The sequence below is a fragment of the Ips typographus genome, linkage group LG1, assembly GCF_016097725.1.
Source record: "Ips typographus isolate SLU linkage group LG1, UJ_Ityp_2.0, whole genome shotgun sequence".
Taxonomy (NCBI): Eukaryota; Metazoa; Arthropoda; class Insecta; order Coleoptera; family Curculionidae; genus Ips; species Ips typographus.
Genome location: NC_138422.1, coordinates 28,731,227 through 29,235,349, shown reverse-complemented (window position 1 = coordinate 29,235,349; position 504,123 = coordinate 28,731,227). Strand labels below are relative to the sequence as shown.

Genomic DNA, 504,123 nt, shown 5'->3' with positions numbered 1-504,123 from the left:
CTGGGTTCCCACAGTTAGTTTAATATTGCAATAACCATAAATTTGGAATATTCTGTATAATCTCTCCATCTCCAATAATATAATAAAGTACGAATAACTAACCTGATTGGTAACAAACAGCTGCAAACTTCCAATATGTACTTTTACACCACTCAAACTAACACCACGTCAACAATAAACTTTATAATCAGTATCAGTTGCCACGAAACAGTAAGTTTGGAAGGGACCGGAAAAAAAAACGGTAAACGCGCGTCTCGTTTCGCGTAATTTTCACCCTTTGAGGACCGGAGCAGCGGTTTCGAAAGGGTGTCCGCGCGGAATGCCAACGGCAATGATATTCCAGGCAACCCCCCGAGCATCGATCCAGAAGATGTCTTCGGACGCGCCTGTTCTTCACGACCTGAAGGGCGAAGAGGGCGAAAAGGGCGAAACGCCAACGAGGATGTCGTAGGTCACGTATCCAGGTGATTGATTTAGTGTCGGAGCAATTTTACTGTAAATATTACTTTACTTAATTTGTATGTGTTTACGACAAGTCAATTTTCCGGCCCAATCAAATTACTTAAGTACACATTTGTAACCATTTTTTACTCCTTTGTTTTAAAGGGTCCTATGATTTTTTTTCATACTTAAGAACAGCTGGTTTGGCTTTAAATCCTAGAATCATTTTGATACTAACATCACTAAATAATTACTATTAACTCTTTTTTGATACTCTTGGCAACGTTGCAAAGCACCTATTGCGCACAACTCACGTTTTGTGCCTTTTTCCCACTACTATATATATTGTATCCTTCTCTATCAAACGTCATTGAAACAGTACAACATTTCTCTAGTTTTGAACCTAACCCTACAAATACAAACGTCAACCTAACCGCATTTGGGACGTCAACCATGTCAAAAGTCAAAATAAAAGATGGAGATTATTACACCCAATAGGAACGCTTAAAGTTAGCTACGTCATACTGCTCGTGATCATAATCAGGAAACGAAAAAGTTTCGTAAAATGTTGTTTGATTGTTGATTTTGATTGAATGTTTGATTTTTGGTTTAAATTTAAAAATAGTTATTTATGCAACAAGTGCAAAAGGCACATCTTCTTTGCATGCAAGTGAAAATCATTCAAAAAAAGTATACTTTTTTGCACGATTTTATAAACAAATTATATTTTTGCACTCCAGTTTTTAAAAAAAAACTCATTTTTAAATTTGTGTTAATATTTATTTTTTTATGAAACACCTTGTATATTCCAATCTTCAAAAGTTCTATTGTTTGCTAGAAGACTTTGTAATGGAATAGGAAACCCTTTTTTGTGAAAATATAAAAATCAAATTTTCCACCTTTTGAAAAATTAATTTCCAATTTTTTTGAAAAATAAAAAAATTTAAAATGCTTTTTTTATACTTATTTCACCTAATTTAAGGTCCTTTGGTATAAATATGCCCTTTGTTGTGCATTGGAACCCTCGTGGAGCAAAATAAAAAATTGCCAAAATTACACTTTTTGCAAAAATGGAAATTTTTCAATTTTTGAATGATTGTAACTTGTTTATTTGAACTCTTATAGATTTCACTAAAACGCCATTAGAAAGAGGATAAAAATTACTACAAAATAGCCCAAAACTGACCTCTCTAGCTCTTCATGTTACCGAGATATTGAATTTCAAAAAGTAGCAAAAAAAGACCCCTAATACACCCCCATTCTTTAAATTTTTTTGAAAATGGAAAATTTTAAAGTGCTTTTTTTGTACTTATTTCACCTAATTTAAGGTCCTTTGGTATTAATATGCCCTTTGCTGTGCATTAGAACCGTCCTGGAGCAAAATAAAAAATTGCCAAAATTGCACTTTTTGCAAAAAAGGATTTTTTTCAATTTTTGAATGATTGTAACTTGTTTATTTGAACTCTTATAAATTTCACTAAAACGCTATTAGAAAGAGGATAAAAAATACTACAAAATGGACCAAAAATGACCTCTCTAGCTCTCTATGTTACCGAGATATTGAAGTTCAAAAAGTAGTAAAAAAAGACCCCTAATACCCCCCCATTCTTTGGATTTTATGAAAATTGAAAATTTTAAAGTGCTTTTTTTGTACTTATTTCACCTAATTTAAGGTCCTTTGGTATAAATATGCATTTTGTTCTGCATTGGAACCCTCCTGTAGCAAAATAAAAAATTGCCAAAATTGCACTTTTTGCAAAAATGGAATTTTTTCAATTTTTGAATCATTGTAACTTGTTTATTTAAACTCTTATAAATTTCACTAAAACGCTATTAGAAAGAGGATAAAAAATACTACAAAATGGACCAAAAATGACCTCTCTAGCTCTCTATGTTACCGAGATATTGAAGTTCAAAAAGTAGTAAAAAAAGACCCCTAATACCCCATTCTTTCGATTTTTTTGAAAATGAAAAATTTTAAAGTTCTTTTTTTGTACTTATTTCACCTAATTTAAGGTCCTTTGGTATAAATATGCCTTTTGTTGTGCATTGGAACCCTCAAGGAGCAAAATAAAAAATTGCCAAAATTGCACTTTTTGCAAAAAAGGATTTTTTTTCAATTTTTGAATGATTGTAACTTGTTTATTTGAACTCTTATAAATTTCACTAAAACGCTATTAGAAAGAGGATAAAAAATACTACAAAATGGACCAAAAATGACCTCTCTAGCTCTCTATGTTACCGAGATATTGAAGTTCAAAAAGTAGTAAAAAAAGACCCCTAATACCCCCCCATTCTTTCGATTTTTTTGAAAATGAAAAATTTTAAAGTTCTTTTTTTGTACTTATTTCACCTAATTTAAGGTCCTTTGGTATAAATATGCCTTTTGTTGTGCATTGGAACCCTCAAGGAGCAAAATAAAAAATTGCCAAAATTGCACTTTTTGCAAAAAAGGATTTTTTTTCAATTTTTGAATGATTGTAACTTGTTTATTTGAACTCTTATAAATTTCACTAAAACGCTATTAGAAAGAGGATAAAAAATACTACAAAATGGACCAAAAATGACCTCTCTAGCTCTCTATGTTACCGAGATATTGAAGTTCAAAAAGTAGTAAAAAAAGACCCCTAATACCCCCCCATTCTTTCGATTTTTTTGAAAATGAAAAATTTTAAAGTTCTTTTTTTGTACTTATTTCACCTAATTTAAGGTCCTTTGGTATAAATATGCCTTTTGTTGTGCATTGGAACCCTCAAGGAGCAAAATAAAAAATTGCCAAAATTGCACTTTTTGCAAAAAAGGATTTTTTTCAATTTTTGAATGATTGTAACTTGTTTATTTGAACTCTTATAAATTTCACTAAAACGCTATTAGAAAGAGGATAAAAAATACTACAAAATGGACCAAAAATGACCTCTCTAGCTCTCTATGTTACCGAGATATTGAAGTTCAAAAAGTAGTAAAAAAAGACCCCTAATACCCCCCCATTCTTTCGATTTTTTTGAAAATGGAAATTTTTAAATTGTTTTTTTTGTACTTATTTCACCTAATTTAAGGTCCTTTGGTATAAATATGCATTTTGTTGTGCATTGGAACCCTCCTGGAGCAAAATAAAAAATTGCCAAAATTGCACTTTTTGCACAAAAGGAATTTTTTCAATTTTTGAATGATTGTAACTTTTTTATTTAAACTCTTATAAATTTCACTAAAACGCTATTAGAAAGAGGATAAAAAATACTACAAAATGGACAGAAAATGACCTCTCTAGCTCTTTATGTTACCGAGATATCGAATTTCCAAAAGTAGTAAAAAAAGACCCCTAATACCCCCCCATTCTTTCGATTTTTTTGAAAATAGAAAATTTTAAAGTGCTTTTTTTGTACTTATTTCACCTAATTTAAGGTCCTTTGGTATTAATATGCCCTTTGCTGTGCATTAGAACCGTCCTGGAGCAAAATAAAAAATTACCAAAATTGCACTTTTTGCAAAAATGGAATTTTTTCAATTTTTGAATGATTGTAACTTGTTTATTTGAACTCTTATAGATTTCACTAAAACGCCATTAGAAAGAGGATAAAAATTACTACAAAATAGCCCAAAACTGACCTCTCTAGCTCTTCATGTTACCGAGATATTGAATTTCAAAAAGTAGTAAAAAAAGACCCCTAATACCCCCCCATTCTTTCGATTTTTTTGAAAATGGAAAATTTTAAAGTGCTTTTTTTGTACTTATTTCACCTAATTTAAGGTCCTTTGGTATTAATATGCCCTTTGCTGTGCATTAGAACCCTCCTGGAGCAAAATGAAAAATTGCCAAAATTGCACTTTTTGCAAAAATGGAATTTTTTCAATTTTTGAATGATTGTAACTTGTTTATTTGAACTCTTATAGATTTCACTAAAACGCTATTAGAAAGAGGATAAAAAATACTACAAAATGGACCAAAAATGACCTCTCTAGCTCTTTATGTTACCGAGATATCGAATTTCAAAAAGTAGTAAAAAAAGACCCCTAATACCCCCCCATTCTTTCGATTTTGTTGAAAATGGAAATTTTTAAAGTGCTTTTTTTGTACTTATTTCACCTAATTTAAGGTCCTTTGGTATAAATATGCATTTTGTTCTGCATTGGAACCCTCCTGTAGCAAAATAAAAAATTGCCAAAATTGCACTTTTTGCAAAAATGGAATTTTTTCAATTTTTGAATGATTGTAACTTGTTTATTTGAACTCTTATAGATTTCACTAAAACGCCATTAGAAAGAGGATAAAAATTACTATAAAATGGACCAAAAATGACCTCTCTAGCTCTTTATGTTACCGAGATATCGAATTTCAAAAAGTAGTAAAAAAAGACCCCTAATACCATTCTTTCGATTTTTTTGAAAATAGAAAATTTTAAAGTGCTTTTTTTGTACTTATTTCACCTAATTTAAGGTCCTTTGGTATTAATATGCCCTTTGCTGTGCATTAGAACCCTCCTGGAGCAAAATAAAAAATTGCCAAAATTGCACTTTTTGCAAAAATGGAATTTTTTCAATTTTTGAATGATTGTAACTTGTTTATTTGAACTCTTATAGATTTCACTAAAACGCTATTAGAAAGAGGATAAAAAATACTACAAAATGGACCAAAAATGACCTCTATAGCTCTTTATGTTACCGAGATATCGAATTTCAAAAAGTAGTAAAAAAAGACCCCTAATACCCCCCCATTCTTTCGATTTTTTTGAAAATGAAAAATTTTAAAGTTCTTTTTTTGTACTTATTTCACCTAATTTAAGGTCCTTTGGTATAAATATGCCTTTTGTTGTGCATTGGAACCCTCAAGGAGCAAAATAAAAAATTGCCAAAATTGCACTTTTTGCAAAAATAGAATTTTTTCAATTTTTGAATGACTGTAACTTGTTTATTTGAACTCTTATAGGTTTCACTAAAACGCTATTAGAAAGAGGATAAAAAATACTACAAAATGGACCAAAAATGACCTCTCTAGCTCTCTATGTTACCGAGATATTGAAGTTCAAAAAGTAGTAAAAAAAGACCCCTAATACCCCCCCATTCTTTTGATTTTTTTGAAAAATAAAAAATTTTAAAATGCTTTTTTTATACTTATTTCACCTAATTTAAGGTCCTTTGGTATTAATATGCCCTTTGCTGTGCATTAGAACCCTCCTGGAGCAAAATGAAAAATTGCACTTTTTGCAAAAATGGAATTTTTTCAATTTTTGAATGATTGTAACTTTTTTATTTAAACTCGTATATTTTTCACTAAAACGCCATTAAAAAAAGGACAAAAAAACTACAAAATGGTTCTAACACTCTTATTTTATTTTTTTATAAATTATTTAATAATGTCAATTTGTTTTCTTTTAAACATTAATCCACAAGTGCAATATTTTTTTGCCATTAAGGGTGTCCAAAAGTGGGAGGGTATCTTAGACATTTATGGAGATCTGAACATTCTGAAAATTTGCACGTTTAGGTAATAAATATTGCTCTATCGATCTAAAATAGTTTCATCATTGCCACATTGTCGCTTGTATTCTGTTTGCCTAGTATGTACAACCTTACAAGTTTTAGAAACTGGTTAGAATTGGACATTTTGTCTTTGTTTTGATTTATATATAACAGCTAAATTTTTATGGACACCTTGTAAAAGCAGAATCTTCCCTTATACAACTCCTTTCTAGCTTACGCCATATAGTTCGATTTCCTGAAAGTAGAGAAGAAAAATGACGCTTGGTAACCCAAACCTTAAGATGCACTCAGGCAAACTCGATGCGGGACATTAACATATTTTCCATTTTCTAAATTTAACAGACCAAGTAAAACTTTGCCTTTTCGCGTTGGGAAAATACAAATTAAATTTTTCAGTGGATCGCTTTTTTAGTCTGATTATTCTTGGATACTGTAACACGCAAAGTGAAAAAATCAAAAGAAGTAACTTAGAAGTGTAAAAAATTGAGTTAGATTTACAAGTATCTTAACTATCAGATCGTGAACAAAAATACCATTTAAGTCAAATAAAGTTACAAAAACGTGGTTCAAACTCTGTGGTTCAAGGTATCTTCTTCTTATTGTGTTTAAGTATGAGGATTTTAAAAACGGTAAAGATACAGAGAGTTGGTTAAATGGAGGCAAACTTGCCCAATTTGGAGTTCTATTTTATGCCGTTTTAACATTAAAAAAAAAACCGATTAGTTCCGGAAATATCCGAAAAAATACTCTCTCTCATAACGTTTTCGAGAGGCACCCTGTATTGATATTGAATGGCATGATTGAAACAATTTTATTTTATTTTTGTAGAAATTACCGCTTTGTTTTCATAATAAAATTTACGCTCTTAGAAACTGTTGAAACTATTAATAAAAGTCGAACTGCTAACAACACAAGTATCACAACTTGATCACAGAAAACAACATTCTTCTTCTTCTAGCTGGCGGTCTTCTAGAGGGTGGTTTTCCGTCTCTCGCAATTTTAGCTTCAACATTTTCTTCATACAAATACATGGTGTTAAAACAAAAAGAAAATCAGGTAAATGTGATTATAACAAGAAAAAGAGCCAGTCTATGATCAGAATATTAATAGATGCAACGTCGCTAAGGAGAAAATGTGGAACGTGTTAAAGACTCGCACGGTCATAAAGGTAAATTATTGCCTCTATATTAAAGTATCGATTTTCCGTAATACATGGAAAACGTTGAAGAAAACATGATAACCTTTATGCAGACGGTTTAATAGAAAATTTGAGAAATATGGAGCGTGAGCACGCAAACATTCGTTGAGTTGTAGATTTTTCTTTACTAGAATTTCTGTTGTAGATTTTGGGTTAAAAATTACGAAATTTACAGATTTCAGTTCGAAGATATTATACTTTCATAGGTTACTTATATGTTTTTTTTTAGACAAATCATGATGTAGTGTAACGGACCTTCTTGATCAGATGATGTGGTAACAGATGTTTTGTTCATCCAAGAAGGTTACAAGATATTCTTTTTTGTTCGAGATAACTTCCTTAATTCCACACAAGATTAGATAATGAAGCCATTTTGGTCATCTACTTAGCAGTTGTAACTTATCATTTTATTTTTTTGGACTACCCTGTATACGTACATTTAGTAGCTCTCTACTGTGTGCTTTGATGTCACTTTAAATGACGTAAAACGTTTCATTTTGTAAACTATGAAGACTATAGCATTTATTTGAAACTGGCAACGTCGTAGTCACTCACAGTGTATGTAATTAATGAAAACTTTGTCTATTCCATAACGGAACAGCGTACTAAGAATAAGGTAGAATCTTAGTAGTCTCTCGTAGTTTCAAAGAAGAGACTTTCCTGGTTTTACCATAATTATGCAATTCTTATTAGAAAACTTTGCGACGACGTTTTAATCATAGGCAGGTGTACAAGGTGACCCAATTGTCTTATTCACTTTCGTCAAGTCTCAAAAGAGTTAAACCTAATTCCGGCAAACTCAATTCCAAATAATACTACTTTTTGCACTTTAAACTAGTTTATTCTTTCGCTGTTACTGTTACACAAAGTGTCACGAGTTTCGAGATATTGCTTTTAAGCTGATAAAGTCATTCCTAACACTCGAAATCAACTTTTTCTTCACTCACTTTTCTCATTAACAGTTTTCAAGATTATAATGTCAAGAATCGAATTTGGGACACCCTATACAGTTCGGTATGCAAGTTAAACTCTGATAACAGTGCAATGCTCAAATCAGCCATTTCAGCTCTATTAAAGTAGGATGCAACATGAATTAAGATGAAATGTTCTGAAGGACAACAGTAAAAACAACAAAACAACAACAAAAAAACAACACAAAATCAAACATAACCTATCCAAACCTGAACAACAAGCATTATACTCTCTCAAAAAAGACATAAAAATACTTCCAGCAAACAAAGGTAACGCTACAGTCATAATGGATACTATTACATACCACATCAAAATCATGACTCTTTTAAATGAAAACAATTACACAAAACTGAGTAAAAACCCAACAGAAAAAATTGAAAGGCAAATTTGCACTACTTTAAAAAAACATCGAGATCAATTTTCTGATCTTGAGAGGCGTAATCTTACGCCCCATAATAGCAAAACACCACATTTTTATGGTGTTCCTAAAATTCATAAAAATAACATGCCATTAAGGCCAATTGTGAGTAATAGATCATTAGCTCGCTTCTTGCTAAACATTTTAAATCCTTTAGTAGGTAACACAGATTCTTACATAAAAAACTCTCCTCACTTTCTTGAAAAACTCAAACATATCGACATTAATCCAAATCATATTCTGGTAAGTTTTGATGTAAGTTTATTCACGAACGTCCCAGTTGACAAAACTCTTTCAATTGTTAGATCTAAATTGCAAAATGATTCAAGTCTTGGGGAACGTACAAGCTTAAGTGTAAACACTATTTTAGAACTTTTAACAATTTGTGTTAAAACAACTTTCTTCCAATATGGAGATGATTATTACTAGAGTCCGGATTAAAAAGCACTAAAATCGTGAAAAAAAGCGCTTAAAAAGCAAAATTATTTTCCTGAAAAAAGCATAAAAATCTGTAAAAAAGCACAAAACTCTTTCTCTTTTTGGGTTCAACTTCTAGACATTTTTTGAAGATTTCAAATTGTTTTGAAAACTTCCAAAAGTTTTTTGAATTACTTGAGAGCATTTGGACTGTTAAAACAGCATATTGAAGGTTCTGGAATTCTTTAGAGGCATTTGAAATCTCTTAGACGGTTTACAAAATTTTTTGGAAGCTTCTAAACTTCTTTAATATCTTCTGGGAGCTTCTAGACTAGTGGAAAAGCGTTTGGAATCTTTTAGACTGTTCTAAATGATTTTGAAAGCTTCTAGACTGTTTTGAAAGACTTCCGACTGCTTTAGAAGCATTTTGGAGTTTCTGTAGTGTTTTGAAATCTTTTTAGACTACTTTAGGAGCATTGAAGATTCTGGACTGCTTTTAAGTCATGTGAATTTGAACTTTTGAAAGCTTTTAAACTGCTCTAGAAGCATACGGAAGCTTTTAGACTGCCTTAAAATTTTTTAAGAGCATCTAGGCTAGTTGAAGATTATTTGGAATCTTTTAGACTGATCTAAATGCTTTTGGAAGCTTCTAGACTATTTTGAAAGGCTTTTAGACTGCTTCAAAAGCATTTTGGAGTTTCTGTAGTGTTTTGAAATCTTTTTAGACTACTTTAGGAGCATTGAAGATTCTGGCTTGCTTTTAAGACATGTGAATTTGAACTTTTGAAAGCTTTGAAACTGCTTTAGAAGCATACGGAAGCTTTTAGTCTGCCTTGAAATTTTTAGAGAGCTGCTAGACTAGTTAAAGGTTATTTGAAAGCCTTTAGAGGGTTCTAAAAGCTTTTGGAAGCTTCTAGACTGTTTTGGAAGGCTATAGACATATTTGGAGTTTCTGTAGTGTTTTAAATCCTTTTTAGACTACTTTAGGAGCATTTGGAAGGTGTTTAAAGAGCCTTGAACGTTCTGGACTGCCTTTAAGACATTTGAAACCTTGTAGATGGTTTTAGAAACTTTTGGAAGCTGTTAAATTGCTTTAGAAGCATACGGAAGCTTTTGAGAGTTTCTAGATAAATTGAAAAGCATTTGGAAGCTTTTAGACTGTTCTAAAAGCTTTTAAAAGCTTCTAGGCTGCTTTGTAACCTTTACAAAGAATTTTAGAGGTTTTATAGTGTTTTGGAATGATTTACATTTTTTTAGAGTACTTTTAGGAAATTTTTTGGTCAGTTTAAATTTGTAAATTGATACTTATACATTTTGCAACATGTTTTTGTCGTTCAGAAGCCTTCAATATCTCAATATAGTAATTTTTTGTCAAAGCAGTTATTAGTTCAGTTTATTTTTAAAAACTTGAAAAGCTTGTTTTGTAAAAAACTAGTTAAACCATAGAAAAATAGCAGTAAATAAGCACAAAAAACTAAAATAAGCACAAAACGAATAAAAAAGCAAAAGCATCAAACAAAATCTGTCAAATGACACGTTTTTGCATAAATCGTTCACATTAGATGTCAAAGGTTGGTTGCTTTTATTATTTACAAAAAGTAAAATTTCTAGAAATCCGGACTCTAATTATTACCAACAAAATTCTGGAATGGCAATGTGGAACATTTCGAAGAAAATAACATTAATAATTTTAATTATAAACCAACAATCTGGTGGAGATATATTGATGATGTTTTCTCAATATATCCATTCGGTATTGATCATCTCAAACAATTTCTAACTCGCATAAACTCAATAGAACCCACAATCAAATTTACAACAGAAACTGAACAAAATAACGAACTTCCATTCTTAAACATTCTAATTAAAAAAGACATAAACAAATTTGAAACAAAAGTATACAGAAAACCAACCCACACAAATAGATATTTAAATTACAAATCCAATCATCCAATAATGGTAAAAAAAGGTATTGTAAAAAGTTTATTTGATGGAGCCAAAATTATTTGCAATAATGAACAATTTAATAAAGAAAAATTTTTCATTAAAAATGTTCTAAAAGATAATGACTATCCTGAAACATTTATTAATAAATGTTTTAGGGATTTAGAACATCCAAAACAATCTGGAAATCAAAATCAAATTTTACCTTTTACTAACCTTTTTATTCCTTACATTCCAGGTATTTCTGACAAAATCAAACGAATAGCTAAAAAATATAACATCAGAACAATATTTAGAACTCAAAACACATTAAGATCACACTTAACTAAAACAAAACCTCACAATGAAAATGAATCTACAAGAAACGTGATATATAAAATTCCTTGCGAATGCAATCAATTTTATATTGGTGAAACCTCTAGACCTTTAAAAAAACGTATTAAAGAACACCAAAATTATTTAAGAACTGGAGAGTTTCACAAATTTAATATATCCCAACACGCGTTTGATAATGATCATAGAGTCAAATGGAATGAATGTAGTATCATAGACAAAGAAAGTTTTTCAAAAAGACGTAAAATAAAAGAAAGTGCATATATTAGATTAAACCATGACTCCTGTGTTGCTACATCCTCTATTAATATTGACCAAACTTGGTTAAATATTCTAGAGGAGGAGATAACACTTGGTCATATCAAACAAAACTGAAATTTCTTGTAATTTTGTTTTCATTATAAAACCCACCTTTCACTACAACAATAGATAACCTTTCCTATTGGAATAACAAAAGTCAAAATTTATGTCAATTTTTATTGACAAAACCCTTCTCAGAGTTTCAAATTGAACATTATCAGGTTTAATATTTATTAAGTTGTTGTTTTCTGTGTTCTGCCGTTGTGTTCTTTCTTTTTTAGATTCTCTGAAGACGGTGGTAGATTTTCCACCGAAACGTCAGCGTTTTTAGGTAACAAGACCAGTGGTCTTGTGTTGGGACAACTAGGTTAATGTTATTTTCAACTTAGTTGAAAATAGTGCGAAATTCCATTTTCCCAACAAACCTTTTTTGTGTGAGACAGAAGACCCAATAAACAAAGAAAAAATGAGTAACTCGTCTCAACAAACATATAGAGCATATCTCTAGTTCTATTTTAGTAATATTTGCATTTTTTAACAAATAATTTTATTTCATTATAATACAAAAAAAATTATCAAACTTGTATTAATCAAATCTTATGTTCTACTGCATATGCTCAGCCATTGGCAATTTGTCATCTCCCATTGATTTGTGAGTGATCTTCACTTCATAAAAGTACGAGTTGGGGATTTCAGTGACAAACATCTTGCCGTACTTGATAGGTTTATCGAATGGGAAGTATAATGAATAGTCATCTATGTATCCTCCGCCAGTTCCAGGACGAGGGTAGTTAAAGGTCATTTCGGCTTCCATTCCAGAGAATGGCTTGTAGGGACAAACAATAAAGTAGAACTGATAAGGCATGCCGTTGTTGCTGCCAATTGGAAGCATCATCCTAAAGAAAATTGGTTTAGTAAGCCATTTTTGCTACTAAGACACCCATTTACCTATGGGGGAATCGGAAGTAGTTTTCTTTATTTTCTATGATAAGTGGTTTCTGATTTTTGTACGAGTCCATTACTTTCTTCATAAATAGTTGATGAGTAGTCTTGTCGTCCGTAAAGTAGTCGCTTTCTTGGGAACTGCGCTTGATTACGTTGTCTCCTGATGTCAAATGCCATTTGAAGTTATCGATAGGTACGAAATTCCATCTACAAATATCACACACTGATTTTGGTTCTCACTTTTATTACAGCGACATACCTATTTTCGGAAATGTTCATGTATCTTTCATATTCATCATATTTAGGTCCAAGGAACACCTTAACCATAGCATCTGTGTCTTTATCTGAAGTGACGTGAATTTTGTAGGTAAAAGGTTTGTGTGTTAGACGTTTTTGGGCAGCATAAACCTGTGTACAACACCACTCTCTCTAATTATTATTAAACAAAGCATTAGAACATACTTTGAAAGAATTATCCTTCAACTCATCTTCGTCATACATAACCACATTGCTAATATCGGAGAGGAAGTACTCGAAATACGTAATCAGCTTGTCCATTTCTACGCTTTTAATGGTTACACCAGGGAATAACAACTCATCTTTACGATAGGGGTGCATGTGTACGCTTTGTAAGTAATGGTACATATTTAAGATCTGAAACACAGTTAACTTATGGTATACTTTATGGATAGAAATATTGTGGAGGCATACCCTTTTACCAAGCTGATAGAAAGCTGGGTCTCTTACAGCTGTTTCATGGTGTTCTAGTGCAGATGGAAGGGTATGTTTCCAGTCTTTGTGCATGTAGGAATATCCCAACAAATGGCTAGCAAAAGTAGTGTAGTTTTTAAAATACTTATTATTAAGTGAATCTGGATTGCCTTGGATGAGGTTACCAAAGTTGTTGACTGTAATATCATGATGTTTGGGGTCGTATAATGCTGTCAATTTTTCTTTTTTCTAAACATAAAAAATGTTAATATCGCATTGTTAAGGCAAAGAAGCACCTACCATATTTAAAATTAATCCAGAGTCAATAGCGTCATTCAAACGCCTTTCAAAGTCACGTACATGGGTATTGCTGTGACCGTAAATAGAATTCATGTGTTCACCATAAGTGAAATAGTAATTTTCCATTTTGGCAAACTTAGGTCTCTCAGGGAACATCAATCCCTTCGGGTATTGCAATGATGGTAGATAAGGAGTTTCGAAAGGTACATTCCAGTCAAAAATGGGAATCTGACCTTCACCATGAGAAAGACGCTCAAGATAATACCGAGCTACTAATCCTTGCAGTGTTACAAGGAAAAGTTCACCTACGTAAAAACATCCATAAAATATTTCATTCATTTGTGGTTAAGTAATGAATAACCTCTAAAATCGTTTTTAAGTTGAAACTCTTCACCATCCATCCAGAATGGATAGTGGATATGGAAGTAGTACCAGAAAGCATTAACTCCAATATCTTCAGTAAAGTAAGATAAAGACTGTTCCCAATGTAAGTTTAGATAATGACCGGAATAGTTGGCATATACATAATGCATATGTTCGTGACCTTTTTCCTGTGAAGATGGTAAAACAGTTAATAATAGCTATTTATGTAACCAGTTACGAAAAGTTCGATTTTGTGTAACGAATGAGGTCCTACAATTTGAATGAGTTACACAATAAGACATTTTCGAAACGTGTTGCATAAATAATTTTTTCTAATTTTGACCAAAAAGCGGTAAAAACCATCTTTTAAAGTGATTTAACACAAATATTCACTTTCATAGCACCTTGTATAAACAGTGACAACGACATGTTATGATGGATGTCGCCCATATGTTTCTACGGAAATGCATAAAAACAGGGAGTGATGAAATAAACTTTTTCTAATTATGGCATATAAAGTGACACTTTTCAAAACTGATTAGAGTGACAAAACGTTTTACTTTATGTAACTAGTTACATAAAGTATCACTTTATGTAACTAGTTATGAAATGTTCATTTCATCACTCCCTGTTTTTATGCATTTCCGTAGAAACATATGGGCGACATCCATCATAACATGTCGTTGTCACTGTTTATACAAGGTGCTATGAAAGTGAATATTTGTGTTAAATCACTTTAAAAGATGTTTTTCACAGCTTTTTGGTCAAAATTAGAAAAAATTATTTATGCAACACGTTTCGAAAATGTCTTATTGTGTAACTCATTCAAATTGTAGGACCTCGCTGCGCTCGCCCTACAAACATTCATTCGTTACACAAAATCGATCTTTTCGTAACTGGTTACATAAATAGCTATTTCATAACTAGTTACATAAAGTGATAAAAGTAAAACGTTTTGTCACTCTAATCAGTTTTGAAAAGTGTCACTTTATGCCAAAATTAGAAAAAAATCATTTCATTACGACAACACTTACCATTAGGGCCTTATGCTGCATTTTATGTTTGTAAGCTTCTTGTATAGCCTCAGTGTTGAAAAAGAACCAAGGATAGGTTTCGTAGATAGGAGGCAGAACGATACCGTAAGTGTCTTTTCTGTGCACGACAGCCACGGAAAACGAGTACACGAACATAGGTTCGTTGACAAATTTCCTCATTACCACTGCAGTGCGATAGAAAGTATCAAAATCTTTAGCGTAATAGAATAATTTGAAAAGTGCTATCGCTTGTTCCAAGTGTTCGTGAGTGTATTCGGAAAACGGTAAGTTTTTAGGTACCATGTAGTCGTTGTGGAAGAATTCCATCATAGTTTCTACTACTTCAGGCTTCTACAGTAAGAAAATTTGTTAGAAAATATAACTTACGAAGTAATAACTTACTTCAAAAGCTTCCTTATTTTCCATCAAATATTTGGCAGGGTCGTGAATAGTATCGCAAATTTTCATGTGTTCCTCCATCATCATAGGTTGATGAACATGTTCAAACAGACTAAGGATCTTGTATTGCTTTTCCAAAAAGGCATGATCAACTGAAAAATGTTTTTGATAATACTTTTTGACGTATTTCCTCTTTCGTAATTCTTTAATATTGTTACTATTCTTGTACAACAAATTGGAGTACATTCACTAGGAGAATCAAGATAGCGCCGAGCTTGATGAGCTTCCATTTTGTTTCGCTCGTGTCCGCATAGTTTGTCATTACCGCTCTTTTCAGAGTTCAAAGAGTAAGGAGGGCAAGTTGGATTAAGTAAATTAATCCCCAAGATTCAAACAATAAATCGGCAAGCACATCTCATTAACTCTAGTAAGTGCCGATAAATCTCCGAATAAATGTATTCGCAGTGACTTTTAGGGAATCGGTGAAATTATATGCTAATGTTACTCAATTTTGGATGATTTTTATAATAATCATTTGCATAATATATTCTAAGAACCTAATTCAGATTATCATTTGGAAAATAACTTGGATCTGAACTCTTTTCTTCTTTCTCTTCTCTCTTTTCTACGAAGGCGTAGAAAGGCCACAGACGTTATTTTTCTTAAATTTCGACTTCAAACTCGCAATTTAGTTGCAATGTTGTCAAACTGACAAATTCTACTATTTTAGATCTACTAATTGAGATCAAAGAGTGTTTGCAATGTTGCCAAACTGACTAATTTTACTAATTTGGTTTGTAGAGTATATGCAATGTTATCAAACTGACAAATTCTACAATTTTGGTTTGAAGAGTGTTTCCAATCTGTCCAAACTGACAAGTTCAACTAATTTCTTTGAAGTGTGTTTGCTTGCAATGTTGCTAAATTAACAAACTCTAATAATTTAGATCGAAGACTATTTGAAATTTGCCTAACTGACAAAATTTGGTAATTTGGTTCAAAAGTATCCTTGCAATGTTATCAAACTAACAAATTCTACAATTTTGGTTCGAAGAGTGTTTGTAATGTAACCAAACTGACAAGTCCGACTAATTTCTTTGAAGTGTGTTAGCAATGTTGCCAAAGTTAACATGTTTTACTAATTTGCTTCGAAGAATGTTTGTAATGTTGCCAAACTGAAAAATGTTGTCTAATTTGGTTTGAAGAGCTTTTGCAATGTGACAATGTAAATTTTGAGTTCGATGTCGGAATTTAACTAAATTCCGAGTTGAAAGTCGGAATTTAACTAATTTTCGTGTTCAAAGTCGGAATTTAACTAAATTCAAAGTTTGAAGTCGGAATTTACCTAAATTCTTTCGGAATTTAACTAATTTCCGTGTTTGAAGTCGGAATTTAGTTAATTTCCGTGTTTAAAGTCGGAATTTAGTTAATTTCCGAGTTTGAAATCGAAATTTAAGAAAAATAACGTCTGTGGCCTTTCTACGCCTTCGTACTTTTCTTATTTTTCAGTAGAATCTTTTTGATCAATCTCAAAGTTTGATTCTATTCTTCTTTAATTCTATCTACACTTGCTATTATTTGTTCTCTTTTTGGCAAAACTAAATGTGTATGTTATAACAATTGACTTCAGCTTTTGTTAAGTTTTACACTTTAGTAGAGTGGACTTTTGCTTTAAAAAATTACACATCTCTTTTTACCGTATATTTCAAATGTTGTGGATTTAGGATAGAAAAATACCGAAAATATACCACACAAAACCAAGTTTTGTTATCGTTATTCAGGAAGCCAAAACCAACAAAAGGGAGTTTTTACCATTGTCAATACGAATTCGACTTCGAAAAAGGCATACTATAGTTGAAATGGAGTCAGAATTGTAAAATATACCATATTTTTCTTGGCATATGAAAATAAGTAGATTCTCGAGCGTTTGCAGGAAAGAAGTATTAAGGTTATACAAAATACGTGTACCAAATATTTCAACTAATTTCAATTAATTGCCATAAAGTATTATTTTTTAAACTTGTATATCTTAAAAAGTTTATATTTTAATTGGTTGTTGGGCAGTTATTACTTAGCAACAACAAAAAGATAACAGAATTAAGATTGTCAAAGTTATAAAATAGTTTCTAGTAAGTTTACTGTTGATTTGAACAAAAATTAGCAAATAGCAAGTTACATTTTGAAACTATTGTCAATCAAGAGACGAGCCGTAAAAATCATCATTTATAATTTTTTGATCTCTACTTTACCACACTCCTAGTGTGAAAACGTTACTTTTCCGCACTTATTCATGTGTTGGAAAACTATAATTTGTGTGCCGAAAAGTATCTTTACTATACTTGGTACGGAAAAATGCTCGCAGGAAAAAACGAAATATCGACTATTACAAAAATCAAAATAAATTGAAAAGTAACAATGTAATAGAAAATAGAAAATTAAAGTCAATAATTCGAATTTGACAAGTGAAAAAGCAAACGTTTTTAAACGTTACATTCAATACATCATGTATGTTGCTAGTATTCTGTTGTGGTGGGGGTGGTTATGGGTAGGTAATGGGGGTTTTGTTAAAACTAGTGAATAATAGGCGTATTATTAAACAGTCGTAGGAAAAAAAATATTACAGTTCTGAAGCTAGAGTTATAAAAAAACTAATAAAAAATTAGGGACAAAAAATTTCAAAATAAACAAGTTGAATAAGTTGCACCATATTTTGTGATTTACTTATTTTCAGACACACTGTATAATAAAAATAAACTTTTTCCCTTTACAAATATAACATAATTACTTACCAGTGGCAGTACGTTGATCGTGGACAGGGTTGCTGAGGGTAAAAACCCCCAGACCCAGCACTAACAAAACGATCTGACTCTTCATGTTTTTTGGGGCACTGAGTACCCTTGTCTGAAGAAGACGCCCGTTCGTTACCCCTTTTATAGTCAATTACCAGGTTGTATCGCGTCCGAGATAATTTTAATCGGTTATTGCAACAAAATAATATTCATGCATCAAAACAACAAAGTTTTTATCCATATCGGTCTTCGGTGGCAACAATGTACTAATAATATGAAATTCTTGATTTCAAAATTGGTTCTCTTCTGCGAATATGTTATTAATTAGGAGACGAAAAACAATCCAGAATCGTTATAGTTTTTTATATGGCTAAAGAAGTGTTATTTTATGTTAAGCCTATTATTTAGCGCAAAACGAAAAACAACAAGGATTTATTTGTAAAAATGATGGAGGAAGTCATACAACTAAAATACCTTATTTGGTTTTTAGGACACTTGATGATTGAATTATACGAGATTTTTCTGAATATGTTATGATTGGTTCTGCTTTTTACGAAATTTAAAAATTCTGTCATTGATACTTACTGGACTTGTATACTTACGTAATTTCCAGATTTTTAGATATCAACACTTAGTTAACTAAAGAACATTACTCGCAGTTTCATTCTTTTTTTTTCATCTTGTTTATTGTTGTTAGTATTTAGTAATACTATATGCTTTCTGAAAAGGAAATTTGAGTAAGTTTTTGTCACACTTATAAGTAAAACAGATTCTTAAAACATTCATTGAGTCAATTGAGTCCATCATTGAGGGTAAATTATTACACTGTGGCGGTCTGAAAATCACTAAAGAGCCAGAGTATTCACTGAACAGCTAGTGATGTAAAACTGGCATAAGATGGCGCTTTTGTTGCTAAATATTACGGAGGCCGTTTTGATAATTTTGCAAGATCAAAGCTCAACGGCAATGTTTCAACCCAAAGCGATTGTTTTGTGAAGTAGTTTTTCACTTATACCTCACAGTTTAGTTGGTGCACGGGAAAAAAATTCTAGGCCAGACCTGTATACCTATAGTTCATATTAAATTGGTTTTGGCATACTAAGCCATCTGATTGTCACAATGTGAAAAATTCCAAAGGCAGCAAACCATTGCAAAATAATGTTCTCAGAAATAATAGAGCATATCTCAAAAGCAAGGTACTCTAATTTGTGTAGACCTAAAGGTGGTTGCACACCAAGTATAAAACATGGGATATGCGGTATTTCTTGCATGTAGACATCCACTTATGTCTTTGCAATTACTGCTAATTCAGAATACCATTTTCTTAACAAATACACCGCAATAACACAGTACAGGAGTTTGCCAAATCATCGTAAATTCCATAATTTATATTTGAAATATTTTTGGTGTATGACCGTCTTTAGTTCTGTGGTTTTTTTAAGTTGACATTGACAACGTCAGTGCCCTTGTGGTCGTAGGCGGCTGGTGTGCGCACCGTGGCCTTTGTCACATGCCACCATATAGTTATGTAAATAAATTGTTCACGTGATCCATTGTTTCCCAAATTCTGTCACGACTTGTACACCGACGGCCATTCTAAACGCGATCCTAATCGTATCGAGTTTGACATTTCAGTTGCTATGGCGGATTTCAATTTTAATTTGGTAATTTTATAAGAAATATTTGCTTTTTTCGCAGTAATTCTTGTTAAAAATGAGTTCGGATAGTGATACGGAACCAGGTTGCACTCCACCAGAAATTATACAGGCTGCCAAAACGACAAGTACAAATTTGCTACCAGAAAAATCGAAATCATTGTACTTGTCAACTTGCAAAAGTTTCATGGATTGGAGAAGTACTAAGCAGATTAATTCATTTTCTGAGAGAGTTTTATTGGTTTATTTCAATAAACTGTCCACGAAATACAAAGAAGAAGTCAATAGATTTTTACATAATGCTGAAGACACAAAGTATCTTGCAATAAAAGTAAAAAAAAATATAAAAACCATCTCATTATTATTTATCCTGAAGTGTCTTGATTTAGGTTGCCCTTATAATAGACATAATGGGTGCTTGCAGAGGACATGAACTTTATTCTATGAAACTTGCAGATGTAAACGATCTTGGTTCATCTTTGCTAGTTACCATACCACAAACGAAAACAGGCGTATCGAGAAAATTTATAATAACCGGCAAATTGTATGAAATTTGCAAAAAATATATTTATTTACGCGGAAGAGTTACCAAGATACCTACTATAAACTTCAATAATTGCTCCAATGTTAATGTAACAATCAATAATTCTAAGTAATTTTCTGTTTATAAATTAAAATGTATCCCGACAAACCTTTTTTAGTATGTCCTTAATGTAGGTACTAGTTAGAAATAGTTAATTATATATTAGTATAACTTAATTTAGATTTAGTACACTAAATCATATTTATTAGGTCAAAATTACATAATGAATATTATTTAATGACTTTGCTGTTCCACTGTTGTTAATAAAAAATATTTGTATCAACAAGAAAATTTATTTTATTATGTTAAATCAACTAGCATGAGAAAAAAACAGTATCTACATAAAAGAGTATCAACTTCTAATTTGCCTGCACTTGGCATTAGTGGTAATGGACAGTGGTCGTGGACAAAGTATAGTATTATCCTCGTTTTTTATGGCCATTAATCCCACGTGAGAACAAAATTAGAAGAAGACGATTTTTTCAGGAAGGCATTGGTTTTTATTTTGTTGAGGCTCTTCAACTTTGATTTCTCCTAATTGGAGGAGAGCCGTATTTAAAGGATAACCATGACCTAAGTAGACAAATCATGGTTATGAAGAGTTTTTAATTAAAGTTATGGGTTCTCCCATATTTTTTTACATAAATCTCCTGAAAACACTAAAATGTCTGTAACTGCATCTGATACTAACATTGTTGGTCATTCAAATATCCCTCCTCTTGCAGGAAATTGTTTAGAAACACAAATTTGGAAAACTGTTAGTTCTGCCCATCCATCCATCATTAGATAACTTTCGTATTTCAGTTTTGACCAACCGTGAAAGCTTTTCTGGACAGCCTGTATATTAGCCACATTTCCAACACCATCATTAGTTTCTGAGTCATTTTTCAGAAACTCCCGTCAAAACGTATTGTTTCCTCTTGGAAAAGTCACAAATATAGAAACTTTTCACCGTTATCATTTGTGGAAAGTTTCTTAGAAAAGTCTAGTTCCTGGAATGATAAAATTATGTATGCAGCTAATGGAACAGACTGGGAAAGCAAACCGGAGATTTCTCGATAAGCTCGAAGTGGCGGTATTTGCAAAACGTGACTTGAACTAATAACTTTCTTCCTTATCAATTCTACTATTGATGACATTGTGCAAGTTATTGCGTGCTCTGTCGTTTCCTACATTTTTATTTAAAAAAAAATAGCTCTTCCTCTCGTTTCCGTTCTCTGTAACACAAAAAAGAATGGATATAACAGTCTTAATACACGATATTCAACGCATTCACATGTTGATGTTTCTGCAAAATACTTTTCTACGGTAATAAGTAATTACATTATCAAACTATTCGTTATCAGTCTGTGCTTGGCAAAAAACATCTCAAACTAGTACCCATTATCACACTAATTAACGAAAGTACTTTCACTTAAAAGTTAATCTATTCTAAAGTCGGCTTATCCATAATTTTCAAAGAAAGAATTTTACAAAGGTCATGTATGTCGTAATGCATATAAATCCGTACTCCTATTTGCATGACTGGCTAAAAATATTGATTTGTAAATTGCATCTTTAGTAATTATATAATAGTCTTGTCGATACTTTGTTCAGAAGATTAATATTTTACTACAGATAGGCGTTGTTACCATACAGTGTTTATAAACCTTTTGATAGATATTTAAGTTTATTTTTATTATGTATTTCGTTCGTTCATCGGTTGAAAATATGCTGCAAAAAAATATTCTCGCTTAGTCTTCTTTATCTCTAGCAGGTCAACTGATGAAAAACAAATGTTTTGCTACCATAATATCTGCAAAAGGCATTCAACCTTTTGCAGTTTATTACGTTCAGATTTGAGAAAATCAGAAAGAATTACGGTTGAAAATAGACTATGGTAAAACATGGGTAAAACACGATTAATTTTACGCACAAACGGATGTGTAATATGTCAGTTTACAAGAAGTGCACTTATTTGCAAATTGTACAAACATTTTAACAAAAAAAGACTTAAATCTCGGCCGCATGAGTAATCTTCTTCTTTCAGCCTTTCTTCTTCCTGGATTTTCTTATCTAATAAATTATTAAAAGGACGTGTGAGTAAACATTTAAGCTTGTTAATCTAAACATATCAGGTTAATTAAGAAAAACTCTTTCAGTACAAGCTAAATCTCGAAAACATCAGCTTCTAATAACAACCTAACAATGTGATATAACATCTTATATTTGAATTTTTTTGTCAATGAATTTAAGCAAAATATATAAAAACAATCTGAATGTAACTTTCTTTTTTGAGTGTAATCCCACACCTAACAGTCGGAAAAAGTCTAAATTGTTTGATTATGCAAAGCAATTGGTTGCTGTATCAAATCAACATTTATACATTCTCGCAGGGGTCCCGGTTAAAGTAGAAAGAGGAGTGGAAGAAAAAAATCAAAATCGTTAAAAGGAACTCTTAAACAACAATTTATTCGGTTTTCTGCATCGAAATGAGAACGAGAGTTAGGGTTTTAATGCATTAATCTGCATTTTTAAACACTATTTCTTAGTTGCCAACGATTTAAACAAAATGGCTCTTGTATAACATACAGCGTTTATTTTACTGTATTATGTTTTTTACCAGGAAAATATGATTTACATATGAATAACTATTTTTGCTAAAGTTTTAAGAATAACAAACGTTATAGATAACCTTTCTACTCTTATATGGGTTAATTCCTTAACAGAACGGATAAATAGGCAATTACCACCGGCGTATATAGAATCTTAGACTTTCCGCAACTTTGAGATATAGAATAGACCAATTACGTCTAATCTTGAACGTAAACGGTACGTAGCAATGTTACAAACTGGTAAAAATGTTTAGATATATAAATTGGATAATTAAACTAATAGTGTTCTTCTTTATCCAATAGCATTATTTTCCATTAAAATCACTGAACATGCCAAGATTTATGATAAAATTAAAAAATTAAGCTTCTTACTTAAATTGGGTAGTTTTAAGTGTAACCAGCTAATGTTCTTTATTTTTCCACAAAAGATTTAAAAAAATTGTTACATTCATCATTAAACATTTTTTGGCGTTAGACCAAATTTTTCATTTTTTGACTACACCTCAGTCACACCCTATATACTAGGATCCGTGACAACTTTCAAAAATATTATTTAGGTTATTAGAAACAGAAAGAAATTACCTTTTAATCCTCAAAAAAAATATTAAAATCGAGTTAATCAATTTGAAGATACAGCCGCTCAAAAACGACCAAAAATGTTGCTGTCCCATTCCTTTTGACGAGCAGTTTATTTAGTTGCTCTATTGAGTTATTTGTTAACTAGTGCTGTAAGAAGCATTTTACAGCATTGTAAAATGCTTTAGAGCACGTGTGACGTACTATACTTTACCTACAACCAAATGGAGAGTCCTGTTTTCGTAATTCATATAATTCAGAGTAACTTTTCATTAAAAAAGTATATTTTCAACGTATCAACATCATATTTGTACTAATCATAGGTATTATGCCACTAAAGAAAAAAATAATAAGGTAATAAAAAAAAATCACAAATCATTACTTACATAATTATTAGTGTTGTTCTTAAAATAATTATTTATGGTGACATTACAGTTATTAAGAAGAAAGGGAAAACTTTCAGTAATATTACTTGATAAGTCTGCTATTCGTTTGACTACTTTAAGACAGCAGAAATGCCTAAAAAGTCAATTTTGACAACTCCAAAACAGAAAAACTGTGATTGACTGTATTTGACGATTTTCGGACAATTTTCAGTCCTTATGACGTCATTTCTGACAAATTCTTGATGAAAACAGTCTCTGTGACGTCGTTTGACTACTTAAAGACAGCAGAAATGCCTAAAAAGTCAATTTTGACAACTCCAAAACAGAAAAACTGTGATTGACTGTATTTGACGATTTTCGGACATTTTTCAGTATTTATGAGGTCAATTCTGACAATTTCTAGATAAAAACAATCTCTGTGACGTCGTTTGACTACTTTAAGATACCAGAAATGCCTAAAAAGTTAATTTTGACAACTCTAACACAGAAAAACATTTTTTACTGTATTGGACACTTTTCGGACAATTTTCAGTCCTTATGACGTCATTTCTGACAAATTCTTGATGAAAACAGTCTCTGTGACGTCGTTTGACTACTTAAGGACAGCAGAAATGCCTAAAAAGTAAATTTTGACCACTCCAAAACAGAAAAACTGTGATTGAATGTATTTGACGATTTTCGGACATTTTTCAGTATTTATGACGTCAATTCTGACAATTTCTAGATGAAAACAATCTCTGTGACGTCGTTTGACTACTTAAAGACAGCAGAAATGCCTAAAAAGTCAATTTTGACAACTCTAACACAGAAAAACATTTTTTACTGTATTGGACACTTTTCGGACAATTTTCAGTCCTTATGACGTCATTTCTGACAAATTCTTGATGAAAACAGTCTCTGTGACATCGTTTGACTACTTAAAGACAGCAGAAATGCCTAAAAAGTCAATTTTGACAACTCCAAAACAGAAAAACTGTGATTGAATGTATTTGACGATTTTCGGACATTTTTCAGTATTTATGACGTCAATTCTGACAATTTCTAGATGAAAACAGTCTCTGGACGTCGTTTGACTACTCAGTTATTAAGAAGAAAGGAAGAACTTTCAGTAATATTACTTGATGTGTCTGCTATTGCGGATAATATTCTAGACGAAGTGGTAGTTACTTAAATCTCCATCTAATATACTCTGATAAAGGAAGAAATGTAAATAAAATCAATTTTTCCCAACATTAGAGCGATAGTTTGTAGCCGATCTTAAAACTGTGCGCTTTTTTTACAACTGTGCGTAAAGAGGTTCATTACGTAACGGAAAACTATGCGTAAATAGCTATTTACACTGAGGTCGTAGGTAAATAATTAAACACATTAGTGTTACATCATTTGAAATATATTTGGAATTCTATGCGTATCAAATTAATACAAATTCAAACGTAAGAGCTAAATTTGATTTTCGTCATCTGGAATTACGACGGAGTTGACATTTTTCTTATGGTAAATTACGACATCTTTGAAAAATGCGTTAGGAATCTCCTCCGTGAACACTTTTTCATACTTGATCACACGATCGAAAGGATAACCTAACGGATAGGTGTCAATGAATGGTCCTCCAACACCCGGACGAGGATAGTAGTATGTCCATTCTTGCGGTTTGTTGCCGGTGTATGGTTCGAATGGATATACTATGAAGTAAAACTGGAATGGCAAACCTCCTTGAATACCTTTAGGAAGCATGAATCTTGACGGGAAGTTAATGTAAGTGTCTTTGCCGGAAATGGTAAACTGTTGGTTTGGTTCTCCGTTCAGGGCACCCAACACTTGTGTGTACAAGTCGTGGTAGCTAGTTTTATCATCAACAAAGAACTTGCTTTCAGTGGAGCTGCGTTCGATAACGTTGTCGCCTGTTTTCAGGTCGTAGACAAATTTGTCTAATTCAAAGAAGTTAAATCTGGAATAACACATTAAATTGAACAACCATATCAAACTCTTCTTTTAAATGATATTTACCTAATATTTACGTTGTCAGATTGTCTTTCGTATTCATCTTGCTTTGGTCCTATCAAAATCTTGACTACAGCCTTGACATCTTTGTCGGATTTAACGTGTATTTTACAGTTGAACGGTTTGTGATTGAGACGATATTGCTTGGCTCTTACAAAGAATTCATTATCGGTATTTCTCAGTTCCTCCTCTGAATAGAAAACTGCTTGGCTAAGATCAGCATAGAATTCATCAAAATAGGTAACAAGTCGATCAATTTCCACTTTCTCAATGGAAACTCCAGGAAAGATCAATTCGTCGCGTGTGTACGGCTCCAATTTCGATTGGTATCTGCCAGTTTGACATAATGCAAAAATCATGCCCAATTAATACAACCAACATTACCTGGCGTAAATGATCAAAAGATTTTTGTACAGTTCATAGAACCCGGGGTCTCTCAAAGTGGTTTCCAAATGTTCCAAAGCGGATGGTGCCACTTTGTATGGAGACAGTGGTGTGTAAGAGTAACCCAGAAGATGACGACCATAACCTGATGAATTCAATCAAATCATTATTAACACTAAAATCTAATCTAAATAATGATGACATCTTTGTTTTCTTTCAAATTAATTGTTTTACTTTAGACGTATACTAGTGCTTCTCATAAATATCCATGAAACATATAGCATTTTAGACAGTTACATTTTATTTTTTCTAGCCTATAGCAATAAAGCATTTTTTTCTGATTTTACGTCATACTATACTACTTTGATTTATTATATTTACTTAGTAAAAAAAGTTTTTTTTTGTTTAAGGTAGTATATGCGATTACTTACCTAACCATGGTCCGTAGAAATTATTGTCGGGTGAATCAGGATTACATTGCAGCAAATTTCCTAAAGTTTCTATTCCAACTTTAGCATCGTAGAGGTTCACTTTTTCTCCATTTTTCTGCAATAAAATTCAATTTCATTAGGTGAATGACATTTTACGTGATGCTATGGCCATGTGCAATGATCATGTCAGATGATGACACAACTGCTCTGACCTAATCAATCTTTGATGGGCTGCTTGACGTCATTTGACAGTGATCGATTTGTTGAATTGTTATTTTCACTAAATTGCAAAATTGATTCATATGACCCATCATCGTAATTATAACAAACAGCTCAATTCAAAAATGTACAAATATAATATTGCCACGTTGTAGAGGAAGTAAAGTGTATCACATCAAATAAACAAGCAAAATAACAAAAACTAATTTTCAAAATTTCGTTTTTTTTCCATTTTTAAAGCAGCATTTTATTGAACTCAAAGTTGCTCCATTTAACTTTATCTCCATTTATTATTTTCCTTTCCTTCCTTATAATACAGAGTGGTCCAGTTTTAAGTGTCAATAATTCACCATTTGACAGGCAATCAAAAAATAAGTTGACTTGCATTATTGTGTCATTTTTCTGAAAAACGTTTTCTAAGGAAGATACAGTCCTCCAAATTTCAATTTAAAAAATCGTTTTATAGTTTAAAACTGAACATTCAAGACTTGTGAAAGTCCAAATTTGTACTGGATAGTCTAAAAACTTTTTTACTACTAGGAATGGTCTTATGATTCGCTTTCTCAGACTGCCATCCTGGTTGAGTGTCTGAAACTGGCATTCAAGAACTAAAAAAAGTCCGGAAATCAAGACAAAGATTGTATTGTGCATGAAACTCATTTTTTACTACTAAAAATAGTATAAAAGTTGACTTTTAATGCTAGAACGGACCTTACTAGGACTAAAGAGAGTCCAAAAGTATATTTTCAAGACTTTAATTGGTGTACAACTCAATTTTCTTCAACTTTCAACAAGTCAAGAAGTAAATTAAATTTTCGGACTATTTTATTTCTAAAAATTAATTCCCAAGACTATTATTGTAGCATTTGGTACCAACATTTTTTACTTTTATTACTGAAGAAACTTGACTTTTGGAAATTACTTAAACTCGATTTTTCAGTCTTAAAAAGCACTAAAAACAGTCTGAATTTCTTAGAGATGCTATAATTTATTGCACCTATGAATGTAGAAGTCAATTTAATAGTGAAGAAGCTTGAAATAACATTTTCAAGACTATGGTCAGTGGACAAACTGGCTTTTAGGCCTGATAAGTCAAAAACTTTGTAAAGATAGTCTTGAAACTCGATTTGAGGCACTGAAAACAGCCTTTAAACACTAAAAACAGTCTAGTTTATTAAGAAATACCCGAATTTTTAGCACTGAGGTGTCTAGAAGTCGATTTAATAGTGACAAAGCTTCGAATGCCATTTTAGGTCTATGAAGAATGTAAAAATTGTTTTTTAAGTTTGCTATGTCAATAACTTGGTGAAGATAGTCTTGAAACTCGATTTTCCAAGCTGAAAGCAATTTTGAATCACTAAAAATAGTACACAATTCGAAGAAAATGAAAAGCAAAGTAAAAAGCACGAAAAGTTTTTTCAAGACATTTTTCATGAATCTAATGTCAATGTCCTGCATCTAAGACTATTTTCAAGACTAAAATATTGAAATTTGTCTTCAAATTATGAAAACTTACTTCAAATGCAAATTTTAAGCTTCTGATGTCACTTTTCATTTGTTCAGTCACATTTTGGGGTTCAAGTCAATTTTTAACGTTTAAATGTATGAACTTGTAGTAACAAATTCTTGAAAAAGTAGTTTTTATGTCTACGAGTCAATTTTTTGTATTAAAGTCTCTCGATTTGCATGAAAACTGGTTACAAACACAATTTTTAAGCTTCTGAAATTATCTTTTCTAATTCAATTTTCAAAACTAAAGTCTTTTAGTTTGTCTGGAAACTATGAAAACTGGCTAAAATAATATTTTTTAAACTTCTTAAGTGAATTTTCCGTTTCCAAGACAATTTTTAAGTTGGGTTGGGTTAGTTTTGGGTCTTTGACCGTAATAACGTGTAATAAAGTGCTTGTTCCAAATTTGATCAATATTGCTCCAACGGTCTGACAGTTATGACAAAAAAAACGATTTTTTAAACAGAAATTTGAAAGACTGTATTTTCCTTAGGAAGCACTTTTCAGGAAAATGAGATAATGAATGTTAACTTATTTTTTAATTAGCTATGGATTGGTGAATTATTGACATTTAAAACTGGACCACCCTGTATACAAACTTTCTTTATATCATCAATAAAGTTTTAAGCAACTACAGTTTGGTTTCATAAGCTCAATATTAATACAATAATTAATAAAAAGCAGAAATTTTTCATTATCACGAATCAAGAAAATATCTAACTTTAAAGTTCAGTTTCAGGCACTGAAATTCGAATAAACGCTTCAAAGACAAAAACTTGATTAACTTGTAATTTAAACTCTGTTCTTCAATGGAAGCTATTCTGGTGTTTATAGCCAATAAGAAGAAAATTAGATTCCAGCGTTTTTGAAGTTTTGTAAAAAAATTATCATTGAATGTTACATTTTTGCTATAATACATATTTCCATAAACTAGAGATTTCAATAAACTTTTCTAAAGGTATTATCATTTCGTACACGTTTCCTCACGATTATTAGTATAATCATGCTGAGAGGAAAATCGAATAAAAACGCATTTACAAAAAGAAACAATGATTTCGCGGACAGAATAAGAAAGGGAGAGGTCCTTTGAAACTCCCTATTATAGGTAGGTACGGGCTTCAATAAATTATCTGATATTGATATTGCCTCGCTCGTCGAACTGGAATTCGGTATTCAAAATCGCTGGCGACCGCACAATTTTGTGCAGGTTATTATTTACGATCCAGTGAAATTGGAATATCCAACGATTCTAGATATCCAAGAGAATTCAGTTGTTTTCTTTTTTTCTCGCAGCTAATCGACTTTACTAGTTCAGGTAAAATGTTTCGTGGAACGATAACTCATAGAAATTGCCAATCTTGAGAAAAACCGAAATTTTTATGTGAACGAGCTTCTAAACGAAAATGTAATTATGTTATACTTTCTGTACTTAGATTAGTAATACATTTGGTAAAATAAGAAAATTTTTATAATTAATGTTAATTTGGAGAAATATGAAAATTACATAAAAATTCTGTTAGAAGAAGGTAATTTAAAAGAGAAGAAAGAGAGCTCTAATCAAAAGTTTTAGGCTGACTTGAAAAAATCTCAAAAACTTAAGAGCTGTGAGATAAATACAAAAATAATGACTTTTTAACAATTATAAATTTAATAAATATGACTATATAACTATAAAGGGCATTAAAAGAATCATAAATTGAATTTGCTGCAAAAATAACTTTGAGCAATTGTTGAAGTTAATTAATTAAGGTATTGTATTTGAATTTTTATTATTGTTTCAATTTTATAGTAATATAATGGCAAGCGACCGTAATTTATTTGATTATTGTAATATAGAGAGTAATTTTCAGATAATCAAATTTTCTTTCTGTTTAGACGTTTTACTCCATTCACCAATTTGTCTTTAAGAGAATAATATAATAATAACTTACATCATAGGCGTATCCTCTATCAACAGCATCAGCAATCCTTCGGGAGAAATCATTGTAAAATCTGTAGCTGTATCCAAACCGGGACTTTACTTGCTCTCCGTAAGTATAGAAATAATCAGACAATCTCGCGAATCTTGGCCTTTCTGGGAAAGGTAATCCACAAGGATATTGCAAAGATGGATAGAATGGCGTTTCAACTGGAACATTAACGTCTAAAGGTTGAACTGCACCAAATCCATTGGACAATCTTTCCAAGTTGTATCTGGCAAATAGTTGCTGGTGAACGAACAGGTACAATTCTCCACGTCTGTCTTTAGCGATTCCGTTGTACTTGGTGCCGGACATCCAGAATGGGTAATACAAGAAGTAGGTGTAGTAAAAGGTGTTCAAGCCTACATCTTCCAGGTAGTAAGAAAGAGACCGTTCTTCGGGATGCAGATTTAGATAGCTGCCTGAGTAGTTTGATTGAATCGTGTAGCCTGGATATTTCCCTGATGTGGTGTTTATTGTTTCACGGTTCCAGGTTTGTTTTAGTCTAAATGAAATGTTTTATATTAAGAAAACTTGTTATCTTAACTCAATTATTGTGTAGATATGTTAAAATAGTTTTCAAAGAATAGTTTTACTAGATTTTTAGTTGATCCAGCCCATTACCCTACACTAGAAAACGAATAGTTTCTATCCTTTAAACTAAACTCACCTGTATGCTTCGTGAATGGTATCGGCGTTAAAGAAATAGTGTGGATAAATTTCATAAATTGGTGGAATAACAATTCCGTAACAATCTGGTCTGTGAATAATGGCTACTGCACAGGAGTACAAAAACAGACCTTCATTTTGCCAATGACGTGCAGTCACAGCCGTTTTGTAGAAAGTTTCGAAATCTTTCGCATAGTAAAGTAATTCGAATAAGGCTATGGCTTGCTCCAGATGTTCCGGATAGGAAATGGAGAAAATTTCCCCTTTCGGAAGTTTGAAGCCTTTTGTGTAATGTTCAATTACCTTATTAACGGCCTCGAGGTTCTATAAATTGGTGTAAATTATCGCCGATAAGCTATGTGGTTAAGCAAACTTACCGAGAATTGATCTTTACTGTCTTGCAGGTTGAAAGTTTTAATTATGTTCTCATGTTCTTGGTTGTGGCAGTGTTGGTTAATGTGTCGGAAGAGAGAGAGGATTTTTTTTTGTTTTTCTAGAAAATCTTTGTCAGCTGAAACCAAATTAAATATGTAAGTACGTAAAGTAAGTAAAGTAAATACGAAAGTTGCTGAATGTAAATGAGATATAAATAAATTAGGAAGTTATGGATTCGATTAACTACTATATTTCTAGATACATTTCAGTTATATTTTACTAAAAAAAATTAGAAGATTTAAGAATTTTATCATTATACAGAGAATATTCCATGGAAAAGCCAAATTCAAATTCATCAAACACATTCATTACAAATTTTTCATTAAATCATAAAATTTTTTGGTTAACAATATTGTTATTTGGTAGTTTTTCTAAAATTTTAATCCTAATTCGTTCATAATTATCAAATAGAAGCAATAAAAAATATAATGCAAAACAATTTTTACTTACCAACTTTAGGTTGGATGTGCGTGGTGTCCCCGGTAGGGCTACACCAGACCAACGCACTAAAAACCGTTACCAACAGCACCAGAACCAGCTTCATTTTCACTCAGTTACACCAACTGATGAAGTGTGTATCGGTCATTTGTTTTTACAATCTTTTATACCTTCTCGATACGCACCAAGCGCATACTGACCTTTGATAAAAATATATTTTTAATTATTGTTCATTGTTAAGGGCGAGCAACTATAATATTGATTTAAGACCGACAGTTTCGAATAACATATTAAACAAAGGAAATTATGTTGTATTGGAAAATTTTTGTTGTCAGATGCAATTCTCTGTTCTCAAACAGAATAAAAAATTATGCAAACATTTTCAGTAGTTTAATTTTGATCCACTATATTACCTCAAAAATATATTCCAAAGCACTTATATTAATGAGAAATTAAGCTGATAATTTTAAACGTTTTTTTATAAAAGACAATTGAGTCAACCTTTAAATCATACAACCATCATCATCAACAGTTTGCTAAGACAAGGAACAGATAACTTTTCAAATGATCCTCTCAAAAACCTCAACTTTAGCTATATTGGTAAAAAAATGCTAATCAATGATTCATAAAACATTTTAACGGATATATTGAAAACATCGACCCCTGAGCTCATAACTTTTTACAAATTAACCTTTTGGATGTTTTGGTTGTGATTAAAACGACTCTATATCGAAATTATTGCCGTTGCTGCCCCACATTAATCGTTTATAGCATGCCAATTGTCCAGATAAGCACAATCCAAAATAGTAATTAAACAAGTTAATTGGAAGTTAATAAAAAAAGCTTCTTTACTTTCTGTCTTGCTATCAGTGTTAATAAGCCTGGTATCAGAAGAAATAATATTTTTTTTTAAATATAGTGAATGAAGACAGAATAAATGGAAAATTTACTCTCTATATGATAGGAACATGTTTAATTTTCAGAACTAACAATTCATATCGATACAAACATTTTACTGTAAAAGTATGCCTAGAATTAGACCTCCTATTTAAAAAATCGCAAGTTTGGTATTTTGCACAAATTTACTCAGTATTAGTTATTACAAATCAGGTAGTCAAATTTCAGTAAACCACTCCGTTTTCAGTGTTTACCACTTTATTTTTATAGAACTTTTTTCGTTGCTAAATAATACAGATAACATATTGGGATTTGTGTATTTATTTAACCTTTTCAATTGAAAGTCAAAAGATTTACGACTCCTGGAAGTAATTTTTCTGTCGTGCCTCATAAAAATGCTGAAGATGTCAAATCTGGTAACCTAAACAAGTAAACTGTCTCCTTCAATCAGGAAACTCTTGAGTTATAACTTAATTTTTATTGGTTTCAAGGAACATTTGAAAACAAACTTAGGTTCAAAAATTAAACAACCAAACATTTAAAAAAATCGTTTATATTTAAATTCAATATAATTTACAGTTTATAAAGAATCAAAATTACTTCAAACCACTTTGTATCGGTTTTTATTGATCATATGATGTCCAGAAGTTTGCAGTTTCAGCAATTCCTCCTTAATGAGACGTGTGATTTCCGATTTGGCCTTCGACACTGCCATGTCGGAAGTGCTCTCGATGGCGAGGTAAAGTTTTCTTTCTCCTTCAGGTGGAGATTTGCCCGTTGGAACGTACGTACCGCGCACAGTGATTCCAGCTTCCGAATATTCAGAAATCTGAGCCAGAGCCTCCTAAAATAACAATTTATATTGAAGATGATCGATAATTTTAGATCAATTTATAGTAATGTTTTTATAGATTTTCAGAAGTCTTAGTCAACATTAATTTTATCAAAAGACACTTAGAAGCCAGTGTTATTGATATTCTTTTTATAGCATAAATTTAGTATCAAAACTGAAATTGAAGATTAATTATAAAAATAGCAACAAATAAAATGTGAACGGATGGTCACAATGTTATTAGTTTATGATTAAACTTTATTTACTTTGAACCGCTGCGAGTGGGCAATTAAGAAGTGTTACAGTTCTTTAGACTTAAAATGTTTGTTTTACACAAGCATGGAAATTTTACAGTAATAATGTTGAATGATAATAACAATAAATAACAGCTGTTATCCAGGCAACTTGTGATGATTCTAATAATCTTAAGAAGCGAGATATTTACATGACAAATACCGATAACTGAATGAAAAGACAATATGTCGCTTTATTTTACTACACAGTGAGATATTGTATTCTTGAACATGTTAAGCAGAAACGGACAAGAAAATATTTTTACCCCTACATTTCGAGTTAGTTTTTGACAATATTTTAATAGGTATCTTGGTGTCTGATATGTGAGTCATTAGAATGAGATTGACAATGTTTTTTGGAGGCAAATAGGGCTTTCTGTCAAAGCACCTGCTTTATTTCGCCGGTTTGCGGGAATGATGTTTTGTCACTTGTTAATGCGTTAAAAAGCTCTAATTCGTCTGGAGTTGATAAAATTTCAAACAATTTACTCAAAAAATGCAAATCCTATTTGTGTGAGGTAATTGCTTTTTTAATAAACATTTCTTTCTCGAGCAGTACTTTTCCGTCGGTTTTAAAATCAGCAGTTGTCGTTCCTCTTTATAAAAAGAGAGATACTAATGAGGTTTCTAACTAATGCGTTAAAAGCAGTCTAGAACCTTCAATGCCCTTTAAACTGTTTAAACACTTTCCAAATGCTCCTAAAGTAGTCAAAAGGTTTTAAAACACTACAGAAACTTCAAAATGCTTATCAAGTAGTCTAAAGTCTCTTTTTCCATAAAATTCTCTGAAAAATAAAATGGTAAAATGAGTTTTTGGAGATTTTTGTAATGGAAAAGTCAAAAACGTGTTACATTGTCATCATATTTTTTGCATAGATATTAGAGTCGTTTTCAGAGCAGCATGTATATAACAGTTATATAGTTTTGAAGCCTCGTTTGAAGCAAATTTGCTTTGTACTCATCTAAAGAACAACTTTTTTAAGTTTTTTCATAAAATCGTTTGAAATATTTTATTAAATATTTTTATTAACACATTATATTGAAGTTTACGGTGTTTTATAACAGTTTCTCAGAACTGGTTCACAGAAGTTAATTAATTTATTTGTGAATCTTTATATGTAGAGTCTAGATATCTAGAAATTTTGAAAATCAACCTTTGACATCTAATGTTAACGATTTATGCAAAAACACGCCATTTGACAGGTTTTTTTCTTGCTTTTTTAGCTTGTCTCTTCTTTTTGTCCTTATTTTAGTTTTTTGTGATTATTTGTTGCTATTTTTTTGAATGGTTTAACTAGATATTGACGAAAAAAATTTCAAAAACTAAAATGCCTTGCAAAAGCCTACAAAATAGCCTAGAAGCTTCCAAGAGCTTTTAGAACACTCTAAAGGCTTCCAAATGATCTTCAACTAGTCTAGAAGCTTTCAAAACATTTCAAGGCAGCCTAAAAGCTTCCGTATGCTTCTAAAGCAGTTTAAAAGCTTCCACAAGTTTCTAGAACCCTCCATAAGTTTTCAAATGCTTTAAAAGCAGTCTAAAACGTTCAATGCTTTTTAAACTCTCCAGAAACCTTCCAAATGTTGCTAAAGTAATCAAAAAAGATTTCAAAATACTACAGAAACTTCAAAATTCTTCTAAAGTAGTCGAAAGCCTTTCAAAACAATCTAAAAGTTTCAGTATGCTTTTAAAACAGTTTAAAGGCTTCTAGAACCGTCTAAAAGATTTCAAATGCCTTAAAAGCAGCCCAGAACCTTCAATGCTCCTAAAGTAGTCTAAAAAGATTTCAAAACACTACAGAAACTCCAAAATGTTTCTAAAACAATCGAAAACCTTTCAAAACAATCTAGAAGCTTCCAAAAGCTTTTAGAATAGTCTAAAAGATTCCAAATACTCTTTAACTAGTCTAGAAGCTCTCAAAAATTTTAGAACAGTCTAAAAAATTCCAAATGCCTCTAAAGCATTCCAGAACCTTCAATATGCTCTTTAAACTGTCCAAAAAACCTTCCAAATACTCCTCAAGTAGTTTAAAAAGGTTTTAAAAGACTATGGGAACTCCAAAATGCTTCCCAAGCAGTCAAAAGCCTTCCAAAACGATCTAAAAGTTTACAAATGCTCTTCAACTAGTCTAGAAGCTCCCAAAAAGTATCAAAATAGTTTAGAAGTTTCTAAAAAATTCTAGAACTGTCTGAACAATTTCCAAATGCTTTTAAAGCATTCCAGAACTTTAAATTGTCCAAAAACCTTCCAAATGCTTAAGTAATTAAAAAAAAAATTTGAAAGTTTTCAAAACAGTCTAAAATCTTCCTTGACTCAAAAAAAAGTAAAAAATCTGCATCTTTGAAAGAGTTTTGTTCTTTTTTTCACGATTTTAATGCTTTTTAATCCGGACTCTAATCATGACACTAGACATAAGGATCGGCTGGTACCTGGATTGCACCGCATCGCACTTTATCAAGAGAATAGGGCTGCAGATTTTATAATAACCTCGAAAATACCATTAAGACTTCTCCAACAGTTAATGTTTTTAAATTTAGATTGAAAAGGTTTTTACTACAAAAGTGCTGCTACTCGGTGGAGGAATTTTTTTAGAACGCGGGTTTTTAGTTTTTGGGGATTGCCGGACACAATTTTAATTTTTGTAATAATTATTGTATTTTTTTTATCTTTGGACGTTTTCCACAGTTTGTATGTTAAATTGTGGAAATAAATGTTTTATATATAAATTATTTATTTCATTTCACGGTAAAGAGAATTTCAAAGGTTTCAATTTGATCAAAACTGAAAGCTTGCAACTGTCAAAATAACCAAATTACTAGTACAGTTAAAGAGACCCAACTAGACAAAAAAAAATGACTGTAAACTCAATTGTTTCAATATTGCAATACTCTTCTATTGAAATATAAACACGTACCTTGGATGTGACTCTCCATCGTGCTTGTTGTGGAAAATCGTTAATTTCCAACTCTTCTTCGTATTTCCTGAAAGTCTGCTCGCTGTCGTCGTCCATTTTGTCGTCATCATCTTTGGGCTGGTAATTAAGCTTATTGTTCAGTTTGGCGGCTAATTGCTCGGCAACAGTCTTAGCTGTGATTGGAAGAGCTGAACTACTACCTAAAAAAATTGAAAGTTTAATTTTATGGGGAAGGTCGCAAAATATAAAACATTAACCTTTGAGTATAGATTCAGCAGCTTGTTGAGTCGCAAATTTCGTATCAAAGCTGCTATTTTTGCTAAAAGTGATTTTAGACGCTAGTTTTTTAGCCAATTCTAACTTGTCGACAGCTGATCCGGCATTTGCGGATGCTTGGGCAGCCATTGCAGGGTTTATACCTATCAAAAGAACCAGGAACATAGTACTACAATTTCTCATATTGTATGAAAAGAATATTTTACCAAATGGAGCTTTGATTTCCTTAACAGTTCTTTGTGGCAAACATGCTTTCAATCTGCTGGTCAATGTCTTGTTCCAAATCTTCGTCATCACTATCGGCCAGTCCTAAAGCTGCTTTTTGGAACTTCTTTCGTTCGTTTACAGCAGCTGCCTCATTTTCATCGAATTTAAATCCTTTTCCACTAAAACCACCACCAGTATGTACTTTCTTGCCTGCAAAGGATGTAAAGTCAAAAAATTGTCCAGATCAGGACTACCAGTAAGTAATCAAACAAATAATAATAAAAACTAAATCAAAACTAACCTTCCGATTCCTGTTTTGTTTTGTACTCATCCCACATTTGACGCAATCCTTCAGGAACTGGAACATTCGCTAACTCATGGGCTCTTATAATATCCGCAGCATATCTAGCTTGCTCTGGAGTTATGAACGTGTAGGCAAACCCTTTATTGCCAGCCCTACCGGTTCTACCACACCTAAACAAAATCCGTGAATTACTGTGTAACTATGCTTTAAAACTTACCGGTGGACGTAATCTTCGTAATGATTCGGACAGTCATAGTTCACCACTAAAATCAGCTGTTTTACGTCCAAACCTCTTGCAGCCACCGAAGTTGCCACCAAAAGTTTCACTTTTCCAGATTTAAAGTCCACGATGGTTGAGTCGCTGTTGCAATAAATAATATTTCAATAAACTCCCATACGTAATACTGCATAACAACTAACCGATCGAACTGGTCAATACCTCCATGCAAGCTCATGCAGTTATACGAAGCCCTCATTAAATCTTTAAGTAAAATATCAGCGTTCTCCTGTTTGTCGACGAATACAATAATACTTCCTTGTTCCTGGTATAAACCTAGAAGCTCTAAAAGCTTCAGAAACTTCTGTTCCTCTTCTAAAATGACGACGTGTTGTTCGACCTGTTTTCCAAAACAAAGTTTATAAGAATTGCAGAGACTTAAACAAGAAGTACCTCTGGACAAACAACGGATCGTCCGCCAACTTGAACCTCGATGGGTCGGAGAAGAATTCTGCGCGCCAACGCCTCCATTTGTCGAGGAAACGTAGCGCTAAACATGACCGTTTGTCTATCCGGCCTCACATTGTCTATTATACGCATAACCTGATGATGAATATAAATAAAGTCTGTTCAGTATCTATTCATGGAATTTTGACATTTTTAAATTCGAAAATGGGGAGAATGAAAACAGGAAACTCGTCATTGTTCTTCACGCTGTCAGTGTCATTAATGTTTGGAAAGATTTTAAGTAATGTTACAAGAAATCCGAAATATTTCTAGGTTAACACCTAAGATACAATGTTTAAAAATCCATGAGGCGAACTCTGTAACGATGTAGGAAATAGAAAACGCAAAGAAATAGAAAATAATGAAAATTTCTTTCCTGTTGGTATTTTCACATCACATTCGGCTGACACCGTCAACAGAAAACGGGAACCTATCGGTTCTAAAAACATTGACTAATTTCTAGTAATAAATCTAGGGCTGTTACTTGTTTCGTTCTATTTAGGGTTAATGACAAGTATCAATGACAATAATTTGAATAATTCTATGTTTTTTACTTTCTTTCTCAGTAATTAATCATAGATTTCAAAGTTTGCATTATAAAATAGTCGGTTTTGTTGCCATTATTGTTGTTGGTTTTATTTATTATAGTTCTGTCTCTTCAGTTTCTTATGTTAGACCATTAATATTTTTCAGTTCCTTGTAAACATGCTACCAATTTTTATGCATTTTGTGAAGGAAGTAGGATGGGACTTTAGGATGTGTTGATGGAACCCATATAGCCATAACACAACCATTCCATCATGAACAGCTTACACCTCACAAACAATAACTAATAGATGCATTAACACTTTAATTAAAAACTCAAAAACAAAGAAAGGAGGGTGCAAACACAATCAATTGGTAGACTTTATCCTTGTCTATTGTTCACTTTCAGAAAGGGTAAATATCTAAGTGAATGTCTTCCAAAAAAAAAACATTTACTGATTAGCGCTTCTATTTCAGTCATTGTCAGTTTGAAAACCATCGAAATTTATTTGATTTGTTTACTATTAATTCTTTTCCGTTTCTTTGTGTTGTTAATCATTTATAAAGTTTTTTATTTACCACACCACCACAGTTCTTTTAAGAGCTATTGTTTCTACGCTTTTAACATTCTGTAAGTAATTTCATAATATTGTTATTAATATTTAAAAAAAATTTATGTCGGCTGTCACGATCTAACCAAAATTGGCACAATTACTAACCTGTTTTGAAAAAGAAGAGTGTCTATTATGGTTTTTATTTAGCCATTTGGTTTTTCGTAAATTCGGAATTACTTACTATTACAGTATTTTTTTAGAAAATGCCTGGAAAAATTCTCCACATATAAGCCCAGCAGTTAATTCTTAATCTTTGTGAATATTTTGAATTGGAAAAAACCGATGGAGGATCTTTAGAGACCTTTATCATCTGTTCAGGAAGAAAATAAGAAATTTTATGACCTTACATATTCTGACTGATGTATTTTTTTTGATACTAGAAGGTTGCAGCTGCTTTGAAAATTTCCCGCAAAACTGTTTATTCGATTCGGAAAAAGCAAGCAAGTAATCTTATGATTTCCTCACCTAGAAAACGTAAATCGAGACGTTATCGACGGGCCAAGACCACTGATTTATCGGAAAGCATTAAAATGGATGTTCGAAATACATTATATTATATGTACAACGATAGTATGTTAATAATAGTAAAATATATCTACTTTTGTAAGAAAATCTATTAACATTTCATTTTTTCCAGAGACTGAGATTTTTGGGTTGTATTATAGATTTTTCATAAAAATTTCCTCAAACATATTAATAATAAAGTCATAGAAAAAATAAAATAAGCGTCTAAAATGTTTTCCAGCGGGGTTAAAATAAAATACGTGGATTGCAACCTGAAAATGAGATATGAGATACTACAGCATCACTCAGAATGTCTTATTGAATTTTTAATTTGTTGTATTTATTTTAGAGAACCATGTAACCATCCAGAATCTAAATCAAGAGCTTAAAGTTAAAAAAATACTACATATTGGTGATACATCTCTGCGAATTTTGGTAAATAAATTAGGTTTCAAATTTAGACGAAATTCTATGATCCAAACGGAGACTTCTCATAAATAAAAAATGTTATTTCGGTCAAGATATTTTTGATTTGCTTTGGTATAAGGTTGTTTTAGTGCAAATTTGCAGCCAAAGATCTCTACTTTCTGACTGACAATTCACACAAAATTTTAAACGTGACGAAGCTTTAGACACGCCCTTTTCTATAATATGAACACAACAGGTTTGTTGACGAAAACTTGATTTGATTCATATGATTATAAATGACGTAGCCTTCGTGACGCGCGGGTAAACTCACTCCGCGAGAACAGTATGTAAATGGGAAAAAAATTGCAGTTTTAGAAATAGCAAAAATTCTTTCAATTTTTTTGAACAACTGACAAAATGATTTGACAAAAATGGCATTTTTTCCCTTTCCAAAATGTTTTGTGCCCATTTCTCCTAATTTAAGATTCTTTAGTATAAATAAGCTCTTTGGTGTGGTACTTAAAAAAGACCTCTAATACCCCCCCATTCTTTCAATTTTTTTTAAAAAAATAAAAATTTTAAAATGCTTTTTTGTGCTTTTTTTAACCTAATTTGAGGTTTTTGGTTATAAATATGCCCTTCGCTGTGCATTGAAACCCTTTTAGAGCAACATAGGAGTTCAAAGTGGTTATTTCACCTAATTTAAGGTCCTTTGGTATAAATATACCCTTTGCTGTGCATTGGAATTTTAAAATAAAATCAAAATAATTATTCTATTTCCATTAAATCAGATAAACTAAAATTATACAAATCTTACCTGTGGCTCAAAACCCATGTCAAACATACGATCAGCCTCATCCAGCACAATATAAGTAACACGTCTTAGATTTGTTACTTTTCCGCTGTTTGCCGCCAACATATCTATCATACGACCAGGGGTACAAACAATGATCTCAGCCCCTAAAAGTGAAAGAGTGATTCATAATCGTACTGAAGTAAATTATTTGATCTAACAAAATTACCTCTTTTCAGCTCAGCAATTTGTTCGGATATACCAGTGCCACCGTAAACACAAACAGCATACAATCCTAAACTTTTTGTAAATTTCTTAATGTCTTTTCCAATTTGCATACACAGTTCCCTTGTGGGAGTCATGATAATTGCTATAGGACCGTCAGTTTCTTCTAAAGGTGGCTGGTCTAATATGTGACGAAACATTGGAAGCAAAAAAGCCAACGTTTTGCCGCTGCCTACAAATTTAAACACAAGTTTTATTATCAAATGCAGTTTTTTACTTCTTTAGGGGAACAAACCGGTTTTTGCTATTCCAATCAAGTCTCTTCCAGACATAATTGCGGGGACGGCCTGAGCTTGAATCGGTGTTGGTTTATCAAAACCAAGTCTTTTTAATATGTTCAGTTCTTTGGTGGATACACCGCATTGAGCCCATGTTTTTATTGGTTTTGGACAACCTTTGCCTGCAGACAATAAATTTAATAATAATATTACTATTTTATGTTTAAAAATTACTACCACACAGTACCTTTTACTCTAATTCCTTCCAATTCTTCTTTATAAGCTTCTACTTCCTCATGAGTCATTTTGGCTATTTCAGGAACTTCAACATAAAAATTCTTTCTAAAAGGTAAATAGGTAATATTATTGTGATCAATCTTGGCAATTTCCTTCTTTTGTTTATTAGCAATATTTGCAGCAGTATCTTTCAAATCTTCTGCCTCTTCCTCTGAAGAATACCTAAACATGATGCTTTAGTAAAAATGTACCCTAAAACTTTGGAAAACACTTACTCTAAACCATCTTGGTTTTGTTCAATAAGTTCTCCTTTATCAGTGTTGGCTTTCTTTTTGGCTACTCCTGTCACAATCACCAAAGATCCTTTTTTACTTAAGTCACCTTTATCCCCTTTTTTTACATTTATTTTATTAATTTTTCTCACCTCATCTTGAACTCCTATTAATAAAAAAACACAGATTTTCAAATAATTAGTATACTATAGTCCTAAAACTAGTTTCTGTGGCCTTTTAAGGAGTCTCTGTAGATATTTGTGTTTATTTTACAGAATAGTAAAAGTTCCTAGTAGACAAATAACCAGAACTACAGAGAAAGCAAAGCATTTTGGAAAACTCCTAACACTTGGTTTAATAATTGGATATTGTCAAAATGGCAAGTTTAATTTAACAATTTGGAAATAAAACTTTACCAACCTTGCATAAATGTATCCAAAGGATCCACCTCATCATCATCTTTATTACTTTCTTGTTTAGACTTATCATCACTTTTACCATTCACATCTGACTTCACATCACCATCATCATCTTTCATTTCAATGTCATTCTCTCCATTTTCTTCTTTAGGATCATCTTTATCATCATTTTCCTTTTTAACTTCTGGTTTGTCATCCATTTTGTCTTCATCCTCTGAATCATCCTCTAAAGACCATTTCTTAATGGTTTGTGAAGAATTTTCACTGGAAGATTCTGATTTTGGTTCTTTCTTAATAGCATCCTGCTCTTTTTTCTTTCTTTCTGCTCTCCAACGCTCAATTCTTTCGCGCCGTCTTATCATTTCTAATTCCAATCTTTTCTGCTCTTCTTCCTAAATTTGTTTGCATATAGTGCTAATAAACTGAATATCTTGAGAGACAAACCTTATCCAGAGTTGCAGAGTCAAAAGGTAAAGCATTCGACTCTTTGCCATCATCTTTCTTCTCAGGTGATTTTGATTTAGACCTTGACTGTTTTCTGCTAGACTTCTTTCTCTCCTTGCTACTTCCTCTAAATAAGTAGGCAAGTACAATTTCAAATTAAACTAAATTTATGCTTAACTAACCTTCTGTCTTTATCCCGCTCCTTATTTCTGACCCTATCTCTATGTTCTCTGTCTCTGGACTTACTTCTCTCCCTGTCACGTCTAGGCCTGTCTCTATCCCTTTCGCGAGACCTACTACGATCTCGCGTGCCCCTTTCTCTTGACTTTGAGCGTCGATCTCGTGACCGGCTTCGCCGTCTTTCTCTTTCTCGTGACCGACTTCTTCGGCGACTACTCTTAGAATAACGCTCTTTACTTCTGGACCTAGACCGACGATACCTTCGCTCGGGACTAAAATTAAAAGTTATATAGTAGTAATTTTTGATTCTGTAACACATCCCATTTGATAAACAAAAACAAGCTTGAATGAACCACTACAAAATAGTAAATTACTTACCTTCTGACCATTGTAAGTATTATTTTTTATCTACAAGTATATAATACTCCATTCACATAAACAAATAGAACAAAACGCATACAGTTAGGAAATATAAGCAAGAAGCTGCAAATGATTAATAAATTAAAAATGTTTGTTAAGAAAAGTTCCTAACCTCAAATTAAAATAGTGGTCTCGATAGTCGTCTGTCAAAATTCATTAACGCGTCATCCAATCGTTTTAGGGTCAGTGAACTGAAAAGCAAAACTGGAAGAGGAACAAACATTAGCAAAAAAAAGGTTTTTTTCTAAATTTTCTTTTATCAATTAATAAACTATAGATCATAGTGTTTAGACTGTGACTTATTTCACTTGTTCTGTCACATTCAGAACCAAATTTACCTAACTATTTTTTCTATTATTGATTTAACAAAGAAAATTTAAATAATTTGATAAAAAGCCTTTTAGGCAAGGAGGCAATAAACAGACTCAATTAAACTTGGTTTAAAATACGCTGGTGCTAATGAGGATCAAAGAGTGGTAGGAATGACTATATTAAAACAAAAACCTTAAACATTTTGGAAAAATCTATTTTAAACAAATTAAATGTAGGATGTGGTACTGTCCGTAAATTTAAATATTTTATTTGGTTAATACAATATTTGTGAGAAACTGTACGGAGCTTTTCTTCTTGACTTTGTACTGGAGATTATCAGAGATGTTGTAAATAACACGTTTAGGCGAGTTTGCTCTGGATCATGCCTTTAAACTGGTCGACGCCGATTTGATTTTCCTTGTAGTAAGGCAACTGTTGCATCCTGGACAACCAGGCACTTATTCTGGGGTAAGTGTTGGCGGCCACTGGAACAATCGCCGAATTACCGCTGGATACGGTGGCGACCAAGCTAAAGTCGGCTATTGTGACTTCGTTGCCAGCGACAAAGTCTTTGCCCTCCAGTAATACTTCCAGGGACTGATAAGCTTGCACCACTAGGTCTGCCTTGTCTTTCTCGATCGTTTTAGCGCCACCCCGTAGTAAAGCTCCCTAGAAAATGAGTACTATTATATACAGGGTGTTTCAGTACTTGTATTTTATAATTTTAGCAATTTTGCATAGCTCGAATCCTACATCTTATAAACCTTCAGCTAGTATCTATGACATTTTAGGATTATAGTGTTCTTTGAATATTTCTAACATCCTGTTAGACAAACTTACAACAATAGCTCCTATACGAGGAAACAAAATTCCAGAGTCGAAATGGAGGCGCTGATCTACAATGGCGCGTTTCTGCAAGTCTTTAGGGTAGAGCGAATCGGTTTTGCCATATTTGGACACCAGGTAGGAGTTAATGGCGTGACTGTCAAATAGATAAAAGTCGCCATCTTCGAGTGTGGGCACCGTATGCAGTGGATTTTTCTGCAATACACAGTAATTTATTGTCAATTTGGTCCATTCTGCATATAAATCGTATTGATTGATGGACTGGAGAGATGAGCGCAAAACAAACTCAACATTGCTCTAAACAGAAAAAAGCAATTATACATAAAGCGATCATTAATATGCATGTTAAGAGTGACATGTAGCGGAATGATTTGCAATGACTTGTTGATTTTATTTATCCGATGATAAATCAAGACTAATAATTGCTTTTAATTATTATCACTGCTTAGTTTGTTTAATAACTGATGTATAACACTATGTAGTGTAGAGGCTATAATAATATCTCTTTATTATATACATATACAGTGTGTGTAAAAATAAGTTTGACATACAGCTGTTCGATTTAAAAAACATGACTTTTTGCACTTTCCTAGAATTCATTTTTTGAGGCTAATTTTTGACTACTAAACTGTAATTTTTTACAATCCATCTTAGGGTCCTAGTAATAATAATTCCTTGAAACTTAAGTTAGCCTCAAGGAGTAAAAATAATAAGTATTATGGCTGCCTTAAGTTTCAAGCAATGATTATTAATATATGACCCTTAAAATCAACCTTGTTTCCAACACACAAAAACTAAGAAAAAAACGTTTTCTGATATGCAAAAATTACAAATGTTTATAAATAATTCAGAAACGGATGCAGATAGGTGTACATGACATATACATGAAATTTGTCCTGGAATCCATAAAAGAAACAATATACACAGGGTGCTTTTATTTAAAATAAGGAAGTTGATATCTACGTTATAGGTATAATCGGAAATGCCTACATCTTGAAAATATATATTCCTAACATCAGTCTTTATAATACGACACCCTCTGTATTTTTTCAAATTAGTAATAATTGGTTTAAAAATGTAATATAGGAAGCAACCTTGACGCTTAAAATCTGTTAAACTACTTTGTTCTTCAACATTTCTCAACCTTGAATGAAACGCGCAACCTTGACACACCAATCATATACCTTCTAAAATGATTAGTGTTTTGCTATACCAGAGAGGGTGTATCCGGAGCAGTTTACTTTTGATACATATTTGTTAATTTGGTTAACAAAAGCTCTTTTATAAAAATAAAGGTTTGCGAACACTTTGCTTGCTATAATCTACAGGGTGTCAAAATATAGTTTTTTGGATATACTGTTATTGTCAGTCATTATAGTTGCCAGTGACGCGGGTATTATTATCTCGTCACTGGCTGTAGATAGTATTGTTTTTCGGCCTCGATTCTACAGATGGTGTTTATTTTAATAACTAAAATTAATTTAAATGCTTTAATTGCTGGAGTAGTTAAAACAGCTAGGTCTTTCAGTGGCGTAAATAAGTAGAGAACTGGGCAGAAACACAAAAATTTTGTTATTTTTTTTAATTAACCACCACTATCTCTTATGTTACATTTTTGAGGATTTTTGTATGTGACATATACGCAAAAATCAACCAATAACATACCTTAAGAAATTGGGGTGTTAAATGTTCACCAGCCATCAGATTGACAGGTATCCGTTCCACGTCCAATCCTAGGGCGGCAACGGTCAAAAGGGTGGACCGGGCGGCAGGGCTCACTTGGGCATAATACAATTTTGGCCTCGTCATACTTCCGCGGACTAAAATCGACACGATATAATCAACTAAACGGCTAGCAACCAATTGAAACAACCTGTTTTTTCTTTTACACAACAAAACGGAAACCTTGACTGGTCGGCACACGCACTTCAATTAACCAAAGTGGGGAAAACTCTCATTTTTATAAGTGGGAAGTCGATTAGAGAGCGAGTCACATTTCGCGTTGAATTTTACTAATCGAACGGAAATACATTAAAATACTATGATAAAGTCATGGGTTTAACCCAAGATTATCACGACAACTTCCTTTATTAATTTGGCGATGACCTAAAAGATATGAGCCAGCAGAAGAATTCTCAGAAAAACTTTGAAATTTTCTGACAAAATTAAAAAGCGTACCTGCCTAAACACCTGGAAAATTTTCTTATTTTAGTTTATTTTTAATCAGACAAATGTAGTATATGCCAATGTGTATAGGCATTAATATTTGGTCAATCCATATTTAATTTGTTTATTTTTGCTTGCGGTTATTTAATAAAAGATTCATGCCTGCTTAAATTTTATGACACCCACAAAGTAATTACAAAAACCATATTAGCTTAGTATTTTCGAATATAAATAAAAACCACTGAATTCATCATCATGCATATGTTAACGTACTAAACAAACTTTTGTACTCGACTAACGATAACAGAAAGATGTTTTTCTCAGGTTAGTTTAGTAAAGTATTTTTTTTTTAATTTTTAGTGAAAGCCTTCTTAAATTGGAAAAACGACAATTTCTGGAGAAGGATTAGTTCTACTAAAATTATAGAAGTTACCAAAAATGTTATAAAACGCAGTCTGTACTAGGTGACTTTTTATATCTTACACCATAACAATTTAATTGCTGAAAGTTAAACTGAAATTAAAACGAAGATAAAGTACGACCAGAGGCCTTACCTATACTTTTTAAGCTGTCTGCATAAAAATAGAAGACCAGTTTGCTGAAAAAATGCTTCGTTAAAATAAAAGTATCAAAAGTATTCTCAAAAATAGAAAAAATTGTGTCTTTATCCTTAATCCTCCTAAATAGAACATGAAAATTGAAAACAAAAGCTTATTTTTACTTGTCATCAGTCTTAACTCTTAATCGAAATATTTACTATACAAAAAATGGGTTAAGTTTAGAAATTACCTTCATAAATTATCACCAATTAGAAAGTAAAAGGAACATTAAATCTCAAATTAGTTTACTTAAAAAAGCAACAAGTTCATTTATTAGTACAAAGGTCAAAAGTGGCGCGCGTAGGCCATTTACCATTTTACAGAGTTTGTTACGGAAAAAGCACTTATTTACACAAAGTTTCCGCGCTCACATCAAAAATCACAATACGCTCGTCACTGAATTGCCCACTCACAGAATTAAAAACACTTTCAACCTGAAAAATCACTGTGTTCAAATAAAGTTTGATCGTAAAGTGCCGCCTGCACTAATCGACCACCGAAATATCGACCACTAAGCGCGTCCCTTGCCTTTTCTGCTTCTAATTGCAATAAAAAGAAAAAACAAAAATTAAAGTCAAATCTGTAAGACAACGTCACACCTAAACTTACCAAAACTCTCGAAAAACTCCACGAAAATTTTGACGATAACGTCATTTTCATCGTCCTCGCTTTGTCGCTCGTTGTAAATGATTACCCGTTCAACTTGGCCGTATTTACTACACTCCTCCTGGATTTCGTCCTGTAACATCTCATCGACATCTTCAGGACCGACCATGTTGCGCAACACAACAACGCGCGAATCCACTTTACGCATCAATTTTTGCATAACAAAATGTCGCGCGTTCTGCCCTTTGATCGACATGTTTTCCTGTTGCTGCAACGTTTGCGGTTCGTTCTGATCGAGCAACTTTTTCTGTAACTCTTCCTGTTGCTTCAGTTGCGCTTCGGCCGCTCGTTTCATCGCTTCCTGCTGATGGGCGGCCGTACTACGCGCCGTACTGGTCGGCGTCGCAACCATTGCGGCCGTAGTTACTGCCGCGACTGGTACTATGGCCGGTTGGATCACGTTATTAGCTAATTTCTGAGGTATGGCAACGCCTGGGGGAGGGACCACCACAGTAGGAGTAACGACGCCCGGAGGCCCTACGGCTGCTGTCACTTTTGGCAGTTTAGAGAGTGAGGTGGGTTTCGTCGAGGTTGTAGGAGCGAGGAGAGGTAACGCCGCAGCTGGTTGCGCTGCGATTTTTGATAAACTTGGAGCTGAAATTCGTGTGTTGCAATATTTTCTACATAGTAACGCCAGTTTAACTCACCCAAAGCGGCAACGTTGCTTGCCACTGCGTCCATAGCTTGGATTTTGGCGGTTGCTGCCGCTGCTGCAACAGCTGCTGCCGTGGGAAGAGCATTTGAACCTGTAGACGGACCTAATAGGGCGTTTGGCGGTGTAATTGCTCGCCCCACTCTAAAAAAACGTTAGAAACTAGTCTAATAAACGAGGGATGTGACACTCTCTTAAATTTGGGCCCATATTATATAATACGAGGATTATCATAGATTATTCAATATTATGCGATATTATTGATAATATTGGTATTATACCCGTATTATTGTATTATTCCAAATAATATTGATATTATATGGTAATATAAGGATTATTATGGATTATTCAATATTATTGATATTATGTCAGTATTATTGTATTATTCGAAATAATACTGATATTATACGTATTATTGCTTGATTAGCGTATTATTAAGGATTATTCTTTACTGCTTGGATTATTACATATTATATTAATGATGCAATATTATTGCAAAAGCGCAAAAGTTTAAGCGCAAACGAGTAAGTTAAAAATTGTTTAGATTATAATTTAGAATACAAAAATGGTATCAGTAAATAAAGCTGTCATAACAAAATCCGAGTTTATTACTGGTTTCACGTAGATGTGCGAACCAATCACTTCAATATTTTGAATGTGTTTTAATGGAGGTTTTTATGGTCATATTTTTTTATTTCATTTTTGTTTCGAACATGTATCAGTTTCAATTTCCTCAATACTGCCCATGTTATTTCTTATTTAATCACCCGCTAGTAATTTAATATGTAATTGCATAAATTATTAATTTAAAGACGATAAATACATTTTGGCAAAATACTTAGGGAATAAATAAATAAAATAAAAAAATTTATCAGTTTATTATTGTCACAAGCCGAGCAAAAAGCTCCTTTTAATAACCAAGCAAAAAAACATACCTGCATAATTATTTCTACACTTTTCAATCTTCAGTTGGTTTAGTTGGTTTAAAATGTTTATATTTATTCTTAATAACCAACAATTCCCACCGCTTTATGATTTTTCATATTATGCCGTATTATTCGTATTATTCAGATTATTTACTATATTATTGGATTATGTGGTATTATCAAGATTATGCTGCATTATTTATATTATGGGGTATTATTCGTATTATTCAGATTATTATTAATATTATTGCATTATGTACTATATTATTGGATTATATCGTATTATCAAGATTAGTAAGATTATTGCATATTATTAATATTATTTGGTGAGTGACCCAAATATTATTGAAGTGTCACACCCCTCGCTAATAAACCAATTCAAACAAATAACTGAAGCAGTAGAATTTTCTTTTCATGTGCATATTATTTGGCAATATTTTTGGTAGAAAAACTAACCTCAAATACTGGCCGCCCAAATCAAACAAGTTCATGCTGGCGATCGCTTCATTTGCGGCCTGGGCAGTTTCGTACTCAATGAAACCGTAGCCTTTGTGCTTGTTACCGGTCGAGCCCTGAGCCAACTTACAATAAACGATAGGACCAAACGCCTCAAACACGCTAGAAAGTAACCGATACATTACAAAGCAAACACTGAGCACAAACACGTACCTTTTGATGTCCTCTTCGTTGAGATCGGGATGAATAGAGGCGACATAAATACGATTGTACTGTTTGGCCTCCTCTTGGATTTCGTCAATAACCGCTTGCGCTTGAGGCATGTTGCTGGGCCGACCGACCACCTGTAATCGAAAAGAAACCGCCCATTAGGGGACCATACTCACGTCAACTCGACAGTTTATTAACTTCTAAATTTCAGTCTAATACAGTTTCAAAAAGTCTCATTTAACGAGCGAAACAGGTGACGTGAATATGGTGAACGACTGCAAACACTGACGTTACTTAACCTAAGCAGAGAGAATCGTCACTAGGGCTCGTCATTAATTGAAGGTTATGTATAATGTTTACTTTCTAGTGAATTGTGTTTAGGAAGTTATCTTTTGCGGGAAAAAGCGCCGTTTCAGCGTTGTGTTGTTCAAAAAGTTGTCGGAGCTGCCCCAATAAAATCATTTTTACGAGAGACGCCGAAAACGGTGAAATGAGTAATTTGCTTGACTTAACACTTCCACGTACGTTATGAAATTGAAGGGGCTTTCACTATGTCACAGAGGATCGTGCCCGGCTCATTTTAACTTTCTCTTTAAGCTTTTTGTGAAATTACTAGGGATGTAATATTGAAATGTAAGACCTAGTAACTCGCATGTATTTTAAAATTTTAATATTTGGACCCTTAAATTCCGCTATAGTAGACGACCCCATTAGTATTATTTTGTGTGTGAAAAAAACAAAAAGCCTGAAATACTCTTGATGTTACAATGCATTATATTTTACTTAACACATTTTTTATTAAACGTATTAATCAACTTTTACTTTTTAATCACAGAACATACATCTTTAATTTTCCTACCATAATAGCAGAGGGGTAAAATTACTGAATTAAAAGACTACCCTAAATATTTAAGAATCTAGATAGATAATAAGATTAAATTTACGAAACACTGTCACATATTCATTAAAACGATTTTTACTATTCACCTTATGTAGGAGAACAAAAGAGTTTTAAGACCTTCAAACTGATATAATAATAACTGTCAAAAGATCCGGGTTGTTGTGTTCAAATACAAACTGATAATTTCAAACGGCTAAAAATATAATAATTGTTATATAACTTGGTTATGTGACATTTTTATTGTTAACGTTATGTAGAAGTGACAAAAGAAGCTTTTAAAGCTGCAAGTTTAAACAGAACAAACCCAAAATTCAGAGAATGGTTAAAAAAATCAGTGAAGCTTTGCTGGGAAAAAAGGATTATGTCAAGAAATTACCCATTACGCCCCACAAGGTTTGGAAGGTTTATTTTTTAAGCAGATTTTAGCGCAAAAGTCAAAACGCCATTGCCCAAACGATCCTCTGCATTAATTAAAAACATAATTAAGAGAAAAACTAAAGGTTTTGCTCTATTATCTTTAAAAGTACCTACTAACTAGATAGCATTTACATTTTTGCCTACAGTTGTTGAAAAATATAAAGTTTCAAGCTATAGCCAAATACATGCATGGCAATATTTAGAACTAATTTGAAAGGGCGTAATAGTGAATTCTTCAACAAAAGCCAATATGTTTAAATGTGTAATGTGTAATGGATATAGGCTGTTCAGTAGTCAGAGAACATATTTCCAGATTTGCCTGTGATATAGATTTCCAGAAACAGCTTATATAAAAAATATGTACAAATGACATGGCATTAGGCAGTGATTCAGTTCAGTTCAACCAGAAATTTTGTATGTTTTTTAGTAGGTATTTTATTAGTCCTGTCTCCTGGAAGCATTAAAGTTCAAGAACATGCCAAATTCAATTCTTATTAGATGATAGTAAGTAATCGTCAACCGTACAGAACAATAATTTCAGTCTCACTAGGAAGACGAGGAGCCAGTAAATCCAGCCCTTTCCTTTTTAAAAGGATAGTTCAAAGTATGCTGATAAACAAGCAACCGTTCGAACGCAAAATCTTTATTTTGGTTATGTTTGGTAATCTTTAGTTTTTATCAAATACGTCGTTAACACGCTTCAGAAAACCAAAAAAATGTGACTTTAATAATGAGGTTCCAGAGTGGCATAATTTTTAAACTGGCACAAAAACCTTCTAAAAAAGTCTAATTCAGAGTCTCCATTGATATCGAACTTTTGCTGGGATGCTACGGTTTTTTTCATCTTGTGAAATTACTACTTTATGCTGCAAACATAAATTATGCCTTATCTCAGTTGGTTTTGTATTAGAAAACATAATATCACTAAATATTAAGTTTAATTACGACCGAATTACTTTGTAAATTATTTCCATATAAAGGGTTCAGCGGAGCAAACAATGAGACAGCATTCTTGGAATATCAACAAAAATCTGTTAATCTTTCAGGAGTAAAGACCATGGAATATGGAATTTGTATCTTTCTTCATATTTGCATTGTTTAAATAGTTGTTATATACATTTTATTAATTTTCAGATAGGAATAAAACTGTTAAAGCTAAATGACTAATATGAAAAACAAAATAAAAAATGTTGCTTGTTTGATTTGTGTTAAAAATTCGTATTTTTAAAGCTAGTTTATTGCAAAGCTTATTTCTTACTTTCAAAGTAAATATAATAATTTTACTAGTCAGGTTTTATGAGAAAAACATAGCTCTTACTAATTAAACTTATTACCCCCATATATCTTAACTGAGGCAAAAATGTAAACTAATTAGATTACATTTGAAAGGAAAATCAAGACAAAAATTCCATCTTTTAATAAAATTTGGTTCAATTTGCTGGATAGGATAAACCACTTGTGTTGAGATAAATATCAATTCTGTTGAATTCATTATTTTAAAGAGAAACAAAATAGATTTTCCCGCCAAACGTAATCGAAAGTGTAAAAAAATGAAAGAAAAAGTGAATGGCGCCCCTGAACGACGCATTTTCAAAACGGTCCGCAGAGAGACCGGCGCCGATCAGAAACGCCCCTAACCTACGAACTAATAAGGAAAGAGAAAAAACTGAACACGAACATTTACCTTGATGTTCCGCCCTCCGATCATCACCCCATTCATCTGTTCCAGCGCTAATTGCGCCGCCTCTGGGATTTCGTACTCCACAAAAGCAAAACCTGGAAAAAAAATTGTATTTGTTAATTAATATTTCATGTGAAGATACTATTTACACAAACAAATTAGGTACTTAGTTATGCTATAATCCAACTCTGAACCTTTGAACTATATATGAGAGGTAAATAAGATATTTTTCTTTGGGGCGTTTTATAAAAATATCAACAATATACTCTTAATAATAATAATAATAATAATAACAGTCTTTATTTCGAATTGTGATTAGGATAGAGTACAATGTACATTATCAACTAATACAAAGGAAATAGCGTCATGGTAAACTATGAACTATGTAGTACTTAAAGATACTTATACAGTGTGGAACAGCCAAATGGAATAAATTCGATAACGAATAAATGAGAGTGTGTTGGGAAAAACGATTGGACACGTCGATTTGTAATTTTAGATGCGCATTTATTAAAAAAAATAAAAATTATATAGGGTGTGTCATGTGACAGTGGCCGATACCAACTTTCTTATTTTAAATACAACCCCCTGTATATTATAATTTTTTTGGATTCTTCAGAAAATTCTAGACATAATTCATGTACAATGTCCCATACCTATCTTCAACTGTTTCGTTTCACAAATAATGTAAAAAAAACAAAAAAACATTAATTTCAATGTAAGAGATGTTCAAAATGTTCGTGAAAATAAGTATTGAGTGTAATGTAGCGAATTTGTGAAATAAAATAATTTTCTTTTTTTAATGTTAATTGTTGTAATACATCTGAAAACACTTAATATTTCCGAAACAGTGGAAGATAGGTATGGGACATTGTACATGAATTATGTCTAGAATTTTATGAAGAATCCAAAAAACTAATAATATACAGGGGGTTGTAATTAAAATAAGAAAGTTGGTATCGGCCACTGTCACATGACACACCCTATATAATTTTTATTTTTTTTAATAAATGCGCATCTAAAAATACAAATCGACGTGTTCAAGCGTTTTTCCCAACACGCTCTCATTTATTGGTTATCGAATTTATTCCATTTGGCTGTTCCACACTGTATACATTTTCAGCGATTTTTCCCTAAATACAGATTTCAGAGAATAAGCATTATTTAACAAAATAATCCTCTATAGTGTAGGGTTCTAATTCAATTAGTAAATTTTTTAGTTCTTTTTGAAACTTTTGTCCCTCAATGTTTTCAGCCTGTCTGGTAGGTTATTAAATAGGCGAATACACATATATTTTGCATTCTTCTCAGTGAGTGTTAATCTATGTTTTGGACAGTTTACATCTTTTTGTCTTGTGTTGGATGTATAATTGACTTTGATGTTAAATAGGTTTTGGTTCTTTTTAAGAAAGATGACACTCATATATATAAATTGCATAAACTGTCATTATTTTATTTTTTTTAAGGATGGATTTTGAACATTAATCTAATTGCCCTTTTTTGAATTATAAATACATTCTGTATTGAAGTATTTCTACCCCAAAACATAATTGCATACTTCATAATCGATTAAAAGTTGGCAAAGTACAATATTTTAAGGGCCGCCAGGTTCAGATACCGGGAGACAATTCGAATTCCATAGCAAATTGAGTTTAACCTGCCTAGCAGAACATTTATGTGATCAGACCAATGTAGAAATTCATCAATCTGCACTCCCAAAAATTTTGTGTTCTTGGCTAGTAATTGGATCCTGTCAGTGAGAAGGTGTATTTCATTAGGTTTCTCAAATGTACCTTGTTTTGTTGAAAAAATAATCACACTTGTTTTTTCCATATTTAAAGCTAATTTATTTTTTTTTAACCACTCAGAGGTCCTAATAAACAGATCTTTTCCAGACTGAATTAAAGTGCTGATTTCCCCTTGACCTACAAGTAAATTTGTGTCATCTGCAAAGTTGACAATTTTTTCATTTTCTTTTGCTATAGAATTCAGATCATTCATGTAAATTACAAAGAGTAGTGGCCCCAGAATACTGCCCTGGGCTATTCCATGTTGATTTTCTTTTATATTTGATGTGTATGGCTTGCTGTCCCTAAATAGTTTAACCTGTTGTTTCCTATGAGATAAGTAAGAATCAAACAATCTTAGGGCCTTACTTCTAACTCCATAGAGTTCTAATTTTTTTAACAATAGTTCTTTATCTACACAATCATAAGCCTTAGATAAGTCTAAAAATATACCTATTCCTACTTTATGGTTTTCTATGTGTTCAAGGATATGACTTGTAAACTGAAAAATTGCTGTTTGTACTCTTAGGACACATAGATTTCATTTTCACATCATGGCCAGAGTTTGCTGGTTTATACAACCTTTCCAAGTCATTGATATGACCATTAATTGTGTCTGAAACGTTTGGTGCAAAGGTTCCTAACCTAATTTAATCTAACCTTCAACTTACCTTTGTGCTTTTGTGTGACGGGATCCCAGGACATGTTTATTGACTTAATGGGGCCGAAGGGCAGGAACGATTGCCGGATAGTGTCCTCCTTCAGTTCGAAACTGATTGAACCCACATAGACTCTGAAAATTTATTATTTCTTTGTAAAACTTACTCGAACCAAGTTAATGTTTAATTAATTAAGCAAAAATTTAAAATCAGATCTTATCAGCTAAAACTGTCATCGTTGGAGAATGCTTAGGATCCTCAACAACTCAACACAACTTGTACATTTACATCATCTTACATTTATTGTTTATAAATATTATTAAAATTTAGAGAATTAACTCACCTGCACATCAAAACCAGGACCTGATGACGTTGAAACGTCTTGTTTTTCTGGAAAACAACGGCAACAATGTTAGCAAAATTATAAAAAAAAAACTGAGTAAACAAACCTGTTGCTGATAGGCTATCGTTTGTTTCATGAGAACCATACGTATGCTTTGTTCCATTGCGTATTTTTTCGCTTTGGCCACCCAATCCGCTTGGTCGGATGACATTTTGGGCAACGCCCCACCCAAAATGCCCGCTACCGAATTATTTACGGCTCCAGGACCTGAAAGCAATCGCAAAAATGCTTAGAATCCAGACACTAAATGGAATTTTTGAAATGAGGCGTGACAAGAAGAGTAACTCACCTGTAACAACCTCCCCATTCTGGTCCAAGTCATAAATATAATCCACTGCGTCACCTAAAACAAAGCGAGCTGGTAAATGACTAGTAAAACCAGATTGGAAGTTGTGACAGAACCAATGGAAAAACATTTACTAACATTATTATTAGTAGATAGACTTAAACTGGCTTAACAAAACAATTACTTTTGCAATTTACAAACTTTTGTGTGATCAACTGTCAAACCATCCAAAATACTCAATAATGTTATTTCAAGTGTGGCAGTTATATCTCAATTTAAGACCTAATACAACCTGTTTAGTGATTAACTGAGATACTCTGTATACACAAGTTATAATTGACCAACAAAGTAGGCAAAGTTGTTTTTAGTGTGTTTTTCCATTGGATAATGTGATTTTTCATGGCGAAGATTTACAAAATGAAGGCTATGATAGAATGTTTAATTAACTGCTTAAAAAAATACATACAATCAGGGGCGTGTTCAAAAGCCGTTCATTTTGTAATCAGACAGAAACAAAACTGCTAAAATTATACTGAATATAGGAAATTACATCGTGATCAGTCTCCGATTAAACCCTCGGGGGGGTGTCAAAAACACTACTGTACGCGCAGACACACATACGCGAGCGCCGCCAATGCTCTAAAAATAATAAAAAAATCAAACGTTCCACAAAAATAATGGTTTTTGTGGCATTAAACTGAACTGGGGGGTCAGAGGGAACAAAACCTTTACAGCTGAAATTAAACGAGAAAAAACCAGAAGGTCGGTGGTAGCACCACAAGCGCCGGATTAAATCTGTAAGCACAAAAAAAGAGTAGATTTGTCTATAAACCGAGAGAGAGAGATTGACGTGTGTTCAGGTTATGTTTAATTATCAAACAAAACTGACTGGTTTTTCTCCTTCCACTGGCAATTTTTGTTATAAATGCAAAGAGCATACAAGGAGGATTATTTAAAGGTACATAGCCTCCTTGTACGCTCCGCATTAACAGAGGCGTCAGTTTCCTACCATGTAACCGATGGTTACCGGCACTCCATCAGACTCAGTAGGGCCGATCGATTGATTCTGTCCACCTTAATTCTGGAACATCTCAATCAGACAGACAAGAAAATTAGTTATTGACGCCCTGTCAACCAAAAAAATAAAAGAAAAACGACCCCCATGGGTCATGGCTTTGCCTACTTACCCTCTAATCGGGGCGCTTTTTCTGGAGGTTCTTCAGTGCCGGGGGCGGGGGGATCGTCGTACTGCATTTCGGGTTCCATTTCCACTTCCGGTTCCTCTTGTTCTGTATAGGTGGCTTGTGGAGGAGTAGTGGGGTCTGGGGGTAGTGGTGGTTGATGGGGAATTAACATTGGTTGGGCTATAGGTGGTGGAGGTAAAGGTGGTTGGCCGAATGGGGGCATCATGTGGGGCATTGGCATTCCTGGTGGCGCCATCATTGGATGCTGCAACCAATTATTATTTCTTACTACTAGTTACATCTGTATTTTACTGGCAGTAGTCAGGGTTAAGTGCTCATATGTAAATCATCAATTATACCTCAGAAACTTACAGAAACCGAAATTTTTAGAAAAAGATTGACTTGAGTAATGATTATGGGAACATTTTCTTTGCCCCTTAAAAGTAAAGTGTAAAACTCTAATAATCTTGCAAAAAAGATGCCAGCTTTTTGTGTTGTGTGGAATGACAAAAAAGGTAAAGGTAATAAAAGTAAACACAGCAATAAGTTTTTTTCATGTTTAAAAGAGAGAAAAGAATAATTAAAAGCTTTTCTTTCTGACAAAGTACATTAGTTTAAGTAAGATTTAAAAAATGCTTTTCTTTGTGTAAATAACCATGAATAATGGATATTTAAAAATTATACATAGAAAACCAAGGATAAGAAGAGAGAAACTAAAAAAAGTCAATGAGTTAGAGTTAGGACAAAAATTGCCACAAACTTTGTAAGTGACTTGGGTCAGTCTGCTAAAGTAGAGGTGACTTAGTTATATAGTTAGTCACACTGTGACCACGTACCTCATGGCAAGGTTGCAAACTTAGGGTTTTAGACCCTAGATTTAGGGATAAATTTGGAGTCTAGGGGCAAATCTAGGGTTCATCATGTTTTAGGGGTTTTTTTAGGGTCTTTTATTTTTGCTTTAATCTAAAATATACCAGGGCATAAACATAAACCTTCTTAAAACAATTATAATCTGTGGACACTAATCATTCACCTCCGAAACCACATCAAAGTAATGCATGATTGAACACCCGTTAGCTTGACATTATTGTAGGCGCGTTCCTAAATTTACCTCACAGATCACCCCGAGCACTACAAATGAGTCAAATGACTACTGTCATTAACGTCACAATCTCCTATCTAGGGTTTTCTAGGGTTATTTGAAAATATTTTAGGATACTAGAACTTCTGGAGTTGGCAACCCTGCCTCATGGGCCCATGTCATCTACAAAGTTTGTCACCATCCTTTTCTAACTCATCAATTTCTCTCTACTTATCTTACCATAGGTTTCCTAGATAATTTTAAAATTTCGATTACTGTTTACCCCACACCTCACACAGCAAATCTATTATAAAAAAACACAAAAAATCTGTAGAGCAACCACCCTACTATTGCTGTCACATAAGTTAACATGGTCACTTCATATCCAAAGCCTAGTTCCAGCTAATCATCCTTCCAGTTGACACTGGGACAATCTCATTTTGTTTACATGTAGCAAACTAGTTAAAAATTTATTCTTAGATATATTGATTTATTCACAAAACCAGTAACTAACAATATTTATACCCTCTCACACATTCTGCAAATAATTAAAACAGAGCCTAGAAAAGCTTTACACTAATAATGAATAAAGATAATACAAATAAGTTTACCAGTTTTTGATTCTGAACTGTTTAGTTTGGACGATTTTCAGATAGGTTATGTCAAAGGGGCAATGTAGTAATCATGCATCAACATAAAAAAACTGAATTTTCCAGGAAATCTTAAACAATAGTGGGTAATATGGTGTATATTTTTCAACTTATCTATGATGCCTCAAAACAGTAAATTTAGAGGTCAACTTAAAAAACAGCATCAAAGCCTAGATGGAAAGAAGTGAGAAAAATTACATATCAAATGTTCACCCCAACCAAAACTAGGAGGAATAAAACATTCATTACCATATTAGTGGGACCAGTGGGCATCATTGGCGGCAGGGGCGGTGTCGTTTGTTGCTGCATTTGGGAGTATTTTTGTTGTTGAAAACTAGTCATCATTTTGCGCTCGACGCAACTAAGAAAACCGACCTTCGAATCAACTAGATTTCGCTTTTTAAAACGCGCAACTTGACGGTGAAAACATAATTTTCCATTAGGTCAGCACAGGCACATCAAACAGTCAACACGCTCTTTTTGGAGGAGAAGAAAGATGGCGGCCAATCTCTAGAAAATGGTGGCGAAAGTCGAGTGACGCGCAGAGTCACAGACGACATTCCAATGAACCAATAAATATACCCATCTCTTTCTGGTACGTTACAGTGGCAACTTAAAAAAGAGAGAAATATACATACAGTAATGACGTTGATCAGCTGATTGCTAGTTTGACAGTTGGCAGTGACAAATAATTTTTGATTTTAATTTGACAGGCTAATTTAATTACAACTTTTACAGAAAAAAAAGTGTGATTTTTATTAAATTTGCCAAGGAATTTCATTTCAACAACCTTAACAATGGTTCAAGAATTGAGTTTTGAGGAAATCAAGAAACACAACGACAGGAACAGCACGTGGCTGGTCATCAACAACGATGTGTATGATGTGACCGAGTTCCTCAATGAGGTAAGGAAGTTCTCTGAATGTTTGCCACTGTTTAATTCCAGTCCAGTCTATGCCATTTACATTTAAATAAGGATCCTTATCTGTATATTATTCCGGAATATTTTTAGGTTTATTATCTTATCTTCTTACAGTACTCATCCGCCATTTGGTTAGGTCAGAACAGTCAAGGTTTGGGGTCAAGCCTTTACAAGAGCCATTAGTGTTTAATCTGACTTTCTTCTCTGATATATGGTTTTTATTATTACCTTTTCATAGTTGAAAATAAGGTTGTAACTTTCAATTGATTGGTTTTTAAAATTAAAAAAATATAAAACAATCAGGTATATTAGAGAAGTAGTTTCACTGGGATTTTATGTAGGTACTTACAACTATTGAAAGAGGGCAATCTGCCCAGGTTTTTACAGTTTTGTTTTGTCATACTACAATCTACCTACATTAGTACTGAGGTGCTGATACATTAATAGGACCTAGTAGAAAAGGGAGATTACATGGGTGACTTTTGCAGCACATATTTCCAGAAAAGTATGAAATGACAAATTTATAGTAGGATTTTGAGGCTCATTCTCTCACACACTTTCAACCATCAAATCTGAGACAATAGAAATACATATAAGCATCTTAATTTAACTTATCTTAAATTTAAACATTAATTATGTTTTTCTTGACATAGTCAACTAAGTAAATACTTAACCTTGTAATTTGCCTTGTAATCATTAAAGTTATATTGGCCAATGAGTAAATTGGGTCTAAGTTGTAATGTTAAACCTTGTTGAAATTATATTTATCACTCTTTTACTTTTTTTACAAATATTTTATACTTACAGGGTTTTTCTCATAAATTATTCTTCAAATAGAAATCAGACAATGTGACTTTTCAGTAAGAAACTATTAGTTTTTTCACTCATTTTTTAATAACTATAATTGAGATTAAATGCAATTTGCTTCTTCTCACTTAAACTGATTTATCATTAGCTGGCATCAGTGTGTTGAAAAAAATTATTGAAATCATGCCCAGTCATTGTATTATCTCAATAGTTTCATCCTAAAACTGCTCTTTCAATAATCACGCTTACAAGCGTGTACCGTTTTCAGTTTGACTGCATGATTTGCGACATTAGTACCCGACCGATCGCGCATAACCACGTCGAACGGTACTTCGATCTTACGCTGAACACGGTAGTATCCGCAGTACTTATAGATCAGTCAACCTAACTAGTTTGCTTCGCGAACAGTGTTTTCGGCAAGCAATCCCTAAAATTTACCAAGAAAATGGTTCAGGAATATACCAAGGCTCAAATTAAAGAGCACAACTCAAAAAGTAGCGTTTGGATTCTGATTGAGAATGACGTTTACGATGTCACTCCCTTTTTAAACGAGGTAATTGTTTTTTTAATTTCATTAGTTGTAGGTCAAAGGTCCTTTGAACTGAATTCACATTAGACTAGTTTTACAATAGGGTTCAAATCGGGTGACTTTGCAGGTTTACTGACGCAATTGCGACAAACGGCTGAAATTTTTCCAGCTATTAAATATAGCCCATAAGCTATATTTATTTCCGCATTGATAAATCTCTATCATTAAGTGTTTGTTGTTGATATTGAAGCACCAAGGACACGATATAATGAGTGTAGTGCAAGTAATCGTGATGTAATCTACTCATATCCTTAGCTGGTTTAACTTGGAAAACAAAATTGTAATATCTTATCTTTCTCTTTTTTATCCTCGTGTAACAGCCACGTGCTTTCTTGGGTTACTTTTCAACCATTGTTACTAGGTAAAGTCTTGTTGATTTATAGTTTTACACAGGAATAATATCGTTACAAAGGAAAGCGTTTTGTTTTTATAAAATTTAAATTAAAAGCGTCGTATTTAAGAAGAACAAGCACAAAAGAATAATGGACACTCCTTTATAAAGTCCAGTAGTCGTTCAGAACATGTGCGGACAAATAAAATGTCTTAATAAACGGAACAGTCATTAGAAATGTAGAATAATAATTTAATTTTGGGATAACCCCTTGAAATTATTACTAGGACACCCCTTTAAAGTCCAGTAAAAGATCCTCATGCAATCAAGCTCTCCACAGAACTACAAATTTAGTTATGGTTAAAATTTCTGAACATTATCCTATATAGATCGTTTAGAAAATTATCTACACAATAGGTCAATAATATATAATAAATCTGTCTAATTGAATCACTTTACTGATTCCCAGATAACGGGCGTTAAATTTTTTTACCAAGAGAGATTTTTAACTCCAATTCTCAATAACTTACATATGCTAACTGAAAAACTTTTATTAAACTGGCAGTTGTAAAGTTCAGGATGACCACATTTTTTTAAATAGCCTATTTCCTCTTCTAATCTAAGCTGATGGTTTATAAACTTAGGCTCATCTCTATTTTTCAAATATCAATTTTCGTTTTAGAAATAAATATTACAGAATATACTGGAAATCCTACAGGGTGATTAGGTGTTTTTTAATCAATTGATATCTCCAGAAAAACTTTGTTTTTTTTTAGCATCCGGGTGGCGAAGAAGTCTTAATCGAACAGGCGGGCAAAGAGGCTACTGAGGCGTTTGAGGACGTCGGTCATTCGAGCGATGCCCGGGAAATGATGGTCAAATACAAGGTTGGTACTTTGGTAGCAGCCGAGCGCAAGCCCGAACTGCCTAAAAAGAAAACAGACGATGATTGGAAACCCAGCACTGACAGTTCTTCATCAGATAGGTAACCATGGCTATAATTAAGTCTAAATTAACAGCCAGACATTGTTGCCAGCTTTAATCTGATCGTTTTTATTTATTGCAGTTCTTGGAAATCCTGGATAGTCCCTGTAGGTTTGGGACTAGTGGCAACGGTGGTCTACCGTCTCTATTTCATGTCATAAGTTGCATTGTTAGCACAGAAGGACGCATTTAATGAAAATCTGTTGGGTAATTAGGGACTAAAAATTAGGTTTGTCTGGACTTTGCCTCCCACCTTTGTTGTAATTACCGTTTTAGTTTAATAGTAGGTAATTTTTCACATTATTTTATAATAATATATTATATCGCCACGTTGTCGGGAGTAAGTGATTTTTATTTTAATATTTATAGTATGTAGTAGAAAAGTACTACATTTAGGCACTGAAGGAGACTGCAAAGCACCTTTTTAACGTTATTATTTAACTGTTTTGTGAAAGTATATAAGGACGTTGATGATTGGTTTGCGGCTGAACCAAAAAATGAATGCAGTATATGTATATTTTTGAATGTTGCAGTCTGAATAAAGTGATTCAAAATATTATTTCCTTCCTCAGACCTTTACAGAAACTAAATTTGGTACAAATACGTTTATTTAGAAGTAGAGTAATATTTAAAAATTTAGTTAGAGGGTTCTAACGTTTTTCTAGGACACTTGTAGAGGCATTTGGCCATTTTTCGCACGTTTTCAGTAGTTTAGAGGTATTTGCATTAATATATGGTTCTAGAGATCTTTGAACAATTATAAGCAATTGTAGAAGGTTTAAGAGACCACCGCCATTCTCAAAATATTTCTGGGCTGTTTTAGACAATTATAAAAGGTTTAAGACCTTAGAGGCTGCTGGCAATTTTAGCAAGGTTATAAGGTATCCAAATCAAACATCTGGATTAGGAGTTTCTTTTGAAAAACAAATTTTTTTTTCTGCACTTTGGCAATCCTGCAAACTTTTTTTCTGTTGTGACAAATGTTTTTTAATACAGCAATAAATGGTAACAAAGAGTGATATGTTTACAATTACTTAAATAAGGAAAAAACATTATTAATTGAAATTTGTAGTATTAAATTGAATTGACACAGACTTAGTCTGTCCTCCACAAGGTTTGTGGAAATTAATTCTGTCATCTGTCAGCATCAGCTGTTTTATATAATTTACGTGACGTCAAATCAGAATTTCAAAATTGCGACTTTACCGTTTTGCCTTTTTGTTTTAAATGTTCAATCATTTTTTAGATTTACTTCTCAGGTTTATGTCTAGTCGTTTTCTAGCAAACTTTTGAAAGTTAAATGGAAATCGGCAACATAGAAACTGGAGTGCAATTATTTTCCCGTTTAAAAGCTGAAGAAACCAATATCTTGTCTGGCATCAATCCTAAACTATTTCCAAATGGGGGTCCTTTGGATAATCAGGTGATTGAAGTGTCTTACACCCAAGACATTGACTATACAGACTTTTTTATTGATTTTATTGCCCGAGCTGTTCTGCCTTCTACTTTAAATTCTTGTTTTAAAGAATCGGAAGTGATTGTACTCAACACAGATTTTCAAATCAACCTGTTCAAACTCATTAAGTTTCTAGAGCGTAAACTAAGAGAACTTAATGTTGTTGAGCGAAAAAGTGCGGTGGAATCTTGTTTAAAGCGCGTGGTTATTCTCAACTGTTACTCTTTCGAGCAACTGGAAGCTACTTTTTTCAATTTGGAACGAGTTATCAACAACTGCAGCAAACCTAGTTTGGTGGTACTGGACAATTGCCTGTCCCAGTATTGGAGCCAAAAATTGGAAAATCCTAAATTAAGCTTTGATAAATTTTCAGCCAACTTAGTTGGGCTGCTTTTTCAGAAAATTAAGGACTTGAATGTGGTTTTGATGTACGGCAAGATGCTGAACAGTGGCGAAGGCAAACCTGGTCCCCAAGTGACTTATGTGGTAAATTTATCAGCTGCAGAACACAATTTTTGTGCTACAGTTAATGATTTGGATAAGAAGTTGGTTTATGATGTAAAGTTTAAAGTGGATGTTGGTCTAGAATTTGAATAAACATTCTTAGAGTTAGATTTATAAAAATTGGGTTCTGTGTGGTGTGATGATAGTTTGGCGGAGTATTGGAAAGATTGTATTTTTCATTGTTTTAATACAAGCAATTGCTTTAACACTTTTTTACAGTACGAAAAAAATAACCAACAATTATTCTGGAGGATATCCATCAATTAATACTTAATTACTCTTTCTTATTACTCTCACTACTTTTGGGTCCGTCATCTTCAGTCTGTTTCCTCTTGGACAACATCCCTGGCCTATACAGTTGTATAGTAGGCCTGTCTTTGTTTCGCAAACGTCTTTCATTTCTGTCATTGTTTTCCTGCTTTTTATCCCCATTATTACTATTTTTATCCTCATTTTTTGCGGGTTTTGGTTCTTTTTCAATTGCAGACTTGACGGCCTCTTCCGAGCTAGGTTTGTTGGCTTGCTCCAATTTTTTTTGTTCCGCCTTTTGGGCTTCAAGTTTGCGTTCTTCACGTCTTTCACTGTATTTCTTAATTTTCTTGGTGTTGGGTTTGGTTTCCTCCTTTTTTGGGTCTTCATAGTGTTTGTTGGGTTTGTGAAAATCTTCGCGCTTCATGTATTCCCGACCCTCTGCGTGTTCCTTTTTGGGGAATCGCGGTTTGATTTCTTTCCGTTCCTTTTTCTCCTCCGGTTTCCGATCTTTCGGTTTGTTTTCTGGGGAACTTTTATGATGGTCACTTGGTTCAGTTTTAGGCGAATCACTTTTAGATGAAGTTTTTGCGTTAACACCTTTTTTGGGTGGTGGTTTCTCGTCGTAAAACTTGCCGCTTTCTTTGCGCTTCTCATACTCTTTTTTACGTCGCTCTCGCTCTTCGCGTCTCACCTCACGAATTTTTTGTTTTTGTGCCCTACGATTTTTAATATACTCCAGTAAGGGTGTGGAAATATCTTTGCTCTTGTCCTCTCCATGTTCATTGAGCTGTAAACTGTATTCGGGTTTTTCATTTTGTTCCACTGGTTTGTTGAGGTTAGCCACGAAATCCAAAAAGTAGGAATCAGTTTCAATGGTGTTGCATTTAGGGTCCATGCGTCCTTTACCCCTTTTTTTGGGTACTTTTTGGAAAGGTGCAAACTCTACTACTGCAGTGTACTCATGGCCTTTACTGTCCACAAACACATAGTTGTCAAACTTCTCCTTAAAATTGTACACGTCTTGAGGATTGACAAAGTTGATATAAGCCCTGGAGAATGCGTGTTCACCCAGACTCATATCTCCTTTTACATGGTACATGTAGTTGTAGTCCGGCATGGGAGAGACTTGATTCAAGAACTGTTCTTTGCTCATGGACGGTGGCAAACGTCTAATTATCACTTTAGTGAAGGGTTTTTCTTTCCTTTCCGGTTTTTTGTCGGTTTCTGATAATGCCATTCTAAAATTCCTGTTCTCTCACACTTAACAATATTGAAAATAAAATTATAAACAACAATCAGCTGTCAAACAGTCAAACGAGCTTGGTTGTTTTGAAGGTGACAGAACACCCAGAGTGGAAAAGAAAAACGTCACAGTCTGACGTTTAACCCCTAATCAATTCCAAATTCCTTTTAAGTGCGGGCGTGGCAAAAAATCACAAGCACCACGTGTACTTTTGCTTATCGTCGACGGATCAGTCACGTGACCGATGTTGTCTGCTGTCATTTATGCAAGCGTCAGTCGTCACCACTCAATTTTTTTTAATGGATGACGTTTTGTTTACTTTCCTTTGCTTTGTAGGACAGAAAATTGAATAATTTACAATTTCAGATGTTTTATTAATAGTCACAGGGTGCAAGCTACAGTACGAGCACACGTTTTATGTTCAGTACGCGTAATCGGTTATTTGTGTTCGCAAAGAGAATCGCTTCCGCGCATTTTTTTCGATGGTAAACGGTGTTCATGTCAAATCAATTAACTTTAACTGGCCTACAATTAGTTTCTCGGATTATATCGCAACGTTATCAGTTAAAGATAATAAAATTGTTAACAAAATAACAAACTTTTCGCTTGTCAACAATCAGTGCCAAAACCATTGTGGGATTATCATCACAACAAGCTTGGAGGTAAGCTGATCTGTTTCTTTCTGTTCATTGTATTTTCCATTTTGTATACTGGCACTGGCTGATCTCACCAAGTAGCTGGTACAAATATAAATTCATGCTGCATTCAAGTATAAAATCAAGTAGAGTCACAAAAAGCGACCTTGATTACAGTGTAGCTGGTATGATAATAGAATAACAAAGGAAGTGAGTTTGTGACTAGTTTTCAGTGTCGCCTGATTTACATCTTGGTTGCTTAAGGTTAAGATTGTTGCATTCAGTACAACGCGACAACTTCCAATAATCCCCATAAAATTTCTGCCTTATACTAGTCAGAAGAACAAGATACTTTACCTGCCTTCCAAACTTGTTTTCAGGTCATTTACCATCCAGGTACAAAAAAGAGGCCCACAAAATAAAAGAGTACCTAAATCACAGGTTTTGCCTTAATTTAGAAGGGCAAGAAGTTACAAAACTTATTACATTATCTGTATTTCTGATGACATTTTTCTGAGCATTTTTCTCATTCCCTCAGAAATGCAAAATATATTCTATTATCACAAAGCATATAGGAACCAGAAAAACCTTGAGAATAAATTTTTTTTGATAAAACATAATTTTAAGTTAGGTTAGATTAGATTAGGGTAAGCTAGACAAATTTTAAAGTAAGTTTGTACAAGATTATCTACTAATTTGCAATCAAATGAACACCTTTACAAACACTCAAAAGAGTACTTAAATAGGTATGAAACACAGAACCCACTATTTCCTAATTTTGGATCTTCCAGAGCATGTACCTATACTGAATAAAGTGTATACTGTTCATAGTAGCAGCTGCAGTGTTGCAAACAATATCTGTAAATTATAAAACTATAGAGTGGATATGTGAAATAGCAAAATTATAATTAGCAATTTAGAATGTGGGAGGTGTCTCAATGTGTGAGCTGTGAAAAAAGGTCTAACACAATATGCTGGACAGGAGGACAGGCCCCAGAAAGAACAAGAATTAAAGAAAGTGTCACTTGTCTCTGTCAATGTCAGATATCAGTTGTTGCTAGTGAAGTTAACTGACCTACAAGGGATTAGAATTTGTCCTAAACATTTTGTTGTAAGACATTAGAAGAAGGAGGAAACACAGTTTAAAAGGATATCAAATTTTTGCAATGTTCCAAACTGACATTTTTCACTCTATTGCCTCTTTTTTGCGACGTTGTCAAATTTGCATTAAATTCGTTTTGTTTCCAGCTATCACCATACAACTGACGGGAGAACTTCAACACAAATGCATCCGTAAAACATTAGCAACATTGCCTTGTTTCACGGTGACTGCCGTCTAACGTTGACGGATACTTTAGCGGCAATATATCGTCTGACAATCCGCTTTTTTGTTCTCACATCACATGATTTGACATTTTTTCTGCAGTCAGCTCTTCTTTCAGTTTATTCTTATTTAATGGTTAAGCCGAGGGTTAAGCTAATACTGGCTAGGACTCTAACAGGAAAAATATTTAGAAACTTGAGTTTCTAATCTCACAAGAGAATCATGAGTTTAAAACTTTTCTGCTGGATTGCTATAAGTAAATATGCCATAGTAGTTAAGTAAAAAGACAAAATACATTCAAATACCTTAAGATTACTCTCTCTATGGCTGAAAACTGACTGGTGTCCATCTTTTCAGGCAGAATGAGTCACTTGCCAGCCAGAACACTAGGGGACGGTATGGAAGTTACCCCCAACCAACCCCCCGAAATTCGACAACCCTACAGTGAAATATTACAATCAATGACCCCAGTGCCACCTGGCGACAAGGTAATCAACCTAGTGCCAAAATACGTCAGTGGCGATAAAAAAGTGGGCTCGAAAAATCTTTCCATGAAACCCAAAGAGCCTAAATTCATCCCTTATGAACCGTATAAGGGGGCTGTACAACCGATGGGGGTCAAAAAGAAACCTATGCCAGTGAGATTCATTTCGAACGACAAGAATAATATAGAAATCCATCAATTGGTGGATCAAATGTCGGAGATGCGATTAGTTGAAATGAACAAGCTGAAAGCGGATTTGAACAAAGACGAAATTATACCAAGAAAGCAGTGGGAGAAAGAGAAAGCAGCGTATGAGACGGATATTAAAAACCTCAAGGAGACTAAAGCTCATTTAGAAAATCAGCTGAAGTTCCAGGCTCAAGTCAATGGGGAACTGAAAACTTTACTGGTGGCTGCCGTGGGGGAAGACTTAGAAAGTAGAGTGCAACACCTCACTGAAGATAAACTGTCATTGGCCAGAGCGCTGCTAAACTCAGCCAATCACTTGACGTCTCACCAAGAACAAACCGAGTGGTTGAGCGGACAATGCGAAGTGTGGCGCAGCAAATTCCTCGCATCCAGTTTGATGGTTGAGGAGCTGGCCAGATGGAAATCAGCCCTAACAAAACGGACCTCCGATCTCCAGGAAGTAGTCAAATTACTTTTGAGTGATAGTTTAAAAATGCACCAGCAGATGTCACAACTAGTGCACAATCTGTCTCTAACTGTGGCGCAGCTGCAAGGATCATCTCCAATCAATCACTTTGAAGGGGATTTACTCGAATTAAGTTCAAGGGTAGTGAAACTATCAGAGGACGTGGCGAAAAGCTTAAAACTTTCTATAGGAAAGCCAGAACAACCTAAAAGCCCTAAACATACCCAAACTGAAAAATTGGCTTTAAAAGTGTTGAAAAACCCAGTTAGTTTAACTTCACAGGACAAGTTATGCAGTGCTTTAGTTGGAGCGGCTCATTCCTTAACCGGTGACCAAAAGTTCTTGCAGAACCCTTATCTGCATCCATGTTGCTCTCATTGTAAAGGCGCTGTTCATGAAATTTGATGACACTGTGATGGGGAATAAAGAAATTTACATTACAATTTTATATCAAACAGTCTAGGTAAAATAATGAGAATTCTAGGAAGTTTACAGAATCAGATAAATTTAGTTATGGCTAGTGTTAAGTAAAAATGTAGAAGAATGTTCTGGGAAAACTGGAAACATATTGGATGCCTAAGATTCTTGTATCAAAAATCTAGTAAAATAAGTACAGGATGATCTTTGTTTAAAAAAAAAACGATGTTGCTCTTATTATTTTACACCATATTGTACTATTTCTTTGTTGATGCTTGTAAAGTTGCTGAAAAAACACTGAAAACTAAATCTGGTTTGGATCGACTACATTAAAATCGCAGTCACTTGAGTGAGTCACATTTTATTTTAATTAGCTAATTTGTAGCATCCTCTTTATACCATATGTGCTGAATTACATTAAATAATCTCTGCTAGGAATGGGCGATCGAAATGTTTTTAGATACCAACCGTTTCCAAATCTGGATAATATTGAAAAACAAGTTATGCAGGAAAATTCAACCCGCAACATTAAATTTGACTTTAAGGTTCCTTAACTAGATAGGAGGTGATAAGTTTGTCGTAAACTTTCGATCGTTATAGTTTTCCAAACCATCACGTGATCCATTTATTTGCAAGATGTGGTCACGAAAATTCGGTTATTTGTCTGGATTCACCAGCACTAGCAGCTTTCCTGTAATAGTTTGTTTGACCTCTTTTAACAGAGTGTTTTGTCGACGCAAATGACTGCCTTATTTGATGGACATGGTGTAGGACTTTAATATGTCAAAGGGGGCTTCAAATTTGGTTCACTCTGTATGCATTTTTAAAAGTTTTAACATCTTAACTTTTAAACAAAACTTAATAACAGCCCTAATCTCTTAAAATCGACCAAAAAATATGATAGATTTTATTATGGACCACCCATTATAACTAACCTTGTAGATATAGTGATAAAAGACAACATTGTACCAATATTGCCCATTAATAGCGGATAATTTATCTCAATTTTCAAGTTGCTCTCAGTTTTGACTGATTACGGTTTATCAAAGAAATACGACAGTTTTAGATACAAAACAAAGGAAGTCTGTGTGTGATTTTTTTTATCATTCTTTGCTAAACAATAACAATTAAGGCAAACGATTCAGTTTTGTTATTATTTAAAAAACAAACGTGGTTTTGTAATGCATACAGTTATAACTAAGTACATGGCAAATATGACTTGGCAATCAGTAAAAGGTCTAATTTCCTTTTACTCAACTAACTACGCACAACATAATGTTAACGTTTAATTTAACTGCTCTAAAATTACCGTTAGAAAGTTTAAATTGTGTGTTTTTGTGTAATTTCCTTTTAGACCTCATTGTTTGTATGTAATTTAAAGATTAAATATTTAATAAAGATTACTGTGGGGCATCCCCTGAACGATTTTATCAAACTTTTAGCTTCCAATTCTGGGTAAAAGTTGTTTTAAGCTTAATTATCAAATATTCGTAATGTAAACTACATTATTATGTTCTCAGACAAGCCTAAATCAGTAATTTTAGTTTGATTCCTGAAAAACGTTGTCCGCCAGTTTCTTATCCTACAAATAGATTTGGTGAGTTATTTAGTAATAATTCTACTAGTTTAAAGTTTTAGAACTTTATAATTAGCAATAAGTATTATTTAGCCACCAAAAAATATTATTTTTATTATATTATATTTAAAACAAAAACAAGTCAAACTCTCCCTTAGGGTACTACAATTTACTTATTTTTGGAGGCGATATTGCAATGTTGCAAATCATGTCATATAGGTATGGGACTTTCCTTTGTAAACTGCAATAGGTGTCACGTGACCCGCGGTCAAATGACGTCACAAAAAGCGCTTTAAGCGTTTCTCTAAACATGCTTTACACTTATACTTGGCAACACTGTCCAGACTCAGTTTTTCAAAAGTATACAATAAATTTCTAGTTTAGATAACTAGAAATTTATTGTATACTTTTAAGTGTATAATAAGATTATTTAGCAATCTATGTATACATTTATTGCGCTAGTGCATTTACAGTGAACGCAGTTAACCAGCGTATTTGTTATACAACTTGCCAATTAATAAAACAGTTGGCACTGAAAACTGCAAGCAAAAGTAAGTAGGTACAGTAATTTAATTTCCAAAAATTATGCTTTTTCCTAGTTCCATTATCACATGCTGATATTTTTAGCTTGTAACTGAGCGTTTGTTAACACTTTTCTCAGGTTTCTGTTAAAATAAACACAAAAAGTTTGACTTTTAGGCTATTAGCGATACAACTTTTTAAATCTAAGTTAGATTTAAAAAGACAGACTACAAGCTACGTTCTGGAATTTTAAACTACTCAGCTGTAAATAAACAATTGAATGAAAATGAGAATTTTTTTCTGCCCATTATAAGCATTCGCATACATTTTATGGCTTAAAACTGTTGAGTCTAAAGTCCCATAACCAAACTTGAAATAAGAAACGTTTTGCATGGTATTAGAAATGATTATTGTTTAAACAACCCACTAGTCTGACCCACTAATCGACGATCGTTTTAACGCAAACTTAAATTAGTTAAATTTCAAGTCGTCACCGATTCGATGACCGTACTGGAAGTAGAATTTCAGGTTGTGTCATGTTTTTTAATTGGTTTTGCCTAAAACAGATTGATAATTGTAGTTGTTTGCTTATGAGGTATGGCAACACTGCTTTGTAAATGTCATGTCAATTGCGGACTGACAGAGAAATGTCATTACTGTCATTGGGGGGGATAGATTTTAGAATTTTAACCACACTTATGTATTTACGAGTTTTACGGTTTGGTGCAATTTCAATAATTATTATGATTAAATCCAAGTAAAATTAATTCATCTCGTTATTATTTCGGCCATCATAGACCCCCCACATAATGTGTTTTTTTTTCGTTACAGACGTGGCCAGTGTTGACCTGCGTGCGAAAAAACGGCTTTTGCATGGGATAGTTGCAGGTTGGTTTTTTAGATATTTTTAAATCAGTTGCGGTTGCAGCCAAAAGTATTTTTCAGCTATTTGAAGTGATTTCAATCTTCAAAAGCGTCAGAAACTTTTAGCATACGAGTAAGTTATGAAACTATACCGAAACATAACCTTATTTGCTACAATGTAAACAATAAACGTTAAAAACAGGTTGCAAATTAAGATCGCAACGCCCTCTGGAACTAATCTCTGCTATTTCTAACCTAAGATTTTGTCGGTTAAGGTTTTGAGGTCGGTGAATTCCTGTCTACCAATGTACCAATGCAAAATCTTTCATTATACAGGGTGTTCTTGAATTCAATGTGTTATTAACTAAATTAGTAACTTCTTCTCTAGTATAAAACAATAGGCAATTCGAGATTTTAGCAATAAGAACTTAATGCTTAAAACAATTTAACAAATATTCAAAATGACCTCCTTTTGTGTAAAATCACATTGAGGAAAAAGTTACTAATTGAGTTTTTATTGAAAGTTATTTTAGCTGAACGCTTACAATACAACTACGTCAAGTTATTTGTACTTTTTTGAAAAAGAAAAATAAGTTTGTAGACGGGAATTTCTGTAAATCCCGTGCTACCAGGGAAGAATAGTTTTAAGCAGTAAAAATGAGTAAATTACTTTTAAAATTGGAAAACTTTATTCTCCCAAGCTTATCTCACATGCTAGTCACACTTAACCTTACTTAAACTTATATTAATTCGTTTGCCGGCCGGCGGGCGCTGTCGGCTGTCGGTCAGTACAGGGTTGTACTTTAGTGTTGCAGATATTGTAAAGGCAGATCCGTATTAAGTTTTGTTACAAGTTTTAGTTCCGGACATTTTAGGCCAACCTTGTATATTTTCAATAAACTAGTCCAGTGGTGTACTTGCATATTATTAGCCGTAATTTTTGGCAATCTTAATCTAAAGAAATCAGGATTTGAGGTGGTTTGTATCTAGACGTCTTGTGAGTGAGTAGCTTAACATTTCTGAATTGGCTCAGGATAGCGGTGTCATCTGCGTATAATGCCAGGTTCCATACTGCTACTCGCGGTATGTCGCTACTAAGGAATTTGCATATCTGTATTATAGGAACGTTTTATGGGTGAAAACACGTGACCTTTTCGATTTTAACTTCTGCTTGTGCCAGCTACGACGTTGTCAGTTAGGATGTTGCCAATCTCTTGTCGGCATTAGTAAACTTTTCGTAATTGATTGGTGCAGATTGTGTTCTTCCATTCTATACAAACAAAGACAATATTTGCACTGTCTGTACTAATTTACTATCAACCGTTTTATGACTCAACTTTTGTTAATAAACTTTCAAGAATTTTCACATGAAAAAATAGCGTTAGTTGATAATACAAAACATAAACATTCTTTAATCATACTATTTGTATATCACAGATGGTTTCGATTTCAACCACATTGCACATCAGCTGAAGCCTGAGGAAATAATGACAGAGGTCTGAGTCAGTACTGATCGCCTTGAATCGAATCAGGATGTTATTGTGGTCATTGGTGGTGATTGCTTGCGTTAGTGGATCCTTAGCTGCCCTTGAAGGACCAAACGTTTGTGTACGACAGGAATCGTGAGTATTTTCTTATTATGTTAGAAACTAGAATATATGTCTCGATAAAAAGGGTTAACAAATAAAATGTAAATTCTGTTTAACCAACCAGAAAACGCTGGTAAATCGATCACGTGCTACTTACTCTTTATGTGCTTATTTTGCCATTATTCTGTTAAAAATGTGTCATGTGATTTAGTGTGCAGTTTATTGGAAAACATATCCAACCAACAGAAGTTGACCATCCAGTTCTCCAGATTTTTCTCCGTCTTAGTTTGACTATTTTTATTCTACATTTACAAGAAACTATGAAAGAGATTTGTAACGTTTTTCCTCAGTGAAGAAAAAAATATCCTAATTTGGTGTATAGTAACTAACACTTGTTCAAAACTGTAACTAACATTAAATCAACTTCAATCAAACCGTCATATGGTTGCTCGACAAAAGTTTCAGTGAGCCTACTTTCCGGCAATTCAAAACTACTATGAGCTGATCAGCTCTCTTTTTCTATTAATAAGGCGGATAAGTGACTAATTGTAAAATTTCCTTACTACTTTTAAAACAAAACCAGTGTGCGATAACCTCTAAAGTTACAATATCATTTTCCCACAGGAAATGGTTAACAATTTAAGAAAATTTTTTATACTGGAATTTCAATTTAAGTTAATGCGAACAATTATTAACGAAGACATTAGTAACACTACAATTAAATGTGTAATTTCAAGCTTGCTGATTCAACAAAATCGAAATGACTGTATTTAGTAACCTTGATCACCTGAGTAGTGGTTACTTATAGTAGTCTAAAGGTCCACGTATTGTGTATAGTGTTTTAAATAGGGAAACAAAACAGACAATGGATCAAATAAATCAATTATATACAATGCGACAATTTACACAACAGCTGTTGCGTTATTTGTCAGGAATTTCAGTCATCAATCGATTTTTTTTAAATTCACTTAAATACTATTATTTAAGTTACAAAGAAATGCAGGAAATACCATTCATGTTAACATTTTGATTGCTTAAACGTGAAGTACACTTTTTTCGAATCCCAGACCAAAACTCTGAGGTTAAACTACAGTCAGTATATTTTTATTGGTGAAATGTGGCCTAAAACAATCACAAAACATCTAGATGTTGAAATTATGAAATTATTTATTGAATCATCAACAAACATTCAATGAGAAGAAGAGAGAATATTGCAAACTAATGCAATTCAGACAATGATGGAGAAAAAACATCAGTTTGCTGGAATGGATGTGACGTTATTTCATAGTTAGTCAAAACACAAGACACAAAGTGGTCATGTGACTATCAAACGACGCAAACTGACACATGTCCCTTATGAAGTTTTTCTCTATCCTTATCATTGGATTCCTATGGATAGTTTTGAAGTTTCCAATACATATTATGTAAACTTCTACTCAAATATCCGACTTTCTTTACTAAACAAATTCTGTTGCAACGAATAACTGCCCAATTTCGTCCAATAAAACGTCATTGATACAGACATACTGATGTATGGTAATCACTAATCAGAGTAGAAACTTTCAAGTGACAGGTGTCATATCAGTGATAAAAATATCACTTTTACTCCCAAGGGAATAAAAGTACCAGTAAAAGTGAACCACATCTCTTTTTAGTGCTGAAAGTATTGAAAATTTGTAGCTAAAATGATGATTTTTCTAATTCTACATTGCTGGATCATAAATCGATAACAATAAAACTAAATTTGTACAATCTACTTTATAGTTATTATGTTTAGACTCCCCAGTTGCTGTTCCACATGTCAAAATACTCTAATTAACCTTGCTTTTATCAGAAGTAATCTTGAAAAATTGGATTATGAGTACTTTTTAAATAATTGCAACTTTGTTCCTTATTATTTATTTCAATTATTATTGATTGGAAAGTGCGCTTTGTTTTAGGAAAAACAAAGAAAAAACTTTTTCTACAAGCTTTCTTAGTGATTATAGTTCCACTTTTAAATCATAGTTAACAAATTTTGTTAGGTATGCTAGGAAAAAAGAACACAAAAGAAAGTAAACATGAGCGAAAGCCCTAAATCGTAAAGGCGCTTCTGCCATGGAAACTTGTGTGATGATAACAAACATTACAGAACCATCCTTCAATGGTTCTTTTAACGTTTTTTTTTTGTTAAATATCCTGCTCACAATATTTGTTCTTTGACAGGTATACGGTAAAAGTGCGAGTGTCCGAGCAGCAACCGTACCAAGTGCGTGAATTCGTCTGGTGTCTGAACGTGCCCCCGCGATGCTCCAAGTACCAAATCAAGTTCAAAACCGTTTACAAGGATCAAAATCTGGTCAAAACGAGACCAGTGGAAGAGTGTTGCAAGGGATACGCAAAAAACGCGGCCGAAAACAGCTGTATACCGATTTGTTCCACCGAGTGTTTGCACGGCAGTTGCATAGCACCGGAAACCTGTCAATGCGAAACAGGATATGGAGGCCCCAACTGTGATATTAGTGAGTATTTTTATTTAACATAATTAAAAATTGCTAGAGTTTTTTTGTTAATTTTCACTAATTGTATTTTTGATATTTTTTTGACTTGGACCCCTTGAGTGACCACTCGTTTTCGACTAATTTGGGGTCGCTGATCCCAAATCCGCAGTCAGATTTCACGTACCTCTCACACAGCAAAAACGTGGTTAACTCTGTCAGTTTTGGAGATATCGTCAAACAGACTGCACCAGCGTGTTTTCCAGGCAATTTTAGCATAAAATGACGTTGAGACGAACGCTCTAGCTTAAATAGCAAAAAAGTTAGGTTTCTCGCTTGGCAACGTCGCACTAATTGTAATTTTGTTATTTTTTGACTTGGACCCCTTGAGTGATCACTCGTTTTCGACTAATTTGGGGTCGCTGATCCCAAATCCGCAGTCAGATTTTACGCACCTCTCACACAGCTCGAGTTTTTTGCAAAAACGTGGTTAACTCTGTCAGTTTTGGAGATATCATCAAACCGACTGCACTAGCGTGTTTTCCAGGCAATTTTAGCATAAAATTACGTTGAGACGAACGCTCTAGCTTAAATAGCAAACATTACAACAGTTTTTTTGGAAGGTTTTTAAATAGACTATACACAAAGACAGAGAAACACTGTAAAAAAAATTATAAACGGGTGATTTTGAGAAAAAAGTAGCTTTATCAGAGGGGAAAGAGACAACAAATACGTACTTAACTCGACACGTTGAGATACAAAAATTAGATACATCATGACATAGACGTTGAAAAAAAGCTATAATGTCGTTGAACAATTGAAAAATTATGACACACACTTTGAAAGGAATAAAAGTAGCAAAAGCAAACAATACACAGTAGGAAAAAGGTCGCAGACATTTAAAGAGCGACTTTGAATAAAGATCAATGTTAGGCAGACCCTAGACACTTAAAAAGAGAGCGACCACGTTTTAACAGGGTATAAATATACTTAACAAACAACAAACCAGTCGTAAAATAGCTAAATTGCCTGTCTATTAAAATAACTCATCGTTATGGGCCATTTTGGTTTTTATTGATGTTTATCCTTAAGGTAAATTCCACTCTCCAGTGGTTGGTTTGAACTATAACAACATTTGACTTTCTGTGATAATCTAACAATCTTAAAGAAAAGAAATGTGTAGTTTATTTGGCAATTATAATAATTATTAAAAAACTCTCTGTCGTTAAAGATCATTTTTGCTTGTTGTAAATTATAATTCTTATCATAACCACCGATATTTCAGTGAATTATTTGAAGCCAATTTAAACCATGATGACATTAATGATTGCGGAACAAGTTGTCAATAAATTTGATTACCTACTTTCGTTAATATTCGAAAAGCGACAACATTTTGGAAATATTTTGTTTTGAGCTTTCGTCATTAGATTACTGTTTCTGCGCCTTAATTTTATATTATCTATTTTTTAAATCTGTGCTGTAAGTACCTACTTAGTGGTTTATTTCTGTTTTTATCAGTGTATTTCATTGATTAAACAATGTATTAATTGCACTTCTAGGAAAGTTTGAGTTGGTTTTGTGCGCTTAATCTCAACTCAACAATGCATTCATTTACGTTTAAAACAACCAGCGTAGTTCTGAAAACCCCGTTTCATTCCTATCGAAGTATCTTATGCAATTTATAACGCAAACACTAATTAGCTTCCCGGTAAAAGGTGGAATACGTAAACGAATTACACCGTGATTTTTCAACCTTATTAAAACAGATTGTGTTTATTGATTACTGATAATTCATATGAGACTGTAAGGTGTTTTTTTACTTCTCTTTTTGTTTGAAATTCAATCATGTTTTCAGCATTTACATACTTGAAATGTTTCAAGTATAACCTAAATGCTTATTTTCATTCACAATGATATATGGAAAGCGGAAATGTTACAAAGAAAACAATTTTTGTAGGCTGTCCGATGGGTTTGTGGGGTCGCGAATGCCAAAACAAATGCACGTGTCAAAACAATTCCACGTGCGATCCGTTCGACGGGCATTGCACGTGCCAACGCGGCTGGATCGGCGAACACTGCCAGAAAAGATGTCCCCAGGGCACGTACGGTCAAGATTGCGCCGAACAGTGCCGTTGCGAGCACGGAGAATGTGACCATAGATCCGGAAAGTGCAAATGTCATCCCGGCTACACAGGTCCACTGTAAGTTGAAAAAATGATAAAAATTCACTGACAAAAATGATCAAATTTACTTACTAATTTGCGTTGAAAGATGTGAAGACAGCTGTCCAATTGGAACACACGGGGAATATTGCAAGTCAAAGTGTCCGTGTCAAAATGGTGGCACGTGCGATACCGTAACTGGCAGCTGCTACTGTAAAGATGGCTGGACGGGACAAGTGTGCGCAAATCGGTGTCCGTACGGTTTTTGGGGTTTCAACTGTTCGCAAAAGTGCGATTGTTTCAACGGCGCTTCTTGCCATCACATCAACGGCACTTGCGAATGTTTGCCTGGATTCACTGGAGATCGGGTAGGTTTCTGGTTTAAAATTCTCATTTCGTAGTTATAGTTTCTTTTAAACAGTGTTTGGACGTATGCCCGGAAGGTAAATGGGGTAAAGACTGCAATAACGAGTGCGCTTGCTTGAACGGTGCCAAATGTTCCAACAAAAACGGTTCCTGCACTTGCGCCAACGGCTGGACAGGAAAGTTATGTGAGCAACGTTCTTGTCCTGATAATTTATGGGGTCCCGACTGTGAAAATGATTGCAAGTGCTCTGCGGACAACACTCAACTGTAAGTATTTTTTTTAGCTAATTTTTAAAGATTCAAAGCAACTTAGCATGTTAGATTTGGTTAGGTTACAAATACTTGAAAAATTAAAAACTTTAAGTGCTTTTTTTGCGCTTATTTTACCTAATTTAAGGTTCTTTGGTATAAACATGCCCTTTGCTGTGCATTAAAACCGTTTTGGAGCAAAAAAAATTTAAAATTTTGACAACAAATGCCATTTTTTTAATTTTTGAAAGGTTCAAAGTGGTTATTTTACCTTAATTTGAGGCCCTTGAAAATAATGTAACTGAACACCCAAGAAATGAAGTGCATCTAAACATTATGATGTGTAGTTATTAGGTGATGTCCTGTAAAATGTTATACTGTTCTCGCGGACTGAGTTTACCCGTGCGCCATCTCCCTGTGATTTAGAAGTAGACATTATTGACTTCATCCTTGTCTATTGTTCACTTTCAGAAAGGGTAAATATCTAAGTGAATGTCTTCCAAAAAAACATTTACTGATTAGCGCTTCTATTTCAGTACTTTATTCAAGTACTTTCATAATGTTATTATTAATATTTTTATTTTTTTTATGTCGGCTGTCACGATCTAACCAAAATTGGCACAATTACTAACCTGTTTTGAAAAAAAAGTGGGAGTGTCTATTATGGTTTTTATTTAGCCATTTGGTTTATCCTTAATTCGAAATTACTTACTATTACAGTATTTTTTTAGAAAATGCCTCGAAAAATTCTCCACAGACAAGCCCAGCACTTAATTCTTAACCTTTGTGAATATTTTGAATTGGAAAAAACCAATCGAGGACCTTTAGAAGCTTTATCATCTGTTCAAGAAGAAAATAAGTAATTTTAAGACCTTACATAATCTTACTGATGTATTTTTTTTTGATACTAGAAGGTTGTAGCTGCTTTGAAAATTTCCCGCAAAACTGTTTTTTCGATTCGGAAAAAACAAGCAAGTAATCTTATGATTTTCTCACCTAGAAAACGTAAATCGAGATGTTATCGACGGGCCAAGACCACTGATTTATCTGAAAGCATTAAAATGGATGTTCGAAATACATTATATAATATGTACAACGATAGTATGGTAATAATAGTAAAATATATCTACTTTTGTAGAAACATCTATTAACATTTTATTGTTTCCAGAGACTGAGATTTTTGGGTTGCATTATAGATTTTTTATAAAAATTTCTTCAAACATATTAATAATAAAGTCATAGAAAAAATAAAATAAGCGTCTAAAATGTTTTCCAGCGGGTTCAAATAAAATAAGTGGATTGCAACCTGAAAATGAGATATGAGATACTACAGCATCACTCAGAATGTCTTATTGAATTTTTAATTTGTTGTATTTATTTTAGAGAAACATGTAACTATCCAGAACCTAAATCAAGAGCTTAAAGTTAAAAAAATACTACATATTGATGATACATCTCTGTGAATTTTGGTAAATAAATTCGGTTTCAAATTTAGACGGAATTCTATGATCCAAACGAAGACTTCTCATGAATAAAAAATGTTATTTTGGTCAAGATATTTTTGATTTGCTTTGGTATAAGGTTGTTTTAGTGCAAATTTGCAGCCAAAGATCTCTACTTTCTGACTGACAATACACGCAAAATTTTAAACGTGACGAAGCTTTAGACACGCCCTTTTCTATAATATGAACACAACAGGTTTGTTGACGAAAACTTGATTTGATTCATATGATTATAAATGACATAGCCTTCGTGACGCACGGGTAAACTCACTCCGCGAGAACAGTACAATAAAACATCAAAAAGCAATTTTTGACGTTAATGTTTACTTATTTTTGACAGTTTGGACAAAATATGGTTTTGCCAAATTACGTCATCGTGACCCCACCTTCGCTCTGCTCGGTTATCAATTGAGGCAGAATGTTTGAAATTTGTTCACTAATTTAGTTTGATTTTTCCATATACGGGTTAGGGAAATTTCAAAATTTTCGGGGGTAATATCCCTAGTGCATTTAATTTTTCCGGAAAAACGAGTTTCTAAGTAATTTGTTTTAACAAATAGCATGAGCGAGAGTGGTTTTAAAAATCCTCGTCTTCGACTCGGATGATGTTAAAACAAATTACTTAGAAACGAGTATTCCAATTTTTCCATAGGAAAAATTAGATGCACGAGGGATATTTGGTAAGATTATTTCCTGAGTTAAATAAACATTTTATTTTAATTAAAACAATAAGAACAATAACTTTCAAGCTAGAAAGGGTAACACTATTCTTTATGTTGCTGTGAGGAGTGTGAAATTTTTTCGATTTTTTTTTCCGGAAAAACTGCTGACAGCTAAGTTGACAGTTGTCAAGTGATTTTTCCACCTAAAATTTACATTTGTTATACTAATTCTTGATAGCGATTGGTCAAAATTGATAGGAAGGAAATAATCTATACAAAATGAACAATAACAAGAGAGAAACCATGGAAAACTTTACAGTAAGCGTTATTTTCTTTTTCAGTTGTCACGCCTGGACCGGCGAATGCGACTGCAAGCCGGGCTGGGACAGTAAAGACTGTACCAGACCGTGCCCTTTGCTGAGTTACGGTAAAGGTTGCACGGGTTTATGCGAGTGCGAAAATGATGCCCAATGTTCGCACGTAAATGGCACGTGTTTGTGCGGTCCCGGGTTCACCGGACCAAAGTGCGAGCAAAAATGTCCAGAAGGAACCTATGGAATGGACTGTGCCCATCTGTGTGACTGTAAGTATTTAGTGAAATGGTTATAAATGTAGTGAAAATTATTTTAAATTAGTTGTGATGTTTTAACACAAAGTAGTTAGTATTGCAGAGTTTCTGAAATGTGTAGCTCAGTTATTCAACAAAGGTGGTTTTAAGGTAAGAATGGGGCCAGTTGTTCGACTGAAACCGGTCAATGTCAGTGTCCACCGGGGTGGGAGGGGCAACAATGCGATCGTCCGTGCAGCAGTAACCACTATGGTGCGCAATGCAAAGATAAGTGCACCTGTCATAACGGTGCTTCCTGTAATCCTGTTAACGGTGTGTTTTTATTTCGTTTTTAATTTATTTGCTAATTTTTTATTTTGAGTTATGCATGGCTTTATAGTGTGATTTTGTTTTGCACCAAATGTAGGAACTTGCACGTGTGCCGCCGGTTTTACCGGACCTTTATGTAAAGACAAATGTCAAACGGGCTATTACGGTGCCGATTGTGAAGAGGTGTGTCAATGCGAGGACGATCACAATTTAGGGTGCGATCCGATCACTGGAAAATGCATTTGTAAGCCGGAGTGGAAAGGTAAGGTTACTATTTTTTGCTAATAAACCACTAATAATAAAGTGAACTAATATTGTGTTAAATGTAATCAACATGCTAATACCATATTATGAAAGTCGACACCAGTTTAAATTCGTATTAAAGCAAGATCCAAACTAGATGGTTTATTTAACAGTAATGAATGAGAGAAGAGTAAATAAAAGATGGAGACTAAGAATCGAAAGTGTCAAAAAAAGAGAAAGTAACAGAAAAACGATGTCTTCTTCTTCAGGTGCCGTCTCCGTTTCGAAGGTTGGCAATCATCAGGGCGATTCTTATTTTTGAGACCGCAGCTCTAAATAGTTCGTTGTTATTGCAACCAAACCATTCTCTAAGGTTCTTCAGCCATGAATTACGTCTTCTCCCCACAGATCTCTTTCCTTCGATTTTTCCTTGCATAATAAGTTGCAATATTCGATACTTTTCCCCCCTCATGACAAGTCCCATATATTGCAATTTTCTGGCCTTAATTGTCGTAATAACTTCTCTCTCCTTATTCATACGTCTCATCATTTCCACGTTGGTTATTCTGTCCACCCATGATATCCTCAGTATTCTTCGGTATACTCACATCTCAAACCAAAGACATTAATATCTTAGGATAGACCTGCCTAGTCATTCATAAATACACATAATTTTTAAGCATACACCTCTCTTTATCTATCCGTTGCAGCTGAAAGTAATGAATGAACAAACGGCGGGTGGGGATGGGTCTGTGCTAACACGTGTTTTAGGTTGTTGTCTCTCTCCTTATAGTCCAAAGTGGAATTTAGTGGCGGAAAACTGAATTGTGCATCTTATATCATATAGGGTTAAATATATTGCTAATATTATTTTATTTTTTACTGAAAATTGAGAAAGATTTTTACAAACTATTTGGAAATACCAGATCACACCATCAAAATGCAAATCACAACAAAGCACTTTCAACATGGCCGCAATTTACTAGAAATACTACCACCAGCTAGGAGCTTCCCCATTGGTCAGCTTTGTATAGTCGTGTTCTGCGCTGTTGCCACGTTTCTTACAACGTTTTCGCAGTTTTTGAGGCCAAATCATATTTTACAATGTAAATTTTAAAATACTCGTATATATTAATATGCAGAACAAATGTGTAGAAAAAATACACACGAAAGTTTTTTTACAGTAAGACTTTCGCTATAGACTAATTTCGTCTTTCTTTTCGTCTCTTATAACTGTGTATTACTTGTCAGCGTAGTTGCACAAGCGGGCAACATTGCCTACATAATTGGCTCAAATTTTGGTGGGGTAAAAGATGTGCTAAATGCCGTTTATAATGTGACATTTCATCTTGGCACAAACTTTGATAGAATAGGGGCAGGTCTATATACGTTAGTATATATTAATGTCTTTGTCTCAAACGCTTCCAGTCTCCTCATTTCGGTTACCTTCAGCGTCCAGGCTTCCATCCCATAATACAGTACGGACAGCACATAGCATCTCATTAGTCGTATTTTCAGTTCCAGGTTTAGATCCCGACAGCAGAAAAGCCTTTTCATTTTTATAAATGTGCTTCTGGCCTGTTCGATTCTGATTCGTATTTCTTGTGAGCTGTAGTTGTTTTCATTAATGGTCGTGCCTAGGTATTTGTATTCTCTTACTCTCTCAATAGGTTGATTGTTTACGTATGTCCTACGAATGTCCTGAGTTGTTTTTGTCATCAACATATATTTTGTTTTGTTTATGTTCAGCGATAGTCCATATTCTTCGCTTACCTTATATTACCCCTTATTCCTCTTATTTTTTCCTTTATAGCTTCTCCTCTTATCCATGAGATCAAGGATTTCGCCAGTTATCCATTCTTTCCTTCCTGCGGAAAAACGATGTAAGAAGCATAAAAAAAGCGAAAAGAGTCAAATTACATTCGATTTGCTGCTTAAATATTTTTTGACAAAGTGGTCAGTTTTTGACAAACTTCTTCACTTTTACGGTCATCATTTTACAATAATTGTTTTTGCTTTCAGGGGTTAAATGCGAAACGACGTGTCCCGAGGGTAAGTTCGGCACCAACTGCGATCAAGAGTGCAATTGCAAAAACAACAGTTCCTGCGATCCGGAAAGCGGCAAGTGTTACTGTTCCAGGGGATGGCGCGGGGACGATTGTCAGTTACCCTGTCCCATTGGCTATTACGGCATTGGATGTAAACAAAAATGTTTAGAAGTTTCTGTAGGTAGGTTCGAATCATTATTTATTTAGCTTCGATTAGTCGTCGGTTTAGTAGTGCCGCTGATTGTTATTAATTAACTAGCTTGACAGTTGGTCAGCTGATCACTTCTGTTTATCAAATTATATCACATTTGTTCCAAGCAAACTCTTATAATGTGTTTTTGGGGGTTTTAGAAGATTTTTATAACAGCAGACGGAAATAAGAATCTTTGTTTTTGTTTGCACTGAAGTTTATGGGTTTTGCACGTTTTTCCAAACAAAATGTATAGCAAACATTTCACAAATTTGAGCTGTTCATTTTACAAAGTTGTTTCACATTATTCCCAATTCACTGCGAGTTATTTCTTATTCTATAAATGACATTTTCTGTAGGTAACAGAACGTGCGATCACGTGAACGGCGAGTATTTGTGTCCTCCTGGATACTTAGGTCTGACCTGCGACCACCCGTGCCCCCTGAACACGTACGGTAAAAATTGTCAACAAACTTGCTCGTGCAAGAACGGAGCCAATTGTCATCACGTTACCGGTAAGTCAAACATTAAATAGAATTTAATTGAACTGTTTTTCATATTTTTCACTTTTATGATAAGTTAGGTATTCGCGGAGTGAATTTACCCGTGCGTCACGAAGGCTACGTCATTTATAATCGTATGAATCAAATCAAGTTTTCGTCAACAAACCTGTTGTGTTCATATTATAGAAAAGGGCGTGTCTAAAGCTTCGTCACGTTTAAAATTTTGCGTGTATTGTCAGTCAGAAAGTAGAGATCTTTGGCTGCAAATTTGCACTAAAACAACCTTAGGTATACCAAAGCAAATCAAAAATATCTTGACCGAAATAACATTTTTTATTTATGAGAAGTCTCCGTTTGGATCATAGAATTCCGTCTAAATTTGAAACCTAATTTATTTACCAAAATTCACAGAGATGTATCACCAATATGTAGTATTTCTTTAACTTTAAGCTCTTGATTTAGGTTCTGGATGGTTACATGTTTCTCTAAAATAAATACAACAAATTAAAAATTCAATAAGACATTCTGAGTGATGCTGTAGTATCTCATATCTCATTTTCAGGTTGCAATCCACTTATTTTATTTTAAACTCGCTGGAAAACATTTTAGACACTTATTTTATTTTTCTATGACTTTATTATTAATATGTTTCAAGAAATTTTTATGAAAAATCTATAATGCAACCCAAAAATCTCAGTCTTTGGAAACAATGAAATGTTAATAGATGTTTCTTACAAAAGTAGATATATTTTACTATTATTAACATACTATCGTTGTACATATCATATAATGTATTTCGAACATCCATTTTAATGCTTTCAGATAAATCAGTGGTCTTGGCCCGTCGATAACATCTCGATTTACGTTTTCTAGGTGAGGAAATCATAAGATTACTTGCTTGTTTTTTCCGAATCGAATAAACAGTTTTGCGGGAAATTTTCAAAGCAGCTACAACCTTCTAGTATCAAAAAAAAAATACATCAGTAAAAATATGTAAGGTCTTAAAATTTCTTATTTTCTTCCTGAACAGATGATAAAGCTTCTAAAGGTCCTCCATTGGTTTTTTCCAATTCAAAATATTCACAAAGGTTAAGAATTAACTGCTGGGCTTGTCTGTGGAGAATTTTTCCAGGCATTTTCTAAAAAAATACTTGTAATAGTAAGTAATTCTGAATTTAAGAAAAACCAAATGGCTAAATAAAAACCATAAGAGACACTCCCACTTTTTTTTCAAAACAGGTTAGTAATTGTGCCAATTTTGGTTAAATCGTGACAGCCGACATAAAATAGTTATTTACATTACTAGTGGGGTATGAGCATTTTTATAGTCACGAGTGGGAGTGTTGCCACGACGAGGTCGTAGACCGAGTTGTGGTGATCACACGAGTACGTTAATTTGCCATACCCCACGGGTGATGTACAACATTTTATCTACGACCATCAGAAGCAGCGTAAAGTAAGAAAAAAATTCATATTTTGTGCAATGTGAACTATTTAGGAACGTCTCGTATATGCTTGCTACGGGTAGTTATTTGTTACCCTTAAATCTTGTCATCTACGCTGTACTGTTTTGGTGTTGTTGCTATGGTGGCCATTTGTTTCCACATATCACTTAAGCGACAATTTAACAGTGTCAGTCACAAATTTTTAAAAGTGCATTTCGTTATGAACATGTCTGAAGAACTTCCGTCAGATATTGAAGAAGCTGCCGCAAACGTGGTATCTGGCTTGTTGCCTGCCAAGTCAAAGGAGAAATATGAAAAAATGTATCAAAGTTATGTTTAAATTCAATAAACAATTACAGCAGAAATTTTCATTTAAAGTTGTTTTATCGCACTAGTGCGATAAAATCGCTCATTACGTAACTCAAAATGAGCTATGTAATGGATGATTACCATGCTAGGAGTAGATAAAAAAATAAAAATATTAATAATAATATTATGAAAGTACTTACAGAATGTTAAAAGCGTAGAAACAATAGCTCTTGACTGTGGTGGTATGGTAAATAGGAAACGTTATAAATGGTTAACAACACAAAGAAACGGAAAAGAATTAATAGTAAACAAATCAAATAAATTTCGATGGTTTTCAAACTGACAATGACTGAAATAGAAGCGCTAATCAGTAAATGTTTTTTTTTGGAAAACATTCACTTAGATATTTACCCTTTCTGAAAGTGAACAATAGACAAGGATGAAGTCAATAATGCATGTCTACTTCTAAATCACAGGGGGATGACGCACGGGTAAACTCAGTCTGCGAGAACAGTACATATTTAGCATTATAACTATTTTATAATTAGTTGACTACATACTTATACTTGTCTATTGATTAGTCATAAAGTTTGAATGATGCTTTATTAGGTGAATGTCAATGTTTACCTGGATGGACTGGAGAACATTGCACCTCACCGTGCGCACAAGGCACATTCGGAATGAATTGTACGCAACACTGCAAATGCGAACATAACGGCGAGTGTCGACGTAACGACGGCGTATGTCGTTGTATGCCGGGCTGGACGGGAACCAGATGCACTGAAAGTAACCGTTTGACTGAATTTAGCGCTTATTGACCAATTTTAATAACTTACTTTTCCCTGCACAGTTTGTCCGGAAGGTTACTACGGTGATCATTGTATGGAACCGTGCGAATGTCCGAACGATAACTTCCTCTGCCATCCGGCGGACGGTTGCGTATGCAAACAGGGCTACGGCGGTAAAAATTGCGACTCCAACTTCTTGCGCCTGCAAAAACAGGAAGATAATGTCGGCAGCAACGCGGGCATTATTGTGGCCGTGATTATGGTGACCGTGATATTTGTCACTATTGTTGTGCTGCTGATGTTCTACTACAAGCGGCGCGTGTCCAACCTGAAAACCGAAATTGCTCACGTGCAGTACATTGCCAATCCGTCCGGTTTTTCACCGGATCAAAACCACTTTGACAATCCTGTTTACACCTATCAGGGAACGATTAAAAGGGATAACGAACTGTTGCTAAATAACGCTAGGATTGTAAATAATTTCGAAAAAGCGTCGAATTCTAACATGGAAAAAGCACGATTGGGGATTGCTTGCTGTTCTACCGACGATGAGGAGTATGCTACTAAAGGTCGGTTACATTTTTCGTTTCATACAAATCTTAGTAACACTGATTTCAGGGCCGTACGGTACCAATTTTGATGAGCTGCGTGTGCTGAAGAACAAACACGCGGACGCTACCAATCCGAATATTTATCACAGTATCGAAAAACTGGACCACGTCTATGACGAAATCAAACACAAAGACGTCAAAGATACTGGTAACTTCCTTTTTTTTTTTGTGTAGTTGGTTGGTAGTAGCCTCTGTAAGGTATTTTTTTTTAAGTGGTATTGGTTGGATTAGGCCAGAAAAAAGCACGAGACGTTTATTGTCTACCACGAGTCGACGTTTCGACCACTGTTGGTGGTCATCCTCAGGACTCTAAAATTTATTATTCCTGTTTACATAGTGGTTACACTGAGGGTGTAGAATTAGAATACATATCACAATTTAGCTCACAAAAATTAGCTTAATACATGAACTGACTCCAGATATATGATTATTATAACACATAAACATAAATAAAAACACTTAATTATAATATAATTAAAAGACAGACCTAAATCATGTAGATTTAGTACAAAAACAAAGAAAGGAACAAACAAAGGACAGGCAACACCAAAAACTTACGTTTACATAGTGGTTACACTGAGCGTGTAGAATACATATCACAATTTAGCTCACATCAGGCGGATCTCTCTCTCCAATCAAGATCGACATCCACCTTAATCTAAGTTTACAGCTATGAAGGAGTAAATAAACACATTCCATTTGAAAAATCCGCGGCACAATCAAAATTATTGTGCAACGACTTTCTAGGGTGCACAAGCAAACAAACTACTTATGTAGATTAATATGAAGAATGTCACTGTAAAAAATATAGGGTGATCTGTTTTATCATCCGTTCTGTACTAGTAAATGGTCTGCAGGGACAAGAAATAATACACTAGTTTTAATTTACCAGTCAATAAATTTTATATTAATAAACAAAAATTAATAAGTTGCTGATCTTACAACTTAACGTAGCAAAAAACACAAATACGGGTACAACTATTTAGTTGTACAAATGTCGTAGCAACAACACGACCAAAAAAACTTATAACTAAAACAAGTCTTATTTTTTAACTAAATATGGCAGTCAAATATTCAACAAAATTATTTACATCATCGGTCATAAGAGTAGATAAGTACAAACGTTAATTATCACAATAACGCAGTATTAATCTTTAATAAAATGATAAGCACCACGTTCAATTATAAAGAGCAAAATACCCAAAATTATTCTGAGTTGAAGTGCCAAAATAATGCGAGAGATGCATATTGCACCTTTATTTCACTAACACTGACACGGGAATTTCACTGCGATTGCATCAAAACAAACAGTACAAATAATAGTCAAACAAACTTACAGTTTAGTCACAGCTTTACTGATCTTTCCGTCAGCCACCAGAGAAATTTTTATTTTACTAGTCCGGGCCTGTCTTTCCAAAATTCAACCAACCTGATTTGTCAAATTGGATTTAATCTGGGTTTGTGGTCCACTGTTTTACCGTACAACAATCCTGTATTGCGTTTAATAGGTTAACTTATTTTAACCAGGGCTCTCAGGGGGTCCTTTGACCTAAAATAAAACCACTTGGGGTTCGGATTGGCAATCCGAAGTACTTCACAAATCTGGGTGGCCGTTTTATCCGCCAAAACAAACGGTCTGGGTTTGGATGTAACAATCCAAAAACAAAGTGATACCAAGAGTATGATACTAGTCAACAATCAAATTAACAGCGTGTGTTTTTATGCGAGAGAGAGAAAAATGAGAACGACCTTTCTTGTTAAGAGTTCTCGGGGCACTGGAACGTTCCCGAACAAAGTTTAACGGGTAGACGCTTGGCGACGAGAGAGAGAAATTTCGATGCAACATCGGTTGCGTTGAGTTAGACGGAGAGGACAACACTTCCAACAACGCTTCGAAGAAGGTCAGTTTTTTATTGCGCCTGGGCAAGTGGCTATTTTTAAATTAATTTTCGTTTTGTTGCACCGAAAGATCGCAACACCATTTTCATATTAAAATCCGGCATGCTGAAATGATAAATAGGCAGTTAGACTCGAAGAAACATCGAAATAACCGAGTTAAATTGTGTTCAAAGCGTACAAGAAGTAAATCCCACTACACATTACAAGCACGCTGATTACTGTAAAACAAAATAAATAGTACAAAATTGAATCTAGAACAAATAATTCAATTTATAAATGTGTGCAACGATGGAGTTACATGTGTCCTACATTTTGAAGATCTTTACTAAGGCGTTTTAAACTACACGTAAGTTTTTGGTGTTGCCTGTCCTTTGTTTGTTCCTTTCTTTGTTTTTGTACTAAATCTACATGATTTAGGTCTGTCTTTTAATTATATTATAATTAAGTGTTTTTATTTATGTTTATGTGTTATAATAATCATATATCTGGAGTCAGTTCATGTATTAAGCTAATTTTTGTGAGCTAAATTGTGATATGTATTCTACACCCTCAGTGTAACCACTATGTAAACAGGAATAATAAATTTTAGAGTCCTGAGGATGACCACCAACAGTGGTCGAAACGTCGACTCGTGGTAGACAATAAACGTCTGCTTTTTTCAGGCCTAATCCAACCAATACCACTTAAGAAAAAATTCCTTTTTTTTTTGCTCTCATAGTACCTACTACCCTGCAGAGTAGTTAATAATAACAACTAATTTAGGAACAGAATTGGCTAATTTCTTGTTTGTTTTTTTCCCTTTTAATTCAGGCATCGTCAAATGGAAATAATTAGATTGAATCAAGTAAGTTGTGTTTGTGACGATGAATAACTTTTGAACAGCACTGTATTTTGTTTGTGTGATTGAACACCGTTTTTTTCGTTTTGTTTTGCTATTATACTAACTAAACAGCCATCTACCACTAGAATGGAAAATGTTTTATTGTTCTAAAAATTTAAAAGGGAATATGTCATAATTACAGTTAAGTTGGAATCAGAAATGGGTGAGGAACCCTAGTTCGGAATGCTAAAGATAATAGGTTTGTTCCAACCGGTAGTAATTTTATCGTCAGTAAGAGTGTTAATGCGACTGCGTCGAAGCGTTACAAAACAGTAAAATCACCTTTGAAAAGTGAAGTTAGAAACGAAAATTGAAAATACAATTTGCGATCAAGAACTTTTCACCGATTTTCTACATTTTTCGGTGTTATCTAGCGCATAGCTTTATACTTTTTTAATCCTAGTGTTCCCACTTTGCTTTTATATTTTTTGAGTACTGTATTGTTGTTGGACCAAAAATAAGTCTCTCCAGCAATATCAGATGTATTGGGGATATTAAGGTTACCAGAAACAGCTGCCTGTGGATTTTCTCCTTCAACCACAATAACCTATTCTTCATAACTTGCTCATGTAAGACAAACATTTAATAAATTTTATCGTATCATTGAAGATTAAAACGATTTTATAGGAAATCTTTATTAATAATTATCAACAGCATAAATGTACTAATTCCTTCATAAAACCTTAGTTACTAATAATACGTTATTTACGAAGGACAATAGGTTCGATAACGGAATAATATTACAACGACTTTTCATGAATATTCAAAACAATGTTTTGTCAGTTTTCTAATTTAACGGATACTCCACTGCCTTTGAAGTCCACGATCATATTTATGTCTTCTGAAGGCTGATTTGAATTTTTCCAGCAATGGAAACTTTCTTGGACACACTTTCTTCTAGATACCCTCTAGCAACCTTCGTTGATTCCCATCAACCAAGTTCTTGTAAATCCAGTATATCCCCTCCAGCATTAACAAGAAAATTTGCTTAAGATCTTCTAACACAGTATACATATTAGGATTTTCAAGTGAAAGATACTCAGCTATTTTTTGAGGTAGTTTAGTGAAAAAATGAATGCCGCAGGACTGTACTGTACATTTTCCTTTTCTATAGAAACAATCGTCAGTGAGTAACATGGGCTGGCCTTAACATTACATTACTTTTTAAATAGAAGCACAGGATTGACTTTGCCCTCAGATACTATCGCGAACGTCCGTTTCTTGTGGGTTTTGGAGTGGGGAATAGTAACAATCAGCTTGTCCTCTAAAACGTCCACATCTTCCGTGGTCATCTTGGTTAGTTCATTGGTTTGGCAGGCTCCTCCAATTCCAATTAGAAAGGCCACTTTTAACATCAAAAACTCCTGATTTGTTCTCTTGGAAATACCTTTGATTTTTTTGCTCTATATCCTACGTTTTTCGTAAAACGTATTAAAGCGTCGTATTTGTCGATTTCCACTCTTTCCTTCAATTCTAAGGTCGCTAGTAACATGGAATACTTTGGCCATAATATAATAATGTTAGGTTTTCTATGCCAATGATACGATAAAGCTTTGAATGTAACTCGATTATTAGCGATTTAACAGTCTCGGACATAGCAATGTCCACGACTATTATAAATTCCTTTTTCTTCAAAATTAGAATGCTGAAATTCCTTTCTTTAGAAATGTCGACCAATAAAAATATATCCCCGCTTCTGGATTAATGACGCCGGCCAATTAAATCTCTTAGAGGTTTGGCTTAAGATTTAAAGTCAGATTTTTCTCTCAATCTAGTTTTTCATTTAAGCGTTGTATCTACACCATTTACACATGTAGTTTAGAAAGCGTCAGTTGAATTTTAGAAACCATAAGATGGATTTAAAAAAAAATCACTTGTATTTCAGAAAAGGTACTTTCAATTTTAGAATAATAACTTTGATTTTTGAAATTGCAATTTGTATTTCAGATTAGTCACTTGTATTATAGAAAAGAGCAGTTGGATTTTAGATGTGGTCATTTGTAATTTGGAAAATTAAAGTTGAGAAAAACAAGTAAAAAAAAAAGTAAATAGTTTAACGAATATTTTTAATAACATTGTGGTTTAAGCAGTTCAATGAAAAATCGATTTATCTCGAATACCGTTCATATTATCGAAGTAAAGAAAGAGTACAATTTTTCGATAAAAATGTCAAGAGTATCCATTGGCGTTTGCAGCTGAAAATAATGACAGCTGTCAAAGTTTAAGCAAATTGTGTCTTAGGTCCAGTTAGTTCCTGCCTTTCGAAGACGAGATACCTGGTTTTCATGTCAAATAGAAGGTCTCTTTCGATAAAACGTTGAAGTTTTTCAAAAGTTAGGGCCAAAAACGTTAATTGAAAGGCAGTTCTTTGGGGTTCAATAATTCCCTTAAGAGTGACTTAAAAAAAAAAAATATATGAACAAATCGTATTATTTTGACCTCCCCTGCATGCCCCCGAGAGATTGTCATATAGTTATGGGACACCCTGTATATTTTATATAAATTAATACTCTCGATGGACGGGTTTTTTTGCTTAAAGTGATATTAAAAAAAAAACAACAAACTAATAACCACATAGAAACACAAAAAAATCTGAAATTGAAATAACGCGTTCTAAAATACAAGTGACGAATCTGAAATACAACTTACGTTTTCTAAAACCAAATTTACGATAATGAAATACAATTTGTAGATTCTGAAATCCAAAATCCAACTTATATTTTTAAAATCCGAGTGATATTTTCTAAACTACATGTGTAAATGGTGTAGTAGTGTTCAGATGTGCCTCAAACTAATTCTGTAAGTACTAATTTAATTTTGACTCTGAAAAATAAACAAAAAGATAGTTGCTAATTTTTTCCCGGGGTATCACAGTGCCGGTTGGAACAAACCCAAAGTCTCTACACTTCGCTATACCTTTCCATTTAAAATAGTAGAGTTAGTATACCTTTTTCTTCTAATAATAGCAGAGGATTTGAAGAACTTTAAATAATTTCCAATAATTTTTCGTGGTCACATTTTCGAAGATGTTTTCACCGAGGTACTACGATGAACACTTCCCAAATCCAGTCGCGTGTACGGCTTTTTGGAACACTTTTTCACTTACACATTTAGCTATATTAATTATTACATTTTTAAGTGGCTGTTAACAGGATTTTTAATATAAACTGCTACTCTCTGTAATTACTACACTTTAAATAAAGCCAAATTTGTTTCTATTACAGAGCTGGAATACGACCATTTAGACTACACGAGACCGGCAAGTACGTTAAAACCGCACTATCAGCGTATGCCCTCGCCTTTTGGTTCGAGAGATTTGTCGAAAAGCGAAATATCGGACACAGAGTAGATTACTATTTTAAGGTTAAACTTGATAAGATTACACATATTACGTCAAAACAATCATTTCAATAATTAAGCTAAAAGTGTCTTTGAGAATTGTGATTAACTGAAAATTCTACCATTTTAATAAATATTCGGGTTTTAATATAGAGATCAAGCTATCTTAGTTGACAGTTATATTGTCTGCAGTTTCAGCGTGATTTTTCTTTTAACAGACATTGTCGGAAATATACAGGTTTTAATACACAGAACCACGTATAAAAATAATCCCAGTTTGCTCTATAAACTATATCCAAATACAGGGTGTTGAAGTTTAAAAAAAACACACAATTTTATGGTTTTCATAAACATAAAGAGCCGATTATTCGCCAATTATTATCTCCACCAGTCGCCTGATAATTTTTAAGAAAAAGAAGATACGCCACTGTTTTTTATAAAAATAAAATTAATTTTTCCATTTACCGTTTAGTTTTGCAGGAAAAAGGTCTCTAATCGAAATTCGAACTTATCGAAGCAATAAACTAATTGTAAGCAACAAAGAACTACACATTTTGATAAAAAAATTAGAATAATTGTTCAAAATGGTGTCAAAACTTTTCCGGGATATATGTTTATAGAGTAAACTGGGTTTATATTTGGACGTAAAATACGTGGTTAAAATGTGTGTATTAAAACCTGAATCACCCTGTATAAGGTTAGGTTAATTTAAGTTGATGGCAGATGATGACGTAACCGACATTTCAGAACAACTGAACTATACTTATACTCTCGTACGCATTGAAGGTATTTAAACAGGTGTAGGTTAAGTCTGAAACGTCACCTTGACAGCAATGTATTTTATATGGCAACTGTAATTGTACAATCGAGCCTTGTACAAAGACAGACTCTATTTTTTCTACGACTAATTGAAATTACTTATTGAAATTTCACGAAAATAAACACTAAAAACTACTGCAATGTAAAAGCAGCTTTCACAAACTACCAAAAGTGCTGCGATTTACACAAAAGCTGCACATGTGGACTTACTATAATCGTGTTTATTACCTTTGATGCGTACAACTATTAGACATTTTTACTTTGTGCTGCAAAGATGGTATAGAACCAACAGGTCGAACTCTATAGTATAATAGAGAAACCGATGATGGTATTTTTGGTTAAAATGCATTGACAGCGATCAAATCTTTCCTAGACGTAGGAGATTTTCAGTTAAAATGACTATAATGTAAGTTACTATATTTTTCTCCTATATTTTTTTCTTGGTATGGTGCAGTCAATAATTCTTTATTTTCAATTGGAGAATTTGTATTAAAATATTTTAAACATAGTATTGTGCATTATAAAGTTAATTAACTTGAGTGGTTAACTGTAGGAGCGTTTTACGTGCCGGGTGGTTATGTCTTTTATTTTGTGTGCCAATTATTTATACAGGATGGTCTAGACTGATAATTAAAAGGTGGAAAGTATGGAAAAAATAAACTCTAAAGTGTCATATAAACTGTAGTCGAAAAGTGAGCCACAAAAAGCATTTTTTTATATTAATTCCTGAACGAAAAAAACAATTTTTGTACTTTCCACTCTTTAATTATTATTCTCCTGCAATCAATTTGGATCCTGTATAATGTACGTACTAATTTTTAATCGCGTTTTATAAACCGTATATTGTAATACTGCGTACATTCCTTTGAACCATTTTTTTTATATAGGTCAGGGTACTTGATAGAACAAAACAGCTTTACATATGTTTAATAATGTTTGATCTGATTTTTCACAAATGAACAAAAATATAGCAATGAAAAGGACTAAAACCTTATAAACTACAAATTTTAATCGTTTTAAGTACTAATTATAATATACATTTATACACAAATTATTTCTATTTACACATAGAGAAAGTATTTTTATCTTAACGGAGTGTTTTCTATTGTCATGGTGTATTGTTTAGCAATAAAATACATAATTAGTTTTACTCATTCGAACTAAATCATATACATTTTCTTAGTATAAGTCTATGTAATTGAATTTCTGTGATAATGAAATGTTTTTTAACTGTGGCAATTTTAATAAAAATTCAATTATATTTCAGTCTGTCATTTTTGACATATCCTGTGTTACCAAAAAAATTTCAAAAACCCCTTAGTGTCCCTTAGTTTAAAGAATTTTGTAAAAATTGAATAACCATTGATGAATCTTGAATTTCACGACACATTCTGAATGTTTTGAACTTTTCCTCCATTTAATACACCCTGTAACTGTTGAAATAGCCCATCCTGTACACGAAATCAACTTACATCATATTAACCATTGGTTCAATGTCTAAACGGAGTCCCTTTTAAGAAATTATGTTTCCTAAGCAATTTGCGTTCAATACTCTCTCTAGGGAGAGTTTGTTACTTTACAGTTTTAATACAAATTAGGACCGGAAAACAGTCAAGCTTCAGCGCTATGGAAGATCGCATTTCTCAACAACTGAAGCTCAGCAACCCAGACGATTTGGTGATGAGGATCGATCCTCATTGCTTACAATTTTCCCCACCTCAACGTTCCGATTTGCTAACATTGGGCTCGGTATATTTGGTCGTTATGGTGATTGGTTTGCTAGGTAACGGAATGGTGATTTTCTTGATAATTAAGTAAGATCTTGATTGGTAAATTATTGATGTAAATGGTTTTTGCATGTATTGTCATGTTTTAGGTGTAAACCTTTAAGGACTTTGCCGAATGTTTTAGTGTTCAACTTGGCCGTTGGCGATATTTTGATAATGTTTGAAGTGCCCGTACTAGTTTACCATTGTTTTTGGGGTGGACAAGTTTTAGGACCTTTTGGTTAGTGGGGTTTTGTACAGGGTGGCCAAGTATAACTAGCAATTTTTAGTGTGTGATTTGTATGGTTTTATTGGTGGTTTAAGTGGAACCGCTTCCATAACCACATTGGCGTCCATTTCGTTGGACAGGTACACGGCTGTCAAGTATCCACTCAACATGGCGACCAATACCAATAGAGTGTATTTAAGTGTGGTTAGAATTCAGAGTGTTATTTACTATTTCGTTTGTTTATTAAATTTTATAGGCTTGTTCATGGGCAAACGCCCTTCTATTCTCATCTTTGCCTCTCTTTAACGTTGGACTGCAACCCTACCAACACGAAGGCTACTTGGTTAGTTGCAGTTTCGACTATTTATCGAACGATGGCGCCACAAGAGCGTATATTTTTGCCTTTTTTATCGCTGCTTTCCTGTTGCCTCTATCCGTGATCACGTTCAGTTACTACAACATTTTTCAGGTGGTGGCATACAGATATAAGGAAATGTTCGAAGGACATGGAACTTCTGTTAGGTACAGGGTGTCCTAAAACTATTGCAGTAAATTTTTTATAAAATTTTTTAGACATTTTAAAGAAAACCACCAACGAAAAGAAGAAACCAAATTGGCCTTAACTGTATTTGTGGTAATCCTACTATGGCTGTTATCTTGGACGCCTTACGCTGTAGTGGCCATGCTAGGCATCACAGGCCAGAAACATTTAATCACCCCGTTAGTTTCCATGGTACCGGCTGTTTTCTGCAAATCGGCCAGCGCTTTAGACCCTTACGTGTACGCATTGTCCCATCCAAAATTCAAGGACCAGCTACGGCGTTTGTTTAGTTACGACAACCATACCCACGATGCCCACCTTGAAATCGAAACGTTGGACGGCAAACTGCAAGACTATGGGAATTTTCCAAGGGAAATTCAAAGAGGCAGCTTTAAAGCTAGTTTGTTTTGCCTGAAACCGACTTTTGCTAATAAATCGTCGAGTTTTCGAAAGTTGACTAGACGCGTCTCATTGATACGTAGACGACCTGATGATATTGATGAAGACCAATCCAAAGAAGAAGAAGAGGAAGTGTAGTCAGATCATGTCAGTTTTGAAGATAAGGAAGGTGTTTTAAATTTTGTATTGACAATATTAGAAAACACGAAACATAAATAAAGCTTCTAAACACAAAAGGTAGTTTAAGTTCCTTAAACTGAGTCTAAAAAGTACATTTTGTGCAAAATATCGCACTAACTTGGTGCAGCGCTGTTACTTACTACTTTTGGTCAATCCCCCGTAGTTTTACGCTTAGCTCCTCCTGTGAACCGTTTACCAAACCATTTATTTACCCAATGATTACGATTACTCATGCTTTTAATTCATGGATTCTTTTTCCACCAGGTGATAGTTTAAATTTAGTTACCTGGATAGGTTTACAGGAAAATACTTCATTCAACAATACGGTGGAATTAAGCGGTAACTCGTACAGGGCTTTGCCCTCTAGGAAACTAAGTACAACAATTTATGAAAATGATATAAACAAAAGATTTATTTTAAAATCGTTTGTTCCTAGGTTTCTATTAAAAAACGTTAAAAAAACCCTAAAACATTTGTGTCACTGTCACTGAAATTGTTTTACTTAAAACCTCTGCACTCCAATTGGTGTGGTTTACTTCAAAATTATAAAGTTGTAATTAAAACAAAAAACAAGGAACTATTAACTATTAAAAAAATAGACATATTAAGCAACAAGAAGAAATTTAAATTCAAAAAAGTTTTTTAAAATTTTAAAAAAACAATAAAAACTGTTTTTATGATTTTTTTGTAAAAACAACAATCACAACAATTATTTACTGTTAAAAAATTATCGTTTTTAAAAAGCAAAAACATAGTCACTGCCTCTAATGACTCAACAATTAATTGCCATCAAAAAACCACTTTTTTTGAACTTTTGCAAAAATTTTAAAAACCGAAAAAATGATGGAAACTTATCTAAAATCTTCTTGAAATAATCAATCTAAAATAATTTTAAAAATCAAAAAAAATAACTGTTTTGAATTTGAAATTGAATTTGAATGATACAAATGGATTTTAAATGATCTTATTCAAGAAAATTGACGGTTATATAACTTTAAAAAATTCGAAGAATTTGCTTACACCAAGAAAGGTGTTTTTAGAATTTTTGAAAAAAACTGAAAAAGCGAATTTGATGATTAAGCAAAAAAATTGCTAAAATTACATTTTTTATGATAAAAATTGACTTTAGTTTACTTCATAATTACCAAAGAATCGATTTGCAAAAAAAAAATGTTGAAACCTCTAAAACAGTGATTGATGAATCGATTTTAGACGATTTTAAAAATTCAAAATATCAATTTTCAGCTGAAAACTGAAAACAAAACTGCCCTTTGCAAAATTTTGAATATAAAAAAAAAACACTCAAAATGATATTTTGATGATTCAAATAAATTTCAGATGACTAAAAGATCTGGACAAATAATTTCCATAAAAAATCACTGTTTTTAAACTTTAGCAAAATTTTTAAAACTGAAAGACCAAATGACAGTTTGTTTTGATGATACAAATCAATTTTAGATGAGTTCAGAAACTTAAGCAAAATTATAAAAATCGAAGAAAAAACGTTCAAAATTACAGTTTTTATGATGAAAATTATTCTTAGTTAACTTGAAAGAAAAAAAAAATACAAATACAATAATAAAAATAAAAATTTTTTGGATTTTTTAAAAACTTTGAAAATCTTAGTCAATTTTAAACATTATTTCAAAGAAATTTAATCTATATTACAATAGTTATGGTCAGGTTGCCTATGGATGGCAATTGTCACAAAAACCCTATGTCTTAGATGACGTTGCAAACAATTATTATATGACAGCTGTCAATCCGACGGTTTGATTCACCGCCTACTATACTAGAAAGCCTAGAAGGTGCTTGTCAAAAATTCCAATATGGCGGAATGAGTGGTGACAGTTTGCGTTTGTTTGTATTGTGGAAATTGAGTTTTTGAGGATTAGATGAATTTTTACGGTTTAAAATCAACACTTGAGGTTATTTGCGTGAGTTATTTTTGTTTGCTGCCGTTCATAAGTTTTTCAAGCCACATTGTAACAGCAATTCAGGAAAAAGCCCAACCGTGTCAGTTTTTTACTTTACAAAAAACCGGATCTAACTCTACAGTGGTTGAACACTTTGAAGTGGGATGATTTTTCTCCAACACTATACTCAATGGTAGGTACAAGTGATTTCTAGTACAGTAAACTTATTAGGTACTTGTTACATGCACAGGTATGTGAGATACATTTTAAAGCATCCTTCATTGTGAGAGCAACAAAAATAATTTTGAATGAATGTTCTTGATAATAACAAAAGAACCATTTACCAGTTTTGCTTACCCAGTTTCAAGGATTTACAGATTTTCTTACATTAAACAGTGTTTAAACTAGTTTGCTGTGTGTTGTACTTTCCAGGACAAATGTTCTAACCAATTTGTTTAGGCTAGACGATTGGGTATAAAAAAGCCTTATCTATACATATCTGGATCAGGAATGAACCCTTTTTTGGGTTTTCACTCACAACTTGCAATCAACTACACGAAACAATAAAAAAAACATATTTTTTACTGCATCAGCATACGTTTATGTATAAAACAAAAACCGCTAACGCCGCCATTAAAAGTGACATTTTAGGCTTTTTAGTATAGAGGGCGGTGCAGCTGTCAATCCGCCGGTTTGATTTCAAACCATATACGAACTTGTCAACGGCCCTACGTTCATGCTAGAACGAGAGAACCACAGCCAACTACAACCATAACAATTATTGAACACCCGTTATTTAGACCTAACCTAAGTGGTGATTTGACTGTGACAAGTCATGTGCCAAACGTTACAGTCAAATTAACACTTATTAGCATGGTGCCCTTATTCCTTGAAACTTAAGGTAGCTTCAAAGAGTAAAAATAATAGTATTACGGCTACCTTAAGTTTCAAGGAACCCTCAAGAAATGATGTTGAGACAAACACAAACAAAAGTTACCAAACAAAATTAAAAATTAAATAAGTTTAAGTGACATTGGCATAAGTTTCGAATCGAAACGCGTTATAGTCTAAAAATCACATGACACCATAATTTTAAAAATCACATGGTGGTCACGTGACTTTTGAATCATAACGTGTTTAGATCCGAAAACCGAAAGAAAACGGCTATGATTTTTTGACAGTTGACAGTAAAAACTGTAACATGACGTGCAAAAATTGGTGGTGGTATTTGTAATGATTTTATGTATTTGGTTATAATTAACAATAATAATAAACAAGACTGTTTTGTCTCATAAGATGAGGTCTTTTGTTTGTAAGACTGTGAAGAAAATATTAACATATTACATATACTAACCTAACATTCCAGGCGCTTTTTCAAGTTCAGTTAAAACTCTGTCGAGATTTTTGTTACTTTGTTTCACAACTGTGCCGTAATCATACCAGTATTCAGTTACTTTTAATAAACTTGTTTAACTGAGTTTGAGTTTTCCTGCACTGCAACAACAAATGATTATTAATAGGCATTTACGAAAATTATACCTGCTAATTCCACCGTTTCCCACAATCGGTGTAACTTTTAAGGATCTGGTTCATTAGGGTTGAATGAATTTTAGAACGCGATTGGTATTCCTATTCCTGATATGTCTTTGACACAATATCGGCATACTCTCCCTCCATCTCGCACACAGAACATATTTTAATATCCATTTTAATTTAACAGGTCATCTTCATAAGCTAGCTAAACTGTGGAACAAACCGACAAACCGTCAACCGTCAACACTCAACAATACACTGATTTTTGAGGTTATGATTCTAAATTTTAAGGAAAAACCTGTCAAAAGTCACTTTTTTCTTAATTTACCGACGGAACTTCTCGATCAATAAATCATAAACCGGGTACATATACCTATTTGGTATATGGGTAACATTTCAGAACGGCAATAGTAGTTACCAAAAACAATTTTCGAACGCTCTAGGTTAAACAGGTATCTACCGGTAGAATATTCGTAAATGCCTAATATGACCCTAAATAAATAATCTGTCCTACGTGTTTATGACAGCTGACAGCTAACTTTTTGACAGAACTGTCACATCTGTCAAAGGTCGGCCATCTTGGTTAGATGTAAAACAGTGCTTTTTTTTTGGGGAAGCGGCAAGGTGTCCGTGGTTGGTATTTCCGCGTTCGTCGGCCCTTTTAACGTTTCGGGCTGACGAAAGCGGAAACGGACGGGAACGCCGAACCGAAAAGACGCGCGGCGCAAAGTAAAGCGAGTAGCGAGAGCGCGCGCGAAACGAAAATTCTCCCGCTGCCTTCCCCCACCACCGCCCCGATGCCCGATGTCGTAAGCCGCAGGTCATTCACCTCGCACCCAGTCACAGCTACGTACTCGCTACACTCAACACCGACCCGAACCGATATTTTAATAAATACGCTCTTGAAAAATTAAAAATTTCAAAACAAAAAAAAAAAAACGGTTTTTTCCACCTCCCCCCTTCCCAAAAACAAGCCGGGGAAAATCGCGAAAACCTGAACAAGGTCGCGGCCAGAACCGAAACGCGGGTGAAACCGAAAACGGAAGAAGAAAAGTGAACTGAAGTCCGTCTCGCGACTTTCGTTTGTTTATTGCTATGACGTTAACAACTGCAGGGTGTGCGGAACGGTGCAGTGTGATGGTTTTCCAGTGCTCCACCACTTAAAAACCGTATAATGTGAGAGTGATCCGTCGTTTTCCCAATCCATATCAAACCCTTTAAACCCCCGTGTGTAATCCCGTATTTTACCTAACGAGTTTTTGAAAACGTCCTACAGGATACCATGTGACCAACGTCAGCACCCATTAACAAGGCAGGATAAGTTCCTTGACCTTCGGGAAAAAATGTAAGTACTCCTTGCAAACAGGACAAAAATCTTGATATAATAACAATTATAAAAATTGATGATTATAATAGGAAAACGTATTATAAAAGCATCAATAAGCGGCGTATCTACATGTGTCTATTTAGCGGTGCTGGCATCGGGTAAGGTCATTGGCCTCGGCGTAATGTAGGTCAGTGATGGTGGGCGGCGCTTACGTTTGCGCATTGGCCGTTCAACTGTCATTACGTACATATACGCGGACCGTTTTCAAGGTATTTTCAATTTCAATTATAATATTGTATTGATAACTGGGAAGGGGTTCTATGATTGTTTTGCGGCTAAATTTATTGGCAAACTTGATGGTGGCGACACAAAAATTGCTATTTATCATGCTCGACCAGCGTGATCCTAACGACACCTTGACTGTAAACTGTTTCACGTCCGTGATTGGTCCGAAATCCAGCAACATGGCTACGTCATACCAATGTCAGCTGTCAATGTGTAAATAATAACAGACATTGATATCACACAAGTAATGTAACCCAAAACACAGTAATCATTATGCTTTTGGACAATACCCAGTAACTTTCTGAATTATCACAACTGGAGAGTCTAAAAAAAGTTTTTTTTTAATTAAAAGAAGTAAAAACAAGAAAATGGGTGCAGAAAGACGTCAAAATATATAATACAGTGTGGTCAAAAAATCAGTTCTAAAAAGGACAGAAAGTCTAGTTTTTCAAACAGAACACATTCTTATAATTCTGTCTGATTCTCTGTTCAAAATTTTCAATTGATTTCAAATTCAAAATTGATACATTAAACCACCCTGTAACTGTCAGAATAACCGAATTAATAAAGGTTAAAGTAGTAGTTGTCAAATTAAGTCAGAACTGTCTTTATTGTCACACACAATACTTTGTATAGACTTTTATATGTCAATGGATAGAAAATAAAATTTTTGGCCGCCAGAAGGCTCCAAAACCAACTAAATGTTTTCCTAGACTGTACCCGCTCCTTTAAAGGATTTTTTTTTAAATGGGGCAGATACGGCCCTGATATTTGGCACAAACCTAGCACAATAATTGCCAAATCTAGAGTAGTATCAAAACTGTAGAAATACAATCATTAAGGTCGATTTTCGCTTGCAGTAACTGGCCAACCTAACGCAAAACCCATTAGGATAGTAGCGGTGTTTCAGGCAAATTTGACCCTTACGAAAATTGTCATTTGCAAAAACAGTTTTTTTCCAAAAATTTCCAAACATTACGTCGTGGTAGATCTAGTAAGTTACGTGACCGTGTTTTCCTAATTTTCTATAGTCAAATTAGCCTTTAACCAGTCAAAAAATGTTTATGTATGTATTTTTTTGTTTAATCCTTAAAACCTTGCTTAATTGCACTTCTTTTGGTAGTTTTATACGTCAATGGATAGCCAATGAAATGAGCTTTCTAAACATATCCCTATTTGGGTTGACAGGTTAGACGGTTTGGCCGCTAGAGGACGTCAAATTTGACCAATTTTTTTATCACTTTTTTGGTGCATCCTTTTGTTTAATCTTCAAAAACTCGCTTAATTGCACTATTTTTGGTAAAGTTTTATACGTCAATGGATAGCCAATGAAATGAGATTTCTAAAAATACCCCCCCTGAGGTTGATGGTTGGACGGTTTGGCCACTAGAGGGCCTCAAAGTTGACTAATTTTTTCATGACTTTTTTGGGTGCATTTTTTCGTTCAATCGTCAATAATAATATTTGCTACCCTTTGTATGAACTTTTATATGTCAATGGATAGCTAATGAAGTGAGCTTTTTATTGACGTATAAAGTTGATTGATTTGTTATACGGTTTCGTCGCTAGAGACAGTCAAAATTTTTGAAAGTAAAATTACAAAATTCATAATTTTTCCATGTTTTCCAAGGGATTTCATTGAAATTACCAAACTTTATTTATTTTATTTATGTTTATATTTCAATTTTCAATGGTAAATGTATAGAAAAAAATTTTGCATGATAATTTTTTTTATAATATAATTTAGGTAGACCTTTTCAATTTTATTTTTAATACTAATTTAATGCCCAGTAATGCCCACTAATTCCTACAGTTTAGTTACCCCTCGGGTGGATGGTGTCAAAATGGGTCAAAACCAAAAGGTTCAAAATTTAAAAAATATATATCAAATTGTTTTAATCATTTTTTAAGAAATGTTTTACCTCAAAATATACAAACATTTGTATTCAAAATAAAAAAAATATAATTTTAAACAAAAAGAAACATTTAAACAACAAAAAACCAACAAATTATAAACCTGCCTACTATACCTATACATCCAGTCATTGCCTTCCTACCTTTCAAAATTTTTATCTTGTTTTATTTTTAAATTTAACATTCTATATACAGAAACTAATTTGTTACATTTTTCTACACCTAATTTATTTATTTTTTAATTTTTTATTCTAGGAATACATTTTTTATTTTGGTTTTAACCAGTTTCAACCATTTTGACCACTGCCCTGGTCAAAATCAAAAAAAGTGGTCATTTGCACATCCCTGCTTGAAATCAAATAAAATGTCTGGAAATTCTAAACTGCCTCACAATATGTACTTTAAAAAATACACATATTTCTGGCATATTTATAAGGTAAAAAAAATATTGAGATAATGATAATCTTCAGATGAAATACAGCATTGAATTCATCAAATGTACAGAGTGTTATTAATAATTATTACAGCTAACTGTCAATTTTGATCTGACAGCGTAGTTTGAATGAGCAAAGTTGTAATATTCTTCATGAATCTGATGTCAAAATTGACTTATGTCAGTCACTTAAAATGTTTGACCAATTTTTTTGCTTCTGATTTCTCAGCATTTTATAATCTTTGCTAGCACTTTTTTAGGCAAAAAATAACTCATTTTATTCTGATTTCTGTGATGTATATCTTTCTATGATTTGCCTTGTAATTAGTCAAACATTTCAATATAAAATTATATTTTATTCTAGTTTTTCTTCACTTGAAAATTCCATTTAAATTAAAAATATGTGTAAATCTAAGACTAATCTCATTTGCTAAATAATGTATTACAGATTATTATATTAGTTTACATTAGACAACACAATATTAGTTTTTATTAGAATTTTTGAACAAATTTGAAATCGTATAGCTGGGAAAAAGTGGCAATGTAAATGTACTTTTAGTTTTGGGATATATCATCAAATAATGTTAGAAATAAAAAAAATTGTTTAAAAATGATACAAGTGAATGACGTATGTCAATTTTGACATCAAATTCAGAAAAAATATTGCAACTTTGCTAATTACTAACTAATTAAACTATCACCCTGTACCAAAATACAAATAATTAAATGGTTGCATCTTTTCTAATTTCGTATTTGCCTACTAAAAATTTAATATGATACTGGTCCTACTGTAAAGCTTAAATTAGCAAAACTGCAGTATTTTTTCTCTTTTTTCTAGTATTTTTTTACCTCTATAAAAGCTTTTATGTTTTTTAAAAATATAAGTTAGAAGAAACAAGTTTTGCCTCATTTCAAATTCAAATTATGATAATGCGCAAAAATGTAATTTTTGTCCAAAGTGCAATTTTGTAATTTTTTTTATTTACTTCCTGAAGTGTTGCACAGTAAGAACAGGCTGTCTGCGCTAATTTTGTAACACCCTATATTAGAATCAAAATAAAGTGTTAGGCTAGGGAATTTATATATTATTTGATTTGCAATTTAATCCCGCCTTTAAGAGTCTAATTATTAAAATCAAAAATATTTCAAGTTTAGGAATGATTAGGCGTTAATTTCAAAAACGGATCGAACAAATTATCTTATTTTTCTCAGTGAGAGAGTTGTAAAAGGTTGTCGACCTCGATTATTTTTGAACGTAACCTGCATATCGAGACATTTACTTATAAACCAGCCAGATAAGCGCTTTTGTTCCTTGTTTCCGTAATGAACTTGATTTTTTTCTGTGCTGTCATTCAATCAGCAAACGGAACAGCAAACCTCTTGAAAATTTCGCATTTACAACGCCAATATCTAATGTAAATCTGAAACAAACGTTATGTTTATACATTATGGGTTTATACATTTTTAAACATTAGGGGGTTTTCAGCGTTGTCACTTTTACATGAAATCAGAGGCAACATGTTTGTGTGACGACCCTAGAAACTGTGGTAGTCTAGACAATTTTTGTCTCTCATTTCATGTAGATGTGGCAACACTCAAATCATGAAAGTATTTTGAAAGCTAGTAAGTCCAAAAAAACGTTATAAATACAAGTCAAAATTGATTTCTCTCTCACCAAAATTCTGGAGAATTATTTTTTTTATACAGGTGTAGTAAATCCAAAAGCGACCATAGGAAAACCGTGTAACGGACAGAGAAACGTAGGTAATTGCATGCGCGGGAGAAAGACAGAAAACGAAAAAAATATCAAGTAGGCCATATTTTTAGCGCGCTGTTGCCAAACGCCGTAAGTAAGTTTGTCGAGGGTATTGAATACTTACGGCGTTTGGCAACAGCGCGCTAAAAATATGGCCTACTTGATATTTTTTTCGTTTTCTGTCTTTCTCCCGCGCATACAATTTCCTACGTTTCTCTGTCCGTTACACGGTTTTCTTATGGTCGCTTTTGGATTTACCACACTTGTATATCAGTCTTTCAAGTTTCAACTTATTCGAATTTGCCAGTTTTAGTACGTATTCCCTAAGACTGGAATTCGTTTATGAGAAGCTATTTATTCATAAAATCCGGTTTCAGATGCGTACGTGCAATGATACAACATAATAGAATAGGGGTCCGTTTTGCCAATAGAAAAACGTCCCTCATGGATGCACAACTCGATAATGGCGCCCAGTTGACCTAATTTTTGCCACTTTTGTTTAGGGGGGGAAAACTTTAGAAAAGTTCCCAAACTGGCCCCGACGAACGAGGGTTTCCAGTCGACTTTGATGTAAAAAAGTCGCTCGGAAACTTTTTAGCGCATCCTGTTTTGCTGTTTATACACTTTTCAGTGTGTTTCGTGTTGCTCATTCTGGATTGTTTATTTTTTGGTTATCGGCCGGATTAAACAGATTCTGTATAGCAAGGTAATTTAAGTGTGTATGATTTGCATTAGAAAAAATTATACAAATAAAGTAAATGTTATTTGTTGATAAGTTGCTTAAATTACAGCATTGTTTGTAGTTCATTCATTGACCAATCACAGGTACAACTTTTGGCATAAATAAGCTTGTTTGCCAAATTCTCACTTATTCGAAAACCACCACAAAAACAATTTCAAGTAATTTTGTATATTTTACATAGAAAACTCGAATAATTCTCAAAATTAAATTACGTAAATGATGTCATTCTCAACTGCTAGGTTAGGCCAAGCAAAGAAGATTTTGTGAATGGACTCCTGGATCACCGGATTTAAATCCCAGTTTTTTTTTGAAACCATCTTCAACACTCTCGTTAATTTCGCGTTTTAAGTAAAATTCCGATGGATAAAAAACCACTGGGGCATTATGGTGTACAAACTGTAGGAATTACTTGGGAATTGGCATCATTACTAAGAATAAGTAGGCATTACTGGACATTATTAATAAAATTGAAAAGGTCTAAATTATATTATAAAAAAAATTATCATACAATATTTTTTTCTATACATCTACCATTGAAATTTAAACATAAATAAAATTTGATAGTTTTAATGAAATGCGTTGGAAAACAAGGAAGAATTATGAATTTTGTAATTTTACTTTCAAAAATTTTGACTGGCTCTAGCGGCGAAACCGTACAACTAATTAATCAACTTTTATACGTCAATAAGAATCTCATTTCATTAGCTAACCATTGACATATAAAAGCTTATACAAAGTGTAGTAATTAAGCGAGTTATTAACGATTGAACAAAAAAAATGCACCAAAAAAGTCATGAAAAAATTAGTCAACTTTGACGCCCTCTAGTGGCCAAACCGTCCAACCTATCACCCCAGTTGGGGTATTTTTAGAAAGTTCATTTCATTGGCTATCCATTGACGTATAAAACTTTACCAAAAGTAGTGCAATTAAGCAATTTTTCGAGGATTAAACAAAAGGATGCACCAAAAAAGTGATAAAAAAATTGGTCAAATTTGACGCCCTCTAGCGGTCAAACCCTCTAACCTGTCAACCCAAATAGGGATATTTTTAGAAAGCTCATTTGATTGGTTGTCTATCGACATATAAAAGTATATACAAAGTGCTACAAATACACGAGTGTTATTTACGGTTTAGTGACAGGATGCACCACTAACATTTTTTGACTGGTTAAAGGCTAATTTGACTAGAGAAAATTAGGAAAACACGGTCACGTGACTTACTAGATCTACCACGACGTAATGTTTGGAAATTTTTTGAAAAACTGTTTTTGCAAATGACTATTTTCGTAAGGGTCAAATTTGCCTGTAACACCGCCACTATCCTAATGGGTTTTGCGTTATGTTGGCCAGTTAGTGCAAGCAAAAATCGACCTTAATGATTGTTTTTCTACAGTTTTGCTACTACTTTTGATTTGGCAATCAGTATGCTAGGTTTGTGCCAAATATCTGGGCCGTATCTAAAAAAAAAAGATATTAGTCAAGTCAAGGAAAACATTAGCTTTGGAGCCCTCTGGCGGCCAAACGAAGTAACCTATCAACAGAGGCAGCCATATTTTTTGAAAACCTATTTTATTTTCTATCAATTGACATATAAAAGTCTATACAAAGTGTTGTGTGTGACAATAAAGACAGTTTTGAGCGAGGTTTTGAGTAAATTTGACAACTGCTTCTTTAACCTTCATTAATTCGGTTATTTTGACAGTTACAGGGTGGTTCAATGTATCAATTTAAAAAGTGATCTTTTTAAATAAGTGGCGTAATACAAACTTTTTTAATTTTGAACAGAGAATCAGACAGAATTATAAGAATATGTTCCGTTTGAAAAACTCTAGACTTTCTGTCCTTTTTTAGAACTGATTTTTTGACCACACTGTATTATATATTTTGACGTTTCTCTGCACCCATTCCTAGAACAAACCTTGTCTCACATGACAAAACACAAAACCCAAAAAAAAAACCTTTCCTGATATTTATAAATTCAAAATGTTTTGGTAAATATCTCAGAAACGGATATAGATAGGTATATGCCAGTAATACACGAAATATGTCTAGAATTTGACGTAGAATACAAAAATTAAAAAATATACAGGGTGTCCCATTTAAAATAAGCAGCAGTTGATATCTACTTCCCGTTGCAAACATATTTTTTTATTTTTCCTTTTTTTTTAATTAAAAAAGGTTTTTTTAGTCTCCCCAGTTGTGATAATTCAGGAAGTTAGTGGGTATTGTTAGGCTAGGTTAGTTTAGGTTAATTATTAGGAATTACTGGGCATTACAAGAAATTAGTGGGCATTACTGGCATATTAGGAATTAGTGTAAAAATTTTACTCAGCCGTCAAAAAAACGTTTGGTGTTGGAAAAAAGTGTCATTATAATTAATTACTTCTGTCACATCTGTATACCTACTATTTCATTAGAATTTGACAGTTTTTGCAATATTGACCGTTTGACAGAGTTATCGACCAAACTCTTCCAAAAAACGACATTTTGATACATTTGTTTCATGAAAAAGTGAGTGGTAGTCGTCTTTTTCAATAAATAAGTTTGTTATTTGGTAAGTTACGTTAAAAGCATATAAGTTTATTTATAAAAAAGACTGTAAGTTTTCTAGAAACACTTTTACATAATGTCGTAATTTGCATCATCAAAACGTCAGAGAGCGTTCAAGTTGACTTATCCTTATCAATTTTACAAACAAATTAACGTTAAAAATTAATAATTTTACAAAAACACGAATTTTACAATTTTTTCTTTTGACCTTTAATAATGCGGAAAAGAGAGCCCAGACTGTAAAAAATACGTCCATTCGTGTAAGTAATTTTTACCATTACGCCTCTAGAGGACGTTAAAATTGACCGTTATTTTGAAATTTGTCTAAACCCGCCAACTGCGCAGTCATCTTTTTCAACGGTAAATATCTTTGTTATTTGGTGAGTTATGGGAAAGTGCATTTAAGTTTGTTTATAAAGAAGACCACATGATGTTATACCTATACCTTGTATCGTTTATGCCACGTATGCATTATCAGGCATTTTGAACGTTTAAGTTTAATTTCAGTTAGTTAGACTGTGAATGGTCAATAACATGCAGTACAAAGAAAGTCACATTCTGAACGTAGGGCCGTTGATAAGTTCGTATATGGTTTAAAAAACCGCCCTCTATACTAGAAAGCTAAAATGTCACTTTTAATGGCGGCGTTAGCGGTTTTCGTTTTATACACAAACGTATGCAGATGCAGTAAAAAATAGTTTTTTTTAATTGTTTCGTGTAGTTCATTGCAAGTTGTAAGTGAAAAATCAAAAAAAGGTTCATTCCTCCTTTTTTATACACATTCCAGCCTAAACAAATTGGTTCGAACATTTGTCTTGGAAAGTACAATACACAGCAAACTAGGTAAGCAAAACTGGTAAATGGTTCTTATGTTATTACCAACAACATTTATTCAAAATTATTTTTGTTGCTCTCACAATGAAGGATGCTTTAAAATGTAACTCCCATACCTGTGCATGTAACAAGTACCTAGTAAGTTTACTGTACTAGAAAGCACTTGTACTTACCATTGAGTGTAGTGTTGGAGTAAAATCATTCCACTTCAAAGTGTTCAACCACTGTTGAGTTAGATTCCGTTTTTTGTACACTAAAAAACTGACACGGTTGGGCTTTTTCCTGAATTGTGACTTGAAAAACTTATGAACGGCAGCAAACAAAAATAACTTACGCAAATAACCTCAAGTTTTGATTTTAAACCGTAAAAAATCATCTAATCCTCAAAAAACTCAATTTCCACAATACAAACAAACGCAAACTGTCATCACTATTTCCGCCATATTGGAATTTTTGACAAGCACCTTCTAGGCTTTCTAGTATAGTAGGCTGTGTTCGAAATCAAACCGGCGGATTGACAGCTGTCATATAACAATTGTTTGCAACGTTATCTAAGACATGCGCTTTTTGTGACAATTGCCATCCATAGGCGACCTGACCATAACAATTATTGAACACCCGTTATTTTTATACAGCTGTCTAGAATGTATTCATTCCAGATTTCAATGTGTGGACGGTTTAGATGTTAGAGATTTGACAAAATAAAAATATTGACAATCCGGAAATAGCGTGACAATATAATTCCGTTGGCCGATTAATTTTGGGGCTAAACGTCAACGGTCGGATTCGCTCGCGTTGTAAAAAGTTTAATAACCGATAGTCGAACGTTTTCGGGTGCGAGCGAGAGCGATATAGCGGGCGCAGGCACATGTGGATCGCGTTATCGCCGATGTCATTGACCTTCGTTTTGTTTGGACGGCCCTTCTTCAATTACATATTATGATTGGACCCGGCACATTTTCGGCAACGGCACGGAAAAATCCGCGCACGTACCGGGTACTTTCGAAAAGTACAGTTTTCATGATGCTCGAGAGTATTTTTGATGTCAGAAAGAGAGAGGAATGTCAGAACAGTAGTAGACCTTTTTGCTTATCAATAATGCCAGATTTTATATTTATATTCTTCGGATTTAGAGTGTATAGTGACAAGGAAATACAATTTCCCTGCTCGATAGAGAAAAGGAGCAAATAATATTTCAGAAACTCGACTTTTCCCAGATATGCCTCTTTCACAATGGACGTTAACATAAGAAACACGTAAACATAAACGTAAAGTTATTTTTTTGTTACGATTGTCATGACACTTCTACGTGAAATGTTTATATTTGTTTAGGATAAAATGCCAGTTTTTCTTAGATATTGCAAAATAAACATAAAAAATTGTTTAAAAAAGTAACTTTGCCTTTATATGCGGAGTAGACCGGCGATAATTTTTTGATACTCCAAAATGCCTCATTGCATACAAAATACCTTGAAATGCCTTTAAAACTACATCAAAATGCCTTTAAATTGTTTTCTAAATGTTTACACATTTGTGGCATTCTTAAATTTAGTTATATCCCCTGGTATTGAGATATTGATAAACCTTAATGAAATACGCCCTTAAAATTTGGTCACGTGACAGTTATTAGGTTGGATTAAGTAGCATGTCTGCTTTTACAATTTATACTTGACTATTGTCAAAATGTCAAAAGGATTAATGATTCAATAAAAACGCGTTAAAATTGATTTTTGTAAAGGTGACAGTTTTTAGGTTAGGTTTTACCAAATTTTTGACATTTGATTTGAACTTGTGCCGAAAGCTTTAAATTGATTTTCTAAGGTCAGGTGACTGTTTTTCCAAATTCTGATAAACCAAAAATTTTTCTGTACGGTTGCCTGAAATTACGAGTTATATTTTGACGTTTGCACGAATCTTCTAACTGTCATAGTAACCAAGTGTCAAATAAGGACACTTTTTATTTAAAAGAAACAGTTGAAAAATCGATAATTTAAATTTAGACAGTAGTAGAATAGTAAGAACTACGTCACGTGACTTGATAATTCAATTTTTGAGCTTGCAACACTGTAAAGGCCAGTCACGTGAACTTCAAAACGCAGTTTAAACTTTGGGAAATGGTAAGGCCAGTTGACATCTGTCAAAATTAGTCACACAGAAAATTAAAAAATTTGGTAAATTAAATTTGGACTAATTTAGACAGTTGTAAAAGCTGAAATTGCAAGAGACACATCACGTGACTTTGATTATGCCATTTTAGAGCTTGCAACACTGTCAAAGCCAATTGACACCTGTCAAAAACAGTCACGTGACTTTAAAATGTAATTTAATTGTTGAGCGGTTGGTAAATTAAATTTAGACAGTAGTAGAATTATAAGAACTACGTCACGTGACTTAATAATTCAATTTTTGAGCTTGCAACACTGTAAAGGCCAGTCACGTGAAGTTCAAAACGCAGTTTAAACTTTGGGAAATGGTAAGGCCAGTTGACATCTGTCAAAATTAGTCACACACAAAATTAAAAAATGTGGTAAATTAAATTTGAACTAATTTAGACAGTTGTAAAATCTGAAATTGCAAGAGACACATCACGTGACTTTGATTATGACATTTTGGAGCTTACAACACCGTCAAAGCCCACTGACACCTGTCAAAACAGTTACGCGAGTTTAAAATGTAATTTAAATGTTAAGCAGTTGGTAAATTAAATTTAGACAGTAGTAGAATTATAAGAACTACGTCACGTGACTTAATAATTCAATTTTTGAGCTTGCAACACTGTAAAGGCCAGTCACGTGAACTTCAAAACGCAGTTTAAACTTTGGGAAATGGAAAGGCCAGTTGACATCTGTCAAAATTAGTCACACAGAAAATTAAAAAATTTGGTAAATTAAATTTAGACTAATTCAGACAGTTGTAAAAGCTGACATTGCAAGAGACACATCACATGACTTTGATTATGCCATTTTAGAGCTTGCAACACTGTCAAACCCAACTGACACCTGTCAAAAACAGTCACGTGACTTTAAAATGTAATTTAAATGTTGATCATTTGGTAAATTAAATTTAGACGGTCGTAAAAGCTGAAATTGCAAAATACACGTTGCGTGACGTTAATATGACAATTTTGAGCCTGCAACACTGTAAAAGCCAGTTGACACCTGTCAAAAACAGTCACGTGACTTTAAAATTTAATTTAAATCTTGGTCATTTGGTAGATTAAATTTAAACGGTCGTAAACGCTGAAATTGCAAAATACACGTTTCGTGACGTTGAAAATGCAATTCTGCATGTTCTTGCAACACTGTAAAAGCCAGTTGACAAGTTGTAAAAGCTGAAATTGCAAGAGACACATCACGTGACTTTGATTATGCCATTTTAGAGCTTGCAACACTGTCAAGGCCAACTGACACCTGTCAAAAACAATCACGTGACTTTAAAATGTAATTCAAATGTTGGGTAGATGGTAAATTAAATTTAGACATTTGTAAAAGCTGAAATTGTTAAATACACATTTCGTGACGTTAAAAATGCAATTCTGCATGTTCTTGCAACACTGTAAATGCCAGTTGACATTTTTTGTCAAAATTAGTTACACACAAAATTTAAAAATTTGTTAAATTAAATTCAGACAGTTGTTAAAGCTGATATTGCAAGAGACACATCACGTGACTGTGACTATGCCATTTTAGAGCTTGCAACACTGTCAAAGCCCACGGACACCTGTCAAAAACAGTCACGTGACTTTAAAATGTAATTTAAATGTTGATCGTTTGGTAAATTAAATTTAGATGGTCGTAAACGCTGAAATTGCAAAATACATGTTTCGTGACGTTAATAATACAATTTTGAGCTTGCAACACTGTAAAAGCCAGTTGACAATGTTGACATCTGTCAAAAACAGTCACGTGACTTTAAAATTTAATTTAAATGTTGATCCTTTGATAAATTAAATTTAGACATTTGTAAACGCTGAAATTGCAAAATACACATTTCGTGACGTTGAAAATGCAATTCTGCATGTACTTGCAACACTGTAAAGGCCAGATGACATCTGTCAAAATAAGTCTCTCACACACAAAATTAAAAAAATTGGTAAATTAAATTTAGACTAATTCAGACAGTTGTAAAAGCTGAAATTGCAAGACACACATCACGTGACTTTCATTATGCCATTTTAGAGCTCAAACCCAACTGACACCTGTCAAAAACAGTCACGTGACCTTAAAATTGTAGTTTAAACGTTGAAGAATTTGGTAAATTATTATAATAATTTGTAATGAATAATGAATATTGTTTTCGATATCATGTAACAAAGATTTTACCATAATAATTACCTGTGCCTATGCAGTTCTGTTCAATTTTCAGTCAATTTTGTTGTATTGATACACTATATTGTCTACTGAAATGTATTCCTTAAAATATCGCAAAATTTCCTTTATTTAGGCTTCATTTCGCTCAAAATTCCAAAGAAAATATCACAAAACATTTTGAAATATACAGACAATGCCTCAAAATACTCTCAAATGTCTTATAAATACCTCAAAATCCCTCGTAATAATGGGAAATTGCCTTATAATACTGTTGCCTGTTCCACAATGAGTTGTACTATTAACAATGCAGTACAATTAGTTACAATTTATAAAAACAAGCTTTGCCACCTATACTAATCGAATATCTCGATATTTAGGCTACCAAACATATTTTTATGATTAAAAACCATAAAAATTAAATATTAATAACGAAAAAAAAAAACCGTCTGGCAACGCTGCATAATTCACAGAGGATAACTGATACTTGACAGTATGTACGTCAACTTCAGATGTCATTCAATGTTCCTTCAATTATGAGGTTAAAGCATTGTTGCCGCCTTTTTCCTTTGATTACTTTACAATATTGGTGGATTTCGCACTTGGTTAGTCTAGTTCAGTTATTAATGCATATTTTTTTCCTAAATTTGCATTTAACAAATATTGGCACTAATACGAATCGGCTTCTACGGGTAGCATTAGGTTGCCAAGCATTATTTTGGTTTTTAATAGTTTTCGAGGTTATAGGTATTATGTAGATCATTTGGCAACATCGAACCGACACAGGGCGGAACAGCTGATTTCCTGACAGGTCAAGTGTGGTTCTTCCCCACCAAATTATCGTACATTTTACGGATTTTTATCTAAATTTTCTGAAGAAAATTGTGAATTTCCCGCAAATTTTTATTTTTGTCTATACTATAGAAGCCGTAATCTAACTGTTAAAAAGAATTAAGGTAAAATTCGTGGATGCTTAATCTTTACAAGACCCCAAAAAAAATTTAAATAATTGCCTTATTGCCGAATGTATAGCTAAATTAGCTTGTTACGAAATTTGACTTATTGAACAATATTAGGCAAATTACAGGATCATTATCAAATTATTATAATTTTCTGAGCGAGTCAACTGAATAAAAATAAGCACGGTCAAGTCCAGACCGATTTATTTAAAAAAAAAATGCTAAATCCATTGATCGGCGACCCGGACCAGTTCAAATAGTACCGAAGAGGTTCGTTAAACTTGTCTAACTGTTTATTTTTAAAATTGGCTTATTTCACTGTAACCAGGACCGGTTCGAATTTAAAAAAAAAAAACAGTACCGCTGTAGCCAGGCAGACTGAACGCGATGATCTAACACGGTCGATGTTTTGTCAAGACAAGTGAAAGTCTTGACTGTATAAGACGGCCAATGGCAATCAACCGTTAGAACCAGTGAAAGCGCCATTTAATAGCGAACGTTGCACTTTTACGGCGAATTTCCGTTACGAATCCGATTCGCTAGTGTGTGAATGCACCTTAAAGCCATTTAAATTCCAATTATGCATATTTAAGTTTTATTTATAGCTTAAAGAAATTATTGTTTTGAAACTGTAGGATCAGTAGTTTGACAAGTGTCACTTAAGCTGGTCACGTGATGACTGACAAAAAAAAGTAAGACACTCATTCCAACCAGTTTTTTCCAAAAAAATTCAAAATTTTTCGACTCTTTCTGGTAAACAAACATTTTGTCAACATCTCCAATAAGGTGTCCAGATGATGCTACTAAGGTCACGTGACCCGTTTTCCAGCCAATTTTTCCAGGTTTAGGCAAAGTCTTAAAGCTAGAATTGCATTTTTTGACACCATTTGCTTTGACTCCTAAAAGGATTTCTTGGTGGCCGTTGTTGAATTTATACCTACATGATTAAAGGGGATACACCAAACATCAAACAAACTAAATTATATTAAAAGAAACAAATTCATAAAATAATTTCTACCATTCAAATTAAATACCATTTAAACGTAAATAAAGTTGGGTAATTTCACTGAATTCCGTAGGAATACAAGGAATGAAATTTTTAAAAAATTTTACGTTCTCTAGCGATAAAACCCTAACCCATCAACTTTGAGACCCTCTAGCGGCCAAACCGTCTAACCTATTCATTCAAATTGGGAGACTGTTAGAAAGCTCATTTCATTGGCTATCCACTGACGTATAAAACACTCTAAAAATGGTGCAAATAAACAAATTATTGAAAATTGAACGAAAGAATGCACGAAAAAAGTCATTAAAAAAATGGTCAACTTTGACGCTCTCTAGCGGCCAAACGGTCCAACCTATCAATCCTGTTGGAAACTTTTTAGAAAGGTCATTCCATTGGCTCTCCATTGACGTATAAAACTCTGGCAAAAATAGTGCAATTAAGCGGGTTTTTGAATATTAAACAAAAGGATACACCAAAAGAATTGGTCAAAGTTGACGCCCTCTAGTGGCTAAACGGTACCACTAAGCAACCGACTTTTCTACGTCAATATAAAGCTCATTTCATTGGCTGTCCATCGACATATAAAAGTATATACAAAGTTTTACAAATACACGTTTATTTACGGTTTACAGACAGGGTGCCCCAGAAACACTTATTGACTGGTTAAGGGCTAATTTGACCCTGGAAAATTAAGAAAACACGGTTGCATGAGCTACTAGGTCTACTACGATGTAATGCATAGAAATTTCTTGAAAACCCGATTTTACAAATAAAAATTTTCGTAAGGGTCAAATTTGCCTGAAACACCACCACTATTCCAATGGGTTTTGCTTTATGTTGGCCACTTAGTGCAAGCGAAAATCGACTTTAATGATTTTATTTCTACAGTTTTGCTACGGCTCTAAATTTGACACTCACTGTGCTAGGTTTAAGCCAAATATCAGGGCCGTACCTGACCAACTTAAAAAAAAAATCCCTCAAAGAAGAAAAACATTTAGTTAGCTTTGCAGCCTTCTGGCGGCCAAACGAAGCACCCTATCAACATAAACGGTCATATTTTTGGAAAGCCCATTATATTTTCTATCCATTGACATATAAAAGTCTATACAAAGTGTTGAGTGCAAATGAACGAGTTGTTTGACAGTTTTGACTGAATTTGACAGCTACTACTTTAACCTTCAATAACTCGATTATTTTGATAGGTACAGGGTGGTTCAATGTATCAATTTAAAAGATAAATTTTTTAAATAAGTGACCTAATACAAACTTACGTTAATTTTGAACAGAGAATCAGACAAAGTTATAAGAATAAGGAGTGTTAAATTTGGAAAACGTCTTTTTTAGAACTGACGTCTTGAGCTCTTTTTTTGACCATCCTATACAGGGTGGTCCAAATTGATTGTAACATACTTAAAGGGTGGAAAGTACATAAAAAATAAACTCGAAAGTGTCATATAAACTATGGTCGAAAAGCGCCCCCTAGCAGAGCTAGCAAACCCTAAAATATGTACCCCAAAAAACAGTTTTTTTTAATTTTAATTCATAATCAATAAAAACTTAAATAAAATTTGGCAAATTTGTCACCATTTTGAAGTAACAATTTGGAAATTTTAATTTTTTTTTCAATATTCCGAACAAGCGAATTTTTTTATTTTCGCACAAGTTTATAAAAATGACTGTATCTGAAAAACTATGCAAAATGAAAAGAAATGTCAAGACAAACTTTTCTTGGGAAAAAGTATGGGCTATCACATGTGCCACATTAGAATGTCCTAAAATTATAGCTTATAGAAATTTGAAGCTGTCAAACTTTTTGAACGGCTTCCGTAGCTGTACGGATTATTTTCAAAATTTGAAAAAATTTCCAAATAAACATACACAACATAGCAAACATGCATTCCAAATTTCATTTGAGTAACTTTTTTCGTTTAGGAATTAAATTTAAAATGAATTATCCTACAATCAATTTGGACCACCCTGTATAATATATTTTATTGTTTTTCTTCACCCACTCTTAGAACGTGTATATGTATAAATTAAAATTATTGTTCTGGAGACTGAAAATATGAAATTTCACATAGAACGGTAAATATCTCAGAAACGGATAAAGAAAAGTGTATGATATTAATGAATTTTGACGTAGAATCCAAAAATGCAATAATATACAAGGTGTCCCATTTAAACTAAGCAGCAGTTAATATCTACTTCCGGTTAAATCGTTGCACGCATATTTTCTTATTTTTACTTTTTTTTAATTTAAAAAAGGTGTTTTTAGATTCTCCAGTCGTGGTAATTCAGGAAATTAGTGGGTATAGGTTAGGTTAGTTATTGGGAGTTATTAGGAATTACTGGGCATTACAAGGAATTAGTCGACATTATGGGCATATTAGGAATGAAAGTTTTAAAAGTATACATAGGAATCCCATGGTAAGACAAAAAGAAAAAACCATCACAAATCAGTGCTCTAGACAAAGAGAGATAAACTTTGCAAGTGACATGTGTCACTGTGCCAAAACAGATGTGACGTCATTTGACAATTGGTCATGACTAGAGTCTGGATTTCTAGTAATTTTGCTTTTCGTAAATAATAAAAGCAACCAACCTTCGACATCTAATGTGAACAGATTTTTTTATTAATTTTTTCTTCTTTTTGTACTTAATTTAGTTCTTTGTGCTTATTTGCTGCTATTTTTTGTATGGTTTTATTTTGAATAGGTTAATTTACAATGGGATCATCAACCAATTTTTTTTTATTTTTCAAAAAATAATAAAATAAATAATTTTCGTTTCAAAAAATATTTAACACGTATTTTTTGTTTTCGGCTTTAGAAGCATTTAAACCAAAGAAAAATGACAATAAAATTTTTATTTGGTTGTTTCACCCTATATACGTTGCATCCCGTTTGACGTCATAAGGGGACTAGTTTTTGACGTAAAACGGTGTTCGCTGTTTCTTTTCAGCTTAGCAATCCTCGACCGAAATAGAGTATATGAACGTACGTCGGATATTAGCAGTCGCCAGTCGACAATGAAAGCACTGAAAACTGACAGTACTGACAGTTGACACAGTTCTCTCTTTCTCTCTCAGATTTCCTTCCTTCAAATGAAATGCACAATGTGATGAATATGAATGTAGAATTCCACCTACGTTAGCATATTGAATTGTCCCATACATACGTCACGCACAGGGGTGTGCCAAGCTCAATTTAGTATTTATTCAGTTTTTTATAAAAAAACTAGTGGCGTAAAGTTTAAAATTATCAGTTAAAACAAATTTTTAAACAGGAAACTTTACAATACTATTGTTTTGAACGGAAAATTGGACTATAGAGTTGATGACCCCATTGCAATAGCTATATTGAGATATTGAAAGCTTCTGAGAGACAAAAACATACCAATTATCTGTTGCAAGATGGGTAAATATTAATTTACAAATTGAAACTAACATAATAATTCCCAAATGCTCCTGAAGTAGCCTAAAAAAATGTAAAAACATTCCAAAACCCTATAGAAGCTCCAAAATGCTTTGCAAAAGCTTACAAAACAGTCTAAAGGCTTTCAAAGGCTTTTCAACTTATCTAAAGAAATGCTCAAAAGATTACAAGACAGTCTAAAAGCTTCCCTATGCTTCTAGAGCAGTGTAACTTCGTCTAGAACGGCCTACAAGGTTTCAATCATTAAAAGCAGTCCAGAACCTTCAATGCTGTTTAATTTATTCAAATAAATTTCCAAATGCTCCTAAAATAGTCTAAAAAAGATTTAACACATTACAGAAAGTCCAAAATGATTCTCAAGCAGTCGAAAGTCCTCCAAAACAGTCTAGTAGCTTCCAAAAGCTTTTAAAACACTCTAAAGACTTCCAAATGATCTTCAACTAGTCTAAAACCTCTCAAAACATTTCAAGACAGTCCAAAAGTTTCCGTATGCTTTTAGAGCAATTTAAAAGTTTCTAGAACCTTCTACAAGGTTTCAAATGTCTTAAAAGCAGTCCAGAACCTTCAAAGCTGCTAAAGTAGTCTAAAAAGATTTCAAAACACTACAGAAACTCCAAAATGATTCTCAAGCTGTCGAAGGCCTTCCAAAACAGTCTAGTAGCTTCCAAAAACTTTTAAAACACTCTAAAGGCTTCCAAATGATCTTCAACTAGTCTAGAATCTCTCAAAACATTTCAAGACAGTCCAAAAGTTTCCGTATGCTTTTAGAGCAATTTAAAAGTTTCTAGAACCTTCTACAAGGTTTCAAAAGCCTTAAAAGCAGTCCAGAACCTTCAAAGCTCTTAATCTAAAAAGATTTCAAAACACAGAAATTCCAAAATGCTTCCAAAAGCTTTTAGAACAGTCTGAAAGATTCCAAATGCCCTTCAACTTGTCTAGAAGCTCCCAAACGACTTTAAAACAGTCTAGAAGCGTCCAAAAAATTCTAGAACCGTCTAAGAATTTCCAAATGCCACTAAAGCATTCCAGAACCTTCAATATGCTTTTTAAACCGTCCAAAAACCTTCCAAATGCTCTTAAAGTAGTTCAATACAATTTTGAAAGTTTTCAAAACAGTTTAAAATCTTCAAAAAATTTCTAGAACTCAAAAAAAGTAATTTTGCATCTCTGAAAGAGTTTTGTGCTCATCCGGACTCTAAGCATGACATTTTCAGATTAGAGATCAAATGTCCTGCTGAAACGGTCACGTGACCCACTGTTCAATGACGTCACTGGCGTCAAGTGACGGTGGCTGGTGGTAAAATCATTGAATTTTTCGATAACACCTCGTAAATCCAGTTACATCACCTTTAACGTTAGCTCCTCCTGTGAATCGTGTTGAAAGCGATGCAGCCCGGGGTCAATGTACGTCCTTAGCGGCGACCGTGCGCTTTCAGCCTTTAAGCTGAAAATACCGGGGGCAAGCGACAAGTTATACAGAATTGATTACAAAACTAAACGGGCTAAGTATGGTACGAATTCCAACGTGAATCGTCGTCTATCCGGTCTATCTAGTATGCGGCGCACTCAAGGTCCAGGAACCGAACGGAAAGGTTAAACTCGCCACGAATACTCATAAAATTGCAATAATATAATTAAAATATAAATTGATCTGCGCTTTGCAATGATACTGTTCCGTGTTCCATATAAATGGTAGAAGAACGTCCAGTTGCCTTGTTAAGCCAACCAAACTAAACTTAGACAAAAAAGAACCTCGACCAAGCTGATTTTTTATTAATTCGTCCTTTTCTAGTATAGTGGTCTATGACTTCTTCCTTTTCTATGATAGTTATTAACGGCTGCGTGACTGCATTGATTGATATCCATCTACAAATGTTCTTTGATGGCTTCCTTATACAGGGTGGTCCAGTTTTAAGTGTAAATAATTCACCATTTGATAGCTAATCAAAAAATAAGTTGACTTGCATTATGTCATTTTTCTGAAAAAGGTTTCCTAAGGAAGATACAGTCCTCCAAATTTCAATTTAAAAAATCGTTTTATAGTTTAAAACTGAACATCCAAGACTTGTGAAAGTCCTAATTTGTACTGAATAGTCTAAAAACTTTTTTACTACTAGGAATGGTCTTATGATTCGCTTTCTCAGACTACCATCCTGGTTGAGTGTCTGAAACTGGCATTCAAGAACTAAAAAAGTCCGGAAATCAAGACAAAGATTGTATTGTGCATGAAACTCATTTTTTACTACTAAAAATAATATAAAAGTTGACTTTTAATGCTAAAACTGACTTTACTAGGACTAAAGAGTCCAAAAGTATATTTTCAAGACTTTAAATGGTGTACAACTCAATTTTCTGGACTGGACAACAAGTCTAGAAGTAAATTAAATTTTCGACTATTTTATTTCTAAAAATTAGTTCTCAAGACTATTATTGTAGCATTTGGTACCAAAATTTTTTACTTTAATTACTGAAGAAACTTGACTTTTGGAAATAGTCTTAAACTCGATTTTTCAGTCTTAAAAAGCACTAAAAACAGTCTGAATTTCTTAGAAATGCTACAATTTATTGCACCTATGAGTGTAGAAGTCAATTTAATAGTGAAGAAGCTTGAAATAACATTTTCAAGACTATGGTCAGTGGACACACTGGCTTTTAGGCCTGATAAGTCAAAAACTTTGTAAAGATAGTCTTGAAACTCTATTTGAGGCACTGAAAACAGCCTTAAAACACTAAAAACAGTCTAGTTTATTAAGAAATACCCGAATTTTTAGCACTGAGGTGTCTAGAAGTCGATTCAATAGTGACAACGCTTGGAATGCCATTTTAAGTCTATGAAGAATGCAAAAATTGTTTTTTAAGTTTGCTATGTCAATAACTTGGTGAAGATAGTCTTGAAACTCGATTTTCCAAGCTGAAAGCAGTTGAAAATAACTAAAACGATGCAAAGAGAAAATATGAATTACGACATTTACGGAAGGAACGAAGAGCAAGCAGGTGATTTCCACACAAACGAACAGGGAAGGGTCGAATAACCCTTGAAACTGATTATCACGCACCGATTGTGAGCGACAGTGTTGCCAAATTTAACAATTTTCGTATTAAACCGAATAAAAATTTGAATAATTCAAGAACAACGACAAAATTTCGAATGAGATGATCTTGACCAGACTGGCTGAAGCTATTTTCTACTTATTGGTTTGTATACAGGGTGGTCCAGTTTTAAATGTCAATAATTCACCAATCCATAGCCAATTAAAAAATAAGTTGACGTTCATTATGTCATTTTCTTGAAAAGTGCTTCCTAAGGAAAATACAATCTTTCAAATTTCTGTTTAAAAAATCGGTTTTTGTCATAACTGTCAGACCGTTGGAGCAATATTGATCAAATTTGGAACACGTACTTTATTACACGTTATTACGGTCAAAGACCCAAAACTAACCCAACCCAACTTAAAAATTGGAAACGGAAAATTCACTTAAGAAGTTTAAAAAATATTATTGTAGCCAGTTTTCATAATTTCCAGACAAACTAAAAGACTTTAGTTTTGAAAATTGAATTAGAAAAGATAAACATTTCAGAAGCTTAAAAATTGTGTTTGTAACCAGTTTTCATGCAAATCGAGAGACTTTAATACTAAAAATTGACTTGTAGACATAAAAACTACTTTTTCTAGAATTTGTTACTACAAATTCATACATTTAAACCTTAAAAATTGACTTGAACCCCAAAATGTAACTGAACTAATAAAAAGTGACATCAGAAGCTTAAAATTTGCATTTGAAGTAAGTTTTCATAATTTGAAGACAAATTTCAATATTTTAGTCTTGAAAATAGTCTTAGATGCAGAACATTAACATTAGATTCATGAAAATTGTCTTGAAAACGAACTTTTCGTGCTTTTTACTTTGCTTTTCATTTTCTTCGAATTCTGGACTATTTTTAGTGCTTCAAAACTGCTTTCAGCTTGGAAAATCGAGTTTCAAGACTATCTTCACCAAGTTATTGACATAGCAAACTTAACAAACAATTTTTACATTCTTCATAGACTTAAAATGGCATTCCAAGCTTTGTCACTATTATATCGACTTCTAGACACCTCAGTGCTAAAAATTCGGGTATTTCTTAATAAACTAGACTGTTTTTAGTGTTTTGAGGCTGTTTTCAGTGCCTCAAATCGAGTTTCAAGACTATCTTTACAAAGTTTTTGACTTATCAGGCCTAAAAGCCAGTTTGTCCACTGACCATAATCTTGAAAATGTTATTTCAAGCTTCTTCACTATTAAATTGACTTCTACACTCATAGGTGCAATAAATTGTAGCACTTCTAAGAAATTCAGACTGTTTTTAGTGCTTTTTGAGACTGAAAAATCGAGTTTAAGACTATTTTCAAAAGTCAAGTTTCTTCAGTAATAAAAGTAAAAAAATGTTGGTACCAAATGCTCCAATAATAGTCTTGAGAACTAATTTTTAGAAATAAAATAGTCCGAAAATTTAATTTACTTCTAAACTTGTTGTCCAGTCCAGAAAATTGAGTTGTACACTAATTAAAGTCTTGAAAATATACTTTTGGACTCTCTTTTGTCCTAGTAAGATCCGTTCTAGCATTAAAAGTCAACTTTTATACTATTTTTAGTTGTAAAAAATGAGTTTCATGCACAATACAATTTTTGTCAATTTTTGTGATTTCCGGACTTTTTTTAGTTCTTGAATGCCAGTTTCAGACACTCAACCAGGATGGCAGTCTGAGAAAGAGAATCATAAGACCACTTCTAGTAGTAAAAAAGTTTTTAGACTATTCAGTGCAAATTTGGACTTTCACAAGTCTTGGATGTTCAGTTTTAAACTATAAAACGATTTTTTAAATTGAAATTTGGAGAACTGTATCTTCCTTAGGAAACGTTTTTCAGAAAAATGACATAGTCAACTTATTTTTTGATTAGCTATCAAATGGTGAATTATTGACACTTAAAACTGGACCACCCTGTATAATGAATAACTATTTTATGTTTTCTTCTAGTTATTTTAAAAGATAGTAATGCTATTCTGTCACTTGGTAGTTTCGGAAAAAATTAGGTTTAGTGCCGTGGAATATTCTTCAAAACGACAATTACCGTTTAGACTTTTTGTCAAAGTATTAGGCAGCAAAAATGTTGACCTTTTTTAAAAAATTTAGCTAAAGTTTCTAAAACTAACATAGGATTTAGATTCAAAAGCATGAAAGGAACAGCAAAATCTGATGATTGCCAAAAATCGTACCACATTTGTTCGGTGAGTCAAAGTGGAAAGGTGTGGAAAAAAAGTGTAAAGAAGTGATAATGAAAATATAAACCAGGTAACAATGAAACCAATCAAACAAGCAGAAATTTGGAACGCTTTATACCTCGCTTTATACTCTTATAGACAAATTACACTGTGAGTAATAATTATTTACGTTTGACTTGAGGTGAAACAGTCACCGCGGCAACATTGCAAAACAAAAAACGAGTTTTTATGATTGTATTAGATTTCGTACTTTTTGAGTAATTCAAATGGCCAAACATGTTGAATTCTAACTTATTATAAAAGCTAAATTGATGTGCTTTTATGGCTAAATGGTTAAACTAGAAACTATTAGCCTATTAAGTATTAAGTATAGCTTCACAGCTATTTACAACTGTAAAGTGCCCTTGATATGTGAATATAGCAGACTAGGGTTAAATTTAATTGTAGATCATCCCCTTAAGTGTGGTAAAAAACTGAATACACTGTGTATACGAGTAAATGTAATTTCCTCAACAAAAATAAGTAAAAAAAAATCTTTTCTGCAGGGTGTTTCCGAAAAAGTCACTGACAGCAAATACAAATACTTCCAAGAACTGCAATTTAAATTTCAACAAATTCTAATTATTGTAAAAGTCTCATTCTAGTTTACCCAGTAAAAAACTCGATTTCGACGACCTCGTTTGAATTAAGCGAAAAAAAAAAACATAATTTCGGTGCATTCTAGTGGTTTTGCAACAAATTTGAATAGAGAAACCTTCACTTTCAATTAACAAGTCGAATAAGCGTATACACATTTAAACGTTCAAGTGAAGTAACGAATTTAGCCTTTAAGCCTTGACCTTTGCGTTCGCTGGTATACCCAACCTGGGTGAAAGTGACATTTGTCCGTTTATACAGATTAGTATCTACTGAGAAAAATCTTTGAGCACATACACGTATTCATAAGGTGATTGAGAGAGAAAGTTTTTTTTTTCACACCTTTTTAAGAGTAATACATTCAGCACGCCACTGTTGTGCTAACGTACGTGTATATGTGTGTGTGTGCATACGCATTATCAAACAAAATGGATGCGCTCGAATTTAATTCGAAGGACCACAAGATATTTTTAGCCAATGGCAATGCTGGTACTTGCGGTACTCATTCACGTCCGCGTACAACTATCGACAAGGTTGTCGACAGACGACGTCTCCCTCTGTCGATAATCACTTACACGAATATTTTATTTGTTATTAAGCTGCATTCTAAATTAAAAGTTTGACGATTTCCTATCGTTTGCATAGATTTCAGCTCAATGTACCTTCAAAAAGGTCAAAAAGTACAGTACAACTTTATCCATAAATATGTCAATTTATACCAAGTAGGTAATCCACTAGAATCATAAAAAATGCCTAAATGACGTTTAATTGTACCAGCTGCATAAAATTTTAAAAAATCCTTAAAAAAAAAGAATGTTTAGTCACTATTTCCCCTCAACCACGTGGTGTCATCAAACTCAACGACGTTTCAATTTGGGAAATCATCATCAAACTTGTGGAAACCTTTTTAAAAGGTTAACCACCAAACCACATTGCTTTCCTATACAGAGTGGACCAATTATTAATTAAAAAAAAAACAAATTTCATTACAAACACAACATTCTGACAATTCAACAAACAAGCTGTCCACAATTCACCTGAACTCAACAAAAATCCAATAAGAGAGGAAAAGAGGGTAAAGAGGAAAAAAGAAATTGTCTGAAACTTTATCCCGACTGCTAAATTGAACTATTTTTGTCGTTTTCCGGGAAATCAGTCAAACTGCGTTTCAAACATTTGTTTATTGCTTCTTAACCGAGCTAAAGTTAGTTTTGAAAATAAATTATTATGGGTGGGATTTTTGGAAAGTAGGCTTTGTTTACCATCATAGGAAACAAAAGACAATCATCATTTTCCATTAGAGTTCATTTGTTTTATTGTTCCGTGGAGCATGCAGAGTAATTGTGACGTCTCCTTTATAGTTAGTCAAATGACTCTTTTGTCACTGTTTTCCAGTACAAGGTTATAAATTTCAAAAGCTTTGTCCAAAAAAGGGTAGAATCATCAGGATAGTGTCCTCAAAACAGTGTTTTTATCCACTTTCTCTTGATTTGAAGACAATTTGCTAAAACAGAACAGGTGAAAAGTGTTACAAGGGGCAAATTTCCTCGACTGAACCAGCCACCACCACCTCAACAACATTTTTGCGATAAAAACAAAAAAATCCACAGGATTGAGATCAGGAGATCTTGGAGGCCATTCAATTGATCCACGTCCTCCTATCCATCTAATGTCTAACTTGTATTGCATATTGTGGTGGTGCACCATCAGCAGTAACCATAAATTTTCTGTGTCACTGGATTATTAGCGCTGGGAAATGAAATTCTTAAAGTGGGGATAAGGTATTACAGGAAGAAATTAAGATATCTTGGATCGTTCATTGTCTCTGCAAAGAAGTCCTTCTTCCCAAATATGATTTTTTTGAGAATTAAAAAAGAGGATTTTTTTTAACTAATTTTTTCGAAAACAGCAGAATATCGACATAGGATTGTGCTACATGATGATACTTAGAAATGTACGTTATCATAGTCTAGAACTGGCTCGTTTCAAAACTGGCAAAGCGATTCCGGTGTTGTTCCAGTCTGTATAATTATTGATACTTTTGAACCAATATAGGCCTGTTGAGACTACATTGGACGCTGAATTTGTCTTATTCGTGGTCATTCTGTTCCAAATTGTATTCTTCCGTCTCAAAATCGGCAAAGATGGATTCCGGTGTTGTTCTAGTCTGCATAATTGTTACTTTTGATGTTCGAACCATTCTACGTCTGCTAGGACCACATTAGACCCTGAATTTGACTCGTTCGTGGTCAATCTGTAGTAAATTGTATTCTTTCGTTTCAAAATTGGCAAATATGGATTCCTGTGTTGTTCTAATCTGCACAATTGCTACTGTTGAGCCATTCTAGGTCTGTTGAGACTACATTGGACCCTGAATTTGGCTCGTTCGTGGCCAATCTGTGCCAAAATGCTTTCTTTCGTCTCAAAACCGTCAAAGATCAATTCCGGTGTTGTTCTAATTAGTAGTATTATCCATAAATGCAAAAAAAATAGGGGTTCTCATTTGAAAATGTCTACTCGAAGGTCGTATCTCATTTTTGAGACACCCTATACAGGGAAAAAGTATAAATAGGAGAGTTTTGAAAATTTGGCAGAATACTGATGTGGGCATGCCCAATCTAACTAAAATATTTTCAAGATGGTTGCACTTCCGTTTATACCGGAAGTCGATCACAACTTTCTTATTTTAAATAGAACACCCTATATATTATTACATGTTAGGATTCCTCACAAAATTCTGACCAACTTTTGTGTACAATCCCCTATCTCTAGCCGTTTTCGAAATATTTAATGTTTTTCCAAAAAAGTGACAGTTGCAACTCTCAACATATTTTTGTACTCTGTCAAAACCGTATTTCATTTTGCAATGAAACTTTGGGTTATTGTAAATAACGGATCGTTTTATTAAACTGAGGGTGCGTAATGACTCATTTGTATACAGGGTCGTCAAAAAAAAATCATAAACCTGCCACTAAAAAAATGAAAAATTTCAAGTTTTTTAAATAGAAACCCACATTTTTTATGACGGAATCATTTTGAGCATTAAAAATTACTATACGTTTCAATTTACTTGCCTATATCTAAATCCAACCCATTTCGTTTTTTTCCAATTTGAGAATTAACCTTTTTTTATTAGGCTGCATGGTTGGGATTTGCTGGTATTCTAGTTGGTTATGCTTTTGACACACAGTGATATTGGAGACCTGCAGGGCATGTTAATAACACTAGTTTTGAGTGTTTTGACAACTGCAATTATATTCCAACCAAGATTACTTAAATCTGTTTATTATTTACGGAGAATGTGATAGTAGAACATGTGAGGTATTTGCCGCTCGTTATCCAGAAAAATCAAAACCATCACCAAAAATTGTCAAGATTTATTGCTCTTTACGCTATATTAACGTAAAAATAGGAATTTATTGATGTTTCACCGGCATTTAGAAACACCAAAAAATTATTTTACCTCCAAATGACAAGTAATAACAATTTAAGACACCCTGTAGGCTGTCAATTTTGTTTTTCAAACTACTTGGTTAGGTCAAATAAGTTTTTTTCAGTGTACTACTGTCATAATTTCACTCCAGTCTGAAGTACGTTTTATCATTTTATAAGGCGATTTTGACAGTTGACACGTGACAGTGACACTTAACTTAAGTTATATTTGTGCAAATTGCAAAGTTCACAGAATATAGAACTGTAAAACCAATATTTAAGATTCAGATTATTGATTTGGGTTTTATAGTTTTATGTTCTGTTCTGACAACATTTTGACAGTTGTGAAATTTGTAGTGACAAGACACATGGTAAATACGTCACAACTGTCAAAACTCGTTACGTCAATTTTGGGATCTTTGGGAATTAAGAATACGGGATCTGTCAAGCGAAAAGCTATTGAAACAAAACGAATTCTTAATAATACAAATGTAGAAATTGCAATTTTGGACTATTTTGTTGCAAATCCAACTTCGTCAATAAGACAAGTTTCCGTAGAATCAGGCATATCCAAAAGCTCAATTCAAAGGATCCTGAAGAAACATAAATTTCACCCTTTTTCATTTAAATTAGTGTGACACTTAAAAGAGGTTGACTTTCCGAAGAGGGTGGTTTTTAGTGAGTTTTTGCTGACTAGTCACTATGGAGAAGAATTGTTTTTGAATAATATTATTTAGAGCGACGAGGCCAAATTCACTAAAAATGGAATGTTCAATAGACATAATTCACACTACTGGTGTGAGATAAATCCACACGTAATTAGATAGAGAAATTTTCAAGAAATCTGAGTTTTAATAATAAAAAATGTTTATTCCCAAATAAAACGAAATGGGTTGGATTCAAGTCAATTGAAACGTATAGTAATTTTGGATGCTCAAAATGATTCCGTCATAAAAAATGTGGGTTTCTATTTAAAAAACTTGGAATTTTTCATTTTTTTTAGTGGCAAGTTTATGATTTTTTTTTGACGACCTTGTATACAAATGAGTCATTACGCACCCTCAGTTTAATAAAACGATCCTTTATTTCCAATAACCCAAAGTTTCATTGCAAAATGAAAAACGGTTTTGACAGAGTACAAAAATATGTTGAGCGTTGCAACTTTTTTGGAAAAACTTCAAATATTTCGAAAACGGCTAGAGATAGACATACGGCATTGTACACAAAAGTTGATCAGAATTTTGTGAGGAATCCAAATATGTAATAATATATAGGGTGTTCTATTTAAAATAAGAAAGTTGTGATCGACTTCCGGTATAACCGGAAGTGCAACCATCTTGAGAATATTTTAGTTAGATTGGGCATGCCCACATCAGTATTCTGCCAAATTTTCAAAACTCTCCTATTTATACTTTTTCCAATATCAATGTATATCTAATAATTAGCGTCCTCTCTTAGAGAAAATATCAGAGTTGACGAATTGACTTGCCTACGCCACTGTAATCAAATAGAAACATTTACTTTCTCAAAAGTGCAAAATTCAACATCTAGTTTTGAGATATCAAACCTGCAAATCGCCTCTATTCACATTAATAGTAACGACGTAAAATATTGTAATTTTTTACGGTTTAGTTACGGAATTAAAGCTCCCTCTCCTCTCTACACCTAAGCGTATAAAACTATCGAATAACGACCGCCTAGAAATAATAATATCCTCCATAATGGCGTCCGCGTTGCAACATTTGGCCTAGATGCGGGTCATTGCTATGAATGCGAGAGAGCAGCACCGCCGTTCTCATTGAAATCGAATAGTCTAAGGTCGAATGCCGCTCGAACAAGGATAGACAATATAATCACCCGAATAGCATCTAATGCACGACGCAATAACCCCTCTGTCTCTCTTTGTTACCCCTTTGAGGCACGAACTCAAAAAGTTCGTTTAGAGCCGCTCGAGCTGGGGGAAAATCGTAGTCGAAGCGATTTTCTCGGCTGGGCGAAGCGCGTGTTTGTCAATCGTAACCTCGACTCTAGCTTAACCTCTAACTAGGTTAAAACCTAGAACGAACGCTCAGTGTACGTTTGTTTGAAATAATAAATGCCCGCCTGGCTGGTTTTAAACTTTTAAACCGACCCAATTTTAAAATACACAACTACGCCAGTTCCGCATTCACTATATCCAAAGCAAAGAACAATCTCGTTGTGCAGTTGGCCTCACACTGTATTAAGCCTCAGTCAGAGTCAATGTAAATATTGCCATATACAGTGACAGTGTACAGAGTGTTCCATTACATTTTTTATTATACTTAACAGAAAATACTACATTTTCAACTGTTTGTAAAATACAGTAAATATGACATTTTCGGAACAGCGCACGGAAATTTTTTTCCGATCCCTCTTTCCGTGCGCTTAATAATAAACATAGATATCCATGATACTAGATATCCTATGGCAACCCGAAGAAAAAAAAGAAACGAGTAATGTGTCTATAGCAACGATTTATTTATTAATGACAAATTTTATTTTCTGTCAGTGAAAATTAAGTATTTATGTATTTATTACATTTTGCAAAAATGAATTCAGATTGTGAAGAAAATCGGGATATTCCCGAAAATATCTTACAACGAGCGGCAGAAGTGGCGGACTCAGAAACGAATCAAAATTGTGAGTGACGATATTCTTTTAGTATACCTATTTTTCTGAAAAAGCCAACACTATGAAATCCTCCACTTTATGGAGTCGATTCTCTATGTTAAAAAGTTGTTTGGCAATAAAAGAAAATACTCACCATCAATATCCAAAAACGATTGCTTTTTTGAAACGACAAGCTGTAGGATATATACCAAAGAAATCCAAGATTCTTACAGCAGAACAAGTAACCAAATTTTTATGTGAAGCTTCAGATGGAGAATATCTACTAGCAAAAGTAATTTTAGTGTTTGGCATCTTCGGTGCGTGCCGCAGAGATGATTTAATACGTTTGAGTTTAGATGATGTGGAAGATAATGGGCGTTTCCTTCTCGTGTTCTTACGAGATGGAAAAACTCACAGGTCAAGAAGTTTTACCATTACCAATGAAAATTGCAAATTCGATCCCTGTACAATTTACCGTAAATACGCAGATCTCCGCCCTAAACATATGGAGAGTAGAAGATTATTTGTTGCATACCGAAACCAAAGATGTTACGCTCAACATGTTGGGTGCCATACTATCAGTGGTATTCCAAAACTTGTTGCAAAATACCTAAAACTAAAAAATCCCGAAGAATATACCGGACATGGGCTAAGGCGCTCTTCGGCAACCATGTTGGTGGAAAACGGCGGTGATTTGCTCACTTTGAAAAGACACGGAGGATGGCTTTCTTCCAATGTAGCAGAAGGATATATAGAAGAGTCCATACAAAGAAAAATTGAAGTATCACGGAAGTTGTTTAGCCCTTGTAACTTGGAAACTACAACATCTGTAACAGTCAATCAAGAGAACCAACACACGAACACTCCGCTTCAACATCTTTAGCAGAGTCTTTAGTTCAACAAAAAGAAATGCAAAAGGGATTGAGCTTCAACAATAATACGAATTGTACAATAAATATTACTATTAGTAATAACGGTTCTGTCCAAAATTAATTTTCTTAGAATTACCTACTTGTATTTTTTTTGTTAATTTGAGTTGTATGTACTTACATTTTTACTGTTTTAAAAATAAAAATAAATATTCCCGATTTTCTTAATAATTTTTTGCGATATTTTTTGTTTATGTTGATTTCAGGTACCTAAGTGTAATAAAAAATATCGTTCTTTACTCGTCCAGAAATGGATTTTCCGTTCTTGCATGACTTCCCGTGTTCGGCTGCGCCTCACACGAGAATTTGTCACGCGCGCACGGAAAAATCCTCATTTCTGTACTGGTAATGAAATATACTATTTCAAATCTGTAATAGTAGTAACATTTCTTTATTAAGGTAACAAAAAAAAAAGAGAAAAACGCATTTAAACACCGCCCTCTGTATAAGAAAGCCAAGAAGGTGCATGCCAAAAATTCCAATATGGCCGAAATAGTGGTTGACAGTTTGCATTTGTTTGTATTGTGGAAATTGAGTTTTTCGATGATTAAATTAATTTTTAAGTTTTAAAGTCAAGACTTGGGATTACTTGCCAAAGTAATTTTTGTTTGCTATTATATATTGTTGTTTATATGTTTATTGTTCTAGTGAAAGTGTAGTTTATGTGCATTTTATTGTGTTATCACTATTGTTATTGTTCCTTCATTGTTCTATAATTTGTTGTTGGTTTTTTAACTTAAATTCTATTGCCTCTACAATATGCCGTCCACTTGTTGTTTGCCAAATTGTAAAAACAATTTGGTGAAAGGCCCAAAAGTGTCAGTCTTTTACTTTCCAAAAGACCCTGCTCGAACCCAACAGTGGTTGAAAGCTTTGAACTGGAATGATTTTACTCCAACACAATACTCAGTGGTAAGTACAATATGCTTTCTCATTCAGTAAACTTATTGCCTCTTACATACATAAGTATGTGAGTTACATTTTGAGGCATTTTGAGAGCAACAAAGGTTTACTCTGAAGAAACAGGACAGCTTTTAGAAGTTCCATTGGCACATTTACATTTTAAACGAAAGGTCTTGGTAAAAATATAAAACCCATTTACCAGTTTTGCTTACCTAGCTTCAAGGATTTCCAAATTTTCTTTGATTGAGCAGTTTTCACATTAGTTTGTTGTACTTTCCAGGACAAAAGGTTCTAACCAAACTTGCTTTGGCTGGACTTTATTGGGTATAAAAAGCCATATCTATACATATCTGGATCAGGAATGAAGCGTTCTTTGATTTTTCACTCACAACTTCTAATCAACTACACGAAAAAATAAAAATAAAACATATTTTCTACTGCATCTGCATAGGTTTGTGTACAAAACAAAAACCGCTAACGCCGCCATTAAAAGTGACATTCTAGGCTTTCTTGTACAGAGGGCGGTGATTTAAACCATAAAGGATGTATATAACGTCATTCATAATCATTGAATTCGGAATAAAAATAAGTTTCAGGATCTGTGGAGAAATGCCATTAGTAAAATCAAAAAAAGTGTACATTTTTCAAAATATAGTCAAAATTTTACCTTTTAAGAATGACGTCATCTTTTTACGTCTTTGTTTCTCGCATATCAAACAAATGAAATGAATAATTTTAGTAAAAAAGGCACGTTGTTGATTGTGTCATATCGTCTGACAAAAATGTCGATCAGAGAAACCGAAATAACTACATTTATGACGAACACAAAGAGGGATCAAATTAACGTATATGCTAAAACAGAACTATTATGTAGGAATCAAAATTTTGCAAAAATAAATATTGGAGAACATCTAGAAACGTGTAGGGCCACTTCTGCCTTGCAATTATGATGCAAATTATTGGTTTTAAACGGAATTAGACCACAGAATACTATCTTTGACTGGAAAATCAGTCAGTCAACTTTGAAACTAGATACAGAGATAAAAGATTCCTTTTTGAGTGTGAATGAAAGGATTTTGCAGGACAAAATTTGTGAATTAGTTCAAGACGTGCTTGTCCCTCCTTATTTTGAACACACTGTAGATTTTTTAATAGTATACCCCCTAAATCGATATTTAACTGTTAAAGATCAAAACGGCTTGCATATTCTTATGTTAACTTTTTGTGGTTTACCAAAAGGTCATGTTGTAAAGGTCAGATGCTAGGTCCATAAAAGTTTAGAGCAATATTTTAATCAAATTTATAACAAATATATGTGCAATTAATACTCATTATGTGATGTTAATGACGTTTGTCGAAACTGTCCAGTGATGTAAATACAGAAAGATGGTTTCCATTTTTCTGCTTTATTCTCTACGTCACTGTATATTTTTCAAAAATATTTTTTTACTTTACTTGTTCAATTTGACAAAATAAGTATCTCTTATAAAATTCTGATTTGAAACTTTGTTTACGAGATAATTGAGTTATTACGTTCAAAACAAACCCAACCCAACTTAAAAGTTTTCTTGAAAACAGTGAAAATTCACTTAAGAAGCTTAAAAAACGTCTTTGTAGATAGTTTTCAGACAAATTGAAAGACTTTAGTTTTTTTCAAAATTGACTTAGAAACCAGTAAATTTACTTTGAAACGGTGAAAATTGACTTGAGAGGCTTAAAAATTGTCTTTGTAACCAGTTTTCACAGTTTTCAGACAAATTGAAAGACTTTAGTTTTGAAAATTGACTTAGAAACCAGTAAATTTACTTTGAAACGGTGAAAATTGACTTGAGAGGCTTAAAAATTGTTTTTGTAACCAGTTTTCACAGTTTTCAGACAAATTGAAAGACTTTAGTTTTGAAAATTGACTTAGAAACCAGTAAATTTACTTTAAAACGGTGAAAATTGACTTGAGAGGCTTAAAAATTGTCTTTGTAACCAGTTTTCACAGTTTTCAGACAAATTGAAAGACTTTAGCCTTGACAATTGACTTGGAAACTGTGAAAATTGACTTTAGAGGCTTAAAAACTGTCTTTGTAGTCAGTCGTTATAGTTTTCAGATAAGTTGAAAAACTTTAGTAGTGAAAATTGACTTGTAGCCATGAAAAACTACTTTATCTAGAATTTTTGACTACAAATTCACACATTTCAACCTTGAAAATTGACTTGGACACCAAAAAGTGACTCTGTACCAATGAAAAATGACATAAAAAGCTTAAAATTTGCACTTAAAGCAAGTTTTCATAATTTGGAAATACATTTTAATATTTTAGTCTTGAAAATAAATACAGGATATTGACATTAGATTCTTGAAAATTAACTTGAAGAGTAACTTTTCAAGTTTTCTTACTTTGCTTTTTAGTTTCTTAGAATTCTGGATTATTTTTAGGGCTTTAAAACTGCATTCAGCTGGGAAAATCAAGTACCTATTAGGGTTATCTTCACCAAGTTTTTGACATAGCAGACTTAAAAAACTATTTTAACATTTTCCATAGGCTTAAACATGCCATTTCAAGCTTTGTCAGTATTAAATTGACTTCTAGACGCTTCACTGTGATTTAGGACTGAAAAACCGAATTTTAAACTATTTTTTATAGTAAAAGTTATGTTTCAGACTCTTCATTGATGAAAGTAAACAATTTTGGCATTAAATGCTACGATATTAGTCTTGAACGCTAATTTTTAGAATTAAATTAGTCCGGAAATTCGGACTGTTGCCAGTGTTTAATTGAATAAAAAAAAAGTTTGAATTGAATAATCAGTTTTACACTACCTATAGTCAAAAAAATTGAACGCCAGGAAACATTAATCCAAAAATCCTGTTTTTTGACTATTGAATATTTAGTGTCCAAAATTAACTCGTAAACCTCAGAGATGACCATATTTGAATACTTTTGAACCATTTTAAAGTAAAAAACACAATAACCCAAGTAGACATTTTTGTCAATTTTGAATAACATCACAGACAAGCTAATATATAACATTGGAGGTTTGTGTCTTCCTTCTTCAGGAAAATGACATAATGCATGTCAACTTTGATGGGCTATCAATTGGTGAATTATTGACATTTAAAACTGGACCACCCTGTATAAGAAACCTACTTAGAATCGATAGTATTCAAAAATGCATGAATATACAGAGTGTTCTATTTAATTTAACCAAGTTGGTAGCTTCTTGCTGCCATTTTGATAATATTTGCTAGCTATCTTTTGGCACCATTTTTTGACTTTTTTTCCTATAAATTAGTAAAATTTCCGAATAAATCCCAAAACTTTGTGATCACATGACAACTCCTGACTTTGACCTCATAAATTTAAGTTTGACGTGGTGCCAAAATAAAATATTGATGCTGCACGGAATTCAGATCTGGTCATCGTGGTGGTTTCTCGCTTAAGCGACTGTTGTAATCACCGGTTGACTTACGGTATTGGGACAGGGAAACGTTGAATATATGGAAAGAGCATTAACCTCGATGCCATAGAAAGCCATTTCCTCAACCTTAAAATCAAAATTATTCAATTAGTTACGTAACAGTACGATCGGACGAGAGAGTGAGAGAAAAATAGCGAACATGACGGGGGGATTAGCGAAGAATTTACGTAACGACCGCCATTTTTTTTGCGCCGTTGTTGATTAGAACATGATCGGTTCGTCATTATTCAACAGCAACGGGAGCACTCTAACCGCCGTTATTCAAAGAACCAAACGAGTAGGAAGCGGTGAAAGTCACTGAACCGAGCCAATTTCACTTTCGACAAGTTTCCTGCTTTCTCTTTTTTGGTCGCTACTAATCGAACCTTTGTTGAGATGCTGCTGCGTGGAAACCCCGTTAGATTCATTCTCCCAAAACTCATGACGCACACACAGAGCCTCCAGGATGAGCGGATCTAGTTTCTATTGACTCTGTTTCGCTATACCAACAATCTAGCAAACGCTAACGAATCTGTTTGGCTAGAACAGGTTACGCCACACCACTATGTAGGTATATACGCAAACAATATTACAATAAACAATCCTTGGACGACGTTACACAATGTGGTAATGAAAGTTAAGTGAAATTTTTATAGGGTCAATAGCACCTTAATTTCGCCGTTCCGAAATTGTTATTCGGCGTTTTGTGGTGACGAAACGTTGCGCTTTTTTCAGTTTGTAACGGAATTTTTTTGCGGTACCGAACTACTAAGTTTAAACTTATTCAGAAATTAAAAGTATTGTTTTATTAATATAGCAAGTTTATTTAGAATCGGTTCATCATAGGGTGGACAACAATGAACCGCTGCGATCCATTATGGGAAAACCGCATAAACCATGATTTTGAAAATTTGGGAGTATGATACAACAATTTTTGACCCTGCCATTCCTACAACATACTTTGTTAAATAAAACAAACCACAAATATCTTAAAAACGAATACAGAGAGGTATATGATTGCAATTTGCCGTAGAATCCAAAAAAGACATAATATACCGGATGATTATTTAAAGTAAGCGAGTTGGTATCTACTTACCAGGTTAGGAAAAGTGTCACTCCGTATACACAGTGTAAAATATGCACATTTTATATGTTTCTGGATCTAACTGAATGGTGTCAAAATTAATTTGGAGCAGTAAATGTAAAATTCCCCAGAACTGATTTCTAAACTTTGGTCAGCCCAGAGAAATGTTTGATATACAGTTTGTCCCAAATTCGATGCTCACCATTGGGATTTCTCCATTGAAGTAACAAAAATGTCTAAATTATATTGAATATGGCTAATTCAAGTCTTTTTTGAAAAATATTCTATTATTTTTTGTTTTCAAGATATTTCGAAAAAACTGAACAGTGATGATTTCTTACATGGCCATTATTTTGCAAACGGTTTATTGGACAGCCGGTAAACTTCGACAATGTTAGGACACTTTGTTCTGAAGAATAATTTGGTTGTCCCAAAAATGCTCTATCGTTATTTATTTTTGAGGTTAGGACACTACATTTTGTTTTACTTATGGAGGCCATATCTAATTTCATTATCATCTAATAGGCCAAAAAATGGTATAAAAATATTTATTTTAGTTTAACAGCTGTCCACTAAACGATTTGCACATATAATGGCCGAAGAAAAAATCATAATTTTTCAGTTTTGTTCAAATATCTCGAAAACAAAAAATGCTGGGTTATTTTTCAAAAGAGATTTGAATTAGCCATGTAATTCTTTAAAACTTTTCTAATTTAAACATTTTTGTACCTTCGATAATAACTGAGATCCCAATGGTGATCATCTAATTTGGGACAGACTGTATAGAGTTAAAACATTGGTATTGTTTAAGCAAAAATTGTGTTAACTGTCCTTTAAAAATGCCATTATAATACAGGGTGGTCCAGTTTTATGTCAATAATTCACCAAAAGTGCTTCCTAAGGAAAATACAGTCCTTCAAATTTCTGTTTAAAAAATCGTTTTTTTTTTGTCATAACTGTCAGACCGTTGAAGCAATATTGATCAAATTTGGAACAAGCACTTTATTACACGTTATTACGGTCAAAGACCCAAAACTAACCCAACCCAACTTAAAAATTGTCTTGGAAACGGAAAATTCACTTAAGAAGTTTAAAAAATATTATTGTAGCCAGTTTTCATAGTTTCCAGACAAACTAAAAGACTTTAGTTTTGAAAATTGAATTAGAAAAGATAAAAATTTCAGAAGCTTAAAAATTGTGTTTATAACCAGTTTTCATGCAAATCGAGAGATTTTAATACTAAAAATTGACTTGTAGACATAAAAACTACTTTTTCAAGAATTTGTTACTACAAATTCATACGTTTAAACCTTAAAAATTGACTTGAACCCCAAAATGTGACTGAACTAATGAAAAGTGACATCAGAAGCTTAAAATTTGCATTTGAAGTAAGTTTTCATAATTTTAAGGCAAATTTCAATATTTTAGTCTTGAAAATAGTCTTAGATGCAGAACATTGACATTAGATTCATGAAAATTGTCTTGAAAACTAACTTTTCGTGCTTTTTACTTTGCTTTTCATTTTCTTCGAATTCTGGACTAATTTTAGTGCTTCAAAACTGCTTTCAGCTTGGAAAATCGAGTTTCAAGACTATCTTCACCATGTTATTGACATAGCAAACTTAAAAAACAATTTTCACATTCTTCATAGACTTAAAATGGCATTCCAAGCTTTGTCACTATTAAATCGACTTCTAGACACCTCAGTGCTAAAAATTCGGGTATTTCTTAAAAAACTAGACTGTTTTTAGTGTTTTAAGGCTGTTTTCAGTGCCTCAAATCGAGTTTCAACACTATCTTTACAAAGTTTTTGACTTATCAGGCCTAAAAGCCAGTTTGTCCACTGACCATAGTCTTGAAAATGTTATTTCAAGCTTCTTCACTATTAAATTGACTTCTACACTCATAGGTGCAATAAATTGTAGCATCTCTAAGAAATTCAGACTGTTTTTAGTGCTTTTTAAGACTGAAAAATCGAGTTTAAGACTATTTCCAAAACTCAAGTTTCTTCAGTAATAAAAGTAAAAAATTTTGGTACCAAATGCTACAATAATAGTCTTGAGAACTAATTTTTAGAAATAAAATTGTTCGAAAATTTAATTTACTTCTAGACTTGTTGTCCAGTCCAGAAAATTGAGTTGTACACCAATTAAAGTCTTGAAAATATACTTTTGGACTCTCTTTAGTCCCAGTAAAGTCAGTTCTAGCATTAAAAGTCAACTTTTACAGTTCAGGCACCAAATATCAACCTGAGATTTATTCTTGATCTTTAAAACCTTGAAAAACCGTAACGTAACAAGCTCACAAAACGATTACAACATTGTAAACGGTCGACAAACATAATTGAGGTTGAAAAATGCACTATTTTGATAAGACCAATTTTTTTCCTACTGTCAAGGGCTTTGCCTGGTTTCCAGGACACTGATAAAGACAGACTTTGTGTTCCTAATTCATTTATTTTGGTCTAAATTGAGGTCTTGGCCGTTCAAGTCTGAAGTTGTTATCGTTAACCAGTTTCGGCGCAGCAAACACAACCATCATCAGACTATATCTAACCTAGTAAGTACAGCCTCTTGACCGTGCCTTAAACCTTGAAGCGTGAAAACGAAGCAAGCAACAGCAGAAGAAGAAGCACGCGAATCGGCCCTGGATGTGGGTCAAAACTTTCTCCAAGTGAAACCGTTCTAGGCGGTCGTACAGCAGATTTTTTCGTGCAAAGTTCAGGTGAACGACCGCAGTTCGTATTTACCGCGGCTTGCGTAATTGCGTTGGCCTTCCTGGTGGTACTACTCGCTTTTCTATTTTGTTCGGTACTTGTGCAGGCTGTTGTCTATTGGGTTTGTTCCCGCAATACGATCAAATATTTTGCGGTGCGCAACCCAAATTCAAACAGCGCAATTGGTTCCGTTGTTAACATTTCAAAGAACAAACTATTTTGTGTATATTATACATGGTCGACAAGACAGGTATTTTACCAAAGTGTAATTGGTTCTAATCTTGGAGGAAATGTAACCTAAATCATAGAAACCTGTTAAACAATTCCACACCAACGATTCTTTCACTGTTGTTAGGTCACCACTCCCTTTATGTTAGATTTTAAGATATTTTAGTACACTTCTTCATATGTGTGACATTAATTGTAGACAAAGAAAAAGTCCAGAATCTGGAAATTGTTTAGCAACGACATTTGGAACTTCATAATTTTGGTTGTTTGTTGACAGTTTATTCAAAATTTTCCTGTTGCAACTTAAATTTATCGATTAGGTTATTATTTTGTGTGAGTTGTATTTCTCATATTTTGATATTTCCGGTAACAGCGGCTGATTTTGCTACTGATAGATGTTTGATGTGACATACAGAGGGTTGGTTGTTGCTTACCTTACTCTGCAGGTTTACCATCAAGAAAATAACAGACACAGTCCAGAATCACTATACCAACACCAGCCCGCACATTTCGAGTAAAGTATTATCGACACTGATTTAATTTTTCCGTTCTTGTTATATTTTTCTTAACCTCACTCTTGTGAGTCTTGTCAAATCGGTAAACAACTGAAGCACTGTCAATGTCAATTGTCAATCAATATGTTTCTGTCATTTGCTAACCTTAAAAACACACTGATGCCATGTTGCCGAATACTCTCGTAAAAAAGGTATTGATAGGTAGCAAAAAACAAAAATAGTTTTTTAAAAATGCTCTATACCCGAACTTTACAATTTGTCTGGCTTAACGAAAACGGAACCGCGAGATTCAATGAAAACCTTTGGAAGTAATCTAATGGCGTTTTCGATTGCGTAGCTTAGTTCAAAACCAATGTATCTGTATCCTGCTCTATCAAATGTCATTGAAACAGTATGGCAATACATTGGCATGTTTAGTGCATGCCAATCCATAACGCCATAAGACATGAGTGAATTTCAATTTGACGTCACCATTTATTGCGTCACTGCCACTTCGGCTAGAGTACTAGTGTTATGTCACGTGCACAAATCTGGCCAATTGAACTACTTCGTTTACTGCATTCTACATGTGACCAAGTTAATTGACAGAACGGCGGTGAGCGACTGTGTCACGTGATCTCCATATAATTTTGTAAACAGGTTGTCATGTGACTTTTTAACGCGTTTGGACCCGAAATCATGTGTCAAACGAAAACGCCTCATGAAAAGAGGATTTGGATACGTTGCAGAGTTCAATAAGAACACCATAAAGATATTTAGATGATATGGAAATTTCAATAGTATATCTAGAAATTAATGAGCTCCAGCACCGCCCTCTGTACAAGTAAGCCTAGAATGTCACTTTTAATGGCGGCGTTAGCGGTTTTCGTTTCAGATGCAGTAAAAAATATGTTATATGTTATTTTTTCGTGTAGTTGATTAGAAGTTGTGAGTGAAAAATCAAAGAACGCTTCATTCCTGATCCAGATATGTATAGATATGGCTTTTTATACCTAATAAAGTCCAGCCAAAGCAAGTTTGGTTAGAACCCTTTGTCCTGGAAAGTACAACAAACTAATGTGAAAACTGCTCAATCAAAGAAAATTTGGAAATCCTTGAAGCTAGGTAAGCAGAACTGGTAAATGGGTTTTATATTATTACCAAGACCTTTCTTTTAAAATGTAAATGTGCCAATGGAACTTCTAAAAGCTGTCTTGTTTCTTCAGAGTAAACCTTTGTTGCTCTCAAAATGCAGGCGGCCTCAAAATGTAACTCACATAATTATGTATGTAAGAGTCAATAAGTTTACTGAATGAGAAAGCATATTGTACTCACCACTGTGTTGGAGTAAAATCATTTTACAATTTGGCAAACAACAAGTGGACGGCATATTGTAGAGGCAATAGAATTTAAGTTAAAAAACCAACCACAAATTATAGAACAATGAAGGAACAATAACCATAGTGATAACACAATAAAATGAACACAAACTACACTTTCACTAGAACAATAAACATATAAACAACAATATATAATAGCAAACAAAAATTACTTTGGCAAGTAATCCCAAGTCTTGACTTTAAACCTTAAAAATTAATTTAATCATCAAAAAACTCAATTTCCACAGTATAAACTAATGCAAACTGGCAACCACTATTTCGGCCATATTGGAATTTTTGCCATGCACCTTCTTGGCTTTCTTGTACAGAGGGCGGTGGCTCCAGGCAAATAATGACAAACTTTGTGTCAGTCTGTCAAAATAAATGTGATGTCATTCGACATTTGCAACAAGTAGTCAGTGTCAAAATACGCACAGGCTGTAAAATGCAGGTTTTATGTTTTTTTTTTCAATGAAAAAAAAAATAGTAGGAAGGAGCATAAGCAACCAAAGTGGAAGACAAAAATCGTTCAGTATGGCGGCCATAAACTGTCTGAAAATCAGTAGCAATAATCAAGCCCACTATTCACAAAACTGTTTTACGACTAACTTGGTAGTTTCATTCAATTGCGCAGTAGGCGAATGTCGCGGACAAAGATGGCGACTTCCGTTTTGGTCGCTTACTGTATGAATTCTCAAGAGAAGTGTTGATAGAATGTGACAGAAAAAGCTGACAATGGCGGGTTCCTGTCACATTCTACATGCCTTTCTCTTGATAATTCCCTTCCCTCGTTTCAAGAATACGCACCCTGGGCCCTAATTCTTGAACGCAGGGAGTAGAATTGCCAAGAGAAGTGTTGACAGAATGTGACAGACCTGGTTGACAATGGCAGGATTCGGTTAAATTATGTATTCCTTTCTCTTTATAACTTCTTTCCATCATTTCAAGAATGTAGGCCCAGAACAGATTCAAGCACACGTTTTTATAAAACGAAACTACACTTCTAAATGACGTCTTATGACCAATTTTATTCTAAAGATAACTTTAAATATTTCACACCTGTATGGATGGTTTAATCAAGTTGTTGTTTTTAATATCCTGTTTACAGCATTGCCAAATTTGCACACTTAAAGTTGTCAGTTATATTCCAGTTAGAAAAACCAGCAATAGTGTAATTTAGATAATCTTCCAGGAAACTTCAGCCATTTTGAAATGCCTAAACCAATAGGGCGAGTGCAACTGGGAGGAGTACCGGTCCTCGCCCAAAAAACGACAATTCCGGCTCGACCCTCTTATCTCTACACTACAGATTTGCTCACACTTTACACACGCAGGTGTCAATCCGTGCATAAAATACCATCGGACTATGCATTTTTGCGTAATATCACACAAAGTCTAAAAATAGCGGCGCTATCAGTCTGCCGAATATGTTTTTCCGGGAGATCGGGCCCCGTTATCATCAGGCCTACATTTGATAACGCACTCACGTAAAGGGGGACAGTAGTAGTTGCATTTGTTGTGTTTGCGTGACACGGTTCTACTCTCTCTCTATTTTAATTGAAACCATATATTAAAGAACGTTATGCAATGTGCGTGCCTGCATAATTATGTTATCGAATCGACAATTGCACTGATACGGCCCTGTTTCGCTTTAGTTTCTTCCTGGTTATGTTTGGTAAGTTTTCAGTTAAAACTCTACTTAAAACACGGTTTTCTTGCTTTAACATACCAAAGTGAAGCAATGAATAACATTTTCAATTACTACTGGTTATTCTAAATAACACTTAGTATTTACAAACTTTACATCTAAAACCACGTTTATTTGAGTACGTTTTTATAAATAACAAAAAGTAGACATAAAATATCAAAAAACCCTATTCCGACTCTTGTATGTAATGTAAGAAATATCAGTATTTGAAATTTTAGGATATGATATTATGGCTCAGATGTTATTTTACTAAAATAAACGTTTTTTACTGTTTTTTGGAGAAATATCCAATAATAAATCAGCTAATTTAGTTTTATAAAACAACAGCACGGGAAATTGGCTCAATAAATCGATCAAATTTCAATCAGTAAGTTTTAACTGTCATATTGGGGGGTTAATTGATTATTTGGAATAAACGTGATTGATAATCAAGTTTTTACGTCCAGGATTTTCGAAAATAACACTATAAATTTGATTTTGAGTTATAATAGTTAAAACTGTCCGGAAAAGCCCTTCTGGATCCAAATTAGGCACAACACAGAGTATAAAGCGAGAGAAATTTCAGCTAAAAGTAAAAAATTTTAGGAAAACTTTACAACAAAATTAGAACAAATTGTCCAATTTTTCACCTTTACACTAAATACAAGTTGGCATGTTTAGTCCAAAATCAGTGTATTGCCATATTGTTTAAATGACAATTCATAGAGCAGTATACAGATACATTACTTTTGAACTAAATTGCCAATCGAAAACACGATTACATACTATTCGGACCATATCTTGAAGATGCAGACTATTTCCTGCTGTTTGTTGGACTTTTGTCTTGACGTTAGAATTCTAGAGAAGTTGGAATACATCTTTACTTTTTTTGTGGAGCAAAGAGAACCATATCTGGGATGCAAAGTGTAATTTTTCAGGATCGTCTGAGCAAGTTTTTGTAGTTCTCCACATCATTTTTTGCTTCAGTTTCAGGACTGGATCTTTCAACCGTTTAAACTTGACACTGCTCATTTTCGTCATTCAGATATTTGTCAGGAACATTTAGTCAGGTGTCTTTTTCTAAGATTGTGGTGTCATCCGCATAAAGATTTAACCTGTTACACTGAAATCTAGGCCGTCTTTGTTTTCACGCTCAGAGAGTTTTTGACGTCACAATGACGTAATTTGACAGTTGGGCAAATTATGGTTTTGCCAAATTACGTCATCGTGACGTCAAAAACGCTCTGCCCGCTCCATGGAGTTAATCGTAAATGAATTAAATGCTGCATTTTCTGTGGTTTTACGGGGTACAGGGAAAACGGTAATAGATAGAAAAAAAGTAGCATACGTGTTCTGATCTCTTTTTCTGAGCTGAGATGACTGGCGAAGAGTGGGCTGCGCAAACTTCTTTTGTTTCAAAGATACGGGGGGCTTTTGAAAAATGGTCATTTTGGAACCTCCTCTGTATTTCATTTGCTATTAAAGTTATCAAAAAAGGAAAAACGGTTTCCGGTAGAAGTTTTCATGTAGAATCCAATGGCGTAGTCAGTTTTTTCCTATTACGTTTAGTTTCTGACATATGACAGTAAGTTATATTTTTTTAAATGGAAAACCCTATATATTTTTAGTTCATTTAATTCTGTTGATTTTTACCTTTTCAACGGTGTATTAAAACATATAAGTTTGTAAACGTTAATCTTGTTAATTAGAAAAAAAGCGTTTCCTTAACAAAAAAGTGCTAAATAATATGTATAAAAATACCCACAGTTGAAACAAAATTTGGCTATGTTCATATTAACATGTTACATGTCGTTTATAAACAGTTTTTTTAACTTCCACCTTAAAAATAGTAGAAAATAGAAATAGCCACTTTTCTTATTAAAGTGACGGTAAAACTGTTTGTAACTTAGATTTTCTGATGTGTTAGTTTATATGATTTCCGATTTTGTTTGGTATTTTAGATATTAGCCTTTTTTTAGCTTAGCAAAGGTCTTTTTTTAAAATAACAGGATTAACCTCTACAAACTTATATGTTGTAATACACCGTTGAAAAAGTAAAAATCAACAGAATTAAATGACGTAAAAATATATAGGATATGTTTCATTTAAAAAAATGTAACTTACTGTCATATATCAGAAACTAAACGGAATAGAAAAAAACTGACTACGCCATTGGATTCTACATGAAAACTTCTACCGGGAACCGTTCTTCCTTTTTTGATAACTTTAAGAGCAACTGAAATATAGAAGAGGTTCAAAGAAGAGGTACCCCGTAAAACCATCGAAAATGCAGCACCCTGTACATTCATAAATTTCATTCATAAATGAATGTACAGGGCGAGTCAACGATAGAGTAAAAAATATGTTAAATACAAAAGTTTTAGAGAATTGAGATGCGTTGTTTATAATTTCTTTTGAATGTACAGGGTGGTTCATAAAGGCATGGCAGATAAAATATTATTTTTTTTTAAATGGAACCTCCTATTTTTTAACACATTTTTAGATTCTCTATGAAATTTTTTATTTTTTTGTTAATAATGTTATATGCCTAAACCTAATAGTGTTCTAATATTTAAATTTTTTCAGCAAAATATTGTTTTTTACTATGATGGAAAATTGTCTGTATCGTCATTGTTTCTAAAGGTAAAATACTCATATTTGGTGCCAACGGTCTACAGAGACGAAAACAAAGATCCATCCAAATAAATTTGCGTTAGATGCTACAGGGCGTTCAATTTTTTAAAACATTGACTTTGACGAATTCAAAAATTCTGAAAATACATTTCTACAGCATCTTTTTGCGTAGAATTCGGTAATGTAAATAGTTTTTTTCTATTGGACACAGTTTTTGAGATACGCACATAAAAATTGTTTTTTTAAAAGAAACACCCTGTATATTATTTCATTTTTGAAAAGATCCTAAAATTACCATTCCAATGACATACAGGTGTGGTAAATTCAAAAGCGACCATAGGAAAACCGTGTAACGGACAGAGAAACGTAGGTAATTGCATGCGCGGGAGAAAGACAGAAAACGAAAAAAATATCAAGTAAGCCATATTATTAGCGCGCTGTTGCCAAACGCCGTAAGTAAGTTTGTCGAGGGTATTGAATACTTACGGCGTGTGGCAACAGCGCGCTAAAAATATGGCCTACTTGATATTTTTTTCGTTTTCTGTCTTTCTCCCGCACATGCAATTACCTACGTTTCTCTGTCCGTTACACGGTTTTCCTATGGTCGCTTTTGGATTTACCACACCTATATAACACTTGATATTTCAAAATGTTTGTCTTTTTAACCATTTTTTTGTGCATATCTCAAAAACCAATAGAAAAAAAATGTACACTGCTGGATTCTACGCGAAAAGTTGCTGTAGAAATGTATTTTCAGAAATAAAAAATAATGCACCTGGAAGTTTTAAAGAAAAGTGCAAGAGAGCACTTCCCATTTAAATACGTCCAATTTGGCCCACCCTGCACATTTCCTCTAATCTTAATTCTGACGTCAAAGGCATTGATTACATCTGGCAGAACGATCATTGTTGGTGTATTCTGTTTTTTGTGTGTGTGTGTTAATCCTCCAAAATCGAAATTGTTCGTTTGTGATAGGTTGGAAAGCCCTTTTCTATCCTACCTACGAAGCTTTGTTATGTGAGTCAGTTGGTTACATAACTGCATTAGGAAGAGTGTTTGATATCTTGTGACAACCTGTCAAATTATCTTCACATTCGCTCTGATCCAACTTTCTTCAATTTCTTTTTTAAACTTTGCCTGGGGAGAACGTGTATTCTGCCTCCTACCAATCAAAAAAAAAAAACAAAAAGCAACAGCCAACAATAGATAGCGCTCGACTCTTAGAAAGTGATTAGGTAGGCGAGATCGGAGAGGTACAACACGGTTACGTAAAGTTTGGCTGAAAAATAGAAAGGAAAAACATAACCTCAACAACGACGACTCCCACACGTCCAACTTGAAAGCAGGAAGATGATGGTGTGGTAGACGTGGTGCGGTACGACCCCACTTTGTTCGCTCTCTACTGTCTTTTCGCATCAGTCGCACGCAGTCCGTGGCCTACTTTGCACCTGAGCCAGCCGATGCGCTTTTGTTATGACCAGCGGGCGCGCACCGCGATTGGCCGATCTTTGAGAGTCGAGCCGCGTGTGTAGTACACACTGTACCGTTACGCAGGCGGCTGTGGACGCGAACCGCGCGCTCTCTGTCGGTGGTTTATTTTTTTTGAAGAAGAAGCGCGGGACTTGGTGTTTTGTTTTTTTTTATGGTTAGGAAGTTGCGATGATGGATTTGACTATGCCAACGTTCGGGGTGTTCTCTGTTTTACTCAGTTCCATGCAGTGTTTATTTTTTTAATCCACAATAACATTGTTAAATGGGAAAAAAATGTCGTCTTTGGGTAAGTTTGCTGCGTATTAGTGCGCGTAAATAAATTGTATGAATGAATCATAGAAATAGCGTGTGTGTGTGTGTGATTGGTCCCTGACACAAAGCAAAGAGATCCTGGATAAACAACAATATTTACTTATTCAGGAACTTCCATAAACAAAATCGATATGTTTACGAGCAACTTCGCATTTAAGCGCCACGCGATGTTTTTTTTCTCGTTTCGCAAACGTTTTTTTGTCGTTTTCTCTGTTAAATAATAGTGTGGGCACTCGACAGTTCCAGACCTAAATCGCAGTGACTAAACTGAAAAACATCCCGTTACCAACTTACGTCACTCACAATTGTGCAACACACTGCATCTAACGTCGCGAAGAAACAAGTGGCTTGCATGTTGCATTGCAAAACGGTGACGTAACCAATGAAAGTAGCGAATTGTAACCAATAGGAATGCGATCCGACCAGAAAACCAATGCATTTTATTTTCACTCTCGCGTTATACGTTGCATAACCGGCAACACCTAATACATAGATAGATAATGTAACCCAGAAGCGATCCGCCAATGTAATATAAAAAGAGAAAGACTCGTGCTACTATTACGGACGATAAAAGTAAAATTTACTAGGAAAAAGCAGTAGCGGAACCAAATTTCTTGGTAACTTTCGTTCGATGTGGTTGCGTCACCTGTACAAACTTATTAGACTTTTCCGGTTCGATTATTAGCAGGTTAACCAATTTAGTAACTCTTTTTGACTTAAGGATTCCAGGATGACGTCATTTCACACATCTGTTCTGACCGGCAACTGTCACTTGTCAATGGTTGTAAACAATCTCCTTTTGCTATAAAAAGTGGAAAAATGAACGAAAATCATGTTCATTTTACTTTACAGCTCACTGTTGCCAGATTTCATTTCTTATAAAACATATTAGATAATAAAATACTTTTTTTTTAAACTGTTTTATGAACTGACAGGTTCAAACATAACTGTCATTTGTCAGGGATTAAAATTAGATTCATGGTGTTGGCAAACCAAAAAAAGTTGTTTGTTAATTATTGAGCTTTAATAGTTTTATGAAAAAGGTTTTTTTGTGACGTACGATTGTTTAGCATACGCAATGACCGTATTCGTTTTCACAGAGCAGAGTCGTTTTTGACGTCACAATGACGTAATTTGACAATTGGTCAAATTATGGTGTTGCCAAACTACGTCATCGTGACGCCAAAAACGCTCTGCTCGCTCTATATGGAGCTTGAAAACGAATGCGGCCAATATACATCAGACAACCATTGAACTGCACACTTTATGTAACTGGAATGGTATTTCAACCTCAAGTGTATAGAGCTTTTAGAAAAATGTAATATTATTTTTAAATAAGGGCAGTAAAACCTTAGACTAAACTAGGGTTGTGGAAAGGTAAACTTGAACCTTGTAAATGGTAAATTGTCCTTCATAATGATTTATTTGAAATATTTTGGGGCAATTTGCAAGAATGGCAATAGGAAACATTTTTACCTCAACAATATAATGGCAAAATTTTAAAAAATCATAGAGAAAAAGTACAAAAATGACAAATAAACATTCTGCAATATTTCCAGGAAGAATGGAAAGTACATTCTGACGGTAACAACTATGGAAATATTAATATTTTGCTAGGTGTATATAAGAGAGGGCAAATATGGCGTAATAGTTAATCACCTGACTCACCGCCTACTATACTAGAAAGCCTAGAAGGTGCTTGTCAAAAATTCCAATATGGCGAAAATAGTGGTGACAGTTTGCGCTTGTTTGTATTGTGGAAATTGCGTTTTTTGAGGATTAGATGAATTTTTACGGTTTAAAATCAAAACTTGAGGTTATTTGCGTACGTTATTTTTGTTTGCTGCGAGTGACATTTTAAAGCATCCTTCATTGTGAGAGCAACAAAAATAATTTTCAGTGAATATTCTTGGTAATAACATAAGAACCATTTACCAGTTTTGCTTACCTAGTTTCAAGGATTTACAGATTTTCTTACATTGAACAGTGTTTAGTTTGCTGTGTGTTGTACTTTCCAGGACAAATGTTCTAACCAATTTGTTTAGGCTGGACTTGATTGTGTACAAAAAAGCTCTGTTTATACATATCTGGATCAGGAATGAACCTTTCTTTGATTTTTCACTCTCAACATGCAATCAACTACACGAAACAATTTTTAAAAAAACATATTTCTTATTACATCTGCATAGGTTTGTGTATAAAACGAAAACCGCTAACGCCGCCATTAAAAGTGACATTTTAGGCTTTCTAGTATAGAGGGCGGTGCCTGACTGCGTCTTTTCTAGTGACAAGCAGTTTAGCCGACATACTCTGCTTAGCCGCTTAATATCAGTCAAGCGCTGATCATTTCAGCGTTTGCTTGGTTTCTATAATTTAAAGTTGAAATATGCGTTCTAGATTATCATTGGGTAAGTTCACCTGACTTTAGGGGTTTTTGGAAATTAAGTTAGCAATTATAGCAAGCTAATGCCTGTCTCCCTGGCACTTTTAAAGTGGTAATTTTAAGTACAACTTAAGCTAAGTTGTGGTTTGAATGTGACAGATTAGGTGCAAAATAACACGGTCAAAACTAAACAGCTGTCCTTAAACTCAACTTAACTAATGTTGGGAAAACGGACATTTTATAACCACCTGTTAGATGACATCACGTACATTCTAGAGATTAATCAAGACAAACGTTTTTTACCTTCACATGTTGTTGTATTACTGTTTGTTTATTTTACTGTTGCATCACGGTGTTGTGATAACTCCAGGTGCATTTAACCCCTAAACTTGGAACAGGTTATACAACATCAATTGTTTTGGTATGGAATAATTGGAGAAAGACAATATACAGTAGCGAAAAGTTACGCCATTTGCTTTTGTCCTAGTTTCGGGGAGCGGTGTCATCGACCTTTCGGGTGAAAGTAAAAACGACAAGCCGATGTTGCCAACAGCCTCATCCAAATCCGGTTGACTTGTCAACAACGAGGAGGGGGCATAAACAAAAGAGTTTTAAGGTTTTTGGAAAGTCAACGGTCAACCTTGATATTGCCAAAATCGAACGGGCCTACTGGTTATTATCGCACGATGATGCAAAAGTGAAAGTTTTTTTGGGGGCCAAATTTTGACCGTCAATGCGCTTTCCAAATCGGATTTTCTTTCTTTTTAAGTCCCATATATTAATAATTCAGGAATTTTCTTGGGACTGAGACTTCCGCACTCACGTTTGACCCATTTATTCTCGGAGCAACGACCGACAAACGGGAATAAACTACTCTACTACAAGGTAACCTAAATAAGTGACTTGTTTTTCTGCGCTACAAATAAAATGCGTCGTCAAAAGTCGTTTATTTTATTTATAATACCTACAGTATGTGTGCTTACTCACCGTATCGGCCGTCAAAATACCCAACCTTAGATCCACTTGAGTTTGTTTCCCTAGGTGAAGAAGAATCTGCATGAGGTGAATATAACGGTGCTTGACTTGTACAAGCGGGTAGTCTAAACTGGTTCAAGATCATCAAACATGTCCGGGAATTGAAAATTAATTTGTATTTATTGTTTTGTTGTTGTTGCATGTTTAAAACTTTCCTAGAAGGTTGGCGCAAATCTAAAAGTGACCATCACCTGTGTTTGACATTGTGGTAAATAATAACCTAGGTTAATGTAGATTATTTTAAGTTAGTAGAGAAGGTTGTGCTCGATGTGCAGCTATACTTTAGTACCAATTTACTTGCCAGTTTGTTTAGCACTTCTCAGTTATGTTGCTTAAAATGTGCGTTTGTTTCAGGAATTATGACCCTTACGCGTACTCCGTGTGAGCTCGACAAGATGAGCCTTTTCCAAGATCTGAAACTGAAAAGGAGAAAGGTCGATTCAAGATGCAGTAGTGACGGTAAGAGCCTCAATATTCTAAACGGGTTAGCGGCTTTCAACTTAGGGTAGGCAGCCATGATTGCATTTGCTTTTAGGCAATGACTCTGTCCGCTTCTAGGCGAATCTGTCGCCGATACCAGCACGTCATCCCCGGATCTTGTGATTCCGTCGTCGCCGAAACACTCGGAGAACGCCATGAACCCGCCCAGTCCCGATTCGACGCCCCCAGCGTCGATGGTCAAACCCGAACCCACCGTGGATCGAGTCTCGAACCGGCTGGAAGACTCCGGAGTGTTTGACGGAGGCGGTTCTCATCATCACACCACCGCCAGTGTAATTCGAAGCCTACGCAGCCAAAGTCCACCAGCGTTACGGCCCGCACCCCCGTTCAGTCCCTCCCAGCCGCCTCGTCCTCACAGTTCACCAGGACGCCCGGCCAACACTAGCCCTGTGATTAAACACGCCCCATTGTTGCTTCACCCAACCACGCCCAGTCCACCTCGGATTGTCACTCCTCAAGGGGCGGAATCACCGTCTACGTCCAATCAGAGACAGCGGGGTGTGATCATTAGCCAGCAGATGCAACAGAACCAACTGTGGCTGAAACACCAACGAATCAACGGGGTGAAACCCGAATTGATTGGAGGCAGCTTTGGTACTACCACTTCGCCTACCCACTTGCCCGATTTGAGATCTCCAGGTAGTCCGTTAGCGAGAGGGCCGGTAAGACAAACTCCTACAGTGATTATGGGAGAAGCAGGAGGGGTGCGGACGATGATTTGGTCGCAACCTACGCCTTCACCCACTGGATCAGATCCACCTTTGTTTCCTACCACTTCGAATTGGAGCGGGAGTTTGAGCAATCCGGAAGAAAGTGCCGCCCAAATGCTGCTCAATCTTGGACAAGACAACCGGCTCAGTCGATTACCAACTAATAGGGGCCTACTATCACCTCAACCCGCCACCCAGAGTTCCCCATTAAATATGGAGCGGTTATGGGCTGGCGATTTGAGGCAACTACCTTTAACGCAACCGCTCAACCTCACCTCACCTCCAAGTTTGTTCCCCACTTCTCCTGAACACCTGCGACTTTTGGGGCTCGGAGAATCGAGCGCCTCTCCCTCCTCGCCCTCGGAGCAACCGGAACAGCCCGAGGAAGAGGAACAACCGATGATTTGCATGATCTGCGAGGACAAGGCCACCGGATTGCACTACGGAATCATCACGTGCGAAGGGTGCAAAGGGTTTTTTAAACGGACAGTACAGAATCGGAGAGTGTACACGTGCGTGGCGGACGGCAATTGCGAAATCACCAAGGCGCAACGCAACCGGTGTCAGTATTGTCGATTCAAAAAGTGCATCGAGCAGGGGATGGTTTTACAGGGTGAGTTCAATGAGTTTAAAGAGATACAATATAATACCACTTCACATTTATGTCCATACTGTATACAGGTGTGGTAAATCCAAAAGCGACCATAGGAAAACCGTGTAACGGACAGAGAAACGTAGGTAATTGCATGCGCGGGACAAAGACAGAAAACGAAAAAAATATCAAGTAGGCCATATTTTTAGCGCGCTGTTGCCAAACGCCGTAAGTAAGTTTGTCGAGGGTATTGATATTTTTTTCGTTTTCTGTCTTTGTCCCGCGCATGCAATTACCTACGTTTCTCTGTCCGTTACATGGTTTTTCTATGGTCGCTTTTGGATTTACCACCCCTGTATACAAAGCATTGGAATATCCCCGCACAATTTAATAAAATAAAAACTATTACTGGAAGACAAACATCCCACATATCATACATTTTTGTTTTAATGACTGGAATCGAAAGAATAGGATCAAAAAACTAATTTTTCATATTCTTGAAGAAAAAATTATGGTCGTAAATGTTCCTACATTAGTTTGAATTTGTCCATTAAATTTAAAAGATCTGTTTTGGCGCGCATGTGACGTACGTAATTCTGGGCGATTTTATTGGCTGTTGCACGCCATCTGTTTCACTTCTTGTCGCTGATTGGTTGATAGTGTAGTACGTCACCGGCGGCGGGCGTTTTAAACATGAGATTAATGTAGTTTTTATCATTTTTTTTCTATTTAGACTTAATATTTTTGAAAACAAAAAAATACGGGTATAATATTTTCAATCCGTCTTTGTAGTTATGAAATAAAAAAAAATTGTGGGACAGGCCCATTGTCCACAATTTGTTTTGCTTTCTACTGGTTTTTTAATGTTTTTTTGCTGTATTTACTATTTTTTCAACAGAGTATACAAAATGTCACTGGTTTAGTTGTTCTGTTAAGCAAAAGGACTTAATAAAAGAAGTCTGTCCTTATTTAGACCAGTGGATATAATCCAAAGAACTTTGGTCCTTTTGAACAATGAAACAAAAAAAAAATGCATTTTTTCTGATGAGCAACACAATTCTGGCAAAATAAATCTGTGGCCTTGTTATCCCACAAGGTGTAATCTGAGGCAGAGTTAGGGTTAAGCCTTGTTAAGAGTGGATTCAGGAAATTTTTAAAAACTTACAATAATATATTATGGTATCAGTAAAAGTCCTGCCCTGTATAACGCCAAGAAGTGTCAAGAATATTACATATTGTTTTTGAAAAAAAAACAGGCTTGTGCCTGAGACGCAAATAAAAACTAAATTAATAATATTATTATGTTTGTTCTTTATAGCTGTTAGAGAGGACCGGATGCCTGGTGGACGGAACAGTGGCGCCGTCTACAACCTGTACAAAGTCAAATACAAGAAACACAAAAAGACGGGCAAAGCGTCAGCGGCGAAAAACCAGGAGAAAAGCGTGCAGCAACACTTTAAGATGGATCAGCAACAGCAACATCAGCAACAGCAACAGCCGGCCGGACTACCTTCAAATTTAGGTGGGTTCCATTGCCAGTACGATCGTGTCCCGCCTAACTTGACGTCGCGTACAGTGAATGGTACCATCCTGAAAACGGCCCTGACCAATCCCAGCGAAGTGATCCGGCTGCGTCAGCGATTGGACAGCGCCGTGTCCAGTTCGCGGGACGCCCGTAACTTCTCCGTCGAGTATGCCTTGGGCATGATCAAGACGCTGATCGACTGTGACGAGTTCCAGGACATTGCCACCTTGCGGAATTTAGATGAACTGCTCGATCACAACACGGATCTCAGCGAAAAGTTGTGCAACATTGGCGATTCGATAGTTTACAAGCTGGTGCAGTGGACCAAACGGTGAGTGTTGATCATTAACGGATTACTGCAGTGAATCATTTGATGGTGCTTGCACAGGTTGCCATTTTATCTGGAGTTGCCTGTGGAGGTGCACACCAGGTTGCTCACCCATAAATGGCACGAACTCTTGGTGCTCACCACTTCCGCCTACCAAGCCATCCAGAAGGCGGCAACCGAGCAACAGATGCAGATGGCCACCACCCTCATCGAACCCGACTTCAATCAGGAGGTCAGTATTTCCTGACGATTACTTTTACTGTTACAATTATCTTCTTGCTGACTATATCAATTCTTCTTCGTCTTAGTCGTTCCTATTCCTGTCTATCCTCTGCTATCTTGAATGTTTGGGTGAGGTTTTTGACTAGTAATAAGACTCAAGTATCTTGTAGGCGACATTCTTCTTGATCTTTTGCCAGGCTGTCCTCCTCTAAAGTGAGTTTCTCAAGACCATTTCTTCTAACCACATGACCAAAAGCTATCTTGTCCGCTACCACAATGCTCAATCTCTTCTTAATTCTGAGTTGGTTATTTCTCAGTCAGTCAGTTACAAAATTATCTATTTTCTTTGTCTGAACTAACGAGACAAACAGAAAAACATTGTAATTGAGTGTTCTCGTCACAGTTCTGATTGCTGTGTTGCTAGATAACTTTCAATGCACAATCAACTACACCTCAGTCAGTCTTTGAAGTAAACCTAGTTGATATGACAATCATCACATTAAAATGAGATAACGTATCAATTTTAAAAAATCAGGTAAATGTAAAAGACGTTTGCTTCTTTGTCGCATTCAAAACACGTTTGTCATCCCATTTTACTTTGATTTGACATTAGACTGCTGATTTGTCATAAAACGTTCTTCTTTTAGTCGACCTTGTTTCTCTAATGAAAAATGACATACATTTGGTCCACTCAATCACTCACAAAGCATTATAGAGTGATGTCGTCATAGAATCGGAACAAATCTTACTTATTGCGTCTGTCATTACTCTCAAAGTGAGCAAAGTTGTCAAAATTTGTTATCTATTACTGTACTCCCAGAACTACAAAGAGGACACATAATATATTCATTTGGAATCAGTTTAGTGCCTTTTATGAAGAAAAATGGTATGTTTTAAATGAAACAACTTCAGTTGAAAACCTTGCAAAAGTTGATGGAGCAGATTATAAAGAAGGAATTATCAAAACAATGTGGAATATAGCTTTATTTTGACAATTATATGCCTGCTTTATACCTCCCATTTAAGAATTAAATTAAATTTAAATTTCCACTAAAATTAATATTTAAACTAAGAAATCTTGTTTAGGTTTATACTACAAATTAATAATTAGAAAAATAAATGACTGTTTTGACTTACTGAACGTTTGACGTTGACGTTTCTATTGTCATCGTCATTACGCGTGTTTTGTGGATAAAGAAAATTTTTACTAAAATAATTTAAAAAATTTGTTCTTAAACCACTTTTTCGGTAAAAAATCCAATTATGGAAATAGACGATTCAAGTCTAATAGACTACGTATCGCAATAGAAGAGAGCAATTTACATCATGAGTGATGACAAGTATGACAGTGATAGTTCCGAAAGTCAACGAATTTAAACGAATTAAGCCGAACTTTAATAAAGTTGGTTTAACTTTAATTTAAAATTAATTTTAGTTTAGTGTAAATTGAAAGTATAAATGGGCTCGCTTGTAAGTTCACTTTCAGCTTTGATAAATTAATTTTAGTTTAAATGAAAGTTTAGTTTAATTGTTAATTGAGAGGTATAAAGCTATAAGGGTGATGTATCTTTTAGGAAGACATTTTTACAAATACAGGGTGGACCGGATTTCACAACATTCGATAAATGAGGTTTATGTATGGTCGATAATGTGGTTCTTAAGTCGATTCTATGCAATTTTATAGTCTAGTTATCTATTTATGCCGATTTTCAAAAGTTTGAAAAACTAATTTGGTGGTGATATAGCGATTATTAAAATGTCCTATAAACTACAAATGGTTATAGTTTTTCTGTCAGTACCGTGCTTCAAGGAGTTCAAATCGAATAGTACCTACTTTCTAGATAGGAACGTCTTTCTCAAATCTTATTGGCGCCTGATTTGGTTCGAAGAGACGCCACTGGTCCCAGCATGCAACCAATGACGGCGTAGGTATTTAAAGCTCGCAAATAAACGTAGAATGCATCAAAGTTTTGAATGACGCACATTCCGGCACGACCTAGTTATCGATGTACTATCCCGGCTGCAATTGGCCTCGTCCCTTAGTAAGGGGCTTTCTTATCGATTTATGACACTTTTGTGGTTGAGTGGATTTGCTTATTGGTATGAAAAAAAAATCGATAATGACAGCCCATCTCTAGTTATGTCTAGCAATGGGATCCGAGGTCCAAGGCCTCTAATTTTGTTCTAATTATCTGTTATTCACCTTTCGCGGGACGGTAATAAACAGCGTGACCCACATTTTCTATTATCATCGCTGCATCGAGGTATTATTTGCAAATCGAAGCGTAAACGACCAAAAAAAAAAATGAAAAAAGTCGGTCGATATTTTAAATTAGACGACGACGACGGTTGTGCGCCAGGAATTAGGTCAACGTCTACGGCCTAGAAACCGTGCGGGGTAAACGCACTCGTTGAGGACGCTCCGTTTCCTATTTGGTTGTGCAGTGGCAGGGAGGGGGATGGACACGCTACAATATGTAACGTTATGCAACGCAGCGGCGTCCCCGATTAAGGAATTCCAGACGGGTTTTTCCGAAACAAATGACGACGTGTGTGTGTATGGTACCGTTATTTACTTTTCTTCTCTAGAAGCGGCAAATAAGAAAATAAAAGTGGGCGTACCATCGTTTCATTGCGGTACGACCTTGTAATAAGTTTCACTTTTGACTATTTGTGCTGCAAGTACCGTAGTTTCCTGTATAGATCCTACGTAGGCAATGTTGAAGTGTCAGATATAACAGTTGCTACTACTTCCATTTACTACATCCGTGTAAGTCATCTGTCAGAATTGACATCTGACAGTCAAGTAGTAAAAGACAGTAGAGTTGGGCACGTCATTCTTTATTGCCAGCACATGTGATTAAATCCAATATGGCGTCAGGTGTCAGAGGCAGCCATTTTGACGTATGATTAGCAATGATTCTAGAAATGCATCTATAGCAGCTTAATCATGTTATTGTTGTACTAACAAAGATGCCTTATGAGAAATCGTATTTTTGGTGTGCTTTAAGAATAATATAACCTTTACCCCCTAAATAGTCCTTCATTTGGATCTGCCACTGCAATCATTGAACTCCCGGAACACACATCAGTAATGGTGTATTAAAAGTTGCATGAGTATCGTAGTTGACCCCAAACCGGTGCATTTACCCTGCGGACGTCGTCCCATTTACCCCCAAGTTGGAATTTATAACATCGTTTCCAGGCGGAAATTGAAATTACCATATCGACAAAGTTTCTTTAACGTTTTACAAAACGTTGAGTTAGTAATAGAGCTGTTGGATAAGAAAGGCTAAAAACAGTGATAATAGTTGATTTACTCTAATCTATATTTTACTTTCAAAACTTAATATTTGGTTGTTAAACAGGTGGAGACGAATCTGTGCACGTTGCAAAACTGTCTGACATCGATGATGGGCCGGGAAATCACGATGGAACAACTCAGACAGGACGTTGGTCTGATGATCGAAAAAATCACCCATGTGACGCTAATGTTCCGTCAAATCAAATTGACGATGGAGGAGTACGTGTGCCTTAAAGTCATCACCATGCTGAATCAAGGTAATCAGTGCTTTCTATTCGTCAAAAATCAGTGACGTAATCGGATTTGATTGGTTGCAGCGAAGCCGGGGGGCGGTTCCAGTGGAAGCGAATTGGATACCATCCACGAACGGTACATGACGTGCCTGCGCGTCTACACTCAGCATATGTATCCGCAACAAACGACCAGATTTCAAGACTTGTTAGTTAGGTTACCCGAAGTAAGTATCTATACTCTTCAGAGGTAAGAAACTGCCCAGAAATTACCACCCGACAAGTTAGACAAACCTTAAAGAGTTTTACGTTAAAAAGTAGAATCGAAAAGAAGAAAAAGCTGTCTTACTTGTTCATACAATACAGGGTGGTCCAGTTTTAAGTGTCAATAATTCACCATTCAATAGCCAATCAAAAAATAAGTTGACTTGCATTATGTAATTTTTCTGAAAAACGTTTCCTAAGGAAGATACAGTCCTCCAAATTTCCATTTAAAAAATCGTTGAACACACTGAACATTCAAGACTTGTGAAAGTCCAAATTTGTACTGAATAGTCTAAAAACTTTTTTACTACTAGGAATGGTCTTATGATTCGCTTTCTCAGACTGCCATCCTGGTTGAGTGTCTAGAACTAAAAAAAGTCCGGAAAACAAGACAAAGATTGTATTGTGCATGAAACTCATTTTTTACTACTAAAAATAATATAAAAGTTGACTTTTAATGCTAGAACTGACTTTACTAGGACTAAAGAGAGTCCAAAAGTATATTTTCAAGACTTTAATTGGTGTACAACTCAATTTTCTGGACTGGACAACAAGTCTAGAAGTAAATTAAATTTTCGGACATTTTATTTCTAAAAATTAGTTCTCAAGACTATTATTGTAGCATTTGGTACCAAAATTTTGTACTTTTATTACTGAAGAAACTTGACTTTTGGAAATAGTCTTAAACTCGATTTTTCAGTCTTAAAAAGCACTAAAAACAGTCTGAATTTCTTAGAGATGCTACAATTTATTGCACCTATGAGTGTAGAAGTCAATTTAATAGTGAAGAAGCTTGAAATAACATTTTCAAGACTATGGTCAGTGGACACACTGGCTTTTAGGTCTGATAAGTCAAAAACTTTGTAAAGATAGTCTTGAAACTCGATTTGAGGCACTGAAAACAGCCTTAAAACACTAAAAACGATTCTAGTTTATTAAGAAATACCCGAATTTTTAGCACTGAGGTGTCTAGAAGTCGATTTAATAGTGACAAAGCTTGGAATGCCATTTTAAGTCTAAGAAAAATGTAAAAAATGTTTTTTAAGTTTGCTGTGTCAATAACTTGGTGAAGATAGTCTTGAAAGTTGATTTTCCAAGCTGAAAGCAGTTTTGAAGCACTAAAAATAGTTCAGAATTCGAAGAAAATGAAAAGCAAAGTAAAAAGCACGAAAAGTTAGTTTTCAAGACAATTTTCATGAATCTAATGTCAATGTCCTGCATCTAAGACTATTTTCAAGACTAAAATATTGAAATTTGTCTTCAAATTATGAAAACTTACTTCAAATGAAAATTTTAAGCTTCTGATGTCACTTTTCATTAGTTCAGTCACATTTTGGGGTTCAAGTCAATTTTTAAGGTTTAAATGTATGAATTTGTTGTAACAAATTCTTGAAAAAGTAGTTTTTATGTCTACAAGTCAATTTTTAGTATTAAAGTCTCTCGATTTGCATGAAAACTGGTTACAAACACAATTTTTAAGCTTCTGAAATTTTTATGTTTTCTAATTCAATTTTCAAAACTAAAGTCTTTTAGTTTGTTTGGAAACTATGAATACTGGCTACAATAATATTTTTTAAACTTCTTAAGTGAATTTTCCGTTTCCAAAACAATTTTTAAGTTGGGTTGGGTTAGTTTTGGGTCTTTGACCGTAATAACGTGTAATAAAGTGCTTGTTCCAAATTTGATCAATATTGCTCCAACTTGACAGTTATGACAAAAAAAACGATTTTTTAAACAGAAATTTGAAGGACTGTATTTTCCTTAAGAGGCACTTTTCAGGAAAATGACATAATGAATGTCAACTTATTTTTTAATTGGCTATGGATTGGTGAATTATTGACATTTAAAACTGGACCACCCTGTATAGAAGAGGTCATATCAATATCCAAACACTATGAAACAATTATTCTAGAAGCGAAAATATTCGTAAATGATCTATGAAAGTCATAAGGGATCTTTTAAAACTTCCTTCTAGATTACACTCAATAACTACTCAGAAGCAGAACTGTCCATAGTTGGATTACTTAATTGAAAAATGTAATTTAATTACTTTCAAGTAATTGAATTATTGCTTTCAGAATAATTGAAATGCCTTCAGAGTAATTCAGCTACTTTTTTTGTTCTAATTAAGTTTCTTACCTCATCAACAATTTCAATCTTCCGTATTTCCTTTTCCCTGACAAAATTCAGCAAAAGTAAAAAGGGAAAAATTGTAGTTAGTTTAATGGGCCTATCCCACATATCATAAATTTTTGTTTTAATGACTGGAATCGAAAGAATAGGATCAAAAAACTAATTTTTCATATTCTTGAAGAAAAAATTATGGTCGTAAATGTTCCTACATTAGTTTGAATTTGTCCATTAAATTTAAAAGATCTGTTTTGGCGCGCATGTGACGTACGTAAATCTGGGCGATTTTATTGGCTGTTGCACGCCATCTGTTTCACTTCTTGTCGCTGATTGGTTGATAGTGTAGTACGTCACCGGCGGCGGGCGTTTTAAACATGAGATTAATGTAGTTTTTATCATCATTTTTTTTCTATTGAGACTTAATATTTTTGAAAACAAAAAAATACGGGTATAATATTTTCAATCCGTCTTTGTAGTTATGAAATAAAAAAAAATGTGGGACAGGCCCATTCTCTACCAAAATCTTAGAGAAACATTTTGTCGAACCGAACTTAACAAGCTTCAGTCAATTAACTTTTCTAAATTGTGGCGCCATCTATGCACAAACCAACACAATACTTTAGTTCAAAATACTGGATTTACAAGTTATTTCATGTAATGAACTTGTTTTTATTTTCAGATTCAATCAGCGGCCGCCCTGCTCTTAGAAAGTAAGATGTTCTACGTTCCTTTTTTACTTAATTCTGCCATCCAGAGGTAGTAGAGCCGCCCCGAGCCTAATGAGATTTAGTGAAATTGCTGGCGAATAAAATATATGCGCCGACGACTGTACATAACCTCTGTAAGTGTGGTTCGAGTCGGTGAACGCCAGAGGGCGTCACATCATCTTCGAATGTTCGACTCTAATCGTCCCAACCCCCACGTATTACTAGACTGATGTTTATAAATAATTATTTGTAAAGAAGAAAACTAAAAAGTCATGCGGTCACGCCGGATGCTCGACTGTGTTTCAGGTTAGGACAACGCGAATGTTTGTCGACCAATAACAGACGAGCATCCGTTATCCATTTTTTCGATTGTAGAAATATGCATTTTTTAGTAGAACGGTCCGGTGTTGTTGCGCTTTTGATCGTGTTTCTTTGCTGCAAATCTTATAATAGTTTTTCTTATTTATATCAAAGTATGATGACTGGGAAAATCAAATTACATTCCTATACACTACTCACATACTCAATGTATAACCACAGAATGTAACTGATGTATTAATAGTCAATCATACAAACAAGATCTCACTTAAAGCTGTAGGTTTACCATCACTATTTTGAAATAAATTCAATAGGTGTCGCTACATTAGATTGTCGGTTTTAGCGACATCTGGTTACTGAAACATTCAACCTTAAACGACCTATACTAATCAGACATCTGAATGTAAGAAGTACAAATGCGGTTCGATGAACATGAAACAAAAGCGCAACAATCGTCGGATTAAACAAAATGGCGGACGGAAATCCGAAACTTTCCGATCGCCATCACGAAAGTTATCCGCGGCATGTCCGCCACATAAGTCTGAGTAAGTTGCCTTGTTTGTGCGAGAGGTGGCGTTGTGGCTAATTCGATATGTATTTTCACACACACTCACCACGTTACGACTGTTCTTATAGTACCATCATCAGACACATCACGAATTGAAGCTCAAAACTGAAAACGATCACTGCCTCCCCCCTTAAAAACTGCCACTGTTGTGTACGTAACGCTACAATGCCACTGGAAATTCTCGCATCGAAAATAATTACCTTTATACATAAGTCTATATATTTACATGAAGATATATAAAGAAAAAAAAATAGATATAGTAAGCTAAGGGTAAATGGATTAGGAAATTATATGGACAGGCCTCTGATGCTTTTTTTTGCGGTTTTCTCCGATTTTCTGAAAATTGGGATCGCACGTACTGGGGACATTTTCAGACTGATTTGTATAGTAGATATTTCGAAAACGAAAGATCCCAGTTTTCACTTTGTAAGTAAAATGGTTTTAGTTGTACATAATATATACAAGGTGACCCAGTTGTGACAAATTTGACTCACCATTTCGTTATTTTCTACTTCACTCTGTGTATGCGTTCTAATCAAATTTGACAATTGATCAATCAGGCTTTCTAATAAAGTAATCAGGTGACCAACTGTCAAATGATGAGTCCCGTCCCCTTCTACAGACTGACGTATATTATTCATTAAGATTTTCCAGCCCAATTTGCAATTTACTTGCTTTTCTGTCTTGATTTCCGTTTGAATAACTAAACTTGCACTGCACATTTCAAAAAAGATGAAACTATGGCAAATCAATGTTCTAGAATCATATAAGGGTGACGCCATGGTCCACCGCCTTCTTTACAAGAAAGCCTAGAATGTAACTTTTAATGGCGGCGTTATCGGATTTTTTTTTGTACACAAACCTATGGAGATGCAGTAGAAAATATGTTTTTTTTTATTTTTTCGTGTAGTTGATTAGAAGTTGGGAGTGAAAAATCAAAGAACGCTTCATTCCTGATCCAGATATGTATAGATATGGCTTTTTATATCCAATAAAGTCCAGCCAAGGCAAGTTTGGTTAGAACCCTTTGTCTTGGAAAGTACAACAAACTAATGTAAAAACTGCTCAATCAAAGAAAATTTGGAAATCCTTGAATCTAGGTAAGCAAAACTGGTAAATGGGTTTTATATTATTACCAAGACCTTTCTTTTAAAATGTAAATGTGCCAATAGAACTTCTAAAAGCTGTCCTGTTTCTTCAGAGTAAACCTTTGTTGCTCTCAAAATGCAGGCGGCCTCAAAATGTAACTCACATAAGTCACATACCAATGTATGTAAGAGGCAATAAGTTTACTGAATGAGAAAGCATATTGTACTTACCACTGAGTATTGTGTTGGAGTAAAATCATTCCACTTCAAAGCTTTCAACCACTGTTGGGTTCGAGCAGGGTCTTTTGGAAAGTAAAAGACTGACACTTTTGGGCCTTTCACCAAATTGCTTTTAGAAATTTTGCAAACAACCAGTGGACGGCATATTGTAGAGGCAATAGAATTTAAGTTAAAAAACCAACCACAAATTATAGAACAATGAAGGAACAATAACAATAGTGATAACACAATAAAATGAACACAAACTACACTTTCACTAGAACAATAAACATATAAACAACAATTACTTTGGCAAGTAATCCCAAGTCTTGACTTTAAACCTTAAAAATTAATTTAATCATCCAAAAACTCAATTTCCACAATACAAACAAATGCAAACTGTCAATCCCATATTTCGGCCATATTGGAATTTTTGGCATGCACCTTCTTGGCTTTCTTGTACAGAGGGCGGTGCATGGTCACGTGAGCACTTTATCATAAAATCCGAATAAAATCTTATGTCTAACAGCCAAACGATGTCACATCCGCTTTGACGCACTGACACATGTCACTAAGTTTAATTCTATCTTTGTCTAGAGAAATGATTTGCAATAGTTCTCTCTTCTTATCAGGATATAGGATTCCTATGGATGCTTCAATAGCTGTTTACAGAAAAATTCATGTTAATATAAATTGTAATAAATATTGCATGTAAATTACAGGGTCGTATTTAAACAAAATCAATAACATTTTGACACAAAGTCCCCTTATTATACCATACCTATTCTAACCTTTTTTTTAACAATCTTCTTCTTCTAGTGCCTATTCGTTTCGAATATTATCGACCATCCTGACCTGGTTGACTGCTGCTTTAAACATTTCTGTGGTTGTTTTTGAATACCATGTCCTTAGGTTCTTGAACCATGGTATCCTTCTTCTTCCGGGCCCTCTCTTTCCAAACACTTTTCCTTGGAGGATGGATTTTAAGAGTTTGTATTTGTTGTCATTTCTCATTATATTGTCACATCAAGGTGCTTTTGGTGCTGTATTTATACCCAAATCATAACCTCAATTCGCCGATCTTGCTTACACAGACATTGTACTGGGGAGACCGAGGCAATATTTGGTAACGGAAGTGTAATTTCTATGTTACAATATGTCCGAGATATTCCAGTTTCATTCTCTTAATCGTTTTCATCACCTCTTTTTTCTTCCCCGTTTCGTTGGTCACTCTATCTACCCATGATATTCTAAGGATCCTTCTGTACAGCCACATCTGGAATCTTCGAGCTTCTTTTGTAGTCAATGTCCAGGATTCCATGCCATAGTACAATATGGAGAACACATTTAACATACAGGTGTGGTAAATCCAAAAGCGACCATAGGAAAACCGTGTAACGGTCAGAGAAACGTAGGTAATTGCATGCGCGGGAGAAAGACAGAAAACGAAAAAATTATCAAGTAGGCCATATTTTTATAGCGCTGTTGCCAAACGCCATAAGCAAGTTTGTCGAGGGTATTGAATACTTACGGCGTTTGGCAACAGCGCGCTAAAAATATGGCCTACTTGATATTTTTTTCGTTTTCTGTCTTTCTCCCGCGCATGCAATTATCTACGTTTCTCTGTCCGTTACACGGTTTTGGATTTACCACACCTGTATAATCTAATCTAACTAATGAGTGTGGCAAGTTTCAATTTGTCAATTCAATTTAACAGAAGTTCTGAAAATGTTAATCTGTAATAACTAACTTTTCGAGTTGATTACAAAGCTTTTACAGTTTTAATCAAACAATTCCTGAAACCGCTTGAGATGTTTTATTGACATTTTGACAGTCACTCGGCCACTGTTTATTTATTGTGACGTTATCCCAATTTAGTTTGCGTTTCACTGTCTGCACCTACATAAACCTTCTTTTAATTTTTATTTGTCTGACTTTCTGTATACTTTTTACTAAATTCCTGTAAAAAAGTGAGTTATGTATTATTGGGTCACCATGTATACACTACAATATTTTATGTTTGTATAGTATAATAACGCGTCACTGCCGGACTAAAATACAAAAAAAGACTTTTTGTTCATATACTGCCGCTCTTTTAAAATAGTTATTGTAATTTTTTCTATCTCGTATTGTGTATATAGATATCTCAGTAACTGCCACTCTCCTTTCCTTTTGTATACAATATAAATACTTTAAATATATTATTATTAATTTATTTTATATACAAACTTGGGTAAAATGTCCATATAATATGATTATTATTGTTGTTGTTGTCGTATTAACCGTATGAATGCCAATTTTGTACGTAAAAAAGTTACCAGTGCAACCAAGTACGTGTACAAAAACTTTGTTCCTTTATTAAGGTTTTTTTAAATTTAATAATTATTACGATAATTAAGAGAGAGAAAGGGAAAAAAGTTTGTTTCTAATTCAAATTACCTTAAACATACATACCTACATAAACATAGATATACGTGTATAGGACTCACTCGTTCATCTGTTTTTTTTTTGGTTTATTTATTTTTTAATATGTGTTTTGTTATTGTCTCTCGTCGTCGTTTTTTCGATTCCGTTTTTGCTAAATTAAGTACGCCAGATCAAATTTACACTCGATGTGATATGTAGTATATTTTGATGAAAAGTGGATGATGGAACTATTATAATTAGTATGTAACAAAAATGCCAGAAACACGAAAAAAACTATATACAGGACGTTACCTTTTTCTTCCCTTTTTGTATAAAAAAAAATCCAGTTTTAAAGCAAAATATGCGACAGAATCCCAGAAACATTATAGTAGTGTACTTACTTTTGTTCACCGGTTGCCACACTGGTTAAGCAACCCAAGAGCGATTTTTACCAAGAGATGTATTTATTGTACATCGTCATTTTGAGTTACCGTTATCTTTTATTGAATTAAGATTTACTGAAGCTTGTTTATTAGTGAATAAAGCAGATTATTATAATTTTTTTGCTTTTTACTCTAGAGGTTATTTGTTACAGTTATTCAATGCAAAGAATTAAATTAGTGCAACGAAGAGTGCCTTTGAAAGGTTTTATCAAAAATGCATATTGAAAAAGTTAATTTATTATTACAATGTTACGTGAGAACATTACGGTGTACATTAACAAAAATGTTAAAAACAAACATAGAGGAACCATAAAGCTATAAAACAAATACTGCACAATGTATAACACTCTATTTTGAGCATCGAGGTCAATACATACTATGTAAAACTACCACTTAAACTGAGTCTGGTAGAAAAATTGCGAATCCACGAATTTAGTGCTAGCATTCTCCAGGTTTGACTTCCACAAAAACTGTAAGAACAACATGAATGTTATCTCCTTTTTTAGATGCTTTACAAATGTTAGAAACTTACAAGTATCTCGTTGACAAGCCAAAATGTAGGCCATGCACTGGTTTTCAAACGTTTCGGTAATGCCAGAGGCGTCGATACCGCACACTGGTCCAGAATCCAGCTGGCATCCGTTCAATTCGTTCAGCAGACAGTTTATGGGCGGACGATGGTTTCTGGGTGCCGCTTCTAGTTTGAAGGTAACACCTGAAGGAATTTTCAAGAAAAATTGATATTTTTAGTTACAACAGAATCATCTAAATTGATATTAAATCAAAGCTTAAGTTTGTTTTTAGATGATGTGGTACCACATCAAAAAGAGAATAAGACAAGCAAAACTTTCTTAAATATTCTAATTTGAATAAATTAGATTTTCTAACAGTTTACATAATGTGCAGTAATTTGTGTATAATAAACGTTTAAATGTACGTATAATAATTATTAAAATATAATATAAAGTTATACAGTTTAAAGAAATATTTAAATTGGGATGGGTTAAGTATTATGTTCTGTTGATACTGCAACAAATACTAATATTTTGTATATTCTTGACAGAAAATGACAATTTCAATTACATGAAGCGCTTTGATGAACGAATTGTCGATTGTCGTAAGCACTTGGTACCCAAATCAATATTTCAAGATTATTTTTTCTTGAAAATCAAAATATTTGCGGAAAAGTTTTAATATACTCAGTCATCAGTCGTATATTGTGTTCGTGTACCATATTACAATACACAAAGTGATTTCAGGAGTAAACTTTATTATCATCCTGTACAGGACGCATATTTCAGTCACCATTTGTCAAGAAATTTCATTTTATTCATTAAACTGATTACAGCTAGTACACTTTAATAAATGTGTTCTACATACGTTAACAATAACTGTTATATGTATACGTTTTAAATCATTGATTTGCCATTCTTATCAGCATTAGAAATACGAATCTTCTAGAGAGTTCCTACATTTTCTGAAATCGTAGAAATACTCAAAATGAGTAGAAGTAAGTTGAAGACGTGATCAGAAGCAGTCAAAAAGCGGTAGATAAAGTGACAGATATCACGTGGTTTTAAAGGATATTTTAGATAGGCAGTCACGTGACCATTGTCAAAATCATAAATCTCAAAAACACTCTTTATATCGAATACTGCAAGAAAACTTTTCTAAGCCCTGATTTTTGCAACTTTTGAGCACAGTTTGACAATATTGACGTTAGTAGCAGTTGTCACGTGATTGTAGAACACTATTTAGCTAGACGGTCATGGGACAATTGTCAAAATAACTTTCAAAAATCTCAAAAACACGTTTTATATCAAATAGTTCAAGATTCTGTATCTTTAAAATCAAAATATTTGCGGAAAAGTTTTAATATACTCAGTCATCAGTCGTATATTGTGTTCTTGTACCATATTGCAATACACAAAGTGATTTCAGGAGTAAACTTTATTATCATCCTGTACAGGACGCATATTTCAGTCACCATTTGTCAAGAAATTTCATTTCATTCATTAAACTGATTACAGCTAGTACACTTTAATAAATGTGTTCTACATACGTTAACAATAACTGTTACATGTATACGTTTTAAATCATTGATTTGCCATTCTTATAAGCATTAGGAATACGAACCTTCTATAGAGTTTCTACATTTTCTAAAATCGTAGAAATGAGTAGAAGTAAGTTGAAGACGTGATCGGTTCATTAGAAAAGAACAAAAAAGGCTGTTCAACCATTTCAAAAATAATGACAAATAATTAAAAATGAAGAAAATTGGCTTTTGATCTTGTCTCAGACAGGCAAAGTTAATTACAGAACGCATATTTCTTTCAGACATCATTTGTCAAGAAAGGTGGTAAGATAAATTTCATTTCATTTATTAAACTGATTACAGCTAGTACACTGTAATAAATGTGATCTACATACGTTAACAATAACTGTTATATGTATAAGTTTTTAATCATTGATTTGCCATTCTAATCAGAAATAGAAATACGAACCTTCTAGAGAGTTTCTACATTTTCTGAAATCGTAGAAATGCTCAAAATGAGTAGAAGTAAGTTGAAGACGTGATCGGTTCATTAGAAAAAACAAGGCTGTTATGACAAAAAAATTCAAAATGAAGAAAATTCGATTTTGCTCTCGTCTCAGACAGGCAAAGTTAATTAAAGAAAACACCATTAATTAAAAAAAAATATATTGTCATCAGGAATTGAGCTGTATTAGCAGAGAATATAAAGACATAATTATGGGAAAATTAATCCAAAAAATAACCAAACAAGGCAATCCCTTACTGTTCATTGGTCAAACACTGATTACGTCATACTGGCGGGTTTTTTGAACAATATACTATTTCTTTCAGACTTAAGTAACTATCTTCAGCAATAAGAAATTACGTGTATTATATTTTTGGATGTTCTACTTAAATAAAAATAATATGGAAGATCCCCTTTGCAGCTAATCTTCATGATAGAAAAATAATCGTTGTGGAAGTTACTGAAGAAATGTCTTTTTAAGATAAAAATGCTTTGTTGATATGAAATTACAACAGCGATATTAAAGTTATTATACAAAATTTAGTTTCATATCAAAAATTCAGAAATTGACCTAATTTTAAGGGATCATTTTAGGTTAAGCTCAAAACCACGCTTTACACGGAAATTCAAATTAACGATCCGCTGAGATGTAAAATTAGTAAATGATAGTAAATATTATCGATTGTGTAATGTTCAGTAATACACAACTATAGTCAAAATATATGGATAATTTTAAACTGACGCTGTCTACGTAACTGTTATTAGTTTAATCGCAGTAAAAGTGAACTTTACCCGTAAATGTTCAAACTTTTGAGTTAAATTTAACGTCTTAAAAAGAATACTTACTTAGTAACACCAACACTACTATAATATTCTTCATTTTAAGGAACCTCTCGCTATGAAACAAACAGTAAAACTGACCAAAAATTGGACCAATAGGACCGAAAAACTGATGTTTGTCTCTGAATTCCTAACACTTTATCACTATTTTTTATTGTTGACAACCTATAAAAACGTCCCAATTATTTACTAAAAGTTCGGTTTGGTGACGGCGCGATAAAATCGGTACCAAATTAAAAGACACAAGCTATTCTTCTGAGGTGGTCCGGCGTTTAAAATGGTTTGGTACCGCCTCATCCAGATGTGCTAATCGATCGATTTATTTCCCCAGTTCGGAATTCGATGGACGCGTTGATCATTATTTTTAGAATGTGATTTAATAATTGTGTCGTACGATCTGTTTAGATCAATTAATTCGTTCAAACAGTGATTAATCATGCTCACAATCTTTGAATAATGCAGATATTTTAATTTAATTCAACAACAAGTCATTTGAACAACCTCCTGTGTATCATTAAGATTGTACAAGGTGTTTGAACAAAAACGTTACGTACCGTTACTAAAGCTTCCAAAAAAAATCTTAAATTTAGCCACGAAAACAAGGAGGAATATGGAACATTTCTTCGTTTTTGAGATATTCCATTACTTTCACAGGAAAAATTGGAAAAAATAGATAATAATTTAATACCAGTTGTTTGGAGACAAGCAATTTTCAATTTTTGTTTTTTATCTTGCCATTATAGTCTAGCATGTTGATTTCTAATGGTTTTACTGTTCTTATCACTGAAATTTCTATATCTGTATAAAGTGATTTTTGATTTGACACGTGATCTATCAATCTAAAAAGTTTTCAAAAGCGTTGCCACTTTTTCTAAAAAGTGGCAAACAAGTTTGAAATTTTAAATAAAACACCCTGTGTATTAATGTACCTTTTGATCCACTATTTAATTCTAATTATTTATGTATCTTTGTCTAAATTGTTAATTCATAGTTTTCCCTCAAAGATATCTTCATCATCAGTCCTGGACGTTATGAGTGAAAGTTGGTTTTACATTATACATCAGGGTTTGTAAAAATTGTCTTTAATTATTTTAAAAGATTTATTTATTTTTTTCTTTTTTCTGGTTAGTTAGTCAGCTTTTAATCAGAGACGTACATGTTATAATCTCAGAAGTATCAGCAATATCCAAATTTACATTTTTATCATCAGATGTCAGTCTCGTTTTTGGTTTCTTCAAGAATTTCAGTTTTTAAAGGGTGACCAGAAACTAAATTTTCAGAAAAATATATAAATATACGTTCCGTTTTATCAAAAAGTGAAAAATGTGTTACGACCAGTGTTGCCAAGTCAAAATATTTAATGGCGGTAGAATAAGCAGTCAAAAAGCGGTAGATAAAGTGACATTTATCACGTGGTTTTAAAGGATATTTTAGATAGGCAGTCACGTGACCATTGTCAAAATCATAAATCTCAAAAACACTCTTTATATCGAATACTGCAAGAAAACTTTTCTAAGCCCTGATTTTTGCAACTTTTGAGCACAGTTTGACAATTTTGACGTTAGTGGCAGTTGTCACGTGATTGTAGAACACTATTTAGCTAGACGATGAAGTGACAATTATCAAAATAACTGTAATAAATCTCAAAAACACGTTTTATATCAAATACTGCAAGAAAACGTTTCTAAACCCTGTTTTTTGCAACTTTAGAACATAGTTTGACAGTTTTGACGTTAGTGGCAGTTGTCACGTGATTGTAGAACACTGTTTAGCAGGACGATGAAGTGACAATTATCAAAATAACTGTCATAAATCTCAAAAACACGTTTTATATCAAATACTGCAAGAAAATTCTAAACCCTGATTTTTACAACTTTTGAGCACAGTTTGACAGTTTTGACGTTAGTGGCAGTTGTCCCGTGATTGTAGAACACTATTTAGCTAGACGATCACGTGACAATTGTCAAAATAACTGTCATAATTCTCAGAAACACGTTTTGTATGAAATACTGCAAGAAAACGTTTCCAAACCCTGATTTTTGCAACTTTTGAGCACAGTTGGACAGTTTTGACGTTAGTGGCAGTTGTCACGTGATTGTAGAAAACTGTTTAGCAGGACGATGAAGTGACAATTATCAAAATAACTGTCATAAATCTCAAAAACACGTTTTATATCAAATACTGCAAGAAAATTCTAAACCCTGATTTTTACAACTTTTGAGCACAGTTTGAGAGTTTTGACGTTAGTGGCAGTTGTCACGTGATTGTAGAGCACTATTTAGCTAGACGATCACGTGACAATTGTCAAAATAACTGTCATAATTCTCAGAAACGCGCTTTGTATAAAATACTGCAAGAAAACGTTTGCAAATCCTTTTTTGCAACTTTAGAGCATAGTTTGACAATTTTGACGTTAGTGGCAGTTGTCACGTGATTTTAGAACACTATTTAGCTAGACGGTCACGTGATAATTGTTAAAATAACAATAATAAATCTCAAAAATTTGTTTTATATTAAATACTACAAGAAAACGTTTCTAAACACTGATTTTTGAAACTTTAGAGCATAGTTTGACAGTTTTGACATTAGTGGTAGTTGTCACGTAATTGTAGAACACTATTTACCTAGACGATGATGTGCCAATTGTCAGAATAACCTGTCATAAATCTCAAAAACACGTTTTGTATAAAATACTGCAAGAAAACGTTTTTAAACTCTAATTTTTGATATTTTAGAGCATAGTTTGACCGTTTTGACGTTAGTGGCAGTTGCCACGTGATTGTAGAACACTATTTAGCTAGACGATCACGTGACAATTGTCAAAATAATTGTCATAAATCTCAAAAACACGTTTTATATCAAATACTGCAAGAAAACGTTTCTAATTTGATGATTTTTACAACTTTTGAACAGCGTTTGACAGTTTTGACGTTAGTGGTAGATGTCATGTGATTGTAGAACACTATTTAGCTCGACGGTCACGGGAAAATTGTCAAAATAACTATCAAAAATCTCAAAAACACGTTTTATATCAAATAGTACCAGAAAACGTTTCTAAACCCTGATTTTTGAAACTTTAGAGCATAGTTTGACAGTTTTGACGTTAGTGATAGTTGTCACGTGATTTTAGAACACTGTTTACCTAGACGGTGATGTGTCCATTGTCAAAATAATCTGTCATAAATCTCAAAAACACATTTTATATCAAATACTATAAGAAAACGTTTCTAAACCCTGATTTTTGAAATTTTAGAGCATAGTTTGACAGTTTTGACGTTAGTGAGAGTTGTCACGTGATTTTAGAACACTATTTTGCTAGACGGTCACTTGACAATTGTCAAAATAACAGTAATAAATCTCAAAAACTCGTTTTACATCAAATTCTGCAAGAAAATGTTTCTAAATCCTGATTTTCGATTAGAAATTTCTTCTTCTTTCTTCTCAAAAAATTGTTTTGAGATTTATGACAGTTATTGTTTGTTGGTTTCGAAAACTGTGTTAAAATGCAATTCTTGCAAATTCTAGTAAAATTTTGACATTTGTGACAGGCATCACGTGGTTTTAGAGGATAATTTGGAGTACGAAAATGAGTTTGTTTTAAGTGCATTTTAACAATCCTCATTAAATGTCTTATTCAATAAACTGAAAAAGTATATTAAAGGTTTCATAACCAACATAATGACAATGTAATTAAAACCGGTAGATTATATACAAAAAAAAACAGGAGAACGGTAAAAGAACCACAAAAAAGGTAGATATACCGTTTTAACGGTAGACATGGCAACATTGGTTATGACTCTTAACAGTAAAGAGAGTATATTTATTGAATCTGAATAACCTATTAACAATAATAGTAACATGTCGAACAACGTTTTCAATTCATTCATACTGTAACTTGAAATTTATTAATAATTTATTTCGTAACGTTAGGCATTAATCAGGGTTATCACTAATTAAGATAACACTTTTTCTACACCATTTAGTATCGCGTGTATATGCGTAGTGAAAAAAAAACAACCGCATTAATCACACATCATTTATATGGTTTATTGTTAGAATATTTGATAAACAGTTTAGTGTAAAAATAAATAATAGTTAATCGATACAACTCGTTTTAACACACTAGTTTAATAAAGTAGTTCTAGAGTACCAACAATATGTGTAAATTATTAGGAAAGTCGGACTCCGCCACCACCAGGACATTCTCCTTGTGAAACCACCTTTAAATCTAAAACAAAAAAAATAAATTGCGTTAATTATAAGCAACATCCGATTAAATGACAAAAAAATAGGTTCTAAGCTTTTGTTGTAGATGACAAAGCCTTGAACTAGAATCAAACAATAATGAAATGAATACACGTCATTCACATTACTTCCGTTGGTTTTTCATTACTTCACACTCAAGTAAACATACATACAATATGTGATAATCAAGTTTAAAATTAAAATTTAAGCATTGCGAAGAATGTAATTTTGATGGTATTTTTTGGAACATTTCCTGGTAAATTCGGAATTCACTAAAATGCCAAATTAAAGTTTGAAAACATTTTCAGAATTGTCATGATGGAAAGATGTAATTTTGTCGTTAAATATCTCGGTAATTTTTTATACTCAATGAAGTCATAATATACAGAGAGTCACGTTTGAGAGTCTCTTGTTGGCTTTCAGGACTTTGATTGCACCGCACTTTCTGTACTATTCCGTAATGAAAAAATCTTAAATATCTCGGTAACTCGACTTATTTTGTCAACGTCAATTATTGCGTCATTTTGTAGCCCAGAGTTTTCGCAATACAATGACAACTAATATACCAGGTATCCCATTTAATACAGTTAAATTTACTGTGCTATTTCTTAAAAAACTGAACTGAGTTACATAAATTTTATACCTTTTTGATTCTCGCAGTTGTAATTGGACAGGACGCATTCGCTGCCAAAACTGATATTCCTGGTGCCATCACCTGCGCAGATCGGTTTGTAATTGTCTCCACAGTCCTTGGCGCAGGTCGTTTTTTTCTTCAGAGAAGCCTTAGTCGATCCTTTAGAGGGGGCGCCATTAGCCAGACTAAACAAGGCTACTAAAATCATAAACATTTAATTAAACTCGCATCAAAATATATGAGATCATATACGTAAGAATGGTCAATAATTGTATTCCACAAATTTATATTTTTGAAATGTCTTCATCTAAAATCGGTGGACCAGATTATATACTTTAAATATATCAATTTGTAGCCTTTGAAATCTTTTTTTGACCACCCTATACATATAGCTATACAGGGTGGTCCAGTTTTAAGTGTCAATAATTCACCATTTGATAGCTAATCAAAAAATAAGTTGACTTGCATTATGTCATTTTTCTGAAAAACGTTTCCTAAGGAAGATACAGTCCTCCAAATTTTAATTTAAAAAATTGTTTTATATTTTAAAACTGAACATCCAAGACTTGTGAAAGTCCAAATTTGTACTGAATAGTCTAAAAACTTTTTTACTACTAGGAATGGTCTTATGATTCGCTTTCTCAGAATGCCATCCTGGTTGAGTGTCTGAAACTGGCATTCAAGAACTAAAAAAAGTCCGGAAATCAAGACAAAGATTGTATTGCGCATGAAACTCATTTTTTACTACTAAAAATAGTATAAAAGTTGACTTTTAATGCTAGAACGGACCTTACTAGGACTAAAGAGAGTCCAAAAGTATCTTTTCATGACTTTAATTGGTGTACAACTCAATTTTCTGCACTGGACAACAAGTCTAGAAGTAAATTAAATTTTCGGACTATTTTATTTCTAAAAATTAGTTTTCAAGACTATTATTGTAGCATTTGGTACCAAAATTTTTTACTTTTATTACTGAAGAAACTTGACTTTTGGAAATAGTCTTAAACTCGATTTTTCAGTCTTAAAAAGCACTAAAAACAGTCTGAATTTCTTAGAGGTGCTACAATTTATTGCACCTATGAGTGTAGAAGTCAATTTAATATTGAAGAAGCTTGAAACAACATTTTCAAGATTATGGTCAGTGGACAAACTGGCCTTTAGGCCCGATAAGTCAAAAACTTTGTAAAGATAGTCTTGAAACTCGATTTGAGGCACTGAAAACAGCCTTAAAACACTAAAAACAGTCTAGTTTATTAAGAAATACCCGAATTTTTAGCACTGAGGTGTCTAGAAGTCGATTTAATAGTGACAAAGCTTGGAATGCCATTTTAAGTCTATGAAGAATGTAAAAATTGTTTTTTAAGTTTGCTATGTCAATAACTTGGTGAAGAAAGTCTTGAAACTCGATTTTCCAAGCTGAATGCAGTTTTGAAGCACTAAAAATAGTCCAGAATTCGAAGAAAATCAAAAGCAAAGTAAAAAGCACGAAAAGTTCGTTTCCAAGACAATTTTCATGAATCTAATGTTAATGTCCTGCATCTAAGACTATTTTCAAGACTAAAATATTGAAATTTGTCTTCAAATTATGAAAACTTACTTCAAATGCAAATTTTAAGCTTCTGATGTCACTTTTCATTAGTTCAGTCACATTTTGGGGTTCAAGTCAATTTTTAAGGTTTAAATGTATGAATTTGTAGTAACAAATTCTTGAAAAAGTAGTTTTTATGTCTACAAGTCAATTTTTAGTATTAAAGTCTCTCGATTTGCATGAAAACTGGTTACAAACACAATTTTTAAGCTTCTGAAATTTTTATCTTTTCTAATTATTGACATTTAAAACTGGACCACCCTGTATAAGTATAGTACTTCTAGTAAAAATGTGAAATACAGAGTTATTGAAAGAAACAGACAAATTGGGCTGATTTTGAAAGTGGTCAGTTCAACAGCCCATGCCACGCTTATTTCGACTGTTACAGGGTGAATTGGTGTATCAATTTGCAATCCTTGACATCCCCTTTTGACCACCCTATATAGTGTTTACAGTAAAAATGTCAAATAACTGACTAACTGAATTAAAAAACAAAAAACAGATTGGGTTGATAATAAAAGCGTTCCAAGAATTATTTTAAATTTTAGAGATGCCTCTACAAGTGTCCAGAAGTCAGTTCCTCTACAAGTTTTTACTTTGCCAGAAGCCTCTACAAGTGTCTTTAACCTTCCAGGAATTCTTTAAAAGTGCCAAAAGCTTCTAAAAATTATTTTAAACTTCTAGAAGCCTTTACAAGTGTCCCAAAACCTTTCAAAAAATAATTTAAATTTGCCAAAAGCATTTACAAGCCTTCCAAGAATTATTTTAAATGTTAGAGATGCTTTTACAAGTGTCCAGAAGTCAGTTTCTCTACAAGTTTTTACTTTGCCAGAAGCCTCTACAAGTGTCCAGAGTTCCTCTACAAGTTTTTACTTTGCCAGAAGCCTCTACAAGTGTCTTGAACCTCCTAAAAATTATTTAAAATTTTCCAGATGCTTCTACAAGTGTCTTTTACCTTCCAGAAATTCTTTAAAAGTGCCAAAAGCTTCTACAAGTGACCCAAAATTTCTAAAAAATATTTTAAATTTCCAGAAGCTTTTACAAGTGTCCCAAAACGTTCCAAAAATAATTTAAATTTGCCAAAAGCCTTTACAAGTGTCCCAAGCCTTCCAAGAATTATTTTAAATTTTAGAGATGCCTCTACAAGTGTCCAGAGTTCCTCTACAAGTTCTTACTTTGCCAGAAGCCTCTACAAGTGTCTTGAACCCCTCAAAATTATTTAAAATTTTCCAGATGCTTCTACAAGTGTCTTTTACCTTCCAGAAATTCTTTAAAAGTGCCAAAAGCTTCTACAAGTGACCCAAAATTTCTAAAAAATATTTTAAATTTCCAGAAGCTTTTACAAGTGTCCCAAAACGTTCCAAAAATAATTTAAATTTGCCAAAAGCCTTTACAAGTGTCCCAAGCCTTCCAAGAATTATTTTAAATTTTAGAGATGCCTCTACAAGTGTCCAGAGTTCCTCTACAAGTTTTTACTTTGCCAGAAGCCTCTACAAGTGTCTTGAACCCCCCAAAAATTATTTAAAATTTTCCAGATGCTTCTACAAGTGTCTTTTACCTTCTAGGAATTCTCTAAAAGTGCCAAAAGCTTCTACAAGTGACCCAAAGTTTCTAAAAAATATTTTTAATTTCCAGAAGCCTGTACAAGTGTCCCAGAGCTTCCAACAATTATTTTAAATTTTAGAGATGCCTCTACAAGTGTCCAGAGTTCCTCTACAAGTTTATACTTTGCCAGAAGCCTCTACAAGTGTCTTTTACCTTCCAGAAATTTGTTAAAAGTGCCAAAAGCTTCTACAAGTGACCCAAAGTTTCCAAAAATATTTTAAATTTGCCAGAAGCCTTTACAAGTGTCCCAAGCCTTCCAAGAATTATTTTAAATTTTAGAGATGCCTCTACAAGTGTCCAGAGTTCCTCTACAAGTTTTTACTTTGCCAGAAACCTCTACAAGTGTCTTGAACCCTCTAAAAATTATTTAAAATTTGTCAGATGCTTTTACAAGTGTCTTTAATCTTTCAGGAATTCTTTAAAAGTGCCAAAAGCTTCTACAAGTACCCCAAAGTTACCAAAAATTATTTTAAATTTCTCGAAGCCTTTACAAGTGTCCCAAAACGTTCCAAAAAATAATTTAAATTTGCCAAAAGCCTTTACAAGTGTGCCAAGCCTTACAAGAACTATTTTAAATTTTAGAGATGCCTCTACAAGTGTCCAGAGTTCCTCTACAAGTTTTTACTTTGCCAGAAGCCTCTACAAGTGTCTTGAACCCCCCAAAATTATTTGAAATTTGCCAGATGCTTCCAGAAATTCTTTAAAAGTGCCAAAAGCTTCTACAAGTGACCCAAAGTTTCTAAAAATTATTTTAAATTTCTAGAAGCCTTTACAAGTGACCCAAAACGTTCCAAAAATACCTGGCCTAAGATTTTTTTGTAAGTGTCCCAAGCCTTCCAAAAAATTTGTTTAAATTTTTCAGATGCCTCTACAAGGTAGTGATTCGTTTGTTTTAACAGTTACAGGGCGATTCAATTTATGAATTTGTAGACCTTGGAATCATGTTTTGAGTACCCTATACAGCCTCTGAGGAGAAAACATGAACTTATTTAAGAAAAAAATACAGATTGGATTAAGACAGTTCATTTTGACAGTTACAGAATCCTCCATGACATCGTTGTGATTTGGCTGTGACAGATCATGTGCAAAACGTCATAGTCAAATTAAAACCTATGGCTAGATTGCCCTAAAATATCTTAGTGCAATCAACCCTTAATGTGGCAGATAACGTCAAACTGACAGTTGTAATAGATTCTTTTATCGCAAATTCTCCATTTTGGCTTTACACAACACTCAATCAACCCATGTTGCCACATCTTTAGAAAGTCCATTTCATTGGCTGCCCATCGACATATAAAAGTCCATATCAGGCAAATAAGACACTCAGGTTCAAGCAAAACAGTGCATTAACTATTTTTGTAAAAACAAAGCAAATGATATAAATCCGTTGATCCTGGTGGCCACATTCTATTAAGAGTTTAGAAATAGGGACTGAAAAGCACAATTAACAACATAGAAATAAGTTTATTGTTGTAACTTATTTTCAGCAAGAAAATCGTATTAAAATCAACCACTAAAAGGATTTATCTTACACATTTGCATCATAGTGTATTTTGCATTATAATGTCTGATTAAGTCTGATCAGCATATCACGTATGCGACGTAAACGAATAATTTCCCCTCGTTTTGATTGAATGATTGCGAAACACTTCCTCGAATCGTTTTAATAGCAAACTCTATACATAGAGTAGGACGGAAAAAATTGCTTCAATTAGCTTAGTGCAAAAATAGTCCGATGTTAAACACGAATTTTACCATAACAATATACATGTCGATTGATGATGAGTAATCGCTAAAAATAAGAGTTGTGGTAAAATGATTTGTTGATGTGTATACCTAATTGCTCATTTTACTGGGTACTTACCGAAAATGACTAAAAGTAGCACGTAAAGCTTCATGATCAGGTAACAACAAAAGCACAAACAATTCACTAAATATAATGAGAATGTGTGCAGACCAAGTCTTTTTATAACCTTCCCCTCCACCCCCACCTATGGTGCAGTTAATTTGTTATTAAAGTATAACGAGATCATGGGGGACCTGGTTACAATATGTGTTGTTGTTGCTGATCCAATTTCATATCTTCTTTATGGTATAAATACATCATCTTTGTAGGTAGATGACATTATATCCAAAACATAATTTTTTTCGTATCTTATTATGTTATAGCGGACGGCTTTCTCCGAACTGTTTGCGGAAAAAAAATCAATTTAGCCATTCCTTTGTGTGGTGGCGATCAATTAAGATTTCTACGAAACTCTCTTGAAGAGGTTTGTTAAAGGTTTCTTCGAACTAATAATTATGGAGCTGCTTCATTCGTGGTTAATCTTATCGACGTACTGGTGAACTCAAAACGTACAGTAATTTCTGTGTTAAGGATTGTATTAAGCCTAGTTTATAACAGAAATTTTAACTTTAGCTGTAACTTTAGCATTAGTAATAAATTTAGTATTAACCCTAAAAAAGAAGGGTATTTTAGTACAGTTTTCTGAAAAGTAACTTAACTTTAATGTTATTTTTTTCATGTTTTGCTGCCTAATGCTATATTACTGCACTAAATCAATAGCAAAAGGATATTCCTTGAATTTCTGTTTAGAAATTTCATAAATAAAGCAAAAATTCAATCTTAAGAGGAAATTTAAACATTGGAGTAGCTAAATTTGCAGTTAAAGTTAAATTGTTTTTATGAATATCACAATTTAAAACCACTACCTCTATTCTTAATGCTAATACTAAAGTTAAATTTTGTTTTATAAACCAGGCTTTAGTTGGAAAACTAATTTTTTAGGAATATACAGGGTGGTCCAGTTTTAAGTGTCAATAATTCACCATTTGATAGCTAATCAAAAAATAAGTTGACTTGCATTATGTCATTTTTCTGAAAAACGTTTCCTAAGGAAGATACAGTCCTCCAAATTTCAATTTAAAAAATCGTTTTATTTTTTAAAACTGAACATCCAAGACTTGTGAAAGTCCAAATTTGTACTGAATAGTCTGAAAACTTTTTTACTACTAGGAATGGTCTTATGATTCGCTTTCTCAGACTGCCATCCTGGTTGAGTGTCTGAAACTGGCATTCAAGAACTAAAAAAAGTCCGGAAATCAAGACAAAGATTGTATTGTGCATGAAACTCATTTTTTACTACTAAAAATAATATAAAAGTTGACTTTTAATGCTAAAACTGACTTTACTAGGACTAAAGAGTCCAAAAGTATATTTTCAAGACTTTAATTGGTGTACAACTCAATTTTATGGACTGGACAACAAGTCTAGAAGTAAATTAAATTTTCGGACATTTTATTTCTAAAAATTAGTTCTCAAGACTATTATTGTAGCATTTGGTACCAAAATTTTTTACTTTTATTACTGAAGAAACTTGACATTTGGAAATAGTCTTAAACTCGATTTTTCAGTCTTAAAAAGCACTAAAAACAGTCTGAATTTCTTAGAGATGCTACAATTTATTGCACCTATGAGTGTAGAAGTCAATTTAATAGTGAAGAAGCTTGAAATAACATTTTCAAGATTATGGTCAGTGGACAAACTAGCTTTTAGGCCTGATAAGTCAAAAACTTTGTAAAGATAGTCTTGAAACTCGATTTGAGGCACTGAAAACAGCCTTAAAACACTAAAAACAGTCTAGTTTATTAAGAAATACTCGAATTTTTAGCACTGAGGTGTCTAGAAGTCGATTTAATAGTGACAAAGCTTCGAATGCCATTTTAAGTCTATGAAGAATGTAAAAAAATGTTTTTTAAGTTTGCTATGTCAATAACTTGGTGAAGATAGTCTTGAAACTCGATTTTCCAAGCTGAAAGCAGTTTTGAAGCACTAAAAATAGTCCAGAATTCGAAGAAAATGAAAAGCAAAGTAAAAAGCACGAAAAGTTCGTTTTCAAGACGATTTTCATGAATCTAATGTCAATGTCCTGCATTTAAGACTATTTTCAAGACTAAAATATTGAAATTTGTCTTCAAATTATGAAAACTTACTTCAAATGCAAATTTTAAGCTTCTGATGTCACTTTTCATTAGTTCAGTCACATTTTGGGGTTCAAGTCAATTTTTAAGGTTTAAATGTATGAATTTGTAGTAACAAATTCTTGAAAAAGTAGTTTTTATGTCAATTTTTAGTATTAAAGTCTCTCAATTTGCATGAAAACTGGTTACAAACACAATTTTTAAGCTTCTGAAATGTTTATCTTTTCTAATTCAATTTTCAAAACTAAAGTCTTTTAGTTTGTCTGGAAACTATGAAAACTGGCTACAATAATATTTTTTAAACTTCTTTAGTGAATTTTCCGTTTCCAAGACAATTTTTAAGTTGGGTTAAGTTAGTTTTGGGTCTTTGACCGTAATAACGTGTAATAAAGTGCTTGTTCCAAATTTGATCAATATTGCTCCAACGGTCTGACAGTTATGAGAAAAAAAAACGATTTTTTAAACAGAAATTTGAAGGACTGTATTTTCCTTAGGAAGCACTTTTCAGGAAAATGACATAATGAATGTCAACTTATTTTTTAATTGGCTATGGATTGGTGAATTATTGACATTTAAAACTGGACCACCCTGTATAAAGGAAGAAAGAAAATTGTTGGAAAAAGATGAGATCTACAATAGGTTAGATCTAGTAGAATATTTGAGCTTAGAAAAGCTTGAGAGGCTACAGGGTGTTTCCAAAATGAAACCAGTGATAGATTATAAAAACGAGAAAGCCTGTTCGACTAACAAAGTAGTTTGCAAATCAGTACTTTTTAGTGTTAAAATTTTATTTAAAAAATAGTTGAAAATGAAAATGAATATCACCATCAGTATGGTTAGGTACACGAAATGTGTTTATCTATCTATCTATTTAAACTGCTGGCAAAACAAGATACAAATTCTTTTGATTTAGAAGCGGAATGGGAACTAGAAAATCGTTGTTGGAAATGACAGACAAAAGTGCAGGAAATTAACAAAAGTGGATGTTACATAGATCACCAAAAAGACCAAGTTCCAAGCACTAAAAAACACAAACCTATATCCCACTAGATAGTAGTAGATGTAGCACAAACGCTGAATATGTGAGTATTGGAACGACTATCTATAATTTCATAAGGTTTGCAGACGATACAGCAATAATGACAGAGAGCATAGAAGGCCTGCAAGTTTTTTTAGATAGCATTAATAGAAAAAGCATATAAGTGAAGCAAATACATGATCTCTCAAAAACTACAATTAAAAACATACTACAAGCAGTTGGAAAAGGTTGACAAATACCTGAGAGTAAGCACAAATTCCCAATCGCACCAAGATGACGAGATAAAGATTAGAATAGAAATAGCCCAGAAAGAATTTGTAAACATAGAAAACTGATTTTGGGTTGTGATTTGACTGTGACAGATCATGTTTGAAATGTCACAGTTAAATTAAAACTTAGGGTAGGGTGCCCTTAAATATGTCGGTGTAATTGGCCCTTATGAAGTTTTGGTTTGTCAGCTTCTAAAATATCTCTTAATGAGCTAATCTAACGTGTTTTTCGTGTTTAGGTCATGTGTTATGTTGCAAAATGACAAATCGGATTTTGTTCTAGATAAATCACTTTAATTGATATCCCAATCAAAAAATTATATCTTGTTTTGTTTTCAGAATATTTTAACTCAAATTTCAGTTTGCCATCCATTGAAATTTTTGAACTATCAGCAATTTCAATCATTGAAACTTCTTTTATCGGTTAGTTTCTTTTTTAATTTTTAAACTATTAGCCACCTCAATTATATTCGTGTTTTTGTTTTTGATTTTATGTTTTTGACCAAAATTTGGGTGTTTCTTCACTTCACTTTCCAAACTGTATAAAAGTAGTGTTATACTTCAAAACTATCGATTGATTAATTTAGAACTAGAAAGTCATATTTTATAGCAAAAATTATTCATAAAATAATTTAATCGGTGTTTGCATTACTTATTGAAGATTACAAATTACTGTTTAATAATTAGGGCTATTATTCACTGTTTTGGATGTTTATTTTTATGTACTGTTGCATTTGAATTTGCACAGAAACTGACTTATTTGACTGACCGGAGCATACAAAAGGTTTCATATGTCAATGGATGACCAATGAAATGAGCTTGTTGACAACTTCCTGAACTTGAGTAACTGCCTAATTTGTCCGATATGGTATAAACTTTTATATGTTGATAGATAGCTAGTAAAATGAGTTTTCTAAAGCACTACCACTTTTCTCTGTAGCTTTAATAGTTTTTTCGCTAGAAAGCTTCAAATATAGGTGGCTGGTTTTTTAATTCAACTTTCGTACAGTGTTTCATTATTTGGACCTGAATAACTTTTTCCTGTAATGGGTTTTCCGGTAGGAAGGCTTCAAACGTAGTTTTGTAAAAAAACAAATTTATTAACATAGCGACATTATTAACATTATAAATTTAAGCTGGAAATTTAGGATTAACTGGATACAAGTCATCCCAAGGAATATTCTCGATAATAGACTTGAACAGTACATTCTCCATTATTTGACTGATAGTCGTCTCGACCACCGGCTTCAATTCCTCGAAAAGGACGTCCACGTTATCGTTAATGGCTTTGTTGGTAGCAGACGCTTAAAATTCACTCAGTTAAAATTATTTCACTATTAACGCAACTAAACTTACTCAGTTCTTCGTTACCACCAAAGAGTCCATCGAGTTTTACTTGGGGGCTTTGCACTTCGATGGAGCTGTTTGTTTGGATGGGCACCAGGTGAATTTTCTTGTCCGTAGCCAATCTTGCCTGTTTGTATTTTTGATAAACGAATACATCACAGGAATCTGTGAATTATGTTTCAAAGTAAACTTTGGTACGTTCACGGAAATGCGACACAACAAAAAAGTGGCAAAAACCACTAATTATTTTAATTCAAGTAGGATTCTTCGCTAATTAAGGTCAACATGTTTAAAAACTGGTTCGGTGATGATAATTATATTGCCATGCATTGGATATTTTTATTAGCGTAGATCGGATGTGTTTTTTAACTTTTTTGACCGTGATATTTTAAATAATTTCAATTTTTCGCATTAACTAGCTTACCAATTTCAGCCACAAATTTTCCTTTTCCTTCAATTGGTGCGATCAAGATCCTTCCTGATACGATGTAGTCACCGTTCAGTACCACTTTGTTAATTTTGGCTTTACAGTAAAATTCGTATTTAGGGACGTTGAAACTGTAATAAAGTGATAAGAATATTACCTGAGAAGTTTAGTGAAAAGAATCTTTTACAGGGAAAATTATTTAAAAAAATCATCAGTGGTATCCAAAGTTGTGCCTGAACATTCCACTTTGACTACACAACAATTTTTAATTAATCTAAGTAATGTTGTATTGTTGAATGTTGCTTTAAATATCTAATAAATGCCATTTTTTGTATTTTTTTGGTGGTAATCTAAAATACATTACTTTGATTTTTTTTAGAAAAGAACGAACAATTTACGTCACCTCACTAGTTTACAAAAATTAAAAAATAATGTAAAATGATGTAGATGATTGAAAGGCAAGACGTTTTGCATTTTTTCCATAAACAACCCTTACTTCCCTCAGACTACTGGAGAAGTTGTTGAAAATACCAACCAAATAGAATTTCAGTCAGTATTTCCGAAACCAGAGGGTTACGATCCTGAAATTTGCTGTGTAGGTAGAAAATTGTTCCTAAAATCCATGGGCGTACCATGAACGTTCCCTTAAACAACTCTTAAGACACTAAAACTGTACTAAAAGTCATTGAAAATACCAAAAAAATCAGTTAAAGTGAAACACAATTTCAGTCAGTATTTCTGAAATCTGGGAGTTACGGATCCTGAAACTTGCTGTGCAGGTAGACAATTGAGCTGAAAATTCAGATACGTACTGGGATTTTTTCCATAAACCACCCTTACGTGAGTGTGCTAAAAATCATTGAAAATACAGAAAAGTCATCACAATGGTCCTGTCCCACAATTTTTTTTTATTTCATAACTACAAAGACGGATTGAAAATATTATACCCGTATTTTTTTGTTTTCAAAAATATTAAGTCTAAATAGAAAAAAAATGATGATAAAAACTACATTAATCTCATGTTTTAAACGCCCGCCGCCGGTGACGTACTACACTTTCAACCAATCAGCGACCAGAAGTGAAACAGTTGGCGTGCAACAGCCAATAAAATCGCCCAGAATTACGTACGTCACATGCGCGCCAAAACAGATCTTTTAAATTTAATGGACAAATTCAAACTAATGTAGAAATATTTACGACCATAATTTTTTCTTCAAGAATATGAAAAATTAGTTTTTTTATCCTATTCTTTCGATTCCAGTCATTAAAACAAAAATTTATGATATGTGGGATAGGCCCATTTCAGTTAGTATTTCTGAAATCTGTGAGTTAAGGTCCTGAAATTTAAAAGAAGTGAATTAAACCTAAAATACAGCAGCGTACTGCAATTTTTTTGTTACGTTCCTGAATCTTGTTGTGTAGATAGTAAATTTAACCTAAAATCCAGGAGCGTACTGCATTTTCCTATAAACAACCCTGCACGCACCCAAACTGTAAGAAATATCATTGAAAATTGAATGTAAAATGAAATGAACGTGCTTCGTATCTGACATCTGACAGTTGATCACATGATTAATCTGTTGCAGATGAGAATAATATCACGTGGACTAGTGAAGATTAAGAAGGTTAGGTTAACGATTGTTAAATTAGCTGTTTGTAAAAACTAAATTTTTGTTATTTTTAAGAAAATTATAACAAAAGATACATAAACATAATCAAAATAATATGCAAAAATCCAATCCAAGAAAAATGTTGTTGATGTTGGCAACTAAAAACCGAAACGTTGGATATCAAAAAGATGATACAGCCATGTTTTAGTGGAAAAGTGGTATTCTCAGATCAATCAAGAAATAATTTAGAAAATTTCGGATTTTTTTTGGATTTCTTTGAAAGTGCTGTAAATTTATAAATCTTCTGATTTTCTGATGTAAAAAAACTTTTTTAAACCTCTAATTGAATTGAGCGGACATTATCCGTTCAGATGACACACACACTGCATACAAATGCCACTTACAACACTAGTTATGTAATGCAGTATTTTATTTCTTGCATTATAAGTCAGAGTACTTACTCAAATCTGGTAAACTTGTAATTGATCAAACCATGCGCCACCACGTTCTGTAGGGTGGCTTTGAAGTTTAGGGCGCTGGTGCCCTGCTGCAACACAATTTCGGGGATGTTAAAGGGCTCAAAGGGTGGAAGTTTAAGTTCTGGGACACCCTTCGCTAAGGAGAAAACCCCCATTTGGTTAAAAGTTTCCATTATACTTATTAAAGAAGTTTTTTTTTACCTAGAAAAGGCTTGACTTGCTCTGTAGCATCCAGAAGACATTGGTTTAGGTTTGGATCATTTCTGAAGCAGACAGGAAAATAGTCAGCTAATATAAAAAAAATATGACATTAGTAGTTTAAGTTTTTTAAGTGAAAACCCACAAAACTCACGTCTTCCGTACACTTTTTTGGTACGATTACTTTTAGCCCCGTTTACGCTAACACTTGATAAGTAAACTGCCACTAAACAAATAATGCAGAACCCCGGCTTCATTTTGTCAATAATTATTGTCGTGTTACTTTACACACTGAAATAAAAATAAACTCTGATCGGATATAAACACGTATGGTGTTTAAGATTGAAAACGACTTTATATTCAACTTATATGAAAATTTTGCCGGCCTTGGATTGAATCAAGTCGTTGGTAGCGAAAACCTTGTCCGAACTGTTATTGTAATTAAACACCGATTAATATGCCTTCCTAATATTTCAATTTATTGCATTTAGCGATGCATTCGTTTGTAGAATTACTTAGTACAGGTAGTGTCACTTTTTTAAAGCTAAAATTAGAATAATTTTTTTTTTTTCCTGTATCTCAAAAAAATAAAAAATTACTGACATGTTTATCTTAAAATAAGCTGCTTTAGCAAATGCCTGATTACTGCTAGTATAAACTGACTCACCCTGTATACGCAGTCTATTTTCTAGTGTTTTTATGCAATTTTTGGGTTTTCTTTCACTGAAAATGACAAAATAAGAGCATTACTTAGTGTTGCATTCACCAACTGTAAATTTTTCTAGAAAGTACTAAAATTTCTCCAAACAAACTTTATTTTTGCATTTTTACTACTTTTTCTTTTTTATCCATTCTCCAAATGTGAGCTCGCAAAGCCAACAATGTTTCGGAGATATTGGAAAATACCGTATAATCTTCAACTTTTACGCCCTCTAGCGGTCAAACGTTTTATATTTAGGTATATTTTTGTTGTGACTTGACTATCTTTAGTCTTCAGTGACTTTTTTTCAAATAACTGAATTTTTAGGAATCAAAGCAAAAATTGCAATAAAATTTGGATACTAAACAAAAAACGTCAAATTTTGACTCAAAAATTACTCAAGTGATCTTCCTTGTGCCAAAATTACAGATTATTTAAAATGTTGTGCCTATATCATTGTTTTCCAAGTTTTTCAATATCTAAGGGGCACTAGTATGTAGTATATCTACAAATGGAGAAATAGAGGAGTTTTAGAGATCACAGCTGGGGAGATTTTGACCAGGTTGACCACCCTGTAATACAGTTTCAATAAAACAATATCACGTGAATAAAAATGACTCATTTATCACAACACATTTCACGAGTATTAATTAGTGAGTATTAATGAGCTAAAATTAGTATAATTTTTAAATTGTTTGAATTTTTTTTCCGTTATTTTAAAATTTCCTGACTAATTACAATTTTTTACTAAATTTCTATTTTTAACTTGATGATGGTGATTTGAAAACTGTAGAATTTATGTTGAACCTTTACCCTGTGTTGAAAATAATAAGAAAAATTCAAAATTTCCTGTATCTCAAAAAAAGAAAAAATTACTGACATGCTTATATGTTTATCTTAAAATAAGCGGCTTTAGCAAATTACTGCTAGTATAAACTGACTCACCCTGTATAAGCAGTCTATTTTCTAGTGTTTTTATGCAATTTTTGGGTTTTCTTTCACTGAAAATGACAAAATAAGAGCATTACTTAGTGTTGCATTCACCAACTGTAAATTTTTCTAGAAAGTACTAAAATTTCTCCAAACAAAATTTATTTTTGCATTTTTACTACTTTTCCTTTTTTATCCATTCTTTTTGAGTGTGAGCTCGCAAAGCCAACAATGTTTCGGAGATATTGAAAAATACCGTCTAATTTTCAACTTTTACGCCCTCTATCGGTCAAACGTTTTATATTTAGGTATATTTTTGTGGTGACTTGACTATCTTTAGTCTTCAGTGACTTTTTTTCAACTACCTGAACTATTAGGAGTCAAAGCTAAAATTTGCAATTATTGCAATAAAATTTGGATAATAAACGAAAAACGTAAAATTTTGACTCAAAAATTACTCAAGCGACCTCGATAGTGATCTTTCTTGTGCCAAAATTACAGATTATTTAAAGTGTTGTGCCTATATCATTGTTTTCCAAGTTTTTCAATATCTAAGGGGCATTAGTATGTAGTATACAGGGTGGCGCAATAGTGTGACAAAGTCCCATATTGTTGTTGGGTTTGATTTTTCTAAAAAAACCTTTATGTAAAAGTTGATCAGAATCATTTGGTCTACAACATAAAAATACTTTCGACTATACAGGGTGTTGCGTAAGTTAGGATCAAAAATGTTTTTTTTAATAAAACACCCTGTATATTTTTGCATATTTGGATTCTTCGTAAAATTCTACATCCGAATCAGTTTTCATCATTGCATAAAATGGCGGCGTTGCCAACTTGTTTAACAAAACAATCAAATTAGGGGCAAAACATTAATCTTTGTTATCGGCAATAATTGTCTAATGATTCGTAATAATGTAATGAAAATTGGCCTAAAGGAAGTCAAAACTGTAAGTAAAAGCTCAAATAGGCATAGAAAACATTGCGGCATACAAGGTGTTTTGTACAGAGCGTCCAAATTAGGAAATTTTAAAATCGGTTAATTCGATTTTTTTAAATGGAACACCCTGTATTTAAGGGTTGCATATTATTCTCCTGTCAATTCTCTTTAATTTTCATTAAGATGTCTCTTTAAAAAAATCGAATTAACCGATTTTCCAATTTCCTAACTTGGACGCTCTGTACAAAACACCTTGAATGGCGCAATGTTTTCTACGCCTATTTGAGCTTTTACTTACAGTTTTGACTTCCTTTAGGCCAATTCTCATTACTTTATTACGAGTCATTAGACAATTATTGTCGATAACAAAGATTAATGTTTTGCCCCTAATTTGATTGTTTTGTTAAACAAGTTGGCAACGCCGCCATTTTATGCAAAGATGAAAACTGATTCGGATGTAGAATCTTACAAAGAATCCAAATATCCAAAAATATACAGGGTGTTTTATTAAAAAAAAAACAAAAAACATTTTTGGTCCTCACTTACGCAACACCCTGTATAGTCGAAAGTATTTTTATGTTGTAGACTAAATGATTCTGATCAACTTTTACATAATGTGTTTTTTTAGAAAAATCAAAACCAACAACAATATGGGACTTTGTCACACTATTGCGCCACCCTGTATCTACAAATTGAGAAATAGAGGAGTTTTTGACCAGATTGACCACCCTGTAATACAGTTTCAATAAAACACTATCACGTGAATAAAAATGACTCATTTATTACAACAAATTTTACGAGTATTTAATTATAAAATCAGTCTAATTTTTATTAAAATAAAAAAAATAAACATCATTAAGATTGAAATACATATTTCTAGAAGTGATTTAAAAAAATATTTTTTTTTTGCCTAAAAATATTTGTTATTCAGTAGTTTAATTTAAAAAATACAAAATATGTAAAATGCACGGTTTTTTGGGATATGTATAATATTTTTTTCTTAATTTTAGTCTCTTGAATCACTTTACAAACTACTTTCATGTTTTTTTGAGACACCGTGTATGTCATACAAGCTGCAATAATACACTAAACTAATTCTGTTTGGCATTACCTTCCAATAGGTCCTGATGGACATGCTCTGTAAAACTTAATACGAATATCTGAAAAAAAAACGTTATAGTTTAAGGAAAGTATTTAAGTTTAGATTGTGATTTGTTAATATAGTGGGCAGTATAACGCATGTCACAGTCTGAACTGGACTCAAACTTCTATCAAAATGATTTTCGGTGCGTAAATTTTGTAACTGTCAATAGTATACAGTGTGTCCCAAATTGCTACTATATATATTGGGATCTTGAAAACGGTAAGAGCTACAGAGTCGGTTAAATGGGGAAAGTTTTAGAGAATTTTATGTGAAACTTATTTCCGGTTTCCAAATTAAATTATCTTTCTCCTTTTTACGGAAAATTTGGAAAATGCCAGAGGCTGCATTTTAAACACTTTTTAAGCCAAAGAGAGTTTTGAAACTAAGACATTATTAAGGCACTTTTTTACGTAGAACACGATGATGTAATTAAAAAAAATCTATCGTCATTGGTTTCCCAATTTTCCGAAAAACGGAGAAAGATAAATTAATTTGGAAACTGGAAATAAGTTTCACATAAAATTCTCTAAAACATTCCCCATTTAACCGATTCCGTAGCTCTTACGGTTACAGAGATCCCAATACATGTAGAACCAATTTGGGACACACTGTATTTTATTAGTAGTCCAAAAATAAACTTTGTAAACGTAACATCATTGATCGTTTTTATGACTAATTTGAAATATTTCAAAAGTGATTACTTGCTGTTAGTACTGTCCGCGGTTTTAAAATATTACAGTAATATTTGTAATTACTTAAACATTTACATTGTTTACATACAAAACAGTTTTGTGCTAAATATTAATTGCCACATAAATTTTGTTAAATTTAGTATGCACATTGTTATGTATACAATGTTTCTAATAATGAAAAAAACTATACAGAGTGTTTCAGGTTTAAATACGCAAATTTAAAGCGCGTATTCTTATAATAATAATTATATTCCAAAAATGCTTTGTTAAAGAAATACAGGATGTTAAAATTTTCTTTTCTTTTTTTATTATACAGGTGTGGTAAATCCAAAACCGACCATAGGAAAACCGTGTAACTGACAGAGGAACGTAGATAATTGCATGCGTGGGACAAAGACAGAAAACGAAAAAAATACCAAGTAGGCCATATTTTCAGTACGCTGTTGCCAAAATCCAATACCGTCGACAAAATGTATTGGATTGGTCGACAAAATGTATTGGATTGGTATTGGATTTTGGCAACAGCGTACTGAAAATATGGCCTACTTGGTATTTTTTTCGTTTTCTGTCTTTGTCCCACGCATGCAATTATCTACGTTTCTCTGTCAGTTACACGGTTTTCCTATGGTCGGTTTTGGATTTACCACACCTGTATATACTTACAGTTTTTGAGGGATTTAGCTCAAATTTGGACTATGTATATGTATTTTATTATGTCCTACATTATAGGAAAAGCCAACTTTCTTAAAAACTTTACTGGGTGTTATTTTAGCAGTTTGAGTCCAAAAAATATTTGTTCTTCCAATTTAAACATTTTTTGTCTTTTTAACTTATTCCTTACGTGTTATTTTCTAGAATATTGCAGCTTCATCAGAAACCATAACCCAATTTTCCTGCCAATGTGCAGTGCAAAATTGAGATGTCTTTTCTGAAAAAAATGCTTGAAAACAGTTTCAGATACGAAATAAATTAATTATACAAAAAAGTTTCCTAATTGAATAAAGATTTTAAATTTTTAAGAAAAAAACTGTAGAAAAAATGTTCTGGCTTCTTTAAGGCATTTTTGGAATATAATTTATGAAACATCCTGTATAAAAGTATTTTGACAACAAATCTGAAAAATAAATCATACATACTTAGTCCACATCGAATAGCACATTGATACCGTGCCAAATTATTATAAGTTATATTGTTGTCCCCACATACAGGGTCGTACTGAGGGGTTGTCAAGCACCGGGTCTCGCAGGAAGTTTGGGTCGTACCCATTCCAGGTATTGCAACGGTGGTGGAACCTAACAATTGATCATTAAAATAACAATTTTACTGAAACTTTTGTAAAAGTAACCTGGTGGTCTGGATGTAGCGGACGATGGATCGCCTCCATTTTGCTGAACCACTTCATCGTTGAAAAAGTCGTCGTCATCGAAAAAAATTTGATTTCCTACCATTCTTAGTGTCAAACAAGCATATTAATGGCATTTGGTGTGTACTTACCTCCGTTTAATGTTCCAAACGGAAATTGTCTTCGGTGTCTTCCATACGGTTTGGCATTTGTGATGGTTAGCAATAGTGATCCCAATAATACTGTAAATCAAAGTTTTGTTCTGTAACCATCACAGTCACTATAAGTGGCATGACATTTTGTTATAAAAAAAACTCGTGCTCTGCAATCTAATTATTCTTTTTGTTGACGATTTACAAGCAAGATTAAAAACAACAACGTTCTAGGTTTTTCCTGAACAGAAGTTAAGAAGTGCATACAGAATTACAATGAACGTATTTCAGTAAACTTACCGAAACAAATCCACAATTTCATGTTTGGGAGATTTTTTGCTTTATTCTTCTAGTTCAGTCGCACAATAATGATGAACTAAACCTCACTGTAGGCTTGACTCAAATGGAAACCACCAACCACCTCTTTAACGCGTTCAATTTAAACCACATTTTATGACTAGTACGGATTTACGTCGACTAGCAACTCAAAATCTTGTTCTAAAATCAAAAAGACCGCAAATAACTGGTCTTTCTGTATGTCTCATTCAAATTTACGCGTTGTAACATAGTTTGATGATTATTAATTGGTTGGTTTTGTCATAAATGCACCTCGATTTCAACATGTTTCTTCGACTCATTCTTGTTTATTTTTCTAGTGAATGCCAATAAACTTGATTGACCAGTTGCTCGAGTTCAAGTACACGATGCTTTGGTTATTAAAATATCAGGGAAATCCCAGATCTCGTCTAAAGTTACCGGTAATGAGATGCACTTAATAACCGAGAAATAGGTTACATACAGGTGTGGTAAATCCAAAACCGACCTTAGGAAAATCGTGTAACGAACAGAGACACATAAATGATTGAATGCGCGTGACAAAGACAGAACACCTCCAAAAATTTTAAGTAGGCCATGATTTTGCATCAGTGTTGTCAAACTGACTGATTTTACCGACTGGATTTGAGGTTAGATTTTAATCGCAGATGACAGATGAAAGATTACTACAATAGGGAGGTCTCGTAACGCTACAGCAATTCGACTGCTAAATGAAAAATAAGGAATTTCATTCAAATCAGCTCACACTTACCGACTATAATAAATTAGGAATAATTCAACAACAAAATTAATTTTGTAGACGCTATTGGATACTTGGCGTTTAGCCACAGCGCGCTGAAAATATGGCCTACTTCATATTTGTTCACTCTTCTGTCTTTGTCCCGCGCATTTAATTTATTACGTTTCTCTGTCCGTAACACGGTTTTCCTATGGTCGGTTTTGGATTTACCACACCTGTGTCGCGCCATCTCAAGAAAACACCGCTTCCTGAAGCCACGTACGTAAAGTGATCCTGGTAATCACTGTCCGGTCTTTGATGAGTGGGCACAATAAAACAACCCGTTTCAAAAAGAACACTGGTTTAATAACAAGAGACCTTAAAATACTCGGAAAACCCCAAAAGCGTGTTACATACCCTTTTCTTGGTTATATCAACAACAACTCTCTTTTTTCACCTCTCTCTCTCTTTTGCGCCCGATACACACGCCCTCAACTAATCGACGCGCCGCCTACCGTATGAAAAATGAACTGATAGCTGCCACAAACAACGATCTATTCTTTTTATACAATAATTTGCTGGCTCCGACACCTGTATAACATTATACAGGATGGACAGCTAAAAGGCGAAATATTTAAGAATTTGCCTGACAAAGTTTTCTGCGCCCTCAATGAAAAATACGTTAGAGAAAACAGTTTATAGTTATTTTACATTAACTATAAAAGTTGCGCCACCTAGCGGAAAACTTACATAATCTCTTTTATAGTTTTCGAGATATGGACGTTTGTTAGAGGAACACCCTGCTGTTCCCTTAAAATTATTTTCGATAAGCGGTCCCTGTCTACTTTCTATGACTTATTAAGGTGATTCATGAAGAATGGAAAAGCCAAAAACAAGAGATATTACACGTGAAAGTTTGGTCATTGACGCAAACATGTATCCAAATGTACTGATAAAGTATACAAGGCAGTTAATTATTTAAATAATTTTTCTGCCATTGCATATGAATATGCTTTATTTTTGTATATTGGAAGAGTGGATAAGCACCGTAGCCTCCAAATTCATCGTGAAAGAATGATAATTAGTTCAATGATTTTCATCATTCTTTCATGAAAATGTATACATATACAAAGTGTTCAAAAAACAAAAAAAAAGCAATTAAATTTGAAATTAAAGTTCTGTCAGTTGGGACTTTGTTTACCTGGTTCTAAGTGAGTGTAAGCTTACTCCACTGGGTGCAGAAAGTTGTTTTGAACATTGTTGGTCACTTGGAAAAATGTAATTCTAACCTTAGACAGAGATATTCCAAATTTTTTTTTACTTTATTTGAAAATCGAATTTAAAATTTTCAAATTTCTGTACCTAGAGTATTTTTGTTTATCTTGAACTGCTCTTAGACCTCTCTTAAGCAGCAAGACGATTAAACACATAAAACAGGATTACTTCATTAGAAAGTCTAAACAAGATAGTATTATTTACTAATTTTTCTCGAAACAATCCTTGGAGTAGCCGAAATGAAAACGATCAGGACTATAATGGGAAAAACCAGAATAGACCGAATTAGGAACACTGACATTAGGGAACAATGACAAAGAAAAATATATTGGTACTGTCATGATTATTACCATCCTGAAGATGAGATTTACTCAAATCTCCCTCACCTCCTAGTTGCATGATAATATCATCATAACTGGCATCAGATTCACCCTGACCATTCATTCTAATAATCTAGTAAATAAAGAAAATTTAAATACATAAGCTTGAATAAAAATTCTATAATAGGGATGCCAAGTTATTTTTAAGGTAAATAACCAAACCTATCTAACTTACTTTCTACCTAAAAATCCTGCTTCTAAATATGTCATTGAAACAACAAATGTCTTTAATACAAAAAATTATAAACTACTTACAACTAATACTCTTCGTCAAAGAGTCCAAATTGTCCAAAATAAACCGTCAGTTGACCAATCTTCTTCTTTTCCGTTGAGGTGGATTTTTAACTGCAAAGGTTGTATCTCATCGGTAACAGCCGGGAGGCCTCCTCGGTTATCGATTTAACCACTTCTGGAATAGGTCCTCTATCACAATCTGCTCCATGTCATAACGTGGACTAGACGGTACAATTGCTGGTAGCACTCGGTATTACACTCAGTAACTTCCGTTCCGGAAGGAAACAGCTTTCTAAGATCCCCTGATCTTCAATAGTCTGATTTTTGCTCGAATTTTTTAGAAAACTGACTTTCCAGCTCTCATTAAAAGTCTCTCTTGACAATCAACAACCAAAAACAAAAAAAAAAAACCTTTTTTCCCACCTTCTACCTCCACGTACCACCTTTTTCACCTCCTTTGAAGTTCATCAAGTAATACTGTTAATTTTCTTAATAACTACATACAATCCTACTAAAACTAACTATAATGGTAAACACTTGACATCCCTACAAAAATGTATCTTTTCTATAAATTAAATAAATAAATTTTCTTTATTTTCTTGAAAAAAAATTCTTATTTTCAAGATAGTACGTTCATGTGAGAAGAATGGAAGAGGGAAGACTGCCACGCATCTCACTTGAAGGAAAAAGAGCACCTGGAAGATCACCTAAGAGATGAAAGGACAGTTGGCAGTCCACCTCCCAGGAACTGATCCAGAGGAACCTGCAAAACTTAAATATGAATAAGAAGAAGAAGAAATTTTACTCTTAATGTTGGTCATGGACTTTCATTGTTATTCCTCCTAACTCTTCGTGGTTATTTGGTTTTGACGTTTTTATGACACCAAAACTACATTTCCCAAAAACTATCATTTTACTTAATTAGTTCAGTATTGTCACAGTCAAAAACATACTTAACTTAAAATGAGGGTTTGTCCCATCCATATTTTATTACGTATGTACAACACTGTTTATTATTACATTTACAAATAATGTACATAAGTTACGTAGTATTTACAAACAGTAAAAAATAAGACTCATATACAAAACAAGCTAAATCAATAAATTAGGCGGATTGGGCTGTACAAAATAAGCAAAACCAGTGAGATAACGTCATACCGCCCAATCCGGTTCGTTCACTCAACTTTGTTCTTTTGCTAAACTTTTTCTATTAAACTGTTCACGATTTGGAGAACGAACTAACCTCACTCTCGTATCCAGGCCTAACAACCGTTTCCAATGGAAAATCGTATTCTGGAATCTTCCACAACTGTTTCAAATCTTTCAGTTGTTCCGGTTTAATCGTAACCATGAATTCGTTCAGTTGCTGATTGTTGAACGTGTGACCAATCACCGAGGGTTCGTCATCGATGCGTCGCTTGAAAGTGTCTTCGAAACTGGGCGGTTCGATGTCCACGCTGGGCTGGGCGGCCACTTGGGGCGCTGCCAAACCCACGTTACTAGGATCGGGGCTGGTCGCTTCCACACTTTTCGGGTAATCGGGCGTGGTGGCTTTAAAGTTCGACGCAAAGTTGACCACCACATTGTTGTTTGGTTGGGTGGCATTGTTGTCGGATTTGGGTGGCAACAGACCAAATTCCTCTGGAATTGGCGACGTGGCTTCCACGCTTTGCGGGTAAACCGGTGTTGTAGCTGTAGGAAGAATTCAACTTAAGCTTCAAAATGTCTTTTATACTGAGGTTCATGAAAAAATGTAAGAAGCGGGAAAAAATTTCAAGGTGGAAAGTATCTTTTTTTCTTTATACTGTATTTTATTATTTTTTTTAAATTTCACATGGAATTGGTTTTACAGCAATTCTGCCATGGCATGTTAAAGTTTCTAAAGGTCTGTACAAAATCCTATGACATATATTCCTGACATCAAAATAAGCCAATTTAAAGCAACTTACCTTAGTCCGAAATTGCTCCGTTTTTGAGATTCAGGGTGGTAAATTTAAAAAATGAAAATCAATTTTTTTTTGTAGATTTTGTAATGTATTACTTTTAAATCTGGTACTCAGGGGTTTTTTGAGATACGAAATCCGAATTTGGACACATTTTTACTGCGACGGTTAGATGGCGCTTTACAGTGTACTTCTGATGGTTTTAAGTAATTTTTTTTTCGGTGGAGAAGAAAATGATATTTTAAACTAAAGCAAAAAAAGTACTCCTACTAAGAACTACTAATTCTCTATTATTCTAGATTCAGTGACGTATCTATAATGTGTTTAATCTGTAGATCTTTAATGTCAAATATGACGTTTACAGTCCAAAAAATAATATTAATTTATTGTATACCAGAAAGCAGTTTTTTTGTTTTCTATGTTTCATTGCGTTAAGTAAGGTTTGTTACAAAAAATAACAAACTATACAGGGTGGTCCAGTTTTAAGTGTCAATAATTCACCATTTGATAGCTAATCAAAAAATAAGTTGATTTGCATTATGTCATTTTTCTGAAAAACGTTTCCTAAGGAAGATACAGTCCTCCAAATTTCAATTTAAAAAATCGTTTTATAGTTTAAAACTGAACATCCAAGACTTGTGAAAGTCCAAATTTGTACTGAATAGTCTAAAAACTTTTTTACTACTAGGAATGGTCTTATGATTCGCTTTCTCAGACTGTCATCCTGGTTGAGTGTCTGAAACTGGTATGCAAGAACTAAAAAAAGTCCGGAAATCAAGACAAAGATTGTATTGCGCATGAAACTCATTTTTTACTACTAAAAATAATATAAAAATTGACTTTTAATGCTAGAACTGACTTTACTAGGACTAAAGAGAGTCCAAAAGTATATTTTCAAGACTTTAATTGGTGTACAACTCAATTTTCTTCAACTTTCAACAAGTCAAGAGGTAAATTAAATTTTCGGACTATTTTATTTCTAAAAATTAGTTCTCAAGACTATTATTATAGTATTTGGTACCAACATTTTTTTACTTTTATTACTGAAGAAACTTGACTTTTGGAAATAGTCTTAAACTCGATTTTTCAGTCTTAAAAAGCACTAAAAACAGTCTGAATTTCTTAGAGGTTCTACAATTTATTGCACCTATGAGTGTAGTAGTCAATTTAATAGTGAAGAAGGTTGTAATAACATTTTCAAGACTATGGTCAGTGGGCACACTGGCTTTTAGGCCTGATAAGTCAAAAACTTTGTAAAGATAGTCTTGAAACTCGATTTGAGGCACTGAAAACAGCCTTAAAACACTAAAAACGATTCTAGTTTATTAAGAAATACCCGAATTTTTAGCACTGAGGTGTCTAAAAGTCGATTTAATAGTGACAAAGCTTGGAATGCTATTTTAAGTCTATGAAGAATGTAAAAATTGTTTTTTAAGTTTGCTATGTCAATAACTTGGTGAAGATAGTCTTGAAACTCGATTTTCCAAGCTGAAAGCAGTTTTGAAGCACTAAAAATAGTCCAGAATTCGAAGAAAATGAACAGCAAAGTAAAAAGCACGAAAAGTTCGTTTTCAAGACAATTTTCATGAATGTTAATGTCCTGCATCTAAGACTATTTTCAAGATTAAAATATTGAAATTTGTCTTCAAATTATGAAAACTTACTTCAAATGCAAATTTTAAGCTTCTGATGTCACTTTTCATTAGTTCAGTCACATTTTGGGGTTCAAGTTAATTTTTAAAGTTTAAATGTATGAATTTGTAGTAACAAATTCTTGAAAAAGTAGTTTTTATGTCTACAAGTCAATTTTCAGTATTAAAATCTTTCGATTTGCATGAAAAGTCAATTTTCAAAACTAAAGTCTTTCAGTTTGTCTGAAAACTATGAAAACTGGCTACAATAATATTTTTTAAACTTCTTAAGTGAATTTTCCGTTTCCAAGACAATTTTTAAGTTGGGTTGGGTTAGTTTTGGGTCTTTGACCGTAATAACGTGTAATAAAGTGCTTGTTCCAAATTTGATCAATATTGCTCCAACGGTTTGACAGTTATGACAAAAAAAACGATTTTTTAAACAGAAATTTGAAGGGCTGTATTTTCCTTAGGAAGCACTTTTCAGGAAAATGACATAATGAATGTCAACTTATTTTTTAATTGGCTATGGATTGGTGAATTATTGACATTTAAAACTGGACCACCCTGTATACCGAGTGATCAAAAGCACATTTTAAAATCTGTGAAAAATGGAATTTTAAATAGAAAACCTTCCTGTGTATTTTATCCTATCCTTCCTGTGTATACTATATCATTTATCTCCGATCTCCCAACCGACGAAATCGGGGAAAAAATACCATAATATGGTATACGGACGGATCTAAAATTCCCGAGGGGACTGGAGCAGCAGTCTAAGGGCTTCGCACCAAAACCTCCGAACCCATGAGCCAGTTCCCTAGCATTTTTCAAGCGAAAATTCACGCCATAGAAAGGTGTATTCAATTTAACCTCGACAGGAAATACCGGAACAAGAAAATTGCGATCCTTTCCGATAGACAAGCAGCCATCAAAGCATTGAGCTCATCTAACATCAACTCGATGATGGTTCTGGAGTGTCTAGGAAAGCTCTAGGAAGGAACAGCAAGGTAGGGGTCCTCTGGGTTCCGGGGCACGTCGGAATAGAGAATAACGAACAAGCAGATACTCTGGCACGAAAAGGAGCATCAGTGCCACTGATCGGGCCAGAACCCTGAAGCTGAAGAAGAACTGAGAGCATCGCACTGGCAAAGACTTCCAGGACACACAAACAGGCCAAAGATCTCGTCGGCAATTTTAACCGAGCAAGATCGAAGACACTGATTAACCTCAGCAAAATTACTCTCAAGGCAATAACGGGGTTTCTAACTGTCGACTCAGAGAACACCTAAGGAAGCTAGGCCTAGAAGAGGACAGTACCTCTGCGGAGAAGAACCAGAAACACCCCACCACATCTTGCTGAAGTGTTATGCTGTACGCCACAGAAGATTAAACACACTGGGATTACCCCAGCTGGCTGTGGAAGAAATACTCAAGATCCTGAAATTCCTAAAGGAACTAAATCTTGAAGGGTTGCTATGAACAAGGAAACCTTGAGATAGCAGAAGAAGATGGGGTACAATAGATCTAATCAGGTCGCAGTACATCTGTCACCATCCAGACCTACCATTACCATTACCACGATTTTATCTACACTTATTATTTACACGAATTAGAGAATTAACATGTTATTCATAATTTTGAGTTCTGTCTGTATCTGTATACTAACCTCGAAAGCTGGAAACAAAATTCACCACAGTGTCATCGTCATCATTATAAACCTTAGGAATTTCGAGCGGTTCTTTGAATTTCGACAAGTCCACCGAAACTTCCTTAGGATACACAGGAGTGGTGGCTGTAAAGGAAGTAACGTTAACAATCTGTTAATTAAGAAACTGTACTAATAACCTTTAAAGTTTGACGCAAAGTGCACTATTGGAGAATCGTCCTGGGAGTCCTGGGACGTCACCGGAGGCAACTCTTCCACGCCCGAGAATTTTTTTAGGTCCACGTCTACGGTCTTCGGATATACTGGTGTGGTAGCTAAAATGTTGTAAATGTCAGTTAGTAGCAGAGGTTTTGTTAAAAAAAAAATATATTATTCAAGGTGTTTCCAAAATGGATCAGGAAACTTGAAGTAGCAATTTTACATAAATCATACAAAGTTTTGTAGGAATGTCAATAATTTTCGATTTTTGACCTTTAAATACTTTGAAGTTTAACTGTAAGATGTCAATGGTATTTTTAATGTTTACATTCTGGATTAAGTTAAACCGAACCTGTACAATTGATCCTTAAAAGTCAAATTATAAGTATCACCTTTTGTGTAAGTGCAAATTTAATCATATTAGTTTAATGGATGGAGAAGAGCAAAAAACATTAATCATAAATAAGGTTTTTCATGCACTTGAACCACACAATGATGTTGATGTGCAAGCGTGAAAACCAACCTTTAAAATTCGAAGCAAAATTGATCAAAACCTCTTCAGCGCCTAAAGGTGCGTCAAAATCTGACAACTTTGACACATCAAATTCGACTCGTTCGGGATAAATGGGGGTGGTCGCTATACGTTTACTATTTCATTAAAAAAATGCAAGTGTAAATTGACAATCAATTTAAATTACCTTTAAACTTTGATGGAAAATTAACGGGTGTTTGCTCTTCCGGATGAAATCCATCATCAATAGAAATATCAAATTCTGATAGTCTGGAGGGGTCTACGTCCACGTGTTTAGGATAAACTGGTGTGGTAGCTAAACAGAATTAAAAAAACACCATTAATATTGTGTTAAAACTAAACCAAATATTAACGAAAATACATATTCTCCATTCATTGCATGAGAAGAACTGAAAGTGGTTTAGTCTTTTAAAAAATACAATTTTCAATACGATTTCTTTTCGGATCTTTATTTTTGGTCTTAAATTTGAAATTAAATATAATCAAGGAAAACCATCCTAACATCACTAGTATTGTCCTCGTGATTCAATTATAATAGAACAACTATAATTCTAGGAAACAATGAAAAATTTGGTTTTCTTTTTTTGATACAAAAAGCAAATTACCTCGAAATTTTGAAGGAAAGTTCACCGTTCCATCCACTTCCGAATCAGGCGTTGCTTTCAATCCAGGGGGCGCTTTAGGCTTTAAATCACCACTGAACAAATTCACCTGGTTGACAGATTGTGAATCCAATTTCTTTCCATCAGGAACGCCACTGGCCAGAAACTTCCCTCTGCTGTTGTAGTCGGTTCGATAGTAGGATTGTTGAACTAAAGCAGGGGCGGTGTTCTGCCGTTTGCTAGGTGTCGCTTCAGTCGACCAGTGACTGGGTGCAATATATTCGGTAGAAACGCCTTCAGGTTCTTCGATAAAAAAACATTAACTTTAGTGGAAAGTGAATCAAATTTGAGCGATGACGTTGCCTTACCTACGATGTTGCTGCTAACTCGGGGATCTGCCAGATCTGGCCTGGGGGTTCTGTGATACTGCAAGTCTTCGACGAATGGCCGGCCCTGCTGACCGATCAGCAAGTTGGCACTGAAATTTAGTTTTAGAGTTTTTTTAATTTTTCTTTTACATGGATCACCCTGTATTTATAAAATTTTAATAAAACTTTTGCTTAACCAATACATGGGAAATGTTAAATGAATCAATGTTAAAGACAAGATATTGAGTTTTATAGGTTCATTGTAAACATTTTAACAATTAGCACGTGACTGTTCAAGAAAATGGTGTTCCATTATCAAAATTATCAAAAGTGGCTCAGCCAAGACATGGGAGTAGACAGTGGGTAGTTTGTGATTGGTCAAAAAAGCAGCTTTCAGCTTGCTGCTTTTTGTGACCAATCACAAACTATTGACAGTTGTGCTTATAACTTTTGACTTTATTTTTGACGTCAAAACTCATCATCGTCATGAGAACTGTAATAATCAGAGTTAATTACACTGCAGCGTCAAAAAAAATGTGTTTTACAGCTTTATGGTAGCTATTTTGACAAGTCTTAGTGAATGGCGAGTCTAGTGTCACAGGACAATGTCAAAGTTTGCTCAATAAGACATGGGAATTGTAATTTTGACAGTTGTCTTAATAAATAGGGTGTCTAGTATCACGTGACTACTGTCATTAACGTCAAAACTGTTAAGTTTGCTCAATAATACATAAATCTGTAAAAATCTAAATTCACTGCAATTTTCTTGCAGGCTCAAAGATAAGATGTGTTTTATAGCTTTTTGGCAGTTATTCTGACAGTGGTCACGTGACTGTCTTAGTAAGTGGTATTTTAGTATCACGTGGCAAGTGTCATAGACATTAAAAGTGGCAAAATTTGCTCAATAAGACACGGGAATTGTAAAAACCAGAATTAAATACTACAGTTGTGTTGCACCGTCAAAAAGGATGTGTTTTTTAGTTGACAGTTGTCTTAGTAAATGGTGTGTCTAGTCTCACGTGACAACTGTCAATATCATCTAAACTGTCAAAGTCACCATTTATTAGGTGTGTCTAATATCATGATAATTGTCACAAACGTCAAAACTGTTAAAGTTTGCTCAATAAGACACAAAGCTGTAAAAGTCAAAGTTTACTACAGTTGTGATGCCGCGTTAAATACAGAGCATTTTTACAGCTTTATGGTAGTAATTTTGACAGTTGTCTTAATAAATAGTCTAGTATCACGTGACTACTATCATTAACGTCAAAACTGTTAAGTTTGCTCAATAATACGTAAAGCTGTAAAAATCTAAATTTACTGCAAATTTCTTGCAGGCTCAAAGATAAGATGTGTTTTATAGCTTTTTGGCAGTTATTCTGACACTGGTCACGTGACTGTCTTAGTAAGTGGTGTTTTCGTATCACGTGGCAAGTGTCATATACATCAAAAGTGGTAAAGTTTGCTCAATAAGACATAGAAGCGATACAAATCAAAGTTGACTATAATGTCTTGCAGCGTCAGATATAGGGTGTGTTTTACAGCTTTATGGGAGTTATTTTGACAGTTGTTTTAGTGAATGGCGAGTCTAGTGTCCCAGGACAGTTTTCATAAACCTAACAAATGTCAAAGTTTGCTCAATAAGACATGGGAATTGTAAAAATCAGAATTAAATACTACAGTTGTGTTGCACCGTCAAAAAGAATGTGTTTTTTACAGCATCATGGTAGTTGACAGTTGTCTTAATAAATGGTGTGTCTAATATCACGTGACAATTGTCACAAACGTCAAAACTGTTATAGTTTACTCAATAAGACACAAAGCTGTAAAAGTCAAAGTTTACTACAGTTGTCATGCCGCGTTAAATACAGAGCATTTTTACAGCTTTATGGTAGTAATTTTGACAGTTGTCTTACTAAATAGGGTGTCTAGTATCACGTGACAACTGTCATTAACGTCAAAACTGTTAAGTTTGCTCAATAATACATAAATCTGTAAAAATCTAAATTTACTGCAATTTTCTTGCAGGCTCAAAGATAAGATGTGTTTTCTAGCTTTTTGGCAGTTATTCTGACAGTTGTCACGTGACTGTCTTAGAAAGTGGTGTTTTAGTATCACGTGGCAAGTGTCATAGACATCAAAAGTGGCAAAATTTGCTCAATAAGACATGGGAATTGTAAAAACCAGAATTAAATACTACAGTTGTGTTGCACCGTCAAAAAGGATGTGTTTTTTACAGCATCATGGTAGTTGACAGTTGTCTTAGTAAATGGTGTGTCTAGTCTCACGTGACAACTGTCAATATCATCTAAACTGTCAAAGTCACCATTTATTAGGTGTGTCTAATATCACATGATAATTGTCACAAACGTCAAAACTGTTAAAGTTTGCTCAATAAGACACAAAGCTGTAAAAGTCAAAGTTTACTACAGTTGTCATGCCGCGTTAAATACAGAGCATTTTTACAGCTTTATGGTAGTAATTTTGACAGTTGTCTTAATAAATAGGGTGTCTAGTATCACGTGACTACTATCATTAACGTCAAAACTGTTAAGTTTGCTCAATAATACGTAAAGCTGTAAAAATCTAAATTTACTGCAAATTTCTTGCAGGCTCAAAGATGAGATGTGTTTTCTAGCTTTTTGGCAGTTATTCTGACAGTTGTCACGTGACTGTCTTAGAAAGTGGTGTTTTAGTATCACGTGGCAAGTGTCATAGACATTAAAAGTGGCAAAATTTGCTCAATAAGACACGGGAATTGTAAAAACCAGAATTAAATACTACAGTTGTGTTGCACCGTCAAAAAGGATGTGTTTTTTAGTTGACAGTTGTCTTAGTAAATGGTGTGTCTAGTCTCACGTGACAACTGTCACTATCATCTAAACTGTCAAAGTCACCATTTATTAGGTGTGTCTAATATCACATGATAATTGTCACAAACGTCAAAACTGTTATAGTTTACTCAATAAGACACAAAGCTGTAAAAGTAAAAGTTTACTACAGTTGTCATGCCGCGTTAAATACAGAGCATTTTTACAGCTTTATGGTAGTAATTTTGACAGTTGTCTTAATAAATAGGGTGTCTAGTATCACGTGACAACTATCATTTACGTCAAAACTGTTAAGTTTGCTCAATAATACGTAAAGCTGTAAAAATCTAAATTTACTGCAAATTTCTTGCAGGCTCAAAGATGAGATGCGTTTTATAGCTTTTTGGCAGTTATTCTGACAGTTGTCACGTGACTGTCTTGGAAAGTGGTGTTTTAGTATCACGTGGCAAGTGTCATAGACATCAAAAGTGGCAAAGTTTGCTCAATAAGACATAGGAGCGGTACAAATCAAAGTTGACTATAAATGTCTTGCAGCGTCAGATACAGGATGTGTTTTACAGCGTTATGGGAGTTATTTTCACAATTGTCTTGGTAATTAGTGTGTCTTAGTATCACGTGACAATGTCATAGACCTTAAAACTGTCAAAGTTTATTTAATGACACTAGCATACGCTTTTTACTGAACCACCCTGTGTTTTGTTTAATATAAGATATAACGCTATAAAAGTCAAATTTTGGTTTGTCTTGGAGCGTCCAAAACAGGATTTATTTTACAGCTTCATGATAGTTATTTTAACAGTATTATCTTAGGAGATGTGTCCAGGATAACTTACTGTCATTAACGTCAAAACTGTCAAACTTTTCTAAACACGTGGAGACTCCTCAATTTAGTGAATCTACACCATTTCTAACTGTAGAGTCAAGAATAATTTAGAATAGTTAATTGTAATTCAGAATAGGCAACTGAGATTCAGAAATTGTAAAGTGTAATTCAGTTTAATTTTTAACCTAAATTGTGTTATTTTTTTCATAACATTGTATTATAAAGTATATTAATTTATTAGTGCTTTGGAGTTTCAGCTTTGGTCATTTTATCCACAGATAATGTATTTTATGGAATTGCCTTTGAATGTTCTTTCTTACATAGTTACAGTTATAGTATTCTGAATTATGCTTGCCCTTTTCTGAACTACATTTGGAAATGGTGTAGACCAAAATAAGTATTTTGTTATTATAAACATACATCACCTCATTAGAGAAGGCATCTATTAAGTTTCACAAAACTCTGTTCTTTTCAAAGACCAAAACAAAGTAATCCATCAAATAACGCTAAACTGCTTTGAACTTTAACGTTTTCTAATGGCAAACGTAACCAGTTATAAGGCAAAAAAGTAGACTGCACTTTAAACTTGATCGTAACATAATTATCGACGAGAGAAAGAAATAATTCTTGCTTTTACCTATAATCCTCTTCGGCCTTGCTGCAATTGACCATATACCAATGATCGCAAATCAGCATTCGCTGTTGGAACAGCGTTTTGCTCGGACATCGGTAGCTGAACTGTCTACCCAAACCGTCACACATGTGATACACCTACAGGGTTGAATTTTAGAAAAAAAATTATTACAAAACAGTAACAACTTACCTGACATCCGGTGGATACGTCCGCATAATAGCCGGAGGTGCGTCCGTCGCAGGAAAACGTGGATTTCGCCTAAAATAATCAGACAAAAACAAAATAAATCCCTGAATCGCAACCTAATAATACCGTAATCATCATCATCGGCATCGTTTGCGTGTAAAATTATCTAATTTTGTCTTAAATATCAAGGTTGACCAAGATTCCAATAACCGGTAGGTGCGTTAAGTGTAATTAATGTGACAGGAAGTTTACTTTTTTTTTTGTTAGCAGATTACGCCACATCGAGAATTGTTATCATCTTTAGTACGCAGTTTTTAACACGTCTATAGTGTTTGTTTTTAAAATTTTAGTTAAAAAGTCATCCTCCAAGTATACTAAAATAACATGCACCAAGTGTCCAGAACTTGGTTTGCTTCAAAGTCAGTTTTTTCTGAAACACCCTGTGTGCAAAGTTTTTAGCCGTAAATGATGGTTTTTTACTACTTTTTAGAAAAATTAAGGAACCTAATTAAGTAGAACCAATTAGTAATCAAGTTTGAAATCAGTTTTCAAACTAAAATTTGTTAAAATTTGTGGCACACTTACTTATCCCAATTAGCCACGGTTGTCATTCGAAAACTATTTTTCGTACAACTTCAGTATATAATTGTTGAAAATTTCGGTTATTTGAAGAAATACAAAGAAGGTTTAATAAGGGCAAAAATACGCAATTTGGAATTCAATAAAGTGCAGCTTTAAAAATTGAAAAGTTGAATGTTTCCGGAGGAGTCCAAACAAAACCAAAACTTTTTAAATTTGTACAACTTGGAATTGGGCTGTTTTTTCTGATGTGTTATATACAGGGTGATTCCAAAGTTGGGGCTTTCCTTTCACTTACGAATAGGGCTTCAAAAAATAAGTTTTCTTTTTTCCTTTGACGGTTTTTCGAAATATGAACAATAACGAAGATACAGGGTGTCAAAGTTTTACTGAAAAAAAACAAAATAAAAAATAACTTAAATTTAATTTTAACTAACTACAGGTTATTCCTTATCAACAGACATAAACAAAAACAAAAGGTTTCAGCCGCATTTGAACTAATTTTTAATAGTTTGACATTTTAAATTAAAACAGCATTTAATTTTAGGCACGCATTAAGACGGTTTTTATTTTTTTACTGGGAAATGGTGCGTCGTAGCAAAAAATAATAAAAGGGGTTTTATTTTTAGAATTGAACAAGGAATTCAATAATAAATTTTATTTTGAAAAAAACCAGTAGGGTAATAATTTTTTTTAATGTTTTAAAAAAATTATACGCACGCCACTGGTAAACGCAAGAAAATTGTTGTTTCTTGGAAAATTTCCTTTCCACGTAGCTTTTGACACCTACAAAAATTTGTTTAATTACTTCATGTGGTTTGGCCAAAATCATTAAATTATTATTTTTTCAGTAAAACTTTCACACCCTATATCTTCGTTATTGTTCATATTTCGAAAAAGCGTCAAAGGAAAAAAAACCTTATTTTTTGAAGCCCTATTCGCAGGTGAAAGGAAAGCACCAACTTTGGAATCACCCTGTATACAGGGTGTCCCTGAAAGATCTTTACAACGCTCTGCTGCAGTTAGCTGGGGTCAAAATAGAGCGATTTAGCCATATTTGCCTTAATCCAAAGGTTGATAATTACAGAGCTACAGGGCGGCAAAGCAAAAATTTAAAAATCAATTTTTATTCGTAGTTTTTATACCAAACCATTTAAAATTGTGAAATTAGGTATCAACGATTTTTACATTGATCGTAGAGGGCACATACTATTCAAGTAATTTGTTTAATTTCTTTGTTTTTTTTTTTCTGCTTAGAATGTCATGTCGCTATTTCAGAGACACCCTGTATTATGTTATAGTTTAGTAATGCAATTCAGTAAAAATAATAAAATTTTTTACAATGAAGGATGCCTTGAACATAAAAACTCAAGAATTCTTTGTAAAATTATTTGACACTTATCCACGTGACATCACTGCCATTTTCAAACCGATGAGCATGTGACACACTCTCAAATAATGTGTCACTTTTTTGATTTATTTTATGAAACCACTAGATCATTAATGATATTTTATGCGTGTTGCAACATTTCGGTTTTTGGAAATTATTATAAAATTTTTTAATGTTTTTTTTTTTTAAATCAAAAAAGTGGTCATCAAAAATATGTCTAGAATCCAAAAAATAAATTATATTCACTATATTAGTTACCCCCAACTAAAATGAAAATTACCTGAGTTTTTCACAGGTTTCATACCCGTAAATCACATTCAAACTGTACAGGGTGTCCCAATAAGCCGTGCACGTGGCTGTTTCTACATAGTATGGCTACGAAAGATAGTTTTTATTAGTAAATGTGACCAAGAGAAAATGCTGGAAATAATTTTCAGCTTTCTAAATCTACCGCTAGGGGGCGTTTCGATACCACTAAAATGAAAAATGTCCAAAAACTCAAACAATGTAAAAATCTTATAAAAGTAATCCCCTATTCTCTACGAAGAATTTTCCTATTTAACTTTTTTTTCTATCTCTTCAAATAAAGTGGTGGGAGTAGTCCAAAGTTTGCTTTGGAAAAAATGAAATATCTCGAAAACGGCTAATCGTAGAAACTTCGTTTTTGCGGCATTTCATGTCTTGTAGAGGGTTCAAAACAATGTTTCATTTAGTCTTTTCGATAGAGGGCGTTTTTACAAAAATTGCACTTCTTGAAAAAATCAAATGCAATGGTATAGCTTCTTATTAATTATTCCATAAGCAATCAGATTATCTCTATCGTGTTCCATTTGGAGTTTTTGGACATTTTTCATTTTAGTGGTATCGAAACGCCCCCTAGCTGTGGATTTAGAAAGATTATTTCCAGCATTTTCCTTTGGCCAAATTTCCTAATAAAAAAAATTTCTTCTAGCCATACTAGGTATAGTTTTCGAGAAACAGAAACACCCTGTACTTATCAACATTCAAATCGCAATCTACGTATGTAAGTAACATCACTTAGTGTGTCATTTACGAATAATTTAACTAACAGGAATGATTTGTCATTCCTAAATCTTTTAAGAATAATAAATGAATGTGTGAACCATCAAAACGTATTTACCGGACAACATGAACAAATCCGTTCGATTAGTTTGTAATTAATTATGATTGAATCATCTTTACTGGAATTTTGAAATATTAAGTACAGAAACAAAAAGTGATAATTATTTCTCTTGATTAAGAGTTGTATATTACTTTATAATTTAGCGAAAAATGTACTTTGAACTATCCAATAATAGCTATTTATGTAACCAGTTACGAAAAGATCAATTTTGTGTAACGAATGAATATTTGTCGTAATTATTGACAATGAGTTACACAATAAGACATTTTCGAAACGTGTTGCATACATAATTTTTTCTAATTTTGACCAAAAAGCTGTGAAAACCATTTTTTAAAGTGATTTAACAAAAATATTCACTTTCATAGCACCTTGTATAAACTGTGACAACGACATGTTATGATGGATGTCGCCCATATGTTTCTACGGAAATGCATAAAAACAGGGAGTGATGAAATGAACTTTTCATAACTAGTTACATAAAGTGATACTTTTCGTAACTAGTTACGAAAAGTAAAACGTTTTGTCACTCTAATCAGTTTTGAAAAGTGTCACTTTATATGCCAAAATTAGAAAAATAATATTTGATTGACACGATAACCTTTTGCAACCAGGGCTAAGACCCCCTGTGAAGTAAAAAAATCACACAAGCCACTGAAATTCAAAAAAAAAAACACACACACGAAACTTATTGATTCACAATCGATCGGCAAGATTTTACTGACTAACGTAATTGCGATTCCATCTACGGATTGAAATTTCATTGACCGACAAATCGCGTTATTATATCACTTTTTTATGCAAACAACAGTACATAAATGTCGTCATTGTTCTGGCGGTCGTCACTTTAAGATGATACGAAAACAAAAGCCGGAACGTGACGTAATAACCGTGTCGTAATGAGGTCTTTTGTACAACTGTGCGAAAATAACTTACGCCCCGCGTTATTTAAATTAGGCGAGCGTTTGTTTGTTTTAGTTGACCTGATTCTTCTTCAACTTTTATTGCTCCATTATTTACCAGTAAGAGTCATTCATTGTTTTCCCTCATATACAGAGTGTCTAAATGAATTTCGCTTATTTTTTTATTAATATTCCACAGAAAAACACTTTTCTCACTCTTAAGAGTCTTAAATGTTGTAAAATTATTAAGCATGGAATAAGATAATTTACTGTAATTATTATTAAGTGAAATAAAAAAATAGTATATTATTAACCAAGGTTTACCAGAAGAAAGAAACCCGGTTAAATATAGAACACTTAAAGAACCAGGAAATACGGAATGAGCTACAAACAAGAATAAACAAAAATCTGGAAACACTCGAAAATAAGGAAGAATACCGGAACTGCAGAAACATAAATGAAAAATGGTGCGGAATTAAATCAGCCGTATTGGAACCCTCAATAGACATGTTAAAGAAAGAGAAGCCTGCAGGAAGGAAAGAATGGATAACTGGCGAAATCCTTGATCTCATGGATAAGAGGAGAAGCTATAAAGGAAAAAATGAACAACGATATAAAGAAACACAACGAATACTCCGCTCAAAAATCAGGAAAGCAAAAGAAGACTACTATAAACAAAAATGCGAAGAAATTGAGAAATTACAAGCCAAACATGATAGCTTCAACATACACAAAAAGATCAAAGAACTCGCCGGCACCAATAAACAAAAGCAACTCAATATATTATACAACAACAACGGAAAAATAGTCACAGAAACAGTACAAAAACTAGAAATATGGAAAGACTACATTACACAACTATTCGAAGATGAAAGACGACAAACCAATCTTGATAATATAGAAGGGGATTTAGGCCCGGACATAATTAAGGATGAAGTGACATATGCACTGGAGATGCTGAAGAACGGAAAAGCTGCAGCTGGAGATTCTTAAGCTGATGGAGGAAGACCGGATTCATATTTTGGTAGAATTAATCAATACCATATATAGAACAGGAATAATACCCAATGACTGGTTGCTATCAACTTTTATAACTCTTCCAAAAAAGAAAAATGCCAAGCAGTGCTCTGACTACCGTACCATTAGCTTGATGGCTCACATATTGAAAGTCCTGCTGAAGGTAGTCCATGGTAGAATATTCAGGAAAATAGACATAGACATCGGCGATACACAATTTGGATTCCGTAAAGGCCTAGGAACAAGGGAAGCGCCAGTTTCACTCAATGTCCTGTCACAAAGATGCCTAGATATAAATCAAGACATGCTTTATGGACTACAATAAAGCTTTCGATAAAGTAAGGCATGACTTGCTCATAGAAACATTAATAAAGAGAAGAATAGATCTCAGAGACATAAGAATAATATCAAACTTATACTATGGTCAAAAAGCAGTAGTACGAATAGAAGACATGACATCAGAAGAAATAGAAATACAGAGAGGTGTTCGTCAAGGGTGTATACTATCACCAATCCTCTTGAATCTGTACTCGGAGGACATAATAAATGGGGCACTTGATGATCAGAACATAGGCATTAAGATCAACGGCATGACAATAAATAATCTGAGGTATGCTGACGATACAGTTATTCTGGCTGGAACATACGAAGATCTGCAGACGCTAATTAATAGAATGGTCACGGTAAGCGAAGAATATGGACTATCACTGAACATAAACTAAACTAAAATATATGTTGATGACAAAAACAACTCAGGACATTCGTAGGACATACGTAAACAATCAACCTGTTGAGAGAGTAAGAGAATACAAATACCTAGGCACGACCATTAATGAAAACAACGACAGCTCACAAGAAATACGAATCAGAATCGAACAGGCCAGAAGCACATTTATAAAAATGAAAAGGCTTTCCTGCTGTCGGGATCTAAACCTGGAACTGAAAATACGACTAATGAGATGCTATGTGCTGTCCGTACTGTATTATGGGATGGAAGCCTGGACGCTGAAGGTAACCGAAATGAGGAGACTGGAAGCGTTTGAGATGTGGGTATACCGAAGAATACTGAGGATTTCATGGGTGGACAGAATAACCAACGTGGAAGTGATGAGACGTATGAATAAGGAGAGAGAAGTTACTACGACAATTAAGGCCAGAAAATTGCAATATATGGGACGTGTCATGAGGGGGGAAAAGTATCGAATATTGCAACTTATTATGCAAGGAAAAATCGAAAGAAAGAGATCTGTGGGGAGAAGACGTAATTCATGGCTGAAGAACCTTAGAGAAAGGTTTGGATGCAATAACAACGAACTATTTAGAGCTGCGGTCTCAAAAATAAGAATCGCCCTGATGATTGCCAACCTTCGAAACGGAGACGGCACCTGAAGAAGAAGAAGAATCAAGGTTTAAACAGAAGCTTTTATTGAGTGAAACCGTGGATAATATAGCGTTTTTTTCACTATTAACCATATTTTTGATGGTCCTTTTAGGATAACAACAACCTAATTTATCTGTCTCTTTCAAGTATATTTCATATGTCTTAACAGACATTGTCAGACTAGAACTAGAGATTAGGCTCTATTTTTGACCTAGGTCAGCAATAATCATTAAGGTGGAGAAAACTAATTTCTCAAGTTACCAATTGGTCAATAATGGTATCAGTTTATCATGTTAGTAGTGAAGAAAAGTTTAAATAAACGTTTTAGTAATGAATTTCAAAATTATGTTTGCCTCTTCTGACTTTATTAGGTATCCAAATATATCTGTTGAAATCACATTTTAACTGTGAAAGTATTTTTTTTAACGGTTAACACCCGTGTTGTAGGAAGAACTGTTAAAATTCATATTAAGGTTTACACTTTCGATTTCATTGAAATTTGCTTATAAATTGCTTAAATTTAACTGTAAAACATATAGTGACAAGCACCAAAATTTGCATACTAAGGATCGTTTTAACGGACTTTATTTTTATAGCAAATTGGTAAAGAAAATAGTTACGCAAGATGAAATCTAAAAAATCTTTAGTAAACAATACTAATATTTCGTAATCGGACAATAATTTTTCCTAAAATTCACACGTTGCAAACGTGAACAACAAAAGGCTACCATAATAGTAAATGCGTAACTACCTAGTCTTAATCGGTTTAACAAAATTTAAACTAAATCCAAAATAAGTATAGCAACAATAAACATATGTCCACATTTGTTTACACTATAATGACCTTAAAATAATTTCCATATTGTTCCGAATCAGTCGTAAGGTCAGCTTTGTTACGATTTAATTATATTTTGATGTTGCTTCAACAGCTGCAGAATGACAGATGATGACCAAATCCGCACGTAATCCTTTTTAGGGTTAGAGGGGAATGTAATCAGGTCATGTTATGTGCGTGGAAAATTACCGACTATAATATAATAGGTACATAATGAAGATCATAACCTGGTGAAAGGATTAAGTAAACACTTTTGCTTCAGCTTGGTATGATGCACGCGAATTTGTATGTGGAGCCGGATTTGACAAAACGTGATACAAGATGATTCGGGGTTTTCCCACCTACACTGTTTTTTTGATTACAAATTATGGTTGAGGTATACAGTAAATACAGGGTGGTCCAGTTTTAAATGTCAATAATCCACCAATGGATAGCCAATCAAAAAATAAGTTGACATGCATTATGTCAATTTCCTGAAGAAACACTTCCTAAGGAAGATACAGACCTTCAAATTTGTTTAAATGCGTCGATATAAGGAATAATCTTTATTTTCTACACTCACTGGATATTATTCAAAATTGACAAAAATGTCTAATTGGGTTATTGTATTTTTTACTTTAAAATGGTTCAAAACGATTCAAATCTGGTCATCTGTGAGGTTTAAAAATCAGGATTTTTGGGCTTTATTTTTTTATTCAATTAAACACTGGTAACAGTCCGAATTTTTGGACTAATTTAATTCTAAAAATTAGTGTTTAAGACTAATATCGTAGCATTTAATGCCAAAATTGTTTACTTTCATCAATGAAGAGTCTGAAACTTAACTTTTACTAGAAAAAATTGTTTAAAATTCGATTTTTCAGTCTTAAAGCAAAGTGAAACGTCTAGAAGTCAATTTGATACTAACAAAGCGTGAAATGGCATGTTTAAACCTATGGAAAATGTAAAAATAGTTTTTTAAGTCTCCTATGTCAAAAACTTGGTGAAGATAACCCTAAAACTCGATTTTCCTAGCTGAAAGCAGTTTTAAAGCCCTAAAAATAGTCCAGAGTTCTAAGAAAATGAAAAGCAAAGTAAACAAACCTGAAAAGTTAGTCTTCAAGTCAATTTTTATCAATTTAATGTCAATATCCTGTATTTAAGACTATTTTCAAGACTAAAATATTGAAATGTATTTTCAATCTATGAAAACTTACTTCAAATGGAATATTTAAGCTTTTGATGTCACTTTTCATTGGTTTAGAGTTACTTTTTGGTGTCTAAGTCCATTTTCAAGGTTGAAATGTGTGAATTTGTAGTAAAAAATTGCAGATAAAGTAGTTTTTCATGACTACAACTTAATTTTTACTACTAAAGTTTACATCAAATATTACTATTTTTGTTATATATTAATGATATGGTCTACGCGCTTAAAAGATGTAAGATAGTTTTATTTGCAGACGACACCATGATTTATATAATAGGAAAAAATCTCCGCGAAATGTCAATTATTATAAACAATGAACTTAATGAACTATTTAACTGGCTCTGTAATAATAAACTAAGCTTAAATACAAATAAGTCAAAATTCTGTGTATTTAGCAAAAAAATCGAAAATAAACCAGGAAGACATTCACAATGTAAAGATAACTGTAAACGGGGAAAATATTCTTTATGAAAAAGATATTAAATATCTGGGTGTAATTTTGGATGCCAACTTAAATTTCCATTCTCATGTCGATTATATAATGAGAAAATTCGCAAAAGAAGTTGGATTCTTAACAAGGATTGGGAAAAATTTGTCAATGAGTACAAAATTAATGTTGTATAATTCCATTGCGGTTCCATATTTGCAATTCTGCTCAACATTGCTGTTCAATTTACCCCAATACAAGATAAATCAATCCAAAACAGAGCAATGAGACTGATTTTAAAATGTAATGATTATACTCCTGTGAAGTCTATTTGTTTATTTTTAAATTAAAGAAACGTTTTTTACCTGATTATATCTGCGATAAGTTAACAGTTTTTGAAGATGTACACAATTATGGTACAAGAAATCGTACAGATTTTATACTGACAAACAGATGTAACACGAATCAGTTGCTCAACTCTGTGCTGTATAAAGGCTTAATAGAATTTAATTAAACTACCTGTGATTATTAAAACCTGCGATAATTTGACACAGTTCAGGAGGCTTTTAAAAAAATTTATTATAGATAGGTTGTAGGATTTGTTCATTTTATTTAGTTTTAATTTGTGAGTGTGTGTTTTATTTTATTTTTACATTGCTTGTTTAGTTTTAGACATTAGTGTTCCCCTTCATAAGACTCAAAACTTTTAGTTTATTCTTATAGTTAAGTGACCTTTTTATAACATGTATCTTTTGTAGCATTGATGCTAAATAAATACTTACTTAACTTACTTACTTAAAGTGAACTCTTATTTGGTCTTCTTGGTTTTTTCTTATTGCCCCTACTAACTATCGTTACTTTAAACAAAATATTACTTAAACATAAAGTAAATTTGTAATTAAAAGTTTACAAACAAGTGGTTCTAAAAAAAGTGAGATATTTTAGGTTAGGTTAGGTTAGGTTAGGGAAAATGTAACTTACTGTTACTCTTAGAATAAATTGCACAAGAGCAATCAATAAAGTTAACACATAACGCACACGTTATTTAAACAATAGAATGCTAATATCTGAAGCAAAAGCAACCCAAACAATTCAAACTGATTAAGTAATTTGCTAAGCGACTTTCTTTGTGCTGTTCTGTTCCGATTAATGGATTCAGCATTAATTATATCAGTATGTCTAATCTAGAAAGCTTGTCTGAATTATAATTGACATAGTCCGGGAGTTTTTTCAATTCTCGTCAGCGACCGCAGCCACTCATCTGAGCTGTTGTGGTCATGTGATCATATTATGTGACCACAACCTAAAAAAAGTATTTTCTTTTTTTTTTGAACGAGTTTCATTCTTATTTGCGATCAAATTATCTCGTTCAGTGCTTTTACTAACGGAACTATCTTAATAATTCTGTTGGGTAATAGATACCAATTATTACATCAATAATGTCGTGTAATACAGGGTGATTTAAAATGTGCCATCATTGCTAGAAAATATCTACACCATTTACACATGTAGTTTAGAAAGCGTCAATTGAATTTTAGAAACCATAAGATAGATTTGAAAAATATCACTTGTATTTCAGAAAAGGTACTTTCAATTTTAGAATAATAACTTTGATTTTCGAAATTGCAATTTGTATTTCAGATTAGTCACTTGTAGTATAGAAAAGAGCAGTTGAATTTTAGACATTTGTAATTTGGAAAATTAGAGTGGAGCAAAAAAAGTAAATAAGTAAAAAAAAGTACATTGTGGTTTAAGCAGTTCAATGAAAAATCGATTTATCTCGAAAACCGTTTATTTTATCGAAATAAAAGAAGAGTACAATTTTTCGATAAAAATGTTAAGAGTATCCATTAATGGCGTTTGCAGCTGAAAATAATGACAGCTGTCAAAGTTTAAGCAAATTGTGTCTTAGGTCCAGTTAGTTCCGGCCTTTCGAAGACGAGATACCGGGTTTTCATGTCAAATAGAAGGTCCCTTTCGATAAAACATTAAACCCAATAATGATTACAATATACAAAGTGTTTCAAAAGTTACGGCCAAAAACGTTAATTGGAAGGTAGTTCTTTGGGGCTCGATATTTCCCTTAGGAGTGACTTTAAAAAAAATGAACAAATCGTATTATTTTGACCTCCCTTGTAGGCCCCCGAGAGATTGTCATATAGTTATGGGACACCCTGTATATTTTATATAAATTAATACTCCCGATGGGCGGGATTTTTTGCTTAAAGTGATATTAAAAAAAAAAAATTAACTAATAACCACATAGAAACACAAAAAAATCTGAAATTGAAATAACGCGTTTTAAAATACAAGTGACCTTTTCTGAAATACAAGTGACGAATCTGAAATACAACTTACGTTTTCTAAAACCAAATTTACGATAATGAAATACAAGTTATAGATTCTGAAATCCAACTTATATTTTTAAAATCCAAGTGATATTTTCTAGACTACATGTGTAAATGGTGTAGTAAGGAAATAATTAATAGGTATAGTTGGATTTTTACCTTTTGAGAATGACGTCCTTTTTTTACATCTTTGTTTCTCGCATATCAAACATGTGAAATAAACAATTTTAGCAAAAAAGGCACGTTGTTAATTTTGTCGTCCTGTCAAATTGAAAACGTTGACATTTACTGTCACTTTGGTTTAAGCGAATATCAATGGTATAAAAATGCTGCCCTACAATGAGAAGCCCCCATATGCTAATTCTAAATGTGCTGCTTTTTTTCGAGTACGAAAAGAAATAGTTTCCAGATGTCAACTGAAACTCTCATGATCACTCATTTTTCAAAGCATTTGTAGGTTAAAATTTGTGATCTAATTCCAGACATGCGTGTTTTTTCACCTGCTTGACGTCATTCTCAAAGGGTAAAAATCCGACTATATATGAAATTAAATACATGATTTAAGTTTTAGTAAAAAAATCACGAAAATGGTATAAAATACAAAGCTTTCCACAACTCTGGAAAAAACACATTTTTAAAAAAAAAACGTCTATATTGTGTTTTAGATTATATTTTTTTTTGTACTAAAGTAATGAGGCCTTTGGGGGGGAATGGGAAAATGAACTACAAAAAAAAATCATGTGAAAACCTTACATGATATGATTATTGTTTTAAAAATCACTATTTAAAAATTTTAAATTAACTTGTGGTACTAAACACAAACAATAAACAAAACTAATGATTTATTGCTGTTCCGACATCAAGTATTAGTAATATACTCGAAACAATGACTCGCCTAGACAAATAGTCGGGATCATCATTAAAATTGAAAATATTTTTGTATCAATCGTCCTTTATTATCATCCTCGTTGTTATTGGTGATATGTAATAATTACCAGTCTTCATAGCTTTGCAATGGTGGTATTCTCGCCACCTTTTCTTGAATCATTAATCTTAGGTAGGTATGCCGTTCGATTACTCGAAGGTGTTCCTATATTAATCGTATTGTTGGGTGTTTATTGAAATTTCCTTGTTCTGTGTTGAAGTGAAGGAATTGATTAATGTCAAACCTAAATGAAGGGTTTAAAATTAAATTTTATCACATACACCAAACTGTCGATTAGAAGGGACAAAACAACCTAAAAGAGTTTTTGGCAGATATCTCAAAAACGGCTAATGATATCAAATTGAAACCTACTGGTCTAGGATCCACCATGGACCAACTTATGTTAAGTACACAGTTTTATAGAAAATCACTGGATTTTATCCTAATAACAACATTTTGCAATGTATAGTATATTATTTAGCTAATTCTTGAGAATATATTCGGTCTTTCTGTAGAAGGCAACATCGTACCAATATCCGAGTTATGGGCGTTTTATTAACATATAAATTTATACCATTCCACTGTAACAGAGTTGGTAAAGTGAAACGGCGTTTACGTGGGTCGTTCACGAGGAGATTTGCGCACCCTGACCTTTTGAAAAGTACCATCGTACGCTTTCAGTTTTTGTCGCGACTATCAAGTATTTTTCCGAATACATATCAATCATATAAATACTTGAAAAATAGCGCAAATATAAAAATAGTTTTAAACAGCTGGAGCCGCTGAATGAATAAAACTTTTGCAAACTAACAAATTACAACTTTTAAGTCCATACATACAACAATAAGTATAGAGAGATTAAAACAGTATTTTAAATTTGTAATTTCTCCTTAACAAGAAGTTTTCATACACGTTGAAACAAGCTACAGTACAGGGTGGTTCACAGTATAAGTAACTCTACAGTTCGCTATTTTTGATTGATATTGAAACCGATTACAGAGCAAATTGACCTATTCTAAGAGAATCATTGAAAAACCAATATTACCGATATAAAATAAAATTTTACATTAAATTTACTTTCGAATAATTTCATGTCACCGTATAAGAAAGACTCTATTTTTATCCATCAAATTTGCTGTTTTGTGTACTGCCAATATTCAAAAACAAAAAAAAAGTTAGTGTGTTTTGTTGTGTAAATTATAAACTTGTATTTACATTAGTATCGCTTAAATATTCTGTTTTATTATAAACTTATGATGTCAAATAAGAAGTATAATTTTTTTCAAGGACTTTATTTAAGAAGTATATTCCTTCTCCAAGATACCTTGCGTTTTACTACTTTATTGTATAGTTAGCCTCGAAATTGTAAAATTTACTCAATAGGTAATATAATAATAATTTAACCAATTTAATATTCATTATTTTATGTAAAGTTTGACATTTTCAGTTCCCAAAACATACACATATAAGGCAAGGGTTTATCCTTGGGTCTTTTCCTAAGAGTGGTTACAAAAAACGTTATTTTTATGTTTTTTTGGTGGTCAAAAATTTGGTTAAAATATGAATTAAAAATATGAGTAAAAATACGAAATTCATTTATTTGTAATTATTTCAAAAAGTATCAATTTTTCAAATAAGTAACAATACAAATTTGGTCTAAATTTAAACAGGAAACAAGATAAAACTTTAAAAAAAGTGATGTTCCATTTAAACGACTTATTTCACTTTTTATCAAAAAAAAGTTAAAATAATTTTGATATTTTATGAACTTTTAGTAAACAGTCTGGGTGGCTGACTCTGTAGAATACATTTTTTTTTTTAGAATACAGAATTTGGGGTCGCTGATCCCAAAACGTGGTTAACTATGTAGGTTTTGAAGATATCGTCAAACCGACTGCACTAGCGTGTTTTCCAGGCAATTTTAGCATAAAATGACGTTGAGACGCACGCTCTAGCTTAAATAGCAAAAAAGTTAGGTTTCTCGCTTGGCAACGTCGCACAAACTGTAACTTTGTTATTTTTTTAACTTGGACCCCCCGAGTGACCACTCGTTTTCGACTAATTTGGGGTCGCTGATCCCAAATCCGCAGTCAGATTTCACGCACCTCTCACACAGCTCGAGTTTTTTGCAAAAACGTGGTTAACTCTGTAGGTTTTGGAGATATCGTCAAACCGACTGCACTAGCGTGTTTTCCAGGCAATTTTAGCATAAAATGACGTTGAGACGAACCCTATAGCTTAAATAGTAAAAAAGTTAGGTTTCTCGCTTGGCAACGTCGCATAAACAGTAACTTTGTTATTTTTTTAACTTGGACCCCCCGAGTGACCACTCGTTTTCGACTAATTTGGGGTCGCTGAATCCAAATCCGCAGTCAGATTTCACGCACCTCTCACACAGCTCGAGTTTTTTGCAAAAACGTGGTTAACTCTGTAGGTTTTGGAGATATCGTCAAACCGACTGCACTAGCGTGTTTTCCAGGCAATTTTAGCATAAAATGACGTTGAGACGAACCCTCTAGCTTAAATAGCAAAAAAGTTAGGTTTCTCGCTTGGCAACGTCGCACAAACTGTAATTTTGTTATTTTTTGACTTGGACCCCTTGAGTGACCACTCGTTTTCGACTAATTTGGGGTCGCTGAATCCAAATCCGCAGTCAGATTTCACGCACTTCTCACACAGCTCGAGTTTTTTGCAAAAACGTGGTTAACTATGTCAGTTTTGGAGATATCCTCAAACCGACTGCACTAGCGTGTTTTCCAGGCAATTTTAGCATAAAATGACGTTGAGACGCACGCTCTAGCTTAAATAGCAAAAAAGTTAGGTTTCTCGCTTGGCAACGTCGCACAAACTGTACTTTTGTTATTTTTTAACTTGGACCCCTTGAGTGACCACTCGTTTTCGACTAATTTGGGGTCGCTGATCCCAAATCCGCAGTCAGATTTTACTTACCTCTCACACAGCTCGAGTTTTTTACAAAAAACTGGTTAACTCTATAGGTTTTGGAGATATCGTCAAACCGACTGCACTAGCGTGTTTTCCAGGCAATTTTAGCATAAAATGACGTTGAAACGAACCCTCTAGCTTAAATAGCAAAAAAGTTAGGTTTCTCGCTTGGCAACGTCGCACAAACTGTAATTTTGTTATTTTTTGACTTGGACCCCTTGAGTGACCACTCGTTTTCGACTAATTTGGGGTCGCTGATCCCAAATCCGCAGTCAGATTTCACGCACCTCTCACACAGCTCGAGTTTTTTGCAAAAACGTGGTTAACTATGTCAGTTTTGGAGATATCGTCAAACCGACTGCACTAGCGTGTTTTCCAGGCAATTTTAGCATAAAATGACGTTGAGACGAACCCTCTAGCTTAAATAGCAAAAAAGTTAGGTTTCTCGCTTGGCAACGTCGCACAAACTGTAATTTTGTTATTTTTTGACTTGGACCCCTTGAGTGACCACTCGTTTTTGACTAATTTGGGGTCGCTGATCCCAAATCCGCAGTCAGATTTCACGCACCTCTCACACAGCTCGAGTTTTTTGCAAAAACGTGGTTAACTCTGTAGGTTTTGGAGATATCGTCAAACCGACTGCACTAGCGTGTTTTCCAGGCAATTTTAGCATAAAATGACGTTGAGACACACACTCTAACTTAAATAGCAAAAATATTAGATTTTATCACTTGGCAACGTTGCGCAAACTGTACTTTTGTTATTTTTTAACTTGGACCCCTTGAGTGACCACTCGTTTTCGACTAATTTAGGGTCGCTGAATCCAAATCCGCAGTCAGATTTCACGCACCTCTCACACAGCTCGAGTTTTTTGCAAAAACGTGGTTAACTATGTCAGTTTTGGAGAAATCGTCAAACCGACTGCACTAGCGTGTTTTCCAGGCAATTTTAGCATAAAGTAACGTTGAGACGAACCCTCTAGCTTAAATAGCAAAAAAGTTAGGTTTCTCGCTTGGCAACGTCGCACAAACTGTACTTTTGTTATTTTTTAACTTGGACCCCTTGAGTGACCACTCATTTTCAACTAATTTGGGGTCGCTGATCCCAAATCCGCAGTCAGATTTTACGCACCTCATATGTTTCAAATTTTGAAATACTTTTGAGATTCCAGCGTTGCAGCATTTACATAAAATCAGTGACAATAACGGATTTTGATTCGACCACTTTAGTGACTGATGCTATTTTTTGATTCTGCTGCTTAGACTGGACAGTTTCTGTTCTGATCAGTTTGTCTCTAAGTATTGTCGCTGTCAACACAAATTTTGATTTTCAAAAAGTATGGAATTTACTCCATTTCCCAGATATTTAATAAAAATTTACTAAACAAAAGGTATTAAATCCTCTAAAAAAGTTCATATAGTGAGAGCAACTGTTCTTAGACAAAACTTCCCGAAAATACATTAAAAAAACCTACGTTAAGTTAATTTTTCCATACTGGATACAAAAAAACATTTTTGGTACCAAAAAATTGCACTTGACCCTTTCACATTAAATAACTATTTGATGACTTTTCAGGTTTAAATGTAATGAAGCTATATTTTTAAATATAATTTCTAATTTACGTACCTGTTGAGCCACAACTGGTTTTTCCATCACAATTATCATTATCGGAATTAACCATCCCCAAATGGACACAGGCAAAAACCGAACCATTTTCGTTTTCCGAACCATTAGAACGTGTACGATTTTCGCTATAGGATGGCGCGAACTGGCGCTCTCTGCCCCCCAGAAGATGCCACTGCGGGTCAAATCGGGCGCGTGGGGAGGCTGACGGCGCCTTCTTAAACGCGTCTGCAGAAGGTCGGCCACGGGCTACGTAGGTGGGCCCCCCAATAATTGTGATGTCATACCGAACGATCAGTGTCACCTGCGATAATTAGTAGTGAAAATGACAAAATTACAGAGGAAAATCCTAACAAAATAACTAAATATGGGTTCAGGTAATTGGTAACGTAGGATGTTACATTTATAGTCAGTTAACATAGGACCTCAAGGTTTAACGTGCAATTATCACGTTTAACTGGAATTTTGCTGCGTTTAGCTGCTTTAGCTTTAGATTTCCTGATTTCCGGGTCCAACCGTTGGTTGGTTGTATAATAATTACTGTTTACGTGTGTAATTTAATTACTTTTCGAGTGAAACTCAATTATTAACGTGGTTTTTACCCATGAAAAAAATCAGTTTAATACTGCATTGTGACTGGTTTTCTCTGAACACTCAACGCAATAAACTTATGCTTCACGTCCGCGAAATTATTCAGATATTTAAGCAGTATCTCGTAGACATCAACAGTCAATTAGAAGAGTAACTCAATTTCGACGTTTCGATTTTTAGTTACCATCATCAACTTTTATTTTTCTTATGGCACCATTATGGATTTTGACATTTTTGAAATGGGTTATTTTTTCAAATTGACAGTTTACTGAAAATAACGAAAATTATGTTTTAATAAAGGGTCTTTTGAAAATAACAGCTCAACAATTCTCTGTCGAGTCACTTGACAGTTGTTCACGTGACATTATTGACATTTTTAAACCGATGAGCATGTGACACTCAATGACGTCACGGAATCTCCTCTGACTTTCTAATCAATTGTTGATTGATGTTATTTTATCGCACTCTTATTTGATGAGGTAAAAATAAATTTACACTTTAGCTAAAATATTACAAATTGTATCTTCCCAAAGAGTGTACATAATATCAGTCTGACAGTTTGTCACATAATCGTACTTTTGCAAATGACAGTAATATCACGTGGGTGATTTTTTCAAGGCGCTCTTTGCAAAAAGAAACAAATTGTAAATCCTTGAAACTAGGTAAGCAAATCTGGTAAATGGTCCTTATGTTATTACAAAGAATATCAAAATTATTTTTGTTATAGTTTTTGTTGCTCTCATAGTGAAAGATGCTTTAAAATGTAGCTTACATACCTGGGCATGTAACAAGTACGTAATAAATTGACTGTACTAGAAAGCACTTGTACTTACCACTGAGTAGGTATAGTTGAAGTAAAATCATTCCACTTCAAAGTGTTGAGTTCGATCCGGCTTTTTGTAAAGTGAAAAACTAACCTGGTTGGGCTTCTTCCTGATTGCTGTTATGCAGCTTGTAAAACTTATGAACAGGCAGCAAACTAAAATAACTTACGCAAATAACCTCAAGTCTTGATTTTAAACCGTAAAAATTCATCTAAATCCTCAAAAAACTCAATTTCGACAATACAAACAAACGCAAACTGTCTCGCCATATTGGAATTTTCGACAATCATCTTTTATGGCGTTTTCGATTGGCATGTTCAATGCAAAACCAGTGTATTGCCATACTGTTTCAATGACATTTGATAGAGCAGGATACAGATACTAAACACGCCAATCGAAAACGCCCTTAGGCTTTCTAGTACAGTAGGCTATGGATGGTGACGTCAAATTCGTGCTGCACGTTCACCGCCTACTAGTCTAGAAAGTGCTTGTCAAAAATTCCAATATGGCGGAAATAGTGTTGACAGTTTGCATTTATTTGTGTTGTGGAAATTAAGTTTTTTTGATAATTAGATGAATTTTTACGGTTTAAAATCAAGACTTGAGGTTATACTTGCTTTAATAATGTGCTTAAAACTGTCATTTTCACACCACAAATGGGTTTTACAGGCGATTTTGTCCTTGACTGTCCTTTCAAACTGTGTTTCTGTTAGTTCAAACTTTGACACTGTTTTTCTCTCTGACTGTACTTAATTTGGTAGTGTTTTTTTAGGTTAGTAGATAGGAAATTTAATGAGGATTCCAAAAATGTGCTTAAAACTGTCATTTTCTCACTCCAAGTGAGTTTAACAGACGATTTTGTCGCTGACTGTGTTTTCAAACTTTGGCAGCACTTTTCTCCCTGACTGTACCGAATTTAGTAATATTTTTTTAGGCAATAGATAGGAAATTTAATAAGGATTCCAAAAATGTGCTTAAAACTGTCATTTTCACACTACAAGTGGGTTTTACAGTCGATTTTGTCCTTGACTGTCCTTTCAAACTGTGTTTCTAGCAGTTCAAATTTTGACACTGTTTTTCTAACTGATTATACTCGATTTTTTAGTGTTTTTTTAGACTATTGGATAGGAAATTTAATGAAGATTCCAAAAATGTGCTTAAAACTGTCATTTTCACACCACAAGTGGGTTTTACAGGAGATTTTGTCCTTGACTGTCCTTTCAAACTGTGTTTCTAACAATTCAAACTTTGACACCATTTTTCACCATGACTGTACCGACATGTTTTTTGTATTTTTTGGCTATTGAATAGGAAATTTAATGAGGATTCCAAAAATGTACTTAAATCAAACATTTTCTGACTAGAAGTGGGTTTTACCAGCGATTTTGTCCCTGGCTGTCCTTCCGAATTGTGTTTCTTTTAGTTCAAAATTTGACACTGCTTTTCTCCCAGACTGTACCACATTTTATACGGTTTTTCCAAGTAACTGAATAGGAAATTTAACGAGAATTCCAAAAATGTGCTTAAAACTGTCATTTTCACACTACAAGTGGGTTTTACAGGCGATTTTGTCCTTGACTGTCCTTTCAAACTGTGTTTCTAGCAGTTCAAATTTTGACACTGTTTTTCTAACTGACTATACTCGATTTTTTAGTGTTTTTTTAGACCTTGGATAGGAAATTTAATGAAGATTCCAAAAATGTGCTTAAAACTGTCATTTTCACACCACAAGTGGGTTTTACCAGCGATTTTGTCCCTGACTGTCCTTCCGAATTGTGTTTCTAGCAGTTCAAATTTTGACATTGTTTTTCTAACTGATTATACTCGATTTTTTAGTGTTTTTTTAGACTATTGGATAGGAAATTTAATGAAGATTCCAAAAATGTGCTTAAAACTGTCATTTTCACACCACAAGTGGGTTTTACAGGAGATTTTGTCCTTGACTGTCCTTTCAAACTGTGTTTCTAACAATTCAAACTTCGACACCATTTTTCACCATGACTGTACCGATATGTTTTTTGTATTTTTTGGCTATTGAATAGGAAATTTAATGAGGATTCCAAAAATGTACTTAAATCAAACATTTTCTGACTAGAAGTGGGTTTTACCAGCGATTTTGTCCCTGACTGTCCTTCCGAATTGTGTTTCTTTTAGTTCAAAATTTGACACTGCTTTTCTCCCAGACTGTACCACATTTTATACGGTTTTTCCAAGTAACTGAATAGGAAATTTAATGAGGATTCCAAAAATGTGCTTAAAACTGTCATTTTCACACCACAAGTGGGTTTTACAGGCGATTTTGTCCTTGACTGTCCTTTCAAACTGTGTTTCTAACAATTCAAACTTCGACACCATTTTTCACCATGACTGTACCGATATGTTTTTTGTATTTTTTGGCTATTGAATAGGAAATTTAATGAGGATTCCAAAAATGTACTTAAATCAAACATTTTCTGACTAGAAGTGGGTTTTACCAGCGATTTTGTCCCTGACTGTCCTTCCGAATTGTGTTTCTTTTAGTTCAAAATTTGACACTGCTTTTCTCCCAGACTGTACCACATTTTATACGGTTTTTCCAAGTAACTGAATAGGAAATTGAACGAGGATTCCAAAAATGTGCTTAAAACTGTCATTTTCTCATTCCAAGTGGGTTTTACAGGCGATTTTGTCTCTGACTGTCCTTTCAAACTGTGTTTTTGGCAGTTCAAACTTTGACACTGTTTTTCTAACTGACTATACTCGATTTTTTAGTGTTTTTTTAGGTTAGTAGATAGGAAACTTAATGAGGATTCCAAAAATGTGGATAAAACTGTCATTTTCTCACTCCAAGTGAGTTTAACAGAAGAATTTGTCGCGGACTGTCTTTTCAAACTGTGTTTCTGCCAGTTCAAACTTTGGCAGCACTTTTCTCCCTGACTGTACCGAATTTTGTGATTTTTTTTAGGTTATTGGTTAAGAAATTTAATGAGGATTCCAAAAATGTGCTTAAAACTGTCATTTTCTCACTCCAAGTGAGTTTAACAGACGATTTTGTCGCTGACTGTCTTTTCAAACTGTGTTTCTGGCAGTTCAAACTTTGACAGCGCTTTTCTCTCTGACTGTACCGAATACCTATAATTGTTTTTATTCGATTGGCAATCTGAAGCCAAGCCTTCTTCAAGGCATTACTATCCTTGTGTTGAGGGTGCTTAGAATCCCACAAAATGGGGTAACTTTGGACAAAATCAATTAGCGTAGTGTTAAAATCTTTTTCGTTCATCTCCACGGACATATTTGCTTTGCTGTTTCTGTTTTGTTTTCTGTCCCTGTCATGAATGTCATGATTACGACGTTTACGCGCGGAAAATATCAAAATATGCAATCCGGTCCGGATAGACGGACAGAACGCTGATTGGCTGCACGATTTTCCGCTGTCCGCATTCCGCGAATGTTCCGGATTCATGTGAACCAAGCTTTAGGCTTTCTAGTAAAGAGGGCGGTGCACCATCACCATGACGTAATTTGACGTTTATTTTAATTTACAATCGACATTTTATTTGTTATATTGCACTTTTAATTCGTCATGTAAAATCAATTGATTATATTGCTACATAATTTAATCTATTTACAAATAAAACAAGTGTGATTAAGTTCTCTTTATCCAACATATTCTCATAAGCAGATAGTGGATTATCATCAGAATGTAATTTCCGGTCAATTACAACCGCAGCATGGGACCTAAATAGTAAAGAGGTTTAAACCGAATAAATTAGGTAAATGCGAAGCAACAAAGACTCATCTTAATCTAATAATAGTAATAATTATTCGCTGTGAATGCCGCCTTGACATTTCAACCACCTCGACTCTTTTTGAAATTGTTTATGTTAATAAACCAGATCTTTAAAGTCATGTCGTCCACCGTGATATATTTTTATTTATTCGAGGATCGGTTTGACATTAGATCGTCACAAGGAAGAAGACGGTAGAAGCAAAAAATGAAGAAGGTATTTCAGTGTCGTGGCGCCTCACTTTCCGTATGTATATCAAGGATGTTGTACGAAGCCTTTTACCGTCACTATCTGATGGTATTTGGCTCGGTATGCAAGTAAAATGTGCACGAATGCAACAGGAGCTGGCAATGGGTGAGGAAATCTCAGTATCAAAAATTTTTGACCGTAAAATTCGTTTGCGCAACCGTTTGAAGCAGATTATAAACTATTTAATTAAGACGGATTAAAGTTGCACAATTATTAGGAATCCGTATAATTTTTGCTGTTGACCTGTTTACATTTTATAACAATATCAAGCAGAATATATTTTCAACTAAAAATTGCTTTGAAATCCTAAACCACACCAATGAAACACTTAAAATCTGCTTTAAAAAAACAGGGTCGCATTTGAAAAACTGACGCCATCAGGTTTGAGAGAAAACAGTTACAATGACAAGTGTCAATAAATTTAAATTATCTCATCAAAGAAGCTTACAATAAAATAAAAACGTTTTTCCGAAATTTCGTATTTTTTTGGATATTTCCGGAAATAATAGGATTTTTTTAAATTTTAAAACGGCATAAGATTGAACACCGAATTGCGCAACTTTGCCTCCATTTAATCAACTCTGTATCTCTTACCGTTTTCGATATCCCCGTACTTATTGTGTCACCCTGTATAATAACTTCAACATACAGGTGTGGTAAATCCAAAAGCGACCATAGGAAAACCGTGTAACGGACAGAGAAACGTAGATAATTGCATGCGCGGGAGAAAGACAGAAAACGAAAAAAATATCAAGTAGGCCATATTTTCAGCGCGCTGTTGCCAAACGCCAAGTATCACTCAAATACCGTCGACAAAATAACTTGGCGTTTGGCAACAGCGCGCTGAAAATATGGCCTACTTGATATTTATTTCGTTTTCTGTCTTAGTCCCGCGCATGCAATAATGTACGTTTCTCTGTCCGTTACGTGGTTTTCCTATGGTCGGTTGGATTTACCACACCTGTATTCACTATGAACACTGTATAGGGTAGTCAAAAAAGAAGGTAAAGGGCTACAAATTACTATATTGAACCACACTGTAACTAGCAGCACTACTGAGTTACAGACTTAAAATGGAAGCTGTACAATTTAACATCCAACCACTAAGGAAGTCGCCTTATGGTAGATACAATAATTGTTAACTAAGAGAACGTAACCTACATTATAAGTTTGAGAAAAACTGCGGAAATTAGAACAGAAAAACTAAACCAATTTTGAAACTTTAACACCCTGTATTTTCAAAAATTGAACTCCAGCGACATATTATGTGATTTCCTACATTTCCTATTGCTTTGTCTGTAAACTGAGTGAGTTACAGAAAAAAATGTAAGAATTGTTACAGAAAATTATTGTATTTTTGATAGTGTCACAATCTATACAAGGTGGTTCAACTAGTGACATTTTTTTGTACTTTGTATCAGTTCTTGCACGCAATATGTTTCAAAACTGATCACGACCTTAGATAGGAAACCGAAATTCCTTCAGAGCAGACCATCAAGGCGGAAGTTGCGCAATAAGTTACAATAAACGAAAGGTCTTCATTATTTGGGTTACGTACGACGTTTCGCATTACAAAATAGTAAACCTCAATAGCCCGAAGAAGAGTCACGAAAAGTCGTTTTTCGGTTAAACCGCTCGAATGAATAGAGCGATCAATCATCCTGTATTCGCTTCGCAATTGCGAATAATGGACAAACCAGGAAACAATAATTACTGTAACTATATTTTTTGTTACGCTATTTAGTTTTGTTAAACGTTGAAACTAATCATTTTTCATAAAGTGAGAAGTCGGAAAAGTCAGTCAGTCAAGTTCATAATTTTAACAATTACACCGCTCTAAGGAATTAACGCACCATCTGAAATATCGTTCAAAATTTTAAGCATTTATACAGGATGTATTTTACGTAATTTTATTTTTCTTGAAGCGCATAAGAATTCTAAAAATGCGCTTCAAACTGTCATTTTATTACTCTAAATTATTCTCTAAAACCACGTGACGTCTGTCACTATTGTCAGAATTGTCGAAATTTTACTAGAATTTGCAAGAATTACATTTTAACACAGTTTTCGAAACAAGTCAATTTTCTGAGATTTAACAGTTATTTTGAAAATTGTCACTTCATAGTCTAACTAAATAGTGTTCTACAATCACGTGACAACTGTCACTAACGTCAAAACTGTCCAACCATGCCCTAAAGTTGTAAAAATCAGAGTTTAGGAACGTTTTCTTGCAGTATTTGATATAAAACGTCTTTCTGATATTTATGACAGTTATTTTGCCAATTGTCACGTGACCGTCTAGCTAAATAGTGTTCTAAAATCACGTGACAACTGTCACTAACGTCAAAACTGTCCAACCATGCCCTAAAGTTGTAAAAATCAGAGTTTAGGAACGTTTTCTTGCAGTATTTGATATAAAACGTCTTTCTGATATTTATGACAGTTATTTTGCCAATTGTCACGTGACCGTCTAACTGAATAGTGTTTTACAATCACGTGATAATTGTCACTAATATCAAAACTGTCAAACTATGCTTTAAAGTTGCAAAAATCAGTGTTTAGAAATGTTTTCTTGTTGTACTTGATATAAAACGTGTTTTCGAGATTTATGACAGTTATTTTGCCAATTGTCACGTGACCGTCTAGCTAAATAGTGTTATAAAATCACGTGACAACTGTCACTAACGTCAAAACTGTCAAACCAAGCTTTAAAGTTGCAAAAATCAGAGTTTGATATCAATGAATTTGCAGAGTAGGCATTTCTGAAAATCATCGATTTTTTGTGTTTCAATTTTTATTTTAACGTAGGTACTGATTTAACAAAAAAAAAAAATATTTGATAAGCTGTAACGGAAACGTCACCATCAGTATTCATAAAAGTGCAACTATACAGATGTTTTGAAATTACCATAATTTTACTTATACACCCTGTATATGCCTCAAAGGGCACGCAGAATCATATAGGACTGATGGTTTCAAAGAAAATTGTTATCAGAAAATGCGTTAATTTCTGAAAGAAGAAATTTTTGGTTTATTTATTTTTTTTTAAAAGAAATTAGTTTTAGCTTTTAGCTATTGAGCACTAATTTTATATTCTAGATCTCTTTAGCTACTAAAATTCAACTAAGTTTTAGCCTTGAAAGTTAAGACAGTAAAACTATTAATTATTGTGTTTATTACAAGCAATTTACATTACGTACAATGTGTACATCACCAATATCCACACAAAACAATATTTATAAAATAAATAACAAACTTTATTTGTACATTATAACGGCCTACAATTTTTTTAGACAGAACAAATTTAATGTTTTTGATATAAAAATCAAAAGGCCTATTATTATTAAAACAAATATATCATCATCACAATCTTTGGTTTCAATATTATCTACAGAGTCATTTTTTAGGAAAATTTATAGTTTTTTTTAAACTCTAACTTCTTACAAGCTTAAAATTTAACAACTATTTTTTACACTATGCCTTATTTAATATTGGTTATTGTTTCTAACTTAAAATTAACAAATAAATTATAAATACAACACAACACTATTATAGTATTGTTCATTGTTTGGCCACTAGTATTCTTTATACAACCTAAAACTAGTTAAAAAGGAACATGTTTTCAGCGGCAAAATACACCTCTCTGTATTCTAAATCATTGCCGTATTTCTAGCGCTAATCATCAATGCTAGTGTTTTCGGGAGTTTCACACAGTTCTGATCGGAGCATTTCTGTAGGTACTTCGTAACCGTCGTTTTCCGATGGCCGATCTTCCGTTTCCGGTTCATAAACCAGTTCCAGGTACTTGGGAATTTCCTTGGTGAGGAAAGGAGTTTTCTCTTTGAGCGGATCGTCAGCGTCTTCAGCCTCAGTCCTCCACGAATTACCTAGAATATAAATTACAAGTTAAAGCCTACATCATGAGTGTAAGAAAACATTAATTAATTAGTCCACCAAAATGGAGAACCTCTACTAAGAAAAACTTGATTAAAATCAGAGAACATTCACAAGAAACTTATTGTAACGCAAGCTATATGGGTTATCTGATTTCCCAATATACAATTATTTAAAATTTCCCACACTTAATAGTAATTAAAGATCATGCTGATTGCTGACTCAACCTGCTAAAGCGACATTTTTAATAGATTAACAGCGGCAAGCATGTGTAAATAATAAAAAATTGTTGAAATTAGGGAGTGAAAAAATTACCTGATGTGTTTCGGTTCTCGTCGAGAAAATATGCGGCATTCGAAATCCCCTCAAACACTGCAACAAAAGCGGAGCGGAACGCAAAGTTAGTACACAGTTACATACACATAAAAACAGCATTTCCCTTTCTAACATAGGCATATACTTTCATGCATGCAGTAGTTTTTATGTATCGAGTGAACTGGACTTTCTCTAAAATTGACTGAGAAAATTAATCGCATACATTCACGGTAACATGCTTAAAATTTGTGTTATTGCATCTTATCAATATTGCGCATTGTAGAAAGCTGACTTACGGTCAGGTACTGTACTGATGTAATTAGATTCTGATGTAGCGGTGGTCAAATGATCGTTGTACGCCTTGTCCAGCACTTCCAAGCAATGTAAGAACATCGGCCTTTTTCCAGCTTCAAAAGCCCAACATTTTAGCATCAATTGATACCTACAAATATAATTTGCAATTAGTCTGATAGAACGAACACAAAACAATGCTTGGTTTTTGCTGCTTCATTCAATTTAACAATAATTGTTAAACAGCACTAAAGCTTCAAGTACAAAATTCCAAACTTATTTCCCTTTTAATATCAAACATATGAATTTAATTGGTTTATTGATGAATTCAAAAATTACACTTGTTGGAAAAAATTAGGGATTTCCGAAAAAATCAAAGACAAACTTGTTCAGAGATACAAGAAAGGTTAAGTTTGGGCCAAGTTGTGCTATTTAGAATTCAATAAAATACCGCTTTAAAAATAGAAAAAATTCAAGGGATTAATACAAAATAAATTCTTATTTTTTTGCTTTATTTTATAAAATAACTGTAGAGTTGTTATTTATTTTCAATGCATCAGGAAGGATTCACAAGAGTGTCATAAAAATAACATGAATCCACAGTCGATCAGAAGGTCAGAATTCGCTCCGTGACGTCATTTGACAGTGTGTCACATGCTTATCGATTTGAAAATAGCAATAATGTCACGTGGATAAGTGTCAAATGACTTAACAGCGAATTGATCTGAGAATCGAACATAAGTATTTATTTATGTTATTTGAGATGCTTAAAATTATGATGAGTACTACTCATCAAAAAAAAATAAAAATTGATTTCCAACAAATTTTTTCCTGAAATTTTTAAATTCTAACAATGTCGGTATTTTTATGACTTTAGCCCCAATTTGTTGCTATTTCATTTTTGTTGTATCTATTCAAATAACCGAGATTCTCAAGGGGGGTTCGAAAAACGGGCACCCTGTATACCTACTCGTATATGTAGAAAATATTAGCTTTTACTCGTTTTTTACTCGACTTATGTTTTCTCTTACTTTTTTCACGAGTAAAAAACATGAGCCACTTTGAGAATTGGCACAAGCTTGTCCTAAAGTTTGATAGTTTTAAGTCCAAGATAAACTAGTAGAAATTTGAACAGACATCCTTTATACTGATAATAAATAATATTATCTGCAATAAACAGATACAAATATTTACATCATCTGTAGGACTAACATTATACAATGGAAGACCAGAATATTATACAATATTTATTACAGTAGAGTCAAAGTCACGAACATAACCTTTTATCACTTTTGTAACAATTTGCTAATCTTGTATAAAGAGTATTTTGTCAAGTTCTAGTAAAATCTTTGAATAGAGAATCGTGAATAAAAAAAACTGTCATTGAGACATGTTTCACAATTTATAGAGGTATGATTGTCATTTCACCATGTTGGAATAAATCTATTTTATCTACGACTAACATGGAAACAATCCATTAGCTTCTTTTGAATTACGTAGTAATCAATTTTTTTATCGCACTAGTGGGGTAAAGCACAGTACAATAAAACAATTATTATCGCACTAATAAACTCTCATTACGTAAACTCAAAGTTAGAGTAAAAAATGATCAAATTCTGAGTTAATCGTAAATAAAGTATTGTACAGGGTGCTGCATTTTCGATGGTTTTACAGGGTACAGAGAAAACGGTAATAGATATAAAAAAAATAGCATACGTGTTCTGATCTCTTTTTCTGAGCTGAGATGACTGGCGAAAAATGGGCGGCGCAAACTTCTTTTGTTTCAAGGATACGGGGGGTTTTCGAAAATTGGTAATTTTTGAACCTCTTCTGTATTTCAGTTGCTCTTAAAGTTATCAAAAAAGGAAAAACGGTTCCCGGTAGAAGTTTTCATGTAGAATCCAATGGCGTAGTCAGTTTTTTTCTATTTCGTTTAGTTTCTGATATATGACAGTAAGTTACATTTTTTTAAATGGAACATCCTATAATATTTTTACGTCAATTAATTCTGTTGATTTTTCAACCCTTTTCAACGGTGTATTACAACATATAAGTTTGTAGAGGTTAATCCTGTTATTTAAAAAAAGACCTTTGCTAAGCTATAAAAAGGCCAATATCTAAAATACCAAACAAAATTGGAAATCATATAAACTAACTCATCAGAAAATTAAATATTTTTAATAAATCTTATTAAAAATCTAAGTTACAAACAGTTCTACCGTCACTTTAATAAGAAAAGTGGCTATTTCTATTTTCTACTATTTTTAAGGTGGAAGTTGAAAAAAACTGTTTACAAACGACATGTAACATGTTAATAAAAACATAGCCAAATTTTGTTTCGACTGTGGGTATTTTTATACATATTATTTAGCACTTTTTTATTAAGGAAACGCTTTATTATGTATTATTTATTTTATTATGTCATTAGATAGGAAATTTAATGAGGATTCCAAAAATGTGCTTAGAAACACGATTCGGTGACTTCAAATGGGTTTTACATGCTATTTTGTCCCTAACTGTTCTCTCAAATTGTGTTTTTTTGCAATTCAAACTTTGATACCGTTTTTCTCCCTGACTGAACTCGATTTTGTAGTGTTTTATTATGCTATTAGATAGGAGATTTAATGAGGATTCCAAAAATGTGCTTAGAAACACAATTCGGTAACTTCTAATGGGTTTTACAGGCTATTTTGTCCCTGACTGTTTTTTCCAACCTTGTTTTTTGCAATTCAAACTTTGACATCGTTTTTTCCCTGACTGAACTCGATTTTGAAGTGTTTTATTATGTCATTAGATAGGAAATTTAATGAGGATTCCAAAAATGTGCTTAGAAACACGATTCGGTGACTTCAAATGGGTTTTACATAATACTTTGTCCCTGACTGTTTTTTCAAAATGTGTTTTTTGCAATTCAAATTTTGACATCGTTTTTCTCCCTGACTGAACTCGATTTTGAAATGTTTTATTATGTCATTAGATAGGAGATTTAATGAGGATTCCAAAAATGTGCATAGAAACACGATTCGGTAACTTCTAATGGGTTTTACAGGCTATTTTGTCCCTGACTGTTTTTTCCAACCTTGTTTTTTGCAATTCAAATTTTGACATCGTTTTTCTCCCTGACTGAACTCGATTTTGAAATGTTTTATTATGTCATTAGATAGGAAATTTAATGAGGATTCCAAAAATGTGCTTAGAAACACAATTCGGTAACTTCTAATGGGTTTTACAGGCTATTTTGTCCCTGACTGTTTTTTCCAACCTTGTTTTTTGCAATTCAAATTTTGACATCGTTTTTCTCCCTGACTGAACTCGATTTTGAAATGTTTTATTATGTCATTAGATAGGAAATTTAATGAGGATTCCAAAAATGTGCTTAGAAACACAATTCGGTAACTTCTAATGGGTTTTACAGGCTATTTTGTCCCTGACTGTTTTTTCCAACCTTGTTTTTTGCAATTCAAATTTTGACATCGTTTTTCTCCCTGACTGAACTCGATTTTGAAATGTTTTATTATGTCATTAGATAGGAGATTTAATGAGGATTCCAAAAATGTGCATAGAAACACAATTCGGTAACTTCTAATGGGTTTTACAGGCTATTTTGTCCCTGACTGTTTTTTCCAACCTTGTTTTTTGCAATTCAAACTTTGACATCGTTTTTTCCCTGACTGAACTCGATTTTGAAGTGTTTTATTATGTCATTAGATAGGAAATTTAATGAGGATTCCAAAAATGTGCTTAGAAACACGATTCGGTGACTTCAAATGGGTTTTACATAATACTTTGTCCCTGACTGTTTTTTCAAAATGTGTTTTTTGCAATTCAAATTTTGACATCGTTTTTCTCCCTGACTGAACTCGATTTTGAAATGTTTTATTATGTCATTAGATAGGAAATTTAATGAGGATTCCAAAAATGTGCTTAGAAACACAATTCGGTAACTTCTAATGGGTTTTACAGGCTATTTTGTCCCTGACTGTTTTTTCCAACCTTGTTTTTTGCAATTCAAATTTTGACATCGTTTTTCTCCCTGACTGAACTCGATTTTGAAATGTTTTATTATGTCATTAGATAGGAAATTTAATGAGGATTCCAAAAATGTGCTTAGAAACACGATTCGGTGACTTCAAATGGGTTTTACATGCTATTTTGTCCCTAACTGTTCTCTCAAATTGTGTTTTTTTGCAATTCAAACTTTGATACCGTTTTTCTCCCTGACTGAACTCGATTTTGAAATGTTTTATTATGTCATTAGATAGGAAATTTAATGAGGATTCCAAAAATGTGCTTAGAAACACGATTCGGTGACTTCAAATGAGTTTTACAGGCTATTTTGTCCCTGACTGTTTTTTCAAACTGTGTTTTTTGCGATTCAAATTTTGACATCGTTTTTCTCCCTGACTGAACTCGATTTTGAAATGTTTTATTATGTCATTAGATAGGAAATTTAATGAGGATTCCAATATGGGTTTTACATAATACTTTGTCCCTGACTGTTTTTTCAAAATGTGTTTTTTGCGATTCAAATTTTGACATCGTTTTTCTCCCTGACTGAACTCGATTTTGAAATGTTTTATTATGTCATTAGATAGGAAATTTAATGAGGATTCCAAAAATGTGCTTAGAAACACGATTCGGTAACTTCTAATGGGTTTTACAGGCTATTTTGTCCCTGACTGTTTTTTCAAACTGTGTTTTTTGCAATTCAAACTTTGACATCGTTTTTCTCCCTGACTGAACTCGATTTTGAAATGTTTTATTATGTCATTAGATAGGAAATTTAATGAGGATTCCAAAAATGTGCTTAGAAACACGATTCGGTGACTTCAAATGGGTTTTACATAATACTTTGTCCCTGACTGTTTTTTCAAAATGTGTTTTTTGCAATTCAAATTTTGACATCGTTTTTCTCCCTGACTGAACTCGATTTTGAAGTGTTTTATTATGTCATTAGATAGGAAATTCAATGAGGATTCCAGAAATATGCTGAAAAAGAAAGTTCAAAAAACTGTTTAAAAACGACATGTAACATGTTAATATGAACGTGCCAAATTTTGTTTCGACTGTAGGTATTTTATACATATTATTTAGCACTTTTTTGTTAAGGAAACGCTTTTTTTCTAATTACCAAGATTAACGTTTACAAACTTATGTTTTAATACACCGTTGAAAAAGTAAAAATCAACAGAATTAAATGAACTAAAAATATATAGGGTGTTCCATTTAAAAAAATATAACTTACTGTCATATGTCAGAAACTAAACGTAATAGAAAAAAACTGACTACGCCATTGGATTCTACGTCAAAACTTCTACCGAAAACACAGAGGAGGTTCCAAAATGACCAATTTTCAAAAGCCCCCCGTATCTATGAAACAAAAGAAGTTTGCGCCGCCTACTCTTCGCCAGTCATCTCACCTCAGAAAAAGAGATCAGAACACGTATGCTACTTTTTTTCTATCTATTACCGTTTTCTCTGTACCCCGTAAAACCATCGAAAATGCAGCACCCTGTACATTACCCGTATGGCAAAGAAAAAAAAACTCTTGGGCTCACCACAACTCGGTTTACGACCTCGACCTCAATACTTCCCACTCCTGACTATAAAAATGCTCATACCACACTAGTAACGTAAATAATTATTAAACGCACTCAAACAAATGATAACTAATACTTACAGTTCTTCAGGACAGTCGGTAGGTTTGCCTAAACGTCCGCCACTCTTCAGATAATGAAGCACCTCCGAATTATCTCTGGCTTGGTACGGTCGTTGTCCCATGGTCATAATTTCCCACAACAATACACCAAACGCCCACACATCCGACTGACAATTGAATACGCCATCCAGCAGCGATTCAGGTGCCATCCATCTGAAAATGTCACTTATTGACAGAAGAATCGAAATAAAAGGCGTATTTCCTTGAGGGTAACCATGTAACCTGGTTACAATATGTGTCTCATTTGCTCTCTTGAATTGAAACAAGATAGCCTGACTAATCACTAGTAACCAGGTTACATGGTTACCCTCAAGGAAATAAGCCTAAAAGAACAGTAGGCTTTTTACCTGACGGGTAACAAGGCTTCCCCTTCCTTTCTGTAGTAATCATTTTTGTAGATGTCACGTGCCAGACCAAAATCGCCGATTTTCACGATGCGATTCTCGCTTTCTACTGACGAAACTAAACAGTTGCGACAAGCCAAGTCGCGATGCACAAAATGCATTATCTCCAAGTATCGACAACCTTTCGTTACATCCAAACACATTTTCAGCAAGTCGATCAATGCGAGTGACGGCTTATTGTTCTGAAAAATATACCACTGAATCAATCAACAACTTTTAAAAACGGAAAAACATACCAGACCACCACGAGATTCGCGCAAATACGTCAACAAATCACCACCTTCCATCAGTTCCATAATAATAAAAGGTGGATCGTTGTCCAGACACACACCGAGTAGTTTTAGAATGTGTTCATGCTTAAAGTGACTCATCAACTGGGCTTCTTGCAGAAATTCCGATTTTTTTAGGTCGGTAGCACCTTTTTTGAACGTTTTGACCGCCACTTTGGTTTCAGTCACGTCGGCCGAAAGCCCTTTAGCTTTGCCTTCGAACACCTACAAATTTTAGCGACAAAAACGTTAGTGAAAATATAGGTCTATAATATAAGTTTTTGATATGTTGTAAACTGAGCATATTTTTTGTTTGATTGTACAGTACGAAGTGGTGGAGTATATCATGTATTGTCTTGAAAATAAGGATTTTTTTTCAACAAAATAAAGAAAATTTATTTATTTAATTTATAGAAAAGGTACATTTTTGTAGGGATGTCAAGTGTTTATTATTATAGTTAGTTTTAGTAGGATTGTATGTAGTTATTAAGAAAATTAACAGAATTACTTGATGAACTTCAAAGGAGGTGAAAAAGGTGGTACGTGGAGGTAGAAGGTGGGAAAAAAGGTTTTTTGGTTGTTGATTGTCAAGAGAGACTTTTAATGAGAGCTGGACAGTCAGTTTTCTAAAAAATTCGAGCAAAAATCAGACTATTGAAGATCAGGGGATCTTAGAAAGCTGTTTCCTTCCGGAATGGAAGTTACTGAGTGTAATACCGAGTGCTACCAGCAATTGTACCGTCTAGTCCACGTTATGACGGAGCAGATTGTGATAGAGGACCTATTCCAGAAGTTGGTTAAATTGATAACCGAGGAGGCCTCCCGGCTGTTACCGAGATACAGCCTTTGCAGTTAAAAATCCACCTCAACGGAAAAGAAGAAGATTGGTCAACTGACGGTTTATTTTGGACAATTTGGACTCTTTGACGAAGAGTATTAGTTGTAAGTAGTTTATAATTTTTTGTATTAAAGATATTTGTAGTTTCAATGATATATTTAGAAGCAGGATTTTTAGGTAGAAAGTAAGTTAGATAGGTTTAGTTATTTACCTTAAAATAACTTGGCATCCCTATTATAGAATTTTTATTCAAGCTTATGTATTTAAATTTTCTTTATTTAGTAGATTATTAGAATGAATGGTCAGGGTGAATCTGATGCCAGTTATGATGGATATCATCATGCAACTAGGAGGTGAGGGAGATTTGACTAAATCTCATCTTCGGATGATAATAATCGTGACAGTATGTACTAAATTGTCGGTTAATAACACAGATACCCAATAACAACCGAAATATTGTTGATCAAAGGTTGAACAAAGTTTCTCATGACTTCTCGAACAAATGTAAAAAATTAAGCAAAACGATTACTAGCACTGTATATGATAAACTACTGAGATTTAACATTTAAACACGTGAACTGTCATTTGTATACAGTTATCACGTGGTAAACAGTACAAGGTGTCCCATTTTCGACAGTTTTGTATTTTTGTTTTCGCAACAGTGTGTCAATTTTTCATGGTATTAAACATGGCGTCAGCAGAATTTTCAAAAAACGTTTTTAAGAGACAGGTAAAAATTGAAAATATCACTACCTGCGACAGCATTGAGGATAGATCTCGATCAGAGTGTGACCTTTAAGTAAAAGTAATTTTTAACACCAAAACACAATACGAGTTTTGAACGCAATGATTGTTCTTTGTCCTGATTTTTCGGTCGATCGGTCCCAAAACCGATATTGGTAATTAGGAATGTGGGAAACCAAATAACAGAAGATGACTTTATTAATTATGGTTTTGGCACCCGAGGGGCTAAAAAAATTAGAATTACTGATGCCGCACGGTTTAATATTAAAATCAATGAGGATGGTTGTGAGAAAATTGTCCCTGGATCTACTATGTTACTTCTTTTTGAAGGCACACTTTTGCCTCAGGAAGTCAAGATATTTCATTCAACACGGACTGTACAGTCATATGTAAGGCCTGTTATTATATGTCATAATTGCTGTAAATTTGGACATCATAAAGGGCAATGTCACAATATTAGGTGGCATCAATTCGATAAACAAAAGACTAATCCATACTTTTCATGTCAATGGGCATTACACATTTTTTTCAATTTCAATGAATTCTTCTTCGTCTGACTAGGATTGTTCTTGTTTGTCTGCTTCTCATTCTGTTTATGTTGTTGTCGTCAGTAGGTTGTCCTTCCAGCTTTTCTTTGGTCTTCCTGTTGGTCTTTTGCTGTAAGGTTTATTACTTCAGCAGGTATTAGCTAATCTGGCAGGTGCGATTCTATCAACATGTCATCACAGTCTCCTTTCCTTATTGCTTTTACACATTTGTTGATGCTCTGGATGTTACATTGTTCTCGTATGCTCTTATTTGTTTGTCTGCCCTAAAGCTTGGTTCACATGAATCCGGAACATTTGCGGAATGCGGACAGTGGAAAATCGAAAGCGGCTTCAGATTGCCAATCGAATGAAAACAATAGGTATTCAGTACAGTCAGAGAGAAAAGCGCTGTCAAAGTTTGAACTGCCAGAAACAGTATGAAAAGACAGTCAGTGACAAAATCGTCTGTTATACTCACTTGGAGTGAGAAAATGACAGTTTTAAGCACATTTTTGGAATCCTCATTAAGTTTCCTATCTACTAACCTAAAAAAACACTAAAAAAAAAACGAGTATAGTCAGTTAGAAAAACAGTGTCAAAGTTTGAACTGCCAGAAACACAGTTTGAAAGAACAGTCAGAGACAAAATCGCCTGTAAAACCCACTTGGAATGAGAAAATGACAGTTTTAAGCACATTTTTGGAATCCTCATTAAATTTCTTATCCAATAACCTAAAAAAAATCACAAAATTCGCTACAGTCAGGGAGAAAAGTGCTGCCAAAGTTTGAACTGGCAGAAACACAGTTTGAAAAGACAGTCAGCGACAAAATCGTCTGTTAAACTCACTTGGAGTGAGAAAATTACAGTTTTATCCACATTTTTGGAATCCTCATTAAGTTTCCTATCTACTAAGCTAAAAAAACACTAAAAAATCGAGTATAGTCAGTTAGAAAAACAGTGTCAAAGTTTGAACTGCCAGAAATACAGTTTGAAAGGACAGTCAGAGACAAAATCGCCTGTAAAACCCACTTGGAATTAGAAAATGACAGTTTTAAGCACATTTTTGGAATCCTCGTTAAATTTCCTATTCAGTTACTTGGAAAAAGCGTATAAAATGTGGTACAGTCTGGGAGAAAAGCAGTGTCAAGTTTGAACTAACAGAAACACAGTTTGAAAGGACAGTCAAGGACAAAATCGCCTGTAAAACCCACTTGTAGTGTGAAAATGACAGTTTTAAGCACATTTTTGGAATCCTCATTAAATTTCCTATCTAATAGTCTAAAAAAACACTAAAAAATCGAGTATAGTCAGTTAGAAAAACAGTGTCAAAATTTGAACTGCTAGAAACACAGTTTGAAAGAACAGTCAAGGACAAAATCGCCTGTAAAACCCACTTGGAATGAGAAAATGACAGTTTTAAGCACATTTTTGGAATCCTCATTAAATTTCCTATCTAATAGTCTAAAAAAACACTAAAAAATCGAGTATAGTCAGTTAGAAAAACAGTGTCAAAATTTGAACTGCTAGAAACACAGTTTGAAAGGACAGTCAAGGACAAAATCGCCTGTAAAACCCACTTTTAGTGTGAAAATGACAGTTTTAAGCACATTTTTGGAATCCTCATTAAATTTCCTATCCAATAGTCTAAAAAAACACTAAAATATCGAGTATAGTCAGTTAGAAAAACAGTGTCAAAATTTGAACTGCTAGAAACACAGTTTGAAAGGACAGTCAAGGACAAAATTGCCTGTAAAAACCCCATGTATTAACACTATTCCGTCAACCATTCCGCAGCTGTGTCACTTGTCACATGTGAACGACAAGGAGTTTTCCGTGCGTAAAAAGCATTCATTCCGCACCCCGCGGTCCTTTATAATTCCGCATACATGAGAACCGAGCTTTAGTGTTATTAATGTTATTGTTCTTAGAGTATTTATTCTACGTTGCTCATTATCTATTTTGTGTCGGCTTCGTCAATGAATTCAGTGATTCAAATGAATATGCAACCAAATTTCAGTTAAACTACCAAATTGAACTGTATAATGAAACACAAAGTATGCTTAGTTTGCGACACATCAGTGTGGAACATTTTGGCACTCCCATACAACTTAGAGAAATTAGATCTTTTTTTTTAAACAAAATTGAAGGCTTTACAAAAATGATTAGTTTGCGTGTGTAAATTACATTACTCACCTCTCCAAAAGCACCGCTACCCAAAAACTTAGTGAGAGTAATTTGATCGCGACGTATGTGCGGTAAATCGTCTTCTGGATTAGCTGATGGAACATACAAAATATTAGTGCTGTGCACCCCACGACGGGGTTGTTCACGCAACGTTGCCAGCTCTACGTCAAGACCAGGACGTCGCACCGGTACCGCCTGTTCTACTTCTTTTTGTTTTCGGCACCGTCTCGAGTACGTCACTACTTATTACTCAAATCAGAACCTTAACTTTTTGGTTTATCTAAAACTTACCATAGCCGAAACACATCACAATAATGAAACAAACTGAAATTGGCAATAGAGTAGCGATAAAAATAAGATTAATCGGACTCTTTTGGTGCAAATGCGCTGCTTCTCCAGGACTGAACTCGGTACTTTCATCGCTCAAATCGCTCCAACCGTGCGAATTTAATGCGGACACTCGGAAAGCATATTTGTGGGCCGGATTCAGGCCCTCGATGATCCAGAAATTGTCGGTGCCGTTGTACACTTGCTCCCAATCGTAGGGCGTCTCGTCCGCCGATGGTAACGCATAAGACCAATTAGATGCGAGCTGCGCAGCGCTGCGCTTATTGTGCCGGTACCAGCGCAGCACCAAACATTCCAACGAGTAAAGCAGAATTGGAGCACCGTTATCGATCGGTGCGTCCCATACTACTTTGTATCCAATTCCGTGTACTTGGATAGCCGGTTGACCTGGTGGATCCGGTCGATCTCCTAAAGTAAATCACATACAGGGGTGGTAACAGAAAAATAGTTAATTGCATGCGCGAGACAAAAATTTTGTCAAATGTCTCTCTGAATTTATCAACTAGATTACTTGCAAAACCAATTTCGTGATTGGAACATTTCTAAACAAATATCATTTCAATGGAGTATCTAAAAGGACCTATTTGTACTTAAATATTTCGAGAAAACTTTTGGAGCTACGTCTGAGCCCTCTAGCGGTAATCAGAGACTTGGAAATTATATAACTTGTCATATATCAATAAACAGGAAAACGGGTCCGCTTTCCAATGGACTTAAAAATAACTTCAGGCACTGACATCAGTTTTTGCCTATCTCTATTAATAAGAGCACGTCTAATTTAAACACGTTCAATTTGGCCCACTCTGTAAATCACCGTAATCAGAAAAATAGGCTCTATTGCCTTGAAAATAAGGATTTTTTTTTCAAGAAAATAAAGAAAATTTATTTATTTAATTTATAGAAAAGATACATTTTTGTAGGGATGTCAAGTGTTTACCATTATAGTTAGTTTTAGTAGGATTGTATGTAGTTATTCAGAAAATTAACAGTATTACTTGATGAATTTCAAAGGAGGTGAAAAAGGTGGTACGTGGAGGTAGAAGGTGGAAAAAAAAAGGTTTTTTTTTGTTTTTGGTTGTTGATTGTCAAGAGAGACTTTTAATGAGAGCTGGAAAGTCAGTTTTTCTAAAAAATTCAAGCAAAAATCAGACTATTGAAGATCAGGGGATCTTAGAAAGCTGTTTCCTTCCAGAACGGAAGTTACTGAGTGTAATTCCGAGTGCTACCAGCAATTGTACCGTCTAGTCCACGTTTTGACATGGAGCAGATTGTGATAGAGGACCTATTCCAGAAGTGGTTAAATCGATAACCGAAGAGGCCTCCCGGCTGTTACCGAGATACAGCCTTTGCAGTTAAAAATCCACCTCAACGGAAAAGAAGAAGATTGTAAGTTGTTGTAAGTAGTTTGTAATTTTTTGTATTAAAGATATTTGTAGTTTCAATGATATATTTAGAAGCAGGATTTTTAGGTTAGGTTAGGTTAGGAAAGTAAGTTAGATAGGTTTAGTTATTTACCTTAAAAATAACTTGGTATCCCTATTATAGAATTTTTATTCAAGCTTATTTATTTAAATTTTCTTTATTTACTAGATTATTAGAATGAATGGTCAGGGTGAATGTGATGCCAGTTATGATGATATTATCATGCAACTAGGAGGTGAGGGAGATTTGAGTAAATCTCATCTTCAGGATGATAATAATTATGACACTATTCAAATATGCAAAAATTCAATATAGCGCCCATAAGAAAAATGAAACTTGATGATGGTAACTAAAAAACGAAACGTAGAATATAAACAATGATAAAGCCTCGTTGTAGAGGAGGAAAAGTGATGGTGAGGCTCGTAAAACGGACACCCTGTCTTTTTCCGAGAAAAAGACTTTAATATTAGCAGAATCTCAGACTTTTTTCTACTTTCATTTCTCCCTCATTTGATCACTTAAGCAGATAAGATAAACTAATGAAAGAACTCACCTAAAGTTTCAAAAGTAAATCTGGAATCGGAGGGCCACACGTACCATATCGGGTACTGCTCGTACAAAAGCGACAAACGAAACTTGTACCGAGTTTTGGGCGTCAAACCGTCCACAAAAATGCTCACCACGCCCTCCTTATTCTTTTCGGTCAATTTAACTCGTTCCCATTGATCGGTCGAAGTGATCAGAGCGTATTCCACGTAATGCTTATCGATGTGAGGTGTGATCTCCCACGTCAACTGGAGGGAACGTGACGTTTTGTTGATTAGATTAAAAACAGCCGGTTCTGGATAAGTGGTGAGCTGGACGCGGTCGCTGTCCGAAGATGTTTCGTTCGTTTCGCTGTACGCTCGAATCCAGACCGTGTACGTTTCGTTGGGACTGAGTTTCTGCAGTAACGCGGTCAGATGTACGGTGTGATTTTCGGGTGTAGTCAATACGTTGACAGGTTGTTCTCCTTTTTGTCTCACTCCAGTTAGGGAACCTTCGGTCAACCAGTGGATTTCGTAGTGCACAATTTCACCATTTAATTGTAACGGTGGTAACCACTTAGTTACGGCAAGGGTGGGATGCAGCACTGATGCGGTAATATTGCGTGGTTTTGAAGGAGCTACAAAAAAAATATAGTATTTACACCATGTTCTGCTTCTGTATTACAGTCAAAATTTAGTTTTAACCGTGACTGATATTGCATACACTGTCACATTCAAACTCTACTTAACTTGTACAACTTTAGTGCGGAAAGAGCTTTTTTACCGTATGTTTTAGGAACAATATTTTTCCTACTACCGTTAAGGGTAGGCTCCCAATTAACAATCAAAATTAGTGGTTTTGTTGCTTAAAAAATTATCCAAAAAATTTACCGTCCCTGTTGACGTTTATTTTATTTAAAGCTAAGTTTGGTTTTGACTGTGAAATTTGCACCTTAAAAGACAGTAATAGAGTAGAAACAGCTAAATCATTCAACACGCAAGTATCCATAACAAAAATCAAAACCCTTGTCGTTTCCAAAGAACCATTCAGATGTAGGCACACTTTTTATGGAAACCAAACTAACAAGAAGTTATGTCATTCGACTACCTACGAGCATACAGAATCTACCTCAGGACAAAATAGAACGAATGAAGTAAATAGACAAGCCGAATTTCAGGCTCACTTCTGGCATAACACCCAATATGAATAAAAGGTCAAGAGTTAAAATATACACAACCTGTATTAGACCGGTGTCGACATAGGCTATAAAGACAATAGCTGACAACAAAAGAACGAAAAATATCCTTCAAACAACGGAAATGAAAATACTTGGAAACATCTCAATATAAACATTAAGAGATAGACATAAGGCACCAATGTGCGGTAGAAGACATTGTCAGGTGGGGACGTAAACGTAGAAGAACCTGGAATGATCACTTGGATATAAAGGCTAGCAAAAATCGCTAAAGATGGTATACCACAAAAAGGACGCCCTTTAGGAAGACCTGCAAAGAGATGGATCGAGTCTTCAACATCTTAAGAAAACTGAAAGTTGAAAAACACAGGCCTAAGACCTACAATAAGTGGAAGAAGAAGAAGAACAGACAGCAGTTGTTATAATGATTATTTCCTTCATTGTACCAGCAGCCAATCAAATTCCGAGAACCTTTCTAGTTCCACCAATGGAAACCGTTTTATAGTGATTAAATCCCTGGCTGCTAAAATTTAACAGTGATTAAACACCACCTACCTTTTTCGAATACGTTTTTTGAAGAAAATTTGATATTAAACGAAACGGGATTTAGACACTTATAAAATTTAAGTTATCTTCTTCAATATTAACAATTAATAAATCACTGTAACGTAGTTTTCATTAAATAATTACATAAATTAAAATATTTTGACGTATGATTGTCAATTTGAAATATAAACAAAAATATACATGGCTGAACGAAAATCTGTAGTGAGCCGGGGTGGTCTCCATAGTAACGCCGCTGTTTGTAATACAAACATTCAAAACAGTTTGTGAAAAATTCTGCGATTTAAAATGTCACGCTTTGGAAATTCTAATATTGTGGAAATTGATCAAGAAATTGAAAACTGTACTCCCAGGACTACAAAGAGGACACATATATCCATTTGGAATCAGTTTAGTGCCTTTTATGAAGAAAAAGGGTATGTTTTAAATGAAACAACTTCAGTTGAAAACCTTGCAAACATTTTGAAAGACTATGCGTTTAATATGAAAAAAGTTGATGGAACAGATTATAAAGAAGGAGTTATCAAAACAATGTGGAATATAACGGCCAAGCAGTTACAACAGCTTTATTTTGACAATTATAACATAGTATTTGATCCCTTTAAAGACGTAATGTTTCGACAAGCAAGAAATGCTCGAGATACAAAGCGAAAATTATTACAAAAAGATCCTACTAAAAAAAAGCAAAGTTCTAAAGCTTTCACCCCAACTGAATACCAATCCATTATTCAATTGTTTGATGAAGATACCCCGGCTGGTTTACAAAAGAAGTTCTATCAAATTGCTGCTGTAGAACTAGCATGGCGAGGCGGAGAAGCTGTTAATTGCTTAGTTGACTATTTTCAAACTGAATTGGACAACAAAGGCATTGCAACAGGGAAAGAATTTAAATCAATACAATAATAAGCTAACTGTAAAGTATTTTTTGGTTCTTAGGAAGAATTGAATACAATCCAGTTTTTTCGAAAACAAATCAAGGTGGAGCTAAAAAACTGGCCGAAAGTAAAGGGTTGGTGCAAAAATACTATAAATAAAAACATCTGCCCTGTCAGACTTTTTAATAAACTAATCGCTAAGAGAACAAGCGCCATAACTACAAATAGATTATTTCTAATTTGCAACCGATTTTGGACCAAGAGCAGCAACAAACCATGGTACAAAAATAGTCCATTAGGTAGAAATGAAATTTCAAAGTGGACAAAAAATGCAGCCAAAAAAGTTGGTTTAGACACAAAAAGAATAAAAATATCAAATCACTCTAATCGAGCAACTGCAGTAAGCAATCTTTCTTTCCACGGTGTTGAAGAACAAGAATTAATAAAGATAACGGGTCACTCTAATGCAAGTTCTATAAAACCATATTTGCAGCTAAATCCCGACCATCATTTAAATATTATTGAGAAAATGAGAAACATTCATTCTGAACAGATTCTTGCCAGCAGTAGTACTCTAGCTCCCTCAGCCACAACAACTATAACTTCAAATTCAGCAGCTGCAACCACCTTAAGCAATGAAAATCTACCACCACGTGAAGTGAAGCAAGAAAGTAAAGACTCTACATACTCTGTAATTTATCAAAATTGCAATTTCTTTACTAATTGTTCAAACTTTAGGCCTGCTTAAATGTTAATGTAAAAAAATCAACATTTAATATTATTATTACGTTTGTGATGTTTAGTTTAATTAGTAGTTTTGTGTTGTTAAGTACTCGTAGTAGGTGTTCTTTTGTTAATAAAGCAAACGTTGAAAAATGTGTGTTTTCAGGAAATAATCTTGACATATACCCCTCGGTTTTCACGTTTTATCACGTAAAATGTGCATCGGTAGGTTTTTTGCAAAATTTTTCTTTTAGGCAAATGGTTTCGACTAAATAATTTATTACCGTTGAATCATTTAGTATCAATCATTTTCCAAGCAAAATTTTGCAAACAATCACCTATGCACAGTTTACCCGATAAAACTTGAACGTCTCGAGATATAACCTATAATTAATGCTAGTTTTATACACATTGTTTTGCTCTATTTTTAACAAATAAAGTTAACTGTACTCACCTCCTGGAGAAGTCTTAACCAATAAAGGCTGTCCAAATTTCATCGTATTAACATCAGTATAGTAATTCGTCACTGCAATCCTGACGCTGTACTCGGTAAATGGCTTCAAACCTTTGACTCGATACGTTTTTTTGAAAGTGGTGAACGTATTTTCACGAAAATCTGGCAACATTGCGTACGTTCCAGTATAAATCGATGGTGGGATTGACACTTTAGGACAGTCAGAACCAAAAATGGCTTCGGGCATACCCAAATTCAAATAGTCGTAGCTCTTTTTCATCACGACGGCGCTGTATTCGGTTGATTGTTGCGGACTAAGGCATTGTTTACGAGGATAGGGTTGCATTTGTTTTCCATACATTAATGGAAAATTTTTTATTGGGATAATCACGTCACTACTAGAATTTTGTCCATCCTCGTTTGAAGTGACCGTGTGATTGTTGGTTAGCAAGTAAGTCAATGTTAATTCAGCTAAGTGATGGTTAAGTTGGAAACTTTCCACTCGGTCTATAGTGAAATCGCAATGGTCACTTGGAAAAATACGCTTAACGTTAGAAGCATCCAAGTCAGAACTGAATACTGTTCCATTTTCGTTCCAGTAGAGCTTTTTTGTATACGGCGACACCGCGATTTCAGTAATATTAGCCGTTGCGTTAACGTAAATTGACACCACTTTATTAGTTGGCAAGTAGTTTAAATCCACCTTTGTGATGACACTTCCATTGGTCTGGTTAAAGCTTTCCAACACATATAAACAACGGCCCAGCCAATCTATTGTCAAGCCTTTAGGCTCCCCTTTTAAATCAGCCAATTTGCTTTTATTGTTGCTCGAGTGCAGCACTAGTAATTCACGCATCTCGTTTATCCAAAACAATTTGTTTTCTCTCAGCAGATAAACCACTTTCAATGGAGTATTGATATTTGTTACCAAAGCAGTTGATCGATTATTATCTAAGTCGTGCAAGCAAATGGAATCTGCGGTGGTGGTTATTATTACGGGCACCGGACTTTCTACAGTCGAATTGACTTCTTGGATAGCAGAAAGGAAACCGGTACCTATTTCGGTAAAAGCTTGAACCTACAAAAAAACGCAACTTTAGACAACGGTTTTTAAGTCCTAAAAACGGTTGCTACCTGAAATGAAAAAACTCCATGTTCAGTTAGTTCACCTAAGACATGTTCCGTCTCGTTAGCTAGCTTAACTATTCCATCACAGAGACTAATTTTTTCTGTCTGGTTGTCTACAGTCCAACATCTACAACAATTATTAGTAATTTACTTATAAATGTAGTTGCTACTTTTGGTTCGTTAAATAGAAAAAATTGTTATAAAGTTGCAGGAATTGTTTTGAAGAATTCATTCTTACTATAGGAAAACCGTGTAATTGACAGACAGAGCTTATTGTAAATAGATTATCAAAATAAATCAAAATGATTAACTGAGTGAATGAAGCTGAGGAATTCAAAATAGCGTTTGGCAACATCGTATCAAAGTTTTCGTCTACTTGGACTTTATTATTTGGTTTTTCTTTTACCACACCTATATTCTCGGACTGGACTGGAATATTGCAACTATATTTTGAAAACTCTGTATTTTTTTAGTTTTCTATGCCTGCCATCTGTTTTGAATTAAAATATGTATTTGATCAACTTTTACCTTTTTTACCTACTGCTATAAAATATAGAACAACTATTATACCTGACATAGTAACCTTGCAGAATTCCATTTGGATAACTGGGTGGATCCCATCGGAACGTAACAGTAAACCAATCAGAATCACGTAAGGAATTATTGTGATCATAGCTGACAAACGCCCTAAGATTAGTTGGCGCAGACGGGGTGGATGGTGGCGAATACACCACTGTGCGAGTTTGGGGAGCGGACGCCCAATAAGTAAACGGTCTGATTGTAACGTTTAAAGGTGTGAATGGTGAAACGTTCTCCAAATATCCGATAGTCGGTTCCGAAGTAACAATCTAATAGAGAGCACAATCTTGTTTTTGTCTAATTTCGGCACACAGAAAAGACTTACTTACACTCGAGTAATTTGTATGCGGACCGTCCAGTTGCACCTCATAGAAAACTGTTCCGTAATTTACGTTCAGCACGGCTGACCAAGTGATGTTGAACGATTCGGATGATCCAACGGTTCGTATTGATAATTTATCAACTAAATCAGGAATCACGTTCAGTTTAGTTTCGGTGTCATCACCTGAAATGTCAATTAAGTTCTATAATAATTTTGTTCGGTAATAAAATCTTAATAAGAAAAATATGATAATTTGGCAATCAACCAGTCAATCCAGAAGACCAAATGAATGGTTGTCAGCAAAAACAATAACAGAAATACAAGTATCTGGGGTGCTGGGTGAATGAAAAATGGGACTTAACTCAAGAAAACAAAAGCAGAATAGAACAGGCACGAACATCCTTCAAGAACAACGCAACAAGCTAAAAGTGCTTACCAACAGTCTTTAACATATTGTTCTATGAGATGGTCCTTCACTGAAGCAAGGTACAAGAAGATTGACTCTCTGAAATGTGGACTTATCGTGGATGGACAGGGTGACGAATGAAGAGGTTCTATAGCATATGAGTAAACAAAGAGAATTACTTAACACCATAGAAAGAAGAAAGCTGGAGTACTTTGCCCATGTAATGAGAAATCCAAAAAATAGAAGGAAAGCACTTTGAAAATAGAGAGGCCGCACTTGGAATATTCCTAGATCTTTCGAAGGCCTATGACTGTCTACATCGAGAAATCTTATTAAATAAAATGGAAAAATATGGGATAAGGGAGCAACCATTGAAGTGGGTAAGGTTATACTTGCAAAACAGGCAGCAAATAGTGGCTGTCACTAAAAATGGTTAATCTGGTAGGTCAGGGACTCTTTCGAACGATTATCGAATAGCACAAGGTAGCATTATAGGGCCGATCCTCTTTGTAATCTTCATAAACGACTTGTATTCGGTAGCAGATGAACCATGGCAAACTATTATTAACTATGCCGATGACACCAACTTGTTGATTGGAGACAAAAATAATTTGAACCTAGTAAGCAATAGTCAATATTTAACGTCTAAAATTGAAGCATGGTTTGCTGATAACGGCTTAATTTTGAACGCAGAGAAAACTGATTTAGTCCTGTTCAGGACAAAACAATCAAACTTTGGTAAACTGGAAGGACTCCCGATTGTCGGAAAAGACATAACAGTATCTGAAAACACGAGGTTCCTAGGGGTTTATCTGGATGAGAATCTTGACTGGTCTTTTCATTTGGATAAACTCTTGAAAACTTTGGGAACTATCTGCTACGGAATACGATTCACTGGTAAATATCTAAGTGAGCAATGTCTAAAAATTCTGTATAGCGTCAATTTTGAATCCAGACTGAAGTACGGTATTATGTTCTGGGGCCGAGATGGTAGGGTTCAGAACATTTTTATTGCTCAAAAACGAGTTATGAGAATAATTAAAAAAATGGATTATCAATCAATGGGACTAATGACAGGATACGCTCTGTATATATATGAATGCTTAATGTTCTTTTTCAACAACAGAATTTATTTTTTCAGAATCCACAGGTAAACAAATATAATACAAGATTAACCCATCAAATTATGTATCCAACACACCGGCTGGAAATAACAGAAAAAACTCCCCACTATATGTGTATAAAGCTCTTCAATAAGTTACCTATGGATATTAAAACAATTGTGAGTAACCAAAAATTTAAAAGGGAGCTAAAAAAGTTATTAATCCAATTGGAACTCTATCATCTCGACGATTACCTAAACATGTAGAGGTTGAACTCTCCTGTATTGAATGAGTATACTATATCATAAGTATAATAATATACCTAAGTAGTCTTTCTTTTGCTGACGCAATTTAATTTTGTTGTATACGTTGTTTATGACAATCTTTAAATAAAGTTACTATTTCTACTATTAAAGCGTGGTCCTGGCAGCCGAAGAACATCTTGGCTCAAGAATCTTTGCCAATGGTATGGAGTAAACACCACAAAGTGAAGATCATGCAACTGATCGCCAATGTCCTGGAAGGACATGGCACTTGAAGAAGAAGAAGAAGTCAATCGGTATATTTCATTTAAAATATTTTCTTAAGTAGCAACTTGTTTCATTTTTAACTGCTAGAAAAAATGCCCTAAAAGACAATAACCAGATATTGTAACTTTGTAGTTTTGATAATAAAAGGGATACCCAGGGAGATCTGAACAGACATTTTTCATTTTTCAGCACATACCTGAATAATGCTGTAAACTGTCGTCTATGGCGTATACCATTTTTAGACCAGATAACGATTTGCCTTCCATGCTAGCAACGTACGCGCCATTCATGTCACTGATGGCGGCTATTTTCTCATCACGTAACCATAGCAATCGACCATTGAAATACGACAAAGGCCCCGCAATGTTGGTTCTAGCGAGCAGGGCTACTCTGATCTTGTTCACGATAACGCCAGGTCTCATCATGGACGCTCTGTACAAGTGCGACCCTTCCTGTCCTCTCACTATCCAGTAAACGTAGTGACTGTCAAAGTCCAACGTCAAACCCATAACTGTATGATACAAGTATCGTCAATAAGATTGTAAGGTGGGATTTTGGAAACAAATAACTGACCTTGTTTACCGGAAAACGGTTCGAGGTGATCATAGTGTGTTCTGTCATCGCCGTTTAGATGGGCGCACTCAACGTCAAATCCACTTGACCAATACAAATAGCCGTTTACTGAATCGATGCGTATTTCTTTGACCAGCGCCAAAATTGGTAAAGGTTCTTGTTTGGAGCCATTCAGGTTACCACGTATAATCTAAAATAATCCTCAAATTGGATATTTGAATTCTGAAAGCAGAATTAAACTACTACCAGTTGCTGTTTCAAGTTCGACCAGTACAGTTTCTGACCGATCCAGTCTACTGCCAAACTACCAACTGAATCAACATCGATTAGTCGACCCTGTTTGCGCGATGTTAAATTTAACCAGTACACTTGACTGCTGTTGGTCACCTAATAAAACACAATTTGAACAAAATTCATGCACAAAGAACAATTTCTCAACTCACTAAGTAAATCTGATCTTTATACCACGTCATATCGTCAAAAGCGATATTGCGCATCCTGCTTTTGTGAATGAGGGTTTCAACTTTATCCATAACCGGATCGGTTCTAACTAGCCCTTCACTTCCTGACCAGATGATCGAAGAGTTGCGGGCATTATCCAGTGTTGTACCGCGGAATTCAACTGACCAAGGTCCTTTGCCCGACTTTGTGAACGCTAAAACCTTTACCAGATATTCAGTATTTGGTTTTAGATCTCCAAATTTCATTGAGGGGGTCTGCGAATAGTATGTCACGGTAATGTTAGATGTCACATCGTGGACGAATAGTTCGTATGTCCAGTTCTGGCAGGCGCCTTTTCCTAGTTACAAAACATCAATATATTAATTACCCCTAAGTTAGTAATTTTATTAGGTACCTTGCAAAGGAAGTAAATGCGGTGCCAACCATTTAGCTTTGGCAATTGTGGAACCAAAAATCAACTGCAAACTGGTAGGAGGATTAAGTGGAATCGGCCACGGTTGACTACCATTCATATTAATGAGGATATTTTGATACTGCGTTTTTCCCAAATGCGAGATGCGATTGTGATAGTACTGGTTAAGACCTTTGTGGTACTCTTCGTTGAAAACTGTACTACCATCAGTCCAATAGAATTTCTGATTGACCATTCCCAGTGACAGAACGTATTGTAGTTTGGGATTAACGACATTAGTCCGAATGTTTTTCACACTTTTCCTAATTGCAACATAAAGACCCATTACTAAAAAATCGCAAGTGTGAATAATAAACCAACCAACCCGTCTAGAGAAAGAGACAAAATGGTGTTGGCGCCTTGATCCGCCACGTACAATCGAAAGTTGGAACAATCGATCAGAAACGCACCCAAGTTGGGTTTTTTCAATATGAGATCCGGACGTTTTTCGCGTTTTATGCCATTGCTAATATCCGAAGTATCGAGTCGGTACAGACCGGACATTTCATCGTCGTGAACTGACCAGAAAATATAACCATTACATGGATCAACTTCCATAGCGGTAGGTCGACTTTGCAGTCCTGCGTACGCCACTGTCAATGCTCGTCCGTCCAAAGTGCATCTGAAATTTTATCCATCTTTTAGCCCTTTATTAAACAGTTTTCTTATCCTGTTGAAACGTGCTTATTGTTAATGTAGCTGAAGATTAGTAAGGCCCTAGTTTATTTCTGCTGAAACTTTTGTTTCCACTGAACTACTGAAGTCAAGTATACAAGGTGGTTCTAACTTTTAGAGCAGGTGTACCGATAGAGGCACATTAAACATTATTCTCCAATGACGTTGGTCTATAGAAAAATTTCTACACATCTTTGCATTTCTTGCATGCCCCATAAGTTTGTAATACCATTTTGTAACCCTGTATAAGGATTTAGGCGAGGTTGTGACAGTCGTGTGTTTATAAAAGTAAAAGTTCAAATTGTTGTTTATGTTTAATTCTTTAGAATAGAAGGGTAGAATATCATTTAAACTATACGCTGCAAAAGTGAAAGTAGAATGGATTATAACATGTGACACTCGATCCCTTGAGCCTATAACCACACTTTATGTACTAATTAACCATACCTTTGTATGAGAAACATTTTTTTGCCGTTCGGCTTCACCGATTTCATTTCGCCGACGATGTATAGCAAATCCGATATCCAGTCGACTGATATGTCTAAAGGAAGAACGTCGAGCTGGCTGGGAGAAAGAATGGCAGTTCGATTTATTGTTTCCTGTTCCACGGGAAACTTCCATACATATCCGTCTGCATCAGACGCGAACAGTAACTGCTTGTCAATGTGAATTCCAACTCCTACAAAGTTAAGTTAAAGTTACATTTTCATTTCTCAAGTCTGAAGGAAAATAAAATTGGAATTGCACAGGGAAGCATATTGGGACCTATTTTATTCAATGTATTTCTTAATGACCTGAGCAACATTCTGCTTTCAGAAAATGAGCATGTGACGTGTTATGCCGATGATACGAATTTATTGACAGGGGGAAGAAATGTAGAAATCCTAGCACTATCGGGAGAAAACTTATTTTGCAGAGCACAAGATTGGTTTAAAAGTAACAGATTATTACTTAATAATAATAAAACAAAGGTTCTACTCTTTAGAACAAAACAATTCAAAATTGAAAAACCTGAAACACTAACTTTTGGACAATCAAATACAGAGCTCGTCGAACATACCAAATTTCTTGGAATTCACTTGGATGAATTCCTAAACTGGTCTAATCATATTTTAGAGTTAAACAAAAAGCTTAGTTCAGTTTGCTATGGCATACGAGTCACTGCGAAATACATGAATGAAAGAACATTAAAAATCCTACGCAAAACTTTGAATCTGTGCTCAAGTATGGGATAATATTTTGGGGTTCTAATAGCTTAATGGAAAAAATTTTTGTTTTACAAAAACGAGCACTTAGAATAGTCAAGAAAATGGGATACAGGGAGAGCTGCAGGGGGGTTTTCAAAGCTAATGGCATTCTGACGGTGTGGGGAATATATATTTATGAATGTATAGTTTTCTTTTTCAAAAACAAAAGTCTGTTTGATCTGGAGGTACATCATAGTTATAACACTCGAAGCGTAAATGTAAATTATCCGATACACAGATTAACTATAACCGAAAAAAATCCATATTATGCCTGTTTGAAGCTTTTTAATACATTACAAAATGATTTAAAATTAGAAAGAAATGAGAAACTTTTTAAAAGAAAGGTAAAACAGATGTTAATTAATTTAGAGCCATATTGTATCAGGGACTATTAGGTGTACGCTCATCTTAAAATGACGCTGTTTCTTTTTGTGTTTTCATGTATGTTTTTTGTAGTTACAGGAAATGTATTGTGACCATAATTAGAAATAAAGAAGACTAACTAACTAACTAACTATTATGGAATCGTTCGAGTCAAGCTTGCCGAAGTGACATGTTGAGGAGAAAATGTGAAATGATTAATTTAAGAGATTTAATAAAAAATTACAGCATTATGACGGTGATTCTCTTAAACCCCATGCAATTTTTGGTTTTCAAATAGTAAGATGTGGTTAAGAAGTTCAATGTCCTGTATAACTTGAAAGTGCTGATACCACACAAAAACAATGAATATTACCTTCAATTGCAGTTTGATCCGAGTGAAACAACTGTAAACTGTCACCAAATAGTGACTCCAACTGGAATATTCCGTGGCGGGTCCCCAATATCAAAATAGGTTGTAGATTTTCGGAAGCTGTAAAATTGAATTCTGTCCGAACCACGTTTAAATAGTTTTTTCCAGGAGCTCACCTTTGACTTCTTTAGGTGTAGACACGTGAACAACGCTAGAAGGACCCGGACCAAAACTGTTTCGCATCTGTACCGATACCGTCAAATTTTCATTGGCTGGCATATCCCGAAACAGATAAAATGTCGTGGTGGACGGTACGTCCTGTACATTGTTATACATTGACAACTGCTCTAATTTGTAATATTTGCGCATGCGTACCTAAGCATGCATAAAGGGCTCAGTCGATAGAAGAAGGGTTACTGTGGTTAGTAAAACGCAGAGTGTTATTCTACATCAATTGGAGGAAGCTGATGAAGGAATAGCAACGGGTGGCTAATTTCAGATTTCTACATTCAAACAGAATACTGGAGGACTACTACAAGAATATTTTTGTTGTATTTACATGTTTAGAAAACTGTTAAGGTGAGATGTGAAGTAAACCAATCACCGTGCGATACAAGCTAACAAGTGGAAATTAACAGAGTAGAGCATTGCATCTCATCTATTTTTAGACAACAAAACATTAATTTAAAACTTGTGTATAGTATGAAACAACCGTAAAAAGTTTAGTTTCTTTAAAGAAATGGAAGAGATAATGTAATACGGTTTATTGTTAAAACAGAAGAAGAATAAGAAAAGAAAAAAAATAGAACAGAAAAAGAAGCAAACAATGCATAGTATATCGTAGTAGACGATGAGCCCACCTTAACTTCGGTCCGACCCTGATATCCGGGTCTACCCGAAGAACCCGTTTCAGTGATGTGGAGCACATAAGAAAGGAGAGGACCGTGTGGAAAGGGACCCGGTTCCCAAGTGACGCTAACCGAATGCGCATCGACGGGGGCGGCGTGTACGTGCTGGGGCGGCGACGCCGGCGGACCTGCCGCCAATGTTGCTATTACCACGCTACGTTCCGAATAAATGGCATCCGCTCCGAAATTGTGCCGACCCAAGTTTAGAGCAATGCGAAACTAAAAAAAGTATGTTATAGTTTTTCATAAATATAAATGAATTAAATACAATATTAAGAGGCCAAACTTACCCGATATTTCGTATAAGGTTGCAGTGTTTGAACGTAAAAACTGCTTATTTCGGGCTCCCAAGTGACGTTCCGACAGTACTGCCAAGTGGCGGCAATTTCCTCGTAACGCCACTGCAAATGAGCACTGAGTCTTGCTCTTGAAGCTTCTTTGAACCTATACATAAATCAATACTAATCGTTTGTTGTTGTCATAATTGTGACAAAAAAGTAAAAACCATATAACTCCATCGTCACCAAATTGCAGCAGTCTGAAACAAAGTTTTGTCCCATTTTTGCTCTATTTTGTTCTTGGATTGCTCTGCCGTTGCAGCTCATTTCATATGGAAAATTCTACAGGGTGGTCCAGTTTTAAATGTCAATAATTCATCATGCGATAGCCCATCAAATAATAAGTTGCCATGCATTATGTCATTTTTGTAAAAAATGCTTCCTTAAAAAGATACAGTCCCCGGAAGAGCAGGATTACTTAGTACCAAAATCTACTTGAAGTAAAGTAATAAGTAGTTTACTGAAATACTTTTAAAAAATGAAATACTTGTGCAAAAGTAACTAGTATATTTTAAATGAAGTACCTGTGCTTATTACTTAAAAAATGTCTATTAAAATAAGTAATACTTATTACTTATAATTTGTATTGGAAAGTTTTTATTGAATTTTTCAAAGAATTGAATCAAAGTTTTACAAGAGATACATCGATCTTTCTTTAAATTGAACAAAGAAATTTAAAAACTAAAATTTTTGGGAAATATCCATGTCAGCGTAGAAAATAGAGTGGAAAAATGAACATCTTCATTTTGTGTTAGAACGCTTACTTAGCACAATTTTAATTTAAGAACCACTGGTGACAGTCTGGTGGTTTCCCTGCAAGCTAAAATGTCAAAAAGTGTTTGAAAACCACTGATTTCCCACTCATTTCACTCATAACATGCTATGCACTCTTGCCTAAATCTTATTTTGTGTTAGAACGCTTATCTTGCACAAATCGATGGATTTAATACAATTTAAGAACCACTGGCCACTGGTGACAGTCTGGTGGTTCCCAGCAATCTAAAATGTCAAAAACTGTGTGAGAATCGCTGATTTCCCACTTATTTCACTCATAACATGCTATGGACCCTTGCCTAAAGCTTATTTTGTGTTAGAACGCTTATCTTGCACAAATCGAAGGATTTAAGACAATTTAAGAACCACTGGTGACAGTCTGGTGGTTCCCAGCAATCTAAAATGTCAAAAACTGTGTGAGAATCACTGATTTCCCACTTATTTCACTCATAACATGCTATAGACCCTTGCCTAAACTTTATTTGGTGTTAGAACGCTTATGTTGCACAAATCGAGGGATTTAAGACAATTTAAGAACCGCTGGTGACAGTCTGGTGGTTCCCTACAATCTAAAATGTCAAAAACTGTTTGAGAATCACTGATTTCCCACTCATTTCACTCATAACATGCTATGAACCCTTGCCTAAACCTTAATTGGTGTTAGAACGCTTATGTTGCACAAATCGAGGGATTTAAGACAATTTAAGAACCGCTGGTGACAGTCTGGTGGTTCCCTACAATCTAAAATGTCAAAAACTGTTTGAGAATCACTGATTTCCCACTTATTTCACTCGTAACATGCTATGAACCCTTTCCTAAACCTTATTTGGTGTTAGAACGCTTATCCTGCACAAATCGAGGAATTTAAGACAATTTAAGAACCGCTGGTGACAGTCTGGTGGTTCCCTGCAAGCTAAAATGTCAAAAACTGTTTGAGAACCACTGATTTCCCACTCATTTCACTCATAACATGCTATGGACCCTTTCCTAAACCTTATTTGGTGTTAGAACGATTCTTACACAAATCGAAGGATTTAAGACAATTTAAGAACCACTGGTGACAGTCTGGTGGTTCCCAGCAATCTAAAATGTCAAAAACTGTGTGAGAATCACTGATTTCCCACTCATTTCACTCATAACATGCTATGCACTCTTGCCTAAATCTTATTTTGTGTTAGAACGCTTATCTTGCACAAATCGAAGGATTTAAGACAATTTAAGAACCACTGGTGACAGTCTGGTGGTTCCCAGCAATCTAAAATGTCAAAAACTGTGTGAGAATCACTGATTTCCCACTTATTTCACTCATAACATGCTATGGACCCTTGCCTAAACCTTATTTTGTGTTAGAACGCTTATATTGCACAAATCGAGGAATTTGACAGTCTTGTGGTTTCTTGCAAGCTAAAATGTCAAAAAGTGTTTGAAAACCACTGATTTTCAACTCATTTCACTCATAACATGCTATGGACTCTTGCCTAAACATTATTTTGTGTTAGAACGCTTATCTTGCACAAATCGAAGGATTTAAGACATGTATCTACGTCACTTAACAAGTTTTACAAACGTCATTCACATCACATAATGAGCATTCATTTTATAAGTATTCATTTAAAATTCAAATCAAAATTGCTCCAAAAACGGTCTGACAGTTGCAGCAAAAAACGATTTTTTAAACTAAATTTTGGAGGAGTGTATCTTCCTTAGGAAACGTTTTTCAGCAAAATGACATAAAGCATGTCAACTTATTTTTTGATGGACTATGGGATAGTGGATCATTGACATTTAAAACTGGACTGCCCTGTATATTTTCTACACTTAGCCGGGTGCGGTATTCTTGAAACGAGGGAAAGAAGTTATCAAGAGAAAGATTTGTAGAATGTGACAGGAACCCTGTTGTGAGCTTCTTCTGTCATATTCTATCAACACTTCTGAGATTTCCGTTCTCTGCTTTCAAGAATAGGCCCCCAGGAAGGAGCAAAAGAAACCAATACAGGAGACAAAAAGAGGGTTGGCATTGTCATTATGTCAAATCATAATGTGTTTTTTTTTAGTTGTCCTTTCATAAAAAGTTTATTGTTATTAAAGTTCTTATTACTTTATTTATTCCTTTCTTTTTTGCTAATTGGAATTCTGTCTCACTACACAAAAAAAGTTTGTTGGAAAAATAGAATTTTATACTATTTTTTTTCTAATTTCCCAACAAACCTTTTTTGTGTAGTGAGACAGAAGACCTAAATAACAAAAAAGAAATGAGTCACTCGTCTCAACAAACATCTTTATTTATTCCATTTGAAAAACATATTATTTTTTGATTTTAGGTCACTGTATGTTTTGCTAAACTAGTGCATTTTATCAAACCCACATTTTGTTTTATAATAATAATTATGTAAAATGATTTTCTATTAAACACAAAGCTTTCGACTTTACCTCCATTCTAATTTCAACGTAGTAGCTGTTAACGAATTGTCCAGAAGAGCCGGTGCTGGTGGTTTTCCTAAAACTGTCCGAACACGGGCAAAATACTTTCCTATGGCGTCGTTGCATCCAATGACGCAGTGCAATTCACGATGGCTCAAACGATCGGAAGTACCATTCTATTGTTCAAATAAAAACAAATTCTCGTAAAAACGGAATAACTCGAGATCTTCTGGATAATACTCACACAAGCTCTATGACAAGAAGATGTAAGCGAGTCTTTCCAAACTACGCAGCCTTTGCTACACTGAAAACAATAAATATGTTTATCTAAGACATTAATTCAGATGTTAAAACTTTCAATGATTGATCAAGATTTTAACCAGCATTATTATGTCGATTGTCTGAAATGCTAGAAATGGTAAACCCGATTATTTCTACACACTTTCCCATAGTATGTGAACAGGAAATAATTGAACTACCCGGATGATCGCGGACCTCTGAAACGGATGTAAAAGAGCATCAACGAGGAACCGTTTCCTATTATTTTTTTTTCCTTTTAAATTGTCCAACAGCAACGCAACTATAGTAGTTGAGCTTGTATAAGCGTGCGACCTTTTCATCCAGGCGGATGTCTTAATTAAAGTGCGTTTTGGGACCATCATTTTAATTAGCAGGTTTATTGCAGACCAAATCCAGTGGCTATGCGTACTTTAACATCCCAAAATACTTAGTTTTGGTGTTTATTATGTGACATTCAAACCAAATTTGCCAAATTTACCAAAAATCGTCTTATCTCATGAGAAGGAATCAATCAGCAGAGGCCCATGTGGATATGTTTCCCATTATTTTTTCGACAATTTTCAGTCTATTTTTCTACGGCTTATCGAACTTATTTCAAAGTTTCAGAGCAATATTTCCAAAGTAATTAGTCTTTATTACTGTGAAAGTCCGAAAAAGGTACACCTACGTCAACGTTCACCAAATTTCTTGATGTAAGTCCGAATATTTTATAACTACTCAGCATTTGGACATTCACTGGTATACAGTGTGTCCATAAAGTAGAGAATAAATTCAATTAAAATTCAGGGAATTATCTTTCAGAAAAATGCTTGGACGTATTTTTTGAGAAAAAATATACAGGGTATCCCAAAATTGAGATACGACCTTTCAGTTGACATTTTTAAATGAGAATCCCCATTTTTTTGTTGCATTTATGAATTATGCGTAAATTTCTGGTGTTTGATATTCAACTGTTTTTGAAAAAAAAAATTTTGAAAAAAAACCGTACTCCTCGAGAAGATGTTTGGTTTATTGTCGCAAAGTTTGTTTTTTCCTAGATAATCCATTAGTCTACAGGGTGTCCCAAATTTGAGCAACAAACCAAACTTTCAACTTCCCAAATGGGATGACCAGGATTTTTGAAATCTACGTCAAAATTTAGGCCTACTTGATGCAAAATGTCTGTATCGATACTCAACTGTTTTTGCTCTAGTATTACAGTTGATTGACCGCCCCTCAAATCGAGCAGAAATTCCTAATTTGAGCGAAATTTTCGTGCACTTTTCCAAAAAATCTTGAATAACTCGCTTATTTGAACCATCCTGTATATCCGAGTCATATACCAAAAAAAAAGCTAATAAACGGTGTTCTCACGTGACGTTGAGCGAACACGGCTAAGTTGCCCGGTTCGGCCGCTAGAGGGTTTCAAAGTTGACCTTGGTTTTTTGTAGTTTTTCTCAAAGATCTCAGGAACGCTTCAAGTTAGAGATCTAAAATTTTTATCACAAACGCACCTCGAGGGGATGCAACTTTTACCTTTAATGCGTTTTTCGTACCAGGTACCGTTTGTCTTTGAAAAATTAAAAACAAAAATTGTCAAAAAATTTTAGAGGCTGGTTGGTACCTTTGAATTTAGTTAAAAAAAAATTTTGAATTTTTGAAATAAACTTTCACTGTCTAAATTGCTTCAAGTTAATGATACAAAAATGACGTAAGTGACATTTGTTAAAACTGTCATTTTTTAATGGTTCCACGCACTGACAACCGTCAAAATTGATATAATTTTCAGGTCATCCCCAAAACCGTGACAGTTGGGGCAAAATGAGCGTCAGGGTGATACAGGGTCTCTCAGATTAACGGCTGAGTACAGGGTGTCCCAAAAAAGTGAAAAACAACTTTTAGTTTCCGGGAAATATCTCCAAAACTGTCAAAAAAGATCAAAATTGTCTAAAAGCTTAACTTTGACGCCCTCTAGCGGTCAAACTATCACCCCAATGACCTTGTTTGAACATACCATAGAAAAGCCGTTTTCTTCAGTGACCTTTTGTTGCAACTATTAAAATAACAGAGTTATTTTAGGTTAGGTTATGTTAGGTTAAGTTAGGTATTAACTTTTACTATACTAATACTTACGATTTCAGCTATCTTTTCACTTCAATCACTTTTGGTCGTCAACTGTTAAATAAGCAAGTTATGGAAAATATTTGGAAAAAGTGCAAGAAAATTTCAAATCAAAAAAGAAAATTTCAGCTCAAATTAGGAATTGAATTTAATAATAAAAAAACATTTTTCTTTAATTTAATTTTTAATAACTGTTTTTTACTAGGTTTTTTATTATTATTGAACAACTATTTTCAATAAAACATGTTATATTTTTCAACCGTTATGTAGAATCCATAATTACAACAAAAAATGGGGGTTCTCATTTAAAAATGTCAACTAAAAGGTCATATATCAATTTTGAGACAACCTGTATATCAAATTTTTTCTCCGTGCCGCAACTCCCTAATTGATAGCAGGGGATTTAAAAAAACTTTGCTAAGCTACACAATGGTGGAAACTAACCTTTGAATCCGTCAAAAATGGCGGAGTTACCAGCTCTTAATACGAAAATTAAAGTTTTACTTTACTGTTAGCATTTGCTACATTTCTCAAATAGAAAATATAAAGCAAATTCCAAAAGCTACACAGTGGTAAAAATTATTATACAGGGTGTCTAAAAAGTCTGGAATATTGCAAATATCTCGAAAACTGCTGATTTTATTTTTCTCAAAATTTGCGTCTTGTTATAGTAAATAACAGCGCATGACGTGAGGGTGAAATGAGGTTCGCAAGTATACAGGGTCAGTCACAAAGTATACCAACTTTCTTAATTCAAACCTAACACACTGTATATTACTTCAGATTTTAAGAGTACTTATAAAGGCCAATTCAACGATATACGATTTTTATTTTTTTTTTGATTTTTTTTTTGTACCTGCCTATAACAATGATAGGTGTAACAATGACAGCTAACGTCAATATAATGTTAAATTAATTGGCAAATTTTCCTATTACTTAAAATGGTGTTTTTGAGTGAGAAGGAAAAGACTGACATCTTAAGTATCCTTCTCACTCAAAAACACCATTTTAAGTAATAGGAAAATTTGCCAATTAATTTAACATTATATTGACGTTAGCTGTCATTGTTACACCTATCATTGTTATAGGCAGGTACAAAAAAAAAAAAAAATCAAAAAAAAAAAATAAAAAAAAAATCAAAAAAAATAAAAATCGTATATCGTTGAATTGGCCTTTATAAGTACTCTTAAAATCTGAAGTAATATACAGTGTGTTAGGTTTGAATTAAGAAAGTTGGTATACTTTGTGACTGACCCTGTATACTTGCGAACCTCATTTCACCCTCACGTCATGCGCTGTTATTTACTTTAACAAGACGCAAATTTTGAGAAAAATAAAATCAGCAGTTTTCGAGATATTTGCAATATTCCAGACTTTTTGGACACCCTGTATAATCTCTGTAACAGATCAAACTGCGTTTTAAGTTTGACAGGCAGTTAAAGTTCTCCATATGATAACTCGATTATTGTTAGCATTTGCTACAATTCTCGAACAGGGAATATAAAAAGGATTTCAAGGGCTACACAGTGATCAAAATTAGACTTCTGTAACATTTCAAATTAAGGAGCTACGAGCTGTCAAAGTTTGACAGGCAGTTAAACTTCTCCATGTGATATCTGCCTAATTTTTAGCATTTGCTATAATTGTCGAATAAGAAATTGAAACAAATCCTGTTTAAGAGCTGCACAGTGTTTATCATCCTGTTTTATCAGAATGAGTTAAAATGAGAGAGACATTGTAAACACTCTAGTAAACACTGACGCCAAAATACGTCTTAGGCTTCTGTAACTGTCAAAATAGCAGATTTACGAGCTGTCAGTGTTTGACAGCAGATTTAAGTGGTCCATGCAATATGCCCATGTCCAGAACGTGTTTCCTGATATTTAGGAAAGTTTTGTCGTTTTGTCGAAAAATATACATAAATTTGAACAAATACTAAAATAAGTTAAAATTGAATTTTCTATTAATATTTTTTCAATCGAGTCAAACCATAAATCGTACACAACTAAAGAGTTTTAATTTGAGTATTGATCTGAAAATGAAAAGTTATTCCAGCAAATCTGCCTGATCTTCTGATTTTCTTCTTACTTTGAACTCTGTCATGTGGTAAAATTTTCGGGGGTAATATCCCTAGTGCATTTAATTTTTCCGGAAAAATTCGATGCACGAGGGATATTTGGTAAGATTATTTCCTGAGTTAAATAAACATTTTATTTTAATTAAAACAATAAGAACAATAATTAATAAGAACAATAACTTTCAAGCTAGAAAGGGTAACACTATTCTTTATGTTGCTGTGAGGAGTGTGACATTTTTTCGAATTTTTTTCCGAAAAAACTGCTGACAGCTAAGTTGACAGTTGTTAAGTGATTTTTCCACTTAAAATTTACATTTGTTATACTAATTCTTGATAGCGATTGGTCAAAATTGATAGGAAGGAAATAATCTGAATAAAACTACTTACAGGCGGTATATAAAAGATCACCAGACACTGTTAGATTAGATGACTAGAAACAAAGCTCATAATTTTTTGTAATTATCATCAAACGCATCGACATAATTACTGAAATTGTATGTTATTTTGAGAAAAAAAACAGAACAGACAAACCATCATAAACCTACCGTGTACACGATAGCGATTATTTGGAGGACGTAATGAGGAAGTAGTGAATTAGGTTGCCCATACACAATTTAACTTTAATTTGTGTACTCTACTACTTGGCTAACTAAACATGCTAGTGTAGTTTTTTTTTAAGTAATTCTGAACCAAAATTAATTAAAAATTTATTATCACTCTTGGAAGACAATTAGTCTGGAAAAATAGTCGGCTTATCGTAACTTAACTGAAACCATCAGTTACAAAAGCATTGTATATAATGAAAGATAAACAATGTCGTATATCGTAGAAAAGCATCACGGAGGTCGAGTCTTAAAACACGGTCTTTTATGTGACCTGTGACCGACTGAATAATACATTTTGTATTTATTTTTAGGGTCTTTCATAAAGTTATAATGTTGGTGGTTTGCTTGACTTGAAATTGTCACTAACAGCTAACAACACGAGTCCAATCCATTCTAATCAAGGAAGACGTTGTAGACAGACACACGCTACGACGCCTACTTATCTATTTGTATTAACTTTAATTTATTCTAGGCATTTTGCTAATCAAAAATGATGCTTTATTGTTCTTTATGTGCCACTATCAACACGGTCAACCCAAAAATGATATAAAAGTAAAAAACTTCTTTATTTTTTAATCTTAGATGATAAATAACGGAATAACTAATCACAAGCTCCATTCTACTCTCATTGTTTAGAATGTGAGCTTGCCAACACAATATTGATAACCGCATATTCGTAGTCAAAATATATTTCTTATTCTGATGTATTTAGGCGCCAATACAATACCTATAGACTATACCATATTAGCAATTATTACTAATCAACATCCAACTAGGACGATAAACGTTTCTAAACAAATCCAAATAAAGCAATTAATTGTTCTTGTACTCAAGAACATGGTCTTTATTCTGTGCAATTGTCGATTATTTGTTGAATTGTGCTCGAAATGAAAACTATTATTTTGGACTAGTTTTGATTTAGAATAGTTTACACTGCTAACTCAAACCGTTCTCGAGATATTTAGACAACGCGGAGTAACTTAGAAGTGCCTGCTCAATGTCACGTGATACCTCCAGTTATTAGCTACCTACGATCATATGATATGTCTCTATATGGAATGTTTAAAATAATCAAGTTATTCGCGACTTTTTGGCAAAATGTGTAATTTTGTCCAAATGAAGGTCATAGAAAACATTATAAATCTAGATTTATATGTCGATAGAACTGTTTGAAGTCACGTTTTGACAGATTGTACATACCTATTATGATAATTTTTAGAGAGGGCGTTTTGCACGGCACAGTAGATATGTTTTGCTAAGCCGGTTATATTTGGTGTGCTTTCACATTAAACAACAAAAACTCTAGATTCTAGAATAGTTTACTCCCTTATTTGTCAAAATGTCATAGAAAACAAAAGATAAAGCAGATTTCTGGCTTTCCAAAAATATTCCCACATGAGCTGATTCATCGCACCGTTTGACCTCTATAGGGGCGTCAAAGTTCCTTCACCATAAAATGTAAAATGTTTTATTGTTTTTCTATTTGTTAATATCAGGTTTTGATAAAAAAGGTGTATACTATAGTAAATAATTAGTAAATCGGACTATAATGGTGAATCTGCTTTTACCAACGCAAATACAATTTCGTAAGCTCTAAATAAGTTGGGGTTTCTTTCGGGATTAGGAAACTTAAACCTGCTGCTGCTCTTGGTTCATAATCTGACACCCTCATATCACTCACAAAACTCACGAACAACACAAATATGCAACTTTAACTTTACTTTTAATACCTTTTAGCACTTTAGTGAACGATATTCAAAAATTTTAATTTCAAAATAGATGTCATAGCGACAACAACAATGACAACTAGGAAATTAGTCGTTTTCTTTCGGATCTAAACGCTATATGTCACGTGGCCTGCGTATAATTTTGTAATCATGGGGTCATGTGATTTTTAGAAAAAAATAAAGTGGTTCCCTCCGGTGGCGGATTCTATCGAAATAGTTTTTGATCAAATGTCAAATTTTATATCTTCATACACCGCCCTCTATGCTAGAAAGCCTAAAATGTCACTTTTAAAAGCAGGGTTAGCGGTTTTTGTTTTATACACAAACGTATGCAGATGCAGTAAAAAATATGTTTTTTTTAATTGTTTCGTGTAGTTGATTGCAAGTTTTGTGAGTGAAAAATCAAAAAAAGATTAATTCCTGATCCAGATATGTATAGATAAAGCTTTTTTATACACAATCAAGTCCAGCCTAAACAAATTGGTTAGAACATTAGTCCTGGAAAGTACAACAAACAGCAAACTAGTTTAAACACTGTTCAATGTAAGAACATCTGTAAATCCTTGAAACTAGGTAAGCAAAACTGGTAAATGGTTCTTATGTTATTACCAAGAACATTCATTCAAAATTATTTTTGTTGCTCTCACATTGAAGGATGCTTTAAAATGTAACTCACATACCTGTGCATGTAACAAGTACCTAATAAGTTTACTGTACTAGAAAGCACTTGTACCTACCATTGAGTATAGTGTTGGAGTAAAATCATCCCACTTCAAAGTGTTCAACCACTGTTGAGTTAGATCCGGTTTTTTGTAAAGTAAAACTGACACGGTTGGGCTTTTTTCTGAATTGCTGTTACAATGTGGCTTGAAAAACTTATGAACTGCAGCAAACAAAAATAACTTACGTAAATAACCTCAAGTTTTGATTTTAAATCGTAAAAATTCATTTAATCCTCAAAAAACTCAATTTCCACAATACAAACAAACGCAAACTGTCATCACTATTTCCGCCATATTGGAATTTTTGACAAGCGCCTTCTAGGTTTTCTAGTATAGTAGGCGGTGCTTCATAGCCTCCTATCTAAATTTATAATGTTTTCTATGATGAAGGTATTTCTTGGCTTTCTATACTAGACCGTCGCCATATTGGATTTAGGATTTAGGCCTGTCAAGGCGGCCATTTTAACTAATTTTGGCATGAAGAACACGAATCTGGTGTCCGTCAATCACATTGTCTATTTTGTCATTTATAAAGCAAATCATAAGTTGTCATAAATCACTGAAATTCAAATAAAATACACTATTTCGTGTAAAAATCCAATATGGCGTTCATAACAAAAAAAAGGTTGATGATGACTGATGACGAAACGTCGGACGGCAAATTTGCAACCGACGTCGTAGGCAATGAAAAGATGCTTTTAGTTTTAGGTTTTCACTTCAAATAAGGTTAGAAATAAATAAAAACAAAAAATCAAATTTTGCACATTTGGATTCCTTGTAAAATTCTTATTTAACAAAATAATCAAATTAAGGACAAAACATAAATTGTTGCTATCGGCAATAATTGTCTAATTACTGTAATAATAAAGTAACCAAAATTGGCCTAAGGGAAGTCAAAGCTGTAAGTAAATTATGAAGTAAAAGCTCAAATAATCCCAGAAAAAATATCACCAAATGCTGTTCAAATTAGGATTTGTAAAAGTGGGTTTAATCGACTTTTTTTAAATAAAAACACCCTGTTAAACAACGCTTTTATTATTCTGTCAATTCCCTTTAACTTTTACTAAGATGTCTTTAGGCTTTGCTTGTTTAGGCGATATTTTCATTTTTCTTAATTATTGCCTAAAAATGCGTTAAAATAAATAAACATTGTGTCAACCATCTCTAGTTGTAAGAAATTCATATTTTAGTATAATAAAGTTTAATTATTTATTAAAAGCCAAACAATTAAGTATCTATTACCGATACAATTGACAGCTAAATATATGCTAAATTTATTTTATTATTTAGATATCTTAATAGTTGAAGGGAATTCACATAGGGAGTAAAATACAAGGCAAATACATTTAAAAAAATCAAATTTTGTAAAATATTTTGTCATTTTGTAAAAAACTAAACACTGGTTCACATGCAGAATTTTACAAAAAATCCAAATAGGCAAAAATATACAGGGTGTTGTTTTGGTTGAAGACCAAATGATCGTGATCAACTTTCATATATTTTTCTGTTTAATCTAAAATAACAACAACCTTGTCACATTTTTGCGCAACCCTGTATTAGACATTAATTTATAATACAAAATACTGTAAATAATTGCAATAATAAATATTCGTGTCAATTGTCATTTACCAAAAACAGAAAACAAAAAAATGCAAACTATATTTTCTGCACCGCTCAAACCGACGCACTAATAATAATTGAAAAAGGACAACGTTAATAACCTCTCAACATATTGTTCGAGAGAATTGCCTCCATTTAATCAATCTAGTTGGATGTGTTGCATGTCAATGACGTCACCGTTTTAGGTTGCTAACTTAATTCAGTGAAACACACTGGCACTGATGAACAGAAATGACAATTTTTTTACGGCCACCGAATATTATTGGGAATAAAGACGGACATGGACGTTTGTTTGTATGGAGGCCTTATATTAATTGGCGGTAATTAAAATTTTTGCGTCGATAAGTGGTTTAAAGAGTTTTATTAAAACAATTGTTTTTAATTCAATATTGGTGCAATTTTGAAATAACATGTCCGGTAGGTATTACAAGCTATAATTGACGTGTATGTGGCTTAATTTTACATAACATAATAATAATATATCTGTATAATCGGTCTTGAGTGAATGTTTTATTTTCGTTTTATCAGTTCGGTTCGCAACCTTATAAACTCACTATGAACAAACACCCATGATTATTGTGATTTAATTCGTGTGTTTGTTTCAATTTACGCCATATTGTATACATCCATTAAAAATTCGATAATGTTTATTCCAGTTTGAGATATTTTAAATTAAAGCTGATTTTTAAAGCGACTGAAAGGTCTTATCGAATTAAGGGCGGAACCACACAAAGATACCCATTACTTAACTAAAAAAAGGTCCAATTTCAATACTTAAGGGCTTCTGGGTTTTGTCTGTCGATTGTCGGTCGTCTACTGGTTTATTTTGTGTCGGCAGTTCTGATAATTGAGTTTTTTTTTTCCAGGCACCCTTTATTTTAGACTGATCCTGTTTATTATCGTCACTTACCGCCATAGTTTTAAAATTGCCACTTATGTTTATTATAATGGCTAGAATTGTTTAGAAACAGACTTTACAGTCAAATGTTGAGTAGGAATAACTGAATTGAAAAAATTCAATGGTAGTCAATTTTGAAATAGAAATGCTCAACAAGTATGAATACAGGGTGTCCCACGACGAAAGACATCGATTCATATTGGAAAAAGTATAAATAGGAGAGTTTTGAAAATTAGGCAGGATACTGATGTTGGCATGCCTAATCTGACTAAAATATTTTCAAGATGGTTGCACTTCCGTTTATACCGGAAGTCGATCACAACTTTCTTATTTTAAATAGAACACCCTATATATTATTACATATTTGGATTCCTCACAAAATTCTGACCAACTTTTGTGTACAATGCCCTATGCCTATATCTAGCCGTTTTCGAAATATTTGATGTTTTTCCAAAAATATGACAGTTGCAACGCTCAACATGTACTCTGTCAAAACCGTATTTCATTTTGCAATGAAACTTTGGGTTATTGTAAATAACGGATCGTTTTATTAAACTGAGGGTGCGTAATGACTCATTTGGTTTTATACAGGGTCGTCAAAAAAAAATCATAAACCTGCCACTAAAAAAATGAAAAACTTCAAGTTTTTTAAATAGAAACCCACATTTTTTATGACGGAATCATTTTGAGCATTAAAAATTACTATACGTTTCAATTTACTTGCTTATACCTAAATCCAACAATTATTATTAAGTTGAGTTTGGTTTTGTAAATTCAATTTAAGATTTTAACGTTTTCTAAATGATAATGTAATATTATCATCTCTCAGACGAAGATATTGAATTATTCGTCAAGCAAATTGATCTTTTAAATAAAAACCAAAGTTTCAAAAAAAGGTACCAATGCTGTTAACGCTTCGATTACTCTTTAAATCTGTAACGAACCACAAATTTAACCTAATAATACCTGCTGACAAATTAAAAATATATAAAAAAAAAAATTTCCGATCCATAGATGTAGGTGTGGTGGTTGAGCAGATCAATGAATCAGAAAAGACGGTTTGATGGGTATTTTTTATCAATTTTTTCAAGGTTTTATGGTGTTCTTTTTGATACCCAATCACCCAACTAAGCTTTTTAAGGAATGTCAACTCCAATTTTTTCTATATCATCAAATATTTCTGTACGTAATTCCGTGTTTACTTTAAGACTGTTGACCCATTAAGGCTATGCAAAGTGATATTTTCATTAAATTAGGGAGGTACCACCGAATGTTTTCACATACAGGTACACATAACCGTTGTACAAAAAGCCTTTTAATACAGGTGATAGCGGAAGCGGATCTCTGGTATGGTGAACCCGGGATTTGGAAGCGGCACAAGTGAGTACATTTGACTATACCCGAAAATACAGGGTGTTACAAATTATCAGCCAATCTGTTAACCCCAGATTACTTGAACAAAGTATGTGTTTCATAAAATCAGAATTCTTTTTTCTGCAATGTGTATTTGTTTTTACTCCAAAATGTAGGAAAATAGTATTATGGTATGGTCCATTTATTTTTCCGTGGCGGTTACGTCATCATTTGCCTTTCTTGTCTATTACATGCGTTCCGAGCGCGATAGAATTTTGACGTCATCTAGTCACGTCGGCAATGAATCAGGACGACAAGGCTCGGAAAATCGGCCGCCATTGTTGACAAAAAGTAAACAAAAAGACATCTTCTATTTTTGATAAACATTTTACAATATTTTAAGGAGTATTTTGATTTACCTGCGATACTACGTGTGAGACTAGATAATGTGTGTGTGTTTCGGTAGTCAGTTTTGAAAATGCCACCTTCTTAATACACTTTACAACTGTCAAGGGGCCCAGTGAAACATTCTGAAGGAACTAGAGTTTGTGGAACAGAAAAGGATGGCTTTTCTAATAGAAAACACTGTCACAATGAAACAGTCCATATATTTACTTACTCCCAAGAAGAGTTTTTACAAGAACACTACAAAAACCAAGTTTATTCAAGCCAGTGGTTCTCAAAGAAACATAGATATAGAGTAAAGGTGTATTTAGCAGAAGCTGACAAGGTGAGTTACCTAATATTATAAAAAGGACTCTGGTAGAGGTATTAATGAGCTGCTAATACAGGGCGTCCGCCGGGAAGGTATACTACTTTGTTTGTTTATAATTTTTGATTAAATGAAAGAGAATGGATCTTATATTGATAAATGTTTTATTTAATGTCGACAATTATGTATGGAATACAATATCAGATAAATGTCCGCCTCTGTAAGCCTCACAAATGCGAGCCCTTTTGAGCACATTTTTCATTACATTCTCACACATTTCACGCGGTATTTCATTAATTTCATCACGAATATTTTGTTTGAGTTGCTCAAGCGTTTCTGGTTTGTTTGCATAAGCCTTGCTTTTTAGATATCCCCACAAAAAGAAGTCCGGAGCAGTTAAATCAGGCGACCGTGGAGGCCAATCAACATCACCATTTTTTGAAATAACTTGTTGTGGAAAGAGGTCTCGCAGTAATTCCATTGTAATCCAGGCTGGATGCGATGTGGCACCGTCTTGTTGATACCACATGTTGATCAAGCCCAAAGCATGCAGTTGTGGCGTTAAAAAGTTTTCAATCATATCACGATATCGCTCCCCATTCACAGTTACCGTTACGCCGTTTTGATTTCCAAAGAAGTAAGGTCCAATGATTCCTCCTGATCAAATTGCACACCCGACTGTCACTTTTAATGGATGTAAAGGTGACTGATGAATAATTTGAGGGTTTTGCATTGCCCAGAACCGACTATTCTGGTTGTTCACATATCCATTTAAATGAAAATGTGCCTCGTCGCTCATTATGATTTTTTCATGAAAATCGGGGTTGTCATGGGCGAGCTGTAACATCCTATTGGCATATGTACGGCGGCGTAAATGGTCTTGTGGAAGAAGCTCTTGTATCAACTGAATCTTAAATGGAAACAAATGCAAATCCTTGTGCAAAATTGTGGCCAAACTTGTTCTTTGAAGACCAAGCTCCTGAGCACGGCGTCGAATTGAGGTTGATGGATTGTTTTGAACACTTTCTTGAGCAGCAGTAATGTTTTCAGCCGATCTTGCAGTACGTTGTTGGCACGTTGTTTCTCCCAAAAATTTCACGTAACTTTCTCATCGTCACAGTAATCGATGATTGATTTTGATAAAATGTTTTAACGATTAAAACACGTTGGTTTATCGAATATTTTTCCATAATAAATTTGCCACGTGTGTACTTCACGACTGCCAAATATGAACTGTCAAGACTAACATTTACCACAATGGCGGCAAAACAAAGTAGTATACCTTCCCGGCGGACACCCTGTACTAAATACCTTATGTTTCAGGTACCTTTATTTGCCTAATTTGGAGTTTGCCTATCATGCTTTGAATGGGTTCAAATTTAAAAAGTCCCATTATCAATTGCTCTAAAAGACTCTAAACAAAAGGTGTTTGAAGGTATGGTTATAATGGTGTTGTCAAAATCCATATGCAGAGTGTTGACAAAACAAATTTCTAATAAGTGTCAGGTAATATTAGAAAGATACAAGTTACTTAATACATAAATTTGATCAAATGCCATTATTTTGCAAAATTAGCCCTTATAAAGTTTGCCATATCTTCTCTGACTATAAGGCTAGAAACAGATGGTGCTACTGTTAAATACTTTTACATCAGATAGTAGGTTAAATTACTATTTTAATTGTATTATTTACACACTATGAAATATACAAATAAAATCTTTAAAAAGTACACTCAAGTTTCTTTTTTATCTAAGAAGTCTAGTTTTCTTCATAAACAATCATAAAATTAGATAATTTCTTTAACTGAGGTACCTACCTGCTCTTACAATAAATTGAACTCAAATTGAAAAAAACATGTTAAATAAATCACACAACAAAACCAAATTGATATGTATTTAATGCTGGGTAAATTTACAAAAGGAAATAAATAAGCAATCTATATCACAAAACCAAGAAGCAAGTTCTTAAAACACCAACAATTCTGTTATAAGTTAAAACACTGCTTTAGGATTTAATAGTCCCCAGGATACACACATTGCCTTTCCTTTCTTGCAATTTTTATGGAATAATTCTTGAAACGTTGGTATTGGGCTGTTAATGACTCGTTTGAATGCACCTATCTGTGATGTTCTTTCCAGATAATTTAAATTGAATGTGGTTGTTGTTCCCAAGCCAAAGTTTGATTGAAACTTTCCGCCTTTGTTTACCACCAAATGTTGCAAGTTTTCCAGTTTGGTGAAGAAAAATCTTAAATTCTACAAAGGTCTCGCAATAACAACACTAATTAATAAACTTAAACAACCCTAAATTAAGTTTTATTTCTTCTGTTTGTAGTTTTTGCTGTTTTTCAACTTTTTAAAATTCCTAACCTCAAAATGTTTAGCCGGCTGTCAGTTGGGACTGTGCCCTATGTTGCCACATCTTCCACGAGCAGCTGTAAACCTGGTGTATTGTTGGTTGCAGTAATAAACGGACCGATAAATTATACAGATTTCGAAAAAAAAATTTACCAAAATTGAATGAAAAATTGTTCAACATTGTAAGTACAGTGTTGCCATGAAATTGTCACCATATTATGCATGCTGTTTGTATGTGTCAAAAAAAGTAGAGATCTACAAAACATTGTTGCCTGACTGACCTAGCAAAATGAAGTTTGCTTACTATTTAACTGAAACAGTTATAAAGAAAACAGTTCAGCTGTCAATAGCAGTGAGATTATGAGAATTATGATTAACAAGTCCATGACGATACCTGTCAAAATCGTTACTATATTACCTTGTACAACCAAAACTAATGTATAAAGTTTAAATATTTCTCTATGGCTTCTTCACATATTCGTTTATATTTCTTGAAAGAATCATAATTTGTTGATAACTAAATTGCTCTATAGTTGACTCACCATTTACAATTTACAAATATTGTATACATCAAATTTCTGTTAAAATGCTTGATCACCTATTTAAAACTGTTAGTCAGAGATAAAATACAAATCGTGTAATTTTAAAAATGTTTCCAATAAAAGTTATATCCAAATTTTGCAATCTATTTAAACGTTGAAAAGTGTACGTTGTTAATCGCATTTCGAATAAACAATACCTACCGCATTCCGCATGTAACACTTATTACATTATTTTGGCAAGTAATAAACTAACAAACATTATCGCAACATATTGTTATTATTAATTAACGCCACAAATAACGAATAATATGTGTACTTTTAGATCGAGATTAATTTTAATTAGTAACCACATAGTTTTTGATATACTGTCTGCTAAAGTTATCAAAACGGTTTTGCAATCAAGCCTGATAGGTGTTATGTAATAATTATAAGTAGTGTACTACTTATATAATAAGATTTTGTCGAGTGTATCTTTGAGTTTAGGCCCATTTGAACTGACATAACCCATATGCTCTTTTGGCAATTTCATTATACACAACCACTCGTGGGAATTTTAGCGCGACTCATTGGTATACATAATAAATGTAAATATTTTGATTATCGAGTGTGCTGATATTTATCAGTAGCAGACAGTCAAAAACAGAAAAAAAACTTTCTGTATAAACACTATAAAAAAGCAGATGGTAAAATACAGAACAGAACTGCATTTGCTCATCAGTATCTACACAAATCATTGTATGTGTAGATTCAATTTGACTATCTCAGTAGTTGAAAATAAAAAAATATATTATGTCCCCTAAAGAGAGTATTTAAGGCAGTTTTTGGTTTGTTTTTTAATAATAAAAAAGTTACTCTGTCATACACGTTTTTTTCGACCAAATTTCAGAATGTTTATAGAGTGAATTATTGTCTCTTAAGCACTATGGTTGAATTTCATTTTTATGTTACGGTTTGAAAGATACTTACTTGTTCGGTGTTACATTCGTTGTTGCAATTGTAGTCCAACCGAGTTCCGTCAGTTTGATTCTGTAAGAGAAATACGATTAAGCAAAACTTGATCAAGGAAACATGTCATGTTGATAACGACGCTAAAAGAAATTGTATTGCTGTAAATTGTAAACCGATCCATTGATAAAATGCACATACAGTGACATGCAAGGCTAAATTTTTTCTATACAAGAAGATTAAAATGCATGATGGATGGTTAACTATATTGTTTATGAATCAAACTAGTTTCTTAAAAAAAACGGTATTGAACAATTGTACAATGCAAAAGCATTGTTAATATAAATAAAATACAATAATTAATGTTAAGGCTGATGGTTTTTACCATTTAAGAAAACTCTAATGTACAATTTTACTTAATATCAGGATGTATGAAATGAAAATTTCAGGTCCGTAACTGCCCAAATACCCAAATTATGGCCCAAATTGTGTTTGAAGTTAGTTGAGTGAGTTTTCTGTCATTTTCAGTTTGGTTTTCCAAGTTTAATAAAAAACAGGATTTTTTCTGAAAATTTTCCAGTACGGCGCTGGTTTTTAGGTTCAATTTAGTATATTCAGTGAAAATTGCAGGTCCGCAACTGCCCAATTACCCAAATTATGGCCCAAATTGTGTTTCAAGTTAGTTGAGTGGGTTTTCTGTAATTTTCAGTTTGGTTTTTCAAGTTTAACAAAAAACACGATATTTTCTGAAATTTTTCCAGTACGGCGCAGGTTTTTAGGATCAATTTAGTATATTCAGTGAAAATTTCAGGTCCGCAACTGCCCAATTACCCAAATTATGGCCCAAATTATGTTTCAAGTTAGTTGAGTAGGTTTTCTGTCATTTTCAGTTTGGTTTTCCAAGTTTAACAAAAAACACGATATTTTCTGAAATTTTTCCAGTACGGCGCAGGTTTTTAGGTTCAATTTAGTACATTCAGTGAAAATTTCAGGTCCGCAACTGCCCAATTACCCAAATTATGGCCCAAATTATGTTTCAAGTTAGTTGAGTGGGTTTTCTGTCATTTTCAGTTTGGTTTTCCAAGTTTAACAAAAAACAGGATTTTTTCTGAAAATGTTCCAGTACGGCCCTGGTTTTTAGGTACAATTTAGTTAATTCAGTGAAAATTTCAGGTCCGCAACCGCCCAAATACCTAAATTATGGTCCAAATTGTGTTTGAAGTTAGTTGAGTGAGTTTTCTGTCATTTTCAGTTTGGTTTTCCAAGTTAAAAAAAAAACATGATTTTTTCTGAAATTTTTCCAGTACGGCCCTGGTTTTTTGGTTCAATTTAGTATATTCAGTGAAAATTTCAGGTCCGCAACTGCCCAATTACCCAAATTGTGTTTTAAGTTAGTTGAGTGGGTTTTCTGGTCATTTTCAGTTTGGTTTTCCAAGTTTAAAAAAAAATTATTTTTTCTGAAATTTTTCCAGTACGGCGCTGATTTTTTGGTTCAATTTAGTATATTCAGTGAAAATTTCAGGTCCACAACCGCCCAAATACCCAAATTATGGCCCAAATTGTGTTTCAAGTTAGTTGAGTGAGTTTTCTGTCATTTTCAGCTTGGTTTTCCAAGTTTAACAAAAAACACGATATTTTCTGAAATTTTTCCAGTACGGCGCAGGTTTTTAGGTTCAATTTAGTACATTCAGTGAAAATTTCAGGTCCGCAACCGCCCAAATACCCAAATTATGGCCCAAATTGTGTTTCAAGTTAGTTGAGTGGGTTTTCTGTCATTTTCAGTTTGGTTTTCCAAGTTTAACAAAAAACAGGATTTTTTCTGAAAATGTTCCAGTACGGCCCTGGTTTTTAGGTACAATTTAGTTAATTCAGTGAAAATTTCAGGTCCGCAACCGCCCAAATACCCAAATTATGGTCCAAATTGTGTTTGAAGTTAGTTGAGTGAGTTTTCTGTCATTTTCAGTTTGGTTTTCCAAGTTAAAAAAAAAACATGATTTTTTCTGAAATTTTTCCAGTACGGCCCTGGTTTTTTGGTTCAATTTAGTATATTCAGTGAAAATTTCAGGTCCGCAACTGCCCAATTACCCAAATTGTGTTTTAAGTTAGTTGAGTGGGTTTTCTGGTCATTTTCAGTTTGGTTTTCCAAGTTTAAAAAAAAATTATTTTTTCTGAAATTTTTCCAGTACGGCGCTGATTTTTTGGTTCAATTTAGTATATTCAGTGAAAATTTCAGGTCCACAACCGCCCAAATACCCAAATTATGGCCCAAATTGTGTTTCAAGTTAGTTGAGTGAGTTTTCTGTCATTTTCAGCTTGGTTTTCCAAGTTTAACAAAAAACACGATATTTTCTGAAATTTTTCCAGTACGGCGCAGGTTTTTAGGTTCAATTTAGTACATTCAGTGAAAATTTCAGGTCCGCAACTGCCCAATTACCCAAATTATGGCCCAAATTGTGTTTCAAGTTAGTTGAGTGAGTTTTCTGTCATTTTCAGTTTGGTTTTCCAAGTTTAACAAAAAACAGGATTTTTTCTGAAAATTTTCCAGTACGGCGCAGGTTTTTAGGTTCAATTTAGTACATTCAGTGAAAATTTCAGGTCCGTAACTGCCCAATTACCCAAATTATGGCCCAAATTATGTTTCAAGTTAGTTGAGTGAGTTTTCTGTCATTTTCAGTTTGGTTTTCCAAGTTTAACAAAAAACAGGATTTTTTCTGAAAATATTCCAGTACGGCGCTGGTTTTTAGGTACAATTTAGTTAATTCAGTGAAAATTTCAGGTCCGTAACTGCCCAAATACCCAAATTATGGCCCAAATTGTGTTTCAAGTTAGTTGAGTGAGTTTTCTGTCTTTTCAGTTTAGTTTTCCAAGTTTAAAAAAAAATGATTTTTTCTGAAATTTTTCCGCCCAAATACCCAAAATATGTTCAATATCAAACGCATATTTTTAAACATACTCCTTCTTAATTAAGAATAATAATCCACACAATTTCTCACCTAAAGCCTTAGGAATAATAACCAAATGATTCAAACTCTGATAATCGTGTACCCAATCGATATGGGCATACCGTTATACATTATAATCAAGACATAAACTGTCTAGGTGATAAAATTCTTTACTGTTCAACATAAAGAAATTTCGAAATATTTTTAAGTTGATACATATAAGTCATCCGATAAGGAAAAGGTCATCAAGTAAATTAATAACATAACGCGTAGGTAATTAAATTTTCGATCAGTACGTTTAAAACTATACAGTTTTTATAAACAAAAACATTTATAAGAAAAATTTGATAATTTCTAGAAAAGAAAGTAATTTGTGACGTTGCCAAACTTTACAAAACTAGATTGTTTCAATTTATAAAAATTTGATATTTAAAAGAGTCATTGAAATGTAATCAGGAGGCTACAACAACAGTCAAATTAGGATGAGAAATGCATTTAAATTTACAAAAATAAATAATTAAGTGGAAAACAAACTATTGTCCTAGTTTTTGACAATTTTTGTCTGATTTAACCAAACTAATAACTTTTACGGTGTAGAATCAGGTAGAATATAGCAATAATAGTGGCCTAAAGCAAGTATTGGTATACTGGGTGTTTCATAAGGTATGTGCATGGTGAATTTCGAAATGAAACATTTTTATTTTCATTTTTCTCCTGTGTCATTATTTTTATTTAATTTTTAATGCTTTGTCGCGCCAGATTGTTTTTAATTCTCTAACCTAATTAATTAAAACTACAAAATAGTGATATAAAATAAACCATTACACACGCTTAATTTTTTCACAATCAATTTGTATTTTGATAATAAGTTTATTTATGACAATCAGAATCTTTGACGTAATCATTCGCGCTAATAAAATTGCACCCATGGAATCAATACTTCAGAGTCGGACTACCATTTTTTTAACCCTCTGTATAATTGAAGCTAAAATCATTAATATTGCTCCTTTTTCTGCGTACATAGATTATTAATAAGAAATAATGACGATACGTGTATTATTAGGTCGTGTTCAAATCAAATGACAACGATATTATATGTGCTGATCTGTTCTAACGCTGAAGCGTTACTGATGAAGGTTACATTAAAAATTCAATTATTGTTAAGGGTCAGCTTTATAAAGTTAGGAAAGAATGTAATGTTCACCTGCAAATGACAATGTTCAATGCATTGTTTTTCCACTTCCCTATCCAGATCGTTGTAGTCAACGACAACGCTGACTGATTCTAAATAGGAGTTTTCCACGACACTGATCCAGATCACTACCAACCACAATACGAACATACTTTATTCAGGTCTGTAATTGCAATAACAACGAAAGCTACATAGTATCAGTGAAATGCTTTTTTCCTCTTATTTCCGAACTTTTCCCGTTTCAATACGTAATTATAGTGCGCGTAGTATGCGGTGGTACCCCGGCATATGTGCGAGACGCGACTAGTACCAACGTCAAGTGGAATTGAAGCGCGGGACCATTTCAAATGCACCACTTAACGTGGTGGGGACATCACTTAACGACTTTTGTCGCGTCAGTACCAACAACATGACAGTACCTACCCGTACAATGTTGGTCTTATACAGGTGTGGTAAATCCAAAAGCGACCATAGGAAAACCGTGTAACGGACAGAGAAACGTAGGTAATTGCATGCGCGGGAGAAAGACAGAAAACGAAAAAAATATCAAGTAGGCCATATTTTTAGCACGCTGTTGCCAAACGCCCTAAGTAAGTTTGTCGAGGGTATTGAATACTTACGGCGTTTGGCAACAGCGCGCTAAAAATATGGCCTACTTGATATTTTTTTCGTTTTCTGTCTTTCTTCCGCGCATGCAATTACCTACGTTTCTCTGTCCGTTACACGGTTTTCCTATGGTCGCTTTTGGATTTAACACATTTCAATTAAATCAATTTTTTTTAACACTCCTGTCATTCTGTGTTTACTAACATTACTTACTTAATTTTTTACTTTTGTCTACCATTTTTTTGGAAGGAATCTCGGGAATAAGCAGTGCTACACAGTCAGCTAAATCAAGAAATAATTGCAGTTTTAGAAGATTATAACAACTTGAAAAAATGCATTGTTTTTTTTTTACTTTCTAATTTATAACATCAAACATTTCCAGTAATCAGAGTAGAGGACATCAATGACTTGACCATAACAAATGTGAAATTTGTTTATACATCCTGGGCACTGTGTATATAAGCTAAACTAATTAGACAAACCCTCAACTTTAACGACTGAAGTTATTGAAACAATTAAACTAAGCCCGGAAGCAACCCGACCAAAGAAGAGGGTAAAAACTACGTTCTACAACAGGTTTAATTGGGTTTGACCACGCTTGACGGAAACGCGGTCCCTTTTGTCTGTTACTCAACTGTGTCGGTTAAAGTCTGATGTAATTACGTACTAATAATTATACATGTTACTACGTTTATACAGGGTCATCAATGAGGTATAATACAGGGTGTGTGTAGAAAATTATATCACCCATATTCGTGGTATGAAAACTTGATGATTTATATGAAGTTAATCCAAAAAGTGGACGTGATTTTTGAAGTACAGAGGATTTATTATTAAATGACTAATTATCTTGGGAACAAAAATCAGAATTTGTTTTTATACATATTTGTTATTTATTGTTTGTACTAATAGTAATTTGCACAACGCTATTTTTAATAGTTTCCTAGCCTGTTAGAACTTGAACTTTTTAATGCGTTTGTAAAAAAAGTAGTTTTTTTTCAAGCGGTCTAAAATAAGCCTATTGTGTACCGGTACTGCCGGCGTAGAAAAGCTATTTCATATCCTAGGAGGTAAAAAAAATAATGTCCAGAACTTGATCCAGACTAAAAGCGTTGCATTTAGAAAAAAGCAGATGAAATTAATGCAACACTTACTTTGCTTTGATTGGCTTGTCAGGCTTGGCTCTGCAATACAATCCTTTCATGATCTTATTCTGAAATACAGTTTTCCTGAAGGTGTCAGGGCTAAATTTGTGATCAAATACAAAATCAGCATAATAAACAAACGGACTGACACAAAAAGACAAAAACTGATTGACACAACACGGCTAATACGATAACAACACGAAGCTACTTCCAAAGTTGTCTAACAGAGGGCGTATCATGGCTGTCTAGCGTCATCTGTCGATTACGGTTACGCGCTCCGAATTTACACGGACCGCGGTTCTTGAAAATAGGCTTTCAAAAATGTTATCGGCCATTTGCTCTTGATATTTTTTCAGTAACCGTTATATATGTATATTTACCAGTCCGAATTAATCGGTTAACCTGGCTAGGAAACGATACACATCCTATGTTTACCTTATTACGCTTTCATTGTGTCATCTGTCAAAAATCGTGATGTCCATGGCACACTAATTCAAACACCTTGTACTAAATACTACTAATTGCGTTTATGGAGTATCCAGCCACGATGACAGAAAACACACAGACGGTGAAGTGTGTGACTTTTGGCAGTTGGCGGACAGTAACACGTTTTTCAATGATGAGCAGTTATGAACATTCTGCATTTTTCTGAGTGCAAATCAATATGTGTAGCCTGTACAAATCATAATTTTTATTTTCCAAGTGGAATTAGTTGTGTTATCAATAAACTGTTGTGAAGGAATTAATATCCCTGTGTATCCTTAATCAGAAACAACTCAGCTGGCGATCAAGTTCGTTGAACCCTAGGTACACAACACGTGACAATTAGCACAGAAATCGAACCCTAGTTCAGCAAGACGCCACAATTGGTGCCGAAACCTAAGCTCTCCCAAGTCCTAAATATCATAAGAGACCAGAGACACACAAAATGATGATTAACGAGGATAATTCCGACAACACAAGCATGGTTGAGCCGCCAAATCGTATAATGCAACAACCACTGGACGTCAACAGAGTTTCCCTAAAACTCACCGCCTTTTGGACCTCCAAGCCAGCAGCATGGTTTGGTAGGGCTGAAGCGCAATTCCGTGCAGCCAACATCACCCGATCTATTACAAAATTTGACGCGGTTGTCAGCGTATTAGCAGAGGACCAATGCGACATTGTTTTAGACTTACTTACCAACACCCCTCAGGAAAACGACGATCCTTATCAACAGTTAAAGGAGAGGTTACTCAAAGAAAACAGCCTAAGCGATACCAAACGTTTTAAGACACTGCTGAATGAAATGTCATTGGGTGACAGGAAACCCTCCACCTTACTTCGGGAAATGAGACTCCTAGCACCTGAAATGGATGAAACCTTCCTAAAAAATGTATGGATGGAGAGACTGCCTAGCCACATGAGGGGCATACTAAGTGCCACCAAAGGCAACTTAATGGAACTTGGGGTAACTGCCGACGCTATTGCTGAACACACCAGTTCGTCCTACCTTAATGAGGCCACTTTACGTCCGCCAGTCAAAGAACAAGGCCCCCAGGTAATTACAATGGAGGATTTCGATAAGCTGGTAAAAAGAATTGAGAAACTGGAGTCCACATCTAGGCGTAGACAGCATTCTCAAACTAGAGAGGAAAAGAAGTATCCCATGTGCAGATTCCATTACAAGTATGGTGAAAAAGCCCGTAAGTGCGAAGAACCTTGTAACTTTACCCCTGGGGTGAGTACCAATCAAAAAAACTAAATACGTTGTCAGATGTCACCTCGGATGCCAGAAACAAATCGGCATCTGACAACCAAACTATTAATAGGCTGTATATACATGATAAACGCAACAACTTGTCATTTCTTATTGATACAGGCGCAGACGTTTCTGTTATTCCAAAAACTTTTGTGTTTAACTACCAAAACTTAAAGCCTACTAATTTCACACTGTACACAGCAACCGGCACACCCATCCACACCTATGGAAAAAAGCCATTGTTTTTAAATTTAGGATTAAGGCGAGAATTTAAGTGGGATTTTTACATTTGCGACGTGACAAAGCCACTCCTGGGTGCAGATTTCCTCAGACATTATCAGTTGTTAGTTGATGTGGCCAACAATGAGCTAATTGACAACACAACTCACATCAGGTCCAGGATTAATCAGATCACAATAAATAAAGATGACCACTCTATTTCTTTATCATGTTTTGTAACTTCACAGGTCAGCACTACTTGGCAAGCAATTCTGCAGCGTTATCAAGAGAAAACCAACACCCCAGAAGCTAACATGCCAACTGTGACCGCAGAACATTTAATCGAGACGTTTCCTGCCATTGTACCAATCACAAGTCGCCCTAGACGATTACCTCCTGAAAAATACTTGTCAGCCAAAAAGGAATTTGAACAGATGGTCGCTGAAGGCATCTGTCAACCGTCCAAATCACCTTGGGCATCACCTTTACATCTTGCCCCTAAAAAGAATGGACAATGGAGGCCATGTGGTGACTACCGGAAACTTAATGCTGTAACTGTGCCAGACAGGTATCCTGTTCCAAACATGTTAGATTGTGTGTACATTCTTAATAAAGCTAATTTTTTTACTACATTGGACATCGTGCGAGCTTATAATCAGATTCCAGTTGCCAGTGAATCCATTCCAAAAACAGCAGTAACAACTCCATTTGGGCTATACGAATTTTTAAAGATGCCATTTGGGTTACGAAATGCCGGACAGACGTTCCAGAGATTCATCGACCAAGTGTTAAGGGGACTGGACTTCATTTTTGTGTACATCGATGACATTCTGATTGCTTCAGAGACCTTCGAACAACATCAGGAACATGTTTCACTCGTATTAGACAAACTAGCTGTTCATCACATAAACATTAACATTCAAAAGTGCCACTTTGGTAAAAAGGAAGTTGATTTTTTGGGTTTCAGAATCACAAATACCGGAATTTCACCACTTCCAGAGAAAACCATTGCCTTACGAGAATACAAGAAACCTACTAACATTCAAGAACTTCGACGTTTCTTAGGACTCATAAACTTTTATAGGCGACACATTCCTAATGCAGCTGAGCTACAAGCTCCTCTTCATGACGTTCTCCACAACAAGACAAAAAAGAACGATAAAACTCCGATAGATTGGACTAATAGTATGGAAAATGCTTTTCAAAGTTGCAAAGAAAGTCTGACTTCAACCGCAAGTTTAGCTTACCCAGACAATTCAGAATTAGCGTTAATTTGCGACGCATCAGAAACCAGTATTGGAGCTGTCTTACAGCAGAGTGATAAGCGACCCTTAGGATTTTTCTCAAAGAAACTCAGCGTTTCAGAAGTCAAATACAGCACATACGACCGCGAACTTCTCGCTATATATGCTGCTGTGATACACTTTAGAATCTACTTAGAGGGCAGAGAAGTAACTATCTATACTGATCATAAACCATTGATTTATGCTTTTCAGACAAAACATAGCAGTAACTCCAGAGAAACAACACGGCGTGCTAGACAGTTAGAGTTCATCAGTCAATTTACTACAACCATTAAGTACTTAAAAGGGGAAGAGAACGAAGCAGCAGACGCACTGTCTCGAGTCCAAGAAATTTCATATACAGCTTCTTTAAACTATGAAGAGATCGCAAAGGCACAGCTTGACGACGAAGAACTTAAACAATACCAACAGCAGCTTGACATGAAATTTGAAAACCTAAAATTTCCAGCGCTAAAACTTAGCCTAACTTGCGAAACATCCACTGGAAAATTTCGACCTTACGTACCGAAAGGATTTCGGAAACAAGTATTCGACTCAATCCATGGGTTGGCACATGCAGGCATCCGGGAAACACGCAGGTTAGTGACAGAAAAGTTTTTTTGGCCATCAATGAACAAGGACGTACATTTGTGGGCTAAAACATGTATATCTTGCCAAAGGTCAAAAGTACATAAACACACAAAAACTGAATTGTTAACAATACCCACACCTAAAGCTAGATTTTCATGTGTACACCTTGACATTGTTGGACCCTTACCAGTATGTGAAAGCTTTAGATACTGCATAACTTTAATTGACCGTTATTCACATTGGCCAGAAGTTATTCCTGTAGCAGACATTCGAACTGAGACAGTTGTTCGATCAATTTTTATGCATTGGATTTCCAGATTTGGTTCACCAGAGATTATCATAACTGACCGTGGAACTCAGTTCGAGAGTGCTTTATTTACCAGTTTTTATACTTTGTTGGGCATCAGAAGAGTTAGGACTACAGCTTACCACCCACAAAGCAATGGAAAAATAGAACGTTTCCATAGAACGTTAAAAACTGCCATCACAGCTCACAACAAACCGGATTGGTTATCAGCACTCCCTGCAGTACTCCTTGGATTAAGGACAGCTTTAAGGGATGACGCCAAATATTCCTCAGCCGAAATTTTGTATGGAGAAGGACTACGATTACCATCTGAGATGTTTTCACCGAATCAAAATTCACCACCTTTAAGCCTATTCATGCAAAACTTGAAGGAGAATTTGAGTTTTATGCAACCAGCTCCTACAAAATGGAACTCAAAACAAAAACCGTTTGTTAGCCCTGACCTAAAGACTGCGACCCACATTTTTCTGCGTGAAGATATGGTGCGTAGACCTCTATCAGCACCTTATACCGGACCACACGAAGTTATTGCACGGAATGACAAAACCATAGACATTCGCGTGAATGGACATGTGACCAAGGTTAGCCTAGACCGAGTCAAGCCAGCATACATCTTGCAAGAAGACCAAGCAGCGGCAGTTCGTCATGACCATGATTATACCTTCCACAATCAGAACATCTTGTCTAGCAAGAAAACCGTCCGTTTCCAGGACAACAGTGACGACGTCACTGGAGGGGGGGTATATGGAGTATCCAGCCACGATGACAGAAAACACACAGACGGTGAAGTGTGTGACTTTTGGCAGTTGGCGGACAGTAACACGTTTTTCAATGATGAGCAGTTATGAACATTCTGCATTTTTCTGAGTGCAAATCAATATGTGTAGCCTGTACAAATCATAATTTTTATTTTCCAAGTGGAATTAGTTGTGTTATCAATAAACTGTTGTGAAGGAATTAATATCCCTGTGTATCCTTAATCAGAAACAACTCAGCTGGCGATCAAGTTCGTTGAACCCTAGGTACACAACACGTGACAATTAGCACAGAAATCGAACCCTAGTTCAGCAAGACGCCACACGTTGTTGTATTGTCAAATAAAGTTTCAGTGAAGCCGTAAAGCGACCTAAATCTCCGAAATGAGTGATAGTGATAAAATAAGTTGTACACCACCTGTTTTAGCAGCAATAGCGTCAAATACGCTAAATAATTTGATTCCTGGCAGGTACAATAAATTCACCACTTGGTCCAGAGAACACCAAGCGGTCAATTTTACCGAAAATGTTGTATTGGCCTATTTTGCCCATTTAACTAAATCATTGAAGAGTTCGACAATATGGGCGCAATATTCCATGCTTAAAGCTGAGCTAAATATTAAAGACAGTATAAATGTTCTATCGTATAAAAAGGTGCAAGCATTTTTAAAGCAAAAAAGTGAAAACTATGCAGCTAAAAAGTCTAAAACTTTCACCAAGAACCAAGTAGACACTTTTTTAACAGAAGCACCTCACAAAAAGTATTTAGCCATGAAGGTAAGATCCAAAACAAAAATGAATTTATGATTTTTGTTAATACCTATATTCAACATTTGTAGGTTGTTTTAATATACGGCATATCAGGGGCATGTCGATGTAATGAACTGGTAAACTTGAGAATTCAAGATATTGAATACATGGAAAAATTAATTCTGGTTAAAATTCCAAACACGAAAAATTACAAGCCCAGAACATTTACAATTGTTGGAGAATTTTACATAAATATTTGTAAAAAATACTTATCTCTTCATCCAGATGTTATTGATACAGATCGTTTTTTCATTAAATATCAAAATGGAGTTTGCCACAGAGTTGTAATGAGTATTCACAAAATCTCAAGTATTCCCAAGGAAACAGCGTTGTTTTTGAAATTGGCTGATGTCAGAATATACTGGTCACTGCCTTCGCCGAACCTCTGCAACTCTTCTTGTAGATAATGGTGGAGACATTTGCTCATTGAAAAGACACGGTGGTTGGAGGTCTACAACTGTAGCAGAAGGCTACATTGACGATTCTTTAAGAAATGACACAGCAATGAAAATTCTGGATGTAAATGATTGTAATTTAATACCAATGGAGAACAATACCACAGATGATATCAGAGAACCAGTAATTTCAACAAACCCACAACAACAACCTACTTTAAATGTAGACCATAAAGAAAAGGGGCAGGAATTTCATTTATGGCAGAATTGTAAATTTGAAAATTGCTCATTTAAACTGACGGTTCATAGTTCGAATACCGACAAAGAAAATGTGTAGATTATTAGTTACATTTTCATTCTATTGATTGATATTTTAATTTATGTTAATTGTGTTGTGAATATAAAAAGTTTGTAATGCAAGGAATAAAGCAAACAAACATGAAAAATTAGTGGTTTATTATGCCTAATGAAAAAGTTGAATTTATAAAATTGTGTTAAAATGATTGACCAAATTATGTATGCTAGTATTATCCTAACTAGCCAACAAATTGGGTTTTCCGGTCAAAACATCGCAAATCCATACACCCTGTATAAATGTAGCTTTCCTATGTTCATGTGTGGAGCTTTTACAAGACAGAAAACGGTTATTGCTGTCTTTTTAGATTTGAAGTCAGCGTTCGACTTTGTAGATTTGTATTCCCTTTACGAATCCTTAAATAAGTTGAAAGTCTCTTCCCAGCTCAACAACACTATAATTCAAATTGTCCTCCAAATTCATCCTTTTTTGGTCCTGTTGCTCTACATCAGCCGGGCTTTCTCAAGGTTGCACCATTGAGTACGATACTTTTTAATGTATACTTGGTGGATTTGTTTAAAATTCAACTGAATAACACTCCACTGTTACCACAAAATGATAAAAGATATTAAAACATCTCTTGACCGGATAGTTCAGTGCCTTGATAGCAGGAACCTTTATTTGTCTGTTCAGAAGTGTGAATCAATACACACTTCACCAAGGGGAAGAGAAAAGATGCGACGCCTGATATTAAAATCGGGGATGTGTTGATTCCAGGGAAAGGGTCAGATATTTGGGTGTTATATTCCAGAAGAATTTGAAGTGGGACTCGGAACTGAATGTGTTGAGGGCAGTGAGTAGGGTCTGATAAGTCTTATTGCTTTGATAATGGTACAAAGTTTTGAGAAAGTTGGATACAGTTCAGTTTGAGGGTTTACGAATATGCTTGGGATGAGATCCACCCCTACAGATTTATTATTAAGTGAGGCTTTGGAACTGCCATTAACAGTTAGAAGAAAAATGTTAGCCACTTATATTATTTCAAAAATTATATCTATAAATGACCATCTCTATATTTTGCTAAAATCTCTTAGGACTAGATATATTTTGGGCTTTCCCAGATCTGTTGGTTTTGGTGTCTCAATTGCGGGATAATATTAGTATTCTAAATTGCCATTTACACATCACTACGGTGATTAGGATGAAAACTGACCAGTGTTTAACCTGCTGGCATTTGTTTAAATTAGGAATTAGAGACGATCCTCTTTGTGACTGTGGAGCTGTCGACAATTTGGACCACATTTTAATGTCGTATCCACGAAGTTTCAACATTGAATTTATATGAGGAATTTATCAAATTGGATTTAAGAGCTCCTCTTAGTATTGCTACATCCCATGAAGAAGGTAGTAGACACCCTGATGAATTTTATAAACATCAATAAACTTAATTTATAAAAAGAATGATTTGTTTCAGATTAAGGCTGGAATTCAACTGTCGACTTGAGTGTCTGTTTAGTAGTGTTAGTTCTATTGTATTTCTTTGTAGTGAAAGTATTAGTGCCCCTCTTGAGAGGCAAGGTTAAGAGTTAAGTCAATAAACCTCACAGTTCTGAGGGTTGGGGAGTTCAAACTAGATTATCTCACTTACAAAGACAAGATTAAACTAAAGGTCAACAAGCACTACCCCGCAATGACTGGCTTAGCAAAGCATTTGGAAAACGTCAAAATCATTGATGACGTGCAAAGTATTTTTAGAAAAATCTGGCCTAAAAGATCACCCAAACTAATAAAAACTCTTAATTCAAAAACAACTATCTATATTATGAAATTAGTACACTTAGAATTGAATATGTGTATGTACATTTCGTAATAGGCATCTATCATTACTCTTGTTCCGCCTTCACTTCCTCTTTGACCACTTCATCCTCAGCCTTAACATCGTCATCCATGGCTTCATCTTTGCTGTTTTCATGCAACAAAACGTACTCTCGTGAACTAAAACCGAATTTAATAACGTCCCGTTCGAGTAACTCTACATATTTCTTAGGGTCGATTTTTTTGTTGTTGATAAAAGTCCCGTTTGCTGACTCTAAATCGATCAAGTAAGGACGAACTCGTTTGCCTACAAAGGTCAAAAATGCACTAACTCTTAGTACTGGTCCAAGTACGCGTATCTTACCTACTGATCCATCGTCTCTGGTAAATGGTACCAATCGATACTGAAGAGCAGCGTGTTGTTTAGAACAAGACGGATGGTCAACTGGTAAATCGACCACTTTACGGTCGCGTCCAATCAAATACGCACTTTCTCTATGTATATACAATGTCTGAAGGGCCTTATCACCTTTGAAGGGATACAAACGCCATCGTCGTCGGGGTTTTCGAGCTTCTGGCGGTTCGCTGCATTAAATATTTTTCTAGTCCAGATATATCAATAATCCAGTCACTAATTTACCTGTATTTAATGACGACACCCCGATAGGTGTTTGTTTCTTCTGTCAGTTTTCCAGATAAGGCAAAATTTGGTTTCGCTTTTCCGTTCTCCTCTTCCTTTCGCTGTTTGCTATGATGGTCGTCTTTCCCCCATTTGGCGTTAGCATGATCAAAAGACCTGGACCTACTTCGTCTCCTAACAAAGATATTTGGCTTTAATAGACTTAGTAGGCAGTTGTACAACCGCGATTCAACTATTTGTAAACTTTGTGTGTAATTTGTACTTTTGCCACTTGTTCTATTGTAAAACAAAATTTAAAGTAGGTAATGGAAAAAATGCAGTCTCCTGAAGTACTTATGCTCTGTTCAGTGACTTCTGACTGTTTTATCACACAAGATTATGAAAATGATTATAGTTTTAGGTTATAACTTAAGACAGGAACTACAATAACTTATATAGTATATGACCAACCAATCAAAGTTTATGTACCAACAATTAAAACATTTTGAGAAGGACTAAAATACTTGCAGAAGCTTCTGGCAATTTTGTGAAGATTTTCAGTTGCATTTAAGAGTCCCTGGCAAATTTCAACATGACTCTAGGGGCCATTGGCACTTTCTTAATGACTAGAGGCATCTGACAATTTAAAACAATTCTTGCAAGGTTCAAGACAACTGTAAAAGCCTCTTGCATTTTTTAGAAGATTATTAGTAGCACTTAAAGGTCTCTGGCAAATTTAAAATGGTGCAAGAGGCCTCTGACACTATTTAGAAGGTTCTAAATAGCATTTAGAGTCTATGGAACTTTCAAAATAGTCCTAGGAGACCTCTGGCATTTTAAAACAGTTGTGGAAAAGTTTAAGACAGTTGTAGAGGGCTCTGGAACTCTTCAGAAAGTCCCCAGAAGCATTTAGAAGTTTTTGACACATTCAAAACTATCCCAGAGTCCTTTGACAATTTAAAACAACTTTGGGAAGGTTCAAGACATTTATAGAGACCTCTGGCACTTTTTAGAAGGTTCTCAATAGCATTTAGAGTCTATGGAACTTTCAAATATCTCTAGCAATTTAAAATAGTTCTGGGAAGGTTTAAGACACTTGTAGAAGCTTCTGGCACTTTTTAGAAAGTAACAAAAAACCTCATATAAAAACTAATTTTCAATAGTGAGTAATAATATTGTCAGTTTGTCAGGTTTTCAATTAATAAACTAATTACTATACTAACCTCCTTTTAGTATATTCATTTCTATCATTCCTCCTGCTGTTTTCCTTCTTTGAATGATACTTATACTGATTATCATGTCTAGAATTTTGCCTGCTTCTTCTGTCACCTGATCTTGATCTACTTCTTTGGTGTTTATAATTTCTTTGCTCTCCAGACGAAGACCTGAAATTTCCTCTATTTCAGTGGTTAGCTACCTGTTGTTTAATTACAGTATATACACTACTTAGGCTGTAAGTGCCATTGTACAACTAAATCTGACTTAATAATTAAACTTTCGAAATGTTTCTTACATACCTGGGTCTTTCTGTTGCCCTATGCCTGCTCTCACTTCCTCGCTTTTCTCTAGATTGGTTTCTTCTAGACTCACTTTTGGATGATTTCTTTTTGTGGTCATCTGAAGAGTCAGAATCTTCTGATGAGGAGGATGAAGCGTCGCGTTTTGAGTGCTTTTTTGAACCCATTTCAGATAGCAAAACCTATACTTGGAGTCTCATATAATCACTCAACCAAGTATGTTTTTCAATACAACATGCTCTAGTACTGCCATGTACTACCAGCAATTTGTTGAATTAAATTAGCTGCCTTAAAAATCACTCTCTCACGACTTCACAGGATTAAGGTGGTTTTAAAACGAAAGCAGGAAAATCCTAAATAATCAAACACTAGGTTTCACTGCTTTTGAAATAAAAATGTAGATGATTTGATAATGAAATAGAATTGCAGAAACCAAAAACCAAGAAATTAATGATTGACAATTGACGTTATTATTGTCATATGTCATGTTCCGACAAACAATGCTGTACTTTGGGTTGCATATCTTATGCTTAGAAGTCATACTTATGTCAATGTCAGTGTCAGTGATTTTGTTATTCTTTTTTATTACACATATTTCTATACTATACACTTGGGAAAGTAAAATTTAATTCTTTTGTGGGTGTATATCGTTTGCCTTTTTTTGTGGGGTAATTTGGTGTTCCATACAATCGAAATTTATTAGAAAAACAACGTTTGTTGGTCGTCTTTGTATTTAGTTAAGAAGATGATGGCCGAATCGGATACCACTGCAGAAGCCATAAAAAGGTTAAATGTGAAAAAACAAACTCTGGACGATGCTTACGCGGCCCCGGCGAATTTCTTGGAGATCGACGTGGTTAATCCTGTCACTACCATTGGGGTGGGTAAAAAAAGATTCACTGACTATGAAGTCAAAATGAGGGTAAGTTGACCGTTTTTCTACCCTTACCAAAAATTCGTTGTGTTACCTAAATCTTCTTTCAGACCAATTTACCCGTTTTCAAAGTTAAAGAGTCCAGCGTACGAAGACGGTACAGTGATTTTGAGTGGCTGCGAAATGAGCTAGAGCGCGACAGCAAAATTGTGGTTCCTCCACTGCCAGGAAAAGCATGGAAACGACAATTACCATTTAGGGGTGATGATGGGATATTTGAAGAAGGTTTTATAGAAGATAGAAGAAAAGGATTGGAAGTTTTCATTAACAAGTAAGTAAACTCAGTAATCTAGACTTACATACTTAATGGTGTGTGGATTTGCAGAATTGCTGGTCACCCTTTAGCCCAAAATGAACGGTGTTTGCATATGTTTTTACAGGAACCCACAATTGATAAAAGTTATGTCCCTGGAAAGATTCGCAATACGTAAAACTGTCCTTTACTACTTTTCCTGGTTATTACATATAATATATAGAGAGATAATATATGGTTATGCATCTCTTTTAACTGAAGTATGCACGGCAAAACGTTTTAAAATTTAGTACTATGTGAACAGGTCACATTTAAAATGATTTTTATTCCTTATATTATGTATACAACAAGCTTTATTAGTCACTCATTTCAATAATTTAGTTAAAATGTGTTTTACAATTATGTTTATTTAGTATAAGTGATATTGGATCTGTATATTTTTCACTTTTATGTTTTATTTGAAATATACATTATTTTAAATTTGATATGACATTTTCGGTTAGTTTGCTGCTTATTACAGTCATTTTCTCCCAAAAAAAAAACAATTTCTACTTAAGTCTTTTATTCAGTTTTGCTTTAAAAAGTTTATTCAGTGCTGGTTTTATGTTTGTTATTGAAAAGGATATCTGTTTTAGACACTACAAACTACAAGTAATTGATACAATCAAAATCATTATCAGAACAATATTCTGGTGTAACTGGTGACGTTCTAATGTTACGATATTTCAATCTATCGTTGTGACTGAAGAACCTGGATTTTGCTAAGTTGGCATTTGTAACTGGATTCGACCATAATCTTTCTGCGGCTGCCGCTGCTCTAGGCCAAATTTTTGATTCGATATTGTTGTCGTCCACTAATTCTCCCCACATACAAACCTAGCATAGCAAAGTAATATATTACATAATATTTTTTTTGATACAAGGATCATCTACAAAAAAAGTTAAAAGAAAAAAGAAAAATTAATAGTACAGTTACTGTAGCTGTCAGTGCTGTTGTAATAAATCCTTTTCATCACAATTTTGTAGACGATTCTCATATTATAATGTTTATCTGACGTACTTCTCCACCTAAAATGGCAGGGCTAGTGCCAATAGCATTGTCATAGACGGTTTGCCACTTATAATATGTTGTAGAACCCCAAAAACCATGATCCAAATACCAACTGTCTTTGGTCGATACAATTAGACGGTATCCAAGTTTTTCCAGTTCTCCAGGTAGTGTATCCGATTTTGGTACCCATGTTTGAATCACATATCTATAGTGTGTGTAGTATTAATTAAATAGGTATATTCAGTTCAGAAATGACTTTACAGCATATATTATTCTGATGATGTGTATATGCATTTATGTTTTCCTCACCTATCTTTTGGTAAATAGAGCTCGATGTGTTTTGGATCCGTTAAAGTGCTTGTCCACAATATTACAGACGACGTTCTATTGTTGTTAGCCAAATCGAAAGCGTCCAAAGCTTTTCTTTGATACTCTGCCCATAACTGAAGAAAGACTTCTTCAGATCGATTATTTGAATTAATGTAATTCAGAATCTCTTCCGAACTATTCCAACAGGGTATATAGACCTAAACAGAACCATTTACAATAACACAGAGTGGGTTCCTGATAACTTTTGTATTGAAATTACCTCGTCTCCCCCCATATGAAACACATCAGACTCTGTCCATAGGTTAACAATATCGGTGTACAACTCTTGGAGCACTTGATACAGATTAGGATTGGCTGGATTCATTTGTCCTAAGTGAAGCAGTTGATGTTATAATGAATATAATGTATAGAACAGTCTCTTATATTCGCAGTGAAAATATGAAAAAATGTACCATATGATAGTTTTGCTGACAGTTTTTATTAAAGCAGGTCACTCACCATACTGTGTGGTTTTATACCTACGAAGATGCAGTATCATATAACACTAATAATAAAGTAAAAGCTAAATAATAGCACGCTGTTTTAACCGATTTTTCCTTCTTGTTTCAGACAACAATTAGCAAAACTGACTTTGTCTTTGTAGAACACCATTTTCAAGTATAAACAAAAGTTTTGATTTCTTGACACTCATTATTTTATTGTTAAAACTTACCGCAGGGAGGTTGAATACAAAATGATCTGTATGGCTGTTGATTGTAGCAAACCACCAAATTGCCCAAACCGAAGGCTGGGCCCCATTGCCATCCGTTTCCTGCATGGGCTGGTCCATCTATTTCCGGAATAATTCGAACTCCATGTACAAACGCAAAATCTATAAGCTCTTTTATTTGAGCCGCTGAGTAGGTTTTATTTATATGATATGCTCCGTATCTAAAGCAGATCAAAAAGTAGACTGGTTTACTTGTACTGTCACTTAAGTGTTTTACTTATAGCTTTTGAGACCTACTTAGACATATTTGGAACGCTTGAAGAAATAAATGGAAAACTTTGTGTGTCGGTTATATGCCAATGCAGAACATTCATCTTTGACATCGCCATACCTATGATAACTTTCTTAATTACCTCCGTCGATAGATAGTTTCTGGCCGAGTCAATCAGTAAACTATATCCAAACCAAAATTGGTACAAAATTAAACAAATACCGTGCTTCTCTAGTACCCGCGGTGTTTGTAAACTGGTTGGTCCTCAATACTTAAACTTTTGAGTGTTACAAAACAACTTTGGTCTTCATAAACATCTAATACTAATAATTGCAACAGAGTTTCAATTCCATGCCGCACTCCAAATACGGTACTCCCCTCAATAGTAGCCGTGACAGTTTTGGTGTTCTCTAATAAAAAACGTATGTAAATACTTACTAAAGTTGATTAGATAACATACCATCTGTTACTATCTGTAATCGGTAAGCCTCTGGCGTTTCCCAATTTAAAGTCACCGAGTCTTCCTGAGCAATCAAATTAATCAGCAAAATGTAATCACCGTTACAGTCTGATTGCTCCATACTGCTGTCTATGGTATTGGTAAAATAGCTTGTCAAATTGTTCAGAAATCGTTTAGATAAGTCTGATGGTGCAGTAGTTTGAAATAAGGCATATCTAAATGAATTATTTTAATTTAACTCTGTTATTGATGGAAGAAAAGTCAATTTTGTGTACATTTGACAGTGTTCCAGGTTGGACAAAAATGATTATATGTGTGATGCTAAAATATAAGTGTTACACGAGGACGTGTTGTCCATCCTGTACATTCAAAGTCAGCAATATTTTATTAAAATGCTTTTTAAAACACTATCTGAAATCTGTATGGAAGAGATCCAACCTGTCAAATTTCCCCCTTAAATTTTTCTAGAACTATAATAAATAAGTAGTCTTTTAGTAATCATTGTAAAACTAAGGTTTAATTCTGATTTTGACTTTCTAGAACCCTCAACATATCAAGTTTAGATTTATTTTCCCGATCAAATCACATTGATTCTAAAACATATTTTAGAAATTGAACGTGTCCTGTATTTTGAAAACTAGCGATATTTTATTAAGAAATGTTTCGTGGAATACTTGTTTTAGTATCTTTTGTCCTATCATTTTTGGCCATGTCAATAGTACACAGTATGTCAAAGAATATTGGTGTCAAAGAAACTTTGTTATGAGCGTTATGACTACCTGTGCAAGAACAAATCTCACATCATATTTTAAACTAAAACTATTATATTCACCTAGGATTTACATGGGCTAGTTCTTTCACTAATACAGTGTATTTGGTGGGCAATGGCCATAAATTACTACCGTTGCTGCACACCAATCGACAGGTATCAATGTTTCTATAATATGTCCTATTTGAATAGCTAAATCCAGGGATTCGTTCGCAAGAATTCGTTTGTATGTGACACTCCCACACCCACCTAAATTTGAAATAACCATCAGTGATACCGCTCTCGTTTAAAGCAACAAATAAAAAAATATTTGTTTTGTTATAATAAACTCACCCGTCAGTTATTGAAGCAACAATTGTCACACACACAAGTTTTAGTATAAAATAATTTAAGTAATTGGTCATTTTTGAAGTCTGGTTTAAGCCTTGCACATCATTGATTGACCCCAGGTTTATTGTCTTCTCAACATTAAAATGAACCGGTTGCCTACTTATTTTAGTAATATATTTAAAGATATTCAACGTAGGCAGCACACAGTTTGATTATACGTTGTCATTTCCTCGAAAACGGTGCTTTAGAAAGGATGTTACAATACCATTTGGATTGTTTTAAATGAAATTCGCATTGTAAGCTAATAATTTTCCTGAATCATATTTAACTCGTTTTGATTGTTGTTAAAATTGATAGGAATTAACAAAATGGAAACTTTAAGCAGCTTTTACATCTAAAACAACAAAAATGAAAGTTATATCAAGAAGTCAAGAAGATTTTCTAGAAAAAATATAAAAATTTAAATGGTCAAGAAAATAATAGTATATTATAAACCTAGGGCTACAATTCGCTAACGGATTAAAAGACACTTTAGTCACGAGGTTTATATACTATTTTATGCACTTTAGAATGCGAGAAACTAAAAATTAAAACAACTAACAGTGGTTACAACGGTACTCTCCGTATTACTGATAGTTGTTATTGATTGTTGTTGGCATGGTGGATTCACTTAAAATTTATTGTGTTGTTATCGGGATTAAAAGTGTCTCTTTTATCCCTCAAATGAGGGATTAAAAGTGCACTTTTAATCCCTAAAGTGCATTAAAAACTTATGGTTCATTTTTTTCCCCGTGGCGGTTACGTCATCAAGTGCTCCGCCATATTGAAATTTACGCACGTCGTTTATTACAAGCTAGGCTATCCATCTTTTTAATCACTTGACAAATTCCTCCTTTAAACCTCACAATATGTATCTTTCATTAAGCAATTATAAATGAAAATGAGAAAACTATATTGTTTAAAAAAAAAACATTCTAAGAATCTCACGTTTTGCATGCAATAAATGCTTTTTTTTCGAAATCTGTATAATTCATCGGTCCGTTTATTACGGCAACCAACAATACACCAATCTACTCGTGGAAGATGTGGCAACATAGAGCATAGTCCCAACTGACAGTCGGCTAAACATTTTGAGGTTAGGAATTATAAAAATTTGAAAAACACCAAAAACTACAAACAGAAGAAATAAAAACTTAATTTAGGGTTGTTTAAGTTTATTAATTAGTGTTGTTATTGCGAGATTTTCGCAGAATTTAAGATTTTTCTACACCAAACTGGAAAACTTGCAACATTTGGTGGTAAACAAAGGCGGAAAGTTCCAATCAAACTTTGGTTTGGGAACAACAACCACATTCAATTTAAATTATCTGGAAAGAACATCACAGATAGGTGCATTCAAACGAGTCATTAACAGCCCAATACCAACGTTTCAAGAATTATTCCATAAAATTTGCAAGAAAGGAAAGGCAATGTGTGTATCCTGGGGACTATTAAATCCTAAAGCAGTGTTTTAACTTATAACAGAATTGTTGGTGTTTTAAGAACTTGCTTCTTGGTTTTGTGATATAGATTGCTTATTTATTTCCTTTTGTAAATTTACCCAGCATTAAATACATATCAATTTGGTTTTGTTGTGTGATTTATTTAACATGTTTTTTCAATTTCAGTTCAATTTATTGTAAGAGCAGGTAGGTACCTCAGTTAAAGAAATTATCTAATTTTATGATTGTTTATGAAGAAAACTAGACTTCTTAAATAAAAATGAAACTTGAGTGTAGTTTTTAAAGATTTTATTTGTATATCTCATATATATAATAGTAATTTAACCTACTATCTGTTTGTCGAGGGTATTGAATACTTATGGCGTTTGGCAACAGCGCGCTAAAAATATGGCCTACTTGATATTTTTTTCGTTTTCTGTCTTTCTCCCGCGCATGCAATTACCTACGTTTCTCTGTCCATTACACGGTTTTTCTATAGTCGCTTTTGGATTTACCACACCTGTATAAACGTCATTAGTAGTAGAGTTGATTGCTTTATCCAGTGGGCAGAGTAAATTTGACGTCACCATGACGTAATTTAACAAAGCAATATAGTAGACCAACTGTCAAATTGCGTCATCGTGACGTTCGGTCCCTTACTAATTATGGTAACTGTGATTTAAGAATCCCAATTTTTAAAATCAAAAATAATTAAAAAACGGCTAAACCAAATGTCAACATATTCTTTGTATTTGGAATCAGAAGAAAACGATTTATCAACTCATCAGAAAATATACAGGGTTTTCCATTAAAAATTTATCAACTTTTTTTATTTCAATAACATTTTTTGGTGACTCTATATAAATAGAAAATACACCTACGGACCAACCCTGTACGTCTCAAAAACAGTAGGACAGTGACAAAATACAGTGTTACTAACATCTTAGTTTATAAAAACATCATATATATTTATGTAAAAGTTCACATCAAACTTGAATTTATTGATAGTTTAGAACATTTTGTTTATCAGTTAGAGTATCCTTAACCCGCAGGTTAAATAAGCATAAATAAAGACTAAACCAAAATCAAAAAATACACGATCAGTAGCCCATAATAATGAAATTATTGTGGTACATGATCGTCCACGCAATATGGTTTCAAGTTCACGGCCATTTTGAAACACCAGAAATACGATTTCAGGCCTTTAAACCGAAAGGATTACGAATTATTATACCAGGTAAGATATGTTTGTTTTAATTTAATTTTTTCAAATAAAATTGTGAATATCTCACAAACGGCATCTTGACAATATTGTAGATGTAGGAATAACTCCCTTCGGCTTCAAATTTGTACTTTTTCTGTAATCAATCGATGCAGTTTCCTGTATAACAGATACACCATACAATAAAATTTAGGTTTAACAATTTTCATTTTTAGGGGATTCAAAAATAGAACTAGTCGCATTTCACGGAAAAGTAAATCAACCAATCGGACTTCTCGAACCAGGAGACATTAATCAAGATTTACTAAAAACACCCAAAAACAACAAATTTATTTACGTAGACCTGGAAATAAAATTGAAAGAAAAAGACACTTTGTACTACTGGCTGTTCATTCAGCACGATCAGTTGGGGTATAGAAAAGACAACTTGTCTTGGACAGTAGAGAGTAACAATTGAACCTGAAGTTGTAGATGCGTAGTGTTGTAATTAATCATCGTTTTAGAGCTGTTCCCCTTGGAAGAGCTGCTTAAACCTACCAACAACGTTCAAGAGAATATAATTGAGTACCGTTTTACAGAAAACTCAATAGCAAAGGACGTGTGGCAAATTGAAGAATATGTTCCTGGTCGACCTGTAAATACAAGCAACTGGTAAAACATTTGCGTTATAATGTTAGGTGTGTTATTTTTGTAGGATTGGCCCTTCAACTTTTACCAGAACGATCCTTCAGTGATTAATGTTTCGGATGGAGTATTGCATATTGTGCCACATCTACGGATTAATAATACTAGAAGCCAATTAGATTTGAGGGAAAAGTAATGAAAATACTTAAATAAAATAATTTCAATATCAATTGACATTTTTTTTGCAGGTGTACTCGTCTTCTTTCAATAGAGTGCTTTAGAGATGGAAAATTCATTTGGAATCCACCAATAGTGTCCGGTCAACTGCGTTCCAAGAAATCGTTTGGATTTCGAAATATTACCATTAAAGCCAAGTTACCTATAGGTGACTATGTATATCCCGGCAAGTATACTTTAGTATGATAGTTCTGCAGTAACTTAAGTTGAAAACTTATACACAGTGTCCCAAATTGCAGACATAATTTTAACAGTTTGCTATGGAACCTTATCTATACGGAATTAACGGTCTCTTTTCTTCGCTCTTCTTAGTTTTCTGGTTTTCCTCTGGCATTCTGAGTATTTTCCTCTACTCTTATATTGCTGTTTTTTTCTACAATTTAAATTTTGCATTTTCTGTTAGTTCTGCGGTTCTTTCAAAGTTGTCTCTACTGATGTTTGATTATTAATTTGTATTTTTAAAAAAACCAACATTCAATGACTGTTGTTTACAGAAATGTATTTAGAAGACGACGATGACCCTGTAAAGAAAATTTTAATCGCTTTTGTGAGAGGTAACGAAAACTACCAGAAAAACGGAGTGGATATTGGCGGTAATACATTATACGGTGGCTGCTCCGATACAAACATTTTAGATGTATTGAACCATAGAAAAGTTTTCACCGAACATGTAGGAAAACACTGGCACGTGTTCTCAGTCACCTGGTTCTCTGGTTAGTTTTAAATTAACGGTTACTTTTAGATGTTTGAAACATTCACCTGTTCCAGATACCATACAATTGTATGTGGACAATGAAAATTATGCTAACGTTTCTGCTACTGAAATTGAAAATTGTGGAATTAGTAAAACCGCAAAGGTGAGATATGCTTATGATTGACATTATAAGTATTGCTCTACTTTTGTCCGTTAGTAGTAATTATTATTTCGAATAATTTTTTGCAGTACCGTCTGGTTCTAGGAATTGGAATCGCTGGTCCGCGTTTTTTTCCCGATGGTTACACATCGTCTGGCAATCCGAAACCGTATAAGAATCTAGGTAGAGATGCTATTAAAACATTTACAGTTAATAGGGAACAATGGATAAATACGTGGAGTGAAGAAACTCAATTGCAGATTGATGTTGTATCTGTGGTAGCTGAACAAACTGAATAAAATGCATTTATGCACTTTAGGGATTATTTTAATCCCTCATTTGAGGGATAAAAGAGACACTTACTCCCTGGGGGATTTAAAGTAAATTCTTCCAAATTAAACAATGATTTTATTGAAATTTTATTTATTTGTTAAAGTGTAAGGACGAAAAAGGATAATTAACATAAACATAACTTAAATCTAGTTCTTATTATTATATATATTTACATTTATATTGACTTTGGTGCAGTTTGCAAGGCTAACGAAGGGTGGACAATTGGAAGCAACATTTTTAGTAGTAAACATATTCTGCACATACGTAGCAGTCGCCGTTGTCTCATTTTCTGAAATTGATCTTTCTATGGTTGATGCTGATGCCATATCAACATCGGAGAAGACATTGGTGAATATTTGATCGGCAACATTCTTCTTTTGATACAATGAATTACCAACATAACCTTCAGCAACAGAACTGCTTTTCCAGCCACCATGTCTTTTCAACACATCTATGGTTGATCCAGAGTCGGCAAGTAAAGAAGCTGATGATCTGCGAAAACAATGCCCAGTATATAGGTTTGCGTTTGGTAGTCTCAAGTAGCCAGCAATTCTCCTTGGTAGCTGTTCAAATGTATTTTTTACTATGGGCTGAGTCATGCATTTCCCATTTTTGTAAGACACAAAAAATCTTGTGTGCTTTGTAGGTGGCCTTAGACCAATATACTTTCTCACTAATTCCACTACATTCGTAGAGTTTTCGCCAGACGTTTTTATCACAAACAAGCGATCCTTTCCTGATTTTGTACCCCGTAGATTTACTAGAAAAAAGCTTTTATGATCCGAGACATCGTTACAGTCTAGCTGGCAGAGCTCCTTTCCTCGACATGCTCCAGCGACTCCCATAATAAGCACCACCTGCAACAAAATTGTCTCCTGTCAGTACATTTTGTAAACAAAAATAATCAATGGTGCTATTTTTAGTAGTACTATCAGGAAAATATTCAAAGTAGAGAAAATAATCTTACCTTTTGGGCTAGATATTGTGCATCTGGAGCATTTTGAAGAAAATCTCTTATATGGTCGAAATCCAATGTCTTGGACTTCTTCGGCTTATAATGGTCATTCTGTCTCTTTAGAAATGCCTGGAGTTTACTGTATTTGCTGATGTCGACGTTTGCTTCAGATATTATCGTGGCTTTGATCATGGAATATTGGCTCCATAGAGAAGATGCCTTGAGCTTCTTAGACTTCTGCAGGAAGTAAGCCAGGAGCACCTTTTCATCCGTAAAATTCTCTGCATTCTGTTCAACGCACCATTTTTGGTAAACAAGAAACTGTTTTTTGTAAGCCTCGCGAGATTTTTCTGGAAGAAGGCTAGCGATGGCCTCTTGGGCGGCCTCTTTAATGTTAATTTTCAAAAAATACGATTTTTCTGGACTCACCGTTTGATAACAACTGATTGACATTTGTTTTGTGCCATAGCAACACTTCCAGGGCACAATAAATTTTAAGTGAATCCACCATGCCAACAACAATCAATAACAACTATCAGTAATAGGAGAGTACCGTTGTAACCACTGTTAGTTTTGTAATTTTTTTTATTTTTAGTTTCTCGCATTCTAAAGTTCCTAAAATAGTATATAAACCTCGTGACTAAAGTGTCTTTTAATCCCTTAGCGAAAACCTTTCGCCGCGGGATTAAAAGAACCACTTTAGTCCCTAGGTTTATAATATGCTATTACTTTGTGAATGGCGCAACAAATTAGGTATTATACCCTTCAATGCCATTAAGTAGATTCTTCAATAATTTCACCGAATTTATAATGTCAGAGATGCCAGTTAAAGGTGGCAGAAGTTACTATCTGTCACATTATAATATCTTATGCTACCTTCTTCCACCTTAAAAGTCCCTTCAACCACTTTCAAATTGCTTCTTTCACCATCTGCAACTTTAAGACAGCTTCTGCCATCTTAAAATACCTTCTCTGCCACTTTATTCCACCCGAAACTAGCTTTGCCCTCTTCTACCACCTTCAAGTAACTTAGTAGGTAAATTTACTCGCCTCTTTTTGACTTCCAGACAGAATTTCAACGACCATCCAATACCGCAATGTCAGTTCAGTGATTCTTCCATAAGCCTTTCAGCATTATTAATAATGCCCGGGCAATGTAATACTTCCATTTTGTCTTATCCGTTTTTTACATTTACAACCAAGGAACTACATTTTCTGCACTTATTATAAAACTGTTAATTTTCCAATTTTTTTTGAGAACAAAAACACATTATTTAATAAGAAAATTGTTTTACTTACGTTTTTTTTTTTAAGAATACAATGGACAATAACAATACGAAATATGCAATATCGTAACGCTACAGTAGTTCGTACGCATATAAATGAAGCGATCCAAGAGACATTCTTCACGCACGTCAGTGTATAAAAAATATATTGAAATAACTAAAACTAATACGATTATATTCACAAACGTTCGCTTTACTTGAATAGTTCAAAGAAAGCAACGGAAATTGATAGATGAGCATTACCGGATCGGTTCACGGTCGATTCCTCCGACTTATACGCACATAATACAGGAGCGATGCGCAACAAACAGTCTCTGAACTAATGACGCAGTACAGTAAGAAATTTCAAGGCACAATTGTTTTTTTTTTTTTTTAATACGAAACGAACAACTTTTGATAACAAGTTTTCGCAGCGAACATTTTGAAAAAGTCTTTATACATTTAAACGAGTCGTCAAAAGTTGAATCGCTATAGTTTAATTAGGTCTAAGTTTAAGAATGGTCGAAGGAATCCACCATAAGTGCATTTAAAGTTAGTTCGCTTTTTTGAGATCACCTTTGTCGTCTATAAAATGACAAGAACATCCCCTTAGTAGTCTTTCAGTAGTAAAAAGTATGCATTTGTTAGTCATATAATTTCAGCTGTACAATCTGAATTTGCAAAGTTCAGTTAAAAAGCATCACTTGATATTTCTGTGCTAGTTTGTTTAAAAACTCATATATGACTAACAAACTGATCATTTTAGGGAAACTAAGGATTTATAATGGGGACATTTTCGTCTGAAGATAAATCTAACACACATTTAAACATCGCAGAACAGTTTACATTGATTTGTAAGGGGGAAAGAGAAAAGTGTGGGATCGGAATTAAATTTAACACCTACAAATAATAACCTTAAACATCAAAAGTTCAATTTTGCACCTCCAGAAACAACGAAACGTGAAAATATAATATGTTTCCGCAAAGAGCTATTTGTGTTAATGAAAATGAAAATAAGTTAAATTTAGGTTTCTATTCGAACCTAATGTAATAAAAAACGCGAAAAATCTCAACTAATACGATCAGGTCGTAGTGGGTGCTAGTCAAACAAAATTGAACTACTTACTACCTAATAAATAATAATATTTCGTGGACACTAATGCCGTTTTGTTTTTAAAATTACTTACTAACTGGGTAAAATCGAATTGCGTGACGACTGTTAATAAGGACGTCCACAATGATTTATGAATTTTCCAAAGTCAGTCTGACCCAAACTCGTCGTAAATAGCGATTCAACTGCTTGTAGTCTGAATTAATAAAGATACAAAGAGATTTTATTATTACATACAGGGTGATTCACGCTGATGGTATATTAGAAGTATCTGGAGAACGACTCAATATTTTTCGTTGAAATTTGGAGGGGTCCAAACTCTCTATCTAAAATATTTTGAACTTTGAGGTGTTCAAATGGAACAATTTGAATTTCTCGCAAGAAAGCTAGTAATTAATGTTGGTACTTCCCTATACCTATCTTGCAGCATTTCTTAGATATTTCATAAAAATGGTGAGTTTGTCAGCAAAACAGGAGTCTAAACATTAATTAAATTCTCAAGTTCTGAAAGGTTTGCTTATGTGACCTTTTGTTCTTAGTTAGACAAGACCACATGGTTGAAAAGTTCACTGAAAATGAAAAAGCCTACAGGGTAGTCAATATTCACCTTGAAGTCGGATTGATTTATTCTAAATTTAATGTTCTTTTATTACAAACCATAAAACACCAATGGATCCATTTAAAAAACGACTTTTTGCAGTTTTTTTATCTTCACACCATATAGTATTGTCTAACTAAGGACAAAAGGTCACATCAGCAAACCTTTCAGTACTTGAGAAGTTTAGACCACCGTTCTGCTGACAAAATCACCATTTTTATGAAATATCTAGGAAATGGTGCAAGATAGGTATATAACATTAAATACTAGCCTTCTGAAAATCAAAAGTGTGTTCTTTCCGACTGATCTGGCAAAACATTCCAAATTGCAGTGAAAAATATTGAGTTGTTCTCTAGATTCTTCTAGATCTATCATTATTGATTAGAGTTTATAAAAAGTGTAAGAAATTACCTTAACACTTTTTTGAATTCAAATTGTTGAGCAACTTATTAATTATTCCCAATATTTGTCTACTGTGATAATAAGCACAGTAAATTATGTATTACCTTTTCAAGTTACTGTCAATCAGTACTTTGTATTACACGTGTAAAACACACTGTTACTTCAGAAAACATTCAAAGCAACAGTTTTTTTTTAACAAATCTGTTTGCATCTTTATTTTGTTGCACAAAAAAACACATTTTTTGCAAAGTGTCATTATTGGAACAAATTGTACCGCGTTGCCATCCTCTTGATATAACGATTTGGTTGATTGTTGTACGTAATTTAATACGAATTAACTTTGCATTTTTGCAATAATTAGGTTCTACCATCACTTTATGTAATTTCCACTGTATAATGGTTGCAAAAGTTTTGTTTTATACAGGGTGGTCCAGTTTTAAGTGTCAATAATTCACCATTTGATAGCTAATCAAAAAATAAGTTGACTTGCATTATGTCATTTTTCTGAAAAACGTTTCCTAACTCCTAAGGAAGATACAGTCCTCCAAATTTCAATTTAAAAAATCGTTTTATAGTTTAAAACTGAACATCCAAGACTTGTAAAAGTCCAAATTTGTACTGAATAGTCTAAAAACTTTTTTACTACTAGGAATGGTCTTATGATTCGCTTTCTTAGACTGCCATCCTGGTTGAGTGTCTGAAACTGGCATTCAAGAACTAAGAAAAGTCCGGAAATCAAGACAAAGACTGTATTGTGCATGAAACTCATTTTTTACTACTAAAAATAATATAAAAGTTGACTTTTAATGCTATAACTGACTTTACTAGGACTAAAGAGAGTCCAAAAGTATATTTTCAAGACTTTAATTGGTGTACAACTCAATTTTCTGGACTGGACAACAAGTCTAGAAGTAAATTAAATTTCAGGACTATTTTATTTCTAAAAATTAGTTCTCAAGACTATTATTGTAGCATTTGGTACAAACATTTTTTACTTTTATTACTGAAGAAACTTGACTTTTGGAAATAGTCTTAAACTCGATTTTTCAGTCTTAAAAAGCACTAAAAACAGTCTGAATTTCTTAGAGATGCTACAATTTATTGCACCTATGAGTGTAGAAGTCAATTTAATAGTGAAGAAGCTTGAAATAACATTTTCAAGATTATGGTCAGTGGACAAACTGGCTTTTAGGCTTGATAAGTCAAAAACTTTGTAAAGATAGTCTTGAAACTCGATTTGAGGCACTGAAAACAGCCTTAAAACACTAAAAACAGTCTAGTTTGTTAAGAAATACTCGAATTTTTAGCACTGAGGTGTCTCGAAGTCGATTTAATAGTGACAAAGCTTGGAATGCTATTTTAAGTCTATGAAGAATGTAAAAATTGTTTTTTAAGTTTGCTATGTCAATAACTTGGTGAAGATAGTCTTGAAACTCGATTTTCCAAGCTGAAAGCAGTTTTGAAGCACTAAAAATAGTCCAGAATTCGAAGAAAATTAAAAGCAAAGTAAAAAGCACGAAAAGTTCGTTTTCAAGACAATTTTCATGAATCTAATGTTAATGTTCTGCATCTAAGACTATTTTCAAGACTAAAATATTGAAATTTGTCTTCAAATTATGAAAACTTACTTCAAATGCAAATTTTAAGCTTCTGATGTCACTTTTCATTAGTTCAGTCACATTTTGGGGTTCAAGTCAATTTTTAAGGTTTAAATGTATGAATTTGTTGTAACAAATTCTTGAAAAAGTAGTTTTTATGTCTACAAGTCAATTTTTAGTATTAAAGTCTCTCGATTTGCATGAAAACTGGTTACAAATACAATTTTTAAGCTTCTGAAATTTTGATCTTTTCTAATTCAAATTTCAAAACTAAATTCTTTTAGTTTGTCTGGAAACTATGAAAACTGGCTACAATAATATTTTTTAAACTTCTTAAGCGAATTTTCCGTTTCCAAGACAATTTTTAAGTTTGGGTTGGGTTAGTTTTGGGTCTTTGACCGTAATAACGTGTAATAAAGTGCTTGTTCCAAATTTGATCAATATTGCTCCAACGGTCTGACAGTTATGAGAAAAAAAAACGATTTTTTAAACAGAAATCCTTAGGAAGCACTTTTCAGGAAAATGACATAATGAATGTCAACTTATGTTTTAATTGGCTATGGATTGGTGAATTATTGACATTTAAAACTGGACCACCCTGTATAGTGAGTGTTAAAGTCGCTGAAATAGTCGTCAAATCTTCCAAATTTAAATGGAAAAGCTTAGAAATATTGCTTTTTCTAGAAAAGAGCCAGTGCGCTCCCGTCTTTTTTTTACTACGTTATTTACCCTAATTCAGTGGGTATTTCAATAAAAATAGGTTAGGACAGCAGGAACTGCAATTTATATCCAGAATATTTGTAGTCGTCTATTATTCAAATGACGTTTCGTCAACGTCGCAGATATCTGATCACACAAATAAACACACATAGGTATGATTATACATCAATGGGTAATTGAAATGTACAGAACGTCACCGGGGCCGATGTTAATCGACTTGAAGAAAAAAAAAGAAAAACAACGCCGGACCCGTACAATCGACAACATTACCCACTTTAGTCGAATCAGCTGTCTTGGAAACCACCGTTTTTCCTAAAAACGACGTTACTGCGAGCGCCGCCCATCTCCAATCTCACAAAACGCGAATTAAACCGCGAATCGACCGCCTCCATCCCTTCATCGGGCCTTCTACCGCCTCTAAACCCACCTTCGGCTCCTGACGTCGTCGGAGACGTTTCCAACATTTGTACTGGAGCTTCCGGTACTACGTGGGGCGGTAAAAGAATGGGTACTGGATGACCTTGTGGCGTTAAAATATAGCCGCCAGGTGGCGCGTGCACCTCCATTTCGGGTATAAATCTGGGCGGAAACAGGCGAACGGAGGGCGGAGGCGGTGGTGGTGGACAATTTTCGAACGTCACCGGCACCATTAAAGTGGGAACCGGGGGCTGATCGTTGTTTTCGATTGATTGCTGATGAAAAATGGCGGGGCCTGAGATAATTTGGGCGGCACTTTCAGGCATCACTTGATGTGGATTGTTCTCAATCGTAGCGACTGCTGCAGCTGCGGCTCCGGCGTTCTCCAAATCTGAATACGCGGTTAACAAGACAGGGCGCAACGCGGGAGGTTGTACACTGATGTCGGCGATATCGGAGTCGGTTAAAGAGAGGCGTCGGAACGTACAACTAGTTTGCGCGACGAGGTCAGGCCTTTGTCATTTAGAGTTTGCTTGCAGTGCCTGGTTAATCTGCTGCCAGAGGTCTTTCTTGCACGACTTGGATCTGAAAATATAGTTTTCTTTAACTGAGAAAGTTTCAAATTATTAGTACGTTTTAAACGTTTTCTTGTTAAGATATCGGGTGACAAAAAAATCCACGCCCTTATTTAAAAAGATACCAGTGAAATCACGAACATTTATGAGATTAGGATATTAAAAGATTCAAAATTAGAACACAACAAAACCTCACAATGAAAATGAATCTACAAGAAACGTGATATATAAAATTCCTTGCGAATGCAATCAATTTTATATTGGTGAAACCTCCAGACCTTTAAAAAAACGTATTAAAGAACACCAAAATTATTTAAGAACTGGAGACTTTCACAAATCTAATATATGTCAACACGCGTTTGATAATGATCATAGAGTCAAATGGAATGAATGTAGTATCATAACCAAAGAAACTTTTTCAAAAAGACGTAAAATAAAAGAAAGTGCATATATTAGATTAAACCATGACTCCTGTGTTGCTACATCCTCTATTAATATTGACCAAACTTGGATAAATATTCTAGAGAAGGAGATAACACTTGGTCATATCAAACGAAACTGAAATTTCTTGTAATTTTGTTTTCATTATAAAACCCACCTTTCACTACAACAATAGATAACCTTTCCTATTGGAATGACAAGAGTCAAAATTTATGTCAATTTTTATTGACAAAACCCTTCTCAGAGTTCCAAATTGAACATTATCAGGTTTAATATTTATTAAGTTGTTGTTTTCTGTGTTCTGCCGTTGTGTTCTTTCTTTTTTAGATTCTCTGAAGACGGTGGTAGATTTTTCACTGAAACGTCAGCGTTTTTAGGTAACAAGATCGAGCCTAAGTCAGTGGTTTTGTGTTGGGACGACTAGGTTAATGTTATTTTCAACTTAGTTGAAAATAGTGCGAAATTCCATTTTCCCAACACACCTTTTTTTTGTGTGAGACGTAAGACCCAATAAACAAAGAAAAAATGAGTAACTCGTCTCAACAAACATATACAGGGTGTCCCGCGAGGTAAGGGACAAAATTTCACTACGTGTTCTTTAGGTAAATTCGAGTCGAAAATGTTCTATGAACATGGGTCCGCAAATGCTTCCTTACCAAGATATGATTTTTTTCAGTTTAATAGTTTTATTGTGTTGAAAAGTACAATAACCTCACAAAAATATTTTTTTACAAAAAAAATTAATACCTCTTGGAAAATAACTGTTTATAATAATTGTTCAAAGTGTCCATTTTCCCATTGTAAGCATAGTCTAGCCCTTTTAATGATGTGGATGAGAGCCATTGTAGTTTTCGGTACAAAATCACTATTAAATTTAAAAAATCATATCTCGGTAAGGAAGCATTTGCGGACTTGACTCGAATTCACCTAAAGAACACGTAGTGAAATTTTGTCCCTTACCTCGCGGGACACCCTGTAGAACATATCTCAAAATTAGAACACAGAAAATGGGGATTTCAAAACTATGCCCAGGACATCTATGGTCAGAAGAAAGAGCTAAATTCACAAATCATCTTAAATGTTTGTGATTAGCCTAATTTGATGCAAAAACACCGTAATATAATAAGTGAGTGGCGAATGAGTTATATAAATGTGAGCAGAGCAGATAGTTCACTCATCTGCAAAACAATTAGTAATATCTTTAAGATTTTGTTATTGTTTACGATACTACTAGTTTCAGAGGGTATGCAAAATCTGTGTACAATATCCTAACCACAAATTTCTGGTGTAAAAACATTACCTTTTATATGTAAAAGTGTTTCCAACTATCTTAATTAAATTTACGAACAAGAAGGTCAAATTGATATAGTCTTTAAACTTAAAAAAAAACTGTATTTTAGAGTTGGAGAAGTAGTCAAATCAATCCAAATGATTATTTCAAGTTAAAATCATTTTTTCAAGGTAAAAATTGATGAATCACACGTTATAAAATTGGAAAATTAACCATATTATCATCATTTTCAGTCCTTATGACATTAATTCTGACAATTTTTAGACGAAAACAGTCTCTGTGACGTTATTTAACTACTTTAAGACCCCAGAAATGCCTAAAAAGTCAATTTTGACAACTCAAACACAGAAAAACAGTTATTGACTGTATTTGACACTTTTCGGACAATTTTCAGTCCTCATGACGTCATTTCTGACAAATTCTTGATGAAAACAGTCTCTGTGATGTCGTTTGACTACTTTAAGACACCAGAAATGCCTAAAAAGTCAATTCTGACAACTCTAACACAGAAAAACATTTTTTACTGTATTGGACACTTTTCGGACAATTTTCAGTCCTTATGACGGCATTTCTGACATATTCTTGATGAAAACAGTCTCTGTGATGTCGTTTGACTACTTTAAGACAGCAGAAATGCCTAAAAAGTCAATTTTGACAACTCCAAAACAGAAAAACTGTGATTGACTGTATTTGACGATCTTCGGACATTTTTCAGTATTTATGACGTCATTTCTGACAATTTCTAGATGAAAACAGTCTCTGTGGCGTCGTTTGACTACTTTAAGACACCAGAAATGCCTAAAAAGTCAATTTTGACAACTCTAACACAGAAAAACATTTTTTACTGTATTTGACAATTTTCAGTCCTTATGACGTAATTTCTGACAATTTCTAGATACAAACAGTCTCTGTGGCGTCGCTGGACTACTTAAAGACAGCATAAATGACTAAAAAGTTAATTTTGACAACTCCAAAACAGAAAAACTGTGATTGAATGTATTTGACGATTTTCGGACATTTTTCAGTATTTATGACGTCAATTCTGACAATTTCTAGATGAAAACAGTCTCTGTGACGTCATTTGACTATTTCAAGACACCAGAACTGCTTTAAACGTCAATTTTGACAATTTTAACACCGAAAAACAATGATTGACTGTAATTAACACTTTTCGGACAATTTTCAGTCCTTATGACGTCATTTCTGACAATTTCTAGATGAAAACAGTCTCTGTGACGTCATTTGACTATTTCAAGACACGAGAAATGCTTTAAACGTCAATTTTGACAATTTTAACACCGAAAAACAATGATTGACTATAATTAACACTTTTCGGACAATTTTCAGTCCTTATGACGTCATTTCTGACAATTTCTAGATGAAAACAGTCTCTGTGACGTCATTTGATTATTTCAAGACACCAGAAATGCTTTAAACGTCAATTTTGACAATTTTAACAGCGAAAAACAATGATTGACTGTAATTAACACTTTTCGGACAATTTTCAGTCCTTATGACGTCATTTCTGACAATTTCTAGATGAAAACCGTCTCTGTGACGTCATTTGACTATTTCAAGACACGAGAAATGCTTTAAACGTCAATTTTGACAATTTTAACACCGAAAAACAATGATTGACTATAATTAACACTTTTCGGACAATTTTCACTCCTTATGACGTCATTTCTGACAATTTCTAGATGAAAACAGTCTCTGTGACGTCATTTGACTATTTCAAGACACCAGAAATACTTTAAACGTAAATTTTGACAACTCAAGACAGAAAATCATTTTTTTTCTGTATTTGACACTTTTTGGTCAGTTTTCAATCTTTTTCGCGTCATTTCTGACAAATTCTAGTCAGAAGCGGGCACTGTGACGTCATTTGACTAACTCAAGACACTAAAAAGGCTTCAAACGTCAATTTTGACAATTTTAACGCCGAAAAACAATGATTGACTGTAATTGACACTTTTCGGACATTTTCAGTCCTTATGACATTAATTCTGACAATTTCTAGATGAAAACAGTCTCTGTGACGTCGTTTGACTATTTCAAGACACCAGAAATGCCTAAAAAGTAACCTAATAACTAACCTAACCTAACCATATTAGCATTTAGGTTAAATTTGGCAGTTTTAAATAAAAATCACAATTTTAACCTATTAAATACTGGACAATTTTACCATCTTTGTCCTATTTGACACCATCGTTTAAAGTTTCTAAAAAGTCAAGTTTTAGTAACCTTTAAAAATGCCCCTTTTGTTAATTTTCCGTAAAATTGTAATTTCAACTTCATAAAATCAGGTTTTATCTGTCGTTTTCCAATCATTGTTGTCACTGTGATAATGTAGTTATTTATTGTGACAATTTTAAGTGCCTTTGTCAATTAGAACTGAGAATATGATCATATCAAAATTATAATAATTAGATTGATATTAATTAGATAAAAGTTTTGAAAATAAATGATAAATTATAGAATAGGCAAAGTTACATTTTAGTACCTTTTTCAGTAGGAAAAAAGTAATTTTGAGATCAGTGGTTTTCAGATTCAAAATAGACAACATAAACAAATTTTATTTTAAAAAAGTTTTTAGAAGGGAATGATTGCCATTGTCAAAAAGAAATTGCTTAGATACATTAATTGAATCAGATTCATTTAGCTGTAATTTTTCACTCACTTCTTTAATAATATTTTTTCCTCGCCAGTCAATTGATCTACAATAAGTCAAGTTAGGTTAAATTGAAGCATTTTGTACTTCTCTTTCTAACAAACATTAAGATATTTTCATTATTTACATAGTTTTTTTATATTCACTCACCCTCACATTAGGATCTCATTGAAACTAATTAATTAATACAGAAAGTAAGGTGGACTTAAGAAAGGAACCCTAATTTGAGTGAACTATAAGAAAACACTGAGTCTGAGATGAGTGTAAATTTAAGATAATCTCTGAATTCCTCCCTGGGCAAAACTAGTAGATACTGTGACAACCGGTTTGCAAACTGATAAAAGTTATTTATGAAGCTCGATAGTGTCGTGAGCATTGGTTTGCAATAACTCATCTCTCTTCGTTGATTTTCTATTTTGAACACCTGCACAACTTATTAATCTCCAATTGGTTATTACAATAACAAATAAAAATAACGTCAAGAAAAATAAATAATGTAGAAAAATTACAGTATACAATATCAAAATTCTACTATCTTAAATAATCCTCAATACAATATGGCTCTAATTCAAGCAAAAGTTTCTTTACTTCATTTTTAAAACGTTTACATCCATTGATTTTTTTTATACTTAAAGGCAACTTATTATACAATTTTACGCACATATATTCCGGGTTTTTTTCTGATAGCTGGAGTCTGTGCTGAGCATAAGTAAGATGTTCCGCTCTGGTAAAATATCCAGTTTCATGTTGTTCTTCAAATAAGCTTTTATTCTTACTGACAAACATCAAACACTCAAATATGTATAAGGCATAGACTGTCATGATACCGCTGCTTCTGAAAACTGATCTACACGATTGTCTAAAGTCCATTCTTTTTACTATCCGTAAACATCGTTTTTGTGCGACAAAGACGCTCCTAACATGGCTGTCCCTTCCCCAGAAAATTATTCCATATCTCATTATAGATTCCAGATTTGCAAAATAAAGGATTTTCAATGATTTTTCGTTTAGATATTTTCCTACTACTCTAATACCATAAGTTATCGAGCTAAGCTTTCCCAGCAAGTGTTCAATATGAGTTGACCAATCCATATTTTTATTGATATAAATACCCAAAAATTTTGCATTGTCCACTGTTTTGATTGTACTATTTAAGATCTCCACTTCATTGATACTGTCTCGCTTTGTTTTAAAATATACTACATTAGTTTTATCTGTATTTATTATTAATTTGTTCTTAGTAAACCAATTGAGGATGTCTTCAGTTAAATATTTCGTATCCATTATTAATTTAGCTGCAGTTGTGTTGCCTAAAATTAAGTTTGTATCATCCGCGAAACTTATAACGTACTGATCAGGCTTCATTGCAGTGAAATGTAAGTCATTAATAAAAATCAAAAATAAAGTGGGTCCTAAGATACTGCCTTGTGGGATTCCTATGTTATTAACCAGTGAATTAGATTTGGCATAAACCGAGTGTTTTTCTATAGCGACAACCTGTTTTCTATCTTCTAGAAAAGATGACAGCCACCCCAAAGCGCATCCCCGCACTCCATACGCTTCAAGCTTTAACATCAACAAATCTATATCAAGAGAGTCGTATGCTTTTGATAAGTCGAGGAATATCCCCATTGCTGGCTTACCATTCTCCATGAAATTCAAAACCCTTTTGCTGAAGTCAAATATGGCTGTTTGAGTTGATTTGCCTTTTAGAAATCCATGTTGGCTAGTGCTAAATATTTCATTAGTGATCATAAAATCGACAATTCTTTTAGCCATGGCGAGTTCAAAGAGCTTTGAAAAACTTGGCAGTAAACTGATAGGTCTGTAGCTGTCAAAGCTTTGAGGATCGCCTTTCTTATAAAGTGGTTTTATTAGCGCGGTTTTCAACTCAGTGGGAAATTTACCATTCACAAACGAGCTGTTGATTAGGTAACTGAGTATGTCTTTTAGAATCAGAGCGGAACATTTTACGATGCTAGATGGTATCTCGTCTAGCCCGCTACTAAGCTTATTTTTTACTTGACTTGCCAGTTCGCATATTTCATCTGGTGTAACTGGGTTTAAGAACATGGATTGACAATTTTTAGTTATGCTGTGTGAAAACGGTATTTTCTTCAGATGTTTTTGCATATTAGGTACAATTGAATGTATAAAGTTATTATACGAACTGGCTATGCAATCAGCTCTTCCCTCTATTTGAATCCCACTTTTACCCTTTGCTTTCCCTGTTATTTCTTTGGTAATTGACCACATACATTTCATTTTGTTATCTGAATTTCTAATTTTATTTTCATATTTGTTTATGTGACTTAATTTTAGTATATTATCATATTCTTTCTTTGTTTGCCTATATTCAGTTTTATATTTATCACTTAATCTGCTAAGACTTAATAAAATATCTAATTTATGTTTGCAAGCACTTAATTCGGGGTTGGTTAATTTTATTTTCGTTTGTTTTTTAGTCTGAATCAATTTTAGAGGGAAGTTCTGATTGAAAATCGGAGTGAAAGTGTTCATAAAACTACTCCACTGTTGATCTATGTTATTACTATCTGATTGGTACACGTCTGCCCAGTTTTGCCTACCTAGGTCTCACAGAAACTTTTTTTTGGCATTTTCCGTGAAAAACCGCTTGTATTGCGTATCCATATCTATAACCTCGTTTGGAATTTCAAAAAGAACTCTCTGTGCCATGTGGTCAGATGCCCAATTCTCTATTACACTAGCTTCTATTAAGTCTGAATTTGTTAAAATATTGTCTATGCAGCTCTTTGAAGTGGCTGTAATTCTTGTATTTTCGAGTACACAGAGATATAAATTAAAAGTGTTTAATATTGCAACAAATTCAAACCTCATCTGGTTTTCTTGTACCATTTCTATATTAAAGTCTCCGGCGAGAAAGATTGACTTTCCTTCATTAAATATTGTTTGAAGTAAAAGTTCTAATTTATCAAAAAATACCTTAACATTACCGCTTGGTGGTCTATATATTGCCACTACTATTATAATTTTTATAATAGTAACGTCAATTAAGTGACAATAATCTTATAAAAGAACCAGCAAGAAATCGGGTTATATGAATACTTAATTACTTACCTCCTTATTGAAGACAGCCATTCTTTAAATTGTACATTGCCTTCTGGCGTGATGTGGAATGCTGCTCTAGCAGCTAACACGATACTGACAAAATCTTCATAATCAGCCGTCGTCAAGTGGTACAACTTCTGATGCATACACTGGAAAAACAGTTTATAAGCAACTTCGTTAGTTTCTTTTACTGTTATGACTGCTTTTAGTCTGATTATGGATTTACCTGTATATACATTTGTTGACACTTGTTGACCAACGGCAACAACGCGGTGCGCAGATGCTGCATCACCAATCCCGGATTATTCCGCGACAGGTGTTGAGCAGCCTCGATCGCTACATCATGCAACACGAACGGGCTTACAATCGAATTCACCACGCAGACGCAGAAGTGATGAAGATGATGAGTGCCTTAACAATAACACAAGTTATATTCATTTGACAATTACAACAACTGGAGTGAGGAAAAGAATATAAGTAGTGTATCTGAAAGATCTTCAAAAAAGTGACTAAAAAAATAACAGAAAATTGTCAAAAACATGTGTGGACATTCATAAGGGTTCTACTTATCAAAATGTTCAGAACTGCTGACCTAAAGTATTAAACTTAGGGAATAATGACCTGAAAGATTTGTTAAATGCTGATTGCGGTTTGTACTTAACTTAACGAAATAAATAATATTCACTAAGTGAGGTTTGTTCTTTTATCGAGCTCTTACCCAAATTCTTGGATATCCGCAACAGCCATTTGACATCCTCGCCGTAGGGTGGATTTCGCGCATATTTGGCCTGCGGTCGGTCGTCGTGCACGCGTCTCGCCAACGTGTCTAACGCCAACATACCCACTCGATACGCAATCAACAAGTAACGTAACTGCGTTTGATTCAGCTGTTGCGGTCTGTGAGGTCTGATGAATGCCGGAGCTGCTCCTACTGTTAATTATTAATCACAACATCAGTGAGACAATACTAACATTTGTACACACATTTCTGCGCTACGATGATAATATACAATATCTGTGGTGGGGATGCTGATGTTGTGGTACATGGTAGGTCTTTAAGAAATTATGATGTTGATAAATTGCATGATTGTATGTTGAGTACTGTATGGAATAGGGATAGTAGGTATCTTAAATAGTATGTGTCCACGGAATGTAAGAATAGTTAAACAACAGCATTTAAACAAAGCCTGGATAACAAATAATGTAAAGGATAACATGAAAATAAGAGACAATTTGTACGTTCGTGCCGTACGGGAAAAATTTGGAATGAGTATAAAAGAATCCGTAATTACGTGGTGGCGCAGATCAAAATTGAAAAAGAAAGATACTACAAAGAAGTTATTGATGACAACAGAAGCAACCCTCGTGAAATGTGGAAAAAACTTAAGTCATTGTTGCCAGGTAAAAACAGTTCATTACCGACTGAAATTCAATTTGAAGATCGTAGGGTTTCAGATGATCATACAATTGCTCAGGAATTCAATAAATATTTTGTAAAAAGCATAGACGACATTTTAATGGGTATTCCTGTGAGTTCCACATTGAGCGAGGTGGCGATCGAAGACTGCAACACTTGCTACAATCTTACAAGATTCGAAAGCTTATCAATGGGAGATATTAAATCTATTTTGAAGGATATGAAAAATGTTGGGGGAGGTTTAAGTGGCATATCTAAAAAAGGTTCTGTGTGATGTCTGTTTTGTGGCGTGTGATCGTTTGTTGAATGTTGTCAATACGTCACTGTCCAGTGGAGAATTTCCACGTAAGTGGAAAGAGTCTACTATTGTTCCTGTTCCTAAGGTACCAAATACTACTCGATATAATGAATTTAGGCCAATCAACACTATAGAGGTGTACGAAAAAGTACTGGAAATTGCAGTTAAAAAGCAACTACAGGAATATTGTAACAAAAATAACATTATTGTAGTCTGGTCAATCAGTCTGGTTTTCGTGAGCGTCATTCATGCTGAGTCTGTGGTAGTGAATTTATGTGATACTTTCAAGAGTGAGCTGGACAGGGGTAATTTTGTGTTGGCAGTGTTTCTGGATTTTCGTAGAGCGTGTCGGCGGTACGGTTCTGAGATGGTTCAAATCATATTTGTGTGACAGATACCAGAAGGTTAAATTAAAAAATTACACATCACAGTCGCAATGTATTAGACATGGCGTACCGCAAGGAACCGTCTTAGGACCGTTGTTGTTTCTTCTGTATATTAACGATATAGTGGGGGCGGTGAGAGGGTGTAAATTGGAATTATTTGCTGACGACACAATGTTGTACATATAGTTGGATTTTTACCTTTTGAGAATGACGTCATCTTTTTACATCTTTGTTTGTCGCATATCAAACATATGAAATAAACAATTTTAGCAAAAACGGCACGTTGTTAATTTTGTCGTCCTGTCAAATTAAAAACGTTGACATTTACTGTCAGTTTGATATAAACAAATATCAAAGGTATAAAAATGATGCGCTACAATGAGCAAGCCCAAATGCTAGTTCTAAATGTGCTGCTTTTTTTGGAGTACGAAAAGAAACAGTTTCCAGATGTCGTCCCAATTGATCATCAGTCACTTCTGAACACACTAATTTTTCAAAGCATTTGTAGGTTAAAACTTGTGATCTAATTCCAGACATGCGTGTTTTTTCACCTGCATGACGTCATTCTCAAAGGGTAAAAATTTGACTATAGCGGGAGGTGAATTGGATATTATGGAGAGGACTGTTAATAGTGACTTGGACAGTTTATTCAACTGGCTCTGTGTAAATGCGTCAAAGTCAAAATTTTGTTTGTTTGGGAAGAAACACAGTTTAAAATCTGTAAATTTTCAAAGTCTGAATATAGTTATTAACAACCAAAAAATAATCCATGAAAATGAAATAAAATATTTGGGTGTCATTTTTGATCAGAGTTTAACATTCTACGCACATGCTGATTATATAACAAGAAAATTTGCGAAAAAGGTTGGATACATTGCTTGAGTTGGAAGTCAACAACAAGTACTAAATTGCTATTATACAACAGCATTGCCCTTCCACATCTCGAGTTTTGTTCCCTCTTATACAGTCTTCCTGCTTTCAAGATCGATCAAATTCAGATTGTCCAGAATCGCGCCATGAGATGTATATTGAAGTGTAATAGATACACCCCTGTCGCAACAATGCTTAATGTTTTGAATATGTTGTGTATTAAACAAATGATCGTGTTTGCCACTCATTGTTTTTAAAATAAAACACGAACTTTTACCGCCTTATATTTGCAGTAACTAGTCAGATGCACAATTCTGTGTATGATTTTAACATGCTGCCTAACTATGTGAAAAACTGCAACACTCTTACCGATTTTAGGAAATCTTTAAGAAAACATATTCTTTTAATGTAATGTTAATTTCTAATTTTAAAATTTTCTGTTTTGTTTGTAGATTTAAGTTCATATTGTTTTTATTTGAGTGTCATTAATTCCTGTTTTTTATTCGCTTGACCATGTAAATGTTTATATTTATAGCTTTTTTTTATGCTAAATAAACGCCATTATTATTATCTGTAAAGAGTTTAGTATGACGTAAGTTTGTCATTTGTCTTACAACTCCACAACAACTATCAATTTGTCATTTTCATTTAAAAGGAGAGGGTAAACAGCTTACTTGTCGGAGGTGGTTGTGGATATAAGTGCTGTGGTACTGGCCGAGGTGGTGGCTGAGCCATGGGCAGTGCCGCCGCCCCAAAGTACTGAAGATGAGGCGGCGGAGGTGGAGCCGAAGTTCCGGCCGGTGGTGGGCTGGAATACACTCCCGCTTGCGGCTGTTGGATCTGATTGGGAACAGTTGCATTCACGTATTGAGTGGGCGGCGACACGTACTGCGGCGCGGTTTGTAGAGAGAAGGGCGCCGCCACTGGTGGCGTACTCGAAAACGGTACCTGAAATTATACAGTGTGACTCACTCATTAGTTAACACAAGAGTTCAAAAAAAACTGACAACATGTCAGACTGTTTGTAAACAAACGCGTATTTTTAAAGTCAACAGTTTAGGTATTGTTGCCAACACAAGCACCACAATTTTATAAAAAGTGTTCTTAAAGTGCTGATGAATTAATGGTGGATCCAACTGTCACTGTCTTTTAAGTCAACATAAATCTGTGATGAAAACAACATAGCCTCAACTTTCCACCAAGCCTCAGAGCTGATGGATTTGTTGATCTCATGTTGGAAGTCAATTTTGACCAATGACAATGTAAGCTTTTTTGAAGTTATGTATTAGCCTTTCCGGCATTTGCTATTGTTTGTTGTGTTTGTTGATTAAGGAAAATAGAAAAGGCGTAAAATACTCAGCAAAGTCAGTAGTGTCATCGATCACAAAATCCCGTTTTTTAAGTCAACAAGAAAAATGTTGCCAACCAGCTTAACAGTTCCAACACAATCTCAACACTACTTCAACAAAACCATTCTCTGACGTCATTCATCACAACTTAATGTTGACTTTAAAAATACGCGTCAACTGCTTGAAACCATCGCTCTCCATATCAGTAATAGTATTTGAGATGTAAACTACGAAAAATGTTGTACTGCATATAACCAAGAGTACAGAAAACAAAAAATATAAATATTACTAAACAATATCTTAAAAAATGAATGAATACTTTAATAATTACACTTAATAAATAGGTTACTGACCGCTTGAGATGTCACTGGTGGCGGTAAAGCCGCATAGGCGGGAGGCATCGGTGGCGGCGGAAAAGGTGGCATTGCTTGCGTTGGCGGCATTGGCGGTGGTGGTGGATATGGGAATTGATATTGTACGTGTACGTGAGGTGTAGTGGCAGCGATCGGCTGTAGAGGGCCTGATAACAAAATTATTAATTTTTATAAAACAAAAATTGAAAATTTTGACAAAAAATTATATTTTCCCAATTTTCGAAAGGTTCAAACTGGTTATTTCACCTAATTTAAGGTCCTTTGGTATAAATATATTTTTTGCTGTGCATTGGAACCCTTATAAAGCAAAATAAAAATTTACCAAAATTGCACTCTTCATCAAATATGTCATTTTTTCAATTTTTGAAAGGTTGTATCTTTTTTATTTGAACTCCAATCAATTTCGCTAAATCGCCATTAGAAAGAGGATACAAAATACTACAAAATGGTATATACTGTACCTCAAGAAGTAGTTAAAAAAGACCCCTATTAAATTCAATTTTTTTGAAAAGTAAAGTAAAAATGGCACTTTTGACCAAAAATATAATTTTTCCAATTCTTGAAACGTTGTAACTCACTCAGAAAAATGGATGAAAAACGCCAATAACCGAACAGAACAGAACCAAAATGTTTAGTTAGGGAAATTTAAAACCGAACAACTTACTAGCATAACCCACTGGCGCTCCCGCAGGATGGGCTGGTACAAAATTGTAGTGACTCACGTACATACCAACGGGAGGTGCACCATGCTATAAAAATTACAAATCAAATCGGATCGAGTGACAAAAATAAAAATTGAAATCTCACTTGATAAGGAGGCGGTGGTGCAGTAGTAACCACAACTGGAGTGGCAGTGGGCGGACCGGCGTCGGAAGCAACCGGTTGTTCTAGAAATATTATAAAAATGACTATTTTAAACTCTACAAAAGTGGTAGATAAACTACCTATTAAGGCCACTAATTGAGCATGAGGATCAATTAAAGCATCGTGAGGCGGAACGTCACTATCAATAAGTTGCTCGCCTCCGGGCGTATGTCGAACGTATAATTCATACCAATATTTAGCCACCTGTAAGTATACAAAACCATTCTTTCAACAAAAATTTAAAAAAGTGAAGGGTTGATCTGGGATAAAATATTTTTACTTACTTTACTAATAAACAATAAGACAGAAAAATGTTTGAAACAAACTTACTTGAAATAGTACTTCTGGATATACACCGCCACCTTTGGCGGCACTCTCTACTGTCAAACAGGCGTGTTCGAGCATGTCGTCGCTCTGTTCTTTGCACTGCAGAATAGCGCGTTGTATCTCATTCGGGTTCAGAGCGTGCGAATGTGGCAGCACCGATAAAGCCAAATTGGCAGCAGCGTTTACCTTATTGAGAACGAAATACATACATGATAATTTTATAATAATTTGCCATGTCTAAAATCTGTACTATTATGTTATTGAACAGAATTTGAAAAAACGTTTTATAATAAATTATGAAAGCTTAAAAAATGCTTTCTAAACTTTCGTATTTACCATATTGATGTCACAGCCTCTAGAAGCGCGATCTGCTATGCTGGCAGCCTCCGGAGGCGTTAGGTGTCCTTCCCATGTATCTATGAGGAAGGATATGGCCGCAGCTCCAATTTCCATAGCTTGACCTAACATGAAATGTATATCTAGAGCTTCTTTTTAGATAGTAAAAATTTTCATTGTTTTCCATAAAAAATTCAGATAATCAAAATGAAATTCTCTGAACTGCCTACTGAAAAGTTTATTTCACTTAATTTGTAACTACAAGAGTTGAACAAGTCATCTTAAGCTGGGTTTATACAGCGCATAATGCATAACATAGAAAGTTGGCTTTACAGTAATGCCTACTGTCGTTTATAACACTTGCACAATACCGCATAGAAAGTTCATAATTTTTAACTTTCTATGCAATTCTTATGCGAAAACAACTGTACGCATACGCAAAATTTTGTAATGTCATATTTTGACATCCGCCGTCCGTCATTGTATTGTGTTATTGTTTTGTTTATGAATGGTGGATTTGGATTGTTCAAGAATTGTGGTTTGTTGTTGATTTATATTAAACATTATCTAGAGCTAATTAGTTTCTCTTTACATCAAGAATTTATTAAACAATTGCAGATGGAACCTTGGCAACAATTGGGACTTCTACTCTTGATGGGTGCTGCAACTACAGCATTAAGCTTAGATGTCAAGACAAGGAGAATACGGAGGTTTAAAACGCGACCTATGAATAGAAAAATTTGCAGAAAAACATGATACAGAGCAGTTTTTCAAATATACGCATATGACTCCAGAACTGTTCCATAAGTTATTAGCTCTTGTGGGGCCATTCCTGCAGAAAGACAAGACAAAAAATCCAATTATCCCAAAACAAGGTCTTCTGCCCTCACTCTGCAGTAAGAATATTCTCAATTCCAAATAAAAATTTGTAGTATTGCCAGTTCTGTTTTTCAGTTATTTATCAGTAGGTTGTTCTATGCAGGAAATAGCATGGAATAATAACACCTGAACGCTGCCATCTTGTGTTGCGAGTGGTGGTTGGAATCATCAGGGATGGCATGGTCGGTTTGTGTTGGCTTTCTAAATATGGAGAATTCTAATATATTGTTGTTATTAAAAATGTTTTTTTTTCCCTTTTCCAACTTTACAATCGTCCTTATCTGTGCTTGACATGATTGACAAATGGCAAGTGACAGAAAAATAACATTTCACATTGCAATGACATTTATCACGTGTTGTCATAAACTCTTTTCATTGGTTAAAAATTATATGTTGTGCGACTGTATAAACACCAAAAAGAAACACTTGTGATTTCTTGTGCAATGTTATGCATTAAGTTATGGATTGTGCGCTGTATAAACCCAGCTTTACTTATTACTCCCCTGGTTAATTTATGTTCATCTCTCTTTAGAAAGAGGCTTAATATTAACCAATGGATTATTTAATTAATTATTATAACCTCCAAAACCTCCAATGTAACATGTTAATGAAGCAAAAATTATTGGGGTTAATATTAAAAATTGACAAACAAAATAACTTACCGGTAATCCACGATACGTGCGAACTGTAAGTCCGACTGAGCCAGTTAGGACTGACACAGTTATGCAGTCCCAACGCGTAAAGTCCTAGTTGGAAGGCGCACATATGCAATGCTCTAAAATTCAAAATACCATCATATTAACTTTGTAGTGTTAAACGATTAAGTCTTTACTTTCGAAATAATCAGCGCCGACTTTCAATACTGTTTTAATCAGTCAGAATAATTTAAGTCTGATGAATTAATTAAAACTTAAAACAGTGGTCAATGTTTTGGCAACTCCCCTTATTTTCAATGACTGACCTGTGAGGTCCGTGATGACTTTGAGTTGCAGAAGGTTGTGTAAAAAGCGACGTACTACTGGTTCCTCCAGCTTTGGTAAGCACCGTCTTGGCCAGTTCAAACATAAAGTGCGCTCCAGCTTCCGACGGTTGATTGGGTATCGATGGGTAAGCGCGTTTCTTGTATCTGCTTTCTTTATTGCGCGCGATTGCGCCCTGTCCCATTTGGTTTCCGGGTTGACCTGGCGGCATGTTACCGACCGCTCCTCCCTGCTCTACTTCAGCGCTGGTCGAACTATGCGGTCTGCTTCCGTTATCTGCCGCGGAAATCGTTTTTATTATTTCAATAAAAGTCAGATATAAAAAGGCTCACTGCATTCGGTGGCCACCGCATCCGGCGCCGGCATGAAAGGACTAATAGGAGCGATAGCGTTGTCGCAATCTTCCCGTCTCGGTTGATTGTATTGGCTTCGGATCGGAGGATTATTGGTGTAGTACGAACTGATCAGTGGAGTTTTGAGCAATTGATGAACCTCTCGATCGAGCAACTTGTCCATGATCCTAAACAGTGCACGTCTCTCAAATTTGCCGTAAACCACATAAAGACAGCAAAACCTACCTACAAATCTTGTAACAGTCATCTTTATAAAACGTAAGAAGGGCGATAGCAAGTTCGCCTCTTTGTCGTCTAGTTCCTTCGCACAATAATGGATGATCGGCCTCTGAAACGTTGGCTTTCAGTCCTAGAGCTACCACTGCTGCTTCAAATGCTAACGATTCGTCGGTGGGGAGTCGTAATGTGATTATTTTGTTCCTATCCCGACCTGCAGACATATTGACTTGAAAAAATGTGGAATAAGGTTAAAAAAGTGGAAATAAAGTTATATTTGAAAATGATAAACCACAGAAACAAAGAAAAGATCCTTGTTTTTTATGATTATTAAAAAGACCTAACTTCTATGGCCAATCCTTATTCTGAATGAATGAGAAACTAATCAAAATGTTAATAAACCTACTGTTCTCGCGGTCTGAGGTTACCCGTGCGTCATCCCCTTGTGATTTAGAAGTAGACATGCATTATTGACTTCATCCTTGTCTATTGTTCACTTTCAGAAAGGGTAAATATCTAAGTGAATGTCTTCCAAAAAAAAACATTTACTGATTAGCGCTTCTATTTCAGTCATTGTCAGTTTGACAACCATCGAAATTTATTTGATTTGTTTACTAATAATTCTTTTCTGTTTCTTTGTGTTGTTAATCATTTATAAAGTTTTCTATTCACCACACCACCACAGTTCTTTTAAGAGCTATTGTTTCTACGCTTTTAACATACTGTAAGTACTTTCATAATATTGTTATTAATATTTTTATTTTTTTTATGTCGGCTGTCACGATCTAACCAAAATTGGCACAATTACTAACCTGTTTTGAAAAAAAAGTGGGAGTGTATATTATGGTTTTTATTTAGCCATTTGGTTTTTCCTAAATTCGGAATTACTTACTATTACAGTAGTTTTTTAGAAAATGCCTGGAAAAATTCTCTACAGACAAGCCTAGCAGTTAATTCTTAACCTTTGTGAATATTTTGAATTGGAAAAAACTAATGGAGGACCTTTAGAAGCTTTATCATCTGTTCAGGAAGAAAATAAGAAATTTTAAGACCTTACATATTCTTACTGATGTATTTTTTTTTGATACTAGAAGGTTGTAGCTGCTTTGAAAATTTCCCGCAAAACTGTTTATTCGATTCGGGAAAAGCAAGCAAGTAATCTTATGATTTCCTCACCTAGAAAACCTAAATTGAGACGTTATCGACGGGTCAAGACCACTGATTTATCTGAAAGCATTAAAATGGATGTTCGAAATACATTATATGATATGTACAACGATAGTATGTTAATAATAGTAAAATATATCTACTTTTGTAAGAAACATCTATTAACATTTCATTGTTTCCAGAGACTGAGATTTCTGAGACTGAGTCTTATTAAATTTTTAATTTGTTGTATTTATTTTAGAGAAACCATCCAGAACCTAAATCAAGAGCTTAAAGTTAAAGAAATACTACATATTGGTGATACATCTCTGCGAATTTTGGTAAATAAATTAGGTTTCAAATTTAGACGGAATTCTATGATCCAAACGGAGACTTCTCATAAATAAAAAATGTTATTTCGGTCAAGATATTTTTGATTTGCTTTGGTATAAGGTTGTTTTAGTGCAAATTTGCAGCCAAAGATCTCTACTTTCTGACTGACAATACACGCAAAATTTTAAACGTGACGAAACTTTAGACACGCCCTTTTCTATAATATGAACACAACAGGTTTGTTGACGAAAACTTGATTTGATTCATATGATTATAAATGACGTAGCCTTCGTGACGCACGGGTAAATTCACTCCGCGAGAACAGTAATAAGGTACTTTTTACTACAACCTTTCACATAAAACCCAATAAAAAAAACGAAACACAAGACTAATTAATCAAACAACCAAGAACTCACCGATAACTGAAGGTATAACCAAAGCGTCAAAGATAAAACTAGCCAACATTATCGGCAGCATAGCTTCGCCTCGTGCCTTTAAAGCGCCATCTAAAACATAAAATTTCGGAAGTGTATTAAGCCCTGTGCAATGTAAACGCATAGACAATGCACCTTTGATCTGTTCAGCCCGCTTTCTCAATATCTGCAACTCTTTATGACCCAATGGAAGCCGTTTTAGTAGATTAACTAAATCGGTCTCCTGATTCGCCAATTTTACCTCGAGCGGTTTAGTACTAGCGGGTGGTCTAGCCATCTCCAACCCGAACATGCCCACTCTAAAATCAACGTATTTGCTGAGTTATTGTAATATTAAAAATTGAATGTGTACCTAAAGGCGAGATGAAAGTGTTCAGGATTTTCCGACAGTACAGAGCACAAAAATGCACCCTTTGACAACGTGGCTGATGCTAAGACGCTTAATTGATGAGTGGCTGGGTTCAAATGAGGTCTTTTGCCCTTTTTCTTAGGCAGTTGTGGTACTTCAATCATTAAGTTGGGTGGATTGGCTAATAGCTCTTCAGCTAACTTTACACCTGAGAAATGAGAATTTCTTCTTGAAACATCTTTAAAAATATTTTTCTTTCATCCTTAAAGTCCAATTGAAACACATCTGAACTAACCTAATATACAAGCTTCTTTGCTGTGTCCGTGTGCGTGTAAACCCTCTGCACGAGCAAAAAGCACATCCCAAGGATCATTGCATTTTCGAATTTCTGAGAAAACGTCTTCTTCTCCAGCATCGTCTGATTGGTTGTTAGACGCTTGGCCACTAGCTAAAGGAGTTTTATCGGACGTACCCTCCTAAAAATAGAGATCCAGGTAGTATAACTTTTTTAGCAGCAATATTTAAAATGATTTAATTTTTATCCTAGCAGCAATAAAAGCAAGAGTTTTAAAAACATCCTGTATTTTAATTTTAACAAACAAGAAGAAAATCTACGTTTGGTAAACAATCACACCAGATTGTTTCAGAATTATTGTAGTTAGTTATCGCGGAGTAAACTTTGCCAACGCAGCTGAAAAAAATAAACAATATTTTCTGTGATGACAATATTAATGCCACCAACGGCGATAACACGGCAAAATATCAGTTAAACGTCGAGAACATGCCTGCTTTAGCGCCACTTAATTGAGCCTGTTATTATTTTACGATAACACGATTATTAATGTCATCAGTTTTAAATTTGCCATGCCATGAAAGGCATTGTAGCCTTATCGACCTGTAAGAACGTGGTTAAATTTTTCCCAATTGGACGAGAGTAAATTAAAAATCAGGTGAGAGTAGTGAGTGAGATAAATGTTTTTTCTGTAATATACGATTAATTGACAAAAACAAAAGAATGGAAACAGCTAATGCTGTTTACAAGTAAGTTTGTAACAAATTTCTAAACCTCTTCAGATATGTATACTAGTTCAAATATATTTTAAGTTTTATATAAAAAATTATAGTTTCGGCAGTCAAGTGTTGTGAATCAAACTTTTTAAAAAACGCTAGTTATTAAGTTAAGTTAACATTTTTGCTTACCTCTTTAGCATTATAAAAGTATAAGCTGTATTCGTCTCCGGAATTCGGTGATTCCGAAGAGCTACTCAACTCGTTTTTTGACTGATTTCTGGATTCTTCTTCAGTGTCGGTTGACTGTGGAGGAGCTTCATATGACGTCCTAAAATAGTGTTCGTTTCAAGGATGGTATCAAAACCAGGAACGTATTTTTTTCTGATAATTTTGTCCACCACAAATCAGTAACAAAACTTCACTTACCATTTGGGGTCTTCGGCTGTAGACGTGCTAGCCTCATCTGCCTTGGGAATAAGTGCACTAGCAGCTGCTGACGGGTCCACGGGCGTGTTACTGTCGCGGCTACTACCTCCACTACTACTAGAAGAGTCACTACCACCGCCTTCTTGGGAATCCGAATCATTTGAGTAGCTTCGAACTCGCAAAATGTTGATGTCGTCATCCACCTAAAAAATTTAATAATGCTCCAAAATATGACATTTTTCGGTTTGTAACGTCAGTGTTCAAGAAGAAACCACCACATAAGTATATTAACAGAACTAACCTCGCAAAAACCTTCACTGCTGACACTAGACCGATTACCGTCCCGTTCGTTTAATTGCTCGAGACGAGGATATTCGACCGGGTTGAGCGACATCACGTTCAAGTATCCGAATCGATGATTGCGGAAAGCGTGATAATGGTGACGATGGTGGTGCGGATGCGCAACTTGTTCGCAGTTTAACACCGCTTTTGACGAGTTCACTTGTGTCACCTGTTAAGACATTATGTAGAAAAGTGTTTTTTAATATAATGGTAAATTAGTTTTACACACTGTCCACTTGTTCAAAATCAAAGTAGACAAAAAAGAGGGCGAGATTAAGGTCATATCTACTAGTTTCTATAACAAGTCGAATAACTCATTTACATTTAAGTTTACCAATTTCTTGATCTTGTATTACTAGAGATCTTTTTACAAGAACATTTTAAAAATTTAAACGTCATTTTGACGTTTCAGACTATCTTTGTCACGGTTTTTAATGCTTCTCGGTCTCATCAGCATTTTCGCATACTACCTTACAAATTTCCGTGATTTTTACGCTTCAAAACCACGATTATCTCATCAAATATTATACAGGGTGGTCCAGTTTTAAGTGCCAATAATTCACCATTTGATAGCTAATCAAAAAATAAGTTGACTTGCATTATGTCATTTTTCTGAAAAAGGTTTCCTAAGGAAGATACAGTCCTCCAAATTTCAATTTAAAAAATCGTTTTATAGTTTAAAACTGAACATCCAAGACTTGTGAAAGTCCAAATTTGTACTGAATAGTCTAAAAACTTTTTTACTACTAGGAATGGTCTTATGATTCGCTTTCTCAGACTGCCATCCTGGTTGAGTGTCTGAAACTGGCATTCAAGAACTAAAAAAGTCCGGAAATCAAGACAAAGATTGTATTGTGCATGAAACTCATTTTTTACTACTAAAAATAATATAAAAGTTGACTTTTAATGCTAGAACTGACTTTACTAGGACTAAAGAGAGTCCAAAAGTATATTTTCAAGACTTTAATTGGTGTACAACTCAATTTTCTGGACTGGACAACAAGTCTAGAAGTAAATTAAATTTTCGGACTATTTTATTTCTAAAAATTAGTTCTCAAGACTATTATTGTAGCATTTGGTACCAACATTTTTTACATTTATTACTGAAGAAACTTGACTTTTGGAAATAGTCTTAAACTCAATTTTTCAGTCTTAAAAAGCACTAAAAACAGTCTGAATTTCTTAGAGATGCTACAATTTATTGCACCTATGAGTGTAGAAGTCAATTTAATAGTGAAGAAGCTTGAAATAACATTTTCAAGACTATGGTCAGTGGACACACTGACCATAGTCTTGAACAACAACAAGTCAAAAACTTTGTAAAGATAGTCTTGAAACTCGATTTGAGGCACTGAAAACAGCCTTAAAACACTAAAAACAGTCTAGTTTATTAAGAAATACCCGAATTTTTAGCACTGAGGTGTCTAGAAGTCGATTTAATAGTGACAAAGCTTGGAATGCCATTTTAAGTCTATGAAGAATGCAAAAATTGTTTTTTAAGTTTGCTATGTCAATAACTTGGTGAAGATAGTTTTGAAACTCGATTTTCCAAGCTGAAAGCAGTTTTGAAGCACTAAAAATAGTCCAGAATTCGAAGAAAATGAAAAACAAAGTAAAAAGCACGAAAAGTTAGTTTTCAAGACAATTTTCATGAATCTAATGTCAATGTCCTGCATCTAAGACTATTTTCAAGACTAAAATATTGAAATTTGTCTTCAAATTATGAAAACTTACTTCAAATGCAAATTTTAACCTTCTGATGTCACTTTTCATTAGTTCAGTCACATTTTGGGGTTCAAGTCAATTTTTAAGGTTTAAATGTATGAATTTGTAGTAACAAATTCTTTAAAAAGTAGTTTTTATGTCTACAAGTCAATTTTTAGTATTAAAGTCTCTGGATTTGCATGAAAACTGGTTACAAACACAACTTTTAAGCTTCTGAAATTTTTATCTTTTCTAATTCAATTTTCAAAACTAAAGTCTTTTAGTTTGTCTGGAAACTATGAAAACTGGCTACAATAATATTTTTTAAACTTCTTAAGTGAATTTTCCGTTTCCCAGACAATTTTTAAGTTGGGTTAGGTTAGTTTTGGGTCTTTGACCGTAATAACGTGTAATAAAGTGCTTGTTCCAAATTTGATCAATATTGCTCCAACGGTCTGACAATTATGACAAAAAAAAAATGATTTTTTAAACAGAAATTTGAAGGACTGTATTTTCCTTAGGAAGCACTTTTCAGGAAAATGACATAATGAATGTCAACTTATTTTTTAATTGGTTATGGATTGGTGAATTATTGACATTTAAAACTGGACCACCCTGTATATACGAATAGAATTTCAAAACATTCGCAGAAAAGGTAAAACTTACCTGACTTTCGCCTCTGGCGCTATCCGGGCCATGTCTGAAGCAAGTAAACGGACAATGATACATCGGATTAATATCGGAAGTGTAGGTTATCCCGGGCATTGGATAATCGTCCCAGTCTAAGTAGCAGGCTTCGATAGCCGGTTTGAAACCCGTGAAAATCTCCAAATCCGCTTTTAGGGAACTGGAATTCTTGTAATAGTTGGACGCCGACGAGTTGGTGTTTCGGCACTTTGACACCTTCTCCAAGATTTTCAAGTGCCAAGTAGTAAACTGTTGAAAAAAAAACAATTACAATTAAAACTTTCATTACAGACAGCTGGTAAATGGAGCAATTTTCCATAAAAATGTGTTTAAAGCCACTTTAAAAAACACACTAATAGAAATCGATTATCTATAATAAAGTGATAATCGTTTTCACCTGATTGTGTAGCATGTCACGTTCAGAAGGAGCAAGTCCTGGATTCAAAGCAGCCAGTCGCCACAAAACGACGATTTCGTCACACAATGAAGCTCCGGCATGTTGAGACGCGTGCGTGTTGCTGTTAATATTGTTATGCTTGCCGCCGCCACTGCCTCCGTGTCCTGCACTGCCGCTTAAAAGTGCCACTTTGGTGTTGAACCACCTGTTTTGAACAAATAGCATTACAGTTTACACATCATGTCCTTAATGGAACATTTTTATTCTGAGAGAACATTTGTCTCTGAAATATTGAACTTTTTATGTGAAATTTGATTTGCGTTTGGTCATCTCAACTAGTTTGCTCCTTAGTGGTCACAGACAACCGTTAAAAGAAATTATGCAGTTTACTTTCACCTCTAGAATCAATTTATTCAACTTGGTTGGATTAATTGAATCATATTGAGATATATTTGATACTTTTTTTAAAAAGTACATTCACTAGTAAAATAACACACACTCACCAAATCAGTATTTGTTCGCAGGCCATGCACTCCTCGGTGATAATTTCCAAAAGTGGAACTGCATTTCGATCGTTTCTCTTGAACATTTCCCGAACTATACTGAGCAAGTTCCACATTCCCTCCGGTTCCCTGCCCCTCAACGGACGGAGTAACGAGGTCCATTCGGCTGCCGCTGGAGGCGCCACTGTGCTCAAGTAATTCACATCGCTAAGATCCAGATTGTTATAGGTTAGAGCGAATATTCGCGAAAAATGGTATTACCTAAAAACCATCGGGGCAGGTACACAAAACTTGATTAAAATCTTCTTGATGTTGTCGTGCAACGTCTTTTCGTCCAAATACCAGGACGTCTGGTCCATGGCAGAGGCGCCGGCTGTTGGATCGGGCGCTCCACATACCGAATTAATTGCTGATGGTTGAGAGCCAAGCAACTCGTCCAACAATCTTTTCATTACGTTTTGTTTAGTATTACGTTAAAATGACAATACAGTGTAACATGTTAAAACAGAAATAACACTTACCTTTGAGCTGTGGGTAATATTTGCTGAGGTAACTCGCTAATTAAGTATTGCGCAAACTTCTGGAGTTGTTCTCTATGTAGTCTTGATAAGGATTCAGATACAGGAGCCCTCAACGTAACTAAATGAGGCTGTAACCCATCAAACGTTAGATTTCAAATACTTGGCTACTTGAGCACTATTAACTCACCCAATGTATTCTCGTCAAACAAACGGCAACAATGTGCGAACACCAGTACGCTTGTGATTGACACGTACAGTTGCATGACGATATCTTTCGTCTGTCGAATGTAACGGCAACGTTGTGAGTGGGAGATGTGGCATTGTTGAACCTGGCCTGTTGCACACTTGCTGACAAATGGAAACCTTTTGGAGAATACACACTCATAAACATAATTTAATCAATTTTCAACTGCAGAGACATACCAATTTGTAAGGGATCTTTGACCATATAAGTCCTATATAAATTCTCGCCACGCACAAACTCATCTGCCGAACCGTTAGCCAAACAAGAGTATAGCCTGAGATAAGAGAGAGAGTAAAGTAAGAAATCCAAAAAAATAGCTCAATTTTATGAACCTGATATCTTCCTCGTTATCAGGAAAACTCCAGAAAGCTATGCGCAATTGAAGTTGCTCCGGAACCGGAGGGTACACGTGTTCAACCAGTTCGAAAGGAATGTGAGAAGCTACGCATTTTGCAGCTAATTCTGTCAGAGATGGTACAGCATTTTCTGCAAACACATTGAGTTTAAGAATATTATTTTAATCGGACTTAAATACAGAGTGGCGCAGACGGTTTAGTCAGGATGCAGGTTATAAAGTCTAGTACTTTTCACAGTAGAAATCGTCTGCACAATCTCAGGTCAGGCCAACTTAGACCATGAGGTAATTCAAAAATTTCCAGTGAAACTAATTCTGTAAAAAGGGTTTTCTGGGTTTCTTGCTGTAGCTCTAGCCCACTGTTGACTTTTCTAGTATTTTAGCATGTAACGGTAACCTCAGTCTTTAAATTAATAACTTCACAGCAGTTTTTCAAACTGCTATACTTTCTGTGACACTCTGTACCATGAAAATATAATAATTAAGACACAAACCCAGGAATAAAATAAAACAACACTCAACTTTATATATTTACTGTTAGTTATTTATGAACACATTAACCAGATGGCAAATAAAAAAAAAAATAAAAAGCTTACCATCCTCCTTTTTCCGTCCATTCCCGTAAAATCCTCCTTGCCCATTCAACGGTTTCCTCCATCCGCGCCAATTGTTGCATATACTTTCCGGTTCGGAGCTCCAACTGCACATTGAGTCCTCCTCGAAACGGTCCGAATCATCAAAACTCAACCTACAAATCATCACAATTTGTAAATGTTTTCACGGAAGTATCAAACTAAGACTTACCGATCTCCTACCACATGATCTTCGCGTTCGGCCCATTCTAAAATATCGTCAGCCAATTCGGCTTGGCCCTGTTGGGCCCCTTGGGCGCCGCGTCTCGCCAGTATGAATGATTTTCTACAATAATACAGATTTATGTTAAATGACAAAAAATTACTGTTTTCCTAAAGCAGCCCTCACACTATCAATATTACTGACAGTATTTCAAAATACTGTTTGAGGTAATGTAAAAGACAGGCCAATGTTTTGAATGTGCTTTCTTAACTGTCACAATCAGACTTTGTTACATCATCTTATTTTTCTTTGATTTTTTGCCTACTTCTAGTTATCTCTTGAATTGAGTTGGTTTCCAGCCTTATTAACAATCTATTTTTCTAGGACTCCTATAGAAAATAAAATTTTCCTCCCTAATTTGAAAGAAGCCTCAAATATGAAGTTTCTATGAATTGCCCTTCTTGTGATATTCCATTTCCTTCAAAAGCAAACCAACTTAGGACCACCCACACCACTTTGTTTGAAGAGAAAAAGGTTAAATAGCAAAGTTATTCCTACCAAACAAGAAATTAAGTTTATCAGCTTTTATCAAAAATTTAACTTTGAATGCCATTGAACATTTTTTATTTTTCTCACATAAGACATATTCCCATTAATTTTAAAAATATGAAAGGTTTTTCATTTATACAATTCACAGCAGCTGTTTGACAAAACTTAGAATGGATAATAAATTCAAAACCTTAGAAAATACTTTTACATACATTGAATAAGTATTTGCTGTTCAAAAGATGTTCATTGAAGCCACCTCCTTTCATTTACCAAAACTTTATTTTTTACACCCACATAAATTGTACAATATTTATTCATTTAGCATAGTTATATCTAATTAATTTTGTAGTTTTTAAGTGTCTTATACCTACATATAAATTCCTAATTATTACTACATGTCAGTAACCCCAATATACCTTTTAGAAAAGTAAGTAGGAGTATCTAGTTATCAGATAATCTTAGAAAACCTATTTTAATGCACTTCATATTTATAGATTGTCACAATCAGACACTACACCACAAAACACTGATGTCTAACCAATCAAAATGGGTTTTCCTGAAATGACTTTTGTGGCTCATTTTAATTGGTTAGACAGAATATTTGTGTTATGCCCTATTGTATCTATAAACTCAGCCTTACATTGGCCAAGTACTACAGATGAACATACTGCATCAAAATCCAAATAAAAAACTATTTGTGTTCTATTTTTTATTCATATATTTTAATCAGAAACTTTAAAAAATACTTAAATTCAAACTACAGGGTTGGTCATATTGGTAGACTAATGAAATGAAGAATGTTGAACTTCATAATGAAATGTAAATCTATTTGTGACTTCCTTTATGATATATTTAAAACTTGACCCCCAAATGACCCAGGGTTAACAAATCAGACAAAAGACCTGAAGTAAAAAAATATCCTTTTTCATTTAATATTTGTAAGAAGTGCATCAATCAATAAAATAGAGTGTCTGTCAAGAAAAGTAAATTATTCAAGTCACAATATCCTGGACAATAACATTATTATTATTGAAACTTTGGCCAATAAAAAGTTCAATAAAAAAGTCAAAGAACTGTTCAAGGTATTCCAAGGAAATAAATGATGGTTTTCTATAATAAAATTGATAGCACGCAAGAAGTTTCACCGCAAATGTTAAATAAACACCATCATCAGATTATAAATTAATGATCAAATACCTACCTAACAACCCTTCAATCAGGACAAAGGAAGGGGGACACGAAAGCAAATTAAACCAACAGTAAAGGCTCTAGTGAGCCTCCTAACTTAACATAGTCAGGAAGACGGCTGAATAAGGTCAAATAATCGAAAAAATCTCAAAGTTTCACTTAAAAATTGCAAAAAAGGGACGAATTTTTAGAACAACCCGACTTCACTCCTTAAACGACAACAAACATGGCCGACGAACCCTTTTCTGTCAAATAGTGACGTTGCCACTGGCCCGTCTCATCGTCCCCCCTTTCTAACCCTACCCGATCTACTCGTATACTAAAATTTCCCTGAAAGAATTATTTTTCGTGACTGTGGCAACGCCGCACCAGATCAACGAATGGAACGATGCAGGAACGAGTGCGTTGTTTTTCTAGTGATGGGCTCAAATATCGATATGACACTATAAGTTGATTTGCTTCAGAAAACTGATTGTACCAGGCAGACACAGCACCAAATTGCGGAAATAATAATACAGAAACCCAATTGTTGTCAAATACCTGTTGATGAGCAATGAATTAAATGGAAATGTAAAAAAGAAATACATTTTTTTGATTTATTCGGTCGATAATGGTTTTTGGCAGCTGTCAGCTGTTATAAGTCAACCGGACTAGTCCATGTAATTTGTTGAGGTTATAGTTTCATTGAGCTTAACAATTTGTTTTGTTTGTGATTTTAGAAAAAATACATTTAAAAAAAGAGTTTTATTCAATATTTGCGTTTTATTTTTCAAGACTTTTAAGACGACATCAAGCAAATTATGGGTGGTAAACAAAACAGGACCAGAAACAATGTTAGAGTAAGTGATTTAGCTTATAAACATATTTTTCTTATTTTACAGTTTAATTTGATTTCCCAACCATCTGGTTTACATGGCATTTCTCCTAAATGATAAAACAGTGCCCATTAACTATTATATTATCACAATCTTTGGCTCACAACATATTGTACATGGGAATGTTTAGATATATTCATAATGTAGAGCCCTTGCAAAATATGCCATATTTTTTATATTGTTCTTACCTAAATAGGTTCAAAATTTCAACATGATTTAACAATGTTAGAATACAAGTTTCTTGCTTAATTACAAATTGCCTAAATTTAGTGGTATAGAATAGGTTGGCTGCAATGTTTAAATCATTTGTAATATGAAATTTTTACTACTTACCCACTACTCCTGTGCATACATTCAGGTCTTTTGTAGGTAAAATGTAACTTTACCTACAAAAGATACATTAATATTCAGAACTGTTTAGATCACAGAACTTTTAGACCTAGAAGAACCTACTTAACCTGTGTTATTGTCCTAGTTGAAAAATAATTAATATTTTACTAGAATCTTTTTTTCTGTTGGTTTTGTGATGGAAAATTTCTTAATTGTCTGTAATTTAAGGATAATTTACACAAGCATAGATTTACTTGCCACACTAAAAACTGGTGTGCAAGTAAATTCAATTTGCACCTGTAAACATCAACTTGCATGCAAGTTGAATCTTTGTGTGCATAGATAGAAAAAGTCTGCAGTTTTCTAATAATCTTTTAAATGCAGTGTAAACTTTTCCTGTCCTGTCAAGTAAACCATATTTAGTAGTTTGAGAACTTAAAAATGTACATCTTATAAGAATGATAAGCAGGATGTAAATAAATAATTGCAAAATCGTAAGGAAGGTTTTTTTACCAAATTTCAAGAAATTAGCCTTAATTTTGGTTTCATTTATTTATTTTCATCTTGTATACACTACACTTCTTAAGAGCTATCATTCTCAGCATTTTTAAATTATTATAATCTAAGAACTTGTGTATGAATGTAACTGGTGTGTGGATTATTATTCTTGTAATTAAAAAAAACTTAAATTATAAATTTTATTACTGCTTTACAAAACAATAAAAGTGGCACACCTGATTTTTTTGGTTAAAGTCTTAAGTAACTTTTACAGAAATATAGAAGTATTTTTTATAGCCTTCAAATAGTGGACGAAGCGCGGCTATGCTTCATTCTACTTTACCGCAATTTTCTGGATTTGCTGGTCCAAAACCGACTGGACTGTCATCTTTTGCCATCAGTCCTATAGATGAGCTGGACAAAAATCTTGACAGCAATTTCCAATTTGTACTGAAAAAAGTCTCTAAGAAAGATTGCACAACTAAACTGAAGGTACACAATAGCTAGAGCAGGCCTTTATTTAGAGTGTTGTGAATTTATATTTTTAAACATTCAGGGGTTGCAAGAGTTTGCTGAATTACTGCAAGATGCTGAACCAGACACTATTAAGACATTGCTGGCAACTTGGACAAGGTTTTACAGTGTTTTAGTAATACATCCTGATAACCGAGTTAGAGAGGCCGCTCAGAATGCTCATTGCATTATAGTGCAGAAAGCCAAACGGGAAATAGCGCCATTTTTAAAACAACTAATGGCTTCTTGGTACATTTCACAGTATGATAACTATCCACCAGCTGCCGCTGCAGCAACAAAAGCTTTTAAAGTAGGTAGTTTTAATGTACAGGGTGTCCTATAAGAGTTCTTTCTTCTAGGATTTAGATAAGAGTTTTTAATACACTTTACTTGCAGAGGACTGACTATCTTTTTTTTCTTCTACTTAAATTTAATAGATTTGCTGTTATATTTTGGGACACCTTGTAGTTAAAACCTACTTGAACTTAATTAAATTTCTAGGACACATTTTCACCAGTAAAATTTAAAGAGGCAGTCATTTTCTGCCACCAAGAAATCATTGACTACATCCACAACAGTTTGTTAGTGCAAACTGCCCAAACTGTTTCATCAAGCCAATTGTCTCCACAAGAAGCCGAAGCTAGATACGAAAGAATGATCATATCGTCCCTGCAAGGATACGCTAAGTACTTAAAAGAGGTCCCCGAGAAAAAAGTCACGGAGTGCCTGAATTTAAACCACGAAATTTGGTCCAACAAGAAATTTTGGAAACTCTCCCAGAGTAAAGTGGGCTTGATTAGGGGGTCTTGGTTTCAAGTTTTGTCCGTGACGTTACAAAATGCTGTTTATTTGTTGAATGGCAAGGAAAGCCAAGTGTTTTCGGCCATTTTAAATAACTTGGAAGATCAAGACGCTCTAGTAATTCCGCATGTGTGGGATTGTCTTCTTTTGGCTTGCACCAAAGTGGTAAGTGCAACTTTATTATTATTTTTAGAAGGAATAGCCACAGAGTCACTTTTTGAAACACTGAACACTTACAATATTAAAAGATTCTTGGTTAATAGAGGGTGCAACAAGAAAATGTTGAGGTTCTATTTTTTGATCTAATATTATTCTAAGTACACAGCAAAAGAATACTACTGAGGGAAGCATACAAGAGGAATAAAAAATATACTGTTTTTTATATTCCTCCTGAGGAGATTGTGGGGCATTTGATGGTATCTGAACATTTATTTGAAACTGGCATTTTTCAATTTTAATTCACTATCTCAAAGCAGTTTTTTAAAATGCGCTTTCTTTAAGTACTGTTGTCTTTATACAGGGAGGTCAAACTCATTATATAATGAGTTTGACCTCCCTGTCTCTGTTTAATAACAACATGCAAATGATAAAACATAAACATAACAATTTTTTTACTGAAAATTGTTACTTTTGAATGAAAAAGCCAAGTTGTATTGTACAATCAATAAGTGTATTATAACTAAAAAGTTGGCTCTTACAAAGTAACTAATAAAATGGTTATGTGCATTCTGACTGCTAGGCAACTATTTAAGTTTCAACGTTTCATGTTTTGGTTTTTCACATGGGTTAGATGGTTACATGTTTGTAAGGTAAATTCATTTTAAAATACCAACAAAAATACAACTTACATCACATTATTTTATCAGCGTTTATGGTAGTATTTCCGAGTCGGAAAATTTCCATTTTTGGAAATCAGTATACAGGGTGTCCCAAAAAGGTAAAATGTTTGTACCGATATTCAATTGTTTTTGCTCTAGCAGCCTTACTTTGACCACCCTCCTTGAAGTAGAAATTCCCAATTTGAGCGAAATTTGTGTGCACTTTTCCAGAAAATCGTCCATAACGCTTTTTTTGAAACACCCTGTATAAACACACCGTATAACAAAAGAAAGCTAATAAATGGGGCTATCACGTGACCTTGAGCGGGCACGACTATGTTGTCCCGTTTAGCCGCTAGAGGGCGTCAAAGTTGACTTTCGTTTTTTGCAGTTTTTGCTCAATATCTCTGGAACGTTTCAGGTTAAAGGAAAAAAAAAAATGAAATTTTTACGACAAATGCACCTCGATGGGATACAATACAATACTTTTACGTTCTATACACTTTTTCGGTACCACGCACCGTTTAACTTTAAAAAATTAAAAACTAGAATTGTCAAGAAATTTCAAGTAAACATTTTTTATTTTCAAAATTAACCTCAACCGCCTAAATACCTTCAAGTTAATAGTACAAAAATGTAAAAAACGAATTATTTAAGAATTTTCAGATTTTTCAATTTTTCTGAAAAAATTTTCACTGTTTTAATTGGCTAGTACCTGCATTTTTAATACTATATTAATTAAACTACTGTAGTTTTTGTTGATGAAGTATTTCCTTTTAGGATTGGTGGAATCACATTAATACTGAGCAGTTATTCATCCCAAAACTATTAAGCGTTCTAAAGCAAGGAGGATGTGGAAATGCATCCATAATTTACCCGAATCTAGTACTGTTGCTGTCCCACTTATTACCAGTGGTACAGACAGACAAGACATTTTATCTGTCATTCTTTAACTGCTTTCTCACAGGGTAAAGCACTGTTTTTAAGACACTAATTGCATAACTCAATGAGATATTTCCAGGCTGAAATCAAAGCAAGTAGTAGGTTCAGTACAGGAAACTAAAGTAATCTCCATGGCGTTTATGGAATGTCTACAGTTTGCTATAAAAAACATTACCAATCCAGACCTGTACAACCGGATTTTTACGCCTCTATTTAATTGCATCGAGTGGTGTTTCTCTAAAGAAGCCGCTTTGTACCGAGTAATTTTTGCGCAGATCGCAGTTTTAATTTCAAATTTGCGGAAACAAGAAAATCAAGAAGTGATAAAAATATTTTTGGATCAGCTGAAGGAGATGCTCGACCGGGGCTTGATTAATATTCCATACGTCCATCAGGCTCTAATGTTTCATAAACTAGTTAATCTTATTCTCGCTCTCAAAAACACCGCCGACCAACACGACGGCTTCTCAAACGAGTTACTGAAAATTGCGTTAAACTGGTACAATTCTTATACCAAATCCGGTCAAGTCTCAGTGGCAAAAGAGATAATCGAGTCGTTTGTTACACTAATAAAAGGTTTCGGGAAGAGTCAGTTTTTTCGTGCCCTTCAGGAGCAATGTAAAAGCGAAACTGTAGACTTTCAGATGATGGACATTTATTCGAAACTGTTTGCCACTTGGTTGTTCTCTGACGAGACGTTTTGCAAAAGCGTGGTGGATTTAGTGTTTTTACTGCTGGACGAGTTGAACGACAATGAAAAGGAAACTGTATTGAACGATTTGTTGAAGGTAAGTTTATTTCTATTATAATATCGGAATAGTGAAGAGATTTAACCGGTCGGTCCCTTGAAATATAACTTTGAATTTTCTTTATAAACATGACAATTCCACTCATGTACAAAAAATGCCATATATACGTCATCAAAACACGGTTTGCTATCGGCTAATAAGGAAGGAAGAGAGTTTGCTAGCGGATAAAAAAATCGGATAAATTTTGCTGTTGATTTCATCGTTTCCACGGATTTTCACTACACTTCTATTGTTGCAATGTCTCACCTTGAGATTTTTGCTGGCACTGTCAATTTTGATGTTTGTTCGTATTGTTTTGGTTATGGCTCGCTTCCGTTAGAGTTCTACTGCAGAAAATCAAAAGAACCAGAAAAATTTATTTCTGCCAGTACAAGAAAGTCGCAGTCTAATTATATTATTGATTATTCATGGAATTGTCTTATCAAATACCATTCGAGCTCAGATTTTGAACAGGATAATTTTTCCGCTTGTCTTCTCATACTTTCTTTATGGTACAAAACTCGACCTGTTTGCCAAAATCACTCGAGCTACGCTCTCGTGATTTAGTTACAACAGGTCTCGTGCAGTTACACCAAAAAGAAAGTGTTCTAAGACAAGCACAAAAATTATCCGGCTAAATCTGAGCTCTTGTGGTATTGCCCCCGAATATTTCCCTCATGTGTTAAATGTCCCATATGAGCAGTGCATTTTCACCAGAATGACAGCGATAATTGCATTCTAAAGTGATAATTGCATTTCGATAATTGCACTGTACGTATCTATAACGACTGCATTGTTGTAGAGCCTATTGCTAGTATACTAATTGTTGTCTTTGCGCAGTTTTTTGACTTTTTATAACCAAACAATGTCAAACGCGATGTCAACAATAAATTAATGAACGGTTTGGAACTTGTTCATTGAGCTCCATTGAGCAATCTATAGTTGCAGCAAAACCAAAACATTTTCTTTATTCGGGAAATATTCCCCAAAATTACATTCGTGCCTTAAAAATGACCTGATAATTCTGCGTTCAAACTTGTTATCTTTGCAAACTGCATTCGGTCATTTTCATATTTTTTTCTAAAAAAGCCCTCCACCTTCGGTGTCGGGCTCTTTCGCCAAAAAAATATGAAAATAAACTCATGCAGTTAAGAGATAACAAGTTTTCATGCAAAATTATCGGTAATTTTTATGCACTTGTGCAATTACCCCCGACAATTCCACTCATGTACAAAAAATGCCATATATACGTCATCAAAACACGGTTTGCTATCGGCTAATAAGGAAGGAAGAGAGTTTGCTAGCGGATAAAAAAATCGGATAAATTTTGCTGTTGATTTCATCGTTTCCACGGATTTTCACTACACTTCTATTGTTGCAATGTCTCACCTTGAGGTTTTTGCTGGCACTGTCAATTTTGATGTTTGTTCGTATTGTTTTGGTTATGGCTCGCTTCGGCTAGAGTTCTACTGTAGAAAATCAAAAGAACCAGAAAAATGTATTTCTGCCAGTACAAGACAGTAGCAGTCTTATTATATTATTGATTATATTCATGGAATTGTCTTATCAAATACCATTCGAGCTCAGATTTTGAACAGGATAATTTTTCCGCTTGTCTTCTCATACTTTCTTTATGGTACAAAACTCGACCTGTTTGGCAAAATCACTCGAGCTGCGCTCTCGTGATTTAGTTACAACAGGTCTCGTGCAGTTACACCACAAAGAAAGTGTTCTAAGACAAGCACAAAAATTATCCGGCTAAATCTGAGCTCTTGTGGTATTGCCCCCGACAATTTTTAAATTATTAAGGGTAGCTTGTTTTAACTGGAATAAATTTTAGGTTACTCAATCAGAATGCATTTCTATGTCGTTATTGAACGCCCTATCACCTCCTCATAATACCGACCCAGTAGTTCAAAAATGGCTTAAAGGAGATGCAATAGGTCGTCATTTCGTGAACATCGTTGACCAATGTGTTTCTGAACAATACAGTGTTGAAGAGTCTGCTTTGTTGAAAGCTGCTTTAACTGAAACAGCCCAAGAAAGTACGTTTCTTTTGAATGTTGTAAACTAACTTAATTTATCACTGTGAGATTTATGTACAACTTATGCATTTATTAACTTTATTTCAGACTTTTTACTGAACAACACAGTTATTGACCAAATAATTGAAAAAATATCAACAATTACACTTTCGAGCAACAATCCAAGTATCTACAAGCTGGCTTCAGACGTGTGCAAGCTAGTTTACACTCCAAATAGCCTCTTAACCCATGGAGACCATCTACTGCTTTCACTATTTGCTCTGTCCTGCCAATCCAACGATGATAACCGAACTGAAAAGGAAAACGTTCGAGAGGCTTGGAAAAAATCGTTATCCAATATTTTACCAAGTTTATCGGAATCTGACGGGCTTTCGTTACTAGAAAAGTTCATAAACTGCCTCTACGAAGCGCTCAGCAATGCAATAATTCAGAAAACCACAAATAAATTTGGTATTTTGAAGGAACCTATCGCAGATTTAATTAGAACAGTGTATGATTGTCGTCCGTGGTTGTTAACTTGGCTGATTGAATATCCCGCTCAAATGATAACTTGGACAAAGAAGAGTGTTGTTCAATTCTGTAAGGTAAGTGAAAATCAATTTACAATTTCGTTCTTTTTACAATCAATATTTATACAGTGACAATGAACTAACTAATTTAGTTTTATTTTCAGATGGCCGAATACGTAAAAGGAACATTAGCAAGTCCAAACGATAAAATCACCGTCAAAAGTTCTATTAGTGACAAAGACCTTTTGAAATATTTTACTTACAGCTTTTTAGTAATAGAAATGCTGAACACTAGTTTGAGTAAAGATGAAAATCCGGATGATAAAGATGAAAAACCCCTTCCTAGTCAAAGTTTGGCCTTGGACGCGTTTGATAAAGCCGAAAAACTCTCTGAAATAATTTATACGAATGCAGTAAACGAGACGTTTTTAGGACATTTCAACATAGTGAGTTACTTATTTCCATTAAATGTAACATTGTGTTTATTGACTTGTTTGTATAGATAAAGAACTACAATGAGCTGTTGTACTACCAGAACTTGTCTGAGAATACAACATTGGAGATATTAAGACAGGCTGGAAGCGATAATGTACAAAAAACCAAGAAACTACTGCTTGAAAAGGCATCAGAACAAGGCTGGTTGTGGTGTCTAGCACTAAAGAAGGTGAGCTATTTTTTTCAATAAACCCCAGCCCGATAAAAACTGTTTTTTAAATTTTTTAAATGAGTCAACTTAACAAATTGTTTTTACACCGTTTTTATTGGCGTTGATCGAATTAGAAGGTCAAGGGTAGATATAATAATTATTATTGTCTCGTCGGTCATAGACACTTTGCTTTTAATTCAATGTCACGGTTTTTAGTTGAATTGATATGTTTTAATCAAATAAACTGTGGTGGTACATTAAAAAACTGTTTTTAATATTTAAATTACTTTCTATTATTAGTAACTTTCTTTCAACTTTGGAATCGAAACCGAAAACTAAGGAAAAGCAATGATAACATTATAAATCATGACAATTTCAATGCTATTAATAGGAATTCAACGATGAAAAGGGAAAACTATTAAAAATTAATGATCCAGACAAAGTCGAAGAAAACTTCAAATGTCATTAGTTTCGAAACGTCAGAAAAGGTAAACTTTTTTCAAAATATCTCAAAAACTGAAAAAAAAAAAATTAGTCTCAAAAATGTTTTCCAAATGCCATTTATTAAGTAATTTTTTTCCTATTTCCGCAAGTTTACTTTACTGGAAGTTGAAGAAAAATAACTTACACATTCTTATCTTAATTTTTCATCAACTGTGTTAAAAATCATTTGTGATTTTTTTTTGGGTATTTTTTTAAGTTTTTACTTAGATAATGGAGAAAAATTGTTTTCAACAGCTTGTGTTAATTGGTTAACCACGTGTTTTTGCAATTTTCATTGAAAGTAATAATCACTGACAAACCAAGGATTTAAAAATGCTATGAAGCATGAACGTGCACTGTTTCATCATTTGGTAACTTTGATTTTAATACCGTTCCAAGAACGAATTTACTAAAATCACGTCACCCTAACCTAACCTTATTTTAATTGTCACATTTTTGGTTGTTACATTTATTAAATATTCAAATTGTCAAAACTTTTTTTTTGTAAGTCTTATTGCTGACCTCAGGTTGACAAAAATTGATATTCAAGCTCTTCTTCTTTAAGCAATGATGTCTTAGATTCTTCAGAATATCAACTTTTGATGTTATTGACTGCTATTTTGACACTTTCTTACTGCCTTTATCAAAATTAATGTTTAAAGCTTTCTAAGATTCTTCAAAATGTCAAATTATGATCTTGAACGTTTTTAACTGCTTTGAAACTTACTTACTGTGTCCAGAATGTCAAAAAATTAATCTTGAAGCTCATTTACAGCCTTGCCATGTTTGTACTGAATTTTACTTGATAAAATTCAATCTTTAAGTTGTCTTACTGGCCTTAGGTTGTCAAAAATTTATGTTAAAGCTTCCTGGCTGCTTTGACATACTTATTTAGCCTTTTGTATTGTCAAAATTGGTGTTTTCAGCTGTTTTATATCTATTTTAGTAGAATTGATATGTTTTATTCAAATGTGTAATTCAACTGTGGTGGTACATTAAACAACAGCTTTTTTGATTTTTAGTATTTAAATTACTTTCTATTATTAGTAAGTTCCTTTCAAAAGCAAAAAATTAATGTTTTCTAAATGCCATTTTATCAAGTAATTTTTTTCCTATTTCTGCAACTTTTCTCTTATTTAACCAAACCTGTTTCTATAACCGTTTTCAAGATATTCATAAATCCACTCAATTTAATTTATTTGACAGTTGACGATTAAAATGAAAAGATAGCTGAGATCGTAAGCTTAAATCGGAAAACTAGCCGAATTATTATTTTCCAAATAGATAAATGAAAATAACTTGGTTATAATTTTTTTAAAAGCAGAAAAGCCACTAACAAGAATAATTACTACTTCCATACTGATTTTTGTTCCATTTTTCTAGATTAACATTACCCCAGAGGCCGCAACTACAGAAAATGTCAATTCAATCGGTACTTTGCACTTAAAACAAACTTTTACTAAAGCGAACGATGTAGAACCAGGACAATACGCTATGTCTTTAGTGCAGGACATTGAGAAGGTTCGGCAAAGCAATTTGGATCAGTTTTCCTACAAAGATTGGTGAGTGAACGATTTTTTGAAGGCAGCTTTTTAATCTGTTACACTGTTGTTATTACAGTACCATTTCATGGGAAAAAGGTGGTGAAATTATAGATGCAATAGAAAAATGTATTACTCTAATGGAAACTTGTGATTTGACCACCAATTATTGGGATCTTATCGTTTTGTCTATGGATTCCTGGGCGAGTAGTTGTCTCCAGCATGCACGTCAGATGATTAATCATTACCAAGTAAGTTTATTTTTTTTAGTGGATTAGACTTTTTGTTTAGTCTATTTAGCATTACTTATATTTCGAAAGGTTTGGCAAAAGTTGGAAAAACTTTAGATTGATGATGAAAGTTAAACTCTTTTTGTTTCTACTTGGAACAGCGTTCATCCAGTTTCTAGACAGTCTTCTCAGGTTGGCGATCTACCTCTTCTTCTCTTGTCCTCTCTCAGTCTCCATTCCTAAACGTGTCTTTGAGTTTACCAAATGCGGCCCAACCCAGTCCTATTCGGCGGATAATTTCGCATTTATGATTATCGTGATCTATTCGTGTGACTATTCGTCGACTTGCAGGATTTCCAATTTGTCGATTTGTATATTGGCGCTAATTATATAAGATATGTCTAGTGACGTAGAAAATAAGGCGAAAAAATGAAAACCATTCCCTTATATCTAAAACATCATTCAATAAGTCCCGGGACTAACCCACAGGTGGCACTACAAATCGCATTTTTATATTTTTCCCTTGAAGTACCATCTTTCAAACGACAGCTGTCAAATCCTGAGCTCATTCCCTCCAATATTTTGTTTGTGAGAATTTTTTAAAGTGAACAACTTTTGAGTTTTTTTAAAACATGGAAAAAAGTGATTTTCGTGTGCTGATTAAACACTGTTTCCTGATGGGAAAAAACACCGTCCAAACAGAACAATGGCTTGAAAAATGTTAGGGGGCTCTTCTCCATCGAAAACAACGATTTGTAGGTGGTTTGCTGATTTTAAACAAGGTCGTACAGACACAAATGACGCTGAACGGTCTGGACGCCCAAATTCGGCTGTTGTTCCAGAAAACATCAAAAAAATCCACAAAATGATATTGTCTGATCGTAAACTGAAAGTGAGTGAGATAGCTGAGGCCTCAAAGATATCAGAAGGTAGTGTGTTAACAATTTTGCATGAACATTTGGGTATGCGAAAGCTGCTTTCGAAATGGGTGCCGCGAGTGCTCACTATTGACCAAAAACAACAACGAATTAATGATTCAGAGCGCTGTTTGGAGCTGTTTAACCGTAATAAAAAGGATTTTTTGCGTCGATATGTGACCATGGACGAAACCTGGATCCACCACTACACACCTGAATCAAAACGGCAGTCATCTGAGTGGACTGGACCCGGCGAAAGCCGTCCAAAGCGACCAAAAACGCACCAATCGGCTGACAAGGTTATGGCCTTTGTATTCTGGGATACACACGGTATATTGTTCATTGACTATTTGGAAAAGGGAAAAACAATCAACAGCGACTATTATTGTGCATTATTGGACCGATTGAAGGATGAAATCGCACTAAAACTGCCCCATATGAAGAAGAAAAAGATTCTCTTTCATCAAGACAATGCAGCGTGTCACAAGTCCATAAAAACGAAGGTCAAATTCAACGAATTGGGTTTCGAATTGCTTCCCCACCCACCGTATAGTCCAGACCTGGCCCCCAGCGACTACTGGCTGTTTTCAGACCTCAAAAAAATGCTCCTGGGAAAGAAATATCAATCAAATGAGGAAGTCATCGCTGAAACTGAAGCGTATTTTGAGGCCAAGGAAAAATCGTTCTATAAGCATGGTATAGAAAAGTTGGAAAATCGTTGGAATGATTGTATCACTCTAGAAGGGAACTATATTGATGAATAAAGACGAATTTCATGAAAAATAATTGTTTTTCTTAGTTGGTCCCGGGACTTATTGAATGAAGTGTTACAAAGACATTTTTTAAGGTTTCTTAAGTAAATTTTCACTGTTTTCAAGACAATTTTTAAGTTAAGTTGGGTTGATTTAGGGTCTTTGAACGTAATAACTCAATTATCTCGTAAACGAAGCTTCAAATCAGAATTTTATAAGAGGTACTTATTTTGGCAAATTGGACAAGTAAAGTAAAAAAAACTGAAATTTTTGAAAAATATCCAGTGACGTAGAGAATCAGGCAGAAACATTAAAACCATCTTTCTGTATCTACGCTACTGGAGAATTTTGGCAAACGGCATTCATAATAAGTATTAATTTCATAAGTGCTTATTCCAAATTTGATGAAAATTGCTACAACGGTCTGACAGTTATGACAAAAAACCGATTTTTTAAATTGAAATTTGAAGGACTGTATTTTTCTATGGAAGCATTTTTTAGGAAAACTTATTTTTTAATGGGCCATGCAATGGTGAATTATTAACATTTAAAACTGGACCACCCTGTATAATTATTTTTAGTGTAATTAACGTCAATTTTGTGTGACTCTGTAAAAACATTACAATTTTCTATTGTATTTGTAATAATTAAGCTGTCTGACTTTTTTTGCTTGTTTTTAAGTATCAGCGAATCGTGACTGCTTTGACAACTTTATACCAGGCGACGTGCAACAAAATAGCAACATTGAAAGAAGCTAACGAAGAATCCAGTAGGGTCCAAGAGTGGGAAGACGTTCTCATTGAGAACGTCCACGCTAATTTAACCAAATTGTGGTTGTTTGCAGCAGGTAAATCATATTTGATGATTAAACGGCAATTTGAACTAGTCTAGTCTTTAGAGTTTACCTAACCTAACCTAACTAGTGTCAGCTGCAAATGGGGCTTAAGTTGGTAATTAGGGTGTATACTTTTAGAGCACTTCAACAGTCTTGAAACAGATCCAAGTTTAAACCTTCCATTTATGCAACGTTTCGGACAAATTGTGGACTACTTCAGAACCGATCTAATTTTCAAAAAGAGCAGCCTGTCACCTAAGTGGAGTGTATTTTTAAAAGCATCCAACGCTCTGGTTACTAACCGTATTACAGTGTTGCAATTGTGGGGATACAAAATGTTGCTGGTTTTGACACCCGGACTAGTCAAAATTGACGGGGAGGCCGTGAACAGCTCTGCGCCGCATAAAAACGGACTAATTTTCGAACAATTCAAAAAGACACTACTTAACTTTCAGGATATCGTTAACAGTATGCTTGGCGACTTTAAGTTAGTAGTTTGCTGTTTCTATTTTAGAATGGAAGTGATTTATTGTAATGTTTCAGAATTGGCGAAAACAGCTGTATGTTTGAAACATCATACGATTCCTTCACCTACACATTTGCTTATTTACTATTGTGGGATGTGGTTATAAGATTTTTTGACGATGCACCGGCTGAATTGCGATTTCAGTATTCAGATTGGCTAAAGTACGCCGACAGCGCACATTATTTTTTTCTAAAGTTAACATTGAGTGTTTGTAGGGATGGCTCTTTGTCACAGGAATTTCTAGTCACTCTATTCACATTAATGCCAGTTGGGACGCTCTTAAAAGAAGACACAAAAGATTCAGCTTTGTCTAGTATGTTTTCAAATAATCCTGTCGATCGGATTGGCTACGAAGGACATTACGGGAGTGACGTTATTGAACATTTTGCCTGCTATTTGTTCAGATCGGCTTTAGAGCAATTTCCCGCTCTGATCAGACAGTGGTGGAATGTCTTGGATGTGAAAACGTCCCAATTGGTTGAGAAGATTACCGTATTCTTTGTGTCACCATTAATATGCAGCTCGGAACTGAATGAGGTTATGCAACATCAGAGCGGTTTTAAAAACTTAAAGGTTGGACTTGCGTTTTTAATTTTCTTATTGTTAATAATTATAATTTAGGTAAAAATCCTGCCAAGCGTTAGGGAAATTCATGCAGTTTACGCAGTTGACGAGGCACAAATGGAACTGACCGTAATTTTACCGCCCAACTATCCACTGGGAAGTCCGGATATCATTTGCGAAAGACAAATTAGCGGTACCTCGCAAAAAAACTGGTTACTACAGTTTAAAAAATGCGTTCTTCACGAGGTAACTACTTAAATAAATGTTCAAAACTCATGTTTGCAAGTATTATTCTTCTAGAATGGTAAAATATGGGATGGTCTGACCATATGGAACGCAAGCCTTGATAAGAAATTTGAGGGGGTGGAAGAGTGTTTCATTTGCTACTCTGTACTTCACTTGGGCACCTACCAGATGCCTAAAGTTAGCTGTCGAACTTGTAAAAAGAAGTTCCACTCTGTATGCTTGGTAAGTACAATTCTGGCGTTTATTTCATTTACTTTATAACTTGCGTTTTCAGTACAAATGGTTCAGCACGAGCAACAAAAGCAGTTGTCCTATATGTAGAAATTTATTTTAATTATTTTTGTTAAATACTGTATAATTTATACATGGAATAAAGTATAACTTAATTGTTAGAATCTTGGCTTAATCCAACTTATACCGAGTGGAGCAAGTGCAGTGAATCACCAATGTCATGTAGGGTGTTTTAGTTTTAATGTGGCAACCTTGTAGACATTATTTTTAAATTGATAAGAATTACAGGATCAGTTAAACATTTTCAATAACAGTCAAATAGTCCACATGTGGAAAATTTGCGTAAATTGCAGCACTATTTGTGGTTTGTGATTGGTCAAGTATTTTTTTTTATGTTATTGAATAGCAAATTTAATGAGGATTCCAAAAATGTACTTAAAACAGTAATTTTCTTACTCCAAATGGGTTTTACAAGCGATTTTGTCCGTCATTGTTTATTCAAACGGTGTTACTAGCAGTTCAACTTTGACACCCATTATTCCCCTGACTGTATTAAATTTTGTAGTGTTGTTTTATGTTATCAGATAGGAAGTTTAATGAGGATTTCAAAAATTTGCTTAAAACAGTCATTTTCTTACTCCAAATCGGTTTTACAGACGATTTTGTCCCTGACTATCCTTTCAAACTGTGTTTTTGGCAGTTCAAACTTTGACACCGCTTTTCTCCCTTACTGTACCAAATTTTGTAGTATTTTTTTATGTTATTGAATAGGAAATTTAATGAGGATTCCAAAAATGTACTTAAAACAGTCATTTTCTTACTCCAAATGGGTTTTACAAGCGATTTTGTCCATCATTGTTTATTCAAACGGTGTTACTAGCAGTTCAAACTTTGACACCCATTTTTTCCCTGACTGTATTAAATTTTGTAGTGTTGTTTTATGTTATCAGATAGGAAGTTTAATGAGGATTTCAAAAATTTGCTTAAAACAGTCATTTTCTTACTCCAAGTCGGTTTTACAGACGATTTTGTCCCTGACTATCCTTTCAAACTGTGTTTTTGGCAGTTCAAACTTTGACACCGCTTTTCTCCCTTACTGTACCAAATTTTGTAGTATTTTTTTATGTTATTGAATAGGAAATTTAATGAGGATTCCAAAAATGTACTTAAAACAGTCATTTTCTTACTCCAAATGGGTTTTACAAGCGATTTTGTCCGTCATTGTTTATTCAAACGGTGTTACTAGCAGTTCAAACTTTGACACCCATTTTTTCCCTGACTGTATTAAATTTTGTAGTGTTGTTTTATGTTATCAGATAGGAAGTTTAATGAGGATTTCAAAAATTTGCTTAAAACAGTCATTTTCTTACTCCAAGTCGGTTTTACAGACGATTTTGTCCCTGACTATCCTTTCAAACTGTGTTTTTGGCAGTTCAAACTTTGACACCGCTTTTCTCCCTTACTGTACCAAATTTTGTAGTATTTTTTTATGTTATTGAATAGGAAATTTAATGAGGATTCCAAAAATGTACTTAAAACAGTCATTTTCTTACTCCAAATGGGTTTTACAAGCGATTTTGTCCATCATTGTTTATTCAAACGGTGTTACTAGCAGTTCAAACTTTGACACCCATTTTTTCCCTGACTGTATTAAATTTTGTAGTGTTGTTTTATGTTATCAGATAGGAAGTTTAATGAGGATTTCAAAAATTTGCTTAAAACAGTCATTTTCTTACTCCAAGTCGGTTTTACAGACGATTTTGTCCCTGACTATCCTTTCAAACTGTGTTTTTGGCAGTTCAAACTTTGACACCGCTTTTCTCCCTTACTGTACCAAATTTTGTAGTATTTTTTTATGTTATTGAATAGGAAATTTAATGAGGATTCCAAAAATGTACTTAAAACAGTCATTTTCTTACTCCAAATGGGTTTTACAAGCGATTTTGTCCATCATTGTTTATTCAAACGGTGTTACTAGCAGTTCAAACTTTGACACCCATTTTTTCCCTGACTGTATTAAATTTTGTAGTGTTGTTTTATGTTATCAGATAGGAAGTTTAATGAGGATTTCAAAAATTTGCTTAAAACAGTCATTTTCTTACTCCAAGTGAGTTTTACAGACGATTTTGTCCCTGACTATCCTTTCAAACTGTGTTTTTGGCAGTTCAAACTTTGACACCGCTTTTCTCCCTTACTGTACCAAATTTTGTAGTATTTTTTATGTTATTGAATAGGAAATTTAATGAGGATTCCAAAAATGTACTTAAAACAGTCATTTTCTTACTCCAAGTGGGTTTTACAAGCGATTTTGTCCGTCATTGTTTATTCAAACGGTGTTACTAGCAGTTCAAACTTTGACACCCATTTTTTCCCTGACTGTATTAAATTTTGTAGTGTTGTTTTATGTTATCAGATAGGAAGTTTAATGAGGATTTCAAAAATTTGCTTAAAACAGTCATTTTCTTACTCCAAGTCGGTTTTACAGACGATTTTGTCCCTGACTATCCTTTCAAACTGTGTTTTTGGCAGTTCAAACTTTGACACCGCTTTTCTCCCTTACTGTACCAAATTTTGTAGTATTTTTTTATGTTATTGAATAGGAAATTTAATGAGGATTCCAAAAATGTACTTAAAACAGTCATTTTCTTACTCCAAATGGGTTTTACAAGCGATTTTGTCCATCATTGTTTATTCAAACGGTGTTACTAGCAGTTCAAACTTTGACACCCATTTTTTCCCTGACTGTATTAAATTTTGTAGTGTTGTTTTATGTTATCAGATAGGAAGTTTAATGAGGATTTCAAAAATTTGCTTAAAACAGTCATTTTCTTACTCCAAGTGAGTTTTACAGACGATTTTGTCCCTGACTATCCTTTCAAACTGTGTTTTTGGCAGTTCAAACTTTGACACCGCTTTTCTCCCTTACTGTACCAAATTTTGTAGTATTTTTTATGTTATTGAATAGGAAATTTAATGAGGATTCCAAAAATGTACTTAAAACAGTCATTTTCTTACTCCAAGTGGGTTTTACAAGCGATTTTGTCCGTCATTGTTTATTCAAACGGTGTTACTAGCAGTTCAAACTTTGACACCCATTTTTTCCCTGACTGTATTAAATTTTGTAGTGTTGTTTTATGTTATCAGATAGGAAGTTTAATGAGGATTTCAAAAATTTGCTTAAAACAGTCATTTTCTTACTCCAAGTCGGTTTTACAGACGATTTTGTCCCTGACTATCCTTTCAAACTGTGTTTTTGGCAGTTCAAACTTTGACACCGCTTTTCTCCCTTACTGTACCAAATTTTGTAGTATTTTTTTATGTTATTGAATAGGAAATTTAATGAGGATTCCAAAAATGTACTTAAAACAGTCATTTTCTTACTCCAAATGGGTTTTACAAGCGATTTTGTCCATCATTGTTTATTCAAACGGTGTTACTAGCAGTTCAAACTTTGACACCCATTTTTTCCCTGACTGTATTAAATTTTGTAGTGTTGTTTTATGTTATCAGATAGGAAGTTTAATGAGGATTTCAAAAATTTGCTTAAAACAGTCATTTTCTTACTCCAAGTGAGTTTTACAGACGATTTTGTCCCTGACTATCCTTTCAAACTGTGTTTTTGGCAGTTCAAACTTTGACACCGCTTTTCTCCCTTACTGTACCAAATTTTGTAGTATTTTTTATGTTATTGAATAGGAAATTTAATGAGGATTCCAAAAATGTACTTAAAACAGTCATTTTCTTACTCCAAGTGGGTTTTACAAGCGATTTTGTCCGTCATTGTTTATTCAAACGGTGTTACTAGCAGTTCAAACTTTGACACCCATTTTTTCCCTGACTGTATTAAATTTTGTAGTGTTGTTTTATGTTATCAGATAGGAAGTTTAATGAGGATTTCAAAAATTTGGTTAAAATAGTCATTTTCTTACTCCAAGTGGGTTTTACAAGCGATTTTGTCCGTCATTGTTTATTCAAACGGTGTTACTAGCAGTTCAAACTTTGACACCCATTTTTTCCCTGACTGTATTAAATTTTGTAGTGTTGTTTTATGTTATCAGATAGGAAGTTTAATGAGGATTTCAAAAATTTGCTTAAAACAGTCATTTTCTTACTCCAAATCGGTTTTACAGACGATTTTGTCCCTGACTATCCTTTCAAACTGTGTTTTTGGCAGTTCAAACTTTGACACCGCTTTTCTCCCTTACTGTACCAAATTTTGTAGTATTTTTTTATGTTATTGAATAGGAAATTTAGTGATGATTCCAAAAATGTATTAAATTTTGTAGTGTTGTTTTATGTTATCAGATAGGAAGTTTAATGAGGATTTCAAAAATTTGGTTAAAACAGTCATTTTCTTACTCCAAGTGGGTTTTACAGGCGATTTGGTCCCTGACTTTTCTTTTAAATTGTGTCTCTGGCATTTTGTATTTTGACACCCCTTTTCTTCGTGGCTTTACTTGATTTTGTAGCGATTTTTTATGTCATTAGATAGAAAATTTAATGAGAATTAGAAAAATGTGCTTAAAAATATGATTCGGTCACTCCAAGTGGGTTTTACAGGCAATTTAGTCCCTTAAACCGTATTCAAAATTTAGATCACAAATAATTGTAATTTATACATATGGAGCCAAATGGAGCGTGAAAATAAATCCGGTCAAGTAAGCAGAGGGTATATGTGACGTCACGATGACGTAATTTGACAGGTTCTCAAATTATGATTTTGACAAATTACGTCATCGTGACGTCACATTTGGTTTAATCGCTCCATGGACCGTCAACTCGTTTGTTCTTGGAGGAAACTAAATATCGCATTGTTTTAGCGGATTTTTGATGGGTTGATCGCGTATTTGTTAAAAATAAACAATGTTAGACTTAAACAAAAAGTAAAAATACACATAATCATCATGAAGAACTAAAATGTCAAGAAATTGGAAATGGTATCATATTGATATCAAGATGTCATAGCTACAAACCATTAGGTTTGTTAGAATCAGAATTTGTCTTAATGTCTTGTTTATAAAACTAGAAATAGATTAAATAGAAGTAGAAGTAGAAAGACAATGGAAGTAGTAGCAGAGTAGAGGAATTTGGTAAAATGATAAAATCAACCAAAGAAGAGCTGGCATAATGCCCAAAAAGAGATGATTTTTGACAGTTAGTTTTGTGCATAACCTCACATTGTGATTGTTAAATATTTTGTTATTATTTTTTAGAAATTTTTTTAATATAAATAACTCGATAAATAATTGGTATAGTTTATTAGGTTGTAACGTGTTAGAACATTGTTTCAAGAAGGAAAAACGCAATATAAGTAGGCAAGTAGTATATTTTAATATGGACTAATTTCAGTACTTTGATTATGTGGAGGGGGCCCACCCCTGGAAATATAACATTTTAATAAAGGAATCTCAAGGGATTATAATATTTGCTAATTTGCTATACCCTGGTGGTGGTTCTTGGTATTTTAATAATACCCACTAAAAACCAAACATACTTGTTGCACTCAAAGCTTGCACTAATGATACTCTATTGTCTTTATTATAACACTTTGATTTAACTTTTTAGCTCATTAACCAATACTGCATTTAGTTTAACAACCTGTATTAAAAAGTTTAGTGCCAACAATGCTTTTGAATTTCTAAACAAAATTGTCATTTTCCTTGCAAGGTTCAAGCAAGAAAAAGACAGTGTCTGTGCTTAAAACTACTTAGTTTAGTAAAACTTTTGAGTAATTTAGATTCAAAATGGACACTACCAGTGATATAACGGAAAACAGTTCATTTGACTTATACCTACAAGAAATTGAAGGTGTTGATGACTACTGGGGTCCTACCTTTAGGTACACATTTCCTCTAAGTAATCTGAAATAGTTTACCTAACTTTTTTTTTCAGAACCATATTTGATAACAATGAACATTCAGAGTTTAAGAAAAAACTTGATGACAGAATCAAGCACCACGACAAAGATATTGAAAGATTGTGTAATGTGTATTACCAAGGCTTTATAGAGTCAGTCACTGAACTGCTAGAAGTAAAGTCACAATCAAAAAACTTGAATGTATAAACTGAATTTTATTAGACTTTCTAATGGGTAAAGTGGTACCTTTTTAGAGTCAAGTTGTCAATGTTGATAAGCAGTTGCAGACATCTTTTCAAGCCTTGGCCAAGTCCGGTTCTGAACTGTTGCAATCTAGAAAAGTGGAGAGTAACATTGCACTGGTAATTGCACAGTTGAAATTGTGCTTGCCTGTGTTTTTGTCTTATTCCAAACTGCAGAAACAAATTGCTGATAAAAGGTAAGTAATTTTTAGTCAAAAAAGATTAAGAGAGTTTTATTAAGTTTTTTATTGTAAGTGTTATTACAATTGTACAATTTGACTCTCCTCCCAATCAACTGTTTTGATATTTCCTTAGTTTGCCTATAAATAAATATTGATGTGGACATCATATGATTTTTGTATATTGAGAACAACTTTTATGTTGGTTTTTCTATTTTGTCCGGTTAACTAAGGTTGGTTCAAATACTAACTAGTTCTAGAAAGCAGTCTAAAACAATATTTATAAGGTGATAAAACTTCCAATAATGTAAAGTAGGTGAAATAAACAGTTTTAGTACACTTTTTCCTGATTAACTTTGATAGGTTGCAAAATGTTCTTTTCACCATAATCCTCTTCCGCTTTAATTAGGATTTAATTACAGGTATTATCCAGCACTAAAAACGTTGGAAGAGCTGGAACATGTCCACTTACCGCATGTTGCCAACTATAGATTTTCAAATCAACTGCAACAAAAAATTCCTAAATACCGCGACAAAATCGAGGCTGCTTCTATGGCCGATTTAAAAGATTTTTTGGAAAATATCCGAAGGTTTTCGCCGAAAATCGGAGAAGTTGCCATGAGACACACTAGTGAACAACTGGCTACCGATCCTACCGTAATTGGTAGGAAAAAGAAACGTAATTACTTGCAAACCGAGTCCCGTAACAATTCAACTGAGGAAGACTTGAGCGCGCAAGAGTTGATAGATTTTTCACCGATATACCGGGGTTTACATATTGCCGACGTTTTAGGGAAAGTGTCCAATTTTGAGATGTATTACAGGTCTGAACGTACAAAGCAAGCCAGACTGGTCTTGCAACCTCCAACCAATATGGTAATTACAATCTACTGCTAACAGAAATTAATCTAAAACGTAACATTTAAAGCACGAATCCGAAGAGGCTTATCGTAACTACATTTACGCGGTGTTGGGATTTTTCATTTTGGAAGATCACGTTCTAAACACAGGCCGTGGATTGATTACCAAAGCGTTTCTGGAAGAAATGTGGTCGGTAGCTTTATCCAAAGTTAGTACCGCACTGCAAACTCATTCGGTAAGTGATTCACACTTTACTGGATTCTGTGTACTAGCTTTGAGTGGGTTTAAGGCTTATTGCACCGATGCCACCTTAGTTTTGAAGATCAAAGACCTGATAATGCTGTTCTGTACTACCCTAAGAAATTACGGTTATTCGGTTAAACCATTGTGGGAACTGGTTAGGGAGTTGAGAGATCATTACACGGAAGTTTTGATGCAAAGATGGGTTCAAGTGTTTAGGGAAATTCTTTCAAAGGAGGACTTTCAACCGATAGTGGTGAGTGTATAAGGCATAATACAGAGTATACTATAGCAAAATACATCAATTGATCTTAAAATAGTAAAAAAGTAGTACCAATTATTTGTGGTAATCTCTGCATTACCAATTTTTCGTTTTGTTTTTAAAGCCGGTCGTCGTTGGTCAGATGGAATTTAGTCAGGGTATCCAGAAAATAATTTCTGGTTTAATCTGTTCAAGTCTGTCAAGGTTAAAAAACTATCTTGTCCTACCGGATTAAGGGTCAAAATATTGGTTATTAATTGAATTTACTTTTAAACTAGCATTCTAGTAGAAAATACATTTTTATTTCTACCTTTCCTTCCACAACATAGAAGCATTCGATTCAAAATCATTAAGAAAAAGTGTCTAGTTCTACTGCTATTGATGGTTAAAGTTGGTCAGTTGGAATTTAGTCAGGGTATCCAGAAAATAATTTATGGTTTAATCTGTTCAAGTCTGTCAAGGTTAAAAAACTGTCTTGTTCTACCGGATTAAGGGTCAAAATATTGGTTATTAATTGAATTTACTTTTAAAATAGCCTTCTAGTAGAAAATACATTTTTATTTCTACCTTTCCTTCCACAACATAGAAGCATTCGATTCAAAATCATTAGGAAAAAGTGTCTAGTTCCAATGCTATTGATGGTTAAAGTTGGTCAGATGGAATTTAGTCAGGGTATCCAGAAAATAATTTATGGTTTAATCTGTTCAAGTCTGTCAAGGTTAAAAAACTGTCTTGTCCTACCGGATTAAGGGTCAAAATATTGGTTATTAATTGAATTTACTTTTAAAATAGCATTCTAGTAGAAAATACATTTTTATATTTCTACCTTTCCCTCCACAACATAGAAGCATTCGATTCAAAATCATTAAGAAAAAGTGTCTAATTCCACTGCTATTGATGGTTAAAGTTGGTCAGTTGGAATTTAGTCAGGGTATCCAAAAAATAATTTATGGTTTAATCTGTTCAAGTCTGTCAAGGTTAAAGAAACTGTCTTGTTCTACCGGATTAAGGGTCAAAATATTGGTTATTAATTGAATTTACTTTTAAAATAGCATTCTAGTAGAAAATACATTTTTATTTCTACCTTTCCTTCCACAACATAGAAGCAGTCGATTCAAAATCATTAGGAGAAAGTGTCTAGTTCCACTGCTATTGATGGTTAAAATTGGTCAGATGGAATTTAGTCAGGGTATCCAGAAAATAATTTATGGTTTAATCTGTTCAAGTCTGTCAAGGTTAAAAAACTGTCTTGTCCTACCGGATTAAGGGTCAAAATATTGGTTATTAATTGAATTTACTTTTAAAATAGCATTCTAGTAGAAAATACATTTTTATTTATACCTTTCCCTCCACAACATAGAAGCATTCGATTCAAAATCATTAGGAAAAAGTGTCTAGTTCCAGTGCTATTGATGGTTAAAGTTGGTCAGATGGAATTTAGTCAGGGTATCCAGAAAATAACACTGGTCGACAAAAAAAATATTTTTTTTTTTGTAACAAAAAGCTGAATAGCATAGAATGGTAAAATGGACCAATATGAATTGAAAACAGCAAAAAAAAAACTTGTAGCACGTAAGGTTTTCTTGTTACGTTAAACAAACCACAAGCGTAGAACGGTATTATAATGCATATGTTATTTATCACAAAATATATTTTACAAGTAATTTAAATCTCTATAGCGACTGTATCTACTTAATAATAAGTTGAAATCTAATAACAATACAAATATTCAAAAAAGTTATTTGAAACACACCAAATAGTTCTATTTTTTTCTTTTGTGTGGGGTGACGTCTTCTCTCTTCAAAAACCAGCAATAGTCACTCATCATGGCTTCATCCCATCGGCCTTGGTACCTTGTTTCCATTGTCCTGATGTCCTGATGGAACCTTTCACCTTGCTCGTCGCTAACAGCGCCCAAATTCTCCGGAAAAAATGATAGATGGGAATGAAGAAAGTGAATTTTTAAAGACATTCGACAACCAAGCAATTTGTAAGATTCCAAAAGTTCCTCAACTATTTGTTCATAATTTTGATCCTTATTGTTACCTAAAAATCCCTTCACCACTCTTACAAATGAGTTCCACGCTCTCAATTTTTCTAAGGTGAGATTTTCCGTGAAATGAACATCTCCCATCAATTTTCTAATTTGCGGTCCAATAAAAATACCTTCTTTTAATTTGGCGTCACTTAACTGAGGAAACACTTGTCTCAGGTACTTAAATCCTTTACCATCTTTATTCATAGCCTTCACAAAGTTTTTTATCAGTCCGAGTTTTATATGAAGAGGAGGCAAAAGAACATTTTTTGGATCTACAAGAGGCTCATACTTAACATTTTGAGATCCAGGTTGAAATGCACTCCTCTCCGGCCAATTTTTTTTTACGAAATGTTCATTTACTGCACGACTGTCCCACAAACAAAGAAAACAGCAATATTTTGTAAATCCTCCCTGAAGCCCCATCATAATTCCTATCACTTTTAGATCACCTCATCTTTTAGATCCTATCATTTTTCTACCGTTTGTTCATCTAGAATTACAAAGTCGTATATGCATATAAACTCCTTTTGGAAGAACGCTCTTTTGTATATAATACTAAAAATATTTAAAAAAAAACAGTAACTACATATGAATTTTGACCTCTACAAATATTTCCTCTTGGTAAATAAGTAATATCCGTTGTGTTAATCCCAAAAAAGCAATTCTTTTGTACAGTTTCATTTTGGCAGTTACGACTTTGTAATTCTAGATGAACGCGTTGTGACGACTCTGCCGAACACGCCTACCGTCGTATTTTAAGCCGCGCCTAAGTTAAGTTTGATTCAGGCTGTCATTTTTTCACCTGTATTGTCACAGTGTGAACCACCCTTAACTTAATCTTGGCTTAAAGTATGACTGTGCAAATGGGGGTTCGTCATATTTGCTCTGCTCCTTCATGCGGGGCTTCAACTCAAACACGGCTATTACTGGCCAACATCAAAAGGTTTAATGAAGCTATTGAAAAAAGTGGACGTTCTAGGACTTTATGGGAATTTTTTCTATTACTAGAAAAGCATAAGCATTGTGAAATTAATGGTCTGACTGGTGTTACAAAAATTGTGTCGGCCAGTGTAATTAATGGTTTAATCTGTTGTCTGTCAAGGTTAAAAAACTGTCTTGTCCTACCGGATTAAGGGTCAAAATATTGGTTATTAATTGAGTTTACTTTTAAAATAGCATTCTAGTAGAAAGTACATTTTTATTTCTACCTTTCCTTTCACAACATAGAAGCATTCGATTCAAAATCATTAAGAAAGTGTCTAGTTCCACTGCTATTGATGGTTAAAGTTGGTCAGATGGAATTTAGTCAGGGTATCCAGAAAATAATTTATGGTTTAATCTGTTCAAGTCTGTCAAGGTTAAAAAACTGTCTTGTCCTACCGGATTAAGAGTCAAAATATTGGTTATTAATTGAATTTACTTTTAAAATAGCATTCTAGTAGAAAATACATTTATATTTCTACCTTTCCCTCCACAACATAGAAGCATTCGATTCAAAATCATTAAGAAAAAGTGTCTAATTCCACTGCTATTGATGGCTAAAGTTGGTCAGATGGAATTTAGTCAGGGTATCCAGAAAATAATTTATGGTTTAATTTGTTCAAGTCTGGCAAGGTTAAAAAACTGTCTTGTTCTACCGGATTAAGGGTCAAAATATTGGTTATTAATTGAATTTACTTTTAAAATAGCATTCTAGTAGAAAATACATTTTTATTTATACCTTTCCTTCCACAACATAGAAGCAGTCGATTCAAAATCATTAAGAAAAAGTGTCTAATTCCACTGCTATTGATGGTTAAAGTTGGTCAGATGGAATTTAGTCAGGGTATCCAGAAAATAATTTATGGTTTAATCTGCTCAAGTCTGTCAAGGTTAAAAAACTGTCTTGTCCTACCGGATTAAGGGTCAAAATATTGGTTATTAATTTAATTTACTTTTAAAATAGCATTCTAGTAGAAAATACATTTTTATTTATACCTTTCCTTCCACAACATAGAAGCATTCGATTCAAAATCATTAAGAAAAAGTGTCTAATTCCACTGCTATTGATGGTTAAAGTTGGTCAGATGGAATTTAGTCAGGGTATCCAGAAAATAATTTATGGTTTAATCTGCTCAAGTCTGTCAAGGTTAAAAAACTGTCTTGTCCTACCGGATTAAGGGTCAAAATATTGGTTATTAATTGAATTTACTTTTAAAATAGCATTCTAGTAGAAAGTACATTTTTATTTCTACCTTTCCCTCCACAACATAGAAGCATTTGATTCAAAATCATTAAGAAAAAGTGTCTAGTTCCACTGCTATTGATGGTTAAAGTTGGTCAGATGGAATTTAGTCAGGGTATCCAGAAAATAATTTCTGGTTTAATCTGTTCAAGTCTGTCAAGGTTAAAAAACTGTCTTGTCCTACCGGATTAAGAGTCAAAATATTGGTTATTAATTGAATTTACTTTTAAAATAGCATTCTAGTAGAAAATACATTTATATTTCTACCTTTCCCTCCACAACATAGAAGCATTCGATTCAAAATCATTAAGAAAAAGTGTCTAATTCCACTGCTATTGATGGCTAAAGTTGGTCAGATGGAATTTAGTCAGGGTATCCAGAAAATAATTTATGGTTTAATTTGTTCAAGTCTGGCAAGGTTAAAAAACTGTCTTGTTCTACCGGATTAAGGGTCAAAATATTGGTTATTAATTGAATTTACTTTTAAAATAGCATTCTAGTAGAAAATACATTTTTATTTATACCTTTCCTTCCACAACATAGAAGCAGTCGATTCAAAATCATTAAGAAAAAGTGTCTAATTCCACTGCTATTGATGGTTAAAGTTGGTCAGATGGAATTTAGTCAGGGTATCCAGAAAATAATTTATGGTTTAATCTGCTCAAGTCTGTCAAGGTTAAAAAACTGTCTTGTCCTACCGGATTAAGGGTCAAAATATTGGTTATTAATTTAATTTACTTTTAAAATAGCATTCTAGTAGAAAATACATTTTTATTTATACCTTTCCTTCCACAACATAGAAGCATTCGATTCAAAATCATTAAGAAAAAGTGTCTAATTCCACTGCTATTGATGGTTAAAGTTGGTCAGATGGAATTTAGTCAGGGTATCCAGAAAATAATTTCTGGTTTAATCTGTTCAAGTCTGTCAAGGTTAAAAAACTGTCTTGTCCTACCGGATTAAGGGTCAAAATATTGGTTATTAATTGAATTTGCTTTTAAAATAGCATTCTAGTAGAAAATACATTTTTATTTCTACCTTTCCTTCCACAACATAGAAGCATTCGATTCAAAATCATTAAGAAAAAGTGTCTAGTTCCACTGCTATTGATGGTTAAAGTTGGTCAGATGGAATTTAGTCAGGGTATCCAGAAAATAATTTATGGTTTAATCTGCTCAAGTCTGTCAAGGTTAAAAAACTGTCTTGTCCTACCGGATTAAGGGTCAAAATATTGGTTATTAATTTAATTTACTTTTAAAATAGCATTCTAGTAGAAAATACATTTTTATTTATACCTTTCCTTCCACAACATAGAAGCATTCGATTCAAAATCATTAAGAAAAAGTGTCTAATTCCACTGCTATTGATGGTTAAAGTTGGTCAGATGGAATTTAGTCAGGGTATCCAGAAAATAATTTCTGGTTTAATCTGTTCAAGTCTGTCAAGGTTAAAAAACTGTCTTGTCCTACCGGATTAAGGGTCAAAATATTGGTTATTAATTGAATTTGCTTTTAAAATAGCATTCTAGTAGAAAATACATTTTTATTTCTACCTTTCCTTCCACAACATAGAAGCATTCGATTCAAAATCATTAAGAAAAAGTGTCTAGTTCCACTGCTATTGATGGTTAAAGTTGGTCAGATGGAATTTAGTCAGGGTATCCAGAAAATAATTTATGGTTTAATCTGCTCAAGTCTGTCAAGGTTAAAAAACTGTCTTGTCCTACCGGATTAAGGGTCAAAATATTGGTTATTAATTGAATTTACTTTTAAAATAGCATTCTAGTAGAAAGTACATTTTTATTTCTACCTTTCCCTCCACAACATAGAAGCATTTGATTCAAAATCATTAAGAAAAAGTGTCTAGTTCCACTGCTATTGATGGTTAAAGTTGGTCAGATGGAATTTAGTCAGGGTATCCAGAAAATAATTTCTGGTTTAATCTGTTCAAGTCTGTCAAGGTTAAAAAACTGTCTTGTCCTACCGGATTAAGGGTCAAAATATTGGTTATTAATTGAATTTACTTTTAAAATAGCATTCTAGTAGAAAATACATTTTTATATTTCTACCTTTCCCTCCACAACATAGAAAGAAGCATTCGATTCAAAATCATTAAGAAAAAGTGTCTAGTTCCACTGCTATTGATGGTTAAAGTTGGTCAGATGGAATTTAGTCAGGGTATCCAGAAAATAATTTATGGTTTAATCTGTTCAAGTCTGTCAAGGTTAAAAAACTGTCTTGTCCTACCGGATTAAGGGTCAAAATATTGGTTATTAATTGAATTTACTTTTAAAATAGCCTTCTAGTAGAAAATACATTTTTGTTTCCACCTTTCCCTCCACAACATAGAAGCATTCGATTCAAAAACATTAAGAAAAAGTGTCTAGTTCCAGTGCTATTGATGGTTAAAGTTGGTCAGATGGAATTTAGTCAGGGTATCCAGAAAATAATTTATGGTTTAATCTGTTCAAGTCTGTCAAGGTTAAAAAACTGTCTTGTCCTACCGGATTAAGGGTCAAAATATTGGTTATTAATTGAATTTACTTTTAAAATAGCATTCTAGTGGAAAATACATTTTTATTTCTACCTTTCCTTCCACAACATAGAAGCATTCGATTCAAAATCATTAGGAAAGTGTCTAGTTCCAGTGCTATTGATGGTTAAAGTTGGTCAGATGGAATTTAGTCAGGGTATCCAGAAAATAATTTATGGTTTAATCTGTTCAAGTCTGTCAAGGTTAAAAAACTGTCTTGTCCTACCGGATTAAGGGTCAAAATATTGGTTATTAATTGAATTTACTTTTAAAATAGCATTCTAGTAGAAAGTACATTTTTATTTCTACCTTTCCCTCCACAACATAGAAGCATTCGATTCAAAATCATTAAGAAAAAGTGTCTAGTTCCACTGCTATTGATGGTTAAAGTTGGTCAGATGGAATTTAGTCAGGGTATCCAGAAAATAATTTATGGTTTAATCTGTTCAAGTCTGTCAAGGTTAAAAAACTGTCTTGTCCTACCGGATTAAGGGTCAAAATATTGGTTATTAATTGAATTTACTTTTAAAATAGCATTCTAGTGGAAAATACATTTTTATTTCTACCTTTCCTTCCACAACATAGAAGCATTCGATTCAAAATCATTAGGAAAGTGTCTAGTTCCACTGCTATTGATGGTTAAAGTTGGTCAGATGGAATTTAGTCAGGGTATCCAGAAAATAATTTATGGTTTAATCTGTTCAAGTCTGTCAAGGTTAAAAAACTGTCTTGTCCTACCGGATTAAGGGTCAAAATATTGGTTATTAATTGAATTTACTTTTAAAATAGCATTCTAGTAGAAAATACATTTTTATTTATACCTTTCCCTCCACAACATAGAAGCATTCGATTCAAAATCATTAAGAAAAAGTGTCTAGATCCACTGCTATTGATGGTTAAAGTTGGTCAGATGGAATTTAGTCAGGGTATCCAGAAAATAATGTATGGTTTAATCTGTTCAAGTCTGTCAACGTTAAAAAACTGTCTTGTCCTACCGGATTAAGGGTCAAAATATTGGTTATTAATTGAATTTACTTTTAAAATAGCATTCTAGTAGAAAATACATTTTTGTTTCTACCTTTCCCTCCACAACATAGAAGCATTCGATTCAAAATCATTAAGAAAAAGTGTCTAGTTCCACTGCTATTGATGGTTAAAGTTTTTAAAGGAAATCGAGTTTCGGAAAAAACTTTGAGCATCAATAGCAATGGAACCAGACACTTTTTCCTAATGACAATTACGTCACAGTATCTTTTTCATCATCCTGTGCTTACTGGACACCCTGTAGAATGTCTGAATAGTTTTTTCCTGGCAGATAAGCAGACTTACACTTACAGTGTAACTTTACGAAATGACGTTTTGCTTCTCTAAGTTGGGGTGGATCGGGTTAGTGTAATTGGGCATCAGACCTGAATTTCCTCCGTGACAGGTTTGCTCCGTTAATTTGCTGATTGAGCTATAGTAGTTCATAATGGCACACCCTGTACATTTATCTGTATTTTAATTAAAGTTTTTCGTCAAACAACAACTACAAATTGTTTAAGAAACAATAAATAACACTCTATAACTTCTGGGGGCTAATAACTTCTGGGGGCCTATTCTTGAAGGCAGTGAACGGAATTCTCAAGAGAAGGGTTGATAGAATGTGACAGAAGAAGCTGACAATGGCGGCTTTATAATTCCCTTCCCTCGTTTCACGAATACGTACCTTGGTGACATCGGTACTCAACAGTTAGAACGTACAAATGGCTTCCCCAAGTCTAGGAACTGTTTCATTGGTTATAAGTTTTGTGTATTGGAAAACATTACTTTTGACTTTTTAACATTTTTTCATTCCACACGTCATTTGTATTTCATTTTACTCGGTTACCAGATGTTGCAAAACAACTATTTTGTTTGTGATCCAGTTGATATACACAACAGTTTTGTTATTACCTAATTCTTTCTCAGAAATAAACGAAAATTATTGTAGGTCCATAACGAAGAAGAATACGAACAAATCCTTCAATCCTTCCCATGGGACGTAGACTTGCCAGACGATATTGTGTTTCCTTACAGTTTTCCATTTTCCAGTATGGTACCCAAAGTCTACCAGCAAGTGAAAGAATTTATTTACGCTTGTTTAAAATTTTCTGAAGACTTAAACTTGAGGTCGGTTAGTTAAAATTTATCGTCAATGCTTTGTTTTAACGGTATTTATGGCGCAGTCAGGTGGAAGTGGACGAAATGATTCGCAAATCAATGAATTTACTGCTAACCAGAACGTTCAGTGGCTGTTTGTCTTCGTCGTTTAGAAGTCCGCACATAACATTGCAAAAAATCACCCAAATCATCATTGATACTGGATATTTGGAGGCCGCCAACGTTTACTTGGATCAGTTTATCTCTAATATAACCGGGTAAACATATACGGATAATACAGGCTTTAATGTTATAGATAATAATTGGGAGGGTTTAGGGAAGAAAGTACAACAATCAATTCGGGGCCGTTGCAAGGCCAGCACGCCATGTTCAGAGTGGCGAGAGAGGACGCGATTCGTCAGATTTGCGAGAAGTTGAAGCAAAAATTGAATGAATTCATAGAGCTGGAGACTTACGAGTGGACTTTGGTGGAGCCTAAAGGTCACGCCTCCAGTTTTATATCCGATATTATTGCCTTTCTGCAAACTACTTTCCATAGTTTTACAGATCTGCCGGTAAGTTGTCATAATGGATGTTTTGTTATGTCTCTGTTTTATTATTCGTTCTCTTTAATTTTATGACATTGTTGATAAATAAGAATAATAACAGTCTTTATTTCGAATTGTGATTAGGATAGAGTACATTATCAACTAATACAAAGGAAATAGCGTCATGGTAAACTATGAACTATGTAGTACTTAAAGATACTTATACCATACATTTTCAGCGATTTTTCCCAAAATACAGATTTCAGAGAATAAGCAATATTTATTTAACAAAATAATCCTCTATAGTGTAGGGTTCTAATTCAATTAGTAAATTTTTTACTTCTTTTTTGAAACTTTTGTCCGTCAATGTTTTCAGCCTGTCTGGTAGGTTGTTAAATAGGCGAATACACATATATTTTGCATTCTTCTCAGTGAGTGTTAATCTATGTTTTGGACAGTTTACATCTTTTTGTCTTGTGTTGGATGTATGATTGACTTTGATGTTAAATAGGTTTTGGTTCTTTTTAAGAAAGATGAGACACTCATATATATAAATTGCATAAACTGTCGTTATTTTATTTTTTTTTAAAGATGGATCAACATTAATCTAATTGCCCTTTTTTGAATTACAAATACATTCTGTATTGAAGTATTTCTACCCCAAAACATAATTGCATACTTCATAATCGATTCAAAGTTGGCAAAGTACAATATTTTAAGGGCCGCCAGGTTCAGATACCCGGAGACAATTCAAATCAGACCAATCTAGAAATTCATCAATCTGCACTCCCAAAAATTTTGTGTTCTTGGCTAGTAATTGGCTCCTGTCAGTGAGAAGTGTATTTCATTAGGTTTCTCAAATGTACCTTGTTTTGTTGAAAAAATAATCACACTTGTTTTTTCCATATTTAAAGCTAATTTATTTTTTTTCAAACCACTCAGAGGTCCTAATAAACAGATCTTTTCCAGACTGAATTAAAGTGCTGATTTCCTCTTGACCTCCAAGTAAATTTGTGTCATCTGCAAAGTTGACAATTTTTTCATTTTCTTTTGCTGTAGAATTCAGATCGTTCATGTAAATTACAAAGAGTAGTGGCCCCAGAATACTGCCCTGGGCTATTCCATGTTGATTTTCTTTTATATTTGATGTGTATGGCTTGCTGTCCCTAAATAGTTGTTTTCTATGAGATAAGTAAGAATCAAACAATCAATTCTAACTCCATAGAGTTCTAATTTTTTTTAACAATAGTTCTTTATCTACACAATCATAAGCCTTAGATAAGTCTAAAAATATACCTATTCCTAGTTTATGGTTTTCTATGTGTTCAAGGATATGACTTGTAACCTGAAAAATATGTAAAGCTTTGACGAATGAACAGCTCAACAAGTAAATTTTAAAGCTTTGTTATTTTGAAACGGAACAGAAATGTAATTCTCAACATACTTGCTAACTTTTGAAGCTAAAACTGACAGACTAAAATTGGGTTAGATCCTCATATTTAATGAATAATTGTGGTAGCACTTCCCAAAGGCACTCTATATTGTAATTCAATTGACAGAAACTAGTTATTAACATGACAGATTTCTTTGTCATTTACAGCCAGAGGTGGCTCAGATGGCATGTAGAGCCGCTTGTGACCACATAGCCAACTCCATGTTTGACATGCTGATGAACGATGAAATCAGGCAAATTTCCATGGGAGCTCTCAATCAGCTCAATTTAGACTTGTTGCAGTGTGAACGTAATCCGCACCTAACTGTAAATTTACTCTGTAAAACAAAGTATTTTTAACAGAATTTGCTGCTTCTGAACCAGTTAAAGGGCTGCAACAAGACGAACTTTTAGCGTATTTCGCCAAGCTGCGCGAATTGTTGGATTTGTTCATATCGTGGGATTGGCCCACATACTTTCACGACTACGCTCAGGACATTAGCCGATATAAAAATGTTCGTCCCGACATTGCCATTATCTTATTAGAAAAGTAAGTATTTTGTTTTAGCTCATTTTGTACGGTCAAATTTGGTTAGACAAAATAACTTGTGTTTTCAGGTTGAAAGAAGGAGACAAAAAGAACATATTTACAGTCTTGAACAAAAACGAGAGAGACAAAAAGAAACTTCTGGAAACAGTCCTGAAGCAGTTAAGACAACTCTCTTTGAAATAAATATTAATAAAGTGCACATTTTATTATTTAAAATAATATAAATCTGTAAGTTACTGATTACGTTAATATTGTTAGTTTTTTGAATTTTAATATAATTATCCAAATTTAAAAAAATGTAGTACATTAAATACAAGTATTTTAGGGATTTCAGTACAATTAATCTTACCTGATTTAGTTGATTTGAATGAACGAGGAAGAATAAAATAAAACAGTGATTACAATGGCCAAAAATTTGTATTTATTTATATTTTTATCCCCTCTGAGTGAGGGTGGGGGCATTCCGAAAGTACAAACAGATTCGGATTTGGAAGAAAAGTAACAAATACATATTGTTTACATTTTATCAACATCTACCTATGATCAAACGTTATAAAATTACTATAATATGTATATTTGGTAATTTCACTAAAATATCTCTTGACTATTTACACGGGTACACTAACCTAAACTATAATTAGCAGCCACATTTAAAACGGTAATTGGGTAATATCACGAAAACAAAATAACCTATATAAAACATAAGCTATTACAGTCTTATATAAAATATAATTAAAGCGGTTTTGGGGAGTAAGCCTTTTTAATGTGGATTTACTGTTCTAAACCGACTCGTGATAATTACTTTACATTTCGGACGCAACACAACTTCCAAGACAATCTGCCGCTTATTAATTTTGTTCGCGATCTAATTAATCGAGCAGATCTTCTTATCAATGACACTTGTTGATTTAAATCAACATGTCAGTGTCGTTTATTTAAAATAAAATCGAAAATAGGACACATCTGAGACGTTTAAGGTTACAGTTATCCAGTTTGGTACAAAAGCTTTAATCTCCCTCAAACACTCACCTCGGCTACATTTACGAAGACTAGAACGATGAATCAAATTAGGCGGTTCAGAAGCGAAAAAACGAAACTAATAGAGCACGCCCGCGTAATTTACTACACTTAACCTAGTTTGCAAATAAATGGAACCAGAGCTTTGGCAAAAACTTAAAACAAACCTAAGCAAATATGGTATAGACAACCGAATATAGTCTCACTACGCTTGATTAACTGGCAAATCTGTAATTTTGCCTTCGAAAGTGTCACTCCTTATTAGTTTAGACGTGTTGGGTGGTTCGTTTTGGATCCAAACACGTTTATCTGCAAAGAAGAATAAACAGAAAATAGAGACGGAAATCAAAACCAGCAAAAAAATAGAAAACTCGTCTTAACCAAAATGTCAAAATAGTTCTGTCTCAAAAACTAAAGTCTTCTACATTGCAGGGTTGGGCTGATTTAAATCACCTGATTTTTTTAAATAAAAATCATGATTTAAATCAAAAATAATATTTTTAAAAATGAGCAGAAAAATCAAATTTCCTGATTTTACGCAATAAACAACCGATTTTTATACAACATTTTTTTATTTTTACCGATTTGGACCCAGACGTTCGGCAATCCTCGTATTTTTAATCACTTAAAATAATTGAGTGTTTTAAATGAAAAGCGAATACGTGTTTGTTTTATTTAGTATGATATTTAAATTTGTAACTACATGTAAAAAACCTACATTGGCATTGTATCCTGTACTCTGTACTTTCTTTTTAGAATACTATGATTGTCAGATAATTTGCAATGTTAGAAACAAAAGTTATGTAAGGGTAATTCACATTATTCCACACAGAAGATTGTGGCCAAAATATGAGACTTTTAAAAAGTTTTACTTTTTTTGCTGAATGGGAAAATATTATTGCCACTTTTAAAATAATTTTTATTTTATACAGGGAGTCTTAAAATCTCTGAAAGTATAAAAGTTATGATTTTTAAATTAAACACCTTGTATATTATTGCATTTTTAGATTTTCCTTTTATTATAAAAAAGTGTGGTTAAATGCATAGCACATCTATCGTACATTGTTTTCGCGTAAATGACAACCATACGTCAAAAATTTTCACTTAAAATTCCGTATAAAGTATTAAACTTATAAAACAAGGAAAATGACTTACACATTCCTATTTTAGTTTTTTCAGTAAGCTATTTGGCAATGTCATTCTTTGGTTTGAATTAGATAATTTTTTGTTATTTAATTCAGTTTTAAATGTCTAAATAAAAAAACTTAAAAAAATATGTTGCAGCAACAAAACCATGTTCACAGTGATTTTAATTCTTCAGAAATTCGGTAAATATACGTGGAAGTAGATTTTAGAAAGTAGAAAATGAAGAATTAAAAAAAAATCAAAAAAATCATGTTTTTTTTAAAAAAATCAGTGATTTTTGATTTTTCCACCTTAAGCACTCATCATAATGTAGATTTGGTAAAGTATTTGAAACTAAGGGCTTTTTTAAAAAGGCAGAAAGATGGATACCAACCCAAAAAATCTAAGGTGTTTGAGAAGGAAGAAGTTATTAAATTTTTATCGGAAGCTCCAGATGCCAATTATTTATCAACCAAAGTAAGTTTCAGAACTTTGGATCGAATAAGTGAATAACCAAGTATTTTTGTCTAGGTTGCGGCGGTTCTTGCGATTGCCGGAGGATGTAGAAGTGACGAACTTGTGCGAATACAATTAGATGATATTGAAGATATGGGCAATAAGCTATTAGTTTCCCTTCCTGCTACCAAAACGAAGAGACCGAGATCTTTTGTGGTATCAGAACACCTGAACATGTATAGAAAATATGCTTCTTATCGTCCTTCTGGATTTGAAAGCCGAAGATTTTTCTTCAGATATTGGAGGGGTACAGCATTAAAACAAGTTATTGGAATTCATAAATTTGGTGCTATGCCACAAGAGATAGCAACTTATTTAAAACTACCAAATGCTTAGAAGTACACTGGACATTGCTTTAGAAGGATGTCTGCTACTTGGCTTGTTAATTCTGGAGCTGACATCACATGGAGGATGGAAGTCGAAAGCAAAAGTGTGATTAGTGAAAAAATTCTAGCGAATATTCCCACCTGCAGTGACAGTGGGAAGAGAAAAGATGAAACTTCTAGTTCATCGGTGTATTTGAAAAATAGTTCTAACGAAATGAACGACAAATCAATAATAATAGAAGGATGTCCTCATTTTACTGTTAATGTTTATAAATAATTATATATACTTTTGAATGTTTGACTCCAAAAATGTTAGTGTTTGGTGTTTTTTCTTAATAAATGTTAAATTTTATGTTGCGTAAACGATGTCATATTTATATTACATTACAGCCTGTAGTTAGGCACTAAAACGACAGGTTTACTGACAATCGGCGAAAAAAGATTTTTACCTTGTCCGGGTAACTGTTTTGCTTTAGACTCTTCGACGCGCTTCCACAAACTGGCAATTTTACTTGTAACTTGCTTCTTAGCGCCAGCTGGGGGCACTGCTGGAGGACTGATGACGTTATTGTTAGACCGTCGGGCCGGGCTCGGTATTCCTGTGGCTTTCCTCAAGGCGCCGTTTGGTGGCGTTCTAGATTCGTTTTTCAGACTCTGAGTGGATGAGGACGGTTGAATTTTCTTAGCAGGTTCCCTGCTATCTGCACTGGTTGATCTAAGTTTGTTTCAGAATATGATTATTCAGCGTAAAACGTTGTTTGTTATGTACTTTTTTTTTAAATTAAATTGTAATGTGTATATACTTTAAAGATAACATAACTATGTATGTACCTGTTGTAAGTACGAAGGTTCCTGCCAGTTCGGTCAGCGCTCAAAGCTTTTGCGGTACCGTTTACCTTGGCACTAGCTGGAGGAGTTGGAATTTTGGTCGAGACTGGTCGACCGATTTGACGAGCGAATGACGGTATTTTGGATGTAGCCGCAGGAGTCCTGCTTAATACAAAACAAAAACAAATTTAATGTATGGTCGAGGGCACTAAAGCACGTCATCAGTGAGTTTGACGTTTTGAAAATGCATTCGTATTTCTTAGCGATTAGTTGCGACCTGTAGCGCTCTCTTTCTAACACGCGCTTATTAACTGAACGCAATTCTGACACAAACGTGACCTTCTCGATCTCGGCGTTCAACGATTTGTGTGCGTTGTTGCCAGATTGCTTGACCGTTTGCTGTTTTTGTTTTTGTTGTTGATGACTTGCACAATGATTTGATGAACTAATTTTAACAACTTGAGAATTTTGTGGATATATCGCATATTATTCAAGTGTTTTTACGGTTAATTGGCATTATTTATTGCAGTAGTTAATAGTTATTTAGTTCGTTAGTGTGTGTCTGTGTACATATTAATATTACTTATTATTTTGGTGTTTAAGAGTGAGTGTTGTATGTTAATAAACATGGCTTTAAATAAACAAAGCCAGCAGCTTGTCGCTGCTTTATTATCATTTTTTGAACGTGAACGAGATCACGGAGGTCCCTTTATCCCTTTGGCTGCTGTGAGAGAAGTAAAACTAAAATTATTGCAATAGAGTATTTTTGTTTACCAACAGTATTTTTAGCGTGTAGCTGAAGCACTTGGGCTTGGTGTTTCTACAGTAAGTGCTATATCACAGAAAGGCATTCCGTTAAGTTCACCAAAGAAAAGTCCAGGTAGGCCAAAGTCTATTACGGACATTGCCAATATTGATGTTGCAGCTATTCGCAACTCCATATATGAGATGTATGAACAAAGTAAGTTGTTTTGTTTATTTTATGTCCGGTTCATTAATGTTTTGGTAACACTTTTTCGTAGAAAAACACATAACCATGGAAAGTATTTATGAAAAGTTAAGGAGTAAAGAAATTTTTGTTGGCGGATTAAAATCATTGTGTAAAGTGCTTCATAAAATTGGGTTTAAGTGGTTAAGAGATTGCCCCCGAAGAGGATTAATGAAACTTCCTGATATAGCTTTTAAAAGAATTCAATTCTTACGCAGGTATGTAGAAATAAAGTAACAAAATCTCTATCAATTTGTTTTTACAGATGAGACATGGATATTCCAAAATGGGACCCCAGGCTATTCCTGGCAGGATGAAAGCAAGTCAAAATTTAACTATATTTTTGTAGAAAATGCTTATCTTTTTGTTTTTAATTTTGCATGATACTAATCTTGATGCTTTTTGTCAGAATCCCATTTGGAAATTATGATTTATGTATTAGATGTTGAAACTAATGCTACTGGAATATTTAGATTCATTATTCTTCATGCGGGTAATGAAAATGGATTTATTCCGGGTGCTAAGCTCATATTTGCTTCAAAGAGTCAGTCTGGGGATTATCATGGTGAGATGAACCAGGAAAATTTTCTAAAATGGTTTCAAGAACGATTGATGCCAAGTTTAACCCAGCCTTCGCTATTGTTTTGGATAATGCACCCTACCACAATCAATTAATCAAAAAAAATCCAAACAGCAGTTGGAATAAAGCAAGTATACAGGAATGGTTAAGAAGTGAGAACGTCAACTTTAACCCAGATGTCTTTAAAAATGAATTATTAGGACTAGAAATGAATTATTTTGAATATTTGAAACAGCTTTTAATCAAATGTCAAATTTTGTGTCTTCATGGCCTCCTATTTAAGATGGAGATCTAGATTTATAATGTTTTCCATGGAATAATCCAAGAACAAAATTAATTTTGTCGACGGTGCTAGATTTTGACAACAGCGCGCTGAAAATATGGCCTACTTGATATTTTTTTCGTTTTCTGTCTTTGTCCCGCGCATGCAATTATCTACGTTTCTCTGTCAGTCACACGGTTTTCCTATGGTCGGTTTTGGATTTACCACACCTGTATGTGTAGATGACCAACAGGATGATTCAAGCAGTGAGGATAATTTTTCAGATTAATGTAACATTTCTAATTTTAGGTTATTAAGTAAATTGTATTTTAAAAATGTAAGAGTTAAAATTACGTAAGCAAAAAGAACAGATTTTTTTGTTACTTACATCTACATAACTGTTATTGTTTAAAAATGGACCTGAGACACTGCTTTGACCTATTACAAGGAAGGAAAACCATAAACGGAATTTTTTTGAGATGACACTGATTCCATAAAGAGAGACGCACTTTAAACTAAAATAATTAGATATTAGATCTGCTTGTTAACATTGCTATATTGCACATTCAAGTTAAAATATTTATGTAATTATTACTTATTTGCAATTATGCAGATTTTTAAACTAATTATAAGTAGTATAATAATTGTTAGTTCTAAGATAATAACTTTTAATTAAAATATTAAATTTAAATAATTTTTTTGATTTTGCTTTTAGAAGCACAAGATAGTTTTAGCAATTTTCAAAAGGATTAGGAAATAAACCTGAATATTGACTTATAATGTTATTCAAAATTATCTGTTAAAAAACTGCCTCAACTTCTATATGTATATGAAGTAAATAAAAACAAAATTTATGTAAAGTTCAGGTTTTAATGAAGAAACTAAACATCTGGCAACGTGGCGCGTTAAACGTCAATGACGTGCATCGCTCTCATTAATGCCCTCGACCATATACTGCTTTTTTACTAAAAATAGTTTAACAACATTTGTCTAAGATGGCGTTTTCGAATTTAGTACCAAAAAGTTGAAAAACTGTTGCTATGATGCCATAATTGCCTAGAAGTGTGTAGTAAAGTGAACAATCTTAACACTGCTATGGTCGTAAGTTGACAAACAGCCAACCCAGCAGATTATGGCCGCATTCATTTGTACGCTCCATGGAGCGTGCAGAGCTTTTTTGACGTCACAATGACGTAGTTTGACAATTGGTCAAATTATGGTTTTGCCAAATTAAACGTAAAAAACGCTCTACTAGCTCCATGGAGCTTGAAAACGAATGCGGCTTATACTTTCGGGACTGTCATAGTGACATTTTAGATATTGTCAAAATGTTACGCATCTAAAATGTCTTCAATTACATGTACAAACATGTAAAAAGATAACATCATTCTCAAAAGGTAAAATTCCATCTATACTTAATCTAACTTTAGCTAACTAACTTAACGAAATAAAAACTTACCTTGGCGATTGTTTAGTTGGCGTATCGTCCTTGGTAAAGGTCCCCTGTCTTTCCAAAGGTGGCGTGCTAGACGCCGCATGCTTAGGACTGCTACTGGCGCTGCTGTTTCTGCTTGTAGCCCCAGTTTTCGTGTTGTTTGCTCCTGGACTGTTCCTGGATAATCCGTAGCCGCTCGACTTTACTTGACTGGACACGGGAGGCCTACCTGGTGTTGTAACTTTTGGCTTCGTTTCAATGACATTTTTCAATGCAGCTCCTAAATTACAATACAACTTCTACAGTAACTTGCAAAGAGTTACAACAAAATTGTTTTCTCTTTTCAAGATGTGTTTATGGAATTAAATCGGTTTATTTGTGTATAGTGACATTTGGAAATGCAATTTTATAACGAAACAAGCAATAAAAACTAAATGAGTTACTTACCTGATTTAAAAGTAGAAGACACATTTTTCACAAGGTTAGAAGGTGCCATCGTTTTAGCGGGTTTAATAGTCTTTGGAGTTACTCTATTACTCAGACCTGTCTTGGAGTACAACGGTTTTCGTCGGCCTCGTACGCCTTTCGGTTCTTCTTCAACCTCCCGTTCTGTGGTCTCGGTGGGTTTCACAATTTTCGGTTTTGTGACCGGTTTTTCTTCGTCCGAGTGCTCCTCGTTGCTTTCCGATTCCGGTTCTTGCCATTCAATGGGCGGAGTGCACAACGGACTCAGCGTCTCAATCGGACCAGATCGGACTGAATCTAATTTTTTGACAATTCCGATTTGTTCGGAATCTTCGTCGTTCGATACCAAACTTAGCGTTTCACTATCCAACATTTCATCCTACAAAAGAAAATATAAATTCAACCTTCGTAAAAAGTCAACTCAGTTTCAGGTTTCTCGCCTACACGAAATTAATATCCAAGACCTAAATATAATTATCGACAGCAATCAAGTTATTTACGAAGATCAGATTAAATACTTAGGAGTTATTTTGGACTCAAACTTAAATTTCTTAAAGCATAGCATGCTGATTATATAACTAGGAAATTTGCAAAAAAAGTGAGTTTTATTGCAAGAATTGGAAAACAACTGTCCATGGAAACCAGGTTCATATTGTATAACAGCATAGCTGCTCCCCACCTAGAGTTTTGCTCTACACTGTTGTATGGTTTACCGTCATACAAAGTAAATCAAATACAAATTGTACAAAATAGGGCGATGAGATCCATTTTAAAATTTAACCGTTATACTCCTGTTGCCACAATGTTTAACGTTTTAAAGATTTTATCCGTCAAACAAAAGATTTTATTTAGCGTTTATGTTTTAGAGATTTATGACAATTATTTTGCCGATTGTCACGTGACCGTCTAGCTAAATAGTGTTCTAAAATCACGTGACAACTGTCACTAACGTCAATACTGTCAAACTATGCTCTAAAGTTTCAAAAATCAGGGTTTAGAAACGTTTTCTTGTACTATTTGATATAAAACGTGTTTTTGAGATTTTTGATAGTTATTTTGACAATTGTCCCGTGACCGTCTAGCTAAATAGTGTTCTACAATCACGTGCCAACTGCCACTAACGTCAAAACTGTCAAACTATGCTCTAAAGTTCCGAAAATCAGGGTTTAGAAACATTTTTTTGCAGTATTTGATATAAAACGAGTTTTTGAGATTTATTACTGTTATTTTGACAATTGTCACGTTAGCATCTAGGTAAATAGTGTCTAAAATCACGTGACAACTGTCACTAACGTCAAAACTGTCAAACTGTGCTCAAAAGTTGTAAAAATCAGGGTTTAGAATTTTTTTGCAGTATTTGATATAAAACGTGTTTTTGAGATTTATGACAGTTATTTTGATAATTGTCACGTCACCGTCTAGGTAAATAGTGTTCTACAATCACGTGACAACTGCCACTAGCGTCAAAATTGTCAAAGTATGCTCTAAAGTTGCAAAAATCAGGGTTTAGAAACGTTTTCTTGTACTATTTGATATAAAACGTGTTTTTGAGATTTTTGATAGTTATTTTTACATTTGTCCCGTGACCGTCTAGCTAAATAGTGTTCTACAATCACGTGACAACTGCCACTAACGTCAAAACTGTCAAACTATGCTCTAAAGTTCCGAAAATCAGGATTTAGAAACGTTTTCTTGCAGTATTTGATACAAAACGTGTTTTTGAGATTTATGACAATTATTTTGACGATTGTCACGTGATCGTCTAGCTAAATAGTGTTCTACAATCACGTGGCAACTGCCACTAACGTCAAAATTGTCAAACTATGCTCAGAAGTTGCAAAAAAGGGTTTGGAAACGTATTCTTGCAGTATTTTATACAAAACGTGTTTCTGAGAATTATGACAGTTATTTTGACAATTATCACGTGATCGTCTAGCTAGATAGTGTTTTACAATCACGTGACAACTGCCACTACCGTCAAAACTGTCAAACTGTGCTCAAAAGTTGTAAAAATCAGGGTTTAGAATTTTCTTGCAGTATTTGATATAAAACGTGTTTTTGAGATTTATGACAGTTATTTTGATAATTGTCACTTCATCGTCTAGCTAAATAGTGTTCTATACAATCACGTGACAACTGCTACTAACGTCAAAATTGTCAAACTGTGCTCAAAAGTTGCAAAAATCAGGGCTTAAAAAAGTTTTCTTGCAGTATTCGATATAAAGAGTGTTTTTGAGATTTATGATTTTCACAATGGTCACGTGACTGCCTATCTAAAATATCCTTTAAAACCACGTGATATCTGTCACTTTATCTACCGCTTTTTGACTGCTTATTCTGCCGCCATTAAATATTTTGACTTGGCAACACTGGTCGTAACACACTTTTCACTTTTTGATAAAACGGAACGTATATTTATATGTTTTTCTGAAAATTTAGTTTCTGGTCACCCTTTAGAAACTGAAATTCTTGAAGAAACCAAAAACGAGACTGACATCTGATGATAAAAATGTAAATTTGTATATTGCTGATACTTCTGATATTATAACATGTACGTCTCTGATTAAAAGCTGGCTAACTAACCACAAAAAAGAAAAAATATCCTATATATATGTGATAGAACGAACATTTTTAAAAATGTACATAGTTATAATACTCGTCAATGTCTCGATTTTATATTGCCTGATAGATGCAACACCGATCAAATGCTTAACACTGTTTTAAATAGAGGATTGTATGATTTTAATTTGTTGCCCCTGAATATTAAGAAATGTGAAATCCTAGATGCTTTTAAACAAGTAAGTTTTAATCGAATGTGTACACATATTTATAATTTTTCTTAAATTATTTTTTTATATATATTTTGTGAATGGTTTTTGTATATAGCAAGCGCTAAATAAAGTACATTATTATTATTTGTAATATTTGACCATTATAATACTTACATGCAGTAATTTACTGTCTCTGATAGTTTTCAAGACTAGATTCGCCTCCTTTTCTACTAATGAGTGGATATCACTGGTTGGTGGAGATGCTGAAAGCAATTCGGGAGATCCAAAAGTGCTGTCATATAACGTTTGTGTTTTAAATCTGAAATCAGAAATTTGTATTGTAAAATGAATAATATCACAGTATAACAGTCAAACATACCTCTCTCGATTCTCTAAGCGTTTCTGTATGAAATTCCGCCTAATACTCAGCTTGGTCCTAGTCGGACTAGGAGATCCAGAACTCGTAGTTTCCGCCACTTTTCTCTCGACTACCTTACTGTCTGATTGGCGTTCTTTCCTCGACTTCACTGTATAGGTAAGTGTACCGTCAGCGGTCGATTCAATCGCTTCAGATCGATCACCATTGGCCGTCGTGTAGCCTTCAGTTGGAGATTCAGCGTCGTCTTCCGATTCACGCTCTTTACTCTCCAGCTCGATGGATTCTTGCATGACTTTCTCCGCGGCCACCACATAAGTTTTGTATCTGTCTCTAGCTACGTTTCTGCGCTGTTTGCTCATCATGTTTTTGTTCGATGATTTGCTCAGTTTTTTCGGGCTGTTTTCTGCGCTGCTAATGTCCGTTTGTATCGGAGTGACACTGTTCGCGTCACTAAATTCACTAGTGTCGACCTGATACGAGAAAAAAGAGAACTAAATGAATTAAGAGATAGAGAAAAACAATTATCTTGTCCCAACTCTATTTAGACGCTAATTTTCTCCATTCATTATTTAGAAAGAGACTTTCAATGACAATTTGCATGCGCGGGAGGAAGACAGAAAACGAAAAAAATATCAAGTAGGCCGTATTTTTAGCGCGCTGTTGCCAAACGCCGTAAGTATCCAATGCCCTCGACAAACTTAGGGGTAGGGCATAATTTTGCATCAGTGTTGTCAAACTGACTTATAATTATTTAGATAACTTTGTTATCAGAACATTCCATTTACTTTTATAACATATTTAGGAATAATCCAACAACAAAATTTAAGTTTGTCGAGGGTATTGGAAACCTACGGCGTTTGGCAACAGCGCGCTAAAAATATGGCCTACTTGATATTTTTTTCGTTTTCTGTCTTCTTCCCGCGCATGCAATTAACCACGTTTCTCTGTCCGTTACACGGTTTTCCTACGGTTGCTTTTGGATTTACCACACCTGTATACACAGGGTGAAGCATAAACGTACTTTTGACATAAACTTCTTTTTTCCAATGGAACGTCCTGTATTTTCTTGGAGGTTTAGAGCCTCCTTAAATACCCAATACAATGTATAACACTTTTTTTTTCTAATTTCAATACTTTCTGCGAGAAAACCACAATAGCATTATTGTATATTCAATATTACTGGTATGTTGTAACTACATATTCACTTGAAAGTTTTTGACGAAAAGAGTGACAGTGACATAATAATTACGTTTTATTGGTTGTTGATTAAGCAAACAAGAGAATAAAAAAAACCAGTAATATTAAATATGCAATAGTGCTTTTGTGACTTTCTTGCAAAGTATTGAAATTAGAAAAACAGTGTTATACACTGTTGATTGGGCATTTAATGAGGTAACTAAATTTCCAAGAAAATACAGAACATTCAATTGAAAAATGTCAAAAAGTACGTTTTTGCTTCACCCTGTAAGGTAATTACATACTGTTATCGCGGACTGAGTTTACCCGTGAGTCATCCCCAATGAGTAAAAAGAACAAGTATCAGGAGGTAACAATAATACAAATTATAACCCGTTTGTGCATTAAGCGAGGGGGACGGAAGTTGATTGCGCATTCGCCTACTGCGCAGTTGAATTGACGCAGTCATTGAAAGTTTGGAGTTTCAAACCCGCAAAAATTTGTTGTTTGTATTTGTTGTAGTATAGTGTTAGTTTGTTTTGTTTGTTTGTGGTTCTTTAACAGTTGAGTTTTGCAAATTTAAATTAAGTTGTACAGTGGACAAGATTAAATTTAGATCTGATAGTGCCAACCGGAAGTTGACGGCCGCCATATTACTCCCCCCGCCTCCCCCTTATTTCTGTCCCCCTCTTTGATTGCTATTGCTCCTTCCTGCTATGTTTACATTTTTTTTATTCATTGGTCATCCCCCTGTGATTTAGAAGTAGACATGCATTATTGACTTTATCCTTGTCTAATGTTCACTTTCAGAAAGGGTAAATATCTAAGTGAATGTCTTCCAAAAAAAACATTTACTGATTAACGCTTCTATTTCAGTCATTGTCAGTTTGACAACCATCGAAATTTATTTGATTTGTTTACTATTAATTATTTTCCGTTTCTTTGTGTTGTTAAGTTTTCTATTTACCTCACCACCACAGTTTTTTTAAAAGCTATTGTTTCTACGCTTTTAACATTCTGTAAGTACTTTCATAATATTATTATTAATATTTTTATTTTTTTTATGTCGGCTGTCACGATCTAACCAAAATTGGCACAATTACTAACCTGTTTTGAAAAATAAGTGGGAGTGTCTATTATGGTTTTTATTTAGTCATTTGGTTTTTCGTAAATTCGGCATTACTTACTATTACAGTATTTTTTTAGAAAATGCCTGGAAAAATTCTCCACAGACAAGCCCAGCAGTTAATTCTTAACCTTTGTGAATATTTTGAATTGGAAAAAACCAATGGAGGACCTTTAGAAGCTTTATCATCTGTTCAGGAAGAAAATAAGAAATTTTAAGACTTTACATATTCTTACTGATGTATTTTTTTTGATACTAGAAGGTCGCAGCTGCTTTGAAAATTTCCCGCAAAACTGTTTATTCGATTCGGAAAAAGCAAGCAAGTAATCTTATGATTTCCTCACCTAGAAAACGTAAATCGAAATGTTATCGACGGGCCAAGACCACTGATTTATCTGAAAGCATTAAAATGGATGTTCGAAATACATTATATGATATGTACAACGATAGTATGTTAATAATAGTAAAATATATCTACTTTTGTAAGAAACATCTATTAACATTTCATTGTTTCCAGAGACTGAGATTTTTGGGTTGCATTATAGATTTTTCATAAAAATTTCTTGAAACATTAATAATAAAGTCATAGAAAAAATAAAATAAGCGTCTAAAATGTTTTCCAGCGGATTTAAAGTAAAATAAGTGGATTGCAACCTGAAAATGAGATATGAGATACTACAGCATCACTCAGAATGTCTTATTGAATTTTTAATTTGTTGAATTTATTTTAGAGAAACATGTAACCATCCAGAACCTAAATCAAGAGCTTAAAGTTAAAGAAATACTACATATTGGTGATACATCTTTGCGAATTTTGGTAAATAAATTAGGTTTCAAATTTAGACGGAATTCTTGAATCCAAACGGAGACTTCTCATATATAAAAAATGTTATTTCGGTCAAGATATTTTTGATTTGCTTTGGTATAAGGTTGTTTTAGTGCAAATTTGCAGCCAAAGATCTCTACTTTCTGACTGACAATACACGCAAAATTTTAAACGTGACGAAGCTTTAGACGCGCCCTTTTCTATAATACGAACACAACAGGTTTGTTGACGAAAACTTGATTTGATTCATATGATTATAAATGACGTAGCCTTCGTGACGCACGGGTAAACTCACTCCGCGAGAACAGTAAGCAATTAGGTAATATCATAAGTAAATTATCATTGAAAGCCTTTTCTTAATTAATGATCTTTTTTCTCTGAAATGTACAGAGACCGAGAAATTTAGCGTGTGAGTTGGGCCACTCTGTATAGGAATCTTGCTTCAGGTACAAGCTAATGCAAAGATTAATAAGGAATGTTTATAGAATTTAATGGGCAATCCTACACCGTTTTAACAACAATACATTTTTATTTGGAGTTTGAGTTATTTTCCGAAAAACCGCGCATTTTCAAAAAAGTGCTGTATTATCTTGATTTTTAAACAATTCCAAATTTAACTTAAACACTGCTAGAACAACTTTTTAAGTACTATCTTCTTGTACATTTTGTTTTCAATTCCGACGTTTCGGTTTTGATTTAAAATGAATTGATTGCACTTACCTGTAGGGTGTTGTCGACATCGACCACATGCGTTAGACAATCCTCAAACGCGGCAGTGTCCGTCACGATAACTTCGGTAGGAACATCAGCCAACGAATTGCACATGTCTGTGATATCGTTGAAAATCGACGGGGGATTAACCATCTCCAAATCAGCCGTCAAACTGTTCAAACCCGAACTGACGAAGGGCTGTTTGACGTTGAAAATCGGGTGTGGCCCATTGTCGCGTCCGTTTCTGAAATCTTCGCGCGGCAAACTGGCAACGCTGCCAATACTATTGTCTGCCTCTAAACAGTCGGACATTTCCATGCTGTTGTTTTCCAAGCTGTCCCGACTCGAGGCGCGATTTAATGAATTACTAAGAGCTCGTTTGACAAGTAGAGTTCGTTTCCTGGTCGCCAGTTTAGGGCTTTTTGGGGGACACTTGTCCGTTGCTATCGCGCTATTTGTCAGAGAGTTTAACTGAGACGGTGGACGTACCGAATCCAAGTTTAGAGATCTAACACTGCTGCAGCTGTGCGTCATTTCAGCTTCTTGTCTTAACACCTAAAGGAAACTTTAAAAAGTGTCTTTCTTTAAAATCTTTCTTCAAAAAGCTTACCGTTGCTATTTTAGTAGCTTCGATAGCAATCAGCGTGCTCTCGGTCATAGTGGTGGTGTTAATAGAAGAAAAATCGTCACTAGGTCTGTCCACAACGTCTTCTCTCACACTGTCATCCTCAAAAGTGACTACGTTTGGACTGCTTCCCGAAATCGTGGGAAAAGTAATCTCGTTCCGAGAAGTGTCCATTTCAGTCCAACTATTGTCGTCGTTATTAGACAGCTTGGACTTATCCTTATTCAAATGACTGGCCTTACTTACTAACTCGGCGGTAAACCTTTGATTTTCATTTCTATTATTTTATAATAATTTTCAGTATTGACATTAAAAATACCTGTCAAGCGACTCGATCATAGCATCGGGATCAAGCATCCGATTATCGGCTAAATTGCCCGACTCCTCACAGCTCTTGGTAAACGCCAGACCGGCGCAATTGTCCGAATTCGAATAAGTAAAGTCGCCTTCGAAGCTGCCCTCCAAAAACTGATTGCCTGATTCGCTAGATCCATTCCTCGTTTGATCTGCAGTCATTTTCATATAAATTTTAATTCGAAAAGACGCGAATAAAGTAGAAACGTACCGGGAGAGCAAGTCTCGCCTGAAAGCGACAATCTGTCCTGCAGAGTGTCTGTCCCTGTTCTCGCCCGCACTCGCGGGTCCCATTGGCCTAGGCTGACGGGACTCTCTGCTATGACGTTCCGTTTTTGTTGTGCGGGTCCTACAATGACCAATTATAATTTCAACTAAGTATAAGTAGGTTTAAGAAGAAATATAGAATTCTATCTTAAACTGTTGTATGCACCGAAGAGCAGGAAATATCATTCAATCTGTGTTTAGATTTCTTTGGTACATAGTATAGCAAAACATCAATGATACCAATCCATGTTGGTCAGTATGGCATAAAAATGATAATAATCAGAAATAATTTTCTTCTACGCCTCTCATTGGGTTTATAAATGTATTTGTTGTGTGTAATTCTGTCAGAAATATTAAAGGAGCTGTCAGTTTGAGCTTTGGTTTTGGACAAGTTCTTTTTTGGAATAGCTATTTATGTACCAAGGGCGTTAGAGAGAACATAAGGTCCTGAAGGCCGAACAGCCAATCAAAATGGCAAAAACTAGACGAAATTTTAGAAAATATAAAAGAAAAAGCAGCAAAAGCTAACGATAGTGTTTATTACCTAAAAAGTCACGAGCATCCTAGGATAGGGGATACGAAGTTTTTATGGTATGAAAGTATAAAAATTCCATTGCTAATATTAAAAACGGTTTCAGAGCGTTATGATAATGCCCGAATATAATATGCCCTCAGGTTGTTTTGAACACTAGAACCTACTCCGTTTCCAAGGTATTATTATTTATTCATAATGTTTAGGTGAAACATAAAGTAATTTTTGACCGTTAGACGATTTTTCTTGACCAATTCGTCTTCATCCTTCAACCATCACTGACAATGAAGTGCCTATACAACCCCCAGCCATAGAGTATGTAGGGTTTTCAGAATGCTGCAGAACAATGATATCTATTAATTAGCATTTGATGCCCCATCGAGAAGAAAAGGCATTTCCTTTTAATCTACTTTTTTCACTAACACCTGCAAAAACACTGTGTTAGGCCACTATTGACCATAAAGACAATTAACGTCCTACCATCAAAAGCACTTTAAAAAATGCAAGGAACAATAAGTACGGGATTTTTTTATTTGCGCTTTCCTACAGCCCCTGATGATATGTTGTTGAGCATTTAGATTTCTTTTGTCAAAAGTTGTGACATTTGCGTACAGGGTGTACGTATTAGTGGCCACTAACACGTGTGTAAGTACGGAAATAACCGAAAACGGTAAATAGTATACATTTGCTATTATCTTACCTTCTTCTACGCCTGCCACCGTTGTTGACGTTTCGGGACGATGTGAGTTTACTTGCGGTAGTACCGCCGTGTTCCTGGCAACAGACGCAGCATTCACGTTTTTTGACTTGGTATCGATATTGGAAACGATTGGTCGTCTCTCGACAAGTGGTGATATCCTGGTATTTGGTTTAAACGATGATTCTAAAACAGCAGTAGTAAAGGTTAATAATAAAATGAATCATAAAAAATTCCTACATTTTAAAAAATGATTTTTTCAAATAAGTTCTGTGATATTAAACAAAACAGAATTTAAACACAATTCAAAATTTAAGTTATTCTCTTCTATATGAACAATAAATAATCAGTATAACGTACTTTCCATTAAATAATCCCATAAATGAAAATCTGTCCTCTACTGGGGTGATCTCAATATTATCACTACATTCAGCACGTTTAGTTTAGTATTTTTATGTTGTTACTAGGTGTAAAGTAAACGTTGAAAGATGTGTGTTTTCAGAAAATAATCTTGATATACTTGTCCTTCACGTTTTATCGCGTAAAATGTGCAATATTACTTTTTTGCCAAATTTTCCTTTTAAGCTTTCAATTAAATACTTCTTTGGGTAAAATCCTCCAGGGTCTCAGGGAATTATCATTTTCAAAGCAAAATTTTGCAAAATACAATCTATGCACAAATTACCCGATAAACTTAAACGTTTCAAAATAGGTATAACCAATATTAAATAAAAAATATTAGCTAATTTAAGTACAATTGGCTCACCCGATCTAATATTACTGCTACCACTTGGCATTCCAGCCTGAATGCACTCATTTAGTAGCGCTTCCTCTTCCTGTTTATCTAAAGTAGTAGGCATGCCAGTTAAAATGCATTCTTCCAAAAGAGCACCCTCTTCAGAAGCTAACGAGCTCACAGACGAAAAAGATTCCCTGCGACGCGACCTGTCTAGCTGTTGAGATTCCAGAACAGCGCCACCTAAATCATCAAACTATCCTGACCAGTTCTTTACTAAGTATGCTACAACTACTAGTACTGGATATTTCAAAATACCTGAAGGTTTTTGACTAGGTCCGGCCTGCAGTTCTTTTCCGGCCTTGGCAGATCTAGAAAAACCAAACAAAGCTTTGAAGACAAAAACAAAAAACGGTAGTGAGAACAACATTTTAAATGATAATAATTACCTAAATATTAAACTTGTCTATTTGTTAAATAATAATCGACGTAGCATCATATGATGGGATTAAACGTTGTGATAACTCCGATAAAATATACACCTAAACCCTAAAACTGCCAATCAACTTTCGAACGCTGGTATAAATCAGGGTTTCGCTTTGTTTAGGTACAAAATAATACAAAAACACGACCTTCTCTCGGTAAACGACCATAAAAGGTAGAACGCGTGTAAGTATACAATTAAGGTTAATAACGAACGACAGTGATTCACTAGGAAATCGGTGATTTGTTTAAAAGTTTTAATGTAAAACCCGTTACTGACATATGGAAAATTGTGCATGTTATTTTGTCACAGAAGGCAACCAAAAGATAATAAAGCTTAAACATAACCAAACTACTGTTTGATAACTACTGAAATAGTCACAACTGTTTGATATTAGATATATACAGGGTGATGGGTACATAGTTTTTATGTTTTTTAACAGAATTGATTATGTAATGATGTAAACATTTGTTTTTCTATGCAAGTCGTATCACCAGATTAAATTGTTTATTAAAGTAATTTGATAACCATTTTTTTTTTAGATAACAAACTTATTTAGTAAAGTCCAAGTTAACTTACGGTTTCGGTCCGGCAACACTGCCGTCGACTGTCAAATCGCTAAGGCTGGATCGCAACGAGTACTGGTACGGACTGTCCTCAACTTCGTATCTGGCTACCTCGTCCGCGGCTAAATATGGCGGCAACGAGGCCGGACACATGCGACGTCGATCTCGATCGTCTTTAAACTTGGCCTCGCGAATATCGCGACCTTTCCGCCTCGACATATCGATCCGTGCTGACGCTGACCGCCCGTCATTACGATCGTATTCGTAAGCGGGCGGCATTTTTATGGATTCTTCGGAATTTCGCGAGCTTCTGGACGCTAACAGCTTAGGTTGCGGTGGCGGACCTGCGGTATCGATTTCAATTTGCTAGAGTGCATCCAGGGATAAAGTCAAATACATTTTTAAAATATTGAGTAACCGGAACTCTTTATACCCAGTTGAGTTTGCTAGCTAACTAGGGGAGTTATTCGCTAAGACGTATTTATTTTATGTATTATTTATATCAGGTTAATTAGCCATCAATATCTCGAAAACAGTTACGTTTTGACATATGCAATGTTTTATAAAATATGTTCAGAATTTTGCAAGGAATTCACAAACTTTATAATATATGAAGCATTCTTTTTGAAAAAGTCAAGTTTAGTATAAAAAATGCGCAACAAAAAATTTTAATAAAAAAATATTCCTTGAGTTTTACGAAACTACTACTAACGAATTGATTTCATAGTATTGCCGTTCACTGTATATGTATTACAATAATTTTTAGTTACCACTCCAAAATTGTCACGTTTTTCTTGTTTCATATTTTGTAATGCAACATTTCACTTCCTAGTTTTACTATTTTTCACTTTAATTTTAATCACTAACTTCGTCAATAAGTAACTGCGTCTGCACACAATAAAGTACAATTTGATAATATAAAGAACACAACACGTCTGTAGGCAAGCGGAAGCATTCAATTTGCAATACAACTTTGCAAGAACGAGAAAATTAACAGGACTTACAGCTATCAGAAATATAACAATTTTTTCTTTTTCCTTAATAGAAAGAAAAAAAAAACAAAAAGGCAATTCCGTTTTGTAAAACCTGATCTACTCTCATTTTGACAGATGTCCGTAGGCAAGCGGAAGCATTCAATTTGAAATACAACTTTGCAAGAACTAAAATTAACAGGACTAACAGCTATCAGAAATACCAGGTGTACCGGTATGAAATGAGCGTTAGGATACAATTGTGTCGGTAGGGATTATTCGTTGTGAACGGGCCTTAATTTTTTTTCTGTTTGGTTGGTATGACATCTGTCAAACATAACCAATAACCTTCCAGTCATTGAACAAACAACATCATATTTTTTATTGTGTTGAAAATGGCAAATTTTATACCGGAAAGTGATGATTTGCGGAAAGCATTGATTTTTTGTTTCCATTTGAAGAAAAGTGCTGCAGAGTCGCATCGAATGCTTGTCGAGGCATATGGTGATCATGCTCTATCAGAAGCAACATGCAAAAGATGGTTTCAACAGTTCAGAGATAATGATTTTGATGTGAGAAATGAAGAACGTGGAGGACCACCAAAAAAGTTTGAAGACGCCGAACTGCAAGCAATATTGGATGAAGATGATACTTTGAGTCAAAAGCAAATGGCAGAAATGTTAAATGTTAAATTTGAACCATGCATTGATCGAAAAACGACCAGAATGGGCCAGAAGACACGACAAAGTAATTTTGTTACACGACAATGCACCTGCACACAAAGCAAAAACGGTTCTGGAAACAATCAAAGCACTTGGCTGGGAGCTGCTACCCCACCCGCCGTATTCACCAGACATGGCCCCTTCCGACTACCATTTGTTTTCATCGATGGGACACGCATTGGCAAAGCAGCACTTCGATTCCTACGCAGAAGTCGAAAATTGGGTGTCTGACTGGTTCGCTTCAAAAGACGAACATTTCTATTGGCGTGGTATCCACAAATTGCCAGAAAGGAGGTCAAAATGTGTAGAAAGCAATGGTCAATACTTCGAATAATTTTTTTTTACTTTCCCATTCAAAATTAGTGTTTTATTTTCACAAGAAAACGCTCATTTCATACCGGTACACCTGGTATAACAATTTTTTCTTTCTCCTTAATAAAAAGAAAAAAAAAAACAAAAAGGCAATTCCGTTTTGTAAAACCTGATCTACTCTCATTTTGACAGATGTCAAATAACGACCATGTAACCTTTCATTTCGATCTGATTTACCATTTTGATGAAACTCTCAATTATTAATTTCACACTACATGTACGATGTTGCCAAATTTGGGTTTGATGAACGTGATTTTTGATAAACAAACAACTTGACTTGAAAGTTGGGAGACTTAACTTACTTTTAACCAGAATTGTTCTTATTAACTTGGCTTACTGAACTCCCTTTGTGATGTATTAACTGTGAGTTGGCAAATTTCACTTAACAGTATGATAAACAGTGAATAATCACTTCGTTTAGAGACAAATTGCGTTCTTTAGGATTACAAATTCAGTTGGAAAAAGTATTGTCAGTGTATTATAAAATTCCGGCTTTAAAAATTACGAAACTTACCTTTACAATCTGTCTTAGGTTTGGGCATGCCAGACTGAATGCACTCAGCTAAGATATTCTCGTTTTCGGTGGACAAATTGCTGGAATCGTCCGAGAAATCGCTCACTTTGCTTTTACTGTCATTCGGTATGGTTAAGGTGCTCAAATTTGAATTAGACCCTGGAACAAAAAGTTTGTGTTTTAATATTGCAAAAAAAATATAATACTACCATGGTAAATTATTTTACAAAATTAAAATAAAATGCCAAACTTACCAACTCGACTCAATTCAGCTGGCGTATCTTCCGTACAATACGTTTTAGTCGGATCTTGAACTACAACATTTGGAGTTTGAACTGGTAAACGTCGGTAGTTAAACGTGGACAATGGAAGTTTAGTGAGAGTTGAACTGGCGGTCGCTTGAGATCTGAAACGAACAGAAATCTATAGAAACAATCTCCTTAATCTTCTTTAAAAGTTACATATTCGATCGCATTCCCTCGTTTATGCAGGCTGCCAAAATATCTTCATCCCCCTCCGAATCGTCATTGAGATCGTCCGAGCTCTCCTTTTCCTTCTCTTTATCCATGTCAGTCTTTTCTTGTTGTTCGCTTTGGCCGCAATCCGAACTGCCGCTCACTACACGATTCTCCGTTGGAGTCTAAAAACCTTGCTCGTGAATAAACGGTAATTTTCGTTAGCATCAAACTAACCTTGGTTGAATTAGTATTATCATCGTCATGATCGTCAATAGTGAGACTGCTCAAGCTGGTGGCGGTGGAAAACTGGATCGGAGTACTCTCTTCTTTAAATTTGGTGACGTTATCTTCAAATACGCTGCTTTTAACTCGTTGCTTATTGTCCACAAGGTGTCTGGGTAGTTTTGATGAACTGGGAAACTCCAATTTTTGTTTGGAGGATCGCGGACTTGATGGCACTGTTTGCGTGGGAGAATCGGGCAATTCGCTTGGGGATACTATACCGCTAGTCAAACGACTGCAAAAGAGAGTAAATGAAATTTAAAAAAAAAAACAGTCAAATGTGACGAAGTATAGAATAGAAAAATGATACTCACACTGAACTTGTCCTTTTTGGAGCAAGAAATAAAGAAAGATACGTCAGATGATATATCGACGATATAGGATTTTAAATAATTAAGATTTTTAGAAAATGCAAAATAAATGTTAATCTGCGATTTGATATCTCAGTAGAGTGATAGATATAGATAAATTGCTGCATCTAGTAAATTCTTCGTAAAAACAACACAAACTACTTTTCTCTATCATAATAATGTGATAATAAAAACTAACCTAAAGTCCGATACGACGGAACTGCGATCGTCGTGTATAGAATGCTGATCGATGCTATCCAATGACGCCAATGAACTAGATCTGGAAAACATTAGGGGGGTTTGTTCGGCATAATTTACCGCCTGAAAAAAATGAGAATAATGAATAAAAACTACAAACTAAACAACCATTTTCTTTACACATTCTTGCTATGTGACTGCAAACTGTTTCTAGCAGTCAAATAATAATAACTAAGAACATTACTTGGATTGGGGTGGACGAAGTCAGATGTAATATTCGACAGTTTGTCATTCTGAACCTATTTTATGTGTATTTTTGTAATAAATAGTACAATGACTACTAATAATATTGCTATAAATACATATATCCTCAACAAACTTTCTATAATCTTGCAATTATTGAATTTGCGGTGTATAGTGTTAGTTTGTTTTTTCCTGAACGTCAATGTTAATAAATCTGACTCTTCTCGTCTTTGTGTGTTTGATATCTTTTTTACAACACAGTGGGTAGTTTGTGATTGGTCAAAAAGGCCGAAATTACTTAAACTTGATGTGAACGTACCATTTCAAATTAATTAGAAACAACGTTGTGAAATGTCAAAAATATTGATGGAGCTTAGTAAAAAACCAAATCACTCACCTGTTCGAACTTGACAACTTTGGTCTCATTCTGTGATTTCGGAGTGCTGGTGGTCTTGCCCAATTTCATTAAAGTATTAGACTCGTTCGTTTCGTGCCCCTCTTGTTTCACTTCAATCTTTACAACGGTCTGATTGGTCGGCAACGAATCCAGTCCTGATCCAAAACTGCTCACTCGCGAAAAACACCCGGGAGTTCCTTCTTCGCAGTAGTTAACCGGCTTTTCCGGAGACATCATGCCCGAACTGAACTCCGATTTGGGCCGTTTCGTATCCTCCAACTCTGATATGTCCTCGGTGGAGCATCGGTCTTTTTCCTCCAGGTTTTTTATCTGAAATAATATTTTGCCGAACTCTGATAAAATAAAACCGATGTTCTTACCTCTTTGTTATCCTTCGAGACAGTTGTGGGCATGTCGTTGTTAATTTCGGCTTTCTCGTCCACGTTTCGCAAATCTGACATTGAAGTGGCGTTGGAGAATACAAACGGAGTTTCATATGGAGTGCCTTCGGTACAGTAGGTTTTTACTGTATCCTGCACGTATTCCTGTTTGGAAATTTTATCGCAAATGTCCGAATCCGAGTCGTCTTCAGCGTATCTTAGCGAGTAGTCTGTGGGTTGGTCCAAATCCGTTTCCGTGTACTCCATCGAGCCGAACTTGTCTTCTTTCGGATCTTTTTGGATGATGTTCTTAGTTGTAGCAGTTTTGGTCTCTGAGTATTTCCGACTATAATCGATCGGCTGCTCGGGAGGGTCGTCCTCGTAGGCTCGGTCGGTAAATTTTGTTCTCACCGGTAAAAAAGATGCTGGGTTGGTTCGACGCGTGAGTTGCGGCACGTAAGGAAGACTTGATACGCCTTTTTCAAAAATATTGGGTTAGACTGATGATAAAGATCACTGTTTTTATCAAAATATCTATAAAATACCGCCATACCAATTTGGTTTTAAACCTAAGCACTTAACTGTTCACCCCTTGTTTATACTAACTAACAACATTCAAACTATGCATCTTGAAAACAAGAAATCAGCATGTCACTTTATGGACATCAACAAAGCATTTAACAGCGTATGGCACAAAGGACTACTATACAAACTACACAAACTGAATACTCCAAAATACCTAATCCACATTATTAGAAACTTACTGGAAAACAGACAATTAGAAATACGTATAGACAACACCCTTTCCTTTCCTTTTATCCCTGAACAAGGACTACCACAAGGATCGCCTTTATCACCCTTCCTCTACAATATCTACTGCCATGACATATACAACCACAATCTACTTGACAAAAACTACATAAGCAAACATGACTACATTCTACAATATGCTGACGATACAGCACTCATAGTTCATGTCAAAACTACGGCAAAAGTTGTAGAGGAGCTTCAGACATTAACAGACCACACGACGGCATGGTTCTACAAAAGGAGATTAACACCAAACCCCACGAAAAACCAACTACTCTTACCAAATCACAAAATAAAAGACAACTCTCCTACAATAACAACAGACGGTAATGTAACTACACCAAGCCCAGAAATAAAATACTTAGGGGTAACACTTGACCAAAAACTCAAATTTACAAAACATGCACAAAATGTGAGAACTGAAATTATTAAACGAACTAAACATTTCAGAGCCCTGACGTACAAGAACAGAGGTATAAGCACAAAAACTGCAACTAAAATATACAAATCTATTTGCAGACCTCTACTCGACTACGGACACATACTAAGAGTTAATGCGACCAGCAAAACAAAAAACACATACAAACTACAGAAGAAATTGCACTTAGACTAGTAACCAAGATTAGACATCAAAACCTGCTACATAACCCAACCAACGAATTACTCTACGAACGGACACAAATGACAAAAATAACAGAACTATTAACGAAACTAGAGGCAAAATGGAAAGGTAACCCCCACAACTGGACAATTTTAAACCCATTTATCTCCCTCACAAGACCAAATAGACAATCTCGCTACGCCTTTCCTCAATATACTCTGTTGGAACATTTTACCTAAAAAAACGGACTAACTATTAATTTTAACCTTTTCTTTGTAAAACATTATTTATTTATTTTTTTTTAACAAATATTTATGTAGATACGTTAAGTTTTGTTTCTGTAACATTGGCAGAAAGACCGGTAGGTCGATAGCCTTTTTCCTCGGAAATAAAGATTGTTTATGTTATTATATCTATAAAATCCGTCTTATAAATTTGTTTTGGTATTACCTACTAAACTAGTAAATAGTATAAAAAAATTAGACAAATTAGGTCAAACCCATCACGCTTTCACTCAAAGAATGTCTCTACGAACATTATACATTGCACCTTGTATGTTTTCATAAGTGTTACAAAGAAGATATTAATGTGCAGCTTACAATCTAAAATGCTAGAATAGGGTGCGAAAAGGGAAGAGACGTCGGGAGTGTTGTCTTCTTAGACAAAGAGGGTCAAGTATAGTCCAGTTATTAGGGTTGTTTTTCCATTTTGTCTGTAGTTGTACCAATCTTTCGGAAATTCTTGGCATTTCAGTGTGTTGATAAAGAAGTTCGTTAGGTGGGTTATGTAAAGGGTTATTCAAATGTCGCATTTTTGTAATTAGTCTTAAAGCAATTTGTTCTGTAATCTGGATATGTTGTTTAGTTTTTTCGGTTGCTTTTGTTCTCAGTATGTTCCCATAATCCAACAGTGGAGGGTAAAAGGATTTGTAAATTGTGTTTTTTTTTGTATATATATATAAACAATCTTTATTTCCGAGGAAAAAGGCTATCGATCTACCGGTCTTTCTGCCAATGTTACAGAAACAAAACTTAATGTATCTACATAAATATTTGTTAAAAAAAAAAAATAAATAATGTTTTACAAAGAAAAGGTTAAAATTAATAGTTAGTCCGTTTTTTTAGGTAAAATGTTCCAACAGAGTATATTGAGGAAAGGCGTAGCGAGATCTATTTGGTCTTGTGAAGGAGATGGGGTTTATAATTGTCCAGTTGTGGGGGTTGCCTTTCCATTTTGCCTATAGTTTCGTTAATCGTTCTGTTATTTTTGTCATTTGTGCCCGTTCGTAGAGTAATTCGTTGGTTGGGTTATGTAGCAGGTTTTGAGGATGTCTAATCTTGGTTACTAGTCTAAGTGCAATTTCTTCTGTAGTTCGTATGTGTTTTTTTGTTTTGTTGGTCGCATTAACTCTTAGTATGTGTCCGTAGTCGAGTAAAGGTCTGCAAATAGATTTGTATATTTTAGTTGCAGTTTTTGTGCTTATACCTCTGTTCTTGTACGTCAGGGCTCTGAAATGTTTAGTTCGTTTAATAATTTCAGTTCTCACATTTTGTGCATGTTTTGTAAATTTGAGTTTTTGGTAAAGTGTTATCCCTAAGTATTTTATTTCTGGGCTTGGTGTAGTTTCCTTACCGTCTGTTGTTATTGTAGGAGAGTTGTCTTTTATTTTGTGATTTGGTAAGAGCAGTTGGTTTTTCGTGGGGTTTGGTGTTAATCTCCATTTGTAGAACCATGCCGTCGTGTGGTTTGTTAATGTCTGAAGCTCCTCTACAGCTTTAGCCGTAGTTTTGGCATGAACTATGAGTGCTGTATCGTCAGCATATTGTAGAATGTAGTCATGTTTGCTTATGTAGTTTTTGTCAAGTAGATTGTGGTTGTATATGTCATGACAGTAGATATTGTAGAGGAAGGGTGATAAAGGCGATCCTTGTGGTAGTCCTTGTTCAGGAATAAAAGGAAAGGAAAGGGTGTTGTCTGTTGTATTTCTAATTGTCTGTTTCCCAGTAAGTTTATAATAATGTGGATTAGAAGGAAGTAGTAGTCCATTTTCTTTCAGTGGAGTCGCAGGAGTACGAAAGGAAGGAAATGACAAACAGTCTTCTCCACAATACTTTTATTATGACCTTAGATGGTAAGGTCTGCTCGACAAGTTTCGGTCATATAAATGACCATCTTCAGGAGCTCCAATCAGTCGACCAATGTGACTACTGTCTTTTTACAAGGGGAGAGACAGAGAGACCCATGTTATGATGAAATAGTGAAATTAACAAAGTTAAATAGGTGAACAAAGCTCATTATGGAGAAAAATAACTATAGCACATTAAATCAAAAAATTAATTAAAATTAAACATAAACTTAAAAACTAGACCCATTTAGGGCTGGGTGAGACCCTAGGGGGGAAAAAAAGAGCTTAACACTTGTGCACCATCCACAGAAAAGGCGATGAAACAGGAGTTTCGCTGTTTCATCATTTCAATTTTAATTAATTTTTTGATTTAATGTGCTATAGTTATTTTTCTCCATAATGAGCTTTGTTCACCTATTTAACTTTGTTAATTTCACTATTTCATCATAACATGGGTCTCTCTGTCTCTCCCCTTGTAAAAAGACAGTAGTCACATTGGTCGACTGATTGGAGCTCCTGAAGATGGTCATTTATATGACCGAAACTTGTCGAGCAGACCTTACCATCTAAGGTCATAATAAAAGTATTGTGGAGAAGACTGTTTGTCATTTCCTTCCTTTCGTAATGTGGATTAGGTATTTTGGAGTATTCAGTTTGTGTAGTTTGTATAGTAGTCCTTTGTGCCATACGCTGTCAAATGCTTTGTTGATGTCCATAAAGAGACATGCTGATTTCTTGTTTTTAAGATGCGTAGTTTGAATGTTGTTAGTTAGTATAAACAAGGGGTGAACAGTTAATTAGGCTTGATTTTGGCACTTTTTTGATGTGTTACTAACCATATTTGCAAAAAATCAGATATTACCACTGTTAGGAAAAAACATTAACGTAAAAAAATGTTAAATTATAAACGCGTCACTAAGAAACCCCCAAAAATTGTATTTATGGAAGAATTTCTCTCCTACGCAGCTATATTGACCACCTAAAATTTGGTTTAATTATCTTGTTTGAGTTAATCTAATTTGAGTCAAACTTTGCCAATTCAAAGTTTTTAGAATATATTGTAGCACACTTTGACAAGTAGATACGTAATACCACAAATAACAATACTTAATCTCTAGAACAGTCAAAAGCAAAATAGATTTAAAGTACTGTAAAAGCGTTTAACAATTTTATTGATCAATAAAAAGATCTATTTTTGGTCTTTTTTGACTTTGGTACAGGGAAGAATGACAATTTATATTGATATATCATAATAACAACAAAATCAACAACTTACCATAATTTTGGGCCACTTTTGGCATTTTCATCTCCAACCCATAACTGGTGGAAGGCTGATTTAAATTGAGACTTGCAAAAGCGTTAGTCAAGTCGGCGCTACTGTCGTTACTAGTTTTAACTGGAGAATCCTTTTCGATGTTTTCGCAAGTCTCACTCAGGCTATTATCTAGATCCTGAAAGCAAAACCGTGCCATTACCATTATAATTTACGCGAGAAAAACAAAAATTTACCTGCATTAAAGCTTTCTGTTTTCGAACACCTAACGTAGGCAATTCGGGTAAATTTAAAGCCAGCGCGGTCGAGTCCAATTTCTGAGTTAGACTTGACTGCGGCCGGCAACTGAGCAAATTCTTTAAAGCGGCGCTCGATCCCATTGAGATCATTTTGTGTTTTGAGTGGTTGAGACTGCGTAGCATTGCCGGCGCCCCCATTTGCCATAAAGCGTCCTGATCTTGAGCGTTCTTTGCCGACAAATTCCACAAAGTACCGCAAGCATTTGAGACTATCGTTAAACTGGGCGACTTAAGCTGGTCCAGCAAAATGTGTAGACAATCGTGTTGTCTGAGAATCGCCCTATTGATAATGTGGAGATAGAACACAAAATCCAGAGAACCAAACGACTAATTGTAACCTGTAATCATCCCTGACAGCAATCTGGCTGGATATATTCCTCAAAATACCCCCAGCGTTCTCGATAATGGCTAAACTTTTGGAAGGTGTTTTATATGTTAACATGTTGACAATAAAAGCTAAGGAACCGTCTACAGCGCATATTTCGGACTTGTTCTCCGTACAGTGCGCTGACAAGTTCCACAATGCCGATAAAATGGATTTTAATGTATTCTCTTTATTTGGCAGCATGGCCGCCTTCATCAGGCCGGTCACGCTACCAGTTTCTCTTAAAATTTCCTTGCTCGTTGAATCCGCTCTCCAAGAAAGGTTTCTCAACACACTTGCAGTAACCTGGAATACAAAAAACAGTACTACTTAATAAACTGCTCGTCAAAAAGAATGGGACAGCAAAATTTTTGCTCTTTTTTGAGCGGCTGCTTCTTCAAATTGATTTACTTGATTCTAATAATTTTTTTGAGGATTAAAAGGTATTTTCTTCCTCTTTCTTTTGACCTAAATGATCTTTTTGAAAGGTGTCACGGATCCGAGTATACAGGGTGTGACTGAGGTGTAGTCAAAAAATGAAAAATTCGGTATAACGCCATTTCTCGCAAAAACATTTTTTACGTTTTACAATAGCCTTAATCGAGTCTTGCGGTCAATATCTCTAAACGTTTTCGCCAGTTTGGCGATTAAAGGCCGTTTACAAAATTTATTGCAACATTTTTAAAATGTGGTTACTTTTGATTCTCTTGTTTAAAATTAAACAATTTCTTTAGATCTTTTGTGGAAGAAGAGCGGGATTAGCAAGTTTACACTTAAAACTACCCAATTTAAGTAAAAAACATACACTGCGAGATACAGGGCGACCCAAAAAAAAATTTGAAAAGAAAATCATATGTTTTATCATAAATCTTAGCATGTTCAGTCATTTTTATGGAAAATAATGATATTGGATAGAGAAGCACACTATTTGTTTAGTAATCCAATTCATATCTCTAGACGTTTTCGCCAGTTTGGCGATTAAGGGGCGTTTACGATATTAAAAAAAATGGTTCTTTTTAATCCTCTTGTTTTAAATTAGAAATTATTGAATTTAAAACAAGATTAGCAAAATTACATTTCAATTCATCCGTTTTAGGTGAACATCCTTCATAAGTCCACAGCCTTCATATCCGATGACTTTGCGGGCTACAAACCCATTTGTTCTTAATACTTTGTCGGTCCCCCAGCAGTTTGTTGCAACTCCGCAACCCTTCTTGGCATGCTATCCACCAACTTTGCAATCAAATTTTGGGGAATTGCCTCCCAAACGCTTATTATGAAAATTTTTATTGAGTGTGATTAAAAAAAGTACTATAATTGGGCAATTCAATATTGGTTTGTTCTGATCTACACAAATCTTTTGCTACCACAAAAGCACAGTCACTATGGATAATCCAAAGTAGGATGAGGCTCAAAGGAGTCAAAGTGACTCAAATAAATCGGTTTTATTTATTTTAAATATACTTACTTGTCGTAGTTCGTCGCTCGGACTCTGCAATTGTGCGACCAGAGATTTCATAAACTCCTTTAACGAACACAACAACGTCTTATTGCCGCTGTCACCAAACGTGAGATTGGTAAGGGCCATACAGGAGTACCTGCGCATTAATATGCAATGCCCTTCTTGCGATTGACTACCGTGCAACGAATGTTCAGTCTGTAAAATAACATACAGTTTTGTAGACCAAAAAATACCATCAGTCAAACAAAAAGTCTTACCTCAACTAGTGCAGCTACCGTGTGAATACCTCCCAACTGACATATCGCCTGTCTGTGTCCTTCGTCAAATGACAACTTCATCAAATGTGCCACTGTTTGTACAGGGTGTTTGTCGTCATCTAGAAAAACCGAAATATAACCAAATAATATTGACTGCGCAATAAGTAACATACCTGTAGGCTGAGAAGAACCTTCGACCATACCAACTTCGTAGTGTAAGCCGTATTTTAAGCAGTCAACGTATCGCCGAACTTCCTCTAACAATTTTAATATCCTAACCTCCCGTTTTCGAATTTTTTCATCGGGTTGTGAATTGACTAAATTGTGTAGCGCTTGCGCTGCTTTTTTTCTATTTTCGCCCTCCTTGTCCGATTGCACTAATTGAACTAATAACGGGATGCAACCTGTCAAAAAATCAATTCATCAGTCAATTGAAGAAAGTGTAACCCTTCAAAATTATTTTTAAAACCGTAAACAAAAAACAGAGATACAAGGCCCTGAAAATAACATGACGATGATTTGCCAGTCTGTTTTACAGTTGTTTAAACGTATAAAAAAATAAAATACAAAACCAATAACAATATATGGGGATTAACCCCAAAATTAAAAAAACACTCTGTGTTCTTGAAATCACAAGATATAAAATGGAACAGGTAAATTTTTGAAATTTTTGCAAAAGTAAAAATGGAAGAAGTAATAGCATTTCAACAGCTTGTATCTCGAAAATAAAGTATTTACCAACGTTTACGTTTTACATACTGTCTAGCAGTCATTGATCCTTCTCAATTTTTTTTATAAGCACAAATACTTTGGACACGCAACTACTTTGAAATTTCTCTACAAGTGTAGCGTGTTTTATAACTATTATTTACTGCATAACTTGGTAATATGGTAGGTCAGGGTCAAGAGGTTTTGCAGAAAATTCAACATTTTCAACAAAGTGCCTAAGAAGTTTATAGTGCCATTATCAACAATTCGTCACAAGATGTTAATTATTGTATAGAGTAATTTTAACACACTGGTTTGTTACTGAACGCCCCATGATAATTGCAAACCTAAAAACATTTCACATTCAGACAAACATTAATCAAACTCCCTCCGCGTGTTTATTTTTGGATTTGGCCTTGCTCTAAATTGGTAAATTCTTTACCGAAGTGAACACAAGCACAAATATTATTTTTAATATTCTACAAATTGGTTTAAATATTCTACAACATTTACACATGTAGTTTAGAAAGCGTCAGTTGAATTTTAGAAACCTTAAGATGGATTTAAAAAATATCACTTGTATTTCACAAAAGGTACTTTCAATTTTAGAATAATAACTTTGATTTTCGAAATTGCAATTTGTATTTCAGATTAGTCACTTGTATTATAGAAAAGGGCAGTTGGATTTTAGACGTGGCCATTTGTGATAAAGTTGAGCAAAAAAAGTAAAAAAAAAGTAAATAAGTAAAAAAAGTAAATAGTTTAACGAATATTTTTAATAACATTGTGGTTTAAGCAGTTCAATGAAAAATCGATTTATCTCGAAAACCGTTTATTTTATCGAAATAAAGGAAGAGTACAATTTTTCGATAAAAATGTCAAGAGTATCCATTAATGGCGTTTGCAGCTGAAAATAATGACAGCTGTCAAAGTTTAAGCAAATTGTGTCTTAGGTCCAGTTAGTTCCTGCCTTTCGAAGACGAGATACCTGGTTTTCATGTCAAATAGAAGGTCTCTTTCGATAAAACATTAAACCCAATAATCATTACAATATACAAAGTGTTTCAAAAGTTACGACCAAAAACGTTAATTGGAAGGCAGTTCTTTGGGGCTCAATATTTCCCTTAAGAGTGACTTTAAAAAAAAATTATATGAACAAATCGTATTATTTTGACCTCCCCTGCATGCCCCTGAGAGATTGTCATATAGTTATGGGACACCCTGTATATTTTATATAAATTAATAGTCCCGATGGGCGGGTTTTTTTGCTTAAAGTGATATTAAAAAAAAACAATAAACTAATAACCACATAGAAAACGATTACGTTTTCAAAAACCAAATTTACGATAATGAAATACAAGTTATAGACTCTGAAATCCAACTTATATTTCTAAAATCCAAGTGATATTTTCTAAACTACATGTGTAAATGGTGTAGATCCTATTTCCAAGGTTCATCCTATTTCCAAGCATAATTTATTAATTAAAACAGAAAATTTACCAGACTGTCTCATTGCCAGGCAACTTTCCGGACAAGTGCTCAACGCCAACAAAGTCTCGCCCATATCGACGTGTTCCTGGCTACCTAACATGGACAACAAACTGTTGACCACGTCCATTTTTGCCTCCAGCTGTTGCGACGCCCATTTCTGTTCGGGACTACCCAAAACCCTTTCGATGGGCACCCCGCCAGAACTTGACGCAAATGACATAACCGATCCCACGTCCTACAAGAAAAAATGCGTCAAAAAAGTCTCGGCGTCACGCAATGCCGTGCATTATACATTATGGGTGGAGTCCTTTCGATGTTGAGGCGTGCCGGAACCAGGCTGGCCCAAACTTGTCGGTTCGGAGTTCCACATGCTCGTTCGAGTGACATTTGGCCAGGCACCGTGGTACATCGATTCTGAAAATATACTTCCTACATGTTTCATTTTCAAAATAAATTAGAATAGAGAGGGCGTACCAGTAGGTACTTGACCTGTCACTCTTGTTACTGGTTCGCTACTGACAGACATCTGACCAGTGCTGCGTCCTTTGGGAATACCTAAACGGAACTCGTCTTCACTAGACAAGTGGTCTTGATCTGATGCAGCCCTTTCATACTGAAATAAAATACTCATTTTTAGTATTCAAAGAGTAACAAAGTCTTTTACATAAGTAATAATCCAATGAATAAGAATTTTATAATGTAAGCAGTACACAGTATGGAATCTGATGTATTTTGACCATTTTGCCTACTAAAAAATTCAACACAGAATCAACAGGAAAATTACAAAGAACGCAATGTTACTATACTTAAATGAATGATATAGAAAAATCTGTAATTTTAAGAGTTTCTATGTACTTCAGACCACAAATCAAAATCATTAAGGAAGTCATTATACTTCTGTAATCAAATATGACGCATTTAATGTGTTCATAAATACCTATTAGGCATTTTTTGATAAAAACAAAAACACTTGGATTCAGATGTACTGAAAGAATGTAGATATTTTTAATAACTTCTGATAAGCTACAAGGTGTACCAAAATTAGATGTCCAAATTAGTTTTTATAAATCAAATTTTTAAACTTTGAAATGGACAATCTGTTTAGGTCTAATAGGTACGCATTACAGTTTGACCTAGGAAAACAAATTTAATTAGACCTAAAATATCAAATCATATTATAGTAATAAGGTAATGAAAGCATTTAATAAAATTTCGGATCTCTTAAGATGATTCATTGATTTAAAATACATTCTATTCCTGAATTGCCACAGCTAAGTGTATTTTTACACAGAAAATGTCAACATAAATAGCAGAGTAACCTTTAGAAAACAACGAGGCACACTCTAAGGGTCATCAAGTCAGCTAGGATGAGCTACAACAATAAAATGCATATGAATTGAATGAAACTGTTTTCTGCGCCTTGAAAATTGCAGGAAGGTCGACAAAGTAGTGACCTAACTCAAATAAGGTAAATCGCCAAAAGCGGAACATTGCAACGTCGAAGAAAGGTTAAAGATGTCAAATGATGTTGGTACCCGAAACGGGGTCAAGTAGTTTAGGCTATAATCACTGCGGAATTTGCAAAATCAAAAGTGGGTGGTGGTTTTGTCAGTCCTAGAGTCTTAGGTAATCACATACTGGCTGCAAATTGCCTAATTTAAATAGTACGTGGTTTGAGTGCAGCTTTTACATAAAGTAGGTTACTTACATTAGGTGAGTTGGATCTGTCGTGCCTTTTCAAGAATTCCATGGTGTAGTCTAAGGGAGAGTCATCCTGAAAAATAAAACAGTTTAAATGCACAGCAATAAAAGAATCAAATCTTACACAAAGACACTAAAATTGGATTATTTCAGGCTCACTTAAACAGTATTACTACTTCACGATTTATAGTAGCTATTTTAATCAGAAAGACATAAAACCCAGCCGGAGAATTAAAACATTATAAATTATTGCAGCTGGTGAATGTGTTAAAGTAATCTATGATTCTGACTTAGTTTTAGGTTTAGAAAAACATTATAAGATTGGTTTTTGTTTTACTGTTTGTAGTGTGTAAAACAAAGTGGTGCATCGTGGATATGGTCAATAAGCGAGAGCACAAACTGAAACGAACACGCTCAATTATGCGTTTTACTGAACTGATCTAATTATAAAAAAAATACGGTATTAATGACGTGAAAGATTAAAATGTTTTTCCATTCGTAAAACTACTAGATAATTTTTCTGTAGGCTCGAAAAACAGAGAAAAAGTCGGAAGTTGTGAGGTCCGAGAAAGTATTTTTAAATGGCTCTAAGCGATCTGGATAAGTGCCAAGGTTGTGTCAAGCATAAAAAGTGATTGAATGGTAATGACCTGAAGAAAAACACGGACTGAAAAAAACAAGTGTGTAATGAGAGAACCTTAAATCATAATGAGGTAAGAAAAAATTAAATAAGACTGCTAATTAAAAATAACCGCAGCAAATTTTCTGTAAGTACAGCAGCAAAACGTATGTAAGTACGGGAAACTAGGATAATAGAAGTCAATAATTATGGAATAACATGTGCGATAAGAAACCAAAACATACTTATCAGTATTACTGTAATATTTGCAGTTGCATTATCGGAAGCATTTTTAGTAATATTACCTATTACTCTAGCTTAGTTAGTTTCGGTTCATGCAAAAGTTACTGATGTTTTACACCATCACATTGTGATTGAAATCCTCAAACAAATTGAAAATTACATAAATTACCCTACATTTTCTCTATACAGTTTGGAATACAGTTGTATAGCTAAAAACTTTGTGAGATATAAACTTGTGTTAAAATGACACTAACCTGAACTGGGAGTGAGTAATGCCTGGGTAAAACATTGTGTATTCCATACTTTTGAAAGACGATTTTTTTAAAATACTCGTTATTGGAAGCCTTTTTTGGAACCACTCAGTTAAAACCGACATTTGTTTTCCAAAAAGTGAAACCGAATGTTTGCTACACGAAACGACGAACAAAACTAAACTAGAGAAACATAATAAACCCGGCATATCCTAGGTACCAAAACCATTACTGCCCCAAACTACCTTAAAGAAACCGCCTCTATAAAACCTACTGTGTTTTATGGTGCACCAGGGATGTAAAAATTAAATAAACAGGCGTCTGAAATATGTTAGGAAATAGGTCTTTCCTATTTTTGTTTGTGCTATTTTCATATTTCATGGCTCTTTCACGTCTTCCTGTTTATCTACAAGGTTTTTGTTAGTGGATTTTGGGTAACTTTTAGACGTTTGGTGTGAGTTTTTGCTTGTTGTTGTGAAAAGATAATTATTAAAGTAATTTTCAAACTGTGTTCAAACTTACAATCAAATTTAAGCTTAAGCTGTCGTTAAACATGTATGATAGACGAACTTTAATTCTAAATAGCCACTATTATATTCAAAACCAAAACCAGTAGATTTGACAAGTTGGAAATACAGTTTGGATATCTACAAATAAACCATAAACATGAATCAATGAAGGGAAAGTGTGTTTTTTTCTACCTGGTACAAATGGCAAGTTAAGGTCAGCATATTTCAGATAATAATAACTTGATAAAGGGCGTGTTTGTGACGTCATCTGACTGTGATACTTGTGGTCATTTACAAACAAAATAGTCACATGATAAACTGACGCCAAAGAGTTTGCTTTTGGGTATCATTTGATATAATAAATTTTAATAATTTACTTAAGTGATTTTGTAAAAACAAGTTAAAAAGTGTAATACTACTTATTTTACCAAAACCTCTTCACAAAACAGGAATAATTTAATTTTAAACAGTACCTATATGATCATGGTCGTCAAGAGCAAGTTTACTATCACTTATATTAGGTAGAATTACCTTGTCACAAATTGACTAAATTTTTGTAAATATTTTTCAAACTGCTTCTGAGATAACGCCTTGAACCACGGAAACACTCTGTAAAAGTGAGATTGACAGTCATAAACTGTTCAAGAACAGAAAAATAAGTTTTGTGCAAGCAAAAGAATACCGTCCTGAAAAAGATTGACACAAACAGACTTCCTATTTAGACTTCCTATTAAACACCACATAATTTCCTACTGTTACTACCCTACCCCCCTGTAACTGCTATTTTAAAAAATATCAATAAATCACAATATAAAACTCATTTTAATTTTAACTTTTTTAATTCTATCCAGATAAACTGAACAAAAGTTATTATTTCCTCCCAATAAAAATAACTATCATGTAATCAATATTTTTAGTTGCGGCTGAGAGAAACTATGTCTGTAACACCGCTGTTTGGCTATAAAAAAAGTGTTATTCCTGAAAATATCTTAAAAAAACATCACTCTACTAAACCAAGTGAGTATAAGAATTAAAAACCTCTCAAATCACACATACACACAACATTATACTCCCATAATAGGTACTCTCTATAGGCAACCTTGGTTGCATTAAAGTGATTCATTAGGGTAACACGACACACATGGCACCAATTAAACGACAACAAAACTAATCAGTCCAAACTGGAAATGTGTGTTAAAATAAAGCACTAACCAGCTTAGTTCTCATACAAACTAGGCCCACACTTTGAACGTTTTATAATAGAAACAGCTGTGCTGCACTGCAGAACGGTAGCAGGAAACTGAAACAGTCGATACGCGGTCGAATTTATCCCGCGGCTTTTTACCTTTTACCTTGTACACTTATTACTGAAATAATTCTAAAATCAAATTCGATATAATTGTTCGTTTTCCCCCAAAGGAAACATTGATATGATGAGTAATAATTAGCTCAAAATACACTTACAATAATAAACAAGATTAGTGTAGACTTTGTTCTTGTGGGTGAATAGTCAGGTACTATCTACCTGATAAGAGATAATAAACGAAAACGTAAACGGATGACTGGTAATAACGTTGTTATAGACCTCCAGTCTGCCAGGAAAGTTGGAACAAACTAAAATACCGAGAGGGGGTGATAAAGTGGGTGAATTATTTTAGCAGCAGGGCGAAACCAGATGTTTCATAGGGGGCGACAGTCAGAAGTGGGGAAACCGCAAGATCCTTTCAGCAGTTGTGTTGTTCCCAGGTGATTTGTTAACAATCATTCAAATGCAAAAAGCTGATAACATATTCTATCACACAGTTATCCTGAATTCTGAACTAAAATAGGCTAAACACAGGTGTGGAATACTGAGAATTATCTATGAAGATTTTGAATCTTGACTAAAGAGTGTCATTTTGGATAAAGAGTATCCTTTCATGATGGGGAACTTTCAGGTGCAGAAAGAACATTTTAGTCAAAAAATATGTTGTTAAATGCCTGGTCACACATTGACTTTTGGAGACTGTTACCATCACATAACATTCAGCCCGTTAATAAGCTAATAGAATGCACCAAGTATTACTATGGGAAAACACAAATTTTACTCATAAAAATATGATTAATAAATGTTTCAGTTTCAGTATCCATACACTTAGGAATATGTAACTGTAGTAATACGTCGTTAAAGGACCATACACCAGGGTGCATATTCTTCAAAAGAGGGGATTATCAAGAGAAAGGTCTGTAGAATGTGACGGGAACTCGCCATTGTCAGCTTCTTCTGTCACATTCTGTCAACACTTCCCTACTTTCAAGAGAGAACTATTGCTAACTGATGCTCTGAACAAAAATAGAAAAAAGTGACCTGTGTCAGAATGCCAAAAACGGAGGTGACATAATTTGACAATTGGTCACTGTATTTAAGATAATATGTGTCACATCTCAGTTACTTACAAAGCAATTCTTCATTTTTCTTGAGAACATGTGGAAGATGGTAACTCATGCAATAAGTCACCAAATCAAGTTTTCTATAATAACATTTTAGTACTGAAATATTTAGGATAAGTTGAATAAAATTGCAGGTTTCAGTGTGTTTTAGAAAAAGATATAAATTACTTTCTATTCAGGATTTTTGCAGAGCTTTCCCATTCTTATATGGAACTACCACAGTATACAATATGTACTTTCCGAGGTACTTTCCAAGTATTGTCTAAATAATTACTAATACATACCAGACGGCCATGTTGAGAACTACTTCCTATTAAAGGACGTGCTAACTGTTGCACTCTCTGCGCCTTACGCCTAAGGCCGCGTACCTCAGCTAGCAGTTCCTCATATTGAGATACTGGTAGAGACATGGCTTACTTCATAAGTCAGTCCCACCAAATGCTGCAAAAAAATATTTTTTTACAATACAAAAGGATTTTCCCACCCCCCACCAGAAATTTGATTTCACAATAGTCAAAGAAGGAGAAATAAGCTCAAATTCCTTATACACCAAATAATTGAAAAATAACAGGAAAATGTTTTATAGGTACACAAACAGGGTTGGTACCTACTAGTTGGTAGATATAGCTGCTATGAATCATCTAAACAAGATATTCAGAGCTGGTCCTACAGCTGGTTTTAAAAACAGTCTATGTAGGTATAAAAAACTTCTCACATGTATCATGTATTATTATTTTTTGTATTTTATTAGTACATGTCGATATTGTAATACAATACTGCTACCCAAACAGCAGAAATGTTTTAACAAAACTTGATAAGCTTGTAAAAACAAAATAATTTCTGTCTAGAGAGAATAGTATACTTTTCTAAATTAGTTTGAAACTAAATTTATCAAACTGCTTGTTTTCTTATATCAAAGTTACTTAGATTACTTCTCACTTCAATAGTTACTTATAAAGTTAGTTAGTAATACGTTATTTAGGGTAATTTCTATGAAGTGAGGTTTTTGGATGTTTTAGAATATTTAAAAATCTCACTCTTAAAAGGAGACCTGGTGAAGTGACATCTGTCTCGGTTATAATTAGACAATTATAAAGACAAATGCTGCACATGTGGACTTAGCATAATAGTTTTTTAAGTCACTTTATCTCTTGGTAACTCTACATGAGCAGCAGTTTCCTAAATTTTAGGGCAGTGTGTGTTTGTGATTGATCAAAAAAAGCAGTTTTAGCTTGCTGGTTTTTTTCTGACCAATTACAAACTGTGATTTATGCAAATGTGGGCTTATCATAAGCCAAATCAGTGAATGTGAGAGTTTCATATGCAAATTGTCACACAAGCCAAATTTCAGTATAATTAGCTTAACAGGTGCAATTACTAGAGCTCAAATCCATAAAATTTGAGGTTAGCTTTAAGTTAGAAGAATGATGAAGTTATTAAAAGTATTGGACATCAAACTGAATCTCATATTTCTTTTGGTACAAAACCACCAAAAGAGATTCGCATCAGTGCAAAAGAAAGTAGACTATGGTCAATTAAACTAAAGAGCATTAGTCCACATTAATAAGAAATTAAAATGACTACCCAGATGTAATTCGTTTAAGTGTGAAATGTGAAATCAATGTAGATAAACTTGAGATCAACGTGAATATCGATTTTGTTTACGACTGCGTGGTCATAAACTTGAAAAATTCCAGATTTCTTGATGTGGTTTTTATGTTTTTATGAAGGAAAAAATTTGAGACAACTTTACTGTAAACAATATAGCGGTACCGCATTGCCGAATTACACTGGGCTATTCCGGTAATCTCGGAATTATCACTTCAAAACTTCAATACTCAAGAAAATGTGAGGAAATGACTCAAAACCAAACATAAACATTGCCTGCCAGACATACTTTACCATGATGTTTTTGGTAGTAGCCGCTACCGTAGGCAGCTCACAACACTTGAAGACAATGCGCCAATGTTTCAGTGTCACATAAATCACTAAAATCACCATAAAAACACTGTAAATGATTAAAATTTTCCCATTTTTTTATTGCGGTGCTCTGCTCCACCTTGAATTAAAACTAAACAGGAAGCACTTGTGAAACCAGGATGACAGTGTTGCCAGTTGGCGTCATTAAAGTGAGGACCTATCACTGTAAAAATTTGTTTAAACAAACAATTTATTAAAGTAATTTACAATATAGTACAGGTGCAAGTTTTGAAGTATCACCGCAAAAGAAAAAGGCTCAAACGCTCAAAACATGTTACTCAAAGAAATAAGAATGTTAAAGCAAAAATACATTAATACCAGGATTTTTTTAAACAGTTGGCAGCAGCGCGGTAGTTTGTGTCAATTTTGACTTTCCAATGCCAGTCAGTAAGCTATATACAAAACCTAGAGAAGGTACGTAAAGCCATATTCATTCCACTCTAACTGTAATCTTTATAGAGACAAATGTAATAGTATCTATAAAAATGTACTTTATTAAACCACACACGATAAAAAATAGTAAACATTTGGTTATTTATTGTCCCATACAAGGATTTATTTCTTCTTTTTCTTTAAACTCTTAGCTTTCCTCCAACTTTTGTAGTGAGTTTTCTGCTTCTCCTCAACAATTTCTTTGTACTTCCTCTTATTGTACTTCTGGAACTCTGCATCAGCCAACAGTTCATCAACTAAGGTCTTTTTCCTTTCTGCTTTACTTAATCTGCTGTTGTAAAAGTCTAATGGTGAATCCATAACTTTACCAACCTAAAAAAACAATATTATAAAGAGTAGTAAGCTTCTAGTTTAAAACCAATTACCTGGAAATATTTAGGCAAAACTTTCAAGTCGTTTTTCTTGTAGAAATGTTTAGGATCCAGAACTGATCTCATTTGCAACACCTCCAGGTCCTGCTTTAACTCTTCAGTCACCTCAGTTGCTGGTAAACCATACCAGTTCTTTTTAGTCATTTCTCTTTCCTTTTTCCTTTCTCTTTGTAAAGCTTTTTTTGATGTCTCATAAGGAGGAATAATTTTCATTGGTTCAAAATCTGGGGTGACCACAGCTTTTTGCAGTGCTTTCTGCACTTCCAGCTTCAATTTGTTCTGGTCTACTGTTGGTGGCTTCAAATTGCTTGGCTTATCCACAGGCTCCAGTATTTTTTTAGGTTCCATGTTTACATTTTCCACTGGTTTTAGTGTTTTAAGCAAAGCGGCTGTTAAATGAGGCAAGGCCCCTCCAGATTTGGGTTGATGTAACAGTTCATTTGCAAATTTTGTAAACTCATCAGTTATAGAATCATCATTGTTTGAACCGTTTGGAACTTGGGAGAATTTAATATGAATGAAGTAATGGAACTAAGTTATAAAGGCTTACCTATTGTATCTGCCTTGGGTGGGATATTTGGGGTTCTACCAGTAGTTCCCACAGTGTCCAGGACAAATCCAAATGATTCAAAGGACATGGTGGTGGCACACCAAGTAAAAGAATAACCGATTTTACAAACGTTATTTTATTATTATTATACTATTCAGAATATAAGCGCCACTCTTAAAATGACAAAGAAAAATAAAGTGCTTCCAAAATTAAAACCTAACCTAACATTCCCTTGAAAAGAACAAGATCTAATTTAGGTTATGTTATGGACGTTCTTCTTTTTCTTCTCTTTTACAAGCCCGCTTTGATTTTTTTTTCAGATAGACTGACGCATGACAGAACAAATGTCTAGTTTCTTTTACTTAACCTAACTTTTTTAGGAAATTTTTGAATGTGTTTGTGTTTGTTATTTTGTAACAAATTATAAAATTAGACCTTTTGGTTTTTCATTGGAAAGTTATCTTCCGGTGAGATAGTAGTAAAAACCTAGAAGATGGAAGGTAAAGCCCAAAAAATGCCCAAAGTGGCAAAAGTAAAAAACAAGGCCCCCGCGGAAATCCAAATCACTGCGGAACAACTGCTAAGGGAGGCCAAGGAAAGGGATTTGGAAATATTGCCGCCACCCCCCAAGCAGAAAATCTCAGATCCAGCTGAACTAGCTGATTACCAGTTGAGGAGGCGTAAACAATTTGAGGACAATATTCGAAAGAACAGAATGGTTATTTCAAACTGGATTAAGTATGCACAATGGGAGGAGTCCCAGAAGGAAATCCAACGAGCCAGATCTATCTGGGAGCGAGCTTTGGATGTGGATCACAGAAATATAACCATATGGTTGAAATACACTGAAATGGAAATGAGATGTAGACAAGTAAATCATGCTAGAAATTTATGGGATCGTGCCGTTACTATTCTACCGCGGGTCAACCAATTTTGGTACAAATACACGTACATGGAAGAAATGCTTGAAAACATTCCTGGAGCTCGTGCAGTGTTTGAGCGTTGGATGGAATGGCAGCCAGATGAACAAGCATGGCAAACTTACATAAATTTTGAACTGCGTTATAAAGAAATTGACCGCGCCAGGCAGATTTATGAAAGATTTGTAATCACTCATCCTGAAGTGAAACACTGGATAAAGTATGCAAGGTTTGAGGAAAACCATGGATTTATACATTCAGCCAGACAAATTTATGAAAGAGCTGTACAATTCTTTGGAGATGATCATATGGATGAAAAGCTATACATTGCTTTTGCCAAGTTTGAAGAGAACCAAAAAGAGCATGACAGATCTAGAGTAATCTACAAGTATGCCCTGGCACATATTCCTAAAGAGGAAACTAAGGAGTTGTATAAATCATACACAATACATGAAAAAAAGTTTGGAGACCGCACTGGTATTGAAGAGGTTATAGTTTCTAAAAGAAAGTTTCAGTATGAACAGGAAATAGCTGAGAATCCTACTAATTATGATGCCTGGTTTGACTATATTAGATTGGTGGAAGGACAGGGAGATGTGGATACAATAAGAGAGACTTATGAAAGAGGCATTGCTAATGTTCCACCATCAAAAAATAAGGATTTTTGGCGAAGGTAAGTTTTAATATTGTCATATCTGGTAGTCATATCAGTTTCAATTACTGAGTAAACAATGCAATTATAGTATCTAATTTTTTAAAATATGAGGCCCATTGTTTATAAATATGTGAAATTTGAGGTGAAATTAGTCAGTTGATGACCATTAGCAAAGACTAAAATGATAAGTACAGACAAACAGGGCAATGTAATTAAAGTGGCATCCAAAAAGGCAGCTGTTTGTGCACAATGGCTTCCTGATGTATTTGGGCCACTTCAGTTGTAGGTAAACTCTAAGAGATGGCGCTAATACAGCTCCTCATTGCAGACATAGTTGCCACCTTTTGCAGTATTTTCCATAATCCACTTTCTTTTGCTATCCCATCTGAATTGCATAAGAAAACTTGACTTTTTCAAATAAATTTGAATTAAATTACTCATATTTTCAAAACAAAACAAGATAAGAATTTCTGGTTTGAGGTATCGATAATAAAGATTTTTTTAATTTTAAAAGTCACGTGACTCTTTTTTAACGTCAAAACAGAATCCTAAAGGTCACGTGGCGTCGTTTTGTCAGTTTTAAACTGATGGTGATCATCACGTATCTAGTGGTAAGATTAAAATGTAATTTTTAACGTCACGTGACAGTTTTTATGTTTAGACTAATGTTTTTAAAATTGCGTGACTCTTTTAAGATTAAAAATGGAATTTATAATGTCACATGACACTCATGACAGTTTTAAATGTCATTTGAAGGATCACATATTCGGTTTTTAGTTTAAACTGATATTTTTAAAGACACGTGACCCTCTTTACAATGCAAATGACCACGTGACGATTTTCAATTATTTGAACGTCAAAACGAAATCCTAAAGGTCACGTGACTGTTTTAGATGTCAAAAAAATTATTTGAAGAGTCACGTGTCTCCTTATAATGTGCAAATGATCACGTGACGATTTTCAATAATCAAATTTGATTTTTAGTCTACATGACTGTTTTGTAACTTTTTAAAACTTTTTTGGTCACGTGACAGTAGTTTTAAATGTCAAAATGTTATTTAAAGGATCACGTGCTCGTTTTTCAGATATTTTTAAAGACACACGTTACTCTCTTTATAGTGCAGATTGACCATTTTCAATTTAAAACGTTTTCACTTCAAACCGGAATCCTAAAGGTAACGTGACTGTTTTAGATGTCAAAAATATTATTTGAAGAGTCACGTGACTCTTTTTTAATGCCAAAACGGAATCCTGAAGATCACGTGACTGTAAATGACAAAATATTATATGAAGGGTTATGTAAGATGACATGACTATTTTCAATAATTAAATTTAATTTTAAAGATTACGTGACCGTTTTTTAATTTTAAACTCTAAATCACGTGACTCATTTTAAGGTACAAATGGTCACGTGACTGTTTTAAGATTAAACATGGAATTCATAATGTATTAAGTATAAAATAACCCTTTTGATGAATATTAAAAATAAACTAATACATGTATACTCTGACATCTAAAGCACAACTTCAAAATCAAATGGATAGTCATGTTGGACAGTTAATGATGTATTTATGTTAAGTAATAAATAGTAAAATTACATAAATTAATGTTGATGTACCCATTATTTCCATCTTTTCCAATACGAGATGAAATGAGACCTTGTAGCAAAGAAGAAAAATGTGTTGATCATCAAAACTGATAACAAAGTCAAACAGAATTTGGTTCTGTTATTTGATAGTTACACGTTGATTTTACGAACAAAGTGTACAAAACTTTACAATACAATTATTTCAGATACATCTACCTTTGGATCAACTATGCTTTCTTTGAAGAGCTTGAAGCACAAGACTATGAGAGGACCAGACAAGTGTACAAAGCCTGCCTTGAACTGCTCCCCCACAAAATATTCACGTTCTCCAAACTGTGGTTGTTTTATGCTAAATTTGAAATAAGACAGAAAAATTTAACGGCCGCTAGAAAAGTGTTGGGTATGGGAATCGGAATGTGTCCTAGAGATAAGCTGTTTCGCGGTTATATCGATTTGGAAATTCAACTTAGGGAGTTCGACCGATGTCGCAAGCTGTACGAAAAATTTCTGGAATTCGGTCCTGAAAATTGCGTCACCTGGATGAAATTTGCGGAACTGGAAACCCTTTTAGGGGATATAGATCGTGCGAGAGGAATTTATGAGTTGGCTATTAATCAACCGAAACTGGATATGCCTGAACTGCTGTGGAAATCGTATATTGACTTTGAAATCGCCCAGGAAGAACCGGAAAAAGCTAGACTGTTGTACGAAAGACTTTTGGAGCGTACAAGTCACGTGAAAGTCTGGTTGTCCTATGCTAAGTTCGAGCTAAACCAAGAAGCTGATGATGGACTGAACGTACGATTGGCCAGGAGAATATTTGAGAGGGGCAATGAAAGCCTGAAAAACAGTCCAGACAAAGAGAATCGCGTGTTACTGTTCGAGAACTGGAAGGAGTTTGAGTTGACCCATGGCGATGAGGAGTCTAGAGCCAAGATAGAAGAGAAAATGCCCAAACGGATTAAAAAGAGACAGAAGGTTATCGACGAGGAAGGAAAAGAACAGGGTTGGGAAGAAGTGTTCGATTATATCTTCCCAGAGGACGAATCGAACCGACCCAACCTCAAGTTGCTGGCAGCCGCGAAAAGTTGGAAGAAAAACGTGGAAACGCAAGAGGGCGAAGCTGCTTCAGCATAGCCTTGCTCATTTTTTTATTTTATGTAACTAATAAAAAATTAACTGCCATTTTTATGGTACTTTGGCCTATTATTATTTCATGTTTGTAATATGAGGTAAGGTGGAGTAAGAACACTATCATTTAAGTATTAAACGGGGCTGAACCTTAGCAACATGTGTTTGTTATAAGTCAAGACCTTAAGCACACAAATTTTAACCTGGGAGAAGGAGGTATTGCTCCAATAAAGGTTAGAACTTTGTGTTTTAGTTTACTATCATTTATTTTTCTCATAAAAAGATATATGTTTTTTATTATCCCAATACTTCAAAAAGCATTAAATGACGTAGAGCAATGAATAAAAAAATCTAACTCAAGTTTTTTTCACTCAATGAAGTCTATACTTCGTCGACTACAAAATGGAGTATGGAGAGTTATCTAATCAACAGAGAAGTAAATGTGGCAACGTTGAATATATTAATTACACTACTGACAACACTGTCCTTTACACTTCAACGTTCAGTCAGTTTTGACCATTGACACAAGACGATTTGACAGTTGTGTGTCGAAACGGCAACAGTGTGTTTGGGATTGGGAGTGTAGCTGGTTAAGGCTACAAGCTCGTCCATCCAAATCTAAATTGTTTAGTGAAAAATAATCGTAAAATCGAATTCACACCCTCCCCACAATTTCGCGTACGTGAAACCTATGGCTTGCCTAAATACGCTTAAACAGGAAATTCGGACTTTAGAGCAAATCTTCGGTAAACACCATGAACGCTTTCAAATTATCTCGGCCAGTGTGGACGAATTGAGTTGTAGGTTTATAGGAAAATCCGGAAAAAAATACATAATCCATGCGAATATAACGGTAAGTTTTAGCTTAAAATGTTTTAGAAATGTAGATTAACAGCCCTAATAGACCTGTGGTTCCGTTTTTTCGACAAATAAGGCCAATTTAGAACAAAGAATATTATGACCCCCATCTTGACATTTAACATATGTATTTGAGAGAGGTGTGAAGAAACAGCTGAGCAGTGGACTCCGTTTTGTTATTGACAATTTTAGAAAGTGGAGCTTATTTTACTCAATGCTGGATATGGTAACCTATTTTTTTTCATGCGAAATTCAGTTATTGATTGATAGAACAACACTTGAATGTTTCAATTTACTACCCTAACACCACTGACGTTTTGTTCTTTATGCGCCTTGGAAAACCACTTCCAATTGTTTTTTAATCTGTTATCAATACTGTTTTAACTGGTCAGTAACCTTGGGCTTTGTGTCTGTTGTGTTTTATTAGCATGGAGATTAGTTCTAGGAGACTGACAAGTTTTAAATTTAAAGTTTCATTTCAATACAACCATAGATTGTGCAGGTTTTCGTTTTTGTCAAGGTTAAGACTCTGGTTGAGATGTTTACATTATTAACAACATTTTCAAGCCATGGTATAACAAGTAAATTACAATGAAAGTTCATGATCTTGAATCATACTCTAAAAAGTATGTATTGGTGTGAAATACACTGTATTCATTCATCTTGTCAAGTTACTGTGTGGAATAACAATTTTGGGTTTTACCTGCTTAAAAAAGGGCCAGGGTCATAAGATTTATTACTCTAGGTATAGAATTTTCAGAGCCCTTTCAGAAGGCCTATTTAAAGCTATGTCTCCAGCTATGTAGTTTATAATTTTTACAAACTTTCTTTTTGCCACCATGTAGAATAAGTTTAATATAAGCTAAAATTTGAATCACATCCCAGTGAGCAAGCAGAGGTTATTTAAGTCTTAATCAATAGTTTAGGTTAGGCACTGTAACATCTAGTGGTTATGTTAAAAATACATTAAGAAAGAACATTATAATACGTCTTATAAACGTTATATAGCCGTGTGTAACCTTACAGGACCTTACATTTGCCTGTGTGGTCATTAATGATAACAACATTGTTTTATTACAAACTAATTTACAGGTCATTACTGCTGTGACATTCAGCTCTTAAGTTAACATTTAATAACATCATATGTTATTTTGTCACCTAATTTGGACCACTTGAGAGGTAATCTTGCTAACTGGGATTATATTGTAAAGTTAATTGAATCATTATTATTGATATTAAGGTCTGTTAAGATGGAATAGCCTAAATATTAATTTTTCTTTGTGAAACAATTTTTATAATAACACATAACTTGTAATTTTCAGGAAACTTATCCAGCAGTGCCGCCAGTTTGGTTTGCTGATTCCGAGGAAACAAGCATAACTAATGCAGTGCAAACTCTCAGCAATACCGAAGGCCTGGATAATCATGTTCTTCACCAAGTGTCTATTCTGCTTAGGGAGCTTTGCAGACTTCATGCAGTCACAGAGCCTCCAGATCTGGAACAGCTGAGGATCCCACAACAAACCTTGGATAGGTAAGTAATACAAGAAAAATTGGTAAATATGGCTGAGTTAACTTATTTTCCTTTTCACCAAGCAGGCCATAATATTGACTATGTTCTTAACAAAATATAGCATTAAGTGACAGCAACTGTTAAATTTTAATCTGCTTGTTCTACTTTTTGATGTTTATTTTAGTGCACTGATTAATCTCTCTTCCAGAATTGATAATATCTGACTGAAATTCTTGGTTAGGTTCTTTCTTATCAGCAATAAATTAATAGTTATTGTTTTGGTTTTTTAATATACATTCTTAGTACTTGACTTTTTTGATGCTATTAAAAAAATAAAAGATAACTGTGCTGAAAGCCATTAGAATAATTTTAAATGGTTATATCAGCTGTTAAATCACAAATTAATGCTACAGGGTGTAACAAGATATTGACAAGACACTTTAAAAGGACTATAGTATAATAATAAAATCGCAGCTTACAGAAAAGGTTCATACTGTGTTTGAACCTTTTCTGAACCACCTTTTTATTCTAAATTCATTAATGTATGATAAAGATATATTGTCTTTACAGAACCAGCATCAAAAGGTCCCATCACAGTTTTTAGGTTAGGTTAGGCACATAAAGGTTTTACCAAATTTTTGACACTTGATTTGACCAAAAGCTTCAAAATTGCTTTTCTAAGGTCAGGTGACTGTTTTTCCAAATTCTGATAACAAAAAATATTTTTTGTAGGGTTGCTTGAAATTATGGGTTATATTTTGATGTTTGCACTAATCTTACTGTCAAGTAACCAAGTTAGTATGTGTCTAATAAAGACACTTATCATTTAAAAGGAACAGTTTGAAAAATTGGTGATTTAAATTTAGAGAGAGAGTGGTAAAATTGATTGTTAAGCTTGCAACATTGTAAAGGCCAGTTGACATTGTCAAAAACAGTCACGTGAGATTCAAAACGCAGTTTAAACTTTGGAAAATAATTGATAAATAATTCTTCATGTTCTTGCAACACTGTAAAGGCCAGTTGACATCTGTCAAAATTAGTCACGTGACCTTTAAAATGTGGTTTAAAATTAAAAAATCTGTTAAATTAAATTAATATTAAAAGACACACCACGTGACTGATTATGCCATTTTAGAGCTTGCAACACTGGCAAAGCCAACTGACACCTGTCAAAAACAGTCACGTGACATTAAAATGCAATTTAAATGTTGACCATTTGGTAAATTAAATTTAGACAGTTGTAAATTGTAAAATACACGTTGCGTGACGTTAATAATACAATTCTGAGCTTGCAACACTGTAAAAGCCGGTTGACACCTGTCAAAAACAGACACGTGACTTTAAAAATGTAGTTTAAATGTTGAAAATTTTGATAAATTATCATAATAATTTGTAATTAATGTTGTTTCAACTCAGTATCATGTAACAAAGATTTTACCATAATAATTACATGTGCCTATGCTGTTCTGTTCAATTTTTAGTCAATTTTGTTATATACGCTACATTTTCAAATATACACACAATGCCTCAAAATAGGTACTCTCAAATGCCTTACAAATATCTCAAAATGCCTCGTAATGCCTTGTATTACCTCACAATGCTTTGTAATCATGGAAAAGTGCCTCATAATACCTTGAGTGTGTAAAAAAGGAGAGTGTCATTTGGATAGTAACTTAATAATAAAAAATTGCTGACTATAAAAGTTATTTTTTTGATTTATTTAGAATTAGCAATAGTGGACTGGAAGCTATGGAAGATGAAGGTTTAGATAGTGACGCTGATGCCCAAGACTCTGATGCAATGACAGTTGATGAAGACACCGACGATGGGGATGATGAAGATTTGGGTAAGTTGTTTCACTATGGCAACCAAAATTATTTAGATACATTTTATTTAGGCCGCATTCGTTTTCAAACTGCATGGAGAAAGCAGAGCGTTTTCGACGTCACAATGACGAAATTTGGCAAAACCGTAATTGTCAAATTACGTCATTGTGACGTCAAACACGCTCTGCTCGCTCAAACGGATGCGGTCTTAGTCTCTGTCATCAGTGTATTATAAAGTGTTCTTAAACTGTGTGTTTTGGTGCCAAATGCATCAAATAGTAGGCTTTATGTAAATTCTTTTTAAAAAGGAATGGAAATGGAAGAAGGTATCACAGGCAGACAAAAAGCAGACGATATGGGAGTGGAACATTTAGCGACCTTAGAAAGGCTAAGACAAAATCAACGGCAAGACTATTTAAAGGTAAGTTCATCCCAGATGGTTCATTTTATCCTACAGGAAAATTCACAAAACTCTGTATGTTATTTGTCAGCAATGACGATGGTTGTACAACTACTAAACCTATTTTCAGGGTTCAGTATCTGGTTCGGTTCAGGCTACCGATCGATTAATGAAAGAGTTACGCGACATCTACCGATCTGACTCGTTCAAAAGCAAAATGTACCAGATCGAGCTAGTGAACGACTCCCTCTACGAATGGAACGTCCGACTGATGTCCGTTGATCCGGATAGTCCACTCTCGCACGATCTTCAGATGCTCAAAGAGAAAGAGGGCAAAGACTGCATTCTGTTGAACATGCTGTTCAAAGATACGTATCCATTCGAACCGCCATTTGTACGTGTCGTTAACCCGGTGATATCGGGCGGTTACGTCTTAGTGGGAGGAGCAATTTGCATGGAACTGCTCACCAAACAGGGTTGGTCGAGCGCGTACACAGTCGAGGCAGTTATCATGCAGATATCAGCCACGCTGGTCAAAGGTAAAGCCAGGATCCAGTTTGGGGCGCCCAAGGTTTGCTCCCAAGGCCAGTATAGTTTGGCCAGAGCGCAACAGAGCTTCAAAAGTCTGGTGCAAATCCACGAGAAAAACGGTAAGCAGATTTATAGAAATAATTTACACAAGTTGATTCTTAATAGTAGTGGTGTATTTTATATACTGGGTGGTCCAGTTTTAAATGTCAATAATTCACCTTAAAAAATAAGTTCACATTCATTATGTCATTTTCCTGTCAAACCTAACCTGTAACCAACTAACTGTCAAACCGTTGGAGCAATATTGATCAAATTTGGAACAAGCACTTTATTACACTTTATTACGGTCAAAGACCCAAAACTAACCTAACCCAACTTAAAAATTGTCTTGGAAACGAAAAATTCACTTAAAAAGTTTAAAAAATATTATTGTAGCCATTCCATTGCCTCTATTTTACCTAAAAGTGTTTAGTTTTTTTTTGTTAAAATTGTAAATAATGAATATTGGTACATGCATATACTAAGTCTAAGGGTGTAATTGTTTTTTTTGCACATCATATAAAAATAACATTATTTGATTTTCCAGTGGCGTCCGTACAAGCATAGTACTAGATTTTTTTTAAAAAAAAGTGCTACGCCAGTGATTTTTCATAAAATACAAATGAATTTTGAATTTTCTTATTCACTTTGGCTAACATCATAAGCAAAATGTTTGAGTAAAAAATAAAAGTATTTTTTTGAAAATATCTTGGAACAATAAGGAATTCCTGAGATTCCATCCAATCTTTCAATTTTCCAAACAAAGGATTTTTTGATTATAGTATACAGGGTGGTCCAGTTTTAAATGTCAATAATTCACCATTCGATTGCCCATCAAAAAATAAGTTAACATACATTATGTCATTTTTCTGAAAAAGGCTTCCTAAGGAAAACACAGTTCTTCAAATTTCACTTTAAAAAATCAAGCAATAGAGTGTTTGATTGATGAATTTGAGCAATATTGATCAAATTTGGAACAAACACTTTATTACATGTTATTACGGTCAAAGACCCAAAACTAACCCAACCCAACTTAAAAATTGTCTTGGAAACGGAAAATTCACTTAAGAAGTTTAAAAAATATTATTCTAGCCAGTTTTCATAGTTTCCAGACAAACTAAAAGACTTTAGTTTTGAAAATTGAATTAGAAAAGATAAAAATTTCAGAAGCTTAAAAATTGTGTTTGTAACCAGTTTTCATGCAAATCGAGAGACTTTAATACTAAAAATTGACTTGTAGACATAAAAACTAGTTTTTCAAGAATTTGTTACTACAAATTCATACATTTAAACCTTAAAAATTGACTTGAACCCCAAAATGTGACTGAACTAATGAAAAGTGACGTCACAAGCTTAAAATTTGCATTTGAAGTAAGTTTTCATAATTTGAAGACAAATTTCAATATTTTAGTCTTGAAAATAGTCTTAGATGCAGGACATTGACATTAGATTCATGAAAATTGTCTTGAAAACTAACTTTCTGTGCTTTTTACTTTGCTTTTCATTTTCTTCGAATTCTGGACTATTTTTAGTGCTTCAAAACTGCTTTCAGCTTGGAAAATCGAGTTTCATGACTATCTTCACTAAGTTATTGACATAGCAAACTTAAAAAACAATTTTTACATTCTTCATATACTTAAAATGGCATTCCAAGCTTTGTCACTATTAAATCGACTTCTAGACACCTCAGTGCTAAAAATTCGGGTATTTCTTAATAAACTAGAGTGTTTTTAGTGTTTTAAGGCTGTTTTCAGTGCCTCAAATCGAGTTTCAAGACTATCTTTAGGACTTATCAGGCCTAAAAGCCAGTTTGTCCACTGACCATAATCTTGAAAATGTTATTTCAAGCTTCTTCTCTATTAAATTGACTTCTACACTCAAAGGTGCAATAAATTGTAGCATCTCTAAGAAATTCACTGTTTTTAGTGCTTTTTAAGATTGAAAAATCGAGTTTAAGACTATTTCCAAAAGTCAAGTTTCTTCAGTAATAAAAGTAAAAAATTTTGGTACCAAATGCTACAATAATACGTTTTGAGAATTAATTTTTAGAAATAAAATAGTCCGAAATTTTATTTACTTCTAGACTTGTTGTCCAATCCAGAAAATTGAGTTGTACACTAATTAAAGTCTTGAAAATAGACTTTTGGACTCTCTTTAGTCCTAGTAAAGTCAGTTCTAGCATTAAAAGTCAACTTTTATATTATTTTTAGTAGTAAAAAATGAGTTTCATGCACAATACCATCTTTGTCTTGATTTCCGGACTTTTTTAGTTCTTGAGTGCCAGTTTCAGACACTCAACCAGGATGGCAGTCTGAGAAAGCGAATCATAAGACCATTCCTAGTAGTAAAAAAGTTTTTAGACTATTCAGTACAAATTTGGACTTTCACAAGTCTTGAATGTTCAGTTTTAAACTATAAAACGATTTTTTAAATTGAAATTTGGAGGACTGTATCTTCCTTAGGAAACGTTTTTCAGAAAAATGACATAATGCAAGTCAACTTATTTTTTGATTAGCTATCAAATGGTGAATTATTGACACTTAAAACTGGACCACCCTGTATAACAAAATCGATTTAATAACAAAATCTTTCAAATAGTTGTAAGTTAAATTCATCAAATATTAATCTAAAATCTAAACAAGCGCAGAAATGGAGGCTAAAAATGTTTCCAAAATTGACCATCAGAAGGCGTATCTCTTATTTTGAAACGCCAGTAGGGAAATAATATTAATTTTTTTACAGGCTGGTTTACACCTCCTAAAGAAGACGGCTAAGCGGATGTGCCAAGTTTTAATTTCGTTTAAGTTCTCTCCCAGTTAACTTCTTCACGATGTATGTACTAGGCCCATAGTTAGTTAAACCTCCCGTTTTACACGTTTCATTCGTTTATTTTTTATTTCGTTAACAATTAAACAACATTTTTAGCAACAAGAAAAACGACAGTGGACGTTACACGGTACAAAGCGTCGACAACTTAAACAGTACATATGTATAATAAAAGAATTAGTGTCATATTTAAGTGTTTTGTTAGATCGGTTTCGTGCAAATCTTCCAGATTGTCAAAATGTCGGTTTCCTCCAATTTTTGCGATTTTTGTTGTTATCGTGTGAACGTAAATGTGAGTGAACAATTTAGATTAAAGAAAAACAATCGCAATCATTTTCTGGTTAAAAATCGTTGAACAGTTTTCGTAGTCGTGCAATTGTAAAATCTACTTTACCGCAAATCTGTAACTCTCTCGGGAATCTCTTGTCGAGGCGACCGGGCCTAATAATAATTAATAAAAAATGTGATGTTTTATTTACTTTTTTTTCTACTTAGTGTCGCTTTAAGTTTCTTCTTTGTTGCCGTGTAAAAGGCGGGTAAACAAAAAACAATTAATTGGAATACAATCTGAGCCCTAGAAATAACTCTAAATAAGAACCAAACATTACTTATTTATAGTTTATGTTCATGGCTAGTGTATTTTTTGTTGTATCTTCTGGAACGAAATAAATTTTGTTTGAATTTCTTAACGTATTTTTGTAAAAAATATTCCCGCCTTTTTTAATCAATCAATCAATTTCTATATCCGGCCATCTGATTATTTGTTATTTAGCTATTTTCCTTAATATTTACACTTAGAATTACTCTTTAATTTGTTACTGTGTAAAGTATTGTTAAGGTAATTACAATTAGTATTTAAGTCGTGAACTTTAGACGGTGTTTCCAGTTTATGTTAAACTTTTGCGTTTGCGAGGCTCCACAACGTGTGTGATTCACTTTTATTTTTTGGTTATGGCAGTACAAATTTTGAATTCACTGTTTTTCTTATACGGAATCCTTGGAATTGTGAGGAGGTGGAGTCTCATATAACCAACTTCATTGTATATATTATTGTAACAAAATATCAAGCGTTCTTTCCTCGACCTTTTGAATTTTCCGTTTTTTTTAAACAGTGAGTATTTGCTTTTAAATCGTAAGGTTAATAAACAGTTATGATTTATTTTGTGATTTTTTTGCCATTCCTACTCCTATACAGCTGCAAATTCTGTTGCAAACGGGACAGCGCTTCGTAATTTTTGAGTTTTAGTCATAATCTCGTAAAGCAAGTCACATTTTTGTAGCAAAAAAGTGTTTAAAAATATAATAATTAAAGTAATGTTTGTCCTCCAGGCAGTATGTTTACATTTGACATTGATCAGCTGTTAGTTTTGCTTTGACGACTTAACCGTAGGACAGAACTTAACCTCACAAACTTGAGCTTGAGATATAAATTTGAATTAAACATAAACAAATGGAATTAAATAATTTAGCAATAAAAATGCGTGCGATTTCAGCTATTATTAATAAAGTTTGTAACCTTAAACTATCCAATTTACCAAAACACTGCCAACACGTGACGCTATTCAACACATCAAGTAGGGTTTTTATAAAAAACCATACCGAAGAAAACCTATCAGACTATGCGGAAGACGGGAAACAAATCCTAGACGTGTACAAGGAAAGACTGAAATACTCCCCCCTTCCAGATGACGAGGAAGATGATAAAAGCAGATTTGGAGACCTGAATCTAGCTCGAGGACTGGCTGGAGTCTTTGACATTGAAGACTTGGTTGAAACTCTGAAGCACCAACAAGCTGAAGACCTTTTTGTAGCGAGCGTTCCTAAAGAAATTAAGTATGTAGACTTTATAGTGGTGGTGTCAGGAAGATCACAAAGGCATATGCAAGCCCTAGCACACTTTACTAGACGAGTGTTTAAACAGAAGAAACACAAGGGTGATGTTATTCCTACAATAGAAGGGAAATCATCACCTGACTGGATTGCAATGGATTTAGGTAACATTGCCTTACATATTTTTTCAAAAAAAGCCCGGCCAATCTATGATCTGGATTCATTATGGGCTCTTGGGTCTAAGTATGATGATGAGTGTAATAAAGTAGAGCCTGTATCCACTTTGCTGGAAAGTCACTCATTTTCTTTGGAAGGGTTACAACCAGCCAGGTAGTTGTGTTTAGGTTTTAGTCAAATAAATTTAAAATGTAATAATTTATTACAAATCAAGTAAAAAATATAGTTAAACCTACTTTGTACAAACAACATATTTACTTTAGGTACTTAAATCTTAGTATATTCAGTCTTGACAGTATGTAAAATATTCTTTTTAAGAAAATTATACAAAGTGGTTTTTAGCATCTTTTTCTAATAAACAATTTTAATTAAGGACAAAAAATTTATTATTAAGAAAAAAACAAACTTGACTGACTTTTCTGTTCATCTCAACTATACCTTTGGCTGTTTCTATATAAAAATGTCCTGCCCTGCTAAAATCACCTGCCTAAAATCACATATTTTGGGACACACCTCGCTTTAACCCTAAATTACTCCCTTATTTGACAAGTTACGTTAAAATGTCATAGAAAACAAAAGATAGAGCAGATTTCAAGCTTTCTAAAAATGTCCCCCCATGAGCTGATTGATAACACCGTTTGGACGCTAAACGACGTCAAAATTATTTCACCCTAAAATCACATATTTTGGGACACACCTCGCTTTGACCCTAAATTACTCCCTTATTTGACAAGTTACGTTAAAATGTCATAGAAAACAAAAGATAGAGCAGATTTCAAGCTTTCTAAAAATGTCCCCCCATGAGCTGATTGATAACACCGTTTGGACGGTAGAAGGCGTCAAAATTATTTCACCCTAAAATCACATATTTTGGGACACACCTCAGTTTGACCCTAAATTACTCCCTTATTTGACAAGTTACGTCAAAATGTCATAGAAAACAAAAGATAGAGCAGATTTCAAGCTTTCTAAAAATGTCCCCCCATGAGCTGATTGATAACACCGTTTGGACGGTAGAAGGCGTCAAAATTATTTCACCCTAAAATCACATATTTTGGGACACATCTCGCTTTGACCCTAAATTACTCCCTTATTTGACAAATTACGTCAAAATGTCATAGAAAACAAAAGATAGAGCAGATTTCAAGCTTTGTAAAAATGTCCCCCCATGAGCTGATTGATAACACCGTTTGGCCGCTAGAGGGCATCAAATTTTCTTTACCATAATATCACATATTATATTGTAAATATTTTTTAGTCAGATTTCATGTCTCTTAATCCGGCCGAGTTCCTGGCAAAGAAATTTTACACAATTAACACAGACAGCTAAAATGTTAAATTTTAGATCTAACTCTGTTAGTTTTTGAGATATCAAAAAACCGACTGCACCAGAGTCTTTTCCGGGAAATTTTAACATAAAATGACACCGAGACGTCAACTGCAACTTGACAAAAAAGTTGTATTTTTTGACAGTTCGAGGCCGCCATTTTGAATTTTCTGTCAAAATATTGACTTGTACCTCATTTTAAAGGAAATTTCACGTAGTTTCAAAAAATGACAGACAAAATGGCGTTCCAGGCCGCCATTTTGATTTTTCTGTCAAAATATTGACGCACCTCATCTTAAAGGAAATTTCACGTAGTTTCAAGAAATGACAGACAAAATGGCGTTCCAGGCCGCCATTTTGAATTTTCTGTCAAAATATTGACGCACTTCATTTTAAAGGAAATTTCACGTAGTTTCAAGAAATGACAGACAAAATGGTGTTCCAGCCCGCCATTTTAAATTTTCTGTCAAAATATTGACGCACTTCATTTTAAAGGAAATTTCGCTTAGTTTCAAGAAATGACAGACAAAATGGCGTCCGAGGCCGCCATTTTGAATTTTCTGTCAAAATATTGACTATACTAAAATAAGCAGTGTATCCTGAAAACAGGTTCTATTCATTTTAAACAAATAATTTTTCTGTGAGGTTTTAGAGGTGTCTATTAAGCTAAATTTTTGGATGGAATATGAGGTAACAAACAATTCAAGAAACCATTAATGATAATAATTTGAAAAGTATGGGATAATAAAATCTTTAAAGTCCTCATTACGGTTTTCAGGATTTAAAAGATGGTGAATTATGTAGAAAACGTTATAACATTTAATACCTTGCTGGGCTAGTGGCACGTACTGGGATATATTTTTAATCTTCTTTAATTCCATTAAGCAATGCGTGGCATCAACTGTATCCTCGTAGGGAGGTTCAATGTCCACTACCACGCCTCCTCCCGCTTCTATCACGTTGATTAGAGCGTTTCTTTTTTCGACCACTGCAATCGCTCTCATATCGTGAAAGGCGCCATATCCTCTGCCGCTAATCTTCCTCCTCCAATGGTATACGTGGCTGTCCTTTGCGTCGTAAAATTGTTTATTTTTTGTCTTGGGATTGCCAAATTCAAACTCTTCTTCGTCCAGGAATTGTCCAGCTTCTTTCGACTTTTGCACGTAGGATACGTGCAAAATCCATTTTCCTGAAGCTATAGAAGCTAAAGCTTTTTCGTTTTTGCCTGGTTTACGACAAATCAAGTGGGTGACTGAAGCATCGTACGCGCTACTAGTAGATATTTTGGCACCCATTTCTTCCAAGTCTTTGACTAGCTGTTCTCGTTCTTCAAGCAAAATGGCGGATAACATGAAGATTTTTTCTGCGGGTTCTTGAGTATCGGGTATTTCACAATCGGACTGATCTGAACTTAATTGCGATTCGGCAAACTCAGGCTTTTGAGAATCAATCCATGTGCTCTCCATGTTGTCACTAATTTTTGGATTGTTATCATTAGAACTGTTTGGATCTGTTAATGTTTCTTGACCGAAACATTTCTGCCACAAACGTTGTTTTAGTTCCGACAGTGGCGTGCTAAGTCTTCTGGGTGGAGGCACAAAATCTGGATACGAATTAACGTAACGTTGCATTTCTTTTCTTAGATTGGGAGAAGGATTGGCTCTTATAAAATGTCCAAGAGGAGTGTCGGGTGTTTTAACGGTCCAGGAATAAGTAGCTTCCGGAGTTGAGGGGGTTTGTAGTATATTATCCTTCATAACTTCCTGAAGTATTTGGTTTATTGGAGTGATTTGACGAATGCGATTATTTTGCTTATTACCCTGATTTTCTGGGGTATTTTCGTTTCTGTTAACAGGAACCGATCGTCTAATTAGCTCATAACTGCCTTCACTCTCCTCTGAACTGCTTGATAGTGTCTCACTGACTAAATAGTCATCCAAGGGTTTTAAGTTATCAGATGTTAAACAATCCAGCAACCAGTCTTTAGTAACTGCTGGAATATTCCATTTTCTTGTTGCTTCAAACTTTTTGCCTTTTGTTTCCGAACAAATTAGATGAGTGGATGCTAGAAGTTGTTTATCCGGTAGCGGTTTGCGCAAAAACTGTTCCTGATATATTCCACCCATACTCTCGATTATCGTTTTTAGGAACGTTCGTTCGGGTAGAGCGTAATTAGTTGCAGACATCACACAATTGCTTAAAGGGGCAGTTCCTGGGGGTTTAACAACCGCGTAATAGTAATTTGATGCATCTTGAAGAACTCCATCCTTCAGGCATTGCGAAAGCCATATGTCGTTGACCACCTTTTGATTTGCAGCATGTTTTTCAGTATTCCAGATTACTGGATATATGGCGTAGTGACACGTATCTTTATCAGCTATTTCGCCATGAGAGAGTGTTATAGATTGTGTGAAATTTTCCGTTGTTTCTTGATTAAAACCATCCAAATGGAAAGTCAAGTTGTTGAATATTGACGGAAACTCTACATCACTCAAGTCTTGTGTTAAAGTACTGTTAGACTTAAAATTGTTTAACGTGTTGTTTTCACAACTCACTTCAGTCAAAAAATCATTATTTTGGCCTTTAAGAAGTTTTGCCAAAGTGTCTTCTTCAGTCTCTTTATTAGAATCGTAGCTGTTTAACTGTCTGAAATTATCCACAGAACCTACAGTAGTATTATCACCTCTATCTTTAAGAAAAGTCAATGCTTTTGGTCTTGAATGTGACATGTCGAAATGAATAATGTATTTTTGCTCCCTTGCACGTTTTTTTAGTTCAACGCTATCCAGCAGCCATTGAACATTAACAACAAAGCAATCAATATCTTTTGACTTGATTCTTTCCGCTTCAGGACATGACAAATCGTCTATGATTACGTGGGAAACTTTACTTGAAAATGTATTGTGTCTATATGCTCCGCTTACGTCGATGATTTTGTTTAATTTGTCTTGTACTGGGGCAGAAAAACCTATAACTAAAATTGAGCAACCCTTTAGCCAAGTCCCTGACATATTTTTAAACCTTTTTAAATCCAACGTTTCTACTAGTTTCTCAACGTTCTTTCCCATAATCCTCTCATTTTTATTGGTAATGTTTAGAGTGACAGACAGGTCTGCAATATTATTTGTCTCGTTGATTACACTCACCTTTAAAGGGTTTTGAACAATGGTGCTGATGGTTGACAAGGTGGAGAAATTAGGATCCATGTTCTCACCATCTTTAGTGGGCGTTGAAGTGGCAGCTTTCAAGATATAATTTTTAAAAGGTAAAGAGTAGCCTGCTTCAATGCTATCATAAATCCAGTTAAGGGTCACACAAACTACACGACGAGATTTTCGAGCCGCTTCAAGTTTTTCGCTGGTAGATTCGCCACATACTAAAATGTCTGTTTTGGCAAGAACGAGCTTTGCCGCATAAGTTCCACCGTTTTCTGTTACAACTCGTTCTAATTGTTTAGTTTTACTTCCGATTCCGGTACTACATATGGTTAACTGGTAAAAAGGTGGGCATTTGTGCTTCTCGATTATTTCAGGATCATTCGGGTTTAGGTGACTGCTCAGACTAGCTTTATATAAATAATCGATCCAGCTGGGCAACATTATTTTGACGCCTTGTTGGGTAGCTAAACGATATTCTTCAGATTTTGTTCCCTCGCATACAAGATGTGTTATCGACTGGTTAAAAACTTTATTATACGAACCTCCCATAAGTCTCACTTTTTCACATATTATGGACCTCTTGGCCTCTTTAGATAACTGCGAACATGTCACCACGTAGCTGTATAAAACTACATTAAGGATAGGCCACTCGGGTTTGTTCTCGCTAAAACACACCGATATTGCCAGAGGACCGACAATTGTACACTTCATGGCAATCAAATTGTCCAAATTGCGTCCATCGAAATGTTCGAAAACTATATAATCTCTTTCGCCTAAGGTAGTTTCTTCCAGGTCAGTTTCTTGGATCCATGAAATGTTATCAACTTTATGTTTACACGTCTCGAACGCCTCCATCATTAAGTCTGAAGCTTGACTTTCTTTAGATAGCACAAAAAATACTCGGAGGTCACACATGGCTGCAAGCTGCAAGTCTGAAATGAAATAATAGTCTACATTAAAGAACTGTTAATATCTATAATGAAAGTTGTTAGTTATTAAAAAAAGCAGTTAGAAAACGCCAGAACATTCAATGTTTTCTCTGAAGAAGTGTATTTTTTCTGTCCAGAATTGTTTGCATTTTATCTAATCGCTCAAAGTTATAGTGCTCTTATAGCTTAAAACTGGAGCATCAACAATTTGTGTATAAATTGGACCATAAAGTAAGTGTATGTGGTATACATTTTATGTAACAGACTGTCTTGGCATAATTTCACAAAAAAACTTATTTACGAGTAATTACAAAGATTTTAAGAGAAAACTAGTTGATATGAACGTTTTTTGTATTCAGACACATATTGTATTTATTGTTTGCTTATGTAATATTATTAAAAATCTCAAATATCCTAAAAATGGTCAACTTTTCCAGAATATACAGAATTGCAAATTTACTATAAAAAAATTTCAACTGCCCACCTTGTATCTTTTTTAAATATTAACTTCACACATTTTTCAACACAATTCAGCCAAATTAATATATTCTGATTGCAGAAATCTAATATGTAGCTTCCTGACAGTCATAATAGTGAGTTTGATACATTTATAGTTATCGACTAATAACTATGGAATTTGGTTCACTCAAGCAGAACCTGAATAGTTATAAAGGATTCAGTTTACAATTATTTTAGAGGATCTTTACTTTTTACAAGTAGGTACCTAACAGATCATACAACTTTTAAAAGAAAATAGCTATTTTGCAATTTGTTTGACACCTTTTAATTATGATCATTAAACACTCATCAAAGTTAGGGTAAATGATTTTATGAACATCAAAGGTAAAATGTGATGTTGAGAAAGACACTAAAATAAAAATTTTAATAGAAAAATCATAGATCCTAGTTATTTTCTTATTGTATGAGCATTTAGAAATATGTTATCTCATTTTGAATGAGTTTACATTCATAATTCAGTCTCCCTGATCAAATATCAGGTGTTCCATAATGGAAAATGCACTTTTAGATGTTTACTGCAAATGTGTGGTTTTAAGAACATTTTCTATAAGGCAAATTCTTTTTGTGTTCAAAAAGGCAATTTGAAACAATAAAAAAAGTGAAAATGTGAGGTGATCAAAAAGCAAAAAGTATTTTTGTTAAATTATACCTAAATTACAATAGTCAATACGATTTCATTAAATCAATTATAAACAATAATATTTAAGTTTCTTTGCAAAGAGCTCAGAACTCTTTGGATTTGGATGGTAAAGAATTCATAAACATACTGTGTATATTTGTAATTACCCAATAACTAATATTATCAAGAGTGAAAGCTACATTTAAAAATGTTGTAGAGCTTGTTTGTGATTGTAGGTAGGTACTATATATTATATTATTAGCATTATATTAAGTAGTACTTGAATTTTACCTGCTGAGCTTCAGAAATAATTTCCAATAACGTTTTCTATGATGGTGATCTTCTCACACTTTCTTATTATGAGAATTTATAAGTTAATTCTCAGAACCTCGTGTATTTAGAATTTAAAACTATTTTGACTTTGATTTAAAAACAGTTTATTTACATTTGGTTGACAACTAGGGAACGTAGGGAACTGTCATCGTCAGCTGTTTTATAGGCGGCATAGAACAATGGTAAATGGTATGCGTATGGGTACCCACTGGGTATACTTTGCGTCCGTTGCAACGTTGCCAAACCTAAATATGATAGATTCTTCTAGTATTAAAAACTTGAATGCAGTTTTTAGTAAACGTTTTCTTTATGATAAACTTTTTAGTTTGGACATGATGTTGACTAATTTGGTGACGTAACTATAACACCTGTAATTTTGGGGATTGGGGTTTTCAAACAGTTGTAGTCAGAGATGTAAAAGCGGTAATTTTCGAGTCGGAAAATTTATATTTTTGGAAATTTACCGGAAAATTACTTTATGGTTAAATGAAAATTTTCCTTGATAGATAAAAGAACTGTCAAACTTATCATGCCTTCTAATGAGATAGTTTAAGACCACATTCGTTTTCAAGCTCCATGAAGCGAGGAGAGCGTTTTTGACGTCACTATGACGTAATTTGGCAAAACCATAATTTGACCATTTGTCAAATTACGTCATTGTGACGTCAAAAAAGCCCTGCTCGTTCCATGGAGTTTGAAAACGAATGCGGCCTAAGACATCTAACCGCCATTTGCACCGTCGTACTTTAAGCATAGCTTAAGTTAACTGTGGTTTAGAGTATGACTTTTTTCACCTGTACTGTCACAGTCTTACCCACACTTAAATTAAGCTCGGCGTACAAAACGATGGTGCAAACGGGGGTAAATTATTTTTGAATTTTCAGATTTTCCAATTTTTTCCGGAAAATTACCGGAAACTTTTTGAAAAATGTTGTAACCTCAACACTTTTCAAAATAACATGAATTTATAAAAAAATATTTATAAATTTATCCCTTCTGGACAACACATTCCCGGTATAAAAGCTTTAATCTTTCGATAGCGTGACATTTCTACTATGGTATACGGGGTGATCAAAAAACAATTTCAAGGGCTACAAATTGATATATCGAACCACTCTGTAACTGTCAAAATAACAGAGTTACTCCGCTGTCACAGTAAAAACTGTCAAAATCAAACAACTCAGTTTTAACACTAAATAACTCACTTATTCGACGTTTTAGGTAAAAACGTTATACAGGGTCGTCAAAAGAGAATTTCGAGGGCTACAAATTGGTATATTGAACCAATTATTGACAATACAATGGAGTAGTTTACAGGGTGATTCAATGAATTTTTAACATCCTTGTAACTTGTTTAATTTTCTTTTTATAAAAATCATACCAAATATGAATCTTGTAGATATTTGTATAAACTTTATTCCTAGATAATCCATCAGTGTACAGGGTGTCCCAAATTTGAGCAACCAACCAAACTTATAATTTTTTTTTCAGAAATTCCCAATTTGAGCGAAATTTTGGTGCACTTTTCCAGAAAATCGTCTATAACTCGCTTGTTTGAAACACCCTGTATAAACACAAAAAGCAAGGGTGCCACGCCCTAAAGTGTCAAAATTGACATAATTTGAAGGTCATCTCCGCAAAATGGACGTCAGATTTTTGTTCCCGAGGTTCAAATTAGTTAAAAAAAATACTTTGATTAAGGAAAATCCAAAATGCTTGCCGATAGTATAGTAAGCCCAAAAATCCCTAATTTAGATTACATTTTTGTGCGTTTTTCCAGCTTATTTGAAACACCCTGTATAAACACACCCTATAACAAAAGAAAGCTAATGATCGGGGCTAGCACGTGACATTCAGCGGGCGCGGCTTAGCCGCTAGAGGGCGTGAAAGTTGGCTCTCGTTTTTTGCTCAATATCTCGGGAACGTTTCAGGTTAGAAATTTGAAGTTTTTACTACAAAGCCACCTCGATGAGGTGCGAGTACCTTCTATACACTTTTTTGATACCACGCACTGTTTGACTTTGAAAAAACTAGAATAGTCAAGAAATTTCAAGTAGGTAAACATTTTTTATTTTCAAAATTAACTTCAATTCTGCCAAATCCCTTCAAATTAATAGTACAAAAATGTAAAAAACAAATTATTTTTTAATTTTTAGATTTGTCAATTTTTCCGGAAAATTACCGAACATTTTCTGGAAAAATTTCCTTAAATTTAATTTTACATCCCTGGTTGTAGTTCAAAAACTGCCATTCATATACCCCAAAAAAAATTCGCTAACTAAGATAAATCCCTAAAAAACTGCAAAAACTTGCTTAAATTAACACTCAGAATAAACTAAAAAAATCAATTAATTTTTTGATTGTTTAATTTCACTTAAACCCTTTTGCTTTTAACATCTTCAATTATCATGGCAACATTGATGTGCAAATAAAGCTCATGAAGAACAAAAATAATTTTATTTATAATATTTAAACTGTAAACTTTACACAACAGAGTATTGCACACAATTAGACTCATACAGTTTTCCTTATGAGCTTATAGAAAGATTAGTAGAATATAAAAGGTGGTTGAAAATAATGTTTTGTTAACAAAAAGTCTTAATAACACTAGAAACTACAAAAATGGTAACCAAAAAAAAACTTATAAGTAAACCCTACGGTATTTACACACTAGTTAGTTTTATTTACATTTTATTAACGTTTTGTACACGCACTTATATTTATTAGAATTGTTTTTGTTTACTAAGCTGTTAAAACTCAGTTGTGCATGGTTCCTACCATCATCAGTCTCTCAGTGGATCGTCTCAAAGCTGAAGGCCCGTTCATAAATATTCCAGAAGGTCCAGCGTTCATGCCGGACATGTTCTGGATTTGACGCAGACCACCCGCATCCAAAATATCTTCTGTTATGGACCGATTTCTGGACCTACGCTGAGTGGTGTGGGTTGAGGGTGGTCCTAGACTGATGATGATGCATCATTGGAGTTGGGTCTCTCAGTTTGCGACTGTTTGGCATCGATTGCAATGAATCTTCATAACTGCTGCACCAACAAGAAAAACTTTGTGTGTACTATGTTTTGCTTGTTAACTAATATTGTAAATTGATTAATCCAAAGACAAAGGTATTGAAAAGATATTGATATCTTTTTATCACACAAATCACTCCTGGTATTTTTTTTACAGGGATGTTAAAAATAGATAGTTTGTAGGTAGTTAATTGTTGAGCGGTTTTTGTTTTTTGGGAATTAATCAATTTTGAATAATTGACTGGCGGTTTTTTGGAAGTCAAGTAAAGAAAGAAGATTGGAAATAATAAGCCTCGAATTGATTTGAGTATTCCGCTGGAATTCGAGAGTTCTACACCGGGCGTGTTAATTAGGCTACATTCCTTGAGGAGATCAAGCGAATTGGCCGAGGCGTGTGACATTAAATCCACAAATCTCACCAGGAAGAGCTATCATTATCTTTGGAATGTTAGAATTTGTTATAACTAATCTTAAATAAGACGAGTTAAAATTATGTCTAGTTTGTAAAAAGTCAACTTTTTTTTCGTTTGTCAACTGAAGAAAAATGTTTAATGACAGAAAGAAGGGATCAAAATGTTTTGTGGCATAAAAAATTAGGCCATCTTAGTGCTAGCAGTATGAAAAAACTACAAGATTTTTCAAAGGGCATGATTTTAAATACTGTAGAATGTGACCAAAAAATAAAGGATTGTGTAGTTTGCTTACAGTCTAAGCAAACTCGTAAACCCTTTAACAGCACTAGGACCAGAGCCACAAGACCATTAGAACTGATACATAGTGATGTGTGTGGTCCAATTGAACCAGAAACCTGGGATGGCAATAGGTATTTCTTGACAATAATGGATGATTTCACTCATTACACTCAAGTTTATCTAATGAGACATAAGAGTGAATCAGCTGAAAATCTTAAAAACTACATACACGAAGTGGAAGCTTCTCAAAATTTAAAAGTATCAAAAATACGGTGCGATAATGGAGGAGAATATAAAAATCGAAACTTCATGGATTGGTGCAAAGCTAGAGGTATAGTTGTAGACTATACAGTGCCCTACTCTCCTCAGCAAAATGGTCGATCTGAGAGGCTAAATCGAACCATAATGGAAAAGGCTAGAGCTCTTATATTTGAGGCAAACTTGGACAAGGCTTTCTGGGGTGAAGCTGTATACACTGCAACTTATTTGTTAAATAGAAGTCCTTCAAGTACTATTGATAAAACTCCTATTGAAATGTGGAATGGAAAAAAACCTGATTTAACAAATTTACAAATCTTTGGATGCATAGCTTATGCGAAAAGACTGGGACCAACGAAGAAGCTTGATTATCGTTGTGATGAGTACATTTTTGTTGGATACTCTTTAGGAAGTTATCGCCTGTGGGACAATAAAAATAGAAAAATCGTAACTTCCAGAGATGTTATCTTTAAAGAACCAGTGGTTAGACCAGAATTTAACACAACTAAAAAAACCGTGTTTCTGGAAGATAACCTAAATGAAGAGATTGAACATTTGGAACCTGCTTCAGATGTAAATTTACCTGAAAATGTCATGGATGAAATCTGCAATGAAAATGTACCTAATGAAGAAGTTTCTGATGTCCAAGAAGAAATCGAAAATAATGTTCAAACAAGAAGTGGAAGAATCATCAAGAAGCCTCAACGATTAAATGAGTACGTAATGCTGTCATACAGCGAAGCTATAAATGGGGTTGAAAAGCACAAATGGGTTGAAGCAATAAATGAAGAGAAGGAGTCATTAGAGAAAAATCAAACTTGGATGTATGTGGACAGAGAGGCGGCTAAAAGTAAGAAGATTTTAAGTAGTAAATGGGTTTTTTCGAATTAAAGAAAATAATAAATATAAAGCTAGACTAGTAATTAGGGGATTTGAGCAAGAACAGGGAATAGATTATACGGAAACGTTTAGTCCAGTCATAAGTACAGCTCCGTTAAGAATTTTGATTGCTTTAGCTGCTAAAAATAGTTTAATAATTAGGAAATTCGATGTCAAAACGGCCTTTTTGTATAGCGAATTAAAAGATGAAATTTTTATGGAAATTCCAGAGGGTTATTCGAAAGTAAATTGTGAAAATAAAATCTGTTTGTTAAAAAAAGCATTGTATGGGCTTAAACAAAGTCCAATGAGGTGGAATGAACATTTTACTTCTGTTTTAAAATCAATTGGTTTAAAACATATTCAAAAATGAATCCTCCACCTTATTTCTAGCGATTTACGTAGATGATGGTCTAATTTTAGGAAATGATGAGAAACAGATTAATATTTTGATTCAGAAATTAACAACTAATTTTGAGATAGTGTCCTGTAAAAATCCAACTTCCTTTTTAGGTATTGAGATTTGCAAAGGCAAAGATTCTATTAAACTTTCTCAAAGTAAGTACATATCAGAAATCTTGGATGATTTTGGTTTGGAAAACATGAAACCAGTTAGTACTCCTATGATTTATAATCCAAGCACTGATGATACTTGTTTGAACAAAGTTTTTCCTTACAGAGAATTAGTAGGTACATTACTATATGTTTCAAATAAAACTAGGCCAGACATATCTTATGCGGTAGGATATTGTAGTAGGAAATTAGATAAACCCTCAGAACGTGACGTAGGAAATATGAAAAGAATTTTGCGTTATTTAGTTTCAACAATCAATTTGGGAATTCAATATACAAGTCATAGTGAGGATTTAAATTTGTTAGCTTATAGTGACTCAGATTTTGCAGGAGATATATACTCAAGGAAAAGCACTACAGGGTATATCATAAAATTTTGTGGTGGTCCTGTAGCATGGTGTTCTAAACGCCAACCTATAGTATCACTTTCCAGTACTGAAGCAGAGTATATAGCTGCTGCAGAATGTATTAAAGAAGCTTTGTTTTTAAAAATCAGTTATAGATGAGCTTTTGGGAGTAAATATAAATATAAATCTACATGTTGATAATCAAAGTGCTATTACTATAATTAAAAATGGACAGTTTAACAAACGCAGCAAGCACATTGATGTCCGGTATCATTTTATTAATGAGAAGGTATCTGAAGGTATTGTTAAATTGTTTTATTGTCCAAGTAATGAGCAGCTTGCAGATAGTTTAACCAAACCTTTAGATAAAGTGAAATTTCAAAATTTTAAATGTAATACGATGTTGGATTAGATTTATGTGTTGTAATAGATAATAAGTATTCTTATTTAAGATTAGGAGAGGGTGTTAGAATTTGTTATAACTAATCTTAAAATTATGTCTAGTTTGTAAAAAGGTAAAATTACCTTTTTGTAATATGGTACAAGTTAGTTTTTGAAGTTGATGTTGTGTAATTATTTCGGGCTGTCTAATTTAATTTTCTTATCTTAAATAAAACGTTCAAAGTTATTACTCTGTTGCTAATTACAACCCAACATGGAAGACGTCCTGCTACAGCAGGGGAAGAAGATTCTAAAAAGCCAGAGGTTACCACGTTCTTCGAGACCGTCTCGGGTTTGAGATAAACCGTTTGGCATCACAGCAGATAAAGAATTATTCTATAGTGCGGGGAGAGAGGGCGTGACGTGCGGTGATATTAAAAGAACAGTAACAGACTGTAAGTAAAGTAATTTCTTTTTAGAATTAAGAATCTTTCGAACTCATAGATAACAGTATTGTAGCAGTAATTTTTAGTTTTGTATTTTGTGAGAGAAGGTAATTATATAATAGGTTAGTTTAGGTTTATTCGTTGTCCTAATAACACAACGTTTTGGCATATACACTGTGTGTAAAAAGTCCGGCAACCCTGAATTATTTCGCAAAATATACAACTTATTGAAAAATATCCTATATAAATATTGACGCACTTTAAACGTTTTACCGTTAGGTGACATTCAGGAATATACAGGGTTAGCCACAATATGGCAATGAATTGAGGTATGTTTTTTCTTATGGAAGGACCATGTTTCAATGACATTTTCTGATTCGCTCTCTTATTCTAATCACATTTCATGTAACATGTTGTATGGTTATCTTAAACAGTTTGGCAGCTATTTAATTATTAAAGAAAACTACACTTTAAATAAGTAAAAAATTTTTATTTGATTGAATGCTGAAAATGTGCCCCTTGAACTGTCTGACAATGAGCTAAATTAAAATAAAATTTTTCAATGACGTTTTGTAACATGTCGCGTGTTATAAGGTTGCATTCATCCATAATTCTTCTTCTTAAATCATCTAAATTTGTCGGTTTTGTTGCATATACCTTATTTTTTAAGTGACCCCATAGAAAATAATCTAGAGGCGTCAAATCCGGTGATCTAGGAGGCCACTCTATTGCACTTCTACGACCTATCCAACGGTTAGGAAACACCTCATCCAAGTACGCCCGTACATGTCTTCCAAAATGTGGTGGCGCACCATCCTGTTGAAACCAAGTATGCTGGAAATTTGGTCCGACTATGTTAATAATTGATGGCACAATTTGGTATTGTAACAAACGAAGATACATCTCTGCTGTCAAATTCCCGTTAATAAAAAAAGGTCCCACTAATGTGGTTTCGACAATTCCGGCCCAAACATTAAGTTTTTGAGGATGTTGTGTGCGTGTCTCTCGCATCCAATGAGGATTTTCACTTGCCCAGTATCTGCAGTTATGCCGATTTATAACACCATTCAACATAAATGTTGCCTCATCAGAGAATACGATTTGATTAAACACATTTTGATTTTCATCGAATTTACGCATCATCGTCTCACAAAATTCCAATCTGCGATCAAAGTCTCCATCTGAGAGCTCTTGAACTAAAGTTATTTTGTATGGATGATATTGATTTTTTCCTAAAATGTTTCCGACAGATTTAAACGAAATATCTGTTCGGGCAGCAGCTTTTCTCAAGGATAAGTGGGGATCTTCTTCATAATGCAACAAGGTTTCCAACGCTTTATCATCACTTGTTGCTTCTTTTGGTCTTCCAGAACGGATTTTATTTGTGCAAGTTCCCGTTTCTTCAAATCTGCGAATGGTTCTTAAAACAGTAGATTTTGCTATTGGGGCTCTATTTGGGAAATTAATGTTAAACTGTTCCACGGTTTCAAAATACGACCTCTGCCTATCGCCAAAACCTCTTATCATAAGCAGAGTTACACGTTCCTTTTCTGTAAGGGACATTGTGTACAAAAAATTATTGACACTACCAGCTAATGTCAAAAATAGGTACCCGCAATCTACTATCAAATGTAACAATCAGGTAAAGGTGAGAATTACTATCGATAAACATGGGATACCATGAAAGCAAATTTGTCTTTAATAATTAAATAGCTGCCAAACTGTTCAAGATAACCATACAACATGTTACATGAAATGTGATCAGAATGAGAGAGCGAATCAGAAAACGTCATTAAAACATGGTCATTCCATAAGAAAAAACATAACCTCAATTCATTGCCATATTGTGGCTCACCCTGTATATTCCTGAATGTCACCTAACGGTAAAACGTTTAAAGTGCGTCAATATTTATATAGGATATTTTTCAATAAGTTGTATATTTTGCGAAATAATTCAGGGTTGCCGGACTTTTTACACACAGTGTATAATAGGTTAGTTTAGGTTTATTCGTTGTCCTAATAACACAACGTTTTGGCATCCCTGTATGGTATTTCTTGTTTTGCTGAATTTAAATTCTAAATTCATTTGTTATTTTATTTTGTGGTTCGATACTAGGAGTGATTTTTTGTGAGGTATAAATGTTCAAAACAAACTGGTTCTTGTACTGTTGGAGAGAACCGGGACGGCAGTCAGGAATCCGTTCAGGAAAGTGAGGTGGACATTATAATGCAAATTAATAAATCCAACCCATTTCTCTCCACGTCAGGACAAGGAAGGTCATCCAGTGTGAATCATAACAGTATAACTAGTTTAGCAGGGACTTTGTACTCACTTGCAACTGTCTTCTCCAGAACTCCTGCCACTGCTATGTCCGCATTGACAGGAGTGCATCATGGCCGCCTCAATACCGGAATCGTGACCGCTTGAGTGTAAACTGGTGATGGATTTTTCCAGAGCCATTGATCCTCTGGATCGTTCTCTGTATCCGCCATACTTGGAGCCTGTATATCTGGGACAAGTGATGTCGTGCTTGGACGTGGTGTATTCCGCCATGGGGGCGATATCGTGTGGCATAGGGTAACGCATCGGTTCACCGTAAGGTGGGGGGTAGAGACCTATTTTGGAGGGACTGAGTCCGTACCTTAAGGTTGATGTGTATTTTTCCATTCTAAAAGTTTTATCATTATTAAAAGGTTTACTGACTGGTCAACCACTTAAAATACTAAAAGTTCAATTTCGGAACAGTCTGAAAATGCTTATTATCTATGAGACCTGAATGGAAAAACGAAAAAGCACCGAAAGAGGCCATCCTGAAAATAGAGCCCTTAATGTATCAGTTAAGAAATATATAAGGAAAGATCTAAGAGAATAGAAAACGAAACAGATAGTGGAAACTATAGAGAACAACAAAAATATGTATTGTTGTATCGCACAAGGAGTAAATTGCAAAGAAAATTCAAGCATTATATGAAAAACTTTACCAGTCCACCATTCCAAACCCCAGAAGTTGCTCCAAACACATCCTAAATATAGGCTCAGAAGATCTTTTTGAGATATTTTACCATCTGAAACCAAAGTCGCCCTCAAACAAATGAAAAACAGAAAAGCCCCCGGAGAAGACAAAATTACTGCGGAAATGCTAAAAATGGAAGGAAACAAATTGGAGGAGACGATAAGACTATTGTTAAATAAAAGCCTATTGGAAGCTTGCTTCCTGACAGTTCTGGAAAACGCCAGAACTGATTCCAGATATTCAGCACATTTACGACGAAGCTACTTTCCACGAAGACCAAATAACCGAAAAGCTTGACAAGGGAGTGGACAGGGTGATATAATCTCGCTCAAGTTAATCACTTTTTGTCCTTAGAAAGTGTCTTCAAGAAATTAGACTGGGACGGAAAGGGCCTAAAAATCGATGGATTGTACCTTGGCCATTTAAGATTTGCGGACGATATAGAGTTGATAAGCACAGATATCCAAGAATGAAAATCAATGCTGCAGGACCTAAATGAAAAATCTTAAGAAATAGGGTTGAAAATGAATGTTGACAAAAAAAAATAATTAGCAACAGACAAGAAGATATTACTATAGAGGACACCATCATAGAAAAAGTAGAAAAATATACAGGGTCCAGTTTTAAGTGTCAATAATTCACCATTTGATAGCTAATCAAAAAATAAGTTGACTTGCATTATGTCATTTTTCTGAAAAACGTTTCCTAAGGAAGATACAGTCCCCCAAATTTCAATTTAAAAAATCGTTTTATGGTTTAAAACTGAACATTCAAGACTTGTGAAAGTCCAAATTTGTACTGAATAGTCTAAAAACTTTTTTACTACTAGGAATGGTCTTATGATTCGCTTTCTCAGACTGCCATCCTGGTTGAGTGTCTGAAACTGGCAATCAAGAAGTAAAAAAAGTCCGGAAATCAAGACAAAGATTGTTTGTATAGTGCATGAAACTGAAACTCATTTTTTACTACTAAAAATAATATAAAAGTTGACTTTTAATGCTAGAACTGACTTTACTAGGACTAAAGAGAGTCCAAAAGTATAATTTCAAGACTTTAATTGGTGTACAACTCAATTTTCTGGACTGGACAACAAGTCTAGAAGTAAATTAAATTTTCGGACTATTTTATTTCTAAAAATTAGTTCTCAAGACTATTATTGTAGCATTTGGTACCAACATTTTTTACTTTTATTACTGAAGAAACTTGACTTTTGGAAATAGTCTTAAACTCGATTTTTCAATCTTGAAAAGCACTAAAAATAGTCTGAATTTCTTAGAGATGCTACAATTTATTGCACCTATGAGTGTAGAAGTCAATTTAATAGTGAAGAAGCTTGAAATTACATTTTCAAGATTATGGTCAGTGGACAAACTAGCTTTTAGGCGTGATAAGTCAAAAACTTTGAAAAGATAGTCTTGAAACTCGATTTCAGGCACTGAAAACAGCCTAAAAACAGTCTAGTTTATTAAGAAATACCCGAATTTTTAGCACTGAGGTGTCTAGAAGTCGATTTAATAGTGACAAAGCTTGGAATGCCATTTTAAGTCTATGAAGAATGTAAAAATTGTTTTTTAAGTTTGCTATGTCAATAACTTGGTGAAGATAGTCTTGAAACTCGATTTTCCAAGCTGAAAGCACTTTTAAAGCACTAAAAATAGTCCAGAATTCGAAGAAAATGAAAAGCAAAGTAAAAAGCATGAAAAGTTAGTTTTCAAGACAATTTAAATGAATCTAATGTCAATGTCCTGCATCTAAGACTATTTTCAAAACTAAAATATTGAAATTTGTCTTAAAATTATGAAAACTTACTTCAAATGCAAATTTTAAGCTTCTGATGTCACTTTTCATTAGTTCAGTCACATTTTGGGGTTCAAGTCAATTTTTAAGGTTTAAATGTATGAATTTGTAGTAGCAAATTCTTGAAAAAGTAGTTTTTATGTCTACAAGTCAATTTTTAGTATTAAAGTTTCTTGATTTGCATGAAAACTGGTTAAAAACATAATTTTTAAGCTTCTGAAATTTTTATCTTTTCTAATTCAATTTTCAAAACTACTAAGTCTTTTAGTTTGCCTGGAAACTATGAAAACTGGCTACAATAATATTTTTTAAACTTCTTAAGTGAATTTTCCGTTTCCAAGACAATTTTTAAGTTGGGTTGGGTTAGTTTTGGGTCTTTGACCGTAATAACATGTAATAAAGTGCTTGTTCCAAATTTGATCAATATTGCTCCAACGGTCTGACAGTTATAACAAAAAAAAACGATTTTTTAAACAGAAATTTGAAGGACTGTATTTTCCTTATGAAGCACTTTTCAGGAAAATGACATAATGAATGTCAACTTATTTTTTAATTGGTTATGGATTGGTGAATTATTGACATTTAAAACTGGACCACCCTGTATATGAGACATAATTAAAAAACGAGAAGGATACAGCAAACGTGGGGGTAGCATTTGACAAACTTCATCTTTAAGGATAAAAATGTTCCAATATATCTGAAACGCAAAACGTATGACAGTTGCATATTACCAGTGGCAACTTATGGACGGGAAACTATGGCAATGACCAAAAAAAATGGTAGAAAATCTGACGGTAACGCAACGAGCCATGGAAAGGATTATGTTGGGTGTAAGATTGATTGACAAAATCCCCAACCAGAGTAACCAACATCACAAAATAGTCATACAGGGTAACATTTTGGAGACCCGGAAAGAGATGGATAGATAATATCGTGACCATAGAGGAAAAACGGCGAATGAAATCAGCCAGAAATAGAAAAAAGCATGGAAGCAACTAGAAGAGGCCTAACACTAGATGGAGGAACCTGTATATGTAAACCAATTGTTCTACGCAGACATTATTTGCACCTTTGAATATGGTTTTGTATAAGGTTTTCAATAATAAATCGTAAAACTTTTCTATTACCTTCTCTTTTTCCGCTTAATACACACAACGCAAGCCGCTGTGGTAAGGGCTCCCATAAAAACTATGCAACCCACAATAATGGCCCCAATTTCGATCGAAGACAATATCAATCTGGGTGTGCGCGTCCGATGCTTTTCGATGTGACCGCTGGATAATGAGAGCACTTTTGGACCTTCTAAACCTTTTTCAATTTGCTTCTGCTTTCTTAGAAGCACTCTAAAAGTGTTTTTTTTAGCACTTCCTTCAAATTCATGAAGAATTAAACTCACTTTTCCAGTTGGCTCATGTCTAGGACAGTGTTTAAAGCCGGGTCTACGGCATAAAGGTACATATCCGTCCTGAAATTTAGCTTTAATTAATTGGTTTCATTTTTCAAAAAAGTAGAATTGTCTTACGCAGTACTGTCCACCAGATTTCTGTCGTCGTGGGGCTCCACTTTTCGAACTCGTACATCCAACCCGGTTGTGTTATACAAAACGCTGTGGTACAAAAAAGTGTTAACCTTTAAGGGTCAGTATTTTTGCTTCAGAATAATTTTATTCCAAAGATTATTTCCTTCAATAATTAGTGGTTTTTAAAACCACTTTCGCTCATGCTATTTATTAATAGTATATTATAAACCTAAGGACTAAAGTGGTTCTTTAATTAGTTAGTGGTAAAAGTGGTTCTTTAGTTACCACTAAGTTTTTAAGGGATTAAAAGACACTTTAGTCACGAGGTTTATATACTATTTTATGCACTTTAGAATGCGAGAAACTAAAAATAAATAAAATTACAAAACTAACAGTGGTTACAACGGTACTCTCGTATTACTGATAGTTGTTATTGATTGTTGTTGGCATGGTGGATTCACTTAAAATTTATTGTGCCCTGGAAGTGTTGCTATGGCACAAAACAAATGTCAATCAGTTGTTATCAAACGGTGAGTCCAGAAAAATCGTATTTTTTGAAAATGAACATTGAAGAGGCCGCCCAAGAGGCCATCGCTAGCCTTCTTCCAGAAAAATCTCGCGAGGCTTACAAAAAACAGTTTCTTGGTTACCAAAAATGGTGCGTTGAACAGAATGCAGAGAATTTTACGGATGAAAAGGTGCTCCTGGCTTACTTCCTGCAGAAGTCTAAGAAGCTCAAGGCATCTTCTCTATGGAGCCAATATTCCATGATCAAAGCCACGATAATATCTGAAGCAAACGTCGACATCAGCAAATACAGTAAACTCCAGGCATTTCTAAAGAGACAGAATGACCATTATAAGCCGAAGAAGTCCAAGACATTGGATTTCGACCATATAAGAGATTTTCTTCGAAATGCTCCAGATGAACAATATCTAGCCCAAAAGGTAAGATTATTTTCTTTACTTTGAATATTTTCCTGATAGTACTACTAAAAATAACACCATTGATTATTTTTGTCTACAAAACTACAAAATGTACTGACAGGAGACAATTTTGTTGCAGGTGGTGCTGATTATGGGAGTCGCTGGAGCATGTCGAGGAAAGGAGCTCGCCAGCTAGACTGCAACGATGTCTCGGATCATAAAAGCTTTTTTCTGGTAAATCTACGGGGTACAAAATCAGGAAAGGATCGCTTGTTTGTGATAAAAACGTCTGGCGAAAACTCTACGAATGTAGTGGAATTAGTGAGAAAGTAGATTGGTCTAAGGCCACCTACAAAGCATACACGATTTTTTGTGTCTTACAAAAATGGGAAGCCCATAGGAAAAAATACATTTGGACAGCTACCAAGGAGAATTGCTGGCTACTTGAGACTACCAAACGCAAACCTATATACTGGGCATTGTTTTCGCAGATCATCAGCTTCTTACTTGTCGACTCTGAGTCAACCATAGATGTGTTGAAAAGACATGGTGGCTGGAAAAGCAGTTCTGTTGCTGAAGGTTATGTTGAAAATTGATTGTATCAAAAGAAGAATGTTGCCGATCAAATATTCACCAATGTCTTCTCCGATGTTGATATGGCATAAGAAACATTAGAAAGATCAATTTCAGAAAATGAGACAACGGCAACGGCGACTGCTACGTATGTGCAGAATATGTTTACTACTAAAAATGTTGCTTCCAATTGTCCACCCTTCGTTAGCCTTGCAAACTGCACCAAAGTCAATATAAATGTAAATATATATAATAATAATAAGAACTAGATTTAATTTATGTTTATGTTAATTATCCTTTTTCGTCCTTACACTTTAACAAATAAATAAAATTTCAATAAAATCATTGTTTGATTTGGAAGAATTTACTTTAAATCCCCCAGGGATTAAAAGTAATTTGCAGGATTAAAAGTGTCTCTTTTATCAGTCTAAGTGCACTTTTAATCCCTAAAGTGCATAAAACAAATTACTTAGAAACTCGTTTTTCCGAATTTATTTTACCCCCGATAATTTCTACTGAAATCGTGAACTACTATTTATCAATTCCGTCACTTCTATAGAAATTTTCCTAAGATTATTTCCCTCATTGTACTAACAGCCAATAAAATTCAATGAACCTTTCTAGTTTGACCAATGAGAGCCGTTTTATACTGAATAAATCCGTAGCTGCTAAAATTTAACAGTGACAATTCCACTCATGTACAAAAAATGCCATATATACGTCATCAAAACACGGTTTGCTATCGGCTAATAAGGAAGGAAGAGAGTTTGCTAGCGGATAAAAAAATCGGATAAATTTTGCTGTTGATTTCATCGTTTCCACGGATTTTCACTACACTTCTATTGTTGCAATGTCTTACCTTGAGATTTTTGCTGGCACTGTCAATTTTGATTTTTGTTCGTATTGTTTTGGTTATGGCTCGCTTCGGATAGAATTTTACTGCAGAAAATCAAAAGAACCAGAAAAATGTATTTCTGCCAGTACAAGGTAGTCGCAGTCTTATTATATTATTGATTATATTCATGGAATTGTCTTATCAAATACCATTCGAGCTCAGATTTTGAACAGGATAATTTTTCCGCTTGTCTTCTCATACTTTCTTTATGGTACATAACTCGACCTGTTTAGCAAAATCACTCGAGCTGCGCTCTCGTGATTTAGTTACAACAGCTCTCGTGCAGTTACACCAAAAAGAAAGTGTTCTAAGACAAGCACAAAAATTATCCGGCTAAATCTGAGCTCTTGTGGTATTGCCCCCGAATAAACACCTCCTACCTTTTTCAAATACGTTTTTTGAAGACCATTTGATATTAAACGGAACAGGATTTAGACACATATAAAATTTAAGCTATTTTCTTCAATATTAATAATAAATAAATCAGTACAACGTAGTTTTCATTAAAAAATTACATAAATTAAAATATTATGACGTCTGATTGTCAATTTGAAATGTAAACAAAAATATACATGACTGAACGAAAATCTGTCGTCTGCTGGGGTGAGTTCAATATTATCATTAATTTCATCACGTTTAGTTTAGTATTTGTGTTCTAACTAAGGTGTTTTCTTGTTAATAAACTAAAATGTGAGTTTTCAGGAAATAATCTTGACATATACCCCTCGGCGTTCACGTTTTATCACGTAAAATGTGCATTGGTAGGTTTTTTGCAAAATTTTTCTTTTAGGCAAATGGTTTCGACTAAATAATTTTTTGGAAAAATTTTATCGTCGAATTATTTAGTCTTAATCATTTTCCAAGCAAAATTTTGCAAAAAATCACCTATGCACAGTTTACCCGATAAAACGAACGTCTCGGGATATAACCTTTGATAATTTCTACTGAAATCATGAACTATTATTTATCAATTCCGTCACTTCTATAGAAATTTTCCCAAGAATAAATTTATCCCGAGGTGCAAATACCGGCTCTAAATTAAACTAACCTTGTTATATTACTAATGCTATCTTCCACTTCAGAAGGTCTCATCCCCATTACCATTATCACTTGCTTCTGTTCATCTAACACGTACACCTATCAAATACTTTTCTCAGTTAGAGGACCTGCTTTAAAGAATACTCAACTTACAAGAACATTAGCTATAGTGCTAAGTCCATCATCGGCTCCATTCTTATCAGTTGCCTTGACATCGAATCCAAATACTTTACCAACATCCTTGTTGAAGTTGGCTGTGGCCCGAATTTGCCCACTGACAGAATCTATGGCAAATCGTCGATTTGCCTCTTCATTCCTGCTCAGAATTTGGAATCTGACTTCTCCGTTGATACCCAAATCTGGATCGGAAGCCTGCAAACCAAAATTTAAAACTCGGCTATCTTTTGAAGATAATCCAGAACCCACTTGCAAGCGGATGACCTCGTAACCGTAACCTGCAGTTGCAGGAATAGCCGCAACAATCGGTCTTCCAGTCGACATGAACTTGGGAGGATTATCGTTTACGTCTGTTATCCGTACAATGACTTTAACTTCGTTCAGACCTACAAAAAGTCTTGTATTGAATGTTCAGAGAAGTGATAAAGAAAATTTCCAACCTAAGTTACCAAGTCGCTCATTGGTTACTGGATACACCATCACAGTCATATCTCTCCCTAACTTGTACTGATCAAGTCGTACAACTAACTCGTAATGAGCCTTCTTCTCTCTGTCAGGACTTTGAATGACATACAAAGTGCCATTTTTAGGATCAATGCGGAACATGTCTTTAATGTCGCTGTTTTTCTCGTTCACCAAACTAAAACGCAGTTTCTGCATTTTGTACGCGTCGGTAACATTCAAAGTTAGTATCTTCAAAGGTACTGGCACGTTTTCTTCCACTTCAATTTCATAGTATCGATGAGCAAACACTGGACTTTCTTCGGTGGCTATATCTTCGGGAACATCAATCACACTCACTAAAACCCACATTGATTAGTTTAAAAATGGGAACAGGTTTTAGAAAGAGTACCGATCAGTAAAGCAGAGGCACTGAGACTTGGTGAACCTAAATCAGAGGCCACTATGGTGATGTTGTGGGATTTGGCGGTTTCATAGTCCAATTTTCCGATGGTTGTGATTATTCCTTCTTTAGAGTCGATGGCAAACAAGTTTGGCTGACCTCTTCTAAAGGGGATGTCAAACAGAATTAAACCATTTCCGTTGCCCGTAAAGTCAGAGTCGTTGGCAAACACTCTTGTTATTGGGGCTCCTAAAATTGTACACATTTTCTAAACTGTCAACTTGTGATACTAGAACTTACCAATCGGACTGTTTTCCGAAGCGGTGGCGCGGTACACAGGGATTTTGTCCTGATAATAGTGATTGCTGTGCATTTTCGGTTCAGGATTGGCCACCAAGTCATCATAGCCGAAAAATAGGGGCGCGTTGTCGTTAATGTCTAAAACGTTCACTTCCACATTAACGGTGCTGCTTAAAGATTTGCCTTCGATTGGGTTGTCCCTAGCAATCACCATGAAAGCATATTTGTCTTTGGTTTCTCTGTCTAAAAGTCCGTTGACGCTCAATTGACCGTTGTAAGGTGAAATGGAGAACGGTACCACTGTGTTGTTTTCCGTTTTGATTGTATACGAGATGTTTGCGTTTGCACCGTGGTCTGCATCCATTGCCTCTATTTTACCTAAAAATGTATTAGTTTTTTCTTGTTAAAATTGCGTTAAAATTGTCAATAATGAATATTGGTACATCTACTAAGTCTAAGGGTGCAATGGTTTTTTTTGCACATATTTTCTTAAAATTTTGTAGATATTAACTATCGTATAAAAATAACATTATTTGACTTTCCAGTGGCGTCCGTACAAGCATAGTACTAAATTTTTTTTGTAGGAAAAAAGCGAGGAAAAAAGTGCTACACCAGTGATTTTTCATAAAATACAAATCAATTTTGAATTTTCTTAAAATGAAAATACAGTTCTTCAAAGTTCACTTTAAAAAATCGTTTTTTTTTGTCATAACTGTCAAACCGTTCGAGCAATATTGATCAAATTTGGAACAAGCACTTTATTACACGTTATTACGGTCAAAGACCCAAAACTAACCCAACCCAACTTAAAAATTATCTTGGAAACGGAAAATTCACTTAAGAAGTTTAAAAAATATTATTGTAGCCAGTTTTCATAGTTTCCAGACAAACTAAAAGACTTTAGTTTTGAAAATTGCATTAGAAAAGATAAAAATTTCAGAAGCTTAAAAATTGTGTTTGTAACCAGTTTTCATGCAAATCGAGAGACTTTAATACTAAAAATTGACTTGTAGACATAAAAACTACTTTTTCAAGAATTTGTTACTACAAATTCATACATTTAAACCTTAAAAATTGACTTGAACCCCAAAATGTGACTGAACTAATGAAAAGTGACATCAGAAGCTTAAAATTTGCATTTGAAGTAAGTTTTCATAATTTGAAGACAAATTTCAATAGTTTAGTCTTGAAAATAGTCTTAGATACAGGACATTGACATTAGATTCATGAAAATTGTCTTGAAAACTAACTTTTCGTGCTTTTTACTTTGCTTTTCATTTTCTTCGAATTCTGGACTATTTTTAGTGCTTCAAAACTGCTTCCAGCTTGGAAAATCGAGTTTCAAGACTATCTTCACCAAGTTATTGACATAGCAAACTTGAAAAACAATTTTTACATTCTTCATAGACTTAAAATGGCATTCCAAGCTTTGTCACTATTAAATCAACTTCTAGGCACCTCAGTGCTAAAAATTCGGGTATTTCTTAATAAACTAGACTGTTTTTAGTGTTTTAAGGCTGTTTTCAGTGCCTCAAATCGAGTTTCAAGACTACTAACATACATTATGTCATTTTTCTGAAAAAGGCTTCTTAAGGAAAATATAGTTCTTCAAATTTCACTTTAAAAAATCGTTTTTTTTGTCATAACTGTCAGACCGTTGGATCAAATTTGGAACAAGCACTCATGTAATTAATACTTATTATGAATGACGTTTGCCAAAATTCTCCAGAAGTGTAGATACAGGAAGATGGTTTTCATGTTTTTGTCTTATTTTCTAGGTGTTTGGATATTTTTCAAAAATTACAGTTTCTTTTAATTTTATTGTTCAAGATGAAAAAGAAATTATTTCTTATAAAATTCTAATTTAAAACTTTGTTTCCGAGATAATTCAGTTATTACGTTCAAAGATCCAAAACTAACCCAACCCAACTTAAAAATTGTCTTGGAAATGAAAAATTGACTTAAGAAGCTTAAAAAATTTTATTGTAGCCAGTTTTCATAGATTTCAAATAAACTGAAATTCTTTAGTTGTGAAAATTGATTTAGAAAAGATAAAAATTGATTTCAGAAGATTAAAATTGTGTTTCTAACCAGTTTTCATACACATCCAGAGACTTTTTATTCAAAATTGACTTGTTTACATAAAAAAAACACTTTTTCTAGAATTTTTTATTACAAATTCATACATTTAAACCTTAAAAATTGACAAATTTCAATATTTTTAGTCTTGAAAATAGTCTTAGATACAGGACATTGACATTAGATTCATAAAAATTGTCTTGAAAACTAACTTTTCGTACCTTTTACTTTGCTTTTCATTTTCTTAGAATTCTGGACTATTTTTAGTGTTTCAAAACTGCTTTCACCTTGGAAAAGCGAAGTTATTGACATAGCAAACTTAAAAAAACAATTTTTACATTCTCCATTGACTTAAAATGTCGTTCTAAGCTTTTTTACTATTAAATCGACTTCTAGACACCTCAGTGCTAAAAATTTAAGTATTTCTTAAAAATTGAGACTGTTTTTAGTGCTTTAAGATGCTTCAAGACTATCTTTTGACTTATCAGGCCTAAAAGCCAGTTTGGACACTGTCCATAGTCTTGAAAATGTCATTTCAAGCTTCTTCACTATTAAATTGACTTCTACACTCATAGGTGCAATAAATTGTAGCATCTCTAAGAAATTCAGACGGGGTTTAGTGCTTTTTAAGACTGGAAAATCGAGTTTAAGACTTTTTCCAAAAGTCAAGTTTTTGCAGTAATAAAAGTAACAAATTTTGGTACCAAATGCTACGATATTAGTCTTGAGAACTAATTTTTAGAAATGAAATAGTCCCAAAATGACTTGTACACCAATTAAAGTCCTGAAAATAGACTTTTGGACTCTCTTTAGTCCTAGTAAAATTAATTCTAGCCTTAGAAATCAACTTTTAGATTATTTTTAGATGATTCATGTACAATACAACCTTTGTCTTGATTTCCGGACTGTTTTTAGTTTTTACCAGGAAGGCAGTCTAAAAATACGAATTATGAGACTATTCCTAGTAGTTAATAGCAAATTTTTAGACTATTCAGTACAAATTTGGATTCTCACAAGTCTTGAATGTTCAGTTTTACACTATAAAACGATTTTTTAAATTGAAATTTGGTGGGCTGTATCTTAGGAAACGTTTTTCAGAAAAATTACATAATGCAAGTCAACTTATTTTTTGATTGGCTGGACACTTAAAACTGGACCACCCTGTATTTAGCAAACTAGCATCACTTTTTGATGCAAAATAGCCGCTAAAATTACACAAGTGCAATTTGGGACACTAAGTTTAAGGTTCTAGTGGTAAAGTTGTTTATCAACCATGTCCTCATGGTTATATGAAGGTATTTAACAGTAAATATTGTATTAACTGAGAATTTCTGTTTATTACTAATAAATAAGGTTGATTTTGGTAAATGTTTCGAAAAAAAAATCAATCAAAGTGTCGGAAAAACTATAAACTATTAAGTTCTGCAAGCATTTTAACGCACTTAAGTAAACCATAGGTCAATATAAACACTTACCCAGTACTTTTCTATTGTAAGCAGCCTCTTCAGTATCGAAATTGTACCACGACTTCTTAAACACTGGAGTATGATCGTTCACATCTTTCACAACGACTCTCACTAAAATATAGTCCCTGAGGAGTCCCCGATCGGTGGCCGAAACGTTGAGTCTAAACTCGGATTCTGCCGGTAAAACTCTACCTACCGACAGTTCTCCCGTTGTGGGATGTACCATGAAGTATTGAATCAAGTGGAACGGTTCCGTAGACTTTTCGTTAGGAATGTAAGCCTCCGACACCATTTCGTACTTAACATTTGCGTTTTCCTCAGTGTCTTTGTCGGTGGCTGTGAGTTTTAGTACCGCGCTGCCAATTCCGACATCTTCAGGCACCGAAATAACCGGAGAGGTTTTTTGTCTCGGTTTCTTCGCTTTAAGGTACGCTTGAGTAAGTACAAACTTGGAGGTGTTGCTGTTTTTGTCTTCTTCGAAGTGGGTCAGTCTGTTCCCATCCTTGTCGTACTCTTTCACTTTCACCCCTTTGTCCGTGTAAATTTCGATTTCGTTAAAAACGGGGGCGTTGTCATTCTCGTCCTCGATTTGAATAGTCAGTTTGGCTTCGCTGTACAGTCCACCTTTGTCCTTGGCCACCAGTCTTAAATTATAAACGTCGGTGGTTTCACGATCTAAAGGTGAGCTGGAGCTGATGAACTGGATTTTCCCGGTGTTTTTATCCAGTCTGAAAATTTCACTTCCAATTCCAAAAATGGTTACAGTAAATTGTCCATTAGCGCCGCTGTCTTTGTCCGTAACGTGTACAGGAAAGTTCAAATCTACTTCAGTACCAGACTTGGCGTTTTCCTTGATTTTACCCTCGTAGCTGGTTCTTTCAAAAGTTGGTTTGTTGTCATTCTCATCATCGACAACGATGGTCACCTGGTATATTCCAGAACCGAGCACGTTTTCTGCAAATTACATTATTTTCTTTCAGCTGTCAGTAGAATTAAAATTTTATACCTTTGTTATACTCTGCAATAACAGTTAAGCGATACACATCGCGAGTTTCGCGATCCAAAGGTTGTAAAGTGTGTAAAGTACCATCGGTTGTGATGGCCAGCATATCGGTAACGTCCTTCTGGTTGGCTATGGTAAACCTCAAGCTGCTAGTCATGTTGTTTTTGAATCCCAGTCTGCCAATCAGCACATTTGGTTGATTTTCTTTGACGTGGAATTCGATAGGGCTGTTACCAGTTCTAAAAGTAGATAAAAAAAAGAGAAATTAAAAAAAAATTGATTTATTAGCCTTAAGATAATATAGGTATAGATAATATACAGGGTGGTCCAGTTTTAAGTGTCAATAATTCACCATTTGATAGCTAATCAAAAAATAAGTTGACTTGCATTATGTCATTTTTGTGAAAAACGTTTCCTAAGGAAGATACAGTCCTCCAAATTTCAATTTAAAAAATCGTTTTATAGTTTAAAACTGAACATCCAAGACTTGTGAAAGTCCAAATTTGTACTGAATAGTCTAAAAACTTTTTTACTACTAGGAATGGTCTTATGATTCGCTTTCTCAGACTGCCATCCTGGTTGAGTGTCTGAAACTGGCACTCAAGAACTAAAAAAAGTCCGGAAATCAAGACAAAGATTGTATTGTGCATGAAACTCATTTTTTACTACTAAAAAAAATAAAAAAGTTGACTTTTAATGCTAGAACTGACTTTACTAGGACTAAAGAGAGTCCAAAAGTATATTTTCAAAACTTTAATTGGTGTACAACTCAATTTTCTGGACTGGACAACAAGTCTAGAAGTAAATTAAATTTTCGGACTATTTTATTTCTAAAAATTAATTCTCAAAACGTATTATTGTAGCATTTGGTACCAAAATTTTTTACTTTTATTACTGAAGAAACTTGACTTTTGGAAATAGTCTTAAACTCGATTTTTCAGTCTTAAAAAGCACTAAAAACAGTCTCAATTTCTTAGAGATGCTACAATTTATTGCACCTTTGAGTGTAGAAGTCAATTTAATAGAGAAGAAGCTTGAAATAACATTTTCAAGATTATGGTCAGTGGACAAACTGGCTTTAGATAGTCTTGAAACTCGATTTGAGGCACTGAAAACAACCTTAAAACACTAAAAACAGTCTAGTTTATTAAGAAATACCCGACTTTTTAGCACTGAGGTGTCTAGAAGTCGATTTAATAGTGACAAAGCTTGGAATGCCATTTTAAGTCTTTGAAGAATGTAAAAATTGTTTTTTAAGTTTGCTATGTCAATAACTTGGTGAAGATAGTCTTGAAACTCGATTTTCCAAGCTGAAAGCAGTTTTGAAGCACTAAAAATAGTCCAGAATTCGAAGAAAATGAAAAGCAAAGTAAAAAGCACGAAAAGTTAGTTTTCAAGAATCTAATGTCAATGTCCTGCATCTAAGACTATTTTCAAGACTAAAATATTGAAATTTGTCTTCAAATTATGAAAACTTACTTCAAATGCAAATTTTAAGTTTCTGATGTCACTTTTCATTAGTTCAGTCACATTTTGGGGTTCAAGTCAATTTTTAAGGTTTAAATGTATGAATTTGTAGTAACAAATTCTGGAAAAAGTAGTTTTTATGTCTACAAGTCAATTTTTAGTATTAAAGTCTCTCGATTTGCATGAAAACTGGTTACAAACACAATTTTTAAGCTTCTGAAATTTTTATCTTTTCTAATTCAATTTTCAAAACTAAAGTCTTTTAGTTTGTCTGGAAACTATGAAAACTGGCTACAATAATATTTTTTAAACTTCTTAAGTGAATTTTCCGTTTCCAAGACAATTTTTAAGTTGGGTTGGGTTAGTTTTGGGTCTTTGACCGTAATAACGTGTAATAAAGTGCTTGTTCCAAATTTGATCAATATTGGTCCAACGGTTTGACAGTTATGACAAAAAAAACGATTTTTTAAACAGAAATTTGAAGGGCTGTATTTTCCTTAGGAAGCACTTTTCAGGAAAATGACATAATGAATGTGAACTTATTTTTTAATTGGCTATGGATTGGTGAATTATTGACATTTAAAACTGGACCACCCTGTATATAAATTTTTGAATGTATTATCGGATAGTGGATTATTGACATTTAAAACTGAACCATCCTGTATATGACATTTAAAACAGATGTGACATTGGCTGTACAAGATTTTATTCAGACATCCTGACAAAAAGTAGTCACGTGACCAACTGATGACGTCACATCCGTTTTGGCTCACTTACAAAGTTTACCTCCATTTTAGTTTCTAGAGCATCAATTCTCTCTTCTTATCATGGGATTCCTATGCATCACTTTAAAATTTCCATACCTGTACCTATATAATTTTCAATGTTTTCTGCATTTAGAACTGATCCAAGTCACTCTTAGAAGGATTCAAATAATTTGAGAGTCAGTAATTTTTGTCCAAATCCAATACAAAAGGATCATTAGAAACTTTAGGTAAAATGATCTTATAATGTCTATTTCGATCTTTTTCATGTATGAAAATGACACTTACGAGGTCATAAGTCCTCAGGTGTCAATTGTCAAATGCGTCCCTTCTTTGTCAAGTGCATTGATTTATAATAATTTTCTCATAATGTTATCATCTTTGGTTTATCATGAATAGTTTAACATTTTCCACATACAATGTATATGAGAAAACGTTAATTTTATCTTTAAGGAAAACGAAGATGGTACAAACTGATCCAAACGAAAAAGAATTTCAGAACACTTCTTCCTAAAGTATATTTCTGCAGAGAACTGCAACTTTTTGGTCTTGATATATCTAATACCCGTTTTCCTGACACTTTTATAGACAACTTAAGCTCAGTTGAGATTTGAATGTGACAGATTACGTGCAAAATATTACAGTTTAAACAACACTTGCTCTTAAACCCAACTTAGTTATGCACAAATTCATTAGACAATCCTTGAGAGACTAATTAGAAACCTAACAAGTAGTCCCAAAGACTATTATATAAACTCTTCTTAATTTTGTCAGTATATGACTGTACCAACCTCATAAGTACTGTGCGTTCATCTTTAGGATCCACCACATGTAGTGTGACATTAGTGTATAAAGTCAAATCTCGTCCGTCGGTTACGACTCCGTCGAAATCATAATTTGACCTGCTGAACTTCTTCAAGTCGTCCACAACTGTTATAACGCCGGATCTTTCTTCAACAGCGAAGGGCACTGAAACCACAAAAAATTTGATTCCTAAAAAGCTCGGTTCACATGAATCCGGAACATTCGCGGAAAATCGTTCAGCCAATCAGCGTTCTGTCCGTCTATCCGGAACGGATTGCATATTTTGATATTTTCCGCGCGTAAACGTCGTAATCATGACATTCATGACAGGGACAGAAAACAAAACAGAAACAGCAAAGCAAATATGTCCGTGGATATGAACGAAAACGATTTTAACACTACGCTAATTGATTTTGTCCAAAGTTACCTCATTTTGTGGGATTCTAAGCACCCTCAACACAAGGATAATAATGCCTTGAAGAAGGCTTGGCTTCAGATTGCCAATCGAATGAAAACAATAGGTATTCGGTACAGTCAGAAAGAAAAGCGCTGCCAAAGTTTGAACTGGCAGAAACACAGTTTGAAAAGACAGTCAGCAACAAAATCGTCTGTTAAACTCACTTGGAGTGAGAAAATGACAGTTTTAGGCACATTTTTGGAATCTTCATTAAATTTCTTATCCAATAACCTAAAAAAAAATCACAAAATTCGGTACAGTCAGGGAGAAAAGTGCTGCCAAAGTTTGAACTGGCAGAAACACAGTTTGAAAAGACACAGGGCGACAAAATCGTCTGTTAAACTCACTTGGAGTGAGAAAATAACAGTTTTATCCACATTTTTGGCATCCTTATTAAGTTTCCTATCTACTAACCTAAAAAAATACTAAAAAATCGAGTATAGTCAGTTAGAAAAACAGTAGCAAAGTTTGAACTGCCAGAAACACAGTTTGAAAGGACAGTCAGAGACAAAATCGCCTGTAAAACCCACTTGGAATGATAAAATGACAGTTTTAAGCACATTTTTGGAATCCTCGTTAAATTTCCTATTCAGGTACTTGGAAAAACCCTATAAAATGTGGTACAGTCTGGGAGAAAAGCAGTGTCAAATTTTGAACTAAAAGAAACCTCTTCCGAAGGACAGTCAGGGTGAAAATCGCTGGTGAAACCCACTTCTAGTAAGACAATGTTTGATTTAAGTACATTTTTGGAATCCTCATTAAATTTCCTATTCAATAGCCAAAATAGTGTCAAAGTTTGAATTGTTAGAAACACAGTTTGAAAGGACAGTCAAACACAAAATCGCCTGTAAAACCCACTTGGAATGAGGAAATGACAGTTTTAAGCACATTTTTGGAATCCTCATTAAATTTCCTATCCACTAACCTAAAAAAACACTACCAAATTGAGTACAGTCAGAGAGAAAAAAAAGTGTCAAAATTTGAACTAACAGAAACATAGTTTGAAAGGACAGTCAGCGACAAAATCGTCTGTTAAACTCACTTGGAGTGAGAAAATGACAGTTTTAAGCACATTTTTGGAATCCTCATTAAATTTCCTATCTACTACCCTAAAAAAACACTACCAAATTGAGTACAGTCAGAGAGAAAAACAGTGTCAAAGTTTGAACTAACAGAAACACAGTTTGAAAGGACAGTCAAGGACAAAATCGCCTGTAAAACCCATTTGTGGTGTGAAAATGACAGTTTTAAGCACATTTTTGGAAACCTTATTAAATTTCCTATCCAATAGCCTAAAAAAATATCACTAAATTCGGTACAGTCAGGGAGAAAAGTGCTGCCAAAGTTTGAAAACACTGTCAGCGACAAAATTGTCTGTTAAACTCACTTGGAGTGAGAAAATGACAATTTTAAGCACATTTTTGGAATCCTCATTAAATTTCCTATCTACTAACCTAAAAAAACACTACCAAATTGAGTACAATCAGAGAGAAAAACAGTGTCAAAGTTTGAACTAAGAGAAACACAGTTTGAAAGGACAATCAAGGACAAAATCGCCTGTAAAACCCATTTGTGGTGTGAAAATTACAGTTTTAAGCACATTTTTGGAATCCTCTTTAAATTTCCTATCCAATAGTCTAAAGAAACACTAAAAAATCGAGTATAGTCAGTTAGAAAAACAGTAGCAAAATTTGAACTGCTAGAAACACAGTTTGAAAGGACAGTAAAGGACAAAATCGCCTGTAAAACCCACTTGTAGTGTGAAAATGACAGTTTTAAGCACATTTTTGGAAACCTTATTAAATTTCCTATCCAATAGCCTAAAAAAATATCACTAAATTCGGTACAGTCAGGGAGAAAAGTGCTGCCAAAGTTTGAAAACACTGTCAGCGACAAAATTGTCTGTTAAACTCACTTGGAGTGAGAAAATGACAGTTTTAAGCACATTTTTGGAATCCTCATTAAATTTCCTATCTACTAACCTAAAAAAACACTACCAAATTGAGTACAGTCAGAGAGAAAAACAGTGTCAAAGTTTGAACTAACAGAAACACAGTTTGAAAGGACAGTCAACGACAAAATCGCCTGTAAAACCCATTTGTGGTGTGAAAATGACAGTTTTAAGCACATTTTTGGAATCTTCATTAAATTTCCTATCCAATAGCCTAAAAAGATATCACTAAATTCGGTACAGTCAGGGAGAAAAGTGCTGCCAAAGTTTGAAAACACAGTCAGCGACAAAATCGTCTGTTAAACTCACTTGGAGTGAGAAAATGACAGTTTTAAGCACATTTTTGGAATCCTCATTAAATTTCCTATCTACTACCCTAAAAAAACACTACCAAATTGAGTACAGTCAGAGAGAAAAACAGTGTCAAAGTTTGAACTAACAGAAACACAGTTTGAAAGGACAGTCAAGGACAAAATCGCCTGTAAAACCCACTTGTAGTGTGAAAATGACAGTTTTAAGCACATTTTTGGAAACCTTATTAAATTTCCTATCCAATAGCCTAAAAAAATATTACTAAATTCGGTACAGTCAGGGAGAAAAGTGCTGCCAAAGTTTGAAAACACTGTCAGCGACAAAATTGTCTGTTAAACTCACTTGGAGTGAGAAAATGACAGTTTTAAGCACATTTTTGGAATCCTCATTAAATTTCCTATCTACTAACCTAAAAAAACACTACCAAATTGAGTACAATCAGAGAGAAAAACAGTGTCAAAGTTTGAACTAAGAGAAACACAGTTTGAAAGGACAATCAAGGACAAAATCGCCTGTAAAACCCATTTGTGGTGTGAAAATTACAGTTTTAAGCACATTTTTGGAATCCTCATTAAATTTCCTATCCAATAGTCTAAAGAAACACTAAAAAATCGAGTATAGTCAGTTAGAAAAACAGTGTCAAAATTTGAACTGCTAGAAACACAGTTTAAAAGGACAGTAAAGGACAAATTCCGCACGTTCCGCACCCCGCGCTCCGTGATAATTCCGGATACATGAGAACCGAGCTTAACTGTTCAAATACAACTAGCACTTACCTCCTTCCCGATAACTGTGCAATAAGTCAAAAGTTATGGACTCCCTATCTGGCACTTCGGTGATTCGTAACTGACCGATACTGGTGCCCACCCCAACGTTGCCACCCACCCAAAATTCGTAAGGAGCGCCAATAAACTCTGGATAGTTTTTATCTCCTTAAAAAAAAATGAAATGTCAATTTGAATGTTATTTTGAAAGGTTGTTAGAAACCTTTGTGGTTTTTGACGTCAACAGTGACCACGGCTAGTGAAGTGCGTTTTTCACTGGGATTGCTAGGTTGATCCGCCGCCTCAATGAATAGAATATGTTTTCCAGGTACTAGAGTAGATGCAGCGACTATGATTTTTCCAGTTTTCGGGTCCACATCGAATGGGTTAGTGTTGTTTGACGTTTTTTGCAGAGAGTAGATCACTAAACCGTTCATTCCTAAGTCTGGATCGATGGCATGTATTTGGCCAACTAAAGTATCATTAATGACTTTTAAAATACATTCATTAACAGCCAGCAAATTACCTATATCTCCTTTAGCGGCTTGGGTAGTCACAACAAAATCATACAAATTCGTCGGAACAAAAGTGGGGTTATTGTCATTGGCATCCAATAAAGTCACTTGGATATTTACCGAAGACTCTCCGGCATTGGGAATTACACTAGGAACTTTTTCTTTGGCGTACACTTTCATATCGATGACCGAACGTTGTTCCCGATCCAGTATCGTTTGATTTCGGACCTGAAATTAGACCAAAAGTTAACGAAAATCGCACTTTTCCGTGCTGAAAACTTACGGTTAACCATCCAGTTCGGGCATCCAAACTAAATGCTCCGGTTTGGTCATTCAGTTGATAGGAAAAATCCGCATTATCGCCTTGATCCTGATCAGTGGCGATAATTTGTAGCACGCTAAATCCATTGGGCAAGTTCTCCACTATGCTGATATTGTAAAAGTCCACCTCGAATTCTGGCAAGTTGTCGTTGAGATCAACTATTTCGATTTCGGCCCTGGCAAGACCAGTTTTAAGAAGATTATCAACCTGAAAACACATTTTTTATAAAATTATAACCAAATTACAGTGTTTTTCTAATCATTTACCTAGTTAAGACCAAAAAAAATTGTATTGGACATTAAAATTATGGGATATTTTACAGAAAAGTTTACAAAAGAATAGGGATCACTTTTGGCATCTTTTCTCTTGAATGAAGATTTTGCTGTTTTACATGTTGTGGCAAAAATTAAAAAAGAAGCTAAATTGTATATACTGATATGAGTTTTCAGTTGACTGCTATCAAAATGCGAATATACAGAGTAAACTGAACAGCAACCGAAAGAGTCGCCATCTTATCGCATTTGCTTACATTATACACAAAATGGATTAAATTTTAATGAAAAAACTAACCTGCGAGGCTTGTATTTGCAAAACAAAAGTGTTGCCGGGAAGAGCCCTTTCGGCATCCAAATCGATTTCCCTTTCCAAAAATAGGGAGGCGTTCACATGGTCCAAGTAAAACAGATGTCGCTCATTGCCTGCAATTATATCGTAACGGATTGGCGTGTCTATGGCGAAATCCTGATCGAATGCGTGAATTGGTGGCTGGAAGTTCAGCAATTCATGGATTTTTCCACCCTGTATAGAGTACTTTCATTAATCACAGTGGAAATTCAGTAAAGTGTCACAACTTTCAAGTTTCTACGTAACTAACTTTTCTCCCATTCTTAGTATATTACGTAAATAGTGTCGCATTTTACGCACGAAACCACTGCGAGTGCGTAATTCCGTGAGTGCGTAAAATCCCTATGAATGCTTTATTTCATGATTCTTATGATTCTTAAAACCGTATAAACAATGTATTACTCTTTCTAGTGGTGTTGAGCAAAAAATTCTATCTGTAAAATTGCGTGCAAGGTGATCAAGAACAGACAATCACCATAATTTTCATGCACACCCTGTATACTGGAAGCAAAAACGGTCCTGTAAATTTACGGTGTTGGGTTAAGCAGTTAATTGGAATCGTTTTTGGTCTCTTGTATTTTTTTGGTAACTTTTACCGTTTCCGAGTTATTAAGAAAAAACGGGTTTAACGTAACAAATTTTCAAATCAGTTGAAGTTGCGATTTGAAATTTGTACACCCTGTAACTTGGTTGTTTTTGGGAGTTCAGGGAGATTGAACCACTCAAATTAACCGTCTTGAGCTCCTGTATCCAGTGGTGTTGAGCAAAAAATTTTATCTGAAAAATTGCGTGCAAGGTGACCCAGGATAGTCAATCACCATAATTTTCATGCACACCCTGTATACTGGAAGCAAAAACCATCCTGTAAATTTACCGTGTTGGGTTAAGGTGTTGATAAGAAACATTTTTGGTCTCTTGTATTTTTTTGGAAACTTTTACCGTTTCCGAGTTATTAGGAAAATCTAGTTTAACGCAACAAATTTTCAAATTAGTTGAAGTTGTGATTTGAAATTTGAACACTCTGTAACTTGTTTGTTTTTGGGAGTTCAGGGAGATTGAACCACTCAAATTAACCGTCTTGAGCTCCTGTATCCAGTGGTGTTGAGCAAAAAATTTTATCTGAAAAATTGCGTGCAAGGTGACCAAGGATAGTCAATCACCATAATTTTCATGCACACCCTGTATACTGGAAGCAAAAACCATCCTGTAAATTTACCGTGTTGGGTTAAGGTGTTGATAAGAAACATTTTTGGTCTCTTGTATTTTTTTGGAAACTTTTACCGTTTCCGAGTTATTAGGAAAAACTAGTTTAATGCAACCAATTTTCAAATTAGTTGAAGTTGTGATTTGAAATTTGAACACTCTGTAACTTGTTTGTTTTTGGGAGTTCAGGGAAGTTGAACCACTCAAATTAACCGTCTTGAGCTCCTCTTTCCAGTGGTGTTGAGCAAAAAATTCTATCTGCAAAATTGCGTGCAGGGTGACCAAGAACAGTCAATCACCATAATGTTCATGCACATCCTGTATACTGGAAGCAAAAATGGTCCTGTAAATTTACGGTGTTGGGTTAAGCAGTTAATTAGAATCATTTTTTGTCTCTTGCAATTTTTTTGTAACTTTCACCGTTTCCGAGTTATTTAGGAAAAACTGTTTGGTACAAAAATCAGTGAAATTTGAATAGGTACTGTTAAGGACAGTCAGAGACAAAATCGCCTGTAAAACCCACTTAGAGTAACCGAATCATGTTTTTAAGCACGTTTTTGGAATCCTCATGAAATTTTCTATTCAATAACCTACAAAATCAGGTAAAATCTGGAGAAAAGTGGTGGATAAAACAAAAGGAAAAAAGTCGAAAACAATTTTCTCCAGGATTAGGTTAATTGGTTTAGGCAGACCTCAAAACTGTGACGGTCATTACTTAACAGAAAACTATGCGTAATTAGCTGTTTACTCTAATGGTCGTAGGTAAAATAATAAAATATCATCAGTACCGTAACAGGGTAAAATTCTTGTATTCTTGTCCTGTACACTCCTTTAGTGAATTTGGGTGGTAGATCGTCGTTATCATTCACTTTAATTTTCAAGGTGGTGTTGGTGCTCCTGGGTGGGCTCCCACGATCCTATAAACAAGAAAAAAACTTTCTATTTACTTATGCAAAACAATAAAATCGCGTTATCTTAGTCGCACACGAGGAAGTTCTAATTACAATTTTTTTCCTTTTGGTAAATAACGCAAAACGCTCTCAAAGGGAAAGTCTTTTCACTTTTGTTACAGATGTTAAGAGCCGCTAATTGTTGGGTATATAATTGCATAATAATAATAATTGCTATGCTACAAGTCATTACATGGACGTGTGGAAGATATTAAAATTGTGATTTACCGTTTAGATTATCATCTTCACAAAAGTCTTGAAATTAGTATTGCTGATGCAACATCAAGTTGGTAAGAGTAAATGTGTTGTTTTGTGTGTCTGTTAAATTCACATTCACTTTTGATAACAAAAGTTACCATTTTTTAAATTATCTCCTGTTAAAGAATTTCTAAATTACTTAATTTAATTGAAAAAAGTAAACAACGAACCGTAGCAGTGATGGTTAATAGGAAATCCCTGTCTCCAGCGTCGTAATCCAGAGTCCTTCGTAAAATAACGTCAGGTTGATGACTGCTTTCCAAAGCGAATTTACCCCTTTCGTTTCCTGCCACAATTGCGAATTGCACATCGGAATTTGGGGTATTCGGTTTATCCCGATCGATGGCACGAATACCACGAAACAGGGTCAAACCTAGAAACAAACCATACAAAACACTCAAACTTGAAAATCGTGTTGATTTTTTGCATATTGTGATGTTCCTAAAAGGTTTCAGATACTAAATACACTTTTTGCGTCAATAACACTCTAAGTATTTGCAATTGCATTACAAAACAAGAAAAAATCCAGTATCATCAAATGTGGAAACCAAACAGACCATAATTGGTGCGAAACTGTACAGAAAAAACCTGATTGGCCAAGTGATAGATGAAAATGGTGCTTTATTATGTCGTCTTTACTTAACATTTTTTTTAAATGCTTTTATATAGGGTGTCCAAGAATTAAACTGACTAGAGCAGTCAGAGATTAAAGGTCAAAAGGTTCCTCCCACTCATTTCAGGGAAGGTTTGGGAACGTTGCCAAAGGCCTTATAACATTCTAACAACTTCTAGAAGCTTCTGCAATGTTCTGGAAGGTTTGGGAACGTCGCCAAAGGCTTTATAACATTCTAACAAGTTCTAGAAGCTTCTGCAAAGTTCTGGAAGGTTTGGGAACGTCGCCAAAGGCTTTATAACATTCTAACAAGTTCTAGAAGCTTCTTCAACGTTCTGGAAGGTTTGGGAACGTCGCCAAAGGCTTTATAACATTCTAACAACTTCTAGAAGCTTCTGGAAGGTTTGGGAACGTTGCCAAAGGCTTTATAACATTCTAACAAGTTCTAGAAGCTTCTGCAAAGTTCTGGAAGGTTTGGGAATGTTGCCAAAGACTTTATAACATTCTAACAACTTCTAGAAGCTTCTGCAATGTTCTGGAAGATTTGGGAACGTTGCCAAAGGCTTTATAACATTCTAACAAGTTCTAGAGGCTTCTGCAAAGTTCTGGAAGATTTGGGAACGTTGCCAAAGGCTTTATAACATTCTAACAACTTCTAGAAGCTTCTGAAAGGTTTGGGAACGTTGCCAAAGGCTTTATAACATTCTAACAAGTTCTAGAAGCTTTTGCAATGTTCTGGAAGGTTTGGGAAGGTTGCCAAAGGCTTTATAACATTCTAACAACTTCTAGAAGCTTCTGCAAAGTTCTGGAAGGTTTGGGAACGTCGCCAAAGGCTTTATAACATTCTAACAAATTCTAGAAGCTTATGCAAAGTTCTGGAAGGTTTGGGAATGTTGCCAAAGGCTTTATAACATTCTGACAAGTTCTAAAAGCTTCTTCAACGTTCTGGAAGGTTTGGGAACGTTACCAAAGGCATTATAACATTCTAACAACTTCTAGAAGCTTCTGCAATGTTCTGGAAGGTTTGGGAAGGTTGCCAAAGGCTTTATAACATTCTAACAACTTCTAGAAGCTTCTGCAATGTGCTGGAAGGTTTGGGAACGTTGCCAAAGGCTTTATAACATTCTGACAAGTTCTAAAAGCTTCTTCAACGTTCTGGAAGGTTTGGGAACGTTACCAAAGGCATTATAACATTCTAACAACTTCTAGAAGCTTCTGCAAAGTTCTGGAAGGTTTGGGAACGTTGCCAAAGGCTTTATAACATTCTGACAAGTTCTAAAAGCTTCTTCAACGTTCTGGAAGGTTTGGGAACGTTGCCAAAGGCTTTATAACATTCTAACAACTTCTAGAAGCTTCTGCAATGTTCTGGAAGATTTGGGAACGTTGCCAAAGGCTTTATAACATTCTAACAACTTCTAGAAGCTTCTGCAAAGTTCTGGAAGGTTTGGGAACGTTGCCAAAGGCTTTATAACATTCTGACAAGTTCTAAAAGCTTCTTCAACGTTCTGGAAGGTTTGGGAACGTTACCAAAGGCTTTATAACATTCTAACAACTTCTAGAAGCTTCTGCAAAGTTCTGGAAGGTTTGGGAACGTCGCCAAAGGCTTTATAACATTTTAACAAGTTCTAGAAGCTTCTGCAATGTTCTTGAAGGTTTGGGAACGTTGCCAAAGGCTTTATAACATTCTGACAATAATTTTCAAACCTTGATTTTACAAAATACGAAATTTGGACCCAGGAGATCTTAAGTGAGTTCTTATCATCTTATCATGGATTACAAAAATGCTTCTTAATGCGGTTAGGACCCTCCAAATAAAAGACCCTAAAGATGCGTTTCTTTGTACTAAAATTGTGATGATATTCCGTTGGAATGATTTTGTTTTCAAAGTTTTATTTGGGTCACCCTGTATAACGCAGTTTAATTAAATTGGGTAGTTTTAAGTGTAACCTTGCTAATCCTTTTCCTTTTCCACAAAAGATTTAGAGAAATGGTTAAATTAAAAACAAGAAAAGTTAAAAATAATCCCATTTTTGAAATGTTGCAATAAAATTTGTAAACGGCCCCTAATTTTTTGACTACACCTCAACACAACGACAAACTTTCAAAAAGATTATTAGAAAAAGGATGAAAACACCTTCTAGTCTTCAAAAAAATTATGAAAATCTAGTGAATCAATTTGCAGAAAGAGCCACTCAAAAATGACCTAAAATTTTGCTGTCCCATTTTTTTTTAAGTTCAGTTTACATTTTAAAAATCCCTAAAAATGGTCGAAAATACGACCAGGGCTAGAAATCTGTATATTAATTTCCCATTCTCATTCTGATACGAATGAATTTGTGAAAAATGTCTGATATAATACAACACTCTAGGAAAAAGTAATACGCTTTGGACATAAACTGAAGTACTTCTTCTGAAGATGTTTTGACAATACCAAAATATAAAACTTTATACAGGAACTGGAAAATTTAACGACAACTTGTACCGGAGGCAAAATAAAAGACCAAGTTCTTTTGGAACAACTTTTTGAAGATAATTTTGACTTAAACTGAGAAGAAATTGCTTTAAATCATTCTAGATACTAACTAAAACTTTTAATGCAATTAACTCCAGTTAGGTTAGTAAAGCTTCAGTTATTTCAGAGATATTTTATTACTTAAGTTCCGAAAGAAGTAAGTCATCATGTCAGTCTATTAGATCAGGTGCATGAAGAAAACTGAAGAATAAAACTGTTAAACTATTCCACGGTAATTCAATAGCAGTACTCGTATAGTTCCCACTTGACGGACGGTTACAACCAATACGGTTTAACGGTCTCTTATCTTTTCAGCCAGCTGACTTGTACGTTAAATTTACTAAACGAACGTTTTATCGTGACACTACCTGCATAAACAATTTGAAAAAAATTTAACTAAACACGGTCTTAAGGTTGATAAATAATTAACGGACAGAAATTTGAAAACGGTGCCTTAGATTTTACGTTTTAAGTACTGTACACACTTAAAATTTAATTGCGTCTTATTGACGCCTCGTTAACACGATTCAAGCATAATTAGTTTTAATTGAACAAGTGGTGTTTAATTAGGTTTTTGACACGTTTAGAATAGGTTAGGTCTTGGATACTTTTGGTTAATAGATTTAACCCACATTTTTTGACCTGTTTGTACATTTGGTACAATATAGAAATTTAAAGATCTGTCAAGAAACCTAACCTAACCTGAAAGTAACTTAAAAACATTACCCTTTTTGTTACTTTAAACAATTTTATACATTTTCAACTTACCAACTGGAAACAGTTCGTCGACTTCCACATTGTAAGGAGCGCCGACAAACAAGGGAGCATGATCGTTGATATCTTCCACATATACAGTTATGGACAACGAGGATGTAATCTACAACAATAATTACTCACTTATTACGCTAATAAGGAATATGTAACGCTAATTGCGTCAACCGATTTACCTACTAAAGGGAAATATGTTAATAACTTGAATCTCTTTAAAGTATCATCCGGGCAAAATGAAACGAAGCCAAGTGGCTCTCTGTAACTTATCAAGAATGTATTTATTACTGAAGAAGTTACCTGGAATTGCATTCAGTCCTTTCGAAAAATTTTATTGCCTGTTTAATGCTTAAAATTCTATAATTAACAGCGTTATAAAGAAAAAAGTGTAGATTTACATACTTTTTCCGAAATTATTGGTTTGAGTTCAAAACTACTCTGTATTACTTCAATCAATCAACTGTTTCAAATTCACTTTTTCCAAAGTAATCCAAAAAATCACCTTTTTGGCGAAAACTACAAATATTTAAAATGGCAACGTCGAGTAACTCCAGAAATGTGGGTTCTGTCTAAATTACAACCGCACCACGAAGCACGTGACCTAAACACTGCAGGCGATTTTAGAGTCACGTGATAGGCACTCAGTGTTAATGAAAATGTTTGTAATGACATGGCAGACATCTTTGAAATTTTGTATCTAAATTTAGCGCCCTAAATAGATAAATAAATAAGTTAACACCCTAAGGTTCGTCTAGGCTAAGTTGTGATTTGACTATGCCAGATCATGTGCAAAATGTCATGTTTAAGGGCCCTTAATATAATACGTACTGATGATGTAATGAAGATTTAGAGTAGCATTTAAAAAATTACAAAATTGTCAAGTTCCCTATTGACGTTCCATGGGTTGAGCAGAGCAAATGTGACGCCACAATGACGTAATTTAACAAAACCTAAAGTTTGATCAACTGTCAAGATACGTCATTGTGACGTCACATTTCCTCTGCTCGCTCTATAAAATATTCAAACGAATGCGGCCTCTAGCTCAATTTACGCAACAAGTGTACTTTTTGCACGCAAGTAAATTTCGTTTTTAACAACACGTGAGTGCAAAAAATAACTTTTTGCATGGGTTGCATACAGTGTTGCCAAGTCAAAATATTTAATAGCGGTAGATTAATCGGTCAAAAAACAGTAGATAAGTAACGGTATATCAAAAAATAATCAATTTACATAAGAAAAAGAAAATTTATTTACATTATTATACAGGATGTTTTTTAAATGATTGCAAAAAATTTTAATCTACATTGAAAAATAATGCCCATTAATAATACAAAGTTTTAACATTCGTGACAGATATCACGTGGTTTTAGAGGATAATTTAGCTAGGCAGTCACGTGCCAATAACACTCAAAATATCTGTCATAAATCTCAGAAACACGTTTAATATCAAATACTACAAGAAAACTTTTCTAAACCTTGACTTTTCCACCTTTTAGTACAGTTTGACGTTAGTGACAATTATCACGTGGTTTTAGTACACTATTTAGTTAAACGGTCACGTGATAATTTTTAAAATAACTGTCATAAATTTAAGAATCACGTCTCCTTTTGATAACTGTTGTTTTAGTGGTTAATTTAGGCAGTTACGTGACCCACAGAAAATGACAATCTGTTTTAAGGACATTTTTGGAATCCCCATTAGATTTCCTATTCAATAACTCGAAAAAACACTGCAAAAATTGGTACAGTCAGGTAGAAAAACGGTGTCAAAGTCTGAACTGCCAAATTTTGACATCAAACACGGTTTGAAAATGCAGTCAGGGATAAAATTGCCTGTAAAAACACTTGGAGTGAGAAAATGACAGTTCTAAGCACTTTTTTGAATTCCTCATTAAATTTCCTATTCAATAACCTACAAAAATTAGTAAAGTCAAAAATAAAATCGTGTTAAAGTTTGAATTGCCAGAAACATAAACATACAATAACCTGAAAAAACATTACAAAATTTAGTATAATCAGGGAGAAAAGCGATTGAGTACAAAAATAAAAACAGGAAAACGGTAGAAGAAGAACATTTTTCACTAAAAAACATTAAAAAATTAAAACATAGTGCTAAAAGAACTACTTTTTTCACTAAAAAACGTGTACTTATTTGTACTATTTTATGAAAAGTGTATTTTTATAAGCACATCTCTACCGAGTTTATAAATCTGTACACTCTTTGTTAACTTAAGCTCAACATGTTAGATTAACCATGAATTTCCATTTTCAGTGAATCCAGTTTTGCATATTCATAGCATTTTAAAGCGACTTTTTCAAATAGTTACTATGGAAGTGTCCTCGATTTACTTACGTCCCAAATATAGAAAATAAACCAAAAAGATAAATTCGAATCTTTCTGACACTTCCATGTGCAAACTTTCAAACGTTACGCAAAATCAAGATCCCATTAATCAATGTTATTGCCATATTTGAGATTTCCTCTAACCGTTTAGCAGTTTTGATTTGTACTTTTCCTATCGCAGCCGAAATCCAGTTTCCTTTCACTTTTAATTAGCAGGTGTTTTTGGGGTAGCAAAACCAGAAATCTCGATGAAAATGCATACATAATGCGTTTTGCAATAATAGTACACTTTGTGCATGTTCGAACGGTTTTATATTAGATTTATTGCTTCAAGTTGTATTGCGCTGATTAAAACTAACTAATTCGGCCATATACCTACATTTAATTGCTTTTATTATGTATGTATCTTTTTCTGGTAAAATTTGTTCTTTATTATGTAAAGTGACTTGAATTTTGGTTGTTTTAGGTTTACAAGTTTGCTTTACTATTGATATCTTAAATTCTTCTCTCATTACATATTATACAGAGTTGACTGAGACATTTTGTCTAAGAAAATTCGGTTTAAGTTTCAGCTGCTAGTCAAGCTAATTAAAAAAAAGGTTTGAAGTAATTTGAAAATTGAATTTTGGTAAATTATATAGTACAAAAAGCAAAAGCATAATCTGTTCTTTAATATTTACTGTTTAAGGTAACACAAAATTCAAAATTGATTTCAAAACAACTTGTGTTTGACCAAAAATTGAATTTTAACGTATATGAAAAAACAAAATACATTTTATCATAATGCATTAATAAGTATTTTGTCAATTTGCATATTTTGTTTAATCCTGTTTGAATTATAATATTAAAATTTTACAACTAAATTGAATATTATCTTTGATGGTAGCAGACAAATCTACATTTACAAACCACATAGCTGCAACAATTTGAATTTACACTGTTGCCAATCTCAAAAAATGAACAATTTAAAATTTTTTAAAACTCAGAAATCGTTAGACTTTGACTCTAGAACCATTTTAAAGTCCTTTAAACCAAAAAACTTGTAAAATTTGCCAAACTCCAGAACCAACCTCTAATCTAAATAGATAAAATCTAAAAGTGGCAGAATAAGAGAAATCTTGACAGTTAAAAGATACTTTTACGTTCATTGGTTTATATAAGTATTTATGGGGCAATCTGTATTAACTGGACGTTTTACAACGGTAATTTTTCAATCAAAAGTGACCTAAATTGTTATTATACTAAAATCGCGTGGCTCGAGGTCAAATTACATCAATTTGTCAAATAAGGCAAAAGATGTTAGGAATAATTTCACGGTTTGTTTACACTAAATTTGATCCATTAGGATCTTATATAGTATAACGAGTTCCACTTTTCGTCCACATTGCCGACATTTCTGTATGATTTATATTTAATGCGATCAAAAAAGGGAAAGTTTTAGCAACAATATCAACAAAACGACTAAGGAAACGTTTGCATTCGGACAGGAATACACGCTCAGCAATAATGCACTATTGTAGCAGTGCATCCTATTTGCTGGCCGGAAGTTTATTGCACACGTATATTAAACTGCCGGGAACGTTGTTTAATTGAATTTGCCACTTGGGCAATATTTAAGCGATTTAATTAAGCTTAAACGTGCTGATAACTGGCTAAAAAACGTTATTGTGGAATTTCACGGTTTGGCTGTCTGAAAATGAACTTACGGTATCTTCGCCGTCATGGTAATCGCAGCTTAACTTGAACTTTAACACGTTCCTGGGAGTTTTCGAGTCCACTAGGTCTTCCAGTGATTTGGCCAGAAGAACTGACACCATAGTTTTGTTCAGGTCGCGATATGTAAAGTAGTTCACGTCTTCATTCTGAAAGAAATTAAACAATACAACAAATGATACACTTTAATATTTCCAGTACAAATTTAACTTTTGTGTTGAGTTTCCAGTAGTTTAATTAAATTTTATAGTTCCATGAACAGTTTGTGTGTTAAGAACACGTCGATTAGCAATCGAACAAGCATTACTTAAACGTTATTCTGTCTGTTTTCATTGCTAATCGACTTGATCTTTCGAATACGGCCAATATCTGTCAAAATTTTCTATTATAAATCTATAAAACCACACAGTCAACGCAGAAAAAGATATGCAGGTGTGGTAAAACTAAAACTGGCCATAGGAAAACTTAGGTGTAACTGACAGAGAAACATAGATAATTGCATAAGAGTAAGTAGGTGAAAACTTCGGGACAATGTTGCCAGAAGCTTATCTGAATTCCACTCTACTGGGTAAGGCACTAAATGTGCACAGAAAACTAACTTATCGCAAATACATTATCAAAATAAATGGAAATATTCTAGTCCCAAAATATTTTTTTAAGTAATCTAGTCGACAAATTCAGAGAGACGTTTGACAACATTGCAGCAACATTTTCTGTCTTTGTCTCGCGCATGCAATTTATCAATGTTTCTCTGTCAGTTACATGATTTGCATATGGCCAGTTTTAGTTTTACCACACCTGTAGAATAACGTATTAATTATAATTTAATATTTCACGTTTTCACTTTCTTTAACACACAGGAACATTAATAGAAAATATTATAGACATCACACCTGACATTGAAGTGTCAACTGTCAGAATTCAGCAAAACGTAACGGACGTTAACGGAATTCAAATGACAGAAAATTAAGTCTTATTTTCTTAGTGAGTTAGAAAAAGTTAGCATAGTTAGCAAGACAACATATACAATTTATAAGTCACTGTCTAGGTAAATAGTATTCTAATATCACGTGACAACTGTCAAAAACACGTCAAAACTGACAAACTTTGCCCAGTTTTGGGCATGAAGCCGTACAAATTACAGTATAGAACAGTTTTCTTCAAGTATCTTAGACAAGTCGTGTTTTAGCTTTTTGGCCATTATTTTGACAGTAGTCTCGTGACTGTTTAATTAAATAGTCTACTAGTATCACGTGATTGCTGACACAGACGTGAAAGTTTGCTCAATCAAAAGATGAAACTGAAAAAATCAAAATTCAGTTAATTTTTTTATGCTGTTCGTAAACAAGACGTGTTTTGTAGCGTCTTGGTCCATAATTTGACAATTTATTACTGTCCAGCTAAATAGTATTCTAATATCACATGACAACTGTCAAAAACACGTCAAAACTGACAAACGTTGCCCAGTTTTACACATGAAGCTGTAAAAATTACAGTATAGAACAGTTTTCTTCAAGTATCTTAGACAAGACGTGTTTTTAGCTTTTCGGCCATTATTTTGACAGTTGTCTCGTGACTCTTTAATTAAATAGTGTACTAGTATCACGTGATTGCTGATACAGACGTCAAAGTTTGCTCAATCACAACATGAAACTGGAAAAAACAAAATTCAGTTAATTTTTTTATGCTGTTCGTAAACAGGACGTGTTTTGTAGCGTCTTGGTCCATAATTTGACAATTTATGTCACAGTCCAGGTAAATAGTATTCTAATATCACGTGACAACTGTCAAAAACACGTCAAAACTGACAAACGTTGCCCAGTTTCACACATGAAGCTGTAAAAATTACAGTATAGAACAGTTTTCTTCAAGTATCTTAGACAAGACGTGTTTTTAGCTTTTTGGCCATTATTTTGACAGTTGTCTCGTGACTGTCTAATTAAATAGTATACTAGTATCACGTGATTGCTGACACAGACGTCAAAGTTTGCTCAATCAAAACATGAAACTGGAAAAATCAAAATTTAGTTAACTTTTTTTATGCTGTTCGTAAACAGGACGTGTTTTGTAGCGTATTGATCCATAATTTGACAATTTGTTACTGTCCAGGTAAATAGTGTTCTAATATCACGTGACAACTGTCAGAAACGTCAAAACTGACAAACGTTGCACAGTTTTAGGCATGAAGCTGTAAAAATCAAAATTCAGTTCATTTTTTTTATGCTGCTCGTAAACAGGACGTGTTTTGTAGCGTCTTGGTCCATAATTTGACAATTTATTACTGTCCAGATAAATAGTATTCTAATATCACGTGACAACTGCCAGAAACGTCAAAACTGACAAACTTTGGCCAGTTTTAGGCATAAAGCTGTAAAAAATCACAGTAGAGAACAGTTTTCTTCAAGTATCTTAGACAAGTCGTGTTTTAGCTTTTAGGCCATTATTTTGACAGTAGTCTCGTGACTGTTTAATTAAATAGTGTACTAGTATCACGTGATTGCTGACAGACGTCAAAGTTTGCTCAATCAAAACATGAAACTGGAAAAATCAAAATTCAGTGAATTTTTTTTATGCTGTTCGTAAAAAGGACGTGTTTTGTAGCGTCTTGGTCCATAATTTGACAATTTGTTACTGTCCAGGTAAATAGTATTCTAATATCACGTGACAACTGTCAAAAACACGTCAAAACTGACAAACTTTGGCCAGTTTTAGGCATAAAGCTCTAAAAATCACGGTATAAAACAGTTTTCTTTAAGTATTTTAGACAAGTCGTGTTTTTAGCTTTTCGGCCATTATTTTGACAGTAGTCTCGTGACTGTTTAATTAAATACAGTACTAGTATCACGTGATTGCTGACACAGACGTGAAAGTTTGCTCAATCAAAACATGAAACTGAAAAAATCAAAATTCAGGTAATTATTCTTATGCTGCTCGTAAACAATACGTGTTTTATAGCGTCTTGATCCATAATTTGACAATTTATTACTATCCAGCTAAATAGTATTCTAATATCACGTGACAACTGTCAAAAAAACGTCAAAACTGACAAACTTTGCCCAATTTTGGGCATGAAACTGTAAAAATCACAGTATACAACAGTTTTCTTCGAGTATTTTAGACAAGTCGTGTTTTTAGCTTTTTGGCCATTATTTTGACAGTTGTCTCGTGACTGTTTAATTAAATACTGTACTAGTATCACGTGATTGCTGACACAGACGTCAAAGTTTGCTCAATCAAAACATGAAACGAAAAAAATCTAAATTTTGACAATTTATAAGTCATTGTCCAGGTAAATAGTGTTCTAATATCACGTGACAACTGCCACTGATGACTTTTTGAGTGACTTTCACATGATTTTATTAACTTTTTCGTTTTTATTTTGTACAACTTTTTATTTAGTATTTACTATTTATGTACTGGCCCTTGTCAGTCTATATGTCATGTAATAACCTCCATAAATTTATAATTTATAAACACCTTCCATTTTTACAGTTAATTATTTATTATTACTAATACTAATACTAAAATTAAATTTTGTTTGCCTTTTTACTCCTTACAGAGGAAAACTACTTGCACTTCTTAGGGAGTGAAAGGAGAAAACAATTTTACCCCTCTAATGGGGAAGAAAAGTTTTATTTTCTCTAGGGGCCGTAGAAAAAGGAATATTTTGGCTTTGTTTCGATCACTACAGTTTTAAAACTAGCTTAGTAACTTGGCTGGGAAGGTTCTCTAAGATTGGGTCAAATTTCTGCCACCATAACTGTAATAACAGCATATCCCGACCAGTTCTGGCTGAATTTGGTTTTGGATTTGATGACTAATGCGCTAAATAATTATGCAAAAACAAAAAGGAGGCAATTTTTTAAGCTTTACAATTTTATATAAATTCCTAACTGTAATTAACCACCAAACTAATCAGACATAGGAATGATAATAAACTTTGCCTACATATTCTGAGATATAGTTAATAGATACGAATTCTACGGCCTACATTTTAAACATCTGGTGTAGTGGTCAAAAACCGTTGAACAATAGTCTATTATTGTTCAAAGTTTTATTATTATTATACAAAGAGACCAGCACCGGTAAATGATGGATGATGATATGGTATAACCATGATTGTTGATCAGTGTGTTCATTAAAAATGTTTTGATATTTTATTATTTATAATTTATATTAACGTTATAATTATTAGACATTGTATTTCTAGATTCGGCCTTGCGTTCACTAATTCAACCTATTAGCAGGCTAACAAATTGAAAAACAACATTATCTAGCAACTTTGATTTGTTATAGTTTCCGACAATATTAAATTTGCTATTACTGACTTAATAAGACTCACGTTTAATATATTACCAAGTTTGGAGGCTTAAGTAAACCCCGCTGATTTACGACTAATATGAAACGAATTTCCTGCTGGCGACAGGTAATATTAACAAACCTTGCTCAAGTATGTCGGCAAATTATAATAAACAATAAACTATTCTCAAAAATTCGGAACCTTGCAACTATAGTAAAGAAAATCTGACCCAATTTAGTTAATTCTACGTTATTAGCAACTTATATTTTAATAGTTATTGTAATTGCAAATTGTTTCTTGTTAACCCGGTAATTCAAGAATGTTAAAAATTAAACAATACACTAATTAATTCGAGATTACAAGGTATCTGAGAACTTACTTTGTCTACTGGTAACAATGTGAGGTCGTTCCGGGGGTGTACTTCCACCCTCAGGACTTCGTCTCCTATTTTCAGGTTTTCAGGCACCCTTACAAATCTCAGGTATTCTCCAGGTGGGTAAAACTGACAACCTGAAAGCAAAAAACACTGAAATAACAAATTTACAATTGTGTTTGTTAATGTACTGTTTTGTTGAGAATGCATTTCAATTTTTCACAAAAGTCTTTATTCGATTAACAGAAAAATAAGGAATGTTAACGTGTCCCAATAACTGAATGTTCTGCAGGTAAAATAAATACAAATAAAGGACACTAACTTTAAAGACAGAAAGTAAATTGGTTAACATTTAGATTGTTTTTAATAATTTTTCTCCAGTTTTCTGTATTAAATTTCTTTTCTATTTAGTTAAGTAGAACAGAAACCCCTTCCTTTTAAGTAATTTGATTTCGATCAACTTTTGGAGGATTTTTTAATTTGATATTGATCTAGTTTGTATTACTAAAACCTCACATTAAACTTGATCTTATCGGTTGAATTAACCACAATTACACTTAACAGTATACATTTTTTTCAATTTTTTGCTTTGCAAGTATGTTCTTATGGTTCTTGTGGTTAATTTCCGAATGTGTGCCGCAGTTTCAGTTTTGATGCCTGCAGCAAGGTAAATAAACAATTGCATATCCGGCAATGCCCCTCAAGTCTTATTTAACTTTCGCTTGATTTAGATGCGAACAAGTGAGACCTGATAAACAAGGTCGTACTGGTCGTTCTGCGTTATTGGAATGCATAAACTGTCCCTGCCGGGTATTGAGTATGTTAAAAAGTGTTAAAAGTTAACGAAAATCCCACAGTTGTGCCAATTTAAAGCTAATTCTGCAATCTATACACACTTTACATCAGCTCAAGTTTAATAATTTTGCATTCAGTGCTAAAAAATATGAACAGATATAGAATAAATCTCGATAGTATTGAATCTAGACCTAAAGATTAAATTCACATAAATACATATAATTTGCATTGTTTTTATGTTTAGGTTTCTTCAAGATATGTAGGAAATTAAAAAATCGTTTAAGTGATGTGCGACTAAACCCTATTTTCAATTTGACATTTTTGAACTGTCTAAATACCCCTTTGGCACTGTACTGACAGGACAAACCTTAGAAAAGCTTATTTTAATAGGAACATGTCAGCAAACGTTTTCTCTTTGATGGGAGGATATTAAAGTTTTGATTTTGTTTAGTATTTTCAATACAGTTCCTATATTTTTGACACAATCTATTATTATCTTTGTTGTATTGGGTGGCAGTAAAGTTAACTTACGTCACTAAACGTCAGAACTGTCAAATTTCGCCCCCCCATAGAACTATAAGTGTAATAATGTAGGACAATGTGATTTATCCAAGCGGTAGAACTATTTGGATATATTCGCGTTACAGCTGTGTGATTTTTGACAGCTGTCACGTGACGTAAAAAATTATATTAAAGTGTCTGTTAATGGCACAACTGTTAAAAATTTATAGAGCTGAAAATACAACTTGCAATGCGATTTATTAAAGAAATACAATGTCCGTATTTCACACAATGACGTAATTTGACAGTTGGGCAAATTATGGTTTTCCCAAATTACGTCATCGTGACGTCAAAAACGCTCTGTTCGCTCCATGGAGCTTGAAAACGAATGCGGCCTATGTTAGCGCTGAATGACTTTTGACAGCTGTCAGGTGACGTAAGAAACATATTAAAGTGTCACTCAGCCTTACAAATGTCAAATTTGCGGCTCTATTGAGGTACAACTGTTTTGCATTTGACAGTTTCATCTCACTGCCGAATGAGTTTTAATGGTTATAACCAGTGTCACATGACTATAAGCCACGCTGTAAAGTGTTAAAACTGTCAAATTTAACGTCTTAAATTGGCATTTAACGTTACAACTGCCAAATTTAACTCCACAGAGTAACGAATAACAAATAGTGGCGTGATTCAACAAAGAGACGTGACTATTTGACATTTGACAGTTTCACGACGCTGTTTTATGAGTTTTGACAGCTGTCAGGTGTCGTAAGAAACATATTAAAGTGTCACTCAGCCTCACAAATGTCAAATTTGCGGCCCTTTTGAGGTACAACTGTTTTGCATTTGAAAGTTTCATCTCCCTGCCGAATGAGTTTTAATGGTTATAACCAGTGTCACGTGACTATAAGCCACGCTGTGAAGAGTTAAAACTGGCAAATTTAACGTCTTAAATTGTCATTTAACGTTACAACTGCCAAATTTAACTCCACAGAGTAACGAATAACAAATAGTGGCGTGATTCATCAAAGAGACGTGACTATTTGACATTTGACAGTTTTATGAGTTTTGACAGCTGTCAGGTGACTATAAGCCTGTCATTAAACGTCATAGCTAGTTTAGTTCACTAGTGAGTTCACTTCTTGAGCTTATCGACGTTGCCAAAATGAATCAAGAGTTTTGGCTTTGTCAACTTTGATTTGAATGTAATTTTTTTGAAGCTTTTCCACGCGGAAATAGGCGTGGTTTAAATTGATGCAAAACTCTGGATAATTTACCGTTTTCCGAAAATTATTTAAAAAAAATATGTGTGTGTACATAAAAGCAAAAGTTCTTCATGTTACACACACACACACACACAGACATGTAGAATATAAAATTGAAGAAGCTACCCGACCAAACAGCTTTATAACTGTTTTCATGTGAAAAACGGCCACAAGTGAAAATAATTAAACTTTCCCATTAACCGCAAAACGAGTTTATTACTCCTTGTTTCTTGAGCAATTTTTCGTCTAGATTCTCGCCTATAAAAAGTAATTTGTCCGATGTTCTTTCGGGTTATGTAAGAATGTTAAGAAGTATCTAACATAATTATAATCCATGACGTAAGGTTGTACGTGAACATGTTTCAGTTGAATCGTTGGTATTTGGGAAAAAAAAGTAAAATAGTTTTACCGACGATTTTCTTAATGCTGAATTGTTTTAGTAGCGCCAAAAAGATTTCATGAATTCAAATCTGACTAGTACAATTTTAACATAATTTGTAGGTATTGCATATTTTTCTGTATACAAATTGGTGACTGGAAAAGTGATTATATCACACTAATAATGTTAATACGCAGGTCACTATTTTAAATTAACTGTATATTATTATATTTTTCGATTCTCTTAACAATATCAAGTATGTTTTATGTATTATAACTTATATCTATATTTAACTGTTTTCGAATTATTGACTTTTGGAAAATGATATTTTTACAATTTGGTGTCAATTATTTTGTAAAAATGTAGAACAAATGTTAATATTTAAACATTCAAACTTCCTTATTAAGTTTGATTGACCAAAATTGGTTTGGGCCCTGATAACAGATTAAGTTTCATGATCCAAAAGTGATAAAATGTCTAGCTCATATAGGAAGTTTTAAAAAATGTACTGAAAGACTAAAATTTTTTAGTAAAATCAAATGGAACCCCATCTATTTTACGGTTACAGTATATGCAAAATTTAATTACCTATCGAAAATTATTAAGGTTTTATACCGCTAATTGTTAACATTTTCTTGAAAAATCAACATTTCTTAAACTAGAGCTGTCTTTGACTGGTTTTTGATATCGTTCTAAGATCACTTGGTATCTCTTACATATCTATGTAATGGATATACTCCTAAAAATTTCGCTAATTCGCTATTTAAAAGCTGTCATTTAAAACAGTTTGAATCTGTGGTAATTTCTCAAGGGTTTCAAAAATCACTAAAAATCAGTTTCAAAAATGTTGACTTTCCAAGAAAACTTGAACAGTTAGCCATAGGAGACCTCAATAATTTTTTAAGTTATTAAAGTTTAAAGGTTGCAATTATTGGGTAAACATTTTGAGACATCCTGTATGAGCTAGACAATTTCTAACCCATGGATCTTAAAACTTGATCCTCCCAAGCCAATTTTGATTCATAAAAATCAAACAGAGAGTTGTGTGTTAAACCTTAAATTTTGTTCTACATTTTTACAAAATTACGAATATCTGAGAAACCGTAAAGTTTAGACGTAATTCCCTTTTATTTTTTACGTGGATTTTGAAAATCAAATAAAATACTAAATATTCCATTTGGAAAAATACGACAATTTAAAAGATACCTCCAATAGGTTATATCCATCCCAGAATCAAAACTTTGTTGAAAGTGTCGAATAACCCTGTATAATTATGATTTAGGAAAAATACATCTAAAGTATGTTTGTAACTTAACAACGTTGCTACATTTACATACAATCTTTGGCACCAGTGGTAACATCAATTTTTAATGCATTTTTTTCTTTAATTGCTACTACTTCTGCAGAATCATTGAAAGAAATTGCTCTACTTAAAGTTATTTAACTACCGACAGTTTAAATAAATCATCTTAACAAATGATTTTTTTACGGAAGTTTTATGGAAAAGCGGAACTAAGTGTAATATTAGTTCTTATTTTTTAATCTCATTGAAAAATAAATGAATACCAACAAGTTTGTAACATTCTTATTCCCATCCCAACACATATTTCGCCATAGCAACTTCAGCTGACACTCTACGTAATAGGCCATTTTAGAAGCTGGTCAGCTCGCATTAAAACAATGTCGGAGGCAATTAAAAACGTTACGAAAGGCTTTATTTTACAATTTTATTATCGTATCAAGCATAACAACTAACGGCTAGAACCATACCATGCTTGAAACGATTACGATCGCTACTAATGGACACTGAGAGTTGCGGCTTCCTCTCGACCTTTAAATCGCGATTATCTCGTAAACACAGAAAACAATGGAAGAAAGTCTACCTGTGGATGATCTTCAATCTTCGGATCAACCTTCATGCTTCAGATTACTACTGGAGATAGTTTTAGCCTAATTGGTCGGTGTATAAAAGCCGAAACTAACTCGCTCGAAACGGACAATATTGTGTAAATGCTACATTAACTTTGGATAAACTTGGCTAGTGTGTATGGGACGTTAAACGGTGGAAACCGTTTGTTTCGCAAAATTGCAGATCACGTTTTAGAGACGTCTTTACGATGGGAAACTTGCCAATGTGGCTTTAATTTATATGTTTGGAATCAGTACACAGTCTGGTTTTGCACTACTCTTTGTTTTACCCATTTAGTAATAGTAATTTGTAAAAATCAATCCTTTTTTGTACATCTTAGGACATACCAAAGTTGGTAGGCACAGACAAAAGATTCGAGTTGTAGATAGAAAACAAGACGTGTTAGTGGAAAAGAAGAAGAACAACCTAAATAATGAAACTACTTCCAATAAAGGAAAAGAACGAAATAAATAGCGCATGTACGCTAAAATGACAGAAGACATAAAATAGTAGTTATGAGAAGTAAAAATAAATAAAAGTTAGAACGAAACAGAGTATTTAGAAGAGGATGAATAAAATAAGGAGTGTCCAAATTAGTTTTTCAACTAATTTGTACATTTTCCCTTAGTTTCGATTTTTAACATATCAAAGCGTCGTTCAAGTTGCTCAAGTACCCTTAATACTCCTGATCACTAAGGAAATTTCTCTCACAAGAAACATATACAGAATGTGACTAACTTTTGCTATTGCCAAACAGTTGTGGCACATTGTGTCTATCAGCACTTTTCCTTCTAGACTTACTTACTCATTCCAAGTGATTTTGTCATAGGTGGCAGAGGGATGGATAATCTCCGCTACGCTGATGACACCACACTTATCGCCAAAGATGAGCAGGAAATGTCTTATTGAGCGAGTAGAGAGAGTGAGCTTGACGTTCGGTCTACAACTGAACCGTCAGAAAACGAAACTTATGTTATTAGATCGCACGCACAGCATGGAAGAAATTCCTAATATTAAAGATGTGGAGAACGTGGAGGAAATAACTTATCTAGGTGCCCACATGGTCAAGAAATCAGAAGAAGGATAGCTCTTGCCAAAACGGCCATGACCAAACTCAACAAAATTTGAAAAGATCGGCATATAACGACCACAACAAAATGCAAATTAGTAAACACCATCGTTTTTCCAATTGCGCTATACGCAGCAGAATTCTGGACCTTAAAAGCCACAGACATTGCCAAGTTGGATGCGTTTGATATGTGGGTCTGGAGAAGACTGAGGATTCCCTGGACAGACCGCAGAACTAACGTATCCGTACTCGAAGAACTTAACATCCAAGTCAGATTGTCAACTAAAATCAAACAACTGAGTATTTTGGACATGTCAGCAGGAGGAAAGATGACAATCTCGAAAAACTTATGATCCAAGGGAAGGTAGAGGGAACACGACCTAGAGGACGTTCTCCAAAACGATGGCTGGACCAGGTGAAGCAGTTTACAGGAAAATCTTTCCAAGACAGCATTAGAAGCACGTCGGATAGAGAGGAATGGAGGGAAACTGCTAAAAACACAACATGAGACTAACATACATAATCTTCTCTACTATTATTGTTTTATAATAACCGTCATTATACGTTCGTTCAATAATGTACTATTAGGGCTATTATAAACAATTTTTACCAAATTTAACAATTTCTAACACTTCCGTAAATGCCATAAAGCTTGGGTTAGGTTTTAGCAATAGCCAACTTTACAGTCATTCCCATAGCTGATTTAAAAGTAATCGTAAACGACAACTAAATAACTAATGGACTTCGCTTTTAAGTTAATCAAATCCACTATAAGGTATTTGACACCCTAAAACTGTTTAATGTTGACGTAACGTGTGTTTAGCAGCAATTTCACTCTGGACAGTTTAAGTCCGAATAACTCGGTTATTTGACAACTTTCCGATCAAAACTATAGAAAGTGATTGAAAGGAAATTTGATTGTCTAAATATTAGTGAAAAAAACAACCATTTATCTGTCAAAATAACCGAGTTACTGGCTGTCAAAGTTGACGTAACGTGTGTTAAACAGCAATTTCACTCTGGACAGTTTAAGTCAGAATAACTCGGTTGTTTGACAACTTTCCGACCAAAACTATAGAAAGTGATTGAAAGGAAATTTGATTGTCTGTTTTTCCAATTTTTACATTGACCTAAATATTACTTGAGTGTGATTTAAAAAATAAAATTCCACCTATTCCACTGTATCGATTGATTCTCTTATCATAATACAATTCAAAATAAATTCCCATGTCAAATTCTGAATAGTTTTTACATTTTCTAGTTAATTTCTGAGATTATTTTACTGAAAAAAACAACATTTATACTAGAGCGGTTACGTTACTAGACTTAACGGACGATTAGTCGTCGTCGTTTTTAAAACGGCGATTTGCAAACAGAATCGAACGAAAGTTCAACGGTTGAACTAATAAAGACTGATTGACTCTTAAGTGGGTTTGCACTTATTTTTAAACATTGAAAAGAAAACGGTATAATGAATCGTGAAACAAGAGGCGCGAAAAAACTGATTGATCGATGAGAATCTATCGACTTTAGGATCGAACTTCCTTTTTCATTTTGTTCACATAACCGGTCATCGAATAGGAATAATGCAAATGAGCTTTGATTAATTTTCTTTAATATGTAGGTGTTATTTAATTAATATCATCCAAGTTTCAGGGTTAATCGATTTAGTTCACTGTAGAAGAAGTTTTTTTTTTTTGAAACGTGAATTTTAGAGTTTCTTCGTAAACAGGTTAAGTTATTCACTTATTTGTAAAATTAATCTCAATAATACCTCTCCAGAGAAAAAAAATGATGTTTAACTTGAATTATGACATGACATAAATCATCTTTCCTCATTTGGTTTATCAGGGCGGCTCAAACAGTTTTCCTTCGATTAGTCACAGTTTTTTAAACCATTGCAATGGTTTTTTCGTTTTACCGGATAAGTTAGCCTAGATTAAAATAACTTTAGAACACTTTTGCCAGTTTAAACACACCTAAGGCTGATAACAAAGAAGAATCAATATAAAGGATTAAATAGATTAGTCGGTCTGATAAGTTATTGTATAAACCTATTATTCACTATACAACAATATGTGAAAATAAAATTATTCACACGTGCTATAATTAAAAGCCAGAAACTTTCTAATTACCTCAAAATAATGAAGAATGCAAGAAGAAACGAAGGATTAGGACGCTCTAGAAATTTTCAGTAATAAAGCATAAGTCTCTGTATGATATTAATGGAAAATTATGTTATGAATGACTAAAAGTTAACGGTAATCTGAAGCAATTCAATATAATTTTTTGGATATTGTTACGGGAGGGGTCATAGATTTATGACCCACATAGTATTAATGACTCCTACTTTGTACAAGTGGCTGTTAAACAACAAAGTGCAGTTGTCGCAGCTAGACAAAGAAATCGTTCAATAGGCCATTGAATGAGGTACAAATACAGGTTAGCTCTACAAAGGAATGCAAGCGAATCGGAAAGTATCAAGTGAAGCAACGATGAGAACAAGTCAACATTTTTTGTTATTTTTTAAACAAATAAAACAAGAACAAAACATAACAAAAAACTCAACAATAGAAAAAACTCTGAAGTATTACAGAAAGTGCAAAAAAATAGTTATTATTATTAATCTCTTTAGGAAGTCTAATAAATAAAATAATCATTTATCCAGACATACGTTATTGCATTAATTATGATTTTCATGTTCAATGATTCTAATGTAATCACATAAAGCAAATTAAATGATCTGAGACTAATAAACTATTGTAAATGGTTTAGAACTTGGAAAATCAGTATCATTATTATTGTTAATTGAGTTTTTGACATGAAATATAGTTTAATAAAAAATTTTAAACCAACACACTTTTTTTGGAATAAAAAATAATATAATTTTTTATTTTTTTTTTTCTAATCTAGTTTTCAAACAAACAAGTATTGAATACAATACATTTGCTCTAATCCTTATTTCTTAAACTATTGATTTTTTCAAAAAATGTCAAATACGAAAGTTATAGTCCACGACCTGAAGGTTTTGCAAGATTTACTTTTTAATATACCGGGTGAATCAAAAAAGCTATATGACACAAAGTTGTTTTTTTTTAATGAATACCCCATCATATTATTTGATATTCTGATTCCGACTATTATTTGCAATATTTTCCATATTTAATGTTATGTACCTAACCTCAACACAATTCAATATAATATGAATTTTTCAAAAAACTATCATTTATAAATTTATGCAATGGTATAGTAAGTTCTGATTTAATTGAACAGTTGTTCTATATGTCCTCCCTTCTGGACAACACATTCCCGGTATAAATGCTTCAATCTTTCGGTAGCGTGACATTTCTATTATATAAGCTATACAAGGTAGTTAATAGAGAATTTCAAGGACTACAAATTGGTATATTGAACCACCCTGTAACTGTCAAAATAACAGAGTTATGGGCTGTCAAAGTGAAAACTGTCAAATTCAAACTTCACAGCAAACAACTCAGTTTTAACAGTAAATAACTCAGTTATTCGACATTTTAGAAAAAAACACCATACAGTGTGGTCAAAAGAGAATTTCAAGGGCTACAAATTGTTATATTGAACCACCCTGTAACTTTCAAAATAACAGAGTTATTGGCTGTCAAAATGAAAACTGTCAAATTGAAACTTTACAGCAAACAACAGTTTTAGCAGTAAATAACTCAGTTATTCGACATTTTAGAAAAAAACACCATACAGTGTGGTCAAAAGGGAATTTCAAGGGCTACAAATTGGTATGTTGAACCACCCTGTAACTTTCAAAATAACAGAGTTATGGGCTGTCAAAGTGAAAACTGTCAAATTCAAACTTTATAGCAAACAACAGTTTTAGCAGTAAATAACTCAGTTATTCGATATTTTAGGAAAAAACACTATACAGTGGTCAAAAGAGAATTTCAAGGGCTACAAATTGGTTTATTGAACCACCCTGTAACTGTCAAAATATCAGAGTTATGGGGTGTCAAAGTGAAAACTGTCAAATTCGAACTTTACAGCAAACAACTCAGTTTTAACAGTAAATAACTCAGCTATTCGAGATTTTAGGAAAAAAACACTATACAGTGTGGTCAAAAAAGAATTTCAAGGACTACAAATTGGTGTATCGAACCACCCTGTAGCTGTCAAAATAACAGAGTTATGGCCTGTCAAAATGAAATCTGTCAAATTCAAACTTTACAGCAAACAGCAGTTTTAGCAGTAAATAAATCAGTTATTCGACTTTTTAGAAAAAAACACTATACAATGTGGTCAAAAGAGAATTTCAGTGGCTACAAGTTGGTATATTGAACCACCCTGTAACTGTCAAAATAACAGAGTGATGGGCTGTCAAAGTGAAAACTGTCAAATTCAAACTTTACAGCAAACAACAGTTTTAGCAGTAAATAACTCAGTTATTCGACATTTTAGAAAAAAACACCATACAGTGTGGTCAAAAGAGAATTTCAAGGGCTACAAATTGTTATATTGAACCACCCTGTAACTTTCAAAATAACAGAGTTATTGGCTGTCAAAATGAAATCTGTCAAATTCAAACTTCACAGCAAATCACTCAGTTTTAAAAGTAAATAACTCAGTTATTCGACGTTTTAGGAAAAAACACTATACAGTGGTCAAAAGGGAATTTCAAGGGCTACAAATTGGTTTATTGAACCACCCTGTAACTGTCAACATAACAGAGTTATAGGCTGTCAAAGTGAAAACTGTCAAATTCAAACTTTACAGCAAACAACAGTTTTAGCAGTAAATAACTTAGTTATTCGAGATTTTAGGAAAAAACACTATACAGTGTGGTCAAAAGAGAATTTCAAGGGCTACAAATTGGTGTATCAAACCACCCTGTAGCTGTCAAAATAACAGAGTTATGGGTTGTCAAAGTGAAAACTGTCAAATTCAAACTTCACAGCAAACCACTCAGTTTTAACAGTAAATAACTCAGTTATTCGATATTTTAGGATAAAACACTATACAGTGTGCTCAACAGAGAATTTCAGTGGCTACAAATTGGTATATCGAACCACCCTGTAACTTTCAAAATAACAGAGTTATGGGCTGTCAAAGTGAAAACTGTCAAATTCAAACTTTACAGCAAACATCTCAGTTTTAACAGTAAATAACTCAGTTATTCGACATTTTAGGTAAAAACACTATACAGTGTGGTCAAAAGAGAATTTCAAGGACTACAAATTGGTGTATCGAACCACCCTGTAGCTGTCAAAGTAACAGAGTTATGGGCTGTCAAAGTGAAAACTGTCAAATTCAAACTTTACAGCAAACCACTCAGTTTTAACAGTAAATAACTCAGTTATTCGACATTTTAGAAAAAAAACACTATACAGTGTGGTCAAAAGAGAATTTCAAGGGCTACAAACTGGTTTATTGAACCACCCTGTAATTGTCAAAATAACCGAGTTATTCACAATACAATGGAGTAGTTTACAGGGTGGTTCATTGAATTTTTAACATCCTCGTAACTTGTTTAATTTTATCAAAAAATTACCAAAATATGAATCTTCTAGATATTTGCGTCTACTTTATTCCTAGATAACCCATCAGTATACAGGGTGACCCAAATTTGAGCAACTAACCAAACTTATAAATTTTCGAATGGGATGACCATTTTTTTATTGAATTTTTGGAATCTACGTCAAATTATAGGCCTGTTTGTATCGATATTTAATTTTTTTTGCTCTAGCAGCTTTATTATAAAGCAGAATATACCAAAAGAGCGGAATTTTTTTGCACTTTTCCAGAAAATCGTCCATAATTCGCTTATTTGAAACACCCTGTATAAAACCATCGTATAACAAAAGAAAAATAATGAATGGGGCTATAACGTGACGTTGAGTGGGCTTGGCTAAGTTACCCCGTTTAGCCGCCAGAGGGCGTCAAAGTTGACTCTTGTTTTTTGCAGTTTTTGCTCAATATCTAGTTAGTCTGAAATTTTTACCTCTAACGCACCACGATGGGACAACTTTTACCTTCTATACCTTCCTGGTTAAGTCTAATTTCAGTGATCCACCGATTTTCCAAATGTCATTTTAGTAGAAAAACGGTTCTTTTTCTTGTCGATGAAAAAGAAGCTTAACTGATCTACAGAAGATCGTCTGTGGGGAGAGCATAATGAACTAAGAAAGGAACAACAGCGATTTCCAATTTGGAATTCACTGAGATATGGAATTGATACTGTTATTCAATTTAAAAATCACCTGGAATGGGTACATTATCTGATAGTCGTAAAGAATGCACTATTAATACATTAGAGGTATAAAGAAGTTAATCAGAGTCTTGTAAGACACCCTTATAATCACCAAGACCGTGAAGTGATCGGAATTCCACGTTTAACGTTTTAAATCGACACTGCCAGCTGCCATTACTAATTAAAGTTCTAAATAAGGATTAGCTAATGCAAACAATTAACCGGATTACCAGAGTAGAAAAAAAATCTCAATTATTGATTAGTAACGCAGAAAGTTGCCTATTTTTTGGCAAAAATTCAAAATAATGGTAGAGGTCATAATGTGGACAGGATTGTATAATACAAATACGGAAAAAAGTGAAAGAAAGCCTGTGTTCTATGGAATCTTTGAACTGGAACCACGTAGCATTATCGTCGTAATGGTGCTTCAGGTGAGTTTCGTTTTATCCGAGTCGCTGAACTAATGAATTTCTACCGTCAAGTTGCCGCATAAATCCGATATGGTTCTCGGATTTTGTAACTTAAAAAAAAAAGCATACATTGATTCATTTTTTCCCTACCAAAATCCATTTTGCCCGTCTCTATTGTAATGGTATAAGTTGCGTTTCAGTGAAGTATTGGGCCGGTGCAATTAAGGCACATTCTTGAATTGTGTCAGTTGGGCAACTTATACGATGTGCGCAATTTAACCGGCACTTTTACCGCTATTGCATATTTACATCTGCTATATGAAAAAAATGCAATAAATTATGCAACGACACTTACCCCATATGGCATCGAAAAGTGCCACCGATAACACGAACTGCAGTATCCAAATCATTATCTTGGCTTCATTCGGTATTGCTTTTGGTGTTTTGGACGTCCTATATTCATTCCTGCAACAAGTAGTAAATGATTATTTACATTACTAGTGTGGAATGACCATTCTTAGAGACAAGAGTAATACACAATATTTTATCTACGATCAACACAGAAATGAGATTTTTCCACTTTGAGTTACTTAAAAATGTACCTACGATTGTTATTATTGTAGTGACAGAAAATAAAACAATAAACATTTGTCAAATTTGTCATGTTGGTTATTAATTCATATTTATAAGAATGTGACTTGATTACGTGACAGTAGCATACATTTCTCTTGATTTATGTTTGATTAATATCAAAATAGTTATAATATTAAGTCTCACTTTACTGGACTTTTTAACAGTTCAAATAAGGTAACAAGATAAATTTTAAATAAAAGCAAACATTATTAATAAGTGTTTTTGATTGATTTGACAATAAAAGCTGGATTAGCAAGATTACATTATTTATAAGACTACCCAATTAAAGTGAAAGAAATTTCAAATTTATACCTAGGAATTCAGTGATAAGGAGAGAAACGATTAAAACTCAATAAGCAAGACAAAGATATGGTCATGTGATCAACTGCCACATGACCGAGTTTAAGGTTTTGAATGTGACAAAATGAGAGAAAACAGCCACAGTCTAGACTACGCTTAACTTAAGCTTGGCTTCAAGATTTATTGTAAAAGACGTGACTTTATTCTGATATTTGTTTTCTGAGTCACTTTGTAGAACGAAGATTACACATTTTTACTTAAATTGGGTATTTTACAGCAAAAGATGTAAGGAGTTTAAAATAAAAGAAGTAAAAACAGCCTCTTTTTTGGAATTTTGACATACATTTTTGAAATGGTCCTCAATCGTTAAACTGGCGAAAACGTCTAGAGATATTGACCAGAAGACTCGATTAAAATTATTTAAACACCAAAAAAAAAATAAAAAATGCGCAAAATGGCGATAGATCAAATTATTTTTTTGCATTCTTTTTAAAGCGTTTTTTGACTACACCTCAGTCACACCCAGTATACACAGATTAGTGGCAACTTCCAAAATCGTTATGTAGGTTACTAGAAAGAGAAGAAAAACCTTTTTTTTTCAAGCGGTCTAAAATAAGCCTATTGTGTACCTGTACTGCCGACGTAGAAAGGCTATTTCATATCCTAGGAGGTAAAAAAATAATGTCCAGAACTTGATCCAGGCTAAAAGCGTTGCATTTAGAAAAAAGCAGATGAAATTAATGCAACACTTACTTTGTTTGATTGGCTTGTCAGGCTTGGCTCTGCAATACAATCCTTTCATGTTCTTATTCTGAAATTCAGTTTTCCTGAAGGTGTCAGGGCTAAATTTGTGATCAAAAACAACGGACTGACACAAAAAGACAAAAACTGATTGACACAACACTGCTAATACGATAACAACACGAAGCTATTTCCAAAGTTGTCTAGCAGAGGGCGTATCATGGCTGTCTAGCGTCATCTGTCGATTACGGTTACGCGCTCCGAATTTACACGGAACGCAGTTCTTGAAAATAGGCTTTCAAAAATTTAATATTATCGGTCATTTGCTCTGGTTTTCTGGCTTCAAATCTTCGTTGTTCTATGAGAATGATATTTTTTCAGTATACGTTATCTACGTATATTTACCAGTCCGAATTAATCGGTTAACCTGGCTAGGAAACGATACACATCCTATGTTTACCTTATTACGCTTTCACTGTGTCATCTGTCAAAAATCGTGATGTCCATGGCACACTAATTCAAAATTCAAACACCTTGTACTAATACTTGTATTGTCAAATAAAGTTTCAGTGAAGCCGTAAAGCGACCTAAATCGCCGAATTAAGTGATAGTGATAAAATAAGTTGTACACCACCTGCTTTAGCAGCAATAGCAGCGTCAAATACGCTAAATAATTTGATTCCTGGCAGGTCCCGCGAAATGTATGAACGAGCGTACAATAAATTCACCACTTGGGCCAGAGGACACCAAGCGGTCAATTTTACCGAAAATGTTGTATTGGCCTATTTTGCCCATTTAAGTAAATCATTGAAGAGTTCGACAATGTGGGCGCAATATTCCATGCTTAAAGCTGAGCTAAATATTAAAGACAGTATAAATATTTTATCGTATAAAAAGGTGCAAGCATTTTTAAAGGGAAAAAGTGAAAACTATGCAGCTAAAAAGTCTAAAACTTTCACCAAGACACTTTTTTAACAGAAGCACCTGACAAAAAGTATTTAGCCATGAAGGTAAGATCCGAAACAAAAATGAATTTATGATTTTTTTTAATACATTCAACATTTTTAGGTTGTTTTAATATACGGCATATCAGGGGCATGTCGATGTAATGAACTGGTAAACTTGAGAATTCAAAATATTGAATACCAAATTCCAAAGACGAAAAATTACAAGCCCAGAACATTTACAATTGTTGGAGAATTTTACATAAATATTTGTAAAAAATACTTGTCTCTTCGTCCAGATGTTATTGATACAGATTGTTTTTTCATTAAATATCAAAATGGAGTTTTCCACAGAGTTGTAATGGGTATTCACAAAATCTCAAGTATTTCCAAGGAAATAGCGTTGTTTTTGAAATTGGCTGATGTCAAAGAATATACTGGTCACTGTCTTCGCCGAACCTCTGCAACTCTTCTTGTAGATAATGGTGGACACATTTGCTCATTGAAAAGACACGGTGGTTGGAGGTCTACAACTGTAGCAGAACATTGACGATTCTTTAAGAAATAAAAATGACACAGCAATGAAAATTCTGGATGTAAATGATTGTATTTTAATACCAATGGAGAACAATACCACAGATGATATCAGAGAACCAGTAATTTCAACAAACCCACAACAACAACCTACTTTAAATGTAGACCATGAAGTAAAGGGGCAGGAATGTCATTTATGGCAGAATTGTAAATTTGAAAATTGCTGATTTAAACTGACGGGTTCACAGTCCGAATACCGACAAAGAAAATGTGTAGATTATTAGTTACATTTTTCTATTAATTGATATTTTAATTTATGTTAATTGTGTTGTGAATATAAAAAGTTTGTAATGCAAGGAATAAAGCAAACAAACATGAAAAATCAGTGGTTTATTATGCCTAATGAAAAAGTTGAATTTATAAGATTGTGTTAAAATGATTGACCAAATTATGTATGCTAGTATTATCCTAACTAGCCAACAAATTGGGTTTTCCGGTCAAAACATCGCAAATCCATACACCCTGTATACATGCCGCTTGAAAATTTTTTAAGTTTGAGTCAAATCTTTGAGCAATTTTTCAATATTTCAAAGTTTTACAAATTTGTCGATTATACTAATGACTCAAATAAACTACTTGCATATTCATAAAATACATTTTACAGTGTTAGATCATTTTTCCGCTGATCGATCAAAGAAAAACTCTCTAATTTCAATGTAATTACTCCAGCATTCAAGGTCTAACAAAAGGAAAAGTTAACCTAGTTGCAACAGTTTTTTTCCTACTAAAATATCTCATTTTTGCTGTCATTGCTCAGCTTCTAGGTGATCTTTACGAAAACTTGCAATATCTCTTGATTAGAGTGCGCAATTTTTTTATTGCAAACGAGCGCGGTTAGTCGGTTTTAAAAGGTTGAATGGCCTGCGTGGTTTGTCGGAAACAACACTGATTATGTAAATGTCAGTAAAATCATCGTAAAATAATGAATAATTAATTGGTTGAACAGGTTTTTTGTAGAATGTTTTAGGTCGGATTTCCCGTGTGGTACCTACTAGAAGAATAGGAAGGAAATTATTAATTAATTGTTACATTTAGTACCGCAATGTCCTTAATTATTACAGACCTAGTAATTTACTTTTAATTTGTCAGGAATATCCTCAAAATTCCTTTTAGAGTATTTGGATTAATTAACCAATTTTTATGTATTAAAATAAGGCGAAAGTGGTTTACGTGCCTTTCGACTGTTCCACATTTGCTTCCACCAGATGTAAAACGATTTTAATAA

The 504,123-nt window shown here is 34.0% G+C and overlaps 32 protein-coding genes and 8 long non-coding RNA genes across 67 annotated transcripts; 17 read left to right on the top strand and 23 right to left on the bottom strand.

The window, feature by feature from the left end:
- Positions 1 to 7,936: 7,936 nt before the first annotated feature.
- On the bottom strand, positions 7,937 to 32,054 carry LOC145726505 (uncharacterized). The gene is given in 18 exon segments (XM_081975669.1): positions 7,937 to 12,397; positions 12,450 to 12,653; positions 12,706 to 12,854; positions 12,909 to 13,100; positions 13,158 to 13,762; positions 13,819 to 14,008; positions 14,855 to 15,205; positions 15,257 to 15,405; positions 18,043 to 18,193; positions 20,390 to 20,417; positions 25,278 to 25,784; positions 25,844 to 26,167; positions 26,222 to 26,366; positions 26,653 to 26,767; positions 30,312 to 30,846; positions 31,012 to 31,334; positions 31,388 to 31,521; positions 31,896 to 32,054. Coding segments are annotated over 18 exon segments (4,488 nt in total). The 5' UTR covers positions 31,990 to 32,054; the 3' UTR covers positions 7,937 to 12,105.
- A 1,261-nt stretch (positions 32,055 to 33,315) lies between these two features.
- On the bottom strand, positions 33,316 to 43,777 carry Prp5 (pre-mRNA processing factor 5). Its single transcript, XM_081993221.1, is given in 18 exon segments — positions 33,316 to 33,624; positions 36,818 to 37,017; positions 37,075 to 37,236; positions 37,300 to 37,325; positions 37,327 to 37,510; positions 37,602 to 37,774; positions 37,822 to 37,965; positions 38,025 to 38,221; positions 38,275 to 38,424; positions 41,197 to 41,339; positions 41,402 to 41,629; positions 41,693 to 41,857; positions 41,923 to 42,134; positions 42,188 to 42,350; positions 42,605 to 42,995; positions 43,048 to 43,174; positions 43,230 to 43,499; positions 43,606 to 43,777. Coding segments are annotated over 18 exon segments (3,189 nt in total). The 5' UTR covers positions 43,617 to 43,777; the 3' UTR covers positions 33,316 to 33,381.
- Positions 43,778 to 44,157: 380 nt separating this feature from the next.
- LOC145738552 (glutathione S-transferase 1-like) lies at positions 44,158 to 46,835 on the bottom strand. Its single transcript, XM_081993377.1, has 4 exons — positions 46,679 to 46,835; positions 46,471 to 46,625; positions 44,800 to 45,000; positions 44,158 to 44,628 (listed from the first exon to the last, which is right to left on the bottom strand). The coding sequence occupies exons 2-4, from the start codon at positions 46,612 to 46,614 to the stop codon at positions 44,320 to 44,322; spliced, it is 654 nt and encodes a 217-aa protein (XP_081849503.1). The 5' UTR covers positions 46,615 to 46,625; positions 46,679 to 46,835; the 3' UTR covers positions 44,158 to 44,319.
- Positions 46,836 to 47,814: 979 nt separating this feature from the next.
- On the bottom strand, positions 47,815 to 60,048 carry hfp (Poly(U)-binding-splicing factor hfp). Of its 2 annotated transcripts, none has more exons than XM_081993288.1 (12): positions 59,779 to 60,048; positions 57,802 to 58,063; positions 56,618 to 56,671; positions 56,375 to 56,535; positions 56,269 to 56,315; positions 55,938 to 56,059; positions 53,477 to 53,574; positions 50,484 to 50,614; positions 50,271 to 50,432; positions 48,884 to 49,032; positions 48,180 to 48,830; positions 47,815 to 48,109 (listed from the first exon to the last, which is right to left on the bottom strand). In XM_081993288.1, exons 1-12 carry the CDS (start codon positions 59,872 to 59,874, stop codon positions 48,000 to 48,002), a joined length of 2,043 nt encoding a protein of 680 aa, XP_081849414.1. In that variant the 5' UTR covers positions 59,875 to 60,048; the 3' UTR covers positions 47,815 to 47,999. The 2 variants fall into 2 exon arrangements, with proteins under 2 accessions (XP_081849414.1, XP_081849423.1); XM_081993297.1 differs by having other exon boundaries at positions 53,483 to 53,574.
- A 183-nt stretch (positions 60,049 to 60,231) lies between these two features.
- LOC145738566 (cytochrome b5-like) lies at positions 60,232 to 63,718 on the top strand. 2 transcript variants are annotated; one of them, XM_081993412.1, is made up of 3 exons: positions 60,232 to 60,434; positions 62,955 to 63,163; positions 63,245 to 63,718. In XM_081993412.1, the coding sequence occupies exons 1-3, from the start codon at positions 60,327 to 60,329 to the stop codon at positions 63,321 to 63,323; spliced, it is 396 nt and encodes a 131-aa protein (XP_081849538.1). In that variant the 5' UTR covers positions 60,232 to 60,326; the 3' UTR covers positions 63,324 to 63,718. The 2 variants fall into 2 exon arrangements, with proteins under 2 accessions (XP_081849538.1, XP_081849531.1); XM_081993405.1 differs by lacking the exon at positions 60,232 to 60,434 and adding an exon at positions 61,549 to 61,811.
- Positions 63,719 to 64,330: 612 nt separating this feature from the next.
- LOC145738536 (DNA repair protein XRCC2-like) lies at positions 64,331 to 65,324 on the top strand. Its single transcript, XM_081993376.1, has one exon. It carries the CDS (start codon positions 64,463 to 64,465, stop codon positions 65,213 to 65,215), a length of 753 nt encoding a protein of 250 aa, XP_081849502.1. The 5' UTR covers positions 64,331 to 64,462; the 3' UTR covers positions 65,216 to 65,324.
- On the bottom strand, positions 65,276 to 66,865 carry Upf3 (UPF3 regulator of nonsense mediated mRNA decay). The gene has a single exon (XM_081993340.1). It carries the CDS (start codon positions 66,609 to 66,611, stop codon positions 65,397 to 65,399), a length of 1,215 nt encoding a protein of 404 aa, XP_081849466.1. The 5' UTR covers positions 66,612 to 66,865; the 3' UTR covers positions 65,276 to 65,396.
- An 82-nt stretch (positions 66,866 to 66,947) lies between these two features.
- Positions 66,948 to 70,481, top strand: LOC145738503 (golgin-45). The gene is made up of 2 exons (XM_081993352.1): positions 66,948 to 67,279; positions 68,934 to 70,481. The coding sequence occupies exon 2, from the start codon at positions 68,939 to 68,941 to the stop codon at positions 70,118 to 70,120; it is 1,182 nt and encodes a 393-aa protein (XP_081849478.1). The 5' UTR covers positions 66,948 to 67,279; positions 68,934 to 68,938; the 3' UTR covers positions 70,121 to 70,481.
- A 142-nt stretch (positions 70,482 to 70,623) lies between these two features.
- drpr (multiple EGF like domains draper) lies at positions 70,624 to 97,313 on the top strand. Of its 2 annotated transcripts, none has more exons than XM_081993233.1 (16): positions 70,624 to 71,729; positions 73,062 to 73,118; positions 74,532 to 74,716; positions 76,889 to 77,184; positions 79,118 to 79,361; positions 79,432 to 79,690; positions 79,744 to 79,955; positions 82,443 to 82,684; positions 82,820 to 82,981; positions 83,076 to 83,240; positions 85,244 to 85,450; positions 85,819 to 85,974; positions 88,326 to 88,502; positions 88,567 to 89,073; positions 89,123 to 89,263; positions 95,119 to 97,313. In XM_081993233.1, exons 3-16 carry the CDS (start codon positions 74,628 to 74,630, stop codon positions 95,241 to 95,243), a joined length of 2,982 nt encoding a protein of 993 aa, XP_081849359.1. In that variant the 5' UTR covers positions 70,624 to 71,729; positions 73,062 to 73,118; positions 74,532 to 74,627; the 3' UTR covers positions 95,244 to 97,313. The 2 variants fall into 2 exon arrangements, with proteins under 2 accessions (XP_081849359.1, XP_081849353.1); XM_081993227.1 differs by lacking the exon at positions 70,624 to 71,729 and adding an exon at positions 71,745 to 72,259.
- On the bottom strand, positions 74,480 to 76,856 carry LOC145738598 (uncharacterized). Its single transcript, XR_014180818.1, has 2 exons — positions 74,841 to 76,856; positions 74,480 to 74,743 (listed from the first exon to the last, which is right to left on the bottom strand). It is a non-coding gene; the product is annotated as an uncharacterized LOC145738598 (long non-coding RNA).
- LOC145738581 (uncharacterized) lies at positions 78,915 to 79,557 on the bottom strand. Of its 2 annotated transcripts, none has more exons than XR_014180812.1 (2): positions 79,416 to 79,557; positions 78,915 to 79,359 (listed from the first exon to the last, which is right to left on the bottom strand). It is a non-coding gene; the product is annotated as an uncharacterized LOC145738581 (long non-coding RNA). The 2 variants fall into 2 exon arrangements; XR_014180813.1 differs by having other exon boundaries at positions 78,915 to 79,346; positions 79,416 to 79,556.
- A 316-nt stretch (positions 97,314 to 97,629) lies between the features above and the next one.
- Positions 97,630 to 99,125, top strand: LOC145735273 (opsin, ultraviolet-sensitive-like). The gene is made up of 5 exons (XM_081989115.1): positions 97,630 to 97,866; positions 97,929 to 98,059; positions 98,109 to 98,251; positions 98,304 to 98,569; positions 98,621 to 99,125. The coding sequence occupies exons 1-5, from the start codon at positions 97,679 to 97,681 to the stop codon at positions 99,123 to 99,125; spliced, it is 1,233 nt and encodes a 410-aa protein (XP_081845241.1). The 5' UTR covers positions 97,630 to 97,678.
- Positions 99,126 to 103,821: 4,696 nt separating this feature from the next.
- On the top strand, positions 103,822 to 170,520 carry Hr4 (nuclear hormone receptor 4). Of its 9 annotated transcripts, XM_081993252.1 has the most exons (10): positions 150,848 to 151,406; positions 155,205 to 155,309; positions 155,409 to 156,674; positions 157,972 to 158,175; positions 158,230 to 158,509; positions 158,567 to 158,738; positions 162,097 to 162,289; positions 162,350 to 162,489; positions 165,336 to 167,021; positions 168,024 to 170,520. In XM_081993252.1, the coding sequence occupies exons 1-9, from the start codon at positions 151,394 to 151,396 to the stop codon at positions 165,414 to 165,416; spliced, it is 2,454 nt and encodes an 817-aa protein (XP_081849378.1). In that variant the 5' UTR covers positions 150,848 to 151,393; the 3' UTR covers positions 165,417 to 167,021; positions 168,024 to 170,520. The 9 variants fall into 9 exon arrangements, with proteins under 9 accessions (XP_081849371.1, XP_081849367.1, XP_081849383.1 ...); XM_081993245.1 differs by lacking the exon at positions 150,848 to 151,406 and adding an exon at positions 103,822 to 103,961 and having other exon boundaries at positions 157,972 to 158,509; XM_081993241.1 differs by lacking the exon at positions 150,848 to 151,406 and adding an exon at positions 146,878 to 146,983 and having other exon boundaries at positions 157,972 to 158,509.
- Positions 149,933 to 169,331, bottom strand: LOC145738602 (uncharacterized). Its single transcript, XR_014180819.1, has 2 exons — positions 169,212 to 169,331; positions 149,933 to 150,254 (listed from the first exon to the last, which is right to left on the bottom strand). It is a non-coding gene; the product is annotated as an uncharacterized LOC145738602 (long non-coding RNA).
- Positions 170,521 to 170,626: 106 nt separating the features above from the next.
- On the bottom strand, positions 170,627 to 174,092 carry LOC145738576 (uncharacterized). Its single transcript, XR_014180809.1, has 3 exons — positions 173,792 to 174,092; positions 170,938 to 171,120; positions 170,627 to 170,875 (listed from the first exon to the last, which is right to left on the bottom strand). It is a non-coding gene; the product is annotated as an uncharacterized LOC145738576 (long non-coding RNA).
- Positions 174,093 to 177,807: 3,715 nt separating this feature from the next.
- LOC145728757 (turripeptide Ici9.2-like) lies at positions 177,808 to 183,865 on the bottom strand. Of its 2 annotated transcripts, none has more exons than XM_081979245.1 (3): positions 183,722 to 183,865; positions 178,674 to 178,859; positions 177,808 to 178,013 (listed from the first exon to the last, which is right to left on the bottom strand). In XM_081979245.1, exons 1-3 carry the CDS (start codon positions 183,753 to 183,755, stop codon positions 177,955 to 177,957), a joined length of 279 nt encoding a protein of 92 aa, XP_081835371.1. In that variant the 5' UTR covers positions 183,756 to 183,865; the 3' UTR covers positions 177,808 to 177,954. The 2 variants fall into 2 exon arrangements, with proteins under 2 accessions (XP_081835371.1, XP_081835364.1); XM_081979238.1 differs by having other exon boundaries at positions 178,674 to 178,862; positions 183,722 to 183,864.
- A 4,360-nt stretch (positions 183,866 to 188,225) lies between these two features.
- On the bottom strand, positions 188,226 to 191,581 carry LOC145738520 (uncharacterized). The gene is made up of 6 exons (XM_081993375.1): positions 191,362 to 191,581; positions 191,211 to 191,297; positions 190,992 to 191,145; positions 188,918 to 189,051; positions 188,503 to 188,658; positions 188,226 to 188,450 (listed from the first exon to the last, which is right to left on the bottom strand). The coding sequence occupies exons 1-6, from the start codon at positions 191,462 to 191,464 to the stop codon at positions 188,278 to 188,280; spliced, it is 807 nt and encodes a 268-aa protein (XP_081849501.1). The 5' UTR covers positions 191,465 to 191,581; the 3' UTR covers positions 188,226 to 188,277.
- Positions 191,582 to 194,538: 2,957 nt separating this feature from the next.
- Positions 194,539 to 198,229, bottom strand: LOC145738563 (uncharacterized). Its single transcript, XM_081993390.1, has 5 exons — positions 197,408 to 198,229; positions 197,108 to 197,197; positions 196,959 to 197,054; positions 196,750 to 196,905; positions 194,539 to 194,937 (listed from the first exon to the last, which is right to left on the bottom strand). Exons 1-5 carry the CDS (start codon positions 197,427 to 197,429, stop codon positions 194,885 to 194,887), a joined length of 417 nt encoding a protein of 138 aa, XP_081849516.1. The 5' UTR covers positions 197,430 to 198,229; the 3' UTR covers positions 194,539 to 194,884.
- Positions 198,230 to 200,944: 2,715 nt separating this feature from the next.
- Positions 200,945 to 228,431, bottom strand: js (jiangshi). 3 transcript variants are annotated; one of them, XM_081993312.1, is made up of 10 exons: positions 228,165 to 228,431; positions 211,468 to 211,536; positions 211,282 to 211,415; positions 206,991 to 207,100; positions 206,626 to 206,925; positions 206,187 to 206,315; positions 206,012 to 206,125; positions 205,470 to 205,604; positions 205,291 to 205,416; positions 200,945 to 201,742 (listed from the first exon to the last, which is right to left on the bottom strand). In XM_081993312.1, exons 1-10 carry the CDS (start codon positions 228,267 to 228,269, stop codon positions 201,270 to 201,272), a joined length of 1,695 nt encoding a protein of 564 aa, XP_081849438.1. In that variant the 5' UTR covers positions 228,270 to 228,431; the 3' UTR covers positions 200,945 to 201,269. The 3 variants fall into 3 exon arrangements, with proteins under 3 accessions (XP_081849438.1, XP_081849452.1, XP_081849448.1); XM_081993326.1 differs by lacking the exon at positions 228,165 to 228,431 and adding an exon at positions 215,176 to 215,299; XM_081993322.1 differs by lacking the exon at positions 206,012 to 206,125 and having other exon boundaries at positions 228,165 to 228,422.
- Positions 228,432 to 236,750: 8,319 nt separating this feature from the next.
- sev (receptor protein-tyrosine kinase sevenless) lies at positions 236,751 to 288,059 on the bottom strand. Of its 4 annotated transcripts, none has more exons than XM_081993146.1 (28): positions 287,641 to 288,058; positions 283,516 to 283,575; positions 267,781 to 267,840; positions 267,546 to 267,712; positions 264,294 to 264,447; positions 263,956 to 264,222; positions 263,272 to 263,470; positions 263,099 to 263,215; positions 261,563 to 261,794; positions 260,766 to 261,062; positions 260,384 to 260,703; positions 259,971 to 260,326; positions 259,774 to 259,914; positions 259,528 to 259,717; positions 259,151 to 259,465; positions 256,923 to 257,098; positions 256,585 to 256,862; positions 256,021 to 256,141; positions 254,887 to 255,964; positions 251,101 to 251,712; positions 249,069 to 249,533; positions 248,787 to 249,019; positions 244,452 to 244,709; positions 244,159 to 244,397; positions 243,773 to 243,964; positions 238,098 to 238,243; positions 237,802 to 237,858; positions 236,751 to 237,479 (listed from the first exon to the last, which is right to left on the bottom strand). In XM_081993146.1, the coding sequence occupies exons 1-28, from the start codon at positions 287,776 to 287,778 to the stop codon at positions 237,268 to 237,270; spliced, it is 7,080 nt and encodes a 2,359-aa protein (XP_081849272.1). In that variant the 5' UTR covers positions 287,779 to 288,058; the 3' UTR covers positions 236,751 to 237,267. The 4 variants fall into 4 exon arrangements, with proteins under 4 accessions (XP_081849272.1, XP_081849278.1, XP_081849295.1 ...); XM_081993152.1 differs by having other exon boundaries at positions 248,787 to 249,016; positions 287,641 to 288,057; XM_081993169.1 differs by having other exon boundaries at positions 248,787 to 249,016; positions 263,272 to 263,413; positions 287,641 to 288,056.
- LOC145738587 (uncharacterized) lies at positions 279,157 to 281,262 on the top strand. Its single transcript, XR_014180815.1, has 3 exons — positions 279,157 to 279,289; positions 279,342 to 279,668; positions 280,974 to 281,262. It is a non-coding gene; the product is annotated as an uncharacterized LOC145738587 (long non-coding RNA).
- A 1,044-nt stretch (positions 288,060 to 289,103) lies between the features above and the next one.
- Positions 289,104 to 289,520, bottom strand: LOC145738592 (uncharacterized). The gene is made up of 2 exons (XR_014180816.1): positions 289,389 to 289,520; positions 289,104 to 289,337 (listed from the first exon to the last, which is right to left on the bottom strand). It is a non-coding gene; the product is annotated as an uncharacterized LOC145738592 (long non-coding RNA).
- Positions 289,521 to 297,575: 8,055 nt separating this feature from the next.
- LOC145725728 (smad nuclear-interacting protein 1) lies at positions 297,576 to 300,167 on the bottom strand. Of its 2 annotated transcripts, none has more exons than XM_081974589.1 (5): positions 299,727 to 300,167; positions 299,433 to 299,606; positions 298,231 to 298,404; positions 297,955 to 298,175; positions 297,576 to 297,897 (listed from the first exon to the last, which is right to left on the bottom strand). In XM_081974589.1, the coding sequence occupies exons 1-5, from the start codon at positions 299,891 to 299,893 to the stop codon at positions 297,659 to 297,661; spliced, it is 975 nt and encodes a 324-aa protein (XP_081830715.1). In that variant the 5' UTR covers positions 299,894 to 300,167; the 3' UTR covers positions 297,576 to 297,658. The 2 variants fall into 2 exon arrangements, with proteins under 2 accessions (XP_081830715.1, XP_081830716.1); XM_081974590.1 differs by having other exon boundaries at positions 299,433 to 299,594.
- Positions 300,168 to 300,303: 136 nt separating this feature from the next.
- On the top strand, positions 300,304 to 301,398 carry Snx3 (sorting nexin 3). The gene is made up of 3 exons (XM_081974594.1): positions 300,304 to 300,648; positions 300,711 to 300,931; positions 300,986 to 301,398. Exons 1-3 carry the CDS (start codon positions 300,472 to 300,474, stop codon positions 301,089 to 301,091), a joined length of 504 nt encoding a protein of 167 aa, XP_081830720.1. The 5' UTR covers positions 300,304 to 300,471; the 3' UTR covers positions 301,092 to 301,398.
- A 60-nt stretch (positions 301,399 to 301,458) lies between these two features.
- Positions 301,459 to 305,245, bottom strand: Hexo2 (beta-hexosaminidase 2). The gene is made up of 10 exons (XM_081974582.1): positions 304,837 to 305,245; positions 304,567 to 304,752; positions 303,735 to 303,949; positions 303,513 to 303,684; positions 303,301 to 303,456; positions 303,007 to 303,224; positions 302,554 to 302,663; positions 302,274 to 302,491; positions 301,974 to 302,169; positions 301,459 to 301,789 (listed from the first exon to the last, which is right to left on the bottom strand). Exons 1-10 carry the CDS (start codon positions 304,905 to 304,907, stop codon positions 301,559 to 301,561), a joined length of 1,773 nt encoding a protein of 590 aa, XP_081830708.1. The 5' UTR covers positions 304,908 to 305,245; the 3' UTR covers positions 301,459 to 301,558.
- A 2,130-nt stretch (positions 305,246 to 307,375) lies between these two features.
- On the top strand, positions 307,376 to 309,576 carry LOC145738485 (beta-1,3-glucan-binding protein 1-like). Its single transcript, XM_081993334.1, has 8 exons — positions 307,376 to 307,551; positions 307,752 to 307,982; positions 308,040 to 308,170; positions 308,231 to 308,352; positions 308,409 to 308,563; positions 308,892 to 309,110; positions 309,166 to 309,254; positions 309,341 to 309,576. The coding sequence occupies exons 1-8, from the start codon at positions 307,431 to 307,433 to the stop codon at positions 309,548 to 309,550; spliced, it is 1,278 nt and encodes a 425-aa protein (XP_081849460.1). The 5' UTR covers positions 307,376 to 307,430; the 3' UTR covers positions 309,551 to 309,576.
- A 146-nt stretch (positions 309,577 to 309,722) lies between these two features.
- LOC145738510 (uncharacterized) lies at positions 309,723 to 311,670 on the bottom strand. The gene is made up of 2 exons (XM_081993365.1): positions 310,552 to 311,670; positions 309,723 to 310,441 (listed from the first exon to the last, which is right to left on the bottom strand). The coding sequence occupies exons 1-2, from the start codon at positions 310,990 to 310,992 to the stop codon at positions 309,731 to 309,733; spliced, it is 1,152 nt and encodes a 383-aa protein (XP_081849491.1). The 5' UTR covers positions 310,993 to 311,670; the 3' UTR covers positions 309,723 to 309,730.
- A 5,425-nt stretch (positions 311,671 to 317,095) lies between these two features.
- Positions 317,096 to 344,611, bottom strand: Dora (zinc finger SWIM domain-containing dorado). Of its 3 annotated transcripts, none has more exons than XM_081993188.1 (33): positions 344,365 to 344,611; positions 342,624 to 342,737; positions 342,416 to 342,567; positions 341,797 to 341,950; positions 341,644 to 341,738; positions 341,408 to 341,583; positions 341,221 to 341,348; positions 340,961 to 341,143; positions 340,700 to 340,906; positions 340,197 to 340,401; positions 339,779 to 340,048; positions 337,368 to 337,577; positions 337,067 to 337,269; positions 336,830 to 336,968; positions 335,925 to 336,105; positions 335,633 to 335,837; positions 335,416 to 335,579; positions 335,263 to 335,352; positions 333,377 to 333,581; positions 333,131 to 333,318; positions 332,780 to 333,074; positions 332,481 to 332,593; positions 330,940 to 331,064; positions 330,607 to 330,789; positions 330,357 to 330,480; positions 330,220 to 330,299; positions 330,077 to 330,161; positions 329,392 to 329,558; positions 328,364 to 328,637; positions 325,437 to 325,649; positions 324,945 to 325,129; positions 324,728 to 324,867; positions 317,096 to 317,235 (listed from the first exon to the last, which is right to left on the bottom strand). In XM_081993188.1, the coding sequence occupies exons 3-33, from the start codon at positions 342,525 to 342,527 to the stop codon at positions 317,169 to 317,171; spliced, it is 5,166 nt and encodes a 1,721-aa protein (XP_081849314.1). In that variant the 5' UTR covers positions 342,528 to 342,567; positions 342,624 to 342,737; positions 344,365 to 344,611; the 3' UTR covers positions 317,096 to 317,168. The 3 variants fall into 3 exon arrangements, with proteins under 3 accessions (XP_081849314.1, XP_081849317.1, XP_081849306.1); XM_081993191.1 differs by having other exon boundaries at positions 333,134 to 333,318; XM_081993180.1 differs by having other exon boundaries at positions 335,263 to 335,579.
- Positions 344,612 to 345,015: 404 nt separating this feature from the next.
- Ltn1 (E3 ubiquitin-protein ligase listerin) lies at positions 345,016 to 359,605 on the top strand. The gene is made up of 19 exons (XM_081993138.1): positions 345,016 to 345,190; positions 346,352 to 346,546; positions 346,611 to 346,877; positions 347,069 to 347,533; positions 348,967 to 349,154; positions 349,208 to 349,916; positions 351,757 to 351,961; positions 352,049 to 352,545; positions 352,635 to 352,916; positions 352,973 to 353,134; positions 354,983 to 355,161; positions 355,220 to 355,391; positions 357,721 to 357,886; positions 358,013 to 358,361; positions 358,418 to 358,561; positions 358,616 to 358,973; positions 359,022 to 359,210; positions 359,265 to 359,432; positions 359,485 to 359,605. The coding sequence occupies exons 1-19, from the start codon at positions 345,152 to 345,154 to the stop codon at positions 359,542 to 359,544; spliced, it is 4,794 nt and encodes a 1,597-aa protein (XP_081849264.1). The 5' UTR covers positions 345,016 to 345,151; the 3' UTR covers positions 359,545 to 359,605.
- Positions 359,606 to 364,594: 4,989 nt separating this feature from the next.
- Sec15 (exocyst complex component Sec15) lies at positions 364,595 to 378,723 on the top strand. 3 transcript variants are annotated; one of them, XM_081988489.1, is made up of 13 exons: positions 364,595 to 364,752; positions 365,179 to 365,280; positions 365,334 to 365,499; positions 365,553 to 365,737; positions 366,142 to 366,595; positions 366,648 to 366,815; positions 366,870 to 367,076; positions 375,849 to 376,027; positions 376,084 to 376,275; positions 376,335 to 376,572; positions 378,146 to 378,287; positions 378,341 to 378,527; positions 378,596 to 378,723. In XM_081988489.1, exons 2-13 carry the CDS (start codon positions 365,186 to 365,188, stop codon positions 378,708 to 378,710), a joined length of 2,328 nt encoding a protein of 775 aa, XP_081844615.1. In that variant the 5' UTR covers positions 364,595 to 364,752; positions 365,179 to 365,185; the 3' UTR covers positions 378,711 to 378,723. The 3 variants fall into 3 exon arrangements, with proteins under 3 accessions (XP_081844615.1, XP_081844622.1, XP_081844626.1); XM_081988496.1 differs by having other exon boundaries at positions 364,614 to 364,756; XM_081988500.1 differs by having other exon boundaries at positions 364,623 to 364,752; positions 365,171 to 365,280.
- Positions 378,724 to 378,925: 202 nt separating this feature from the next.
- Positions 378,926 to 419,453, bottom strand: LOC145734828 (uncharacterized). Of its 4 annotated transcripts, XM_081988464.1 has the most exons (35): positions 419,247 to 419,403; positions 417,634 to 417,790; positions 413,305 to 413,370; positions 412,071 to 412,209; positions 411,889 to 412,010; positions 411,606 to 411,831; positions 409,571 to 409,801; positions 409,398 to 409,516; positions 409,147 to 409,335; positions 407,653 to 407,984; positions 407,252 to 407,594; positions 407,019 to 407,193; positions 402,207 to 402,682; positions 401,827 to 402,156; positions 401,188 to 401,309; positions 400,953 to 400,964; positions 400,591 to 400,873; positions 400,360 to 400,538; positions 400,153 to 400,304; positions 399,899 to 400,057; positions 397,333 to 397,663; positions 396,588 to 396,640; positions 396,300 to 396,512; positions 395,537 to 395,719; positions 394,249 to 394,386; positions 394,003 to 394,189; positions 393,669 to 393,960; positions 393,068 to 393,613; positions 389,220 to 389,689; positions 389,015 to 389,159; positions 386,052 to 386,448; positions 385,629 to 385,884; positions 382,343 to 382,504; positions 381,961 to 382,226; positions 378,926 to 379,853 (listed from the first exon to the last, which is right to left on the bottom strand). In XM_081988464.1, exons 2-35 carry the CDS (start codon positions 417,757 to 417,759, stop codon positions 379,750 to 379,752), a joined length of 7,524 nt encoding a protein of 2,507 aa, XP_081844590.1. In that variant the 5' UTR covers positions 417,760 to 417,790; positions 419,247 to 419,403; the 3' UTR covers positions 378,926 to 379,749. The 4 variants fall into 4 exon arrangements, with proteins under 4 accessions (XP_081844590.1, XP_081844592.1, XP_081844603.1 ...); XM_081988466.1 differs by lacking the exon at positions 417,634 to 417,790 and having other exon boundaries at positions 419,252 to 419,453; XM_081988477.1 differs by lacking the exons at positions 417,634 to 417,790; positions 419,247 to 419,403 and adding an exon at positions 416,132 to 416,288.
- LOC145734911 (uncharacterized) lies at positions 382,762 to 384,863 on the top strand. The gene is made up of 4 exons (XM_081988563.1): positions 382,762 to 383,074; positions 383,129 to 383,300; positions 383,362 to 383,545; positions 383,593 to 384,863. Exons 1-4 carry the CDS (start codon positions 382,955 to 382,957, stop codon positions 383,594 to 383,596), a joined length of 480 nt encoding a protein of 159 aa, XP_081844689.1. The 5' UTR covers positions 382,762 to 382,954; the 3' UTR covers positions 383,597 to 384,863.
- Positions 396,801 to 397,734, top strand: LOC145734919 (uncharacterized). The gene is made up of 2 exons (XR_014179552.1): positions 396,801 to 396,938; positions 397,296 to 397,734. It is a non-coding gene; the product is annotated as an uncharacterized LOC145734919 (long non-coding RNA).
- On the top strand, positions 415,847 to 417,490 carry LOC145734914 (uncharacterized). Of its 2 annotated transcripts, XR_014179551.1 has the most exons (4): positions 415,847 to 415,936; positions 416,503 to 416,665; positions 416,723 to 416,977; positions 417,037 to 417,490. It is a non-coding gene; the product is annotated as an uncharacterized LOC145734914 (long non-coding RNA). The 2 variants fall into 2 exon arrangements; XR_014179550.1 differs by having other exon boundaries at positions 416,723 to 417,490.
- A 390-nt stretch (positions 419,454 to 419,843) lies between the features above and the next one.
- LOC145734905 (deoxynucleotidyltransferase terminal-interacting protein 2) lies at positions 419,844 to 420,948 on the bottom strand. The gene is made up of 3 exons (XM_081988531.1): positions 420,704 to 420,948; positions 420,148 to 420,650; positions 419,844 to 420,094 (listed from the first exon to the last, which is right to left on the bottom strand). Exons 1-3 carry the CDS (start codon positions 420,789 to 420,791, stop codon positions 419,885 to 419,887), a joined length of 801 nt encoding a protein of 266 aa, XP_081844657.1. The 5' UTR covers positions 420,792 to 420,948; the 3' UTR covers positions 419,844 to 419,884.
- Positions 420,949 to 421,062: 114 nt separating this feature from the next.
- On the top strand, positions 421,063 to 425,062 carry crn (pre-mRNA splicing factor crn). The gene is made up of 2 exons (XM_081988512.1): positions 421,063 to 422,296; positions 424,073 to 425,062. The coding sequence occupies exons 1-2, from the start codon at positions 421,197 to 421,199 to the stop codon at positions 425,001 to 425,003; spliced, it is 2,031 nt and encodes a 676-aa protein (XP_081844638.1). The 5' UTR covers positions 421,063 to 421,196; the 3' UTR covers positions 425,004 to 425,062.
- Positions 425,063 to 425,537: 475 nt separating this feature from the next.
- Positions 425,538 to 434,149, top strand: LOC145734895 (ubiquitin-conjugating enzyme E2 Q2). The gene is made up of 6 exons (XM_081988524.1): positions 425,538 to 425,850; positions 427,178 to 427,389; positions 429,093 to 429,214; positions 429,503 to 429,615; positions 429,725 to 430,244; positions 432,907 to 434,149. Exons 1-6 carry the CDS (start codon positions 425,689 to 425,691, stop codon positions 432,936 to 432,938), a joined length of 1,161 nt encoding a protein of 386 aa, XP_081844650.1. The 5' UTR covers positions 425,538 to 425,688; the 3' UTR covers positions 432,939 to 434,149.
- A 229-nt stretch (positions 434,150 to 434,378) lies between these two features.
- On the top strand, positions 434,379 to 435,332 carry RsfS312 (ribosomal silencing factor RsfS-like protein, 312). Its single transcript, XM_081988548.1, has one exon. The coding sequence runs from the start codon at positions 434,441 to 434,443 to the stop codon at positions 435,152 to 435,154; it is 714 nt and encodes a 237-aa protein (XP_081844674.1). The 5' UTR covers positions 434,379 to 434,440; the 3' UTR covers positions 435,155 to 435,332.
- LOC145734856 (DNA topoisomerase 2-binding protein 1-A-like) lies at positions 435,181 to 442,067 on the bottom strand. The gene is made up of 2 exons (XM_081988480.1): positions 441,841 to 442,067; positions 435,181 to 440,414 (listed from the first exon to the last, which is right to left on the bottom strand). Exon 2 carries the CDS (start codon positions 440,395 to 440,397, stop codon positions 437,038 to 437,040), a length of 3,360 nt encoding a protein of 1,119 aa, XP_081844606.1. The 5' UTR covers positions 440,398 to 440,414; positions 441,841 to 442,067; the 3' UTR covers positions 435,181 to 437,037.
- Positions 442,068 to 444,324: 2,257 nt separating this feature from the next.
- Cad89D (cadherin 89D) lies at positions 444,325 to 501,498 on the bottom strand. The gene is given in 28 exon segments (XM_081985816.1): positions 444,325 to 444,847; positions 444,849 to 444,923; positions 450,818 to 451,153; positions 454,423 to 454,638; positions 454,692 to 454,760; positions 454,818 to 454,901; positions 458,257 to 458,345; positions 458,400 to 458,618; positions 458,673 to 458,809; positions 458,864 to 459,223; positions 459,277 to 459,516; positions 459,568 to 459,945; positions 463,122 to 464,066; positions 464,119 to 464,354; positions 467,138 to 467,315; positions 470,647 to 470,802; positions 470,858 to 471,106; positions 471,161 to 471,377; positions 471,433 to 471,678; positions 472,042 to 472,269; positions 474,087 to 474,215; positions 474,677 to 474,879; positions 478,400 to 478,508; positions 482,450 to 482,605; positions 487,136 to 487,266; positions 500,042 to 500,151; positions 501,249 to 501,321; positions 501,373 to 501,498. Coding segments are annotated over 28 exon segments (5,826 nt in total). The 5' UTR covers positions 501,422 to 501,498; the 3' UTR covers positions 444,325 to 444,639.
- Between the last annotated feature and the right edge of the window lie 2,625 nt (positions 501,499 to 504,123).

Bases quoted from the DNA above. Each gene is read 5' to 3' on its own strand.
- Snx3 (XM_081974594.1), top strand. From the start codon at position 300,472: ATGATGGCCGAATCGGATACCACTGCAGAAGCCATAAAAAGGTTAAAT. The intron at 300,649-300,710 runs GTAAGTTGACCG...ATCTTCTTTCAG, and splicing joins ACTATGAAGTCAAAATGAGG to ACCAATTTACCCGTTTTCAA. The intron at 300,932-300,985 runs GTAAGTAAACTC...GTGGATTTGCAG, and splicing joins TTGGAAGTTTTCATTAACAA to AATTGCTGGTCACCCTTTAG.
- Dora (XM_081993180.1), bottom strand. From the start codon at position 342,527: ATGTGCAGTTGGAGCTCCGAACCGGAAAGTATATGCAACAATTGGCGC. The intron at 341,584-341,643 runs GTATGTCTCTGC...ATTCTCCAAAAG, and splicing joins CAAAGATCCCTTACAAATTG to GTTTCCATTTGTCAGCAAGT. The intron at 336,969-337,066 runs GTAAGTGAAGTT...ACACTATTTTAG, and splicing joins ACAGCCGAAGACCCCAAATG to GACGTCATATGAAGCTCCTC.
- LOC145725728 (XM_081974589.1), bottom strand. From the start codon at position 299,893: ATGGGTTCAAAAAAGCACTCAAAACGCGACGCTTCATCCTCCTCATCA. The intron at 298,405-299,432 runs GTTAGTATAGTA...TATCTTTGTTAG, and splicing joins AATGAATATACTAAAAGGAG to GAGACGAAGTAGGTCCAGGT. The intron at 297,898-297,954 runs GTAAGATACGCG...TGACCTTTGTAG, and splicing joins CAGAGACGATGGATCAGTAG to GCAAACGAGTTCGTCCTTAC.
- LOC145734828 (XM_081988464.1), bottom strand. From the start codon at position 417,759: ATGTCTCTACCAGTATCTCAATATGAGGAACTGCTAGCTGAGGTACGC. The intron at 413,371-417,633 runs GTATGTATTAGT...TTTATTTTTCAG, and splicing joins GTTCTCAACATGGCCGTCTG to GATGACTCTCCCTTAGACTA. The intron at 382,227-382,342 runs GTACATACATAG...AAACAAACTTAG, and splicing joins AACCTTCGTACTTACAACAG to ATCAACCAGTGCAGATAGCA.
- crn (XM_081988512.1), top strand. From the start codon at position 421,197: ATGGAAGGTAAAGCCCAAAAAATGCCCAAAGTGGCAAAAGTAAAAAAC. The intron at 422,297-424,072 runs GTAAGTTTTAAT...CAATTATTTCAG, and splicing joins AATAAGGATTTTTGGCGAAG to ATACATCTACCTTTGGATCA.
- Ltn1 (XM_081993138.1), top strand. From the start codon at position 345,152: ATGGGTGGTAAACAAAACAGGACCAGAAACAATGTTAGA. The intron at 355,392-357,720 runs GTAAGTTTATTT...CTTGTTTTTAAG, and splicing joins AGATGATTAATCATTACCAA to TATCAGCGAATCGTGACTGC. The intron at 358,362-358,417 runs GTTAGTAGTTTG...GTAATGTTTCAG, and splicing joins AGTATGCTTGGCGACTTTAA to AATTGGCGAAAACAGCTGTA.
- LOC145734895 (XM_081988524.1), top strand. From the start codon at position 425,689: ATGGCTTGCCTAAATACGCTTAAACAGGAAATTCGGACTTTAGAGCAA. The intron at 429,215-429,502 runs GTAAGTTGTTTC...CTTTTTAAAAAG, and splicing joins TGGGGATGATGAAGATTTGG to GAATGGAAATGGAAGAAGGT. The intron at 429,616-429,724 runs GTAAGTTCATCC...ACCTATTTTCAG, and splicing joins AACGGCAAGACTATTTAAAG to GGTTCAGTATCTGGTTCGGT.
- LOC145734911 (XM_081988563.1), top strand. From the start codon at position 382,955: ATGTTAATAAACATGGCTTTAAATAAACAAAGCCAGCAGCTTGTCGCT. The intron at 383,075-383,128 runs GTAAAACTAAAA...CAGTATTTTTAG, and splicing joins CTTTGGCTGCTGTGAGAGAA to CGTGTAGCTGAAGCACTTGG. The intron at 383,301-383,361 runs GTAAGTTGTTTT...ACTTTTTCGTAG, and splicing joins ATATGAGATGTATGAACAAA to AAAAACACATAACCATGGAA.
- LOC145738552 (XM_081993377.1), bottom strand. From the start codon at position 46,614: ATGACGAGGCCAAAATTGTATTATGCCCAAGTGAGCCCTGCCGCCCGG. The intron at 45,001-46,470 runs GTATGTTATTGG...TGTGTATTGCAG, and splicing joins TAACACCCCAATTTCTTAAG to AAAAATCCACTGCATACGGT. The intron at 44,629-44,799 runs GTAAGTTTGTCT...CTCATTTTCTAG, and splicing joins CTCGTATAGGAGCTATTGTT to GGAGCTTTACTACGGGGTGG.
- LOC145738503 (XM_081993352.1), top strand. From the start codon at position 68,939: ATGAGTCACTTGCCAGCCAGAACACTAGGGGACGGTATGGAAGTTACC.
- LOC145738510 (XM_081993365.1), bottom strand. From the start codon at position 310,992: ATGTCAATCAGTTGTTATCAAACGGTGAGTCCAGAAAAATCGTATTTT. The intron at 310,442-310,551 runs GTAAGATTATTT...ATTTTGTTGCAG, and splicing joins CACAATATCTAGCCCAAAAG to GTGGTGCTTATTATGGGAGT.
- LOC145738563 (XM_081993390.1), bottom strand. From the start codon at position 197,429: ATGAAATTGTGGATTTGTTTCG. The intron at 197,055-197,107 runs GTAAGTACACAC...TAAGAATGGTAG, and splicing joins GTTTGGAACATTAAACGGAG to GAAATCAAATTTTTTTCGAT. The intron at 196,906-196,958 runs GTTACTTTTACA...ATCAATTGTTAG, and splicing joins CGCTACATCCAGACCACCAG to GTTCCACCACCGTTGCAATA.
- LOC145735273 (XM_081989115.1), top strand. From the start codon at position 97,679: ATGGAAGATCGCATTTCTCAACAACTGAAGCTCAGCAACCCAGACGAT. The intron at 97,867-97,928 runs GTAAGATCTTGA...GTCATGTTTTAG, and splicing joins GTGATTTTCTTGATAATTAA to GTGTAAACCTTTAAGGACTT. The intron at 98,060-98,108 runs GTTAGTGGGGTT...AGCAATTTTTAG, and splicing joins ACAAGTTTTAGGACCTTTTG to TGTGTGATTTGTATGGTTTT.
- LOC145734905 (XM_081988531.1), bottom strand. From the start codon at position 420,791: ATGTCCTTTGAATCATTTGGATTTGTCCTGGACACTGTGGGAACTACT. The intron at 420,651-420,703 runs GTAAGCCTTTAT...AATTCTCCCAAG, and splicing joins ACCCAAGGCAGATACAATAG to TTCCAAACGGTTCAAACAAT. The intron at 420,095-420,147 runs GTAATTGGTTTT...TTGTTTTTTTAG, and splicing joins TTTTGCCTAAATATTTCCAG to GTTGGTAAAGTTATGGATTC.
- LOC145738485 (XM_081993334.1), top strand. From the start codon at position 307,431: ATGAAATTATTGTGGTACATGATCGTCCACGCAATATGGTTTCAAGTT. The intron at 308,171-308,230 runs GTAAATACAAGC...TTATTTTTGTAG, and splicing joins AATATGTTCCTGGTCGACCT to GATTGGCCCTTCAACTTTTA. The intron at 308,564-308,891 runs GCAAGTATACTT...TGTTGTTTACAG, and splicing joins AGGTGACTATGTATATCCCG to AAATGTATTTAGAAGACGAC.
- LOC145738566 (XM_081993412.1), top strand. From the start codon at position 60,327: ATGGTTCAAGAATTGAGTTTTGAGGAAATCAAGAAACACAACGACAGG. The intron at 60,435-62,954 runs GTAAGGAAGTTC...GTTTTTTTTTAG, and splicing joins TGACCGAGTTCCTCAATGAG to CATCCGGGTGGCGAAGAAGT. The intron at 63,164-63,244 runs GTAACCATGGCT...TATTTATTGCAG, and splicing joins GACAGTTCTTCATCAGATAG to TTCTTGGAAATCCTGGATAG.
- RsfS312 (XM_081988548.1), top strand. From the start codon at position 434,441: ATGGAATTAAATAATTTAGCAATAAAAATGCGTGCGATTTCAGCTATT.
- js (XM_081993312.1), bottom strand. From the start codon at position 228,269: ATGGTTCGGAAAACGAAAATGGTTCGGTTTTTGCCTGTGTCCATTTGG. The intron at 207,101-211,281 runs GTAAAAGCAAGA...ACTAAATTTCAG, and splicing joins AAGGCCGAAGAGGATTATAG to TGCCAACTTGCTGATCGGTC. The intron at 206,926-206,990 runs GTAAGGCAACGT...TTTTTATCGAAG, and splicing joins AGTTAGCAGCAACATCGTAG to AACCTGAAGGCGTTTCTACC.
- drpr (XM_081993233.1), top strand. From the start codon at position 74,628: ATGTTATTGTGGTCATTGGTGGTGATTGCTTGCGTTAGTGGATCCTTA. The intron at 82,982-83,075 runs GTGTGTTTTTAT...CACCAAATGTAG, and splicing joins TTCCTGTAATCCTGTTAACG to GAACTTGCACGTGTGCCGCC. The intron at 89,264-95,118 runs GTAACTTCCTTT...TTTCTATTACAG, and splicing joins CAAAGACGTCAAAGATACTG to AGCTGGAATACGACCATTTA.
- Sec15 (XM_081988489.1), top strand. From the start codon at position 365,186: ATGGACACTACCAGTGATATAACGGAAAACAGTTCATTTGACTTATAC. The intron at 365,738-366,141 runs GTAAGTAATTTT...ATTTAATTACAG, and splicing joins AAACAAATTGCTGATAAAAG to GTATTATCCAGCACTAAAAA. The intron at 366,816-366,869 runs GTAAGTGATTCA...AGTGGGTTTAAG, and splicing joins CCGCACTGCAAACTCATTCG to GCTTATTGCACCGATGCCAC.
- Upf3 (XM_081993340.1), bottom strand. From the start codon at position 66,611: ATGGCATTATCAGAAACCGACAAAAAACCGGAAAGGAAAGAAAAACCC.
- LOC145728757 (XM_081979238.1), bottom strand. From the start codon at position 183,755: ATGAAGCTTTACGTGCTACTTTTAGTCATTTTCG. The intron at 178,863-183,721 runs GTAAGTACCCAG...TTATGATTTTAG, and splicing joins GCTACTTTTAGTCATTTTCG to TAGCCTTGTTTAGTCTGGCT. The intron at 178,014-178,673 runs GTATAAAATTTA...TTTTTGTTTTAG, and splicing joins CAACTGCGAGAATCAAAAAG to ATTTAAAGGTGGTTTCACAA.
- hfp (XM_081993288.1), bottom strand. From the start codon at position 59,874: ATGATGACTAGTTTTCAACAACAAAAATACTCCCAAATGCAGCAACAA. The intron at 56,060-56,268 runs GTGAGTTAATTC...ATAAATTTTCAG, and splicing joins GTCCTGGTTTTGATGTGCAG to AGTCTATGTGGGTTCAATCA. The intron at 48,110-48,179 runs GTAAGTTTAGGT...TATTGCAATTAG, and splicing joins GGAGTTTTTCGAGAGTTTTG to AAGCAGAAAAGGCAAGGGAC.
- Hr4 (XM_081993238.1), top strand. The intron at 158,739-162,096 runs GTCAGTATTTCC...GTTGTTAAACAG, and splicing joins AACCCGACTTCAATCAGGAG to GTGGAGACGAATCTGTGCAC. The intron at 162,490-165,335 runs GTAAGTATCTAT...TTTTATTTTCAG, and splicing joins TGTTAGTTAGGTTACCCGAA to ATTCAATCAGCGGCCGCCCT.
- LOC145738536 (XM_081993376.1), top strand. From the start codon at position 64,463: ATGGAAATCGGCAACATAGAAACTGGAGTGCAATTATTTTCCCGTTTA.
- LOC145738520 (XM_081993375.1), bottom strand. From the start codon at position 191,464: ATGAAGCCGGGGTTCTGCATTATTTGTTTAGTGGCAGTTTACTTATCA. The intron at 191,146-191,210 runs GTAAAAAAAAAC...TTTTCTCCTTAG, and splicing joins GCAAGTCAAGCCTTTTCTAG to CGAAGGGTGTCCCAGAACTT. The intron at 189,052-190,991 runs GTAAGTACTCTG...ACTTTATTACAG, and splicing joins TACAAGTTTACCAGATTTGA to TTTCAACGTCCCTAAATACG.
- sev (XM_081993146.1), bottom strand. From the start codon at position 287,778: ATGTTCGTATTGTGGTTGGTAGTGATCTGGATCAGTGTCGTGGAAAAC. The intron at 261,063-261,562 runs GTATGGTTAATT...ATAAAATTTCAG, and splicing joins AAAATGTTTCTCATACAAAG to ATGCACTTTGGACGGACGAG. The intron at 244,398-244,451 runs GTATGTTTTTCC...TATATTTTTCAG, and splicing joins GCGAATCTCGTGGTGGTCTG to AACAATAAGCCGTCACTCGC.
- Hexo2 (XM_081974582.1), bottom strand. From the start codon at position 304,907: ATGACCAATTACTTAAATTATTTTATACTAAAACTTGTGTGTGTGACA. The intron at 304,753-304,836 runs GTGAGTTTATTA...TTTCAAATTTAG, and splicing joins GTTGCTTCAATAACTGACGG to GTGGGTGTGGGAGTGTCACA. The intron at 301,790-301,973 runs GTACGTCAGATA...TTGCTATGCTAG, and splicing joins CTGCCATTTTAGGTGGAGAA to GTTTGTATGTGGGGAGAATT.
- LOC145734856 (XM_081988480.1), bottom strand. From the start codon at position 440,397: ATGTGTGACCTCCGAGTATTTTTTGTGCTATCTAAAGAAAGTCAAGCT.